Source organism: Triplophysa dalaica, chromosome 7, assembly GCF_015846415.1.
Source record: "Triplophysa dalaica isolate WHDGS20190420 chromosome 7, ASM1584641v1, whole genome shotgun sequence".
Classification (NCBI taxonomy): Eukaryota; Metazoa; Chordata; class Actinopteri; order Cypriniformes; family Nemacheilidae; genus Triplophysa; species Triplophysa dalaica.
In genome coordinates this window covers 3,915,835-4,489,120 of record NC_079548.1, presented here as the reverse complement: position 1 = coordinate 4,489,120, position 573,286 = coordinate 3,915,835, and the positions used below count along the sequence as shown (strand labels likewise).

The following is a 573,286-nucleotide window of genomic DNA, read 5'->3' as shown; positions in this document are numbered from 1 at the left end:
ATGAGAACATGAGAAACAACACCGCACAGCTGTGAAACAATACACTTGTGTTATCAACCTTTATTTTATCTTTGAGGAAGATCAGATAACTTGTTTTTTATTTTGTTTATTGAATTGTGATTAATATCTCTACTGTCCAAAGATCACCTCTAAAGATTATGAACAATATTTTCTCTATCCTGCCTTCGATTAAACTTAGTTGTTTTTACATTTTTAATGAATTCTGTATGAAAAAAATGCATTTGTAGGACTGAAAGAATAAAAATATATGAAACACCGGAAAACATTTGGGATAACCATTATCCCATTGAAACCAGCAGCCAATTCTACTAGACAGCCAGACACACTGAAGAGCCAAACAAGTGAATTTATACATTAAAATGGATCGACTGCAAATGAAAACGTACATTATGAAAATATATTATTATGGTGATTTGTGACAGTCAGCAGAATTTATATGACAGAAACCAGACGCTCATATTTCAATGCACACTCACTGTAAATATGAACACAAAATGTGCAGACGGGTCCCTCGGGCATCACTAAACCATCTATTTATAACGCCGACTGTGAAGGCAGGAATATTTCCTTTGCTTGTGAAATGCATTCGTCTTCATTTTTTTTTTTTTGGAGAGAATATTTTAGAACTGTGCTTGTGTACGTACCAACATGACACCTAAATACACGTTACGCAAAAAAGTGTGATTTGTTGTCAATTTTCAAAAATCGATTACCCTGCCTTTGACTTATGCTGGGTTGTTTTGACCACAAATGCTGGGTTGTTTTAACTCATTGTTGGGTCAAATATAAATCATTTTTGATTTATTTATTTGTTATTTGACACAACTGTTTTTTGCATCAATCACCACAAGTGAGTTTTGCATTTTCACTGCAAAACATGCTTAGATAACAAAACCATTTCAAAGCCTGAATGTCAAGTTCACGCTAAACTGAAAAAATTTCATATTTTACACTAAGAATTAATAAAAAAACTGAGCATTTTTAAGTTCATAAACATACTCACTACAGACATACAGAGACACATAAAGACACACCTTGGGATGACTACTGAGCTATTTTAAAAGAAATCATCTTGTGTGGATTACAGGACTCTGCCGTTTGACTGACACGGGGGTCAATTTCTGAACAGCACTCTTCCTTTAAGATTGATCACTGCCTAACCGCACACCACAAAGACGTCACGGCCTGCCATCACTGCCATTGACTTTAAATCACCAGATGGAAAATCAAAAATAGGAATAATGTGCATGTGTTCAGAGACCAAAGACTGAAAGAGCACTTCAGTCCTGTGTAAATGAGATTTAACTTTTGTAATGATACACACGCTGTGTTTCTTAAAATATATTGAATCTATCTGTCTACCTGTCTATCTGTCTGTCTGTTCATCTTTATCTGCATATCTGTCTTTCTGTCTGTCTATCTATGTCTGTCTATTTTTTATATCAATCTGTCTGTCTGTTTGTTAGTCTTTATCTACATATCTGTCTTTCTGTCTTTCTATCTTTTTATATCTATCTGTCTGTCTGTCTGTTCATCTTTATCTGCATATCTGTCTTTCTATCTTTTTATATCTATCTGTCTGTCTGTCTGTCTGTCTGTCTGTCTGTCTGTCTGTTCATCTTTATCTACATATCTGTCTTTCTGTCTGTCTATCTTTTTATTTCTATCTGTCTGTCTGTTTGTTCGTTTATCAGTCTATCTATTGGTGTGTCTGTCTATATCTGTCTGTCTGTCTGTTCATCTTTATCTACATATCTGTCTTTCTGTCTGTCTATCTTTATCTATATCTGTCTGTCTTTATATATCTATCTCTCTGTCAATCTATATCTCTCTGTCTATCTTTATATGTCTGTCTGTCTATCTGTCTGTCTATCTATCTGTCTGTCTGTCTCTCTGTATGTACAGTATGTCTGTCTATATGTTCATCTTTGTCTACGTATATGTATTTCTGTCTGTCTATCTATGTCTGTCTATCTTTTTATCTCTATCTTTCTTTCTGTCTGTCTGTCTGTCTGTTTGTTCGTTTATCAGTCTATCTATCTGTGTGTCTGTCTATATCTGTCTATCTAGCTGTCTGTCTGTCTGTATTTACAGTATTTCTGTCTATCTGTTCATCTTTGTCTACATATCTGTATTTCTGTCTGTCTGTCTATCTATTTTTGTCTATCTTTTTATTTCTATCTGTCTGTATGTTTGTTCGTTTATCAGTCTATCTATCTGTGTGTCTTTCTATATCTGTCTATCTCTCTATCTATCTGTCTGTCTGTCTGTATGTACAGTATGTCTGTCTATCTGTTCATCTTTATCTACATATCTGTCTGTCTATCTATCTCTGTCTATCTTTTTATATCTATCTGCCTGTCTGTCTGTTCATTTATCAGTCTATTGTTATAATCTATCAGTGTGTCTGTATCCATCTATCTATCTATCTATCTATCTATCTATCTATCTATCTATCTATCTATCTATCTATCTATCTATCTATCTATCTATCTATCTATCTAAGTCTGTTCATCCTTATCGATTTGTCTGTCAGTCTATGTCTGACTGTCTATCTGCCTATCGTTCGTCCATTTATCTGTCTGTCTGCCTGTTTGTGTATCTGGATAAACAGAGAGGAAAAGAGCAGGTCAGAGGGTCAGAGGTGAGGGACACGGTGCTAAAAATACAGAAAGATGGAGGTTGAACAGACGCTTGCTGCTCGACCCGTGGTGTTTCTTTCTCAGCGGTGTAAACTTACAGATCCTGGCACTCATCTCCCAAACAACTTCCTAAAGTTCCCCGTACCTCAATATATATAAACAAAATCAGGCGCTTGCTTCTGTTATATTAACCACAATGCGGATGATATGAACTCATTCTTAAACATTCTCTGATAACCGACACCGGTGGGAACCTCAGGTATCTTGATTCATCTCACATGCAACCGGACGCTGCATTTTCATAAATAGTGTGTCGCCTTGCAACACGACGTCAAACAAGCGGGTACGTCATGAGTAACCCGAGGTTGTCCATGTCAACATTGGAGGTAAAGATAGTTTTAAGTTAAAGTGAGTCAGCAAATGGATGGATAACGTAACTCAAACCACGTCAAATGATGGCTGCTAAAAAACCCATGGAGCAAACGGCATTAGTTATCGCAAAAGCCAAGCATCTGTTAAGACGATACATGTCTAAAAACAACACTAACAGGAGTAAGAAGAAACACAACGCTCTTGAATTAATCACTAGCAGCCACTAAGGGAGAAGCAAAGGGTAAAACTGACAGAACAAATCGATATCTGGTCTGGATTTAAACAACACATCACGTCCTGACACGCGTGAGGAGCCAAGAGCGTTTTTTTTGGGTCTCGGATCGAGTTGCGAAACTGCTGTTTGTGGTGCAGAAGAAGAGGGATCTTCAGCGAGAGCTGTTAAACGACTTTAATTGTATAACAAAACGGATGAGTGTAAAATCTAACGCAGCACTGAAGTGGGAAGAAAATCTCTCATTATTTCACCACGATGCTAATTGGCATCAGTCCCCGCAGATGAAAAGTCTGCCAGCCTACGGTCGACCTCGGGCCTGGAAACAAATGATTGGCCAAATGTAAGAGAGCATACACATATTACTGCTTTAGTGAGGACAAAGTGAAATGGAAAGCAAAACACCCAAAAAAATACGGCACAACGAAGCTGCAGCTATGATAAAACACACCTGAACCAGACAACCAGGTTGATGTGGATGAAACCAAAAACAACAGAAGGTTTCCGTAGATCTCCAAACTCAGGTCAAAATGAGCATTTGCAGATGCTGTAAATGATACAGTCTTACTCACCATTTGGCTTATATGTTTGGTAAGATCTGCATAACATAACACATGGTTTAAATCAAATTGTGAGATAGTCTTTTGGTATACCGTTGAATGCTAGTGATGTAAGCGGATCAAATTAAATCAAAAGAATAAAACCATCCACAGAAGAATCTTAAAAACTTTCGTTCAAAAGCTGCAGTAAAGGGACAGTTCAGCCAAAAACTCAAATTAGTTTTTTTTTTACTAATATCAGTCAGAAGCTTTATTTTTTAAGCCACGTGGACTTTAAAGCATCAAAGTTCACGTGGTTTAAAAAATAAAGCTTCGTAATGACGGATATAAGTAAACAAACGGCAAATTTTACTGAAATTTTACATACTATACAGTCTCAACAATCCCTTTCTGCATGTGGCGCTAAACGTACCAGACGCTGGTATCCCATCCGTCACCAATACTACAAGAAGAAGATTGCGATTGTGTGCAGAGGCTGCACATTATGGCTAATATTATAAAAAATGACGTTCAGTTTTATGAAAATATCAAACGATTCGCTTCACGAAACATCAACATGTCGCCTGGAGCCGCTTTTTGGAATTATGTGCTTTGGGAACTCTTAGACATGTGGACCCCATAGACTCCCATTATATGAGGCAGAGAGGACTGCGGATTTAATAAACAATCTTCTTTATGGTTTTACTCAAGAAAAATGTCACCTACATCTCGGATGGCCTGAGGATGAGTAAATAAACGAAAAATTGGAGCTTTTGGTGGAATTATCCCTTTAAATTGGCTCAAATTAGCATTACAAGTCACTTGAACGAATTTAAAACTGAAGTGGAAATTAGTTTAACCTTATTTTTATTTTATTAGTTATAAAAGTTCAACTAGATTTTTTTAAGTTCAAGTGACTTGTAACGTCACATTCATATAACTTAAGGTTTAAGGCAGATTTTGAACTTAAGTTCGTTTTTTTCCAGTGCATGTAACAACACATTTACCTCAATGAAGAAAAATCATCACAATAATGCAATTAAAACTACAAGAAGAACTCATTGTGCCAATGTGTGCATCACAGCCTGATGTTTCTAAGCACACGGTCCAACTACTGCACCACATCAGTCCAGTGAACATCAAACAACACACCCCCAAAACTTAACAGAATAAAGCGTAACATTTAATGAGAACATGGATTTAATGAGAATTATTCATTCATTGCATATCGACTTTAACGACTCGAAGAACAGTGAAATATGGAAAAACAATCTTTAATCTGGTTTTAGATCAGTGTTTCTAAAAAAGTGGCTCGACACAGAAATGTGGAGATGCAATTAGAAGGAATCTGGTTCCAGGTGGGAGGAGTTACGGAGGGGTCGTGTCCTCGGCAGCCTGCGCTCCCTGCATTTCAATGTCTTTTGCATTCTGCTTCACTGGTTTTAATTTCCTCACAGCCACATTAAAACGTCTTTAAAGTTCATCTTTAAAGTTCATCAAGACTCACAGATGTGCGATAGATGCATAAATGATGAGCCAGATTATTAAAATGCTTACACACAAACACAAACCGTCATGTCTCGGTCCATCTTTCTCTCAACAATCACTTCTATCAGAACAAAGCAACACACAGAAAGTCATCGACTCTATGGTGGTGATTATGTCTTTTAAACTTTTATGGGTTCACATTGATGTCTTGTTTTACTCTTGTAAACGATTACCTAGAATTAATGCAAATATCTTTTGAATAGTATAAATATTACAGGTTAACGGTAAAAACAATAAATAAGTTGTTGATTGAGTTATTTGGTACATTTTTTCCAAATTCTTTATAGTAAAATTAAAACTATTCAAATTGTTTGTTTGACAAAACTATTAAATGTATTTGCATAGAATCTGATTACTGTTTCCAAAACATTTCATTATTGTGTTGTTGTGTTTGTTGCGTTTTTATCACTAGACGTTTTTGTAACTTGGAAAGCAAGATTTTTAAACATTAACTTTTTTAGAGTAACAGAGGCGTTTTTTCACACTACCTGTTAAAAGTTCATGGTCTCTTGACTAAAATGTTTCTCATAATCTGGTATAAATTTTGTAGATAAAAATAGAACTGTGCAAACATTATAGAAAAGAATAAAATCTAAATTATATTTGATAAAAATGTGTTATTTAAAAAAATTAATAAATATGACATGGTTGACCTGGATTGAATATTGAAGAAAGAGCAGCCAATACAAGCTCAGCCGTGAGTACTGTAGATGAGAACATTTCGGCAAATATTGGATATTCGTTTACACAGTACAATTCTCAAAGTTACATTTATGACAAGTTTATTTTTTAATGCACAAAAATGATGAATCCAGAATGAGTTAGTGACCCAGATTTGAACTTTCTATGGTAGTGAATACTGAACATCAGCACCTCTCTTCTGCATCTGTAGATGGATTGAGCATCTCTCCTCAGGACGACCGTCTTCACTCTCTAAACTCATCACGGTGAGCAAACGTCTGGCCGCCACCTCACATTCTCATGCATAACCATGGCGTATCTACATCAGTCAGTATTTTATTAAGTCGGGTGGAAATCCAAAGCGGTTCTGTGATGGGTAAGGTGACGAATGAGGCGCGATCGGAACGGTTTCGAATTTCCCATGCAGATGGTTTCAGAACCACCGGATGGAAAATCCGATACATTATACACTAAAAACTGAGTGGAAAAACAGTCAGGGGATAATGGTTTAACCTGCAGTAATAGTAAAATATCTACCGGTGTTGTGTCAGGTGAAGAAGACGTGTGCACAAGTGAAGCAAGATGACCTGCGAGTACACAAACAACCTGGATAACATTATGAAGGGGAAACATGCATGCAAATGTTGAGACGACACAAACTTTCCTTTGTCTAACTGTTGATGCCGGTATTAGGGGGGTTTCCAAACTTCAGGAAGCTTGTGCGGAATAAATTATGTTAAGTCAAAGTCTCCAAATGACGTATCCAATAGTTTGAGGTTTAGCATGACTTGATTCTGAGACGTAGATCAACAGGTGATTTTGGTTTTGGTGTCGTTTAAAGTTCAAATCAGCAGGTTTGGATTGTGGATCTTATACTATATAAGAGACCCTTTCACTCTCATATGGTTCCAAATGTGTCTGTGGAACACAAAAGAAGATATTTCGAGAAATGTCTCGGTGGTTTTGTGTTCATAACATGGAAGTCAATGGTGTTCAGTGTTGTTGGCTTATCAACGTTCTTCAACAGGTCTTCTTTTGTGTTTCGGGTGTATTTGAGTGTTGAATGAGGTATTGAGGCAGTCTTGTCACACGAGCACGTCAACATCATCCCTAATCTGTCCCGACAGTCTGAACGCAGAGAAATAAACCATCATTAGTTTAATGATACAAGGGCACAAAGATCACGCAGAACCTCCTCCTCACAGGGGTCTGTGATCTCTCTCTCTCTCTCTCTCTCTCTCTCTACTGAAGTGATCGATATACTGCCGGCTTTTCTAATTTACTCCGGTAATGAGTGACAGACGTCGGGCGTGTGCCTAGCGACTCCACACAAACTGGGGTCCCGAACGTTTCGGACGCTGTTTGTTTGATGTCTTGTGCTTTGAAACGTTCACTGGGGGGTTACTTGTGAAACCGGAGAAGAAATCTTACACCAGCTCTTTATTATTCCATAAGATCCTCATGTTCTGGTTCATCAATGGCACACCGAGATCAGGCTTCGAGATGAGAGGGTCGGAAAATGGATTCTGTCACCACGGCAACCGCATCTTTTTGATCTGGTCTGTACCGGATCTCTTTCTTCTGAAAGTATCATCTCCTGGTCCCAACGGATGATTGACAACTCTACGGATGCGGTGCTCCCATAAACTTCATGGGATGAGATCTCAATCCTTCTGAATTCGGCGGAACAGGCAGCCATCTTGGCTCCAGGTGTCGGACACATGTGTGTGCTTAGCAAATTAGCAAGAAGAAAGAGCATATCTGGCCGACGGCTTTGCTAATGAGACCTCGGCATAAAAAAAACACATCTGCGCGCGTGCAGAGCCGAGACACCGCCAGCTGGCCGAAGACCGGACTCCGAAAACACACACACGTCACACATCTGTGTGCATTTAAACACTATGAATTGATTCCGTCTGTACTAGACTGATATTATAAATTAAATTAGGCAAAACATTGAATATTTCATGCCTAGTTCTTTTGCTATTTAACTTTAAGCATTAAAGCTGTCAAGCAACCACCAAAAGTAACTAAATAACACATACGAGAAAGAAACCGAGCCAAACTAATAGATTATAACAACCAAAAAACAAAGTTTTCAGTAAAAATGAATTTCTAACATTTATTTTTATAAATGTACTGATGAAAGAACAAAATAAATAATAAGAAATGTGCATTTGTTTTATTTATGTCATATTAACGTGATGTGAAAAACTGACATTTCACTGTTTCAAATATAAGATTATTGTTAAAAATTCTTTCTTGCTGTGAAGATAATTTCTCCCAAATCTCAAATAAAAATATATAGTTTCTATTTGCATTTACTTATTTTTTTTACTTATTTACTTATATTTACTTACTATTTGCATAAAATGAAAACTGGAGAAACGGGTGAAAACAAAAAACACAAAAACTCAAATAAATATAAATTTATTTAGAAAAAGAATGTGATAAGCTGTATGTGTCTTGTCATTCTGTCAGTCTTTAACATTGCTGTCAATGACTTTATGTCCCTCCTGGGGTTTGATTTAGTTAAAATTCAACAAACACCGGACTGGAATAACCACAACACATCTAGAAATGATGATTAAATGAAAATTTAAAAATGGTCTTTTAACCGAATGCGATGTATCCTCCTACTTTGCAGAGAAACTGAAATATGGCGAAGAGAAAAAAAGGCTTTAGATTTTCTTATATCAATCTGAAAACTTATTTCAGAGGACGGTATCAGATATTCAGGCACAGAAGTCACTTGATGGTCTTCAGAGAAAATAATTACTGGAAATAAATCAGACGAATGAAAAACACGTGGGTAATATTGGCTGTTCTCCGTGAGCCTGTACCAGGCCAATGCTAACACATAAAGATCTGTGATCTGATTCCTGTATGCATTACAACACAACACCATAACACATGGCAAAACACAAGAGGTGAAGGTTCACGCTCCAATGTGACGGTTCAGAGGGAGGTCACGTTTATCTCCACAACCGAATTTTCATTTTCTTCATTTTCTTTCGCACATTCTTCTATTATTTACTTATAACTAACAAAGGGAGCTATTTCAAAAGACCCGATGGGAAAAATGCTCCTTTTATCCAAAATCAATATTTACGCGGCTATGCTCAGCTGCAGTACGAGAGAGACACTCATGTGGACGGCCCAACCAAATGGTAAATGGATTATCCGCTTATAATCACATATCTACCTGGTGGTCGCATATGATCAGAGGTTTATGAAAAGTGTTCTTGGGCATAACTCTTACTGTATCAATGGCGGACGTTACCCCCCATTTAAAAAGTGTTTACAGATGTCTGCGCTTCTTGGGATCACCTGCATTGATCTAATATGTATGATTCTGCTGTCAAGCTTGCAGCAGGGGTCTAAAGCAGTGGTCTCAAAAGGGGGGCGTCCATCACAAGGGGGCCTTCCAAGGGGGACTGAAAAGGACTAATACTTTAATATTAGACAAAACTTGCATTGAAATACACTTTAAAAAACAATATTTATTATCATTTGTTCATTTTTATAACGTATAAACAGCTCTGAAATATTTCAATGGGTAGAAAGAGTTTTTGTGAGCGGGAGGGGGGGCCTTTGAATATTGTTGAATACAGTGGGGGGGGGGGGGCTTGGAGTCAATAAGGTTGAGAACCTCTTGTCTATAGAGATCAAACAGTTCAGGCCTTGGGTAAACAAATTTCATTTCACCAACTTCAAGCAAACATCAGCATTCACATAAATCACTGCGCAATACGGTCAAATTTTCCTGGAGTACAACAATAAACCTTATGAACGTTATATATTTGTAAATGTTGACACTATTAAACATAGTGTTTGTATTACACGTTCCATAGCTGTAAACACTGAGGGTTTACAGAAACAGACAGATTCACGATAAACCACAACACCAGCTGCAAGTGTCCAGCCTTCAAACTTATTTATTTCAGAGAAAAACGTTGTGATGAAGACAATCTTGACACTAGTTAGAAATATTTATATTCTGTCATGATTCATTCACCCTCATGTGGTTCAAAACCTGTATGTGACTCTCTTCTGTGGATCACAAAAGAAGATATTTTGAGAAATACAATGGAAGTCAATGGGGTCCTAGTTACAGACGTTCTGTAAAATCTTCTTTTGCATTTTGCACAATATATCATTTTTGCGTGCACCGCTCCTTTAATACGTCCAAAGCAGATGTCCAAAATCCACAACTCAAATCTAAGATCCCTAATTAAAGTTCTTTCCATTATTTATCCGTCATTAATTATGGTCTATTGGTTTTCATTCTACTGATAAATCAAAATTTGGAATAACCTTTATGACACAAATGTACAGTATACCCAACAAAGCGTCTATGAATCTGCGCATCCCACAAACCCTTGCAGCCGCTCAGTCTGCTCAGAATGTTTTGTGTTGAAACCGGCCCCATCTTTCCTCCTCTTGAACCCTCTCCAAAGCCTCTATGATTTCACGAAAAGCAGCAGAAGCTGAAGACGAAATCGAGAAATCTGGCCCCCACGTCCAGAAAATATTCTCTTTCCTGTCTTTCATGCTGCCAGGGACCGCATCGCTCCATCTCTGAGGCCAGCGCGGCCTAAAACTATGAGGAGTATTTTCAGCTCTGTAATTTTAAACACAGAACCATACACAAAAAATACACAAGTTTTTACAAAGCCTGTGTCCCACCCAACCCTGACACCCTGTGCCCATTAAACTAACAATCTCTGCTGAAAATGAGCTGGATTTTACTAATCAATTGAAACCACACATAAATCAGCGGGGAAGAATGGTGACCGCAGCACGTGGAAGCAAAGCATGATGGGTAAGCCATGGCCAATAAACCCTGTTACCCCTCAGAGGTCCACGAATTCATGGAATGTTTCATACATGTCAATTAACATTAAACTGTTGCGATTCGTTTCTAGAAAAGATCCTGGAAAAAAGCCGAAATTTTATGGCAGCTAAGGCGCCGAAACATTCTGTAAAAAAACAGTTTTTGCTGTAAAATTACACCGGGGTCTTTTGGTGGTTAATTTAACATGTTCTGACTCTTTCCTTTAATTTCAAAATACATGAAAAATATGAAGAAAAAAAACTGGAAAATTCCATAAAATTAGTTTTAATTCTTGAAAAATCTGCAAAAAAACTGTAAAATTCTGTAAAATTTTACATTACAGCAGGCGTTTGATGTAACTTTGCTGTATTTGTATTTTCTGTATTTTATCTTTTGCATATTTCATATGATTTATCTTCCTTATGTCTGTACTGTTTTATGTCTGTCCTGCAAAAATCTACTTAACTCATTCGCCGCCAGCCTTTTAAAAAAAATGTTGCCAGCCTACGCCTTACATTTTCACCCAACTTTAATGGCTCACAGTAAATTTTCTGTAAAGAATATATGGACAAACAATATGTGAAATGAAAGAACAGAGTCTTGGCTTTTAAACAAAAGAAACCGTATTCTTCTATCTTCATTTGTTCGCTTTGTTTCACTCCGTAGATGACTAAAGAGGTGTAAGCAGAAATATTATAAAGCAGTAAAGGTTAAGAGATCTATAGGCATTTAACAGTATGTCTTGCATTAGAACACCCCTTACCATAAATAAATACAAATTAATTTAGGACAAATGTTACATAGAGATAATGGGTTTAAAGGACATAAATCACAAAGGCCCAAGCACGTGCATTCGCCATATAAAAATCAAGACAAAGCAGAAAATCTTCGTTCAAACCACACATTCTCCCAGCACACACATAGACACGCAGTCATGCCGGCTACCTAAAATACAGCCGTGTGTCCGAACGTCCACACAGAGACTGATTACAGATCAGACTCAAACCTTCCAAAAGAGTAAATTACACAGTCTCGCTTCTTCATGTAAATACACCGGACTACAATTAGCCTCTATTTTTACCCCACCTGTCTATATCACACAATCCGCGGAAATAAAGCAAGCAAACCAAGCGGCCGCTCACTTGTCATCGGCCGGCACATGAAAGCACAGCATTACAGGCTCAGGCTGTGTCTTAACGTGACTGTCTATAAATACATCTCTCATTTGCTGAGCCACATTTCATTTTTTTTTGGGAACGTATACAGTCACGGAAAAAATAAGAGATCATTTTAATGTAATTATGTTTTTTAGATGTATTGTGGTCATTCCAGTCCAGTGTCTGTTTAATTTCCTGTGAAAAAGTAAAGTAAGGGATTACTCTTCATTTATTTACAGTTACTTATGATGTAAATAAACTAAATACCGTGTTTGTGGAACAGTGGAATTGACATCAAAATTTTATATCCGTGCTTTAATGTATAATTCTAACATTTGTAATACTTTCCATCACTTAATAATACTACTTTATGTAGTTTATATTATTTATATGAACAAATTAAAACAGCCTTTCATGTCTACCCTTGAATCACTTAACTAATCAAGGTTGATCAGGGTGGATATAGGATATTGAAAGTAATCACTAATAAGTCATTAAATACTTTTTGGAGAGATTCATTTGTACAGTTATCTAATAGGCCCTTTTCACAATGACGTAACTTAACTTCCGCCTTTTCGAAAAGGAGTGTATCATAACACCCGCCTTGCAACAAAAAAGAGGACGAAGAACTTCCATGTTGCCGTCACGCTAGAATTGAACAACGGTGAAAAAAACTGACAGAACACGTATTGAAGAACTTATCCTAGCACTATTACACTATTGAATATGCAATAAGTTCCTAGTAATTAACACTGGACAAGACACATCGCACATGATAAAAGGTTACTTTCAAAAATGCTTGTCGAGTTTAACTTGACCTAAATACATGTAGAAATGTTACTGTAGTTTCGCTCAAAGTTCAAGTCACTTGATTTACGAATGAGTCAGTCAATGAATTATAATGAATCAACTGGTTTGTATGAACACCTAGACCTCAACAGGCCATATAACGAAATCTCCATTTAATCTTTTTTAACCTGCTGTAAGATATCTATAGTCAACCCTACTTATATTTACTGTAAAGCATCGTGCCTGGTTAAAAAAAAACTTGAAATGCTGATGAAGAGAAAGACAAAAAAGGAAAAGATGCAAATGAAGACAGAGAGAAAAGCACAAAGCGTGTGCCGTATTGAACTTTCTTAGTTTCACCGATGAGAAAAAAACAACTTTAACTCTCATGCACACACTGACTGGGCCAAAATCCAATAATCTGAAGCTCTAACAACACAGTGACACGGATCACACAAGAGTGTGTGTGTGTGTGTTTAGATCACAGCAGGGCCTCAGATGTCAGATCTAACACGTTGGGAGACGTTAATCCTTTCTGTAAACCATCCAAACTACCGGTTGTTTGCTCAGAGAGCAGCATGGGTAATAGATAATCCACCGTCATCGGATTCTGCCTCAGCTTTATGTACCTTCAGAAGACACTACAAATAAAAAGCCTCTCGCCGTTGGCGAAGGCTCGGCTGAGGTCACAACTCACCTCAGAGAGGACTGTGGGAATGTTTGGTCAGACTCGACCCGAACTTCCTCGTTCCTGCTCAGGTCGGTAGAATTGATTTGTTTCTGACACCACAGTCTCGATCGCACCATCGCGGTGTCTCGGATCAAACGGTCAGGGTCAAACGGACATCATACTGTACCGTTTCCCAGGGATCAGTGCGTTTCGATGGTGACCAGCTCATGAGAAACAAGCAAGGCGAATTGTACACCCATCTGTGTGTAATATATTAACATTCATGGAAAGCAAACGGAAAATATCTGTTTTTGTAGTTTAAGCAGGAATTTGCTACTTTTCTCTCTCTCGCCACCTCTGTTTGAAACATAAAATTGCAGCTTTATGTACATTACACAAATGACCTCAAACTGACATGAATGAAACAATTCACATTGTTCAAGCAAGAAGGTGACAGCAGGTCAAAGGTTAAGAGGAAATGATGCGTCCAGCACAGGAAGCTTGTAAAGAAAAGAGCTTTTCACAAACCTGAACCGCTGATGGCTGAGCCCTCGGGTCGAAGATACGCAGCTTCTTGTCCTTTAGAGAGAAACGTATAACAGGTTAAAATATAACTGTAATAGGTCATGATTTAAGATACATCACAAATTTTATTTAAACTGAAATTCATGATTTTATCGACACTACGTTTTGTTATTTTGCACAAAAATACAGAAAGTTGGCTAAACACTGATTTCAATCTTTGATATGTTTTTATTCCGTTAGTTAATATATTCAAGATATCAGGATTATACTTTCATAGAATATTCTTTACATTGTGAACAATGTAAATAAAAACAGAAAATCACAAAAATGGCAAACCCCCTGGCAAACTTCTGGACTGTGTTTGGTTATAATATAACAATTTATTTTATATTACATTTACATTAATATTATTTATATTAATGTTTTGTAGTATGTGAACAATGATAAATTACAATAAAACTGCTTAACAGTTATTGACTCTTTGTGGAAGTCTAACCGGAAGTTAAGTTTGGGACACATAATGTTTCTTTTATGTTCTTACCACTGAAATTGTCTACAAGTAGTTAAAAGCAAACCTTATATAAACGGTTTCAACACGCGCCGGGACTGCTAGTTAACTGCAGTTAACTAGTCTGTGTTTGGCTAGTGTCTAATAATAAAACGATTTATTAGGGATGTGAAGCGATTAATTTATTTTAATCTAATTAATTATATGATGTTGCGAGTCATTTATAGAATTTAATCACTGATCACATTTGACCATCATATCATTTAAAGCCATAATAGACAATACAGATAGTAGCTTCAGATGTTAAGATGTTAAATTACAGCCATAATTTAGTTTATTATAATTAAAGACCAAAACAGTTTGGATCCGAACATTCTTAAGAAATATCTTCATTTTCCCCAAAGAAATAGTAATTGAAGTTACATTAGATATTTAGAAATAGGAGAAATAATTGAGATATTTGTGACCCTGGAAAACAAAACAAGTATTAAGGGTCAATTTTTCCAAATTGAGATTTTTAAATAATCTGAAAAATGAATAAATAAACTTTCCATTGATGTGTGATTTGTTCAAATAGGACAATATTGTGCGAGATATAAATATTTGAAAATCTGGAATCTGAGGGTGCAAATAAATTATTATAATTAATGTGTTAAATGCACAGCCCTACTATTTATATTTTATTTAATTTATGTTAATATTAATTTATCTTATAATTTTATTGTGCAATAATTGTATTAAATTAACGTTTTGTTGAATTTTGTTGTATGTTCATTTTATAAAATAAACAATTTGTTCAATGGGTCCTGTGGTTTGGTGGCATTTAAAGAAGCCATTTAGTACAGTGACATCTAGTGGTTGAGATTGGTATTGCAGTCTTAATTCAAAATAACGGAGAGACAAGTTAAGCCAAGTAACGGTTCTTCTCGGGTTATTTTGCTTGTTATTAGAAATAATCTACAAGGTGCTCTATAGTTGAATGTGTACCGGAAGTTAATGGCGTCAGTAACGTGTGTTTATGTTTTGCTTTGAAACTGTCTATAGACGTTACAGTAGGGTAGCATTAAAAACGTCTCCAATTGAAAACGTAGTAATGTCTGACACTTTCATAGTCTGAATGTACTGTGGCTCTAAATCAGTCAAAACCACCGTCTGCTTAAACCCCGGAGGACACACTCAACGTCAAAATCAGTTTGGACGATCAGTGACCATCAGATGACCTTATTAGCCCAAAAATACATCCAATCAGAAGAGAGAACAAGTGAGCTCAGCGAGGGGAAGTGAGAGCTAATAGAAACAGTCTGTGCGTGCTGTCGCTCAACGTCATCCTTCAACACAACATATCCTTAATGAAGACCAGAGACCAACACATACACTTGTGAAACCTCACAGAAAAAAAGTATAATCTCTGACTTTGACTCCAACTCACAGTACTTCACAAGTATGTAAAGTAACCTACAATTTTATGCATCAAAGAGAGAAAAAGAGGCAACAGTTTACTAAAAATACGACCTATCTTGGAAGCCCACTTGAAACCAAGATATTTTTTCAAACCCTCCCTAAAAATAACAGTTCCTTTCCCACCGTGCCCACCGTCAGAAACCACCGTGGCATCGTCTGTGACCATAATCTCCAAAAAACATTCATAGCACATGTCGCCAAAGCCAAGATATCTGACCAATAAAGCAACATAAACAAACAGTCACCGCTCACGAGGAAGCACACTACTCGACCACTGCTTCACTGTAGACTGTAAAGGTAAAATAATCTGATCAGAAAGTTTATATTGAGATCTTCAATAATATTGACTTTTGAGTGCAGACTTAACAAATCCCAGCTCAGTTTGAGACATTTTTGAAATCTCTTTTGAAACTCTAATGACAGAGACATTTCCCAATCCTTTTTCTCAGATGGAATACCAGAGATGCAAAAATTTACATTCGTTCTCCATTTAATCTCATTTTTGTCCAGGAGAAATAATTGAGATATTTGTGACCAGTATTAAGGGTCAATTTTTTGTATAAATAATAATGATATAAATAAGCCTTCCGTTGATGTGTGGTTTGTTAGGAAAGGACAATATTAGTATAACTATTTCACTGAAAAAAATGACTTTCGTGGATTTTTGTCTTGTTTTCCAGCAAATGTTAAAAAAATCTTGAATCAAGATGCAATTTCTTGACGAGCAAAATGACCTAAGAATATAAATCTTGTTTTTGGACAAAAATTATTAAATTTCAGGGTTTTTTGCAAAAAATCTGGCAATGGGGTAAAAAAATAATCTTGAATTAAATTTATATTTTTCTTAGTCATTTAATTAAAGATTATTTTTCTTACCCCATTGTCAGATTTTTTTCTTGTTTTAAGCAAAAATTCACTGAAATTTCATATTTTTTTGTCTAAAAAAAGACTTATTGCCTTAGGTAATTTTACTCATCAAGAAAGTCACCACATTTTCTGTGCAGGCACAGCAATTTTACAAACTCATCAACCAAAAAAACGAACAAAACATGTGGAAGATATAAATTCTTCAGTTCAACAGGCACAAATCTCGTCCTGTTGTTCATGATAAGATCCCTGTTATTAAAACTCTTTCCTCTCTCGCGTTGTTATGACAGAACAGGATTGTATTTGCTGTTTATAGTTTAACGCTGTATGAGACGGCGTCACAGGCAGCCCACACACAGGGTCGCCGGAGAGGTTTTGAGTCTTACCACCGGGCATTCATAAAAATTCTGATCCCAGACCTGCCACCACGATTACCATCGATGTAAGCACAGGGAAGAAACTGACCCCAGATCAGAATCAGCACCGCTTTAAACAGAGACCTGCGATTCTACAGGGAGGGTTTTATTACAAGTCTGCTCAAATATACAGACTACACACAGTCTGACCTGTGTTACCCCAGACGCCCATGAGAGAAAGCCCCGACACACACGGTCCAATAAATGAAACGCACATAACACACACGTGCGCACACACAGGACCTGTGTGTACAGATGCAACAGCTGCGCAATTCAGTTTGTGTCAAAGTTCTAGATTATTGTCACACAGATCTTAATGAGTTTCAATCCCACACACAACAAATACACACACGCTTGTGTAAACATCACACAATCCTTACGGTCGGCATAACAACAAGCTGATACTTCAATCCTCCGCCCTATTGAGAGGACATTTGGATGTTGTCTTATAGGCCATCGTTCATCATTATTTGCTTTTTTTTACATGGGAACATACCATCCACAAGCTATAAAACAAACAATAAGAATATTTTTAATATTAGTTTCATACAGCATTTTCTGGCCGATCGTGTGCAATCGTAGACGTCCAAATTTGAAGGTGTGGTTAGCCAAGCATCACAAATGCGAACTAAACATACGGGACAAAATACACAACTAAAATAAAGCGAAAAGGTCTTTGCACGTACGGTCCGAAATTTTCGTATGTTTTTCACATTTGGCGCCCGTTTGTACTGTGTCTCTATTTAGTCAAAACGCCTCTCAAAATGCTTGCAACAGATGCCAAAAACGCAGGAAATCGAATTTATTTAGTCGGTCATCATTTGCATAAAGTTGAACAATTATCAATTTCGTCGTTGGTCACGCCCACTTCCTGTCACCGACGATCACTGTCGCTCGCCGTCGCCTGCTCTCCGTTGAAATGAATGACATTGCGTCGCTCCGCCGCTGCTAGTTCCTGCCGGTGTTATGTAAGTGTTCACATCTTTAAATGCGAATGATTTACATTACAATTACATTTATTCATTTGGAAGACGCTTTTATCCAAAGCGACTTACAAGTAGGAGAGCACAGAATCATTTTGTCAACACGCTAAACAGTACCGTTAGTCTACTGTTTAGCGTGAATAACATTATAACACAACTTTAAATGCATGCCTCATGCTTTCATTCGAATCAAACACTCTGGCGCACATAAATCAACACTTGTATCATAAACGTCCTCATCAGTGAACGAAGCCTCCGAACGCATGTGGTGAGCAAACGTGCAGCGTGATAAATGTGTCCGTGACTCCGAATGAGGCCTGTCATGAACCCAGCTCTCCGCTCTCCCCCCTTTCACCTAATGATGGGGGAAATCGCTGGAATTAAACACACATGTCAGCGCTGCTTATTTGCTTTAATAAGGTGAATTTGGGGAGATTGAAGGGCCTGTTCACTTAAATTACAGCTGGACTCGCTAGGGCACAACCTCTGCAATTCATCCTGCGATCTAGTGTCGCATTTCACATCTTTCTCCCCTTCTGAAAATTCAACACGGTTTAACTATACCAACCATATTGTTTGGTCTGATTTGTAGTTAAACTAACCACACATTTACCACGGTCACATAGTTTCAACATGATATAGTTATATCGTCCTTTTTACTTTGCATTGGTTTCCAATTTTAAAAAACACTTTTTTTAATTTACAGTAAATCAGGTTAAGCAGAAATTGGTATAGATTATATCCATTCAAAATCAGCTCAAACCAAAGCAAACGGTGGCCATGTGCTTTCCTGTAAATTCCTCATCCACTCATAAACTTCGGCATCATTGGCTCTGGGAGTATTAACAGGCTAATGGAAAAGTGCTGTTGTTATGTCTTTATGACTTGCTCTCTGGGTCCCTCCACAAGGGGTGAAAGAGCACCTCTGCGTGCCCGAGTAAGGGTGCTAAATCACCAAGATCGCAGGGGACACTTTGTGCACACTTTGGTTCTCTCAATACTTCAAAGACACTAAAGTCGAACCGTAGTTACTCTCAAAGATCTCAACATCTATATGAAACTACACCTCATTAACAGGTCATGACTTCATGTGTGTTGCCAAGAAAAAAGGTTTTGATGGAATTCAAGGAAAATACTTTTGAGAGTTATATAAAGTCAGTTTTTTTTCACAGGCACAACAATGAGCGCATTTACATGCACAATATTAAGCCGCACATTGAGTCCGAAATTTCCATCCGTCGTAAAATAAATTTTGACCGGGTTAAATTTTTTGTGTTTTTTCGCATCCGTCAAGCATTTTGAGTGGCCTGTTTTAACTATTCAGAGACAGCGTACAAACCGAATCCAAAAACAAAAATTTCGACCTTTACTCCGATTATGCTTAAAAAACTGAAAACAAGTTGGTCATGTAAACGTGTAAAACGTTTTTTCTTTTGTGTGAGAAAGCTCATAAATGACGTAAGCAAAACCCGTTCGGCAGGGGTAGTTGTTTGCCCATTACTCCTATTTCACGCTGCATGTAAACGCCTTCACTAATGTTCTGTTAATGTTTTGTTCACATGCGCATGTCTGAAAGCGCAATGGTAAAAGTCCCAAACAGAAGTAATAGTAAAATAACCCCTAAAAGTCTGCCCTCGATTCACGCAGTTGATGTAGAAATGTCAAAATTAAAACCTTTTGTTGCATATGCAGGTACTGCGGACATGAGAAGAGATATTAAAATGCAGCTTCTGACGTTTCCCAGCTGCATTTTTAATGAATGCATTTTTTATTATTTCTTAACAGACTATCCACGCGAGAAACCTGGCAAGTCTCGAACTTCCATGTAAGCGCAGTTTTATGCAAAGCCAGTTATACTAGCATGTAACCTTGTTCTTTTTAAGCTGATTTTTGATAGATATCCGTTTATTTCGTGCATGTACACGCACTCATTGTCAGGTCAAAGACACAATGCCAGATTTTCACTTCATAATAACAATGCCTAAAAGAATTAGCAATGTAGCTCAGTGGTCAGAGCGTAGCGCTAGCAAAGTCAAGGGTTCGATCCCAGGGATCGCACGTTCTCTCATGAAAATGTATAGTATAATGCAATGTAAGTCGCTTTAGATAAAGCATCTGTAAAATGCATAAATGTAAAAACGATATTTTCCCAATGTCTATTGAAGATGTTTCCAAGAAAAAATAACGAATCTGTCAATTTTATGTATCATTTTTTACAAATGTTTTTTTTTTCTCTTTTTTTGGCTCATAATACAAGAAGTTACCCATGTGGCTCTTGCTGAGCTTTTTAGCATGTAAAATGGTATTGAATTGAAACGGTGATGTTTATAATAGCACAGTTTTTGTGAATACAAATATTGTGACACACCTAACTAAAGAATTTCAGATTCAGTGTTAAGTTTTTTTTACCATCGATGACTGTTAAACAAGCATCTGGCTGCCACATTGTTGCCAATATTGTCAATTGTAAAAAAGAAGTACTTCATGTTGCCTCAAATTAAACACATGCACTAAAAGTCATTTGCACACTTTTATATTTGTAAAGGCTATTATAAAGACTTTTGAAAATAAAGTAGCAATGAATTTGAGACATTGAAATCCAAGAGTCCGGTAGTCCACTAGATTAAACAAAACCATATTCCATGAATTCAATCAAAACAGTTCTCCCACCAAACAAAACCTTTTGTGTCCAGAATTAGAAGAAAGGAAAAGTGTGGTTTATCGATTCAAATGAGCGTACCAAAGATCACTCGCACTGAAACGTATGTGGATGTAAAGTTAACTTTTTTTATAAACAAATGAAGTGCTAAACGTAAATGAACACATCTTTCAGTAAATGACTAGAGGCAGGTTAACACTAACCATCTTTTTTAAAACGTGTTTCAGACGGGTAAAGGATGCTGTGTGAAGACCTCATCGAGACCACTATCACTGACAGACTTTTACTCCTGCGAACGTGATCGTATTGTTTTCTGGTGATAAACTGAATCTGTGTGAAGATGCACCCTGATGTGATGCACACATCGGCACACAGACGAATGACACAAGAAAAAGCGCAGCGGCGACATCTGTTGGTGAGAATCTGCAATTACACCAAACAGACCACAACTTTTTTTTGGTTGGAATGATTATTAAACTGATTTAGAACGCAAATCCGATCAAAGATAGTTTTAAAACATTTCTCACATAACAGAGAACCAACTAAAGGTATGATGTGGGTAGTTATAATATACTTAAAGACCCACTGAAGTAGTAAAGTATAATTTTTTTTAAACAGTCAACAGCATTAATTTTCCCTCACAACTTGCAATCTGACAAGAAACTGATGTGCAGAATGATGTCATAAAAATTGTTGATCCATATTGGCTGAATGCTTCAATCTCTTAAATGTAAATTGTGTTAATGTTTTGGTGCACAGTACAATAGTTTAAATATCGCAATATGTTGGCAAACATATTCCCTAAAAGCCCAACAATCTTCAGTTTATTTTCCACGAGATAAAATAATATAATAGAAGTTTCATGAATTGTATACAAATCTAATTTACCTTGCAGGACGAAGCCAACAGAGATCCATCTTCCTTCCAGGACAGACCCTGAATCTGATCTGCATGCTGTTCCAGTACTGAAAAAGAACAGATCATAACACAGCTGCTCTCCTTCACATGGGTCATTTTATGTATGTTCACACACTTCATATGATAATGTCAGAATCGATGCCTGATGAAAACACACGTGATGTAAAGAGGATCACACACAGTAGGCATGATGATGCTGTGGAAAAGCACACGGCACACAAGTGGGTATGTAAGTTTGGAGAAATGTGGTGACAGCACACCGGGCAAAGAGCATGTGATGGATCTCAAGCTACGTTCTGACCGCAAGCTTAAACCTCACCTAGTTTCTTTCATTTATATCATTATTCCAATTCATTACTTAAAGGGATAGAGTTTACCAAAATCATTTTTTTGGAACAAAAAAGCAGACATTTGGAGAAATGTCTTAGTTGTTTTGTGTTCATGGGGTTCAATGTTATTTTTGTCTTTAGTGTTCTGCAGAAGAATGATCCATCACGTGTGGGCAAAACATCAGATCAGCTGCAGTGTGAACGCAGCTTCAGAGATCTGCTTGCGTTGTGCAAAACAAAACCCCGGCTGTCCACAAATATGTGTTTGATTTTGACAAAGCAAAGTATTGTGTGAAATGTCCAAATGTTAAACTGGCAAACAGAGAGAGAGAGAGAGTGGGAGAGATCTGAATGAGAGTGAGAGTGAAATGTGAGGTTTGTGGGGAAGCACCAGCAGGTGGCACCAGAGAGTAGCAGCCGTCATGGGGGCCTCCTGAAACATTTACCTCACTTCAACGCCCAGAGGACTGTAACAAACACACACATTGCACACACAAACAAACAAATAAATAAATCACACATAGACAAAAAACTAACAACAGACCAGACGCAGACAACATTTATGAAGTGCACGATTCAGACGGCGAGTGTTACAGCTTTCATGGCGTGTCCCAGTTAACATAATGGGTCATTTTAATGGGATGCTTCACCCAACAATGAAAATTCTGTCCTCAGTGACTCACCCTCGAGTTGTTCCAAACCTGTATAAGTTTTGTTGTTCTGCTGAACACAAAGGAAGATATTTGGGAGAATGTCAGTAACCAAACAGATCTCATTCCCCATTTACTGTCATAGTTGGAGAAAAATTACAATGAGAGTCAAAGTGGCATGAGATCTGGATACTGACATTCTTCCAAATATCTTCATGTGTGTTTAACAGAACAAAGAAATTAATACAGGTTTGGAACAGTCTGCGTGTGAGCAAATGATGACAGAATTGTCTTTTTTGGGTGAACTGTTCCTTTAAGCAGTTGTAAAATCTGAAGAGATCAGCTTTTACCCGGCGCGACTCAGTTTTCTAAAGCGTTTTTGAAAAGCGAACCCTGCCTTTAAATCAGGTGACGGTTGTGTGTTAACACAATTAAAGGTGTGTTTGTACCTGTGAGGGCGGAGTCTCTCTTGATGTCCCACACCTGGACTCCCTTTGTGGACGCCACGGCGAGCAGATCTGAAGCCGCAGGGTGGAAGAGAACGATCTCCAGCCGACCGTCTCCTGGAGTCAGAGTCACCTCTGCACTGCCGGGCTGATCCTGACCCGCATCGCACACACGCCACACTTTCACCTGAAGGACAAACGCAATATTTCACATATAATATTACCCCAACAAACCATAAATGTTTTAATTCATGTTCCTGGTTTGCAATAATGACCTGAAGCTTGCAGGATTGTGTGACACATCAAGACATTTGAGACCCAAGACAACAAAACCAGTCTTATAGGTCAACTTTTAGAAATGTAGATTTTTATATAACATGAAAGCTGAATAAATAAGCATTTAATTAATATATAGTAAATTGTTAGGATAGGATAATACAATGTGGACTAGTCTTTGCGGCAGTGACTAAACGTCTGACTACGCAAACACTGAACCTAGCTCAGACCATAGCTCACCGTCTCATCGGCCGAGCAGGTTGCCAGGAGGTAGTCATCAAACGGAGAGAAGTCCAGGTCAGTTACCTGGTCTGAAACAGAGAGATCAGGAAGAGAATTAGGACAGACTCATCTGGGTCGAGTGCACATGGGTTTATTATTTTTAGTGAATGTTAACATCTTCCTCATGAGGTGGAAACAATGCCACACCATCCAAGCAATGTTTTATTTACTGGAGGGATCTCAACGGACAAAACAACCTTATTCAGAAGCTTCAACAATCACACTTTTCAACATGGTTATCTGAATCGAGCCGTAAGATCACCTACATTTAGGGCTGTCGAACGATTAATCACGCGATTAATCGAATCCAAAATAACAGTTTGTGTTCACATAATTTCATAATGTCTGTGCACTTTGCATATTAATTTTGTATTTATAAAAACATACACAAAAGTGTATAAAGAAAAATATTAAATATAAAAATGAATAAACATTTATATTAGGGCTGTCAAATGATTAATCGCGATTAATCGCATCCAAAATAAAAAGTTTGTGTTTACATAATATATATCTGTGTTCTGTGCGTATTAATTTTGTAATTATAAACACATACACATACATACATATTTAAGAAAAAGATTATATAAAAATTAATAAAAATGTATATGTTATTTAAATTACTGATAAATAAAGTTAATAATTTTTGCGAATCTTAAAATCTGCACATTTTAAGTTAGAATAACTCCACGGTTGTCTTAAATCTCAAAAGGAGGGATGTTTAATGTGTTTAGTGGGTGACATGATCATTGCTGTTTACAAAATTAGTTTCAAAATTATTTTATATTTTTATATTATATATATTCTTTTTTACACATAACCAGCAAATAAATTCTCACTCTGTGTGTGGCTGCCAAGTGTAATGTCAAAACATTTATCAAGGAAAATATAATTTCAATCCATAAATTTCTCAACCTCATGCCATTTTATGTGTATATGACTTTCTTACTTCAGCCGGGCCTTTGAGTAATTCTGAAAACAAATATCCTTTTTGGGTAATCTATTAATTTAATGGACAGATATTAGATACCTTTCTTGTTACCTCATGAGCCAGCTTGTATAACCATTCCGTCATTTTATTTTTCAATAAAAGAACTTGAAAAACGCCTGAGAATATGGAACATTCTTTTAAAATTCACATTATGAACATTCCTATTTATCGTCTTAAAAACACTTTGAGAATCCAGCTCCTGGACCAAAGCGTGACAAAATATAGTTAGAGAATAAAGCTCTATTTTTTACCAGCATGGCAGGGAATCTGGGTCACGGTCCATTTCCCTTCAGGTCCAGGATTCAAAGAGGACAAGCCGACTATTCCACCACCTAAAAAGAGACGGACATTTATATCAAAACACCGTTTACAAAACACATACAAGCCATGACAGACTGGTTTATAGAGTGACCTGAGGTTAATTTTGCACAGTGTGTTCAAATGTTAAGTGAAGATAGGAAGTACCACAAACAAACCAGAACTGGCCGCCTAGCACGACAGCAGAGATTGAAAACAGTAGATGTATGTTTACTAGATCTGCTCTTACCAGCCTGATCTGTGTTGAAGGCCACCAGACTGCAGCTGGATTTGATGTGGTTGCCCTGAGAAGTGAAGCTGCCACCTCGTACATTAGCAATCCAGCCCTGGATAGACAGAAAAAGACTTCTTCAGGAACATGCTGTGAAATACTTCACAGGTTTTCGGAAATGTCCGCTTCAACGTTTCTGTTGTCGCTGCAATGGCTGGGCGATAAATCGTGAGATTCATATGCTCTCAGTTTCTTCGAAATGCTTTGAATGGTTTTATCCCTTATTGTGTTTAAACTGCAAAAACATTCTCTTAAACCCATTGCGGCCAAAATTTGCGACCGAAATCTCAGCACGTTAAAAATAAAATACGACCTCACGTTGTGTCAATCACATTTACACACTGCCTCCGATTTTCGTCCGTCATAAAAGAATTCGGACCGGTTTGATTTGCTGCGTTTTTCACTTCCGTAGCAAGCATTTTGAGCGGCCATTTTTAACAATTCAGAGACACCATACAAACGAGACCCAAATACTCAAAAACGCAAACAATATTTCGGACTGTATGTGCAATGACCGTTACTCTGGCCTTTTCCTCCTCTTCTTAGTATTGCTGTTCTGATGTCGATTTTATCTATTTATATATTTCATCCTATTTAACTATGCTGTTGTACAACCTTGTGTTTTTTAAAATGTGCTCTATAAACCGAATTAATTACGGTTAAATGCCGCCACACCCGAAAGCCAGAGGGCGCTCTTGCGCAAAAACTCTGAATATAGGAAACCGAAGAAGAACGATTAGTTCCATGAAATGCCAATGGTCACATTCTATCGCTGTTCTTCTTGTAGTGATCTTAGATCGAGCAGTACTTCCTACTGATCAAACAGCCGTAGTTCACGGAGGAGCTGTGCGTAACACACCATCTGTGTCTCGTTTTGAAAGGCTGCGTTCTCTGGAGGTCTCATTTAAAGCCTGCTACGTCATCGTGGCTATCTCGTTTCATAAAAGCGGGTAGAACACTCTGTATGCACCCTTGGCGTCGGCCAACGTCTGTTATTTGAATATACAGCAACAGTGGCACATTCAATCAAATATGTTGTGTTTAAATGTTAACACTTTACAGTTTGTGTCACGTTTTTTGGATCTTAGCAGGCACAAGTGCACAAGCAAGCACAACAGTAAGGCAATTTTTTTTATTTGTTTAACTCTTTTATCACTGTTTAGGGTAGAAAGTAACCAAACTTTTACCTCTTAACTCATGTAGAAATTACTTGAATTAATTGGACAGATGTGTGAGTGCAAAGTGTTGTCATAGCAACGTGGTACTTCCTGTTTCCTTTTCTGCCAGCATGTCCTTCGCAGGATCCTAAGTTGAGAATCCTCCGTGTACCGAATCCTTTAGAGCATGATACCTCTTGAGGACACAAGGATGCAGCCTTACGAAACAAGAAACCGCTACAGAATCGATTTAAACATGTATAATTAGCGTGAATGGTGATATATGTATGTCGCTCAGCCCTACGTCAGGATCTCAGGTCAACACCAATGAAGTTTCACTCCCCACATTCTAATCCTGCACCATAGGTTTCATCATTGTGGTTGAGATGAGGTCAGATGACAGAGAAATGTAAAAGCCACAGTGTTTTTATTGCCAGCCATATTGACATGAATTCAAAGTCTAGTGGAGGCGAAATAGCGCATAATACCCAGTTAAGAATGCTTGAAATGTCTTGAGAGACCAAAACACAGCACCGATCAATGAAGTAAACTATCTAAACATTTCATCGGCATCACAAACAGTAAAGAGGAAATGAACGGAAACTTCTTGAGCAAACAGTGAACGCACAAACACACACACAGGCTTTCGACACAAACTTGAGGAAGTGCAGAAGAGCTCCTGCAACGCATAGCTGAGCCGTCCTTTCCAAATGCAAACATGAAACAACACGCAGGGTGAGCAAGTGACTTTAAAGAGCCACGAGAAACCAAAGAGCCCAGATTCAGGCCAGCAGAGACCAATGAAAAGATGTCATGTAAGATCAGTGGGTTATACCACGACCCAGAAAATGAGCGTTCTGATCCAACATAAACAGCAGCTTGAATGAACATTACTTTAAGTCACTTTAGATCAGCCAAGTGTGCATGCACGCAATGTAAACTTGGATGAATTCACATGCCGCCATCTTCATTTTGAAGCAAGAGAGTAATCTGGATTTACACCAGAATACAAACCTTAGGAAGCATACAGCATCATCGTGACATCAATCACAGCACATCAGCATCATGACCATAACTTCTGCCTATCAAACGCCACATTTCATGAGGAATGAATGACTATTTGTGCACCATGTTAGTCTCATAGATTCAATTGCATTCACCGTAAATTCATTACAATTTGCAAATCCATTTCACTAATGCAATCGATGTGACATTTCCAGGCGAAACAACATTTTACAGCTACAAGAGATTCCCCTTGAGTGCTTGAAACATCTCTGTCCATCCGGACCACAGATATTGAGATCTGGACGCTAGGCACTGAGATCTTTATAACCCATCTGAGACATTCTCACCACCACATGACGTTCACATGCTCACAGGTCAATCTTTAATAGTGTGAACTACTATCATGTGATTGAAAAACAAGTGAAAAGGGCACAGTTGCAAACGTATTGTACAAACAAACCAGGAATCCAGAGACTCCAACATTGAGGATACACCATGCTCGATGTTCACCCTAAATGGCATTAGATCTACATCCTCCCTTAATAGCTAGTGAGTTAACCTATAATAAATATATACATATAATAAGTAGGGATGCACCGATATGTAAATTTTGGACCGATAACCGATAATTATTTAACACTGGAAGCTGATAACCGATATATTTGGCCGATATAGAGTATCTAAATATTAATATAAAATTCCCTAAGACTGAAACAAAAGGCAAAACGTGGACAACTGCTTTTATTTGAAAACATTCACCATAGAAAACAATGAGCTATCTTTCGCTCCCTGAAAATCATCAACCAAGCCTACTTTACACTAGTAAACGATTCTTTAACCTTCAAACTTTTCTGGTACATTTAATAAAGAAATTATAGATGTTCTTCAAGAAAAATGTTCTCAGTAACCACATGTGTAACCGGACTCAAGACAGAAAGCCTTCATACAGCAGTCTGATTTAAACTATATGCTTTTGTTCCTATAATTTACACATTCATAAATACTTTTTCTGTTTTGTAATGTTTTGATAATAGCAGGAAGTAAATGATCACGACAGAAAGACAGAACTGTACTGTATTTTAACTGCGAGCAGCGTGCATATGAAGTAGTTTAACCAGAGGAAATGTTGAAGATTTATCGGCTTTAATATATAGGCATAAATTATCGGCCGATAACATTAAAAAATTTAATTTATCGGCCGATACCGATATGGCCGATAATTTATTGTGCATCCCTAATAATAAGTCAATATAACCTATAATAAACATGATAAATAAATTCCTTCCTGCAAAGTGCCGACGCAACGCAAAGGTCAAGGGTTCGATCCCAAGGATTGCACATACTCAAATATAAATGTATAATATAATGCAATGTAAGTCACTTTGGATAAAAACGTGGGCCAAATGCATAAAAATATATATTTATATATATATATATATATATAAAGAAAGTGACAAAATGACTTTAAAGGACCAGTCTACCCAAAAATGAAAAATGTCACCCTTGAGTTGTTCCAAATCTGTACAAATGTCTTTGTTCTGATGAACACAGAGCAAGATAGTTGGAAGAATGCTTGCAACCAACAGTTCTTGTCCACCATTGACTTCCATAGTAGGAAAAAAAGACAATGGTAGCCAAAAGTGCCCCAGAAATGTTTGCTTTCCCACATTCTTCAAAATATCGTCTCTTGTGTTCAACAGAACAAATAAATGTATAGAGATTTCTAACAATTTGAGGGTGAGTAAACGAAGACAGAATTTTCATTTTCCTTTAATACTGCATAACTGCTAAACTGACAAAACAAAGCAAGGAGTGATGAAATGATCTCTAATAACCAGTTGAAAACTGTTCAGTAAGACTTTAGGTGAGATAAACACATGGATACTCGTTCAGGTTTGGAAAACCTGATGGTATGTAAATGATGACACAATTTTCATGTTTGGGTGAACAGTCCCTTTAAGCAGTGAGGCTCAAAAAGGTCATCTTCATGAATAAAGACACACCATGTTAATCTCAGGTATGTGAAGCATTTACACTGAACGTCTGTGAACCACGCCGGGCTGTTTTTTTTTACAACCACAGATGTGATGCAAGCAAACAAGATCTCTTATCTGTCCACGTGGACAAAGTTCATAATAAAGCATTGACTGTATCACAGCAGCGCAGTTGAATCTGATTTTCATATGTAAAGTTACAGCTGTGACAACAGAAGGCAAAATAACCACTATTACCAAAAAATAGACAACATGATGAGTGTGAAGTAAGGCTTATTGACAGAAACTACATCCACCGTGGTACATTTTTGCAAGCTGCGACATTTGATGAGCAAAAGTACTCAATGAAATCCATAAACAAATGAAACAATAACTAAACATCAATTGACAACATGCCAATTTACCTGTCATTTACAAAATAAGCCTTTTGTTATTTTAAAAACAAATCACTAAGTTTAGCTTTTTACTATTTCTATTACCCCACACAGTCTAAAGAATTGAATGTCTTAATCCTCATCCAGTGCCTTTCCTGGTGTTGTCTAGGGCAAAATGCAAAATAAAAACGCAGACTCGTATCAGTGCAGTAATGGAGCATCTCAATGGACCATCACCTGAGTCATGACATCATCTCAAACACAAGATCAATGTATGTCTCGTCTCGTGCATGATCACTCATGAAAGTGGACGACGTTTCATATGTTCAGCATGAAGGAAGTTGAGACATCCAGCGCATCTGCACCACTCCTTAATGTCGACTCAGCCCAAAACCATAATATAACATAATATCGCTCTCATACCGCTGGATACCGTATGCAATAGGGTTGTACTCACATCTTTCTTCGGGATTTTCGGAGTGGTGTTCTTATATTTGGAAGTCTTAAAACGATTCATTCTGCCGTGGTCGCGCGTTTGAATCTTCCGGGTGTCTGGCTTTGCGTGTTGGGATCTCTATCGTATGAATGCGTTCTCTTTACGCAGAGTTGGCGTGTGCGATACGCGCAGCGCTGCGCTGATTTACTGGTTCGACTAGAAGGGATACAGGTATCACCACTGGGCATGCGCACTTCGATACCGCATCATTTTTGTCACGCTGAAAACAGTTTATTCATATTTTTGTATTATTTAAGGTTAGTTTTAGAGTTGGGGTCGGTGCAGGCGGTAGCTGCTGGAATTTATGGTAATTATATGGTGAGATTTTGCACCACTTCCGGTACTTCTGTATCTCTTCTAGCAACAACCCTGGTTTACAGTTCTTATGCTCGCTCAGTTAATCGAGGGTTGAATAGCTGCGTAAGGAAACGCATTCGGCGTTTTTTCTTTCATTAAACTGACTTGACATACTGATCAATTCAGTTTGTACCTCATAGAGTTTCGGTCATACACCCCAAAGACCTGTGCAGGATTATTATTCTGCATTTTTTATTAATATTGGAATAGGTCATTCACATGTATTCATTCAGCAGGCGCTTTTATCCAAAGCCACACTTTTTTATCAAATTTATGATGAAATGAATCAACTATAGGAACTTTTTTGCAGTCAGTCCATAGTATTCACAAATGTATGGTCTCAATACTACATTTACTACACATTTAACTTACTATAATAAATGCAGGTTAAACCACACTTGGGACTTTTGTATTAAAACTACGATAACTACAGTATTTTAAGACTAATATTGTGACTTTTGGTGACTAACATGCCAGAGGTGAACATCAAAACGACTGTTAAAAACTTTTTGAAAATGTGTTAAGTAATATTTGATTCTTGTTGTTTAATTCCTGTCTGATAATTTTTGGAATTGATCGCAAAGATCCCGCTACAAACCATATTGCTCGCCAACATAATGCATCGCTAGTCTTCAATGAAGAATGGCAAGGCTAGTCAAGAACATTGTCTTGGACACCAGTGCGCACGCGTCACTTGCACACGCATGCGCAGTGGCGCCGGTGTCCGCCGCTGACTCTTGAGTGTCAAAGATGGCGTGCTCCGCAGCTCGCAGCTCCGCACGCTGGTTCACAGTCGCCGTGTCCTCCTGCCACAGACAGGCGTGTTCAGCCCACATCTCCTGCTTTAATGGAGCCCACCGGGGCTTTTCGAAGCTGTCAGGCCGGCGGGTTTGGTCTGCGGGCGGCGGGATGAGCGCACGAGAGAGGAATGGGGTGACATTGAGAGGCATGACAGGTGAGACTTGGACCTTAACAGGCCTGAGTGAGTGTTTAAACTGCATGTAAACGACAGGATGTGTCCTTCGGGCTTCATAGGAGTTGATCTGACCGAAATAAGGTTAGATCCAGTGTCGTGCAGAATGATGCAATCCTGCATTTATTTACATGTTGGAAACCAGTGTAAACAAAGTTACTGCAACTCGCATCAATGCATGTGATCAGATCTGGACTGCGAAATTATAGATTTGACTTGGCTCACGTGCTGGAAACTTCTCTGAGCTTGTGCAAGAGCGAGGAGCAGCTAGTAAAGTAAACATGTACTTATGAATCTTCTCTAGTTGTGTTTTTATAGTTAAAGGATGTAAAAGTTCTCAATCTCATCTTTAATGATAGGATGCTAACGCACAGGAGGCAGGGAATCTTTTGATGGGTTGCACCAGGGCTGGACTTGGAAGAAAAATCAGCCCTCCACCATCTTTGGGGAGGGATGGGTACTAAGAACCGGTACTTATTTGGACTGGTACAAAATTGTATCGATAAGCTTCATGACAAAGGATACTGTTATCGATACTTGTGTTGTATTCGGGTGTTAAATGGTGAATTAGAGGTTGCTGCTGCCTGTCATTTCCATCGCTGAATGATTTACGAATGGCCGAGGTTCGCTCGACGTATGTGTGGTATCTAATGCCATATGATTTCTGCGATGTTTTTGTAATCTGCTTGTTTTGCGTGTTTATGAGTGAAAGAGTGGCATGTTGAGCTTTCGGCGACCGCGTTTCACAACGATGAAGCTTCCGTCAAACACCCCTTTTTGGCTTCCCGTCAACATAAAAGTCCTTTATTTGAGAACAAGTTATGCATACGTATCTTCTGCATTCGCATTGCGTGTATTCGCATATCTAATACCTCCGTCTGAGCGTCCGTTCCGGCCCCATATGTTAGCAGCCCACCGGGACAACTCCAGAACGCCAGATGGCCAGTCCACCCCTAGGTTGCACCATTGGGGGTTTTAGACTTCTATTTGTCTTATTTTACCTTTTGTTTAATCAGATCATAGTATCTGTATTTCCTTTGTGTCTGTAAGGGAGGCAATACAACCAATCAATAAACAGTTTGTTCAATCTTACATTTAAACTCTGTGTTGACAGGTGTGGGATCGTCTCAGATCCTCTCTAGGCTGTCCTTCCACACCAGCGCTCCTGCTTATAAACAAGACTTCTATCAGATTCTAGGAGTACCACGCGCATCAACGCAGAAGGAGATTAAGAAGGCTTATTACCAAGTAAGACGCCACTTAAGTGTTCAAGGAACAGTTCACCCTAGAATGACATTTTTGCCATAATTTACCCTCAAGTACCTGTCTTCTGGTGAACACATTTGGTGCAAGAATAAAATCCTGTCTGTTCCTGGCTTTGTTATACAAGTGTATAGAGACCCAGCAGTGAGCCTTTCTTAAAAGCACATATATCCATCATCTCTATGTGCATCCCAACTGTGTTTTCTTCTCACTCAGATGGCAAAGAAGTATCATCCAGACACGAACAAAGATGATCCTCAAGCCAAGGAGAAGTTCGCGCAGCTGGCAGAAGCCTACGAGGTTCACAGAGTCTTCTTGGTTAAAGCTTGAGTTTGATCTTTCCTTCTCAAAAAGCATGAGTGACGTGATGGTTTGCCTTCAGGTGCTCAGCGACGAGGTGAAGAGGAAACAGTATGACACGTACGGCTCTGCTGGGTTCGACCCGGGCGCCGGCGGCGGAAGTCAACAGTACTGGGGCGGCGGGACCAGCGTCGATCCCGAGGAGCTCTTCCGCAAAATCTTCGGGGAGTTTTCCGGAGCGCGAGGTTTCGGGGATTTCAACGGCATCTTCGATCAGCCTCGGGAGGTCAGTCTGTCTCTTATTTAGGTTTCTAAGTCATGTCATTTAAGAGAGATTAAAATGTTATGTGTTTGGTGCAGTATGTTATGGAGCTGACGTTCGCTCAGGCCGCTAAAGGCGTGAATAAAGAAATCACAGTCAACATTGATGCCACGTGTCAGCGCTGCGACGGCCGAGGGCACGAGCCCGGCTCCAAAGTCCAGCACTGCGCCAGCTGCAACGGGACGGGGATGGTGAGTCACAAACACTGTCGAACACTCTATGATACAGACATGTGAGGTAAAGCTTAACACCGCCGTGACGTCCGTCTCTAAAGGAAACCGTTAACACGGGGCCGTTCGTGATGCGATCCAGCTGTCGGCGCTGCGGGGGGCGGGGCTCGGTCATCACCTCGCCCTGCACGGCGTGTCGAGGGACGGGTCAGACCAAGCAGAGGAAAACCGTCATGGTACCCGTACCTGCAGGTGAGTCTGAGCGTGACCGGATCGAGCGATTGAAGATTCATTCGCTGTTGTCTGAATGCGACGGTGCCGGGATGTGATTTTCTTATTAATATGGATTTCTGTATTTTCATTATAATCAGTTGTTTTGGATTTTATATTGCGCTGCACAGACGGATCGGTGTATGACATCATCAAAGTATTTTAAGGCTCCATTCACATTTGGCGTCTTTTCCGTGTGCAAATTTGTTATTTTAAATGTAGATGCACATTTTTCTAGGCGTATCAGCGCCGCATCGAGATGGAAATAGTTCACATTTTTCTGTGCGGTTTTAGACGCAAAATTTGAGTCCGGCCTAAGAACAGACTGTTCTGTATGGTTTCAAAACGCTCTTGCGGTACTTTGATGTTATACTATCGATCTGGCACAGCCAACACACAAATGTAAATGTACAAAAACGGCAAAATTTTGCGTTTACAAATACTAATATTCCTGCTGAAGACACCACTGCACAAGTAAGCGGCACCATCTAGTGGTTGTTTGTGGAACTCTCATGAGCTCACAGCGTTGCTTTTTAATTTGTACGAATTATTAGCGAAACAAGTTAATGCTGATATAAATAAAATAAAAAGTACTGTTAAGTACTGAAGATAAGCTGTTTTTAAGTCATATTTAACATCAGCATAAGACTGCTTTGCACATATCACCCTATTTGTTTAAACAGTATTATTTATGGGACTATTAAACATTGAACTGATAAAGGAATATTGATTATCAGCATCAGGTAATTGTTTGCATATTGTGGCAAAAGATGAAATGTTTGTTTCAGTACAACAGGATTTAAGTATTTAGCCTCCTTACTAAAGTTCAATTAGGACTTAACATTTTATTAACATTAGAAACTATTTTTCATGTGTTATTGTCATATCACTATATTTGTTTGTAAGACAAACGAGTAGAAAATATGTATCATTGTGTGGAGGGGGGCGTGGCCAGGATTCAGATTCCTTTTTAATCTTGGCCAATCACATGCCTGCGTGTGTGTCTCCAGGTATTGAAGACGGGCAGACGGTCCGAATGCCTGTGGATAGGAAGGAGATCTTCATCACGTTCAGAGTGAGCACATCACAAGCTCATTTCACATCACTGATTCAATAAAGATGTGATTTGGGATCGCTGTCTTTGTGTTAACTGTCTGCGTTTGGCCCTCAGGTTCAGAAGAGTCCCATCTTCAGGAGAGACGGAGCTGATATTCACTCTGATGTCATGGTCTCTGTCGCTCAGGCTATATTGGGCGGCTCGGTCCGGGCACAGGGATTATATGAGACCATCAATCTCTCGGTGAGACTTGTTTCATCTCACATGCTGTTCAAGCCTTTTCGTGAAAGAGATTGCTAGAAAAATTGAGATCGTTTTCTTGGTCTTGGAATACGTCATGTTTTTAACGCAGCAAAATCTCTCGTAGATCCCAGCTGGCGTCCAGTTGGATCAGAGGATCCATCTCTCTGGGAAAGGTATCGCGCGGGTCAGTGGTTACGGGCAGGGCGATCACTACATCCACGTCAAGATCAAAATCCCCAAGTGAGACATTTTAACGGATGAGAATTTCCACTCTGCACACTTTCATCAGGGCTGGAATTCTCTTATACAAAATGTGACCCGGAGAAAATGCTCTTGCTCAGTGTTTGCTCTTTTACTGTTATCAGTTGATTCATTTAAGATTTCCAGCTCTTTTTTTTCTCTAGAGAAATATTTCAGACAGGCGGGGAGTGGAGGGCTGATTTGTGTTGTAGCTGAAGTTGTGTGTGCTCTCCTGTTCAGGGTGTTGACAGACAGACAGCGAGCTCTTCTGATGAGTTACGCTGAGGACGAGACGGACGTCGAGGGAGCGGTCAACGGCGTGACCAAGACCACCACAGGTGAGTGTAAAGTTTTAATCTCGTCTGCGGGGGAATGAGAGTCGGTCAGACACAGCAATACACCTGTTTGTGCAGGAGGGGGCAGAAAAGAGCCAGAGACAGGGCAGAAACAGAAATACAAGGGCTTTCTCTCCACATTAAAGAAATGTTTCAGCCACAGCCACAAATCAAGTAAGACGGATGTGTCATTGTAGTCTAAAGGTTAGATAGTGATAGTGATTCGATTCATGTATTGGTACATATTACAAATGTTCATAGTCTGGTTTGTAGCAGTCTGTGAATACAGTGTTAACTCAACCAGGGAAGTGAACCAAATTTGGGTTTTGACAACTGAACAGGGGTTCTACAATTTCTTGGACGTAACATACTTGAAATCGTTTTTTAAATTATTAAAATTGTTTTCAAGATATCTTTAACATTACTTCCGTCACCTGCTTTGGGAACACTTTGGGAAAAGTCCTTTTTCTGATTTTTGTATTGTTATTATTGTCAATAACAGACCATCTTTTTTCCATAAAAATATACATTTTTTTTTTAATCATTTTCACTTCTACAAAATTTAACATTTTGGATTTCTCTATCATTTAATTAAATTTATTATCGAAATCTTTTACCTGAATTATCTACTTTGTTTACTTGGTGGAAGTTCCCCAAATTTGCTTGATTTGACATGACGTGATCCCAAAGCAAAATACACTTTTCAGAGCAAATATTTGACACAAAGAAGTTTGCAACTTCCATTATAAAATCCCCTTGAGTTTCTTGGAAGCATTCCCTAGGGATGGGTAAGTTAGGTCTGATCTTGAGGGATCTGTTTATCAGATGGACCGGAGATAAGAAGCTGTGTGTTTAGTTTGTAAAGCTCTTTTTTTCAACTGTCTTACGTTTGTGCTTAGTTGAATATAATAGATTTATTCAGGCGTTTGTCTTAACAGGTAAAAGATCAGCTGGAAATTGAGACGATGACATGCCGGTGCAGACAAGAGAAGAAAACGGGAGAGGACATTTCTGTTGGGGACACGTGTAGCCTACAGATGGATGAAAACTATCAGTCTGGACATCATTCTTCAAGATCTTGTAGCGATAGCATCCCTAGCATCAACATCGCATCTTTGCCAGACCTGTAAATCTGAGAAGTTTACTAGTTTTTACTAGAAGTTTTTTCGTAGCCATATTTTTTCATTTTCTAAAATGGATGTGGAAACCATACCAGCGATTCACAGACCAAGTGCTTATTTTGGCTAATAAAGTGGATGGTAACCTCTCCAACCTTTGGCTTTGACGTTTGTTTGGTTCCGGGGTTGTGTTTGAAGATGATGTCACTGCTAACACTGATGTTGTGATGATCTTTTCCATGCATTCAATGAAACTCTTCACTGGCCGTTCCGCTGCATCCGTCTGCTTCACCACCACTGTACATAGACAACTGTTGATATTAAAGCTCTTTTATTGTGTAGAGATTAAATATGCAATAATGAATAAAATATTGTATGTGTAACCTGGGAAATCGATGTTGTTGGTTTTCTGTTTATTTGGACGAATCATTAGAGGTTCACAAACCAACTTTGCTTTCATCATTCTTCATAATAAAACAAAAATCATTTTCCCTTGTGAGGGTACACCAGGTGATGATGAAAAGTGCATGTGGGGACTAACCTTAAATGCCTCTCTGTTCTGTTCTGACACCAAACAATACTGAGATTGAAACAATCTAAATTTATACAAAAAATGTATTGACTAAGTTTGTAATGGCATTCTTCTTTATTCATGATGAATGGAGAATATGTTGAATAAATAATGCTTCTGACCAAAAAACATGCATAGTTAAAAATACTTAACAGTACAAAGTTTGAAAGCTTGTTAAATGCCCCGTATTCATCAGTCAGTTGTAATATGGCTAATATTAACTTAATTTTCTATTCAATTTGATTTCTTTAGTGCTTTTCATAATTTTGCATTATTGCAAAGCAGCTTTACATGCAAATAGAAAAGTGTAGTTTTGAAAAAGAAAATCTATTTAAAATAATACATGGCGTTTTCTCAACACGATGTGCGGATCTGAAGTTGTCCTAGTTTGCTAATATGCAGTGTGTATATCACATTTTTCATTAGTAATACATACTAATGAGATTGTGTAGTTTCTATGTTGAAAGTTTGATGACAAATATATCAAATTTAAACCTTAAATGAATCACGAATGCTTTGTTTATCCAAAGATTTGTGGCGTACTTAATGAAAAATACTTTACTTTTTTTACTAATAGACCTTCAGTCCAGAATACGTCTGACCACAATACTGCATCCCATAATGCAATGTGGTCATTTTCATCTTTATATGTGATTTTTTTAAAATACCTATAGGTAAAGACACTACAGAAAAAAAACGAATGAAATATTTTTATTCAGAGATGATAACAGGACACCACACGTCATTTCATAAGGTCATGTGACTGTGATGTGCATAAATCATAAATTATACTGTTATGTCATTACTTTATTTCATTACAGTAAGCCGTGTGTATTGTGCAGCATTCTTCTAGTACACAGGTTTTCAAACTTTACGATGTCGAGGACCCCCAACTATGATTTACCTTTTGTGAGGGACCCCCTTTTCTAAAATATATATCATCTATATTTTTTCTGTGTAAAGAAACGTTCAAACTTTGTTCGATAAAAAGTTAATATGATATTATAAAGGCAACAACTTGTTTCTAAACCTAAATAGTGGGCAACAATTTTACCTCGAGTCCAAAAAAAGAAAACATAGTGAGAAAGATTTAAAAATAAACAATTCTGGAAACTATCCATAGCTAAAAAAGCAGATAAACACTGTTGACTTTTATTGTTTTTTGCTTAATCTTTTTTCCTAGAAACCTTGCAACCTTCTCGAGGCGCCCTGGGGGTCCCCAGACCCCCGTTTGAAAACCCCTGTTCTGTACACTAGTTTCCTTGTTCTGTCTTTTGCTTAAGAACAAGTTGTTAGTAACTCCAAAGACAAAATATGAACTGAACTGCATAAACCATTTATGCAAAACACTTTACATACATTTTGATCTGTTTTATTACAGTCACCATTTGGTTACAAACCCCCCCGCCCAGGATTCGATATTACATAAAACACTCTCAAAAACATTTTTAGTATAATAAAGTGACCGTCGTGTGTTCATAAACATATACATTTTTTCAAAATCCTCAGTGTCATATCACAGTGCTATAGGGTTAGGTTCAATCAAAATGAATTATTGCATCCATTACTGTTAATAATGTTAAAAGATCAATGGTCCAATACCAAGTAAATCACCTTTGGAGGAAAGCAAATCTAAATTCGACAAATACGGTTGAAACACTTTTCGACCTTGCACCTTGTTAAGTAGCATTCAAATACTCTGTAAAAACAAGTAATACACGTTTATAACCGCCAGGCTGATTCGTCACCCGATATCAGACATTTCAGGACTATTGCAGCATGTCATGAGAGCAATCTCCACTGACAGCTTCCCAAATGAATACATTTTGCTCTTTTTTTTAAATTGTCACTGCATCAGTGAGCTTATGCATTACACATATGGCCAATTCATACATAAACCCACATAAATCAGAAATCAATCGTATGTAACAAATGGCTACGATTTCTGCATTGGCCATTCTTTCATATTCTACATTCTTTAAAGGTCTTCATTCGCAGTTTTGTCCTCCCTTACGAAAATTGACCAACTAAACTAAGCATCGTTTTTTGGTTTTCAATTGTAGTAAAACCAAAGAAAATACAAAATGTGCTCAAATGTATTTCACCGCAATAATCATGGTATTTGTAGTAAAGCTATGGTAATAGTAATGGTAATCAAACAAAATATTAAAAGTTAAAAGTGTGGCGTGGATGTGGTGTTACAGAAACGTGGAGTACATTTAATTTCAAATCATGCTTAAATGAATCAAACTTTATCAAAACCGTCCTAGAAACGTAAAGCCACATGAAATGCTTGGTCATGGCATATAAGCATCTGGCCCCGTTGTGGCGGCGAACAACCTCAGTATCCAAAAAAACAACAATTTGTCATCGTTTCTCATGTCATATATGAGTTTCTTCTGCAGAACAGAACTTCTGAAGAAGATATTTTGACTTACTGGACCCACTGAAACGTCTCTCAAAATATATTTTGTGCCCCACAGAAAAACGTTTTAAACCACATAGTAGTTTGATTTTTAGATGAACCGTCACATTAAATGTCAATGTTATTTTTCAGGAAGGCATCTTTAAAAAAGACCCCCCCTCCCCAGTAGTGCTTTAACATACAGCGTTACGCATTACATTCTGACACATTTCACATTTTGTAAAACTGAGCTTGTGTACTTGCCGAAGTTATTTTGGTTTACTAAAATGTTCCTGTTCATTGAAATCAAATAAAATAGACCAATTTGGAGTCGACAACACGGTTACGTCACTGCGTGCTGCGAGCGCATACTGGTTGCAGAAAAACAGTGGAATCAAAGCAGCAATGAGAGAAGCGGAGGAGACAATTCCTTCAAAAACGTGTTTTTGTGTTGTTGAATGGGAACGGCAAAAATTATGCTAATACTTCCTATGGAATACTGTCGTTGAATATGCCACTTTAAGCTAAACAAGTCATTAAACGAACAGGCTGGACAGATGAAATCATCCGGATCTGTGTTTATTGTATTTCAGGTTAGGTTTTCTATAATCTTTCCAAGTCTTACTATTTTGCATATCGTATCCGTCTAAATCTCTAGTCGCTATCTCTTCCGGGCTTTTATGCAACCAAGATGCACGCACAATCCTATAAATTAGCCTATATTGAGCTAAAAATTATTGAAAAACTTTACTTAAGGAAATATTTAAATGTTGCCTCAAAACTAAACTGAAGTAAGTTTAAAGCAGTCAAATTCTAATAATAAACAAAAAATAAAATAAAATGAATTCATCTTATATAGCAACATTAAACAGAAATAATAAATTATGAAATTAAAAAAGCACACTCTAAAATTAACTAAAATGAACACAAAAAACTATAAAAAAGTTAATATAAAATATGAATAAAACTAATAAACTAAAATCAAAACTATAATTGCTCATGCATTCACTATTTTTGGGCCCAAAACGTGAAATGAGTCCACTGCGATGAAACTCTCTATAAAAATATCTTTCTGCATCTGCACCCTTAACTTCATTATTTCCTAAACACTGACGGGTTCAAAAGTACTAAATGTCACATTAAATCACTAAACTACACTACCCGCCTCATATGAAAAATATAAATCACATCCACTCGAGCACATGAGGGCAAATGAGGTGCACTAAATCATCTCAAGGGTTCAAGGTGCGGAATTGCCTGACAGATTCAAAGCGAATGTGTGACCACCGGGCGGATCGAATGTTTTCACCACTTTCTCCTCCTCTTATTGAGTCACATGAGGTACCAGGCGGCCAATCCGGCTAAAGCAGCGATCCACGCAGCCAGTAGGACTTGACCGGATGGATTTTTAAGCACGCTCATGGCCATTTGATAAATAAACGCAGATCCGCCTGTAGCAGCTGAAAGCAAAAAAACATCAAATTTAACGTTTAGCGTTCAGCTAGTTTTTAATGCGACACTATATGCAGTTGCTAGGTACATGTGTGCTGGTCGTGTTTACCTGTTTTGGCAGCGTGGTACGGACACTGGCTGACGTCTCCCTGCGTTTCACCATGAAGAGGAGTTGAATCCATAACGTCCTCCTGAAGGGTTTTTCCAACCTCCTCCAGTTCTCCAAACACCTACACGAAACACACAAGCAGAATACAGTAACATGATGTGAGAAATACAGTATTAAAGGTCAACCATCAGGAAAAGGAGAAAATTGGATAAATCACTTGTTAGGGGTCAGATCGGCGATATCAAAACTAGATGCTGCATTAGCATATGTTTCTATGGTCCGCTATACGTATAGGTCGTCCGCCGCTCTGTGTTGCCAAGTCAGCAGCTTCCTAGTGGAATTGGGTTACTTTTTAACTATTGCTTCGGTTTGTTTTCTCCACAGGTTAGGAGTGGTAGGATTTTGTTATATAGCCGTCAATCTTAAGATGATTTCATTTATGAATGTTAGTTCTGTTATTTGGACTGGGACGTTGGGCTCCTGATGAAGGACTTTGTTTCACAGATCTGGCAATCGTGCCAAGCCGGTCCGTTAACACTCAAGAGCAAGCTCACTCAAGCATTATATTTCCTACACTAACACATGACAACAAGAAAAGTGTATTCAATTTTCAGGAATTAAAGTCGTGGCATTCTAGGGAACTGTGAGTGACGTCAGTGGACCGTTCCAAGATGGCGGACGCGTCTACGTGCCTGGAGAGCATGAATGAGGCATCTAGTTTTTATATCTATGGGTCAGATGATATAACTGAACGCTTTCGACCTCATTTCATTTAAGCGTTTCTCTTATCTACCGTGAAAGCCCTCCATCTGTTCGTGAATGGAACTCAAGCCGGGCTCTCATTTTTCATTACATCGACGCTAGTGGTATCATGTCAAAACAAAGGAGCGACAATGTCCATTATTTTAATTAATATCCGTCGAATTTAAAGATCAGACGTATTGGTGTCCATCACAAAACTTGAATTACCATTGACAAGGGCTCATATTATGAGCACGTGACCTTTGGATTAAGCTTTTAGAACTCCAAACTTCCTCCCCAGTCAAAAAGGACCATTTATTATGTCTGCTATGACATCATAACCCGCTCCTCACCTCCATGTTACAGTGAAAAGCCCGGTTGGCTTCCTCCACAACCTTCTCTTTGGTTTTCACGTCCAGCTCCAGTTCGTTCATGCGGCTACGGTAAAGCTGTTTAAAGGCCTTGGCGTTGTGGATGCCGTCAAACTGATAGAAGCGCAGCCCTTCTCCGGTGGACGGCAGCTTCATGGCACGCTGGGCCACCTTCCTCAGCACCTGACCCCCCGAGAGATCGCCCATGTAACGGGTGTAAGCGTGAGCCACCAGGAGCACAGGCTCCTCACGGCCCAGCTGATGGATGCGCTCCACGTAGCGCTGAGTGGCCGGAGAGCAGACGGTTTGGCTTTGCCAGTCGTGGCCGTAGAAGTACTCCAGATCTTGAGCCAGAGCGTCGCGTCGGTGGAGCTCATTGGGGAAGTAGAGCGGTGCAAACTGAGGGTGATCTTTGTTTCTCTCAATCTCCTCCTCCAGAGCAGAATAAGTGAAGTATAGAGCCACGTGACCGAGCTGACGACACAAACGCAGATTTCAGTAAAACAGACATCGGACAGCACAGGCACAGTTTATTACCCTCACAACATAACCTTTACTAGAAGTGATGTTTGATTGAGCAAACACAAAAAATCCTATCTCTTTATTCCATGCAGAAGAACTCAGAAACGTCACATTATGTTTTACAGAATGGTTCATGCTGAAGATGTTACCTTAAAGATTTCCGTACTAATGCGTCCCCTCAGGAAATCCTTCACAAACTGTGTGTTTTCGGCCTTCTCGTGAACTTCTTTGGTACCTGCAGCCAACATCTCTGACAGGTCTGTAGGTCTGCAGGGTTAACAATCATGATGACAAAACTCATTTATCATAATAATACATTTGTATACATTTTAAACGGGACCTTATGCACCTGAGGATAGTTACCCCTCCCTCTTCATACATAAATCCTCCGTTAACTGCGCTCTTGCCATTGGCTGCATCTTCTGTCATTGTTGCAGACATTTCACTGTCTTCTGTTTAATGACAACAGTGCAAAAAACATTAGTAAGGCCGTTTCCCATCTTACATTATACAATCAAAATCAGTTAAAAACATTTATATTCAGGATGCAGCGATATGTACATTTCGGCCAATAACCGATAATTATTTTACATTAAAAGCCGATAACCGATATATGGTATCTAGGGATTAATATAAAATGAAACAAAAAGGTAAAAGATGGACTACTGCTTTATTTGAAAACATTGACTGTAGAAAACAAGGTAACCATTAGATCTCTTTGACTCCCCTGAAAATCACGAACCATTCCTACTTTACACTAGTTAACAATTCTTTAACCTTCAAACTTTTCTGGAATATGTTTTATTTAAAGGCGGGGTGTGCGATGTTCAAATCACCAAAATGAACACACCCCTACCCCAATATTTTGCATCCGTCAGCCCTCGGCTCGACTAATGTCCGTCCTGTGTACTGTGGACCTTACTGCGAATTGGCTACAAGGTTGTTTTTGTACTCGGCCCGACTTTAAACAAGCGTAATTCGAACACCCCGCCTTAAATAAACAAATTATACATGCTTTTGTTAGTATAATTTTCACATTTATAAATACTTTATCTATATTTATTAAAAATGCTTTGCTAATAGCAGGAAGTGAATGATCACAATATAAAGACAGTACTGTACAGTTTTTTTAAATGCGAGCAGCATGCAGCTGAAGAAGTTTAACTAGAGGAACTGAATTAAGATTTATCGGCTATAATATATCGGCTTAAATATTTTTATCAGCCGATACCATTAACAATGAAAATGGCCAATGATACCGATATGGCCGATAATTTATCATGCATCCCTAATTTATATGAAACACAAAGAAGAAGCAAATTTTATGCAGTGCACACATGACCATGGCATCATTTTGAAACCCCTCTTATTACTTTTATTCATAAAACAATTGTGTGTATCATCATTAAGAAATGTGGCCAAACAAAGGAATATTTTTCACTTTTAAATCTAAATAAATGAAGTAAATGAAACCGATTCTGTGCTCTTACCTCTGAACTCCTGAGTGATGGGTGAAATGTCTCCTTTACAGCTGACTGTTATAACAAAAGCTCGGGCATCCAGAAAGATCCTTCAGCAAACAGTGTTTTGTGTGTTTGTGGGGTGAATGAATACACAAAGCGCAGTCAATACACATTCTGGTGTTTATCAGTGACATGATACGAAAACGTCACAAAAATACACATCAAGCGTCTCACACTTTTACATCACACCTCATAAGTTCAAATGTGTCATTATATGATAACTATAGCATTGTCACTTTCAGTTGTTTTATTGAAGCAAATCATTAAACGCAGTGGATCATTGCAACGTTGCGTGTCGTCCTTCAGCAAAACTATTCGCCTTCATTTGCGTACTTCTGACATTCATTTATTTAGTTTAAAAAAATAGTCGTTTTACTTACAATCAGATCGCATGCGAATCTTTCTTTGATGATGTTAATAATATTAGTCTGTCGTATGAGTCTGTAGGAATGCTAAAAAAAGTATTTGTAATGGATTACAGATTGACGTATACGCGTGCGTTTGCGTCCTCCTCTTCTTCGTGAGCTCAAAACAGGAGAGGCATTTGCAACACGTGACCATCGGAACAGAATCTTAAAGGAGCCGCGAGTCTGTTATTCATTTTTTTACATTTAATTTATCTGAAAACAAGACCACAAACTAAAAGAATTGATGTTTCTGCAGCGTTGCATAACTGAAAAAGTTTTTGGTTTAATTAAAATTTTAAGTTTAAGATAATAGTAGGGCTGTCCAACGATTAATCGCGATTAATCGCATCCAGAATAAACGTTGTGTTTACATAATGTATGTATGTGTACTGTGCATATTAATTTTGTATTTATAAACACAAACCATATGCATACTTGTTTATATATTTAGGAAATATTTCAATTTATTTTTTTATATTTACCAATAAATAAAATTCTAAATAAACTCATGTTAATTGTTATATTTTTCACAAATATATGCGTTCATGTGTATGTGTTCATAAATACAAAATTAATCTGCACTGTACATTAAAACCGACATATATTACGTACACAGAAACTTTTATTCTGTATGCGATTAATCCCCCTTCATCATTTGACAGCCCTAATTATAAGTCTTTATTTGGGGGGCCACAAAGCAATGCACTCTACACAAAGGGGACCTTATAATAAAAACGTTTGAGAACCACTGGTGTACAGTAAACAGTGTGTGAAATGGCACAGCCATCATCAACAGGATCATTTGAAGAATGAAACCATGGTTAAGACATTTTGGTAGGAATCACATTCATTTCCATTCACATTTTTATTAGGATTATAGTATAATAAATCTGTGAGACAATTTTGGTGATTTAAATCAGAAATGAAAGTTTTAAATCACACACACAGGTTAATAGTCTATGTGCAGAAATAATCAAAGAAACCGCTTTTCAAATCCAGCACGTGCCTGCAGATCATGAATCTCCTGGAGAAGAAACTCTTTCTGTAAATTCATCTGTTAAAACAAACAAACAAAACATACCGTTACACTCTTAAAAAAATATTCAGTGGCTTAGTATATATAAAAAAATAAACAGCTATATTAACCTAATATTTTTTATCTTTCCAATATTTTAAAATCAAGAGATTCTTTCAATGGGACATATAAAAATGGATTTGCTAATGCTAATTAAAGATTAATTTAATTAAATAAACTTAAATAATACAAGTATTTAATTAAGAAATTATATTTTTACTATATGCTTAATATCCTTGGTGCATTCTAATTTAAAACAGTATATTTCACTGATTTCACAGTTTTAAATGTACTCAATATTTTTAGTGTAAATTGTTTCACCGAATAAAAAATTGACATCACGTAAAAAACATAGAACGTTTATTTTTAGGTGAACTATCTTTGATCTCAATCAGTACAAACCTTTACAGCATATTGATATGACTGTTCAGCCTCAGGTTTTCTGCCAGCCTGAAAGTACAAAAAATGATATACAGTGAATTGCAATCAAAAATGAGTGCAAAGAGAATGTAATTATGTAATAAAAAAAGCATTAAAAATACATTATGCCGCCACATACCCGTAAATAAACTAAAGTCAGGAAGCCATAGACTTCTGCATTCCTGCTGTTTAGTGCACTGGCCTTAGTCAGAGCGTCTTCAGCCTCTTTCAGTTCATCCATCTAAACTCACAGCAATCACAGACATCCTTCCCACTCAATATTCCATAACAGTCTCTGCATTTCAGATTTCATTATATTATAATATAATATAAAAATAATATGAGCGTCCACTCAATGGCATTATATGGCATACTCACTCTATAGTGGGCAGTTCCCAGCCTGAGCCACGTAAGACAAGAGGGAGAGCTTCTGCAGGCCCGCTGAAATGTACCTTTGGCTTTTTTATACTGAAGAGGGGTTAAAACACACACACACACATAAAGAAAAGAAAATTTGACTAATTTACACTTATATTAGATGTTTTTTAAATTCAAATTTCTGTATCAAAGTTTAAATGGGGGGTCAAAAGTTTCAAATCATTAAAAAAAAACATTTTAGTTATTACATTTAGTCAAGTAATCTAGGCAAATAATAATAAAAAGTTAAATTTAACTGAAGCATAAATCTGAATGAGTGAAATAAGAACAATAACTTTTCCGATTTATCTTACTTCCCCATCCTGCAGATAGATGGATCCCAGGCGGAGAAGTACAGAGTGTGTGTCCACCGCATCCAGCGAGTCAAGCGTACGTTCATAGCAGCTCTTAGCTTGAGAGTAATCCTCCCTCATGTAATTCAGATGACCCCACAGAGCCCATACGTCTGGATCCTATTCACATCAGAACCACAGAAAAGCATACGATAAATCAAAGAATTTGATCAAACAGGTGTACATTTAAAAGAATAAATGAAGAGTTTGGTTCCAAAATGATCATCTTTTTAAAATATATCAAAAAAATATGTTTTTTTACTGTGCATTCCATCCATCCATTTTCTACCGCTTATCCGAACTACCTCGGGTCACGGGGACTGTGCATTCCAATTAATATAAATCAAACTGCATTTTTTATTTATTTAAGCCATAATAACAAAAAAAAAACACATCTAAGTAACACAATAATAAAATAAAAACATGATAACATAATTAACGTTTTATATATTTTTTTAAACGTAGTTATCTCATTTTGGAACCAAACTCTACAAATATAGGATTTGTCGGACCTGTAAATTGTGGGTCAGTGCCTCTCGCAGGCTCTCTTCGGCGCTGTTGTGTTCTCCTCTCAGCAGCTGGAGCTGAGCCAGAGCGAGATGATACGAGCTGTTGCTTCCTCGATCTGGAGAGAGAAGCTGTTGAGCTAGTGCCCGCTGTGCCATCTGCATCATACAAACATAAGGAAAAAACATCAAATTGCAAATCATTTTATTCAGAGCTATTTGATAGTCTTCATGTCAAACAGTATGCTTTTTTTTTTTAAATATGAAAAGGGACTGTTACGAATATTCTGTCATCATTTATTCACCCTAAAGTCATTCATTTATTCCGTAAAAGTCATTTATAGTGAAACACAAAAGAAGATATCTTGAGAAATGTCTCAGTGGTTTAGTGTTCATACAATGGAAGTCAAAGGGGGTCAGTTGTTTGGTTATCGACATTCTTCAAAATATCTTCTTTTGTGTTCTGCAGAAAAAAGAAAGTCTTACAGTTTTGGAATGACATGAGGCAGAATAAAAGATGAGAGAATTGTATTATTTGGTGAACTGTCCCTTTAACTGAATGATGGAAGATCTTCTCTCTGACCTGTAATGCATAATTCTGCAGAAGGAATCGCACGGCCTCTGTGTAAATGGTGATTTTGACCTTGGAAGGGGAAATTTCTGCTTCTTCTTTGCAATCGCGTTTGTCGTCTTCATTTACGGATCTACCATCTATATCTGCCGTGAAGCAAATGATCCCAGATCAGCTCCCAAAGCTTCGTAATACAAAATGTGGTCCTAAAGCGATAGTCAAAGCAATGGTCACCTGTCTCTTCTGTCTTGCCAGCTGGAGATGTCCTGGTTTTGTCCGTCTGGTGATTCTTCTCACCAGGTTCAGAAGTGGCCTTTGGCTTGTTCTTCAGGACTGAACGAAGATGCTTATTGGCCTCCAGAAAAGTCATCTCAGCCTGAATGGATTTCTCCTGAGACTGACAAAACAGACCTGAGAACATATTCGCAAAGTCTTTATCATAGGATCCTGATTTTACCTCAATTTTATAATTCACATTTAGAAATAAATCACCACAGGTTTGAAATGTCAAACAGAAATGTATACTTGTAATACTTCACTTGATGTTTAATTCTCACCAAACAAAGTCCAGGCGACCACACTGTCAGGCTCAACGCAAGTAGCACTTTCAAAGAAGGCCTCGGCATCCTCGTAACGTCCATTCATCTCAGACAGAACGCCACACATCAGTAAACTGCACAAATCAGAATGAAGAACACTAAAATTAGAGCTCGGCGATACATTTACATGTCGCTATATTGAGTTCTTTTCATCACCTGGATGTGTGTTTTTGATCAATGGACACGGCACGCTGGAAACACTCTTCTGCTTTAATGTGATCAGCCGTCAGCATGTGAAAAACTCCATAATCAAACCAGTGGGACGGCTCACTGTCATCTCGAACCACACACTACACAGACAAAACAAAAGTCCCGCCGTCACAAATGTCAAAAAAAGACAAATGGAGTGTTTAGACTATGAGGACTTCTCAGGGGATTTTTTCTCAGATGCTTTTTTTAAAGACATTGAATGGAATTTCCATGTAATCATTTATTTCAAGTCAATAAAGGTAATGCGAGGTAAATGTAGGGAGTTTACCTCCTGATAATACTGCGCGGCTTGCTGGTAGTCGTTGTTGAGTTCTGCCTCTTTGGCCAAGAGTTTAAGTTGAGAGCAGCTCAGCCCAGGCTCATGATGCTCGTCCTGAGAATCCACTGAAAGAGTCTGATTCAGAGAAACATGGTTCAGAAAGCTGAATCTGATTCAAAGGAAAATGATTCAGAGAGTCTGTATTCTGATTTTAAGGAAAATTATTCAGAGTCTGATCAGAGAAATGTGATTTAGTGAATTAAATCTGATTTAGATGAATGTGATTCTGGGAGTGGAGTCTGATTCAGACGACTGGGATTTAATTAAATAAAGTCTGATTCAGAAGAACATGATTCAGTGAAAAGAGTCTTATTCAGACGAATGTGATTTCATTAAATGGAGTCTGATTCAGAGAAATGTGATTTAGTCAATAAAATCTGATTTAGATGAATGTGATTATGGGAGTGGAGTCTGATTCAGACGACTGGGATTTAATTGAATAAAGTCTGATTCAGAGGAACATGATTCAGTCAGATTCAGAGGAACACGTATCAGTGAAAAGAGTCTGATTCAGAGGAATGTGATTTCATTAAATAGAGTCTGATTCAGAGGAACATGATTTAGAGAGTTGAGTCTGATTCAGAGGAATGTGATTTCATTAAATAGAGTCTGATTCAGAGGAACATGATTTAGAGATTCGAGTCTGATTCAGAGGAATGTGATTTAACGAAAAGAGTCTGATTCAGAGGAACATGATTTAGAGAGTTGAGTCTGATTCAGAGGAATGTGATTTCATTAAATAGAGTCTGATTCAGAGGAACATGATTTAGAGAGTTGAGTCTGATTCAGAGGAATGTGATTTAACGAAAAGAGTCTGATTCAGAGGAACATGATTTAGAGAGTTGAGTCTGATTCAGAGGAATGTGATTTAACGAAAAGAGTCTGATTCAGAGGAACATGATTTAGAGAGTTGAGTCTGATTCAGAGGAATGTGATTTCATTAAATAGAGTCTGATTCAGAGGAACATGATTTAGAGAGTTGAGTCTGATTCAGAGGAATGTGATTTAACGAAAAGAGTCTGATTCAGAGGAACATGATTTAGAGAGTTGAGTCTGATTCAGAGGAATGTGATTTCATTAAATAGAGTCTGATTCAGAGGAACATGATTTAGAGAGTTGAGTCTGATTCAGAGGAATGTGATTTCATTAAATAGAGTCTGATTCAGAGGAACATGATTTAGAGAGTTGAGTCTGATTCAGAGGAATGTGATTTCATTAAATAGAGTCTGATTCAGAGGAACATGATTTAGAGAGTTGAGTCTGATTCAGAGGAATGTGATTTCATTAAATAGAGTCTGATTCAGAGGAACATGATTTAGAGAGTTGAGTCTGATTCAGAGGAATGTGATTTAACGAAAAGAGTCTGATTCAGAGGAACACGATTCAGAAAGCGGAGTCTGATTCAAAGGAACATGATTCAGGAGTCTGATTCAAAGAAATGTGATTTAGTGAATCAAATTTGATTTAGATTAATGTGATTCTGGGAGTGGAGTCTGATTTAGAGGAATGTGATTTAGTGAATAGACTCTGATTTAGAGGAATGTGATTTTGAGGATCTGATTCGGAGGAATTCAGAGGAACATGATTCAGTTAGATTTAGAGGAATGTGATCTAGTGAATAGTCTGATTCAGATGAACATGATTCTGAGAATGGAGTCAGACTTTTAAGTGACACCTTATTAAGAGCAACGTGCATCTCATCCACCAGGTAAACATAGAGCTGACTCAGGAACGCCTGGAGCTCCTCGGGGTCCTTGAAGGCATCTGTCCTCATCATCTTCTCCCGTACAATCCTCACCACAGAGTACTGACAAAACAAATCAGTAGTGACATCACAACCAGAAGCACATTAGCACATGCTCCTTGACATATAGACACTTCGGTATACGGGTACTCGACCCCCCTTGACGAACTGCAATGTGAATGTACATTACAATAAATCAATCACCTTAATCTGTTCCTTAAACGCAAAGTATGTTCCAGAGCTGTTGAGTTCTCCGAGCAGCCGTGCTTTGCGCTGTTCTCGCAGTGCCGGATCCAAAGGTGGGCGCCCGGGTGCAAATGCGGCCCCGAACAGCTGTCGGTACTGATCCAAGACCTGGGCGGTCACGCTCGCTATCTGAGAGTGGTAATGATGCACTGCCTGAAAATGACAATATTCTTCAGGATAATGATATGATAAAATCATGCAAATAATCTACATGGTTTTAAAACAACCTTATTTTCGTAATGCAAAAATTGAACTTGTTTCGCTACGTTGGCTGAATATATTCAAACATATTTGAAAGATTTATTCATTCAGGCTAGTTATGAGATGTGTTATTCTCTATAACAGTACAGTATATACAATGTGTGGTAACTGATAAATAATCTATGTGCACATCCAGCTTCCGGCCACATGAGGGCACTACAGATTGACTTGATGTACAATCAGACTTTCAGGGTTTAATCCAACATGAAGTTGTGTGGTCAGGATAGACAGAAACGTGATCGGAGGAATGACAGAAAAAGGAAAGAATTGAAGGTTTCTTACTCGTTCTGCTCGTTGAGGCATCAAACTGTAAATCAAACATAAAACAAAAGATTCCAGATTGAAGTGTTCAAACGTACAACCATTAAAAAAACAGATATTAAAGTTATTAATCTGAATAACGTAATAAAGATCTTCATCAGCATAAGTATCCAGTTACCGTTTGGCCAGATCTCCTGGTGGTCTTTCTCTCTTTGGAACCAGAGGTTTTTCCAAAACAATTTCGATAACAATGTAAGATCTTGAGTCAGCGCACATCTGAGAAAACAAGCAAAATTCAATTTAAGGGTTAGTTCATCCCAAAATCAAATTTATGTGATTTCTTTACTCACCCACATGACGGTAAACATGTTTTGAGACCTCCCGGCGTCTTGGGAGCACAAATAAAGATATTTAGGTGACATCAGATAGATTTCCAGGCCTCCTCATAGACATCATGGCTATAGTTGTTGTCAGGGTCAAGAAAAGTACTAAAGACAACTGCTCTCGTGAACGCGTACCATTGACTGACAAGACAAAGAAGAAGACTATTTGATTAAAATAAAAAAGTTTTGATTAAAGAATATTTGATTTGCTTTCCTGTAGCTCAGTGGTAAGAGCAGGTTGTGGGTTCGATCCCAGGGGATTGCAAATACCTATGTAAAATGTATAGGATAAAGCAATGTAAGTCGCTTTGGATAAAAGTGTCTGCCAAATGCCTAAATGTAAATGTAAAGTCGTTATTTTGGTTTGTTTTTCGCAAGTATTGTCGTCGCTTCAAAAACATTCAATTGAGCCACTATTATGGACCAATTTAACGATGTTTGTACTTTTCTGGACCTTGACAACAACTATAACCATGATGTCTATAAGGAGGATTGGAAATCTCTCGGATATCACCTAAAATATCTTTATTTGTGCTCCAAAGATGCCGGGAGGTCTCAATACATGTTAAACATCATGTGGAGGAGTAAAGAAATCACATAAATTTGATTTTGGGATGAATTTACCCTTTAAAGAAAATAAAGAGTGATTTAATAATCAGTATACTTCAGTGTATTATTGACAGATGAACTGACCTGTCCCTCCGCGTTAACCTGCACCTTCATATCAGCCAGACTATCGGTCTGATCCGTTTTTCCCTGTGAAACCAGCTAGAAAGAGGATGTCATTTTATTTCTCAAATTTTCATACATATTAGTTGTGTTTACACAAGTCAAGCATCCCAACTGCTCGTTCTGTAGAGATTGCACACCAAGTAGTAAATATAAGTATTAAACAAAAGCACAGACACAGAAAACTCACTAAATAAATGCATTGCCATGTGTGTTTCACATTGAAGGGATACTTCCCCCAAAAATGTAAATTCTGTCATCATTTACTCACTTTCGAGTTTTCTCCAAATGTGAAACATTTCTGAGAAAGATATTTGAAAGAATGCTTATAACCAGACAGATTTTGTCCTCCATTTGAAGTAGGAGTAAATACAATGGTCGTCAAAAATGTCCCAAAAATGTCCTACATTCTTCAAAATATCTTCTATTGTTCAACAGAAATCATTTTTCCAAAGTGGGAGTCAATGGGTGTTGAGATATCCAAATATCTTTCTCTGTGTTCATCAGAACAAAGAAATTCATACACATTTGGAACAACAAGTTGAGTAAACGATGACAGAATTTTCATTTTGTGTGAAGTATCACATTAAAATTTTAAATAAAATCTTTTTATTACTTTTCAGACAGCAATGAGATTAGATTATACAGAGGGCGGATTTATGAACTAATATCAAACAAATTTCATCAAACCCAGACGATCTGAGGTGTTTGATACCTCGATAGACTAATTTGTGTCTTCTGTTTCTCCTGAAGAATGATAGGAGAACCCAAAAACTAAGTTAACACAAGACACATAGCTCTTGTAAAAATCAGAGCCATAAAACAGGAATCTGAGCAGTAAAATGTTCATCTCTGTGTATCTGACATGAAATGAAAGGTGTTTGTTTGTATGTACATTGTTATTTGTCTAGCGGACAGCTGCGGGGTCAGATGTTCAGTTGATGAAGCGTTCGTGTGTGTGTGTTCTGCGTCCCCATCTGCTGCGGGTCCACAGGGTGCTCGAGAAGCCATGATTCAGCAAGCAACATCAAGGACGCCAATCTGAAGCTATTAGAGCTAATCGCTTCAGGAAGTGCGTCTCGCTCACAGATGTGAATTCAATTAAAGGGGATATCAAACACGAGACGCAGCGCTTCACAGAAAAGACATGTATCTGCTCCCAGTGATCATGTTTTTGATGAATACTAGCACACGCTTTGAGTATCGCATGCAAATATAAGAATTCTATTGCTTACATGTTGCTCTTTTATCTTAAGGAAAATGTTTAGCATTGGGGGAATCTAACATTTATGTTTTCTATTGAATGTTGCTCTCTTATAGCTCTGAAGATTTTATAGAGCTCTTTTATAATTTGAGTATAATGTGTTTCTCTTTTACAATTACACGTTACACATGAAGAGACATGAAGAGCATGGAGGTGGTAGAGTTGAAATAATGTGAATTTCGGTAAATTTAACCCAAATCTTCAATTTGACTTTTCATTGCAGACTTGACTTGACAAGAGATTTCTGTCTCTTTTTCTAATGAGAAATATCTGAGATAAGAGATATGAGCAAAAGTTTCCATTTGCTCTCCATTAACACTAGGAGAGTGATGTCTAGGAGAACTAAGAGATAATAAAAATCTCCATTTGATCTTCTTTCCGTCACAGAGAAACAAATGAGATATCATTAAGATTTACTTTCTCATATTTTCACTCACAGCACAGTCAGTTATTACCTTTTTAAAAGCATCTCTGTTCTCTCTTTTGTTCTCAAAGACTTGAGAGGCTTTTGAAGTGTCGACAGATGAAGAGGGGCGAGTTGGGCCGTGGGCTGATGGTGCTCTGCTCATCTCTTTCAGAATGCTGTGTGTTCTCTGGGCCTGAAAACACAAATGGACTCTTGTTTTTCCTCCAACAATTAATGGGACCCGAGGATTTATGGCACTTTAAAATCCTTCTTTGAAGCTTGAAAGCTCCATTCTCTGTACATTATTCAAAATGACACCTTTGGTGTTGCACGGAAGAAAAGGTCATATCTGCTTGCAATAACGCAAAAGTACATCATAAAAAAAGAATAAGAGACATCGAATGTGCAAGATCACAACATCAGAAGTGACTAAAAGTCACGTAATCTGCATTTTAATCACAATCTTGTGTAAAATTAATTTCATAAGAATTTAAGAATTCGCATTCACCTTGGCCAGAAGTTCAGATTCAAGAAATGGGTGGATTCTGTATGTCCCATGGATACGGCGAACTCCAGGATACAGCAGCGGCGCCAGATCCACGTACACCACTCCATGAAATAAGATCTCATCCTCCACCTACAGCAGACATAAGCATCAATTTCGTTTTGTGTTTATATATTCATACACATATGTGACCCTGGAAAACAAAACCAGTCATATGGGTTGATTTTTCGAGATTGACATTTTTACATCATCTGAAAGCTGAATAAATAAGATTTCTATTGATGTATGAGTTGTTAGAATAGGACAATATCTGATACGACCGTTTAAAACTCTGAGAGTGCAAAAAAATCTAAATATTGAGAAAATAGCCTTTGAAGTTGTTAAATCAGTATAACACCCGCAAGACCAGCCTTGACCACGCCCCCGGCACCAGCGTCTCCCCCTGGATATCCTCTCACCTTATCCCGGACTTCAAGTACACTACACTTCCCAGGACTCTGTGCACTCACTCATTTGCACTAATCAGTCTCACCTGCACCCAATCACCCACATGGCATATAACCCTCACTTGTACCGCCAGGTCTGGATGTATTATGTCTGTTTGTACTTTCCCTGACTCTCCTTGTGTACGTTTTTCCATGGTCTCCTAGTTATTGTATGTTTCCCATGGATGTCTGTTAAATACCTTATATACCAAGTAAACCAGTTTCACTTAACCTATTGTTGGATTGTGTCTGTCTTCCCTGGATGTGGTTTGTTACAATCAGGGGCACTGTGGCAGGCCAGCCACTCACCAAAATCAAGTTTTTATATATTAAAGTTATTAAATTTACTGAATATCTTCATGGAACATGATCTTTACTTAATATCCTAATGATTTTTGGCATAAAAAAAATCGATAATTTTGACCCATAAAATGTATTTTTCTCATATACTTAAAAATGTCCGTGCTACTAACGACTGGTTTGTGATTCAGGGTCACATATGTGAAAATAAACAATGATTCTCTGCCTCTTATCACAAGTCTATGGGAGGAGTGGCGCTGTAGCGAGAAGCCTAACTTTTTTCTAAACAAAACTATAAGATAAAATTGTTTTTGTCAACAAAGAATAAACAAATCCCAAAGACTCCCTTCTGTAAGCATTAACAGAAGTCGACAACACTAGATCTTACGATGTTTCTTGCCTGCTTCTCTTTAGTGTTCTTCCCAGCATCGGTCGGTTTAGTTTGAGGGCACCTCATGATCTCGATGGGCCACAGCCTGCATTCTGCAATCCTGCGGGATAGACTGCAAACAGAAAAGGCATTTTCATAACAATCATTCATTTCCAAAAGGACTTAATGAATCAAACAGTGTAGAAGACGGTGTGTTCTCACCAGGCCAGACCTCCTGCATCAATAAAACAGCGACGCACGGTGTCCCAACTCACTCTGTTTCTGTTGCACTCTGCATTCGCTTTAAAGTCACTGTCCTACAACATACACACACACACAGCTCAATACACATGTGATTTTAGGCGCGTCCTCTGAAGCCCAGCTTATCAGCAGTCAGGTCACCTCTATGTCTGTAAGGTCTCCGTGACTCATGTCCGTTGGCTCCGTTTCAATGAACTGGCCCTCCATGACCTCCGCCCCTGGGACAAGAAGGTGACCCACCGGCCATTTTTTGGGTCTGGGCACTGATTCCCTCTCACCACCCATCTTCGCTCTGCCATTGGAGAACAGCAGTGTTTGTTCTTTCTGTAAAACAAAGAAGTATGAATACTGAATATACAAACATTTGACTTTTCCTATTTGCATGTCTTGAATTTTCTAAATGTAAACATTTGTTTTACCGCAGCTGTGAGAGGAATCTGCAGCGCAGCCATGTAGCTGGATAGAGGTGTGGATGCAGGATCCCAGATGTCAGGAACAGAATACGCCGTCTCCACGGTGACCATCAACATATTGGATTCAGAGATCTGGATATCTGAGAGCAAAGGCTCCTGAACGCTGACCGACACATCAAGAGTGGCCTGAATATTGGGTCACACATATACAGAATTATTTTTATTGGTCATTTGTTGACATAGGGCTATAACTGTGAATAGTGTAGTTTGGCTACTCTTCTCTTGAAAGAACTGGATGAAACATGTTCATATTGTCTTTTGAGATCTCTAAATGCAATTCAAAGGCTGGAATTCTAGGAACAGTTCACCCTAAAGATTCAATTCTGTCTTCATTTACTCACCCTCAAGTTGTTCCAAATCTGTATAAATGTATTTTGTTCTGGCCAAGAACTGTTAGGTTACAAGCATTCTTCCAAATATTTTTCTCTGTGTTCATCAGAACAAAGAAATGTACACAGATTTGAGACAACTCGACGGTGAGTAAATGTTGACAGCATTTTTATTTTTGGGTGTACTGTCCCTTTGAGTCAAATCCATTGTATCTCAATGTTGTCATCAGTGTAAGTGTTAAACGAGAATAAACTGTGTCTTACTTTTTCTCGGTCCTCCTCCTGAGAAACATCTAAAGGTGATCCGGGGACCGCATGAAGCAGTACACTGGATGAGACGCTACGCTGACCTGAAATAATGAAAAGGCCGTCTGAAATCTGCAGGGTGTCTAAATGACCCGTGAACTGAAATGATGTGCATTTTACCCTTCAGAAGAGGCAGAAGATCCACAACAGCCTGACCCAGAACTGCAGTTTTCTGCTCTTTCTCTTCAGGTGAGTCCTCAATGACTGTTACTGAAAAAACCCACATTAACACATTTAGACTATAAACATATATTGTACAGTACTGTTTTAGTACGGTGGTCTTGAATTTTGACCCTTAGAAATCAACGTTATTGAATTAAAAACAAAATTGTGCAATAACAATCATATGGCAAACACTCAACAAAAAGAGGATCAAAACAAACTCAAACAGAATACTCACGTATGACAGGTTTATGTGCCAGGTCATCCCGAGTGTGGGCCACTTCTGAACATTCAAAACTACAGGTGAAGTTGTAAACCGCATCTCTGTTCGCAGCCACGTCCAGTTTTTGTGAATCTCCCAGAACACATCCATTAAACTCCACACGGATAAAACTGAGGCATGAATCGGACCTGCTTCCTCTCTAAAACATTCATTCATAAGAAGTTAAACAAACACATAAACATGTATAAATATTTGAAATGTATTCTTGTTAAAGCATTTTTTATTGTGTCTGTCCTATGTACTCTGGAGGCTCTGTAAACAAAACAAATAGCCTCATTCATTTATTTATATTATACAGCAAAACTCAAATCATTTTGGCTAAAAGCCATTTTGATTATTAAACTGCATAAATAATCCCATGTAGAACAACCTACATCTGCCTAAAAGCTTCATTATATAGTCTGCTACACACACACACACACACACACACACACATATATATATATATATAAAGGCTCTTGAAAAACTCAAACAAATTCAACTTTGACCCCTGACCTTTCACAGAGCAGTAGATCACCTGATCCGTGCATTGTGCGCAGATTGCTCGTTGTGTGACATACATTTTGTGTACCTGAAATCTACATTGTGTTCTCTACCTGTCTAGCAATGTGCGTATAAGACACAATAACGTTTAATTGCGTTTTTATGACGTTTTCTGCGTTGGCTCGTTTGATTTCGATCGCACATCTTGAGAAACGTCCGCAAGTTTGCGCAGGGCTGCATGAAGTCGATCACGCCTTTTGCATTTCTTTGCAGTAACAGTTCAAACATTTTTTTCAAAGACATTTAATCATGACATTTCAACCTTACCAAGTGTTTTCCTGTCAACACAGTGATCTGCACTGTAACCGCTCTCTCAAGCTCTCTGTGTGACTCCATGTGAAGAACGTGACGTTTTGTTTTTCATGAAGAACCGGGTGCGTGTTTCTGCTCGACGCTAAGCTGTTTCCACGGCAACCGAATGACACCTCGGGTGTTCTCGCGAGAGTTTCTGAAAGCGGTCTCTCCTCGCGCTGGAAGAGAACTAGAACACGGACTCTGACTCTATTTTTGAACAATGTAAAGAGATATTATTCATTTAAAACCCACAAAGATCTTATTTAGTGCGTCATTTAAACGGAAAGTTTAGTATTGTACAGACAAACGTGTATTTCCGGGGCGGGTAAGTTGAATAATTTCAAGACACGAGTCTTAAGTTAGTATATGTCACACACACAAGTTTTGACTGTTGACACACAGTCTTTTATCTTTTGTGTCTTTTTCAAAGTGTTTAATTCATGTTTGCAAATGCATTTTCAAAACTTACATGGTGATATATAAATATAGTGATTAGCATACAGCATGCACTAATGTATGGATATATTACACGAACTGCAATGGACGTACAGCATACAACATAATCATGCATATAAACAGTATACAACATAATGTGTATATGACACAGAATATGTGTATGTTACAAACTGACTGTTCTTGTGTTGTTTCTCTGACCTGTAGCTCAGATGTAGCCTAGATGATGTCTTTGCTTTACGCTGTTGATGAATGCATCAAAATGTGCAAAGCTGAAGAATTAAGACTCGCAGAAACCATCAGACAGTGCAAAGACGTTTTACGCTCAATGTAAGATCATCTAACCGTCAAGAACTAGCCATAGAGTCCTGTAAGCTTTCTCAAATAATCACAAATGATTCCATATTTGTGCAGGAGGATGTGTGTGACCGACGTCAGTGAACTGGAACCCGCAGGTACCAAAGATGGTGAGACAACATCCTTCTCTCCATCTGTTCATGTGCTCAGTGGGATAGTTCTCACAATAAAACAAATTCTGACATCATTTATACACCTCGAGTTGTTCTAAATCTGTAAAGATCTCCTGATCAACACAGAGAACGATATTTAGAAGAACACTTATAACCTAACAGATCTTGCCCCCCATTGACTCCCGTTGTAGCAAAAACTACTTTATCATTTTTTTGTTCTGTTGAACACGAGAAGACATTTTGAAGAATGTAGGACAGCAAACAGTTCTGGGGGACTTTTGACTACCGGTGTATTTTTGTCCTACTTTAGGAGTTAATGGGGGGCAAAATATGTCTGGTTGTAGCGTTCTTCCAAATATCTTTCTCTGTGTTCATCAGAACAATGAAATGTATACAGATTTGGAACACCTCGAAGGTGAATAAATGATGACAGGATTTTCATTTACGGGTGAAGCATCCCTTTTACACACCAGATATTAACAACGCTTTGTGCTCATACCTCATTTTTCCACTCTTTGAATCAGATATCATGCCTGAAGAAAAACAAGAAATCGAACTGCTGAATCAAGTTTTGAAGAAAGCCCTGAAAATTCGCAGCTCGTCTGAGGCTCATAAGGAACTTTCATCTGACGGTGACATTAGCACCTTTCCCAAGAAGAGCAGAAACAAACCGGCTGTTAATGACGATGTTAAAGAACTTAATCACCGCATGCGATCGGCTGGAAGCAGCGTTACCCGTGGGGGAATGTGGACGCGGCCTGTTCTGGTCCGGAAAGGATCGTCTGCTCATCCGTTTGTCAAGGGAAAGCAGTCCGTTCAGAAGAACGCTCCGGTGAAGATCTCCACAACATCCCAGTCAAAGATCTGTGATTTTAAAACCACAAACGCTGAAGGGCCATCGGGAGATCAATCCACGTCAAACTCCTGTAAGCCTCGGTGTGAAGATGTGCCTGTGTCTGACAAACATCAAAAATCAAATGAACAATGGTGGGCAGATGGTGAAATATTCATCCTGATATGTACAAAGGTTTTTAAGCTTTTTTGAATTCTTACAACAGAGTTTTTTGTATTTCTGGATAGGATACAGTCTCCTTTGTTACCACTTTGGAGATCACAGAGGACAAAACAGAGCAGGTCAGTCTGATGTTGATTATCTTCAGCACACTTCCACACCAGTTTTGTAATATACAGTATGCATACTGTGAACAATATCAAAACTGTAGAACACCCCACAATGCATTGCTCAAATAGACCAAAAGCAACATCCACCACAATCTTAACATCTACTTTGTGTTTCTTTTTGTTCCAAACTGTAAAATTATACACCGTTGTGCTTTACACCCCAGATTGTGGAACAAAATACTAACCCATCAATCCAAGCCGGTACCAGAGAGAGCTCATTTCACAGAGAGACTTCGATCAACTGTATCCTTTTCACTTCCATCCTTACGTGCAATGTCCTTTTAAATATAAATGAAATTGTGCACAGTAATTCTCTTTGACCTGCTTCCGTGTCAGTTTCCATCAGAATGGCCTTCTGGATGTCCCGCCGATGCCAGAACAAAGCTGGAGGTGCTGACGCAGCGCTCTTTGGACTTGACGCACAGCTTTCATAGCGAGTTACAGAACCAGCAGGCTGACCAGAGCCGCCCGGCACGATCAGAGCCAGGTATCTGGGGCATAGGAAGGGACGGCTGGAGAAACACAGAAGTGTGTGGGAGGAAGCAGGGGGATTGAGCAACGGAACAATAAGCGTTATGCTGTTATGCCTTTATTTGTCTGAGTCACAGGACATTTTTAATAGTTCATCGGAGGCAGATAGAGATCAAGATGCTTGCGTTCTGAAACAAAAGCGGAGATGTGCTTAATTCAGTTGTGGGGGCTTATTTTTAATCAAGTGCCTCTAACAGAGGGTGTGCATGTCACAGGGGCGAACGCCGAGAGATGGTACGAGTCTTCGCTGATGCTGGAAGGTCTGGAGAGGATGACTGAAGAACTTCTCACATGCACAGATCGTCAGAAGAAAGGTGTTCATAAAGTATTTATTTTAGGTTCAGCGTTTATTTACATATGTTGATATTAAAGGTACAGTAGCCTGTTTATTTCTAAGAATCAGCGAGGGTGGAGAATGCTTATTCAGACTGAGATCGTGTTGACCTTCAGGGAAAAAGGTTAAATACATCCTCAAACTGTCTCAAAAATGATCTGAATGGCCAAAAGAACCGGGGCTAGTTGTCACACTTTTTCCTACAGCGCATATTTCTCAACTTGTATGTTTTTCTGCATGTACACTTACCTTACATCATCGACACAGACATTTTTTAACATTATAGCCCAGTATAAACAATAGTTCATAGAAGTCTAGCTATTTAGCTTAAAGGGTTCATATGACACGGCTAAAATGAGAATTATGGTTTGTTTTCGACGTAATGCAATGTGTATACTCGATTTAAGGTTCACAAACGCTATTTAGTTGAAATATTGATGTCACTGAGATTGCAGCCCTTGTTACAACTAGCCCTGTCGACCGCATTTGCAATAATATTTTTTTTTATTCAGCGTACTACAACCAGTTTCTTTTACTAAGAATAATGCTCTTCTTTTATCCAACGCCACATTCTCCAATCCAACCCAAAATGTTCTATTAGATTTTCCAACGTTGTTAGCGTTTACATTCTTCTCATGTGGACTAAAGGGTTTCTTTACATGATCCCATAATATCCCAGCAACTCCATTTACAAGAGTTCATTTGTTTACATTTTCCAGTAAATCCAGAAGTTGACTGTTTCATGCTCAATTGAGTTGTGCTAATGAAAATCTTGTGTCGTTCAGACTGGGACAAGTGGAGCAAGCATCACTCTGAAACTCTGTGTCCCGTCCGGAGGAGAGGGGAATGGGATGAACCAGAGGGTCCCAGCCTGCCGCCCGTCCTGTTCTACGCCAAAGAGACTGAACTGAGAGAACTGGAAACCAGAAGACTTCGAATGGAACAACTACAGCAGGCTGTCAAACTTCATCAGGTGCGTAATAAACCTCTGTGGTTGACGTGAGCTTGGTTCTTTATAGCTTTGATTGGTGTGAATCTCTAAATTCAGCCATATCTTCTGGGGGTTTTTTTCAGGCGATGTCTGATAGTCTCTCATCATACTGGACTTCTATGGATTCGGGAACGGAGCGGCCCAGCGCTGTGGTTCTGCGCGGCCTGTACTCGCTGCTGGCAGAGGGAGGGCTGCAGTTCCCGTCGCTGGTTTTGGACTCTGAGTCAGAATAGGCAAAAATGACATTATTAGGGTAATTTGATCACATTTCATGGAACGCAGCAGGGAAAATGTCACTGATGCGGAGACGCTCGTTTTGAGATGGATAGCTTTCTGGACCGCATTTGTTGGTATTTCCGTGTCGAGTGTGTGCTGTGTGAATCTGGGGCTCAAATGCTGACTTGACTGTGATATGAAAGAGTGCAGCTGGCCTTCAGAAAGGAGAATAAAGCCTCCAGCTGATTTCTCTCAAGTACCATGAGTCAGGATTTCATTTCATCTGTATACATTGTTTTTTTTGGGGGTCACGGCTGAGTTCTTCCTGTCTGAATTGAAACAACTTAACAAGTCAAATCACAGGTGTCTCTTGAATACTGCTAGAGTTATCCAGTGTCGTCGTGAAGTGTTGTGCTTGTGCCAGGGTGAAGTGTACTTTATGCTGTCCTGAATGTTTTAAAGCGGGCGTAACACACGGGGTTTCTGCCAATCTCATATTAATCTTGAGTACCCATAGAGTAGTATTGCATACGTCATATCTTCAAAGAGTATTAAGTTTGATCACATTTATAAAAGATAGATACAGCTTTACGATTGTTTCCGAAAATATACGGTGAGTGCGGGGGGAGGGGTAGGCTGAACCAAAGCACGTTCGCACCCATTGTCAACAAAACACACCCATCTCTCTCTCCTGCACAAAAGTGAAAGTGACGTCTGCGCATGCTCCTTCTCCTGCTCTCTATGCTGCCACGTGGGCGTGCCGGTGCTTTTCCGGGAGAATTGTCCAATAAGGGACTAAGAAAAATTGTTACAAAACAGTTTTATATGTTCGAAAAAAACTTTCCGAAACCTGTACGATCGATGGGGGAGTGTATTGAGCACAGAAATACTACGCAATACACCCAACTCGTTTTTTGACAAGTTGACAAAGTTAAGCATGAGAAGACGGCAGGTTTAACATTATAAAGAAGTCAGGATGCATGAAACACCGTTGCACGGCCGCTTTAACGATAGAAGGGTTATTTATTCATAATCGAAAATTGACCATTTACTTGATAAACTCCCAAAGACATACTCTAACTTTAACAATCAACTGCGACAAGACATTCAGTAAGTCTTTTCACATCTCACTCCGATTCCCTAATTCAATACTGTACGACTGCAATTTACGTGTGCACTCCTGACAAAAAAATGTGTAGTGACAACCAAAAGTGCATACAGCACTAAACTGAGCAAGTAACTCATTTCAAATTTTTATTTTTTTTTGGAACTCAAAAAGCAGAAACAGCATCAGTCACACCTTCATTGGATCTTTCTTTCATGCAATCCATGCAAATGTTGACTGAGGTTGATCTGCCTAATATCTAATATGGTTTTCAGTAAAAATAAAGTCACATGGCTTTGGAATGACATTTTTTCAGAAAATTTAATTTGGGTGCACTTTTAAGCAATATTGATATATTCTCAATTGTTTCCATTGGATTATGTATAAGATAATCACAAGCACAGGTGGGTGATAAATATCATCTTTCACAACTTGATTTTGTTGTTTTGCGACTCTGTAACTGTCATTTGTCCAGTCTTTATGTTGTGAACATTTACATTCCCTATTAGCAAACATTATTGATGTGGCTATAATATATGCAGGTATTTATGAATCTAAATTATGTACACTTGATATCTACACTGTAAAGCCTTTTTTCTATTCTTTTACAATTTGTGTTGAACCTACATGTGTTGTTGTATTGCAATCATTCAGTATAAAGGCCTTTGACTAAATTCTAGCACTGTACTTTGTAATTTAAGGAAAAAAATACTTAAAGAAAAGTGTTATGGACACAGAAGCATGTGATAAATTTATATAACAAACACATGTAATCAAAAAGTAGTCAGATTACGTTACAAGAAATGGGAAATCTAAGGGATTAAGTTACTGACTGCAAATTTTGCCATGTAGTTTGTACTCAGTAACAGATAACAATTCCCAAGTAATCTACCCAGATCTGCCTACATTATAGAATGCACGTCAAATAATGTGAAGGTAGTTAAAGGAGCAATGAGGAGATTTTTGCGGAATCTAGTGGTGAGGTTGCAAATTGCAAACAATGGTGAACATTAGTTTAGTATGAATTAAAGGGATAGTTCATCCTAGAAAAAACAATTTGCTGTTTATGTACTCAACCCCAGGCCATCTGAGATGTTCATGAAATTTTTCACGTGAGCAGATCTTAAGATATCATTTATGTGACATGATGTGCGATCAGGACGTTTGGGGTGGAATCTTACCACTTAATTATGTCCACTTTAGTTTGTATTCTGAATGTAAAATGGTTTGTGTTGTTAATACTTGACTTTTTAAATCTCTGAGTCACCCGAAAAGAAGAACAAAGGCACTTTTTCGTATCGATTCCATTTCGTTTTTAGAGTCCCACATGCTTTTCACGCTTCTCGCTGCCTGAAGAGCGCAAAGCTGTCACGGTCGCCACGCCAACCTCCCAAGTCCGATCAATAGATCATTGACATGATAAATCGACGAGAGACCATTGTCTGAGGTATAAGGCACGCATGCTTAAGAATGCAACTACGGCATGATGTCGTAGACAGTCCTAAACCTGTTTCAGCCCCTTCGCTTCACAGTGTTTAACACAATTATTTATGTGGGATTCACACAGAGCGTGTGAACGTGAGAAATCGAGAACTCATCGTTTGGGCCTTGGTTCTGGAGAGCTCCGTGAGGCCTGCGGGGGGCCGGTAGCCCACAAACAGAAGGCACAAGCTGTTCCAGACCCGGAGACAGGTGGCGCTGGGTTCACACAGCGGGTCGTGGGTGGACATCCTCCCTCAGCCCCCGCCCACTCCACGCTGATGTCACCGACTTGCTCGGGAACGCGTTCAAGGGCCTGCTACTCGCATAACGGGAATAAACAAAATAGGGTAAAATAACAACAGATGAGGGCACAGTGACTGAATATGAGCCGGGAGATGACGTTAGTATGTTAAAGGCATAGTACACCCAGAAATAAGATCTTTAATAACTTACTCATTCCAAAGCTGTATGACTTACTTTCTTCTGGGGAAAACAAAAGAAGATATTTTGAAGAATGTTGGTAACCAAACCACATTGAATCCCATTGACTTCCATTGTGTGGACACAAACCACTGAGACATTTCTCAAAATATATTGTTTTGGGTTCCACAGAAGAAAGGTCAAATACAGCAAATGATGCACCAATTTTTGGGGTGTAAATAATCCTTTAAATTACTAGCATTACTTTTGCTTTAAAAATGTTATCTGATTCAGAGTGAAATGCTACTAAATGAGTAAAAATGTATTGGTAGATTAGTTTTTACTTGTAAAAAGACTGTAAATTGAAATAACAATCGTAACATGCTTTCAAACCCTGATTCATCTTCTCTTGACATTAAAACATTCAGCACACTTGACATTTGAACGTTTTCGACCTTATCTTGAAATCTATTTTGCTTTTGCATAAAACATGTGATTTTTTTCATCTGCTCTTTCATTCACACAAGTTTTCATTTAGCAGAGCCCCGGGGGGCATTACTGTACAAATAGTTAAAGTTAAGTCCTACTTGCGCTATTTTGGATCCAAAAAAACTCGCCCAATAATTCTAGTGTTCGGAGAATCTTTTCCCAGGAACGCCTGGTGCTTAATTTAGTAATAACATTCATCCACAGTCTCCTTGCAATATCATCAACCCTTCCAGGGACAGAAAAGTGGGTTTTGCAGCCTTAAATGGTTTATACGGTTTGCTGGTTGAGATCTGGGGTAACAGTGAAGACGGATGTGGAAATGCATTTAGGGAGATGAAGAGATTGAAAAAATGCATAAAGCAAGTATAGTGACAAGAAATAATACACAATGGCCCGGATACACAGACACGGTTTAGCTGAAGCCAGAACTATGTTTTAGTTGAATTAAGATTATTTTGTCGCTTTTATGACTATGCCTTAGAAGAATACATTACTGGTGAGCATCTTGAGATGAAATAAACGAAACTGAGATATTTTAAGATATTTCCGGGCAAGTTATATTCAGTTAAAACAGGTCACACATTCCTTTTAATCTGAGACTAGCCTTAAACCTTGTCTGTGAAACCAGGCCAATAAATAAAAGATGTAAAGAAAATTAAGAGCTTCATAAAAAAAAAATGTATATTTTTAAATATTAAACAATGACTTTCATCATGAGATTATAATCAAAAATAGGAGAAAAATCATACAGCATGTACTGTAAAAATCGTTTAATAACACAAAAAATAAGTTAATCTTACTGTTTGATTGAAATGACTCTCTCACGCTCTAATAAAACACATTTTACATTTAAAAATATACATTTACATATTTTTGTATACATTTACAAAAATATTATTTTTACATTTCATAAATATATTAATAAACATTAAAAGTCTGCACAAATAGATTAAGATAAAAACAAAAACAAAATATAAGTTTATACTTATCAATATAAACAGAAAAAGAGCAAAGTATTGATGAAAGTCTGCCTGTGGTATTTTCTTTGTGTTGTGTCAGTGTCAGTGTTTTGTTGTGTTGTGCTGGTTGTTCTTTTGTTGTGGCAAGACATGACATATCTTGCAGCTTGGATTGAGCTTATTGAGTTTTCTCCCAGTATGTATGAAACCTTGTCCTTTTGATGAAGCTGGTTAAAGTCTTTGTGGAAGTTTGTAAAGTGGGGGAAGAATGTTTCTCTGATGTGTATCTCTCCCTCTCTCTCTCTCTCTCTCTCTCTCTCTCTCTCTCTCTCTGTGCAGGCGTGGGGTTACAGCAGCATGTATTGAGTCATCATTAAAACCTTCGCTCATCATTTGATTTCACCCCCTCTCAGGGTCACGAGGAGGAGGATCAATCCATCGGGTACCGCTTCTCATCATTGTCACAGTCCAATTATATATCATATTTCTTTGCAAAGCCTAATTTAAAACCTCTCTTCATGTGCTTTCCCTGAGATCATACAGACATTAGGTACGTGTTGTAATGGACGAGACAAACTCAACACTAGGTTTGCGTGTTTCACTGAAGCTGCGATATTAAAATAAATTCTTCATTATTTACTTAATTAATACACATTTCTGACAGGATTATTCAAGAGTTGTGCAAAAATTCCAGTTTATTTTACCTTGGCTGCGAAAGCTATTGGATAATATCAGCAACAGCCGAAAAGCAATTTTTGTCCCAAAAATCCCACTTAAAATATTTCTTCCTTATACTGTTGTTTACTTCACCTTATCTCACATACAGACAGGCAGATAGCACTGGTTGTAACGTCATTAAATATGGAACAGAACTGTGTTGTGAATGTTATTTCATGTTTAATTCAGATCCAGTTTTTTTTTTGCAGTGAATGACATTAATTACATCTCATATTCTGTTCCTTAGAAACAAGACTAAACAAGGCAGACCACAGAAAGACAGATTACATGGATATTGCTTATTGACGTTATATATATATAATAAATCGTGCAGTATAGTGAATATAGTTGTGTTTATTAGGCCAATAATATGTATGTTAATCTATACATTTGGACGTGCAGTATTTTCTTTGTCTGGTCCGTACAAATTTTCTATTATCTTTATTTGAATCTACTTGAGTTGTTTAGGAAGTGCTTCTCACAAAATTAAGGTTTTACGATAAAAAAAATCTATTAAACTGTAACACTTACAATTTTTTAACAAATGCTCAATTAAACTATTTATTTTTTATCTTTAAACAATCATTGTTAATATTAGTTAATACAAAAACAGTTTTTCATGTTAGATCACTGTGCAGTAACACGGATCCAGGGGGGCCCACAGATTTTCCGGCATTTTATGAAATGTAGAAATAGATCATGAACTGTATCAGAAAAATAAGACCACCAACCAAAATAACTGATGTTACAGAATTGTATGACTGAACATGTTTTTGGTATAATTCAAATTCAGAGTTAAAGATTATAAATCTTTATGTGTGGAGGGGAGGAGCCAAGTGATGCACCCTACACAAAGGGGTCCTTACAACAAAAAGTTTGAGAACCCCTGCGTTAACAAATGTAGTCAAATCATTTTAAAAATGTTGCGTTAGTAAATGCTGAAATGAACATGATGATGATCATATTTTGATCATTGTCAGTTCATGTTTACCACTGCATCCACGAATTTAAACAAGTACAACCTTATTGTGAATTGTTATCAGTTACACCTCAAATTTACTAGTTTTAACTAGTTAAACCATGTTTTTTGTAGTAAAACTGTGACTTTGTAAATGGTAATCGATCCATCAAAACAATTTATTTGAGTACTTTAGTACAACCATCGTTGATTATTTTTTCTATTGACTCATATAGATTTTCGCCTCATTGTCCATCAGTATTTGCTCATTGTTAATGTGTGAAACGAATTCACCAGAGACCTCACAGACTGATGGATTGTGAGTGCGGGCACGTCGTTCAGTCTCTCGGTGTGATTTGCTTGTTCAAATTGATTTTACCCCTGATGCTCAGACCGTGAAAGGGAAAAGACGACAGGATTAATAATGGACATCCTCTCAGAGTGTGTGTGTTGCTGCGTGGGAGGACAAGCGTGTGTGGGTGCACGTCAGTGTGTGTGCGTGATGTTTCTGTTTTGCCGTAGTGCTGTGTTGAATGAATAAATGTTGTACCACATGCTCTGTTTGCATGGGACAATGGCTGGAGAATTTGCAACGGACTTGTTCATTAAACACATAAGTTATTCCCATCCAAAGAGAGCCCAATCCTCTCCGGGATGTTTCCACTTCCTTTAGCGAGCGAAATGAAAAGCGAGAGAGCCTGAGAATGAAGAATGAAGTCAAAGTGGGTGGATTTTCGTGAAAGTGCTAGCGAACGGTTAGCTCTACCCATCCTCCTTCCTGTTTGCTCTCCGCTAGCCCAGTCTCTTTCTACGGCATTTGACGTCAGATCGCAGCTGTGGCCAATCGCAAGCACCGGGCAGCCCCCTCTGCTGCTTGACTCCACCCCTCCTTCTGCTGACATATATAGCAGCGTTCCTTCTGTCTGCTCGAGTGTTGAGCGTGCTGCTCTGGAGGCAGAGCGCAGTTGCGCACGAGAACCCCAGAGAGGTTGTGAGTGAATCACCACCGCCAGAACTCATCCTGCGTTTCTTTCGTTTTCTCCTAGAATTCCTATTGAGCTCAGCGCTGATCCCTGAGAACCAGCAGCACTGCCCGGCTGTCGTCCCACTGCCCTGCTTTCAAGATGGGCTGCACCACTGGACGCTTCACGTGCCAACCGCAGACGATGGCAGCCCCTATCCCGGAGGGCCAAACGCAGGAGGGAGGACCCAAAGTCCCCGAGGTGCTGTCCTCTTTGGAGAAGCTCTCGCAAGCCACCGGTGGGATGGAGAAGTCCTGGTACCGCTGCATCTTTCCCTTCGGAATCATCTCTCTGGTGATCGGAGTGGCCGGGACCGGGGTGACGTACACGTACAACGATCTCCCTCAGACGAAAGTGGTGTCCATGATCCTGCTGATCGTGGGGCTGGTCCTGGTGATGATGGCCACCGCGTGCTGGACGGCCCATAAGAAGAAGCGCAGGAAAAAGAAAGAAGCCGGTTCCTTCAGCTCAGAACAGTGTCCCCTGTGAGCGAATGAGCCAAGGCGGCGGAAAGAGACGCTTAGGGTTCGCCGGCTGTTTTCTTTTTCTTTTTACCAGGATCTTCGCCCACTTGGGGAGAATCCCGCGGAAAATACTGGACGAGAGGGTTCACTGGAGTCACGCATGCAGTTTGCCGTTGCTCGGCAGGTGTCTGGTATCAAAACAAGCCCGGCGAGCGCACACACACGCAGGACATTTAACACTTCCAGGTCCCTTGCTGCGGAGCCAGTCCTGCCGTCAACACGGCAGTCGGTCTGGCGCATTCTTGCTGCCGCACCATGTGATGCCTCGGCCAAGAGAAGAAGCGGTCCAGAGGCGGCAACCGGACACCGTGGCGAAAGAGGAGTTCACCTTCGTCACCGTCGCACGTCATTCGCCCGTCCTGTGACACTGGAGCAATGTGTGAGCTTTTTTACGCAACGGGAGAGTGGAACTTGAACCCCTGTCTGCTAGCTAGAACCGGCAGCTGCGGATCAAGATATGAGGAGGGCACGGACACGGAGAGGTCGAGAATGCGTCCGTCTGCGTGCATGCGTGCGTGTGTGTGTGTGTGTGTAGATGCAGGAATATGAATTAGAGAGACAGGACACCTGCTCGCCCTCTTTCGCTGTCAGACCTTTGTCAATCGTAGCCTCTAATGATTTAGTGCAGGGGGCACCACCTGATATTAAAGACACAGAGATACGTTCTTGGGAACTTTACATGGTGAACAGTCTGTGGAAGAAGTTTTCCTTTGTGTGTCTGTGTGCGTGAGAGTCGAGCTGGCAAATCCAGGGACCTCATATACAGTAGTTGGGAGTTCTGAGAGTAAGACAGATAGGTCTTTTGTTCTAAACAGAAAATTAATTTCCTCTCAGACAGATGAGCGGGGTTTCTAGGGTACACAAGACCGCTTGTCGAGATTTTTTTCTCGTTCCAGTGCCTTCGCCAATTATAGGACTTTGCATGGTACGGTACTTTAGATCGGTTTTGCTCCTCTCTCTCTTTCTTCGTCTCATCCAGTGCCAGTTTAAAGCTCCAACTCAGCTATTTTACCAGAGAAAACTCCTCTTCTCTCTAAAACACACACATGAATATGTCATCGCTTTGACCCCGGTCACACTGGGAGGAGGTCGCATCCTCCCTCATACTGGGAATATCGCTCATTTACAGTGCCTTGCTTTGGGAAGTGTTTGTTATGGCTACGGTTGGCGTGTTTGAAAAAAATGACCCTCTGGACTCTCCCTGTTTCAGATTTGTGGGTGTTATATCCCCGTTTAATATTCATTCTTGCCTTCAAATAGCCTTCTTTGTTTTGTGAGAACACATGATAGTAATCACACAAAACAAGGGTTTATGTCGACGGGTTTTTCACTGAATGCTTATTGATCGAGATTTTGTGACCGTGGTAAAGAGGCTATTTAAAAATAGACAGCGAGGGAGATGGTGAGAAGGACTGCAGACTGAATGACAGAGATAACAACCCCAACTACTTGAAAAGAGCCTGTTTTCGAGGCTGTTAGCGTGGACGTGTCTGAACCATATGGGAATTTTTATTGGTAGATGTCGGTGGTTTATAGTATAAAATAATTTGAGTTTCTGTCTATGTTTTGTATCAAGTTTGTGTCTTAAAATCGTGAAGTGTTTAATTAGAAATCTATTATTGATGTAAAGCAAGAGTAGAAATGATCTTATAAAACGTCATTTCTGGTGCTTGATTCTGATTGGGCGAGCTGAGCTCTAAGTAAGGTATAATGTACAGGCAGCCGGTTGTTATCGCAGAAATAAGCCCCGACAGTGTGATGAGGTATCAGCCGGCTGCTTGTACAGTATCCCGCTTATTACACGGCTACTTGCCACATGAGTAAAAAACTGGACATGAAATGTGAATTTGAAAATATTTTTTTGCTATTTTTTTCCGAATGCAGACCTACCGCAAGAAAAAGGCGTTTACTTTCGGTTTTAAGGTAAGAAACGACTTTCAAATGTCACAAACAGGCATTTGGTTTAATCATTTGTAAATTTCATGTGTTATTAAAAGACAGATTTAGATTTAATTAGTCAAAAAAACCTATCAATAGGATTTTTGAGTGGTTGTTATCTGGGAATAACGAATCCGCAAATGTCACGACTGGCCAATCAGAATCAAGCATTCCAACCCCCATTTATAACTGCTGACAACATTACATAGCCTAAATATCACTTTGTTTTATGAAACCTTGCTACGCGTATGGCATAACCGTTTTATTAAAGCAATAAGCCCCACGAGGCAGTGGGTTACAGGTGCATTTTATAACAGCTAAGGGGGTTTCAAGCACGACGTGAAACCCCCTTAGCTGTAATGAAATGCACTGTAACCCACTGCTTCTTGGGGCTTATTGCTTTAATAAGGGATAGCTCACCCAAAAATTTAAACCATGTCATTTCGAATCGTTATGACCTTCTTTGTGTCCAGAACTCAAAAGAAGATATTTTGAAGAACGTTGGTTACCAATCTACATTGACCCTATGGACTTCTATTGTAGGAACCACTGAGGCATTTTACAAAATATCTTCTTTCATGGTCTGCGGAAGAAAGAAAGTCACACAGGTTTGGAATGACATGAGGGCAATAGATGATATGACTGTCATCTCTTTACTGAAAAAAGTCTGAGTTTGACCTCTCAAGAAATTCTGTGCTCATTATTTTCGGTGCGCTGAGAGTTTACATGCGTGCTGTTGAGACATGTAAATGTAAGGCTTATGTCGATCAGAATGGAAGCACGAGTGTTTCGAGCGCAGGAGCGTGCATGCCATGCGACACAATGAGTTCCCCTGCTTGGGGCACGTCCAGGTGGAACTGATTTATACCATTGACGTCTGACCACCTGCCTATGGATAAACACGGTGCCTTTCTGTTGACTGATAGTCGTGCTTAAATTGTACTCGGAGCTGCCCGTGCCTCCTTTAGCATCCTAATTGCTCCAAACTTCAATGTGCTTTCATGTCCCTTTACAAAAATAGAATGGCTTTTTCCACTGCGTGCTAGAAAACGCATGAGATCAGGACATTTGGCTTTTCTGAGGTTGTACTGGAGTTCAGCTGTAGATTTTAAACGCCGTTGACAACCGCAGGGAGAGGTTTCCTCACAATTCGGCCTACAGTTAAATCAGGGAAGAGGTTAGGTGGAAAAAAGATTCCAGGGGGACCGGATGGGATTTGTTAGGTATCTGATGCTATCAACCAGTAACGCAAGAGAGATGTTTGCATGGCACATCCCGATCGGACGTCCAGGAAATTGGTAACATGGTGCTGCTTTGAAAAATATTAAGAAAGAAAAAAAGGCAAAATCTTAAAAAGCATCTAAATACTTTAAAAGTTTGTTTTGAGGTTTAACAAGATCATTCAATGAGACAATATCACTACATGTTCAAAATTCATATTTCAACGTATTTAAATTCATGCGTGAATGGGTTCGCTTGCGAACAGCGGATCTGTGTTAGAGGATCATTCTTCTCCTGTGGGTTTCACATTTTTATGATCCTTTTTTACAAGAGCCAGACAGAGGAGATTTATAGAGGCAGAGCACATTTCCAGAGTTGTGCAATTTCATTCAAAACACGATACATACACAGTAATGCCTGGAATGCAACATAGCATTTATTGGAACCATATATGTACTTGGCTTTGTTTTATTGCTTTGCCGTCTTATGTATGTAAATCCACATCTGTCCATCCAACCAAAACACTGAACTATTCATGCAGTCGTTGTTTTTTACCGTTCAAAGTTGTGAATGTTTGCTGTACGTCATTTTTGTTTTTTTGATTGGGAGAAAGGAGTAAATCTACCTCTCTGGTTGCGAGAGTGTATTCGCATTCTCCGGAATGCTTTCTGTCTTAAGCTGGAGGCAAACGTATGCCAAACTCGTGTTTCTGTGTCAAACTCTGTGATGTAAATACTAGTTATTTATATTTTTACATTTATATACATATACATATTATGAAAAAAGACTTTGGAAAAGTTGTATTAAAGAACTGTTATGTGAAATTGTTTATCGTCGTGTTGCTTTTGTTCATCAAACAGTGTTATAATGAAAATGAACATTTTGTCATTGTTAACTCACCCTCATGTTATTCCAAAAATGTACGAGTTTCTTCTCCAGAACACAAAAGAAGACATTTTGAAGAACTTTGGGAAGCAAACGACATTGAACTCCGTTGACTTCCATTGAGACCATTTCTCAAAATATCTGCGTTTGTGTTTAGCAGAAAGATAAGTCATATGCGGGTTTTGAACCACACGAGGATGCAATAAATGATGATAACATCTTTACTTTAAACTTCATTTAAAGACCCTAAATTGCACTACATTTTAGCACAAAAAAAAAGAAATGATAAATAACTAGCAATAACTAGATTTTTTTTACAATGATATGGTGTGTCATGACAGTGTTGTTTTTATCATATTCCTTCTTTTTGTGCCGCATATAAACTGCAATAGCTATATTTATATAAAGTAGGCTGTATATATATAATGTGTAAATCTCAGATTCAGAGTAAATCTTTTCTAACAGTGGATGTAACAATGAAATACCCACAAATACAGCATCGCAGCGACATGCTTGAGTGCAGTTCGTGTTGAATATGTTAAAATGTTAATAGCTTTACCACCATGTCTTTGATTCTCATAGATATGGAAGTCTGGCCCACACGGGCAGCTCTATTATTAGCTTATCTTTACAGAGAGAGAGAGAGAGAGAGAGAGAGGCCATATGTGAGTCATATGGATCTTCTCTTTGAAGACGTGTTGCACTTCTTTGAAAGAAGATAACTGTGTGTTTAACATAATGAAGCGTAGACTTTGAACATTATTGCTTTGTTTAGCTGTTGTTGGTGAATTCCCTCTCCAAACATCACCTAAGCTCAGGCTTGTTCAAGCTCAAGTATTAATGTTAATACTTAATATTCTTAAATTCATTCTTTAGTAGCTATTATTGAAGCTGACTTATTTTAGCTCAACGAGTTTTGTTTTCAAGCATAAATGCTCTGCTGCTGTGCGCCTCCAGAAGTGTTGGCAGATTTCTGCAGTCGTCCGCAGATTGACAGAAAGCATAAACCCGAGACTTTGACATCACGGCCACGGCCAATGGAAAAACAATCTCAATTTGTAAATCCGAAGGCACGAAGCGATTAATCCCCGCAGTCAGCTCAGGGGCTTCAGGCAGACACACCATCTGCCCGCGAGCGTAATATAATGAATGCTTCGCATGTCTCCAGAGATGGATAATCATTAGATTTGATCAACCAATGGCATATGCTGTATCTTTTTATCTCTTCATCTTATTAGCTCATTTCTCAGGGACTTCTAATGTGGATTTACCTGTGTCGTGTCTTGTGTCATCCCAGACGCACGTCAGATGTTTACGTCACACGCTGTGAAAATGCCACAACTGCGCGCCGCCTCCCATAGTGAAGAACGCAGAGACTTCACATTTCTCAAGAAATTAGATTTAAAATATGTATTAATGTTACATGTTTGTAAACCATGGACTACGCTTTGTAATGTTGTGCTGTCTAATACTTTAGTCTTTCTGTTCAACAGCACGTCACATTTATATTATATATTCATGGGTTCGGTGATGGAAAACAAAACACTCTCACACAACAGAATATTTAATGATATAATGGTGGATTAATCTGTCAGATTAATCCACGTGGAATCATGGCCAACAGTTAACACAAACTACACAAAATAATTTTGTGATGGTTATAATCAGGTTATGGTTATAACCCGGATCCCCCCAGCACCCCTTCAATTCGAGCACTGGTTATAATGGAAAAGCTTATGGTTCATATTATTAAGTTCACATTATGTTAAAGGGATAGATCACCCAAAAATGAAAATTCTGTCATGAATTACTTAACTCAAGTTCTTCCAAAAACCTGTGTACATTTCTTTGTCCAGTTAAACACAACGAAAGATATTTCGAAAAATGTTAGATATCCGAGGCACCATTGACTACCATAGTAGAAAAAAATGTTATTTCATTTTTTGTGATCTGTTGAACAGGTTTGGAAAAACTTGAGGGTGAGTAACTCATGAGAGGATTTTAATTTTTGGGGTAAGCTATCACTAACCATAGAATTTTTGTGATGGTTTCTATTGTATTTCTTTTTCAGTCAGCGTTTACAGCCCGATTCCAATATGACGGACGACTATAACGGCCCACAGAAGAAGAAACTAAGGAGGCATTCATGTCCATAGATGTCTAAAGCCTCTGTTATAACCTGCACTTTCTTGGAACCCTAAACGATTCCATTAAAAACGCTTTTGGTGTATTCTGTACCTTTACATTTTTGTGATGTCTGTTTAAGCACTTTTTAAATAGTGTTTTTCCTTAGTCAGGTAAGCAACGCTGTCCACATTCATAACGCTCCATATTCCTCATGAATGGACGCATAAAAATGTAAAAAAATCCTTATTTTACATTCTATGAAGAGCCATTCCTTCTCCATATGTTGAGTAGATTTGCTTCTGATTTGTATTCACAGACATCCTACAATCTATGCCATCTCTCTATAATACATGTTCATTTCGCTTTTTAAAAAAGAAAACTTGTACACAGACTTATATTTTTCCTACCAACAGGTGTTTTAACATGAAAATGTAGGTTCAATATATTGGTATTGAATGCATTCTCTGAGAGTTTATATTTCAAGTTTTGACTGAAAACATCACACACGTAATGCTGAAATTGCTCTCATTATATAAGTCAGAACATCTAAATATGGCAATTGCTGCTGTTTTCAATAGAAATCACATGATATAACCATAGATATGCTTGAACTAAACATCTGTTTGTTTTTTTAGATTAAAGCTCATCTTGAAAGATTTTACGTGGGATGTTCCTGCTTTTCAGAACATAAGGGAATCATAACGCTATCATAGCATTGCAGGTGTTGGATGGTTAAAGGAGTGTCCTAGCAACCAAACTGCAGAGAGTAAATCAATGCAATCTGTTTTATTTGTTCTGCAGATGTGCCATTCAAAAGAGAATGTTATTGACCTGTCTCTTCTAACCAGATTTTAAGTAATGATGGAACTTAATTGTTTATCCATTAAAACCATGAGCAGGTTGTTGACATCAGCTGTCCTTATCTTTCTCAAATGCACCCTCTCACTTATCAAACGGCGGTAAAGGCTTGAGCCGTGAAGTCCAGTTAGCGTGTGAGTGTTGGAGCAGGAAACGGGTTGATTTAGGGAAAAGGGGAAAAGGCCACAGGAGGCGCCTCTGGGCGTGTGATGGTCAGTGTAGATTACAGGAATTCTGGCAGTGAAGCTTTTCCTCCTGTTCCACAGAGTCTTGGCGTTAAAGCCGTCCGGTTCTGACCTCTCTCACTAAACTCTCAGATCAATTACACACGCTCCCTTTCCTGTGCTTTCACATGCACACAGATTCAGCATAACTTCAGCATGCCTGCTTCCTCTTTCCAACGCTGAGAAAAGTCACGTTTTGTTGAACCTGAAGTTGATAATTGAGCGGTGATAAAAGATTCTTTCCATATCCGCTTTGGTTTGAATCTGGGACATATCTGAAGTCTGGTTCTTTTTTTTGCTCAGATTAGAAATCAAATGCGAAAAATAACCTGATTTATTTGTCCTGGTTTCAAATGTCATCTTAAGTAAAATAAAGAATGAAATCGCATCTCATTTTCAATAAATCACATGGAAAAGGTACGCTTTTGGATACGCAAGCAAGCAGTGAAGAAGCGCTGAGATGTTTTAAAGTGATGGTTCACTAATGAAAATTCTCTCATCATTTACTCACCATCTTGTCATATCAAACCTTAATGACTTTCTTTCTTCCGCAGAACAATTTTTGTTAACTGACCCCATTCACTTGCAATGGTATTGTGTCCAGTTACCGACTTTGTACAAAAATGTCTTCTTTGTGTTCTCCGGAAGAAAGAAAGTCATTAAGGTTTGATATGACAAGAGAGTGAGTAGATGATGACAGAATATTCATTTTTGGGGGAACTATCTCTTTAATAGCATTCAGTCTTTTATCTCCATCTCAAAGCAGAAGATGTGTGCTGGCAATTTCATGAATGATAATGAAAAAGCTGGAAAGCATGCATAACACGAGTGGGTTGTGATGGTGGGACTGTTCGACAGCTGTGGCTCTCTGGCGTCATCAGCTGAATGTTTTCCTTATCCGTCCCTGAACGAACAGTGACAGGCGAGGGAAGCAAACTGCATTTCGATATGATATCTCTGAGCCAATGAAATTACAGCGTCTTACGAACCCATCTCTAGCTTTTACACGTCTCATTTTGTTCCATCAAACAGCCTTTTTCCATGAGGGGGTGGGAGAGAGAGGGCTGATGTAGCCCCGTGAGGAAAACTTGAGGAGAGTAAATGGAGGTGCTAAATCGCCTGTTGCATCAGATAGCCGAGTGAACTCTACCAGATGTTCCACAGCGCTTATACACCAATTTAACAGTGAGAGTTTCCTGGAAAATCGCCTGCTTGGGGATTTTCAATTATTCTTGGATTCAGGTCCCAGGCGGGAATGTCAAACCAAATAAAGACGTTTTCGTGGAGAAACAAATCCTCAGTGAAAATTTGTTTGGGGAACCAAATGAGTCTGTGTGATGTGATCTTTTAAAATAACACGAGTACAAAACACATTATAATACTAAATACAAAAGCTAAAGAAAATGTTTGTTGCAAAAATGGCAAACGGGAACTGTATGTAACTAAATGTTGATTTTCTTATTATTGAAATATTAATGGATCTTATTTAGTATGTTAAATACTGTTATTTTAACAGCTTACTTTATTCAAACCTTCCAAGACTTAATGACTTATTCTCAAATCGAAACCATCTAAGTCAAATGCTTTGTGACCAGTCCCTGCATCTATGTTTGGTCATGCACTTGTAGAGACAAGTAAACGTGAAGAATAGTTTTTTTGAAACATGAGCTTTACACAAGCGCTTGAACGCCAATAAACGCTGAAAAACAACTCAAATCTATTTTCCAGACCTCCATTCGAGTATAATATCTTGCTTCCCCTGCACATGCACCTGTATTCATGTGACAAAATTGTTGCAGGTTGCCATGGAAACTCAGACAGGGTATCGGTCCCTAAGGCACACGCACTCCCATCTAATGTTGGTCATTTTGACTGGAAAGCTTCCGAGTTTTTTTAATGAATGGGTTTTCCTCACTTCTCGTGGTCTTTGAAAAGAAATCTGTAGCACGATTGAAGCAGTTTCTCTATGTGCCAGTTCTACAGTAAAGATGATTTTAAGCATCTGATGAACTCTGAGTTCCTGGAGTCCAGTGGGGAAAGTGTAACGCTAGCAACTTTATGGTCGTGGGTTTGAGAAATTCAGTTGAGAAACATATAGGTCTTGAAAGGCCATTAATAATCAATGTCACATGTGACAGGCCTTTTTAGAGTCAATCACTGTTTTTGTTTTTTGCATGCAAGTCCCTCATTCTTTACAATGTCTTTCTAATGTCCTGCATGAGGATGCATATTGAATTCAGAGCAGATGAAGGCTGGTTAAATGCGGAGGAGTGATGTACGTGTGACATGTAGGTACACAATACTGCCCACATACTGGATAGATGACAAACAGAAAGACGTTACATGAAGTGTAGGCTAAGAATCTGTGCCAGTGTTTATCTGATTTATTAAATAATTACGTATGTTATTCTGTTGATTATAGCTCTCTGCAGTGTGATTCTCATTAGCCACTATTGTGAATAATATGTGATTTATAGCAATATAGTGAATAATAGATTCTTTCACATTCAATATGACTCTATGTTTGTCTGATTACATAAATAAAATAAACACCAATAAATTTCACATCTTTGTATTTACATATTTAATTACTATCAATGTAATGTGTGGAAAAATGTGTGGAAATGTACAGTCAGCACTGTTTATACATTATGGATTTTATTACTTTGATTATGTTGTCAGATATTGCCCGTCAGATATATTCTAGCTATTCTGCAGTTTGGATTATTTAAATAATTTATGTTATAAATATATCATTATCCACCTGTTATTGAGTAAAGGTTTGTCAGGAAAGGATAATAATTTATTTACTTAAATTATTTTGTTATTGACTTTAACACAAACATTTTCATCAGCAACTGTTACATATAGCTGATTTTATATAGTAGAATTTAGTACACTTTAGTCAAATCTGCCTGCTTAGTTTACACCATTTAAAGTAAGTTGAATTAAATGTTTTTTTGGAGACGTGCTTTTTGTTAATATATATTTTTTTACTTGTATTATACTATAGTACATAATTTAAACAAAAGTATACAACTCGCAACAACTAAAAAAAGAAAAATCTCGACATGTATTTGAAACGTCCTACAAACATACAAATTGTGACGTAGCGCAGTTATAACACTTAATTTCCCATAATTCACAACGCGACGATTTTAAACCAATCCTGTCGAACAAGAGCGTAAGCGCGTAATTCGAAATAGCATCCAGCCCGCCAATGAAACGACGACTTTCGTCTGTTTAGAAATACGAGCCAATCGCTTGTCGAGTTTTACGCGAACACCAATCGCAGCGCGGCAGTGAATCCGATGGGCGTATCCGACTGTTGACCAATGAGCCGAGCGAGTTGATGTTTAAACTGTCCGCGCAAGGCGGAGCAAGTGCTGGGGGAGGGGTTTAGAGAAAGTTGCATGGTTGAATCTGAGGAGGGTTGTGTTTTAAACAGTTCAACACTATTAGTTAACAGGAACTTAATAAGTTAGCCCGCAAAATATATCATAGTAACACTCTTATCAAATATTATCGAATTTAATCATCTATTTAGTTTACTGTTCATATCATCGCTTCAAACAGACTTCTCTGAGCTTCCATTGAAATGAAAGAGGGCGGTAAGGAACTAACTTTAATCTCACTTTACACTCTGTTTTAAATGTAACCTAACTCATAATTTTCTTCTATAACGTTATATGTTGTAATCTAGACGTGTATCTTTGTGTTTTATTATAACAAGAGATAAATGTTCTTAACTATTAGCGCTATTCTCAAGCATTAAGACATAAATCTGTTGCTAACCCTTAAGGAAGTTTATCCTTGAAAAACATTATAAGCACACATGTCTGTTAATCTATTAATGTATGAATGAGTCTATTTTTGCTGATTTAAACACACAAGATGTAACTTCACCAGAGGTCGGTTATGATGTCTGCCACGACTCTTCATCAATAAGGAGGGAAAACTGAGAGCTAATGATCAAAGAGTGCCCAAAAACTGCCTTCAGAAACTAAAAAACAAGTTATTTTATTGTCAGAGGTTATATTTCTGAATATGTTTTGATGTATTTATCTTTTAAATATGTCCAAATGGACCTAGATGTAACGTTTGTAGTAAAGCATCCACCGTGGTTTTTGAATATGGTCCCATGGCTTTACCATTTCTTTCAAAGATAACATGTTAACAGTGTGCTAACAAGTGCATGTAAAACCAATTTTAAGAATAAAGTTATGATTAATTATTGCGGTTTGTGCAGTACCATGGTATTTATTTACCATTTGAAATGAGCAATATGAGCTTCTTTAATGGTCTAGAGAAAGTCAGGTGGTTATTGACCAAATGATTGAAATGTAATGCCCCCAATATTCATAAACTTTTTTATTTAGTCTTTCCTGGTATCCACTAATAAGGAACTAAGTCCAGTGTAAAGGAGTTTCTGGTATTTGATGTATCATTAGTTTTATTCACTATAATCATAAATGGGCACATAACCATTTACAATCTGCCTGACCAATTAGTTTTTCACCAGATTGCTTGATTTTTATTTATTTTATAATAGAAGTTCATTGGCTTTTCCCATGTATATTTCAATAATATGCAACAGATTCTTCTTCATATGAATCGTTTTTCTTCTTCCCTCTCTAGCGCTCCACTGCCGATGTGCCAAATGTTTCTCCATCCCTGTGCGGAAGCGGGTTCGAAAGCGGGCGTCTGCCGTGACGCTGCTGTCTCTTCCAGAAGAGCTGCTGCTGTCCATTCTTCAGTGCCTCTCTGCTGAAGATCTGCTCGCCGTCAGAGCTGTGAGTCGAGACGCACAAACATCCAACCTTCTCCACGATCGTATATTTTTATAATGCATATACGTTACATTGATATGGGATGCTGTAGATCAGCTGTTTGAGGATCTGTGATGTGATTCCGCAGGTACATTCTCATCTTCGCGATATCATCGATAGTAACTCGAGCGTCTGGGCGCGAGTGAGCTTCAAGGACCGCTGGCCGGCCCTTGATACTATTTGGCTTTTTGAGCGGTAAGATGTTTTAAACTCACTTTAAACCTGCAAACACATTGCTCTTCAATATATTATAACAATTAATACTCATTCTTTTGAGGGAGTTCTTCGGTCTGAATTGGAAATGAAGGCGAATTGTTTGTGGTGAATTTTGTTCTCATCGCTTTTCTCTCCGTGATCTCCAGAGCTGCAGAGAAAGGAAACTTCGAGGCTGCTGTGAAACTAGGAATTGCGTATTTGTACAATGAAGGACGTAAGTTTAGACACTCATCTTCATTGTTCCTGTGATGTGTTTCTTCTATACTATTGATTAATGACGAATTGTCTGATTCTGATGAATTGTCTTGTTGATTGATCACTGTGATCTGATCTGTGCAGCGTCACTTTGTGAAGACGGTCGAGCTGATCTGTGTGGCCGGAGGGCATCCCGGTTCTTCAGCCTGGCCGAGAGTCTCAGGTCTCCCATGTCGGACCCTTTTGTCTGGGTCTTCATCCGCCCGCCGTGGTCCATGTCAGGGGGCTGCTGTAAGGCCGTGGTGTTCGACCGCCTCAAAGAGGAATGTGACACCAACCCGGTAAGGTCCCAAACTGACCACATTTCAAGGCAGTTGAAATCTGTCGTTCTCTATTGTATGTTGTTCTGAAAGCGCACGTTTTTAGGCCTTTTTATGGAACAAGCATATGTTTTTGTACGATTCACCTCAAATCAAAAATCATGTTTAATTCTGATGTTTCTTTTCTCTCTTTTTTTAAGGGCCAAAAGGGAATGTTGCTGCACTGCCTGGCTAGAGTCCTTCAGCTGTTTGATGTGAGTCTCGAAACTCAAGTGTTGTTTTTTAATATTAATTCTCCTCTGAATCGTAGCTCGAGGTCATTTAGGAAGCACTTCTTCATTAAAGTTCAGACATGCCCTCAAAATGGATTGCTTTCGAGGGCTCAGAAATAAAAAATGACACTTAGATCAGCAGGCGTTGAACTCACAAATCCTTTTCCCTCGCAGGATGAGGAGAAGCGTGCTGAGGCCGGGGCCATGCTGGAGGAGTCCGCGCGTTGCGGTAACGTGCACAGTTCGTATCTGCTGTGGGAACTGAACCGAGAAGCGTCGGTAAGAGATTCTTCAAAGCGAACGATAACAATCCTCTGTTTTTACTGTACGTCGATCGGTGGTGATCACTGGTTTCCTTTAACTGACTGTTTCCCCTCAGACGGCCGACCCCGGCAGGTATCTTCAGTGTGTGCGGAAACTCCGAGACTATGCTGCCAAAGGATGCTGGCAAGCTCAGGTGACTGGGAACAAATGTTTTTAAATAGATTTGTGTTGTTGCTTAAAGGAAAAGTTCATCTCAAAATCAAAATTGGGTTATTTTTTACTCATCCACATGACGTTCAACATGTTTTAAGACCTCCCAGCGTTTTCGAAGCACAAATAAAGATATTTAGGTGACATCTGAGAGATTTCAAGGCCTCCTCATAGACATCATGGTTATAGTTGTTGTCAAGGAATAGAGCTAAAGACATCGTTAAATTGGTCCACCGGCTCATAGTGGCTCAATTGAAATTTTTTGAAGCGACGACAATACTTTATCTGTGAAAACAAACCAAAATAACGATTTGAATCAATATTCTCCTCCGTCTTGTTAGTCTATGGTGCGCGTTCACTTCAGTGCACTTCCCTGAAACAAGCTGATTTTTTACAAAGATCATGGCTCTGAAAAGCAAGGTGAGCTATGATTGGCCAGTAAACCAGTGCGTAGTGATTGGTCAAATTCTGAAAGAGTGTGGCGGAAATGTAACGCTTCTCACCATATTTGGAACATCAGGTTCGAAAGCAATTGTACTGACAGGTACGCCCGCCTTACTTGTGTACATTTGGACGATCTTAGTCAAATAATACCACAAACTGACGTCGATTTGTGGGGTTGTGGTTTTTACACAAGGCGTTTCAGGCAGGTCTGGGTAAGCATTCGCTTTTAGATAGGATGCATCTTTCGTTCCGACACTTACATTTTTGCAATTTAACGTGTCTAATACATGCATGGGCAACGCACCAGAGTCAAAGAAAAACACACATACATGCCATATGACCCCTTTATTACACATTCCTGCTCATTCTGAACAATTTTCGGTGCATGTTATTATATAATAATATTATTATATTATAATAATATTTAAGTCACAAATCAAACTTTTTTTGGCTGACATTACCAGAGTCTTTTTTGTGGTATTTCAAGAACCAAAAACTCCCGCATGAATAAGGTATTATGACAATCAGAAACTATTTTGCTGAAAGCTAAAATTCTGTAGATTTTCAGTCTTTTTCTAAAATGACACGAGGTGGCCGTGTTATTACTAAAATCACCTCCAAACATCCATCTCTATTAAATTTTGTCATATGGCCAATGTTGTGTGAAGCCACAATAGAAAAGCTCATGTTTGCCGTGTCATTCCTGCTGTCTCTGTCTCTACTAATACTTGGATGTTTTTTTGTCATTGTAACGAGCTATGTGCAGATGGAGGTTGAAATGAAAAGTGATGTCACATTTAAAGCATTTGTGTTAATGATTGTTTTACTCATTGTGGGCTTTGTTTTTTTTAATGTCGACTGTGTGTTGTGACGTTCCAGCTGTCGTTTGCTAAATCGTGTGGCACGGCGAACCCTCTGGGCCTGGAGCCTCGTGCTTGTGCTGAACTCGTGTCCCAGTTCTTCAACTCCGGACTGGCACCTCCATCACAATCTCAACTTTTGCAGGGGAAGGACATCACCACAAAGAGGTACAGAGGTCCTTCTGTTTAAAATGTCTTGCGGGGTGAATTTTCTTTATTCGTTTTTCTGACCATCGTCATGTGGTTTTAGGTATATTCTGGTGGACTGGTTAGTTGAGGTGGCAACAATGAAGGACTTCTCCAGTCAGGTTCTTCATTTGACCGTCGGGTGTGTTGACCGCTATCTGGCTCTGCGCACAGTGCCAAAGGCCCAACTTCAGCTGCTAGGTATCGCCTGCATGGTCATCAGCACTCGGTGAGCTAGTACGCACAGCACTTGTGAAAGAGAGAGCTTGGTTTTTAATGTCTTTTTGTCCCTGACTGAAACTATTGGTCTCCACAGATATATCAGTAAAGAGATTCTGACCATCCGCGAGGCCGTGTGGCTTACCGATAACACGTACCAGTATGAAGATTTGGTGCGGATGATGGGAGAGGTCATCGCTGTGCTAGACGGAAAGATACAGGTTGGTTACAGGAATCCAATCTTGGTGAATTTTTTGAAATGATTGTGAAGTGTTTTATGCCTAACCACTTGTGTTATTTAGACTCCTAGAGTACTGGATTATGGGACGGTGTTGCTCTCGCTGCTGCCTGTAGAGCGGCGCTCTTCTCATCTCTACAGCTACATCTGTGAACTCTCTCTCCTCTGCTCTCCTCTCACACTCCCTGGTCCGGCCCGACTCGCCAGCGCCATCCTGCTGCTCACCAGAGCACTACACAACTACGGTACGATCACATACAACATGTCCAAAGACAAAAATTCATCCATATTGTGTTAGGAGGAGGACGTTGACCCAAAGACATTATAGGGGTCATATTACACGGCAAAAACGAATATAATCATTCGTCTTAGATGTAACGCAATGTGTATATTAGTGATGCAACAATACAGCTCACCCACGGTTCAATACAGAACTCTGTTTATGGCCCACAATTTTCGGTTCGGTTCTGATGGCTTCGGCACATTGAAGTGTTTTTTGATTCTTTTATGCTTGTGTGACAGGAACAGTAAAAACTTAAGAAGAACAAAAGATGTTTTACTGAAATGCTCTTTATTTTACTTGACTTTTTTCTTATCTTTTTCTCACAGCAGATTTTGGTTTACTGTTCATCAACACGCCAGTAAAATAAGCTTCTTGAAGTGGTTTAGTGCATCAGAGTAAATAAAATGACGTAATGCAAAACTTGCGATTGCCGTAATCGAAGTAAAGGTGTGCTCAATGGGAAAGGCCAAAGATAATATATTAACAAGGTGCATCACTGCCAAAGCAATAAATTAGAAGAAATGCAATCCTAAATATCTGCTTGGAGGCGCTTTTGCTAAGAAGTTAATAGCTGTCCGAAAGGCTTCAGAGTGGCATGAGCTTCGTTAAACGGACTTTGGCATGGTGCTAGAAGAGACGGTCTTGCTGCATGTGCCGAGAGCAACGCGAACGTGCTGCTTTCGTATGCAGTGTAAAAAAACATCTTGATGTGCCAAATTTGGACATTATCACTTTAGTACAACGGGCATACAATAAAGCCTCTTTATTCGCGTCTGTTCGTCCACATTATACTTGACAACAGCACATTGCTTCCCGTGTTGCAAGCGCAGTCTCGCTTCACCGCCCGATCACCACTCGCTATAGCTTTATTGGGTATGCGTTTCTCTATCTCTGCATACAGTCAAACACGGACAAAACCAGTTCACAGTAAAATTAAACGCAAACCAGAAAACCGCAATTCACTTGCACATATTGAACCAAAGACGTCGTACCGAATGGTTCAATATTTTATTGAGTATTGTTGCATCCCTAGTGTATACACAAAAACGCTGTATTTTCCACATACCGTGCATGTTTGTATCTCCTCTCTGTCTCGCCTCTCTGTAACGCACAGATTTTTTACAAAGCTCATCGCTCTGAAAAGCGAGATGTGCTATAATTAACCAGTGTGTAGTGATTGGTCAAATTCTGCAAGAGTGTGATGGAAATGTAACGCCTCTTACCATAATTTGAACATCAGGACTCAAAACAATTGTACTGACGGGTACACCTGTCTTACTTGCGTATACACTTGGGCAGTTTTAGTCAAATCATACCACAAACTGACGTAGATTTGTGGGGGTGTCGTTACACGAGGCGTTTCAGGCAGGTCTGGGTGAGCATTCACTTTCGATAGAATGCATCCTTTGTTCCGACACTTTCATTTTTGCGATTTTGCGTGTCTAATACATGCATGGGCTACTTATAACACTTCAAATACAAAAACGTAATTCAACCCATATGACCCCTTTAATATTAGCAAGATGCGCAATCGCCGTTACAATGAATGGCGACGAATTCAACGCTCAATATGGCCGCTTTAATAAAGGAAGACCAGTCTTCCATTAAAATGACCCAATCGTCTGTCAGTTAAGACTGAAGATTTTCTGGGGTGGGGCTCTCGTGAGACGCTTGCCAGCCTGTGCGCAGGCGCCCTAGATAAAGCGACATTGAAAAGGGTGATTTATTTGTTTAATTTTTTCCAAACAATTTAAGCTTAGCAACCAAAGGTATGAGATAGTTCGTGTCTTGTTAAATTATTGATCGGAAATGTGCTTTTTATTTGTGATTACGCTAGAGATTTGAGGAATAAATGCCTTCCCCATTTCAAGTAGATAGGGTTGGTATGACATAAATAGCTGCCCAGAGGCGTTGCACACATTGCTGGACGAGTGGCCGCATGACTTCCGTAAACGGATTTTGGTTGACCTGAATAGATTTTCTTTTTTCTCAACAGTTCCTGTGTGGCCTGTCCAGCTGGAGGAGAACACGGGTTTCTCCAAAAATGATCTGGTCTCATGTGCTTTATCCCTTTACATCAAGTGGTATGTGTCCATGTCAGTTTTGGAGTGCTTTTAGTTGTGATTTAAGTGATTGTCTGGGTTTCGCAAAAAAATCCAAACATGGAAAGTCACCCTCAAGTTCTTCCAAATCTTTATAAATTTCTTTTTTTCTGTTGAACACAAAAATATATTTTTAAGAATCTGGGAATCCACTGTATTGGGGTTCCATTAATCACCAGTAGTTTTTATTCCTACTAGTCAGTAGTGTGCCAGAACTGCTTGGATTCCCACGTTCTTTACAATGACAGACAAAATATGACGTCTAGTCAATTATCAAAAAATATTAAATAAGAGTCTTAAGTTTATTGTTATTCGTGATGATGGAGAGTGTTCAATGACCACACAATATTTGGAAGAATGCCCATAACGGTTTGCATTCCTAGAACAAAAAGCATGTGATCTGTGTGCGCGCTAGCTCTTAAAGTGACAGCAGCATAATACATTTATCTGTTTTAATGCTCATCAAACAACAAAAAAAACAAAGACAAAATGGACTCGCTGGTCTTGACTGATCAACTTTAATAATTTTAATATGGTTTAATGATCTATATTTCAGTATACTGTGAAGACTATGAAGTGTTATTTTACGTTTCACTCCTTTATTCTGTTTTTGTACTTTTTGTAATAGTTTGATGGTATTATTAGCTAATGAATTAAGATTGCATAGGTAAAAAATATACTAATAACTAGACATTATTACTTATTTATAACTTTTTGTGGCGGGCAAGTACAATTTTTTTTTTTGTCGTCAGGGCCAGTAGAAATGTAGAAATTAATGTATGGTTAATAACCGTCATAATCCTACAACCGTTAATATTCCTCAGACTAAAATCTTACCAACAAAATCTATAGTCGTTGCATCTCTAGTAATACCCTAGTCATACTTTATAAAAAATATATAAAAATTAAAGATTTAAGGTATTTTTATTTGTGATGATGGAGTTGTTTATGTTCAATGATCACACTTATGTTGGTTTACATAGGGGATCTCAACAATAGATTTAAGTTAATCTGTTTTCTCACTTGTTTTTCACACACTTGCTCATCGGCACTCGTGTGATATCAGACTTGTCTTTGTTGGCATGGAAGCAGGAATGTTTATCCAGGTGCTGGTTGTTGTGTTAATAAGATAATAAATGAACTGCTCTCCCGGGTTTGAATAGCCGAGGTCTCAGCGCTTCGTGTCGATTATAACACCTTCAGGCACTCGTCTTCAAGTGTACGAGAGAATAAACAAAGTAGATCTGTTCCAGTTCAAACCCAAGCGAGTTTATCTTGAAGAAATGTGAAATGTCTCATACTTATTTATTATGACTGTATAATGATTTCCCTACTATGGGTTTTCAAGACAAAAATAGCCTTGTTCCTTTTAATGGTGTTAAACAGCAGTGTTAAAGGGTCAGGAGGGTCCGTGATCATGAATAGTGTCAGTCAAGCGAGTTGACCTCCATCACTCTTCAGTGACCTCTTTTTATTCACTGCTATAACCCATCCATCTGCAGTCTTGAAATAAAACATTCCAATTGCGTCCGTTTTAAGTTTTCCGTTATCCGTCATCTATTGACATATTTTCATTTTGTTGAAAGCTTCGGTCAAGAGGTGCCCAAAGACTACAGACACACGTCTCTGACCGGTGTCAAGCAGAGGTTTGAAGACGACTTGTACCACCAGATCAGCAAAGACGCAGTGAGTATTGTTGAGTCTCTTATGGTCTGATATGTTTGCCTGAGATATAGCAGCTGAACTGTGTGTGTTCATCACCAGGTGATGGGTTTCAAAGAGCTCTGTCAGGTGTTTGAGGTCCCAGAGGTAGAGCCGCAGGTGGATGTTCCTGCCGCTAGCAGCCAGCTGACAGAATTTCACACATTTCTCTCCTCTCCTGCCAGTAACAGCAAGAGGTTAGAAATGCTAACAAATTAATTTCCTGTTATAACTTTCCTGTTAAAAAAAGTGACATTTCTTAGTTTTCTATGTTTGACATGTTGGTTTTTCTTAACTTCTCTGTGGTTTAACAGGAGGAGAGAGGATGACATGCAGGCACACAGAGGCAGCTTCCTGGCCACGCCCACCGCTGAGCTGTCCAGTCAGGAGGAGATGCTGCTGGGGGACATCCTCGACTGGAGCTTGGACACTTCCTTGTCCGGCTATGAAGGTGACCGGGAGAGCGAGGGAGAGAAGGATGGAGAATGTGAGTGAGATGCGTTTTTCAACTCTTGCACCAAAAATGATATATATATAAAGTTTTAAGAATTGTCAAATTTAGGAGAATTGACTCCACAAGTATATGATATAGGCTGCGTCCGTATACCCCCACTTGTGGTCTGTGCACTTGACTACGTTCACATGACCTATTTCCTGTTTTTGGCCGTAATGTTCTTGTGGGTTTGAAGATCCCAAGTGACCATTAAGCATTTCTAACCCGATGGGATACACTTAGCAAGTGCAAAAATATAACGTTAATGCAGTGTTTCTAATTATGAGATAAAAAGCAGGTTTACAAAATACATAACTCTGGAGTTTTCGTCAATAAAATATGCAACACTAAGTTTCACTAATAAATTATATGTAATTATATAGTCAAGTCAGATTTATTTTTATAGCGCTTTATTTGTATTGTATTAAAAACAAAAACAAAAGAAAAACGCCAAACATAGAATAAATAAAGATATAACCTTAAAAAGTAGTTGTATAACATTAACTGGAAAGCTTTCCGCAACATCTCATGAGACCCGTGCAAATAGTCTCATGATTCTTATCCAGAGCATGATGCATGATGGGATATGCTTGGCCTTAATACCCCTCTGAAGCGTTATTTTAGCTAGTGTAGGTTTATTGTGTTAAGCACACTGCCCTTTAGCATTGGACACAATTGCATTCTGACTTCCTTTCGCGTGCATGTGCTCTCAAGTGGCCAAGACCACAAGTGGTGGTATTTGGACGCAGCCATAGTTGAGATCACTTTTAAGGACACAAAAAAGAAAATTCTGTCATCAATTAATCAACCTTCAAACCTTTATAAATTACTTTGTTCTGGTGAACAGTGAACAAAAAGAACGATATTTGGAACAATGTTAGGAATTTTATGATTGACTACCATTGTGGGAAAAATTGAGTGGTAGTCAAAGGTTCCCAGAACTGTTTGTTTTCCCCATTTCTTCAAAATATCTCATTTTGTGTTCAACAGAACAAAAAATTACTCCTTTTGTATTTAAAAAAATTAAATAAGCAGATTTTTGATAGATATCCATTTATTTTGTGCATTTAAATGTACTCGATGATAACAGAACAGATAACAGATACATTTTTGGGTGAACTGTCCCTTTATGAACATTTTTAAACTAATGTACAGGAAAGCATTGACAGCCAGTTAAAATCCATTCCTGCTCACGATATTCTGCTTTTTGACCGAAATCTGAAATGCTTACGTCATTATGCCTTTCTCAAAAAAAGTTTTTGAGTTGTTTGATGTATGACCCTTATCATTGTTTCACTATTGTTTCCCTGCAGTGTCAGTCATGGAGGTGCAGATGGAGGTGCCCGTTGAGACCGCTGACAGACGGCATCATTGTTGCGAGCTCTCTAGTGACGACAGCCTTTGTGAAGAAAATAACAATGAAGAGGCAACACATGGCGGCAGCAGTCGCAGCAGACCCTGGCTACGGCACCTGTCCTCCTCCTCCTGTTCATCATGTCCCGTTTGTACTGACCTCCACAGCTCCGGCTACTCCTCCATCCAAAGCGCCCCCAGCCCATCCATCTCCGCCTCTTTGGTTCCCCACCCCCTCTCGCCGTCTGCCCAGCCCCACAGTTCTACCTCCACCGGCTTCAGTCTGCTTCTGCCACCCTCACAGCGGACCCGCCGACAGGTGAAGCGGAAAAACACGGCCGCGCACAGCGGGGGGGAACTCGAGGACGCTGACGAGGTGGCTTTCCTCAGCTTATAGAAGTCGGCGAGCCAACTTTGACTGACAGCTGATAAGGAAGCTGTTGTGCCGCAACGCAACACTTCCAGGGCTCCTTCCAGGTGCACTTTTCTCCTCGGGTGCTGATATTCTTTATCTCAGAGGAACACCGGCGAGGATTTCGCCATCGGCGGTCGAGATGTCCTTTTGTGAGCTTTAAATATAAAGCTTTGATAGAAGTACAACCATCGCTTTTCTCCCATAATGCATTTCTCTTGCCCCTACGGTGGGCACACTTTCTCTCAGAATGTTGCTGTTGACACGCAACGTGTGCAAATCCTCAAATGTGTTACAAATCACTGGAGCTGTCATTGTTTTGACTAGGTTGTGTTCTTTTTAAACATTTCACAAATACTCGGAAAGTATGACTGTTTACAACAATCTATGCCCAGTTACCAGAGAAGCAAGGGCAATTTCATACGTTTGATATATTGTTTTTCGCTCTTGGAGATGATTTCCTTGAATATTTTTTTTACAAAGGTTCATGCAGCTATGGAGACAACAAGCTCCACTTCAATTCATGAAGGTGTTCCACACAATATGCACTGTCCAATCAGAAAAGGTTTGTTTACGCTGTCATTTCAGGGCATGGATACATTTTCTCTTGTATATTATTTATCGTAAACTGGACCCAAGTACTCCAGTATTTTTGTATTTGCTTTGTTGTGTTTATGCCAAAGTTTGTTTTTGTTCTTGCTAGCATAGCTAGCACTTGCCGTAGGTGCCAGTGGCCACGCGTCCATTATCTCCTCGTTTCTGCAAACATCTCGCTGTTTTGCAATACCACTGTCTGACCTGTGAAACCGATACAGTAAATCTGTATGAATTTTCTTTTAACTTTTTAAAACAGATCCAATGCAACAGCTGACGAATGTGATCCTATGACGTGCTTTTTCGGAGCACTTTCATGACCCGATGCTGGAAAGCATAAATGATGCTTTGTTTTAATATGCTTGAACAATCAACCATACGTATATTTGTGTCAGTGTTAAACAAGTGTTAATCCTGGTATTATCGGTGCACAATACTTGCGTTTGAGGTTATGACACTAAAAGCATTAAGTTATTATTTCAGGTCTTGTTGGTACTGTATATCGAACATCACTAAGGACTGCGACTGTAAATATTCTGTTCATAACTGTAAATAAATAAATGTATGAAACTGTGAAAGGCCGTGTGAACTTGAAAAAGAATGCATGTTATATACTGAAAGCCGAAATAAATCAATGCAGTAGTACAATTTGCCTGCTTTAGCATTATTTTTGTGCACATGGTTGGTAATGTGTATTTTATTTGAGATCCTATTTTTGTAACCACTTTCAATAATATCTACTACATTTACAGTTTTACACCGCTTATTGAGTTTAGGTGAAAACACCTGCAAAATTTACTTTTGTGTAAATTTAACATTATCAGCCATATAATGCTGAGTTTTCAAAGTAATAGGTAACATATTTTATAACAAATAACACCCAAAACACCTGATTAGAGTCTTTCTGTGGGCATTTTTTGTGTATAATATAATGGTCTTCACTTAAAATCACCATGAAATCCCACATGAACGGTTTTATCAATGCACAGATTTGCAGGGATTATTATAAATGATATAATGCACGTCATTATTTTTTCAAAATTAATTTCCATTCAAAATCAAATGCATTAATTTACATTATATAAATATATATGTTTATTTTTTTAAACATTTATAGGTCTATTATAGCAAAACAGAGATTTTACAATCGTATTACATTAGTCTGGAAAGTACGTTTTTAGCAAAGAAAGTCCCGCCGTCCACTAAAAAATACCTAATGAAGGATAATGACGACTTTCAATCGTTGCGCATGCGCAGAAACTGGAGCTATTTGTAAGAAGGTATTTCAGCGTAATTTAAGCTTTATAAGCTAAATGAATGGTGCAGTTGGAATAAGGTTTAAACGTTGATCGGAAACATGTTATTGTATTGTGACCTAAATAAGCGATATTAGAAATATTCGTCTTCCCCCATTCAAGTAGATAGGACAAAAGTCTTGTTTAGCTGAAGTATCAAGTCCGTCTTTGCAAATATGGCCGCCACCTGCGGAGACTTAAAACCGCGCCGACATCGAAGTACCGCGAGAGCAGACCGTTTCTTAGCTTTCGCGCATCTCTCGCGGTACTTCAATTAAACAGCCGGTCGGTCTGCGCAGCCGAACGCAAATTTTCAGCAAAGGGACTTTGACAGCAAGCAACGCATCGACCACGTGATCGAGAGCAACCGCCCAGCTGGATCTGGTCACGTGACGGCGTTTGTTGTGTCCGCAACGCACGGCCTCTGCGCCGCAATGTCATATTCCACATCTTCATCACTATTATAGTCCAGATGACTGATATTTTCTCGAGCGAAATCGTTTATTCAACGGCGACGGACTGAAAGAGACACAAGTGGCCTGCGCGTGAGGTGAGCAGCATTTATTTCACAACTGCTTCTGGAGCGCGTGCGCGTGTAACGTTATGCATTATTGTTGTCTGTCGCTTCGTGTTAATAAACACAACGTTGATACACTCGTTGTTCAGACATAAGCGAACACAATGTTATTCAAATTATTTCGTATATTACAACAAATGGAAAGATCAACAAACAATACGGGAGAGTTAATGTAGATCTTGAGAATGGTGATATTTAGAAGTTGTGTCATCGTGATGTCATTTTAACACTATTGTGATTTCAAGATGTTAAACATGCAATTATTATGTAATCTTTTATTAAAGCCAATTAATTAAAGGGTCAGTTCACCCAAAAATAACTCTTCTGTGTAGCACACAAAAATCGAGTTCTTTTGTGTTCTTACACTGGAAGTGAAGGGGCTTCAATGTTTTTTAGTTATCAATGTTCCTCAAAATGTCGTTGTTTCGCAAGAATGTTCATTTTTTGGTTGCGCTGTTCCTTTGAGCATCAAGTCACATCATTATTTATACAGTGATATGATTATGTTATACGTGTTTGTTCATTCATTTCATAAAAGAGATCCTGAGGGGCTTTCATGCACCTTTTCCTATTTGAGTTCTTCATGCAGATCTTTCCTTCTCTCAGTTTTAACTTATTGGAAAATCTGAAAAGAAAATTCTGTTTGTTGTTCAATTATATATATTGCACATGCACAGATAAAGGCGCGTGTGTGTCAGCTTGAGCTAGGTTACTCTACCTGTCCCACTTGTTTGATTTTATTATCATAAAAACTACTTGCTATTCTTCTGTATTGTAAATTGCATCTGTTTGTTTGTTGCTCATAAATCTGTTGCCTGTTTGTGTGGGCATATTGTGAAACCATCACAGCATGTTCACCAGCTCAGGATTGCTGCACAATTCTAGGAATGGCTGTGATGTTGTTTTTGTCCAATGTTTTGAAGACTTGAAGTGATGTGATGTTTACCTGTAGGGTGTGAAGATCTTCTCTTTAAAATGGTCGTGTGGCAACAGCTCGGACTGCTTCTCTGGAAGAACTACATCCATCAAGTGAGTCATTTTGCAATGTGATATTTTCATTTGATCTCAAACCTAAATGAATGAAAATTGCTCGTTGATGTAAAATTTGAAGTTAAAATTGATTTGATGCATTAATGAAGTGATGCAGAGTATCGCATAAAGGTTACAAACTGTACTTTATGCCTCAAGAATATGCAAATGAGTGCAGTGTCTTATGGTATTCACACGTAAGGTGTAAAACCTGAAAAACCAGCATATAACTTGATTTTGTAAACCTAGGTTTAAAGTCAAATAATAAGGAAGTCATGCGTCTACTATGACCTAATATTCTGGTACTCTTAATTCCACAGTCATGATTTTATATTCCATAAAAATAAATGTTTTGCTGCCATTTATTGTATATGCTTGTATGAGTTCATCTGCAAGTGAATGTTAGGTTGGTCTATTCTTTCAAATGTGTAAAACAAATAAATCAATATTTGAAGAGACCGAAGCCCACACAACACCTGAGGCTTATTCTAATCTAGATCAATGAAGAACTTTAGACCCTTAAACTCGGGTTATTTATCTGGGTCAGAAAGACACCAGTGTCTGTGGTGACGAGGCCATGAAGTGACCTGTGTGTTCTGCCTCCTCTGGGTTTGGGTTTCCTAGCAACAGCTGGAGCCGAATCCCGAGCGAACAGCCGGAAGGGAATTGAAACGCAGCCCTGGGATCGAGCTCGATTGATTGTTTTGAAAGAAATATTCAGCAGGCATTTACTTGTCCACATCTTACACAGGTCAGCAAAACTGCAGGCATGTAGAGAGCAAATAATAAGAGTAAGAAATAGATGTAGACAGCCATGCATTGGTCAAACGAATCCACCTGTGATAAACCGATTGTGTTGTTCTGACTGCTCAAATCTAGTGAGGTCAGTGAGGTCAAATACGACAAAAGAAACAGAAGCCTCAGGAAAAAAACTGAAAGCCCAACTGAGTTCAATCTTTTATGGACACGAAGAGAACATGAGTAATGATTAAATTTCATATCAAGTTTCAAGACGTGTTCCTTTTTAAAGGCATCTGAATTGTGTGAGTTTTAGACAAAAAAGTAGTTTGGATATTCAGTTCTATCAAAGGGGTTGATAAGACACGGCTAAAACAAATATTATGGTTTGTTTTAGATGTAATGCAATATGTATACACGATTTAAGGTTCAATAACGCTATATTTTCCCACATACCGTGCATGTTTGTATATTCTCTTTGCCCCGCCTCTCTGAAACGCACAGATTTTTTACAAAGCTCATCGCTCTGAAAAGCGAGGTGTGTTACGATTGCCCAGTTAACCAGTGTGTTGTAATTGGTCGGATACCTCTTACATTTTTCAGGCAGGTCTGGGTGACCATTTGCTTTTAGATAGAATGCATCTTTTGTTCCGACACTTTTATTTGTTGCTATTTTACATGCAAACGTATTTTACGTACAGCGTTACAAGGAAAACATTTTTACATTATAGAAAAAAGAGTTCATATAAACACAGTAGAAATATAAAAAAACATTATATTAAGATACAATAGTATTGTTCCAAATTTACTATGAGATGGAATTTCAAGGGTCATCATACACCCTTATGTCATTAAAACATTTTATAACTGTTTCTTTTGTGGCACAAAAAAGAAGACATTTTGAGAAATGTCTCAGTGGGTTCAATGTTGTTCGGTTATCTACATTCTTCCAAATATCTTATTTTGTGTCCTGCCGAAGAAAGGAACTCAAAGAGGTTTGAAATGACACGAGGGTTCATCAACATTTTGATGAACTACACTGTAAAAAAAATCCCATTAAAAATGTATTAAGTACTGGCAGATAAATTATCAGTACATTTTCCTTTATTTTACGGACATTTGTGTAAATGCTAAACTGTATTTTAATGCAGTGCGAAATGTAAAATACAGGTAAAACAACTGTAAAAAATTAAATTGGAAAATTCCTATAAATAATAATACAGTATATTGTTCTATATTTTTACAGTTTTTTTTTTGTGTATCCCTTTAACTTCTTATACACACTAGCGTTTACTAGTAGTTTCAATAAATTGTTGTAGTTTTCCAATTCCATCAGATATCACTTACGAATAATTGTCCTAACATACTGTCTTAAACTTCGATCCAACCAACCAGCATCCGTCCACGATCATACTTCTGCTTTATCGATTGACACAATCTTCCTCTCCATCTACAGAAGCGTCAGATCCTGGTCACGGTGGTGGAGATCGCTCTGCCTCTGCTCTTCTCAGCCATCCTGATCATACTACGTCAGAAGGTTTCCTCCACTACCTACCCTAATGCAACACACTACCACAGCTTCTCCGTGAATGACCTGCCGGGCGAGGTCTGCTTCAAGGACCTGGCGTACGTGCCGGCCAATGCCAGCGTGGTGCGTCAGATCGCCGTGGACGTTAAGGAGAGCTTGAAGTGGTGCATCAGTTCCGGTAAAAGCTTCTCTGTATTTGAGTGGTCTGAAAAACAATCCATATTGATAAATGTGCAGCAGAGATGTGGCTTACTGTACGTGCCACAGCGAATTAAACCAATCCTATTCCCACTTCTTTTACTCATCATTTCCTGTCCTGTTTGGTTGATGCTTTTATATCAAGTGGATTTAGGGAATTCTGGACATCAAGTTTGTTGTTGTAAGCGAAAGGCTCTTTCAGTTAAGAGAGTGTCATAAGTCATAATCAAGTCAACTGAAATAAGTTGATGCACTAAAATTATGAACTGGGAAAAAAAACTGAACTGATATTGGTATTAAATCACAGCTAAATAGCTATATTAAATATATACATATATTTTTAAAGACACATAAAATTATTGCAAATTAGGAATAAAAATGAAAAGTAAATAGAGGTAAAATTTTGGGGTAAACTATTCATTTATTATGAAAACCAAAATAGAAAAGTGAATTTAAAATATTAATAAAACTTAAAAAACAAAACGGATTATGCATCATGAGTTATATATCATATTTAAAAAAAATATGTTTATGAAATGAAAATATAAAAATGATAAAAGCCTAAAGAAGGAAATGTGTCGGCTGAAAAATAAGGTAAGCCTGACCCAAGTCTATAGTCAGTTTTATGGTCAGACCTCAATATTGTCTCTTCTAGCTTGTGATTCTTGTGGTTGTTATTGCGAGTTTGCAGCTCCACTAGGACAAATGCAGGTGTTGAGTCAGAAGATAACCTTTTCTCTGCTCTTTGATCATGTGACTCATGGCTGATCTCTCATCCAGCGTCTGACGCTGAGCTCTGACTGTAAATGAACCGCGCTGATGCTGTTAAAGCGATGTGATATTTTCAGAACTGAATCACTAATCATTGGTTTCAGAGCAGTTGTTTTGTTGTTGATCTCCTTCAGGGATTTCTGAGATTTTATGCTGTGTTATTGTGGTACATACAGGAAGAGGAAGTTAGTAGTCTATAAAAACAGAATTGTTAAACTTGTTTTGCATTACAGAAAAAAAATTTAGACAAAAAAACATTAGAAATAAGGAAAATGTAATAGAAAACTGAAAAGTTATGGAATAAATGTGAATATTTCATATTTGATCTAAGAATTACATTACAACAAGCGTGGGAACTAAATGTTTTTGCATTTTACTAGGCAGTCTAAATGACTATAATTCCTATTTAAGTCATTTTTATTGCAAACCCATAGACATTGAATGAATCAAAAAGGTTGTAAGGTTTTATTAGCTATTTTGTGTTTTTTTTACCTTTTTTTGCGATTGTGTCAGAGCACACATCTTATTTATGTGTCTGGTCATTTCAGAGAAGGACCCTGGTGAAAGAGGAACCGACTGTGAGAATCTTTTTAAATCCCCAATATCACAAGATCACCACAAGCTGAATCGGCACAAAGAGTTCCACATGTTTTCAAAGACATTGTGTATTGAGTCTCATGACATATCAAAGACAAACATCCTTTACAAACATGAATTATTCAGTTAGTCATTCGGTCTCCGATTCTTGCCGTCAGGTTTAGAATGGCACATTTCCTGGTTGAAAGTGATTTTGCAGATAACAGTAGATTTATGTGTTGATCTTTAAAGGAGACAGGTGTTGGGTTTTCTCAACCTTACGAACCGGCCTGTCCTGTTTTTATTTGTCTTCATTTAAAGATACAGACCAAATGAGAGAAAAGCACAACAGAAAGGAAGGCATGTTAAGAAAACATCGGGTACATATTTATGAAACGGTTCATACAGGAATGAAAATACTGACATTTATTGTTACGTTTTCCCCATTCCGTGATGTTATTTTATTCTATGGAAAACAAAAGGAAGAAGTTCCATAGAGAATAACTTAAATTATGACTGATTTATGAATTTATTACTTGTGAAACTTTCCCTGCTAAAATGAAAAGGTTTATGTTCTTATGACGCATGTTAAACCTGATTACCAAGGAACATGCATACGGATAAGAAATATTTTGCATAAATGCACCACTAGTTTCTTTGGATAATAGCATCTGACAATTGCAAAAAAAGCTTCTTTTATAACATTGTAAATTTTGAGCTTATAACATTAATTACGATATATCGCAGCATATTGCAAATAAACAAAAACTGTACAAATTTTCACATATTTTAAGAATGATTTTCCAATTTTCGCCGTCAGAAAATTCAAGAAATGTCTTTAGCACAGGGAAGGTGGGATAAAGAGTGACTACGTCTGCGAGGACAGTATTAGTCATAAAAGACAAAAAACATCAAATATACCCTTTTTGGAAGTTTTGGAACGACAAATTTTTACTCACTGTTATGTTAAACATTTTTTTTGTGCTCAGTGTTATGCCAGAATGTTGTAATTTCTGCACACGCAGTAGATTTGTTAACCACTACGCAAATGCGTTGGGCCCCGCAAACTTGGGGGCCCCCTAGTGGCTACAAGCGGTAAAATCATTTAATGTTTGATTTAGACACTTAGATATACGCAATGCAGCTCACGTATCAAAGCGGTCCTCTAAAACAAAAGAAAGCAAAAAAAAGAAATCTAATACTAATTTTAGAAATATAGCAAAACAATGCTGTGAAAAGAAACATGAAAAGAAGAATCTTGCACCTTTTACTTTCATATGCTGTAGATAAAAGCATTCTGAATAAAACAATGGACGCTTTTTTATCTCAAAACCAAGAAGGTTTATTCTTATAACAAACTGTCGATAATTATATGCTGCTTTGTGGTTCAAGGTAAAATAAATCCAGTTGATATTTGTATGTATAAATGTCTTGAAAATGTGTCCCTTCGAAGGTAAAAAAAAGATATGTGATTTGCAAATTCAGCATACAACTCTTGCACCTTAATAATCTTTATGTGTGATATGTTTAGCACTAAAGATGTGTTTGTTTGTCTTCCAGTCCGTGGCTTTGAAACGGAGGAACAGTTCGAGGCGTTTGTGAAGACAGACCCACATTCAAGCGGCATTTTGGCAGCGGTTGTCTTCGAGCACAAATTCAGCCATGATGATGAGCCTCTTCCCCTGCAGGTGACATCTCACCCCATTCCTCTGATCCGTTTACTGGTCTGCAGAGATCAACTTGTCTGACTACGATATAAACAAATTACATGAATCTTATGGAGAAATGCCGGCTCATTTCTTACTCCAAAATATCCCAAAAAGATTTTGTAACTGTTTTATCGATTTTTGCATTGAGATTATTTAATATTTATTTTATTTAAGCATAAGATCAGTGGTGCAATGTCCTTAAAAGTTATCAAATTAATTTCACTGTATAAAATATATGATATCCAATATAAAACATTAATGTTTTTCAAATGGGCACATAAATAAGCCATGCAGATGCAGAAAATGGATGACTGTGTCTCCTTGGGGGAAATTCACCAAGTTGTCTGTTCTTCATGATGGCAGATAATTTTAAACCTTGAAGGGAATGTTCTGTTCTTGAAGATGTTCTTCACGAGCAGAATACAATAATTTCTTTGTCCTGTTTTTCACAAAACAGGGAAGTGCATTCTAACAGGGTTAGACCATTAGTGTTCCTAAGTGGTCCTTCCTTCCAAAAATATAGCCTCCAGGACCTGGTCGTATGTTCACGAACAGCTAATTTTGTAGGTTGAGCTGTTTGAACAGTTCTACCATGTACTTTCACCTTCCTCTTGCTTAATGGAGAGGTGAGGTCTGTTTGCCTTGAACTGAGTCATCTCTTGATAAAAGCTCTTGAACCTTCATCACGAGCAGCGCGTCTCTCTCTCGAGAAGCGTTAAATGAGATCCAGCGCAGGTCCTGTGCGGCTGATGACTTATTTCTACTGCTTCTGTTGACTCTTTAAACTTTGGGCTTTATCTTATCACGTTAACACGTAGCTAAGATGCACGTGCCGAAACATTAAACATCAGTTTTCTGCAAGTTTATAGGAAAAAAGTGACTTTTTCCTAATTGTTTTTTTCATTTCAAAGGCAAATTTAATTTGAGGCTGTACGTGACATACATCCATTCAATAGCTCGTAATGTTATGTGTTAATCTTTCACTTGATAATACTTTGAACATTTCACCTACGGCCATGACTGTTTCAATATTAACAGTATCCTGACTAGCTTGACATTGTTTGCTCAATAATTCTTCTCCATTGGCAGGTTGCCTATCATCTACGCTTCTCGTACAGCCCTCGAAGTGCTCCGCCTCGTGAGAAATCCGACTTTGATCCAAACAATGACATGGACTGGCACACCCTCCGCCTCTTCCCTCTTTTCCAGCTTCCGGGGCCCAGGGAACAGCATGACCCACGTGGGGGCACCCCAGGTCAGTCGGCACTGGGGCATTGTGGGAAATCAAAATAAACATGTTTGTGCAACCAAGAAAGTCCTCAATGGGTGTTGTCATATTACGGACTGGAAGTATCTTTTGATTTTAAATAGCCAGGTGGCTTTAGTGTAGGTTACTACTATTATGCTACTTGCTTTTGCAGTTACATTTTGTCATTATAAAGATTCTTTTATTGAACTATCAATGAATACACTGCAAAGAAGAAAATTGGCTTCTCATCATTGTCTTACATCCAAAGCGCTCCATTTTAGTTATTCATCAGAGATTAAATCAGCGTGATTTGGTTCTTCAAAGTCCCAGTGAAAAAAAATTACAATTCCTAGTATCTCATGAAATATTGCAGCGCTTATAGTGAATAATTTATCAATGTGGGTCATTCTCTTTTAAAAATTGTGTAGCCTTTTAATCTTCAGTTAAAATCTAAAAATGTAGTGATTATTCATCTCAAATGACGTCATTTTTACGGCTTGGGCAGAGCATCCGTTAACTCCTCCCCGTCAACTGTCAGTATGAAACAAGTTCCATTTCAATATGCAACAGCTGATTTATACATCCAATCAATTTGCAGTAAAAATTGCGCAAGCCATGCCCACAACTTTTCTCATTCGAAATTCCGTTTCACTCGGAAATGCGTCAAAGTACGAAAGTTGAAACGAAATTTCCTTCTGGTTCACCTGGACTATAAACAACCTGATGTAATTTCTGCTGGCTTGGTTTATGTAATAAAGCAAATGCAATAACCTTGTCAATTTGCTCTTTTCAGTTTCCATAACAGTGTGTTCCCAAACCCGATGTGTGCAATTACAGCACTAAATACTGATTATAAAATATTGCAGCCCTTTGCTCTCGGTTCCTGCGGTGATTCTGTGTGTGTGATCATCTGTGATGCGTTCGCATTAAGCTTGCGTCTTCTCTTTGATCTCAGACTGAATTGTTGTCTTTGATGACCGTCAGCCTCTATTTTCGGCCCTATGTAGAACGATCTTTGACGGCACGCCTCGTCGTGCTATACCGTTGTTTCTTGATCTGAATCTAATTGCGCTGACTTTGATTAAAATGAAAGGGCATCAAGTGTTTGGATCTCTGTGAGTCATTATGGTTTGAAAAGCCAGGAGCGAGGAATTTGTCGTCTGTTCAGTGGTGTAGGAAGTGAACGTTTGATATCGTCTTCTATGACGCAGCACATGTGGAAGCTGCCGTGAATCAAATCCGTGACCTTTTCACAGCAAACACAATTGGTACTAAAGTAAACATAAATGCGTCTAACACATGCTACCTTACACATTTATTGTATTGTCTAATTTATTTACTGAAGGGCGGTAGGGTTTAAATGACACATTTCAGTCCATGATGGCATTTCGGTCATCTATTTTTGTCATGTTGCGATCTGATGAAGCTTCGTCTTTCTCTCCGGTCAGGTTATTACCGCGAGGGCTTCCTGCAGGTGCAGCATGCGGTGGACAGAGCCATCATGAAGTCCTATAACAGCACAGCAGCCTCGGCCCTCCTTAGCCAAACTCACGTGCGGCTCTCCCGCTTCCCCTACCCGGCGTTTATCTACGACGTCTTCATCCTGGCCATACAGAACCAGCTGCCCCTGCTCCTCGTGTTGAGCTTCACATACACGTCTCTGAACATCGTCCGCGCCGTGGTGCAGGAGAAAGAGAGGAAACTCAAGGTATGTGCGTCGCTTCTGTGTCACTTCTATGACGGTATGAATTGTCTGACCGGCTTGGTGTTCATTAGTTTATTAAAGAGGATCAGGGCTTCTCTCAGTCAACCCGATGATATGTTGATAGTGCAGTATTGAAACAGACTTTCAAACCCATCCTGATGGATATTTTTGTTTCAGGAGTACATGCGCATGATGGGTCTCAGTAACTGGCTGCATTGGAGCGCCTGGTTCCTCATGTTCTTCCTCTTCCTGTCCATCTCCATCTTCTTCGTCACTCTGCTCTGCTGTATCAAGGTTTGTTTACCAAGGGTTTACATTTCTGCATTTGGCGAACGATTTATCCAAATCTCCTCACATGTACAGTAATCTATACACTTCCAAGTATGTTCCCTGGGATTGAACCTACGAGTGTTGCATCGTTAATGCTAATGCTAATGCCGTGCTTCAGTTCTTGATCGGCTCTGGAAGGTGTTTTCAATTTCATTGATGGGTACTCTAGAGCTATAGGTTTAGGAGTTGAGAACCTGTTTATGCGGATTTTCTGGAATCATTTTCCTGTTTGTTCCTGTTAATGATTCTTGAATTTCTGCATTCTGCAACTTTACTTAATCACTTTGGAAGAACTTCTTCATTACTATGAAATGTTCTGTACAGCTACTGTATGGCAAATGAAACGATATATTTTAGTCGAGTTGAGATTGATATCTGAATATATGTGTTTTTTATAAGATTATACAATTTAGAAGATGACTCATGAAGAAATGATTCAGCTTCTTTTTATAATGAATCAGTCAAGAAGACCTAGAAATCTGCCCCGAGCTCATCAGTCATTGTTTCAAATCTCATTTCTTTGATGTCATGTTGTTGTGTAGTCTTATGAGAGATCACTCAATTTCATTGTAAATTGTGTTCTTTTGTGTTCATTTGACTTCAACACTCGTTAAGATAAGTACGTAAATTGAACTGCAATTCGTTATTTTAAAGAGAGGTGGCGCCACAGATGTGAAAATTATGGTTACGACGTAAAAAAGCATATTGACGGCAATAAATACATTTAAAAAAGGCTATTTCACACCAAAAATGATATTTATCACAATAACTTTATTAACGTCAACAGACAATAACGTCATGTTTTTTTTTTTTAGCAAGCCCTTTAATACGAACAGATTTGATTGGCTGTCAATGTTTCATCATTCATCGTCTCAATTTTTTTGATTCACTGTATCTTTTTATTTGTGGTGTTGACTGCTATTCTCTTTAATATAGAATTGTTTTTAAAACCTCGTCTTCTGGTTTAGCGACAACAACATTAATATTGCGCAGCCCAAACGTAACTTCCGATAGACCTCCGCAAAGTATCAATGCCTGTTGAGTAGTTTAAATTGAATTTAATCCAATGAATATACACTAGAAATATTAATATAAATTATATATTATAACCAAACACAGACGGACAGTAAACTTCGTCCAGGCATCCGATGAAACAGTCTATAGCTATCACGCTTGGTGTTTATGGGCTTTAATTGGTGGATAGTATTAATCTGATCAATAATTACTCATTTCCATATATGTTTTTTGGACAGGTGAGTCCTAACGGAGCAGTGTTGACGTATAGTGACCCGACGCTGGTGTTCGTCTTTCTGCTGGTGTTTGCTGTGTCCACCATCAACTTCTGCTTCATGATCAGCGTGTTCTTCTCCAAAGGTGAGTCTTCATTTCCTCGCTCATCACGCGAAGTGTGTCTTTAAAGTGTGCCGTTCATTACCCTACAATCTGTGTAATGCCCAGAGTTTATATAGCGCACACACTCCACGGCTGTAAAAAAATCAAGCAGTCTGTTTTGTGAGATCAACAAAGGCCTGTAATGAGGAGATGGAGAAGCAGTGGCAGACGAGTGAGAGGTGTGTCAAGCCGCCCGGTGCTGTAAATTAAGGTTCAAACGGCGAGCCGGAAAAAGAAAACGCTTTCAATTATCCGAGCTTACGTCAGACGAGCGGGTGGAGAGATGTGAACGCTGTTGGAGAAAAATATGATTTTTCAGTTTGGGATAAAGAAATTGATCTCACTGGGAAAACGTGAGAAATATTACACGATTATATTCTGTGCTTTGCTGTTAACCTGTTCTTTTGTTGTGCGTCTATTCCCTGGTTCCAGATGCTATGGTATTATGAATGGTTGCTAGATTGATTTGTGTGGTATTCTTTTAAGAACCATACTTGTATAGACAATGGTTGTTTAAAAGTGTTGCTCCCCTGCAAAAAGCTTTTGAAAATCAGCTCTGTATTGTGTGTAACCTGTTTTGCATCTTTCTTTTGGCAAAAATGTAAATGACCACAAAAGCCTGTTGGTTTAAGCTTGTAAACACCCCAGCGAAACCTTTCCGGTGTGATTTTTGAAGGGCTATTTAGTGAGAAAAGGGAAGGCTGACCACTAGACTGTCGTTGTGTTTGATTGGCGCTTCTGTTCATGACGGCCTCGTGTGAGCCAACAGTGAGATTTGTTGACCTGTTCTAGACATTGTTCCTCGAATTGGTCCTTGATGTACAGTAAAATGACAATCAACAGATTCGCTTTCAATTTTATGATGGTATTGTGTTGTCAGGTGACTTATTATGGTAATCAAGCGAAACCTGTTTCATTAAACTCATGCAGACCTATAATACTGTGCAGCCTGTGTTGTTTAATAACCCTTTACTGAGTCATTGTTGGATGCACGAGGTATATGTGAATGAGGATTGTTATTTTTTCCTCCAGCACAGCAAGGCTACGGCTGTGAGATTGAATCTCTCTGCTCCAACGCCCTTCTTTATTCGAAACCCAATAGAGACTTTTCCTATCAGGGATTTTTAAAGACTGAAAATGGACCTTAATTAACATGTTCTGCTCCATCAGTCCGGCCCAATCAAACACCAAATGACACATTGTGGAGTGGAAGAGCTCCACGCCTCTTTTTCATGTGAATGTAAAAAAAGCCCAGTGTATTATTTTCTTTCATTTCCTGCACAGCGGTGCCACTCTTTCTCTGCTCATTTTCTCTCCCGTGTTCTGCCTTTTGTGGTCGTCTGATGGTGGAGGGTGAGAACAGCCTTGCAGCTCTTTTGTGCTTTAAACTCACGTTCCTGTCCGGGGTTTGGTGGTCCTGTCCAACGCTGACCATACAGTCATGACTGGGGTCCTAATGTAATTTACACAAATTTGGGGATTAGGTTTACGGAGAGCGTTACTTTCGCTCAGAATCGCAAATAGCTAATATTCTAATAGAGAACCGTGTCTGTCGCTGTTTGAGCAGCCTGATCACAACGTGTATCCTAAGGAAGGCTTTATAACTGCAGCGGTGTCAAAATAAAAACGTGTTTCTCCAGAGACAGAGAATGTAAATCTCCCTGAATCAAATATACCAAAGCAATAGTAGTAGTTAAAACATGTTTACTATTACAATAAAAAATCTTAATCTGTATGTAACGCGTCCCACTGTTAACCCGCGGATTAACTGCAAAATTAATCTGTCAATGTGATCTGTTTACCTCTCTATATCTCGGCGAGTTCAGAGTAAACGTGCATTATCGCATAGCATAGCCTATTTCTCTATTTAAATCACTGCGTAAAGTATAGTGTAAAGTAGCCTGCTAGTGTGTGGAAATAACGTGGTTAGCAGCTAATTCGACACACAAACGAGGACACAAAGTGTGTGTTCTGTACGTACGTTTGGAATGACATGAGGGTAAATAAATGTATGAATTTTCCTTTTTGGGTGAATAAGTTCTTTCAATTACTGTCAGGAAATATAAAACAACATTAACTATTCCATTATCTTTCACCTACAGCGAACGTGGCTGCAGCAGCGGGTGGCTTCATCTACTTTCTCAGCTACCTGCCGTATCTCTTCCTATGGCCCCGCTATGACCTTCTGTCACAAACCCAGAAAGTCTCTGCCTGCCTCATCTCAAATGTTGCCATGGCCATGGGTACCCAGCTGATCGGCATGTTTGAGGGCAAAGGTCAGGGGTCTATCTCATCACATTATCCTCCCGTGCTCTTAAACACAATGTTTTTTGCAATATCGCTTTAACACAGGAAGTTGACATCCATCTCCCTTGTTGTCTTCAGGGACGGGCATCCAGTGGTCTAACCTGTTTGAGTCGGTGACTGTGGATGATGACTTTTCTATGGCACAGGTGATCGGACTGCTTCTGCTGGACGCTGTGATGTATGGCCTGGTGGCCTGGTATGTGGAAGCGGTATTCCCTGGAGAGTACGGAGTCCCTCTGCCGTGGTATTTCTTCATTCTGGTATGTGTCGCCTGCAAATTAGATAGTACGCTCTAAAGAATGTTGGGTTATTTTCAACCCGGCGTTGGGTCAAAAAATGGACACACCCAACAATTGGGTTATGAATTAACCTATGTTTGGATGTTTTAATCCATTGTTGGGTCAAATATAAACCATTTATTGTGTTAATTTAACCCAACTGTTGGGTTTGTCCATTTTTTACCCAATGTTGGGTTGAAAGGACCCCCCAAAAATGTGTGCGTACGTCCCTAAATGAATATTCGTACAGCCATTCAAATCTGTATGGCTTACTTTCTTCTGTAGAACACAAAATAAGATATTTTGAAGAATGTTGATAACCAAAGAACACTGAACCCCCCTGACTTCCAATGTAAGAACTCAAAACCACTGAGACGTTTCTCAAAATATCTTCTTTTTTGTTTCACAGTAGAAAGAGTTGCATACAGGTTTGAATGGCGTCAGAATTTTTATTTTAGGGTGAACTATGTCTTTAAGTGCACAGATCCATTTTTTCCCTAATATTTTCTTTATAGACAGCAAGTGTGGTTGTCTGCGTGTGAAACGTAGGTCAAGATTAATTCTTTGTTAATTCATGAATTATCAGAAAGTGACGACTGAAAAGCTTGACATAATAAAAAGTCTCTCAGCTGACGTGTTCTGCCGAGAGACAGGAAGCCTTATTTATGTCATCGAGACTGCACAGGAAGTCCAGACGCAAGCTTATCTCGTCACCTTCAGGATTTACTGTAGGGTGTGGAGAGGAAAGGAACAGAGCTAGCGTATATACAAAACACTCGTCAATGGCTGTGTTCACATGCGAGTTTGTCATAAAAAACTTTGCGAAAGTGCAACAATGGCGTTTTACGTCACACACCACGGCTTATGCCGTCTGGATGTCTTGCACTTTTACCCACGATGCATTCAAACGCAGACTGACCTCTCGAGAAACGCTAAGCTACATTTTGAGAATGTCAACTGAAACTGATGTTTGCTGGAAGTATGAGACGATCAGCAGTGGAACAAATTTTTGCTGTGTCACGTTTATCTCGACAGGACAGTTAGCATGAAGAAAACGCCTCACGAATCACGATTTGATACTGGGCTCACGATACGATATTTTGAAAAAATTAATCACCAAAAATAAAAGTGAAACCCTAACTTTCAATATTTTTTGGACATATGTATTTTTAACCGGCGTAATATATTTAATTTGAATAATATTACATTGGTTCTTATCGTGTATGTGGAGCATCTTCTTCTTTGCATATTAAAATCACACTGAAATCAAAGTCTGTATAGGTTTTGTATAATAATATTTGGCCTTCTGGTCTGCCCCTCCACAGTCGTCATACTGGTGCAGTAGTCCTCGCATGGCCTTTCTAAAAGAGAAAGAGGAGGAGGAAGATGCCGAGAAGGCTCTGAAGGGCGAGTTTATCGAGGAAGAGCCAGTTGGACTGGTGTCAGGGGTCAAACTCAAACATTTGTCAAAGGTACTGCAGGAACCAGATTTAACAATGTCCACAGAATACCTTAAGCATGAGGTCAGTGTGATGATGATGTGGTAACGTGTGGATTATCGTGTCACAGGTCTTCAGAGTGGGCAAGACAGACAAAGAGGCAGTGAGAGGTCTTACACTCAATATGTATGAAGGTCAGATCACAGTCCTGCTGGGTCACAACGGAGCTGGAAAGACAACCACACTGTCTATGCTGACAGGTAAGAGCTATATCGCCATCTCTGTCTGAAACACAAAATTGCAGGTTACTTGTTTTCTTTATGAGGGTTGAAGTCAACATTTGCTTTGAAATTGTACCTGACAAACAAAAAAAATATTTAAGTATATATAATTAGCCTTCACATAAACGTATTTTATGCTTTGTATTTTCGGTCTTGTTTTCCCAGTACAAACATCCCAAAATTATGCAAATTGTGATGCATTTATAGTTATATAAATGTATATAGTTATATAAATATATATAGTTATAGCAAAATTATAGTTTTTTGGAAATAAAGGAGTTTAATTTTACAGAAATAGTAATAAAAATAAATGTGAATTAGGTACCTAATGAAAAGGTAAACCTTAATCATTTTTAATTATAAATAAATTTCACTTTATTTGGATAATTTTATTTTCAGAAAACAAAACATCGGGTAAGATTTTTAAGTACTTGTTCAGAAACATCGTTTTGTTTATTATTAATAAAAAACTATGAATTGCCACTTCAAGAACATTTGTTCTCGTGCAGCGTTGAGAACTCTGTTGAGATCCAATCATTGCTCAAATTATTAATTTGCTTTATTGCATCAAAAGTAACGTTTCATTTCGCGTGTTGTTATAATGTTCATTTATATATATATACAGGATTTCCAAAATCTTTTCTAAAAGATTGACTTTAGGTTTGCTAAATTTGATGATAAACGCCTTAATCCGCAGTAAATTACAAAACGTGTTTTAAGATTCACTGACTGTATAACGCCAAAACGGAAATTCAAACAATGATAACAATGGTTGATCACTTATTTCTAAGTCTTAGTGAACAAGAAGTTGCGATCGTTTTTACTTCTGTATTGTGACGCATTTCTGAGTAAAATGGAATTTCGAATGAGAAATGTAGTGGGCGTGGTTTGTGTTTTTACACTGCGATTTGATTAGATGTATAAAAACAGCCATTTATTTTTAAATGAAACTGGCAGTAGACTGATAGTTGATGGGGAGGAGTTAACGGAGGCTCCGCCCTATCCGTCTAACGTGTCATTTCACTTAACTAGTCACTTCAGATTTAAACTGAAGATAATGAAGGCACATGCATTTTAAAAAGAGAATGATCCACATTGAATTTTTTTTACAGAAAACGCTGCAATATTCCATGTAATTTTTTATTTCACTGGGACTTTAATAGCTGTTGTTTTTCTTTCTTTCTTTCCTCTCAGGTCTGTTTCCGCCCAGCAGTGGCCGTGCATACATCAACGGTTATGATATATGTCAGGACATGACTCTGATCCGTCGTAGCCTGGGTTTGTGTCCACAGCACGACGTGCTCTTCGACAATCTAACCGTCCGAGAACATCTGCTGTTTTACACGCAGGTAAACACGGATCACTCGAGAGTCCGACTCTGTCTCGGTTTAGTTTAGAAGACGTGAAGTTATGTAAGGGATGACAATTATTTGGCTTTAACTACAAAATAATTACAGACAAACTGATCTGACTGAAGATTGTGTTTTTTCATTTATTTGCAAGTCCAAATCTCTTGATTTAAACGTCTAAGACACACATTGTGTTTTTCGGAAAATGTTTGAAATCTTTCTTGGAATGCAGCGTTTTAACAAATCCCCTACTAATTCTCGTTCTTTGTCTTCCAGTTAAAGGGTTTCCCTCGCCAAAAGATCCCAGACGAGGTTGAGCGCATCATCTGCATTCTTAACCTGGAAGACAAGCGGGACGCCAGGTCCAAGACCCTCTCGGGGGGAATGAGGAGAAAGCTTTCCATCGGCATCGCTCTCATCGGAGACTCTAAGGTCAGTTCACGCAAACCGCGTTTGTTTAAAGATAAACAGTGCCGTGTCCATGTAATTTAACACCACACGTGTGCTTTTTACCGCCCATTAGGTAGTGATGCTGGACGAGCCCACCTCGGGTATGGACCCTTCTGCCCGACGGGCCACCTGGGACCTGCTGCAGGGCGAGAAGCGCGGCCGCACCATCCTGCTCACCACGCACTTCATGGACGAAGCTGATCTGCTCGGAGACCGTATTGCCATCATGGCCGGCGGAGAACTGCAGTGCTGCGGCTCGTCACTCTTTCTCAAAAACAAATACGGTGAGATTGTGTTTATTCACACGTTTTGGAAAGTGTTGCTGTCTTGCGCTCTGAAGATAGACGTACATGTTTCTTCTGTAACTTCTGACAGGTGCCGGTTATCACATGGTGATCGTCAAAGACGCATTTTGTAACGTGTCGGAGATCACGCGTCTGGTTCACATGTATGTGCCAAACGCCACTCTAGAGAGCTGTGCCGGAGCTGAGCTGTCCTACATACTGCCTAAAGAGAGCACCAACCGGTACGAGACCGCAGATAACTCTGACAGCTTCTTACGAAAACCTCGTCCATTGTTTCTGTCATTACATATTTTTTTTACGTGGTTATTGATGTTATGCCACTCGCCTTGAAATGTTTTGGCAGTTTTGAGCTGCTGTTTGCCGAGCTGGAGATGAATCGAGAGGAGTTGGGCATCGCCAGCTATGGAGCGTCGGTCACCACCATGGAGGAAGTTTTTCTGAGGTATTCAGACACACCTTTAAGAAAATGAATTCCTTATGAATTTTCATTAAAGTGAAGTTTTATGAAGAGTTTTATAGATGGTTTCAGCGGCAACAACGTAACCGTTATGTGGCGCAAACAAAACTTCTGGTAGACCTCTAAGAGGAAACAACGATTTTATTTAATACAATGAATATACAATAAATATATATATGAATTAACATTTATATAAATTACATTTAAAAATAAATTGATATAGTAGATGTGTTTATGTGTCTGCGTATGTTTATGTGCGTGTGTGTCTGTGTGTATCTCAGGGTCGGCAAGCTCGTGGATTCCAGTTTGGACATTCAGGCCATTCAGCTTCCTGCTCTTCAGTATCAGCATGAGCGCAGATCACATGACTGGACGACTGATGACTCCAGCAGTGTTAGCGGTATGACCGACGTGACGGATTTCACAGACAGCGGCACTTTAATTTCAGAAGACGGCTCCAACATCAAACTCAACACAGGGGTGAGCGGCTGCTTTCGACCCTTTTTGGCTCCAACTTTAAAACATCTGGCCAAAAAAACTGATAATGGAAGTCGGCATGGCGTTAAAAGATAAGCAAACAGACAAAACATCTTGACACTTTAATTTCCTCGGACGCTGAGTTTCCTGTATCTCTTTATTCTCAGGCCCGACTCTACCTGCAGCAGTTCTACGCAATGTTCCTGAAGAGGGCGCTGTACAGCTGGAGGAACTGGAAGGTGATCGTGGCTCAGTTTTTGGTGCCGCTCATTTTCATCATTTTGGCGCTGGTGGTGGCCCGCACTCTTCCCGGGGGCCACAGCACTGCTCAGCTCCGCCTGTCTCTGTCACAGTACGGCCCTACACACGTGCCCGTGGCTCTCGAGACAGACGCCGGCCCGCTGGCCGAAGCCCTGGCTGAGGTCTACACCGCACAGCTGGCGTCCCAGAACGCCATAGCAGCAACTAATATAACAGGTAACGCTGATATAGAAAACGTTTTTTCATTTCTTCCAGTTGAACATTTTGAAACTAATTTACAATACATCGCTAAATGTATCTGCCTTAACTAAATCTTTTCTTTCTATCTTCAGATCTGTCAGATTATGTGCTGTATAATGCTGTGAGAGAGGGCGGCGCTTTCAACGAACGCTGTGTGGTGGGTGCTGCTCTCGGCAAATCCAGGAGTCACACCTATATGATCGGATACTTCAACAATCAGGGCTATCACACCCCCGCCACGGCCCTCATGCTGGTGGACAACGCTCTTTACAAACTGCTGGCTGGGCCCAACGCCTCCATCCAGATGGGAAATTTCCCAATGCCCAGAAACATGTCCGAAAGTGCCCAGAATCAGCTTTCAGAGTGAGTCACGTCACCATTTACTTTCTAGCATTCCCTTTTATCACATTTCTTTAATAACATTTTATTTCCTTATATTACATTTCTTTTATATATATATATTTTCATTATATTACATGTATTTTATTTCATTGGGAAATTTCTTTCTTTTCACTTAATTTAATTATAAATTATGGTATTTTATTTTACTTCATTACATCACATTTCTTATATTCCACTCTATTTCATTACATTTCATTTCTTTTATTCCATTTTCTTTTATTATATTATATATTATATTTTTATTTCACTTTATTTCATTGTATTTTATTTAGTTTATTAAACTTTATTTCATTATATAAACTTTATTTTATTTCATTATATTACAATTTTTATTACACAATTTTTCATTATATTATATTGATGTTATTCCACTTTTTTATAATTACATTTATTTTATTCCATTTTATTAAGTTTATTCTGTTTAATTTCATTAGATTTCATTTATTTTATTTACTTCATCGCCTTACGTTTCATATGTTGCGTCTTAAATATATACTTAAGATGTAGTTATATATACATATCTTATATTTTATTATTTTTGCTGTCTATAGTGAGGTGGCTAGATTTTATTTCTCCGCAAGTTGTATATTTATATAAGTGTGTGACACATGAGAGTCATAAATCTTGGAACAGAGAGACTTAAATCTGTTGAGGTTTTCTTCATTATTATCGGGTTGCTCTTCTAAGCTTTATTCTTTCTCTTGATTTTTCTCCATAGGGGTCAGACAGGTTTCGCCATCGCTATAAACCTCATGTACGGTATGGCGTCTTTAGCCAGCACCTTCGCTCTGCTCCTTGTGTCGGAGCGCTCTGTGAAGTCCAAGCACGTGCAGCGGGTCAGCGGGGTCTATCTCTCTAACTTCTGGTTCTCCGCTCTGCTCTGGGATCTCATCAACTTCCTGATGCCCTGTCTGCTAATGCTGGTGAGCGTAAAACTGACCTCGCAACTCAAATAAAGCCATTTCATATTGAGATGTGTTGTTCTGAGTTTTCGTGGTCTTTATTCCTCCGGCTCGTCTTTTTTCCTTCAGGTTGTGTTCCGAGCGTTTTCCGTGGAAGCGTTTGTGGCGGAGAACCACCTGGTGGATGTTCTGCTGTTGTTGCTGTTGTATGGGTGGGCCGTGATTCCTCTCATGTATCTGCTCAGCTTTCTGTTCTCTTCGGCCGCCACCGCTTACACGCGCCTCACCATCTTCAACATCATCAGCGGCACGGCCACGTTCCTCGCCGTCATCATCACGAGCATACCTGGTGAGACTTCTCAGTTTGCAATGAGTTTTTTATTTAATCTCTTTGTTTGTATATAACTGACCCCAGTTATGTTTAGCTTTGTATTATATTGTTTTATTGTATGTATGTATGTATGTATGTATATATGTGTGTGTGTATATGTGTTTGTATTTTTATATTATATATATGTATATTGGTTATATGATAAATATGTGTGTGTGTATATATATGTGTATATATACGTAAATATTAGTTTGGTTCCAAAATGAGATAACTAAGTTTTTTTAATGTTATCATGTTTTTATTGTGTTAGTTAGCTGTTTTGTGAGTTATTACGGCTTAAATCAAAACAAACCAACTGCAGTTTGATTGATATTTATTGGAATGTACATAATAAAAACATGATTATATGATATATATATTCTAAAGGCTTTTTAACAAATCCTGTAGGTCTTGATATGTCTTATTTGCAAACAAACAGAAACCTCCTGAAGTTTTTCGCATTACGCTTTAATTTTTATATATTTTTTTCATGATAATGTAGGTATAAAAAATGTATGTTTATGTATATTTGTTTATTTTTATGTGGCTATGTATATGAAGATATTGTTTTTTTTCTTCAGTTTTTGGTCAGCTATTGTAGTGACTTTAGTGACTGAGTATTTACATTTATTTCTGAGAGAACATTTCTCATTTTCATTTAGTCCACCTTTTTTCAAATAATATTTAGGCCGATGCTTTTTTTATTATAAAAGTAAAGCCTTAGGTTTTCTGTAACAGTTTTACTTCGGAGACAACATGAAAGATTATAAAAGCTACGTTGAACTACTTAATAATCTTAAACACAGTTTTCAAAATGCAATTGAGCATCTTGGTGGATTTAATGCTTTGGAGTTTTGCCTCAAATTTTTTATGTATTTATTTAGCAAGACAAGGCAACCATACGTTGCTACTAACCCTTTGATATTTCCTGCTATTGCAAACGCTGTATCGTGTTTCTATCATCTCTCAGAGCTTCATCTGCAAGACATCTCTCACATCCTGGATAAAGTCTTCCTGCTCTTCCCAAACTACTGCCTGGGAATGTCCTTCTGTCAGTTCTACCAGAACTATGAAGTCATCACCTTCTGCACCTCCAGCGCAATGGCGGAGTATGTCTGCAAGTATTACAGTGAGTATCCGTCTGAGAACAACACGGCCCTTTCCCAATACCGCCTCGTTCTTGACGTTTCTTTTGTGCCGTTCATGTGCAGACGTTACATTTCAATTGAACTACTTCTCCATGGAGGAGCCGGGCGTGGGACGCTTCCTGGTGGCCATGTCGCTGCAGGGCGTGGTCTTCATCGGCCTTCTCCTCTTCATGGAGCTCCAGTGCATCCAAACCCTCCTGAACCTCTGCAGGTGGCGCAAGAAGGTAAGAGAGGAATTACAGACGGAGGGATGTTGTGTAATCGTTCCCGATGGATGCTCACGAGCGTGTCGGTGTGATTATCAGTTCATGCTGGAGGCAGAAGACGCTCTTCAGTCTGAAGACAGAGACGTGGCCGAGGAGAGGAAGAGAGTTTTGGAGTGTCAGCCGGTGGTGGAGTCCATGGTGGGCAGCCCGCTCATCCTGCAGGAGCTCAGTAAGGCATGTGATGCGTTTCGGTCGTTCTTTCACACTTGGTTGACTTATTTGGGTGTCTCCCAACATGGTTTTCGTTTGTTGACATGCGCTCCTGTGGTGGTTAAATCAGGTGTACTCGGGTGGCCCGTCGCTGTTGGCAGTGGACCGCTTATCCCTGGCCGTCGGGAAGGGCGAGTGTTTCGGCTTGCTGGGGTTTAACGGTGCGGGGAAGACCACGACGTTCAAAATGCTGACCGGTGACGAAAGCATAACATCAGGAGATGCCTTCATCGATGGTTACAGCATCCTCCGAGACGTGAAAAAGGTTCGGATTTTATTATCTGATGTCAACTTTTATTAAGTCTAGAGTTTTATTCGTAGTCATTACAAGCGTACAGCATTCTGCCAGACATGCAACTTGAAATTTAGCTAAATTTCAGTCTTCTCTGTGTATTGTCCACAGGTTCAACAGAGAATCGGCTACTGCCCTCAGTTTGACGCTGTGTTGGATCACATGACGGGACGGGAGACCCTAAACATGTACGCCAGACTGAGGGGCATTCCGGAGAAGTACGTGTCGGCCTGCGTGGAAAACGTCCTGCGCTCGCTGCTGCTCGAACCTCACGCTGACAAACTGGTCCGCTGCTACAGGCATGAACGATGATCCATCATATCCTACTTTTCATCCGTCTGTCCATCTGTCTCTGTTTACTAAACGTTTCTTTGGGTTCCTCATGACAGCGGTGGTAATAAGAGGAAGTTGAGCGCAGGCATCGCTCTGATCGGAGGGCCGCCTGTGATCTTTCTGGACGAGCCGTCGACAGGCATGGACCCCGTGGCCAGACGTCTGCTGTGGGACGCGATAACACGCACTCGAGAGTCGGGAAAAGCCATCATTATAACCTCACACAGGTCAGTCAAGCACGTTCTGCTACATGTGAGTATTAACAGATGAACATATGCAAAAAAAGAAGCGCCGGTTTTGAATAAATAGTCAGACTTAGATAAAGCTTTAAAAAATGTGAAAACAATATTTTGTCTCTCTCTCTCTCTCTCTCTCTCTGCAGTATGGAGGAATGCGAGGCGTTGTGTACGCGGCTGGCCGTCATGGTAAACGGCCAGTTCAAGTGTCTGGGCAGCCCGCAGCATCTGAAGAGCAAATTCGGAAGCGGTTACACACTGTTGGCAAAGGTTCACACGGAGGGAGATTTTGGAGAAATGGACCTTCAGCTCTTTAAAGACTTTGTTCAAAACACTTTTCCAGGTATGTCGATCGGGCGGCGGTCTGTCTTGTTTGTTTATTTGTGAGTTCATAACCTCTCGTCTTACGACTCTTACAGGAAGTTTACTGAAGGACGAACATCAGGGAATGGTTCACTACCACTTAACCGATAAAACCCTCACCTGGGCACAGGTACGTCTTGTGTCAATGATTCCGATGTCTCTGATCGGACTAAGCGCACAGTTTAGTTCAGTTGTATCAAAATGTTTAGAAATTACATTCAAAATTAACATTCAAAATCAATTTACAACAGTGAGGAAAACAATAGGTGATTTATTTCAGATATGAACAAAAACACAAAATTTATATTTCTAAAATCTATTTCAGAGTTGAATATTGATCGTTATTTCCAAATATCTTTTTTCAGTTATTATGACCTCCAACAAACTCAAATGTTTTAAGTTTGATGGCATCTGAAATGAATTGGACACATGAAAATTAAAATAAAAATGATTTTGGATTATAAGAAACGTTTCTGATAGAGATTATTTAATAACTTTTTTGTGTATTATTGCTTCTTCATTCACAGAAATCCTACAGTTTAGTTTAATCCATAATGCGTGTCTATTTCGCTCAGAGTAACAACTTCGAAGGCGATTTTCTCAATATTTTTGCACCCTCTGATTCCAGATTTTTAAACCTCTGTATCTCTGCCAGATATTGTCCTATTCTAACAAACCATACATCAAAATAACGTTTGTTTATTTAGCTTTCGTGTGACATACAAATCTCAATTTCGGAAAATTGACCCAAAAGACTGGTTTTGTGGTCCAGGGTCATATATTTCAAGTTTAGGCTGAAAATGTCACATGCACAACGCTGGATTTGTTCTAACATGTCTTTGTTCTGTAAGGTGTTTGGAGTTCTGGAAACAGCCAAAGAGAAGTATCGTATCGAGGATTACTGCGTCAGTCAGATCTCTCTGGAGCAGGTGTTTCTCAGCTTTGCTCAGTTTCAGCATTGCTCAGACGACCGCTGGAAATGACTCGCTCCTTCAGTTTATCTTCAACTATTGAATAGGAGGTACGGCCTAGGCTAACTGACTCTCGGTGGAGTCACACCACAGGACGACGCTCAGGTCTTCTCGCACACACTCATATACAACCCCATCAGATTTAACACTCCCAGACTCCAGCACTGTGTCACACGGACGGGACCACTAACATCCAGGCCAGCAGCTGTATTCTGGGTTTGTACACGTCCTCTCTTTGAATTTCAATGGGTTGAGTCCATCCTCCTCTCGGTTTGAACGGAAAGGACGTGTTTTCGGTGTGACCAAATGTCTTCGGGGCTCACTCGTGAAGGATTGTTGTGTTATTTATGAATGTCTTCATTTGATTTGTTGTTCTCCGTTTGCTGCTGACTGCGGTCTTGATGGTATGTGCGCTTGGCTCTTTCAAAATAAACTCAAACGCTGAAAGGGTTTCTTAATATGGGTCGTCCGGATCGAGAATGAGAAATCAAATTCGCAAAAACGCCGCATCTTCAGGCTTTATAATGTTACATTTCCAGAGAAACCTACTGAATAGAAAGTTTTATAGATGAGCTTTATTTAATTTATAGAATTTATACAATAGCTTTGATCGGTCATTTGGCAGGTATCAGTTTCTTTCAAAAATCCCCTTTTTTGATGTTTAACAAGACACTCCAAAGAATCATTTCTTTATATTTCGGTGAGAATATAGAAAGGCTTTCAATTAAATAACGTTTTCCATTTTTACTAAGAAGTTGTTACACTTCTCCCACCATTTCTAATTGTGATTTGTGTTTTTTATAAATGTGTATATAGAAATGCCTCATGCTTCCACCCAGATTTGACAGTTTTTGAAATCCTTATTATTCCACAGTTGACCACTAGGGGGAACCCGGAGTTCACCTTTTGTGTTTGCATTAAACCAAATGTCTCTTTTGATATGCAAAATGACCACTCCTGCGTGCGACATGAACCTGTCAAAAACACTATATTTATATGTGTTTTATTACGCATGCTTTTTGTTGCTGTCGACGCTTTCAAATCTGATATTCACTTGCACTACTAGTGTGGACAAGTTCAGAAAAATCCATCAAGAAGATGTGAAGAATTGCAAAGCAAGGGGTTAACCTAAAATAATTTCCTTACAATAGGCCACATTCCTGACACATGAGCGGCGTGAATTTAATGCGATAATTGGCTTTAGAAATGAAGCTCAAATAACAGAGAGGGACTTGAACTTCTTTTCAAAATCACTACAAAACATGTTCAAATGTTCTGACAACATCCTTAATTTGTTTTTGATATGAAACGCTGCTACGCTCATTTATTACGTGCATTGAACTGTTTTTACATGTTTTCGTCAAACGTGGCCTTATCGTTTTCAATGATCTACAGTAATGTGATGTGGCTACATTTACAACAAGAAAACGAATCGACTACATGTAAACAGATTGTGTCTATGCATCTTTCCGTCCAGAAACACTTTCATTGAATGTATTTCCCTAGCAGATGGGAAACTCGGGCTTATTCATCACCGTAACGCTGACTTTCGGCGTAATGTAGATACAAATGAGCTTCAGAGGTGACGTGACCGCAGATTGTTGATTTTCTATGATTTGTTCATGAAATGGTCTGTTTGTAACAGGTTTTGCACTTTGCTCTGGCTGTTGTGTCTGAACTGCTTGTTATGAAACTGAAATATTGCATTTTGAAGTGAGATAGAGAGGAGGAATTTGAAAATGTTAATGATGACAATGTTGATTTAAAATGGTAATATATACCATAACTTTAAAAGGGAATTGTAATCCTGTGTACTGTATCACTAAATTAACTATGTGTAAAATGTAATTATTGACATTTCTTTTTTATTAAATCTGCCTTATGGAAAGGATTTGTGGTATGATGTCATTTTTATTTTTGTGTTGATTGTTTAAATGGCGACGATAAACCATCGGCTCACTAGATTTCAAATTAAGGGTTGAGTACTTGAGTAGTTTTGATTCGGTCCTTATATACACACAGGGAGATTGTCTGGAAGATTGTCAAATCTCATTTCCCATTGACTCCAATACCGTTTATTTTCCGTACTGTGGCAGTACATGATGAGATCTGACATTCTTCCAAATTTCTTCCTGTGTGTTCAGCCAAACAACTAAATGGTTATAGGGTTGGAACAATCTGAGGATGAGTAAAGAATTACAGAGTTTTCATTTTGGCGGAAGTATCCCATTAAACCTATTTTTTTATGCCAGGTAAGTGGATTGTCACACCCACATCAGTCCATATTTCTCATAAATAAAATGAAATATATAAAACAGAAAATAAAATGAAAATATAGTAAATACTTTATGGTCTTTAAAGAGTCATCCCTTCTCTGTTTGGTTGGGTATAACTGTATGGAAGCCTTGAACCGCAATGTGAAAAAACTGCTGAAGAATTAAATTTTTCTTCACATTTTCCTCTTGTGGCCTAAGTCTAGCCTAATAGTTTTTTTCTCTTTCCAGTTTTAACTTGGGATTTTTAAGCTCTTGCGTTGGTTTATGGCGTGTCCAACAAGTTTATGTACAGAGAAAGTGTAAAAACACTATTATTTCCTAATAGCATGTAGTTATTCTTACCTTACTTCTTGACTGACTCTCATTCGTTCTGCGATTCTTCTGTCTAATCCCTTCATTTCCACTGGCCTAGTCTGATGTGATTGGTCGGATGGTCTAGTCTGATGTGATTGGTCTACCGTGAAGGAGGCTCACGAGCTACAGTGTTTGTGGGAGAAGAGTGAAGATTTCTTGGGAAGTCCTTACAACGGAGGCGGGACTGTATATTGTGACGTAAATCAGCAGCAATTTGCGAATCAGAGTAGGGACGACTCCGTTTGTGTGATTCCGAGTCGACACCCTTTTTTCCAAGCCGATAACTTTGTTATTCATTCCCCTTCAGATTTACAAATGGGTGGACTGCTTACATTTCAAACACGGCAACATAACATACAGCATGAAATTTAATTTGTTCAAATTTTTGGTGCGTATTTTCTACTCAAAATATTTTTTCTCTTTAAAGATTTTGTGTATTTTCTCATTAAAATATTTTTTACTCTCTTCAAAATGACAATTTTTTTACATTGCAATGCTGGGCTTCCGTACTATTGCTTCTGGTCTGCAAGTTTTAATTCACTAAAATCCTACAAAGTATGTTGCCTTTTAAAAATGTGTGTCCTTTGTAAATAAACACATTCTCCGAGAATTTATATTTCAAGCTTTAAGTGAAAATGTCACATCAATTATGCTAGAATTGCCCATTTATGCATGCAAAGTTTTTCATTGCATTCAAGCTGCACATTGTCTTTTGATCTCCTATTGAAATTATACAAATGGTTGTAAGAAGTCAACTAGAGACATGTTCCACTAGCATTTATGTTACAATATTTTCTATGGCGTTGTCCTGCATAAAACTGAATGAGGTGACACTCAAAAAAGCTGCTTTGCAGTTTTTACTTCTTGCGCAGTACAGGTATAACAGTGCATTGCGCAATATCGGGTTTGTTCTAGATTTTATGACGTCTATTACAGGTCATTGCACACAGATTCACGGTTGACACATTTGGCTGAATAAACTGTATCATGACGATTAAGATTGAATGAAGGTAAACCTTGGGCTAGTTATCGGTGAATAGAATCAAGTTTTTATAGTTTCTAGTTCCTTTTATCATCACCATTTATCACACAGAGATAATAATTGACTGTGTTTATAGACCGATCTGTCCCGAGCGCTGCTGAATGGAAGATTCCAGTCGTAACTTGCTAACCCAACATGGAACCAAAATTTGATTCGACAAAAGACCTCTGCATTAAACTCGCAGAGACGAATGCATCAAATATTTATTTAAGATTACATTTCTTATCAACTACAAGAGATTTTGGAAACGCAAGCATGGCGGGTTGATTCCTGGATAACTGGATATAGTTTTCTTTGAGCCATGGTTTTCTTACATTGACCATGGTTTTCTAATTTGCTTTAACTGTGTTAAAACCATGGTTAATTGTAAGGGTGTGACCCATCTTTGAGGTTGCAACTCAACAGAGAGCAAGTGGATTAAAAGAGATGACATGCTTGACATACAGGTTTCACATTCTAAAGCCTGTGATGAACTGCTTTATAGCTTCTGGCAGACAAACATTACATAATCAAGTCTGTGAAAGTGTGACCGGTTGTGACACAAGCACTGTGTTAGAGTTCATGACATGACACTTGTGCTGTAAATGCGTTTACAGAGAGCTTGTTTTCGCTGCACTAAAACTCAATTATACGTATGATGTTGTGACACATCTCATGTAGTGTGTAAAAGGTTACCCTAGCTAATAAAGAAAATGTGCATCTCCATTCTAAGCTTTGTGCAGGAGGAGCCTGGCCTATACTGGAAATCCAGATCAAACTGAATCACCTATTGAGAGTTATTATATACTGCTTAGTGGATATTATATAATGCTGTTGGAAACGGTAATGTGCGTCTAATTTAAGTAAACTTCGTTTTGACGCAACAAAAACAAACCCATCCGCTGGGTTAAATGTCTCAATGTGACTCAACCATAGGTTCAAAATAACCCAAAAATGGTATTTAGTTAAAGCAATTGTGTATATTAATTCAAATGAAAACAGTTATTTTCTAAAGGTTTACAAACCGGCTGTGATACCTGTGCTATGACACTCATGTACCAAAACCCATGGGTTTAATCTGCACTTTGAAAAGCCACAGGCCAAGCTTTCAGATGATTTCAGCTCAAGGTGGTGTTTGGAGGTAAGAGGTTATTGCAGTTTTCATTTGGACAAAGGTTAGATGAGATTTGTGTGTCGCAGTTCAAGCGTGCACATGTCAAAAGGTTTCCGAAAATTCTATGTAACCTTACACAAATTAAGTTCATATACATATGAAACCTTTGAATCACTTTAATGCAGTTATAATCAGACACATTTTTTATTTTTGTATCTATTGCATTGATTGTATGATTTGTCTTATTGAACAAACTGAAGTAGTTTAATTATTCATCACAGGGTGTCGTATAATCTTTGTGCTGACACAGTCGTACCAGCCCTTTGTTCTCATGGTTTCTTTGTGTAGGAGATCACCTCCCACTAGATTCCTAGTGTAACTAGTCCCTCCCTCCTGTAACGTCTATAAATGTGTGAATTCAGAAGAGAGTCGTGCAGGTGATCAGGTTGAAAATGGCTGTTGTGGAGGCACTTCTGCAGCTTCCCAGCACCAGTACATTACTGGGTGCTTTGCTGTTAATACTGGTTGTATATCTGCTGTCTTCTGGTCCTAAATCTCAGAAAGAAGGAAAAGAACCACCGGGACCCAAACCACTTCCACTGCTGGGGAACCTGCTGACCCTTGACCTTGAAAGACCCTTTGACACTCTCTGTGAGGTGAGACTGACAGACATTTCAACACTAACAGAATCATTTACAGATGGGCATTTTAACATTAACTGAGAATATTTGTACCTTTTTTTCCAGCTGTCCAAAACCTATGGAAACGTGTTCCAAGTGTTTTTCGGTCCCAATAAAGTTGTGGTCTTGGCTGGATACAAAACGGTTAAAGAGGCGCTTGTGAACCGAGCTGAAGAGTTTGGAGACCGAGAAATTGCTCCCGCTTTTAAATTACTGGGTGAAGGACATGGTAAGAAGAATCTGTACTTTCACTATAGACGGTTTCATCTTAACAACATAAACAAACGTTACCCAGCATGGCCACTTCTGTGACCTCAGCTGAAGTTCCGGTACACGATCGTAAACAATTGAGTGCCTGTTGATTATCTCTGATAACAAGCAAATGAAACCAGAAGAACCGTTACTTGGCTAAACTTGTCTCTCCAATATTTTATATTTAGAGTCTGATACCGAGCTCAACCGCTAGATGTCAATGTATCATATGGTTTCTTTAAATGCGACCGAACTACAGGACCCATTTAACAAATTGTTTATTTAATAAAATTATTAAAAAGTAAAATAATTATACAAATGATTATTAACATAAAGTAAATCATATATAAAGAGTTATATTAGACACTAGCCAAACACAAAGTGGAAGTTAACTCTGGGGTCAGGCACGCGTCCAATGAAACGGTTTATAAAATATGATGTCACTAGCACTTCTAGAAAAGTTTAAGGCTTTTTTTCAATTAGAATTGTGTTAATGTTGATGAATGTCTGTGTGAAAATGATCAATGAAGTGTTGTGGTCACGTGGTTGTTTGTTCAGGGATCATTTTTGCCAATGGAGAGAGCTGGAAAGAGATGAGACGCTTCGCCCTCACTAACCTGCGTGACTTTGGGATGGGCAAGAGAGGAAGTGAAGAGAAAATCATAGAGGAAATTCAATATCTGAAAGAAGAGTTCATGAAGTTTGAAGGTACTGCGATACTCACCTGAACTCATGCTCAAGCTTTTCCTGCGATAGAAACCTTCACAGAAATTCTAATGGTTTCCATTAAAAAGCCGTAAATATGAATCATACCATTACAAAATTACTTTTGTAGTATACTTTGGGAATTAATCCTATTGGATTTAATATAGTTCGATTGGTTCCCACTTGCCAGATAACATCCCACCAATCGAATCAAGCACATGCCAGTCGACACCATTAAAACCCAATACAATAAAACACGTACAGATCCTATTTTAAACTTTTAGTAATTTGATTTTGGGTGTGGGTTTCACGTTTTCAGCAGCGTTGAAAGAGTTTGTTTGGTTTTAACAGGGAAAGCCTTCGATACAACTCGACCTGTGAACTACGCCGTGTCAAACATCATCTCGGCGATTGTGTACGGCAACAGATTTGAATACACTGATCCTCACTTCAAAGAAATGGTCAACAGGGCAAACGAGAACGTTCGGGTTGGTGGATCAGGCTCTATGCGGGTATGAATATCTGGTTTATATGTTAACTAGTGCTTATTTCAACAAATGAATCAATGAAGCAAATCAAATTTAGGATTTAAATTCAATATTATTTTATACAGAATTGTTGAAAGTGTACAAAGTAGAGTGGGCTATGTAGTGAAAAGACATCTTAAGTAACTGTAATTTGTGTTCCTTTCGTTTCCTTATCTTTGTGTTTGTTTAAAGGGGTCAGAAAAGACATGTACTGTGATAAAATCACGCGCAAATGCCGCCTTACATTTCTGCCATTCAGGTTCTTTGTTTTTCCCCTGATTGTTTTCTTGTAGCTTTTTAACATCTTTCCATGGTTGGGCCCGTTCCTGACCAGCAAAAGGATTGTCCTGAGAAATGCTCTAAAAAACAGAGTGGAAATGAAAAGATTGATCTCGGATCTGCTGGAGACTCTGAATCCCCAAGACAGCAGAGGATTTATCGACTCCTTCCTCATCCGAAAACAAAGCGATGAGGTATGGAAAATGCAGGTGTAGGATGGGAATATGTGGCTAATGACTTTCAGTTCTCGGGCACTATCATATTTCTCAAAATGATTCTTTTTTTTAAGGTTTCTGGGCATATTAGGTCCCCTTAGCATGGTGTAATGCTTTAAAGTTGATCTACATGGCCCACCTTGCATTTTTTTCTTAGAACCACGAAGCGATGGTGCCATTATGCTTGTACCTTTATTTTTGCTTGCAGCTATATTCAAGTGTTGTATACTCTTTTTGTAGAATAAAAACAATAAACAGTGTTTTTGCATTCGTCAGAAATCCGGCAAGAAGGACTCATATTTCCACGAGGAGAATCTGCTTACAAGTGTGATAAATCTGTTTGTTGCTGGCACTGACACCACAGGAACAACATTGCGATGGGGTTTGATGATTATGGCCAAATATCCTCATATCCAAGGTAAAAACACAGCACTGTATAAACTTTTTGACGCATCCAACTAATTTTTTTGATGAACGCTATTGTTTTGATTTTATATATGTGCAGATCGAGTTCAGGAGGAGATTGACAGAGTGATCGGTGGACGTCAGCCGATGGTGGACGACAGAAAGAATCTGCCGTACACAGACGCTGTGATCCATGAAACCCAGAGACTGGCCAACATAGTTCCCATGAGTCTCCCTCATACAACAAGCCGTGATGTTGAATTTAATGGATATTTCATTAAGAAGGTCAGTCGAAACAAGAAAGCGTTATTCAGCAAAAAGCTCATGTAGACATTTATGAGTTGTGTGTCAAACATCAGCCTTTATTTGATGATTTGTGTATTTTCTAGGGTACCACTGTGTTTCCTCTGTTGACGTCTGTATTAAAGGATGAAAGTGTTTGGGAGAAACCGCACAGCTTTTACCCAGAACACTTCCTTGATGAAAAGGGACAGTTTGTCAAAAGAGATGCTTTCATGCCCTTTTCTGCAGGTACTTTCACATCTAAACATCTGATGTTGTGCATACCAGAATAAATGAATTAGACCAATGATCAAACTCTCTATCTCTCTCTCTTTCTCTCTCTCTCTCAGGACGCCGGATATGTGTAGGAGAGAGTTTGGCCAGGATGGAGCTCTTTCTCTTCTTCGCGTCTCTTGTTCAGAACTTTCGCTTCACTCCTCCTCCTGGAGTGTCTGGAGATGATCTGCAACTTAAAGGAATCGTTGGAATCACATTGAATCCGTCCCCACACAAGCTGTGTGCCATCAAACGTTCCTGATCTAAAACAATGTTGTCAGTATACACAGGCAAACATACAACATTCAATGTGGTACAAATCACAGACAGGATCATTTAACAGTAATTTCACAAACTCGCAGAAAATGTAAATATGTAAAAACAGCAAGAAATTATGATACGACTAAAAAAATTAAGTTTCAGTTTGCATTATGTAATTTTAAAGATGTGAAATCATTAAACAGATTTTTTCTAGCATTTTTTTTCCCTGTTGGTGAATTTGTAATATGAATGAGTCACTTAATCAAAAGAGGCCTTTTTAAGGAACGCATTCAGATATTTAAATACTGACTTTATCACATACAGCATGTTTGGTCTGGCAGAATCTATGAAAAACATAAAAATATGATGATAAATTATTTATCACAAATGTAATAAAAAAAATAGTACATGGCTCTCCAGAACACTTGGTCAGTCACAACATTTTGACGTCTGTCATAACAACCTGGTTTTGTGTCTACATGATAGAAGTGAATAGGTACTCACGTTATTTGGTGACAAACACTTTTCTGCACAATTTTTGTGCAGGATTTGAACTTTATACACATTTCTTACATACCAATACACGTGTTGTTTCATGCCTGATTTTCACTGTTTTCAATGTGCATGTGCACTTGAAAGCATATGCGTAAACACTTTAGAATACTTCATGCATTAGCTAACACAAACTATGAACAATATTTCTACAGCATTTATTCAACATAGGTTATAAGTGTTTACTGATACATTTTAAGATCAAAAGATGTAACTGTTGACATTAGTTAAGGCACCATGAACAAACACAAATCATTGTTATTGGCATTAAATAACATAAACAGATTCATAAGTGCTACACAACTATATTGTTTTGAGCGATCCATCCATTCAGTAAATCTGCTGATCTGAATTTACTGACGCTTTTATTATTTATTAACTACCATTTGAAACGTTTTGCCAAACATAGAGTAGTGGTGCTTATTATGCAAACCCAAATGTAAAATCAAGTTTTGTCTCTGAATATAAGTTGTATATTTAGTTATATCTGTCCCGGGGCGAAACTTTTTAACCAATTCTCAAAGGTCATCTCATTTGATGCTTATCCTATGGCAAAAGAACCCTGACAAACTATATATCGTTGGAAAGCTATAAGTCCCTAGTTGTCAAAGCCTTTTTTTATGATAGGACAAACACAATGAAGTAATTTTGTTTTGTTTGTAAAATTGACCTTGACCTACAGGTGGGCCCATTTATTGTGAACATGATGATACATATACAGCGGTTCAAATAATCACAGTAACTTCATGTTTCATTATATCAGCTTAACGTTTGAAACAACTTGGTGAGAAGTGTGGCTTTCATTTCTGGGAGTTTTAGATTAAAATAATTTGGTTTTTAGATTTTTTTTCAATTAAAGCTCTCTCTCTCTTTCTCTCTCTCAGGACGCAGGATGTGTTTAGGAGAGGGTTTGGCCAGGATGGAGCTTTTTCTGTTCTTACGTCTCTCCTTTCGCTTCAATCCTCCACCTGGAGTGTCTGTTGATGAACTGGACCTTAAAGAAATTGGTGGAAACATATTGAATGCGTCCCCACACAAGCTGTGTGCCATCAAATGTTCCTGATCCAAAGCAAACCAAAAAGCACTTCAGCTTGTTCAAATGACAGACTGTATAACGTTAACCCAAATTTCACAAACTCGCAACAATTGCACAAAATGTAGATATGTAAATAACGCCAATAAATTATGAAACGAGTGATGTTCAATAAACATTGTGCTTTCAGTTTGCATCATATTGTTTGTTGCAGGAAATGTTATCATAAAGATGCGAATGGTCAATGAATGAAATCGTTAATTTGTTTTATTTTGGAGCATTTTTGCTATTTCATTCATTCAATATTTATTAAACCAGGTAAAACTCATTACAAGAGGGACGTGGCCAAGACTCCAGCTTCATATAAAAAATATACAAGTACAACAATCATAATTCACAACAACAAACTTTCAAAGAAAAAAAACACATAATTTGTTAAAAGTGTCTTGAACTCATTTAAGGACGGGAGTAGTCACCTTTAAAAAAAATGTAAATCATTCCAAGCAAAAGAGGCACTATAAATAAATCCTTTCTTTCCTAGCTCAGTTCGAACCCAGGGTACCTTAAGATGTAAAAAGTATTGTGAACGTAAACTGTAGCTTGTATTCTTATCTGAAAGCCTAAGAAATAAGAAAGAAGCCACCGATTGATTATGAAATAAAACAATAGCAATGAAAGCTTCCACGAATATACAAAGATGTTAAATCTGCCCTATCATATAACAAACAATGATGTGTTTTATTACTACAACCCGTAACAAAACGTAAAACACTATGAAGCACAATGTCAAGTTTTTTAAGTGCGCAGTAGCCTTTATATGTTACAAATCTCCATAATACAACACTGTTGGTGAATTATGAAATATAAATAAATAATTCTATCAAAAACAGACCGTTTTTATAAATGCATTCAGTGCTTTGTCTTACCAGAAGACTGCAAATAATCTACAACTATGCCAGTAAACATTGACTTGATTTTGATTGGTCATTCACAACATTCTGACGGAACATAACACGAAAGTCGATATATGTTGCAATTTGTTTTTCTCGTCTGCTAATATTTATCCAAAGAAGTATTAGGTTACATGTTAACTATAACTTAGCTTTACTTTAATTAAACATCAACATGATAGATCAAGCGTGTTTGCGATCGTTCACTCATGTGTCTATACTGCGAGTCAGTTTAGATTTGTCCAGAAATGTATAGCCATGTATATCTTTATGATCAGTGGCCTAATTCTGCCCTGCATGCATTGTTTGTTGGTCGTCGGTACATGTTTTTACAGAGTTCTGCATGCAGGCTCTCAATTGGATGTTTTTCCCATTTAGTAAAATCTTGGTTTGGATTTGTCAGCCCAGACCTCACTGCTTACTTCAACTTCAAGTGTAGCGCATTGACTTCACCTGAGCCCTGATCTTTATTAGATACAAAGAGGGGGAGAAAGTTAATACAATTGATAGTTCTATACTCACGTTACACTAAAAATGAACACGTCACTAACTAGTTTAGCCACTAACGTTAGCTGTCGGTCCACATTAGATTAAACTACTTTTTTACATTTATGCATTTAGCAGACACTTTTATCCATTATCCTATACATTTGTTTCCACCCACGGCCTTGCGTTGTTAACGCTCTTTCCACTGAGCTACAGTAATGGATAAGATCTGTCCCGGGGGTGAAACTTTTGAACTGATAGTGAAAGGCCATGTCATTTGTTGCTCAAATGTTTTGAACTTTACCTATGGCTAAAATTGTCATCAATTTCCGTAGTCTGTAATAGTTAACACAATAATGAAATATTTGACTACGCGACACCAAGGACAAAAGTGTTAGAAAGTAGAAAGTGTTCTATTAAAATCAGCCTGGTTTAGACAATGTGATTCAACAGAAAGATTTGAGATGGTGCTTACTTCGTCTATTTCTCATGCTGTGTCAAGAGATGTTGACATAATCTTTCAGTTTGTTCGTCTATGGATGAAAATTCTGTCATCATTTACTCACCACATATTGTTCAGAAGCTTGCATACAGTATATCTAGTGATGCAACCACGCCAGCATTACATTTGATATAGTTAATTATCAATAACATTTATACTGTAATATCTCAAGCCCCCTCCCTCCTGAAACTCTTATAAATGTTGAATCCGTGATGTTCTGTGAAGTTCAGATTGAAATGGCTGTCATGGAGGCACTTCTGAAGTTTTCTAGCACCGGTACATTACTGGGTGCTTTGCTGTTGTTACTGGTTATTTATCTGCTGTGTTCTGACTCCAAATATCAGAAAGAAGGTAAAGAACCACCCGGACCCAAACCACTTCCACTGCTGGGGAACCTGCTGATGCTCGACCTTAAAAGACCCTTTGACAGTCTCTGTGAGGTGAGACTGACAGACATTTCAACACTAACAGAATAAATTACAGATGGACATTTTATTAACCAAATAAATTACAGATGGGCATCTCATCAATAATAAAATGAATACGGGATGTCTTTACTAATTTTTCACTTTGTTTCCTACAGCTGTCTAAAACTTACGGAAATGTGTTTCAAGTGTTTTTTGGTCCCAATAAAGTTGTGGTCTTGGCTGGATACAAAACAGTTAAAGAAGCGCTTGTGAACCGAGCGGAAGAGTTTGGGGACCGTGATATTGCTCCCGCTTTTAAATTACTTAGTGGAGGACATGGTAAGAAGAAGTTATACACTATACACTATGATGCTAACAGCATTAGCATGCTTAGCTACGCCCCTTTCAGCTGTGTGTTCAATGTAATGTAACACTCACTAATAATACATAAAAAATGGGATTACAGTACAGAAGAGTTTATCCAAAAGTTACCAAACAGTGAAACACTGAAGAAACAGTTTTATATTAAACAAAGGTTTGAAAGTTTCCAGACAAAACACGGCGGCGTAGAACTGAATGCACTCATATTCAACATACACACAATTTAAACAGTTTCTAGACCAATGTTATGGTCTGTTTTGTACTTACAAATGAAATGGTAGTTACGTTAAAACTTAATCTTTTAAGTTGGGTAGACATTGGTCGCTAGTAAATTAAATTCACATTTATTTGAAAGTGCTTTTCAAAATGTATATTGATGCAAAGCCGCTTAACATAAAATGCATGTCAATATTATTTTAATTTATAAAAATGTCTTACACCAATTATAATTTGATGATGTACAGCTGTGGAAAAAACAATTTAACAACTCATACATCGATAGAAAGCTCAATTATTCAGCTTTCAGATGACCCATAAATCTCAATTTCAATCTCAATCTCAAAAATTTACCCATAAAACAAGATTTGTTGTCCAGGGTCATATATGTAAAATTTGACGGTTAGGTTTTGTAGAGTCCGAAACTTGTTTGGTAGTTAGATCAGCTGATTTTATAACAGAGCATTACAATATTGAAAAGTAAATATATAAAAATAAATCTGTAATTCCTTTTGCAAACATTAATAGTTATGAGATCTTGGAATTTTAACATAATCTTTAAGGTTTAAATGGACTTCAGTTGGTCGTGTTCTTGTGTTCAGGGATCCTGTTTGCCAATGGAGAGAGCTGGAAAGAGATGAGACGCTTCGCCCTCACTAACCTGCGGGATTTCGGGATGGGCACGAGAGGAAGTGAAGAGAAAATCATAGAGGAAATTCAATATCTGAAAGAAGAGTTCCTGAAGTTTGATGGTACTGAGATACTCACCTAAACTCATGTTCGATCCATAAAAAATTTAGAGTTTGTTTTTTTACAGGAGAAGCCTTCGATACAACTCAACCTGTGAACCACGCTGCATCAAACATCATCTCATCTATTGTGTACGGCAACAGATTTGAATACACTGATCCTCGATTCAAAGAAATGGTCAAAATTGCGAACAAGACAGTACAGATCGGTGGATCAGCTTCCATACGAGTATGTATAGTAAATGATTTCAACATATAAATGTGTGTGTTTTTATGCCTTCATTAACCTGATAAACTAAATCTGATATAACTTCCTCAACCTCCTGTTTTTTCAAAACATTTTTAATATTTCTCCCATCGGGTTCTTTCTCTTTCCTCTGAATGTTTAATTGTAGCTTTATAACATGTTTCCGTGGCTGGGCCCGTTCCTGAAAAACAAAAGGATATTTCTAAGAAATGCTCTAAAAGCAAAAGAAGAAATAACACCGTTGATCACGAAGCTACAGGAGACTCTGAATCCACTCGACAGCAGAGGACTTATCGACTCCTTTCTCATCCGCAAACAAAGCTACGAGGTATATAAATAGTACAGATGTTTGGTGACACATTGCAGTGTTTCCCAGCATTATTATTATAGTTCACTAAATTAACTAAATCAAACAAAATATTGCCCTTAATATTGTCTGAAAAAGCTCCTAAATCTAGTGAGATTCATATGTTATTTTTGAGATTTATGATATTTTGGTTTATTCTGAAAGTGTGGTGGGACAAAATTAAACGGTGGACCGCCATAATCTATAGACAACACTGTGTTGCTGACAAGAGCAGCATTTACATTTAGGTACAAAGGTAAAAAATCTCTCTCACGTACCTTCTCTTGGTTCCACATATGTCGAATGATCTGCCCGCTGCTACAAGATCTGCAGATTCTTAAGACATCTTTAAGAATCGTCTGAAAACATATCTCTTCCGTCAACACCTGACCATTCAGTTCTGACTTATTTTTCTTTTCTACTCTTTCAAAAACAAAAAGCACTGCTAACTTAGCTCTGTATACTATGGAAGGCTATATGAAACCGGTCTTTTTGACTGCACTTATACTTTTTGTTGTCCTCATGCTGACCCAATTGCTTCCATTGTTTAGCCCATCTGTAAGTCGCACATTTAGTCATTTAACAGACGCTTTTATCCAAAGAGACTTACAAAGAGTTCAGGGAGCAAAAAGCAATATGTCATACAGCAGCAATAATACAATAGGTGCCAATACAAAGTTACTAGTTTCAACAAAAGCTAGAACTCTATATGTTGAAAGAGAGAGAGAGAGGGTTCTTTTTTTATTTGTCTGTCAAGGATTCACAGAAGAGATGTGTTTTTAGTAGTTTTTTTAATGTTGTGAGAGATGAGGTTGACCAGACCGAGTTAGGAAGAATGTTCCGCCAGGAAGGAGTTGTGAAGGAGAATGAGCGAGAAAACGATGTACTGCCCGTTTGAGAAGGCAATACAAGAAGCCACTCCTTTGCTGAATGTAGGGATCTTGATTGGGTGTAGGAGGGTGTGGAAGTATGCCGGTGCAGATCCAGTGATAGTCCTGTAGGCAAGCATTAGTGACTTGAATCTGATACGGGCTTCAACCGGTAGCCAGTGGAGAGATATGAAAACGGGAGTCACGTGAGCCCTTTTGGGCTGTTGAAAGGGTGCTGCTGTGTTCTGAACCAGCTGAAGTGGTTTGATAGCTTTTGCAGGAAGACCAGCAAGGAGAGCATTGCAGTAGTCTAACCTTGAGATTACCAGGACCTGGACAAGGAGTTGTGCCGCATGCTCCGTGAGATAGGGCCTAATCTTTCTAATGTTGTAGGCATGACAGCATTGTCTTTGCAATGTGATCATTAAAGGACAGCTGTTCATCAAATATGACTCAGAGGCTCCTGGCTGTTTTGGAATGGGTGATTGTGGTATTGCCAAGCTGGATTGTGAGATCGTGTTGGTGTGGGGTGTGCCGGAAACACAAGTAGTTCCGTCTTGGCAGGGTTCAGCTGGAGGTGATGATCTTTCATCCAAGCTGCATTGTCTTTTAGGCAGGCTGTAATGTGAGCTGCTACAGTGGTATTGTCTGGGTGAAATGAGATGTAAAAGCTGGGTGTCATCAGCATAACAGTGATACGAGAAGCCAAGTGCCTGTATGATGGGTCCCAAGGATGTCGTGTAGATGGAAAAAAGCAGCGGTCCAAGCACCGACCCCTGAGGGACCCCAGTGATCATGTGGTGAGCCGTGGACAGCGAGCCCCTCCATGACAACCCTGAAGGATCTGTCGGAGAGGTAGGATTTGAACCAGTGGAGAGGAGAGCCTGAGATTCCTAGCGATGACAGGGTTGCTAGCAGTATCTTGTGATTGTTAGTGTTGAACACTGCTGATTGGTCTAGTAGAATCAGGACCGAGGATTTAGATTCCACCTTCGCTAGCCGCAGTGCTTCTGTGACCGATAGCAGTGCCGTCTCAGTGGAGGGGTTTGTTTTAAAGCCAGACTGCTTGCCATCCAGTAGTTTGTTCTGTGAAAGGTAGGAAGACACCTGGTTGAAAACTGCCCTTTCAAGTGTTTTTGCAATACCAAGTGTTTTGATTTATTTTACTGGAACAGGTAGATAGATATACATCTCTTCATTTTAAGTGTTGTTTTTTAGCCCAATCAATTTTTCTTTTTGCATGTGTCAGAAATCCGGCAAGGACTCACATTTCCATCTGGAGAATCTTTTCACAACTGTGATGAATCTGTTTGCAGCTGGCACTGACACCACAGGAACAACTCTGAGATGGGGTTTGATGTTCATGGCCAAATATCCTCATATCCAAGGCAAAAACACAGCACTGTATAAACTCATCATCCAGCTGAATTCATAGCTAAAGGAAAGGTAATGTTATGTTCTCGTGTGTCCAGATCGAGTTCAGGAGGAGATTGACAGAGTGATCGGTGGGCGTCAGCCGATGCTGGACGACAGAAAGAATCTGCCGTACACAGATGCTGTGATCCATGAAACCCAGAGACTGGCGGATATAGCGCCTATGAGTCTCCCCCACTCAACCAGCTGTGATGTTCACTTCGATGGATATTTCATCAAGAAAGTCAGTCGAAACGAGAAATAATAGTGCACCAAAATACAATAATGTGTCAAACATCAGCCTTTATTTTGATGATTTGTGTATTTTCTAGGGTACCACTGTGGTTACTGTGTTGACGTCTGTATTAAAGGATGAAAGTGTTTGGGAGAAACCGCACAGCTTTTACCCAGAACACTTCCTTGATGAAAAGGAACAGTTTGTCAAAAGAGATGCTTTCATGCCCTTTTCTGCAGGTACTTTCACATCTAAACATCTGATGTTGTGCATACCAGAATAAATGAATTAGACCAATGACCACCCTCTCTCTCTCTCTCTCTCTCTCTCTCTCTTTCTCTCTCTCTCAGGACGCAGGGGGTGTTTAGGAGAGAGTTTGGCCAGGATGGAGATCTTTCTCTTCTTCGCGTCTCTTGTTCAGAACTTTTGCTTCACTCCTCCTCCTGGAGTGTCTGGAGATGATCTGGAACTTAAAGGAATCGTTGGAATCACATTGAATCCGTACCCACACAAGCTGTGTGCCATCAAACGCTCCTGATCTAAAAGAAAACATAAAGTACTTCAACTTGTTTAAATAACAGACAGAATCATTTTAACAGTTAATTTTGTATTTAGTAAAAAAAGTAAATTATGGAAAATAAGTCATGTGCGATCAAACTTGCGCTTTCAGTTCGCATTTTGTTTGTTCAGATATTTTTGATGCTGTAAATGTAATTCTAAAGATGCGAACGATCAATTAATGAAATAATTTGATCATGAAAAAATCAAGCAGATATTTGAAGCATTTTCTGCTGTTGGTGAATTTGGTAATAAATATTAATAATTATATCAAAAACACATTTTATGAATGCATTCAGAATTTTGTCCCACCAGAAGACTGCAAATAATCTACACCTCTGCCTATACAGACTTTATTACTCACGCATGTTTTGACTCGCAGAATCTTTGCCAAAACATATATAAATAAAATGATATGTTATTCATAGAAATTATATACAAATATGTAAAATAATAGTACATGGTCATGCAGAACTCAACAACGACATTCTGACGTCTGTCATAACCTCTAAATGTACATACCACACTGCTTATTCGGTTACTACAAGCAATGTACGGTTAAATTGCTGAGATTTTACTTACAAGTTAAAGTACTGTTGTTTAAAAAGTAATTGATTAAAAGTAAAAACTAGTTACTCATGTTGGATTACAAATTTTATAGTCCAGTGTAATAGTATATATACTAAGAAAGTTATGCACATTGTGTTTTACATTTCGAGGTAGAGATGTCTAAGAAGTCAGGCATCCCAGGTGTCTGAGACAATACCCTTTTGTCTTTATGCACTTCCTGACCATTGGACAGGTTCCCAAGTTAAATGTGAATGCTAAACTCGAGGAACAGCTGTCTTTGTCTCAATGATACAGTGAAGATATAGGCAATACAGTCAGGCTGATTGAATGATCACATATGCATTTGAATGACACTGTTATGCTGATGAGATCAGAGCTGCTGTACTGCATTTGCATGCTCTGTTTGGATTGTCTCCACTTATCTATGTATCTCTCCCCCTTAAAAGGTATAAACTATACTGTGCTGAGCTATAGTCAGACTTGGATTCCTCAATATAGAGTAACTTGTGTATGAAAAATATTCCAACGTCTCCTGGTCTCTGCCTCAACAAGGAAAAAGTCCGGTTGCAGTGCCCTTCGTGCTCCACCAGAGCGCAGTTTTATCGCACTACATTTCCCATAAATCATTGCTTGGACTCATTGTTAAATTACTTGCAACTGTTTCTTGTTTTTTGCTTAGCTCTGTCTATTTAAACCCGGTTTGATCGGTCATTCTTTGCTCCGTGATGTGTTTATGTTACAGGTGCATTTAATTCATGCCAATTTCACACGTGACTTTGTCTATTACTTCTGATGCAGCTTTCATTGATACATGTCTTAAAGTTGTGCATGGGTCATACATGAACACAACATTGTCTCTCCACACACTTTACACTTGTATTTGATATCTTCTTTAGTGCCGGTGGCAGATTAGATTTGAACCTTTCTCTTCTCCTCTTGCGGGTTTTGGTCTCTACATGGTTTTCCCAGAAGTGTAGATCAGGGAAATGAACCTGTAGGGTGAAACGGTTGCTATATCTACCAATGTTCAGTCACAACACACAAATGAGAGCAGCCTGTGTTTTATTTTTTAACACTATTAATGTTTCAGGTGTTGAATAGTAGGCCTATATTAATATTATTCTAGACCACTTTACATAATGTAGGTTAAAAAACGGAAACAAGATGTTCTTCTGGACCAGCACTTGCTTATGTTTCCAAAGTGGTCTATACCGTATATCCATTATTGCCGCCTGATGACGAACACATTGTTTCATTGATATATAATGAAAATCTTATTTTCGCATTAAAATATAACAAAACGGGAATTGGTCACATAGAATGTATACTAAATGTGAATCTGTGTGACTAATGATTTTTTTATAACTTTGCATTTTCTGTTTAATACTTTGTTTTTTACAATACAGAAGATTGGTTTAGACTGACCAGTGAAGGTGGGCAAAAAGTAAGTGAAAATAATCTGAAGGTAAAAGTCAGGTTAGTGATACAAATTAATAGTGACCGTAAAGGTTTTTATTTATTTATAAAGCTCTAATGTATTTATTTGGGAAAAGCCTTTTTGTTTCCGACATTGTAATTGTTTAGACACAGAAAATAATATATACTAAAGTCTACCAGACAGAGATCCAAGAGCAGAGACAGTAATTTTATTTGGACTGTTAATGTTTAACGTTAATGTTTCATGTGCAATAATGTATTGTGTGTATTTTGTGAGCAAAGCCTTGACACAGTTTCCTTCGCTATTAATGATTTTTTGACGTTGGTAGTCCCCAACTCTATTATTTGACCATCACTGTCAATCACCCTAACCCAGAAACACATTGAGTGTTTTTTTTCCAACTTAAATGAAAGGTGACATCTCAATAATATACAGCAATGATAATGATAGAAGTATTGAAATATCTTTTTACTCTTTTTGTGGCAACCTTATGTTTCTGGATACCGTTACTTAATGATAAACTTAGTGGCTCAAAGTGACCTACATATACCAGATAATGTATTGTTTGTTCTGGTCTATATGACTGGAACAAACCCAGTCGCTAGTTTATAGTCCACAGAGATGCATTTTACAATCGGATTTCTTCATTGGACTCTGAGATTGAGAAATGCTTGTGCTGTCAGCCAACACATTCTCACATTGAAAGCGTAAGTAGTTTATGATGTGGCAAATTTTGACTAATTCATATGAATTCGTACAATCTTATTGGTACATTTTAGTATGATTTGCGCCAGTGATATGAGGTTTAGGGGCGGGACTTCAGTTATCGTACGCCCCCTCGTAAAATAGTTACGTTTTCCCGTGAGATCAAGTTTCTGATAACTGTCATAGCTGTGGCATTATAACAATACACTGTAAAATTAAATCCCGTATAATTACTGACATTTTATACAATAAACGGTAAAATAAAAAATTTAAATGTAAAATTACATATTTTCCCCGGGTTTCTTGTAAATTTGCAGTCTTTTTCTGTAACGCCCAGCAGTGTTGGGAGTAACGCATAACAAAAGTGACGATATTACAGTAGTACATATTCTGGTAGTCCAGGGATATTACCGGATAAAGACATTGAGACTCGAATGCTAAAGTATTAATTCTGCCATTGTTTTTAGACATTGTAGGCAGGCATACGGTTGTAGTCTACAGATATTTATCGACTGATTGATGTAATATTTCTCCCACCCCTCCTGTGCTGTGATTGGATGGCATTGATTACTGGATTTAATGATTACGATAGGAATTTATTGGTTGTAATGTACAAAAGTCTCTACTGGTATGTGTTGGGTTCTGTTGACGAGACCATTAAATCACATTCAAATAATGTCGAAAACCCACTACAAAAAAGGTATTTTATAAAACCTAATGGTTTCCAATGAAGTTTAACTGGAAACATTAGACTTTCTGTGTTGGTTTTCTTCAGCAGTGAAGTCAAACTTTTGTGGTTATTTTGATAAAAGTAACTCAAATGTATTGTAATGCATTACAATTCAAAGACGGTAATATTTACTAATAAATTACTTTTAAATGACAGTATCTAGTAATATATTTTTTATTACATTTCGAAGGTAACTTGCACAACACTGGTATCCAAGGCGTAGTCAGTAAGAAATCAAAGTCAAAGTCTGCTTTATTGTCAATTCTGCCACATGTACAGGACATTTATATAGAGGATTGAAATATTTCAGCCCCATGGTGAATACAAAGAATACCAAAAAATATATGGGACCTTGCTCTTCTCAGTTTGCGAAAGAAGTAGAGATGCTGCTGTGCTTTCTCGGCCAGTTCCGCGGTGTTGTTAGTCCGGGAGAGATCCTCAGTGATGTGCACCCCCAGGAACATGGTGCTGCTCACTCTCTCCACACTCGCACCATTGACTGTCAGAGGAGTATGTTGAGTGTGTACTCTCCTGAAGTCAACAACAATCTCCGTCGTCTTCTCCACCTTTACTGCACCACCTTGCCAGGTGGCGCACCTCGCTCCTGTAGTTTCTCTCATCCTTGTTGCTAATGTGACCCACCACATTCCTGCAAGCCGCAAACTTGATAAAGAGCTGGGAGTCATGTGTCATGGTGTAGTTGTGGGTCATCAGGGTGTACAGGAGGGGGCTAAGCACGCATCCTTGAGAGGCCCCCGTGTTCAGTGTGATGTGTTACTGAGGAACCGTACTGATTGAGGTCTCCCCGTCAGGAAATCCAACAGCTAGTTGCACAGAGAAGTGTTCAGTCCGAGCTGGACCAATTTGTGAGTGATCTGTTGGGGAATGATGGAGTAAAATGCTGAACTGAAGTCTATGAACAGTATTCTGATGTACAAGTCTTATTTGTCCAGATGAGTGAGTTCAGCATGGAGGGCAGTGGCGATGGCATCATCAGTCGAGCGCTTCGACCGATATGTAAATTGGAAGGGGTCCAGGGACGGGGGAGGACAGACTTGACGAATAGGAGTAAGTGCAACTGGACGGAACTCATTGAAGCAGGATGGAGATGACATTTTTGGAACTGGAATGATGGTGGTAGCTTTGAAGGATGTGGGGACAACAGTCTGACTCAGCGAGATGTTGAAAATGTCTGTGAAGACACACCTGAGTTCTACAGCACAGTCGCTCAGCACGCACCCGAAATGTGATCAGGACCCGGAGCTTTGCGCGCCTTATTCCTTCTGATCTCGTCACACTGTCCGGGGACAGCGTCATCACCTGGTCTTCAGGAGGAGGTGAGGTCTTCTATGCAGCGGTACCGTAAATCTATGCATGTTCATGAACTGGTCAACTTATTATCTAGCGAATAAATTACCAAGCAAATAAATGATCAATTAAGTTCAGTTTGTTTGAAAGATTGGATGGTCAGATTTTGTGTGAAAAAGTTAATCTCACCTCCTCAGATTTCCACTTAAGTGGAAATGAAAAATATGGGTGTAAAAAGGAGGTTCAAGACTTTCACACCATGGAAATTAAATCCTGGTTGAGGTCGTGTTACATCATGCATGGGTAGGTTAAGAAGGACATTTTGGAACTAAGCCAAGATTCTTTGCTGTGTTTCAGAGGCTAATAACATGAGCTGGAACACATGGCTCCTCCTGCTATTCTATCCGTTACAAAGTACATTAAAGAACAGAGCTCCAGTCAGTCTCGTGTGAGTGCCTCACACCTGTGGATCTCTCTGGCTGTGATTTTCAATGGAAGCGTTTCTGCTGCAGTTTTCCAGCACAGGTGTGATCCTTGCTGCTGTGTTTCTGTGTTTGCTTGTTTATTTTTTCTCCATTGGTTCCAGCTCTCATGATGAAGGTAAAGAGCCTCCAGGACCCAAACCGCTCCCACTGCTTGGTAACCTGCTCATGCTGGATCTGAAGAAGACTCACCTGAGTCTTTCTGAGGTAAACGGTCAGAATACCAAGTTTTTTTTATCTCCGGTCAGTAAAGAGACACAAATTTCCAATAGTTTGGATGATGGGAGCATGTTGTTACCATGGTTGAAGTGCAGAGGGAGCGTTGCCAGGTGTAGCCAGAAATATAAGCAGGAGCGCGCTGTACGCACAGATAAAAAGCAGCAACGGCAACAATATATGAGAAACAAAAAACACTGTAAGAGAAACTGGTTATTTTACATTAAGTGCATAATTATTCATATTTGTGACAATATTTTTCCTCTTCCTGTTGGCGACGCTTTGTTAGGTTTTTATTAATTTCTGTTATAATTTTAACATTAAACACCACCAACGGTTTGTACATTAAGCAGTTTTTTTTTGTATATTGTGCTTGATATTGATTTGACTTCTGAGGTCGCCTATATGTGTCTAAGCCATGTTTAATGCTGCGTTCAAGACACCTCAGAAGTGGGATATATTTCCATAAACACGGAACCATTGTCTGCATTTACTTAAATTAAAAGTATTTATTAACATTAAAACATTAATGTTACTTAATATTTAGAAGCATTTAAAACATAACAAGTTTCTGTTAACATTGAAATATATTTTAAATATATATTAATATATTATATATTTATAAGATATGCATACATACCAAATAAGATCATGGAAAGAAGTCTTACAATTGTAAATAATTACAGAAAAATACTACATCAAAGGTTTACGCACACAGAGTAGAAAACCATAAAAAGGAAAACCAATTTAATTCATATCTGTGAATATTTCATAATGTCTCAATTTTTTTACATTTTCTGTCTTGAGGGTGAAACAATTGGCCTGATTTCTGCAAGAAAAATATAGGCGAAAGGGGATTAAAGCCATTTTTGATTGTGAACAAAGAATGTGGCATTTAAATAAATAAAAAGGATATATTTTATTAAGGAGAGTGAAACGAGACAACATACGTTTTGCATAGTTTGTCGGTTTCATCTGATTTACATTTCATCTTAACTTTCTGTCTGTGTTTGTTTATCGGTCTGGCTAGTGTCTGGTAATATAACAATAAATTTCATTTCAATGAATATTTTATTGTGTGTAAAATGTTTTAGATTAAATGTTTTATAGATTTTTTTATGGAGGTCTGTCAGACGATTAGTTTGGGTCAAATGACGTTTGTTTATGTTGTTGATGCTGAAACCGTCTATACTTGGCCAACGAATCTAATTCAGATTAAGCATTATTTTTATTCCTCAATCTATCCGTCTGAAAGTTGACATTTTTTGTGTTTGGTTGCTTATCTCTTAACCTATTTTAACAACTTGCTGTTTGTTTTTCTGCCATACAGCTGTCAAAGCAATATGGCTCTGTCTTTACGGTCTACTTTGGCCCCAAAAAAGTGGTGGTGTTGGCGGGATACAAAGCCGTCAAGCAGGGACTGGTCAACCTTTCAGAGGAGTTTGGAGACAGAGACATTACCCCCATATTTCATGATTTTAACGAAGGTTTAGGTACGAATTCAGCCCTCACTTTAATCATTCACTTTAACTCAATGAAGATCTCTTGTGTGTAGTGTTTGGGTTTGAAAAAATAAATGATTCCTCTATAGGAATTGTGTTTTCTAATGGAGACAACTGGAAAGAAATGAGACGCTTTGCTCTGTCGAACCTACGAGACTTTGGTATGGGCAAGAGACGAATCGAGGAGAAGATCATCGAGGAGTCGAAGTATTTAAAAGAAGAATTTGGGACGTTTGAAGGTAAAACTGACAATGACAAACAGAAGGTTTTGATAAGACTGAAAAGAAGTTTAATAGTCTTGTTCGCCCGTTGCAGGAAAAGCGTTTGACACAACACACCCTGTTAGTCTGGCTGTTTCAAATATCATCTCGTCTATTGTGTACGGCGACAGATACGAGTACAACAACCCTCTCTTACACGAAATGGTGAAGCGAGCTTCTGAAAATATGAAATTGACGGGTTCAGCTTCAGTTCAGGTACATCCACGACGTATTTGAAGCCTATATGTTGACAATTATTCCTGTTTTTTAGTCATTCAGACTCTTCAATTCCGCATGTTTTGTAGCTCTACAACCTATTTCCTTGGCTTCGACCTTTTGTAAAGAATCGGCAACTTATCGTGGACAACCTGCAGGAAAACTACAAAGAAATCGAAAAGATTGTGCAAGACCTGAAGACAACTTTGAACCCTCAGGATCCCAGAGGATTTGCAGAGTCGTTCCTTATACGGCAGCAAGAAGACAAGGTACTTTATTAGTCTCTTTGATGCCACGGACCCCCTTTTATCATGCATATGTGAGGGACCCCCACCCATATATTTTATTCAACTCTAATGCTGTTATGTGTACTATTTATTTAGTTTAATTTAATTTTAATTCATTATTTATTTATATACATATACAGTAAACTGACATTTAGTTAATTTAACAGATTGTTTTTTAATCTGCTGTTAATTTATTTATCAACTTTATATTATATAACTTTTTATACCCTTATTTATTTAATGCACATTTTACAGTTATTCTTTAATTTTTTTCACAGTTTTTCCTCTTGATTTTTATGTTTTTCTTCCAATAAGAAAAATAAACATTTTATTTTCTGTTTAATCTTATCAGCCCTGTATCACCGAGTCAATTTGCAGCAATCGACTTTCACCAAAAGTACAATTGCAGGGTATTTTTATAAAGTATATAAATATGTAAACAGATTTGCAGTATACTTAGCATATTTTAAACACATTTTAGTGTTTTTATTTATCACTACGGCAAACAGTTTGTTTTCCTAAATAAGAGTTCTTTGAACTTCCAATCAATAGTTGGGGTTACAAAGGTAAAGTCTTATCAACTTCTTATATTGTTTGACCAACAAGTGATTAAGTTAGACCAACAAGAAAAGAAAGTTGTGCAAACCTATTTCGGAGTGAAAAAGAACATTTAGTTCTGACCGATAAAGACCGACAAATGTTTACTGATATTAAGTTGTTTAAACTAAGTATCTGGTTGTATACAATTATAATGATTAGTTGTGCAAACTAGAGGAGCACTAGCTAAACTAACCAGCTTGTTGCCACTTTAAAATCAACTTGCATACCTCACAGACATGAAACTGCAGTGATCCTCATTAAGGTATTATGGGAGTCCAACAGAAGCAGCTGTTTGTCTCTTGGTTTGAAGTCTAAAAAACTCAACGAAAGTGTATATAATTTAAATGGCCCGTTTTCAAATCACAACAACATAAAGTCGTGCTTCAGTATATCTCTATTGGCCCCAATATGCACATTTTTGGACTTAAATTCCTATGATTACTAAACAAGAAATCCAAGGAAGAAAGTGTCTCTTACATGTACATGTCGTACATGTCTTTCAAGCATATCCCATAAACACAGCAGAATATTTGATTTCCATCTGAATCACATAATTTAAAAGTAGACATTTTCAGCTTTCTAATTACATTTGATGTTTGTGTTATAGTTGAGTTTTGGATCAGTTTACTGACGCGATTCACAAATATGTGTGCGGAGTGGAGATGGAGACGGCTGACACTGGGCCATGTGTACTTTTACAGTTTTTTGAAAATGTTTTGATTTTCTATAAAACATGAATTACAGTAAAATGTATCTTTTTAATAATTAAATTAAAATGTAATTAAATTAAATGCATTTTCTGCATTTCAATATATCACTCCCAGTGTACTTATTGAAGCATAAAATTTAAACCTAATTCAGATATTACGACATATAATCTATAAATAAAACTATATGTTTGCTGTATTTTCAGTATATGTAAAAATGCATTCCTAATTTGTATGAACCAAAATCCACTCAAGAAAATCATGTGTGGCAGATACCAAAGTGAATCGTCTTTATTTGTGCAGGACGCTGGGGTCAAGAATAGCTTTTTCCACACGAAGAATCTGTTTTATTCGATTAACAACCTGTTTGCTGCTGGCACGGACACGACGACGACAACACTACGCTGGTGTCTTCTGCTAATGGCCAAATATCCTGAAATACAAGGTATTGTTGATACACCTACGGTATAGAGGAACAAAGATCAATGCCCCAAGATAAAAAAAATCTGTCTTTTTTCACAATTTTGGGTTCACATGTGCTGACCAATCAAAATAAAAAATTCAGCAATCCTTTACATTTTTTGCTATTCCTGGCAATAGCGAAGGTTCAGGAGGAGATCGACCAACTGGTGGGTGGACGTCAGCCGGTGGTGGAGGACAGAAAGAATCTGCATTACACAGACGCTGTGATCCATGAATGCCAGAGACTGGCCAGCATAGTTCCCGTAGGTGTCCCGCGCAAAACTACCTGTGACGTTCACCTTAATGGATACTTCATCAAGAAGGTCAGAATAAAACAACACACTCAAGAACACTTTATATGTGCCTGCATTATACTGTTATTTAAGAGCATGCCAGACTTTCAGATACAGGAAAATTTCAACTTTTTGAGGATGCATGTCACAAAGCAGATATGAAGAAATCTAAAGGCAGTCCTTGTTCAGTCCTGTGTTCCAGACAACTTGGAGTCTACCTCTTTTGTAATTGCTATAATTGGTGAAAGATCACATGCAGGGGTGCCAAGTCCTGCTCTTGGAGATCTACTGTCCTGCGTAGTTCAGCTGCAACCCTATTCAATTTTTCTAGTAATCCTGAATATCTTGATAAGCTGGTTCAGGTGTGTTTCATTAGCGTTGGAAATGAACTTGCAGAAGGGCAGATCTCCAGGAGCAGGATTGAGTTCTCCTAATAAAATGTATTCATTGTCTTGTACATGCAAACGTGATTGAAGGGGATGTGTGACGTTTCAAATTTTGTCTTGAACACATCATTAGAATTCATCTTTTTCTATATGAAATCTACATCTTTTTTACATCTACACAATCTAACAGATTTCTAAAATATAGTTACACAGAATGAAAGTTTATGGAGGTTAAAGGAGTATTTCACTTTCAAAATAAATTTTCATAACTTACTCAAACCCATGTCATCCAAGATGTTTATGGTTTATTTTCTTTAGTCAAAAAGAATTGAAGGTTTTTCATCATATAGTGGACTTCAATGGACTCTTAGGTCTTATCTAGCGAAAAAATCGGTCATTTTCTAACAAAAAAGAAATATGTATATGCTTTATAAACACAAATGCTCCCCTTGCGTAATAAATATAATAAAAAACTTATAACCAGAAAAATCCATAAAAATGACTGATAAACGTCACTTTTCTCCCTAAAACACATTTCATTGAAGACTGGGAAAATATACTTAAAAAGATATCATTTTATAATGCATAAAGTATAGTGTAGTATCACTACATTATTATTAGTCACCCTTTTGTTTGTCACTGCGATTTCAAAATTTCTAACCAATAAAAAGTATTAAATTTCTAGTCAACTTTCAAAACAAAGTAGGCCTATTTTTTTCCTTAAAAATGAATGAGATGAATTTGGACATTCATGGTTTTGGAAGGACAGGGACGACATGAAATATTTTTAATAACGTACCATTCTAAAATCTTATTCTGGTTCTTTTAGAAGACATGTAAGGTAGCTATAACATTTAAAATGTATGTGATGAAGACACGTGACTTTCCAGCAGTGATGTCAATGGTAAATGACTTGAGTTTGAATGTGTGTGCAGGGGACCAGTGTGTTTCCTCTCTTGGTATCTGTGATGAGAGATGAAACCCAGTGGGAGACGCCCGACATCTTTAATCCACGACACTTTCTGAATGAGCAGGGGCAGTTTGTCAAGCGAGACGCTTTCATGCCCTTCTCTGCAGGTGTGGTACACTCTTATTATAACACATGTGAATGTGCTCATTTGCATTTCCCTTTATTATATTCACCTTTCTCTCTCTCTCTCTCTTTCTCTCTCTCTCTGTCTCTCTCTCTCTCTGTCTCTCTCTCCCTCTGTCACTCTCTCTCTGTCTCTCAGGACGCAGGGTGTGTTTAGGAGAGGGTTTGGCCAGGATGGAGATCTTTCTGTTCTTCGCGTCCCTCGTTCAGTATTTCCGCTTCACTCCTCCACCCGGAGTGTCTGAGGATGATCTGGATCTCACACCACTTGTGGGGTTTACACTGAATCCGTCTCCACACAAACTGTGTGCTGTGAAACGGTTTTGATAACTGTGGCACTGAAGATGGATTTAAAACGCTGAATATGCGCATGAAAATGTTCTCATAGAATTACATTATATTCACATTTCAATAATTTCAATGGTGTAAATAGGTTTGTGATTCACATCTGCAGATAAGGAAAATGGAACACAGCTTTAACTCCACATGCTAAGACAATAACAGATAATGAACGTGGGAAAGGGCGGACATATATGGTGTATAAAACAGGTGCAGGATAGTCTGTATATAAGGTAACAAATGATAAAAAGGAAGTTATACGGCACAAAAAAACGAACCCTAAACTGGTGATAAGTTTTAATGTTATCGAACACAAATCATCTACACTAAAACAATGTTATAAATTTAATATCAAAGAAATTATAACCAAACACAGACCGGAAGTTAACTTGAAACCCTCTTTACAACATGAAAGAAAAGAGTCAACGTTTGGTGATGTCATTGCTCAATCCCCTACTAAGCAATGGCTGACCTATGAAAGAGATTTTTATCATTAATGACATTTTAAAGAGGTCATAATGACATTTTATTATACAGATTGAAAAAACAAATACCACAAAATATCACAGAATCCATAATATTCATTACCAAACTTGGTTTTCCCACCAAAGCGATGTCACTTCCTGAAGAATGATGTCCTTAGGGAACTGGCTTTTGTTTGAAAAACTGCCCGTTTTACAGATATCCATCAAATAAAATAATACAATTTAGTGAATTAATAAGTCGACACACATCAAATACGTGTGGTTAATTTATTTTGGTTAATTTATTTTGGTTAATTTATAATCAAACTGGAAAATAATACACTCAAAAAAAGATATTTGAAGGTTGTTGGTTTTTTATTCTTTGACATAACTTGGTTCTTTTGTGTTGGGACAACTTCATTTTCTTTGACTAACTAAACTACAGAGATTGAGTTCCCAGCATGCTTTGCTCTTATGATTGGATTTAGGTAGTACATTTTAAAATTGTCGTAATATTTGTTGGAACGCTTTTCCTCTCTGCATCTGTATTTTCACTTTCTACTTTTAAATCCTTGCTGAAAACTCGCCTGTTTCACTTGGCTTTCTGTAACTGAACCTTTTTTCAATATGCTGGTTTTTTTATTATTGTTTTTTTATTAACTGCTCTGTACGGTTTGTTTCTTTAAGAATCTTTTTTATTGTGCAGCACATTGTTCAACCTCGGTTGAGTTCAATAGTGCTATATAAATAAACTTGACATTGACATCATTTGTGTTTTGTTTTTTGGCAGCACTTTACTGACAAACGCTATTGACTTTGATGCGTCCTCTCCCTCACTCATTTCAATGAATTGTATATTCGAAAAAAAGGAACAGCACTCCATTACAGTTATATAAAGAACAAGAAACAAATGAATTTTGAAATGATCTGCAGAACTGCATTAAATATAAAGAATTTTTTGTCTTCCTTGTTTTTTTTTTGCCAGGGCACTGGATGTGTAAATTCATTGGAATTAGGTTACTAAAAACAACCTCTATGTAAATAAACTAAACATAACTTGCTAACTTTGTTGTCTGTAATTTCCCTGCATTTGAACTGACACAATTTAAAATGACCAATGCAATGTTCAAACTCAACAGCATTGCATTTCCCAGGTCATGAAGTCGAAAGGTAGGCAAATGTACTTTTTAGATTCAACCAATCCCTGTGGGCTGGGGGATGCATGACGTGCACGTTTTTAGGTAGCTTAAATATTTATAGGTATGAAAATGTTCCAAGGTTCATTGTTCATAGTTCACTGTTCAAGGTTTGCCTTCGAGTTTAAAAAGCTTGCTTAATGATTTCATGAGGTTCTTGCATGCTGTGATAATTGTTTTATTCTCTAAAGGACCCAGTTATTGGGGACTACTGTTTTTGCATGATGTAACAAGATTCCAAGGAATGGGAAAAAGGAGGCGGGAACCGGCAAACATTGAACAACAAACTTTTAATTTTGCGGGGGCCAGTCTCGGCGGGGCTTAAGCCTTGGCTGTAATACTGGGCCAATATGTTGTTATATGTTTATTTCAGTAAAATGACTGCTAAAATTGCTCCCGGGATATGTTTTTTGTAACAAAAAAAAGGTTGGTGTTACGGACATACGAAAAAGGGTCAACATAAAGGCTTAATTCAAAAGAGTAAATTTATTATAGAAAAGATGTTCAATTAAATTAAAGTAACAAAAATTGTTGCAAGCATAATGGTTGGAATAAACCAAAGAGCAAAAGAGGAAAGCGCCCAAGTAAACGCAGTCCTGATGATACCATTGGGCAGCGAAGCCCCTTATGTGCCAGACCTCAGGCGTTCACTAGAGGGGTCTTGCAAAAACCAAGATAAGGGATTAAGCTGGGATTTTCCAATTATCCTGGATGAATTAAGCACTGACTTATTTGCATGAAAGCAGGCAAAACGAAGCTAAATTGAGTTATTATGGAGAATTATTCTTTGTCTTACAACCGGACAAAAATTTATCCTATTGATTTATCCGTCTGTTCCGCTGTCAATTCTGATTGAAATGAATGTGTTTTACAGTCACTCCATGGTGTTCTGTAGTTGCATCATTTTCATTTTCCTGCATTAAAATAATAGATTTAACGTTACTGTCATTCATCTTTAATCATGAAGAATGAAGTTCATATTGCTGTCAGAGGTTTGAGGAATACATATCAGATGTATATATAGTGTCATGATCCTGTCCTTCCTGTCAGTAGTTTCCTGGTTCTGTGGACAGGGTCATGGCAGTACCACGTCTTTGTGTTTGTTATGTTTTGTGTGTAGCCCGTGGCCCTTGTTTTGACTTTGCACCACGTGTCCTCCGGTCTTGTCTTTTAGCTCTGCCCTCTTGTTTACCGCTATTCTCATCCCATTAGTGTTTCATTCCCCTCACCTGCCCGTGGTATCTCCTTGATAGTTCCTGTTAGCTTTGATTCCCATCACCTGCCCGTCACCTTCCCTGATTTATCATCTCTCGTTTTCCCTAATTTTAGCCCCAGTTCTCTCATTGTCCCATGCCGTTTCGTTTTGTGCCCTCGTCCTGCTATTGTGTCTTGGTCCAGAGAGTTTAACCTTACGTCCATGTTTCACAAGCCTTGTCTTGACTACCATTTGGATTATTGTTTATCTTTGGACTTTCTTTGTTTTGCCCCACCTCTGAGGGTGATGTTTATACTCAGGTAAGAATGATTTAGGGTTACTGTCAGCTACATGCATTTATTCTTTGCATTAAATGACCGTAATAGGCTACAAGTTATTGTTACAGATGATCTGTGATTGCTGACTGCCTTATCGCAAATTTCGAGGTGCCCTGTTTCGATCCATGACTCCGCCAATAGAATTTAACAGCGACTCCCACTAAAAGCCACCCCAATTTTTTGAAGCACCTTGGAAATCACGAGTGTGTCAGAATTTTTACTTTGCTAGTTGTAAGAATTATATTTTGTATTCTCAGGTGAACTCCATCCAGGGTGTATCCTGCCTTGATGCCCGATGACTCCTGAGATAGGCACAGGCTCCCCGTGACCCGAGGTAGTTCGGATAAGCGGTAGAAAATGGAATGGAATGGAATGGAATTCTCAGGTGAGTTGCTGCTAGGGGACAAAGGCTATGCCTGCGAGGCGTTCCTGTTGACTCCCCATGCAGACCCCCAAACCCCAGCACAGCAGGCTTACAAGCATGAACGTGACAGAACGAGGGCTCAACTGAAAAAATAACTAAAAATCATGCACCACCTGAGGGTTTCCCTAGACAGGGCCTGTGACCTGACTGTTGCCTGCACAGTGCTGCATAACATTGCCAGCCTAAGAAACGAAAAAGCTCAAAGAGATGGAACAATACTGCCATCTGCCCTGATAACAGAAATTGTAGACTGGTCAGAGAGCAATGAGTAGCAAATTATTGGTTCATTTTGTTTTGATATAGCCTGTCCTTGAATAAAGGATAATGTATGTCACTCTTTCATGTGTTTATGCTTTTTATTTTGCATTTGTAGCACAATGTGTGGTTATCTTCCAAAATTTAAGTTCCACTTTACTTTACCATTAACATTCAAATACATTACATTAAATGTAAAGGATATTCATGAAAAAGGTAGGAAACAGCAATGTTTTTTTATTTTTATTTTTATAAAATTGTATTCTTAATATGTAGTATACTTGATATTTTTGGGAAAGTAGACTAGAAATAATTAAGTTACTCAGATTAACTAGTTTTTTTTTACTTTCAATTTACTCGTTATTTAATTGTTTTACCAAAGTTTGAGTATAACAGTTAAACTTTTTAGTGTAGGCCTACTTACACATTCAATCCGTTCGCTATTTTCTGCCAGGAATTTTCGGTTTTATTATACCGAATTATTTTTCGGTTTTATACAGCCGTATTTCCCTTTATTACATATTATATGTTTTGCGTCTTCATATGTTTTCATTATGTGCTGTTGCTCAGTTGGTGAGACGTATGTTGCACAGGTTTTATACATTTTTGCATCACTGATTCTGTGATGGACCACGTGGTCTATTTAAGACATGATTGTGCACTCATCCCAGCTATCTACACCTTGCTTGACCTAGATGGGCGTTCTCATCCTGGCTCAGCAAACGTGCAACGGACTAAACTGGGATGCACTGATTAAAGGCAGGGTGGTTGATCTTGTCCATAAACATTTTTGTCATATTAATAAAAAATCTCTTTACATCCTGATAGTAATCAAGAATTATAGTGATCAAATATTTTTTTTATAACTATATATCATCTGTGAAAGGCGTAGGACCAAAAAAACGTTGCCCAATCAAAACATTCTGGCCGAACGCTGTGACTGGTCACGTATACATTTTCAGCCAACGTTATTTGCATAAAGCTTACCCTGTTCACGCAGACATTATACGTCATCAGCGCGCTCACGACTGCTGTGTTAATGTAGAGAAATTTGTGGACAAACAGCAACAAACTTTCCTGTGGAACAGACAAGTAAATCTACACAACAAAAGTCAGTTTTTGAAAATGCCGCGACATGAATTAACGACGGAGACAGCTCCGGCAGGCAAAGGGTCTGAAAGACGATACCATGGTTCAGGGCCGGCCCTGGGCATAGGCGGAATAGGCAAATGCTAAGGGCGCCGCCCACCCCTTGGGGCGCCCGAGCACCCAAATTATTATTTTTATGAATATATTTTAATTTTTTTATTACCAATACTACTTAAATATTATGGATTAAAAAAAGCGATCGTCCGATAAAGACAAAACTACAACATTGCTTTCCCGAATCCCGATCCACCCCGGTCCGACTGAGTGACGCATCAATCTCCCCCGCCCCCGCCCTGCTGAAAAACAAAACAAACATCCGTTACCTGTGTGTGATTGTGAGTGACAGATTGCCGAATTCACTGACACTGATAAGTTGTCATTATGTCAAAAAGGCCGAAGCCATCTGGTGCCCAGGGAAGAAAAAAAAGAAGAGAAGAGGAAGAAAAACGCGAAAAAGACAGAGGTAGGTAATGATTAGTTTATCTATGTTGCATTAAGTTAGTTCAACGATGCCTGTAAAGTTCGCTAATTTGAATTAGCTTATGACATAGTTAGTCGAACTTGTGCAGTATTTTATGGTATTTTTATTTGAATTGGCTAAATTAGTAATGTTATATGTATTATTTTTTCAGGAGATGTTTTACTTTAACTTCACTACATTTGAAAGACAAATATTGTACTTTTTACTCCACTACAATTCTGTCAAGGTCCTTGAGTAGAAAGTAGTGACATATAAATCTTTATTTAAATGAGTTCTGCATAAAATGTTGCTATATAAACGTAAATCTTTATTTAAAATGAGACAAATCAAAAGACAAATCAAGACAAAGCTGTGCAGTTTGTTTCTGTGTAAGTTTAATAACAAAATTCCTGGGGCACCAGGTGAAATCTTGCCTAGGACAGCAAATTGGCCAGGGCTGGCCCTGCCATGGTTGTCATTATATGTGTTTTTGCAAATGTTACATTCACATGAAATACAAACATGTTATTTTTCATACTGTTTTCTAATGAAGGAGCTCCCCATCATCAGAGACATGAAATTGGCAGTAAAATGGATAAATGTCAAAAGACAAGTGTTCAGAGACCCTCTGGAAGAGCCTCTTTTCCTCGCAATGGACAAGGAGGACAAGGAAATGGCGATTCATGGTTTTACTTTTTTTTTATCTTAAGGAAGACTTCAAATGTTTTTTGTGTGAACACATGCGACTAAGAGTTAATGATTTTTTTTCAAGAGTCTAGATGTTCTTAGAAATGCTCGGTAATATAAGAAATGTACAAATTTGTTTTAAATTTATTTTGAATTCTGAAAGATATTTGACATATTCTTTACTTTGTGCCTGCTTGTTATAAGATCTACATGCATTAATTATGTAGATACTATGAACATTAAGTACATATTATATCGAGTGAAATAGAAAGCACTAAGCAAATCATAACTTCATAAAACTGTAGGTTATGTATTTTCTAGCGTTTTTATCTATTGTCCGTCACCAAAATCTATGCGGAAATAGAAACATAAGCAACAAAAACTGTTGGTAATGCGATCGTTGCTAAACCATATCATGGTTTGTCTTCATTTCTGGCATGAGACTGGATTGTGTGTCCTGAAATGTGTGACGCTTCTGCCCGCCCTCGCTGAGACTGGTGGCCTGGATCGTGAGTCTTAAAACGAGTGGCTGCGGGCCTGCAGCTGGATACTAATGTGCTCCAGCGGTTGTCATTGATCTCATTCTTCATGGCTGTAATGGAAACACTTCTCCTGCACGTTTCCACCACAGGAGCTTTGCTCGCTGCTCTCCTGGCGCTTTTGGTTATTTATTTGATTTTCTTTGCCTCCAAATCTCCAGAAGAAGAACAAGAACCTCCAGGACCCAAACCACTGCCTCTGCTGGGAAACCTGCACCTTCTGGACCTCAAACAACTTCATGTGAGCCTCTTGAATGTGAGTGGGTTGTTCTTTAGGTAAAAGAAAATCCTTGTGGGTTATTTGTAGAGTTTTGAGAAGGTCACACGGGACATTGTCCGGGAGATGTTTTGAATGTCTTCCTTGAAGTCTTGCAAGTTACAACTTGTGGAGTGTGATACAAAGCGTGATTTTTTTTTTGTCCAAAGCTGCCCTCAGGTAAAACAATATCTTTCCTTAGAAGAAACGGGACTGGGGATTACTTTTAAAGAAGTACAAAGAAGTTTGTTCTTATGTTATGTGCCGCACTGGAAGTAATAATGCATTTGCCTTGTCATCTTACTAAACATTCACTTCTTTTTTATGGATGACATATTACATCAGACATGCATGTATTCAACACACTCTCTATGAAATGTTAATCCAGCATTGTGTAAATACTCCGAGAGAAAACAAATCCAACTAACAAAGTCCATGTTTTATCTCTGTTTTTTAAAGGATTAAGATTTTGTAATATTAAAGTCTTGGCGCGGACAGATCATCGTGAATCTGTAATACAAATGATTAAATACAATGTATTAAAGCCTCTCACAGGTTTAAAAAGTTATAGTAAAAGTTAAAGAGTTAAGAGCTTCAGGCCTCGGGCGACCCTGCACAAGACAGATTAGTTTTGGAGACTAGATGTCTGTCAATGTTTACAATGTTTTACCTGTTCATGTTTGATTCTACTGTTTTAGTTATCCAAGAAATATGGTTCAGTGTTCAAAGTGTATTTGGGACCCAAGAAGGTGGTGGTTCTGACCGGATTCAAAGCAGTTAAACAAGCACTTGTGAACCAGGCTGAAGAATTTGGCGAAAGAGACATAATGCCTGTTTTTCAAGACCTAAATGAAGGACACGGTAACCCATCAATTCAATTTACAGTATATGACTGATATTTTCATAATTTATCAGTACGAAGACGTCAAAATGTATGTATGGAACAAATGTTGTTCACAATATGAAGGGAAGCTGACACGGAAAATAAAATTGTATTTATTCCAATATAGAGATTGATCCAGTGTTCGAATTTAATCAAGTTTTATGGGGGTCCCCACCATGTTACTTTTTTTGGTGGGGGTAAGTCTCGCAGTATACAATTTATACAAAATACACAATATGTTTGATCATAATATGCATTACTATATACTATTTATTAAAAACAGGTTACATAAAAGAACAGGCTTCTTTTACTGTATTTTGGATCAAATCAATGCAGGCTTGGTGAATATCTCGCTTGGCATTGACCTTTGAGCTTTATCATTTTGGCAGGTATTGTTTATGCTCTAACAGCAACATTACACACTAACTAAAGTTTGAAAGTTCGCATCACAGGGAATGGCTGCTTTAAATGCAAGAAACTTGTTAATTAGATATTAAAAATATAAATTGTGACAAGACCGGCTGTCAGTCTGTGATAGTGTTGTAGGGATTTTTCAACAATTTCAGTGCAGTATACATAGTTACGTCCAGTATGTGGCGGCAAGGGACTGTTATGAGTGAGTCTTGTCTTAGATTAGGGCGGGGTGTTTAAAATTTAAAGAGACCTAAGGTAAAATATTGTAAAAAATGTATTCATGACATTTACCGTATCCATGACACGAATTTAATCACAATTTTCACAATCATTTTAACACAAATAAGTCTATTTTTACTGGTCCCGGATCGCCCCGGCCCCCTTCAATTCCAGCACTGGATGGATATTTATGTTAAAAGCACAGAAAGATAAAATCAAGAACTAAGTTCAAATTTAGAAAAACAAGATCAAGAAGTCCCAGAAAGCACACAAGGATTGAATCTGTATATTTGGTAAATTTCCAAAAAGGTTTCACAGATGATGATTGCGTATCTATGATCCGTAGACGTGTGAGCAGTGTTGGGTGTAACTAGTAACTAGGTAATTAGTTACTGTAATGTAATTACCTCTCCCTTGAAAAAGTACTGTTGATTACTCTTATTTTCCTGTTATTGAATTAGATTTGTTAGGTGTTATAATTTAACTAAATACTGTGTAATGTGTTTTTGATGTTGTTTCCACTATTGAATATAACCCTGACTTGAAAATGTATGCTTTAATATATCCTTCTTACATTTGTATAATATGGTCAGTTAATACTTTATGTAGTTATTTATTCATTATTTGAATTAATAAAGCCGTTTCATGTCTATCCTTGAATCAATTCTAATTAAGGTTGATGTAGGATATAGAAAGTAATGAAATACTTTTTATTTGTACAGTTATGTAATTCGTTCCTTGTAATGAATTACTTTTTCAGAGAAATTTACCCAACACAAATCACTTGATCAATTCATTTTTCATGACAACAAATTGAAAGAGAGAGCAATGTTTCACTGCAGGAATCGGCTTTGCAAATGGTGACGGATGGAAAGAGATGAGAAGATTTGCTCTCTCAACCCTTCGAGACTTCGGTATGGGAAGGAAACTGAGCGAAGAGATGATTGCGGTGGAAACGCTGTATCTGCGAGAAGTATTCGAGGCGTTCCAAGGTAAAGCGACCGCTTGTGTCTACGTCGTCTACATCGTACAGATTGTTGAAATCAGTCCGTTCTCTGTGCAGGAAATCCTTTTAATACAGCCCAACCTGTAAATTATGCCGTTTCCAACATCATCTCGGCTATTGTTTTTGGAAAACGGTTTGAATATGACGACCCTAAATTTCAAGAGATGGTGAACGTGGCAAACCTGAACATGAAAATGCTCGGCTCCACTGTCATACAGGTTCTCTATTTGTTGATGTGGATCTTCATATAGTCGTATTCTGATTATTCAGACATTGAATTGCATGTTTTTTTCTGATGTTTGTATCCGTCTTATCTTGCAGATCTATAACATGTTTCCAGCACTTGGGCCTTGGCTGAAGACTTGGACACTGCTCATGAAAAACATAGACAGCAACAGAACACTAATGCAGGGGCTGGTGAACCGTTTACGAGAGACCTTGAACCCTTCAGACTGCAGAGGATTAGTCGACGCCTTCCTCATCCGCAAACAACGCATAGATGTAGAATATCATGCATACTTGCGTTTGAAATATGTATTCTTTCCCTCATTAATAACACATTCCTCCAACAGGAATCTGGAGAAGAAGATTCACAATTCCACGATCGAAACCTGATCATGACTGTGGCGAATCTGTTTGCTGCCGGTACGGACACCACTGGCACGACGTTACGCTGGGCTCTGCTGCTCATGGCCAAATATCCTCACATACAAGGTCATAGGTCAAACCGCAAGGTCACACGTTTCCTACAAAAGGTTATAAGAAGTCTTACTGATGGGTTGGTGGTCTTATGGGTCTGTAGATCGGGTTCATGAAGAAATCGACAGGGTTCTAGCTGGATGTGAACCCGTTACAGAGGACAGGATGAATTTACCATACATAGACGCTGTGATCCATGAAACCCAGAGACTGGCCAACATCATACCCTTGAACCTGCCACATATGACCAGCTGTGATGTTCACTTCCATGGATACGTCATTAAGAAGGTCAGTTCTGCGCTCACTTTACTGTGTGTGTTTTCCAGCTCAACATCTTTTTCCTAGGGGACTTGCGTTCTGCCACTGCTGACGTCTGTTCTGAGGGACGAGAACGAGTGGGAGACGCCCAACACTTTTAACCCCGCACACTTCCTCGATAAGAAGGGTCAGCTGAAGAAACGCGAGGCCTTCATGCCGTTCTCTGCAGGTATCAGACATCGCAGTTGAGATTCAATAGATTTAAAATTTAGATAGATTTAAAACAGAGTGATCCATATCACATGAATAGCCATTCACTGTAAAAAAAGATATTTGCTGCCTAATATATATATATTTATATAATATAATATATATTTTAAGTAGAATTAACATGGCTTTTTCAACTGGCAATTTTAAGTTTTGGCCTTGATGAGTCCATAAGACATAAAGTTTAGTTGATATAACTTAAATGATCATTTAAAAAATTTAAATGCCTAAAAAGCCAAGTTATTGTCCTTAAAAGAACAAGGCAGCAAATATTTCTTAGTGTAATGGGTTGTTTTCACCATAGATATAAACTTTCACCCCAAGGTTATTGTTTGGACATTTTCTAAGTTTAATTAACCCGGGATTGGTCGTTTGTCACCCAAACATGATTTTTAATTCTTTAAACCACATGTGACACAGCATGCATTACAGTAAAGTATGTAATGATTAACATGAATTCTTTTGACAATAAGCAACACGATTATTTAGCGACTGTTCTGTTTTTAATATTGTCACCATATGTTCTATGTAGGCCTGGACTTGAAAGGATACTTCGACCAAAAATGAAAATTCTGTCGTCATTTAATCACCCTCATTGTTCCAAACCCGTTATTAATGTATTTGTTTCGCTGAACACACAGGTCGAAATTTGGGAATATTTCAGATCTTGCCCCCTATTGACTCCCATAATAAGGAAAATAAATGTGGGGGGTCAATGGGGGGGGCGAGAATTGACATTCTTCTAAATATCTTCCGGTGTCTTCAGCAAAACAAAGAAATGTGTACATGTTTGGAACAATCTGAGGGTGAGAAAAATTTTGACAGAATTAAAATTTTGTGTGAAGTAAATTGAAAGTTCATTAAGACTGCCTCTAGTGGGCGTACTCCAACAGTTGTAAGATTGCGAAGTGCAGTTAAAATCCACTGATATTATTTAGAGTTCCATACGAAATGAAAAATCATCTAAAGCCTATCAGATATTGTAACACATAAAGTATGCTTTACTGTGTTTTTTGTTGTTGTAAATGTAATGTGTATAAATAGAAACATTTGGATACTGTGCACATTATTGTACAGTAAAAATAGTACAGTTGTGTAATATGTCATTCCAAACACATTCACTCTTATCTTTTAGGGCGAAGGATGTGTTTAGGAGAGGGTTTGGCCAGGATGGAGCTCTTTCTGTTTTTTACGTCCCTGCTTCAGCATTTCCGCTTCACTCCTCCACCTGGAGTGTCTGAAGATGAGCTCGATCTCACTCCAGTCGTGGGTCTTGTCTTAAACCCTTCACCTCACAAACTGTGTGCAGTCAGGAGGGCAGAACAAAATACAACTACACAACAATGAGTCAAAATATTAGCACAAATTTTCATTCTCTATGGGTCTAATTATTGTAAAGATATTTGCTATCAGCTGTTGGCTTTAATGTCTGTGTATTTTCAGTTCTTTTAGACGAATGTATTTACCAAGATTCAATAAAATGTTGTTAAAATCAGTTTTGTTTTGATTTTTAAGAGAAGACAGGTACAGGCCTTGGTCATCTAATTTGGAATGGCACTGTCACAAAAACAAGGGTCCTGATTCGGGTGATGTAAGGTGGTGTCAGTCTGCCTTCACTTTCCAATTTCAAGCTTTGACAAGACCTTGCTCAATATTAGGATATCAGGGTGATATTTTTACAAAATGTTTTATATGCAGAACGATTTTATGTAGAAAACGGTAAATCACAGAAAAAATTGAAAGTACGGATGTACAATGAATATTGATGTAAAAATGTCTTTAACCATATGCACCTGTTGTGATGCATCTTGCTGTTGTTTGTTTTCTATTATGCATTACAGAAATCCATTTCGTTACACTGTACTTGTATATGTCTAATGACAATAAATTGAATCCAAAATTGAATCCAACATGTAAACAGATTTGTTCCATTTCTTTCATTAAATGTAGATGTACAGTATCTGAAAAGCTGGCATTGTGTAGATGTTTGCGATATACTGTGCATTGCATGGGTTTACAGGTTCTTTAGCCCAGGGCTTCCCAAAGTAGAAGATGATCTCAAAAAATAATAAGTGTAACAAAATATAAAAATATTAGTTAGGTAAAAATGAAACCAGGCAAAAAAAAGCCATTTGCTGACTGCAAGAACAAGGGCTGGCAAATAAATTTGCGAATATAAAATGAACATCACATGTGCAGGATATTGTCTATGCATTTCTTTAATGTTAAATAACACTGTATTTATTATACAAAAAAAAAAAACACTACAAAGGACAAAACAAGACATGATTGATAATAAACTAAATTAAGGACACCGACTCACTCGACTAGGAAAACAAACACTTTGTACAACACTAAAACTAAACTTACAAGACACGAGTTTAAAGGAACAAGGAACATGGGGTTTCAGGTTACAGAGACAAGAAACGGCGTACCATTTCAGCTAACATGGAACAGAGTACAAGGAACATAGTACAATCCAAGAGCACAAGACAATGAACATGAGGATGTTTTAAAGGGGAACAAACACAGGATTATTAACAAGGGGCATGTGTGGGGGATGAAACAATAATGCAATTACATTTTACATTTACATTTATGCATGTGGCAGACGCTTTTATCCAAAGCGACTTACATTGCAGTTTTCCTATACATTTTGTTTTCTAAGTACGTGCAATCAAGTGCATGGCAGGCAATATATAAGCAAAGCCATGTCTTTCTCACACAAAACACAAGGCCTATGCCACGACTTGGCTGCAACACAGGAATTGACATGACATGATAGCGGAATCATGACACTTTTAACGTTGTTTGCCACAGTTTTTGTCCATATCTGTTGCCAAAAATTATCTGAAAATGCCTGACTGCCAACTACAATGAAGTTAGTATAGATTCTGGTCTGGTCAGTTAAAATCATACATACTGGAAAAAACATTGTGTGAAAATTTAACCTTGATATGATATCTATAATTAGCACATATCTGTTTGTTTGTATTGTACTGATAACCTTAATTATTACAGTATAGTTCTTTGAGCTGTGTTGGTTCAATTTAAAATCCTATTTAAGTCTGTCCCTTAGTTGTATCTCATAATAAGTATTTTTAATTATATAATGAAAATTTTACATGAAATTCAATGAAAATAAAGTTTTAACATATTTCCACCAGACATTTACCTGCAAGTCACGTACCTGCAACAGCTCGATAAAACGTCTCCGGTTACTTTCGTAACCTTGGTTCCCTGAGAAGCGGGAACGAGACATTGCTGAGAACCGCATATGAAACTCCTCCCCTTTTTCACTTTTCCTGAAGTCTTATTGGATAAAGCCAGTTGAAAAACGCGCCAATTGTCGCAAGAATGCAACAGTAGGCGAGTAGGCGATTCGCGCCGCAAGTAGGTCTATCGCGACTTTGCATTGACTTAACAAGTAAATCACTCGCGCTTGACGCGCAATTCGCGTTTGGTGTAAACACCACATAACGTTACTGTGAAATTACCCCATCAAACGTGACGTGCTAACATGGATGCAGCTTTGAAGCCGCCTATTTTGCTTCAGTGAAAATTTATTTTTAAGAAGCTTCCAAATGGAAACCTCGAAAAGACTAAGGTTGTTTGCACCTTGTGCAATTTGGAATTGGTTTACTGTAGGAGTTCTTCCAGTCTAAAGTACCACCTAAACCAGGTGTCTCAAACTTAGTTCCTGGAGGGGCACAGCTCTGCACAGTTTAGTTCCAACCAGCTCTAAACCACACCTGCTTGGAAGTTTCTAGTAAAGTAATCTGAAGATGTTGATTAGCTGAATCAGATGTGTTTGATTAGGGTTGGAGCTAAACTGTGCAGAGCTGCGGCCCTCCAGGAACTGAGTTTGAGAACACTGACTAAACGCAAAGCATCCCTTAGCTAATCTACATTCTAAAGTACATCTTATTGAACATAATTTATTATCATCACCAATTATAATAGTAGAACAGCTTTCTCAAGCAGTTTGTGATGCATTTTGGAAACAGGAGATGAGCCTGTTGAGCGTATCCTATTATATGAGTAGCAAAGGCATGTCATGTGTCTGTGATGTCATGTGCCTGCGCGCACAAGAATGTTAATTGTGAGCATGCGCAGAATAACTGTCTTACTTTTCTCCCGTGAATATTAGCCATTAGCTAGTGATAGCTAACCATTCTGGTGACTGCTAACACGATATATTGCTGTGGAAATGACAAATGCTACAGGTTATGGGCCCAGTCATGCGGGCCAAAGATGGTTCATACTTCTATTCGACGGTCACGAGAAAAATTACGAACTCTGGGAACAAGATTCCTCGCGCCCATGGAGTTGAGAGGCCTCAGAGAAGTTATCCTGGAGGACCCACATATAGACGTGGAAGACGAAGCAGCTCTTGCGGATGATGAGTCTAAGAAGTGAGAGGCTTATGCAGAGTTAGTGCAATGTCTGGATAACAAGAGTTTATCGTTGGTAATGAGAGACGCCAAACGTGATGGAAGAAGGGCACTGCAGATTCTTCGCGAACACTACGCTGGAAAGGACAAACCACGCATTGTGAGTTTATATTGTGAACTTTCCTCACTGCACAAGGCTAGCAATGAAACGATCACAGACTATATTATTCGCGCAGAGATAGTATTTACGTCATTGAGAAGAGCGGACGAGCATATTAGCGATGGGCTACAGATAGCTATGGTAGTAAAGGGGCTACCTGATTCATATAAGCCATTCGTCATGCACATCACCCAAACAAATGACATTGCAGTTTTGTTTTGAACTCACCGAACGTCACAAAGTTATTAGAGTACTGAAAAATATGGGAAGAGTGACGTGAATGTAGGAGAAGACAACGTGAAGAAAACTAGCATAGCAACGTGGTCTCAAGGAAGAGGGAGAGGAAAGAAAATCAACATGGCAGATGTCGAGTGTTACACGTGCGGTAAACTGAGTCACATGGCCAGAACATGTCCTGACGAATCCCAGGCAGGAAGAGAAGAACAAAAATGGGACACGCCACAACGAGGAAGGGCACGTGGTCGAGGACGAAGCCGTGACCATGTAAAGAAAGCTGATGGAGAGACGGTGACAGAGTCTACACCTTTCTGCTTCTTCAACATGAGTGACTGTCCTGCACAAAGAACAGAAAAGAAGGTTCTAATAGTCGACTGCGGCGCAACAACGCACATGATCAACGACGCCACAAAGTTTAAAACTGTGGATAAGAGCTTCAAACCCGAGGATCACATGATCGAGCTTGCCGACGGGACCAAGGCGAGTGGGAAAGCAAAGATGAAAGGAGATGCTGAAGTCTAATTGCTGGACAGCGAGGGACGAAAAGTGAGAATGAGACTCAAACAAGCACTTTACATTCCATCATTTCCACAGAACTTTTTTTCGGTTAAAGCTGCGACAGCTACCGGAGCCGAGGTAAACTTCAACAACGTGGTAACTGGCTATTAAACGAGGGTGGCACAAAGTTCAAAATGGACGTGTATGGTAGGCTGTATTACCTTAACACAGTAGAAGATGAAAATGTTGATGAAGTGTATGGTTGTCATGACAATCAAACAAGGCACAAAATACTTGGTCATTGTAATTTTGATGATGTTGTCAAATTAGAGAAAGTAGGCGAAGGAATGTCTATAAAAGGGAAACATGATAAGTCTAATCAAAACTGTGAAATATGTACTGTCGTGGCCAAAAGTTTTGAGAATTACATAAATATTCGTTTTCAAAATTTTTGCTGCTAAACTGCTTTTAGATCTTTGTTTCAGTAGTTTCTGTGATGTACTGAAATATAATTAAAAGCACTTCATACGTTTCAAAGGCTTTTATCGACAATTAAATGACATTTATGCAAAGAGTCAGTTTTTGCAGTGTTCTTTTTCAGGACCTCTGCAATTCGACTGGGCATGCTCTCAACCAACTTCTGGGCCAAATCCTGACTGATAGCAAGCCATTCTTTCATAATAACTTCTTGGAGTTTGTCAGAATTAGTGGGTTTTTGTTTGTACACCCGCCTCTTGAGGATTGACCACAAGTTCTCAATGGGATTAAGATCTGGGGAGTTTCCAGGCCATGGACCCAAAATTTCAACATTGTGGTCCCCGAGCCACTTAGTTATCACTTTTGCCTTATGGCACGGTGCTCCATCATGCTGGAAAATGAATTGTTCTTCACCAAACTGTTGTTGGATTGTTGGAAGAAGTTGTTGTTGGAGGGTGTTTTGGTACCATTCTTTATTCATGGCTGTGTTTTTGGGTAGAATTGTGTGAGCCCCTTCCCTTGGATGAGAAGCAACCCCACACATGAATGGTGTTAGGATTCTTTACTGTTGGCATGACACAGGACTAATGGTAGCGCTCACCTTTTCTTCTCCTGACAAGCCTTTTTCCAGATGCCCCAAACAATCGGAAAGGGGCTTCATCTGAGAATATGACTTTGCCCCAGTCCTCAGCAGTCTATTCACTATACTTTCTGCAGAAGATCAATCTGTCCCTGGTGTTTTTTTGGAGAGAAGCTTCTTTGCTGCCCTTCTTGACACCAGGCCATCTTCCAAAAGTCTTCGCCTCACTGTGCGTGCAGATGCGCTCACACCTGCCTGCTGCCATTCCTCTGCACTGGTGGCACTCCGATCCCGCAGCTGAATCCTCTTTAGGAGACGATCCTGGACTTTCTTGGACGCCCTGAAGCCTTCTTTACAAGAATTGAACCTCTTTCCTTGAAGTTCTTGATGAACCTATAAATTGTTGATTTAGGTGCAATCTTAGTAGCCACAATATCCTTGCCTGTGAAGCAATTTTTATGCAACGCAATGATGGCTGCACGCGTTTCTTTGAAGATCAACATGGTTAACAATGGAAGAACAATGATTTCAAGCATCACCCTCCTTTTAACATGTCAAGTCTGCCATTCTAACCCAATCAGCCTGACATAATGATCTCCAGCCTTATGCTTGTCAACATTCTCACTTGAGTTAACAAGATGATTACTGAAAATAAGCAGGTCCTTTAATGACAGCAATGAAATGCAGTGGAAAGGTTTTTTTGGGATTAAGTTAATTTTCATGGCAAAGAAGGACTATGCAATTAATCTGATCACTCTTCATAACATTCTGGAGTATAAGCCAATTGCTATTATAAAAACTTAAGCAGCAAGTTTTCCAATTTCCAATATTTATGTAATTCTCAAAACTTTTGTCCACGACTGTACACAGGGCAAGTTTACGCAAAGCAGAAATAGACAAGCAGACGCTAAAGCTACAACTATAAGAGCTAGTGCATATAGATCTATGCGGTCCTATTGAACCAGCAGATAAAGATGTTTACAGGTATGCGATAGCATTTACTGATGATTTTTCCATATTTAATCAAAGCAAAGAGTGACAACAAAAGCTACAGAAAAATTCATAGCAGACGTAGCTCCATATGGAAAATGGTCTGATAACGGAAGGGAGTTTATGGGACAGGAATTCCAGTCTTTACTTAGGAGTAACGGGATAAGGCACGAGACCAGTGCACCGTATTCACCTCATCAAAACGGAACTGCCGAAAGAGGTTGGAGAACCTTATTTGAGATGTCAAGATGTATGCTTTTGGAGAGTAACCTCTCAAAGCAACTTTGGACATATGCTGTACAGACAGCAGCTCAAATCTGTAACAGGTGCTACAGTAAGAGGCTAGAGCAGACACCTTACCTTGTTTTTACAGGAAAAACGCCTCACCTATCTAACATGAATATATTTGGTTCTGAGTGTTACGTGTATCAGCAGGAGAAGAAGAAACTAGATTCTAGGTGTAAAAAGGGAATTTTTGTTGGCTACGATAAATATAGTCCAGCATATAACGTGTATTATTCTAAGACAGAAAAATTCCTAAAACATAGGCTGGTAAAATTCATTAATGGTAGCGCAGATAGCCAAACTCAGACAGAATATGACGTGGAGAACGACATTGGGCGTTATGTAGATGTACTACCAAAAGTAATCAACCAGGGTCAGGCAGAGCCTAAGGAAAGTGAAGAGTCCATTGTTGAGGAGACTGACGAGGCAGGTCAAACCCAGACAGATAGCACTCAGAGAGAACAGGAAGAAATGAGGTATCCTACAAGACGGAGAAAAGCTCCAGAATACTTAAAGGATTACCAGTGTAAAGTTGAGTGTAATGATGACGAAAGTGAAAATGTAGATTTTTTTCTATAGAGTGGCTTTTTATGTAGTGAAAACATTTGGAGAGGCTATGGATTCTAAGAAATCAAAAATGTGGGTTGACGCAATGAAAGAGGAAATGACTTCTTTGACAGAGAATGAGACTTTCAATCTAACTACACTGCCATGAGGTAAACAAGCAGTGGGAGGTCATTGGGTATAAACTGTAAAAGAGAGCCCATATGGATCTGAGACTTGTAAAGCCAGATATGTTGCGAACGGGTATGGTCAAGTAAAAGGAATTGACTATAAAGAGACTTTTTCACCAACAGCTAACATGACATCTGTAAGAGAATTGATGGATGTGGTTGTACAAGAGGATTTTACCCTACATAGAATGGATGTAAAAACTGCTTACCTTCATGCTCCTATGGACTGTGAGGTATATATGGAGCAGCCGGAAGGTTTTGAGATCAAGTCAAAAACAGGAGAACACTTAGTGTGCAAACTCAATAAATCTGTATGGTTTAAAACTGTCAGGGCGTAACTGGAACATGTTATTGCATGATCACCTTATAGAAAATGGTTTTGTACAAAATTATGCTGATCATTGTGTCTACAGCAGAGAATCTGACAGAGAAAAAGTGATTCTGTTAGTATGGGTAGACGACTTTATCATAGCGACGACTAACAACACTTTACTCAGTGATGCAAAAAAAAGGTTTAAGAAAAGGTTTAAGACGAAAGATATAGGCCGACTTAAACACTTTTTGGGCATTGACTTTAAACAAAGTGAAGGAGAGATCAAGATTACTCAAAAGAGACACATAGAGAGGATGTTGGCAAAATTTGGAATGTCCGAATGCAAACCAAGGTCAAAAGTTAAATTTTGACAATGAGGGAGAGGTTATTGATTCAACAGTGTACAGAGAGATAGTTGGTAGCTTAATATACATCATGACATGTACTAGACCTGATCTAAAATGGATTGTGAGCAAACTCAAGAGAGTATGTACCTTGTACAACTACTTAAAGGGATAGATAGTAATAGCCTACATGTACCAGTCAAAATATACGAGGACAATCAGGGGGCGATAGCTTTATCAAAGAACCCAGTATGCAGACAGAGAAGCAAACACGTGGATATAAAGTATCACTTTGTACGGTCAGCACACACAGAAGGGGTACTATCTATAGAGTACTGTCCTACTGCTGACATGGTAGCTGATGTCTTTACCAAGCCAGTGACAAAGACTAAGTTTGACAAGTTCAAGGAGTATTTCTTTGGAGAGTAACGTAAATTGGCAGAAAAGTTTTGTTATTGTTTTTGTAGAAAAACTGCCAATATGTAAAATGTTTAATTTTGAAAATTAAATATTGTTTTAATTTTGTTTATCACTACAGCTATAAACATGTCTTTGAGTGGGAGTGTTGAGCATATCCTATTATATGAGTAGCAAAGCCATGTCATGTGTCTGTGATGTCATCTGCCTGCGCGCACAAGAATGTTAATTCTGAGCATGCGCAGAATAAAAGCTTAACTCATTGTCCATGCTAACACGACAGACTGCTGTGTAAATGACAAATGCCACAGAGCCCCTGGTCTAATGCGCCACCTGGCTTGAGAAACCTGTTCTCAAAGACTTACTTTCAGTCATTATTTGGGTAGCACACATATTCTGAATGCCTTCGGTAGAATTCAAATGAGCCATTTTAAAATAGATTAATCTAGATTAATTCCAAGATTACAGTGAGATTAATATAGATAAGAAAAAATAATCTATGCCCACCTATAATTAAAACACACCAGCATGGGAAGCATACAATTTTAACCATTCGCGAGATCGCTCTAAGAGTCAACAGCTGATTAGCTTAAACCGGCCAATGAACTGTTTAATCACTGAACAGGCCAATTAACTGCTAGATCGTGCTCCTGCCAAATTTGCATATCCAAACCCAACAAATGCAGCAGGCTGCGCTGAAACAGGGCAGACACCACAACAGTAAGTGAACATATATAACAGTGAACATAAAAGAACACAAAGCACAGCGTAAACAGCAACGCGGCAACAACTGTGTAACATAAGCGATTATAAGGTAGAAGATAAAGAGTGATCAGCATTCACCGAGAGGACTTAAGACGACAAAGAGGACACGTCCAATCTGTAGAACCTGGCGAAGGTGTTCTGCGAAGACCAGCCGGCCACTCCGCATATGTCCTGAATAGATGTGCTCTTAGACCAGGCCCACGAAGAGGCGACAGCCCTAGTCGAATGAGCTCTGATACTGAAGGGACAATTCTTTCCCTGACTCTCATACGCCAAGGTAATAGCGTCCAACACCCAGTGAGATAGCCTCTGTTTTGAGACAACTACCGTCGCCGCTACCTCGTGGAATGGGTAGATTTACCAGCGACTCGTTGGTGGCAGTGAGCCTCGACCCTATGAGTCTGCTAGCGATGTTCCTGCTAGTTCTTAAGACACGCGCCGGCAGGTCCACACAGTGTGTGCAATCAGACTCGCAGAATGCAGCCTTCGCGTGAGCCAAGCCCAGGCAGGCAATCCAGTGCTTGTGAGTATCTGGTGGGTCAATGGGACCCGCGCAAAGACAACAGTATGAAGCCATCGGATGCGGTGAAAGAAGTATCCAGTTGCTTCTTCAACGATGGCAGAATGAAAAAGTAGATTCTGAGGATTGTCGTCACATGCACTGTATTTATACTGTCTAGATTCGTCAGTATTTGCATACTGTTGCATTCTTGCGACCATTGGCCAGTTTTTTTACTGCCGTTACCCAATAAGACTAAAGGAAAAATGAAAAAGGGGAGGAGTTTCATATGCGGTTCTCCGCAATGTCGAAGTGACCACTCTCGAAACTGAACTGAAAAGAAAATGGCTAACAATCAATTTATGTTTTAAACATATGACCTGTAGGTGTTCTCATTGCACCACTTATATTCTTACATAGAACATAAATGACAACAACATAGAAAATAATAACAATTGAACAAGCATTTTGGCGACATTCATACTTATATTTTTTGATTCTATTACATACGCATTTGACACACACCACTAACTGGGAAGGTGAAGATTAATATGAGAAAGTGAAAGGTGAGGTGTACTAAGAGAAAGTGAAAGGTAGGTTGAGGTGAGGTGAGGTGTAATAAGAGGAAGTGAAAGGTATGTAAAGGTGAGGTGTAATAAGAGGAAGTGAAAGTTCCTGTTTGAGGCTATTAAAGAACAAACCAAACAATCGGGAATTTATTCAGACTCGACCGATGATTTTTAACACACTTAATGTAGAACCGAAGGTAAGTCATCAAACATTTACCTTAACAATTGTTAGTCGAACATGGGTCAGAGATTGGAGCAGTATGGTAAAGTAAAATTGTTACCATAAAAATCTCTTTACCCTTATGGCGTCTTTCTCTTGAGTTTGTGTTGCCTCTTACACTTTGTGTTTTTTATTGACATTAAACAGTAGCTCATTCTCTCCTGAAAAAAACACTTGAAAAGTGTACTTGAAGGTGCACTACTACCAGGGCGTGTTAACCATTTTGGGGGCCCTAAGCAAAGTCAAGACCTGAGGCCATACATACATGCTAACATATTTTTCTTTGAATTGCACAACAGTAATATTTACTAGGGCAAATGGATTGAGTGAGATAACTTAGATTTATTTGACTTTGAACCACATAACAGCACACAATTTTTTTTGGCATAACGGTTTGGCATAAAAATAAACCTCCTTTGTTATGAAATCAAATATTTGATATGTGCGCTTCATGGTTGTGTTTTTATGCCAGGGGAGGCACCAATACTCCAAATATTGTGGGGCAAATTTTGATATTTTAAAATGTAATACTACAATTTGAGCTATCGATAATAATTTAAACTAAATAGCATGAAAACAAATTAAGTAAATATTACTGGAATTAATTGTATTAAATCGTAAAGAAACCTCAGGATTTCAGTGCACGCTTTCTAGACTATGTTGAACTCACATTCCACTTTTTTTAAGAATACACTTTGAGGTGTATCAAATATATTTTCATCCCTAAAAGCACATAAGATGGATGCGGTGATCTACATAATGAAAAAACGACGTAGACTAGGCAATTACAACAATTGCATTAGTCCTATCAATGTAATATTAAGCAAAACACAAATCTGCAAGTAATTGAAGTGCTTTAGAAACAGGCATATGTTTCTATATGTAAACAGATTGACAAGTATATGGTAACACTACAAGCAACCTATCGGTTTCCAGGGAAATCAGGCACTGGTCTCAAATCAGCTTTTTTGTCTGTCATTAAAACATACTTTACACTTTTCTTTTAATACTGTACGGAGCCAGGGTTTAATTATCATCGAATTTTACCTGACGCATCTAATAACAGCGAAATATAATTCACAATATCAGACAGCAGTAATTTTAAGACGTCTTGGTTTTATGAAGGGCTCCACAGGAATGTTCTTCCTTTAAATGTACTGGCTGAGCGTCAAAGCGCGGGTAACCCACCCGAAATAAAAGTTTTGAGTGTTTTTTTTCAACCTTATCTCACCTGTCTGTTATTCGTTGCAGCGTACGCAGGCATATAGCTTCAAAAGCATCAAATGATTTACCCACTTGTGGCCACTAGGGGGTCCCCAAGCAAGCGGGGCAATATTTGCATGGTTTGCGTTGTGGTTAAAACCGCTACTGCTTACTATCTATGCATACGTTTAAACTTTTACAACTTATATTGAATATGTTGTGAATAACGTTTAATGTCTGTACAGTATAATAAGACAGTGAAAGAAAAGTTGTATAATCGTTTCGTTTGAGTGGAAGACCTGTATGAATATTTTTACTGAGGAGGTACCGAGGGCGTTTACACGCCTTATTAATACCTTTTTATACCTCACTGGCCAGTGTTTTCCAGCAAGAGTTAGTCATTTACATTTTGATCCGTTATATTGTAAAAGAAAATGGTTGCAAGGACTGAAGATAAAATGTTGTGTTTTGTCTGAAACCAATTCTTTTTTTATGACCTTTTTGAGCAGCTGTGTTTTGGAGTGATGAAGTTCATATGTGTGACTCTACTCGTTATTAGTGGAATTACAGATTCAAGAGCAGGTAATTATTCAAATCTTTTAACAAGCGGTTTGTCTAAAAGGACATGCATAATGTTTGCATTTATATTTTTCATACAGTGCAAAAGAGTGAACATTGAATGCACATTTTGTTTCTTTTAAGAACGCGGTTAAACAGAACGAGAAAAGAATATATGAAATTAACTTATGGCACATATGAAACATAAGGTTTCGGAACATTTTGGTCTAAATTCTCATGTGTATTTCTGCATACAGTGAGGAAAATAAGTCTTTGAACACCCTGCTATTTTGTATGTTCTCCCACTTAGAAATTATTGGGGGATCTGAAATTGTCATCCTATGTGCATGTCCACTGTGAGAGACATAATCTAAAAGAAATCCAGAAATCACAATGTATGATTTTTTTAACTATTTATTTGTATGATACAGCTGCACATAAGTATTTGAACACCTGAGAAAATCAATGTTAATATTTGGTACAGTAGCCTTTGTTTGCAATTACAGAGGTCAAACGTTTCCTGTAGTTTTTCACCAGGTTTGCACACACTGCAGGAGGGATTTTGGCCCACTCCTCCACACAGATCTTCTCTAGATCAGTCAGGTTTCTAGCCTGTCGCTGAGAAACACGGAGTTTGAGCTCCCCCCAAAGATTCTCTATTGGGTTTAGGTCTGGAGACTGGCTAGGCCACGCCAGAACCTTGATATGCTTCTTACAGAGCCACTCCTTGGTTATCCTGGCTGTGTGCTTCGGGTCATTGTCATGTTGGAAGACCCAGCCTCGACCCATCTTCAATGCTCTTACTGAGGGAAGGAGGTTGTTCCCCAAAATCTCACAATACATGGCCCCAGGCATCCTCTCCTTAATACAGTGCAGTCGCCCTGTCCCATGTGCAGAAAAACACCCCCAAAGCATGATGCTACCACTCCCATGCTTCACAGTAGGGATGGTGTTCTTGGGATGGTACTCATCATTCTTCTTCCTCCAAACACGTTTAGTGGAATTATGACCAAAAAGTTCTATTTTGGTCTCATCTGACCACATGACTTTCTCCCATGACTCCTCTGGATTATCCAAATGGTCATTGGCAAATTTAAGAAGGGCCTGGACACCTTCCGTGCCATGCATGATTTCAGACCATGACGTCTTAGTGTATTGACAACAGTAACCTTGGAAACAGTGGTCCCAGCTCTTGTCAGGTCATTCACCAGCTCCTCCCATGTAGTTCTGGGCTGATTTCTCACCTTTCTTAGGATCATTGAGACCCCACGAGGTGAGATCTTGCATGGAGCCCCAGTCCGAGGGAGATTGACAGTCATGTTTATCTTCTTCTATTTTCTAATGATTCCTCCAACAGTGGACCTTTTTTCACCAAGCTGCTTGGCAATTTCCCCGTAGCCCTTTCCAGCCTTGTGGAAGTGTACAATTTTGTCTCTAGTGTCTTTGGACAGCTCTTTGGTCTTGGCCATGTTAGTAGTTGAATTCTTACTGATTGTATGGGGTGGACATGTGTCTTTATGCAGCTAACAACCTCAAACAGATGCATCTAATATAGGATAATAAATGGAGTGGAGGAGGACATTTTAAAGGCAGACTAACAGGTCTTTGAGGGTCAGAATTCTAGCTGATAGACAGGTGTTCAAATACTTATTTGAAGCTGTATCATAGAAAAAAATAGTTAAGAAATCATACATTGTGATTTCTGGATTTTTTTTAGATTATGTCTCTCACAGTGGACATGCACCTACGATGACAATTTCAGACCCCTCCATGATTTCTAAGTGGGAGAACATGCAAAATAGCAGGGTGTTCAAATACTTATTTTCCTCACTGTATGTGAAATTCATGTATTTTTTCTTTAAGAGACATATCAACATGCTGAAGCTACACACAACAACACTTAAATGTATGTTTTCTGTCTCTTACAGACAAGTTTGATTTAGTGGGTCCTAAAGTTCCTCAGATGACTGTATCTGGTGAAGATGTGATTCTGCCGTGTTCTCTCAAAGCCAACATCAGTGCTGAGAACATGAGAGTCGAATGGTCTAGACTTTATCAAAAAGGCTCAATAGTTCATCTGTATGAAGATCATGAAGACAGAAACACAGATCAGCTTCAGTCATACAGAGGAAGAACTCAACTGTTTAAAGAAGAACTAGAGAAAGGAAACACGTCGCTCAAACTCTCAAGAGTCAAAATATCTGATGAAGGACTTTACAAGTGTTTTGTTCAGTCTGAATCCTGGTATGATGACATCACTGTTGATGTCAGACTTGAAGGTGAGCAAACCTGTTAATACTCACATTGAATGAGTTAAGTTAGGATACATTCCTTGTGTTTCTGTTTAATGTTAATTTTTATTTTTGTGGTGTAGCTGTAGGGAGTGCTCCAGTCATCACTGTAGATGGGTTTGATGGTTTTGGTGGTCTTCATCTACAGTGTGAATCTAAAGGCTGGAACCCCAAACCTGAACTTGTGTGGCTGGACAGTGAAGGAGTCACTTTAACGTCTAAATCTACAGATACGCACACAGACACGGATGGATTCAATGTGAAACACACAATCACGGTATATAGAAGTGACGCTAAATATCACTGCAGAGTCAAAATGAGACATCACATGCTGGAGACTGAAATTATTACATCAAGTAAGTACACACTCATTCTAATGTATATGGTTGCAAGGTTTCTTGCTGTGATGCTGTAGAATAGACAAAAAATAAATATAGTCAATGACGTAATGTAAAAGCTTTCTGGGACCCCTCGAGGCACAAAAGCATTCTTGAAGGGTGGGGGAAAATCTGATATAATTTCGTTTGACAGTTGAAAAGCCAATTAATTATATATTTTGAGAAATATATAATTTCTTATAAGTTTTTATAAAATAATGCACTGCTATTTGACACAGTTTAATGGATATTTGTACATGAAAATGCAAGATGATGATATCTGGGGCCATTTTTATCAAGAAAGTTTGCAGCCTCAGATCTATTATCCTTTTTTTTGTGGTGAAACATAATTTGACTGTTTTTGAGCCCTAATGTACTGTAAAATTGTATCATTGTTCACATAATCAAACAGGAAGTTATTTTTGACTGTGAACAGTGAGTTTTGTTTTACAGGTAAAATGTTATACTCATTGATAACATCGGTGGTCCTGATATCATTCGGTGCTGTCCTCAGTGTGATTGGTGTTATACTAATTACAATTTTTGTCTGTAAAAAGAGAGGTAATATTGATGTTGTTATATTTTATATATGCAAATATTGTGTATAGTTAGATATAAGGAAATTGCTGTTTTATCAACATTGAGCATCTCAACAACTTTTTAGGTTTCAGTTAAGCACTCGGCCATTTGAATTAATATTTTATTTCACATAACTCTTAAAATAAACAAATATATGACCATTTGAAATAGATCACAGTGTTATGGTATGTGCAATGTGGTGAGACTGCACAAACTATCCTGTAAAGATAATGTCATAATGTAAAGAAGGCAATTTAAGAAACAATCTTAGTTATATGTTGGTAGGTGTTATTTCTGTGGTTGTCAGAACATAGTTTTAATGCTGTTTTCTCTTTAGAACGTCAAATTATGAACCAGAGACTGCACAGAGAGAATGAGAGACTCCACAGAGAGGAGGCGAGAATACAAAGGGAACTGTTGAGAATAATAAATGGTATTAATATCTAATGGCCTTGAACCACTATCGATACACTATAAATATGATGATATAAATATGATAACATTTGATCAGCTAAATATTTAACCACATATCCAATATTTATTTTATGATGTGCTAAACAAGAGAACTTTACTTCGATAAAAAAATGCTTATATATTACATATTTCACCTATGTTTTACACTGTCATCTCGATTCTCAGAAAACAGGCTGATAGATGTTGTTTATGCTCAAACAGCTAAACTGTTACCTAATTTAAAGAAGTAAAACCTCCGCTTTAACATGAAAGCAGCTTCCCCATGAATAAACCAAAAAGAATTATAGGGAGTGAAAATCTCACAGGGAGGAAAGTTTAGGTTACATTTTTAGCCTACCTTGGCTGGTTTCGTTTAATTTGGGGCTGATTAATTGTTTCTTTAATGTGTATATTCTTTCTTGCATATGTTTCAGGTGGTTATGGTTTTCTTGCCACATGAAATTTGTTATGCTGTTTTTATTTTTTGTCTATATATCCATGTTTTATTAGTCTTTTTCTTGATACGCTTTGTGAGGTACCTAGTTAGTTAGTTTGTTTGTTTTGCTTAAATTAATAATATTATTGTCAGTATTCTTACAACATTCATCTCTAAAATGGGAATTCTCTTTATTATGCAGCAAATGTGACTTTGGATGTTGATTCAGCTCATCCACTTCTCATTGTGTCTCCTGATAAGAAACAAGTGAGAATTGTAAACACACAACCAATTGAAGACGAGGATGAAGATGAAGGACAAAACAACAAGTTTGATGAATATATCTGTGTTCTTGGAAATGAAGGATTCTCTTCAGATAGTTTTTACTATGAGGTGCAGGTGAAGGACTTACCTGTGTGGTATGTGGGTGTGGCCAGAGAATCTATTAACAGGAAGGGCCACAGCAGTCTGAATCCTGAGAATGGATTCTGGTCGGTGGGTTTGGGCAGTGATATTTATTGGGCTTGTGAGAATCCATATGTTCCTCTTTCCCTGGGCATGAAGCCTCAGAGGGTGGGGGTGTTTGTGAATTATGAGGAGGGTCGGGTCTCCTTTTATGATGTGGAGACCATGTGTCATATCTACACTTACACTAGTCAGGCTTTTCATGAGAAACTATATCCTGTTTTTTGTTTGGGTCATGAGGTTTCTATGAGTGAAAACTGTGCCTCACTAATCATCTGTAGTGATCTCTCATGAACAGTTTTTGCTTTAACTTATTATATTCTTGCATGTCATTTCTTAATTTAATATAACTTTATTTAGGAGGTGAGATGCTTGGTGTGTGACAAGGAGCTTATTTATGTAAACAGCTCATCATCCATGCCAAGGCATTTCAGAACATTGCATACTGCACAGCATCAGACCGATCCTAAAGGCACACATAGCAATTATGCTTCATTATTTTTATTCATCGTTGTGAATGCAGTGTCGTGATGTCAATTAATATATGTATATTATATATAACTTCTTTCAGACCAGAGCAAACAAGACTGAAATGCCACTTCTGATGCGATTGTAGAAGTGGATAGATACCTTACGGAGACAAACAAGAGCTGCAACATTGGCGTTACAGTTTCTGTGTCCCCCGGCCTATTGTGTATCATGTGAAAGTGTGTTCTCTAAGGCCTGGGAAGTACTGTCCAGGAGTAATAGACCCAGACACAACACTGTGAAACAGCTTTTATTTCTTAATGAAAATAATTTAAAACATGATCACCTTTCTGTCATTCCTACAGTTACACAAGTGTCATAAACACAAGATCTATCGAGCTTGTGGGTATCCGTACGTCTCCCTTTCCCTGAGAAGAAAGCTCCAAAGGGTGGGGGTGTCTGTGAATTATACGGAGGGTCGGGTCTCCTTGTATGACGTGGAAGCCATGTGTCGTATCTACACCAACAGTGGTCAGTGTTTTAATAAAAGACTTCGTCCATTTTTTTGTCCTTACTTACTCAACTTACTCTGATCAACTGTAATGATCTTTAATGATAGCATAAATAAATGTCAATAAATGTTACACTTCAAAGTAAGTTTACTACTTTTAAAAGTATGTGTTATAGTAATGTACAATAATTTGCTGTAGAATTAGCTGTAGATGAGCAAATATATGTGTGTTATTTCTATGTATGACAGATGGGGGCAATAGAGAGTCATAGAGAGCTTGGTATAATCCATCTGAAATTTAATGTGGGATTTCTCATTGCTTTTCTTAATAAAAACAACCTGTTATAAAAAACATTTGGGCTTTTATTCTGTTTATATTATCACAGCTAACTTAGTTTAATGCAATATCTAATCGCCTATTAGATAATACTATTTTAATGGATAAGTGCTGCATTCATTTGTTGAAAGTGGGATTTTTCCCACCACAAACGCGGAAGTAGTCTGGATTTAGTAACATTAAAAGTATTTATTAAATGTTTTAGTAGGGTCCGTGTACGTTTTATTCATTTGATATCCTATATTAAATAAATTAATGGAAACTGAAAAAAGACTCGTTTTTTCATTTTTCATTTAGTTCAACAAACGAAAAATTTGATTTCGCCCCGATTTTTCATTTTTCGTTTGTCGTTTAAAAAAACGATTTCGGACTCAATATGGCATTCGTACATGTGGGCGGTGCTGTAACGCCCCTTTCACCCGATTGGTCAAATCGCTCACCATTCTGTACGGACTTAATTCTACCCAGCAGATTAAGAGTCTGTACGAGTGCGATACTGACAAGTGTTTGCACTTTAAAATATGTTTACTTCAACCACCAGACAGCCTCGCATATCTTAGACCCGCTAGGTTAGGAGGGACGTGCAGTGAGGACTTTCTCTTGTTTTCTGTGCACCCGTCACACAGCAGTTTAGCCTCTGTTTAAGCCTCTTTCAATCTACTTGATCCACTCTCCGTACAGATAAAGTAACAAATATATCTATGCATTTCATCTGTACTGCCATGAATATGTCGTAGCTGTATGTCTGAGAACAAACATCACACATAAGGAACATCATGAATCTGCACAGTTGGGAGCCTGCATGCAGATGTGTATGTTAGTTTGTAAAACACAAAATTTAATTCTGCAAAAAATTATTTTATTCTCACAACATCACATGTAACCAAACTAAATGTGACATGAAATGTTTTAGAAATTTGAGTCAATTTATCACAAATAATTTTCTTTCAACCTCAACAATTTTATAGTGCAAGTTAATGAACATGGCTGAACTTAAAACAGCATTCTGTAATGATGATTGGGAACATTCATCGATTCATGTTTAAGGAGAAATAGTTCACGCCATGAAAGTGAAAGTGACGGATTTGTCAGATATGGTGACCCATGCCCGAAATGTGACCTCTGCTTTTAACCCATCCTGTGATTAGTGAACACACGCACAGCAAGTGGTGAACACACGTACACCCGGAGCAGTGGGCAGATATCACTGCAGCGCCCGGGGAGCATCTAGGGTTAGGTGCCTTGTTCAAGGGCACCGCAATCGTTACCCACCGGGCCTGAGGATCGAACCGGCAACCTTCTGGTCACGAGTCCGACTCTCTAACCATAAGGCCATTATGACTATTACTAACCATAATTGCCCCGTCAGTTATATTCCAAAAATAAATAATTCAATCAATATTCTTCTGCCCAATAATTATTGTGATCTGAGTAAATATATGTACAGTATGCATGTATGTATGTACAGTGAGGGTAATAATTATTTGATCCCAACACTGATTTTGTAAGTAATTTTGTAAGTTGATTTTGTAAATGCAGGATCTATAATGTTTAGGTTTATTTTAACTGATAGAACCTGAAAATCAACAGAAATATCAGTCAAAATAAAGGTTATAAATTGATTTGCATTTCAGTCAGTGAAATAAATCAATAAATATTCGATCCCCTACCAACAAGCAAGAATTCTGGCCCCAAAGATTGGTTATGTGCCTACATGGCCCACAGATTAGTCCTGTCACTTTAAGACAGTACTCCTAAATCATCTTATGTATATAAGAGATGCCTGCCAACAGAATCTGTATCTCCCATTTCAACCTCTCCACCACTATGGTCAACCAAAGAGTGGCTTAAGGAGACGCACATTAAATGTCCTAGCCAGTCTCTAGACCCTAGTCCTATAGAAAATCTGTGAAGGAGGTTAAAACTACAATTTACTGAGCGGCAGCCAAGAAACCTTAAAGATTGACAGAGGAGTGGACTCAAATATATCCTGACACATGTGCAAACCTGGTGACCAACTATCAGAAATGTCTGACCTCTGTGCTTGCCAACAAGGGTTTCCACAAAGTTATGTTTTGCTTGGGGATCAAATTCTTATTTCACTTACTGAAATGAAAATCAATTTATAACCTTTATATAACATTTCCCCCTGATTTTTTGTTGTTGATATTCTGTCTCTATCAGTTAAAATAAACCTACCATAAAAATGATGGACCCTTCATTTCTTTGTAAGTAGACAAACTTAAATCATCAGGGGATCAAATAATTATTTCCCTCACTGTATGTATGATTAACAATAGTTTTAACATGTGTCTTTTGTTTTAGTCCTCAGTTTAGGCATTGACTCTTTGTTTCCAGTATAAAATAACAGCTTTATCTGGTTTTGAGAATCTATATATCACTATGTTTTGGAAATGTTTGAGATTAAGCTTGAGGGAGCAGTGTGTCTGTGTGTGTGTGTGTGTGTCTGTGTGTGTGTGTGTCTGTGTGTTAAGTGGTGGAATGACTATCTGTAGGTGACCAGATTTATAGATATGCTAACCGTGTTGTGCCTAAACTAGGGCTTCTGTTGTCTTACAGTATTGAAGATATGCTGTGAATTGGACATCCATGTGTACTGTAGATATTATCCAAATTATCTTTGGCTTATTTGTATCAGTACCTATTGTGTGATTGCTCCTGTTTGACATGTCGCTTATTGCTCCCTGACCTCTCTGTAATACTCTTTGGATAAAAGCGTCTGCTAAATGACTAAATGTTAATGTAATTATATAGTTCTATCATTTTGGTTTTGTAACAATTTCTGAACCAGCTCATGCAGACCGAATGAGAAATCCATTTATAAAGCAGAGTTATATACACTGCCCGTTCAAAAACAGTCAACAACAGCATGAATTCAACTAAGCAAATAGGTAAGAGCCTCCCATTGGATTTGAGGTCTAGGTTCAACAACGTTATGTGCCCAGAGAATGAGGTCAGTTGACTGAATGATCAAGTTATGCCATCAATGGGTTCTTTCCTTCCTGATGGCACGGGCAGATTTCAACATGACAATGGCAGGATTCATCAGGCTCAAATTGTGAAAGAGTGGTTAAGGAAACATATACATCATTTTCACTCATTGGCCACCACAGAGCCCACACCTTGACCCTATTGAGAATCTTTGGGATGTGCTGAAAAAGACTTTGCGTAGCGGGTAGACTCTCCCATCAATACAATATTAGTTTTATCGTTTAGATTTTGTAACAATTTCTGAATAAACTCATGCAGACCGAATGAAAAACCCATTTATAAAGCAGATTAGTTTTTGTTGAGAAAAACAAGCACATCTAAATTTTCAGGTGAAAGTCGAGTCTGTAAAGTACCCTAGGTGTCGACAGAGACACTTACATACAGATGTCACGGTTTGTGAAGCAAACACTCAAGACAAGCAGATACTCCAAACTGGTATAATTTAATCCACAGAGACACAGGAAAAAGCACAACACCATAAACACATTCAACAGCGGACAAATAACAAGACCAAAGGAATAAGACAGTAAACAAGGGGTAGACAAGTGATGGGAATAGTGTCCAGATGATGGGGATCAGAGTTATTCTGCTATTTTTTTTATAATTGAGGAACATAAATTGATGAATTGACGAAATGCATGCAGCAGGCAGTGAGTAGCTGGACTGATGCAACTCTGTCAAACACCCGCAATGCCCCGTGAAAAAGGATCTTTGTTAACATTTTTACTTATGCTATTACACATGTATGTTTTCTATGTCTGCGTGTCAGCAGAGACCTTCTGTAGTACTTTGAAGAGGTCACATTTCTTATTCTTGACTGTCTGTGTCTTTTAAGTGTTTATTGTAATGGGTGACTTTTGTTGGAAAGATACTATATCATCATAAATCATCATAAATTACTGTATACAGAGGGATCTTCAACCCTGGACCTGGTGAACTACCGTCCTGCAAATTGTAGCTCCAACCCTGCTTCAGCACACCTTTCTGTAATTATCAAGCAACCCAGGTGTGTTTGATTGGGGTTAGAGCTGAAATCTTAAGGAGAGTAGCTCACCAGGAGCAGGGTTGGAGACCCCTGGTATTCAGCATACTGCATCTCTTAAATGTCGTACATTGCAACAGATATGTCTGCTTAAATATCACGCACTGTTAACAATAAGCAGTGGTTCGCGCCGACATACTTGCAATAACTTAAAAATGAAGGACTAGAGGTGACTCTTATTCTGCCTGGCAGAATTAAGTCCGTACAGAATGGTGAGCGATTTGACCAATCGGGTGAAAGGGGCGTTACAGCACCGCCCACATGTACGAATCCCATATTGAGTCCGAAATCCGTTTTTTAAACGACAAACGAAAAATGAAAAATCGGGGCGAAATCTAATTTTTCGTTTGTTGAACTAAACGAAAAATGAAAAAACGAGTCATTTTTCAGTTTCCATTAATTTATTTAATATAGGATATCAAATGAATAAAACGTACACGGACCTAGTAGCATTAGTAGTTATTAATGTTTTAGTTGCATTTCAACATTACAAGCAATTATGTAGAATGATTTTATGTAGAAAACGGTAAATCACAGAAAAAAATAGAAGGTACAGATGTAACAGTGAATACTAATGTAAACATGTCTTTAACCATGGGAACCATGGGTAACTCGCTTTTATTTACGTTTTTTTAAGCCATAACTTGAAAAACATAAACTCCCCTTAAATTCTTAAGTTATGTATTAACATGTATACAGATTTGTTCCATTTCTTTCATTAAATGTAGACGTACATTATCTGAAAAGCTGGAATTGTGTAGAAGTTTGCGATATACTGTGTATTTCATCGGTTTAAGGGTTCTTTAGCCCAGGGATTCCCAAAGTAGACCCGGGGGGTCGTGAGGCCGCAAGGGTGGGGTCGCAAGATGATCTCAAGATTTTTTTCTTTATTATTAGAAATACCATTTGTAATCAATAAGTATAACAAAATATTACAATATTAGTTAAGTTAAAAATGAAACCAGGCAAATAAAAAGAAATTTGCTGACTGCAAGAACAAGGGCTGGCAAATAAATTGGCGAATATAAAATGCAGATCAGATGTTCAGCATATTGTCTATGCCTTTGTTTAATGTTAAATACCCTCTTATGTGTAAGTTGTGCTTTGTGTTGAGTTTTTTTATTCACTGATTTGAATAAATGTGTAATCACCTTTCCCAAAAAATGCTTTTATTTTGAAATCATATCCTCATAGTAAGATCAAAGTTCTGAAGGAGAGCTGAAGGTTCGTCTTGCAAGAATCACCTCGTCTAACATGTTCATGGCACTTTTAACATTGTTTGCCCCAAGTTTTTATCCATATCTTTTGCCAAAAAATATCTGAAAATGCCTCACTGCATACTACAATGATGTATAATATAGATTGCATATAGATTTAGTGTTGTTGTAGTATAAATGTAAATGTCTTGTGTAGTGTATTTCACGAGTTGCGTGTAAAGCAGCAACACTTGCTGGTCAGTTAAAATCATACATAATGGAAAAAAACATTCTGTGAAAATATAACCTTAATATGTCATATATAATAAGCACATGTTTGTTTGTTTAAATTGTTATGAGAACCTTAATTATAACAGTTTTTTTCAGCTTTGTTGGTTAAATTAGTCTCATTTGTGTTCCCTAATTAAGTCTCTCCCTTAGTTTATCTCATAATAAGCATTTTTAATTATATAATGTCAATTGTATGTGAAATTCGATGAAAATAACGTTTTAACATATTTTTACTATATGTATGTAACATGTAAATTGACCTGCCATTCACGTGATGTCAACAGCTCGATAATCGATCGCCGCCGGCAAATCGCTTTTATTTTGAAATCATTTTTTTTACTTAGTTAATAAAAAAGTTGTCCTTTCGAAAGACACTTTAAAACACAATCAAAGTTAAGCTTCAGGTGAGTCCGGCAATAAACACATTTGGTCTAACATGTTTATTAAAGTTTTCATGTTTTTTGATACAGTTTTTGTCCATCGGCACCTGTGCAGTGCGTCTTGGTAGTAAAAAATAGCCGTAACGTTAAATGTCTGATTGCCTACTACAGTGACGTACGTTAATGTCATTAACATAGATTTTATATAGATGACGTTTTTTTGTATTTACTGTAGAAATGTGTTTGAATTATAAATTTCGCGAGTTTGCATGTAAAATATCTAAACGATGGTCATTTTAACAAGTTCTCACAACCGACTGCTTTATAAATATTTTTTTCTTGTCTTTTTAAGCAACGTAGCTTCATGTTCATCAGAGATGAAGCTCATTTGTGTGACTCTACTCATTATTAGTGGATTTGCAGATTCAAGAGCAGGTAACTGTTTGTGTAATATTGGTTTACTGGTGCCAAGGTTTTGTAGCAATCAATAAAACAGTATTTGATGTTTGCATGTCAAGTTCACATCTTTGCTTCGCTCACTGTGAAGTGTAAAGCACTTGAAATTACACACTATTGGCCTATATGTACACATTTTTGTACAGACCACTGTACCTCGTTACACTGTGGACTTAATAACTGCATTGTTGAGTATTTTTTAATGGTGGCAAATAAAAAAAATTGTGTCAACTTTTAATGTCAATAATTTAAATTTAATTTCAGTTCTTTGCATGTTTTCTGTCTCTAACAGACAAGTTTGATGTAGTGGGTCCTGCAGCTCCTGTGGTGACTGTTTCTGGTGAAGATGTGATTCTGCCGTGTTCTCTCAAACCCAACATCAGTGCTGTGAACATGAGAGTCGAATGGTTCATACTTAGTCTGAAAGGCTCAGTAGTTCATCTGTATGAAGATCATGAAGACAGAAACACAGATCAGCTTCAGTCCTACGGAGGAAGAACTCAAGTGTTTAAAGAAGAACTAGAGAAAGGAAACACGTCACTCAAACTCTCAAGAGTCCAAATCTCTGATGAAGGACTTTACAAGTGTTTTGTTCAGTCCAAATCCTGGTATGATGACATCACTGTTGATCTCAGAGTTGACGGTGAGCAAACACATATATTTTAAAATGTCCTTGTATAGAATTTTTAATGCCACTTAGTTTGTTGTCAAACTAAATACTTCATTTAAAAGTAAAGAATTTCTATCGTGTCTCTTCAGCAAGTCAAATCTAAGCATGATTTTTTGTTGTGTGTAGCTGCAGGAAGTGTTCCGGTCATCACTGTAGATGGGTTTGATGGTTCTGGTGGTCTTCATCTACAGTGTGAATCTAAAGGCTGGAACCCCGAGCCTGAACTTGTGTGGCTGGACAGTGAAGGAGTCACTTTAACATCTGAATCTACAGATACACACAGAGACGACACAAATGGATTCAGTGTGAAACACGCGATCACTGTATATAACAGTGACACTAAATATCACTGCAGAGTCAAGCTAAGACATCACATGGTGGAGACTGAGATCATTACATCAAGTAAGATCAGTACACACACACTTTTCTTGTTATTTAGTTTATTGGGGGGTTAGGTTTAAAGGGACACTTCATCCAAAAATGGGCGTCATCATTTACTCATCTTCGAGTTGTTCCAAATCTGTATAAATGTCTTTGTTCTGATGAAAACAGAGAAGGATATTTGGAAGAATGCTTATAACCAGACAGATTTTGCCCCCATTGACTAAAATAGTAGGGAAAAATACAATGGTAGTCAAATGTGACCAAGAACTGTATGCTGTCCTACATTCTTCAAAATGTCTACTTTTGTTGTCAACAGAAATTATTTTTCCTACTGTGGGATCTATGGGGGGCAAAATATGAACAAAGAAATGTAAACACATTTGGAACAACTCAGATGTGTGTATATGATGACATATCTTTCATTTTTGGGGGAAGTATCCTTTTAAGGATAATTCACACTGATTCAACTAACATGTTTGTTGGATAAGTGTGAATTAGGCTTTTTTCCTATTTTCATAATAATATTATTAATTAATATTTTATTAATAAAAGCTAAAGCATTTAAAAAGCATTTTAGGGGTAGAATTTTTTGTTGTAATGACTTACTTTTTTGTATTATTATAATTCTATACTATTTCATTATTTTCTAACAGTATATAACAATTCAAAGTGTTCAATAAACTGAGTGTCAGTTTTGTTTTATAGGTAAAATGTTTACCTCTTGGAAGACATTAATGATCCTGATTTCAGTTGCTGTTTTGTTCGGTATGATCGCTGGAATACTTATTGTGGTGATGATTCACAAAAAAAGAGGTAACATTTTTATCATTGTAGGATGTTAGTATGTTGAAAGGGTGTCTTTGAAACCATCTATATATAAACAAAGGATATATGGATTATACGCACTGAAAAAAACCTTCCAATAACTCTGCTACTAGATTTAGTTATGGTGTGATCATCTGTATCTCCATTTTCATTTTCATTTTTCAGTGTTGTATCAAGTTTTACAGGATCAGAAGAAGACTACACAAAATGGTGAATTTAAACATATGGCTTAATTTGTCTATTATTTCATTACTACTATTTGTTCATTTAAGTTTGTACTTAATCAATTATCAATCATTATTTAATCCTTGATTGGATTGGACTCTGTATAACTTCACACTTTCCTGTCTGTCTGTTTTTTTAGAGATCACAATCAAGAGAAAATATGCAGGTAAGTTAAAGTTCTCTGACATCATCATTGCCATGAGAGATAATGTGCATCCGGGTGGTTGTTATTGCAAAATACTCAAATGCTAGGACGCTAATGCAAAAATTTTATTACACAGCTAGATGAGAAAGTGATTGGACACGAATATTGATTTGACATTTTAATTAAAGAAATTTTTAACAAATTGAAACCTGGCAAGAGTAAACGCATTAACACTTCTGCTTTCCCATCACATATTACATTGTTTCGTCAGTACAGTTGAATTGGAGTTTTATTCTAACATTCAAAGTTGTTAAGAAAGAACAAAGTACGGTGTGTAATTATTAGCGATTCGAGGTTGAAAATATTAAATATTTAACATTATTTTTACATGCACATTGTTAAAAGCAACATCTCAATATTTTAGCAGTGAACGTGACTCTGGATGCTGATTCAGCTCATCCACATCTCACCGTGTCCCATAATTGGAAACAAGTGAGATTTCAAGACGCACAATCAAATGAAGAGAAGGAGGAAGATGAAGAGCAAAATTGCAGGTTTGATATACGTAACTGCGTCCTAGGAACATTTGAAAGTAAAGATCAGTTTTACTTTGAGGTGCACATGTGGAAGTTAACTGACTGGGATGTGGGCGTGGCCAGAAAATCCATCAACAGGAAGGGCTGGATCGATCTAAATCCTTCGAATGGATTCTGGACCGTTGGAGTGAGGTTCGGAACGATGTATCAGGCTTGTGGAAATCCGCATGTTCCTCTTACCCTACACGTGAAGCCTAAGAGGGTGGGGGTGTTTGTGAATTATGTGAAGGGTCGGGTCTCTTTTTATGATGTGGAGTCCTGGTCTCATATCTTTACTTTTACCGGTCAGTCTTTCAATGAGGAACTAAATCCATTTTTTTGTTTGGGTTTCGGTGAGAGCAATGCACAGGGTGTCATGACCCTTTGTAATGACTTTTAAGAATCTTAAAAATGGATTCTGTTTAAATTCCGGTTGCAAACTGATATTTCTTTGCCAAAGCCTTAAGTTGGTCAGAAAGGGACCCAAATTTCACTTCTGTCTTTGAAAAGTAGTTTTTTGTGGTGTACCGTTTCTTTTATAATGTAAAGAAAACTTTCTGTGAAAATGTAACCTTGATAACTCCAATGATAGTAAAATTGATGGCTGAAATTTTGTTACCGCATAAATAGATTTTGAGACTCCAGCCAGGATTTTACAGACTGTCACATATATTTTAATTAACCGCTCACAAAAAGGACTTTAAACGATCAATTTGGAGATTTTGGTGGCATCTATTGGTGAGGGTGTGAATTGCAACCAAAGGCTTACTCCACCCTTCCCTTTCGAAGCACTACGGTGGCTGACACAGGACAAAGATGTCGTCACGTTTTCGCTTCTTTGCTGAAGGAGATAAGGTATTTAAAAAAAACGTTCTGTAGAGCAGTTTGTCCGTTCAGGCCTACTGTAGAAACAACATGGAGAATTCCATGCAAGGGGACCCACAATGTATGTAGATAGAAATAGGTCATTCTAAGGTAAAAAAATATAACGCTTCATTATGTCTTCATACAGCCCTGAAGACGTAGTTATCTGAATATTATATTGCAATTCTGATAATAGATCTACACAATTACACACTGGACCTTTAAATTCTCAAACGTGTTTTTCTATATGTGCTGTATCCATGGAATGCAGAAACTTAGCCTGTACATTTACTATAAATATGTTTTTTGTAATGATTGTGTTTTAACCTCTGAAGAACAACCTTAATGTCCTTCTGAATCCTTGTACCTTCATATTTTGTGTGTTAAATATTTTTGCCATAAACAATTATTATTAGTCACCCGTCGTTCACTGGGCTTTGCAAATATCTATCCAAACAAAAGTATCAAAAAGTGAATGTCAATTTTAACAACATAGTTTTTCATTGTTTTTTCCATTTCCTGAAAAACACTGAATTTGGATATCCCAGGTTTCCGAAGGACTGCGTCGATATGACATATTGTACTGTTATTTATATATGTACATTTTGGCTGCAAATTAAGCTTGTAAAAAGATTTTTTGAACTTAGAAAATGTTGATAAAAACTGTGTTGATGTGTGACAGCAGGAATGCACAAAAACAGGTTTTGAAGTGCTGGCTGTTTGCACAAGGGTTTCATGTTTCTGTCCGGGTGTATAGGATGTTTCAAGTCTCCTTGTTAGTCTTAAGAATATTCCTCACAGCAATAATGATACAAATTGCTAAAGTATCATTACTCAGCCAATCTCATATAGTGAGAAAAACAAAATGTCTGTGTAATACATTTTTATTTAGGTATTTCTTATTATGATCTACCGTCCCAGTTGAGCAGCAATAAATAAAGGTAAAACCAAGAAATGTTTCATATCATTCCTTCTGTTTGTTGTTGTGAAGACAGCCAGTGAGTTGAAAGTAAGCAATAGATGAACAGAATTCTGATTAATGTTTTCCCACCTTAACTGTATCGTGTACACACACAAAGAGCCATATACGGGACATATCTATAGGGACCTGAATCCTGGAGTGATGACATCACTGTTGACGTCTGGGTTGAAGGTGAGCAAACTCACTTTATGATAAAAAACAACAACTTGACATTACAAAATGTTTATTCTCATTTTTGACAGATTTTTATGTGGTTAGAGATTGCACTACTCTTACATTTACTGTTTTTAAAAGTCAACAAGTTTATTAAATGAATGTTTCTTATCTATGATCTGTGTAGCTGCAGGAAATGCTCCGGTCATCACTGTAGATGGGTTTGATGGTTCTGGTGGTCTTCATCTACAGTGTGAATCTAAAGGCTGGAACCCTGAGGCTGAACTTGTGAGGCTGGACAGTGAAGGAGTCACTTTAACATCTGAATCTACAGATACACACAGAGATGACACAGATGGATTCAGTGTAAAACACGCGATCACTGTATATAACAGTGACACTAAATATCACTGCAGAGTCAAACTAAGACATCACATGCTGGAGACTGAGATTATTACATCAAGTAAGTACTATACAGACTTTGGCAACATGCTTATTTGTACTCATGTAATGAAATGTTTTGGTTGGGCTTTTGCAGATAAAATGTTTAACTCGTGGAGGGCATCAGTGGTCCTGATTTCAGTTGGAGTTGTGCTCAGTGTGACCACGGGAATACTGAACTGTGTTCGCTCACAGAAAGAAAGGTATTGCTTTTCATATGTCATACATTAGACAAATTGTATAATCAAGTGGCCCCTTAAAAGTGTTTTGACACTTACGCTTCACCCTATTGAATGACGGTTCCATTGGACGCACGTGCCTGACCCGAAGTTAATTTCCGGTAGCCTATGTGTTTGGTTATAATACATCAATTTATAATATAATAATACAATAATTTATATTTAATTTATATTAATGTGATTTTACATCAATATTTTATTGTACATTCATTGTATTTAATTAAAACCACTCAACAGTTATTGATTCTTTCCGGATGAAACGCGCCATTTTTTGCTTAAACTTATTATTTAGATGTTCAGTTGTTGTTCCTCATTTTTGTGAACTAATTTACATGTTTTATGATTTTTCTCTTGTCTCAATAACTTTCTCAAGAACACTATCAGTTTTCACAGAGTCAGAGGACAAAAGTACAAAATGGTGAATATTTTATTTATTTTAATAAATAGGCTTGTAAGCTCTTTTTTAGCCATTCAATATAAATTAACATGCTATATGATTATGTAGTTTAATAAAATGGGTTGTCTTTGATTTAATAACTATTCAGATTAAAAAGTCATCCTACTATTTGCTCAATATTTCAATAAAAGGTAAAGTTTTGGGGCAGGGTTATGGGTGGGGCTTCGTTATTGTTTTTCTTTTTAATAATCACACTTTTTGTGTGATTCACTTTGTATGAATTCATATAAAAAGACAACTAGACTTAAAAGTTCTCCTATGAGATCAGGTTGGTTTACTTTTTAGTCCAAATTATTGATTTATTAGTAATAAAAAGAATTATTCAGCCTTTGGATAACTCCTAACTATCTTGTCTGTTTTTTTAGTGATCATCACACATTTGAGAAAACATGCAGGTAGGTAAAAGTGCTCATAATTTAAAGATCTACTGAAATGCACAATGTTTCGCTTGGCTCGTAATTGTTGCAGCTAAATATTTTTTATTACTATATACACACAAAAACAGATTTATTGTTTTTTTTTGGCAGTGAATGTGACTCTGGATTCAAATGTGGCTCATCCACGTCTCGTCATTTCTCGTGATGGGAAACAAGTTAGAGATGGACACAAACCTGAAAATGTGGAGAATAGAGACGAAGAACAAAATGAACGGTTCGGTATATGTCTGTGTGTCCTAGGACAGGAAGGATTTACCTCTGACTTTTACTATGAGGTGCAGGTAAAGGGAAAAACGGAGTGGGATTTAGGTGTCACCAGGGAATCCATTAACAAGAAGGAGAAGGTCAGTCTGAAACCTGCAGATGGACTCTGGACTATTGGTTTGAGAGAGGGGATCTATCGAGCTTGTGGGTATCCGTACGTCTCCCTTTCCCTGAGAAGAAAGCTCCAAAGGATGGGGGGTGTCTGTGAATTATACGGAGGGTCGGGTCTCCTTTTATGACGTGGAAGCCATGTGTCATATCTACACCTACTGTGGTCAGTATTTTAATGAAAACCTTCGTCCATTTTTTTGTTTGGGTCCTTACTGGCGTGAAAACTCAACGGTGCCTCTGATCATCTGTAATGATCTTAAATGACAGCAAAAAATAAATGTCAATAAATGTTACACTTCAAAGTAAGTTTACTACTTTAAAAATACGTGTTATAGTAATGTACAATAATTTGAAGTGTGCATAGAAGTATGAAATTATGTGTCATAGCTTTATTAACTGTAAATGAGCAAATATATGTGTGTTATTTCTATGTATGACAGATGGGGGCAATAGAGAGTCATAGAGAGCTTGGTATAATCCATCTGAAATTTAATGTGGGATTTCTCATTGCTTTTCTTAATAAAAACAACCTGTTATAAAACACATTTGGGCTTTTATTCTGTTTATATTATCACAGCTAACTTAGTTTAATGCAATATCTAATCGCCTATTAGATAATACTATTTTAATGGATAAGTGCTGAATTCATTTGTTGAAAGTGGGATTTTTCCCACCAGAAAAGCAGGAGTTAATGTCTGGATTCAGTCAAATTAAAAGTATTTAGTAAATGTTTTCGTAGCATAAGTAGTTATTAATGTTTTAGTTGCATTTCAATATTGCAAGTAGGATATAGGTTTCTGGGTTGAAGGGCTAACTATCAAATTTCTGAGAGCAGCATAAGACAAGAATTTTCACAATAGACTATAAGGAAATCACTTAAAATGTGATTTGTGCTAAATGTTACAGTGTATTTTACATTATTTATTCTTTATGTATGTATTTATTTACTGTGATAACTGATGGTTGATGTTACTGTTAACCCCCTGTATGACATTATTATCATGAGTCAAGTGTCCTAATGAAGAAGAAAACAGATGTTTGGATCTTTATAAAGCTCACACATGCGTGAGATAATACTCATATTTAAAGTGAATAAACTGTTTACACCAATCTCAGAGAATCTGTCAGAGCGAAAGAATTCTGATCTGGTGTATAAATCAGACTGAATTCCCAAAGTAAGAGTATTTTTTTAATGTACTCAAACTGAAACTTTGCTACACGAGGAAAAACTGGAAACATAACAGATCTGAAAAGACTTATTTTAAAGGGTTTGAAGACTAAACTGTCTATGTACAGGTGAATAAAAGATAATGAAAATCTTTTTATGTAAATGTTCATTTGCATTGTTGAATTATGGTGATATTATTTCCAGGCTTTCAAAAGACACTTCAGATAAGGTTCAGTTCTCTATTTGAATGTTTATGGGATTTTTGGTTTTATTGTCTGTTATGTGAAAATCACGAAGTTAGATTATTAAAAGCTAGAACAATCTTTTCTCAACCGTCTGCAAAATCAGAGGATTTTTTCAAGTCTGTAGCACAGACAGTTTGTTTACATCTCCAACACAAAACTGTAAGCAATACTAAGAGTCAACCCCGCCTTACAAAACACTAATAATAAACAACATTCCTGAGTCATGTATAATTATAAACTACAGCTCTCAACTTTTACAGTTGAATTGAACATTAAACATTTAAGCTCAATCTTTAGTGTTGCATCATTATTATAATGTTTTTACAAGTTCACTCTCTTGAGAAATACACAACCTTAAAAACTTTGCTATAAAAATGTGTTTTCAATCTCAGCCATCCATTCTTGGCTGTTTCACCTTTAAGAAGCCCTTCTGCTGCAGTCTGCTTCTCACATGGCTTTCAGATTTCCACGGCCACGTGTATCATTCACATCACTTCTTCTCCGGTCTCTCATACATAAGGTATGAATGACATGTAATAAAACTCAGAATACTTTTACAGGTTTTGACATTTAAGAGAGTCAATTGCGAGATACAAGTATGAAAGTAAAGTTATATGAGTGTTGTGTGTGATACAGAGAAGCATGTTAATCTGCTCTCTGAATGAACAGAGATGTTGAGATAATCTCTCAGAATGCTGACGTGACTGAATTGAAAGCTCACAGCACACATGGGACGTCTGCATGTGCGGTCACAAAAGTAAATAATTAGCAATAAGAGACATTTAATAATTCATTTCAGCATTCAGACAGAAAAATTGGGATTTCAAATATATAATTTAAATTTGTATGTATGGTTAGTGTGAACTATAGTAAAGGAAAACAAAGAGGGAGTGAACTCATGTGTGAACATGCGGCAGTGCCCGTGTGTTCCCTTTTATGGGTTGATGACAGCGTTGGAAAGAGGACGGGCAGTGATGGGCAGCTTTAATCCCTCTTATGATGCTCAGAATATATAATGTGGATGTGGGTGTGTGTGTCCCGGCATGGTTCAACACACACACACGCTGAGGTATCAGACACACAGGTGAGTCAACCTGCTCTCAACATCTTCAATAAACAAATGATTTGTTAGCAGAAAATGGTTAAGAATACTGTTTGCATGGATCAATTTTATGGTCAATATATGAATGTCTTTGTATCACATTACACAATACAAATCCATGCAGGTGCACTTATTGAAAATCAGTTTTTGAGGAAAATGTTTTATTAAAAGTTTTGTTAATAAATTATAAATTGTTTCAATTTGTTAAACATACATTTCATTTTGGATTTTGAGTTTTATAGGCATGTCTATAGTTAATGTGAATTGACTCCACACTGCACATCTTCCTAAAATTGACCAAAGGATGAAACGGTCTAAAATGTTTATTTGGTTAAATCAGTTGTTATGAAATGCTAGTTTTGTGACTTTTCTAAATACATTTTGGAGTCCCTGTAAGAACCTGGATGTTAATGGTTCATGTAATTATAAAAGGAAAAGTTGAATGTCTATTGCAAATTCTGCTTGTTGTGCATTGACCTTCATGTAATGAGATTAATTCTGTGGATTGAACAGCAGATCGGAGGGGGACTAGATCACTGTAAGGGGATTAAAGCAACATCATATAGCCTAGACACTGAATTCTCAGGAATTATTATTATACTTTATATATTTCAATATTAAAGGGATAGTTCATCAAAACAATGAAAATTCTGTCATCTTTTACTCACTCTCAGGTTGTTCTGAACCTGTATAAATGTATTTGTTCTGCTGAACACAACGGAAGATGATTTGGAGAATGTCAGTAACCAAACAGATCTCATCCCTCATTTACTGCCATAGTAGAGAAACAAAAGTCAATGGGCGATGAGAATTGTTTTGCATTCTTCCAAATATCTTCCTTTGTGTTTAGCAGGAGAAAGACATTTATACAGGTTTGGAATAATCTGAGGGTGAGAGAATTTAAATTTGGGGGTGAACTACATATATTTTTATGTATTTGTTATATTTGGATGTGAACGTTTAAATTGTAAAAACATATCACAAAAAACTTGGACTAACTAATCAACACATTCATGACATTTATACAGTTTAGGATCACAGCATCTATGGCTTATTTATTTATTTTTATTTTATAATCATTTTATTGTTGTTCTTATCCATTAGTCTCTTACATCATAGATATGGAGGTCTCCAAACCCAAAGCAAGCAGCAAGGTTGCCACGAGGCCCGGCAGTCCCCACAAGGGTCCACCCAAATTCAAACAAAGATCAACCCGCCAGTTCAAGAGCAAACCCCCAAAGAAGGGTGTTATTGGGTAAATGTCTTTTTTAGTACCATTCAATTCATTTACACGTTATATTTGTGCTTGGACAGGGCATTAGCATCATACGTATTGATTGGATACATCATAACAGTCCCTATTAAATTGTTTTTCTCAGATTTGGTGAAGAAATTCCTGGAATGGAGGGTTTGGGAACTGGTATGTACTTTTATGCTAATAACTACATCGAGTTAATGCTTCACAAGTCTGGGTGCACTCAAAAACCTGGATTTCTATTTGAAGACCACCAATCAGATTTTTAACACTTAAAATGGGAAGAATAAACCATTGAATTATTTATACTGAGTTGTTGTTATGGATAGGTTAAAACAACCCAGCATGAATTCATTTATAACGCAAGGGCTTGTTCTTCTACTCATATTTTACCCAATCAATGGTAGAAAGCAACCCAACATTTTTTTTAGAGAGAAGTTAATGTGAACGTTTCGTAAAATATATTTAAAAAGACATTGGAAGCCTTTGTTCAGACCTCAGTATTCCCCTCTGAGACATTGAGATGTTTTTATATAGTTTTTTTCCTGTAACAGACTTCAACGTGATCTGTCCTTGGGAGGCTTACAGTCACCTGGAGTTACATGAGCTGGCCCAGTATGGCATCATATGAGGTCACTTCCCGTTCCCATGATCCACAACACCAATCGTCGGCATCCAATGAATGATCACGTTAATCCACATGTCAATTTTGGTCTTTTTAATGATTCATGTCAAGCTACATTGTTAGCAATTTTAAATGTTTGTTAACTGGTCATATTTGGTGATTTCGTAAATAATTTACTAAATATTAGCTCAGACCATATACAAAGGGACGGTTTCCCAGAGAGGGATTATCGTAAAACTGGACTAGTCATTAGATTAATAAGCACATTTAACTTGTTTTTTAAAAAACGTATTTTACAAAAAAACATTACTGGGTTCATCTCGATATAAAACAATCGTTCAAGATATTTTAAGATATGTCAGTGCAAGGTTTTTTTTAATAATACACCGCTCACATCTAAAGTAGTCTGGGATTAGGCCCTGTCCGGGAAAAGAGTTTTATATATTCTGTAGCTTAGGCTATTTTTTTACAAAACATCTTAAAGCAATACTATTGTTATTCAGGCAAACAAACACTGGTTATTATTACCATGTCTATATGCAATATGCAAAAATGCAGAGCACTAGAATTTTTTTAATTATGATGTTTGATTTATTTTGGTAACGTCGTGTCTTCTGTAAATATATTTGTCGGCTGTGGGCACTCTGTGTCTGCGTGTGGAGCGAGTCCCGGGAGCTGCTCTCTGTGAGAGTTCGGCCAGGTTTATTGGCCTTCGTGCACGAGATCTGATCTGACTCCATCCCCAACAGCACAGAAAGTGTTGAATGTCAAATAAAGTTGAACTTTTTAATACATTTCTGCTGTATGTCTGCATTGCTCAACCTATAGGGAAATGCTTTGCATACATGAGTTTTTTGTTGTATTGTGTGTCTGTAATACAAAGATACATGTTCACCCAAAAATGAACATTCCTTTATCATTTATTCACTGTTTTGTCATTTCAAACCCGGGTTTCTTTCTTGTGCAGAACACAAAAGAAAAGATTTTGAAGAATGTTGATAATCAAACCGAGAATCACAGAGAGCCATAAACACAAAAACACTCAAAATAGACATTTATTAAAGCATCTTATTTTGTGTTCCACAGAAGATAAAATTATATATTGGTTTTGAATGACATGCAAGAGGGCGACAAAATTATGGCATCTGTTTTTGGGTGAACTATCCCTTTACTTTTTATATTGACTGTGTACCCTGTGAATGCATGAATTCTTTGAATCTTAACATTTGAATCTATTTAATTGGCAGATATTTCAAGAGCATTCATCATTTTGTCTTTGACCTTAAACCGACACTGTAAAAAATAATTAAAAAAAAGTTATTAGTTATTTCTTTTACAGATATTCCACGTAAAATTAAAAATATATATATAATATATATGTCACTTTTTTTACAGATTTTTACAATGTATTTTTGATATACGGTCAAAATAAACTTTAATTACATAAAGACTACTAATTTACAACAACAAAACAGCGAAAAATGTGTTATTTCACAGTTTATTTCATACACCCAGCTGCATGAATTTTTTTTTTTTTACAGTTAATTTTAAAATTACAGGAAGAGACAGTAAATTTACAAAAAAACGAGGAATGCAATTTATTACATATCCTTATATTTTGTTATTTTACAGGAATTTATTAATATTATTATTAGTGTAATTATTATGTGGCTCCAGCTGAAAGAAAATGTAAGTTTTTTTAAATGATTTTTGTTACAGTGAACTTCACCAACTAAGAATAGATATTTCCTGTATTTACAACCAACAATAACAAGCAGAAACCTTGTAACACATGCTATTTGAGCATGCTATCATAAAATTGCTAAACTGCCCAGTTTATCATCAGTTCAGCATCTTCAGATGTTAAACATCATGACTCCAAGCTGATTTGGAATAACTCTGGCACAACATTGTGTTATTAAAAAACACTTTAACTGCAGTTATTATGAGTTCATGTAATGCCAAACTCTGCCCCGCTGGATCCTCTGCAGCAGACGTTCTGTTATAAACAGAGTTATTATTTGCACTCCCAGCAGAATTACGGCTACCGTCCCGATCGCTCTAGTGTTTTGCTCTATCCAGCGGGACATGCCGCCCAAACAGCCGCCCAGGAAGATCACGCTCTGGGCTGAGAACTCGTCCAGCCGCTGGGCACCGACTCCACATTGAGAGTTCCACACCGTCCCGTTCTCCAGGGGATCTACACAACAGGAGGGGGGCACGCCGCAGGCCTGGACCCCCGGAGCCGAACAGTTAAAGTACCTGTGCCAGAGACAGAGATGATGATCAGGTCATATTTAACACGTGTGATTATTAAATTAATCGTTAATATCTAAATGGTTGTTTTTAAAGGAGAAAAGCTTCACTTATATAATTCTCTAAAATAAAGTTCTGAAATCCAGAATCGGGATTGAAAAAACAAACACGGAATTAAATGACATACGCTGGAAAGGATAATAAAAGAAAAACAAGAAAGACAAAACCATGAGCTCAGTTGAAAGTTTCTCTGTTACAAATTAAGTTATATAATCTGTGTACTTAACGCAAACTTTGGACTACCGTAGCCTTGGAAACTCATAAAATGAGTAATGATGTCATCCCCTTTCCCGATTTCCACTAATTTCGCTTGGGCACTCACACATTCATTTCCCAGTCTCTGTACGTGTCCGCCCCGCAGCACTGCAGGCCCGTCTGGATCTCATCAGTGATGAACCTCAGGTCCAGGTCGTCCTGATACCGTGCCATGGCGGTCAGCATCCCCGAGCGCAGGTAATCCACGATCTGACCCTGCAGGGTATACGCTACGATCACAGCCAACACCTGCACCACCACCAAGAGCAGCAGAGCCCCAGAGAAGGTGCGAAGCAGACAGCGGTTTTCCCGTAGAGCCCCTACGCATCCCGTAAGGCTCAGTAAGGTTAGGACAAAACCGAGGAATAGGAAGAGGAGCATGGGGTCTGTCCCAATTCCGCCGATCTTCTCTTGAGCAAAAGATTCTTTATGGATGAGACCCCAGAGTCCCATTATGAGGGTCACTATGCCCAGGACGGTGAAGAGAAGGTTGCTGGTGATGAGAAGGTACTTTAGAATGTAGTCGCTCCAGCTGGATGGACCGGGTGGTCCTGAACTGGTTCCAGTCCATGACACAGCTCTGGTTAGATCCTGATGGTAAGATGAACTCGAGCTGCTTTGACTTCCTGAACTGTCATCAGTTGCCGCATAAGAGACGTGTGACAACCTCTCCGGTTTTATATCTCCCTTGTGAAAAACAAAAAGATGGGAATGTATTTAAGTTCCTTTTTTCGATGTACGGTTCAATTACACTATTTTATTTATTATTAAGGAAAATATACTTATTTTAGGGAAGTTAAAACATACTTATTGCAGAATTTTTTATCTGGTTGTTGAACACCACACACACGTCACTGTACAGACGCGAACAACGCGGCAAACCGATTGTTGCTAGAAGGGATACAGCTACGACCGGGAGTGGTGCAAAATCTCCTCATATAATTACATTAAATTGCATTAGCATACACCTACACCAACCCCAACTCTTAACCTAACCTTACAATAATCAAAAAATATAAATCAACTGTTTTCAGCGTAACAAAAATGATGCGTTATTGAAGTGCGCATGCCCAGTGGAGGTAGCTGTAGCTCTTCTAGTCAAAACCCTGGAAAACCGAGAGGTTTCGATCGGCGTTATTGATGGTCGGTGCCATCAAATCATACAATCAATCTTAAGTTTGAAGTCTGCACGTATTTCTGTTGCGTTGTCCGTAGATTTCACTCAACAGCAGCGTAGAGTCCGATTCACAACAAATGACTCTTATGAGCCGGTTCTTTTAATGAATCAGTTTGATGAAACCTTGAGCTCATCTGAATGACCCGCCGCAGTGCAAATCTTCACAAAACGTTGTCACACTCCAAATTAGTTTCATAGAAACATGCGGTAACACTTACTATATTAAAACCATGGTTCATTTTCATCAAGGAATGATGAAGAGATTGCATAATTTGTCAAGATATTTCGTTTTAAGAAATATTAGGCCTATAATATTTCAGCATTGAACCAAACAAGTAAATGTGTCAACACTGAAATCAGTTCACCCTGGTTTTAGTTTCTTTCCGACACGTTCAGTGTACATGTTCTATGAATTTAATAAAATAATCCACATGTCAAGCATGCTTTCAGGGGCCTACAACAATACATAGCACAAAAAAATGACATCTTACCTTTGTAATGAGAGGTCGGCTTTCTCCTTTCTTTGAGCTGTTTCTCTGTTCCCAGAAAAAGAGAAATCTCCTAAAAGAAAGCCCCATGCCTCCCAAATGCCAAGTGAAGACTCCTTACATTCTCAGCGAGATATGATGGTCAGATGGGGAAGGGAGTGATGCTGAGTGAGAGTGGGCCTTTACGGCATTCCAGCATCATGTGAGAGTCACAATACTGAGGATTACAGGGTCAGGGTTTAAACTGCTGGCCCGAAGGCAGAATGAAACAGCGTACAGTACTGCTCACATGTTGCTGACATGGTTAGCTGCGTAACTCTGATGTGTGGCAATGTTTCAAAATTAATCCAATTATTTTGAAAAATCCTACATTTGCAGTTTGGGGAAGTGGACATTGTTAAATATTGAAAGCAAATGTATATTTTCGTGGAATTTATTAATTGATTTATTTAATAATTGATTTATTAAATTTTGGTTTATTTGATTTATTATTATTCAGTTATTCATTTTGAGTATTTTGGTCCTCCATACCATGGTGTTCATAGATTAAATAAAAGTGAATTCATTAATTTATGTCTGTTGATACTTTTTAAGCAAGTTAATCTAAATTTCGTTTTAACTTTAGTGTTTTTTGTAATTCAACAGAAGGTGGCATGAGTAATGTCTTGATAGTTGTATTGACTGAGGAATGTCATAGCTATGATTTTTTCTATGTTCATTTTTTTGGTACAGAGGTACTGCAACAAAACTGGAGGTTAGTGTGTGTGTGTGTGTGTGTATGTGTGTGTGTTTGCTGCATCAATTAAGCAAGATTTTCCTTCTCCGATGTTCTAATGTGGGAAGTTCTAGGTTAACCAAAGCTTCAACAGTTCATATTCTTTAAGAGGTATTTTAGGAATGAGAGGGGACGATATTTTCCTTTCTCAACTCGGTGGTGAAAACATCTCACATCTCACTAAAATATTCTGAAATGTCTGAATGAAGTTGGACAAATCTCTCACCCTGAGTGTTAAACCCGTAACATACTATCAACTGCATGGCATGATAAGAACAACACTCAAAGTGCACTAGCAACCAAATGGGATGTCCCTGGCAACCACACACATAGGCAACAGTAGCATCACGGTGGTGACCTTTGGACCGCTCATCATTTGTCTCAAAACTTAATTCTAAAGTCAGCTGCAAAAATGCTTTAGTGAGGTTGAAGAAAAAAAGATTATCATAAAATATAATTTAAAAAAGAATCTATATTTTTCTTTTTATATACCATATTTTCATTATTACTTCTTAGTACAAATTGCTACTCGCTCAGATATGATAACTGTTATTCCTTTGTTTTTATGGAAATATTTCATTTTTTTCCCCATTAGTATGTTGATATATGAGATCCACCTGTTAAATCTGGCGATGTGGTGTAAATTGTGTGCCAGATCTGTACACGTGAACCAAGATTCTGCAATACAGCTCTTCTTTTACTTTCATGTTTTTTTCAGGTCATTTCCATTTATTTATATAGCGCTTTCCACATTTGTATTCTTGCAAAGCAGCTTTACATGCATTGTTAATAAATGAATATAATAACAATTGCAGAATTTGTAGTATATGTTATTTCTAAATTACTTTTGTAGAAATTACTTTTTATTTAATTTACAATTAAACTTCTACAGTTAGAATGCCAATATTTTTGTATGTTGCCAGGTAATTTCTTTCTAAACTATTGTTGCCATCAGTCAACATTGCAGCTGCATGTAAGAAGCAGAATGGCACAAGTGACGATTTGAAAAATCGGAAAACAAAGCGATCGGGCCAGGGCTTTTTTGGCCCAATGTGATGTCATTCTTTCCACAGGTCGACGTTGGCCGGGCCTGAGCTTTGGATCCGATCTTATGCCTGAAGCTACTCGAATAATCAGAGACCCAATGCTTCAGGATCTAGATCTGGGTCAAAGGTAATATTTTATGTCTGTTTTTACTGTAATCCTTCTGTTTACTTGCCAAATGTTCTGCACTTGATGGACAAAACATTTGACATGAAACAGAATAGCAGTTTTTATCTTAATATCAAAACAAGGCAAGACTTTGTGATGCTCATGAAGAGTGGCTTGGAGAAAGTCTATAAAATGGAATAAACATACATTTCTCTTCGTTTCTAATCCCATCTGTACTTCCTCGACGTCTTTGCATGTCGGACGTTTGGATTTAATGTAAGTGTGTCTGATGTCTCTTGACATTGAGGCTGTTCTTAGCCAGACAGGTTGAGATCTCGGGGAGGCATTTATAACCCAAATGTCCACAATGCTTCATGAGTGTGTAAGGTTCATGGGCGAATGTCAGACAAAAATATGAATGTATATATAAAAAATTACACAAAGAAATAAATACATGATATAATACAATTATGGGAAATAAATTAAGAATAAATAATTATAAAAATCTGTCACACAAAAAAAGTATTGTATTTATTTATTGTTCTATTTAATGTATTTATTCACTTTAATTTAATATAAATCATGTTGTAAATTGAAATGAATCTAATGATTATTTTTTAGCTTCACATGACAATTTGCTGTCATGTGCATTACGGTAATGAGAACTGGTGGAGGGAGTGGTTGTGTCATGAAATGTCATGCATCAAAATAGATATAAATATAATTTCTATGTATCTATTTTGAAGGTCGAATACGACATGTTTTTGGCAGGTGATATTCAATGTCTGGCCTTAGCTACCTTTCATATACAATTTGATTAAAATATAAAAATTGCTGTTATGGTTTAAACTTTCTCACTTCTACTGATTCCGTTTCATGAACACTTTTCATTTCGCATTGATGCTGAAGTTCTGTGTTTCTGACAGAGATCAGCAGCTGTTTTCCGAAACTCAAACCCTCTGGAAGTCTCTCAATCTCTCTTGCCGTCCCATACAGCCTGATTCTGATTGGTTTAACAGTTTCTGTTTGTTTATCGAAGAACACTTGTGGAAATTACCTCCGCTTCTTCTTCATTGTATACATTTCTAAAAAATGACCCAGGATTTATGAGCCTCTTTGCTTTTGTTTTCCCTCGAGTCATTTCATGTTACTTCACTGGTTTATTTGAGTAATGCAGAAATGGACATAGTTTTTGTTAGGTTTCAAACCTAAATGTGTATATTTTATCACACTACATAAAGGACAAAGAATGGTTTCAATGGATTTGTTTTGATCCTTTTTAGACACGAGACAGCATAATTGCATAACGGATATTATCATGTGCAAAGCGCAGACTGTATCTGTTAACAACTCAAAACATGTGTTGTGGCGTTTCATTAAAGATTATTACGACTCATCATATACTTTTTTATCTTTCAGACAAAACATTTATGCGTAACTTGTCCCTTCTGGTTTCCATCTGATGGACAATGAAATGAAGATCTCGAGACCATAAATATCATAGAAACTGTTTGTAAGCCTACCAAAGTGTTTTATTTTACAGGCCTAAAGATACAAAAACATCACACCTTGTGCAAAATCCTGTTCAACAATGAAGTTAAAGCACATCAAGGTCCTTGAGGAGATGTCATAAAGCCGTAGATGCAGTAAAATATCACTGTGTTTGATTGATTCTTGGAACACGCAGGGTTTTACGTTTTGTATTGTAGTATGTGGTCTTTTTTTATTGTCGAGCTGTTTGCGTTTTTTACTGAAATAGAAAGAAGCAAAGCCAAGACGTTGTTTGTTTCAAATGCCGAATTACGTAATGCTTTCATGACTTTGGGGAATTGTCTTGGCCGGTCATATCTGCTCTGTTCAAGAACATGCAGATTATGTAATGAAAGATTAAAAGTTCAATCCAAAACATTCACAACGGCCCATGAAATACAATCCAGAGATTCATCATCTATTTAAGTTTCTTGAATAAAACGGTTAAGTTAGATCACACCATTGCTCTAACAAGAAGGTCAAGATTGCTTTGGCAGTGAATCCCTTCAAATAAAATCCACAGGCAAACAATTCTTATGTGATTGTTTACTGCAACCCCAGAGTTTTCTTTAAACAGATAAACATGTTTTTTGTATTTACTATATGACAACCACAACAACATTCCCGTCTCTAAATAAATCTTTCTTTCATATGTTTATTAAGTTTATCCATATTTAGAAAGGCACATTTCTCTTGTTAAACATGCATGATTTGAGGTTCGAGAAGAGTTATGATTCCAAATTTGACAGTCAAAACATCCCTCCCGTCAATATCTGAAATAATGGTCTCAGGGGTGGGATTCACCTTTTTTCGAATCCTTTTTTAAATATAAGATTATGCAGCAATCCTTCAAATTGATATAAAAAAAGATGAAGTGGATGGAGCACGTGTATCCCACATGTCAAGACATGTAATATTTCATCCTTCTCTTTTAAAGAAAGGTTTCTTTAAAACAGAACGCTGGAGCTTCAGGTCTTGCCGTACCGTCTGGGTTAGATGCAGATGTTGAGCAGAACATTACAGGGAGGAGCAGGAATGCCTCGACAAGAAACGATTCTCTCCTGGAGCTGATCCCGGGCCTGGAAATGACGCGGCCGGAGTGATAAGTGCTGGATCTCTCTGTGACAGGAGTCTGGGGAGAGGTCTGCTGCAAGTCTTTAGTTAGTGTTTGGCTATTAAAAATGATCTGCTTAGTTATAAATGGAAGCAAATTGATCTTGTAAAAGCACTGTGATATATTTTCAAAAACCTAAAAGAGTTTTTGCCTTGCCTCGTTTTTGTGTCCTCTTTGAATTATCCTGCCTTGTGTTTTGGCTCGTCGTGCTTTTAGTGAGTCTTGTTCCCGTCATTTGTAGTGTAAGTCTAGTTTCTTGTTTTACCCCCCTGGTTGGAAGTCTTTTTGTTATATTCTACTATAGTTTAGTTTTCCCCCATCGTGGGTGTTTTGTTTTTCATTATAATAAATTCATTTGTTCACCCCTTCATCCCCGTGTCTACCTGCAATTTGATTCCTTCTCTGCCTCAAATTCATGACACTCCCATACACTGACGGATCTTGGGTGGGGCCAGTAGAAATCTTTTAGGTCCCTGAAGTGCCCCCGTCCTCTCAGGGCCTCTGTAGCCTACACCTGATATGCATTTTGGTAGATCGGATTTTTAATAACGTTTGAACTTTATATTGGTTAGGTCAATAGTTTTTGATGTAGTATTAGACGGTATCTAATTTTGGCAGAAATTTTTTGGAAGAAATTAAGAAAAGCTAGTGGAAGGTGTGTAGTCTATTGTTTAGGAGCCAACAATATTTAAAATGTGCGCCACTTTCTCACCATCTCCCGTTGCTCACGCTCATGAGTTATATTTGCAGAAGACAGAGAGCCACGACTTCAGGAACATGGCCATTCGTGGTGCTTGCGCATCCAATGTCCAAGCACAAAAACGTGTAAACCAATTAACAAAGGACATTTTTAGTATATGTAGCGCTCCGCAACAGCCAAGTGACCGTCCCCAAATGACAGTTTGGGAACCACATGCTGTGAGAGCTGGAGTCGAAAAGCCATATGTCGCCAAGGGACTAAACTAGATCAGGGAGAGATAATAGTGTCCGAAACTTAAAATTTGGTCATACCAAAAGATACCTTTTGTGTTTTGTTGGCTTGCTTATTGACCTTTACTCATATTTTTTATCATTACTAAACCTGCATCATCCTCCTACTCATCTCCAGTGTTTTTTCAGAAATCTGGTTGTGTCAGCAGCAATTGAAAAATGAAAAAATATTGCGCACTATACCTGCCCCTATTTCTGTAAATTGTGGCCCCAATGTGGCCCCTGCTTAAAAAAAATCCTATATCCGCCACTGCTAACAAAAAAATACTTGTTTGTTGTGTTGAACACAAAAGAAGACATTTGAAGAATGAAGGACAGCAAGGAGTTCTGGGCACTTTTGATTTTTTCCTACTACGGTAGTCTATGGGGGGCAAAATCTGTTTGGTTACAAGCATTCTTCCAACAACTTTAAGGTGAGTAAACGATGACAGAATTTTCATTTTTGGGTGAACTATCCCTTTAAATGCTAAACTTACACACTCATTCTTCTGGTTTATTGTTGTATTTCCTTCTAAATCTACAAAAGAGTACTGTTGCATTGGATAAATTGCTATTTAAATGTGATCTGTGATGTCATGAATCTGTGTTGTTGTCCGTGTTATGATGTGGGGGTGGGAACAGAATGAGGGAAGGCTTTTGGATCGTGGTATATTGATATAAGACCGTAACCACAGCAACTTTCCTTCACTTTACCCAAAAAAAGGAATATCTCACACGGCAGACCCAACCGACCACAGGAACAAACTCCTATCACAGAAACACAGGTATTTGCCTTGGAATATAACTTGAATGTTTTCTGACACCTGACATGCGAATTTACTGTTCCACTGAGATCTTGTTCGGAGAGTTTTGATTTTGCAGATGCTCACTGTGTTTGACCCGTGTGCTTAATGCTTCTGTGTTAAACAGCTCACGATTTATTTAGCAGAAACGTCAGGAGAATTCAACATCAGGGTTCTTTAACCAACTCCAGAGTGTCTAGATAAATGTGTGAAGCATATGCTGCAGTTATGTATTATAAAAAGCTTATCAGATTATCAGACAGAGGATCTGAAATCTTCTAGATCTAACCTGATGATTGTTGTTTTTTGAGGAAGATGATGATGGCGTGGATGAAGAAGATTTTTAACCTGCTGTCTCTGATCTGTCTGTGCACCGCTCAGCAGAAATGGACCAAGGACACCTCCGAGTGGGACCAAAGAGGTAAAAACTTGAACATCACGCTCGTCTTTTCCATCAGAAACATTAGGAACGTTCTTGAAAATAAAGGTTTCGAAAAGAACCCACTTTATATAAAGAATGATTCATGGGTATTTAAGGTTCTTGTGTTGTCAATTATGGTTCTATGGTTGGAAATGTTTGAGTTGGTTCTTAAGACTTTTGTTTTCTGGGTTCTTAAAATACTGCAAAATATGTATATATTTTAAATATGGCTACAAAAGATCCTTCACAGTGATGTCACATGTTAACCGTTTTGGTTCTCCAAGGTTCTTCTTCTTTTTGGATCCACTTAGCCAAACTTGGTACTTGTATTGCATCGTTATAGAGCTTCTTTACTTTTAAGAGTGAAGAACCATAAGACATCAGTTTTGGTTCTTACTGGATCTTGTAAAGAAATCTTTGCTGATTTAGAAATAACTTGACAATTTAATTAAACTGTGGACAACTTTGACAATCCATGACCTTGCACCGTCCCAGTGAAATAACAAATTACAATGCTTATTTCTCACGAGATATTGCAGCGTTTATTGTAAATAGTTTGTCAATGTGGGTCATTTTCTGTTTAAGAATCGTGTGCCTAGTCTTCAGTTAAAATCTGAAAATGCACTTCCGTCCTGTAGTGACTATCCATCTTAAATGACGTATGTTAGACGTTTTGGGTGGAGCATCTCCTCCCCTTTAACTGTCAGTCTGCTGACAGTTCCATTTTAAAATGCAACGGCGGTTTTTATACATCAAATCGCAGAGAAAGACAAATGCCACGCCCACAATTTTTCTCATCCAACATTACATTTCACTCGGAAATGCGTCAAAATACGGAAGTAAAAACTTTGTGATAAAGGAGCAATATGGAGATTTTATTGGCATCTAGTGGTGAGGTTGTGAATTGCAACCAATGGCTCACTCCACTGCTCACCCCTCTCTTTAAAACACTACCGCAACTGACACAGGACAAACATGTCGTCACATTTTCACTACTTTGTTGAAGGACATAACATATTTAAGAGTTTGTCTCGTAAATACACTAAAGTTCTGTATATTGCTTATAGTTATGTATTTTATATCGGGATCAGATTGGCAAGAATTACTAAACATTTAAGTCAAAGCTTTTGCAGTACAAATGATGAGAATATAAATGTACAGTGTGTTCGTTTGTTACAGACAAATCAAATGGCAAGAGTTGTTCAAACCTGACTCAAGTACTGGACAACTGGAAATATGCCATCATGTACCAGGTGAAGGATCTGCTGGTCAACAATCATGCGTCTGTTTTACCCGATTATATCAGGTGAGTCGTGTCATTTGATTCGATTTTGTGAGCCGGTGTGGGAGCGGTCTGAGGCCATCTGGCCCTGTCCTTCACTTAATGAGTACAGAAAATTAGGATCACATGGCAAAAAAGGAAATGATTATTGGTCCAAAAATGCTTTGATTCAAACGGATCGGTTAATCTGCACAATATGCAGTCTTCAGAATGAAGGAAATTTGATCACACGCCTAAAATCTGTGTGGCAGCTTTACGGATTATTAATCACGACAAATGTGGTGTGCATCATTGCAGTCTTATTTCTTTTGAAATAAATGGTGATGCAGGTTCTCATTCTGATTTATTACCTGACTCAGAATCTGATTCTCAGAATGTGGCATCAGTTCAGTGAAATTCAGCTGATCCGATCCAGATCCATCCTAAAATAACTCACACAGGACGAAGGATTGATTTAAGAAAACAGCATTGTTGTTCTCGCTCATATTTAAATGTTTAGTTCACCAAAAAAGAAAAAGTTTGTCTATTTCGTTTGTTTCCCCTCATGTCTCTCAAAATGTGGAACGCAAAAGATGATGTTTTGAGAAATGTCTCAGTGTCTTTGTGTTTATATGGCCGTCAATGGGGTTCAAGTTGTTTGATTACAAAGCTTCCTGAAAAGATCTTCGACTGAGTTCTGTAGAAGAAAGAAAATCAAAACAGATTTCATATTGTACTTTAATTGTACATTTTAAAACCCACTCTACACATAAAACAATGACTATTGTGTTTGAATATGAAGGATCCAGGGCCTCTCTGATGCGATGGGAGATCTCTATAAGCAGTTTGACACCCTTAAGGAGAACCTGGGGAAATTATCCAGTAAGTTTGACAGAGTGGAAAGCTTTGTGGACGATCGCCAGGCAAGAAGATTTCCCAGGCCAAAGGTCTGGACGCCTCCGAGACAAGTGCCACAACACATACCCCTGAAAAACCCAACACGGGTCACAGGCAAAGAATTATGGGCTCAAAGACTGAGAGCCAGACGAGGCCCTGGTACTTAACAGACTGAAGACTGAATTTACTTCTTATAGAGATGTACGGTAATAATGATGGTTTTTTAATGATAACCTGCTTTGACATTAGCCCATCAGGTATTACTATTCGACAAATTCTGTTGTTTACGAATGTACGCGTTGATTGTTGGGTATATATCGCATATGAAAGGACCAATGGGTTATTTGTATAGTTTGATGGAATTTATTATTCATATTAGATATTAATGTATTCATTTTTGATTGACAGGAGATTTAGAAACAGAAACAATGTCAGACAATAATTAAGTATTTAAGTGTATGTTATGAATGTTATAGTGAGAATTATGTCATCATATGTAGGACAAATATTGAAGGTGCAGTGTATTAAATATTAAAATTTAACCTTAGCAATTCCGTAAGTGTAAATGTTATATTTTTATTGCAACCTCACGTGAATGTGTGTATTTTGCCATGTTTATTAAGGTAAAATATAAACACACCAATGTCTATAAAGTATTCAATCAACATCACATGCAGTGATTTTTTGTGTCTTTTTTTCTTGTCACATTTCTAAAGTTACCTATTCTAAACAATGTCTCATGGAAGATGCTGTCATCTTCTGGACAATTACTGTAAGACATCTGCAACATTCATTTGTATTAACACATATTTATAAACTGAGAACAGCTGCTTTTCTTAAATTTTCCATTTATAAGTGTTGTTATAAATTATATTAAGTTATAAGTACATTTAGTCATTTAGCAGACGCTTTTATCCAACGTGACTTACAGAGAGTCCAGTGTGCAATAAGTGATTTGTCATACAGGAGCAATAATACAATAGATGCTAATAAATTACCAGTTTCAACAAAAGTCACACCACTACCTGTTTAGAGAAAGAAGTGGTAAATATATTAAACATATGAAAATGTGATTTATGCAAAAAACTGTAAAACTTAATAAATTAAATATAGATGTTTTTCTTCCACTAGTACAGTATGTGCAAAATTGATAAATCGAAACCAATATTGAATCATGTATTTAGCTTAGTTTTATTTTCAACTTCATTGATGGTCAATGCAACGTGTTCTAATTTTGTTCGAAAAGAGGTCGGACCTTTATTTTGAAATGCCACAGCAGGAGATGACGTGGCAGTAATCTGCTGTAGTTGCAGATATGTCGCTTACAGTACGGTAAAGGTTAGTCCAGCTGCTTCTGAATATTTGTCCATTTCTGTTTCATGTGTTTTTTAATTAAATTTGACAAAGAATACATGTAGCACGTGCATGCGTGTGCTTTAAAAATATACAATAAACTGATATTGTGACTCATGAATTCCTGTGTTTTAACAGTGTCAATGTTTTTTTTCTGATGATTACGTCATCGTGTTTCTAACATTTTTGAGGAAAAAAACATTTTGCAGTGGGCCTAGGCTTGTAATATAAACACTAATATACATTATAGTAATTTTACTGTAAATCTGAGCTGACAGGTGAATTTAATTCAATTCATTTAATGTATTTTTTATATTCTGGTTATTTCTCCATTAAATGAAGTATCCAGCAGCCATACTTTGTGACATGGTCAACAAATGCTACACATTCTAGTGAACTGTTTTTCCTTCCCAACAGAGTTGCCTTTGATAAATAATCTTTTTTAATGTAAATACTTTATACAAATAAAGGACAGTATTGCTTCTCTGGTTGATTGACACTAGCACAGATGCCACATCAAATGAGACACTTTTACCTTTTGACAGGCCTCGTAACCTTTAGATCGTAATTTCTGTTTTACCATTTAAAGTTATTAAAATCGAACTGGAACTGAACACATAAGAAATGCTCTTTAATAATTTACAATTAAATGATACACTGTATCTGAAATAGTGTTTTATTACTTTGTAAATCAACAGGTGATGTGTATCACAGATTATTAAATATGAAAGTACATAATTTAAATATTTTAAAAAGCAATATTGGATTTAGATATTAAAGTTGTTCTTCTTATAATCATTCAGCAGACATTCTCTTATCCAAAACAACAATTTACAGTAAAGTGTTTGCCAAAACACACTCCGAATCACTTTATTTCTGAAGGTTGAACCAACAATCTTTGGCCTCAACCTTTAAAACCACTAAAGCACTTTTGATTGGACAGGTATCACCTAAAATCCAGGTATACCACAATATAACACTATACAGCAATCAATTACGGGGATATCTAATAAAACGCAGCTTGTTTTTATTTATCAGCCATGGAAGATGACGTACAACAAGAATTTCTTGCGGAGTTCAAAGAAAAGCGACTGGGTGGCTGGCAAATCTTGCAGCTTACTGCGGGTACGGGTTTGGCCGTCTACGCCGTTTGGGCTGGAGTTATAATGCCTGGCTTTCGCAGGGTGCCACTAAAATTACAGGTAAGATTTGACCGGAGAAGTGTGTATGTGTATGCTTCATAAAATAAGTAATTTAATTTATTGAATCAATAACTGATGCCTTGCTCTAGGTTCCCTATATGCCGGCTAGCAGATCTCAAGTATGTAACGTTATGACTCTCCTGAAGGGCAGATCTGGAGGCATCGCTGACCTGGGGTCAGGTGATGGCAGGATTGTAAGCGATTATCTTGAATTTTAGCCTTGTGCAATGATTTTCTAATGCATTTGCCCAATAGTTTTTATAGACTGCAGCATGTGAACATATGAGTTTGTGTTTGTTTTAAATGTGTGGAGGTATTAGAGGCGTGTCGTCGGGGCTTCTCTCCAGCAGTTGGCTACGAGCTCAACCCCTGGCTTGTTCGCCTTTCCTGTTTTCATGCTTGGAGAGCTGGATTTCACAGAAGTGTGTCATATCGCCGAGAAGACCTGTGGAAGGTAGTGTGAACGTCTACACTTTTCACAAAAAATATGATATTCTATACGCTAACTGATTATATACGCTATAATCAAACTTTACTATGCTATTTTGAATTCTACTCAAATACATATATCTTACAGAACCGGACTATAATGTTTTCATCTTTCTAGGTCGATCTTTCAACCTATAAGAATATCACAGTATTTCTGGCCCCTAGTGTTGTGAGTACCTAACTGATTCTCGAATCACATTCAGTAATAATAAGTGTAAATGCAACGATATTGTTAGTTCTTACTAATATCTGTATACATTTAATTGTTATAAGCCTGGATCTCATTAATGAGAAAAGATCTCCATCTCACTATTGATGATAAAGCCTCATTGATGTTGTACTGTGTGTTTCTCAGCTAAGCCTCTTACAAAAGAAATTACTGTCCGAGCTTCCTGAAGATGCCTTGATTGTAGCGGGACGTTTCCCGTTCCGTGAATGGACGGCGTGTAAGGTGGAGGGAGAGGGTGTGGATAGAGCGTGGGCCTATCACGTACGAGAACTGAGAGAGCGATGTCAATCAAAGAGTGAAGATCTGTCTAACCAAACCAGATAATCCTTTTATAATCAGACTTCTTATTTTAACTTCATTTTAGATTGTGTGATGTTTGTACTGAATAGTCAAATTGTTGTATAGAATATTTTTAAAGGAACGTATCTTATAATATAACATAAAAAAGGAGATATACATCTTAAAAAGTTGTATTTACTCTCCCCGAAGTTACAGAACACTGAACTTGACAAAAACAAAGCTGGTGTCTTTGTGGGTTCCTTATAGTGTGTAAGGCTGTGGATAACTTCCTGTTTCTTAATGTGGGCGATAAAGTTTTGTGTGTGTATTTAAGGATCTTAAGTATTTATCTTTCACAGACAAAAGTAATAAATTATATTTATTGTATTGTACAATTGTATTGTTTTTGAGTCATTTTTATTTTGCACTTTGAAAGTTTTCAACCACTCAGTTTGCACTCCTACTCAACATGTACTTAACTTGATATGTTGCATGAGGCGAAACCGTTGAGCAAACCACATAAAACAGCTCGATGAGAAACAGTCTCTTCCCATCTTCAGAAATGATCTGTCTCCAAAGATCTAGAACACGAATACACAGAAGTACCAAGATGAAGCATGACATTATTGTTTTCATAAGAATCTAGTGTCAAATCATTTTTAATTTGTGAATTACAATCTTGCATAATTCAATACTTTATATATACACTTGTGTGAAAGATTTTTGCTCAGCGGGAAAATATTGAATTGGCTAGAAACTGAGTGCATCTCTATAAAATACATTTATTGTGAAAGTATTGTAAAGCAACACACCTTACTTATGATTTTAATCAAAATAATCATTAAAAAATGGCATTTTGGTCATTTTTAATTTACAATTGTGTCATGAATATAATAAGCAATAGTGTCCTAAACACCATCACCAGAACAGTACACACATTTCAAATAAGGTAATTTCTCCATCCTCAATGAACACATTGCAACCGAAATGTGTCTTGTTGCGGCTGGTTTCATCCGGCCCGATATCAAGATTTCACTTCCGGTAGTGTAAAATGTAGAGTACAAAATATTACTACTTACTAGCAACCTGTAATTGTTACTGTAAGACAGACTAGAGCTCCTATAGGGGGCGCTTGACGGCTCACGGAGCAGAATCAGTTCATAGTTCAAATTATATTTTAGTTTAAAGTGAATTGCGCTAAAAAACGCAGTTGAGAAAAGTAACCGGTAGCACATGTCGAAAATATTCTTGTATTGCGCAATTTTTTACATCGGACTAATTGATACAATTGTGAACTCAAATGAACTGACAAATTATAGCCCTTATAACAAATGAACTGAAGAGTTACAAAATATTTTTTTAAACTGTTACAATTGTATTAATTACGTTTTATTAATATTACGTTTTATTTATTTAAATTGTATTAATTATTTGATTTCTATTCATTACAAATGCTCGTTATTATATACATAGAGCCAAATGAAAAAACAAACAGAAAAACATATTTGGAAACGATATCTAAAAGTAAAATCCTGAAAGCAATACGTTCTATGCAGCTGTTTATAAAAAGTTGATGTAAAATTTCCTTTTTTATTATACAACTGACGTGTTTTGTTATAAGTACGTATGTCCAATATGTCCGGTTCTCACTTATAAATAAAATTAAGCAATTATATTTCTACGTCCTATCCACGTAGCCCCGCCCACTCATTCGCTTGCAGCTTCACGCCGTCCGCCTTTCCACTCCCTTTTTTTCTATTTCTCTGTGTGAGTCGTCACTTCCGGTAGTTTAATGAGCAGAACAGAGGAAGCTGACGAAGGCCTGCACGATCTTACCAGTACCGATCCAAGGAGTGGCTTTATCAGCTTTCTGAGGGCTGAAATTAAATCACCGAACCCCGCATCACGGTACCACCTCCTCAGATTTAGAGAACGGAGTCCCGACATATTTCTACGACCGGTGTTGTGTTCGTTCTCCATTTTCCCCGCAGTCATTTTACGCGGTTCCTCTCCGGCTATCCGGACAGCTACAGCCTGCGACTCGCCCCCTCTTCGGCTTGCGCAAGGACCCACAATAATAACAACAAGTGTCCGGGAGCCCGAACCGGGCCCGGGCGTGTGCGGGACAGCGATGCGAGGTTTCGGGGCTTCCAGTAGGTGAGAAACACGGGCCCCTGCGGAGGCATGAGCGAGCACAACCGCATCAAACTGATATTGTAACCGCATAAGAGATCAGAGCCTGGGCATGGTGAGTTAACGTTCTTGCATTTACGTGTGTAAATTACCGACACGCAAAGCTGTATTTATCATCCACAAGGAATCATGTGCTTTACGTAACGGCTGATAAATCGAAACTAACGTTACGTGCACTTTTTGACTTCACGTCAAGGCCTGTTGTTTTGCATTGCTTTTAAAGCGTCCGTGTTTATGTATTTATTCAGAAACGGCCTTTGTGTAATAGCACCAGGATGTATTCGTTTGTAAATATCTATAATATAAATACTAGTGCATAGTGTGATGTTTGACACATCAAATGCACGACCTTTTAAATCCGCGTGGTATAACATGAGATTTTAAATCAATCACCGAAAAAGAGTCCGATAAGCATCTGCATGAATGTGCAACGGTGACCACCTGAACTGTAGTGAGGAAACCAGAGGCATTCTTCTCCTCGTGACGTCATCGCCAATGTACCGAAGTTGTGCCGTGAAGCAACACGAGACATGTCATGACTCATACAAAGAATTCAGAACCCTGAGCATCATAACCAGCCCACTTCCTGTATTCATCTTCCCCTTTCTTCATATATTCAAGCATACTTTCACACTTGATGAGAATTGTGAGCCGTGAGAGAGTCGACGTGTTGTGGTTAACGTAAAAGCCCATTTGTTATTACCAATATTTGAACATTCTGGCTGAAAACAGGTGATCTGTACACATAAATTGATGCAAACGGTTGGAAATCCATTTTGAAATGGCCTGATGCGTGTGACCGTCCTAATTGTGAAATACAGAGATGTAAATATGAGCCAAGTATAAAGAATAGTTGAAATGTTGTGGTTTGATCTAAGAGGGGCCGTAAATGACCGTTTGTGTATTGTACAAATAAAGTTATTCATCAGCTCCCTAACAAAAAGTGGGATGAGAATGTTGTATGTTGGTCTACTTTTAACATTTATTTATGATGCTTGTAAAAGCGATTAAAGTCGATTGAGAGCTGAAATCCTTGTCACCAAAATACAGATTTCTCATTCTTTCTGTTTGAAGGAAGCATGGTGAAGTTATCACTACTGATTAATATCTCTCCTCCGTCCGCATCGAGCTGCAACTTGGACTATATGTGACTTTTAGAAGTCTCATAAGCATGCACATTTGTGATATTTTGATGAAGTAGGTTTGCTAGGTGTGTTGCATGATTGCATGAAAAGGTTCAGATCAGAACGTCTTATATTTATGAAATGTCATAATTTTGTCTTGTCATCTCTCTCTCTCTCTCAAAGGAGTCAGAAGAGGCCTCCTTGCAGGCCCTTGAAAGTCTTATGACAGAGTTTTTTCACAGCTGCACCACCAATGACCGCAAGAGAGAGATCGGTGAGTATCCGTCTGATAATGAACTTTACACATTTATCATGTCCTTACTCTAATCCGCAGAGTCATCATTTATGATGTGGATTTTTAACAAAGCTCATGGCTCTGAAAAGCGAGGTGTGCTATGATTGGCCAGTTAACCAGTGCGTAGTGATTGGTCGAATACTGCAAGCATGTGACGGAAATGTCACGCCTCTTACCATATGTGGAACATCAGGTTCCAAAGCAATTGTATTGACAGGTACGCCCACCTTACTTGCCTATACATTTGGGCGGTCTTAGTCAACTCAGACCACGAACAGAGATAGATTTGTGGGGGTGTGGTTACACAAGGCGTTTCAGGCAGGTCTTGTAACTTATAACACACCAAAGAAACAGTAAAACACGTATTTGTGCTATTTGTTAAAAGTAGGAAATGCATTAGCTAACAATGAACAATTGAGTTTTTTAGCGTTTATTAATCCTTGTTAATGCTAGTTCATGTCAATACAGTAGTTAATGAATCATACATTTACATGAATAAATGTTAATAGTGACAAGGTTTGATTTTAATAATGTATTAGTAAATGCTGAAATTAACATGAACCAACATAATAAATGTTGCACGGGTATTGTTCATTGTTAGTTCATTTTAGCTAATGCATAAAATAACTGTAAACAAATAGCATCTTATTGTAGAGCGTTACCAATATTTCAGTTTGCATTGCCTTTTTTTAATGCATCTTTCATAATGTTAGGTTTGCAGAGAGGCTTTTGCATCCGACGTTTGACCAAACTGTGCCACGTTGCTATTTAGTCTCTCTTTTTGTTGTTCTGTATAACTTTACTGAAGCCATCACAGAAGGGTTGCACGATTAACCGTATATAACTGTGATAACGGTTTATGCTTCCCACAAGTTATTGAGCATAATCGTTGTGAAAGTAACGTTTTAAAAACAAGCACAACATATCACGATAAGGTCGGAAAGTCATCGCAAAGCTTATAAACTTAAGGTTTTAACAAACCCAACATTTTTTTCACTGCATTTCTATACTATTTTAACACTTCTTTGGAAAACCCACAGACTGACATGAAGGGTGACCAATGATTTATAAACAAAAGGTCAAGAAATAAAAAATGAAGTAGCAAGGTCTCATTCCAAAGGTCACAAAATGTTAATTTTTGTGGTGGTGTTTGGATGATTGATTGCGTGCTTTACAATAAGATGTTGTAGAAGTTCAATGGCAGCAGATTATAACACATTCATAGGCTTATGCTGACTTGAAATAAAAAAAAAACCTTCTGAACAATAATAACACTGCAACAATTTTGAGCAAAATTATCGTGATTATCATTTTACCCACGATCGTGCAGCCCATATGTTACTGTTAAAATAACTTATTTCTACAACTTAAGGGTGAGAAATAAAGATCGATTTAAATTTCAAAACACTAAAACTATACAAAAGTCCATAGTGTATTAGAAGGCATCAAGACACAGATATAATTGAAAGAAAGATACAAACTTGTTGACTTACAAGCCGGTGCAAAAAGATTTAGATTGACATTCAGGTCCTGATAAATCATAAAACTTCTTGATGTACTTTACACACAGTTTCATGAAGTAGACTCACTCAACAACACAATAGATTCGAGAGTACTCAAAATTTGCACATTGCAAAGTGACATTTTTGCTGAGAAATATGGCAAAATGTTTCTGCAAAAAACAGTAGATGCCCTACTGTGTGCGGATTGAAGTCGAGTGCAACGTTTGTGACCTTGTGGACGATTATCTCTAATAGCCGTCACACTGTGGTCACACAAATGAGCTGTAAAAAAGATCAATTTGTTTGTCAGATTATCAAAACAGAGCGTCTGCAGCCTCTGCAGCAACATCAAGGTCAGATGTACGATTCGAACTATGATCGCACCAAATCAACAGATATAAGCATGCTGTCATTTGAACGTTCCTGGATACTATCTACGTCAACGCTACATTTTCATGTTCATGCATATATACCAGACAAGATGATCTGTTAACTTAACATTAGACTCATGGAGTCCTGCATTGTGGAGTCGACAGTGTTAGAATCTGGTGTGCAGTGGTATTTTGCATTTAATCAAAACGTTTTAAATTTATTAATATTGTTTCTCCTGCTTATCCAAGACAGTTTAGCGTAGAATCGAACTGGTCCGTTCATTCAAACTGAACAGGTCTGGGTGAAATGAATGTTCATGTTTAGTGTTCGGTGTTGAACATGAAAGCAACGACAATCCTCTCAATGTGGGATTTTATTGAACCATCTGAATGTTTCTACTGGCTGTTTGTCTCACAGAAGAGCTGCTGAACAGTTTTGCGGGGCAGACTGGATCCTGGAGGCATTGCCTCTACTTTCTTTTCAACAGCCGAAATGAATACGTCATGATGTACAGCCTTACTGTGTTTGAGGTAAAATTCACTCATTGATCACAATTACATTCACACGTGACTACGGAACCTCACGAAAAAAAAACAATCGCGTGCCACAACAGAACACATCTACAAAGACTAATAATGTATGTTGGTTTAGTTAGAAGTCACGAATGTGCTTCTGTCTTTGCAGAATCTTGTCAATAAGATGTGGGTTGGTGTGGCAAGTGAAGACAAAGGGGAACTGCGAAGTTGTTTGCCCAAGCTTCTGCTATCCCAGCATGCACTGCTCCCTTTCTTCATTAGGAACAAACTCTGCAAAGTCATCGTAGACATCGGACGACAGGACTGGCCAATGTTCTACCATGACTTCTTCAGCAACACCTTGCAGGTACTTACGGGCCTGTCCAATCTATTATCCTACTTATTAAACCGGGTTTATTCCCCTTTATTTACTTGACCTTTCACATAACTGAGACATTTCGTTCATGAATTCCGCACATAGTCTCCTAATGCATGATGCCTATTATTTAATCAAAGACGTCTTCATATTTTTGTTGCAGTTGGTACAGTCTCCATCTCTAGCGCCGCTGGGTTTGGTGCTGCTGAAGATGACGTCGGAAGAATTGGTTTGTCCGAGAGAAGACTTGAGCGTCGCTCGCAAAGAAGAGCTCAAGAAACTTCTGCTGGAGCAAATACCCACCGTACTGAATCTTCTGACTGGTGAGACGCTCTAGACTTCACGCTTGGATTCTTCTGCAGAACACAAAATAAGATATTTTGAAGAAAGTTGGTAATTTAACAGCTCTGACCCCCCATTCATTTCTATTGATAGACACAAAACCATGTGTTCAGCAGAAGAAAGAAAGTCATAAAGGTTTAAAATGACAATAGGATGAGTGAATGAGTACAGGGTTTTTATTTTGGGGTGAACTCTAAAGCATTGACAAAACGGGTTCTGATGACTTTCGTGCAGATTTTTTTTTTTAACCTATTTTGGGTGAACTCTTCCTTCAGACACTGAAATTTATAAACATGTAAATCTAAGCAACCGTGTTGAGTGTCTGTCTTTTTTAAACAGGTATTCTGGAGACAGTATGGGACAAGCACAGTGTTACCGTATCCACCCCCCCTCCATCACCGAACTCTAGAGAGTCAGGTGAGTCTTTCTTTTTTCCCTTTAAGAAAACTCGCTTCTACGTCATGCATTTGCTGTAATATTCTTATCTGCAAGTGATATCGACAGCATTGGTTCATTTGGATGTACAAGTATTAAAGTCCCAGTGAAATAAAAAATTACAATAGCTAATTTTTCATGAAATATTGCAGCATTTATTGTGTTTGTAAATGTGGGTCATTTTCTTTTTAAAAACCGTGTGCCCTTATAATCTTTAGTTAAAATCTGAAAATGTTATGACTTCCTGTGATAAATCATCCTGTAATGACTATCCACCATGTCAGTTCCATGTCAAAGTGCAACGGCTGTTTTTATACATCCAATCAAATCGCATAGAAAGACGATAGCCACTATTTCCCTCATTTAAAATTCAATTTCAGTTGTCAAAATAGAGGGGAAAAAACGATCGCAACTTCTGGTTCAAAGGGACTTAAGGAAAAAGGTGTTTTAAACAGCGAGCTGGTTTTGTAAACTATAACGTATACATAGGATTTGGATAACCATTATTAAGTAGTAGTATTTTTCATAATAGTTTTATAGCCTTGGGTTTCCACTGTTTAAGATAGTCTTTTTAATACAACTTTGTTGATCATTTATTAATTCAATTACCAAAATAAATGAAAAAGAAAATAGCTGATCGAATATTTTTTATAACATAGTTGTATATTTAGGTAAAGTAATGACAATGCTAATACATGTGATCATTTAAAAGTAGTAAAATGTCATGTTTACAAAAAAGCTGAAATAAACAACGTAGGATGTTGTATAATCTAAAAACAGCAAACTCATTGTGATTTTTACAGCCTTGCTGATATATGTGACGCAGTCTGTGTAAACCAAGCTTAAGTTGCTAAATCAAATTATATTCTAATACTGTCCATCACAGTTTGATTTCTACTATTGATTTCACTATTATTTCATTCTTTGACATGGCCTTAGTCTGTATGATAGTTATCAAGGTTGTATTTTCACAGAAAGTTCTTCATACTATGAAACTTTCCTGTAGCTCAGTGGTAAGAGCATTGCGTTAACAACGGAAGGTTTTGGGTTCGATTCCAGGGGATTGCAAATACATATGTAAAATGTATAGGATAAAGCAATGTAAGTCGCTTTGGATAAAAGCGTCTGCCAAATGCCTAAATGTTAATGAAACAGTCAATCTGAATAAAATGATTTGTGCTGAGTTTGCGTGATCTGGGTCACATATTAGTATATAGTTGGTGACGAGTGTTTATCTTTTTGTCACCCGGTGTCATTGTCGTGTATGTTGTGTAGGAGTTTTGGCGGGCGACAGCTCACCGATGATCCTGGACGGCGAGAGCGGCTCTCTGTGTCTGCTAGCGCTGGAATGTCTGGCGCAACTTTTCAGCTGGATTCCCCTTTCCTCCTCCATCACTCCATCCCTCCTAGCGTCCATCTTTCATTTCGCACGCTTCGGATGCCAACAGCCAACCAAAACAAAACCTCTGCCCACCTCGAACGGAGACTCCGCCCCCGGACGTCATCCAGCCAATGGCGACGGGGGTCTCTCCAGGACCGGTCAGATAGATCGCGGCCGACTGGGCGTCATGGCCATGAACTGCATTAATGAACTTATGTGCAAAAACTGCGTGCCAGCGGACTTTGAGGAGTTTTTGCTCCGCATGTTTCAACAAACGTTTTATCTGCTGCAGAGACTCACAAACACACATTCACAAAGCAACACGCACACTATTAGGAACAGACTGCAGGAACTAGATGAAAGGTAAGCGGTGGGTTGTATTGCTTTATTAAATTCACTGACACAAGTTAATCTCTGCTTTCTGACTATTTCTGTCCGTCTCAGCTATGTGGAAAAGTTCACAGATTTCCTCAGATTGTTTGTAAGCGTTCATCTGCGGAGGATCGAATCGAACGCCCAGTTCCCCCTAGTGGAATTTTTAGCTTTGCTCTTCAAATACACCTTTAACCAGGTATAACACCTACGTCTCTATCTCTGGAGAATACAAATAAACATTTGTGCACTTGCTGATTTGATAAATTTGCTTGTAGCCGAGTCGTGAGGGTTACCTGGCCTGTCTTGAAATCTGGAGTATATTCCTCGACTACCTGACCACCAAGATCCGAAGCCGATTGGCTGACAGAGACAGCGTCATGAACAGGTGCGTCAGGTCCAGTTTGTGAAATTTAGCGGCATCTAGTGGTGAGATTATGAATCGCAACCAATGGCTCACTCCACCCCTCCTATTCGAAGCACTACGGTGGCTTACACAGGACAAAGATGTCGTCACGTTTTCACTTCTTTGACTAAGGAGATAACGTATTTACAAAATGTGTTCTGCAGAGCAGATTGTCCGTTTAGGGCTACTGTAGAAACAACATGCGGAAATCCACGTAAGGGGACCCGAGGTATATGTAGATAGAACTTGCTCATTCTAAGTTGATAAAAACGTAATGCTTAATTATGTAAGCTCTTTATACACCTCTGAAGACATAGTTATGTATGTTATACATTCTGTCTGGCCCACCAAAAAATGACACATTACACCGTTAACCATCTGTTTTCTGTATTTGAGCAGTGGGGTAACGTTGTGTATGTTCTTGCGTTTTTGCAGGTATAAAGACGCTCTTGTTCTGCTGTTGCGAGAAGTTCTCAACAGGATTCAGTTCAGAATAAACCAGAGTGAGCTGGAGGAACTCGACGACGAGACGCTGGATGATGACGTAAGAACTCAACATACGTGGATGCTTTCGAGGAAGCAGGAGGATCAGTTTTCGTTTGCCGCCAGTTTTGAATGCAACTCTTTTCTGCCTCTGGTTTCTATAGCAACAGACAGAATGGCAGCGATACCTGCGTCAGAGTTTGGAAGTGGTTGCTAAGGTGATGGAGCTGTTGCCGTCTCAGACCTTTTCTGTGCTGGTACGTGTGTTTGTGTTCTCCCTGAAAAAATCATCATCCTATTTGCAAGTCTAATACGGCAGGTGTTTAATATGAATGATTTTACATTAGGGCTGTTACAATATACTTTTATTGGTAATAACCGTGATATTATAAACCAAGATTATCGATATTTTGTGCAATGTACACGGGTCTTTATATCGTAAACTATTCAGCATCCATTCAAAATTGAATAAGTGTTTACAAACTTTCTCTCTCTTTGCCGTCATACCCTTGTATTATGTGTGTGATTTGTTGACCAAATAACAGACAAAACGCAAAATGAACGTCATCAATTGACATCATAAATCCTTCATAAATGTTTATGTAAATTCTTCATAATATGCTTATTTTAGTAATCGTGAATCCGTTTTATGTCAAAGTCAAATCCTATTTTTCACAAATGTTTGTATTAAAGCCAGTCACAAGTACAACACTTTTTAATTTTTTTTGCATGTTTTAGTTTCCAGTGCTCCGGGAGAATCTAGACATTTACCTTGGCCTTCAGCAGTTCATTGTTACATCAGGAACAAGTGAGTTTCTCTTCTTTCATCCATTCATACAAAACCGACCCATTCAGACTATCAGAATCTAAGAGATGCTTTCAACATTGTGTTTGTGATGAAATGCACACGTTGGTGCGTGGACTGTATTGAGTGGTATCCATTTTGTTCAGTGTAGAAATATATGAAAAGGAATTCATTATGTATAAAAACGACTGTGTCTTCACACCAAATATTTCTCTTTTCATGTAGTTTAATTTGACATTTTCAACACAGAAAGAGGAATTTGCTTGTCACATGATGTGTTTGACGGTTCATTTCCTTGTTTGTTGTGCAGTTTTGTTTGTGCTCTGTCAAGGGCCTGGGGAGATTTGTTTACAGTGTTTGAATGGTTGTATAATGGTGTTTAATTGGTGTATAAAGAGTCCGTTTAGTGAAGCTATGCAGTACTGCACATATGATCTTCATCACAGTCACGTTTGTTCTGTTTGATGGTGTTTTAGTTTTGTCGCTCTTGTCTGGTGTGGGATGTTCAGTCAGCTGTTGTTAAGTGGTTTGACGCCTGTGTGTGTGTGTGTGAGCAGGTCGCAGGCTGAACATCACAGCAGAGGCCGACTGCAGACGACTGCATTGTGCTCTGAGAGATCTGAGCTCTCTGCTGCAGGCCGTGGGACGTCTGGCCGAGTTCTTCACCGGTGACGTTTTTAGCGGACGATTTAATGATGCTCTCACGATCGTCCAGAGGTCAGTGCCTTCTTTTTTTACTGGAATATTTTGATGTTTGAATAGGTTTTTTCTTTCTTTGCATTGCAGCAAAATGTGCAGAGATGTTTAAAATGTCACAGACATTTTTTTTTGTATTATTCAAAAGATTTTGCAAAAAAAAAAATGGTTGCAATGTCCAAAATCTCCAAATCAAACTTAAACCGATTTTGCTTAATTTGATCCTTTAAGAAAAGCCAATGTTAGATTTCAACTTCCTGTGCAAAGGCTGTGCAATGATTAATAGCAATTGATCGCATCCAGAATAAAAGTTTGTGTTTACAAAATACATGTCCGTGTTCTGTTCATATTAATTTTGTATTTATGAACTTATTCACATGTTTACATTTGAGAAAAATATAACAATCTGTAAATGCTTGTGTACAATTTAAATTATATATAAAAAAATATTTTCTATATTTGTATATTTACAAATATTTGTTTATAAAAGCCAAAAGTCAGGATTAATCGTTGCACAGCCCTAAAAAGCATTTCTGTTTTGTAAATTTTCTTTTTTGTGATGTCGTAGTAATAAGCAAACACTTCATATGATTCCATGTTGCGTTAAACATAAACTCATTTTTGTCTAATTTTTTTTACAGATTGGTGGAAGTGTCGTGTTATGGTTCTCAGATCAGCCTGTATGATGTTGAAATGGCCGTTCCGTCAGTGCTCAAACCCGACCTGATTGATGTGTGAGTAATTCTAAAGCTGTCCTAAATTTGTTTTAATATCTTTATGTATTGTACTTATAAAATATGAATTATATCGTCGCTGTCCTTCCTGAAGCTTGTATGTGCAAATTCACTGTTTTATAGGAAATTGTAAAATAATTATAATTACTGTGTTGTCAAGCAATTTTTTTATCCCTTTTAACGGTAAGATCATTGCAAAAACCTCAATTGACCAATATAAAAGGTGACCAATAATAATGATATACTGTATAGCATGAAATATGGAAATAAGAGGTTTCAGAAGGACAGAAGCGATATTAAAGAAATATAATCAATTAATATAATATGTAATAAATATCACAAGTACATTTTTGTTATGTATTATATTTAATAAATATTATTGCTGTCAAAGGATTAATCGCATCCAGAATAAAAGATTGTGTTAACATAATCTGTGTACTGTGAATAATAATTTTGTATTAATTAGCACATACATGCAGAGATTGTACATACATACATTGAAGAAAAATCTAAACATTTATAAACATTTAAATATAATTTTAAATATTGGAAAATATAAATAAATTACATGCAAATATTTCCTAAATATATTTATGTGTAAGTGTTTGTATTTATAAATACAAAATTAATATGCACAGTACGTAGACATATATTATGTAAAGACAAACTTTTTTTCTCTATGCGATTAATCGTATGACAGCCCTAATAAATATATCATAATATTGAATAAATAAATATAATAACTCTGTTTAATAGCCATGCACAGTCATTGGCCGCTCTGCAGGCGTATTCTCATTGGCTGGCTCAGTTCTGCAGCGAAGCGCAGCGTCAACAACATCAAACACAGTTTGTTGATCTCATCACGTCAAGCATGGCCGCCACAACCCCTCTTATCAATGCCAAGGTATTGATTACACATCTCCTTACATATCGAATGCATCCAGTCAACAGTTTTCTGCTTTTCTTTAATGATTTCCTGACACCAGTTGCACTGATCTGCACTTATTCCAGGTTCCAGATAAGTTACTGTTATCCGCGTGCCATCTCCTTGTCTCCATGGCGACCACCGTCCGGCCGGTATTTTTGATGTCACTGCCTGCCGTGCAAAATATCTTCAACATGATCACGGAGAATCATAACCACAGATTACCTCAAGAGGTGTGTGTGTGGTTTTGCTCCAGTAGTTTCTCACAGTTTGTTCTTTGTGTGCGATGTCATGTTTGTTGTTCGTTTCATGTTTAGGCTCACGTCCTTGTGTGTCGAGCTCTGTCAAACATGTTACTGTTGCCCTGGCCCAGCCTGCCGGAAGCAGAGCAGCAGTGGCCGAGCCGTTCGGCCAATCACGCGAGACTTATCAACAGTCTTACTCAGCAGTACCGCCTCCTGCCCCGCCCACCAGACCATCACCACACAAGTGAGGCCGACAGAGAGTTACCATTGATAGGAGGGTGCAAAATCTACTGTTATATGATAGCTGGGATATTGCGATAATTTATAATGTTTGTTGGGAAAAAATAAATAGATCAGTACTACATTGTTGGTCATTTAGTGAAAAGTTGACCTTTGTTTAATATTAATGAATGAACTGAAATTCACGTTGTGTGTTTTTGTCAGGTAAAGCTGTGATCCAGCAGACGGTGTGTGTGTTGAAGGATTTGGTGGACAGTATATCAGGAGAGGCGACTAAATCACGTCAGATCTGTTACCACAGCCTCCAGGAGTCTGTGCAGGTCACGCTGGCTCTGTTTCCCCCCTTCATGCAGCAACCAGGTAACTGATCATCTTGAGATAAAAAAGACTTGTGTACCCCTTTTAACTTTGTTATTCTGTTTATCAAGATCATAAAGATTTACAAATAATGTAGAATTAGGGACCCGATATGAATTCTTGCGGCGCACGATTAAATTTTCCGGATAAAATATGGTAGAGGTTGGTTTTTATGGTGTACTCAGACAGGAGTGGATCTCTGCACTCCCCACATCCTTCTAACTGAACACATATACAGCCTGATCTGAGGAATGTGTAATGCATGTGTTGCACGTGTGGACTAGCTCTTACTCGGTTATAAGTTTCATTTGCACGCGTCAGCCCCCAGACAGAGCGGGCAGGTCGCAGAATGCACCTTAAGAGAAGAGAGAGAGCGTTTGTGGTTTTTGGAGGGGAGCTAGTCCTTGGGACATTTCTAGCATGGATGTTACAGTTTGGTTAAAAAATTGAATTCATTTGGCACGAGCTAGCTATTAGCCAACGGGATTCGTTTGTTCATATTATGCTTATAATTTGAGTGAAACACGTTGTATTTTATGTAGTTAATTTATTTTGTCTACTCTATTGACATTAAAATGTAAGAACAATTTTGTATTATTAAAAAAGTGATGCGTTTTTTTTTGTACAACGTGCAGTCTTAAATGTGATATCTTAAAGGTGAGATATGACAAGGTGATCTAAATTTAGCTGTCTATGTCATGTTGGGACGAAAATCATTTAGAGATAGCGAGGGAGCTGAACCGGTCAGGTGCGGAATGAAACTTAGCGGGTGCCGGAGCGGAGTGGGCCGAGAAACACAGTCCTGCGGAGACCTCCGAATGCAAAAAACACACTGTGCGAAACACAGTCCTGCAAAATGAAACCGAATGCAAAAGTAAAATGAAACGGGCCTAAATACCAAACAAAATGAAATGATGTTCTCTAAAGGTCCGTTCACATTATAACGATAACTATAAAAAATAATTCAGGAGAATAACGGTGTTCACTTTGTAACTATACCGATAAAGATACAGAGAATGATATCGTTGGGATCACTTTCAGAACGATTTTTTCCCATCTAATGAATGATAAAACATACTTTCAGACAGTTTTTGGAAGATAACGTTTGACTATTGGTGATTAGAATTAAAGACTGTAGTGGTCGGTAAGCGGTGTGTTTACGGCGGGAAGAGATGTAATATACGTAACGAGTCAGCAAGCTGGCAAAACATATGCTATACATCCTAGCCTTCAGAGAGAGCGTCCGTTCTTTGCTGTCATATTTTGGAGAAAAGAAGTTTGGGAATAGAACCCGAAAGCATGAGCAGTAGGTAATCTACATTCCTTTTAGTGACTGCGAACACTGCAGTGCGCTGGCTTAAAATAAACATACAGTCATTGTTATTGTCCGCTGGTGGGAGCGCAAATATAGTTATGGTTACAGTTATTGTTATAATGTGAACAGCCCTTACCTCTTTATATAATAAGTAGGGTTGTCAATGTTAACAGGTTAACACATGCAATTTTTTTTCGGATTAACATGTTAAAAAGATATTTAATGGCATTAACGCATGGTTACATTAACGTTAAAATGTGGAATTATAAGAATGTAAAAGTATGTTACATAACATAAAAGCTGTGTGTGATTAGTAAGTTACTTTTTTAATCGATTGACATCACTAAAATAAACATGTTAAACAATATAAATAGTGTATGTTTAATGTCACTGTACGTGGGCCACTAATCTCACGAAAGTGGTGCGATTAATGGGAATTTAAAAATGTATTTTATTGACATCCCTAATAATAAGTCTGAAAGAGCACCATGAAGGTCTCCCAAGAATTAAAACCATGTCCGAATGTGTCAGGTTTGTTTTTAAGTTTTCTAAAGGAAGCCGCAATTCAGAGATTCAAATCCACACTCCTGAGATGTCTTTATTTGTGTATGTTTTGCCTCTGTCAGGTATGACGTTGTCTCAAAAGGCAGCTCAAGGCAGCCGTTTAGGAAACACAGCGTGGTAGCTCACACACCGCTGTTGTCATGCAGGAAACTGGTGCAATCATAAAGAACCGTGAGCACGCTCAGTAAAACTGATGTTCCTCTCTCTCACTCAGATGTGACGGATGAAATGCTCAGTTTCTTCCTCATGCTGTTTCAAGCTCTGCGTGTGCAGATGGGCGTAGCCTTCACCGAGCAGATCATCCAAACCTTCCTCAACATGTTTACCAGGTGAGCTAAGCCACGTCTAGCATAACCTTGGATATTTTTCTGGTTTTCTGTTTGTGGTTGACGTGTGGTCTACGTCATATTCTTCAGAGAGCAGCTGGCCGTCAGCATCTTGCAGGAGGGCAGCTCGGGCTCCAATGTGGTTCAAAAATTTCTGAAGATTCTGCAGGTAAGACGCTGTTCACACCGTATAGATGGGTGTTTGGCTATTCTGTTAGCCGTTCAGTGTTCAACTCTATTCTGTTTGTTCAGGTTGTCGTTCAGGAGCCCGGTCAGAGCTTCAAACCTCTGTTACCCAGCATTCTCAGCCTGTGCTTGGATCAAGTTTACCCGATAGTGTCAGAGGTACAAAACAGAAATCTAACCTAAGTATGATATATCTTATGGCCCCTAAAAAGTATGCTCATCTTCGTTTCGGTGTTTGTGTTTTCAAGCGTTCCTGTCCAGATGTGAAAGCGGAGATGTTTGAGCTTCTCTTCCAAATACTTCATCACAACTGGAGGTTCTTCTTCAAGACTTCAGTGCTGAGCAGCGTGCAGAGAAGCGGAGCCGAAGAAGTCATGGAGAACCAAGCTCAGTTCACCTCTGCCATGCAGGTATCAACACTCGGCGTTAACATCTTCCGAACCACTGAACTGCTGCACACAAGATAATCGAGACAAATTTGGTCCGGTTTTTCCAGATCATCCTGATGGTTCTACAGACTAACTAATCAGGTTTTTTTACGGGATGTGAGCTAATACAATTATTCTAGTCGGGCTTGCTCCGATCTCAGGAATCCTGTGGTGACGACCTCTGGACGTTTATGAATGGAATCTGTATAGTCTGGGTCAAAGTAGTCTCGCTTAACCAGAACTTCATACTGAAGGTCTGGAATTTATCGCCATATGACGGAGAGGTTAAGCAACCAATCTCAATCTGTTTTGTGCCGCGTCATAGGGATTGGCGATATCGCACGATTCTTATTCTCTCAGTTTCTCAAAGACTTGCGGTTAAATGCCGCCTCTTCTGAAAGCCAGAGGGCGCTCTTGCGCAGAAGCTCCCTATTTGCAAAACCAAAGAAGAACAATTAGTTCCAGGAAACGCCTGTGGTCATATTCTATCGCTGTTCTTCAAACCTTTTCAGGTATTTTCATGATAATAAAGTTTATATATAGTGATGATGTTCGACCAGTGACGCTTTTTCAAACGTACGTTAAAAACGACTCAATCTCGTAGTGATTTTAGATCGAGCAGACGAGCAGTACTTTGTACTAATCAAACAGCCGTAGTTCACTGAATAGCTGTTCATAAAACATTGAATCATTTTCAGAATCGATTTCGACATTTATAATTAAAGTGAATCGCTATATATTTCGGCCAGCCCTACCGCGTCATGTTGAGAGGCGTGGAAATGTCCCCGCAGTAACAAACCAGTGTGTATATTCACAAACGTTTCAAAAGTTAACAGCAACAACGGTGATTATAAGTTTATGCCGGGAACCTCGCAAACTTTTACAAAAAGAGCGTTTAGTCGATCGTGATGAATTCTCATAGCAACCGTTGTATACATGACAGCTTACTTCTTAGATCAGACGGCTTCGTGTCGTTTTCAGGCGGACCGTTAAAGAACGCGACACCCGTCTCCCAGAAATCCTGTGAAATTCAACCAATCAGATGACGACTTGGAAATGTTTCCAGAAAAGAGTTCCATATGCATCATATGTTAAGCCGTCTTAGGCTGAGACTACGTTCACAGTGGCACTCCCCACACAAAATGAAAGAATTTCTTCAATCTGGTTTTTTTAAATCGAAGAGAAACCTAATCACGTTGTTTTTGGTCTTTTTTTATTATTAATAATTTTTTAACATCCTTTAGTGTGGCCTAGCCTTACACAATGAGTAACTTTACCCATCAGTCAGTGGGTTTCTTCTTTGTGCAATATACTCATCACTGAGCGTTTTGTTTGTCTTCCAGGTGTTCGGTCAGTCCTTCCTTCAGCCAGACATTCACATCTTCAAACAAAACTTGAGCTATCTGGAGATTCTGAACAGCAAACAGAAACTGTACCACAGGGTGAGACACACACGTGTGTTATACACTAACATCACAGCAGCAGTTGTTAGATATTGCACACATCCGTCGTATAAAATGTCACAACGTTTAAGCTTTTTGTATCCGCACGTTTCATGGCGTCAAAAGTGTTGAATTGCAAAATGAAATGTTCATTGTGTTGATAAAAATTTAGACGCAGTTTGTCTTGACATTGTCCTCTCCTATGCACTGCAGAAGCTGTTTAGAAACGCCATGCTGTTTCACTTCCTAAACGTCCTCCTGCAAGTCCTTCTGCACAAGAGTCACGACCTCCTGCAGGATGACATCACGCTGGCGCTCTACAACATGGCTGCCGTGGACTTCCCAGCGTTCTACTCTTCCTTCTTGCCCGAGTTCCTCAACGGCTGCCAAGGACTCGACCCACATCAGCGCACAACGCTGGCGCGACACTTCACACCAGAGAGGGTATGAACTTGCTTTTCACGCGCCGAACATTTTGTGTTCTCAGCGCCGCTGTACTGCAGGCGTTTGCTACAGGTTACAGTGTGAATGCGATGCATCGGCCACTTTTGGTGTAACAATTCTTGCTCCTTGAATCCAGTTCGGATGATTGTAATGATGCAACAAATTTACTGTCGTCATGTTTCACCGTGCAAGTCATGTCTTGTGTTTTCCGCCCCTCGCAGGACCTGCCATCATTTTCTCAGGGAGTGTATCGACTGGTAAATGACCTGCGCTTCTACAGACTGTGCAATGGAAGCCTTCCGCAAGGAACGTTGAAGTTATAGCAGCAATTCTCACCCGCCACACAGCCAAATCATGGCCCATCCCTGTAAAGACGCAGATCGCTGCTTTGGTGGTCGCACATTGCCTTTCGCCAGGGGCCAGCCTGTGATCTCAGTGGCGGCGTGTTTGTTCGCCTGCTTGTTTTATTTTTCCTTCGGGCTAGATTTTACACGTTGCCAATGATCAATAGGCCAAAGAGGATGTTCTACGGCTGCCGTCGGGACTGGAGTCGTCCGAAATCAGACGATGGGTTTGAAAGCACTGCGTTTTGGGACACTGCTGCGGAGCGCTGCTTTCTGAACTGTTTGCGAAAGTGAAAGCACACTTATTTTGGCAGAGATGAACAGACGGCTTTTAAAACGCACTCGAGTTGGTCTGAAGCGATCTTTCGTGCGAGCAAGCATTGAAGCATTTCTGGAGATGTGAATGGTTTTAAAGTGAACAGGTGCCATGCGGAGCGCTGGTTTTTCTTTTCTCTTAATCACCTGATTTTATTACCTCTTCCTCATTTCCGTGGAGATAGAGTCTCGCGTTTTTCATATCATTCCATCCTAAACCAGGATAAACAAACCTTCAATAAAGTTTTATAATGAAATGCATTGTCTGTGTTATTGTAGACCCACATTAAGAGGTGTTTGTTGCCATTTGACTGAAATTCTCGAATATGATGATGAGTTTTGTGTATCGTTTCACGTCGGGGATAAAATTGAGGTTCACTTATTGTAGGACCGCCAGAACGAGCAATACGACTGAATTTGTAAAACTATACCTTTGTAAAACCAATTTTCAAAATGTTGTTGAATTAATGTTTTCCATGACAACTTTTTTTAAGCAGTTTTACTTGATACTCGTACATTATATTAATAACAATAACTGTGAAATACATGGAAATAAATCAATAAAATACAAATAATGTAAAATAAATTGTGTGCTTAATGATATTTATTGGTTAAAAGTAAATAACCAAAAGAAAGGATATACATTTTTGTTTGTTATAATAATCGAAATATAACGTGTGCTAAATGTCGATTAATAATAATAAAGTTGTGCTAGAATTAATAAGGTATAAAAACATGAAGGATACAATAATGTATGATGTTCAGTAACCATGGTTACCGATTTAAGGTAAGCACAGTTTGGACAAGGGTCGTAGCGCAGTGGCTCTCAGGTGTGAGCTGACTAAAAAATAATCTTATTTGTCTTGGATATCTACTTTAAAACATGTAATATCTGCTTTATAAATTTCTCATGAACTCACTCTTGTTTGTTAGTGTTTTTCTCCATTAAAAACAATGTCCAGGTTCGTTTACCTCAGAGACGAACTCGGTAACAGTTAACGTTACGTAGCCTTTGAGTTTAATGCACTTATGTTTGTTTAAACTATTGTTTCGTTTAAATTCTCGTTTTGATAGACTATAACTTTCTCTTTTTCTTTATGTGCTGTTTGTGCTTGGACAGCACGTACTTGCACAGCTGTGTTTTGTATCGAAGTTTATTGTATTGAACGTTACCTGAATGGCGTTTACAATTGGATTTTCTGTGTTAAGAAAGGAAATTATGTAAATTAATTTGTTTTTATTTTGTACACCATTGATAACACATTTATTTTAACAGGCAGAATCAGTGCAGATGTCATAAGTCATAAGTCGGTGGCTCTGTATACGGTTTCCAGACGCGCGCGCACAATTCATTTTTGATTTAATTTACGTTCATATTTATTGATATTCATATTTAATTGTATATTATTTGTATTAAATGAATGTAAAACTACTTAACAGTTAATTCTTTGCGATTGTCTCCAGAAAGTTAAGTTTAGGTGGGCTTTGGGGGCTGAAGCACCTAAACCTGTCAGCAGGTGGCACTGTTTCAGCAGATAATACTGCATACGTCTCACAGTAGAAACACATATAAAACAAATAAATATTAATAAAAACTTCACAAATAAGTTCAAACATTGTTTAACAGGCATGTAAGGTTAAAGCATAAAAAAGCAGATCCACACTGTGTGTTTTGGCAATGTGAATTAAGTATTCATTATATTTAATCTATAATTAAGCAAGTTGTGGCAGATGGCAGAAATGTGTTTCTTTTTTGTGTATTTTAACTATTTCAATATAGATTTATTCTATCTTTAATTTCAGTTTTTTAATTGATTGCTCAAATGTGTACTTTAAACGTCATTTGTTTCTTGTTGCAGGGAGCATGAAGAAAGTGTGCGACACAGTGAAGAACTGGGGTCACCATCGACGAGAGGATGTCCGTGTCTTCCTGAACTACTATGAGTTCTTCATGATACTCGTGCTCCTGATCAGCACTGCAAGAGAAGTGGCCTTAACGTTTGAGAGCGTTGTTGTCACAGCAGGTCGATTGAAACGTTCCACCTGTAGCCTACAATCGGTTTTGACGATGATGTCTTTTCATTTGACATTGATGCATTGCTGAATGTAATAGACCAGTTTAACATCTTGCGTCGAGTCTTGCGGTCCTTTAAAGTCCCAGTGAAATTTAAAATAAAAAATCTGATTTTGTCATGAAATATTGCAGTGTTTATTGGGAATTGCTTACTAATGTGGGTCATTCTCTTCTTGACATTCATTGGCCCTCATTATCTTCACTTGAAATCTGAAAATGCACTTCCGTCCTGTAGCAAAGTGCGTCGTTCGCAACGCCTCTGGGCAGCTATTTAAGTCAGAGCAATTCCACAGTCCTATCTGGCATATTTTTTAAAATCACAATTAAAAAGCACATTTCCGGTCAATAATTGAACATGACATGAACTGTATCATAACTTTAGCTTGCTTAGCTTCAGCTGCCCTAAAAATCACCTTTTTCGATGTCGCCTCATCTACTGCGTCTGCGGACAGGATGGCAAGCATCTCACGAGAGCCCCGCCCCAGAGAATCCTCAGTCTTTATGGATTGACGATTGGCTCTTTTTATTGAAAGGCGGGACTTCCTTCGCAAGAGCGCCCATATTGAGTGTTGCATTCCTCACCGTTATTATAATGGCAATTGCTCATCTTGTTTATATCGATATCTTTGCCTTTTGTTTGTCTTTTTATACATCCAATCGCAGTGAAAAAAGCAAACCACGCCCACATTGTTGTCTAAATCAAATTTTCATTCACTCCGAATGCGTAAATATGGAAGCTAACACGTTCGCAACTTCCGGTTTAAGTGGATTTTAATAAGCTTTGCATTAATATTAAAACCTTCCTGATCTCAACACACCTCAATGTGCCTTTCTATCAAGTGTAATGTAGAAGTGAATGTTGTTAATTTGTTAAATGTGAGTTGTTTTTCACAAGATGCATGGAGTGGTTACCCGTACTAAAATGTCAAGCACTGAAATATGTTGGTCGTCCTCAGAATATTATCTCGAAGAGCTGGAGATGGTATTGCTGGGCCTTTTTGCATGCGAATGTGTGCTTAAGATGTTCGCAGACGGATGCGACTACTTCAAATCCCTCTGGAATCTTCTGGGTGTGTTTCTTAGCTATCATTGTGAGATGATAGCTAGCTATCTGTGAAAGGAACTAATACACAGTTTCTATTGTTTATGTTTTTGTTCCCTCGCCATCCTCCAGACCTCTCCATCGTTCTTATTTGTGAGTTGGAACTTACAAGGGAAGGAATTGAAGACCGCACAGAGAGTGACGGCAGTCAGGCTCTGTCCTTTACAAGCATCCTGCGACTCGTGATAGGACTCAAAGGCGTTAAGATGTTCAGGATCTTTCGGATTTTTCGGTGAGAGTCCTCATTCATCTGCATTGCTAAACTGGGTTTCGTTCACTACGGGATGATTTATTTTCACTTTGTTTTGCTATACATAGGTCATGTTAAAACCGTATTTGAAACTGTTTCTTTTTTTCTACTCCTTCAATGCCTTTTTATGTCATTTGTTTTGTTTTCTCCCACTTGTCCAAGATCTTCATTTTAAAAATATGAAAATATTAATGTGGTGACAAAGTGAATATTCAGCGTGTGAAAACATTTAACGTGTGTGTTTGGTATGTGATAACTGTATATTTCAGTTATTTCCAGCATGTCAGGGCCACCTGGTCCAGGTTTCACGTTGCCCTGGGATCCGTTGTCGGCCTCCTCGTGGTCACGATCTGCAAAAGCCTGATGTTTTCGGTCCTCTTGCGGGTGTTCTTTAGCCAGTCTGACCCGGAACGGTTCGGGTCATTGCTGAACACCACGGCCACAGTGTTCCAGCTTCTCACTCTGGATAACTGGATGAACATTTATTACACCAGCCGTGACAACGGTAGTGTTCAAAAGCCAACGTTGTCTTGCTTGACTTTAAAGTATTTTTTAAGAGTTTATAAAGTCTGGATGTGCGTTTGACAGGTGCGCCTTATATTGGCATCATCATTGTTTTGTTCATCATCTTCGAGAGTTTAATCTTTTTCAAGTAAGGAAATACTTAGCACTCCATTTCTTGTAAATGAACATCAGTGCTTGTAAAGGAATGTGCTGTGAAGTTGCATTCTCCATTATGTTTTCTCGCACGATAAGCCTGACCTTCACTGTGTTTGTGGAGACGTTCATGCACACTGGCGAAAAGAAAACAACTCTGAAGACCCAAGAGGAGGTTTCCATGATTATAACAATAGTTGAATCAAATCCTGAATGAACATATTTGACTGAGAACACGGTCTGTCACTCCATGCTTTCTCTTTCAGGACAAGTGCGAGTTGAAGAGCGAGACGGAACAGAGGACAGGTGATAGATTTGAAAGCATGATGGCCTGCAGTAATGTTTCATCATAATAAATTAATTGAATTTGATTACCCTACAGTCATCTCTTTTGGATGCTTCTGTAGATTTCTGTGTGGTTAAATATTGCACTTCAAGATGTGTTGAGCAAATTTAGAAGTTGTGAGTTTGCCAGTAAATACTTTATTTATTTGTCGATTTAAATCAACGATGATGTAACGAACGTTATGATTTCTGTATGAACAGTTTTTAAAATGATAAATAAAAGCATTTTTAAAATATCTGTTAACAGATCAGACGTCGAGCGGTGACAACGAGGATAACGGTGAGAACGTCGAAGACGACAAAGATGTCGGTGAGCGGTAAGTGTGGGGAAAAATGTGAATACATGGAAAATACAGCTCATCAAACCAAAACATAATGTTTTTTATAGGAAGGAAGCCCTCACCGTACGGTACCTCCAACTCCTCAAAAAGATCGACGAGAAACACAACCAACTTAATGAGATGGCGAAAATACAACACAGGTTCACCGAGTTTATGTATAATGTAAGTTTACTGTCTTAGAGCGTTTTCATTCATCAGTTTGTGTTCTCTGGGACTCAAACCCATGACCTCATTTATAACTCCATGTTTCTGTGTTTAGGAGCCTGTGTAGCCTTATGAAAAGGATGAGTACGAGGGCACCCTTCAAGATTATTCTTTTTTTATGTAGTTTTTTTAAAAGTTGGAAAAGTTATTTTGTAAGTTCAGTTATTTATTTTTTTTTATAGTTTGTTTTATAGATATAGTTTTTTCATACTTTAGTTAAAGTTGTTACAGTGTATAGTGGTTTAGCTGTTAGTAGTTTTTTAGTAGTTTAATAGTTTTGTCATTGCTTACAGTTTAGTCATTTTAAGTATTTTAACTAAATTAAAAAGTTAAAAAAAATCCAGAATGGAGTTCTTGTAGTATCTAATACCTTTAAACTCTGATGTCATTGGGGAATTTGCTCAAATCACCTTTAAAAGACAAGTTGAGGTGAGTTCTCCAGCCTCAGGTTTTTTTTGGTCTTTAAAAGTCTTGATGTATGCTAAAAGATGTACATTAGCTGGCAAGAATTCAAAGCAGGTTCACAGAGTTTACGCATAATGTAAGTTCACTCACTAAATATTTTGATGTTTTATTTGAAGTGTCTTAGAGCGCTTTCATTGATCAGTTTGTGTTCTCTGGGACTCAAACCCATGACCTCTGCATTTATTACTGCTTGTTTCTGTGTTTAGGAGTCTTTTACCCCTTATGAAGAAGATATGGGCACATGCTACCGCTTTTTTTTTTTTAGCTTTAGCTGGTTATTTTAGTTAACTAGTTACAACATGTAGTAAAATTAGTAAGAAACTTTTTTTTTAGATGAAATTTATTTTTTATAGTTTATAATTGTATAGCTTAGTAGTTGTAGAAAGGGGTTGTTATTTTTGTCATATAAAGTAGTTTAAAGTATTTAAAAAAAGTTTTTGTTGCATCTAGTACTTTAAAACTCTGATGTCATTGGGGAATTTGCTTACATCAGATTGTGGAGGTAAGTTGGAGGGGTTTCGCAGGTTGTTGAGGAGGGGTTTCTTCTTCAGGTATTTGTAACTTAATGTATAACTTCTTAGATGCACAAATTGGCTGTAATAAAGATCTGTGTCATATTATGGTATTTGAGTTACGCAACAGCCCTCCTGGCACTGTTAAGCAACAAATACAGATGTTTTATTCTCAAAAACATAAAAAAAATGTTTTATATGTTCAGTTTGAGCAGAATAAAAGTCATTAGTCACCACAATGTAATTTGAAACATAGTGCGTGCGTTATCTGGCATCCTGATGACTCTCCAAACAGGTAAAGGTGTAAATAAGTCGTTCTTGTGTGTGGTCATAAAGCACATTTCATGTAGTACTCAAACTGATGTTGGCTCCCTGATAAAGATTAAGTTGAACAATCTCACAAATGTGTCAAGTACAATATTTTAGTGTACATTTGAAAAATTACGAATAATTGTGTAACCTATATCAAACGCACATTTGCGTGATCATGTGTAGCTACAAAACTCGCCGTCCTCCGTCCAGCAGGTGTCAGTGTGCGACAGTGCGTGACAAAAAGTTACAGATACAAGAGGCAGAAGAACGTACGTACTCCACGCAGAACTTAAACTAATGAAATCGATGGAGAAATGTAAAAGATATTTTGATTTTTATACAGAAATATCACAGCTCCCCGTTTACTTCATATCTATGGTTCACTCGGCAAATTTGCCCTTTCAAACATGGCGGCGGCGTCGATCCACGATCCCGCGGCCGATGCGGTTTCCATGGTTTCTTCTCCATCCAGCAGGCGTCAGTGTGGAGCATCAGGGTTTTCTTCTCTGATGATTTGTCATGTGTGTGCTCAACCTTGATGGAGTTACCGTACACGTGAAATCTAATGTCTGATCTGCGTGTTTGATATCGTCACAGCACAGATGGTATGTTTAATGTTCATTTAACGTATACACAAACATATATGACGTTTATCTAAGGTGCAATCTATAACACGCATGGATGTTCTCGATCTTTCCAGAGGGATATTATGAAACAACCTTGTATTGCACTGTCCTCCTATTTACATCAGTAACGTATATGGTTTATTATGAAATATGGACGGTTAACAAATGCGTATTATAGTATATATGTAAATCGGGTGACACGGTTAAAGACACGAGACAAATACATGTGTGGATTACTGATGTCTGTACATTTGTTTATAGCAACATGTATGTCATTTGGTCAAATGGTTGTGTTGTGTGAACAGGCGAAGTATCTGGCTCAGATTATTGTGATGGGGGCTCAGGTGGTCGGGCGAGCTTTCGCACGAGCTCTGCGGCAAGAATTTGCAGGTAACTGTATATTAAGTATTAATAATTCATTGATGTTAATCTATTAACGATGTCACGTTTATCAATTGATGTTAAAGTTTATTATGTTCTCAACATCTTGTAAATCTCTCAGATCATGCATCTTATTACTTAAACAAAATATCCACTAAATGTCAAATTGGAGATATGATTAGTTTAACCTTGCTAGTGATGTATTATTTAACACAAATGTCCAGTAACTGTAAAGTTTCTGTGAATGCAGCGAGTCAGGCGGCTGCTCAGGCCAGAGGTCAAGCAGGCAGACATTCTGCGGCTGCGTCCAGCTTCACGGGTATGACGGTACAAGAAGCCCAACAGATACTGAACATCTCCACATTAACACCAGAGGAGATACAGAAGGTAAGAGATAACCAGAAATATGAATACGTTTATTGTACATCACATCTGTGTAATGTGCGCGTTCACCGCACGCGTCATACTAATGAAAACACACGATTTTATGATCCCTTTAGAATTATGAGCATCTGTTTAAAGCCAATGACAGAGCTGTGGGCGGCTCATTCTATCTTCAGTCTAAGGTAACGTTGTCGCATCACTTGTGATGCTAGAGACACAACTTTTGTGTTATTCTATTAACACAAGCACCGAAAAGGATGTAGCACTGTTTAAAAAACTGTATTTGTGGTGGTTTGTTGTAGGTGGTGAGAGCTAAAGAGCGTCTGGATGAAGAACTGTCCATTCAACAACAACACCCATCAAAACCATCAGGCCAAGAGCAGCAAACATAACCATCCGACCAACAAACATGAGCCTCACCAACCTCCCTCCAACTGTAATTATGACCCAGAACTTCAATAAAGTGTTTTCTTTTTGTACATTACAATGACTGTCGTTTCTTAACGTTGAATGAATGGGTGTTTTCTGGGTATGGAGAGGATTAATATGAAGTTCATGCAATTTTTTTAGATTTTCCGCTTAATATACAGTCTGGCTTGAAATATTTTCTTTAAATAATATTCAAGTATTATCTGTTCATCCATACACCTACAAACACAATTTTGAACTGATCGCCACAGAAATGATTTCACAGTCTGCTTTAGTAAAGAACTTAAAAATGCACTTGAGCTAATGCGCTAACTGTAAAGGTTTATGGGCAGAGGTGTGAGGATGGTTTAAGTGTTTCAAGAGCTTTGCTGTGTTTTTCCACTGTATGTGAATTAAAGTTTTTGCTTTTAAAAAAAGAGGAAATATTCCCAATGATTTTTCTATGGTTAACGATATCGATACATCACAAATGCTGTAATGTTTCTTCTAGAATCTGTCCGTTGTGTTAGCAGGACCAGGATTGTGAGCGGTGTAAGTTACAGGATGATATGTTTTATTGCCGTTAGGTATCTCCGTTGTGTGCGATCATTACTGCGGCTTGTTTACCCAATGTTCCAAAAACTTTTGGGCATAGCAGTAGAACTTCTGGTTATATAAAAAAGGTAACACTTTGGTTTAAGGACCAATTCTCACTATTAACTAGTTGCTTATTAGCATGCCTATTATTAGCATATTGGCTGTTTATAAGTACTTCAAAAGCACATATTCTGCATGACCATATTCTACATCCCTAATCCTACACAATACCTTAACCTGACAACTACCTTACTTACTATTATTAAGCAACAAATTAAGAGTTAACTAAAAAAAAGTCGTATAGTTTACTAAAGCCGAAAAATGGACCTTAAAATAAAATGTGACCGAAGAAAATAAAAATTCTTCATTGTTTCCAACGTTTTCAGATCTGCTTATGAAGGCATCTGTTAATTTCCTTTGTAAATAAAAACTGATATTTATATATGACTGTATTTACAATGGAGACATTATTCTTTTTTTATACCAAACTTTAATCAGATGCATCAACAATACATTTCCCATCTGAGGTCACTTGTTGAAAACCTTTATCTGTACCTTGTTACCAATGCAGAACTCAAGGATAGCCAAACAAAAGACGCAACAAAACAGTATATCAAATGCAAATTTATTAAACATTAGTTTCATTTCTTTTCATTGACGTCCTTATCAATATCGTAATAAAATTCCTCTAAAACAGGAGAACACAGCTATGATGTACCAACTGGAGACTGGAGTACAGCCCTAAAGTTCTGCATGTTCAACTTCAGAACATGATGGCGGAAAAATAGATATTTATATATATATATATATTTACTTTTCATATACTGTATTACATCTACTTTTCAACTATCATAAAAGGCACTTGGAAAAAAAATCAAAATATTGATATTAAAATATCTCAAAATGTGCAAAAAAAGGAAAAAATACAAATGAATACCGGCCATTCCAGGCCATAGTCTTTTTTTTGTTAACCCTTTGTGCATCTCTGTGAACTGTTCATTTTTTAGACACGAGTAGGTTCTTAAGCTCGAATAATTTCACTTGTTGCAATTTGATTATTTACATTTTTTGTTTTGTTTACCGTACCATATATTTACCGAGTCGGACAACGCTGATGGGTTTTACTGCACAGAATGTTGAAATGTAAATATATAACATCATCCCTGCCGTTACATATTTATTGCTTAAGTCTCGAACAATTGCAGTAATTTCAGCATCTTTACACAAATGCGCTGTTGTTTTAAGGCTTTGGACTCCAGAGTGCTCAAAGGGTTAAAGGTTTAACAGCTTATTTGATATTGAACATTGATGTAGACCTGGAGAGGTCTGTGTCATCGTCAGCTTTCTCCAACCAGCAACAGAAGCCGTGTGTGAGGAGCGACAGAGAAAGATGGACTTGTTTCGCACGGTACACCCTGGTAATGTCAACACATTTACATTTTTGACTTGGTTGTGGTAAACAATTTCAATCCTTTGCAGTAAAATGTGGATCGTGTAGCACAAACACACCTGTCATGTATGTCGGGGATGCAACATGTGTTATATGTGTTTGTACAGTTTTTCATGTCTACTTAAGTGAACCTGAATACCTAAAGTATTGGATAAAATGTTTGATCTCAATAGGCTGAGAGTCGACGCCTGGGCTGGAGAAAGCTGAGCACAGAGAAGCCAGCGAGAGCACAACCGAAGCGACTTCAACATCTGGAAATGTCACGTCCAAAAATATTACGACAGTAAAACAATATGCATTGATTGTATAGTTTCCACAATAAAACCACGAAATATAAACATATGAAAAAAGTCTCTGAGTGGATTAAACGTTTAGGGGAGTGGGATTTTTCGGTGGGATACTTTCAATTGGAATGTTCTTTTATATGAAGAATGTAAATGTGTTACAGAAACTTCAGTTTTACTCCTCCAGAGCGGACGCGGGAGGTTACGAGCCTGAGTTCAGGAGAGGAGGCTTTTTCAAGAGACCGTAAACCAATAATGCTTTGGGGAAAATGTATTTAATTGAATCAATTCATATGTATATACTGTGTGTATGTTCATATATGCTTCAATGCCTAGACGTCTGGTTCTTTACTACGAAGTATTCACTCTAACCTGGGTTTATGTCACATTTGGCACACTGTGTAATGTGGAGGAAAACTGCATTAAAAGAAGTGTTTATTTTTTGTTACACACCCAAATTGGTGTATTGTCAGAGCCTCTTGGCTTGTAGAAAAAGATGAACATTCAGTATCAACTGTATCTTGTGTGTCCTGCTGTGCAACTGGAATACAGGACAACGACACTGTCAGATCCGGCACAAAGCGTGTGGTACATCTCGCAGCCACTAGATGGCAACAGCGGTGTTTTTTCCTACGTAGTGCCCTTGTCAGCCTTAAAACTCAGTGACTCTGATCTTTGTGTCGGTAAATCTGTAAAACACAACGGAACTGGTCAAGGTTTCTTTTCCGTGCCCCCTTAGAGGACAGACTGTCGTCCATATGCTTTGTCTATTCTTAAACCGAAACAATATTGCTGCGTCACAGCTAGCAGCAAATGCAGTGAGCTAAGGGGGTACGTTTGCGGGTGACCGAGGTGGACGATGTATTAATGTCTGTTCAGGGATGACGGACATGCTCCTTGATAACCAAACTCAGCACCTGTTAGCTAACTTGACCTGCCCCGGGTAGATGAGTTTATTTGAAAGATCTCTAGCTCACTTTTTTACGGAATGGCTTGAGGGTTTGTTCGTTCGGAGCATTGGTTCGTGTAGAATACAAACATAAGATCAGTGCATTGCATACACTGTCGTCCATAAACAACTCTTAGATATAAATACATGGAAATGGACCCTTGAAGCAAGAGCGCAGATTTGTAAGACTGCTGTCAAGTGAACAAAAAGAAAGAGTGTAGATAAGAAGGAGTAAAGGAGCATGGAACGGAGATGAATGTGTCGCCACTGTTGTTTGGCTGTTACCACAGAACACGACCTCAACATTCAAGAACTGAACTCGGGAGTTAAAAGTTAAAGAAGATTGCGACTGCATTTGCTTCGTGAAAACCCCCTACATGCTCGCCTTTGACCTCTGCCCCTGTCCCGCCCCCACCCCTGCCATGGAATGCGGGGCTCAGTTGACCACAGCTGGCTTCAACACGACCTGGCCAGAGGGAATAACTACCCAAGACAGGGGGTCATGGGACGCTCCCGTGGAAAGGTTGAGCACGCCCCCGTGGATCTCGTCCTCCTCACCTCTGGCCTTGCCCTGGTCCCTGCGCTCCGAGGCCAAAAGGGGCACCATGGGTAGCCCGAGCGCGGAAGACGAGAAGGTATGAGACAGCAGGGGAGGTTTGGCCAGGCCGAGCGGAGAGCCGCCGAAGGAGAGAATGGGCGTCCCGCCGAGTCCAGCTGAAGGGGAGCTCAGGGAGCCCAGATTGCTCAGGTCCAGTGGGCGGGACGACAGGGGGAGGGAGCCTCCCAGACCCTGAAGACCGTGGCTGCCCAGGAGAGCAGCTGCCGCCCCAGGAATGATGATGTGGGCGCCGTTGATGTAAGTCAGCTCGGATTCTTTTCCCGCCCCCGGTTTCATCATTGAGCCCACCCCTCCCGCAACTCCGTGCTCCTGCGCCACGAAGTGCCCGTGAGCCTTAATGTGCTTCCTCAGGGAGCTGGGGTCTGTGTAGCGTTTCAGGCAGCCCACCATCTTGCAGTAATAGGGCTTGTCCACGTAATGGGTGCGGGTGTGCTTGAAGCGGTCGCTGGAGTTGGAGTAGCGCTTGTTGCAGCCCTCGTAGGGGCAGATGTAGGGCTTCTCTCCTGAAACACAAGCGGCGGGTTAGCGAGTCTTACACGTACGGCACGTACTTGTACCGTCACCAGGCGAGATGTGACGCTGACCTGTGTGCGAACGGTTGTGTATCTTGAGGTTCTCCAGACGTGAGAAGCTCTTGTTGCAGGTGGGACAGCGGTGAGGTTTCTCGTTGGTGTGAGTGCGGATGTGGATTAGCATCTTGTACCTACCGATGGTGAGAAATAGATGATTAAAGGATGTTGAGACAAATCTAAAGATTAGCATTAAGACTTATGAAGCGAATAATTCTCCCCCAAAATATAAAAAGTAGCTTTAAAATAGTCCATACAACTCCAATTCTTCAAGCCAATTAAGTTATTGTTTACTGAGAATCGTTACCTCCACAATTCTCTGAAATGGACTGCTAAATTGGCACAGTTGTAACAGAATAAGGGTGAGAAAATAATCGAAAATATATTAATACATATATCACACAGGTACGTCTGGTATATGTCTGCTAAAGATCTGGAAAACATCTGCTGTGTATAAACATCTGATAAACGTCTTAAAAGAACTGTTTTGCACACATTCGAAATCATGAACACCTTACGGACTTCTTCTAGATGTCTATATGACATCTGACTGGAGACATCTCAGAGACGTATTGCAGATTAGCAAACTATTAAAAAATGCAGACATCACACAGACGTCTCCCAGATGTGTGTGTGCTTTAAGGGTCAATAAACACAGTTAAAAAACATTACATTTAATTTGGTTTTACAAGTAAGTTCAACTTGCTGTTCTACATTTCGGCCAGTGTTGAGTAGGTGTATCCTGTAAAATAGGTTGTATTTTATCAAATTGATCTGAAATAATGAGTAAACAGTTCAGCAAGTTAAACTTTTACACAACAATTTTTAAGTGTGTTTGTGTCGACAGGTAAAAATTAGATACCACACCTGGCATTGAAGCCCCGCCCTTTCCGTGAACACCCCTCCCAGTGGCAACAGTACCCAGTATCCTTTTCGGGCTTCACATGGAAGTCATTGACATGGTCCACCAAGTCTTGCAAAGAGTCGAAAAGCAGGTGGCACTGCGAGAAGAAAACCGTTGTAAAAACCCTCATGAAAACCTTCTGCGTTAACAGGTTCGCTTCTCACCTTCCTCCATCGACAGGCCAGCTGTTCGTCGGCGGAGAGATCCGGAGAAGATCGCGTGTCCTTTGGTTGGCGTATGAACATCGAGGAAGGCAGGTGAAGTCTTCCTCCTCCTCCTCCGATGGGAAGGAAGAACTGGAAGGCTTGAGATGTGGACCCGCCCTCCACGTAGCGGATGTGAGCCGAGTCCTGCGAAATACAAACGTGTGACGTTGTTAAATGTATTTAATGCCTGGTTTGTGTCTGTTTACACCGGGCCAGCGGTTGAGTGATTGTTAAAGTGACGGTGACGGCAGAACCGCAGGAGGGCCGTGTTCGGTAATGGCCCTCCCAGCATGAGGCTCTTATGAGCATTTTGTTGAGCATTTTCGGCCCGTTTCTGCCTCCAGCTGTGCTGTTCTGAGATAATGCCTCGCTTTCTACAAGAGAACAGACGTCTGAATTGAAAGAGATCGAGTGAGGAAGACACAGTAGGTTTTTGTCAATCCGCTTGCAAGTTGCCAAAGTAAGATAATATTGGTCGGTTAACGATAAAAGCAGTGATGATGACTCTAAACCCTGATAGCACACGTACATTTTCATCTGCAAGATGCTGTTTGGTCATCGGCCCTACATCTCTGAGACGTCTGCTGTCAGATGTCATATAGGCCTCCAGAAGACGTCTGTAAGATGTGTATGATTTAGAACGGATGTACAACAGCTCTTTCTAAGATGTTTAGCAGATGTTTTCACAAGGCAGATGTTTTCCAGATCTCCAGATCTAGTACCTGTGCTATCTGGGAACCCGACAGTGGCCTTGAATCTGTCTGGGAAGCGTTCAGCTTTCTGAGAAATGCTCAAGATGGAAAATCCCAGAAAACACGTCCGATTCGCTCTGAGCTCAGCTGTGCCATCATCGATGTCTTGACCACATAAGAGCCACTGTTTATCACTTCTTGAACCCCCTGGAAGAGATGGCATGACTCACAGTAACCGGGCACAGCCAGCAGGATCCCAATTGAATTGTGAGAGAATTGAATTAGGCAGAAAGAACTCTGTGTGGCTGTACCTCGCCGTAAATCTGATTTAACCCGGCGTCCCGTACGCCAGCTCATGAACTGAGAGGCATGCTTGTGTGAAGACACACAGGGGGCATTTGATGAGATTACAACCCCGCCCAGATCTGGGTCACTGAGGGTAATATCTGAATGTCTCGTGTTGAGGGTGTTGAGGAGGATCATTTAATGTTCTCATGTTAATAACTGTTTTTTTAGTTCTCTTGTTTGGTCACTTAAAGGAGGAAACCTGAGGGTGTGTCTGCATGCACAAACAAGATGTTGGACTTCATAGACTGCTTGTAAGCATAGTCATTTATTCAACACTTTCATTCTTTTTTTTCATATTGGCTACCATATAAATATGTTCAAAGGATGTGTCTAAAATAGCCCCCTTTACCTTCATTAAACATTTAAATTTTCTTTTACATTCTTTGAATTTTGGAAGACGCTTTATCCAAAGTCAGATTCAATTTATGTTCATATTAATATTTTCCTGTATATTAATTGTATTAAATTAAATTAAAAGTACTCAACTGTTATTGTTTCTTTGCAGAGGTCTACCGGAAGTTACGTTTGGGCCACATATCATTTATTTAAGTTGATTTGGATAAAAGCGCAAATTTCATAATTTTTGTTAAAAAGCGGGTTAGGGCTCCTTGTGTTGTTGCCGCTGAGACCATCAATACATATTTTAATGTGTATTTTATAGGATCTGTTAAAAAACGAATATATGATGAAATAAGCCTGATTTTATTCACAACTTTGCTTAAAACTGTAGGGATCTCTTATTTTTCCCAAAGGTGTATATGTATATTATTAAATGCATATATTAATAGTATGTTACTGTGTTTCCACATGAGGTTCTCGGGTAACTCACCCCGGGGAAGATGGGGGTCGAGCAGTGTCCGTTGGTGAGATCTGGAGAACAGGTGGTGTTGCGTGAGGACGGTGACATGCTGAGGTCCACAGCGGGGGGTGTGGGGGTCTCGGACTTGCCCTGCAGGACACCTGCGCGTCCACATATCACACACGTGTATGTTATACTTGTTACACCGTACGTAAAGTTGTAATGTTTGCTGTGATGACGTACTTACCTGCATGTGGGGAATCAGGAGACCCTGGGACGATGACTGCTGTACCGTCGTCTGCCATGCGTAGCTGCCCGGCCCCCTTGCCATGTATGGGAGAGGACGGAGACCTGGCGCCTCTGTCCCGCCCACTGACCCGCCCCTTCGGCACTTTGAGGTCCAGCGGCTCATCTAAGGACAGCATGACAGCATGTGGTCCTGAGCCCTCAACCTTCACGGAGAAGAGAGAGGAGGTGAAATATACACTCATGATCCTGACGACTTTGAGCAATGTTAATACATGAACATGAATAACAGTTTCAGTTTTCTGACAAAACATGATGGAAAGGTCAAGAACTATAGCGAACATCAAATTACATCGTTATTCTTTAAATCCGCTATACCGGTGAGGAGGACATCAGCATACTTCAAGTTCATCTTAAGTGTACTTAAATAAAGTTCATTTATATTTGAATGTACTCTTTATAGTAAGTATGCTCATATCAATGTGCTAGTAGTGAACTATTTTACAACTTTGGACTAAATTGGTCCACTTTATATTTTTTAAAAGTGTATCTTCAGGTGCACTTCGAGTGCAACACACTTCAAGTACACAACTAGTTTAGAACTGTTTTTCGTTTGTACTGCATCTATACTAAAGGAAAACTTCAACGTGATACTGTTATACTAGTTTACTAGCTTAATCCACGTAGACCACTTTTTAGTTTACGAAAGTACACTTTGAAGTATAATCTTACCAAACTACTAGTCTTATAGTTTTTGTTATTATTAGGTATTAGGTAGGCTGCTCGATGAAAAATATCAAACACAACTACAAGTCCTGCATACTTTTATATATATATATATATATATAATAATTCATTACACATTTAATTTTACTTGCTTAAAAAGATTGAGTACAAATGTAGGCCGAATAAACGTGTCGTTATGACAGTACAAATTAAGTATATTTGAACCTGTTAACTGTCAGAGCCTTTTTGAGCCTACATATGAAAACACATGTTTGAACTAAAATGGCGATAACTCATGAAGTCTTAAATAGAGAAATTATGTATTATAATACAATCTAAATTATAAATACAGGAATACAGACTTACGTTTGGTTTCGTTTGAAAAAGATTTTAAAAAATCACACACACAAAAAAAAGTAAAGGTAAGTCGTTAGGTTTATTGTCAAAAATAACGACAAAAACTTAGGTGTCCCGTATACGGAACGGATGAGAGTTAACAGGCTACGAATCATTGACATTTTTGAATTAAGTATACTTTCCTCTTTTTAAAAGCTGCTATGTATAATTTTTGCACGATCTATTGACCGAAATGCAATATAATATACACAACTATGTCTTCAGGGGTGTATAAAAACCTTTCATAATGAAGCGTTACGTTTTTATTACATTAGAATGAGCTATTTCTATCTACATACACCGCGGGTCCCCTTACATGGAATTCGCCATGTTGTTTCTACAGTAGCCCTAAACGGACAAACACGCGTTTCATAAATATGTTATCTCCTTCGGCAAAGAAACAAAAACGTAACGACATCTTAGTCCTGTGTCAGCCCCCGTAGTGTTTCCAAAGTGAGAAGTGGAGCGAGCCATTGGTTACAATTCACACCCTCACCGCTAGATGTCGCTAAATATCACACTGGACCCTAAAAGAAGAATCCTAATAACATACTCGAATAAACCACCCAAATTTATCTGTACAAACAGTGTAGATACAAACCCAGACGATAAAATTGCATCTTACGGATCACACCTGAGCATGTCAAACACACTTGATGCATACAAAATCACACATGCACGTCTCTTTAAACCCGCTGTTCTCATTAGGAACACTTAGAGCTGCTTTCAAGTTTGCTTTCTCCTCTCCCATTGTCTTGCTAAACCACACACACACACAGCCCCCTGAATAAACATCCCAGATCTTACACAATTACTTCCACTAGCTCTCTCATTCTTTTCAGACTCAAACATGCACATTTTCTCCACACAATGCAAGCAGGCAATTACACCCATTACAGTTTCCACATTCCTTCACACACAAACACACCTCTGTGCCCACATCTCTTCCTGCGTGACCCCCGCATGGACCCCAAATGACCCGCACACACATGCCTCGAGTCCCACAGAATGCGTGCTTTGAGAGATTTCAGCTTGTATCCGCATGAGGGAGGTCTGCGAGGTCAAGGCAGGGGTCACGGAGTTCAACAAACCGCAGAGGGGCCCGAGCCGACGGGCCAATAATCAACAGATAAGTGCTGTCAGAAACACAGAGACGCATTATCAACACACACACAAACACACAGAGCATCTTCAATGTGTCCTGAAATGATCTGCGCGGTCCTGCCCCTCCTCTTTTCCCCTGCAGTTCTCAAAGCGTCCAGTTTTGAGTCTTTGATGCTGTGCCAGTAGGATCAGATAGATTGTGTTACAGCAACTAATGTCGACAAAAATGAGAATAAATGTATTGCGTCACAGGAGAAGTTAATGTGCAATCTGCGGTCTGGTTTCAGTGTCCCGAAACGGCGAGGTTACATTTGCACAGTGAACTTGAGCTCTTTCAGGTGGGGTTAGGGATTTGTTAAGGGTTTAGTTAATGATTTTCATGCCATTAAGGGTCAATATAGAGAGAAATGTATTTATCACCTTTTCCTGTCTGTGAAGTCTTAAGATAAAAGACCTTATCAGTTCAAAAGTCAAAGCGTATGTCTGTAATATTACAGTGTGAAAATGGTTTTAAAAGTGATCAGATGGTAAAAAGTCAAGTAGTGGGGAGGAATAACATGGATTTATTATGTCAATAGAAAATAAATTTCTTTCAGACATTATTTATAAAAAGAGGATTTATAAAATTTCTACAATTTAAAAATATGTGTGAAGGTATTTATTGAACGATGACACAAAGTCGACCCCTTAGCATATCAGATAAAATCTATTTTATTCTATACAAAAAAAACAAAAAGAAGGCAAACATTGCCAACAATTTTATCTGTTTATATTTGTTGATCTTTTATTCTTTTGTTTTGTTTTTATAAATTCTTTGTCAAGTCTCCTAATCTTTTGAATGCATCTTCGATAAAATATCTGAATAAAGTGGGAAGTTGTCCGAAGTTGAACCTCACTTTTGATCACTGCTGTCGACGTTGAAGTCACTTCGGATAGATGAATCTTTATATCAAGATTGTGTTGAAGAGATTAAGTCGCAAGGTTTTAGATTTCATCTGACGACAAGAGTCGGTTGCTTTTGTTTATTTTTCCGTCCTGCCGAGTTTAGTTTAGTTAACACACCTGTGTGTAGTTTTCTAGTGAACCCAGCGACCCCGATGAACCGCTTAAGGTGTGTCTGAACCCAAGACAGAAGCTCTGCTGCCACACGGAATCATGGGAAATGCAGTTTTGTTGAATCACATTTGCATTGATGCATTTGGAATGCACTCTTAAGTGACTTGCATTGCCTTGCTTTCCTTCCAAATTGACTGTTTTTGGAAAAACACTGTACTTGTTTATTGATTTTATATTGTGAAAGTTGACAGTCACTTGCTTTTTATGGGTTAGATATTTGCAAAACCTAGTGACAAACAAAAAGGGCGACTAATAATAATGAATTATTACAAAAACAAAAAAATATTCAAGCAGCAAATGTTTGATTCCTCTATAAATGTTATTGCGTTTTTCTTCTCCAAAAGAAGAATCGATAAAGACCGTGTTGACGTCCATTTATTGTTTCTCCACAGAAGCACCCATCATTTTAGGACCACTTTGGATTTCATACCACATGACTCGATCCACAAGGACTCCGTAACAAAAGGCCTCCTCACATTCGGGTTATGGCTCCATGTGTAAACCATTACAGCTCCATGCCTAAGGACAGCTGTAATAAATCATCTCTTCCCTGTTTTAATTAGCCGCCCCAACCTTCCACGTCCAACATCTCCCCCCTCCCCACACACACCCAGAGACTTCCGAGAGCGCTCAGGAATGGTACAGTCCAGCCGGAGGAGTCTCAGATGTTCCTCTCAATGGAGAGGAAGTGCACCGTCCGCTCGACAGTACCTGCTCATAAATCTGTGACACAGGTCAGAGTTGTTCTCTTTTTGACGGGTGACAGATTTAAAGGGTCACGTGATTACATCAGTTCCTCAGGTGTGGGATGGTCTCATCCCGACGGGGTTAAAGATCATCCAAACTTTACACAAATGTAATCTTGTGTGAGTCTTAAAGGCATTTAGTATTAGATAAATATGAGCAGATATTGGCTTATAACAATAAGAGCACCTCCGTAACCAGAAATGTGTAAGTATAAATCACACTTAGCTTTAGTTTCAATAGTGTCTATTTTATAATCGTACACTTCTAAAGACAAACTCATTTTATAGTTTTATTTAAGTTTTCTTAAAGAGTAAATAATTTGTGATTTTTAAGGTCCTATTTTGGTTTATGGAGTGTCCAACAACAATTTAACGCCCATGCACGGGGCAAAAACACTTCATTTTCTAATAATAGCCTGATATTGTTGCCTTACTTGACTGATTCTCAAATGATCGTCTGGCGATTCATCTGTGTAATCCCCTCCTTTTCGTCAGCCTACTCCTATCTGATTGGTCAGGTGGTCTAGTCTGCCGTGATTGGTCTACCGCGTGCAGTGTCGCAAATTGAACGTAGACGGTCATTACACCACTGACGCAAATCTGACGCAGAACTGAAATAAGAACGACAGACGACTCGTTCGCGGGATTCAGAGTCGACTCATTTTTCTGCAACTTTGTTATTTGTTCACTTTCCATTTAACAACTCTGCAGACTGCTTACACTCACACACTGCAATATTACACACTGCATTTTAAGGACATTGTAATAGTTAGTTAGTAGTTTTAAAAACGTTTATTTTTAACATATTTTATTATTTTATTTTCTTAATATTTTATTCATTATTTAAATTTTTCATATTATTTTCAGTTGCATTTCTTAACAATTATGTGCTTTTGTCATTTTATTATTTCTTATTTCGCTATTTAAGTTTAATTTGTTTTTATTTTTAGAAATGGTTGCATCTTTTCTGTTCAAAACCTATTTATTGATTTATTTTGCAGTGAACAAACTCAACTAAGATCCTGTGGTGAAGCGCACAGTTTGTAGCGAGTTCTGCGGAGGTGCTTTGATGAGATGGACCCAAGAGGTAACGCTCCGATGTGAAGTTTTGGGAGAGGGTGTTGCTTTGCCCCATGCAGACATCGCAACCCTGCTGCGAGGTTAGCGAGGCTTTAAAAGGCAACATTGTTCCCCGCTCTCCCCTGCAGAGTAAACACGGGCCACAGCAGCTGAAGCGGCGCTGAATGAAAGGGTTTGTACCTCCGGCGTGACCCCGGCAGCGAGAGGCCACCTCACCGCCCCTCTAACCAGACTCTCGCCCCCTGCGGAAGTCACCTGACCTTCCGTTTCCTGGGTAGGGTGATGGTGGGCAAAGAAAAGGGTCAGGACGTGGCAGGGTCAATGGGAGGGTGTGGGTTTCTTTGACCTCATGAGGTCAAACATTGCTTCTCTACAAAGCTGATCCCAATTAACCTGATATTACAGGTCGGGATGCAGTTAGTATGTTTAGTTACTGCCCGCAGGTCATGTCCGAGTGGATTTATTTATAATCTGAGCTAAAATCAACGGTACCACGATGTTCATCTAGTCAAAAAACTGGAATTGGCACAAGTGTGCCGATTTTAATTTCGGTTAACAATGTATACTATGTGGGTATCAACTGTATACGTACTTCTCAGATATATGCTGAAGTATAGACTTAAGTATACTTGAGATCTATTGACAAAAAATGTTTGGCCTATACAGTGATCGAATTGAATTAACAACATGTACAGCGTTTCAAATTTAAAGAGACATGACAACTAGCCCTTAAACACACTTAATATAAATTGTTGTTAATAATTAATTCACAAAATTTACCACATCCATTGCATGAATTTGATCACATTTGTCATCTTAATTTTTACTCAAATACAAATACCTAAGGGACCCCCCAAAGTCCATTTTTACTTCTTAAGGGGGGTCCCTTATGCCTTATGGGGGATCCCGGAGCACCCCAGCCCCCTTCAATTCGAGCACTGGGCCTATACTTGTACTTAATCTATTGTTCGATATATTCTCATTAAAAGTATTTAGAAGTATTCTAAGTATGCTTTTATATTTTATGTAAAAAAAACTAAGACCAAAAATATATAAATAGTAGCCTAAAGTTAAGAAAACTTGCAAACGTTTACTAAGAGCATTCTTCAAAGTGTATAAGCATAAACAAAAAATGTGCTACATCCTTCTAGCATAGTTTCAGTACAAACTAAATAGCGTAGTTTTAAACTAGTTGTGTACTAGTTTACACTAAAAGCATGCTTAAAATATACTCTATAAATAAAAAGTGCGCTAATTAATTCCCAAGTAAATTTGAACTAGCACACTTACAAGTATACTACTATTGCACTGATATTAGTAAACCTACTATATAAAGTATATGTAAAGTATACTTAATGAAATGAACTTGAAGTATCCTTGTTGTTTTTAGACTTTCGCAAAAAAAAACGGTCAACAGATCATTATTTCCAAAGCATTCGTATTGAAGTGCAGCACATGAGCGCGGGTGATAGCAGGATTTATTGGTGCATAGCAGCGAGTGTACGAAAGTGTGTTTCATGACTCCAGCTGCTGTGTGAGAGTGTGAAAGCGCATGTGTTTTTCAGCGGCAGTTTCTTTGTACTGAACAGCGAGTGTAACTCTATATTCCCGGCGTTCCAGCCCTGGGAGGTCGTCTACAGGAGGTCTCTTTATCCTCTGCAAATACACAAACCAGTTTGAGCTCACATGCCGACACTGATAAAGCTTTCACCGTGAGGTTTCTGACAACACGAATCTGAGCTCTGATACGTAAACACAGAAATGCACTTTCTGCGCGATGCTTTCTCATCTTTGGCACAGCGTTTAAACACTTTAAAGGAAAAGTTCACCAAAAAAATGGTCCCCAGTTTCCATAGTAGGAATAAAAATGACTATGGTCGAGTCAATGGGGACCATTTTTGGGTGAACTGTTCCTTTAAGTGTACGATAAAGGAGTGTGGAAAAATGTGGAGCTAAAACTAGTTCTTGAGTTGCATAACTGTAAAGGACCTGATTTTACACAAATTTGTTTATAGTAAAATTACATACCATAGTCCTACAATTGAATTCACTACAGTCAGTAGACATAAAAATAACGGTTCTTAAAGGGTTCTTCACATCGATGCCATAGAAGAACCATTTTTGGTTCCACAAAGAGCCATTCAGTCAAAGGTTCTTAGTTTAAAGAACCATCTCTTTCTTCCTTTTTTATAATCTGAAGAACATATTGTCACGCAAAGAACCTTTTGTGAGACAGAATGTTAAAAGTTCTTCGTGGAACCAAATGGTTGAAGGTTGACCTTTTGAAGCACCTTTTTTAAGAGTGTATATTTTTGAGTGTCAATGGAAATTTGTTTTGCCTATTTTTTTGTCCACCATGTGAAAATCTACGAAACAATGTATGACGTCATCAGTGTTGGGCAAGTTCCTCTGAAAAAGTAATTAATCACTAGTTACTAATTACATATTCAAAAGTGTAATAAGATTACTGTACAAATGACTCTCTCCAAAAATCATCTTATTACTAATTACTTTCTATATCTTATATCAACCTTGATTAGTTAAGTGATTCAAGAAAAGACAAGAAAAAACTCTTAATTTATTCAAATAAATAATATAAAAATACAAGTTTTACAAATGTGAGAACTATACATAAAAGCACGTATTTTAAAGTTAGACTTTGAATTTTGATGTCGATTCCACTATTCCACGTATATTACACAAAGTATTTAGTTTAATTACATCAGAATTAACTGTACTGTACAGGAAAAATACATGTAATCCCTTACTTTACTAAGCAATTCAATTACATGAACTAAATACTTAGTGACCACTTACACCCAACACTGTGCGTCATTCCCAATGAAAAAATAAACACCTCAAAAAAAAAGTATACTACCACCTTACATCAATAAGCAGCTCAATACGGCGAACAGAAACAAGGAAACATGAAAAAAGAAAGTCAACGCATGAATAAAACAAATGAATCATCAACCTCATCGTTTAACTAAAGACGGACCTCATTTCATGTATATTTATAAGGCGACCCACACTACCTTCATGTCAACAGCACCACTGCATTCAGTCTGGATGTAATGAGGACGCGGCCCACTGGCTTTAAATGCAGATGGTCAGCAGGTGGTCATGTTTTTGGGTATCAGGAGTCATGAGTTTCACCAGACACCACCTGCAGGTGACGAAACCGGCCGAAACTCTACACCACGGGTAAAAAAAAATCACTTTCCACCTGAAACGAGAAGCTTTCTTCAAAGATGTCCCTCATTTAAAGGGCCGTGTCCAGACCTGCTCAGTGTTCATACCGAGGGTGAGGAAGGGAGGGGGTTGTATGCATTTGGAATACATCTCTAGTGCTCCTTAAAGCTACATTTTACAAGTTTGGATGTGTAGTGAGTAAATGTGTGGGTGATTTTTTTCTTGCAATTCGTTGTTGTTCACAAAACCTTTTGTGAGATCTTATATTTCTCTCTCTTTTCTTCCCTAAGGCGCACTGACCCTACACCTCCCCTGTCGAGCATACGCCCAAACCATAATGTGCACCCACCCCTCCTCCCCTGGCACACACGCATAACACTGAGTCCAGAAGCTGAGAGATTTTTTCCTCCGTCCCCCCCACCTTCAGCCAGTCGTCTTCTCAGACAGGAAACCTCAGTTTCCACTCCGCCTCCAGAGGGCCTCTCTCTCTCTCTCTCTCTCTCTCTCTCGCTCACTCTCCTCTGAGTTTCTTCTCCCTCCCCTGCCGGTTTCCAATCATCCCCCTCCTTCCTCAAACTGTGTGTTTCTCCGCACAGTTCACAGGGTCCAGGCTGGGATCGCCTCTGTCTCCACCTCTTACATTCTCAAGAATCGATCTGTTTACCTCGGAGGAGCTTCCACTAATGGAGTCTAAAATGGGCCCTGTTTTTTCTGTCTTCCTGTTAAAAAGCGTTCGCAGAGCGAGACGTAGGCAATGTTACGTAAATGCCCAAAACTCAGTAAGGGGAGAAACCGAGGAATAAACATGGCGAGGAGAGAAACGGCAGCCGCAGGGCCAAGCGCAGAAGGCTGCCAAACCGTGAAAACGGTCCAGTTTCTAAAAAGTGGGAGAGGGAGAACGCTAGAGAGATGCCTTGCTGCTTAAATTTTGAGTTATTGCACTTCCATCGCAGCATCCGAACCGAAAATAATACCTGATACATAGTTTAAGATGGTCTGCAAAGGCAGCAATTCAACATGTACCGTGCTAAAATAATTAAATAAAAAATATAATAAAATTACAAAAAATATAACACTTGCCTTGCTGCTTTCATTTTGAGTTATTGCACTTCTATCGCAGCATCCGAACTGAAAATAACACCTGATGTGTGGTTTATTATGGTCTGCAAAGGCAAAAATTCAACATGTACCATGCTTAAATAAATCAATGAAAAATAGAATTAAATAATTAAAAATTATAAAAAATACAACACTTGCCTAGTTGCTTAAATTTTGAGTTATTGCACTTCCATCGCAGCATCCGAACTGAAAATAATACCTGTTACATAGTTTAAGATGGTCTGCAAAGGCTGCAATTCAACATGGACCGTGCAAAAATAAATAAATAAAATATAGAATAAAATTGTATAAAATATAAAGATAGATAATATTTAATATATAATTTCATATAAATTATAGTGATAAAAAACTAAATGTTTTATATAATATTACCATTGTGAATACAATGTTCATAGTATTTTTTGTTTACACGCCATCCTCCGTCTCGGCTGACTTCTTCACTGAGCCCGTCGCAATGCATTCTGGGACTGTTTTATCTATGAACTACACGTATGGTGCTTCCTTTGGGACCATTCATATAAGATGTGTTTTTGTATTTAAACGTATTAGAGTGCAAAGAAATTCAAACAGGCTTGTTCATTTACTGCTTAATATGTCAAATACTTATGATACTAGGGGGTCTTGGAGCAGAGAGAGAGAGAGAGAGAGAGAGAGAGCAGAGAGAGAGAGAGAGAGAGAGGTAAAGGAGCGCAATAGAAAGTCATTCAGCAGCTCACCAACGGCCCCCAGACAGAAATCTCAGACACTAAGGAATTCCTCACAGAAGGGAGGAAAAGAAGGAAGGGAAGATAAAGAGAAATACTTGTATGAAGGAAGTACGACCCAAAAGAACCACAAGCAGATGCAGATAAACAAACGTTCCATCATCTAGAGTCAAAGTAGTGCTCGTCTCCGAGGAAAGTTAGGAAGTTATGTCAATGACTTGTTAGAACGACACCGATTGACCATTAAGATGGAAAAGATTTATGAATCATTGTTATGATCATTCAGCCCTTAAACGATCTGACAAATTCCAGCACATCACAGCACATTAAGATGAACTCCGCAAAGAAAGTACAAATGTCTACAAACGTTTAAAACACGATTAAGATCAACGTTTACTTAAGATGTGTAGTCTTTCTTTATGGGAAAAAAACCTCAATTACGTTTGTTCAAAAGCAACTGAGGTCAGAAAAACTCAACATGATTCAATAATCTTTATTTAAATTAACTATCTAATCCACTGGCATTTTTTCATAAAAACAAATTTAATATCTTATGCCATTTCACTTTCCGTTTTAAATTTCCTTCGTTTTATTATACATTTTAGACATTTGCAGTTGAAAATGAGACGAAGATACTAAGTTAGTATTATATTTTTTCAATAAACCGAAGGTGGAGATCCATCTAACTAATCTGACATACTTTTGAGTCAATGGTTTAAAGTGAGATGTGATTTCATTCATCGGAATATCATTGAATGTTAAAAAGTGGTTGATACCAGAATAAAGCCAAGTCATTGGAGGAGAGAGGATGAAAAAGAGGAATTTGGCTGGCCTTTTATACTTCATATTTGGTATTAACCTGTATTTTATCAAAACTTCAATATTATATAAATATTTTTATTACATTTACTTTAATTATAATTTCACATTTTTGTTAATGAAATACTCACTATAGAAAAATGTTAAAGTAAAGTTTACAGAATTCATGTCAGTCTTGTTTTTCTTTTTCTTTCCCCAAACTCAACTTCACTAGCTGACTGAGGCGTGTGAGAAACCAAAAAACACAGTTACCAAGTATTTCACACTCTGTATCCATCATTCCTGAAGTAAACAGAGCCTAAGGTGGGATTATAAACCGCAGGTTGACCTGACGTGACCCTGGGGTGCAGGAGGTCACCGGAGGTCACGGCCGGGTTTGAGCTTGTCACACTACACCACAAACTGTTTTTCTATTATTACTGCCTGTTCTGCCATCGTTTCCATCTGGAACGGTCATCGCTGTAAAAGAATCCTACAAAACACTCTGTAACCTAAACTCATAAACTTGTTTTAAAATTCACTTAGCAGTAAACATTCAGTAATATCGGACAGTTCCCACCAACACAAAGCATCAAAAACTCCACTCTTGGATTTATATCAATTAAAAAAAATCACAATATGTGTCCATCAGCTGATCCTTGGTAGGAATAAGACGGATACTTTATACTTTAATAGTTGTAAACATGACAATGAGACCTTTGTTACTCCTAAATTGGTGTTTATCAAAACGATTGGAAAGAATTCATTTGCATTATTACGTCTAAAATAAATGAGGATTATTTTGACAACGAAATGACATAGTATTGACGTGCAGCTAGTACGTACACGTGACAAAGGACATCCCGTCATAAAGGCCATACACGTGGCACTTATTACAAGAGCCTAAAACTCAAAGCAGAGACACACGCGACGGCAAACAGACACGAGAGAAATACTTTTAATAACGTACGCCACGGTTGTCCTATTAGTGAGAATCTATCAACACTCCACAAGGAGACACATTCACCTGATCCCAGAACAGCTCATATTAAAATCATTTGGCAAGCTTAGGCACTGAGGTGGTGTTAAAGTCAAGCTCATTCATGAGCAAACACTTTGAGACCCGTTCACGTCAAGCATGAACTTTCAAAATTGTATGTATTTTTCTTACCTACTTGCAGGTTTTTATGAATACAAGACTTAATGTTTTTTTAAACAAGTGAATGCATTTTGATTTAAGAATTTTTAGCCATTTACACATGAAAACTAAACAGAAATGAAGTTTTTGCAAGATCTATTAAACTGGTAATTTTAACAATTATGATAACTAAATTACGTAGGCAGCAAAATGGACGATAATGTTATGTATATTTTAAGCATGTTTTTTATTTATATAAAAAAATGTAAATATAAATTTCCATTGATTTTGATTGGTTGTCAGTGTTTCGTCATTAACGATGAGTGAAAACAAGAATTAGGGAAGTTTATGGTAAAAACAAGCAAAGGAATTTGCCAATAAGGTCATAAATATAAACTTTAGGTACTTGAGAAAAAGTTTATTTTTCCTGCCCCATCGGCAGATTTTATTGCTTGTTTTTTACCATAAACTTCCCTAATTCTTGTTTTCTTTCATCGTTATAGTATTTGTCCTTAAACAAGACTAAATATCTTAGGTCACTTTTCTTGTCAAGTTATTGTATATTGATTTAAGAAGTTTTAGATATTTTTTTACCAAAAACAAGACAAAAATGCTTAGTAGGAAAGTCATTTTTTGCACCAAATACGCTAGAAAAATTTATCTGGAATTGATCCCAATTATGTCTTTCATCTATATTGTTATGGCTGTTATGCGGATACAGATATTCTCTTACATGTAGAACTTTATACTTATTTTTCTTGGTTAAAGAAAGAGCCTAAAAGAAAGTGAAAGATTAAGCTAAAGCATATAGATGAATTTCTATTTGGTGACCAATTGCAACAACGGCATATTTTGTTCTTATTGTACTAAACTTAAGTCCAAAAACTACAGGCCTGTTTTCAATTCAGTCTTTCGTTAAATATATGTACTTTCTCACGCCGCTTATGTAATAAACCAAAAGCATCTTTCACAGTACCGATATTGGTTTGCGCCAAAATTATTGGCTTTCACAGTCTGTCAGGTCCTGGCTTATACCCCACGCTCATGTCAAACGTACAAATACAGATGGGTTTTCCAACTCCGTATCATTTACTCTTTCTCTGGGTTCTTGGCTCCTCTTTCCGTCTTTCCTCTCACTACCCTCCCTCCCAACGTTTTGATTTCTGCCGCCTCCAGCCACAAACAGTGATGCAATCCACACACTCCTGCGTGCAATAACAGGGCCGGGTGAGCACTCGCAGGGCAGGGCGCGCTGCATTTCTCTCCCTGTCTGAAACAAATAAAAAGACCACTGAGATTTGGAAAAAGTAAAGGGTTGGGATGGTGGGAACCAGACTGAAGTGAGAGCTCATTGTTTTGCTTGGTGTATTTTTTGTTCATTTGTTTTTTGCTTCTAAGTGAATGGTTCAATGTTGAGAATGAGGGTGGGCGTAATGTCAGCCTGCTTTGGTTCTCTTCAAAGGTTGAGGAGTGATGTAATTTGACTTAATCTCAAGGCATCTAAACAGACAGGAATGTAATCTCGCAGAGGCACAAACTCACAGAAGGTGAAAAACAAACACCTGAACCAGCATCAAAACATACCAAACCACCATGATGGGTTAGGTATGTTTGACCATTTTGAACCAGCTATGGACCAGCACATGGCCAGCTTAAACCAGCAAACCAGCATTAAAACATATAAAATCAGCATATGCTGGGTAAATTATGTTTTGATGCTGGTTTGACCATCTTAAACCAGCTATGGACCACCCCATGGCCAGCTTAAACCAGCACATGACCAGTTTAAACCAGCGCAAACCAGCATCAAAACATACAAAACCAGCAGTTCTTTTCAAAAGGGGAGGAATTTCAGTCGATCCAATCCATTAATTTTCAATAGATCCAAACCCAAAACAGTTCCCTTTAGCTTCTTGAGAAAGCAATGCATGTACAGTATTATCAAGAACCAAATACGTTCATGCTAACATGTTCTCTTCATCCCCACCAAAAAGTTCAATGTGACCCATCTATAGTTCTTGGACTAAACCAGAGAGAGTCAGTTTAGGGTCGTGTTTGTGTATATTTTAGCTGATTGTTCCACAGATCCGCCGAGGCCTCCTCCCCCCCTCCCCGAGGCACACGAGGTCACCCCAGGAATTCCGGGGGATAGGCACCTGGCGAAATCCCTGGAACATACGCTCACTTCTTCCACTCTCAGCCGGGAGAGCGTGCGTGGATCCTGCCTACACAAACACGACATTCCTGTGCGTGCAATTAAATCATAATCCACGGCCTGTTTTGACATGCAATATAATGCGTCTGTCAAAAACAAAGCGACTGGAACCTCTGCGGGTGAGGTCAGCGAGAATGCCTGTGAGTTTCTCTGGGGGCTGTCTAAGAACTTTGGCCATTGGGTGGGGTGGCAAATGTCTCGGCGTTTAGAGAGGGTCTGGCATTCTATCCCACACAGCCGCAGATTTACGAGAGTTTACGGGCTCATGGAAACCCTCTGCCATATTTCAGAGTCGCAGTTCAGCGTCGCCTCTGCATGGAGGCCCTCGTATATTCAAGGGACTCTTGGTTTAATAAGAGGCGTAAAACTCACGCCAGCATTGGTCGCAGTAGGTGTACTTCACATTTCCGGAGGGGCCGTCTTTACACATGCAGTTTTCCTGGATCCGGATCTAATGGCAGTGGCACATGAGAACGAACTTTTAGTTTAAAAGAAAAGCCCAAGGCGTGTGCTCTTAGGTGCATGGGAAAAGCGTTGCAAGTCAAATCTGCTGTAATAAGAGATGTGGTTCTTCACCTCTGGGGGTCTCTGTGGTGTCAACATCATTGTGCTTCACCTGATAGAGCGCCTTGGGCAGTTTTATTGGATCAGCTTCACACTTTGCTTGTGGTATTTTGACGGGCACCTGCCTGAGCTCCAGGAGATGGAGCGAGAGCCTGGTGGGCGTATAGCTTGTGAGACCAAAACACACGGCAATTGGAAGACAACGGGAAGATGTTGAAACGCGAATAGTCGGCAAGATGAGGTGATGTTAAACCAGACATGCAATGATGTGTTTATATTATGTAAAACTATAAAAATGCCAGGGACCTTTAAACCCGGAAGCTACTCAACCCTATAAATACATGCTGACCATGACCGCTAGAACCCTGAGTTCCCTAAAAGTGTGTGGGGGGATATTTATCGAAAGGACCCTGGTAGGACTATGATGTGTAAATATTGAAAAATTATAAAGTATCCTTAAAGACCCACCGCAGTCTCTTGTAATCCAGATTTGTTCGATGCATTGACATCATTTCCTCTAAAACAGGAAGTTAGGGCGGGACATATTGAATGGCTCCTGCGATTTTGAGATTCTAGATTCCAGAGAAATTACAATTGGCCAGAAATATTTTTCGGTGAAGTGCAGAGTGATGTCTTCAAAATCGCGGACCAATTTTGGTGGAAGTGAGAGTCGGTAACGTTTGAATGTGAATTCATTCGGTCAATGTTTTCATTTGCACTGGTTTATCCTTAAGGCAAACATATTCATTCTAAAAGACAACAAATATTCAATTTTAATTTCATGAGGACTAAAACAAGATCAATCTATGTTAGAAGCGATTCTGAACATATTTTGTGTCTTCGAATAACAGCTAATACTTTTGATAATAAAATAGATCAAATAACGATTTTATTTTAAAGCGCTAGCAGATTTTATCAAGACAAAGTGCAGATAGTTCACCAAAAAATGAAAATTCTGTCATCATTTACTCACACTCATGTTATTTCAAACCTGTATAAAATGTTCAGATAAACACACAGAAAGATATTTGGAAGAATCTTTGTCATTTTCAGTTCTGGGACATCATTGACTACCATATTAAAAAGGATTAAATGGTGGTCAAAGGCCCAAGAAGGATTTGTTTTCCTAAATTCTTCAAAATATCTCACTGTTCGTCCAACAGAAAAGCATATACAATATTATTTTCCTACTATGGTAATGGGTGATGTCCCAGAACTGAAAATTGTTAACATTCTTCCAAATATCTTTCTCTGTGTTCATTGGAACATGTATACGGGTCTGAAACAACCTGAGGGTGAGTAAATGATGACAGATTTTTCCTTTTTGGGATGAACTATTCCTTTAAAGGAAACATTCTATGATAAAAATGAGAATATATCCAGTGTATTTTCTTAAGTAAACTTCTTTAAGAATTTTTTTATTTATTTGGTAAAATTAGGATAATCAACTTCCCATTTAGGGTTCTTTTTATAAGTAAATATTATTTTTAAGACCTGAGGAAACATTGGTGGATATGTGCATGCTTTTAAGTCTTCTACCTGCACACACACGCACACAAATACACACACGTTTGTTTTTATTCATTTTGGGAACTTTCCATAGACAATGATGTCTTTTATTCTGTACAAACTGTATATTGTATCCACATAATAAGCATCATTTATTTTGATTAATAATTAATCGGCAGACCCCACAATGTCCTTGTGGTCCACATCCTTGTGAGGACAATGTATAGAAACACACACACACATTTCTTTGTGCTTTTCTTTTCTTTTGTGTATCTGCCAACCTCACTGTGTATCTGTGTTCTCTCGGTCCCCTCACACGGGGCGCCTGTTTTCTCAAAGCAAGACCGCCCTCCTCTCAATACCTGCCCCCCTCCGATGCCTGGCAGCCAGACAAGGTCAACATGACAGGATTTCTTTTTTCCCTCGCTTCACCCTTTATCTCTCGCTCTCCCTCGCCGCCTCTGTCGTTTCTTTGACTTAGCTCAGCTGAGCGACGGGCTCCTCCCAAACACGGGGGTCCTTTCATCTTCTGTCTCCGTGAGAGCGAGCAAACATCAGACACAGAGGTAGAGAGACAGGGAGGGTGAGAGATGGGACGAGACGTGTACAGCAAAAGATCGGAAAATGTAGGGAAGTTAATCTTGGTGTGACAGACGCACAGACAGTTTGGAAAGAAAACTACGAATGTTTCAGAGGCTGGAGAACGTTTATCAAAGACACTTTGTCTGGAATGTTTGTGGTCTGATGCATTTAATATTGTGATATTGATAGAAAGTAGATGCTTTTAGAGTGTATTTGATTTTTAATCGGTATCGAATAACATGACCCATGAATCGCGCACAATATGACCAGGAACATAATAAAGGGATAGTCGACCCAAAAATTAAAATTATTTCATCATTTACTCACCCTGGTGTCATGTCAAACCTGAATGAGTTTCAGAACACAACAGAAGATATTTTGAAGAATGTTTATAACCAAACGACATTGGCTTCCATTGCGTGAATACATTTCACCAAATATCACATACAGGTTTACAAACACGTTAGCGTGAATAAATGATGACACAATTTTTACTTTTGGCCGAACAGTCTCTTTAAACAAAGAAATTGGGTCGATTTCTCATAAACAGAGTTAAAAGCCTTTTCACTGGGAATTAATGCAATCTTCAGCTACAAAACTACTAAAACACGTCCTGCTCTTCAGGGTAGAGTTCAGATTAGAACGAGGTTACAATTCACTGTAGAATTGACAGAAAGTACCGAACATTCCCATTCAACAGCCTGACCTTTATGTGCCAAAGTTAACAAAGATACGAGTGCAACTTTATATAATGATGCAGAACCGTACAAATGCTCAGCTTCATCTCCTGAGAGGAACTCTGGGGAACAGGAGACCATGGAAAGAAGGAGGCAGTCTCTCTTGCACGCTGACAGGAATGAATATGCCCAGACAGGAGCCAAACCCAGAGCGTCGTGTTTCTGTCTCTGAAACTCCTCGCCCACCCTGTCCCTCACATTTCTCTTCATATAAACGCTCTTACTCCAGTCATATTCATTTATTGTGTTGTGTACTGGGAGACCAAGGCTATTGGCTTTGCATTTATATAATAATAAAAACCATCTGCGCTCTTGGTTTCACTGCTGGAGACTTTAGCTCGATGCGATTCGTTATACGGATTACAGTTGAAAACAATCGTGGTGATGTGACCCTGAAAGTCTCCATGCAGGAAGCAAACGCTGATGTTGGTCCTCTTGTAGTTCATTTGGTGTACTGTTTGTGGTTGGCAGTTTGGGGTTTTTAATGTCTGGGACATATGCTTGAGAACACAAAAGATGATATTTTGGAGAATGTTGGTAACCTAGGGATTTTGTGTTGGATGAACACAAAAATCACTGAGACATTTCTCAAAATATCTCCACTAAAGAAAAAATCGCAAACAGGTTGACAACCACATGAGGGGGATTAAATGATGACCTTATAAATAAAACAACTAACTTTATGTGTTTACTAAAACAGTGGTTATCAAACTGGTGGCCGTGGCTCCCTGGGGGGGCCCAAGATGAGTCCAGGGGGACCACAGATGGGTGGTATAGAAATGTATCATAAATGTTATGCAATCAAACATCAGAAAATATGAATTCATGTTTCGGCATTGTACAGTTTAACTGAATATGTCTTTGGTTAAAAATTCTAAGTTTACGATTATGTCATTTTTTGGTGGGGGGGACCGCAATGCACTCTACACAAAGGGGTTTAAGAAAGGAAAATGTTTAAGAACCACCGTACTAAACTATTTTCAGGCATTTAATGAAAGTAATCTTGGTTGTGTTTCTATCATGAGTGTTTGATGTGGAAATATAATGACAGCTTTTTCACTTTTAGTCCTTTCTCCCGTTCTCAAAGCTTGCGGCTTAATGAAAGACGCGGTGAGAAATAGAAGAGGGAGGTACGCGAGCGCTCTCCGTCTGTGTTGACTTTGGAGAGGTTGCGCTCAGATCTCAAGCCATTGGCAGCCCGGAGGCGCACGGACGGTTGGCGTAAACCTTCCTCTGGTGTCCCGTGAAGGTGCCGGGGCGGGGGCGAGAGGGTCCTCGGGCCGGGGCGGGACCAGGGTAAGCGCAGCAGGGAGGACAGGAGCGAAGCGTTCCAAGAGGAAATGGTGAGGCCACGCTGTGATTAGTGGTTGCAGTTTAACTGCAGAAGAATGCATGGTCCAAACCCAGCGAGAGAGCCTGGCTTCACTGAGCTGTGTGACTCACCGCCTCATATCAGCAGCTCTCGCTGCAAAAATACACCACCATTGGGTACGCTTAATGACTGCCGTGATCTTAGAAAGCTTTGCTTGAATGCTTGAATTGTGCCTACATTTGTATAAAGAAAGAAAGTTGTCCAGCATTCATGGAAACTTCCCAGAATGCATTTCATGAAGCAGAACTAGAGAATGACTAAAGCGAACTGATATGCGATGTGGACACTGATCATTTGTTTTCGTCACTGCAGAATTCATATGCATTCATTTCTATGCATGTCAATTTTTTTATTTCGTTCCAAATATGATAACTGGTTTAACAAACGCACGACTGATAATCCATAAGAAAGACAAATACAGAAAACAAAAATTATTTCAACATCAATGAGATGAAATGAGGGTAAATTGACATTCTGTCTTAAATCCGCATCTCATATTAATAAAACGAGTCAGAAATTTCCCAAATCAATGTCTCCGTTACTTTCAAAAGAGATGTCAACAATGTGTCAAACTGAGCTCAGATTTGTAAAGTCTACAATCAAATATAAATATTATTGAAGATCGCAATATGAACTCAAACATTTCTCATCAAATTGACCCAAATCCAGATTATTTGACCTCTAAGATCTACATTCATTTACACCTCATACTCTTCATGGATTTACACAATTGTCGCATTTGTCTTTGTTTCATTTCTCCCAAGCAGTTTCAGAAGAAACGACTGAGACTTAGTTGATACCATAGACTGTATAAAAGGTTGATACTTCATTAAACCAAAGAAAACCTATAATAAACATAAAAAGGCAATACGGTTATATGAAAATTCAGTCATTATTTACCCAAATCATTCTAATCATTTATGTCTAGCCAAGTTGCTCATACTGTACACAAAGTGTAAGTAGTGTAAACAATTTTTATGACCCTGTTATGATTCTTATCCGTACGTTTCGTCCTTTTATTGAAGCGCATTTTATCCAAACGCATCATTCCTTGCATTAATAGATCGTATTTTTGGTGACTATGTCCCATCTGCATCTTTCCCTAGCTATAACACTAAATCTACTTGCACACACTTTGTAGACCACGCTTACTGTCCGCTGCTTAGTGAATAAATGTAAAATGCACTTCTTTGGTCTTCCGCTGATGTTTAGCCTACAAAAAGAAAACAACGTGTTGTGTCATGTGTCTCCGTGTATTTCTCCTCCTGGTTTGTCCCCGTTTTAGTGGACGGGGCCCCTGTGTAGTCACTGTGCATTAGCGAGCATAATGGGAATGAATTCACAGAGGCACTTCAGGGTGGGTCATATTTGGCAAACCGTTCTGAGCATAGAGTGGAACAAACAGCATATTCACTAGCCAGACCCCTCGCCAAACTACGCCAAAGTCCTCTCCGATTTCTCTTACTTTAAGCTGCGCTTTTGCTGCGCTGTCTCTTTCGGGCAAATCGTAAAAAAGACGGAACTATAGCTTCACAAACACAAGTCAACGCCAGCACGCACAGCTGGAGGAGGACGTACGGTAAACCCAAGACTTACGGCAATAATATGAGATGTTTGTAGAGGAGCATAAGGCAGAAAGCTGTGCACACACACACACACACACAAGAGCACGAGATTGACATTATCTGGCCAGGCCTGGATTTCGACACACTGAGCTTTAAGAAGACATCTGCTCAGTTTGGGTCACTTCGGGGTCATTTCCATGAGTTAACACCAATGATTTCAACAAACATCGATTGCATGCAGTGTCTAAATGTGAAATTAATGTTAAATGTCATAATTGACCGTTTTTGGTAGGATATGACCTGAACACGTTCATGACAGAGTTTGAAAGCTCCACGCCGTTTACAAAAGCAGATGGGCTATGGAGAGAGCGGTTCTCCCAAAAGGTCAACATGTCCAAACTTCACATCTCACTAAAATTACAACCGGCTATTTCGCCTTCAGGAAACTCCAGCAACCGCCTAAGGTGTAAACATGTATGGCAGGTAGCGGGCGGTCTGCAAATTCAAACCATCCACCCGGCACACAATCATCCAGCGAGTGTTTAGACCCCCGGTGTGAGATGCTTCTCTCTCCGTTGGCCGTCGTCGTCTTTATCAATGGCCCCATGTGTAACAGCCAATGAGGGCGGGCTCTGTTCCAAACCACATCACAATGTGCTCACAATTAAGCAAGGGGACACTGGAATTGCCTAATTGGATGATGATGATGACCGCTAACACTAACTTACTTACTAATAGATGTGACATTTCCTCATTTTGGTTATTGATGTCTAATCTGTGAATCCCTCCCCAGAGATTTTATCTGCATCTGTGATTGAAAAGCGTCTGGAATAAGATAAGCCGAACAAACAAACAACAACAGATATCACATGATCCTGGGTCCAACTTTCAGATCTTTAATACAGTTTCTCATTCAACGGAGGCACCCGGACAAGACCCTAGAACCCGTTCTCCAAAAATAGGTCTTTTTGCTACCCGAAATGAGCTCAATGGACACAACTAAGTATGCATGCTTGTGTTGACGCAAATCTCCCCAAATCTGGCATGGCACCGTGCCTGAGATCAAAGATGCGAGGTTGCATCAGAGTTCATTAGACTGACTTACCTTCGGAAAATCCTCCTGGATATGTTGCGGGCAAGCGCCGGTCTCCACCTTAAACTTTCCAGGGGAAATACTTGATCCAGTTCCCTTCGGTTGCAAAAGAAGTGTCAGTGTAGAGGAAGGCCCGCCAGATTGTATGTGCAGAAGGATCTATAAGACACTGTCACCAGAATAATCTAAAGCAGTCTGAAACCGTCAGACCATTGTCGGTATAAACATGACAGCGTTATAAAATACATGAAATGAACACAACGCGTCGATCCAGACTGATAAATAGTTTATGTCAGTTTCAGGCCATGAGGAGAATTCTCATGAAGCAGAAACCCGTTGAATGCGTGTCAATACTAAAACAGTGTCCGTGTTGTTATAACCGAGCCCGAAACGATAGGTTAATATTTAAGCAAAACAAGCGAAAACGCATCGCAGTGGATCACGGTGACCGTTGTCTTGTCGTCAGGCTGCATCGCTTGCTGGCGACGCTGGTCCAGAGGGGCTTTTAATGGGTCGTCGTGCGCAAAGGCGATGGAGAGGAGACGTCCCCTTTTCGCGCTTCGTGTCCGGGTTGTGTCTCTAGTTTCGGGTTTGGTCAAGCTTCTCTCCTGTCCTGGGGCCTGAATGTTGTCGTTGGAGACAGTGAGTGGCGAGGTGGCTCTCCAGCACCCCGGACGCGAGACTGTCCGTGTCTCCTCTCCTCGGGCGCAGCGAGCGAGCGGAGGCGATCTGAGTCTGCCAGCTCAGCGCATGTCCGCTGCTCCGCCCCGTCAAGCATTGAGGAGGGCCGTCCTGGGCTGCCGTCCAAACATCTCTCCCTCCCTCCGGCTCTCCAAAGATATTTTATTGGCATGGTAATAAAGCTTTACATGGCCAACGCTTTAGTAAACATTACCTACCTTAAACCCTTTCCTTGGACTTCATAGTCAATTCATTTTTGTCCACTATGATGAGAAAATTGTAATTTTTTAAAATTCAGAATATATTTTTATTCCTCTGTTTAGAGTCCAGCATTTTTTAAGGAACCTGTTAAATACTCTAATATAAATGCAATAGAAATTCTGCATTACAGTTCAGATAATCTAATACAATACAATATAATAAATTAATATAATATGATATAAGATTATATAATATAATAAATATAATTAAAATAATAGTATAATAAATCAATATTATATTATTAATATAATATAATGCAATATAATTTAATAAAATATAATTAAAATAATAGTATAATAAATCAATATTATATTATTAATACAATATAATGTAATATAATTTAATAAAAAATAATTAAAATAATAATATAATAAATAAATATTATATTATTAATATAATATAATGTTATATAATTTAATCAAATATAATTAAAATAATAGTATAATAAATCAATATTATATTATTAATATAATATAATGTAATATAATTTAATAAAATATAATTAAAATAATAATATAATAAATCAATATTATATTATAAATATAATAATATAATACAAAAATATAATATAATACAATAATATAATATAATTAAAATAATAATATAATAAATCAATATTATATTATATTATTAATATAATATCATATCATAGCATAACATAGCATATCATATCATATCATATCATATCATATCATATCATATCATATCATATCATATCATATCATATCATATCATATCATATAATGGTAACACTTTACTTAAGGGTTTATTTGTTAATGTTATTCAATGCTTTTGTTAACAATAAATAATATATTTTACAGCATTTCCTAAAGGGATAATTCACTCAAAAATGTATATTTTGTAATCATTTACTCACCCTAAGATTTCAAAACTGTTTGAATTTCGTTACTTTGATGAACACAAAGGAAGATATTTTGAAGAATGTCAGTAACCAAACAGATCTCCTACTCCATTTATTGCCACAGTAGGGGAAATAAATACTATGGGAGTCAATGGGGGACGAGATCTTGGAAACTGATATTCTTCCAAATATTTTCCTTTGTGTTCAGCAGAATAAAGAGAAGTATACAGGTTGGGAAAAACCTGCGGGCGAGTAAATGATGAAAGAATGTTCATTTTTGGCTGATGTATTAGTTAATTTTATAAATGACATAAGCAAAGATTAATTAATGGTGTGGGCGTTTAGTTAACTAAAATTCTGCATATTCACATGTTTTGATCTGCAGATGTTTCTTTCAGCAGGTATACGAGTTAGACTATTGCGGCCTTCATTTGTCATTAATTAGGCCGTGAAGTCAAAGAGTGCAACGCTGTTTCCAATTCAGAAGAGACAGAGCCCATCGTCTCTTTTTGTACCTCCTGGGAAAGCATCACCCTTTGTGTCGTTCATACTATGAACACAATTATTCTGATTCAGTTTAGTTGTATTTATTTGGTGCATTTCCAATCCGAATTGTTTAAAAGAAGCATTTATAAGAAAAAAAAAACACTGTTAGTACAGTGTCATTCATAGGTTCTTACTCAGCAGCCCTGTTTCCATGAGCACAAAATTGCTCAAAGATATCTGTCTGTAAATATCTTAATCTGCATAGAACCCATGCACAGATGATTTACAAGACAAAGTTTGTTACGGTGTGTTGCGTGTCCTCAAACAATCTGGATATGAACTCAATTCGTCCACTAGAGGGCAGCTGCTCAAACCTTTACATATGCTCTGTTAAACCAGACAATCTCAGTAAATAAGCGTTTATTCATCTATTAGTTATGCATAAAGAATAATACAAATAATAAAAACACCTAGTTCATTTATTAAATTTGTTTCATATTTATAAAAACAAAATATACATTTTATACACAAACGCAACAAAACACAGATAATAGAAAATTACAATCACCGTACAAGTCGCACTAACATTAGTTTAATATTATATAAATTCAATATTATATTTCTTAAGTTTTGCTTTTTTTATTTATATAAAATCGCATTTATATAAAATACATGAATTATAAAATTGTTTAGCATTATTATTGCTAAACCTTCTTACACAGCGACACTAAACACTTGTTACACCTAAAATCTCGAAAAGCAACAACAACGTACTCGTGAAATTTCTGCTCACAGTCACAGGCTGAATGAATGCTCGCGTCCGTGCACGTTCACGCGGTTGAGTCGCAGTCACACACATTTCCGGGTTCTTCATGACCGCTCCCATTTTGTGTCTGTGTGTGTGATTTGTGCTTCGAGCAGGCGGTTAGGTAACTCATGTTCCTCCTCCTACTGCAACTTTCATGCACCCAAAATGGTGTGCGCACATTGAGCCTCTCTCTCTCTCTCTCTCTCTCTCTCTCTCTCTCCCCTCGGTGTTGTTGTGAAGCCCTGCCAGCGCGTCAGCTGATCCTCATGTTTCACCCCAGCAATAGATAACGAAAAGCCTATTTACATGATGCGCTAAACAGTTTGACAAACCTACACCGATATCGTTACACGCGTAACGCAATTAACAATGTCATGTTTCCAATTCATCTCAAATATTACATGCGCATTACTTTAAATAATAAAAGTAACCAATGCGCACGCATTGTAAAACAGATTTTCATTCTTATTTTGGCATGAATTGCATCATTCATTGTCTGCACGGGCAGATGTTTGCCACAATGCTTCAAAACAGCGCACAAATGAGATATGACATAAAAACGATATATTTCTATGCGCTGACCGATCTGCATCCATACAGGAACGCTGTTAACGTATTTTGGAGATGTCCTATGCCTATACATGTATGTATTGCGCATTGGCTAATATTTAAATGCATGCATAACAATACGCTTTCCATCAAACAACAAGTAATAAAAAAACGTGTTTAACTACAGAAAGGGGTTTGATGTTGAAATGATGTTGCAATCGTCTTTTGTTTACATGCAAGTCGTTATTTTCGGCGGAAGACAGATTTTTGGTAGTGCAATGCTGTGTGTGATTCCTACCAGCTGTTTCCCGCCTTGAAAGACATCCGATCAGCTGCAAACACACACACACACACACGTCCATGCAGAAGGAGGGAGGGAAAGAGAGCGAGCTAGCGCGCCACACACACACACACATATACACACACTACGAGGGAACCCCATCAGCTGGAGGAGTAGAGTAACCTTTACAACTCAACGCTCATCTCACACTCCCATGCCCCGAATCACCAGGACATCCGTACTGCTTTTTAAATGCGAAACGGGCAAGAACGAGGTGTTTTGTTTTTAACTCAATAACATTGCGCGAAGAATCGAGGAGCCGGAGCTGGAGAGAAGAGGGGAAGCATGGAGTATTTCATGGTGCCAGCTCAGAAGGTGCCCTCGTTGCAACATTTCAGGAAAAGCGAAAAAGAAGTCATAGGGGGCTTGTGCAGGTACGTGAGACCCTGTTTTATCCATTGCGTCCAACGCGCGCGATCCTTTAATCGCGCGCCAGCGGCGGCTGCGCTCGTAGTAGAGTAACATGCATGCATGGTGCGATTTCTGTGTTATTGTGTACATGCGCCTGTCCGGCGGCTCGAGACAGTACATAACCCGCGCGAGACTCGATTTTTTTCGTTTCATTCATCTCCCGGGGCATCGCGGCAACCCATTGGCTTGTCGGGCGAACGTTAGCGATGAAATATCTCGGGGAAATCGATGCATTTTGTCTCCAACAAACACAAACCACGTGGTTGCATACACACCACCACGCTGCTGAGCTCGCGCGTGTTTATAGTTACACAATGTCCACCGATTTCATCATAATACTGTTATAGTGTACGAATGTGGAGGCTGCCGTGTCAAATAAAGCGTTTGGGCTGAAGTTCGGCTGCGTTTTCGGGGCACAAGTTATTGTGGGCACTGCGGCCATGCTTGTGGCTCGTGCATTTGGCGTCGTCTGTTTCTCATCGAAGCCAAACGTTAAAACTCTTCGCGGTGTCTTTATACGTTCACGTTCCCGACGTACGAAGGTTAATACGGATGTTAAACGTAGGGAACGGATCGGTGCGTGTATTGGAGGACGGATCAGATGTTATTTGGACTGCGTCGCTGCTGCCGCATGGACGGAGGAAGCGCGAGAGGCGCATTGTTGTAATGGCGGACCGTGTTATCTGCGAACGGGGTTTTCCCCTTAAGTTCGGTACGGAGATTTTGTTCAATTGCTTCGGTGTTTTTGACGTGTTTCGTGATTAAATGTATTGAGAAAGTTAAAGGTTAGTAAAGAATAACTGGCGTTTTTTAATAAGGGGGTGTGTATGCTGTTGAAGTAAGGCCCCGTCAATGCGTCTGCGATCCGTTGTCGACGGGGGCGGGGCCAGTGATTACATCGGCGCAGGGCATCATGGGGACTGTTGTTTTTAGGGGTGCCAGATGAACTACGTTTGGTGCGTAGTGGTTTGTTTTTAATAAGCTTCAACCTCTAACAAAATCAGCTTTATCTAACAGAAATAGAATCAAAAGCTGAGACTATAGCCAAAACACCCTACATTTTCTACAACGTAACTTAACAAGTAAAGAAAATGTCATATAATGATGATGATATTTGTACATTTTAAAACCAAAATACGTAATTGGTGTACATGTATTTTGCTTTTAATTCATTTCAGTGTCTCCAGATAAAATAAATCCAAACACTTGATACACGTCCTGAAAAGTCAGGAATTTAACTTTGTAAATACACTTAAAATGACATTTATCTTCTATTTGGCATATAAATTGTTCCACAATAAGGCTTGAAAAAGTTAGGTTGAATTATTTTTATTTGGTCTATTTATTAAAGTATTATGCTACGAGTCTATGTTGTTGTAAAGAGACATTCTTCTTTTTTTTTGGTTGTCTGTGTGTAACCTGTCAACATGTGTTTATGATGCAGATTTTTTTTCCTTTGTTCTCAAACTTGAGGATCCAGTAAATAATTGTGATTCATTCTATGATGTCTTTGTGGTAATGGAAAAGCATTGAAATATATTTTAACGTTAGTTTATCATTTATGTGTGTTTATGCCCGGAGGTGGCTGCTCTGGATCTGGCTGCCGTTGTTTGTGGTTTTGGTTTGGCATGTGATCTGTTTGCTGGATTTTAAGCCGCTTGGGCGCAAGGAAGCCTCAAATGTGTCTGCACAATTGTTCCCTGTGTTTGTCCGTTCAGCTGAGTCAGTACTGATAAGAGAGGCTTTTCAAAGCTTTCCCAAGATACCCTGTGAGATGCCCAGACAGACAGAGAAGGGAAGTTCAATTAAGGCTTGATTTCCTCACCCCAATCCGCTGTGCTCATGAGAAGCTGTCATTTCCAGAGCCTTGAGTTTAGATATAAAATAAAATTGATAACATCCAGGAATGCCAACATTTTTGTTTTTGTGATGTTTCTCTGTCACTTACTTGCATGCTGTTTTTGGGATGTTGAACTAAGTTAGGTAGTGCTGTTTTAGTTGTCATAGACAACAAAAAGCCTATTTGACCTCTACGTAATATTTCTTAACTCCTGAAGCTGCTTGGCTTATTCTTGTTTGACATTAGGTTTATTGACAGAACAAATGGAGTATTTGAAAGGTTTATTTCCAAAAAGAGAATACTGTTTAAAAAAAATATGTTTTTTATTAGGTTATCATGTTTTTATTGTGTTAAGTTAGATGTATTGTTTTAGTTATTATGGCTTTAACCAAAACAAACCAACTGTGGTTTAATTTATATTAATGGGAATGCACAGTAAAAAAAAGGAAATAAACTCTTAAATTTGGTCTTTTTTTAGTTAAATGTCTCAATTTGAAAAGAAAATTCCAAACTAAAATAAGCAAATCTGAACAGTATTCGCTAGGAGTGTAACAATATTATCGATATCGTGTTATTGCAATAGCAAAATTGTATCAATATTATCGTGGTCACATGGCTGTATGAAATGCTATTTTAGACGGCCTAACATAGAGAATATTAGATAAAAAAATAGATGTTACCTTTGCCAAGATCCATCTGGTACAATTATTTTATTTTTTAAAAGGGACTTTTAGGTCATTTGACCGCATACCTCTAAGCAACAGTTATGATAAGAGGATAAAGAAATGCGGATGCTTGTTAAACGTATCCAAGTCATCGTTAGTCATTCCAAATTTTGAAATGAATACAATACCGTGGGCTTTTTAGCGAGGTATTATCGTAGAATGAGATTTTAATATAAAGTACATGGAGGTTTTAATGTGTCAGCTAAGGACAGCATAGTGAAAGTGTTTTTTCCCTCTCCACAGTTTAGCAAACATTCCCCTCACGCCGGAGACGGCGCGGGACCAGGAGCGGCGCATCCGACGCGAGATCGCCAACAGCAATGAACGGCGGCGCATGCAGAGCATCAACGCGGGCTTCCAGTCTCTGAAGACCCTCATCCCGCACAGCGACGGAGAGAAACTCAGCAAGGTCAGTCACAAACTCGACAACACTCTGCACTGATTTAACACGGAATATGATTTATAATTGACAAAATAGAGAATGGGTTTCTCTATAATTCTAATGGTTTCTTTTATAAATAGCATTATGGCTGTTTACCATTAAATCATTACAAATTTATTCTGTAAATGTGTCGTAGGTCTTATTCCAGTATGATTCTGTCGGGCCAAGTAACTTCCCACCAATACCAGTAGACACACAAAACCATTGAACGTTTACATTAAAACCAATACAATTACCATTTAAGCCATTGAATCCATTCACTTCTGTGGTGGTGTTTGTTGTTTCAGCAGTTGTTCACGTCAAGCACATTTTGACTTCTTACTTTTGTTTTATGTCCTTTTTGTGGAAACATTTGAAAAACATTTTTCATGTTCGATAAAGGATGTGTACGGGCTTAAAGCTTGAGTCAACATTGGGGTGAAATGCCTCATCTGAGGGTAAATGAGACAAGAAAATATAAACATTTCAATCTTTATTATTTTTCATTCAAGTTTATTTTATTGGCTTGATTTTGGTATTTTTTCAATTTTTTACGGCACATGGCAGCTTGTATGTATACATCCATCCATCACGTCACTGTAACCACAGCTGCTCGAGTGATGTGGACCGTTATTTCTGAGCTTTCAGAAGGATGTAATGTGATCTCCCTCTCTTTCTCTCTCTCTCTCCCTCTCTTTCTCTCTCTCTCTCTTTTCCAGGCTGCCATCTTACAGCAGACGGCCGAATACATCTTCTCAATGGAGCAGGAGAAGACCCGGCTGCTGCAACAGAACACCCAACTCAAACGCTACATACAGGTGAAGATCTTTGACCCGAGAAACCAGACTCGCACCTGGTGCATGTTAGAAATAGACTGATACAATTTGCCAGACGATTAATCGACCGATACTGGGTCATTTGGGCATTACTGGTAGACATCTGTAACCAGCTGGCAAGTTAATAAAACTAAAAGTTTGTTGCAAATGTGCTTGCTGTTGTTGGGGCTGTCGCAATTATTAAATAATCGTCTCGTCGCAATTATTTGACATAATCGCAATAATGTCAGATTGTAAATCCTTAGAAAACAAGGGTGAGCTACAGCATATTACATCCAATGTCCACTGTTACCTTCAAATGATATTTCTTCATCATTTGAGTTGAATCAGATTTGTACTTTTTGTGTGTGAGTTTTACCAAAGTGATTCCTGATTGGCTGCATCTTGACAGGAAGACGACATCATCCTCCTGTCTCAGTTTTTTTTCTATTCTGTTAATGTTACTCTATAGGGAATTTTATTAGTTATTAACAGAATTTTCACGTTTCTAAATGTATCTATATTTTATTCATTGACCAAATTAATTGTAATGAATGGCAATATGTTAAAACCTTTGAACAGACGATTAATCTGCATATTCAGAATTATTTAATAGACGATTAATCGTCAGCCAAATTTCTTGATCGTGACAGGCTTAGCTGTTGTTTGAATTAGATTTATTGTCTAAAAGAAGTCTTATTTATTTTAATGTTATTTACATCTCATTTGCCTTGCCAACATTTTCACCGCCTCCATCACAAAAAATATTTAGGTGTATTTTGGTGTTCTCAAAAAATAGCTTGAAAAATTATATTACATTTAATTTGAATGTTTAACCGATCCGAAGCGACTTTCATAGAACTCGACACTAGCAACTGAAAGCAGAGCATCTTTACGTGACTGTTCTCACAAATGATCTTTCCTGTCATCTCAGAAGGAGTTCAGCGGCTCCTCCCCAAAGAGGAGGCGTGCGGAGGAGAAGGACGAGGGCATCGGCTCTCCAGACATCCTCGAGGAGGAGAAAGTGGAGGATCTCCGGCGAGAGATGATCGAACTCCGACAACAGCTGGATAAAGAACGCTCGGTTCGCATGATGCTGGAGGAACAGGTACGAAACCATGAAAACCATCGTTTTATCATATTATTAGACACTATTACATTATTATGTAGTTTTTATCTTAAAATAAAAAACGCATTTTATGCAAGACGTTTTTAGTGCAAAACGTGGGTCATTGAACATAACTTATTCATTTCACTATTGGCCAGTTGTACTTTGGGGCTGTTAATATTTTTTTAATGAACAGATGCTTTATTATCTGTCACATTTGCCAAACTTCTGTATTGGTGCTTTCCTAAGGAAAAATAATGAAAGCATTCAGCGCTGGCTCCCTGAGACAAATAGTTTTAGTCACTTTTGTTGATCAAAGTTTGTGAGACTTCAGTTTTCATCGGGTGCTGTTTGATCTGTCGCTCAGAGCTTTGCTCGGCCAGATCTCGTGTTTGTATTCATGGCAGCGTGGAAGAGTTGCCGTCTGTGTAATCTGTTATCAAACTGTTCATTAGCGGCCCGCTATAATTAGCTCACTTTAGACTTTGTGTATTTAATGAGGAATCACAGAAGGAACCAAACTTCCCTGAGAGCATCATACTTGAAATGCAAATGAAATCCAGCTCTTTGAAATTTGCTAGACATAAGTTGAGATGAAGTAAAATACTGTACACTAAATGGGACTCTCTGTTTGTATCAGATCCGCTCATTGGATGCCCACTTGTACCCTGAGAAGCTAAAGGTGATCGCCCAGCACGTCCAGGAACAGCAGGTGCAAACGCAGACTCTGATGCGCATACAGCAGCAGGAGCAGTTGGGAAAGGAGACGGCTCCCGCTCGCAGCCCGCTGGTGAGACGCTCCGGCATTTCTCTAACATCACAATTAAGTTACAGCTGAAGTGTTGATCCACTAGAGGGCATTAGAAGAGTTTAAGATGCAGAATTACCACCATATCATTCATTTTTTTGTGAAACACACAGTGCAAACAATAAAATCCTCTGACTTTTGAGGATTTGAGTTACGAGAAGTTTGTTTTCTGTAAAATATCATACACTGATCGAAATGATGAAAATGATGAAACTTTGATAAATGATAAAAAGATGATAAAAAAAGTTTGTTGATATCTTCAAAGTGAAGCATCATAAGGTTTGCTGATTGAAGATATGTGTGCTTCATCTCTCAGATGTTTTCTCCTGCCACGCCACCTGCACCCACCCATCACGCAACAGTCATCGTTCCCGCCCCCGCGCCGCCACCCCCCTTCCCATCACGTCACCGTGGTAACCATGGGTAACCCCACCTCCGTGATCAACACAGCATCCACGTCACGACAGAACTTGGACACCATTGTGCAGGTAAAACGATTAACAATTTTGCGCTAATTCTCAGTTCTTAAGTAAAAATGTAGGTAGAGCTTCAGAGTGAAGTTTCATTTGGCCGGTGTCAAGTGGTTTTGAACTCGACGAGACGTAGAATCGAATTAGAAATGTGCAAAAATATTTTCAGAAAAAGCTTCTTTGCTGATTTATAGGGAGCACTGGATCTTTATATCCAAAATCTACTTTACTAAATAAACTTTAAGAGTTGCATCACAAAGTCACCGTCATGTTTTGGTTCGTCCGTAGGCAATCCAGCACATCGAAGGCACGCAGGAACGGATGGTTGTGCCCGAGGAAGAGAAGCGCAGAGCGGTTATCGTCACCCCGGGTCGTGTCCTCACCGACACGGCCGACTCCGACACGGCCTCTGACAACGAAGGGTCTGAGGACTGTTAACCGCCCCAGCCAGCCCCCCCGACCCCTCCACATGTAACGGGGGGACGCGGAGAGGGGGGCGCGCGGGGATGGGCCTCCTGCAGAAACCCACTCTATCTCTTGTCTTTCTCTCGCTCTCTTCACACGGGACTCCCAAATGTCGAAAGACTTGAAGGTTCATTGTGAAAAAATGAAATGTTACTGAACGCGCCTCGGACGGAAGCGTGCTCATGTATACTCCCACAGTACACTATACTTCCATAGCACTCTCCATACTTTGATGTAACGGGCTCTTAATCCTTCTCCTGTGACGTTTCCTCTGCCGTACGAAATACTAACAGGCCCTCACCGGACCGGCGGACTGAACCGGTCCTCTGTTTCATCTCTTCCTGTTCTTCTATATCAGGAGAACGTTGTGATTGGAGGAACCCGAGTCTCTCATCTCCAAATGAACTCTTTTACCCGTCCCTGTCCCCTCTGATACGCCATATTCCTCTTTTTATTCTGGGGAGGCTTGAAGCATCACTGTGAGAACCTGTTCCGCACCGCGGCTTCCGAAACCTTAGAGGAAATGTTGCTTTTCTTTCATCACGTTCGGTGCAGTTGCGTTTCTAGTTCTCCGTCGCCAGTGATCTGCTGGTCGGTCAAACGAAATCCGTGTGCTGAAGATCGCCAGAGGGGCTCCGTGCTGTGTGCACTTCGCCGAAACGCAAAGTCCGTCGTGGATGGAGGTGGACTGTGCACTTACAGTCGCTCGCCTTTACTGGGCTGGGTTCCCAGTAGGCACACTGGTGCAGGTGAAGCGCCGCCCCCGTCACGTCAAACGCCCGGCACTGTCGCCACACCCAAATTTTTTGTATCGTTGTTTGTCATTTAATGGAATAAGCTAACCGATTGTTTGTGTATCGCCTGTGTTTTGTATGCTTTTTTTTTAGGAGCGTGTGGAAATAGCACTACCAGGGTTGTGGTCACCCGGTTTAGCCTATGCAGACCCTGACAGCTCGCCCTTCAAGTCCCTCGCGTGTTTGGCGGCCATTGGTCTTTAGGAAAATGTTACGTTAGCCTGTCCCCTAACTAGTGCGGCCTGTAGTAAGGTTTACAGTAACTCGCCTTCCGCACTATGCACTCGCTGGTTCACTTGCTGGCTTGAATGTTTTACTTCCCATATCTCGGACTGTATGACGTTCATACACCAACCACAGATAATCAGTGTCTTTTGACAATAAAGGGGCGTGTAAGCCGAGATTTTTTTTTGTGATGAAAGTACCGTGGACACTTACGAGGCCGTGCGATACCGCAAGCTCTCCGGACCCCTGGCGGGACAGGGGGCGGGTATCTTGTGCCCAACAGCGGCCAGTGGCTTGCCTTAACACAGCGGACGTAAGAGGCCTTAAACTAACCCCGAAGAGAGCAAACACGCACAGCTACCCACCCGGAGAACGTTTCCAAACATTCCTGAACATTCTACCACTGTGTCGGTGCATAAACCGGCAAGTAAAAATGGTTTTCGCCATGCGAGATGAAACGGCGAATCACTTTTTGACTGAAATTTGAACGTGTGCATGGTCCCCCCATCCCTTAGGAATTATTACAGGGAGTCATTTTGCTGCTGGACAGATTTTTAAACCTTTTTTCTCTCTCGGATTTAACAGGCGCTGTCAGCACGCGAGCTCTGTGAACCTCGCCGTCGAATCGGGTCGGTCGATGCGTTCCGTTCCGTTTGAAGTCGCGCTTTTTTTATTCGAGCTAAATGGTCCGCTTGGGTCTTAAGTTCAGTCTTTAATAACGGTTTTGTCTTTCGGAAGAAAAAAAATTGAATCTCCATTTCGCTTCCCAGATTTGAACATTTCCTCTAGCGAAGCCACAGGGTGTCTCTCTCTCTCGTTGTGTATTTTCTACTCGCAGGAATCACTGTAAGAACTCTAGAGGACATATCACAGGTCGGGTGTGTCGAGGAGAACGGACGCTCGTGTATGAACGTGAAGCACTTACTGTAGTATAAACGAGGGACGGCTCTTGTTTTTGTAAAGAGTCTTCTCCTCGGCCGAAGCTCTTCTCGCTGTGTTTTGAACCACACGGCTGTGTGTGTAACCCTCACATTGTCCAAGCACACCATGTCCACTGGTCCTTTCCATCTCCACCGTCTCCAGACTCGTCCTGTCTCTCATCATCTCTCTTTTTATCGTTCGTCATCTCTTTATTTTTCGTTTCTATTATTGTTCTCATTGTTTTGCTTTATGTGAGAGAGTTAGTCCATTTGGTTGTCGAGAAGCTATTGTATTTTTTTTTTAAACTGGGGAAAAGAGGCTTGTGCCTTTTGTAAAAACAGAATAATAAAGTTTGTACTTTGTTTTTTACAACTTTCTTGTTGTGTGTACTTATTTCTCTTTATTAAGGCGATGCGTTTCTCCGATTTAATATTTAAATCGAAAGATTTAAAATGAGTTGTTTAGAAACAGACGCGGTATTATGTTAAAGGTGAACATTTCAAAAGAATATTTTTAAGTCTGAGAGTAACTTGTAGCGGCACTATTTGAAGTGGGTTTTAATGGCACACAGTCTATTGGCAGGATAATGAAGGGAGGGCTGGGTGAATGTGTGTATCTGTTGAGAATAACAAATATTTGAGGACAATTTTAAGGAAGTCGCCATCTAGTCTGTGGTCTTATCTACTGTTCTTTCTTCATTATTCAGTCAAAGTCATCCATTTCAAAAACATTTTGAAAATGTAGTTTTGTCATAAAGCATCATATTTTTCAAAACTATATTTTGTCTATAGATTTCAGACATTTAAGCACACAAGTTTTTTTTATAATAATAAATAATTAGAGACATTTCAGTCTCCGAAAGCATTTGACCAGCAGTGTAAAGTAAAGGTTTAAAACAACATTTATTCTTTGTATGTCTATATAAACATGCACATATATACATGCATACTATTTGTGTTTACTATCATTCTAAAGTCTGGAAAAAAATGCTACTAACTTTTTCATGTTAAACTTTTGACGCTCACTCTAACACCTTATTCGCGGCTGTCCTCTCCTGTCGTGAGGTTAACACCACAACTCAGTCTGAGCAAGGTCTAAAGATACACAAGTACTAATGTGGAATGAGCAATGTGCAAACAAAACAAATATATATATTTTTAAAACATAAGATGTATAAAAGTGATCACATGATAATTTCTTAATAACTGTTTAAAAATTATATTTATAATTCTATTTAATAGTTACATAAAATATTTTATATATAATCTGTTTAGATTTTTCCTATATTACATTCAGGTGAAATTGGGACACTTTAATATTGAGATCAAAAACTGTGTGTGTGTGTGTGTTGTCACACCTCAGATTTGGGATATTTCCAACCTCCACCTGGAAACGCTTTCTGGAATAGCGGCATTTTACGTTGACAAAGTCTGAGGGGTCTTGAACGCAGGATAAATATACTTTTCCTAAAAAATCATGAGCTTACTATTGTGAAGACATTACACAATAGCTTCTTTACTTTGTCGGTCGAAAAAAAAAGATTCAATTTTTTTATATAATTTGCCTTTTTCATCACTGATTTAATCACTTATGCCTTTATATTTTTCTCATTTTAGAATAATAATAAACTCATTATGTAAATAAATTTAAACATGTTATATTTCATCATCTTCAGTCTAGTTGTTTTTTTTACTAGAATTTGCGATGGTTTCTTGTCATTTTATCAAGCAGCTTGATAAAAATGACAAGAAACATTTAAATGAAGTTCCCATCTAGTCTGTGCTCTTATCGACACATATTCTTTATTCCTTATTAAACCAAAGTCGGCCCTTTCAAAAACACATTGAAAATGTTCTGTCATTAAAAAACATTACATTTTACAAAATGATATTTTTGTCCACTGATTTCAGACATAAAATAAATACACTGAAAATAATTACTTGTAGAATTTACTTAATAATATCCTTGTTAAAATTTGCAAGATTTTTTTAGGGTGTTGGTATGATTCAAGTACAATTTGCTAACCAGAATAAAGGAAATTCTACTTATTAAATACATTTAGTTTGTGTTAAAATATCATGTAAATGTTACTTAAAGTTAAATAAAAAAATATTACACATGTTTCTAACTATGGGTTGGCACTCCATCCAGGGTGTATCCTGCCATGATGCCCGATGACTCCTGAGATAGGCACAGGCTCCCCGTGACCCGAGGTAGTTCGGATAAGCGGTAGAAAATGGAATGGAATGTTTCTAACTCAAACTTCACGGAAAACTTACTTTCATGTTGAAGTTTTTTACATCATAGATGGTCATGTAAGATAACTGTGCCTCCCTCATACTAGGCACAAGCACCGCTCTTCTTGACCAATGGTAACAATTTAAAAAACCCAAATTTAAACATGATACCAAATCTCTCCTGAAACTCAAAGATAAATCAACAAAAAACACAAACAAGTCTTTCTTTTCCTGAAAAACACTTAAAATGACAGTAAATCTGGAAAATGAATCTCCTAAAATACAAAGCATGCAGGGAACTACAGAATCACTGCAATGGTAGTAATTTCTACAAAAAGTATTTCTCAAGTAGTCTCAACTCAAAATAAATAAGTGCACTTAATTTTACCAATTCGAATGGGTTTAACATAATAAAATTTAGTTGGATTTACTTAACTATTAAAATTACTCAAACAAAATAATTAAAATCTCAACAACCAAAATTACTAGATTTTATTTTTACGTTATTTTATTTAAATTATTTTGATAAAAACAGCAACAAAATTACATTAAGTATATTTTAATCATTTCTTTTCATGAAATCCCTAAGGCACACAATCCCAAGTGTCCAAAAACTTTTGACCAGTAGTAACTTCAATATCTACTGAGAGAAGAACATCATATATAACATTTCTTGAAATGATCGTTCTTGTATGTTGAAACCAGTCAAAGTACCAAAGCTCGCACACACTTCGGCTTCACACCCCTCATCCGACGTCACGGCCCTGACAGCTCTGCTAAAAGAGACAGTCAGCTGCTGTCATCTGTAGAGTGCTGTGTCGCTCTGTTCAGACGCCTGCGGCACCAGCCCCCTCTACGTTGACGTTATCAACCGGCGGCCCTGTCCGTAAGACCACCCTCTCGCTGGTGCCCTCCGACCTTCTCTGCCTGGTATATATAGCCAGAGAGGCTTCCAGAGGTCTCCTGGCAGCCAACATGAAGGTCTTACTCACGTTCTGCTTCGCCGTGCCTCTGCTGCTTCTGGCCGCGGCAGGTAAGAGCTTTTCACTTCAAATGTTCAATACTAGTGACTCGTGATGTGCTTTGAGTCGTAGGCGAAGGAAGCTTGAAAGACGGAGTGCCTGTCTTGTAACTTTTTGCAGTAGAAGGTTTGAGATCACATGCTTTCAGGCTGGCACAGCATTGCCCGGTCCTGCAACCAGCCGAGCTATTTAAACCCACAAGGTTCAATAAAAACTGGACTGTGGATACTAAAGTCGACTGTGTAGAGTTAGAAACGAAGTGCTAGGAAAGCAGAACGTCTTCTTGATTAATATGTGTTCTGTAATAAGCTATTAGAAGACCGGTTTCTCAGTCGAGTTATTTTCGTACGGTCGAGGTTTTTAGCGTCAGCTGTCGTGAGGCGTGACACCAGCTGATGGAAAGAGCTCAAGTCTCTTGACCAAAAGCTCATGGGGCGACTAAAAAAAACTCCCTTTATTCCACATCTTCACCTTTTCTCGAATACAAAGACATGCTCTACTGTAATTTTGACAGGTTTTTAATTTTACTGCATCTGCTCTGAATCTCATCCTTTGACCTCAAGTCGAGCCCTATCATTGGCTCTTAAACTTCAGCTGAGGGTCCGCTACCCTTCTCCCGTCCTTGGGCTTCTCTCGGACGGCCGTCGCTCAGGTCCGTCAGGTGTCTAAGATTGGAAGTGGTTCTGTAACCGAACACTGTCCACTATAGATTCCCCGTCCCCCCCCCCCCCCCCGCACAGCTGCTGTCACCTGACACAATCACTATTTATTTATTCCCAGCCACCGCCGGCCATATTAGGGCATGCATTATCTCGGCAGGAGGGGCCATGGCTATCCGTGGCGGTCCGGATTCAGTTGCGTGCGGGGATGTGCCGCGAGTCTAACCTGCCGAGCGAAGGGATTTCAGGTGATGGGTACAATTAACAAATCAGTTAACGTTTGTTTCATTTGCCATTTTTGAAATTCTCATCGGTCAATCTTTGATGTAAGGGACGGTTGAGATTTTAAGTTTCATCGTTGGGACGTGACGGTCAACGTTTGAGTTTCCGAACATACGATGTGTCTTAATAATTCATGGAGTGGTCTTCTTTCGTCTTCTTTATGAAATGACATGGATCTCGGCAGGTTTTTGAAGAGAGAGAGAGCTCTTCCATTGACTGGGTCCAGTTGCTTTGTAGTTGGTCAAAGGTTTCATCACCTTAAGACCTGACGCGACCATCTGTCCAGCGTCCAAAATATCTCACTTAGAAACATCCAAACACCTCACGTTATATTACAATCATCATAAAATATATATTTTTTTGCCCCAAACACTGTGTAAATAACTTTTAATAGTAAAATTATTTCCCACAACTATGTATTTGATGCTGTTGCTCACAGAGAGTAAGGGTTCTTCCCACTTTCCAGCAATGCTGTATAGCGGCCGTGTGGTGCCCCTGCTCTTTAGGGACTCCCTTCAGCAAGGAATTGTGGGATAGGTCGCCAAATACCGAGTCCATAAAAAGAGATAAGGTCATGCAACGTGGCTTTACAGAGATGAGGCATGCCATCAATCCCCTTGACCCCTCTGTCCAATCTGATGTTCTCACGTGTCGTTGTTCTGATACCCACGATGCCTTCAAGGCATTACCTCCCGGGTATGATGTCCGACACATGTCTGGAATCCAGACAAAACTTTACACTGTGGTTTGATGCATGACGTTCATGTTCATCTAGATATTCTGATTATATAATATTATCGAGGAAAGCAGATTTCTGACAAATGTTTGGAAACCGACGTAAATGCTCAGGGCGAGTATGAGCGTGACTCCGCCCCCCTCGATCTCTCTAAGGCTTGTCCAATTGTAGATCTATTTCTGTCACAGAGCTCGCACAACTCTAAAACCTTGACACCTGTTACTATTCATGTCGCACCGTGATTTACTCTCAACCAATGAGAGTGCAAATCATATTAAATGCATCAAAGATAGATCTTGTATTCTTTGAAGTACCTACAGTAGCATGGTATTACCATCGAAGAGTCATTGTTTCATGTTGGCAGTTTGTTAGTTTAGCTGTAAAATCCCTTGGCTCACTGAACATGTTGTGCACACCTCTCCATAGCGACTGGTAAACCCTGCGGGCTCAGGGCTCACCTCCCTAATCGTGTTCACATTAATTCAATTTACCTCCTGTGTCTGCCAACAGAATATGATCGGGGGGTTTACCATAATACACTAAGGAACAGACCCATGAGCCGCTTGGAATTATGTGGGATGGTTTGTACGGCGGTACGACATCGCTGACCAAATATCAACATCTTTCGCTTTAAGAGAAAGACATTTTGTACTTAATGACAAAGCTCATTTTCATGCGTCGTTCATCTATCACGTATTATATGGGATTTGATTTGTCTTTTACCTGTTTTCTATTTCGTCGTTCTCTCCACATCTGTGATGTGGAAACGAAGCTCGCTGATTACACTTTGCCTCTCTGGTTTCCTTCAGGTTGTGTGTATTTGTGCGTTTCAACCAATAAGCTCTGGACTACAGTAGCGTGATGCTGCATTCCAACAGAGTGAGCTATGGCAACAGCTGTGTTTTTCCAAAGCCTCCGTTGCTAGGCAACAGGCTCATTGGACGTCCATCGCCCCAGCGACAGATGCTGCTAGTTTGCGCTTTTGTCCTTCCGTACAGGGTTCAATTAACTCTCGCCCTGATTGATAGACTATGTGTGCTTGAAATTAATGCATTTGCGGTTGTGTTGACAAAAGACAAGGTGTTGTATTTTGTATTTTATAACAATTATGGCGCTTTATTTCCTTTTTTTTGCATGCATCATGCGTGCACTTCATTTGATTATATTTTGTAGTTCATCCATCACCTAAGGTTTTAATTTCCACTTTAATGTTTGATGTCATTGCGCTGTTTAAACATCTAATGCAATATTAAAAGTACATCGTTCAATACATTAAAAGACTGACTCAAATTAAAATATATATTATACCCAAATTCTTTGTTCTGTATTTTAACCAACAGCAGTTGTTAAATTTCTCCCGGTCCTAGTTTTTAGGAGAAATATCTAGATGATTCATTTATATGAATAAAACTCATCATTTTAAAGCCTTCATTGTCCGACCAGGCGATTGAACTTGGTCTCATCCGCTCCATTTCATATAATTTAGTGGTAATATAGTTGTTTAGTAAATCATTTGAAACTCCGAAACACGTGCAGACAGATGGAGTACACCTGTGGTACCTCACATAAGGCTGCATTGTTCACATTTCACACGTTTATACTCCACACCTCGCCTCTAACCTTGCGCTCTTTCAGTGCCGTGCTGAGCTCAACATTACCCTGTTGTATTTTTAGCAGCTTGACTTGGCGAGCGTGTTCCGAGGGGCTCGTGTGCTTTAACCGGCACGTTGTGTCATCACAACAGGCCAGCAGCCTTCGGTGCTAAGAGCGCCATCTGTTCCTCGCTCTTCTCAAGTCTGCCACAACATGGCCGTGCGTTCAGCGGGGCGTGCCTTCAGCTAACTGAAAAAACCTGTGAAGTGCTCGGCCGCACACTTTGACCAAGGCTCTTATCTGCTTGTAAAGTCAGAAACTGCAACGTAATAAAAATAACAAAGGGGTGACTGTGGAAAATGCGATTTGTGAGATCTTAAGAGAGCAGCTTTGTTTTGCTCGCCAACCCTGTGGGACAGTTTAGCGAATAGGCTAATGGAACAGTTCACCCAAAAATAAAATTTCCGTCATCATTTGTTCCTCCTCATGTTCAAATCTTGTATCCGACTCTTTCTTCAGTGGAACACATAATGAGATATTTTGAGAAATGTCTCCGTGGTTTTCATACAATGGAAGTCAATGTTGTATTATTATCAACGTTTTTCAGAACATCTTATTTTGTGTGCTGCAGAAGAAATATAGTCATTTATGTACACAACTATATGAGGGTAAATAAATAATTATACTTAATTATACGTATCCTAGCTATGTTGTTTATAGTTTTGGCCTGGTACTGATGCTGGTTTAGTCAAACGTAGCAAATGTGCCTGGTTGACATTTCTAGTAAAGTTGGATGACCAAAGAGCCTTTGTTTAATGTTGTGCCTGCTTGAAAAACATTATATTCAGTCAAACAGCATAGTGAACCTCTTTAAACACATACACAATAATAACGAGAAGCATTTGATTCATCATTCAGCGATGTAATTCAACCAGAGTTCTGGCCCCGTTGAATCATGACTGGCCCACATTCAATGATACTTTAAACAGATGCTTGATGATTGAGCATATATGACTTGAGCTGGTCGAGTTATTTCAGTCAAGGGTCACAGCCGATAGAAGAGCTAACACTTCCTTAAGCCAGTTTCATATAAGCAAATAAATACCGATGGAAACCCGAGTGGAACAAAAACAAGCTGTTGATCTCGATAGGCCACTAGGGGGATAGAAGCAGGTACCCTTAATGCGGGGCGTGTAAAAGAGATTATTGAAAACAAGGTTGATTTGATTCATCTTGTTTTACTGACAATTTACATTTCTGGCTTTGATGTGGCTCTCGTGTGATAAAAGTGATGCTGTAGTTAAGCTGGTCTGAAATATACATCTGCCCTGTCTATGAGTTTCTATGGACGTTTGAAATTATTAAGCACGCAGTTTGACATAGTCCTGTGTGTTTTAAAGCTGTATTCCAGATACATTTCGTAACATGTATCCCATTTTGACCTCTGGAGCGCATGTCCTTCTAGTCCTTAAGAAACACTTTTATCCAGCATTGCTCACAGTGAATCTGTTTCAGATTCAGACCCCTGCAGAAATCTCTTGGATTAAGTGTCTGGATCAAAAGCACAGTGGCCAAACCTCACGGTTCATTTCTCGCAGCGATCAAATAAGCAGACTGCCATTATCAGCCTCCGGCCACACTTTAGACCGATGACTCTTTTGAACACTGACTCGTACCAGAGGCTTCGCTTCACATTAGTAAGGCTCTCTGTCGTTTTTTATTTGGCAAACATCCAGGAAGCACCCTGGCATGAACTGTCAGAGCTCTGTGTAGTTAAAGATTGTAAAAAAGAAGCTGTCCGTGTGTTCGGTTGTCATTTGACACATTTTGGTGTAACTTTACCGCTTTGAGATGCCATGGGAGGAAACGTGTAATTTGTGAGAGATACTTGGCCCAAATGCATTTTTTGGAAGTTCATTTAAGGATTGTTGTTACTTTTTAGTTTTGCCAACAACTGATGTTATAAGAAAACTGTCAGAAAATGCCTGTGGTTCGAAGACAAACGTGAACCCAATCCACTGGGGTGAAGAAGTGTGAATCCGAAAACCTCTAGTTATGACTCTGTGGAAGTCCATTCCAGATCAAATACTGATCAGACAAAAGCGGTTGAACGGGTTAAGTCCCAACAGTTGGTTATATTTAGGATGGTGAGATCGAAGGATCACATCTCTCTTATCAACATACCTCATAATCCAACTATTTGGTAGCCATGTTCCCCCCCACCGTATGAGACCAGGGAGTCCCCCATATCCTCAACACCCCTGTGTTATCAAACCACGGCCATTGTTTGATCTTACTTTTAGATTTGATCCGCTAATATCATTCCAATCATTTGACAGCCGCTCGTCGAACTGAGACTTCATTCAACCCAAAACGAGAAACATAACAAACATGATTGTTTTCTCAATATTCCTTCCTTTAATAGAGATGTCATGGCAGTAATGTACAAGCGCGGCCGCGGTTCTAAAAATAAACATGGAGACACTGCGTCTTCCTCTCTGGTTCCATTTATGTCTTCATTCCTGATAACAGCAGGCTGGCACCCTGAGGCATTGTGGGTAAATGCTTACAAACAGCGATATCGTGGTGTGTGTATCAACAGTATGACAATAATAGTACACCGACCTGATGAAATGCAGGCTGGAATGACAGAAACTTCAGACCGGTTAATAAAGACGACAGCACAGACGTTCATTCTCAAGGTTAAAAGTTTGAACAAACACTCAAATGCTCAATTTTGGTGCGTGATGTGTTTATTTTGTGTGGCTTGTGGAGGAGCGAAATGTCTGGTGTGACTTTATAAGAGGTCCTGCGGTCAAATGAAGCTTTAATGAGCTGCTTTGAGACTTTGTTAAACTCTTTGTAACCCCCCTGAATACAACCAAGATTAGACCACGATGACACGAATGACTTTCGATGAATGACTGATTTTGTATCACCAAATCTGGAGCAATGAATTATGGACCGGCTTTGATTGAAAGTTGACCATCTGTCTTTTCTTGCGTTCTCTGCAGAGGATGAAGCCATCCTGGAATCCATCCTGAGAGACAGATCTCACATCGAAGACACCCTACGGCTCGCAGCGGATGAGAAATCAGGAGATTATGCCGGTAAGGGTGATAAAGCTTGTGTCCCTAGATGGACCGTTTCAGTAGACTTTGTACGCTACGTTTATTTCATAATACACGTTTTCATCTGTCAGCTGCATTGCAGAGGTTGAGGAAGATCTACCACAGCTCCATCAGACCCATGGAACAGGCCTACAAGTACAACGAGCTGAGACAACATGAGATCTCAGGTACAGACTCCGCTTGTTCTCTTGTTCCTCTATGTTCTCCTTTGCTTGCTTTCACCAGTTCACATGGTTCACCTCTTCCTCACCATGATATCATTCTTCTCATCTAATCCGTTCCGCCGAGCATTCAAGCCATATTAGAAACGATCATATTCATAAGGAAGAACCCAGAGGTGCTGCGTCAAAATGTCTTTAGATGGTGAACTTTACATAATTTCTTCAATTCATTTCAGATTTTTTTTCAATTGCGGTATCTACAATGTTTCAGAGCATATTGCTTTAAAAAATATGCCTTTTAGCAATTCAACAAACATAGAACTGTAACAAATTCTAAAGTGACTTAAAGGAGAAAATGGTCAATCGTAAACATAGCGACTGGCCCAGTGACCGCTGCTCGTGGCTGTTCATTTGATCAGACATCACATGTGGTTCTTTCATATGGATATTTCCTTTGACTGACAAAGTTCCAGATACATGAGAGCAGATAAATAAATGCCTTTAGGAACCGAGCTGTTTTTCACTGTACACACGGCACTGAACTAACAGCAGGATCACAGATCTGAGAGCTGACACATGTGTGCTCCAGCATTCCACAGCTGTGAGAGAGAGAGAGAGAGAGGAGAGAGAGAGAGGGAGAGAGAGCAAGCGAGAGAGAGAGAGAGAGAGAGAGAGAGAGAGAGCGAGAGAAAGAGAGAGAGAGAGAGAGAGAGAGAGAGAGCAAGCGAGAAAGAGAGAGAGAGAGAGAGAGAGAGAGAGCGAGCGAGAGAAAGAGAGAGAGAGAGAGAGAGAGAGAGAGGGGGAGAGAGAGAGAGAGAGAGAGAGAGAGAGAGAGCGAGAGAGGGAGAGAGAGAGAGAGAGAGAGAGAGAGAGAGAGAGCGAGAGAAAGAGAGAGAACAACGGCTCCATCTGAAAACAATCAAGGGATCCTCAACAGCCCCCATTTTATTTGAGAACTTTATGTGCAAATCCTCTGCACAAATGCCTGATGATTCATGAACCTCTGTTTCATTCATTCTACTACAGTTCTTTATGAGAGACAGCTACTAATAGTATAAATTTGGATTTTGATTGATTTCCAACTACCAAATGCTTAGAAAACAAAGGAATTGAAAAAAAATACAACTTTGTTGCCCTTCACGTAGCATCTTTGAAAAGCCATTCTCTTGAATGTGTCAAGTTAATAAATGATAAGGGTTTGTTAAATTTATATTTCTGATGTTGTCAGATGCTTTTAAAACATGACAATGTTATTTTACAGAAGAGCAAGAATCGTGCTTATGTATTTCTTTGTAAGTTTGTTTGCTTAATTCCTTTATTAAAATGTGATTTCTTTTGAGTATACTGCAGAGGGCTCTTGTGTTAGGTTGTGTTCTCTGAAGGGAGACTTTCATGGCACTGGGTGTCCTGCTAACCCCTGACATAAACTGAGATGGGATCACGCTTGCCCCCTTGTGGTTCAGCATGGCATTTAACCTCCTACACTCACCAATAAAAGTCTAAAATCAAAACTGAGCCTTTCAGACAGAGGCACACTAGTGAGAGACAAAAATATTCAAGAAAATGCAGATATGCAATGAAATAAAGAATAAGATCATAAGACATCTCATAACATTAATTTAATAAGAGTTAATAGTGATTCTGGGTGAATGTGTTTGAGTCACAAGCTTTAGTTTTGACCGCCATGGACATTTAAGGCAAATTTAACACAGGAAAAGGAAGAGTAAATCTCACAAAACACATTTTTTTTGGAACTTTGCAATTCTTTGTTATTTTTCAAGCCAACATTTCAAGACATACAAAAAATCAGTAGCCTACAACAGCACAACATAAATGCTATACATTTTCTTGTAAATGTTGTAGTTTACAATTCGTTCATTTTATTTGTCATTAATTTATTTTTAGTTGTATTTTTTTGCATTACAGCAAAATATTTTTACACTTTTTTTTACGATTTTATATTTTTCTTTTTCCTTGTGATTTCGGTAAGAAGTCTGTATGACAGGTTTGGTGAGATTTGCCTGTTATTAATTTTGTGTGGTATTTTATAATTAATTGTAGCTTTTATTCAATGTTTAGTATTTTTTTATTGATTTATTTACTATTTTATCCAGTCCTACAAAAAAGAAAAAAAGACAATAAATAGGAACAGGATATTTTGCATAGTGTAGGCAACTTTGTATCTGGACGTCCATCATATTTCATCCGCACACATTTCAACTCATATTTTCACAGGAAAAGTGTCTGTAACCTCTCTTTCTTTCTTTTTTCTCTCTTTTACACTTCCACATTCTCATCTCTCTCTCCTCCTGCTCCACTTTTCCTCACACTCATCATCTTCATCCTCTCTCATCCACACATCTGTATCTTCCTCCTGACGTCACACTGCCCCCCTTCACTAAAACAGCCTATCCTGGACGCACGCTGGGGGATTCAGCCACAGGTGGGTATAACGGGGGTTCACTGCATGGCACTGCCTGTGTCTCTTCACCCCCTGCAGTGTGATGCCAGCTGCCGCTCATCTGCCCATGCAGATACCATTAGCATTTAAACATGTCCGTAAAATATGTCAGAATGTAAGGGATACAAAATGACACTTTTATACAGAAAGGTATGGAGCGAAAGGGACGTCGTGATTCTAGGGAGCATTTTACTGGACGTCTGGAATATGAATCATAAATATTTTTTGGTTTGTTTTGCCAGAACATCAAAAACTACACATTTTAAGATCGTATATATCTGCTAAAAATGTATCAAGTAAAATCCTAGGAATACACTCACATCCTGTATCAATGGCTTACAAGCTAACAAAGCTTAACTAAATGTGTTTATATAACAGGTTGTGGTGGGCTGTCAACAAAATGTAAACTGGTACTTTATAGGCAGTGCATTTATATGATATATCTGATAAATGAGTATGTGTTTGCATGTGTGATCCTCAGTTGGGGGGGGTTATGTGACAAAAGAATAATATGCCATGTCAGTTTCCCTTCAAATACAAGAACACCATCATTCCCACGTTTGGGCATCTTAACGTCATCTTAAAGTCAAAATCATTCAGCAAAACATGCGATGTAGATAAATTGCGTATTTGCATTACACTTTAATTTGCTCCTGCACAAATGTTTGTATTGTGATCGCTTCACCTGCAACTAAATTCTATAACAAGTTTGCATTGCTGCAAAGCAGCTTCACAGAAAACAAATTTTCTCAGTAGAGACATTAGGATAAATGGGAGTGAAATGATAAATATGGAAGATGCTATTAAGATTAAATTAATTTACACTGTAGTATTGGTTGGCATTTGTCAACTTTTGTATTGTATCGTTGTGATTTATGTACATCATGGCACATTAGATTTGTTGCTTTTTGTTGTAAATTCTGACATTGAGTCAAGCTGAATTCTCTCTCTGTTGTTTTAACAGCTGCTTTCTTCAACTCACTCGCATAATGAATTTAAAAAATATCTCTTGAAACTTCTATTTACATGCAAGACATTCATTTACTTATTTTAAGAAGAAATTGGACAGTGCTCTAATCTGTGTCTCCTTTTTTCAATGTGATGTTATATAATAAATTAAAGAGGAATTTGTTACAAACAGTATGTCAGACTGATCAGATTTTCAGTGTTTCAATTAAAGGAACGAGTCTTAAAGGGATAGTTCGCCCAAACATTTAAATTCTGTCATCATTTGCTCACCCTCATGTCTTTTCATACCTGTATAAATGACTTTGTGAGAGATATTTGGAAGAGTGTTCAATTTTCAATTCTGTGACATCATTGACTGTCATAGTAGGAAGAATTAAATGCTGGTCAAAGGTGCCCCACACCGTTTGTGTTTCTAAATTCTTCTAAATATCTTTCTTTGTGTTCAACAGAACAACAAATTGTACAATATTTTTTTCCTATTATGGTAGAGGATGATGTCACAGAACTGCAAATTGCTAACATTCTAACAAATATCTTTCTTGTGTTATTACAAAACAAAGACATATATATAGGTTTGAAACTTATCTGAACAACCTGAGGTTGAGTAAATGAACTATCCCTCTAATCCCAGAAGCATGAGATGAGTGTAGAGATGTCATATTAATGAATTTTTGGACATCACATCACAAACTAAAACGAGTGTTTCTTGGGATTCAGATTTTTTGTTTTGGTGTAGAATGTGCACATTTGTAGGAATGTTTGCAGTGGCGCTAAGCAATGCTGCATGTGACATTCATAACACCCGCTGCTCAATCTCTGCTCAACCATTATGAATGTGCAATTCAATGTGATTGACTGTTTGTCTTATGAACACCAGTGAAAGAAAAATGTCAGAAAAACTCAACCACCACCACACATTTTGAATCACTGTCAAGTGCTGAAATTTTTACATTTTTGTGAAAAAATGAAAAGTCTGTCATCATGTTCTCACATTCGAATTGTTTTTCTGGTGACATTTGGAAGAATGCTTATAACCATAACTGATTTTGCCCCCCATTGACTCCCATAGTAGGAAAAAAAACAACGGTGGTCAAAAGTGCCCCAGAACTGTTTTGTCTTCAACAGAGCAAAAAAATTGCTAACATAATTTTTCCTACTATGGGAGTCAATGGGGATCGAGATCTGTTTGGTTATAAGCATTCTTCCAAATATCTTTTTCTGTGTTCATCAGAACAAAGAAATGTATACAGATTTGGAACAACTCGAAGGTGAGTAAATGATGACAGAATTTTCATTTTTAGGCTGAAGTATCCCTTTAACGTTAAAATGATTTTGGTAAACCAGCTATATACACAATATGCTGACTGAGAAGAGTAACACAATATACAATTCAATTCATGCTGATATAAACCTAACCATTGGTGTATGTACTGAATACGAGGAAATTTGCCGGCTAGCAGAACAAAAGCTTCTCTGGAGCTGACATATGTTTGGTGTTTTGACTTTTCCGTACTCAACTGTTCTCTCTTGTTTTATTCTTCTCTTGCTGTTTCTCAAACAGATGGAGAAATCACCTCCAAACCCATGGTGCTGTTTCTGGGACCCTGGAGTGTGGGCAAGTCCTCCATGGTCAACTATCTGTTGGGTCTGCAGGACACTCCGTACCAGCTGTATACAGGTAATCCACGTAGATTAACTGCAAACAATTTAAAGGTCCTGTGTGTAATTATTTTGGAGGATCTATTGACAGAAATGCAATATAATATACATAACTATGTCTTCAGAGGTGTATAAAGACCATTCATAATGAAGTGTATGAGCTATTTCTATCTACATACACGCGGGTCCCCTTGCATGGAATTCGCCATGTTGTTTCTACAGTAGCCCTAAACGGACAAAATGCACGTTTCATAATTACATTATCTCCTTTGGCAAAGATGCGAAGTCGTGACAACATCTTCCTCCTGTGTCAGTTACCAAAGTGCTATTAAAGGGAGGTGTGGGTGAGCAGTTGGTTGCAATTTGCAATGTCACCACTAGATGCAGCTAAACATTTTTTTACCAGAAACCCATTAAAAAACCCATTGACAGAACCGGAAGACCTAAAATGCTAACTGTATGTGAAGTTGGTTAGATGATAGATGACTTTCTTCTGTTAGGATTGTTTGTTTTTCTACTGCATCTTATATTTGCTTTTCTAATCTGTCTTCTGTTTCTCCAGGTGCTGAGCCCACTACCTCAGAGTTTACCGTCATCATGCACGGTGAGAAGATCCGTACGGTGGAGGGCATCGTCATGGCTGCCGACAGCTCTCGCTCCTTCTCCCCCCTTGAGAAGTTTGGCCAGAACTTTCTGGAGAAGCTGGTTGGAATCGAGATGCCCCACAAGCTCCTAGAAAGGGTGACGTTCGTGGACACGCCTGGAATCATTGAGAACCGCAAACAGCAGGAGAGAGGTAACGTCGCTCACGGCTTTATAACACTGAAATGCAAAAACACACATCCCCCATAATTCCTTTCCTGTATTTTCCAATTCTAGGCTACCCATTCAACGACGTGTGCCAGTGGTTCATCGACCGCGCAGACTTGATCTTCGTAGTGTTTGACCCCACCAAGCTGGACGTGGGTCTCGAGCTGGAGATGCTCTTCCGGCAGCTAAAAGGTCGAGAGTCTCAGATTCGCATCATTCTCAACAAGGCTGATAGCCTGGCAACGCAGGACCTCATGCGCGTCTACGGCGCTCTTTTCTGGAGCCTGGCGCCCCTCATCAACGTCACCGAACCCCCCCGCGTCTACGTCAGCTCCTTCTGGCCCTACGACTACGCCCTTGAAACCAGCATCGAGCTCTTCAAACGGGAAGAAATCTCTTTGCTGGAGGACCTCAACCAGGTGATCGAGAACCGGTTGGAGAACAAAATCGCCTTCATCCGTCAGCACGGCATCCGCGTCCGCATTCATGCCCTCCTGGTGGACCGCTACGTGCAGACCTATAAGGACCAGATGAGCTTCTTCAGCGACTCCGAGATGGTGTTCAAGGAGATCGTGGACGACCCCGACAAGTTCTACATTTTCAAGTCCATCCTGGCCAAAACCAACGTCAGCAAATTCGACCTGCCCAATCGAGACGCGTACCGCGACTTCTTCGGGATCAACCCCGTGAACAGCTTCAAGCAGCTGTCGGCCCAGTGCTCCTACATGGGCGGCTGTCTTCTGGAGAAGATCGAGAAAGCCATCACCCACGAACTGCCCGCCCTGCTTAGCAGCATCAACTCCGGCAAGAACCCGAGCCTGTCCTCCTGCGAGGCCACCGGATGCGGGGAGAAGCCCAAGAACCGCTACCGGCGAAACTGAAAGGAAGAGCACGAGGTAGGAGGAAGACTGGAGGAGAGAGAACGCGAGGAGGAGCCAGAAACAAAGACGGAGCAGTGGAGCTAATCCTGCTCCTGCCGCAGGTCCGTTTCAGTGGAGTCGACTGAGACGGATGTAATGGGACTTTTATTTTCTTCAGACGAGTGAAGAGGTTGTGTGTGGGGGTGTTTGAGGGAAGGGGATTGTGGGATACCGGGTGGAGGGAGGTTTTGAGGCGGAGCTTCTTGTGAATGTGAGGAGAGTTCTCTTCTTCTTTCCGCGCCACTTTTATAAACTGCAGCTTTCGGAGGGAAAATGTGTACGCATGAGATGACAAAAAATGGCTGACACACACTTATAAAAATGTAAAAAATAGCAAAAATAAAATGTTGTGAGACTGAAAATGGGTATCCGCTGCCTTGAATGTGAAATATGAACGTTTGCTTTTAGATTTTGTATCCAAAAAACAAAGGTTGTCTTTTTTAAAACATAGCCTATATTGCCAATAGATTATAAAGTCATGTTATACAAACTTTTGCCTTGATTTATTTACTTAAAATAGTTACTATAGATGATTTTTCTCTTGTCTGTGATATTCATAAGCTAAATCTTTTGGTTTTACGCCGTAAAAAGCATAACTCTTTTCCACCACATCCCAGATAGCACACTCCTTCTGCATTAACGTCTTCATGACATCTGCAATACACAGTTCGCTCCTCTGCAATACGTCTCGGAGACGTCTATACGTCTATAATACTTCTGCAATACGTTTGCTAAAGATCTTGAAAACATCTGCTGTGTAAAAACATCTGCTAAACATCTTAGACAAAGCAGTTTTACATATATTCTAAATCATAAACATCTTACAGACATCTTATTGATGTCTATATGCCGTCGGACAGCAGACGTCTTCGAGATGTATGGCAGATCTATTAGCAAACTATGTATTGCAGATATAAATGCAGATGTCAAATAGAAGCCAGATAGAGTGTGCTATCAGGGATGTTTTCAGTGATATCAGTGATGATAAGCTGCGTTTGATTTCTCTTGCACATTTCCATTTACTCGCATTGTAAACGGCAGTCTATCTAGAATTCCACATTTTTTAAACAGGTCTTATTCAACCGTTGGGGTTTGCTAGAAAAGTTACCTATTTAAAATTACCGTTATTTATTGACTGTTTCCTCAGAAAGCCAAGAAAAGCTTTTTGTCCCCGGTTATGATTTATAAAGCACACTTTGTAGACCTCTGTGAAAAAGGGGCGACAGTTTCTTTCAACTGGAGCGACTTGCAAGAGCAATAAAAATGTTGTTAACACGAGGTGTCTGTTTATTTGGAGCTGGGTCACAGCGGTTAATAGACTCGGATCTCTTCGGTCCGGTCTCAGTTAAATATCGGGGCGCTTCGTTTTATTCCCATCCTCAGAAATAAACACGGGATGAATCCTAGATAAAGACTTTTACTGTTGCAGGTAAGACGACAAAGTCATCAGATCAGTTGAGTTGGAAAGGTCATTGTGGTCTTTAATAATCCAGAAAGTTCTAGGATGCGACAACACTATTGTCCTGAATTTCCGGTCCATTGAAGTTGCACAAGTTGTCCACCAGAGTGGGCACGAAATGAGAAGAGGTGTTGCATCACATTCATCACACAATGATGAGGTAAAAGAAACTTGTGCAAGACATGTTTGGAAAGGGAGGTGAATAAAATACTGAAATAATCTCTACAGGCTCATGTGACTATGTAGCTGGTTATGTTGAAAGATTAGTTCACCCAAAGATAATAATTCTGTCATCATTTATTCACTCATGTGGATAAAAACCTCTTTCTTCAGTGTAACACAAAAGAAGATATTTTGAGAAATGTTTCAGCGGAAGGGTTTAAGTGTTGTTTGATTTTCGACATTCTTCAAAATATCTCATTTTATTCAGGTTTGTAATGAAATGGGTGTGAATAAACTATACAGAATTTGTATATCATTTTGTCACACGGCATCATATGTTTGACATAAAACCTCTTCAGAAGTGTGTGTTAGGTGTGCAGCAGACCTTCACGACCCTCTCCAGACACACATTCAGCTTTGACTATTCAGGTATGAAACACAATTTCAATCCAATTCCTAAAAGATGAAATCACTATTTCTCATTAAATATCCTTTGTTCCGCACAAATACATCACGTTATTGAAATTAAATGAGTTATGAATGTAATTTCACGTTGATTTTAATGAACATGTCTATCAGGTCCCTTTATTGTATTTCTGTATTCTCGCTTTTACATACTGAATCAAACTCAGGTTTTACAATGTGTCGCATTCAGGAAAAAAATGAATCCAATGTCTCGTTGTCAAATGTTATTAGTCCTAATGTCTTTATAATGGCACGTCTGTGTGCGCGAGGACACAGTCCAGCGATCACATCTTTCAGACTGAGCTATAATCTCCCCGGAGCGAGGGAACCCCTTGAACATCACGGCCCTCGTGAAGAAACGTATGAAAACGCTCATATATACCCATGTCACAGTGAGGTTTCCCCGTTGCTCGCTCGTGATTGGAGAAACAGGTATGGAAACTGCATTGCACCATCACACAGAGTCGTGACTTGAACTCCGAGAGCGAGGCATAGTTTACGGTAAAACAGGATTGAGTAATGATAAAAAGAAAAGAGGAGTTTATCATTGACGCATCTTAAGAAAACAAGTATGGGGTGTGTTTCACCCAAAAATGTTGCAGAAAGAGAAATGAGGCTTACCCAAAAAGAGTAGTTTTTGTTGTGGTTACCGTGCGTGGTTTCCTATGAAAGTTCACCCAAAATTCAGCCGTCATTTATTCACCTTCATGTGATTCCAAACTTCCAGACGTTCTGCAGAACACAAAGGAAGATATTTTGAAGAATTTTTACGTAGGCCTAACCAAACTTCGGCTCCCATTGACTTCCATTTCATGGACACAATATATTGGTCACATTTCTCAAAATATCTTCTTTTGTGTTCCACGGAATAAAGAGTCATACACGACTGTATCAGCACATTATTTTCTTGTTTACAGCATGAATGCCAACAAGCATATGGACAAACAGATTCACCTGGTTTAGCCACAATTTTGTTTGTGTCTGAACTGATATCTTTAGCTCTCTAATGTTCAAAGCAAACCCGGTTTACCCAAATAATTAAGCATGAGTGGTTTGTTTACCATGTACAGGATGTCCTGACCATCGCTCAGACCCTCTTTTCTCAGGAGACGGACACAGTTGAGTTCTTCGGGGAATTGCTTTGATACTTTCTTCCTGAGGTTTGTGCATTTTAGCCTCACATAATGACTTGGATTAACTCCAGCACGCTTCACACACAAACTAAAGAGTCTATTAATTAAAATATGCGGATTAGAGATTCGTGGTTTATTTTGGGAAACATTTCATAAACTGGGATCAACATTTAATAATTAAATTGGAGGATTAATCTATCCAACTGTAATCTCTAACACACATATATCCATAAAGGCAGACAGACAGATAAAGAATTTGGCTGATTTGATATGGACCTCGGTTTGACAGCTGTGTGTTCCCCTGCATTACACGTCACCTTGATTGGAACCCCCACCTCTACGACAGCTCTCGGCGACGCGCTTCGGCGCCGGAGACGCGCCCGGACGCGCACACTGCGGTTTGAGAGCAGCCCGCTTCCATGTGCGCGCTCGCCTCCCTTCTCTTTTCCTCTCTCCGGAGCGCGCACGCACCGCTTTCTCTCCACCTCTGATTTATTCCGGAGACTGTTGGACGCGTAAAGACACCCGTCAGATGGACGCTGGAGATGGAGATTTGGAGATGGTGTAACGCGTACTGGCGCACCGGAGCAGCCGAATACACACAGCCATGAAGAGTTCAAACGAGCGGCGTTTGTCAGCGGTGACAAGCTGTGTACTGACGGAGAAACCGGCATAGAAAACGGAATTTGGATCTCGGGGGGAACGCTGTCCGTGGAAATGATTCCTGAAGCGAAACCAAAGACGCATTTCATCACTGTGAGTCTGTGGAAAGAGCAGAAGAGAGATGATCTCTCTGTGTCGCAATAAGAGAAACTTACACGACTTCTGGTAAACAAGGGGAAATGATTTCATGTGTGAAGTGCAGAAGTTTTACATGCGTAAAGATGCGTGTGAACTGCTTTTAAAGCGCCACTTAAGTACCTGATGGACGTTTGAGAATTGAATCGGCATCAATGGGAATTGTGTGGATTTAAGTTTTTGTTTTTATGCCTCATTCAGATACGCGTTATTTTAACGTCCTATTTAATCCCGATTTAAAACTCATGTATGATCTAAAGTGACAATTTGGGAAGATCGAAGCACTGTTTGAGGGAATAGTTTCCTGTCAAGCCCTTTAACGGGCGTCACTGTCAGAAATGTTGTTTTTATTTCACTGCATTGCTGTGCCGTCTGTGGTCAGTGTGAACGGACGCGGAGTTTTCAATGAACGCGCACAGTGCCTGTGAGAAACAAAAGAGGGCGGAAGGCTTATTTTTAGGAAACCGGATTGAGTTTTTTTGAGCTTGTGTGTGTTGGACAGTGTAGATGCGCATTGTTTCCCAAGAGTTTTAGTTTGGAAGCTTGAGGTGACGTTTCAGTTTTTGTATTTGTGTGCTCTGCTGGAATGGATAGGAGTAATGCCATAGCATTAACGCTGACATCCCTTTAAATGTATACCTTTGTGTGTCGTATAGATGCCTTTTCCTGTGCAATGAAAGAGTTTGGGTCAAACTGCATTTAAAAATAGTCAAAACCACCAGACCCTAATTCTGTGCTTTTATTATGTAATGCTCGTTTTTCAGTGAAAGAACTGGATTCACTTTTACTACGTAAAAAGGTTTGGATAAGGAATGACAGAAGAGCTGGCAGAATGTGCTATTGACGTAATGAGGTGAAATAAGCAAGTTAAAGGCTGGAACTGTCTAAACAACTTCTCTGTAACTACACGCAAAAGCTATTCGGCCCATTTTCCCATCCTGATTCTTTTTTTCCACACAAACATCATTTTTGGTCTATTGGTCTCAGCTCGGGTTCGAGATCCTCATCATGGCTTCTCCGCAACACCAACAACTGCTGGTTCACAACAGCGAGGTGAGCTGCGATTCCAGTGGAGATGGGCAGCCGTCTGTGCGTCTCAGCGGCGCTAAAGCACACAAACAGCAGCGCGGGAGTCTGGGAGCCAGCGCCATGTGCAGCATCTTAGGGGGCTCCAAACACTGCAAGTACAGCATCTCTTCCAGCTGTAGCTCTGGAGACTCTGGCATCCGCAAACCCATATTTAAAGGTTTGCGGACTCAGAGGAAGATGCCACAGCTGTTTGAGAGGTCTGCCGGGCCCTTTTGGAACCCCAAGTTCGACTCGAACATACTGGAGGAGGCCTGTCGGGAGCGCTGCTTCCCACAGACGCAAAGGCGCTTCCGCTGCGTGCTCTTCTATCTGGCAGCCGCCAGCCTCCTCTGGGGAATGTTCTTTATCGCTAATGCTGATCGATGTAAACAGACTGCCTTTTTGTTACCCACAGCATCTTTCCTCCTCCTGTGCTGTCTCCTGTTTGTCTTCACTTTCACCAAGTTCTACGCCCGCTGCTACAACCAGGCCTCGCTGCTAGTCATCGTGGTCACGTTTGCTCTCACGCTTGCACCGCAGGTCCAAACTTCAGGCTTCAGTGACTTTAGCGTTGATCCCGTTAAGGTTGCCGATGACACGGATGATTTCAGTGGTGCTGAGAGTGGAAATCTCACTTTTGAAAGCCTCGCCGGTGGGGCTAATGTGGCTCCGTGTATGTCACCGGTCGGTACTTTCTCGCTTGGTATGGAAGTGCTTTCCTTGCTCTACAGTTTCCTCCATGTCCGTCTGTACGCCTCTCTCCTGCTCGGTTTGCTCTACTCCGTGCTCTTTGAGATGCTCGGCTGGATGCACTTGTTTCAGGGCGACGGGTGGAGCCGCTCCTCTGAGGAACATTTGGAAACGCTGTATTGGCTGATCCCAGGTAGAGCCATCTTGCATCTCTGCGCCCACATCATCGGTATCCATCTTTTCATCATGTCCGAAGTGCGCTCGCGATGCACCTTCCTCAAGGTCGGCCAAGCCATTATGCACGGGAAAGACTTGGAGGTGGAAAAGGCCCTGAAGGAGCGGATGATTCACTCAGTGATGCCTCGCCGGGTAGCGGATGAGCTCATGAAGCAAGGCGACGAGGACAACGACAACTCGATGAAGCGATACTCCACGGGAGCGGCGATTGCCGGCGCCTCCAGCCCCAAGAGTGCCAAGCGCAAGAAGATGTCCATACCACGCGGTCAGATCATCTTTCGACCATTCAACATGAAACGCATGGAGCCTGTCAGCATTCTCTTCGCTGACATCGTGGGCTTCACCAAAATGAGCGCCAACAAGTCGGCTCACGCTCTGGTGGGACTTCTCAATGACTTATTCGGCCGCTTCGATCGTCTGTGTGAGCTCACGTGCTGCGAGAAGATCAGCACTCTGGGAGACTGTTACTACTGTGTGGCCGGTTGTCCCGAACCACGCGAGGACCACGCCTACTGTTGTGTGGAGATGGGGCTCGGAATGATTCAGGCTATTGAGCAGTTCTGTCAAGAGAAGAAGGAGATGGTGAACATGCGTGTCGGCATCCACACTGGCACGGTGCTTTGCGGGATTCTCGGCATGAAGCGCTTTAAGTTTGATGTCTGGTCCAATGATGTCAATCTTGCCAATCTTATGGAGCAGCTGGGGGTTGCTGGGAAGGTGCATCTGTCTGAAGCCACCGACAAGTTTCTTGACGACCGGTACCTGCGGGAGGACGGGCGAGTCGTGGAAAGAATCGGACCGAGCGTGGTAGCAGATCAACTTAAAGGTAAGATTTTTGTTTCTTAAATGTAATGCAGCTTGAAAAATCTGTATATGAACATGTTTCTTCTCAATTTGACTCTTTAGTACACTCTAAAAAATGCTGGGCTGTTTCGACCCTTGGTTGGGTAAAGTACAGACAAACTCATTGGGTCATAAATTGAAACAGAATATGTCCATATTTCACCCAACCATGGCTTGAAACAACGCGGCTATTTTTAGTTAGCAGTGTAGTAATTTTCTGTCATGTTTGCTGAGGGGAGTGTTGCACTTTTGGCTCATCTTGGTATTAAAACATGATTTGCATTTGTCAGTCTGTGTATTGTTGATGTATTTTGACCTTTTGTTGAATCTTCTGAACTCTCTCACATCAGGTTTTTTGAGCAGGTGTTTTGTTCAGTCGCACGCTCTCGCTGTTTCTTCACAGCCTTCAAGATGTGATTCATGTTGGAGATTTGTGCAATCAGTATTTCTTGAAAAAGGAGTGTGATTTCTCTGTATTCCAACGTGAATTCCGATGAAGAGGCTAATCTGTTGCATACTTTGTGTTGCACATATTTTCTGTGTTTGGTTTGGAAAAATCTAGACTTGCCAAGTTGCCAAGTATTTAGGAGATAAGAGGGAGTTCTCATTTAAGTATCATCATAGTCAGATGTTTCTAATAAAATTGCTGACGAGAAATTAAAACGAGACAATTGTTAAAACACATGAGGAGTATGGAGGTGTACAATTAATGTAGTGGGGTAGTGGTCAAGTAATCTGGATTTGGGTCAATTTGATGAGAGATGTTCGAGTTCATATAGAATGCTTCAAAAATATCGACTTGACAAATCTGAGCTCATTTAGAAGACATTTGTGAGATTTCTGACTCTTTATTATTTATTTATAAACACATAAACATACACATGTATACATTTCGGATGTAGAGTATTTGCATGTATTGATTTTTATTTCTATATAATTTAAATAATATATAAACATTTATTCATTTTATTTTTACATTTATGTTTACAAATGCAAAATTAATATGCACACGGAACAGACGTATATTATGTAAACAAATAATTTTTATTCTGGATGCGGTTAATCACGATTAATCGTTGAACAGCTTTATTATTAGTATATTTTCTGAATATATTATATGCAGTAAACTTGTTTATGCAAATTATTCTGTACTTTTCTGTATACTTGAGCTCCATACTTGGGGTTTGAGTCCTATTGCCCTAGTCGTATATAATATGAATTTCTCACTGTGGTATTAATCCTTTCAGGTGTAATTATGTTAAATAGATCCTGTCATGTAATGAGGAACTCCAGACTGTAATTAATAGGAAATGCAATTTCCCTTTTGACAGAATTGATAACAGGTTGGACTCGATCTCTTCAGATGAAAAAGCATGCATGCCTGAGCAGTTTGACTTAAATATCTTGCCGTTTCTAGTTTTTGTTAACTGACTTGCTGGAATTAAGCGGGTGCGCAGAAATCTCCGAGCTGTCAAAGCATCATCACCGCAGCTGCCCTGGCTGGTACAGGAGGGCAAGTGGAAATGATGCTGTGACTGTCGCCCTTGAGAATCTCACTCAGCTTTGCCAGCACATCCCCTCAATCAATAGTTTAATTTTTTCCTCCCGAGTTCCTTCTGCCCTCGTTCAGAGAGGGTAAATGGCTTCCTTAAAACGTCCCCACGGTGTGCGCTTCTAAACATCTGTCAGGTTTATTTCTCTCGTTCCTCATCTCTTGTCTTTTCACTTTCACTCGCCTCCGCTGAGCCTTTTCAGCGAGTATCTTAAGTGATTTTTTTCCTTTGCTTTTCACTGCGTGACTCATAACAGTACAGCAAGGGCAGTAACATTGCATAACAACATTTCAGTTTCCAACAGCACTCAACTCTCAGCTGAATTCACTCGCTCTCGTTTCTCTCGGTTTAACTCGCACGCCCGTTATGCTTGAAGCTGTGCTCGTAATTCATCAACAAAATGATTTTCAGGGCAACGTTCTCTCCCGCATATCTCGGATACACTCGATCGCCCCTCTCCAAGTACTCAAACCTCGTGTTTTTCTCGCCCACTAGCTGCAGTTTTTTCCACTTTGACGACCTTCTGGACTCGTGTGCTGTATTCAGTTCAATACGAAGGATTTATTTTTCTCCCTGTGGATTTACAGGCCGAGTGCAAGAGCTCTCCGTCAAGACTAGAGAAGTGTAGAAATCTTCCAGCCGCTGCTATAGCAGCATCAATCACAGTCGCTTGTGTGGAAACCTGGCAGACCTCAGAATGGAAACTGTCCAGATATCAAGTCATTCACACCAACCTGAACACTGATCACAAACTGAAGCCTTCCTTTTGAAGCTGATGTTGTTTTTCAGTAAGACATTAAGTTTACCAGCTGGGTGTTTTGATTTAGCATACTATTAATAGAAAGTAATAGAAATGAAACGCAAACAAGCCCACTAGAGTCATTTTATGCTATGCAGTACAGTTCAATCTTCCCATAATTTGTTTTAATGGGTCAAATATAAACTCACTATTCTTGGGAAGCATGTTGTTGTATAGCATGTCTCATTTTTCTTTTATCATAGTCATGTGAAGTTGAACATAGGGGTACATTTCTGATAATTTTACACAGATGTTGCGGCTATATAGTCACTTATCAATAGCTTATAGGGGTGACTTATCAGTGGCTAAATAGTGGGCGTGGCTTTTGTCTTTTTCTGCAATTTGATTGAATGTATAAAAACATCTGTTGCATTTTTAATTGGAACTGGGAGCAGACTGACAGGGGAGGAGTTAACGGAAGCTCCGCCCAAGCCATCTAACATACGTCATTTGAGATAGAAGGTCATTACAGGACGGAAGTGGATTTTTATTTTTATTTTAACTAGAATATGAGGCCACACGATTTTTAAAAGAGAATGACCCACATAGATAAGCTTTTTACAATAAACGCTTCAAGATTTCATGAAAAAATAGGCACCGTCATTTTTATTTCACAGGGACTTTAAGCATAAAACATAACTGTTTTATATTTTAAAATATATATATATATATATATTAGCATATTTTAATAACTTTTAAAAATATGAAAGGTGTGTTGATTTGCGAACAGTTAGGTTTCATGCTGCGTTGTCACGGGAACATGCCAGCTGAAGATAATGAGGAAATTATGTCGCAGTCGCTCCCTTTGTCAAGTGCATTCCAAATGTCTTCATATTGGCACGCACATGCCCTGTTTACTCCAAAGTCTCAACTGCAAGGGCTCCCTTCGAAGGGAGTAGGGCATAGGACTGATGACTTCATTTGGAATTTTACCTGTGATGGTTTGGTACGAATACACGCAACGTTACAACCCTAGTGACTTAGTTTAATGTATTGTTTTTTGGAGCATCAAATTGTAGTATAACGTTTTTTTGATTCCCCAATATCTCATTTAATGCTAAATAATTGTAAATATGTAACTTAGGGTTGCAGTTAGAGCTATGGAGCTTAGGATAGTTTGCCCAAAAATGAAAATTCTGTCATTATTTACTCACCCTGTTGATATTTTGAATAATGTTGTTAACCAAAAACAGTTAGTCCTCATTGACGTCTATTGTATGGACACAAAACCAATGCAAGTCAATGGGGACCAGCGGTTTTTGGTTACCAAAATTTTTCAAAATTTATTCTTTCTTGTTTTGCAGAAGAAAGAAAATCACACAGAATTAAAATGACAACAGGGTGAGTTAATGATGACATAATTTTCGTTTTAAAGCTGAATTTTCCTTTAATGTATAAGTTTTTTGCAAACTAGTTCATATTGTTCAAAATGTAAGTAAACTTTGAGTACAGAAATTCAGCTTAAAACTGTTTTATTTAGAAGTGCATACAATTTAGAACTTTCTTATTTTTTTATTTGAAACAATTATATTAATAGCACACCTAAATAAAAATATTTTTTATAAGGATGCAGGAAGTGGCATCATTTTGGGCAAGAAACTACAGCAGGATGTTGCCAATATAGATTGTCATGGTTTGCAGTAGTAAGTTCGTTTTTTTTACCCAAAATCAGATGAGTTTAAATGAATTAAAACTCTAAATTCTTCATCCGGCAACTTTCTTTGTTTTCTATAGATATCCAATTCATTTCATGATGTTCATTCTGTAAATTATCTATATTATCTTTTAAGTGCTGTGACTTTGATGAGTTCATATTCGTATATTTATAAAACATTTTATATATTATGACGTATATTTCTTTTCGTTTAAAAGGTTCTGCACAGCAGGAATGACCCGCCTCCAATCTTTGACACAAACGTTGGGCAAAATTTTGATAAAAATAATATAAACGCATTCAGATATTCTGACCTCGAATGCTCTGGCTGTGAAAAATGGCTTCAGGTGCAAGTGTTGAATAGGTTGTTATTGTGTGTCTAGAACAGTGTAGCACGCTTCTTACAAAGGACCGCAATCCGTCTTATAAATAGCAAAAGTAAGAATTGTCATAACTGTTGCCCTGGATAGAAGAGACGAGACGCTGCATTGCCCCGGGGAGGATGCGACGAGACGGCCTTTGTGTTTGGTGGCGTCTTGCAAAACAAATGCATTGCTGGCCGAGCTCTGTTGCTTCAAGATGGGAAATAAAATTCAGAATTATATTCGCAAAGAGCTTTAATGCCAAGTGTCTATGCACATACAAGGAATTTATTTTGGTCACTGGAGCAAAATGAAACCTCTTGTTGCTTTCTTTAATAACCCGTGTTCTTTTGGGAGCATGTACTGTAGAATGTACCTTTTAGCATGTGTTCTACATTTTATCCCCTGTAGTTCTTCTGACAACCCACCGTGTGTGTCGGCCCCTGTTGTGTGCGATGATCATTTGTGTGGAAATGAAGCTATTTATAGCCGTTTCCCTGGAAAGAACCTGGCTGTGTCTCGGTTCTGTTCCTCCCTCAATGTCCCACAGCCCAGACAATCATTCTGTCAGACGTTTACATTCACGCTGATGAAAAAATGTGGGTCACAATTTTGTGGTCCACATTTCTAACGTGTGTAGACAACCCATAGACACACCCAGAGAATAATGTCATTGCTCGTATGTGTCTCATTCTCAGGAGATTTGATGGCCTTCTCGGTTGCGTTTCATTTACAGTGAGTATCAACCTTGTCGCAGATGTTTCTTTAAAGATTGCTCAAAATAAAATTGAAGGGTGTGAAGGTGTCAAATAAATGTAGATTGTATAGGCGGATTTGGTTAAAGTGAATTTTTTATCAGATTTTTTTTGCCCAACCCAGTAACAACGTCTCAGCCAATGGTGTGCGTTTGGGGGCGGGACCCAATTTAACCAGCCAATGAGGGTGGCTGGTTACAATGTTTTTGCTCTCTTGTGTTATGCATTTGGTGCTTTCTATCTTCAAAAAATCTCATCGTATTCATAATCATATTCTGGCCTCTCATCCATCACTAAACTCGTTTGTTTCTGGTGTGTAATGAACTACGCACCAACATTTAATTACTGTTATGGGCTTCGAGCGAGAGTAACGGTGATGCATGCGCGCTTTTGCAATTCCATCTTAATGTAAAATTGATTTTAGCCCGGCCCGTATCATTCACGCTTATATTTCCAAAAGCGTGGACTACTCTTTTGTCTCCCTGCTCCGTATCTTCAGTGGAGCTTGTAGAGACGCAGCAGGTCAGATTTTTCCATTATTACGTTGACAATTGGTCACCTGTTTTGCTCGACCCTTGTGCAGCAGGATCGATCGGTGTGAAACGGGCGACTCATAGCATGCATACATTACCTCTCTTTAAAGTCTGCACATTAGTTGTTTTAGATTTGCTCATGTGAACATCTGTGACCTTCATAAGTGATACAGCAGTCAGACAGTGTGGAGGGGGATGGAGAGACACCAAATTTAAATTTCTCCTGGGGTTTTATGGGGAAACTGGAAATTCATCCAGAACTTTCACAGATCCAGTTTTTCAGAATGCAGGCTTTTAAGAGAAGATAGCTTGTGGATTTGCTATTTCTGAGTTCATGTTCATGTAGAATATGAATAGGTGTCATATTGTAATTTTTTACCGTACAAAAATAAGTAAACGTTTTCTTATGTTACTAAGTATACCTAAATAAAGTTCAAGTATGCTTTATGAAGTTTACTTATATTAATGACAAGTTCACTTGTAAGGGTTTTATAGTTCAGTACTACTTGGGACCAAATTGGCATGTTTTTTCGAAGTGTACTTTTACGGCGACAGTAGCACTAGTCAACTTTTAAGTGCGCAAGATTTTACGAATATGCACGAAAATATATTACACAAGAGCCTACTCAATACTTGTAGCACTTTTTTATTATATAGTCTATTAAGGTACACTTTAAAGTATACTTTCAATAAACTTCTAGTTTAGTAGCTTTAGTAGCCAAGTTGTAATTCTTGTGAACTTAACATCATACTTATAGTTTACTATGTACATTATTATTATTTATATTATATTGTTACCATATGAACATTAACATGGCCAAGTATGCATACTTGGAGTAACTTACTAGAATACTTAAACATCGCTTATATTTTAGTTTATTCAAAACATATCAGGGCAAGATTGTTTTTAAATATCTTATATGTCAAGTATACTTAAGTATATTTCTGAAAAGAGCACAAAGTATGAAAGAAGTACACTTGTAGTACACTTGATTTCATTGTGGGTTTATGCACATGAAGTTATTGAAGGACCGTGATGCTGGAAAGAAGCTCTAGCGTAAACAATTTTGTGAAGTTATTTCTCTAGGGATGAGTTAAGTGTTTAGATGAGACTCTGCTCCTCTGGCAGGTGCTATGACAGCTAATGAGACTCACAGTAAAGAGATGTGGATGTGAGAGTGATTCCCAGCATGCCGAGGGAGCAGCTGTTGATGTGTGATTGGACGGTGTCTGGAGGTGACGGGAGAATCCTCTCATGGTTTACTCTGTGAACTTCATAACACAATGTATGACCCATCTGCTTCCACGCTGCAGGGATTATTCCCACCCCCTCCCAACGTCGTTCTGACCTACTGAGATGAAGTATGTTCTCGTAAAACCGTTAATAGAATATGAAAAATTAACATTGCCGGTGCTGTTTCTCATTCTGATGTGACCTTGTTCTTTTATGTGTTTTCTGTAAGGGGACTAGCCAAAGCAAACGGAAACCGGTTCAGGGCTGATGTGATGCTGAGGCCTCAGGGCAAAATGATGAAACTTTCAGTTATTTTTGGGGCACGTAGAATTTTGATGGTTTTGTAAGCATCCAGAGTTTTTTGATAATAATAATAATGATACTTTTTGTAGTTAACAGTCAGTGTTTTTGAATAGTATAAATTTAAAATAAATGTAATTAATTAATTAATTATAAAAAACCGTTGAAGCCTGAAACATGTTTTTGTTATCCAGTCCAAGGCATGCTTTTAATAAATTCATATATATGAATTAATAATACATTTTAGTTTTGCGATTAAATAAACAAATGTTTTTCTTGTAATAAGCGGTCAGTATTTTAGAAATGATTAATTTTTTACAAATAAATATATTAAATTATAAATGTACAATATGTACAGTAAAAACAAATTTGCTGATGCCTGTTTTTTTCTTTTTCAAGTCCATGTCATGCTTTAAAAATATATATATATTATGTTTATACTATAATAAATTAGTAGATTCATACTAATATAATTTATTAATAAGTAAATCTAAATTAATTAATATTACACTTAAGTTGGACGGTAAAAGAAACGGGAATGTTCGCTTATTATATTTGTGCTTTTATATATTCTAGTTTATATCATATTTTTATCTACAAAAGCTAAGCATACAGATTTGTAAGATCACGAAAAAATGTCACTCGAGTGAACCTAAACATTTAAACTGTGGTGTGTGTCTATATGCGATATATGTATATTATTTTGTTATGACTTTTTAGTGTCTTGAGACTTGATTTTACATCTGCTCTCAATAAAACTGTAAGAGCTATATATTTTTATAGCCAGTTTCCCAAGTAATGTCTATAAAATGTATTATGTTGATATCGACAGTTCATGTCATTGCATCATTATTCGGCTGTCATTGTATATTCCTGACCGTGCACTTGCTTTGCTGTGATATATTGTATTTCTCATGACAAATTGTGTACATTTTTTTGTATGGCTCAGCAGAAAATGTATGAAGTCTCGACTCAGCACAATAAGCAGCTGCTCTGTTTTTCATTTACAATGTCTTGTGTTTACAGTCCTGTGAAATACGCCGTCCTCTGCAACATTAACTTTCCAAACAGTTTTTAATTGGGTCGTAGTCTTTAGCATCTAATCGTTCCTGGACACGGTGAGAATCTTCGTCGGGTTTGTACTTGAAGGGTCGAGGGAGGTGATGAGTCAGCAGGTGCGTCTGTACATTTTTAAGTGCAATGTTTTGGAAGTTATTTGTCTTGGAGGACTATCATCGGAGTCACCTTAGGTTAAGAGATCAAATCACAGCCACCTGGAGCCGGCGAGAGACGAGCCTTGCTGTCTTATAAACATCTTCAAGTGTCTTTCATCGCAGGTCACAGGTCAGATGCACAGATTTTGAATGAAAATCTAAAATGTAACAGATATGAAGATCTATTTGCACAAAATCAATGGTGAAGAGACATGACACATCGTTCTGTTTACACGTTCCGTGACTGTAAATGTCATGCGTGGAGTCTGGAGTAAAATAGGCTTCATTATGTAGATCCAGACGATTCATTAGCCCGCAGCGCTGACGGCGATGGATGTGCTGCTGTTCTCTTGTTTTGTGAGAGCAGGTGAAGACAGTTTGCTGTAATGTAAGTAGTAAATCACCGCTAAACCGTTACAGCCAAACATGGGTCGTATCCTCAGGGAGCCACCGCGTTTGACCCTTACTGTCATGTATTCCCAGTGTCCTTCAGCGTACGGCTCTCAGGAGATGCTCTTATTGGCTCGTCCATCTGTTTTTAAAGAGAATTGAGCGGTTAATGTTGTGTAGAATTAAACGGGCTGCAGATGGACCGACACACTATTATGGCAATTCATCATTTTTTACGTTTAGTTCAATTTGTACAATCTTATTCATTATCTTTTGCTCCAGTGATCTTTAGTTTTAATAGTCATACCATTCACTTTTAAACGAATTAGCCGCCTCACAAGATAGATTGTGCACACTGTTGTGTTTGTCTATAGGTTTATTGGAAGTCACCGTGAAATTGAAATGTTTTTCATGAAATATTGGAGCGTTTATTGTAAATAGTTTATCAATGTGGGACATTCTACTTCTGTACTGTACTGACTATCCATTTAAAATGATGTATGTCAGATGGCTTGGGCGGAGCATCTGTTAACTCCTCCCTCTCAGAAGGCATTCTACTGCCAAGCCACGCCCACTATTTCACCAGGAAATCAAAATCCGGAAGTAAATACGATCGCAACTTCCGGTTCATGGGGACTATTAAGGTTATGCTTTTGTGCATGTTGGATCTATTACAACTATTTGTATATGAAAATGCATACACACGTTTATTGCCTTTGCGTTTATGAGTAATTTTAGTGAATCAAAAATCTTTTTTTCTTCAAAAATGAGATTAAAAAAAATTGTGCATTCCAACTAATATTCATCAAACTGCGGTTGGTTTGTTTTGATTTAAGCCATAATAAAAAATACAGCTAAATAACACATTAAACATTATAAAAACATGATAACATAATAAAAAACATGATTTTTGAAAAACGTAGCTATCTCATTTTGAAAACAAACACTTCGTCTGTTCCCTTAGGAAGTTCAATGAAGCAATACAAATATTAATTTAACATTAAGAGTAAGATCATTAATTATTACTCTGACTTGTCACCCACATCACAGTTTCAGTTCAAATTAAATATTAAAATGTGATTAAAAAACTTTGATTGAGTACTATTGGTTGGTTTTATGTATTATATTCACACTGTTTGCTTTGTGTGCCCATGTCAGTATCTCTAAAATACATCAAAGGAAGTAATACCTGAGAGGATAATTGACCCCAAAACAAATCATCTTTCATTATTTATTCATCCTCATGTCATTTCAAATGATGTTATTTGAGGGTTCTGTGGGATTTTTCGGGCATGAGAGTAGATGCTCATCAACCTACTTATCCTATTGATCCCTCCGTCACACGCACATTCAATGCTCTTCACATGCTCTGTACTGATGCTAATACCTCTAATTCCACTATCTGCAGGGAGGACGCGTGATAGATGCTGATGTGAATAAATAATTAGAGACTATGAAGGTCCACAAGGCCTTTTTGAAAGTGATGCTTAAGAGCGGACGCAATATAGACGCATCTTGAGATGATCGAGACTTTTTTTTACATGCGTGAAGTGTGTAATTTTTATTTTGCCGCTCTATCGCTATCTACGTGGCAATGTGAGTGATCGTTTTGGACTTGTAGGTAACCAAGTGGCAACGCCCTAGCAACGCCCATTTAATTACTTTAGCAATTTTTGATGCCACTTTTAAATCTTTAATGTTTAATGCAATTTTGAAAGCGGTTGAAAGTATGAGTGTATTACGGGCTGTATAGTGCTCTGTGTTTCTCTGGCTTACCTCCAGAGCGCTGCCGACGAGGACTCATAAATGAAAAATGATTTCTCAAGGATATCCCCGAGTTCATTCTGCAGTCAGCAGTCTTTCTCTCTCGTTGTTTTGAAATGCAGAAGCGCATGCAGACGTGCCCATGAGTGGTAAACGTTGTCAGAATGTCTTGTGTGTGTTTAGTTTGAGGTCTCATTCGCGTTGAAGTATACTGTATAATCTTCTCTTCCATTTTCAACACATTTTTCTTTCCCGTGCCCTTGTCATATTGTGTCTCAGACATTTTGGATGCGAATACATTTGTATCATTCACCTCATTTGTTATAAATCGAGCGGATTGTGACACTGAATTGTTAACTGTTGCACAGACCTGGTGAACTTTCATTCTTTAGGTGATGGATTGCATGCTCGGATCTCAATTTCCTATTGATATTTTTTAAACAAAATGCTTTGAAATCTCCGGTTGAGGTCAATCTCACATCTTGTGCTTTTGGATTCAGGTGTCATCTGTTGTACTGCATCTCTGTTGTCACCAGTTAAGAAGATTTTTCCCAAAGCTCACGATGAAGCATTTAAAAGCTCCCATCCCATATCTAACCGCTGTTGCATTTGTGTCTTGATTTTCTCTCTCTCTCTCTTATCTCCCAAGAGGCCTTGCAGCTTCTAACAGCCACGGCCATGCAGAAGTGATAGTCAGAGCGGTTCATTCAAGGACAAAGAGGCTGATGTGTGCGTGCCCTTATTCACTGCGTAAGCGTTATTACCGGCCTCTACTGTATAATGCGTCTTCATTTTACTGGATTTTCTGGAGTATCGAGCAGCTCCTGGATGGAGATCTTTATCCATATGGAGAGTCAGAGGGGGGTGAGATCTTTCTCCGCTGATATGAGAGAGTAAAAGAGACCTTGAATTTACTATAAGCTCTTTCTGTGTTTCATCAGTGAGCGTCATTCAACCGTATCTTTTAATATTTTGTATGGGTGTAGGTGGAATTTTTCAAATGTATTTTTCTTTTAATGCCAGGTTATGAAATGATGCGTATTTTTGTACATTATAATGCTTTATGAGGGCAAAAATTTGATGCACATTTGTTGCATAAACTCCGGCTCACTGTGTTTCTCAGTTTAAATATAAAACATTTAAATAAAGCAAACATTTTTTAAAACATTAACGTAATTTTTAAAACAGTAAGCTTAATACAATAAGTAAAGGCAAAATAAATGTATAACATTAAATATTTTTGATTTAATTCATATATTAATATTTAAATATATTATATACAGTTAATATTAACATATTTAATTAAATATAATTAATTAAAAGACTCTTATTTATTTAAAAAACATGTATAAGATAAATGCAATGACTAAAGGAATAAATGTATTCATTATGTATTTAATAATTAATGAACATATAATATATATATAAATATATCACATATAAATGTATCTATATTTAATTCAATATAATTAAAAAAAGACTCTTTATTTTTTTAACAATAGTCTTTTAGGTGTGTTTTTTATGTAAACGTTTAAAGTTGGTTCTTAATGGCAATATTTGATCTCATATATTTTTCAGACAATTCTTGAAAACTTGAAATGACTGCATCATGTTGGCAGTCAATGGAGGTGTGATTATCTGTTGATTTCCTTATCACATGAACTGAACCGAACACTTTATCATTTTATACGCAGTGGACAGCACATCAGTTTTGTAATAACTGAGGTGTTGCAGGGTTATTGCGGGCGCATTTATTATTTCAAGTGTGACTAGTTTTGTTTAGCTCTTAACATCAGCCTACACGTCATACGCCGTGAGATCAGCTCCAAATAAGGTTGTGTTTTCTACAATGGATGGCATGTTTAGCCGGAGATGGTGGGAGGGCTGGACGCAAACACAACACTTGACTTCACTGTAATATCGAGAGAAGTTATTGACAAAACAAAAGACATAAGAGAATAAAATCTTCTTAACCATAGAAAAAATCATTGCTCTGAGGTCTCAAGTTTTGTTTCAAGTTTAAAGTAAAGTTCACCCAAAAATAAAAGTTCTTTCATCAATTATTCACTCATTTTGTGTTTATACAATGGAAGTCAAAGGGGATCCGTGTTGTTCGGTTATCAACATTCTTCAAAATATCTTCTTTGCTGGATGAACAAATAAAGATTTTGGGTGAACTGTTTCTAATATTTTCCTAAGAAATGAAAAATGGAACAACAGAAATGGACACAAATGAGACATTTGTTGCCCAAAAGACAGCGAATGGTGAAACACCTGAAGAAGAGGAGTTTTTAAAGGAATTGATGAGAGATGCTCAGGGTTTTATCAGCTGCCGATAAAACGAACACACGCGCACACACGGCAAGAGAAATCTTTGTGCTTGTGATGATCTCCCACCGAGCGTTGAGTACCGTCCCCCCGCTGCTTCACCGTTGTCTTAAATCTCTCTTTTCTTATGTGAGAGTGAATAACATCTGCAGACGGGCTTCAATCCTCCAGCATTCCTCCGTAAAGAACCACAGTCTCCAAATATAAGCATTCGTTTAAACTGCTTTGTATTCTTTTCTAAAATAAGTGTGAGCAACATAACGCATGTGTGAGCCATCTGGCAATATAAATGATTAAAAACCAGACCTTTGTTTAATAAGGTCATACCACCCTGCTGAAAAGACCATCTCCGTGTGAATTTTCTGCTTGCTCCAGACTGGTTTAGCTGGGGGAACTTAACTACAGAAAGTCAACCTGATGGTCTCGCTGGTAAAGCACAAAAGGGATAGTTTAATAAAAGAAATGTCATAATTAAGGTATCTTCATTCGTCTGGTTTTGTAAAAAAACAAAGCTGTGATGCAGGTTATCTAGAGAGGTCTTCCTTTTTAAGAGCTGGGTCTATTAAACCAAGTGACGCCACCTGGTAAATACTCAGAACACCATAGCCACTGTATAATAAATGCAATAAAATCCATTTTATTGGGAACAGCATAGGAACATCCAGGACACTGTGGCATGGCGTTTTGCAAACTAAATAAAAATGTGCATATCATTATAAACTGATATATGGGTAATGTGGGATACTTTGAGACTAGAAGTATCCAAAATCAAAACTAGGTTTCTGGCATCATTAAAGCCACCATGCTTTGCATACAATTTGAGAAATCATTCTCTTGTCATTTTATCAGCCAGATTCATTCATTGATTTATTATGGGCTCTAACTCGCTGCTTTCTCTTCATTATTTGGTCATTGTTTCAATAACATTTAAAAAATAATCATTAATTAAAATAGAAATGTATAATGGACATTAAATTGGCAGATTATATTTTAGTCTAATCTTTATTTAGTTTTATATATTTAGTTTTAAAATTAATTTCAAGCATTTAGATTCAAAGATTTTTAAGATTGTGTACGGTATAAAGTTTGAATTTATGTACTTATTGTCTATTGGCAATTTTGTGTACAGCTGTTTTGCGACAATGCAAAATTGTGAAAAGTAATAAATTTAAAAAATCCCATGAGTTGGAAGAATTAAACATCTTTCAAATAAATAAATATGCATTACCCTCGAAATAAGACGGTAGAAAGTACTGCATTGTAATTTGAATATAAAGATAGTTTAATTAAAATAAAATGATGTTCATAGAAGTAATAGAAAGTTTATGATTTGATAAAAATGTCTGTTCAGATTAAATGTTTTTTATATATCAGAGAATAATTTGGCATGAAGGCATACAGGTAACACTGGCGTGATCGTTTTCTCAAGTTTTTGTTTGATGGGCTCAACTCTCAATCTGTTCTCTGTCTGTGCTCCCAATTCACGCTGAGAGGACAGATGCTTGCCTCCTTATGACGTGTGGTGTGTGGGGGGCGTGTTGCAAAAGTACAGTTTTGTAATGATTCAGTGTTTGTAACCCTTTTGGTTGACATTGAGAAACTCGTAACACTGACCCGTTTGGCAATGTTGGCGGGTGAGGTCAGGGTCTCTTATTGTCCTGTGAGTATGGAGAGGATGGACACACAATGTGTTTGAAGTGCCACTTTTGTGTGTGCTGTATGACAAAGCTGTGCGCTGAATGGAAAAGCCTGCAGCAGTGTGTCACACAAACACCTGTGAGATTTTGTGAATCATATAATAGCTTTATAAATATTTGCATACTTCTTAGATGAAAAAGGCTGACAGTGTTTAACAAAGCTTCAGTCCGTGGAGATAAGAACGTCTCTAGATACCTGACATAGTTTCCTTTCTGTTTTTCAGGCCAGAGTTGGGTGATTGATGGGGCTCGAACGAGACATGTGTTTTAATCGATGCGATCGATCGGCCCGTTTCGCATCTGTCAGAACAGGGTTGCATTGAGCACCTCGCTGCGTTCTGAAGACATCCGTTAGGACCGATTGACGTGCATGTTAGCAGCATCTTAGCACTTCTGATGGAATGACAGCCGAACGCTGCAAGTCTGTGCAAAACATATGGAACAGAATTATTTTTATGATGTTTTTCTGATGTAGTCTGGGGGGTTGTGTTATCGATCGGGTTGTGAAAAGTAGGTGCTGTGGTTTATGGCAAGCCGAATTAGCTTTTAATCATTCTCAGGATATGAATTTTTAATATCAACAATGTAATTATTACGAGTAAAAATGATTTTGCTTGATATCAAGAAAATAATTTATTATTGCTATTCACTAGTAAAAATGTGAATTCTTGATATCAAAAATTGATTTTCAACTAGTAAAAACGTATTTCTTGATATCTGTAGTTGCATTTTACCAAGTTAAATATCACAATAGACTGCCATTCAAATTCAGAATAAGCATATCAACAAGGGACAATTTAATTGTTGAAGAATAGACATTATCACTTCTAACCACACAATTATTTATATCAAAATTTAAGATTTTTCTAGTAAGAATTGCATTTCTGATATCTGAAATAAGATTTTTAACATGTAAGAAATTAATTATTGATATCTGAAATTGAATTAGAATGGCAGCCTATTGTGACATTTAACTTGATAAAATGCAATTACAGATTTAAAGAATGACGTTTTTTACTAGTTAAAATACTATTTTTGATATCAAGAATACACATTTCTGCGAGTGAAGACGTCATTGTTGATATCAAGAATTCACATTTTTACTAGTGAAAATGAAATTACTGATATCAAAAATAGTAATTGTTACAAGTAGAAATTATATTCTTGATATTAAGAATTATTATAATATTTACTAGTAAAAATTGAATTGTTGATATCAAAAATTCATATCCTGAGAGTGATTAAAAGCTAATTCAGCTTGCCATAGTGGTAACGCTGGGCGTAATGTGTAAAACTTTGCAGATTACATCCTTAAGTGTGGTGTGCATGTGCACATGTACATGGTTTACGAAATAGTAACCTAGCATATGAAGAATTGTGTATGCACATTTCAAAGACCATTTTGTTTGTATGTCCTTTGTGTCCTTCACCGGGCTTTAATTTTTTCCAAAAAGTGTGTTATTGAAAGCGTGAATCATAAAACAGTGGCGTTTAATGATAAAAGATGACCGGTGACAGCAGGCGTTGATGAATGAGATCCAGAAATATGGTCATTGCTTATTCATTCTGAGCTGTGTATTCAGACGGAGAATATTCCCCATCTTTGCTTGCTATTCGACTGTCAATCACAGATCAGAAAAACACTGAGTCAGTTGAGACGGCAGACTACACAATGTCTTTCATTTCAAAAGACACTTTCCACAGTATTGAAGAAATAATATGTTTAATATGCCCTGTTTTTTCAAATCTGTGTGAAGTTCCTACCCAAACGCAGATAATCTGAAGTGTGTCCTTTATGAACATGACCATGGTATTTTAGTATGGCAAGCCCGGTAAATATGTTTTTGGCAGATTATACATATATATATATATATATATATATATATATATGGCAAAAAATATTGTAAAACTTAATGGTGATTGTAGCAAAAATGGTTTGTGGTTACCATGGAATGTTTTTATTTTACAGATGTACAGATGTTTCATGTAAATGGCAAAAGTTGTAATTTAGGGAATTTGACTGTTTTTACAGTGAACTAAAACTATTTATTGTAGGAAAAGCATTCAATTTTTGTAAAATATCTTTTTACAAATGACCAGCAACTGTAATAGTTAAACTCAAACATGCATTAATCGAATGAGCTCAAATTAATCATTATTCCAAAATGCCCTGTGGCATTACTTTGAAGATCAAATGCGTGTGACGGATACGATTTGTTGCGAGAAATGCTTAAACCAATTTCGAGTCTGACTTTGAGAGAAATAAGTCAGAGGATTTATTTCTTCAGAAATTTTAGAAGTGTTCCTGTAAAACATGTTACTTTGCCAACAGATTCCGAGAGTAAAGTTTAGTTGACATCACAGAGGATTATTAAAACATTTTTTCTTGATGAATATGTTTTTCTCATTGTCTTTAAGATCACAGCATAGAGTCATGACATCAGCATATATGTGTTTGGCTCCTACAGCATCCTAACCTCATACAAACTAAAGTTTATGTTTCCTCCGAGAATGTTGTAACTATAGATTTTAATGGGAAAGACATTCTGCAGAACAGAGAGAAGACTTGCAGGGCTTGCCAAAATAATAATGCACAATGCATTAAAAGTTTTAACATTTGTTGCTTTGTACATCCATTGACCATTAAGATTCTCTGACAGGTCGAATATTGTACTTTATGAGATCAAATCTCACTGGAATATAGCCGATTTATTGGATATCATAAAAATTGATCTTCATGAAACTGCATATCCGGTCTGTCTGTCACGTGTGTCCGTCTGTGGTTGTGGTGTTGTGGGCAGGGCAGGAAATGTCCTCAACACTCCTGATGAGACTCTTTGATAAACAGTCAGACATCTTTCTGAAACAAATGGTCTGGCTTGAGACTGAAATCAACTGAATGTTTATGAATCTTGATTTTTATTGTCCTGTTTGAAAGGAACTTTCTGACTGCGTTCTGACATTCTGCATTTACAGTATACTCTGTTAAAAGCCCTTGAATCATCTGTTTTTTAGCTTGGATTTCATCTTCTGGTTAAGTTCTTGTTCTGAGTTGTGTGTGAGTTGAATGGCTGAACGCAGACGCTACTTTCTTGAAATGTTATGCTGAAACGTTTCATGAAGCTTCGATTGTAGAGCGTCAACGACACAGGTTTGATTTCCAATCAACACATAGACACTGATGGAAATGAGATGGAAACATCTGACGAATGTATAGATGAGACATTTCCTGACAGTTTTTCATTCTGTTTCTGTGCATGTATATGTGTTGTCATGATGACAGCATTGCCCTTGTCATTCATTAATATACCTCAATGTGTCTTCACAGTGTTTTCAACATTTATTCTTAAAGATCTTAAATTCTTTAACGCTTAAAGTGAGCGCTATAGTGAGAAGTAAATGCATTAGCAAACCTTGCTTTCTTTCCTATGACCTTTTCTAAAAATAGCATCCGGATACAAGAAAAGGTGCTGAGATTGAAGGAGTGTTGAGAGAGAGGGAGAGAGGGAGGGAGGGAGAGAGAGAGAGAGAGAGAGAGAGAGAGAGAGAAAGATAGAGGGATTCAGATATGGAGAGAGTGAAAGAGAGACAGCATACACAGCACACACATGAGACATAAAAACCTGTAAACAAGTATTAATATTTATTCAGTTTTCAATTTTTTTCTATTATCTACAGTCATTAAAAACTGTATACAAGTAGATGACAAGTAAATTATTTACTTATTTGTTCTATTTTCATAACGGCATGAAGCGAAAATCAATGAAACAAATAGACAGTGTTGGTTTCTTCATTCTGTTTAGTCATTGTATTCATTCTATTCAATAGATTTATTTCTATATTTTGGCAATGCTTTGTGTATATATTTTTATATATATAATATACATTTTCTAACCACACATTTACATGAATTATACAATTTCACATTAAAAACAGCAATCAAACACTGTTTTTATTGGTTATGTTTTGTTTAACTTGCCGAAGTATATGTAAAGGTGGACAGAGCTGATTCACAGGTGTGCGTGTCCTAAAATGAAATTGCACATTTGACACTATCTGTCAACCAATCAGAATAAAGCATTTGAAAGTGGATTATTGATGTGTGAACATATATCAGACATGAGTCCTGGGACATCGCAAAAGAAAACATGCATCAAGCCAAGATTTAGACTTTAGTACAAAAAACTTTCATGCATGTGCTTTGACTGAGAAATCTTTATTCATTTCGATTTGCATTTACAAAAATCTTTAGACCAAACAGTCCTGTCAGTAAATATGTGATTGACTCTAGGTAAATGTTTAAACAGGAAAACGTGTCCTGTCTTGTTTTTATTAATCTAAAGAATGTTGTCTCAAGGTCGTAACTCTAGCGAACTGGACAAAATGTGTTCGGTGTTTTTGAGCCTCATTAAACATGCATGAAGTTTTAAAAGAGCACTACGCAGAATGGAGCGGTACAGTGATTTTTATTCCAGGTGCTTGTCCTCCTGATTTCCACGCCAGCTTGTGACAGGTGAATAATGCGCGTGAAGACAGAGACACATGTGCTCGCTTCTAACGTTGGCATTGGGCCTGACGTTTTTAGTTCCTGAGCTCTCAGACCGCACTATCGACAAAAACCTGAGAGTGTTTGGGTGGAACAGGACACTTTTAGTTGTCTTATTGTGGCTATACAACACTCGACCTTTCACAATCCATATTTCTTGTTTACTCTTCCCACGTATGTCACTCAGATGCTGCTCGTTCTTTGGAGATTTGACAGAGTTTTCCTGTGTTTTATTGATATATCAATGTCTCAGATGATTGTTAAAATATTTGGAGGTTTAAATGATTGAATGAATGAACGCAAATTTGAGGAGAAATGTTTGAGGTCATATTCAGATCTTCAATAATATGGACTTCTGGTTGCAGACTTGACAAATGTGAGCTCGGTTTGACACATTGTTGCCATCTCTTCTGAAACTTTTGTGACATTTCCGACTCTTTTTCTCAGGAGAAATATCTGAGACAGATAAGACTAAAGCAAAGGTTTCCATTTGCTCAAACTCATTTAGCAAGCTATCATTCCAGGTCAATTTGCCACCTATATAAATATTAATATTTTATATATATACCTTTTTATTATTGATACATTTTTCAGGTTTATTGCTAGAACAAAGACATGAATATGAGTTTTGCGCTATATATTTAGATCCATATGTATGTCCCAAATGTTGGTATTATGGATGCAAGAATACTTGCCCTCATGTACATCTTCCATCTGTCATTCGCTGAATATTACATTCAGTTTGTGGGAGGGTTGAGTTTAATTCAATAAAAGCATCATCTGCACATTTGATCCACACAAAAAAACGGGTGAAAAATCCTATCATGTCCACCTGGTTTCACACACACACACTCTCTCTCTTCACAATCCATGTGCTTGCTCGGAGATGATTGATGAATCAATTTGATGGTTGTCAACACGGGTCAATGCACAATGAACCAAACTGATACAGACAAACACTGCTGGGACTTGATGGTGTGTGTGTGTTTGTGTGTTCTCTCCAGGTCTTAAGACGTATCTGATCTCCGGGAGGAAAGTGAAGAATGCCCACTGTTCTCAGTCTGTTCTGATGGGAACGGAGCTCCGAAAATCCATCAGCGTTGCATCCTGCGCTCACACACCTGACCTGACGTCATCGGCCTGCGCTCTCACACCGGACAGAGTAAAGGTCAGTGCCTTCAAATATTTACAATAAGCAAATGATTTAATATCGTACGATATCAGTATAGTTCAGGTTGATGTTGTATGCTTTAAGTTTATGCATTCAACCATTTAATGCTGAAGAGAGCTGATGCATTACATAAAATATTGGCGTGTTTCGCAAATCACTGTAATGCATACGTCAATAAAAGCGCACGGCCAGAGAGACACCGGTGGTAGATCGGTCAGGTTATAATGGACCGGTGCGTGACGCACCCCACTCTCATTACATTTGATCGACCAATCAAAGCCAACAAGCGTTCATCCGAGCAACCTTTCAAGGGACGCCACATTACCCAGCAGCCCCGGTGAAGAATGCTCTCATCATTGCACTTAACACTGATGGGACCTTGGGTTGCAAACAATGGGGGTAAATACGATAAGAGAGACAGGCGAAGCATGTGGCTCTTTGCTGACAGTGTAGAGAGGAACACAGACTGATATCATTATTCACATCTATTTAATCCACTGAATATTCATGATACACATGATAAATTTCATTCCACGCTTCAGTTTATGGGTGTTAAATGGCAGAAGCAAAAAAAAGTTTAATATACTGTCATTTTAAATAGTTGAAATACTTTTTGATTGTTAAAGATTTTAGGCAACAATATTTTTTCAACAATTCTTACCCTGCTCAGTTGTTATTCTGATCATGTTTTTTGTCCCATCAGTCCGCCTGTCCCTCGTGTAGCGTGTTGGCTTCAGAAGATGGGATGCTTCTTAACAACTGCACAGATTCCGATCATAAATCCATCAACAGGAAGGTGCATCAATTAGATCTGAATAAAATGAATAGAATGAATAAAAATGCTAGAAAGAATAGAATGAATAATTTAAAAAGTGCATTGAAAATTTTGCATTCCAATCAATTTTTAAGTCACATCATTACTTCTGCTTCGTAGGTGACATTTAGGCCCGGTTTCACAGACGAGGCTAGACCTTTATGGCACTTTTATAAAAATGTTGTAGAAAAAAACATGACTGGTTTGACGAAACAATGGCACTGGCATATTTTAAACTATGTCAGGGCAAGTTATTTTCAGTTAAGATAGGTCAAATTAAATTTTAGTCTGGGACTTCATAAAGTCTGTGAAATCGGGCACAAAAGGGTAAAGTCAGGAGTGCTTTGTTGTGTTTGGTACAGAATTGTGCGCATTATGTAGGACAATATACATAGTGTGTACTGCAGATATGACATTGAGTTGTCTTGAAAATAATGTCATGATGAAAATGCATGTAATGATCCTAAAAAATATTAAAAATAACGTAATATATAATGTCACAACTACACTAATACACACACACAATCTTTTTTCAAAAATTGGTACTATATATTAAAAATGATATAATATAAATATATATATTGTATAAACATAATATAATATATTACATAAATTTATACAAATATATTATATATTTTACTTTATTCATTTTAGTTTTGTTAGTAAATTTATATTTTTTTCTTCTTTCATCTATTATTTAAGCATTTTGTCTTCTGATCAAAATATTTGTAATGTCAAGAGAAACATATCACACAAGTGACCCTATAACCTTTAATAGTATTTTATATTTGTATGTTTTTATAGAAAATTATCGATATTTTATATTATAAAAACTATGTATTATATATGTGAATATATATATATATATATATATATATATATATAATTATTTAGAAATGAATTAAGTAGCATTTAGTATAATCTAGCCTTTCTTGTAAGATTAACATCATTTAACGTGTTGTTGATTTCATACTATGTCAATAAATGTAAGCAATAATAACGTTTTCCTGAAATCCATTCCTTGTTTATTTTTCCCATCTGAATCTTCAGGGACCTTCTGGTAAGAATCCGAAGACTCTTAATGGCTTGTTAAGTCCACACCTGGAGCAGCACGTGGCCCACAGTCAGACATCTCTGTGCGAGATGCTGCAGGAGAAGAAGTGGGGTGGCGGCTTCAGCGGCATGGGGACGATGGATCATTCTGCCCTCATCCCCCTGCGCTCCAAAAACTTCCGAGAGAGGAGCGACGCTCACTTTGTGGACGTGATAAAGGAGGACAGGTTAGAAAGCGCTGCAGTTTTGAGGCCGTGTGGGGACGATGCCCGCTGGGACGGAAATGTCAGATAAGATGGAATGTTATTGTTTAACGTCCGCCAGCGGAGGTTGTTCTGTTCCCACCGGGGCGTGTGATGCACTTTGATGTAATGTACTGTACTTTTCTATGATGTACCATATGTGTCCTAGGCATTCCATTTTTCTCCTCTTACTCTTTAAAGAGCCATGGGTGAATTCACTGACAAATCAACTTCTTTTATTCACTAACCACGTCCAGTTTAACCAAGTTAAATGATAGTTCACTCAAAAATAACAAACTCTTGTCATCATTTATTCACCCTCCTGTGGTTGTAAATGTGACTCTTTCTTCCGTGCAACACAAAAGAAGATATTTACAGAAATGTCTAAGTGGTGTTGTGTATACAGCAGGCGCATTTGTAAAACGCATGGGAATCCAAAATCACCAACAAAATCTTGTTTTTTGTGCTTTGACCCTCCAGTCTGATGAAAGATTACTTTTTCAAACCGCCGATCAACAAGTTGAGTCACACATTCATAGACAAGTCTTTGGAGAAGGCTTACAAGACCAGTTACCAAGAGGAGGTGAGATTCAATCATCTACCAAATGTTATGTTTCATTGCTCATCTGGTCTCATATCCAGTGCTTATAACAGCGTGCATAATTGTTTATAAACTGGTGATGTAGAGGAACAGCATTATAAGACAGATCAGGAGAGTTTTATTGGACTGTCTGTGTTGCCCTCTAGTGGTTTGTTTTGAAACGCATAAATGCAGGAGTCCAACATTAACTTTGCAAATGGCCGGTGACTGCAGAAAATGCACTGTGACTGTCCATATATTTACGCCCAGTAAAACTGTGTTTTGAATCATTTTTATTAAAAATTTATTTTTGTACCTGTGTCAATCAAATTAAAGGAATAGTTCACACAAAATTGAGAAATGTGTCATCATTTGCTCACTGTCCTGATGTTACAAACTTGATACATTTCTTTGTTGTGCTGAACATATATGAAGATATTTGAATGAAATTTTGTAACATAGCCGTTTTTGGTCACCATTGACTCCCATAGTGGTCCTACTATGGGAGTCAATGGTAACCCATAACGGCTGATTTATTCATCCTCATGTCATTAAAAACATTTTTGGGTGAAGCATTCCATTAATTTGGGAATTTATCACTTATGTTAAATGCTTTCTCAAAGGTCTCCCTTAAAATGAAAGAACAATTTTCTTCTTTCTCTCATGGTCTTTTTCTGTCTCAGGTGAAGACGCAGGCTCCCGTCCAGACTTTCGCCAGTCCCACATTCAGCTCTTTTCTGGACATGCTCTTGTGTTGCTTTGTTTTTCTGGCTCTGTCATTGGCTTGCTTCCTGCGGCCGCTGGTTGCTCATCAGCCCCTGCCCACTCCTGCGCTCATCGTGGCTGCAGTTTCAGCCGTGCTGGAGTGTTTGGCCTTGGTTCTGGCCGTCCGGTGAGCGTTACCTGAGATAAACGTGTCACACCCTATCACAGCCAATCAATTAACTTTCCTAGAAATCATAATCATAATTTGGGGTCACAGTTTCCCGGTATGACTGCACCAATGACGCCTGAAATGAACAACCAATAGGACCACTGCAATTGGTTTATTGTGAATAATCCACAGCTATGAACCAACTTATGATAACTATATTACATTTTCACAGTATTTTTGGTGTTCACATAGCGGTTGGTGTATTAATCTGTTCCTGAATCTGTGTATTATGTAGAAGAGCATTTTATCTGGATATGGTTCTGGACTGCACCAGAACACTCCTCTGGGCAATCTCTGGCTGGGTTCCTCGTCACATGATCGGAGCGGTGCTGGTGTCATTGCCTGCTGTGGCCGTCTTCTCTCACATCACCTGTAACATGCATCAGTCCATACAGGTATGCAAACATTCCATATGTGTGTGAGCATTTTCATTTTTGGAGAAAGGTTTTTAATTGAGTACTAACACAGATGCTCAGTTGGATTCAGATCTGGCCTTTGATGTGAATGATTTGTCCTAAAATAAATACGGTTCTGATTCAAAACATTTCCCCTGTATGATCTGGTCACTAGAGTCATGCCTAAAGCGTAATATCATTCAATAGATTAACGGCACGCAATCTTGGGTTTGTGTCAGATGTGATGCTCACTGCTGTTTAAAGTTTATTGTTAACATATCGTGAAAAGTTCTAATCCAATGTAAAGAACATCAGCGAATGCATGCTTCTCACTTAGAGTTTGGAGTAGTTCACCTTCAAAATGAAAATTCTGTCATCATTTACACGATCTCTAGTCATTTTAAACCTGTATGACTTTCTTTCTTCCACAGAACACAAAAGAAGATATTTTGAAAAATATTGGTAACAGAACTTACTGCACAGCCCCCCCATTCACTTCTATTATAACATTCTTCAAAATATCTTCTTTTGTGTATTGCTGAAGAAAGAAAGAAAAAAATTTATTTTGAAGGTGAACTACTGTAAATTTATTTTGTCATCACATAAAGAGATTCCTTAAAATTGGCAAAAATGTAGTAAAACACATTACATATCAAACACCATTTATTGTGTAAAGCCACAATGTAATGCAAAAAATGCTTTTGAAAGCCTTTGTGTACATAAGAAACCTATTACGTTACTATTTAAAATCCCCTATAATTAATTCATTTAACTTATTTTCAATCCTGTTTCCCAGTTCACCATGTTCACCTGCTGTGCCGTCATAGTTGCCATCATCCAGTACTGCAACTTCTGTATGCTCAGTTTCTGGATGCGTTCAAGCCTGGCGACGCTAGCTGTACTTACATTTCTGAGCGTGCTCTGGAGTCCTCCATGCAGGTTTACACAACACATTATTCACTGAATATGAATTATGAAATACAGTAAGTCATAGAAATAGTTTTTAAATGATAATTCAACACCCCTGATAGCACACCCAGCTTTCACACGTACGCCTGTAAGACGACCGCTAAAGATCTGCAGATCTGGAAAACATCTGCAATGTAAAAATGTCTGCTAAACATCTTAGAAAGTGCAGTTTTACATCCATTCTAAATCATAAACATCTTACAGATGTCTATATGACAGTTGACAGCAGACTTCTCTGAGATGTATTGCAGATGTCTTCTAGATGTCAAATAGACCAGAAGTAGTGCGCAAATCTGCCAGAAGTAGTGCGCTGTCAGGGCCCATCCATCCATCTGGGAGATGTCTATTTACGTATTTTTTGCACATCTGCAATACATCTCTGAGACGTCTGCTGTCAGATGTCTGTAAGGTATTTATGATTTAGAATGTGCGTAAAACTGCCTTTCGAAGACGTTTACCAGATGTTTTACACAGCAGATGTCTTCCAGATCTTTAGCAGACATCTTACAGACGTACCAGTGCTATCCGGAACTAATGCTGTTTTTCCTTTTTTTCTTTTAGCACTTGGGAGCGTTTCTTTTTGGGGTAAGTTTAACTCTCACACCAAATTCTCCAGTAGAATTTAAAAACATTAAAACTTTTGCTCTTTATCTTTTTAATTAGATCCAGCGACCTCAACATCACAGATTATGAAGTCCAGTCCTCTTTGAAAGCTTCGGGACCACAGGACCTGCTTGGCCCAGAGGCTCTGGTGGCCTTTTTCCTGTTAATCCTTCTGGTTTGGTTTCTGAACCGAGAGTTTGAGGTTAGTTACCGTCTACACTACCACGGCAATGTGGAAGCCGACCAACATCGCATCAAGATCCAAAACATGCGTGACCAGGCGGACTGGCTCCTGCGGAACATCATCCCCATCCACGTGGCAGAGCAGCTAAAGGTGACTCAGAGCTACTCGAAGAACCACGACAACGTGGGCGTCATCTTCGCCAGCATCGTCAACTTCAGCGAGTTCTACGAGGAGAGCTATGAGGGCGGCAAAGAGTGCTACCGCGTCCTGAACGAACTCATCGGGGACTTCGACGAACTCCTGCGCAAGTCCGACTTCTCCAACATCGAGAAAATCAAGACCATCGGCGCCACCTACATGGCGGCGTCGGGTCTCAATGTGCAACAGTGCAGCGACCAGGCGCACCCGCACGCCCACCTGCGAGCCCTGTTCGAGTTCTCCTTGGAAATGATGCACGTGGTCGACGACTTCAACAAAAACATGCTGGGCTTTAAATTCAAGTTACGAATCGGGTTCAACCACGGACCCCTCACAGCCGGAGTGATCGGCACCACCAAGCTACTCTACGACATCTGGGGCGACACGGTGAACATCGCCAGCCGAATGGACACCACCGGCGTTGAGTGCCGCATTCAGGTCAGCGAAGAGAGCTATTGCGTGCTTAGGGGAATGGACCACGAGTTTGACTACCGCGGCACCGTCAACGTGAAAGGCAAGGGTCAAATGAAGACCTACCTGTACCCCAAGAGCACAGACAGAGGACCCGTGCCAAAGTACCAGCTCTCAGTCTCACCGGAAATCAGAGCACAGGTGGACGGGAGCATCGGTCGCTCCCCCACCGACGAGATCGGCAATTTGGTGCCCGCCTCCAACGTCAGCAGGGTAGGCGCATCGTTCTCCGTCAGCTCAGGGCTTACGGGACAGGGCTACTCAAGCAGAGACTTCACCGAGAAGGCATCTGGCAGTGAGTGCTGCAGCAGTACGTCCAAAACTCAGCGATCCTCGTCCGCCGTTGGCCTGACTTATAGACCAGAAACCAACTTGAGTGGAAAGCCGGCCACATTCGGTATACCACCAAACCCAACGTTGACCTCTGATGTGCCGGGTTCCAGACAGTCAGAAAACCTTGAGTCGAAGGCCACAGCAAAGAAAGATGTTGAATACACTGGAGAACTGACAAAACTCTGACAAGCCAGCGATGTTGTCCTTAACCCTTTAAACATGGGCTTGCAACCCTCTCCGTTGAGTCCACGGGGATAGGCATGCTTAGGAATGTACGTATCCTACACTCCTAGAAATAAAGGTGCTTAAAAGGTTCTTCAGAGCGATGCCATAGACGAACCATTTTTAGTTCCACCATTCAGTCACAACCATCTCTTTCTTACTTTCTTATAATCTGAAGAACCTTTTTTTCCAGCACAAAGAACCATCTGTGAAACAGAAAGGTTCTTCAGATGTCAATGGTTCTTTATGGAACCAAAAGGTACTTCTATGGCATCAAAGAGCCTTTTAAAGCATTACTTTTTTAGGAGTGTACCGTATATTTGTGTGAAGTGGAACGTCTGAATTAAAGCACACGATGTTTGTACAGCAAGGCCCATTACTGATGTCTTGAGCAGGATGACACAGTTCTTGGACTGTAGAGTCAGACCGGAGAACCACAGAGGAATAGAAGGAATGGTGCGGAAATGCATCGGGACAGCACAAACCACATTTATTCCCATTTATTTACGATCAATTTGATACCATTTCCAACTGCTCTTTCTGTTTTGTGAATTATTCATTCTTCAGATTTCTGTTAGTGAAGTGCCTTCATTATAATAACAATGTGTGAGGCATTTTGAAAAACCTTAAGAAGATTCAAGGTTGTCGATTTGGTGTTAGAAAATGCTTTTACTGGTTTAAGTTTAAGTTCTACCAGTTATACATTTAAAGTTGCATTATTTTATATTCTGTACCTTGTATATGTTTTTCCACTTAATAGTATTTAAGAGAATGTTTGGACAATTTTACAAAGCGTTTTGCAGATTCAAAAAGGGCAAACCATCATACAGGTAATGTCAAAAAGTCTCTTTGAAGAAGTGAAATGTAGATCAAGCTGTGGGCTCAGTTATAATCAAGACCATCAAACATTTTTACAGAAACTATCCATCTTGATTTAATTTTGTGCAGGGTTTGCATCCTCCTGATTTGTTTCCTCTCATTAGTTTCAAAATCGAATCTTTGAAATAACACGAAATAGCAAGGTCTTAGCTGATAACACGATCAAAAAACAGTCTCAAAGGACATAAACTGCATCAGTGAATTAGCTTCTTAAAGGAATAGTTATCCCAAAAACATAAATTCTGTCATCATTCACTCACCCTCTTAATGTTTCAAACCTGCATCCCATCTTCCACAGAACACAAAAGAAGATATTTTGAAAAAAAAAATTGGTACCTGGACTTCACTTGCATTGGTTTTGTATCCATACCATAGAGGCGAATGGGGTCCAGTGCTGATCGTTACCAACTTTCTTAAAAATGTCTTCAGAAGAAAGAAAGTCATACAGATTTGAAATGACGGAGGGTGAGTAAATGATGAGTAAATGATGAGTTTTTACTTTTGGGTGAACTATCCCTTTAACTTTTATTACTTAGAGAAGTTAATGTAAGGATCTTTATAAGCATGGCAACAATATGTAAAGTTAAATCTTCAGAATTTCACACTTCAATGCATGTGATGTGCCTAGTGTTCCTAGTGATTCATCAGTGCACGCTATTCTAGTGTTGACCGATAGGCAAAGATGTTTAAACGGACGTTTAGACTTGTTGGAGTTCCTGCTAAAATCTTACTCAATACAACAATTTAATGTTGCAGATAAGATACATTTGAAACGTTTGTATTGGTATACACAAAGATGTGACCTTCAGCCTCCTCGTCCCTTGAGACCTTCACAACCCCAGCAGGCTTAATTCTTATTTACAGGTGGATGAAATCAAGTCCATCTCAACATTGTTTTCTCATTTAATATGAATTTATACTTTAAAGAGGGTAAATGTGTTATTTAATGGTGACTTTGGGAATCGTTGCCTTTAGCTGCAGTTTGATGTGACATAAAGAAAAAGATCAGCCATCTTGATTATTAGAAACTTAAGTAAGTTTTGTAAATGAAGTCTCCGTATTGGCAGAATCGTGGGTAAAACAAACTGGCAATAATCTGGACAGCCGAAATGGAGCATGCCAGTTAAATGTACAGATATTTGTGAAATATTAGAATAGGTTAGACTATAGTTTCGACTCGCCTGCTTGTCTTTTGCCGTGCAATAGTAAAGGGTAAAGTATTGTAAGGGATATTAGACAGATCTGTCGCTATGTATGTATGTAACTTTGCACTGATATTGCATCAATTACTTGACTGTTTCGCTTCGAAAATGAACGTCATCTTTTTTCCTACTTTTGATAAGAGTTTAATGTAGTTGTTTCTATCACTTATAATGGGATACACTGTCATAGTTTAGAGGGTTGTGTGCTCAAACTTTGGTGTTGTTGATTTTCTCATTAACTTGTCAAGAGACACATTAATAATATTCATAAGATTGTTCTTTGATGAAACTACGTGACCTTATGTAGAACTCTGCCGTGATGCCATACAGAAAAAAGGGAATTGTTGTAAAAAAATGATTAATTTGTCAATTAGTTTTTTGTGTATTAGTGCCTTTTACTTATTAAGAATGCATCGAAATGACAAATGACACCCCTTGTTCATTTTCATACACATACTTCACGTCTGTGCTATTTTCTTAAAATAACTTTTTTTAGCGCTGTGCCTTTTCTTTTAAAGAATTTGCTTGCCATGTCCATGCCTGATGTGTATTCAATCTGAATGTGAAAATTACAGGATGAATATTGTCATTTGACTCCAAGGTGCGATTCTTAAATAAGGGACTTAAATTCTGTGCTGATTTTGATGTGAACTTTTATTTTATTAGTGACACCTACGGTACTCAATTATTTATGTTTCATTGTATATGGGGCACAACCTTTAGACCATAATAAAAGCGCCGTTGCTGCCTAAAGGGGAATATGAGCACACAACCCTGCAGGGCTCCTCTGTTTTTAGAGATGGAGAGCAATATAAAACTTGATTAAGCAAAATAAGCATCGTGAACCGCTGCTTTAGGGCTTAAACTGTTGATCTCAGCCTGATAGAAATAGAAATGTACCTGATATGAACCGCTTGTCACAACTTTATAGCGAGCAATGAAAGGGCTGAACAAATGCATGATAACAGAAGAGCCACTTTTTTATTTCATTTTCATTTCGATCAGTTGAAGATCCCAAGCATTTTGATTCAAGCAATGTGATACAACCTTGATACACAACTTGTGTCTTAATAGATGAATCACTGGAACTTTTCGCCAAAGAGTTGATTTATTCAGAATGTCTGATTTTGACTTTTACTCTGTTTCTTCAGAGATACTTTATTAAGTCATTTATAAACTCGATGTGTAATCTGTATCTGTGTAAACTCTGTTCTGTTTGTACATATGTATTGCTCTCTGTGTCAACATATCATTCTTTTTTGTGTTATTTATACATATACATATGCATGTGCCATACTGTTACATCAGAGCCAATGGATGAAAAGGGAACGCTAATAATACAGTGTTAAAGTCTGCATTTTGTCTGTTGATTTTTTAATTGACTTTACAATCTTCTAAGCAGTAATATTGTGCACACATGCATTTCTACTTCTGTATCTAATACTATAAATAAAACTATTAGTAACAGATATTCATAATTTTTGTATAGGCATAATATTGCACTTTTACTTTATTTTAATGTAAATTCTACATTGAAAGTCATTTTATTATACCACCATGTAAGTCTTATCGTAGCAGCTTGTAATAAAAGTAATATATACCGTATTTATTGTAGATTTTCCCAAAATTGAACAAGTTCTCACGTTTCTCTCACTTCCAAATGAAGTGCCAACCACGGCCCCTAGCGGCTATTTTGGTTAACGCAGTGTGACGTCATCGCGTGCGTGAGAGGCGTGCCTGCGCAGCCCCTCCCCCTCCACAGTCTGGCTGGAAAAGAAAAAAACTTTTTTGTATCGAAGGAATCAACAGCCGCCATCTTGTCGCGGATGAGCGTCAGGATTTCGGGAGATCATTATTAAATTTTTTACGCACCCTGCTCCACCAGAACCGGCCCAAATATCTTCGTCGCGACGGAAACGACCAGCTTCGGGCCAAATCGAGGATCTTTGCGGCGAATATTGGCAAAATGAAGCCGTTTTTGTGCTCGGCTGGAAAACCCCCGTATATCTGATTTCCCCGTTCAGCGCAAGCGGCGCTCCTGTGCCACTCGCAGACTCCGAATAGAATTATTTCCTCGCGTTTTCGATTGATATTTCAGGACTTTGATGATTTTTCGACCGGAGCTGGACATGGAGCTCGGAGGTCTTTATTTTTATTCACAGAAAAACGCCTCTTTGGAGAGATTCGCGCGAGCCACTTGAAGAAATAGCACGGGTCGATGATTTTCCCCTCGTCGTTTTCCACGGTTTTAACGATGATATAATTTATTTTCGGGGGGTTTGGGGCGATTATTACGGTTAATTATGCGGGTTTTGGGTGTTGGATTATCATGGGGTGAATGGCGGTGGCGGAGCGGGGCGCTGTTGAGCCGCGTTTGAGCCCCATCTGTTAATTATTGGCCCCTGATCGCTGAATAATAATAGAAAAACCCGAGGGTCCGTTTGATTTATTTCGCTTTGTCCCCCTCTTGGGCTCCGGGAAGACAATTTTTTTGCCGAAACGTGTTTTTGTGAAGAAGACAGGATGGCCGATAATCTGCTGGAAATGGGTCCCCCCAACGCTAAACGGCCCAAGATGAACTCACCTGCGCTACCCTCCTCCGACCCTCAAGGTAAGATCCCTGTCCCATCAGAAACCTCTCCGACCTCACGTGTCCTGTCAGGTACAGTCCGCTTTATGATTCACATTAGAGCAGGTTTGACGATCTTTATTGCGTGTCTGATAGAGAGACCTCACATGTCAAGTCAGATGTCTCTCTAGCTCAGTCCAGGTAAAACTCACCTGTCGCATTTGAAACCTCCGAAAAACCAATGTGCATAAGAATCCATGCAGGTTAGGTTCAGGTAAAGCCAGATTGATTGAATCAAACCCACAAGACAAAGTTCACGTTCGTCTCTCTCGTCCTACTAGAATCCATCAGATTCTCCTAAAAACATCTTAAACTGGGTTCAGGGTAACCTTTGAACCCAGTCTGCTTCATACTCCGTCCATAAGAAACCTGCCAGACCAGGCCCAAGTCCTGTCTATGTTCTAAAGGTTTAGTACTGTCACCAGTAATACATCATATTAGTCAATACAATATTTTCAATGTGTGAGGCCATTCAAATGGAAGGTTTTTATGTGTGTGACTGTCACATAAGGTATCTTCACATAAGTATTGTATGAAATATAAGCACTGTCTTTAATATTTTCAATACGCTTATATGGGGAAATTCAGGTTGAATGGGACATTTTCTGACATACAATTTATAAAATGGCTGAATGTTCATTAATCGTTGTAAGAAATGAAGGTAACCAATAAACTCATTTGAGTCCGAATGACATTGTTGTTACGTAGTCATGAGTGTTATTTATATTTTGTATTTGATCTCCACAATGAGCATTAAAACAGCTTTTGAAGAAAAGCAGAAGTTTTCTTTGAATCTCCAGTTTGCGTGCAAGCCTTCTCGCATCAGTTTCAGTCCTCTGAATTGAAGACCATGATGGGTTTTCATTTATGTACTCAACGATTTCTGATCAATGTTTGGTTCTGTTTGGTTATTTTTGTTCAGCATGGTGGTGCTTTCAGTATGCAGACATTAATGTTAGTTGCTAATGATTATGGCTATAACGTGCAATTCCTTTAATAGATAAATTATTAACATCAGTGTGTTTCAGCACTTTGATTGAAGATATTCTAGGTTTTTTCTGTTTTGCTGATAGTTTTTTAACACAGCGGTGTTGTTTACAAGCATACTTTACATTTTGTAGGGCGATAACCGTAAACAAAATAGATTCTAATGCAGGTAGTTGATGTAAAATGTCATTATTTTTCAGTGGGGCTGGACAATTTGGCCATAATTTATATTGAAATATTTGTCTTATATATTGAAACATTCCGTCCGATACTATATAATTCCGATAACGATGTGAACAAAGACGTGTTTGGCACTGTGTTTATGTTGTAAATCTATGGTGCACCGCTATTTTCTATACTGCGTCCATAATCGAGCCCTTTGATTTTCGCTGTTTGTAAACCAGGAAGGAGTAGCGGATGCGCTATCCAGCTTTTTACATTCATGCATTTGGCAGATGCTTTTATCCAAAGTGACTTGCATTGTATGATGCAGAACATTTGTATTTAAGTATGTGCTATCCCTTGGATCGAACCTGTGTTCTTGGCGTTGCTAGCACCATGCTCTAACCACTGAGCTGCAGAGAAGCAGGTGACATATTTTTTGTGTGAATGAGCTGCATTACTCAGAGCTCGACATTAACGCTGGTCCGGGACAAGTGAATGTTTTGTATGGGCAAGTGAGAGACAATTTTACTTGCCCAACCGGACAAGTAACTTGATTTTTTTTAATCATAACAGTGAAACGGAAAATCTGTCTGTGCTAGAAGAGGTGCATTAGACAGAGCTGCGTGTTTGTGTGAATTGCATTTGTCGTGGTTGTGCTTGTTTTTGTGTCAATAGTCTATGGCACAGCGGATTTAATCCATGTTACTAGATGCGGACGCGTTTGTCATCTGGCAGCTCTGTTCTACGTGTCTGAGTGAATGAGGTGCACAGATTAGCATACTAATAAACAAGTGATGGTCGAGGATTTATCTGCGTCTGCACTGTATAAGGATATAAACATGTGAACTTCATCCCCAAAATTGCTCCGAGATTTTATTTTACGATCATTTGACTTTTTGAGTACAACTATTGTAAGAGACACTAAAACTCAAGCATCTTCCAGACGACACGTTAAAAAGAAGTGCCCATATCTTGAACACTCAGGCGAAGAAATACTATAGTATTTGCTATAGGAAATTGTCGGACCCTTGTAGTAAATAATAGTGATAATCTGTAGTAAACACTGTAGTATACTAAAGTAAGGTTCAAAAACAATATAGTGTCTAGGAATTTTACTGCAGTTTACTATAGTAAATTATTGTAATGCACAGTTTTGCAAATATAGTGATTTTTTTATCTCAAAGTGAGCTGTTGTCTATTGGTTAAAAAACATTCCTGATTATTAACATGATATGCCACATCTAAAAAAAATTGTTCCCATGAACGCTTGTATCCTTGTCAAGACATTATGTAAGTTATAAAGTAGGGGTTTATTCTGCGATAACCGCCGGGTGCCTGTAAATCATCCTGCTTATTACACGGCTACTTACCTCATAAGTAATTCGTTGAAAATTGATTTTAAATATTTTGTTAGTTTGTTTTAATGCATACCTTACGCAAGTAAAACCTGTTTACTTTCAGTTTTTAGGTAAGACAGGAACAGGCAATTTGGTGTATTTGTAAATACCATGTCATATATGTTATTAAAGGACACATTTATATTGAATATTTGTGAAATATTAAATTATGCCTGTCAAAATGATTTGCAGCATCCGGTTACAATGTGTAATCAGTATTGAGCTATTGTTATATGGGAATATCATACCTTGGAATGTAGCGATTGAGCTATCAGAATGAAGTATTACACAGAGCCGTGTTATAAGTATTTATATAATATATGTTTTTCTCAAATTCTCAAAATTCCCCTCTTTCCCATGGTTTTCTCTAACAATTTTTGACTTTCAATTTTCATGAAATGCCCTGTAGGATAAATCGCTTTGTTGTACTCCTCCGTTGTTATAAACTGCGTTAGATAAATGTCTTTGCTCAATACTTAAATATTTAAAACTTTTTACTTCCAGGGACAGTAAACAAACATTCTTGCATCTGCATAGCAAAACACTGGCAACCACCCACAACTACTTTTGCATTCTCACTCCATTTTTGATGTCCGCCAAATGTAGGGATAGTATACCAGGGCTCTAGACTGCGACCAAATGGTTGCACTTTGCGACTAGTTTTTGAGACAGTGTGAGCAATTTTTACAACTTCTCGCTGATGCGCGACCTGCCAATTTGGATTTTTGTCTAGTTGTTATATCTCATGTGAAAAGTCAAGAAGATCACAAGCCCACCAGTGTAGGCCTATTGTGTGTGAGAAGGAAGGAGTGCAGAGCTGCATGCGTGCGCGGCGGGGTGACCCATCATTTAAAGGGAGCAAATCGCAGCCACTCTTGTCAATTCTTGTGTTTATACCAGCGGCGCAGCAGCAAAGCGGCTTCACTAAAGATACGCACCTAGTCTATTTTTGATTTGATGAAAATGAAAATTATCCTTAATACACAATTCATCTTAAGAACGTAAGACGAGCTTGACACTTTACCCAATAAAATATATACTTTTTCATACAAAATGGCATGCAAGTTTTCTGATGGTTCTATTGAATTCACTACAAATTTGGTCTGGTGTCTTCAGAGATCAAACAGTACTGTAGCATTCAATGATTCTCTTTTTGAATGATGAGCAGAACCAAACCACTGTCACCTTAAATGCCTTGACATGTTGTATTTTAAAACTATTTTAACACATTTACACATACTTAAATTTCTGTACAAATATAAATGCATTTAAAACTGTTCCACAGAATTATTATTCTATTATTTGTGCCCTTGATGTGCCCTTGAATTTTTCGATTGCGCTCCTAAAATTTCAGCGAGGGGCTCGGTGTTTCCCCTAGGTTTACTGCTTTGGGGGAGTCTATATTTTTAGCGCTGGATGTCCGAACAATACTTTTCTTTATAAATAATATTTAATCAATCTATCTAATGTTTTATCATGCAATTTATTTTATATTCACAGTAAGGTCTGGGAATTGGGAAAATGTGTTGTAGGCTATGGTCCTGAAGCGAAGTCCTAGTAGTCTATTTTAATATTTAAAAAAACTGTTGACAACAATTGAAATGAATTTATCATGAGCAGAAGTACTTACAAAGTTACTAACAAGTAGCATTTCCATGTCATACTGCTGATTCTAAATAATCTTTCTGATTAAAACACGATTCATTACGAAATGCTCTTAACATGCTGATTATAAATGCTATTGATATCATTAATGCTAAATGAAGATACAAGATGTTATGGTTTATAATCTGTCATAAATTTATATAGCAAACAGTAAACTGACTGACAGCTAAAAATACTTTATTACTGCTGCATTTTTGTTTACTTTACAGTAAAAGTATCCATTTATTTACCTGCTCTTAGTATCTGCAGGTATTTTATATGCAACGTGTCTTGTGGGAGAAGCAGAGTTCACGGAGTGGAAACGGTTCAAATGAAGCGCCTTTAGCGCTAAATAAAGATATGTGAAAATAAATCGGCAAAATAATCAACATTACTTTCCCTGAGTGGCGCGATGTGTACGGCTCAGTTATTTAGAAGCGCTGCTTAAAACTACAGAAATAGTCTAATGTTTTAAATGGTTCATTATGTCTTGCGTCTGGATGTAATGAAGGATAAGCTGTGTGAAAACATGTCATCCGGTGGTAACTGGACTGTTGCTTGTCAGGGGCAGGGCGTGCTCTTTTCTGTACTTAAACTCTGAGCAGGCAAGCGAATGTTGCTATTTTCCTCACCCTGGGATATCTGCGTGAATATGTTGACGCAACATATTTTCCCACACAAGGTCTATGTCCGCTGGTGGGAGTGGTCTTACCTGTGTATGTGAACACATGTGTCTCTCTGTGTGTGTGTGTGTGTGTGTGTGCGCGCGCATCGATACGGAGAGCATGTAGAAACAGAAATGACATGCTGATGCCGTCATGTAAATTAGATAAATAACATGATTCTATTCGTTTTGTTTAAAACGAGAACAAGGTATAGACATGTTATATAAGAAAGGTAACCTTAAATGACTTCTTTTGAGATATGACGCTATATAAAAATGGAATTAACTTGACCTTCAAGGGGGAGTGAGGTGCGGGGCGCCCCCCTTAGGATTGGAGAAACACTGGGAGCTACAGTGCTCCTAGTAAAAAAAGTAAGTGTGGAGCCCTGTATACCCGAATATAAACATTCTGTTATTTTCTCTTCTTCATGCTGTATGACTGGTTGACTTCTGTCTAACCCAAAGTCCCAAACGATAATGTTATGGACTAATAGCCTTGGTGTCCAGTAACGTATGTTTCACGAAAGATTAATAGTTTTATATCTGGCTTTTGAGCAACATGAGGATGAGTAAATGTTGAAAGAATAGTCATTTTTGAGTAGAATAACAAGTAGTTTATTGCTGGGTTTACAGAAGAATCCCAGACTGGCAGGTTAGAAGAAATAAAGGTTGGGCTATCCTGTGGATCTTCCAATTGCAGCATGACTCATCTCTCATGTATTGTTTTGTTACGTTTTGTTGAAATGCACCTGCACCAGGAAATACCATCCTGTATCTCAACAAGGAAAGAACAGTTATTTCGAGAATTCCTTCTTTCTCATGACTCACGTTAGGAATGTTCATAGTGACCGTTTAACCCTAAACAGATTGTAAAATAATTGACAGATTAATACTATCAGTTAAACGATTTAAAAGGTATGTTTTTTTTTTAGTTAAACAATATTCATAAGATTTTTTTATAATAATAATTCAATACGTTTTTAAATAACTATTAAATCATACATTTTTCTATATGGTGAAAGAAAATATGCAGGGCTGTATGTTAACTTCTTTGCACATAGCACCGGTGCTACAGCGTTTTAAAGTTTTGTAGTACAGGCCAAACAGTTGTAGAACAATTATAAGTCTGTTAATATCTTTAAAAAACAAAAGTGCAGGTCATCACATTAATAGACAGGTGCTCAAATTTGTTGGTACCCCTCCACAAAGACGACCATTGTTTATTATTTATTTCATATTTAATAGAAATCAGACTTTGCTTTTGATTTTTATACAAAATAATATTTTAAATAATGAATCAATGAAAATGTCATGGACAAAAATCTTTGGACCCCAAACCTAATTATGTTGTTGCACAACCTTTAGTGGCAATCACTGCAAGCAAACATTTTCTGTAGCTCTCAATGAGTTGTAGTTCTGCACCTGTTAACAGGTAGTTAACAGGTCCCACTCTTACTGAGCAAACTGCCCCAGCTGTCTCAGGTTTGATGGGTTCCTTCTCCAAACTGCAAGTTTCAGCTCTTTCCATAGATGTTCCATAGGATACAGATCATATATCATAGAAGGCCACTTCAGAAAAGTCCAATGTTTTGTTCTTATCCATTCCTGGGTGACTTTTAACTGTTTATTTTGGCTCATTATCATGTTGGATGACCCACGACCTACCACTGCCGTCTCGCTCCAGAATGCCTTGATAGTCTTGAGATTTAATTGTGGCCTGCACAGATTCAAGGCACCACGTTTCTCAGCTTCACGTCCGCCCCCCGCTATACACATATTTTGCTCCGCTTTCTTGAAAGAAATGCATCATCAACTAGGATTTATTGTTTATATCGCGGTAAGACTAATTCCTTTTATGGGGAGAATTTCTACCGGTATATCGCTAACAATATAAAATTGCCCATCCCTACCGTCAAGATAAAACACAGGTTAACCTTAATGCCCAAATGAAAAAATACTGTAGTGTTCTATAGTATTTGATATTGCAAATTGTGGTATTCTTGTTGTAAATTGATAAACTGTCCTTATGTATAGTATAATGCAATCTAAGTTGCTTTGGATAAAAGCGGCTGCCAAATACATTAATTTAAGTGTACAATAAAATTTGTATGGCCCTAATTAATCCAATTGTATAAAACATGAATGTCCTTTGTCTTCAACCAATCTTTTTATGTGATGACCTGCATTTGTGTTTTTTAAAGATGATAACAGATGTTTTATACTTATGCTACTTGTGCTTTTTTGGGAAGATCGCCAAGCCCTTCATGCAAAATACAAACATTATTTATTATTTATTAAAATTCCACATTCGTATCTTTACATCATGTATAAAAGAAAGAGGGAGACCACAATTAGCGCCGTTTTCTCCTCCTTTCCAAAGTGCACGGGAGGCTGCCGATCCAAGGCATCCATGAGATAAGTTACTGTAGAGGATAAATTGATTGCTAGCACCGACATTCCCTTGCAGTAGCTCTGCCATAGGCTTTGCTGAGCTTCATTTCACTGTGGTGTAGAAACGCCGGATGGACAGAGAATGTCTCTAAATAAAAAAGAATTGTGTGAGTAGTTAAGTGACAATAGTTTTTCTCAAACAGTGAAAACAGTTAAATGCACCTGAAATAAACTCTCGGAAACTCGGCAAAGGATGTTCATGTGTTTATGTCCTCATACAATGAGACGCATAGAATTTCATGAAAATCACGTGTTAAACTGTGAAGCACATTCACTTATACTCGCAGAACCGGCAGATTTAAATAGCAGGATGCCGCGTCCGCATCACAAAAATCATAGGGCTCTAGATATAGGCTATATGAACTCAATGCAGCTGGGAAACGAGTTTCAATCAATCGCAAAACAGACTAAAACTAAGTAAATAAGCGGTTCGCCATCGATTAACGTCATACTTTTTTCATACAAGCCGCTCTGTCTAATGCACTTGCAAAACTGTATCACACATGTAAGACCTCGCAGCAAGGCGAGGGCATACAGATCTCTCGCGGGGCTTCAGTGTCATACGCCAATGGGTCTGTGCAGCGCTGAATGATGTCGAACACTCCTCTTGTTTTAGATGACAGACAAGATCCTCGCGACTCTGTTGAAAAGTGGATTGGGACGCCTTCAAGATCGATCACGGTTTTAGATCGTCAGATTGCCCACCCCTATTTGCACGGTTATAGCAGATCGGATTTATACAGGGAGGGAAATAATTACTTGATCCTCTAATGATTTTGTAAGTTTGCCTGCTTACAAAGAAATGAAGGGTTTATAATTTTTATGGTAGGCTTATTTTAACTTGATAAAAAAATCAGGGGGAAAATGTTATATAAAGGCTATATATTGATTTGCATTTCAGTCAGTGAAATAAGTATTTGATCCCCTACCAACTAGCAAGAATTCTGGCTCCACAGATGTGTTGTGTGCCTATCTGGATCACAGATTAGTCCTGTCCCTTTAAGAAAGTACTCTGAAGTCGGCTTGTTATGTATATAAAAGATGCCTGCCTACAGAATTTGTATCTTTCATTTCAACCTCTCCACCACCATGGTCCACACCAAATAAGTTTTAAAGGATGTCAGGGACAAGATTGTAGAACTGCACACTCCTTGAATAGGCTACAGACAGAAGCTTGGTGAGAAGCTGACTACTGTTGGTGCGATTATGTGGAAATAGAAGAAATACTATGAACTGCCCTTGGTCTGGAGCTCCCTGTAAAATTTCCCCAATGGAGTAAAGATGATCATGGGAAAGGTTAAAGATCAGCCTAGAACTACAAGGAAGAAGCTTGTTAATTATTTCAAGACAATTGGGACCACAGTCAGCAAGCAAAACATTGGTAACACGCTATGCCACAAAAGATTGAAATCTTGAAGCACTCTCAAGGTCGAGCCCATGAAGGCCCGCCTGGCTCGGCTGAAGTTTGACAATGAACATCAAAATGATTCAGAAAAGGTTTGGAGAAAGTGCTGGCAGACCAATATTGACTCCAGTCTTGGAGGGAAAGAAATGTTGACTATGATCCCAAGAACACCAACCCTACAGAGAAGAACAGTGTTGAAAAAAAGTATGCTTTAGGGCTTATTATCTCTATGTGCTATGGGTACCTGATGACTTCAACGCATTGAGGGGGCTGATGTACGGGCCAGTGTACCGAAAAAATCTTGGAGGAGAACCTTCTCCCCTTAACTAGATCACTGAAGATGGGTCGTGCATGTTCCTTTAACATGACAAAGACCCAAAACATATTGCCAAGACAACCAAAGAGTGTTTTAAGGAGAAGAACATTAAATGCCAGTCTCTAGACCTTACTCCTAAAGATAATATGTGAAGGAGGCTAAATCTCCATTTTGCTGAGCGACAGCCAAGAAACCTTAAAGAATGACAGAGGAGTGGACTAAAATGTATCCCGACACAACCTGGTGACCAACTATCAGAAATGTCTTACCTCTATGCTTGCCAACAAGGGTTTCCACCAAGTACAAAGTAATTTTTTTTTCTCAGGGATCAAATACTTATTTCACTGATTAAAATGCAAATCAATTTATATCCTTTTATAAAACATTTTTCCCCGTCTTTTTTTTATATTCTGTCTCTATCAGTCAAAATAAACCCACCATCAAGATGTTTTACCCTTCATTTCTTTGTAATCAGGCAAACTTACAAAATCAGCAGGGGATCAAATAATTATTTCCGTCACTGTATCTGTTTTGCTAAAACGCATATATGTGGCCAAGTGCCATTTTTGGAAAAGAATCCTGGCTGGTGCAGAGAAAATGAAACGTGGTTCCAGAGGTGTTATCTCTCCATTCCTGGGACATCCGTGTCATCTTAAAGGGGGTTTTCTGCCTCTGATCTAACTGTCAACAGACTCCAGACCGGTCCCACAACACGTAACATTTAACTTTATCAAATAAAATCTACCCATGCTGTGGATTAAGGCAGTTCTGCTATTTTTATTGATGGAAATAAACTTAGCCGGTTCTGCATTCTCGTTTTGTCACCATTTGTTAATTATTAGTTATCTTCTTGCCTGTTTATTTTATTCCTTGAATTTATATTATTTTGTTTTTTCTCCATTGTCCAAAATGCTGCAGATTCGTGAAAATCTGTTGAAGTGGTCTTGTGACAGGGCTAAAACAAATATTATGAGTTGTTTTTGATGTAATGCAATGTGTATACATGATTTAAGGTTCAACAACGTTAAATTTTCACCATACCATGCACGTTTGTATCTCCTCTTTGCCCCGTCTATCTGAAACGCGCAGATTTTTTTATAAAGCTCATTGCTCTGAAAAGCGAGGTGTGCTTTGATTGGCCAGTTTACCAGTGCTTAGTGATTGGTCGAATACTGCAAGCGTGTGATGGAAATGTAAAACCCTCTTACCATATTTGGAACATCAGGTTCTGAAACAATTGTCATACCTGCAAACTAGTCGCTTTACGGCGAATTCGCAGTTAACGTGAGTTTTTTTTTTCTGTGGGGCATCTACTCTCGACTGTCTGAAATGTCTTTGGTCCAGCACCTAGATTCCGCTTCATCTTTTTTGGTCCTTGGGCCAACCAGAATCGCATTGTTAACATCATGTTTGCACCCGTCCTGAAAGGGACAACTGCAAACTGTCTGTCAAAGAGAAAACGATGTTGATATTTATTATTCAGGTCACCTGTGTCATGGAAACGGGCGCTTTGGTTCAGTTGACGCATCCAGGTTGTATTAGGAAAGGTGCACCTCTAAGAAAACCTAAACAAATGAAGATCATTTTAGATATTTAATTATGACTTGGAGCATTGGGATCGTGAGACGAGGCCAACGTATTTATTTTGTATGAAAATCTCAAATTCGAATAAAATCCATGATTTTTTCTGTTGCTCAAAATTCTTGCCATGTGATTTGCTGCTGTTCCATTGGTGCCATGTTTTGCACTTAAAAAAACTTGTGCAGGCCAAAAGCCTGAAGAAAATGAAAATACAACCCCCTTATATCCATCCCCCAAACCCCCCCCCCCCTCGTATGGCTGTTACCTTTTTCACCTCTTCAGAGTTTGAAGGTATGAATTGTACTGACAGCTATGCCCACCTTACTTGTGAATATACATTATGGCAGTCTTGGTCAAATCTAGGGCTGCAACAAGGAATCGATTTAATCGAATAAAATCGATTACTAAAAGAGTTGGCAACGAATTTCATAATCGATTCGTTGTTTTGCGCAACACGGAGACGTTTGATTATCTAAAAAAAAACTTTATTTGAGCGCGGAGCGGAGTGAACAGACTCGGTCTCTCTTGGGCACTGATGCTAGCAGAGTTCGGCGCCTCATAGACAGGGCGGAGCAAAAATAAAAAAACGAGCGGAGGTAGAGGAAAGATACATGGCGGAGGCAGAGAAAGCCGCGCGACCCAAGTCATCCAATATGTGGGAGCATTTCACACTAAATAAACAGAAAAACTGTGTTAACTGCAAAATATGCAAAAGCAGCATGGCATGGCACGGGAGCACCACGGCAATGATCCAGCACCTGAAACGCCAACATGTTGGACTCTTTGATGAGGAGGAAGGGAGTTCAACAGCAGGTTAAGTCATTACGGAATCGTACTTTTGTTCCGTTTTGAAGTGAAGAACATATTGTGATCGGGTGTTTACTCGTTATCCAGCTTGACAAGCATGACAAGTTTGCGTTAGCTGGTTAATAACAGTAGTGAAGCAGGGGTGGTATAGTTACTTTGCATATGTAGACTAAAGACACGTTTTTATTCACTAGCCTTTTTTGAACCATTCATTGATCAATCTGTTGTCACACTGCAAAGAAAGCTTTTCTTACTTACGTTTCCAGTCCAAATATCAAAAAAATCCAAAATCAAGATTACTAGACAAGAAAAATGTCATGAGAAAATTAAGTGATGCTTAAAACTTCTGTTTGAAATTATATCTCATTAAGATTATTTTTTGTACCCCATTGGTGGATAATTTTGCTTGTTTTAAGCAAACAATCACTTGATTTTGAGGTGTTTTTTTCAGAAAACAAGACATAATTGCTTATGCTATTTCATGTGTCTAGTAAATGTATCTTGATTTAATTTTTTTTTTATATTTGGACTGACAACAGGACAAAACTACTAAGTTAGAAAAGCAATTTTTGCAGTGTATATTCTGTGCTTTGGCCCACATAGGTTATTATTGACAAATATATTTCTGTGAGTTGTGCTTTTTAATTAAATTTTAAAGTTATTTAATAGCACTTGGTCATCTTAAGCTTTGTTAAAACGTGGTGTATAAATGAACCTTGCACTTACTACAATGATGCTAATAATTTAATGAATAAGCTTCAAGTGAATTTGAGAGAGTGTGTGTGTGTCAGTGTGAGAGTTTGTGAGAGTGTGCGTCTGCAAAAGTGTGTGCATCTGCCAGTGTCTGTCTGCAGTGTAGTGTAGAGAACTAGTTCTGACATTCAAACAAATCCTGTTAAATTTTCTGATTTGTATTGTTTATTTTTTATAAAATATTTATTGTTCTGGCAGCTCAGGTGGTACTTTATTTAAATAAAGTATATATTTTTGGCAGATGTAAGCATACATGTGTATGTTTTTTTGTGTTAGTCCATTTTTATTTTATTATTATCATAACAGCTCAGGGATGTTCAAGGAGCAACATGTATGTGCAGTTTCTAAAGATTTTACTTCTGTTTTTGAATAAAGGGTTGGAAATGAATGCTTTTTTTGTTTTTTCCGATTCATCGATTAATCGAAAAAAGAATAGACAGATTAATCGATTATTTAAAAAATTGTTAGTTGCAGTCCTAGTCAAATCATACAACAAACTGATGTAGATTTGTGGGGGTGTGGTTACACGAGGCGTTTCAGGCAGGTCTGGGTGAACATTCGCTTTTAGATAGAATGCATATTTTGTTTCTGTGTCTAATACATTTATGCATTTGGCAGATGCTTTTATCCAAAGCGACTTACATTGCATTAACCTATACATTTATCCTTTGGTATGTGCAATCCACTGGGATTCTAATACATGCATGGGCAACACACCAAAGAACAGTGCAGGAAAAGTCCTGAAGTTTAAACTAGTAACCGTGATGCCTGCTAAGGTTCACCTTTAATGGTGCGATCAAACTGTATCTCTTCTTTGGAGCATGTTAACTGTAATGCAGACTACAGTAAGGCTACACAGTATTGTGTGATATATAAGCATGCCCTCAAGTATGCATGCTAATTTGTGGGTTTGTGTAAAGTCTGTGCCGTGATTTTTTTTTTTCTTGCTGTGTACTGTTGTCAGAGAGGGTTCCAGTGGGTGTGTTGTTTGCCAGCTGGGTGTTTCTACTCCCGTTATTGTGAGCGTGTGGCAGCCGTGGGTGCGCTTTTATTCCAGCCGTGTTTGCATTAGTGAATATACAAACACAGTCAAGCGTGTAAACGCTGCCCTCCACCAGCTTCAGGCAGACGGCTCGCAACACGGTTTAATGTCTCGGCTGAAGCGTGACTGATTTGGGATGAACGATGCTCGTCTCAAAGAAACATGGGTTAGCTCGTCTAACATCTCACGTGAGAATAAAAAAAATGTATATGCACCGTACACAGCCATATATAATGTAAGCATACACTTTTATTTTGGATGTGATTAATCACTGTTATCGTTTGATAGCCCTTAATTTTTTTATCTGGATTTAAACCCAATAAGCAAAAGAAACTTTTGTGTGTGTTGTTCGATAGTAACCCATTTAATGAGCATTGCTGGATTCCCAATAGTTGACCAAGTCTGACCCATTTGGTAAATTTTCCTCACAGCATTTTTAGTTTAATTACATTTTTTATTGTTTCATATAGGTATTTTTAAGGATTTTCAGGTTTCAGGTGAGACAAACAAAAGTTTTAAGTTAGCTAAAGTTGAGTCCAATTGAGGGAACACAGCAACTTCTCTAGACCCTAGATAGAATGTAGTCCATTACTTCTTTGTTATAATGTACTACGGCGGGCTGTGCTGCTCTCCACGTCACGAGGAGGTTGACCAGACTGACAGGCAGCTGGTGGGGTACGAGGGGGGTAACAGATGAGCAGCTGTAGTGGATCTTATTTTAGCCCTGAGTCTGAATGCTCCCTGTGGAGAGTAAGACATCCTTACTTCCTTAACACATATTTCAAAGCACAACAAAGTGTCTGGAAACAGACATTTGTTAGTTCTTGGATATTGTTAATCTGATTGAACTATTGCTGTTTTCAGTGGCCAATATATATGTTATAGGGCTGTGCAAAAATATGGATACAGCAAACTACCGCAATATTCTTGCACGATAGTACATGTTGGACTATCGATACATTTATTAAAATCCCATTTTAATGTCATATACAATACTTATGCCCATTGGTTCAAGCTGGAGCGAGCATGGCGCTTCAGCTTCCAGAGCCGATGCTTGGTTGCGTTTTGATTTTAATGTTGCGTGTTTAGAGCACGCATGGAACGTTTTCAATGTGATGCGCAATGTGGAGCAAAGACAGTTTTTTTTTTTTAGACTGACAATGAGGGTGTTGCTGCCGGTAACACAAGACTATTTGGTTGCAAAAGCGAAAGTGACTCTATCCTTGTGCTCCGCTGTCAAACAATAACTGGGAGTAATTAAATATTCCATCTCCTAAAATGCAATCTAAAAAATGCACAAACTGACATTAATGCTATCAAACTGAAGAGCAGCAAAAACAACCTTGCTGGAAAAAAACTACAGAAACTTCGCCCAAAACACAATAGAAAGTTTTATAGATTTATTGGTTATGGAAATTGTATTCGTTTTAATTGAAACTACAATGGTGTCTACTGGTGTGTGATTAAAAAATACCCAATGTGGTGCACAGCAAGTTGTATTTTCCGCTCTATTTTCTTTATATTTTTTTATAAGTATGGAAATCTATTTCAATTATGGATCTTATTTAAATATATTCAATATATTGTATTGTAACTTATTTATCGTGATATGTATCGTATGGATAGACCCTTGCACTACAAAGCACTTATATGCTAGTATATGTGTGTACCGTGTAGATAACTAATATACATGTAATGTTATTTGATGACAGCAGATAAGCCATAAACAACTGATAAAGTAAAAGCACCCCCTCCCCCCCAAAAAATGTAAACGGCAGATTTCAAATGTTTGAGTCGTCTTCATATTTGGACAATGCTGATCTTATTAATGCCATTAGGTTTTGTGCTCATGTATGCATCTTTTTCTTTCTTCTTTTTCCAGACTTCGTGTCGCTGTTCGACTTGGAAGCTGATCTTCCAGATGAGCTGGTCTCCAACGGAGACTTGGGGCTTATGTCCATGCCCTCTAACGGGGATGGAGTGGTGGGAGGCCGGATGGGGGGCAACATCCCGGATGCTGCTGCCAAGCACAAGCAGCTGTCTCAGCTCCTGCAGGCAGGCCCTGGTTTGACTGGAAACCTCAGCCCTCAGTCTGGAATGGGCGGCCAACTGGGGGCCCTGGGCAAAAGTCCCATGGGTCAGGGTTCACCCAGTCACCAGACTCAGCCTCCAAAGCCTGTTGGCACCCCTACTGGTCAAGGTAACAACAGTCAAGGCATGGGCCACAATGCTGGCTTTAACCAGGCTATGATGAACAATAACAACCAGGCGCATGGACACATGGGGCAGAACATGGCTCAGCAAGGGCAGATGATGAATGGCGTAATGGGGCCAGCGGGAAGAGGCAGGGCAGGGATGCAGTACCAGGGTCAGGCCATGCAAGGGGCACCTGTCGGAGGCAGTGCTGGGCCTGGGGGGAATGTTTCCGGCAGCGTGCTGGCAGAGACACTTACCCAAGGTGCACCACAGATGGGGGCGCATAATGCCATCAACCCTCAGCAAGTGGGAAACATGAATAAGGTAAATCTTATGTTTAATTGCAAAACTTTGATAATTTTTTTTACGATTTCACAAACTCAAATACAAACGAGCAAGCTGTAACAGTTTGGATCAACAAGTGTATACGTTGTTTTAGTTTTAGAGTGTCATTACCACTTCAAATGGTTACGTTCCAAATCAATAAATTTAATGCTTCTACCATAATATTCTTGGTTGTTTTGCTAGTTTCTAATTAATGGTAAATGACTTCTAGTGGTGGAATAGATCACGGTCGATCTGTGATCCACACGGATCGTGCTCTATGGTTTGGAATGCATGTGACCCGCAGATTAACTGAAAATTTATTCATCATACAGTTAAAGATCGATTCAGCACGCACACGCTCTCAAACCTCCAGTATTTAAACAAAAAAGTACAAAAAAGCGTTATGTATATCTTTTCTTAAACCCCTTTGCTGTGTAAGGCTCACTGTAAAGTTAAAGTAGCCTAATGTTGTGTTGAGTCATGTACGCGAGAACGCCCATTACTTCAGCAATTTCGATGCCCTCAATCCACTAACACATAGAAGACGAGAGAACGTCAGTTGAGGCACGTACTAGATGATCACCACCTCATAACACCGGTCACATTTTTCTGATCTCTAGAGATCCATTTGTCAGCTGTTGACTCTGACTGCACATTTATTTCATATTTATTTGTTATACATATTGTCTTTTTTTATAATGTATGTCATTTTATACTGTATGACACGACCTTGAAAATAAATATTATATTTATTGTATTATATACAACTATTTTTTTTTTATTCTCTAAACTGCTGATATTATAAAATTAAACTAAGATCAATATATACATTAGCTTATCTGAAAAATTATCTGATCCGTGAGCTAAAATCCGTAAAATGATCCGAACCGTGAGTTTTGTGATCCGTTGCACCACTAATGACTTAAATAAATTTGAGGTTGCGAATGCATGCGAGTTTAGCACCCGTTGAGGTGAACGAGATCCTTTTCTCTTGTATTTACACTATGTTACCCTCAGAATCGTCATCCACCATGCCCATACCATCTTGCATTCAGTTTAGGGGATAAAGATCATTTAAAGACCAGATTTGCCATGTCTTGGCTCAGATCTGAGAATTTCTAGACGGTCTACAGTCATACACTGTCAATTTGTTGTTGTTGCGACATCTTATTGTTTTGGTTCTCAGTTTTTCCTCACATTTCCTTGACCATCAGGCTAAATCAACTTTGCACATTTAATAAACAGATCAGAGAGAAAGGTTATTGTGCCCATTGCATTTCTCTGTTGTGGTTTACCGACACCATTCGAAAACCAGTCAGATACTTGCATCACAGGTTTCTTGCAAAAACAAACCCATCAAACATTTGATTCGAGATGTTGGTTCTCTCAAAGGAGATGTTGGTTGTCTCAAAGGAGATTTCGATTTTTTTCCACATATCAAACTGAAATGTTTTGAATAGCGTTGCAGGAGCTGTCAGAGAAGGTAGAGGTTTCCATATCTGCAGTGTTTGCTCAGAGGTGAATAGATGTGCTGTTGGTACTAGGGCTCGTGTTTGCATTGTACACATATTATAAGAGTCACAAGTGCAGTTGAAGTGTGTTAGATAAGGCAGCATCGGCGCCTCTGTAACTCTTCTCTCTCTGGAGGCTTAAGTGCGTTTCACCCGTCTTCCTTAAATTCTCATCAGTTGCTCAGTTCTTGTTTGGTTGTAAAGTTGTAACTTGACATTAAAGCTGAGCTATCATGCTATGTTATGCATTCTGACTCCTTTACACTGTTAAACATTCTGGCTTATCATGCGAGTTGGATGTATGACGTAGTATTTCTGTACTTGATAGTCTCCCGCAGGGATCCAAATCGTTACCGAAAGTTTTTCCCATTCTGGATCCATGTGTTGTCAAAGAGATCCTATTCCTTTTATTGGCCAAAAGCAATGCAAAGGCGAAAGAGCCCACCCAACCGATGAGCGAGACCCGTTTTCCATCAAGGTTACCTGTGCTGCTTGAGGATGGGCTGCAGCTCGTAACTCTTGCGATAGTGAAGTTTAGGTGTGTCTGTTTGTTCACAGCATTTCAGTGATGGATGTATTTGAAGAATTCAATTCTGGGGCACCGCTGCAGTGTTTCCCACAGAGAATATTGGGGCAAAACATATCGTCTCCTAGGGGGGGCCAGGGATATGCTCCCCTGGAAGATTTCTTTAGCATTTTAAGAGCAAAATTAAGTGACTCAATCTATAAAGAATACAATAGCCATAGTTGTAAGTTAATCATTGGCTCCATAGATATAAATGGAGATAATAGGGCACAACACATGGTAAAATGGAAGTTCACAAACAGTCAAAACATGTAGAGCCAAAAAGTGTTTAACATTTGAACTTATTTATTCATTACCATATATTAAAACGCGGGCCGGGCTTGTGGCCTTTTTCACAGTGCAATTGTCCAAATCCCCAGTTATGATGCGGCGACTGTTTAGAGTTAAACCGCAAGAAAAGCTTACTCAGCACAACATAGTAATGTTAAGTTTGTGATTTATTATGTTTTCAACTTTATGCACGCGATACGAAAACCGTTTCATTTTGTATCAAAGTAACACGAGAGCAATTAATGACGGTCGCATTCTCCTGGTGTACACGGCGATCGGTCTGAACAGCGCTGCTTGATGTCCGACAAACCAAATATATTGACAATTTGGGGCAGGGTGACTCAGGGCAGCATGTAATCGTTTGGCGCAGACCTGTATATATATTTTTTTTGGGTGAACTATCCCTTTAATTGAGACATTGTCTTCCACTTGTCCAAAGTATTTCATTCTTTGAATTGTGAAAAAATTAACATAACCACATGGTTAGGTTTTTACACCAATTTCTTGTTGTTGTTCATTTCCTAAGAAATGATAATACACCAAAATTGTTTCTTGTGGAATTTAAAGCTGACCGGTTGTGACAAAAACTGGAAACACATTGGAAAAGTGGCTTTATCGCTTTAGGTTAGCACTTGGTGAAAGAATGAGAGATAGAGCAGAGATTTATGTCTCGGGACAGGGAGTTCCTCACCGTGTTAAGCAGCGGAGTGTTCAGCGCTAATGGCTTCAGGCTTGCATCAGTTATGTTGAGTGTTGGTGCTGCTGTCACTGCTTAAGTGGGGGTTGGGTTCACTGCGCTGGAGACGTTCTGATGTGATGATGCTCAGTGCACGTTCATCTTTTCCTAGCTGCTGATGGTTATTAGCTGAGACCCAACATTTCAATGGTCAGTTAGATGCTTGTTGTTATATTCAGTTCACAAATGGACAAATTTGAGGTTAAATCTGCCTGTCCAAATGCCTTTTCTATGCTGACTTTTTGTTCCATTTTTAAAAACCAAAAGCATCATAAAGCGTTTCTGCTAGGATTTTGTGAAACTGTGCTTGGTGTGACGTCACATGGTAATTATCATATTTGTGACGTCATCACATAGTTTAAATGTTGCTTTCAAGACAGCCCAGAAGTTGGATAATTCCCACTACAAACACAGAAGTAATGTCTGGATTTGCTAACATTTAAAATTATTTTGTAACATTAATGTTACTATTCATTAAGTAGCATTAAAACATTGCAAGTATCTTTTAACAATAAAAGAGCACCGTTATTTCTGGATTAAAGTGGGAATTATTGAATATCCGACAGCGCTTTAAGGCAGCAAAAGGTGCAACTTCAGACATGTTTTGATTTTACTCTCTGAACATTACATACAGCTAATTCCCCAATAAAGCAGTTAACTTTCAGATATTCTCTGTTTTCTGTTTTCACTAGGGCTGAAACGATGATTTTTTTTTGCCTCAAAGCTTCATTTAATCCATTTAACTACAGTACACAAGGAGCACTGCGTTTCCACACGGACCATTATTACTGACGCACAGCGCGCTAAACTCTGGACATGTTATTTAAACACGAAAGACGTTAATAAATTACCAACAAATATACTGAGGGTAGGGGTTTTCGTTTCTGCTCTGACAACCGTGTGCGTGTGAGAGAACATTGAGCTTTGTACGTTACATATCTTTAAACCAAACTTTTAGGAATTGAAAGTGTATCCTGTCTGACTAGCGCGCGTCCCATAATGTTTACACTACGTATTATGGCTGAAAGCGGTCTTATTGGCTGTTTAAGCACACGCTCGCCTATCAGGGCTGTACATTGTGGCATATATGTTTTTACCAGTGTTTAGCAGGTGCATTAAACAGAGATGCGTGATTCTCTTGGATTTGTCTGCGTCCCCTGTTGAAAAAACATCACATGCTGGGTTAGGTATGTTTTGATGCTGGTTTGACCAGCATAAACCAGCTATGGACCAGAACATGTCCAGTTTAAACCAGCATCAAAACATACCAAACCAGCATATGCAGTTTTTTTCAACAGGGTCTGTGCTGTGTAAGGACATAGTCGCATGAACTTCATCTCCACAGTTGCTCTGAGAGTTTATTTCAGAACATTTTACTGAGTGAAGGTATGTGAAGTGAAGCTATCAAACTAAAAAATAAGCGTTTTACGAGGACCTTTGAAATATTTTTTTCTGTTTTATTTATGTTTCTAAACGCATTCCAAGATAACCAACAGTCAAATTACCGCTTCCATGACTTTAAAGATCGCTTATCAGAGGCAGTTTCTGCCAATCTCATATTAATCTTGAGTGCCTATTAGGGCTGTGTGATTTCTGGGAAAATATGTTATTGCGATTTCTTTTTTTCTTATATATATACATTTATTTATTTATATATAAACGACATTACAATTTGACTACGATCTATTTTTCTAAATCAAGCTTCAGCTCTATATGGGTAAAGTTACCCTGCTGAAAGAAAACAATAAAAAACACTCTAATTGTTTCCATTAAAAAATATTACAAAATTCCCTTTTGTGGTGTGTTTTGGGCATTATTCAAATAGGACTTCGTGTTCTTCCATTGGTTCCCAACTGCCAGATTACATCACATCAAAAGAATCCAAATACCAGTGTACACTCTTATAGTTTCCATGAAAACCAATACAACTCCAACTATCCAACATTTTCTTTTGTGAATTATTAAAATAGTACATGGGTTTCAAAGGCCCATTTAATAATAAGTATTTGAGATTATAAAAGAAGAAATGTTGAATTTTTATCCAAGTGAAATTAGCAAAATAGTCATATAGAATTTACATTTGTAAATTGCGTGCGTCAAGCCTCGCACATATTGCCAGATACGCATGTGGAGACTTGTGGTGTGGACCCGGACTCGGGTTTAAATGGCTCGTCCGGGAGTTAGTTTTTCAATGACGGGATTGGACAGTTGGCTAGGGCAGTGCTGATTGGCCATAACGGAGGTGCGCATAATCTTCACATTACAGCCTCTCGCGATGAGAAAAGTGCAACTTCTAACATCGCGATTGTGATTCGATTTTGAATAATCGCTCCGCCCTAGTGCCTATACAGTAGTATTGCAAACATCATATTTTCGAAGAGTATTTAGTTTGATCTAATTTTTCAAAGAGAGATACAGCTGTATGATTATTGCCGGAAAAACACAAGCTGCTAGAGGTGGGACTAGTGGGGAGAGTGGGATGGCACTACAGCCCGAGCAAGCAACACATCGTCACATTAATCCCTTAGTGTGTTGTACATTATGCATGTTCACCCCGATTGCCAATAAAACACAGATGTATGACTTAATGTTAGCTTGACTTACCACGTGCAGTTCAGCACTGGGGCCGCGGCATGTATCAGTTTCAAACAATCTCCAAATCCAGCGTTATATGCAACGTTTAAATGACATCCATCACTGAAATGCCGTGAACAAACAGACTCACCTAAACGTCAGTATCGCAAGAGTAACGAGCTGCAACCGTTTACGTTGATGGTAAACGGGTCTCGCTCATCGGTTTGCTCGTTGGCGGTTTCTTTATTTCACCTTGCCGTGCTTTTCCGGGAGAATGGCCAATAAAGGAATAGGATCTCTTGGACGACACAGGATCCGAAACAAGTTGGAGTGCTGGGCGAGTGTATCAAGTACAGAAATACTACGTCATACGTCCAACTTGAGTTTTTTACAAGTTGACAATTTTAAGAATTAAAATCTAGCACGTTTAACAGTGTAAAGACGCCAGAATGCATGACATAGCATGGTACCCGATCTTTGAAATCGGCTGTGATAGCTGTTCTGTGTAATACACTGATATCGTGTGTGTGTGTGCCTACCTCTAAAACACTTCTAGGAAACGTCCTTTTATGTCCTGCTTGCAAATGTGTCCTAGTCAATCTGCTTGTTTTATTATCCAACTTGGATCCAACATAAAAAGGCAAAACCAACACTTCTGTTATTAGTGTCAATATAACCGTCAGACCGGAAATAAAGTCGCTAAATCTAGTAAAACAGTTGCAAACTTTGCTGGACAACAATGGCCGGACAAAATATGAATGAATTGGAAACGGTGCGTTACTGTAGTCATGGTAGGGAGGATTTTTGCTGTGGTGGCACGCCACAGCAAAATGAATATAGCAGAAACACTACCTTTGAGGCATAATGCGTCAATCACAACATTTGGCTTATATGTGAAACAAATGCTTTAAGAATTGCCCTAACTGAAGAATTAAAAGTGATTGTTCTGTTTGAAACTTGGTCCAAATCTTACTCTAAAGATTTGTATTCTCTATTTGTACATGTTTTATTAAACTGTACATTGTTGTTTCCAAGTTAATTTTGTCCAATTATGTTTAAAACTGTATTTTGTTAAAAATTATTGAAATGTGTTTTAGATCTCATGATATTTACCTCCATTGGGTGTGCGTATTGGCCCCGGTACGTCTTTAGGGAATGATGATGTTGACCCAGTAGCCTCATGTGGGTTTGTTTCATTAACTGAAAAAGTGGTGCTTAAGCGGTTTTTCACTTGATTGGTACAGAATGTCAGCTTACCTTTTTGTTTTCCTCCTTCATAGATGGGTCTTTCGAACGCTAACGGCCCGTTCGGGCAGCAGTACGCCCAGGGTTCGGTGCAGCAGATGACCGGCTCTGGACTAAACGCACAGCTCCAGAACAAGGCAGCTCTCTCCAACAGCCTCCAGCCCACCCTGAAGGGCGCTTCCAGTGTGCCAAATCTGGTGAGTTACCCTCCAAAGCTGCCCCATGTTCAATCTAAAGCACTTCAGGCCTTTTTTCTGCCTGCCAACATCAATTCCTTCCTCATGATGGTTATTTGACTTGCACGATGCAAAAAACGAAAAAGGTGAGCTCTATAGAAATAGTGTCTTCGTTCACATGATAACAGCAGAAAATGGACAAAAAAAATTTCAGTCATGATGCTTCTGTTTAATGTAATCTTTCTCTCCTCCAGTTACAGCAGCAGGTGCCCTCCGTGGGCATGGTCCCGGGACAGGGGGTGTCGACGGGCCCCACAGCCGACCCAGAGAAGCGCAAACTGATCCAGCAGCAGCTGGTCCTGCTGCTTCACGCCCACAAATGCCAGCGGCGCGAGCAGACTAACGGCGAGGTGCGCGCTTGTGCGTTACCCCACTGCCGCACCATGAAGAACGTCCTCAACCACATGACCCATTGCCAGGCGGGCAAATCCTGCCAAGGTAGGTCATGTTTAGGAAACTACATGAAGAACACGTTTAATGGATTGTGTAATTTGATGTGAATACCATGTGCTGTGATCTGAAAGCATCTGGTGTCTCACAGGCACGTTCGGTCTTTGTTGGTGGTCGTATTTTAGTGATGCCACTGATGGATATGAATGTTACAGTTGTTTAACTCTCACTGAGCTCTTAGGATTTCTGTAAACATGTGAAGTCAGTCATGGCTCTGAAGGTCTGGTCTGGTCTTGTCTTAAGCCCCTTTTGGCATTTGCCTTGAGAACGGCATCCGGCCACAAGAGAATGCTGAAAATGAAGTTTTCCAAATCTATTTGTGTTGTTATTTGTCGACATGTAAAACTTTTACACATTTTTCCCACCGTCTAAGTTTATATTTCCGACTGTTTTTGCAGTGGCTCACTGCGCCTCGTCTAGACAGATAATCTCGCACTGGAAGAACTGCACCCGGCACGATTGCCCCGTCTGTCTGCCCCTCAAAAACGCCAGTGACAAGAGAAACCAGCAGCGTAAGTCCCATACGCTTACAATCATCAGTCTGTAAACACATCAGTTTTGCTAATGCATGTCTTAATCCAGTGCTCATATTTATATAAGAGATGTTTTTGTGTTGTTTTGGATAGTGGTTAATGCTTAAGGAACTGAAAGGTTATTAGTTTAATTCTGGCATAGATATGAACCATAACCTTTCAATGTTATTTTGCGACAACATTGCATTTACTGAGTGATCTTGTGTATTTTTTCTGCAAACACACGTCTTAAAAAAGTTCTGTACTTTACTGACATTAATTGGGACATGGGGAATATTGGATAATGCTAGACATTTAACTGTTTGGACATCAGTGTAGCTCCACTTTGATATGTAACCCTGGTAACACTTTACAATAAGGTGCTATTAGTTAACATTACTAAATGCATTAGCTAACAACGAACGATTTAGTTTTTCAGCATTTATTAATCCATGTAAATTTTAGTTCATGTCAATACAGTTTTTCCAGGGCTCCAGTCCATGGTTGCATTTTGCCACCAGTGTTTGAGTCCTTGCGCATGTGCGACCTGCCAGTTTGGATTTGCGGGTGACTGATGTTTCTCTCTGTCGTCACGTCGGTCTCAGCTCAGCTCATCATTAGCCGGGTTTCCATCCAAAGTTGCGAATTTAGCTTATGAGCAAAATTGGAATATCGCATAAAACATTTGCGAATAAGCATTCAACTAGTCAACCGTCACTTCCCACTAAACTGCCACTAAATATCAGTAAGAGAAGCCACTGAATATAATAATTTTCATATATAATAATACTTGCGCAAGCAGACGATTACCAAACACAATAAATGCGGTGCTTTTGTGGATGCCTGCTGTTTGGGAAACACACTAAACATGGAAAAACATTACAGTCGTGACAGTTCTAAGAGTCAATTACAGAAATACTTTAATCACTTTGCTTAGGCATCTAAGAATGACCATAACAACATTTTGGATCCCGTGTTACACGATCAGTACTCTTGTTAGTCAGGCAACGCAGTCTCATAAATGAAGTTACGTGACTTTTGGAAGAATTTATTCGGTAAATGTGTTTACATCTCCCGTTATTCACATGATCCCTTAAATGAAAAACCCCCTCAAGCAAGCGTAAAAACTTTTTTGCGAATTAATGTTTTTAATAAGAAATATTTAGTTTTCATCACTCGTTTCTGATGCGAAACTTGAAAATGTGAATAAAACCTGAGTGAACGAAATCCTCTTATTGACAAGTTAACAGACAGATCGTGAACGCATAACTACGATTCGCTGTTTGCTGTGACAGATTTTTAAGGGCTCCTTGTAAAAAAAGTTTGTCTGGAGCCCTGTATTCATGTTAGTTTATGGTCCTTTAAGTAAGGGATAATGTACAGGCAGCCGGGGTATTATCTCAGAAATGAGTCCCGACAGTGTGATCTGTAACCGACGCAAAGCGATGTGTCTCGTATCACACTGAAGGGGCTTATTTTAGCGATAACAGCTGGCTGCTAGTACATTATCCAGCGTTATTACACGGCTACTTGCCACGTGAGAAAAACATTGGACGTAAAATGTGTATTTAAAAATAGGAAAAACCAATGCACAAACGAATTGTTAACAAACAGCACCTTATTGTTAAGTGTCAACGTAAAACTAATTAAATAGAAAAAGTCCTACGCCTTTTTTAATAACCTGTTTTTACTTTACATTCAGAAGTAAAATTGATTTGTGAGGGCAATTCACCTCAGCCTGTTTTCTGTAGTACGATTTTCATTTTTTAAGTTGTGAAATTTATCCGAACACCATAGATTTTATAGTTTTTCTTGATCTCTTGTATTTAACTACAATAAAAAGAAAATGATTCTTTTTTTGCGAAATGGGATTAAAGGACATACAAAACGATAAATTACAAATCCAATAAGAGCAGACCAGAAAAATTGATAAGAATAAACAATGCTGGATATGATATTATATATATAATATTATGAATAATTTAAACAATACGCAGTATAAAAAAATAGTAACAATCATAAATTATAATTTTCAAGTGGAGTTTGGCTTTTTAATAATCTCACTTTTATTTCTAACACTTTTCCCTCATTTTTGTATTGGCTGTGTTTGGTTATGTCAGCAGCCTCAGCTGAAGTTAGTGGTTGATGTTTTCAGATGAGTGCTGCCACCTGTAGGTCACTCGTGCGGCTCTTCTGCGCTCTCAGTGTGAAAGCATGAAAGAGCAGCAGATTCCGACAGGCAGCGGGCTGTAATCTGACACCACCGGGGAGGGGCTCCACCCATCATTTAACATAGGGGGTGTGGCACAATGAGGCCCTGCTCTCTGATTGGACGAGGGGTCGCTGACTCGTTTAAATCCCCCTGTAGTGGCAACAGAAGCACGTTCTCTCTGTGTCTCATGCAGTTCTGCTCTCTGCAACCGCTAGTGTATGCGCATTAGACATCAGACTTCAGTCACCTGTGTTTGCATTTAAAGAGAAATTATTAAAATTCTATTTGGTCTTTCCTAAAAAAAAATTGTTGGTGTGGTCAAATAAAGGTTGGTGTGGTGCGGTGATGATTAAAAAGGTATATGTTTTACGGTTAATGGCATTCACTTTAAACATGCAATTGTTTTTTTATTGTTTAACTTTAGGCTTTCACAGTTGAAAAGTATTTTGACATGTTTGAAGTCAAATTAAACGGCACGTGTTACCTTTTTTAATTGCGTTATGTGGCGTAAAAATGGTAGATTGGAGCTTTAAAATGGTTGGAAGTGTTTAATTTAAAAGACATGCATGACATAACGGCTATAACGGCTGTGAACAATATCATTTCAGCATTTATGCATTTGGCACATGCTTTTATCCGAAAGCATGTGCTTTCGGATAAAGTGGTTTCGGATAAAGCCACGCTCTAACCACTGAGCTACAGAAAAGCATTGTAATATAATAATATAACTGATTATTATCTTTTATCATCTGTTGTACGATCACATCATTTTCTACATTTCGATTTGTATTCGTTTTGTCTTTTGCAGCGATGCTGAGCTCTCCTAACTCCGGCATGCAGTCTTCTCTGGGTCCTGTAGGGACCAGTCAGCCCGCCGCGCCGGCCATGAGCAGCGGCACACACATAGACCCCAGCTCCATGCAGAGGGCCTACGCAGCACTGGGCCTGCCGTACGGGAACCAGCCGGCTGCGCAGACGCAGGTGGCAGGACAGCAGTCGACGCAGCAACTGCGCACCATGGCGGCATTAGGTATTAACTTCATTTCTTAAGGAAAACTATGAGCGATGCAATCTTCCTTGTTCATTATTAACTTCATATCTCCATCATATTAAGCCATTTTAATAAACAAGTGCATCAGATTATTTGTGACAAAATTTGACGGGTTGAATTGTCTTATATCTTTAACTGAGGCACAATAAACCGTAGTTTAATGAAGATGATGCTGATGATATGAAGGCACTTGTTATTACTTCTAAAAATCTGTGTAGTAAATTTCATTGCATAAAAACATCAAGCTGGTTTGTGCTCCTCACTCGTGCGGTGTTCGTTTGTAATCCCTGTCTGGTTTCCCATGACACCTTCAGGCACTAACCAGATGAACATGGGCGGAAACGGTCTGGCCGATCAGCCGAACCTTCTCTCTGATTCCTCTCTCCCTTCATCCCTCAACAGCAAGTGAGTCTCTTCACCTTTCACCCTTCACCTTTAACCCCGACCATTCACTCATAGAAAACAGTGCAGACTCTTGCAGCAGTATCTGTAAGAGGTTATGATGTCAGATATTATAAATGGCTGATTATTAATGCCTGATCCCGCCCTCACAGTTCGATGATGCCGGATGGGTCGAACATGGGCGGCGCGGGGAACCTCCCCACCGCTGCGCCGCTCTCCATGCCTGGCATGAAGAAGCCCTGGCACGAGCACGTCACTCAGGACTTGAGGAATCACCTAGTGCACAAGCTGTGAGTCACACAGCAAGACATCTTTCTTAATAAAAAGTGTTGTCTTTGTTTAGAACAATTCTCACACTCTCTTCAAAACACCACACAGAGTTCAAGCCATATTCCCCACACCAGACCCGGCAGCACTGAAGGACAGACGTATGGATAACCTGGTCGCTTACGCCCGTAAGGTTGAAGGGGACATGTATGAGTCTGCAAACAGCAGGGTAAAAGACACAATCTGTTTCAAATATCCTTTATTACAGTGATTCGAGGGTTGGAAAGAGAGGTGACCCGTGTTTTTGTGTTCAGGATGAGTATTACCACTTTCTGGCTGAGAAGATTTATAAGATCCAAAAAGAGCTGGAGGAGAAGAGGAAATCCAGACTGTCGAAGCCAACAATGGGCGCTCAGGGTCCACAGCAGCCTGGCCTTCCACAGCCAAACGCTATGGGACCCGCAGCCATCCGACCACCTAGTGAGTGTTTTTTCATGCTGTGGATGTAGTGTTTGGGTGACTAAAGAGTGTCAGATTAAATCACAAATCTCTGAAATGTCACTTTTTTTAGATGGACCCGGCCCTATGTCCAATGTGCCAAATCATTTGATGGCCCGCATGCAAGTCCCTCAAGGTAATGTGTCTTTATTTGGGTTTTAGCTCAGCTCTGCGTCACTTGAAAGCCAATATCTTCCATTTTGATTCAGGGTTTCCGCAGAATCTTAAAAATGTCTTAAAATTCACTAAAGTGTTGTGTTCTAGGTCTTATATAATTTTAAACGGGTCTTAATTTTCCTACGGCAAACTAACGCTACCTCTAATGCTCATTAAAATGCTTCGGTTTGATTCTGTGGTGTTGTAGTTCTTTTTTTTTACAAACAGGTGCATTTCAATGAGCATTAGCTGCATTACGACTACAAATGAGACCAACTTGCAACGTAGATTGCAGCCAATCAGCTTCGTGTTATTGGCGTGAGTTTCTTGCACAATGTACCACAGACATAAAACTGATTTTATTTAGAAGAGGTTAAGCGGATTATAGTTGATCCGTGATTTGTACGGATCGCGTCTCGCGCTTTGGGACTCATGTGACTGGCAGATTTATGATGGAAGACAAATGAACGAAGATAGGCGAGCGGTCTAGGGCTGGATATCGATTTTGATGTTACGATTCGATTACGATTCACAAGCTCTCGATTCGATGATTATAGATTTAACACAAATCCTATAGATATTTCTAAAAAAGATCAATAAATATCAGATTACAATGGTGAATTAAAAAAATGAAATGAAGTGCCACAAATCTGTATATTAAACTTACCTTTATATTAAAAACACTTAAGTATATTGATACAGAACAGTCGCATACCTTGTTTAAACTGGATCAGGTTATTTTACATTTAAGATAATTTCACACAATAGATAATTATCATATGAACCGCTGCCTTTTATGTGAAGGTGATGTTAAGTAAAATGACACACCGCATCCGCTGGTCAATTAAGCAATGAATGAGGGATATGCTCCCTGTTGTAACATCCACCCGTTGTAAAAAGAAAACTGACATCTAGTGGATAGTAGTAGCAATAACATTCACATTAATGAATGTTCAGTGCTTGCGGAACAATGAAAGAAAAATTCGGCTTTTCGAGAATCGGTATTGAATCGACCACATTTAAAAAAAGATTTTTTTTACTTTTCTGCCCAGCCCTCTGTCGGTAAATTCAGTATAAAAATGCAATTTCGCAGATTTTACACAATCTGTTGCCTATGGCGGGGACAACACACAATTTGAACACGTCTGCACAATAAGCGATCTATAATATATATAATATCTATAAAAACTTAATTGTGGTAGTTTTGATGCGCTGATCAGTCATAATACAGTAACGCATTTAAAAAGAGATCTGCAGCTGTAATTGTGTGCACGTACTTTAATGTGCACTAGAAGTTGAAGCTACTGAAACCTTAAAGCAGATCTCTAAAGACCCGTCCACTTCTTAAAACTGCCCATAATAGTTTAACTTATAAGTAGTTATGAGTGGCAAGTTTCTGCAAGTATATTTTATAAACATGGTTTGCACATCTAATGAAATTCTCCACACACACATAGTTAGAAACACTTGATGTAAACAGTATTTATTTATGTACTATTGTTGAAAGTAAACAAAGGGTAAATCAAAGGCAAAGTGATTTTTTTTCTCCCAGTTTTTTGCTGATCCGAATGATGATCTGAATCGTGACACAAAGTCTGTGATATGATCTGAACCGTACGTTTAGTGGCCATGGCTTGAAAGAACTGAGTTAAAGGCTTGGCTAAAGCCAGTTGATAACAACATTATTGAAGCCTACTGCTTCATATGCAAGAAAGATATTGATCTGGAAATGTTGGGTGTGCGTGTTGGGTTTTTAATGTTGTAAAACAGGTCATCATTACATCATTTCATCCATAAAGGTCTTAAAAAGTCTTAAATTTGACTTTGTGAAACCTGCAGAAACCCTGTGATTACATGTTGACTTGAGCACGTCTTATTTGTACAGATCTATTGAATTGAGCATATATGCGCTCCTTACTCCTTTGCTTTTTTTGCATACATTTCTTTCAAGTTTGTCCAGCGATACTTCTGTAATGTGCATTTCCATCACTCCCTGCAGGGATGGGGCAGTTCAACCCCGTGACAATGCAGAACGTGCAGATGTCCCAGTCCCAAGTGGGAGCACCACGGGCAGCGTCCCCTATGACCCACCCCTCTCAGATGGGCATGGGCAATGTCCCATCGGTGAGCGTCACCTCAGTTTACCAAAGAGTCACATGACTCTTTAATATGTGGCTTGGTGGCTCTGTTTACTGTCTATATACTCATCACCTTTTTTTTTTTACAGATGGGTATGTCTCCCTCCAGGATGCAGCAAACGCAAGGCATGATGGGAGGTCACGCGAACAACATGGTTGGTCAGACGCCCAATCAAAATCAGTTCATGAACCAGACGTCGTTCTCGCCCTCAGCCACAGCCATGAATGTAAACCAGGCACAGCAGTCGGGACAGGCTGCCCCACAGGTGAGTGGTTTGTCAGTGAATGAAATGCGAGTTGCGTCGATATTTTTAAGGATCCTCTCTGTGGGGTTACAATACGTCTGAGTCTGTGCGTGCTTTATCTGAGCCAGTATGCCCTCCGTCTCTCCTCTACAGCAGAATGCTAACCTGACCCTGAATGCCGTGGGCTCCCATGGCCCGCAGTCCAATATGTGCTCCACCCCTCCTCCGCCCTCAACCTCCACCGCTGCCGCTAGCCTTCAGTCGCTCCAGACCCAGCCCTCCACGCCGGCCTCCGCCGGGGGCCAGTCCACGCCCACCCACATCCCCAGCGGTTTGCCCCGCCCTCCCTCTGTCCTGGGCTCCTCCCCCGCCCCCTCCCACCCGCTCACGCCCCTGCAGTCCCAGCCTGAGCCCCCCATGCAGATGCAGCAGCCCAACTCTGTGCAAGCACAGCAGCCTAGCACTCCGGTGAGGATGGACATCAAAGCACAGCTAATGCTGACATCAGCAGACCTGTAACACTTGTTGAGAATCGCTGTACTTCTTTTTTTTATACGGATGCTCTTTTTGTGTTCAGCTTTCTCAGATGGTCGCTAGTGTTGATAACAGAGTTCCCACGCCAGCGTCTGTGGCCGAGAGTCACTCCCAGCAGGCTTTGCCTGACTACCCTGCTGCTGAACCCAAAACTGAGCATCAGGAGGACCAGCAGGACTTTGAGAAGCGACTTGACATAAAGATGGAGGTGTGACATCATTACTGACAAAACCATTTGAACTATGATGCTAATTATATAATATACATTTTGCAGAATTGTGTTGAATATATCTTCAAAAGTTGTCGCGTAGTATTCACGTTTCATGTTTCGACAGAATGAAGATGTCAAACCTCCTCAAGTGAAGGAGGAGCAGGAGACTGTTGAACCTAAACAGGAACCAATGGAGACCGAGGAGAAGAAACCGGAGATAAAGAACGAGCTCAAAGAGGAGGAGGGGTCCAACGGCAGCAACACTACGGCCTCCGGCCAATCACGGAAGAAAAGTAATTACTTCTTCCTAATTAACAATTCATTTGTTGTGTGTGTAGCTTGATGGTTGTCTAACATCTCGCTGGCTCTTACAGTTTTTAAACCAGAGGAACTCAGACAGGCATTGATGCCCACTTTAGAAGCGCTGTATCGGCAAGACCCAGAGTCTTTGCCCTTCCGCCAACCTGTGGATCCCACTCTGCTGGGCATTCCGGTAAATTGGCATTCGTTCTGTATATCTTTCATTCAGAAATAATCTTTGAAAGTTTTAAGAGCGATTTAATCGTCATGGCTTTGGTAATTCTTAGGACTACTTTGACATTGTGAAGAACCCCATTGACCTTTCCACCATTAAGAGGAAGCTGGACACCGGGCAGTACCAAGAGCCCTGGCAGTACGTGGAGGACATCTGGCTCATGTTCAGCAACGCCTGGCTCTATAATCGCAAGACGTCTCGAGTCTATAAGTATTGCTCGAAGCTGGCGGAGGTCTTCGAGCTGGAGATCGACCCCGTCATGCAGGGTCTGGGGTACTGCTGTGGACGCAAGGTGAGGACTACAGAAGTTTGATTTATAAACATTTAAAAATGAACTCTGCCCCTCTAAAGTGAGTCAGATAAACTCATTAGTCAATCTTGGTAAATGACAAGTTGGTTGTCAGATAACCGGTTGACCATCATGACTTTTATTCTGTATAAATCTGTTTGGTTCTTTTATGAAGTATGGAACCGTGAATTGATAGAAAAAGATTCAGTACTTGCCTTGTTTGTGTGTTAACAAAACTTTAATGTTGTCTTCCGCAGTTCGAGTTCTCACCTCAGACACTTTGCTGCTATGGAAAACAGCTCTGCACTATATCCAGAGATGGCACATACTACAGCTACCAAAACAGGTAACAGATGGCATGATCTATGATGAGAGATCGAGAAAGGAAGGTTGGAGTGTGGGACTGTGATGCACAGATAAATCCGACTCGGATGTGGACAACCTTTTGCTGACCTCGAATTGTTTACACGTCTCTTTAAAAGTACAAGGGCAAAACTTGATCGATTGAGATGGATCGGTTAATTCATTTACTTATAGGGTCTAGAATGAAGATTTTCATTACATCATCTCGTTGCATTCTTATACTGTCCTGAAAGACGTTCAGTGCATTTTTTAGGTTTGTTCGCCCAGAAGTATAATCATGGCATATTGTCATAAATCTCAATTATACTTGAATTAACACTTAACTATTGTTGAAGTCATTACAATCCATTACATGACAAGACATCCATTGATCATTTGGTTTGATTGTTAACGTGTCAGCTGTGCCTTGGTCAGTCTGCTGTGTGTCTCTTGTGCTGTGTTGATCTCTGCGTGCCGGTTTGACTGTGCTCATGTTTGCTGACTTGCCGACAGGTATCATTTCTGCGAGAAGTGCTTCAACGAGATCCAGGGCGACAGCGTCACCCTCGGAGATGACCCAGCACAGCCACATACGTACGTGTTTCCACTCGCTTCAAGAAGAGATTTGTTGGACTGCAGACTTGTTGGAGTCTTTTTCTTATTTAGTGCATGAATGAAATTGACACTTGTGCTTTGGCTTATATTCGTCAGAACCAGTTTTGAAAAGCACAGAACAAAATGTTTATGCGTTAACTTGGACAGCCCAGAGAATTATACTAAAAACTTGGTCAAATGAACAACTCATGTAAAATATAATATCAGTATTTAAAAATTCATGTATCTTTTTTCCCCAGTATGATATCCAAGGAGCAGTTTGAGAAGAAGAAAAATGACATGTTGGATTCTGAACCGTACGTCATTGATTTGTGTTTGTCATTACCATATAGGAAATGCTGTTTACATGTGATGTGAAAAAAGGATTAAAACGTATCTTCTCTGCAGATTTGTTGAATGTAAAGACTGCGGAAGGAAGATGCATCAGATTTGCGTTCTGCATTATGACGTCATCTGGCCGTCAGGGTAAGCGACAGATCCATCCATTTCCCTGCAGTTGATCAAGTGATGTGACATGCTCCTCACAACTGCTGTTTTCCCCCATTACAGTTTCATCTGTGACAACTGTCTGAAAAAGTCAGGAAAATCGCGGAAGGAGAACAAGTTTTCTGCCAAGAGTAAGCACCTGTGACGCCCGAGTTGTTGGTCATACTTTTAGTTGTCTGCCACAGAGTTAGCTAAACCTGCGTGTGCTTGTGTGATCAGGGTTGCAGACCACGCGGTTGGGCTCGTACATTGAAGACCGGGTGAACAAGTACTTGAAAAGGCAGAGTCACCCTGAAGCTGGAGAGGTGTTTGTGCGGGTGGTGGCCAGCTCTGAAAAGAACGTAGAGGTCAAACCTGGAATGAAATCCAGGTACCGTCACTTTCAGGAATATAAAGTAATGTAATATATGAATGATGGAGACGTAGAGACAATTGAATTGTTGATCATATCACTTCTCTGCAGGTTTGTTGACTCAGGGGAGATGTCAGAAACCTTTCCCTACAGAACCAAAGCACTTTTTGCATTCGAAGAGATTGACGGAGTGGATGTATGTTTCTTTGGCATGCATGTCCAGGAGTATGGATCCGAATGTGCTTTTCCCAACACCAGGTAGTGTTGTGCACAAATACTAATTTCTTGGGAAGTAAACAATAAATTACGTCTTGAAAAAGCTTAATTTGCACATTGTCTCTTTCTAGGCGGGTATACATATCATATCTCGACAGTATTCACTTCTTCAAGCCTCGGTTGTTAAGAACTGCAGTCTACCACGAAATCCTCATCGGTTATCTGGAGTATGTCAGGAAACTTGGGTAAGTTTTGTACCACCTTGATCATGCTTAACCAATCCTAAGTAAGCTCTTTTTAACGTTACAAAAACAAGGCATTAGTTTTAGGCATGAATATGTGTTTTCATTAAAATAGCAGACATGATCAGTGTTTGTGGAGAAATTATTTTTGCAATTCTAAGGTGTAGAAATGACATGAAGTCTTTATTGTGACGTTATTTTTGATCATGGCACTAATGGATGAGATTTTCACCTACAGGTATGTGACTGGCCACATATGGGCCTGCCCACCAAGTGAAGGAGACGACTACATCTTCCACTGTCATCCTCCAGATCAGAAGATTCCCAAGCCCAAGAGACTCCAAGAGTGGTACCGCAAAATGCTGGACAAGGCCTTTGCAGAAAGAATCATTAATGACTACAAGGTATGTGTACAATTGTCCACCATTTCATTGTGTTGTTGAACAAATAGCTTTTTGTAGGTTTGCAGTGATCAGATTTTTATTCCTACGTTAGACTTCCAATCATATCACTCACAAAATGCCCGACTGTGTGTTGTACAGGACATTTTCAAGCAGGCCACAGAGGACCGCTTGACAAGTGCCAACGAACTTCCCTACTTCGAGGGTGATTTTTGGCCTAATGTTCTAGAGGAGAGCATCAAGGAGCTGGAACAAGAAGAGGAGGAGAGGAAAAAGGAGGAGAACACAGCCTCCACTGAGACGACAGAGGTTAGCCCGAAAGCCAAACTCTGGACATGAAATTGATGTAGTAGTTTATAGGCATTCATTTATAATGTCGTAAATTTTCACAGGGAGCTCAAGCCGACAGCAAGAACGGCAAAAAGAAGAACAATAAAAAGACCAACAAGAACAAGAGCAGCATGAGCCGCGCCAACAAAAAGAAGCCTGGGATGCCGAATGTAGCTAATGATTTGTCCCAGAAGCTTTATGCAACGATGGAGAAGCACAAAGAGGTTGGGCTGAACTCACTGATTTTTGGAGAGAATACCATTTCTTCTCCTGTGCTTACTTCTAAATGTCTTTTTTTTTTACTTGATCAAATCCAGGTCTTCTTTGTGATCCACCTGCATGCCGGTCCAGCGGTCAACACCCTGCCTCCGATCATGGATCCTGACCCATTTCTGACCTGTGATTTGATGGATGGCCGTGACGCCTTCCTGACGCTGGCCAGGGACAAGCACTGGGAGTTTAGTTCTTTACGACGCTGCAAATGGAGCACAATGTGCATGCTGGTGGAGCTACACAATCAGGGCCAGGACCGATTTGTATATACCTGCAACGAGTGCAAGCACCACGTAGAGACCCGTTGGCATTGCACCGTCTGCGAGGTCAGTGCTGTTTTTATGGCTTTGACAGTACTGTTAGGTTACTGTTCCTAATCCTATTTTAAACAAGATAAAGATTATTATATAGATTGTAAAATAAAACAAATGATTCCGATTTGATTCTTTACTATGGGTATTTTATAAAATACTTCTGTTTTTTTACAGGACTTTGATCTGTGCATCAACTGCTACAACGCCAAGGGTCATGAGCACCAAATGGTCAAGTGGGGTTTGGGCCTGGACGATGACAGCAACAACCAGAGCAGCGAAGCCAACAAGAGCCCGCAGGAAAGTCGTCGCCTCAGCATCCAACGCTGCATCCAGTCGCTGGTACACGCCTGTCAATGCCGCAACGCCAACTGCTCTCTGCCATCCTGTCAGAAGATGAAGCGGGTGGTGCAGCACACCAAGGGCTGCAAGCGCAAGACCAACGGCGGTTGCCCCGTCTGTAAGCAGCTCATCGCTTTGTGCTGCTACCACGCCAAGCACTGCCAGGAGAACAAGTGCCCGGTGCCCTTCTGTCTCAATATCAAGCACAAGCTGCGACAGCAGCAGATTCAGCAGCGCTTGCAGCAGGCGCAGATGATGCGGCGGCGCATGGCACTCATGCAGGGCAGAGGAATGCCTCAGAGTCTGCCCTCCCCAACTACCTCAGGAGGTCCGGGGACACCCAACTCTCAACAGCTGCCGCAACCTAACACCCCTCAGGCCCCGCCAACATTAGCCAACCAGCCCCAGCAGCCGCATCAGAACGTGGCCGGAATGGTTAAGGGCTTCCCCAGCCAACCTCCTACGCCTGGCTCCCAGGGAAAATCAGGACCACAGTCCTCACCTTTGCCCCAGCAACAGTCTCCTCTGCCTATGCCTCCCCAACAACAGCCGCAGCCCTCTCCACAGCAACATGCTGCAATGAAGGTCAATCAAATGGAGATGATGAACAAAAACAAGCAGCTACAACAACAGCAGCAGCCAGACCACAGAATGAATATGAACGGCATGCCGATGAACCAAGCTCGCATGATGAATCCAATGCAGATGATGGGTCCCCGTGGTCCTCAGATGGTTCAGAACATGCAGCCTGGCCAATGGGGACAGGGGATGCCAGGAGTCATGCAGAATCCGCAGGCGCCTCCGCCGCAGCAAGTTCCCCCTCAGCAGATGGCCATGGCCCCGCAGCAGCCTCAGGTAATGCAGACGCCGCAGCAAGCCCAGCTGATGCAGCGCGCTTTGATGCAGCAGCAGCAGCAGCAGCCACGGCAGATGCAAAGCGTCATGCCTCCCCAGCAAGCGCCACCACAGGCCCCTCAGCAGCAGGGCCTGCAACAAAGAGGAGTGGCCAGCAGTATCGCCCCGGGAGCGTTACAAGATCTGCTGCGCACCTTGAAATCGCCAAGTTCCCCTCAGCAGCAGCAGCAAGTGCTTAATATCCTCAAGTCCAATCCCCATCTAATGGCTGCGTTTATTAAACAGCGGACGGCAAAGTATCAGTCCAACCAGCCGCAACAGCAGCAGAATCCACAGGCCATGCTCGCAGCCCAGCCAGGAATGCAGAACATGGCAGTCATGCAGGCTGGTGCTGTGCAGAGACCTGGTATGGCCCCTCAGCAACCTCAACAGGTCGCTACGCAGGCCATGGCGGCCCTCGGCCCGCAGGGACAAATGATGAACCCGGCACACAATGGAAACCAGCAGCAGATGTTCCGTCGCCAGCTCTTGCGTCAAATGCAACAACAACAACAGCAGCAGCAACAGCAACCTGGAGCCATGCAGCCTGGACAAAGATTCCCGCAACCCCAAGGCGCGGGTAGTTACTCACAAATCCGGATGCAGCAGCAGATGGCCATGCAGGGAGGTGCCGGGTCCATGGGTCAGATGACACCCATGGCTCAAATGGGCCAGTCTGGTATGAGCATGGAAGCCCAGCAAAGTCTCCTTCAACAACGCCTTCTCCAACATCAACAACAACAGCAGCAGCAGCAGATGCTGAAGCAGCAGATGGGTTCGCCGGCACAGGCCGCTTCAATGAGCCCGCGACCTCACATGCTTGCAGGACAGCAGCAGGCCATGGCCAACACTCTGGGCAACCAGGTGAGGTCACCCGCCCCCGTGCAATCGCCCCGTCCCCCCTCCCAACAACCACATTCCAGCCCGTCCCCACGCATGCAGCCTCATCCCTCGCCGCAGCACGCTGCCATGCACTCCGGCTCCTCTCACCCGAGTCTCGGGGGACCCATGCCGGGACCCATGGACCAGGCTCACCTGTGCACACCCGAGCAGAATGCAATGCTTCCTCAGCTGAACACGCCAAACCGTGGAGGACTGACTAACGACTTGAGTATGGCCGGGGACACCACGGGAGACACGTTAGAGAAGTTTGTCGAGGGATTGTAGCATTAAGAGACGTTCTAAAGGACAACGGTGCACGTTGTATTGAATTTTGAAAAGTCGTCAGAATACGACAAAGCAACGGACTGTAATAGGTTTACACAACCAGTGGACTGCTTTTTCCTCTGTTGGAGGGATTCAAATTACTGTTTCAAGAGCAGAATCACAAAGGAGGTTTTTGAGAAGGGTTGGTCCGACCGGCTGTAATTCAGACCTGGTCCATGTGTTACGTTTTTAATTTGTTTTGTTTTTTGTTCTCGGGCAGGGGTGTTATGGACTTTTTAATGAAATTTCTCAAGGCAAAATATTCGATTTTATTATTGAAGACTTTCGTTTTGGATGTTTGCAAACTGAAATGCATTTTCTTTTCTGTGTGTGTGTGTGCTATTTCGGGACTGTAAGATATTTGGTGTGGAATTTGGATAAATCCTCATTCCCGTCTGTATTCACATTTACCAGGTTTGGAAAAGGACGCGCGCAGCCTTTTTCACTCCAGACTGTGGAGTTTGTACAGAGGACCTGTATTCATTTGTACAGAAAGGAGCCTTGGCTACTGCACACACACGAACACGAGCAAACGGTGAAAAGTTGCTCTTATTTTTCAAGGTGCCCAAATGCGTTAATTTATTGGCCTGAATTCAGTAGTTGTTGCTTAAGATGTAGGAAAATTCTTACTGTTTTCTTGTTTGATCTCTGAAACATCAATGATGTCCCCCTCTGCCTCGCTTATGAGGCCGGAGTTTCGTCTGACTGCTGATTTCTTCAAAGAGTTCTTCAGTCGACCTCTTTTTTTTCTCCATGAAACTTGAATTGAAGGTGAACGATTCTTTAATGTAAATCATGCAGCTCGATGACACTGTAAATAAAAGGAAAAAAGATTGAGATCGCTGTATAAACTGGTTAAGAACTTGTTTCGTACTTATATACCATATTGTTAAATAAACTGTGTGCAACAGACACAATGTCTCCTTGTTTTTAGTACTTGTGCATTAAAATGTCATACAGCCAAGCAAAGATTCGTCCGGGTTACGGTTAACGCAACGGAATAAAGCAGTCATTGTGCAAAACTTAAAATCATTCTTTAAAAGTCGTTCTCTTGTTAAAACACAAATAGTTTGAAGCATTAGTGATTTCCCCACAAGTAATAAAAATGCACTCAGAGATTTTGACTCTCATTGACATCTATAAAACTCAGTGGAAAATTTAATGGCAGGATATTGGAGTTTTTTGGTAAAGGGTGCGGGATTCTTCGTCGTTGTGCTAGACATGATTTGATCCGATGCAAAATACTCTGACATACTGGCCTTAGGTCAAATTTAGACCCTGTTCTGTTGAAAAATACAGCATATGCTGGTTTAGTATGTATCGATGCTGGTTTAAGATGGTCCTTAGGTGGTTTAATCTTAGGACCAGCACATGTTTAGGACCAGCTTAAACCAGCATAAAAACATACCTAACCCAGCAAATGCTGATTTGGTATGTTTTGATGTTGGTTTAAACTGGCCGTGTGCTGGTCCTTCTCTCGTTTAAGATGATCATATCCGCATCAAAACATACCTAGTCCAACATATGCTTGTTTGGTATGTGTTGATGCTGGTCATGTACTGGTCCTTAACTGGTTTAAACTGGTCATGAGCTAGCTGGTTTAAGATGGTCAAACCAGCATCAAAACACACCTAACCCAGCATATGATGTTCTTTTCAACAGGGTTGTGACTGCAACCCTAGGATGCATGTTTTGGTTTTGCTGGACTCTGGAAGTATACTTGTCACAAATATGTTGACAGTATTGGGGGTTCCAACAAAAACTTGGGACACTTTCCTTAGCACAAACACTCCCCTGCCCATTTTACATCATTGGACTTCAGTCCTCACTTTTTGTCTTCTAAGTTTTTGATGTTTCTAAATTTTATAAAGGTTGGATGAGTAGCCCTTATTTTATTACTTGAGGATAATTAATGTCTAGATGTTTCTTAGGTCAATGATTATTTTAATCCAGGATTCCTCTGCAGTCAAATGACTGTGACAAGTGACAGGGAGGCTTACAAATGTTTTAGAAATACCGCTTACATTTTTTCTGTGAGATTTCATGTATGGTACTAATTCACACTAAAATCAGCATATGCTGGTTTAGATATGTTTTGATGCTGGTTTTACCAGCTAAGGACCAGCTTAAACCAGCACAAACCAGCATCAAAACATCAAATCAGCATATGCTCTTTTTTTCAAAAGGATGACGTAGCCTATTTTAAAAAGGGGAACGTTTCATTAGTTATTTAACTCTTATCGAGCTGCAATAAACTTTGGGACTAAAGATGAAGTATTTCGACTCTAATCCAGAATCCTGCTTATTTCCACGTTTTTATTTTGAAAGTCAATGTCCATCTGAGTTGTTTGTCAGATAATGTACCAACATGTCACTGGTTCTTAAGCTTTTCTTCAATTTTTTTTTAATATGAATTGTTTTGTGTTAGGGAGAATAAAATTAGAATGTTTTATGAAAGCGGATTTTAAACCTAATTTAAATGTAAAATCAGTGCAATGTAGAGGAAATGAAGTATCGCAGTATGCGTTTACCGCTGGCTTCACTGCGCCCCCTTCTGTCTGAATCACGAAACTACAAGCACTCATTTTGTCACGTATTGAATGAAGCACTACATCTATGTTTCTGCATTTCACAAGCTTGATAAGAAATGTATAAAATATAGATTCCCTATCAGTTCATGAAAACTTTATTATATATAAGAAGGATAGGTCCAGTTCTTAATGATGATCGGTATAAGTGGATTTATAAGCATCATAGCCCACACACATGTGCAGTAGATATGAAACAACTTGTAAAAGTTTTTAATGTCTTACATGCTAGTCTACATTATTTAAAAAAATGTTTTAAATGTATTATTGTACATAATTATAAATATATGTATTATCTTTTATGACCTCATATGTCATATTTGCATTCCTGGGGATAAAACGTACCGATACAAATTTCCAGCATCTAAAGACATGTCCACTTCATATGATTATATACATAAGGCTAAACGCCAATGATTAATAACTATAACAGGAGTTTTGTCAACGACATCTTTGGTTTAAATTTGTAATATAGGGGTGGTTTCCCAGACAGGGCTTAAGCTAGTCTCAGACTAACTTAAATGTTAGAAGTGTCTTGAAGAACTTTTGCTGACATATCTTAAAGTATATCAATGCGATTGTGTCGTCACAAGATGCACACCCTAACATTTTTAAAAACAACTTAAATATCTTAATTTAACTAAGGCCTAGTCCTGACCTAAACTAATCCCTTTCCAGGAAACAGGCCCTTGGGGGTTTTAGTTCACTTTAATTTTGCCCTCTTCATCTTTACTTACACTTTAGCACAAACTAGATACAGGGAATCGCATTATATTTGTCCACGTCCAAACACATGAACATTTATGTGTATTCACAAAACTACAAAAAAGCACGTCCTATTAAATGTAGTGAAATGTTCTGTCAAAATGCTCTTTAGGTCCAGAAAGACCAACATAAATAAAAGTGGGAAATAAAACATTCAAACAGGCTAAGAAAAATGTGTAGACCTTTAATGTTATGTATTTGAGATCTAATCACTCCTTAAATTTACTACAGTATCATTAATTTATGTGTTGAAACAACAGACAACGTCTGGACAAAACATTTAAATGATGGACAGTTAATACCTAGTACAACACATTATCCTCATCTCACAAAGTTCAATTTTCAGCAGATTCTTCTCCATTCAGTTTCTTCACAATGACAACAGACAGACAAATGAAAAAATGGTCTCTTTACAGCTGATAAACTGTGACTCCCACCAAACCCACAGATGTCACAGATTCTCAAGTCTTTATATAGATAACTTTATCTTGAGTTGAGGGCGTGAGGTGGTGAGGCAGAGCCGTGTACAGCTCCAATGATAGTAAAACTGAGTCCAGTGGGGTGAGATACAGCGTGAGCTTCAATGTTTATCCAGAGCTTGTGTGAGCAGTTTATTCAGACGAGAAATCATCGGACGGGGGTCTTCATTCAGCCCAGCGGCGATCATGGCGTTGTCGTAAATCTTGTATGAAAAAACAATGTATTTAACCCAATGAAACTCATGCACAAACCACAGTTAAATATCTAAATCATACAGGAAATAAAGCGGAAGTCACGTGTTTCTCACCTGGTCAAGAACCATCTGAGCGAGTTCAGAGTTTGAGTCTCTCAAAGCGTCGAGTTTCTTGATGAGGTCGTGTCTGTAAATCATTGATGTTTTGTTAATGTTAGTTAACGCCAATGCAATTGTTCGTTTTATAAAAGCAATACATTGTGCATTAATCCATTTTAACAGATACATTTGTTTTAAAAAATGTTTTAGTTAATATTAAAATAAAGATAATGCTAGCTTATGCATTAACTACCGTTAACCTTTCTGGAACGTGTCACCCAATAAACATTGTAGTTGAGTTTTTGTCATGTATTGAATCTATTATCTTTAGGTTATGGGAGCGTGTACCCGGTGTTGATCTCCAGCGTGGGCTGCAGGATCTGCGCTCTCTCCTCCGAGCTGCGTGCGAGCTGCTGCGTGCGCAGGAAGTGTCGTGCGGCTCCCATCTCCAGCACTGTGATCATGGCCGGGTGTGTGTCTAGACGCGGGGTCACCTACAGGAACAAACGTACCACACATTATTTACCAAACACGCACGGGCCAATGAAAGCATCAGTTTTCTCAAATGTTTATTAATGTAGTGAACGCTGAGGCTTTCACTGATAAATGCAGCGTGTTTCAATGTGGTGACCTTGATGTTGGTGACTTTCTGTCCGAGTGAGTTTCTCATCCACGCCATCAGATCTTCGGCCTGCTGTTCCGTCAGCCTCTCAGATTCTGCACAACATAATGACATCATCACCGGGGTCTCAACACACGGCACGAGTCGAGATTTTCAACTGTTCTGATAACTTACCAGCTTTGCTGTCTTGAAACTTATCTTCTTTGTAATGATCTACCACGATGTCGGTCTCCACGGAGATGAGCTTCTTCCGGTCAAACTCTCGGAGGTGAAGCAGCGTCAGCTCATCAAACTGCTCGAAGCAGAACAGAACCTGCCGGAAGAACCAGACCGTCACAAAACAGCCACAGCAACGGCTCACTTTGACTCCTAGTCTGGTTACCCAGAATTCAGTTTCACTAACACTATTATTGAGGTTATAAGAACAAACCGGGACTAGACCATTTAAAGACATGGTTTACGCAAAACAAATGTGTCGTTCTGCAGGACACAAAAGAAGATATTTTGAAGGTTATTGATAACCAAACACTGAAGACATTTTTCTAAATAACTTGTTTAGTGTTCGTGTGTTTTCACCTCCATGTCTTTTTGTTTCATGGCCTCGAAGTACGGCGAGTGTTCGGCCAGGTGGCGGTTCGGCGCGCACAGGTAATAAATATTCCTGGATCCGGCCTTCATGCGAGAGCCGTACTCCATCAGACTGGTCTGCTGTCCGGCGGGAAGAGCGGATGACTCGAAGCGCAACAGCTTGCCGATGTCCTCCTGCCACATCACAACACCATCCATTTACAAACCAAGAAACACAGAAACATATATTATAGAAGAGAAAAGAAGACCGCACGTACCTTGACGCTCTGCTCGGCTGTGGTCACGATGCCCTCACGCATAAAGAGGCTGTAGTCATCGTAGAACCGGGCGTACTTCTCCGGATCTTTCTTGCTCTGATCTAAGAAGAAGCGAATGATCCGCTGCTGTAAAACATCTCTCAGTTTCCTGAAAGCGATGACATGAGTGTTACTCTCGGAGGCATGAAACGGATGGTGTGAGGAGATGTATCACACAGGGTTTGTACCTGATCAGAGCACTTTCCTGAAGCAGCTCTCGACTGAGGTTTAAAGGAATATCTTCGCTGTCTACGACACCTGCCCACACAAAATGACATCATGATGCTTTATCGCGATACAGGATTGCATTGCAAAGAAATCGTCAGTGTCTCTTCCTGAATGACAAGAATGTGTTCAATGAATTGTGTCTTGGCTGGATGTTCTGCTCACCTCGCAAGAAGCGAAGCCACTTGGGAAGAATATCTGAGGCTTTGGTCTGGATCAGAACCTTCCGGCTGTACAGAGCCACGCTGGATCCCATTTCACGACTCACGTCAAACATTGACGGCTTCTGCTCTCACATGCAAACCCGTCAGACATGCTACAAACTCACACAGAATTCATTGTGTCCGTCTGTCCCAACACACTCACCATCTCCGGCACGTAGAAGATGCTGCGGATGTTGAGTGGAGCGTCGGCGCGGTAGTGCAGCATGTAGCGCGGTTTATCGTGAGCTTGAGCGATGTACCGATAAAACTCCTCATGCTGCCACTCGCTGATGTCTTTGGGCTCCATCATCCACAGCGCCTGTGAAGAGAGAGAGAGGTCAGGACGATCCATGCTCGAGAGAGGTCAGAGGTCATTTATCGTTAGACTTCTCATACCTGAAGTGTGTTCAGCCGTCGTCCGTTCAGGAAGATCGGAAAGCTGACAAAGTTGCTGTACTTGGTCACAACCTCTGGAAATAAAAACACAGACAGGAGTCGTTTGAATTGTCTTCTTCTTCAAGAAAATATGTCCGAGCTGATGTCGTCGGCGTGTGTCAAACCTTTGACGCGGTCCTCGGACGAGAACTCCTTACAGTCGTCTTTAAGGTAGAGCACGATCTTAGTGCCCTGACGCACACCTGAAGCTTCAGCGATCTCAAATAATCCAGAACTGCAGACGCACAAAACCCAATACAGGCACGTTTTTTTATTTAAAACAAATCAGATCTGGTTTTCCATTACAGCTGTTCTCACTCTGCTCACCCATCTGAGGACCACTTGTATCCGGGAGCGTCTGGTTCAGCAGATCGAGAGTAAACGTCCACCTTATCAGCCACCATGAAGGCGGAGTAGAAACCCACACCAAACTGACCAATGATGGAGCTGCTGGCCTCCGCTTGATTCTGAAGTTCTTCAAGAAACGCCTGAGAGATGCAGAAAGTCAAAACAAGAAATCATGTCCAGGTGCTCGAATCTCATTGGTGGAATCAGTCACGGTTCAATGAGACGCACCTTCGATCCAGACCGAGCGATGGTGCCCAGATTAGAAACCAGCTCTTCATTACTCATCCCAATACCTGTATCCTAGACATATGAGAAAAAAAGACAAAGAAATGTTTAAGATATTCTGCGATAAAATCAACTCATAGTCAAATTAAATATTCTCATATAAACACAATTATATAAACTAATGACTTAAAAGAGTATCAATTACGAGATCGTGTAAACTACATGTCATGCAGTGTGTAATGTTGCCGTGTGTGAATGGAAGCAGTCTGACAAGTTGTAAAGCCGAAGGTGAATGAATAACTAAATTATTGGCTTGGAAAAAAGAGTCGATGACAGCCAAAAATGAAAATTCTCATTTCATTTCAATCCTTTATTTCTTCCGCAGAAAACAAAAGAAGATATTTTGAACAAAGTTGGTAACCAACAGCACCGATCCCCATTCACTTCTATTGTATGGATACAAAACCATAAATAATAGAATCAAAATATTTGAAATTCAATTCATATGGAAAGTTGTGTTATCATTTGATTTGTTTGTATTAATGCATCATCTGGTATCCTAGGCGGTCTCAAACATGCTGTGTTTTTTGATCAAGGTGTTTCATTGGTGCACGAGACCTGGATGGTGAAGGTTCCTTTGGTTGCGTCTGTCTGCAGGTGGATCTCCATCGTTGCTGCGTCACCACCTGATGTCATCATCCGGTGCCGCAGTTTCTCCAGCGCATCACTGCCGTTCGAGATGAGCTCTCTGATGAACACCTAACAGTGCAAACATCATCAAGATTCAGACGCTCACAGAACTGAGATGAATGCCTTGTTTCTCTAATATTCTTTACCTCCTTCTCAGAATACAGTGACCTGGCCACAATATCCAGCAGTTTCTTCGTCTCCGCTTGGAACTCATGTTTGGAGAAGGATCCTGATAAAATAGATCCATTTATAATATATGTTCGTCTGTTCATCGCAATAACTACATCATACGTAAATCATCAATAAGAGAATTTCTTCTTTGGATGAACTATTCAAAACAACATATAGTTGATATATACAGTCAAATCTTTTGTACCTTGAATGCTCTCTGTGTCACTGATGATGCTGTGGAGCTGCTCTTCTTCTGCAGGTTCTACTTGTTGAGTGCTGTATGTGCGGCGGTGAAGCACACGGGCACCGGTACAGCTTGAGCTCCAGACTCTGACCGGTCTGCCGTAATGCTGCTGATGTCTGCCATTGGTGTCAGCTGTTTAAAAATAACAGAATTACTATCAGCACTGATTCTTTATAGATCTTTTGGGTTTGATAATGGGTTTGTGTTAGGTTGGTTATGGATGTTTAACACTCTTTACGTAAGATTGGATCTATAGTATGTATGTAATAAACAACACAGTTATTTACTCCCACATGAAAAAATAACTTTTGTATACTTCATAGATACTAAATGACACTATAGTGGTCAACTCAACATTGTTAATAGTACAGAATATTGTAGTGTACATCAACAAAGTGTATACTATAGCACTATATTATAAACTATATATATATATACTATATATATAACTACAGTTTGCGAAACTACATACCAATACTACAGTATTTTTCAACTTTGCAATAAACTCCAACTCAACACAAATCATGTGTGCAAATTTGTATGAATAACACACTATGATCTGTCAAATTCATGTTTTCAAACTAAAATCCCTGTTTCCCCAAAGCTGGTTTATTCTGGTGACTTGAATACACATGTTACACAATTAATTTATAAACAAAACGTTTAAAACATGTACCTCCAGTGAACGTCGCGGGCACTATTCTGTTTGTTATCCCTCTGCTGGATGATAACAGCCTGACATGAGCCCGCTGAGAAAGATTTAAAGAGTATTTGAGTAAAGATACTGAGCGAATCATTGCTGCTTTGACCTATAGATGATGGAAACTGAGGCGTGACAGTCGTACTGTGAGCGAAAGGACCTCGCCGGCGCGGCCCGATGACGTCAACGGGCGGCTAAATACATGCCTGCGCAAGATGACCGGCAGTCAAAATTCAGCCTTTGCTTGTGTCAAATTAACTGAGTGTGTTCTGTAAGTATGTACGTATAGATAGTTACGTTTTTATATACGTAGTTTTATTCGTAGTGGTCAAAATGTGTTCCCTCGAAGCTCGTGGAGGACATCTGCTGGTCGAACACCTGTAAATGCACCCGATTCAGATATACTGTATTTTATGGTTTATAACAGCTGTAACGTTGCCCTCGCGCTAATAATTACACGCATATTTAAATCTGATCAAATCAAATATGAATGGTACAGAAAAACATGAAATATAAAGTACCTTCGAATCAAGCATGAGCGGAGATTATGAGTGACATGATCTTTACCATTGTACTCATAAAACTATCATAAATGCACATTTCCATTTCATGAAGTCCACAGTCAACGCAACCATGTACCAGGAAAATTTACAGCACTTCATGATTCCTCTCCTGTCAATTTTTATGGAGATGCTGATTTCATTTTCCAGCAGGACTTGACACCTGTCCACACTGCCAAAGCTACCAAAAGCTGCTTCAATGACCCTTTGTGCTCGATTGACAAGCAAACCCTCCTGACTTGAACCCCAGAGAGAATCTATGATGAGACACCAGACCCAACACTGCAGATGACCTGAAGGCCGCTATCAAAGCAACCTGTTGTTCGGAGACTGAATTTTGGGTTTCAATATCTGTAATATATTCATCTAAACTTCAAGAAATAAAGGCTTGAAAATTTTAACTCTATGTGTAAAGAATCTATATAATGTATGGGTTTCACCTTCAGAAATGAGTGACAAAACATACTGACCTTGTTCATGATATTCTCATTTTTTTAGATGTACCTGGACATATATAATCTATTTTCCTCTCTATGCTAAATCTTTGGAGTATATCAGATTAATAATTCACTGCATTATGTAAACAAAATGTTTGTGACAAATAAATCTTAAAACAATCACTGTGAATCAGATTTTGACAGCGAGTGTGTCACGACCCAGGTCGGTTCGGGACTTCTTCTGCACGTGGGTGTGTTGTTTTTTTGTCGAGCGTGAGGCTGGCTACCCGCTAACCGCGTGTTCAGTGCCTACGTCTGTCTCCCCGCCCCGTGTTTTCCTTAGGATTCCCCACACGCCCCGGGACTACTCTTCCATGTTTCTCGAAACCACGCACGGGATTGAGCTGAGCATCTATTGCACGTCTGCCAGTGACCGGGATTCTGTCTCGCACGGAATTGAAGTGCGCCTCTACTACCGATCTACCAGTACCCGGAAGTCTGCCTCTTCTCACGGTGATAAGGCCCTGAGGATTTGGACTTTCACTGTGCTATTGACTTTGTCTCTCCAATAAAACCTTTTGTTCACCCCGCAATTGGGTCTCGCCTGTGTATTGACCATGACAGAGTGTGGTGTGTTTGATGCATTGTCATTAGATGAATGAATATCTGTTTTAATGATGAATGCTCATTGTCATTAATTACATGTTTCTTTTCTTGTGTACTGTTTAATTTCATAACTGACAGTGAAGTGTTTCTTGTTTATGTTGATCATGTTGAAAATTTCAATGTCAAAAAAAAATTCAGGTAATCCATGTATATTTCCTTAATTTGTTTATATTACACTTTTCCAATTATGTTTTCTAAACAAACAACATTTACTAAATATTAAAATATTTAGTTCATTGTAAAGTGTTTTCTATTTTGCATTATATTTCTAACATCCACCAAATTTTCTCACTCCCAATAAAGATATGATTGACACAGTTCTACTGGATAGAATTGTAGTTTTTATTATTTGTAGACAAGAATGAAGCATAACACAGACTAATAAGTTAATTTAATAAAACTTTAATTAAAGTGATAATTTGTTAATTTGTCCAAATGTTTAAAGTCCATATATGTGACAATTGAGACAATGTAATTACTGGTGTTCATTTTCTATATGTTACAGGTCAAAGTGTTTTTTAAAGTATCTGAGCACGATAACATTTTCGCCTCTGTTCCCATATCCATCCAGATTTAGGTTTGGATTTAAGGTTTTGAAGAGGATTTGCTTTGCATGATGGAACCTTCCTGTTGTGACTTGATAGGTTTGCTGATGCTTTTCTGTATCTCAGTGGTAAGAGCATGGCACTGGCAATGTCAAGACCTCTTTAAAATTAAGTTTCCCAGAAGCTGTGTATTTTTTCATACTCTGAACAGTGATGCTGCTAATGTTAGTACTGAGTCAACTCTCAGCTAATTTGTACATCATATGTGACCCTGGATTATAAAACCAGTCTTCAGTAGCAGGAAAATTTTAGTAAAAGACAAAAATACATTGTATGGGGCTAAATGATAAATTTTTCTTTTATGGATAAAATCATTATGATATTAAGTAAATTTCTTGTTCCATGAAGATATTTTGTAAATTTCTTATTCATTATATAATAGCCTTATTTTTGTGAGTGGGTGGTCTTTCACAATGCATCTGATTAACAACTTCAAAATTAATTTTCTCAATATTTAGATTTTCTTTGCACACTCAGATTCCTGAGTTTTAAACGGTTGTATCTCAGACTGGTATCGTTCTATTTTAACAACAAACGTCAATATAAATCTTATTTTTTCAGCTTTCACATGATATGAAAATCACAATTTCGAAAAATTGACCCATTAAGACTGGTTGTGTTTTGCAGGGTCACATCTTTGTTGTAAACATATAAGCCAATAAACAAGTTTAATGTTAAACTGGGGTTAAAAAAGATAAATAAGCCCGATGCTCAAATTATTTTTTAAAGTTTATCATTTGACATGCTTTAATAATTCGGGTTATTTCCTTGACTTATTCGTGGAATATTGCGTTAAAAATATGCTTTAAAGTACTTTAAAAAAATAAGGTAACAGTGCTAGACAAAATATTTGTAAGTAAATATCTGTGTCATTTTTTTAGAAATACGTCATGAAATACGTCATGAAAATAGTCAAGTCCAAAGACCGCAAGTGACGGGGAACTGTTACGCAGATACAGTTTCCTCTTATTTTCGATTTCAAGTGCGTGGGTAAAATGGCGTTCAATGTTGGTAAGTTTTAGATTTCCGGTAATAGCTCAGTTTATTAATCCATCATATTTTGTTGATGTTGTAAAAGTACATTTCGTTTAGTTTTTGAAGTTGTGTATCTCTCCACACTTTCTGAAAAACTAGAAGTAAAGGTTTTGGTAGGATCAAATGTTTGCATTAATCGACGCATATCTTCTATTCTGTCACTGTCTTTAAAATAGACGGAAACTACTCGAGAACAAGAGAACAAGAGAAACGTAAGTAACAATATATATTATACTATATGATATAATGTATTGGTGGGTAATCTTGGTCTTTGGAAGGATGCTTACGTAACTCATTCCAGTTCATCATCTTTTGAGGGAGAGCAGGGGCCAAAGGACAATTTAATGCATGGTTTTATCTATCAAGTCTGTCTATACTAGGTGGTATTTAGTACAAATGAAGAACGACTTTAAAGATAAATTGCACATTGTTGGCCTATAGGCCTACTTTCGACTCCAATCAGTTGGGACAAAAGTAACAGAACAACAAGGTGTGACGGGGTTAAAGCAGTCAGGGTTGCCAGGTCCAAGAAATATTTCCAGCCCAATAACCCCTCAAAACCCGCCGAAAAGGAATAAAACTAGCCCAATTTTTTCCCTCTGTCAAATCAAAGTTTACAACTGCCTAAAGACGTTTCTATTGCCATATTTTTTATCTGAATGGTTTCCTATGTATTGTATATATTGTTTTTGTTCTGTTGAACACAAAATAAGTTTTGGGATATTTAGTAAAGCAAACAATTCTGGGTCACGTTTGACTACTATGGTATGGTAGTCAATGATGCCAAATAATTTTCAGCAGCTAACATTCTAGCAAATATCGTTGTTTTCAACCGATCAAATACATTTATACAGGTTTAGAAACAACTAGTTTCATAACAGAATATTCATTTTTGGGTGGAGTGTCCCTTTAAAAATATCCCACGTGCACGTAAATGGACGAGAAACATGTTTTTTCTTCGTAAGACATGCAGAAACTTGGTTAAGAAATAAACATGGATACATTTATTGCATAATGTATAATCTGTACAAGCACTTCAATGATTTAGTTGTTCTAGACTACGCATAGCGCTGATCAAACGTGATATTTGGCAGCCGGAAGAATCAAGTGTTGAACACTCACGAGTGATTTCTATCATTGTGCAACGTGACATTCACCTGATGAAACATTGGTTAAAACATAATTCGGATGTACTGTGTCTAATACCACCGCTAAGTTTTCCTCTTTGGTTGAGCTGAGCTCCCGCGTCCCTCCATGTACTGTAGCCTGCCTGTCAGACTCGTTCCCCACACATTTAAGACCGGGCCGGTCCTAGAGTTGGCAGGTATTTATTCGGAGTGTGAATATACATTAAGCAACTCATCAATTAGGATTTATCCTTAGAATATAAATAAACATTTTGGCGGCCGCGCAACATTATGAAAGTAGCCCAAAAATCCGCAACCCGCGGCTCCATAATTTTTCCCGCAATTGCATTCTCAAAATAGCCCAATTGTGCGGGAAAACCGCGTACCTGGCAACACTGAAAGCAGTGGCGGAGCCAGACGGGTGTCCTGGCAGCCACCACCAGTGTTTAAATATTAAGCTAACTTTGAAATGCTTAAGCTATTTATCTGGTCGTGGTACTCAAAAGATTACCTCAATTGCAAATAGCCTGTTTACATATAATAAAGGGCTAATAAAAAACAGCTAAGTCACTCCATAGTTCGGCCAGCCATGTAACGAATCTAGTTGTGTGTTACGAGATAGAGACTCTGACAATTCATGGTATTTGAATATTTTTTTTAAGCCAAATCACGTTACAAACACCAGGTTAAGTAAATTATTATTTCTCTTTTGATACCAGGTTAGGGTTACACCCAGAGATGCGCAGATAAGCTGTCACCCGCATCCGCTGCTTCAAATAAATTATCCACCCGCCCGCACGTATAATTTTCTCTGAAATAGATATCCGCACCTGACCCGGATACGATCGTCACTTTAATTACTCAGTAAATTTTTTAGCACTGTCTTTGTCTGTAAATGCTTAAATCTAATCTTTCGATTTAGCACACACATGATGTACCATATAAAAGGTACCAGCCTTATTGCGTTCATATACATACACTGCCTCACAGTCGTTGCATAACATACCCAGCCCTGGATTCATCCTTGTTAAACCACTTCGCTAAAACGCTCCCACACGGTACTTTTCTTTCCTACCTTTCTTTCCGTCATCTAGGGCTCATTTCTTTTAAATTACTGCAAATTAGCGGCTGATTAAAAATGCATTTAAAACATATTCGTATTTTTTTTTTAAAATTGTTAATATTGTATATGATATCATACACCCGCGACCCACCCGCACTTAATCAGAATGTATTTTTTTATTACCCGACCCGCGGATCATCCGCAGCGCCCGCGGATTTAACCGCCATCCGCGCATCACTATTACACACTGACTTTCTATCATGGTCTATGGACCCCCTGAAGTTGCCTTGGCCACCCCCAGGACACCCCATGTGAAAAACTCTAGCTCCGCCATGGGTTAAAGGCTCCATGAGGTGCTGTAAAAGTCTTCTTGATTTTATTTTCCTGTAAACCACTACATGTTACTTTTTAAAACACGCTCTTTTCTCTCTGCATGTGGATATTCAGCTGATCTTTGACAATTTTTTGCAGCAGCGCAAAATTTATTTTGTTTTTACTTGATCTAATATTTGATCTTTTTCTAAATGTTGTTGATTCAGTAAATTTCTCAATATATGAGTGAATATGATAAAGGTCTTGTTAATGATTAGACATGGCATGGTTTCAGATGGTAAATATCATATATTAAGTTTGGTGCCCACCTTAGAGATAATCACCATATTTATAATAAAACGATTATATTAAACATGTTATAATAATCCTATAATAACATACAAAATCATTGATTGTTGCCACTGTAAATCTATATTAAATTATTTTAAGATCTCCAATACTTTCAAAATCTTTACATTTTGGAAATAATGTATTTTCTGTATATATATTTCTGTATATATTGTGATATACAAGTATAATATTTACTGAACAAAAATTAATTATTTTATTTATTTAAATTAGCAAAGTTTGAAGGCTAATTTTGTTAACGTGATTGTTTTAAACAATTATTTACATAAGTTACCTTTTTTATCTATTTGTATCAATACTGTGAGAGTTTTTTACCCAGTTGCTGCTGAGTTTTTTACCCAGTGGGGCAAAGGCCCCCTCGCCACCTCATACATTTAAAAGATTTCTAAACAATATTGAATACTTATGATCTACTTATGTCTTAACGGTCAGTTCTTGTCCTTGATTCTGGTCAGCTGATCGGAGTTCTAAGCCGTTATAAAATACCCCGATATATAACGGCTTACCGCACCCCAAAGCCTAAGTAACCCACTGTTTTTTGGGGATTATTGCTTTGATAAAATCTGCAGTCATATGGGTTTAATAAAAAGCTATTTTATTTCTTAAGGTGTGCGTTTAACACCGTTGCACCCTACAAGTTAGATTTTTTCATGTTACTCTCTGACTATGACCTTGTTAACATATAAAATATTTTGTCCTGTACCTATTTAAAAAATATTACATTGCATTTTAATTTTAAATTTCAGTTTCATCAAATTTTCAAAAGTAACCCAACAGTATCAACTTGAAAATAAACTCATAACCATAATAATCCTCATACCAGCTCAGAAAGCTTTGAGTTGACTGGACAAATGTTATTTAAAAAAAATCATAGAATATAACATAACCTTGAGACCAGTTAAGCATTTAAGCAGCAATAGTCAAAAGTGTTTTTTTCTGTCATCATGTATATCTTGTTGAAAGGTATTAATTCTGTATTTTATTATCCATTTTGCTGACAGAAATTAAAAGCTATATTCACTTATTCATGCATTGAATCAGTGCGAGATGTTCACTGTTGGGCTGGGTTGGGCAGAATTTACATATAAATAAATGGACAATTTTTATGATTTAGGCCGAAAATGAGCTTCCCCACTATAAAAGATCAGCAGCCGCCACTGCTGTAGGACTTCTACCAGTCTCAAGTACCACCTAAACGCAAAGCATCCCTTAGCTAATGCGGAAGTAAACACAAGTTCATCTTACACTCTAAAAAAAGGCTGGGTTAAAATAACCCAATTTGGGTTATTTTGGTAACCAAACATTGGGTCAAATATGGACAAACCCAGCGTTGGGTTATTTTAACCCAGCCAGTTGGGTTAAATCTTTGACCCAACATGCTGGGTTGTTTTATTTAAATCAACTTTTGCTTAAAAATTACATTGATGGTTTAAAACAAACCCGAAATGTTTAAAAATAATAATAACAAAATCACAGAGAAATACTCGAGGCATCAGTAAGAATCAATAGTTTTATTAAGGATCAAAATGCAAGACAAAAGGAATTCATAAAAACATGCAATATGTTATGCTCAATGAACAATAAAATGGCATATAAAACACTTTGATGAAATGTATGTTTATACATATTTAAAGAACATTAATTTCAATAAATTACATCAGTTTAGATTTTAACATATACATTTAACAAGGTTATTAAAGTGGCACAAGTAAATATAAATAGTTAGACAACTTAACACTTCAAAACGCTATAAAAAGTATTTTACTAAACCCTTGTTAATAGAACCGCATTTATATGTTAAAATATAAGTCTATGCACAAATTTTCTATAAAAAAAGAAATAAACAAGCGTTATGGATGTGAAAAAGGGACACCGTAACTTTCCTCTTCATATAAACTCACAAAACATTTTAAATAGTGTTAGTTCTTTCGGTTTCAGCACTGCTTAACCTGACATATCCACGGAGCAGTCTTACTTAAGAGGATTCTTTTCCTAGGAGTTGTAGACAACAGTGTGGTGTGCACTTTCGGAAGTGGATGTCCAGCAGGAGGGTTTCTTTATCAATTTGTTCATCTATAAAGAGACAAGAAAAGAGACAAGAGAAGAATGTAAGGAAACTGGCCAACCCAGAGCACAATGGATTATAATAAACATATAAAGAAGTACATTAACATTTTACCTAAATAATGTTTACCTTTAAGCCTGTTATGAAAACATCCACGTTCCAGTTGACATTCTCTTGAATAGAATGATCCATTAATATAAGCTGTTATTCTGCAACCTGTCAGTGGGGGGAAAAAGAAGAGTGGGCTCTAGTACAGAAAGCGAAATACAGTCTTAAAAAATAATATTATAAACGTTAAAACAACCCTTCACTAATTCGACACACTCGGGAATAAGTTTAAGTCTAAAAAAAGCAACAATTGTTCGTCTCATATACCCAAAATTAACTATATCGCATTGTTAACCACTAACGTTATAAGAGCCAGCGGCTATTCCCGAAGCAATGGCCGAGATAGAGCTGCGCTCCACGGAGACACGACCGCTGATAGCCTGAAGCTCACACCTCCGACAGCGTCTTAACAAAATCTCAAAGAGGCGTTATGTTTATATATAAATCACGTATTTGAGTTCTTAACAACAACATTCTCGTCTAAAAGACTCTTAAATCTAAGTTCCGTCACCGAACATTAGCGGTATTTATAAAAAAAAACGAGCTGGATGTTTGCTTTTGCCACGTCGCTCTCGTGTCGACCTTAAACTAATATCAAGATGCGTAAGTTACTAAACTAAATTCCTCACACAAGTCACACATTTCAGAGGAAATGTTCACCAAAAATGAAGTTTAAATGATTAAAAAGCTGTAAATTAGAACAACGTGGGCATAACGTTACAGACTAGCTATCCAAAGCTAACGAAGCTAGATTGTAACGTTACTTTCAAACCTAATGCGAACAGCCGAATTTTGCATACTTTTGCATTTTTTTTTACAGTAATAGTTTTATACATTAAAAACTCGTAAAACATACCTTTTATTCTCCGAATAACAGCTTTCCGAGATGAAGTGGATCAAAATGCCCGCGAAGGTAAAGTTTGTCTGATGCGTACAGGAGTGGGAGGGGTTTACTCTCTCAACTGTCACTCAATAGGTTGGTTTCACGTGACGTCACGATGCTGCATCGTGAGAGCGCGAAATTCAGATGGAGGGCAGGAAGTAAAATAGTTGAGGATCTGCCAGTGCCGTCTGAAAAAATGCCAATGTTTTGTGTAGTTTACGGCTGCTCCAATCGTTCAAACAGAGAAAAGGATTTTACAGAGTACCAAAGATTGTCACTCATAAATGTGAGACATGTAAAAAGTTCACAGAACAACGCCGTAAAAAGTGGATTTTTAACGAACTTCTGCGGTCGGGAGGAGCGGAGCAGAGTCTGTTAATGCCCGTGTGTGCTGCGACCACTTCGTCGGAGGTTATGTTATATAGCCAAATTGTTTTTTGTGTCTGTGTTTATATAGCATTCGGTTTTCGTTAAATGCTCTTTACTTAGTAATTATTATAAAGTTAACGGTAGTCTAATATGCAGTTCATTTTGGCTTTTTTGACTGCCCTAGCGCTTTGGGTGACGTTGAGTCGGTAGATTGGGCTCCGACGGTCAACCTAAGGTCCCCAAAAACTAAACCCAAATCAGAGGCATCCCTCAAACGAGAGCAGAGGATGACGCTCAAGGAAGACCAACAAAGACGGTCGAAATGTGCAGAGGCTATGTTGGATCTCCAACAGACAGATGAGAGCCAGGATCTGACACAGACAGCCGAAAGTTCCGAACCGAAGCAGCGTGACTAGTGACCAGTGGATAAAAGTATTACACTTGTGTAAAACTAGTGACGAGGGCTAGTGACTAGTCCAATTGTACTGGCTATATGTATTATATGTAATGAAATGGAATCTAATCTGTTATTGCACACCATGTTCTTATTATAACAATTGTTGAAAAATCTAATATTGTAAATAAACCACCATTTATAATTCTGTCTTCTCAATGGCATTTAATGTTTGCATTTATATTAAACAACAGCCAGAACTTACAAAGACCACACTTATAACAATAGTCAAAATGATAGATAGTTGGTGATGTCAACAGCATCCACTGTTGGCAAATCTTCAAGTTCGACATAAAAGCTCAATCATCTTCAGGAGTAACGGGTCACGACCAACATATCTGTTTACTAACTCCTTGTATATTTTGCTTGAAACTGGTCCTAATTTCATACAATACGGACTCTCCGCAACGGTTTCCTCCATAGACGTATTCTCCATATTTACTTCCTGCCCTCCATCTGAAATCGCCCCGCCTTCGAGCGTCATCATAATCACGTGACTGAAACCCAGCTATTGGACCAGACTGGTAACCCAGCTTTTGGGTTACTCAAAAAATGACCCAACACTAAGAAAATAACCCAACAAAATGACCCAACAGGCTCAACCCAGCTGTTGGGTTAAACAAATAACCCAGCATTTTTTAGAGTGTATTGAACATAATTTAATTTTCATCGCAAATTATCATAGTAGAACAGCTTTCTCAAGCAGTTTGTGATGCATTTTGGAAACAGGAGATGAGCCCCTGGTCTAATGCGCCACCTGGCTTGAGACACCTGTTCTCAAAGATTTACTTTTAGTCATTATTTGGGTAGCACACATATTCTGAATGCCTGCGGCAGAATTCAACTGAACCATTTTAATCTAGATTAATTCCAAGATTATAGTGAGATTAATCTAGATTTAAAAAAATAATCTATGCCCACAACAAATATTTTCTTTATTTACCTTTAAAAAAAAAAAACACTATTGCTTGAACGGTTGCTATATGCTGTCTCACACGACGAAATCTTTTAGTTTTGTGAAGACTACTGTCGTGCTCTGAGAGGGAGGACTGAGTGATTGGTTGGGTTTCTCAAACTCACCGCTAATGGCTGCTAAAACTCCCACCCTAGACCTTTTAGTCTTATGAGGGGCCCGGGTCTACCCCAGCCCCCCCTCAATTTAAACCCTTCAGGGTAGTTTAGTATATTGTTGAATTTACATATTTACAGATGGTATGTACACTTGTGCAAATGGATAATGTCGTGTGCAGAGGTAATGTAATGTTATGTACATGTCGGAATAAATGCATAAATGCATTTAGGAATAAAGAAGCAGTTTGGCAGCAGGACGTGACAGAAAACTTGTAACTGTATTTCATTCAGGTAGAGCAGTGTCGTTGCTAGGAAACGCTCATTTGTGTACTACCACTGTGTCACGCGTTGAAGTCTTGTTTGACCCTTTTTTAAAAGTTGTGTTTTCAGTCCCCAAAAAATGACTTGTGTAAACAGAGTTGCCAAGAACTTAATTATTTTTATTGGTGTGACATAAAAAAATAGATGGTGGTTATTTATATAATAGGTGATTTCATAATATTACTTTTTGAAGCTTTCAGTGTAACATCTGTGGATAATATAGGTCCGTAGAACCATTCAGAGTATCGGATCGGTGCATCCCTACTTATTATAGGGAGATGGGAAGGTCTGTTATACTTAGAACTGGAGAAAGCGTTTCAGCTAAAATGGATCACTAAATCGTATATTGGCAGTGATGTAAGTGAGCGTTCACAGTTTAAAAATGAATTTTTATCATAGTAAAATCTACACAACCCTGGCACGTTTGTTCCCTGTGCCTCCCACATCACTGGTGTGGTTTCACACTTAACTCTATCCCCGCCAGCCTTTCTTAAAAAAAGTTGCCAGCCTACGCCAGCGTTTTTTAACATTTTCACCAAAGTGGAATGGCTCACAGTACATTTTCTGTAAAGAATATATAGACAAACAATATGTCAAATGAAAGAACAGTCTCAGCTTTTAAACAAAAGAAACTATTCTTCTACCTTCTTTTGTTAGTTTTTTATCACTCCATAGATGTGGGTAGGATTCTTCAAAAATGCATCACTTTGATTAAACAGCTGAGATAATTTACATTTTTTGTCAAAGGTTCCGCCCATATTCCACTCGGAACAATCATCAAAAACCGTTAAAACATACTTTCTAGGTCTGGGATTCTGTACTTTTTCTCAAAGGTGTTTAACAGCACCACCTGCTGCTTAACAGTACATACACTGATTGCCGTAAAAACTCGTCTTTGGCGGGGAATAGTTTTTTTTAAAATGACGAGATAACTCAATGGCGGTAAAAGAGTTAATGATGTTTAATTAACAAAGTTGGGGGATTTTACGTGTGCCTTTGTTTTGTGTTTTATATTTTATTATTAAAAAGTGTGTTGTCCAACACTGCCTGCAATTGGGTTCATCCACCATTCTCACGACATCTTTAAACATGAAAGCTCTTTTACCCATGATTTTCTTAACACAAGGAAAAAAATAAGTCTTCTAATTTCATAATTTGAAAAATAAGTTACTAAATATAATCAGAGTACTTAAAAAAACATGCAAACCGACTGTGTCACGAAACGTGTGGGGATAGAAGAACCCAAATGCAGGCAGCGGTACGGGGTAACAAAAGATTTTAATAAACACAAAACAAAAACCCACAATGGGGTAAAATACAGGGGATAAACAAAGACAGCCAAACAGGAACGAAAAACTCACGTAGGGTAACAAACTGTAACAAAAACTCTCAGGATCCAAAAACAGGAACAGAGCACTGGAAATGAACGCTGGGACACAGCGTATTGATAACTCCTTGGAACAAGAGTTCAGACAGGCAAACAGACATCAAAGGTTCCAGTATGTACAAAAACAAACGAGCACAGGACAGAGAATACAAGGGCATTAAATAGGGAGACGAACAAAGGTAAATTAACAATAGGCAGGTGTGGGTAATGAAACACTCAAGGGAAGCTAACGAGGAGACGAGAGGGGCTGGGCCTTAGACGAGACACGAGAAGGAGCATGACAGCCAATATCTAAGCCATGCCATGTCCTTCTCACACAAAACCCTAGACTTAGTCATGACTCCGCTGCAAGAATAAGAATAAACATGACATGATAGCGGAATCATGACATAAGCCCCCCCTCAAATGAACACCTCCAGGTGTTCACCAAGGGGTAACTAACAAGACAAGACAGACTGGGTAACAGACAAAAACCAACAGAACATTGAAAACATGATTAGGGGCATACAAGAAATAATAACAAACGGGTTGGGGTGAGACAATAAAAATAACAAACAAGGGAGGGGGGTGGGGGCAAATAAGAGTACCTAGGGGGCAGTCCAAAAGGGTATGGATAGGGTGGGACAATCTTAGGGGGAGTCACGGTCTGGGGTGGCGCTCTGGAGCGCGAAGCCCCAGGGGGATTGACTTGGGAAGTCCAGTGAGGAACAGGGGCAGGCTTTGCTTTCGGCTGGAAGGCCGGCTGGGCGGGGCTTGACACCGGCTGGAAGACCGGCTGGGCAGCACTCTCCGGACTCGGGACCACCGGACTCGGGACCACCGGACTCGGGACCACCGGACTCGGGACCACCGGACTCGGGACCACCGGACTCGGGACCACCGGACTCGGGACCACCGGACTCGGGACCACCGGACTCGGGACCACCGGACTCGGGACCACCGGACTCGGGACCACCGGACTCGGGACCACCGGACTCGGGACCACCGGACTCGGGACCACCGGACTCGGGACCACCGGACTCGGGACCACCGGACTCGGGACCACCGGACTCGGGACCACCGGACTCGGGACCACCGGACTCGGGACCACCGGACTCGGGACCACCGGACTCGGGACCACCGGACTCGGGACCACCGGACTCGGGACCACCGGACTCGGGACCACCGGACTCGGGACCACCGGACTCGGGACCACCGGACTCGGGACCACCTTCCGTTGCCTCTTCTTCAACCGAGCCACCCGTCTGGTGGTTGGCTGAAGGAACGAGGTGAATGGGGTGGGGGGCTCGGGATTGGAGGTCTCGGTCGAGGACCGCCAGGATTCCCGTCTCCCCCGCCTGCCAGTGAGACCGGGTGGTTGTGGAGAGGCTGCAGAGGCTGAGGTGGGAGTCGTGGCGATGCCCACAACCTCGATCTGCAGAGGACCACTCTCTGGTGACGTGACCAGCGGAGATGAGTAAGTAAGTGATGTGGTCGCGGACTTCTCACGAGCTGCGGCGGCAAACCACACGGCGTCGAAGTCCAACGGCCACAACGCTCTCATCTCCGATCGAGAGAGTGGATCTCTGAGACCGGTGTTTAACAGCACCGCCAGCTCCCCCTCCCCGAAGATGTCTAGTCCAGCGATGTCGAGGAACCTCTCCACAAACTCATGCACCGTCTCACTCCCCTGGCGAAGACTGCAGAGGCGACGGGCAACACCACGACGGCCAGTGTTCATGGCTGCTTGCTGGGTTCAGTTTTGGCTCGTTAGTTCTGTCACGAAACGTGTGGGGATAGAAGAACCCAAATGCAGGCAGCGGTACGGGGTAACAAAAGATTTTAATAAACACAAAACAAAAACCCACAATGGGGTAAAATACAGGGGATAAACAAAGACAGCCAAACAGGAACGAAAAACTCACGTAGGGTAACAAACTTTAACAAAAACTCTCAGGATCCAAAAACAGGAACAGAGCACTGGAAATGAACGCTGGGACACAGCGTATTGATAACTCCTTGGAACAAGAGTTCAGACAGGCAAACAGACATCAAAGGTTCCAGTATGTACAAAAACAAACGAGCACAGGACAGAGAATACAAGGGCATTAAATAGGGAGACGAACAAAGGTAAATTAACAATAGGCAGGTGTGGGTAATGAAACACTCAAGGGAAGCTAACGAGGAGACGAGAGGGGCGGGGCCATAGACGAGACACGAGAAGGAGCATGACAGCCAATATCTAAGCCATGCCATGTCCTTCTCACACAAAACCCTAGACTTAGTCATGACTCCGCTGCAAGAATAAGAATAAACATGACATGATAGCGGAATCATGACAGACTGCCTTAACACAAACTATGTTAAGTGAAATGGTATTGTTGAGTTCAAGTAACTAAGAATTTTCATTGGATTTATTGCACTGTAAACCAGAACAAGTTTGCAATACTAAATTTTGATTACTTTGCATGCACCTATCTTCTTAACAGTGGTAACCACAAAACTGAAAAATATGTCAAACTCTTCTCAATATCTAAGAGAAGTGAACATTAAATACTATCAAGTCTTCAACTTTACTAAAAACATATAAAAAATTCATATTTTTAAAAATGTACTCTCCTAATATATGCTCCTGTGTTATGTATTATCTTTAATTTTTTTTGCACTGTCCATTGAGCAGACCTGTCCTGACCTCCATTTCACTGCTGATTATACCCTGTATGATTGTGTATGTGACAAATAATAAACTTGAAACTTGAAACTAATGCAGTCTGGCGTATAGCATGCTGTGCATCTTTTCTGCGCATATGCAGGATCTGCTCTCCACTGCCACTCGCTGGTGTATTAAAGTAATTGCTTTGCTTGCTGCTACTTGCTTGCTTGAAGTATACTAAAGGCGAAAAGTTAAATTTTGTATTTCCCCTGCAAGTAATCGTAAATTGAAAAAAAACTAGTAAGATGTATACATTTTGACAACTGAGTAAAGTTAACAATAATTTGTAAGTAAGAACAACAATTAGATTTTACAGTGTAATTAATATAAATACACTCAAAAATAAAATGAAGCCTATGAATGTGTCGCGTTATCTGCAAAGTTTGCCACTGGAGTGTATCATACATTATACAGTGATGAGTAGAAAACCCAAAACAAATCTACAAGGTCTATGAAATACTCGAGATTTCAATGCAGTTTGATAAATACCTCCACAATAGTCAATAGTAGGCAATTTAAATTGAGAAACAATTTTTTTACGAGCAATATACGTAAAGCAATTTCAGGTTCGATATAAAGTACTAATACCAAATTAACCTTACTCAAAACATTATTAATATGATTTTTAAAGGTAAATCTAGCCATAATCCAAGATATTTGATAGTATCAAAGATGGCACTCTATGCAGTAGAGTGCCATCTTTACATACAATGACAAAGGAAATTATTCATAGATTTCAGTTTCTGTCTAGTGTAAAAACCCACCCACTGTCCCAACAACGGAATCCAATAGGTGTGGTTGAAGTGATTTCTACATCTAGACTAGCCCATCCTATCCTGACACATCGATTTTGCGCTAACAGAACAGGTTCCTTTCAATCTTTTTGTAATAACAGACTTTGAAGAATTCAGATAATATCAACAATAACAATTTATTATACCAGGCAGGCACAACATTAATTAAAATCATAGACTGCATATACAAAGAAATTCCTAATTTATTAAGCAAAGATTATCAACATAGTAAAAGCTTTCCTGTAGCTCATAAAAGCAATGTAAGTCACTTTGGATAAAAGCGTCTGCCAAATGCTTACAGTTTTATTTGATTGCTTAAGCACGATTTTCAAAACAGGGCCCGTGTTTTCAAAACACTACACACAATAAGCACAACCACACACCCAATTAGCAAAACACTACAGATCCTTTGCATAATTAAACACTCTTGTAAAAACTATACACTTCTGTTTAAAAACCACACTTTGTTACCATGTGAAACACACACGTTTCACATTACTATACTCTGTTTGCACGAGTTACATTCTGCTGTGATAAACCTAAAACACTTTTAGCACTTCTACTTCCCTATAATTAGAGTAGACTACCATCAACAAAGTAAAAATATAGTGTAAATCCACCAAACACTACACAAGAGCAATGTTGCAGACTGAAGAACTCATTTATTTCTCAACACGCCCAAAATGTTGACAAGGAGATTCATAATACTGTAACAAAATGTCACTGTTTACTGTAAAAAAAAAAAAACTAGACATTGTCTCTTCGCGTAGCTGGATCTGGCCAGAGAATTTCATCAACATCGCAGGCAATGTTGTCATTAGCAAGACACCTCGGAAAGAAACGTCTTGAATGACGAATCCATCCTTGCATTGCTGCTACCTCCATCTGGTCACAGGCCTCCTCCATGGCTTGCATGAGGGGTACCTCAGCCTGGAGACGGAGATCATATACCTTCCACCGCCATGCCGAGAAAAATAGGGTTGAGGAATGGAGAGTATGGTGGAAGATATAGGACGGTGAAATGTGGATGAAACCAGTTCTGAACCAGAGCAGAGCGGTGGAAAGACACATTGTCCCAGACAACAATATATTGCATATGATCGATTTGATTTGCTGCTGTTATGTTGTGCAATTGGTCCAAGAATGTAAGTATGAGTGCTGTGTTGTAAGGGCCCATATGGGCATGGCGGTGGAGGACCCCATTCTGTGTAATGGATGCACACAGTGTTATATTACCCCACCGTTGCCATGGGACATTGACTATAGCCCTGTGGCCAATGGTGTTTCTTGCCCTTATTTGTGTTCTCTTCAGGTTGAACCCAGCCTCATCTACGTAAATGAACTCATGCTGGATCTCCTCTCCATCCATTCGTAATACTCCCTGAAGAACAGTGTCAGGCAAAATTGTGTAGCTCAGTGTAGATCTAGTATACATATTACAGTACAGTAAAAGATTATGAGACAGTATGCAAGATCACACTGCTAAAGTAAATACATACCTCTGCATAATCATGCCGCAGTCGTTTCACCCTTTCGGAATTGCGCTCAAAAGGGACTCGATAAATTTGCTTCATTTGAATATGTTTTTTTTTTTAAGGATGCATGCCAGTGTTGATGTTGAGACCAGATGGTCTGATCTCATTTGTCTGATACGGTCCTCTTTGAGCACCTTTTTGTCTTCTTCTTCCTCTACCTCCAGCATGGCTTCCATCTCTACCTCTGTTGATTCCTCTTCCTCCTCTTCCTCCTCCCCCTCCCCTGCCGGCGAACAAAACATAAATATAAATACATACACAAACATAACACAAGTCCGGGTCCGGTCCTCTCTCTTCCACGGTCCGGTCGCTCGTTCCTTTTATATGCTCCCATCTCCTACGTGATTCGAGCCGGGTGTGCGCACAGCTGGCGCTCATTCACAATTACTCACCGGACTCGAACCACGGTCTCGCCCCGTCTACTCTACTACAATGAAATCATAGATTCACAATACATACGAAAACATAAAGGTAATGTTTTCAGATTTATCCACTCTGGGACCCGGATCCCTCTGGATGAAACGCCAATACGACACAAAATTTGTACGTATACAAAAGCGTCTCTGAGTGGACGGCCTGTAATTCCCCCCACACTCCTAAGGACCTGCTACTGGCCATCGGCCTGAATGAGATCTACTGGGACACTCTTGACACATCTCTTGATTACTAGAAACTTCAAGGTTCCTCCCCTCTCATGTAAAACTCATCTTTGAGCATCAGAATAGCATATTGTAATGTTTTAACCATTTAAATTTTGTCCACACTGAAAGTGGCCCGATGAGACGTGACAAATGCCTTGTTCTTAATCTTGTTACCATTCAATTCAATTCAATTCAAGTTTATTTACATAGCGCTTTTCACAATGTGTATTGTTTCAAATCAGCTTTACAGGGGCAAACAGGAAAAACAGAAAAGGTAAAAACACAGCACAGTGCATGGTATTTATACAACGAGTAAGATCATTCTAATAAATAATATCTAAATAAATAAATAAATGCAGTCTCCCGGTGAGCAGACCAACACTGCCCTGCTGTGGCGAGGAACCCAAACTCCAATGATTGATTAACCGGGAGGGCCAGATCCTCTCTGACGTTTCATAGCTGCGCTCAGACTGGGATGGTCTGATGGTTATATTTCTCTTGGGTGGTGGTGGAATTGCCTTAGATGGAGCTGGGATGGTCAGTCAGTCTGTAGCTGTAGCTGGCATAATCTCTAGTTGGGATGGGCATCTGTAGATCATCTGGACCTGGCAGAATTTCTTCCTACCTCGGGGTGGGCATCCCGAGGCGAAGGCAGAAGGAGAATAATTATCGTAGTTGCTGTTCATTAACTATGCATTAAGTGAAAGCTTGGCTGAAAAGATGTGTCTTTAATCTAGATTTAAATTGGGAGAGTGTGTCTGACCCTCGAATAGAATCAGGAAGGCTATTCCAGAGTTTAGGTGCAACGTATGAGAAAGCTCGACCCCCTTCGGTGGATTTAGTTATTCTAGGTGTTGTCAAAAGTCCTAAGTTTTGAGATCTTAGAGAGCGTGATGGGTTGTATCGTGATAAAAGCTCGGTTAAGTAAGTAGATGCTAAACCGTTCAGGGCTTTGTAAGTAATTAAAATAATTTTAAAATCAATACAATACTTAATGGGTAGCCAGTGAAGCGATGATAAAACTGGGGTTATGTGATCGTATTTTCTTGACCTAGTAAGAACTCTGGCAGCTGCATTCTGAACTAACTGTAGTTTGTTTATCGATGATACAGGACAACCACTAAGTAGAGCACTACAATAGTCAAGCCGTGAGGTCACAAATGCATGAATAAGCTTTTCTGCGTCAGCAACACATAAAATATTTGTAATTTGGCAACATTTCTAAGGTGGGAGAAGACTGTTTTTGTGATATTTGAGATGTGATGTGTAAATGAGAGGTTGCCGTCTAATATAACGCCTAGATCTTTAACTGTATTTGTTGGAGTAACAGTGCAGCTTTGGTGCTATAAGTAATATTTCAGTTTTGCTAGAGTTTAAAAGGAGAAAATTACTAAGTCATCCAATGTTTTATGTTATCATGTCGTGTTTTGTTTGGTGTACACAGGGTTTTTATTCCTGTGTGCGTATTTTCAGAAATGTGCATATTTTACAGTTTTTTTCAATTTCTTAAACTCATTTCTTGAAAAGATGCCTCATATTATCAAAACAGTAAACACAAATCCACAAATCTCATTATACGTTCAGTTTTAAAGTAGTTTTAAAGTAGGAAACGACGTTCAAACTTCACGAAGAGGCAAATTGGTTTACAGTTTTTCTCAATTGTTTACACACATTTTCTGAAAGCATGCCTCATATTCTCAAAACTCTACACACAAATCCAAAAAAACACACACAATGGGCAAAATCCCTCAATTCTCCTGCAAAATTAAACTTTACATTCAAAACAATGTTATTTCTTCTCAAAATGGGATTTTGTTTTCAAATGACACACACAAACCATCATATGTATAGACATTTATAAGAACCAGCTGAACAATGATGTGCTCAATGTAAAACACTATGATAAATGTAAAACACTTCTCCATTCATCATAATGACTTAGGCCTTTTTTGGGTTTAGTGTTACACTTACTACAGACAGTACAAACATAAGTGTGATGTAAAATATTTGAGAATATTGTTTTTATACTCAATACAGGGTAAAATTGTATTTTTATTAGTGGTGGGCCGTTAACGCAGTGAGACTCTTATCGCGCGATAAAAAAAATGTCGCCGTTAATCTATTCTCAAAGTTGGGTTGTGAGCTGGGTCTATACTACGCAAGCTATGATGACTTTCACCTTGATATTTTAGCGCGGATGTATACCAGCTTAACTGCACTGTACGGGGCGAGAACGAGATTTTTCAACTCGCGTGATTCGCGTCATTCGCGGAAGCAGAAGCAGCCTCATCATCTCATAACCAGGGCTTCATTCTCGCGATTCGCGCCGCAAGTAGGTCTATTGGCTCTTTGCATTAACATATAAATCACTCGCGCTTGACACGCCATTCGCGTTTGGTCTGAACACAACATAACGTTACTGTGAAATTACCGCATCAAACGTGACGTGATAACATGGATGCAGCTATGAAGCCGCCGGGTTTGCTTCAGGGAATATTAATTTTTAAGAAGCTTCCCAATAGAAACATCGCCAAGACTAAGGTTGTTTGCACCTTGTGCAATGCGGAATTGGTTTAAAAAAAACACTTTCTCTCAACAGGTAGTGGTCTAACTTTAGTTGAAACCAGTAACTTTGTATTGAGATCTAATGTATTATGGCTCCTGTATGACATATCGCTTGTTGCTCCCTCACTCTTTGTAAGTCGCTTTGGATAAAAGCGTCTGCTAAATGACTAAATGTAAATGTACTGCAGGAGCTCTTCCAGTCTCAAGTACCACCTAAACACAAAGCATCCCTTAGCTAATGCGGAAGTAAACACAAGTTCATCTTATTGAACATAATTTAATTTTCATCACCAATTATCATAGTAGAACAGCTTTCTCAAGCAGTTTGTGATGCATTTTGGAAACAGGAGATGAGCCCCTGGTCTAATGCGCCACCTGGCTTGAGAAACCCGTTCTCAAAGACTTACTTTTAGTCATTATTTGGGTAGCACACATATTCTGAATGCCTTCGGCAGAATTCAAATGAGCCATTTTAATCTAGATTAATCTAGATTAAAAAAATTAATCTATGCCCACCACTAATTCTTATTTTTCCCGCAAAAACAATGTACACAGTGTACATCCCATTCCCAACCAACACAAAGTTGCAGATACACTACATACAAAACAACAGAAGAATTTACTGTATACAGTGTTGAGAGTAAGCATCAATTGTGGGACTCACTTGCACATAGTTATATCGCAATTCTTTGACTCATTCTGAATTGTGTTCAAATGGCACCATGTAGACCTGCTTTATCCTGAGATGATTTCTGCGCAAGACACGGTCCAGTGTTGATAAGCTTACCCTATCAATATTTTGAAACATGTCATTGTTTTCTATTATTTTTCTTTGTATTTGCCGTAATGTTATGGCGTTGTTTTCTAGGACCGTGTTCATGATTTCAGTTTCCTGTTCAGGAGACAGAACATGTTCCCAACCACCTTGTGTAGGTAATCTTTCAGTTCTGCCAAACAAATGGTAAAATACTGTAAATACAAAGTACATTTCCTAAATACTTGAAACATACTTTACAGTATTTTTACAGTCCTACAGAACAGTCCACAGGCAATACTGTACTACTGTACTCATTGAGTACTGTATTGATATGCAGTGATGCAATTTTCTAGTGAGAGTAGATTTCTTACCTATTCTCATTTCGGAAAGTCCGGATGATTGATGCTACAGTGTTCCTGCTCAAATGTGGCTGTACTCTTTGCCCAGCCTCCCTCATTGTTAGACCATGGTTGACCACATGATCAACCAAAGTGGCTCGGATCTCATCAGATATTACGGTCCTTGGCCTTCCTCGTCTTCGTCCTCGTCCTCCCCGTCCTCCTCCTCTTACTCTCACTCCCCTGGCTCTGCCTCTGTTTCCAATGTTGGCATCCATTGCTCCAAAAGAAGAGCTCACCTGTTGCCCTTTTATGCTAAAGCTCTGATTGCTAATTGTAAATCTGTGTGACGGTTGTTTGCCCTTGTGATGAGTCAGTGTGCATATTTGAATGACAGTGTGTTCCTTGTGAAAACAAGATATTTTCTGCATGAAAATTGTGCCTAAAGCAGAGAATTGTGTGTAGTGTTTTGAAAAAAGTGTGTTATAGAACTGCAATTTGAGTGTAAAGCAGGAACTGTGCTTGTTGTTTAGCAGAATTGGTTCAGGGGGTTGGTGAATGAGCTACATGTTGTGGTCATTGTGTCTCAAGTACCAGAATTTGTGTGTAAACAATTGAGAAAAACTGTAATCATTTGAAAATATATTGTCATTTATGTTACTAAAATACATATTGATAATACATTATTAAACTGCCCCTCTCAATATGATTTATAGTATTATTAGTTTTGAATGCTTGTTATTTGAAAATAACAACCCTTTGAATGTCACAACTTGCCAATCAGAATCAAGCATTCAAAAGAGCCGTGTAATATGTAATTCTTCTGTATGTAATTTAAAATTTAGCTGTAAAGACTGTTAAGTATTTGAGAACGATTTGTGTTTATTTTTTACCTGGTAGACTGGTAAGAAGGCTACATAAAATAAGTTTGATTAGTGGACAATATTTTTTTCAATTTTAATAGAGAAATCACTTACAAAACTTATATCAGAATGTTGCCTTTCATTTATAAAATTACGCTGTTAAAGAAATCTGTACATTCATTTGGAGATTAAATGTGTCCTCAGCAACTACAGAGCGGCTGCCAAACAACACAGACGTAGCAACAGTGGCCCAGTGATACTTGTAATGGAGACAGCAGTTATAAATCTGGGTATTTTTTAACTGCTTGGAAAGCAGCTCAACCAATCGGAATCAAAGACCAGAACTGACAGTTTTATAAAAATCATTGTTGAACTTTTCCCAAAAACATGTATAAATATGACTTTTTAATAGTTCAAATTGAATCTGAACTAGTTTTCTTTGCAGTATTTGAGGTCTGAAAAAAAACCAGCTGTTTTTATTTTCTTGTATCGCTTTAGACCAGGGCTACTCAAAGTCCGGACTCCGGTCCGGATCCGGACCCGAGGGAATTAAATCCGGACCCGCTTGTTTGACTTCTGGCGCCGCTGCGAATCGACATCGCATGACCGCGAGAGAGAGACGAGACCCGCCTGCTCTGTATGCTTTTGAATCGCTCTCGCGATAGTGCAATGTCAATTGCTTCCGTGAAATCCAGTAAGCCATTACATTTGACGTAATCGAGCGGGTTAATAAAACGACACTTCACCGAGGTGTGTGCGCGGTTTTATAGGTGAGGATGTCCATTACTAAAAAAAGAAAAGCTAACGAAGAAAACAGAGCCTTTAAAGATGACTGAACACAGAGGTACGGATTCATTTTGCCCCCCAGCGTTCTGTTTAATTTGTAGCGAGACTGTTGGAATTATAAAAAGTGGAAATGTCAAACGGCACTATGCACTAACAACCACTCCTTTTGTGCCATCGTTAAGGCAGCTGATTGAGAACAGACACTGCCATTTCTCACATAAGGCTGCTCTGTATTTTGCACCATTTTATTTTTGGCCTATACCTCTTGGTATGTTTTGCCACCTTTGGATTTGTTGTAAATGAATTTTAAATGCAAAATACTCTTCATTGTTTTCAAAAAGGTAATGTTAATTCATTATAAAAAGTTATAAGGATGTGTATTAAAAACAAATTTTGAAACAACCAATTGTCCAGACCTTTGACATTCTCGTAGATCTGGACCTTTGAAAGTAGACTTTGAGAAGCCCTGCTTGGTTCAGTAAGCGGTTTGAATCTTGCCGCAATATTTTGACAGTTATATAAACATACTTACACAAGGACATTCACTGCCCTCTGCCCATTTCAAGCCGAAACGTTTGTTACACAATTATGTTATACAATCATTATATACCAGCAGAAAATACACACTATACTCATATAAATAAGTGTATGTTGAACTAGATTCACCATTATTTCTAAGACTTAACTGGCGAAAACGATAACTTATCGTATCGCATATCATAAATCGTATTATTAATAGAAAATACATTGGTTATTGTATTCCATGTGCAGTGCTATGATTGATGTATGTGTGTGGTTACAAACTGTGTGTGTTTTATTTTCAGTAGGCCGCCACAGTCCAGACTATGATCGTCCCAACAGTAAGTGAGATCTGCTGAATGATTAATACCAAATTATGGCAGAGCTTACCAGGACTGACATAATAGTTTTCTATTTAACTGTCACTGAAAATGAATATCTCTTTGATAACTATTCCTTACGAGAGCAGACTGCTCTGGATGACTTGTAAAACCATTCAATATTTTTTTCAACAATAGAGGTTATGCATTGACGTCACTTTCCCACACGAACAACATGTCAACACGCCGGAGCACGCCTCCTTGAGTGGTATTACACTTGCTACTTTCAATAAGAGGAACAAAAACTAGGACTTAAACAACAGTTATTTCCTGAAATTAACAGCAGTTGGACTCGATGGTGATCCTTACAACTTACATAGAAACCAGGTGTCCTAAGACACTGAAATATTGTAGGGAACTGCATTTCTTGATATTTATTTTGTACCCAAATTCTATGCCGGAGGAAATACAAAAATCAAAGTCTTAGAGAGAAAGATTTTCTACTCAAGCAAAACATGTTTGGTGGTTTAATAAACCAAATCTTTTATGAGACTCAAGGTAGAACCCAATTGCAAGGTAGAGAACGGACGAGATGATGGTACAGGTAAACAGATATTTATTTTTACAAAGAACAAAAAGGACAAAACAAAACCCACGAGAGGGAAACAAGACAGAGTAATACATTTAAACAAAACAAGAACAGGGACTAACTAAACTACAAAACAAACACTTGAAACAAAACTAAACTAAACTTACTAGGAACTCGACGACACAGGGTACAGGGTACAAGGAACAAGGTGAGCATAAAGCTGTGGAACAAGGAAACATCAAACAGCGACAAGGTAAAGTACACAGCAACAAACTTCGGGTACAACTTACAATAAACGCGTACAGGACAACGAGACATGAGGACTCTTTATAGGGACAAACTAAAGAGGTAACAGGTGCAGGGGATAAACACTCAAGGAAAGCTTATTAACATAAACTAGGGAACAGGAGGGTAGGAACGATGACGCAGACTAGAGAGAGATGAAATGGTCTCTCTCCCACATGAAATAGAGGATTCAACTTCAAACCAAGAATTTCCTAACAAGAAGAGGTGGAATCATAACAGCATCTTACAAGATTTACATTGCTCTTCTAAATGTTTACAATACATGTGCAATAAACTAATCTTCATGTAGTATGAAATTCATCTGTTTAGAATGTTAAAACAAGTACATTTACATAACATTTAAATAAATAAAAAGTTGGTGTGTATCAGTATTATGGTATGGTTCAACTTACCCGAGCTGAGCTGAGTCTGATATGAAATGGTAGGCAAACATCCAGGTTTCAGAATTCCATTTATTTCAGAAAAATTCCATTTGCTTTTTTCTATCCTTTAAAAGTCTTTAACAAGAAATCTCTCCAATGTTCTGCTCAATATGTTTATACAATCAATCACACAACAACTTATTCAGTTCTTAACAGACTATAGATATCAGTAAACACTGCTGCATTCAGTCTTTCTACCACTCAATGGGCGTGACCTGCTTGACATTACGTGACATGACAAGTGCGGTGATGACACGTGTATACCCTCCATAGTTAAGGTTATCTCGTTTAACAGTTCACCTCTGGTTTACAAATGGATATTAAATCCTTTTTATGTTACATTCACATTAAATCATCAAAACCCCTCTATTTAAAATGCAAAACATGAGCAGCCAGAGTTTTAACATAATAATAAATTCTCATCTATTCTCATCTTTAACATAGAAGTTGTGATCCTAGGAACTGTGTCAAAATGAACATTGGTTGTATTGTGCAGTAAGTAAAGTGCTGTAACCATGTTTTCTTTGATTCTTGGTGATATCAAACGGTTCTGTCGATTTGTATTATTAATACAATATTTTACTAACTTTGCATTGCTTAAGATGTTTTAACATTACAGTTAAAGTTCCACATTCCATAAAACCACAAATGTGTTTCAGTGAGTGATCTGAGGATTGTTCTGCTGGGGAAGAGCTCATCAGAAAACGTCATAGTGATGAAGTCTATTCTGGGAGTAGATCTGAGACAAAGTGAAGGTCCTTCAGAGTATTTACAGTATAACAGTCTGAGAGTCGGTGGACCAGTGGAGAACAGGCACATCACAGTCATCAACAGTGTCAATTTGCTCCAGCCGGACCTCTCGTGCTCTCAGATCACAGATCGAGTGAAAGAGTGTGTCAGTCTGTGTGTTCCAGGACCTCATGCGTTCATACTCGTACTGCAGCATCACAACTTCAGTGTACAGGACTGGAACAGAGTCAAACATGTGCTGAAAGAATTCAGTGAAGACGCCATGAAACACACAATAGTTATGACTACTGCTGAAGAAACAGACGGCTTCCTGGGCACATTTGAGAGAATGAATGAATGTATTACTGATGTAATGAAGGAGTGTGGAGGTGGACATCTTCAGTTTGATAAAGAACAACCAGAATGGCGCTCTGAGATGTTCAGAACAATAGATGAGATACAGAAGAAAGAACCTGACGAATATCTCAAATGTGAGATCTTTGTGGATGCAGAAGGATCATCTGTTGACCCTGTAGGGGAGGATCAAGAAAGACTTAAAAAGGGAAATTATACAGGTATTTAAGATTATGCTTTTATAAATTTTACTACAATTGAATCCATTTAAAAATGTTATATTTTGTTTGAAAAATAATGGACTGGAAAGTGCAGACTTTTTTAATTCAATATCATGATCTACAAAGTTACAAACGATTTTAAAGAATACATTTCATACCAAATTAATGGTTTGGGTCCTCTTAGTAAAGTAAAACAATTTGCTGTTAAAAAATAAAAACGTTCATATCGCAAAAGCATTTATATAATATGATATAACACATTACATATATGAATTAATATAATATAACACAATTAACTTGAAAAATGAAATGTGATTATATTTTAGTGTTGAATTGTGATGATGACTAGCGGATTGTACATTATCCATTACAACTTTAAATTAATATTAATTTTGTTATCATTTTGAATCACTTTTACGTTTTTCAGCTTTAGTGAGGGCAAAATCAAAGCTGAATGTGGTGTTGTGTGGAGCTGATACTTCACTGAAAGTCTTCATGTCCAAACTTCTGAGAGGAAAATTAAATAAACCTTTCGATCAGAGAGAAGTCTTCTCTTCAGTGTGTGAGAAGAAAGAAGTGAAGATACATGGACGTCAGATCTGTGTTGTTAATCTTCCAGCTCTGACTGGACTCTCAGATGAAGAGATGATGTGTCAGACTCTCAAGTGTGTGTCTCTCTGTGGTTCTGGAGCTCATGTGTTTCTCATCATCATTCCTGTTGGTCCACTGACTGATGAAGATAAAGAAGAAATAGAAAAGATCCAGAAGATATTTTTCTTTAAACATTTCCTGATGATTTTCACAACAGAGTTTCCTGTTGACAGAAATGTGACACATTTCATAGAATCATACTATCAGACATTGATCCGTCTCTGTGAAGGACGATACAGAGTCATGGGGTTAAAAGAGCATAAAAAATTTGAACAAGTATCAATAGATCTTCTGGAGTATATAGAGAACATGGAGACGAAACCATATTCACTTCAGATGTTTGTCAGAGCTCAAGAGATGAGAGGGAGACATGAAACTGAGGAGAAATATGAAGAGAAACTAAGAGACATGACGAGTGAAATCAAAGAGTTGCAGTTAAAGATCAATTTATTTGGTGAGTGTTATTTTAATACAATAACTTTAATGTAATGCATTAATAATGTTAAGGGATAAAAGTGACGAAATTCCTACCAGTTTCATAATTCAATTTTTTATGTAGTTGTCCTTCAAAAGTTTAATTTTTTCCACACAATCTTAATATGGTGCGTGTAGGGAGAGGTGTAGACTGAACAAAAGCACATTGACATCAAAACACAGACATCAGTTTCACTCACCACATGAGGTTCATTTGGATTTGGATTCAATTTATTGTCATTACACATATAACAAATACAGTGTAACGAAATGGATTTAATAAGAAAAATACAGCAAACATAAGGGAAGTGGAGAGAAAAACAGATACACATAATTCACCATAGACAAGACTTGCAACAGGGTAAGATAATCCAGCCCGTCAAGCAGCCATCCGGTCCAGTGCCATTACAGTGCCGCTTACAGACCCGCTTGTCAGGCTGGCGGTTCAAAGCTACGGAGGCGCGGGAGGCATAAGGGCCAAAGTCTGTGTGTGTGATAGTTCTGAGTCTTTAGAGTGGGGGAGGAACGCAAGAGTGTCACACTGCAGTGCTCTCACATGGTTAATTTACCAGCTGCTCTTGTTCAAGGCCGTTGCTGGAGCCAGGGAGCCGAAAAGATAAGATTGTGATTTGTTTAGTCGGGAAACCGTATTCCAATATGTCACGGAAACCCTCATTTTAAATGTTAATTCTGATCTCCGATACTGTCAATTTTCCTTCCCAAAGCTGTTAAGATCTCCCTGATTACAACCATATTTCGATTAATAGTCTCAGTCTCAATGCTGACCGCTCTTCCCACAGCTTCAATTGATACGGGCAGCCTTGTTTGGCTTTGGACAGCTGTTCCAGTTTTATGAATTTTTCGATATTCCAGGGCAAAACCTAATCCGAACAGCACAAGACCTGTTATCATGGTTCCAAATAGATAAATATCTTCCATGTTCTCCACGGAAAGAGCCGCCAGACGCACGATCCGTCATCTCTCCCACCTGTCCATCGTGTAGCCAGCTGCAAACGTTCGGTCAAGGCAGACAGGTTCCCCCGAACCCAGTTTTCTCGTCGAGAAAATGGTGTCAATTGCAATGAGAGACCAGATGATCAGATCCATAATTTTCCAAGATTGGAGGGCAGTGCAGAGAGAGTCTCTCAATAGATGAGACGAGACAGGAGACAAGCAGGGAAAGTAAGGGCAAGGACGTGGAGTGAAAAAAATGCGACCGCCTCCGCTGAGAGCCAAACGAGATGTCCGCCATCTTTTAGCTTTCGACGGCTCCATATATCAGTTTCATATATCAGAGTGAACAATCAAACACCTGAACTTCGCGAACGTATGCTCTCTCTCTATCCTGACACAAGTGAAAGTGACGTCTATGCATGCCCCTTCTCCACGCTGGCCCTGCCGCGTGCTTTTTCGGTGAATTGTTTAAAAGTTGTTGCGAAACAGTATTATATGTTCGAAAAAATATTTCCGAAACCTGTACGATCGCTGGGGGAGTGTATCGAGCAGTGAAATACTACGTAATAAACACAACTTGTTCTTTGACAGGTTGACCATGTCAAGCATGAGAAGACACCACGTTTAACACTGTAAAGTAGTCAGAATGCATGAAACACCGTTGCAAGACCGCTTTAAGCCCCATCAACAGTGACATGCCAGCGACTTTAAAGAGGCACTCCGAGCAAAAATAAAATTCTACCATTAAAGCGATTATGATCAACTTGTTGACCTTAAATTAATTTCTCTAAAATTATTTCAGTGGTAGTACAACTTTTACTGCCTTTGCTTCCTATGCAGCCTCCTATCAGCTAAAGTTGCATTCTGACTTTTTTACACTGTTAAAAGTGCTGTCTTCTCATGCTTAACATGGTCAACTTGTCAAAAAACGAGTTGTGTGTATTACGTAGTATTTCTGTGCTTGATACACTCCCCCAGCGATCGTACAGGGTTCGGAATTTTTTTTTTTACGAACATATAAAACTGTAACAATTTGTGTACTCACTTATTGGACCATTCTCCCGGAAAAGCATGTGGCATGTGGCAGGAATGGACAACGCCCATTTCCAGCTGAGATCTCGCCAGGCCCATGTACTGTTTGGCCTCAGGCAGGGAGATTGCAGTGTTCGGGTCTTTTCCCCTTGAGTTCCTGGTAGAGGGTTTTGAGACTAAGTAAGAGGAGACCGAGCTGGCAACCATTTACAACAGCTGACTCGATAGGGACTTAAGAATGTGGAGATGAGGATGCTGAGACCACTATACTTTTTACAAAATTGCCGCAAATAAAGTTTAACAAATGGACAAATTACAATCATTGACCAAGCCTGCCCTTTTATTCTTAGAAAACATTAGATGTTTCTGTGGCGGGGCGATGATGGGACAGGTTCACAGATGAACCAGTTCATCTCTTCCTAAAAGATCCAACTACGCCACCCGGGAGGGTTAACCCCAGGAACTAAAAGTAAACCCAACAAGTTAAGATCACACAGATTCGTTCTCTTCATAAATTAAGGAAGGCATAGAACATGGGTATCCGGAAAAACAATAAGGTTTCACACAAACACCCACAGGGAAAGATCCGAACGTGACGCTGTACAGGCTGCTGCCAACCACATCTAAATAGCCGACACTGGTCGCTGATTGGCTATCCCAATGTTAATCACCACACCTTCACTTCCTCGTACTGCCACATTTACAAGAAAATATCTGAGAATTACACCTTAGAATATTCTTAAGAACTTCCTATAATTTGTCTAAAAAAAGGTCTTGTGAACAGTTTTGTGAATCCGGCGTGTTTGTGTGAATAATGGAAGAATCTGACAAAACTGAATTAATAGGTAGTGTTGAGGCAGTGTGTGCTTGTAGTATGCAGTGAACTTTCTTAATATTGTTGTTGCTGGTCCAGGGAAGCATTGTTGTGGTGTAAATCCTGTATGATGGAGGATGTGTACTGGTGGTGATATTGTCCTTTAGGTTATGATCACAGTTTGTAGCTTGGGAATGTAATCCTGTATAAGATAGAGGTGTTTCCAACACGTAGTTCCCTTTAGGTTAATTCAAAACTTTATTGCCCGTGCGTATGGGGGGGTCTACAAGACACTTATGCCCAGGGGCTTCTGAATTCTTAATCAAGGCCTTAGCAGAGTGTAACATTATAAACAGGATTGGGCAGTTTTCGCAAGACTTGTAAATCTCACTGTATCGTCACCGCCGCAGCAATGTCACGGAGACGCTGTGTGTTTCGTTGCAAAAAGAAAGACTCTCTGTTTGCCCTGCCGAAAGATGAGACAACTAAAAATGAATGCTAACATTTTATTTACAACACTGTTTCTGAACAGTACAATCCGAATGTTCAAGTTTGTTCAGCGCATTTCACCGACACTTGCTTCATGAACCTGGGAGAGATCAAGACCAGCTGTGCACGAAAGCTTTGGTTAAAAGTGGGCCATTCCAACCATTCCAACTTCACAAGGACAGTCTGGTGCTTCAGATTCACAGCCTGTAACTATATTGTCATTTTAAAAGACTTTGCCATGGACTACTACGGATTGAGTTTGTCGTGTGTTTGTGATCTGCAAATGCAGACACGCACGCAACGTGAAAAAAGACAACATAAGTCCTAATAATCAGTAATAATGTTCCAACTAGTGGCGACAAATGTCGTGTTTATAAAGGGGTTATTGTCTTTGTTGAGTCGCGACGAGACATGGTGTAACACTGATTGATCAAGAAGTGCCAACGCACTCATTTTATTATGTTATCATTCCCTGCTGTAATGTGAGCTTATTTCTATCTCACACAAACTCTGTATGATGTATATGGTTGTTTGTATATAGTCTTTATAACTTTGTATATAAAAGATAAAACAGTTAGTTATAGTTTTTAACTATTTAATATAAAACATTTTTTATAAAGCTTTACCAATCCATTACTTCCTGCTCAAGTCGCGCTGGCAAAGTTGATGTATCAGCTTGGTCATCTTCCTTTTCGGGCTCGAATTAATATAAGGAAGTACCGATGACATTTTATCACCTGTCAGTACAATTGCTTTGGAACCTTGTGTTACAAATATGGTAAGAGGCGTTACATTTCCATAAAACGCTTGCAGTATTCGAACAATCACTACACACTGGTTAATAGGGATGGGCATTTAAAGCAAAAATAATATTCGAAGATCGATGAGACCTATTCGAAAATTATTTGAAATTCGCACCCCTCTCCCACATGCACTCATTTACAGTATTACACACACATAAACAGAGAGAGAGGGACCATTACGCTTTAAATCCATGACAGCACGTGATGCTTTATTTATTATGAAATAGGCAATCTTACATCAAGCTATACATTAAGATAACGCACTGAAACATTAATATATTGACAACCGAATAACGGCACTTATTACCAGTACATCGATCAGCATCAACCGCTCATAATGCTAGGACATTTCCTTGTAAAATATGAGTATGCACATTTATACCAACTAAAAAACAGCAGTGTGATTGATCAAGGAAAATACAGTGCCTTGCGAAAGTATTCGGCCCCCCTTGAACTTTGCGACCTTTTGCCACATTTCAGGCTTCAAACATAAAGATATGAAACTGTATTTTTTTTTGAAGAATCAACAACAAGTGGGACACAATCATGAAGTGGAACGAAATTTATTGGTTATTTCAAACTTTTTTAACAAATGAAAAACGGAAAAATTGGGCGTGCAAAATTATTTAGCCCCTTTACTTTCAGTGCAGCAAACTCTCTCCAGAAGTTCAGTGAGGATCTCTGAACGATCCAATGTTGACCTAAATGACTAATGATGATAAATAGAATCCACCTGTGTGTAATCAAGTCTCCGTATAAATGCACCTGCACTGCGATAGTCTCAGAGGTCCGTTTAAAGCGCAGAGAGCATCATGAAGAACTAGGAACACTCCAGGCAGGTCCGAGATACTGTTGTGGAGAAGTTTAAAGCCGGATTTGGATACAAAAAGATTTCCCAAGCTTTAAACATCCCAAGGAGCACTGTGCAAGCAATAATATTGAAATGTAAGGACTATCAGACCCCTGCAAATCTACCAAGACCTGGCCGTCCCTCTAAACTTTCAGCTCATACAAGGAGAAGACTGATCAGAGATGCAGCCAAGAGGCCCATGATCACTCTGGATGAACTGCAGAGATCTACAGCTGAGGTGGGAGACTCTGTCCATAGGAAAACAATCAGTCGTATACTTCACAAATCTGGCCTTTATGGAAGAGTGGCAAGAAGAAAGCCATTTCTTAAAGATATCCATAAAAAGTGTCGTTTAAAGTTTGCCACAAGCCACCTGGGAGACACACCAAACATGTGGAAGAAGGTGCTCTGGTCAGATGAAACCAAAATCGAACTTTTTGGCAACAATGCAAAACGTTATGTTTGGCGTGAAAGCAACACAGCTCATCACCCTGAACACACCATCCCCACTGTCAAACATGGTGGTGGCAGCATCATGGTTTGGGCCTGCTTTTCTTCAGCAGGGACAGGGAAGATGGTTAAAATTGATGGGAAGATGGATGGAGCCAAATACAGGACCATTCTGGAAGAAAACCTGATGGAGTCTTCAAAAGACCTGAGACTGGGACGGAGATTTATCTTCCAACAAGTGTGACGGGTCTCCTGGTTCTTCCCACTATAGCTGGTTGGTGGGTGTGGCTAGGAGACTCATCAAGTCAACAATGTCCACCTGGTCGACCCACTATAAAACAGTTTGGTCCTTGTTGGTGTGGAGTTGGCTGGCTCCCGTTTATTTCGTTTTGATTTAGATTTGGTTCTGTCTGACGCGTTGATGTTAGGCGTATGGTCTTTGATTCTGTTGTTTCATGTTTTATTTATTATTCTATTTTTTTTTTTTACGATCGGCTTTGAGCCGGTCGTAACACAAGACAATGATCCAAAACATAAAGCAAAATCTGCAATGGAATGGTTCACAAATAAACATATCCAGGTGTTAGAATGGCCAAGTCAAAGTCCAGACCTTATTCCAATCGAGAATCTGTGGAAAGAACTGAAAACTGCTGTTCACAAATGCTCTCTAACCAACCTCACTGAGCTCGAGCTGTTTTGCAAGGAGGAATGGGCAAAAATTTCAGTCTCTCGATGTGCAAAACTGATAGAGACTTACCCCAAGCGACTTACAGCTGTAATCGCAGCAGAAGGTGGCGCTACAAAGTATTAACTTAAGGCGGCTGAATAATTTTGCACGCCCAATTTTTCAGTTTTTTATTTGTTAAAAAAGTTTGAAATATCCAATAAATTTCGTTCCACTTCATGATTGTGTCCCACTTGTTGTTGATTCTTCACAAAAAATTACAGTTTCATATCTTTATGTTTGAAGCCTGAAATGTGGCAAAAGGTTGCAAAGTTCAAGGGGGCCGAATACTTTCGCAAGGCACTGTTTAATAAAGCCATAAAGATTTTAGACCAGACTTAAAACACCTTAAAACATATTAACCGAATGACGGCATTTATTAACAGTCCGGAATGATTTCATGAATAAACGGCTCAAAATGCTTCTATTTCTATTGTCATGAAAAAGTTTTTCCACTCTGGCAGTTATCTTTTTTCTAGACTAACAGTAAACTCGGGCTGTACAAACTCCATAAGATTTTTAAAACCCTCTCCTTAGACAAAGCCGATCTGAAGCATATCCTTAGCGATCATATTAATAAGCCGTTATTTTCTCCTCCCGTTTGGCATCCAAATTGTTTGGTCTGACCATAACACTAGCGACTGACTGCTGACCTGTGGATGGACCTGCTGGATGCTTCGCCCTCAAATGATTGTGCATCGTAGTTGTTGATCCATGATAAAACAGCTTTTCATTATAGAGTTTGCACTGCACTATATTCTCATTCATTTTATTAAAGGACCTTCACACAGAACTCATTTTGGACATCGTCTCAATTTGCCGTATCCGTTATGCCACGCGGGTCTACAGTGTGCGTATTGTCTATTGATTGACAGCCTTTAGGTTTAAGGTGCGTTGTTATTGGCAGCGACACCCTTTGGTTACATGAACACGTTACGTGTGAAAACACGGCGATTTTATTAAGATGGCACACACTATTTGAAATTCTATAATTAAAAAACAAATCGAATATTTGCAATTCGTGACTCATCCCTATTAGTTAACTGGCCAGTCAGAGCACACCTTGCTTTTCAGAGCGATGATCTTTGTAAAAATTCAGCGCGTTTCAGAGAGGTGGAGCAAAGAGGAGATACAAACATGCACAGTGTGTGGAAAATAGAGAGTTTTTAACCTTAAATTGTGAATACACATTATATCTAAAACAAACCATAATATTTGTTTTAGCCCTCTTATTTGACCCCTTTAAATGTTGCTTCTGCTCAAATGAAGTGCGATAGCGCCATTTCACACTGAGCCTCACAATTCATGCAAGACCTGAATTATTTCACCCCATAGCAGTTATATAATCTATTCAAAATAAGATGTTTATCTTGTCAGAAGGTGAGCTATACGAAACAAATAGATCGTTTCTGATTTTTTGGTTGATAATGCAAAATGTTTTTCACACCGAAAGAAGTCGCGAGTTTCTTACCTACTTTTTGCTTAATCAATTTAATATAATGATCTGTTTTAAATTTCTAATTGTAAAAGGTAGTTTCTGAAATGAGTGATACAAGAATCACGTGGCATAAAACAAAGAAAGAATGAAAGAAACGTTTCTTCGATGTTAATAAAACCTGCGGCTCTGTTTGGCTATTCACCGATTCACGTTCTATTTAATGTTTCAAGCTGACGTATAACCTGGAGTACGATTTAGGTCTAAAGGATCAAGCTGACCTGTACTATTTAAAGAAATAAATTACAGTAAATTAACAAAATACCTTTGTTTGTTTTTGTATGTACAACTGTCATCCAGAAGAGGTGTTCACTGTTCCCTTAACAATGACAATAAAGTTCTATTCTATTTAAACATTTATTTAGATGTTAAAGATAACTGTACTTTTGCTTTGTTGAGTGAATTGAGGTTCATTGGAACACTTTCTGAAATTAATTTAACTGACTGTCAAATGTTATATGACTGTGAGACCAGACAGGTTAAAGTCAAAACAGGTACTTTTATGAAATGAACAGATGACAAGTGAAGCAGCACAGGCGGAATCCAAACAACAAACAGGTTTTAGGTAAGCAATCCACAGGTAAAATCCACAAGATAAACAGGTAACAGGTAACAGGTTAAATCTACCGTGGCCGCTATGTGTCACTGCGCTGCAACAGAAGAAAACAAATGCAAACACAAAAAACACAAGCAAATTCAGAAAGCATCTTCATTCGTTTGGCGACACATGCCCTGCAAATACTCACAACACAAACAAACACAGAAACGCGCTGCAAATTCTCGCAACACAAACAAACACAGAAACGCGCTGCAAACTGCGCGGACGACAACGGAATGTTTCCGGGGGACCGCAAAAACTGATGCACCTGATTGGGACGCGCTTCATTTTGACTGTTCAAATTCGTTAGTGGAGTTGTCAGCCACACTGACTATGTCGACTAGAATAAGTTTTTAATAATTTTTTTAAACCTTTAAACTTTTTTATAGTGCAACTTGTTTAAGTAAGTCGAGCAGTTACTACGTCTCATCGTTTTTGTTAAACTGTTCAAATCGACAGGCTAATAAAATCCTACGGACGTACGTTAAGAAAGTTAAAATAAAGTTATAAGGCAACTACCTTCAATGTGGCTGACAACTCCACTTACGAATTTGAACAGTCAAAGTGAAACGCGTCCCAATCAGGTGCATCAGTTTTTGCGGTCCCCTGGAAACACTTCCGTTGTCGTCTGTGCCGTTTGCAGCGCGTTTCAATGTTTGTTTGTGTTGCGAGAATTTGCAGCGCGTTTCTGTGTTTGTTTGTGTTGCAGGAATTTGCAGCGCGTTTCTGTGTTTGTTTATGTTGCGAGTATTTGCAGCGCGTTTCTGTGTTTGTTTGTGTTTCGAGTATTTGCAGGGCATGTGTCGTCAAACTAATGAAGATGCTTTCTGAATTTGCTTGTGTTTTTTGTGTTTGCATGTGTTTTCTTCTGTTGCAGCGCAGTGACACCTAGCGGCCACCGTATAAATCCCCTTATATCCTAATACAGTGCACAGTTGAGGAGGGTCTGGCTGCAGACCAGATGCACTCTCAGACCAGATGCACTGTCAGCGGCGCATGCGCACTCCGACACATGCAGTCTCAGCCGCGCATGCGCACTCAAACAAACGCACTGTCAGACACGTGTGTGAATTAAATGCACCTACAGGCCAATTATAAGTATATTTATTAAATATTCAATTTATTTATTTATTTATTCTCATACAAGATCAAGTCGAAGTAAAAGTGTTATTATGAATTATTTGACAAATATAATCGAAAACGTTCTTTAACATTATCAGACGAATGTTGTAAGTATATTGATTTCATTCATACAGTATTAGATAGATGTAAAGTATCGTTTCAATATATAAGATAATGTTTTCGAAACCTAACTTAATCCTTATAATCAATGGTAGATATATCGCATCTATGATACTTGGTTAACGATACATGTTATTCATACAGTAATTTATTGAATAACTAACGTTATCTAAATTAATTTTGTAGCGTTGCTTGAAAACTCACAGGAAAGTTTGTAGGTGACCTGCACTAAATAGTTATTTTTTAATGTGTTTCTCAAAATTATTTAATATGACGTTGAAATCTATCAAATATAGTGATGTAACGATTCACTCAGCTCACGATGCGATTTATTCAAGATTTATTTTTACAAAATGAACAACTTCCCTTGTATTATTTCTAAAATGCTTCACGTTTCTTTGTATAATAAATTATGTTTTATTTCAAACGACAAAACTAACCTGCAATTTTAAAACAAATGAATATTAGAACAATTATTTTTATATAAACAAAGGTTTTATTTAGTCATGTATTTTCATTATTAGTGTAGATGCTCATTAATGTATTTCAGCTATAATTATAATAAATACCTGGCCTTGAACCGAACCACCAGTATTCACGGTACTCTTAAAAAGCAGTAACCTTAAAAAAAAATTAATAGAATCTTACAGTTCACTTCGTGAAATACGTTAGAGCGTGCATGTGACGAGTGCGTATGCGCGGCTGAGAGTGCATGTGACGAGTGTGCATGCGCGGCTGACAGTGCATGTGTCTGACAGTGCATCTCGTCTGCAGCCAGATGCTATTCGCACAGTTTGAGGGGAGACCCACTTTTAGTCGTGACCAAATTCATAGTTGAAATTATTGAATGGTCGCTCTGAATGAATTTCCGGTTCTCGGCAGAAGATGGTGCACATGTCTGAATTCACTCACTCATTTTCAATGTATACTAATGTTAGGGAATAGGGAATGAGTTTATGGGGGCAATTTCGGACACAGTCTCTGTATCACCATTCCTGCCTACTTGTAATACCCAGACTACGCTTCCCATCATGCATTGCACCCAATCAACAATCTTGATTTTCATCTGCACTTAATCGTCATCACTGGCTCTATAAAAACACACTCACCCCGTTATCGTTGCTATTATCAAGGTCTTGCTCATTTTCTCATGGTTAGTTTTATCTGTCTTTATCTTGGAATATTATTCCAGACACAGCCAGATTTGTCAACCTGAAATCACCCTGTGTCTGTATGGAACATTTATTTACTGAACTATTATACAGAGATAAAAATATATTTGATGAGCTTTTGCTATTTTGAAGACTAAAGACTTTATGTAATAAGATCCTAATGTGTGAACTCTTAACATATTTCAGGTGCTGAAGGTGCACAGGAGCATCAGGAGGGTTTGCGAATTGTGCTGATTGGAAGGACAGGACATGGAAAGAGTGCAACAGGAAACACAATTCTGGGAGAAATTAAGTTTGAAAGCATGCCAGCGGCAGATTCACTGACAAGTGTTTGTGAGAAAGGAGTTTGTGAAGTTGATGGTGTATCAGTATCTGTTGTTGATACTCCAGGACTGTTTGACACAAAACTGACAAACGAAGAAGTGATAGATGAAATATTGAAATGTGTGTCACTGTCATCACCTGGACCTCATGTGTTCATCATTGTGTTGAGTGTTGGAAGATTCACTAAAGAAGAGTCAGACACTATAGATCTGATAAAGATGTTCTTTGGTCCTAAAGTTGCACAGTTCAGTATTGTTCTGTTCACTAGAGGAGATGATCTTAAGGGTCAGTCCATAGAAGATTATGTGAAGAAATGTAACAACAAAGACCACAAAAAGCTTCTGCGAGACTGTGGAAACAGATTCCTGACGTTTAATAACAATGAAACACAAGACAGAAGTCAAGTGACTCGACTGATAAACATGATAAGAGAGATGAAAACAACAAATCACGGTCGATATTTCACTAACAGCATGTTTGAAGAGGCAGAGATGAGCATTAAAAAGAAAATGGATGAAATACTGAAAGAGAAAGAGAGAGAAATTCAGACTCAGAATAAGGAATTAAACTCTAAACATGAGAGAGAGAAACAGAGCATGATGAAGAAATTAGAAGAAGAGAAGAGAAGAGCAGAAGAGAAAAGAATGCATATGGAGAAAAACTTCAGAGAGAAAGAAGAAAATCTGAGAAAAGAGTTTGAGGAGAAAGAGAAAACAGAACGGCTGGAACAGGAGAAAGAAAAAAAGAAACAAATAGAGGAAGAAAAAAAACTAAGAGCTGAGCATCTTCAGAAGATAGAAGAGATGAAGAGTGAGACTGAACATCAGAGATCACTTTATATAAAGAGAGAGAAAGAGAGAGAAGAGGAGTATAGAAAGAGAGAAGAGAAATACAGACAAGATCAAGAGAAGATGAAAAATGAACAAGAACAGATAATAACACAATTACAAAATAGACAAGAAGACGAGATTAGAAAGAGAGAATCTGAGGAGAAAAAGAGACGTGAAGAAGAAGAGAGAGAGAGACAAGACTGGAGGAGAAAAAGAAAAGAAGCTGAAAATGACAGAAAAGAGACTCAAGATGAAATTAAACGACAACAGAGAGAATGGGAGGAAGACAAGAAACAACAGATGAGAGAACGAAAGGAAGATGAGAGGAAGAGAAAAGAGAGACATGAAGAACAACTGAGAGATAAACAAGATGAAGTGGAGAAAACCAAACAGACATTTGAGAAAGAGAGAAGGCAGAGAGTTGAAGAGAGAGAGAAACTGAGACAAGAGAAAGAAGAGAAAGAGAGGGAATACGAAGAGAAGAAAACTGAAATGATGAAACATTACGAGCAGCTGGAGAGAGAGAGAAAAGAGAAGTGGGAGAGAAAACAACGAGAAGATGTTGAGAGAAGAGAAGAAGAGAGAAAGAGATGGGAGAAAATAAATAATGATATTAAAAGAGAACAAGAAGAAGAGTGCAAGAGAAGAGAAACACAAGAGAGAAAGAGAAAAGAAAGAGAAGAGGAAGAGCAAGAAAAAAAGAACGAAGAACATGAGCGGAGAATAAAAGAGATGAAGAAAAAACATGAAGATGAAGCCAGAAAACAAGCAGAAGTGTTTAATGAGTTCAGAGAGAGAAAAGAACAACATGTTGAAGAACTGAGACAGATGCTGGAAGAACGTCAGAAACAACACGAGTTGCTGGAAAAACTCTATCAACACTTTAAACAACAGAAAGGAGAAGAAATAAAAGAGTTACAAAAAGAAATTGAAGAACTGAGACACAAGTCAAACTGTGTCATTCTGTGAAACTTTCAGATATCATAATACTACCAAAGGAGAAATTAGAGATAAGTAATGATAATCACTCCTACGAATAGCAATTTTCTCTTCAGTCAGTTATTGGGTAATTATCTGGACAGGTCATGTGTATAACATGAAGGGTCCGTGTACGTTTTATTCATTTGATATCCTATTTGAAATAAATGATTGGAAACTGAAAGATGACGAAAAATTACATTTCGGCCCGATTTTTCGTTTACCGTTTAAAAAATTGAATTTGGACTCAATATGGGATTCGTATGTGGCCACCTTTCACCCGATTGGTCAAATCGCACCATTCTGTACGGATTTGATTCTACCCAGCAGATTAAGAGTCTGTACGAGTGCGATACTGACAAGTGTTTGCACTTTAAAATATGTTTCCTTGAACAACCAGACAGCCTCGCATATCTTAGACCCGCTCAGCTAAGAGATCACTGGACTTTCTCTTGTTTTAGTCATTGTGCTGTTTTTTTTTTATAAATCAGAAATGACCAGGAGGCATTAAGGTTAAGTTCAAAGTCTACTCCTGATGCAAGTTGAGCTAATTTTCACTTATTTTAATGTTTATTGTTATACATTTTTTGGATGAATAGGCTCTATATCACGTTAATGATACGCTGTTTTTACACCACATTTGTTTCCACAAGGGTTTCTCCACCAAGTACAAAGTTATGTTTTGCTCAGGGATCAAATTCTTATTTCACTGACTGAAATCAATTAATAACCTTTATATAACATTTTTCCCTGATTTGTTGTTGTTGATATTCTGTCTCTATCAGTTTAAATAAATCTACCATACAAATGATGGACCCTTCATTTCTCTGTAAGTAAACAAACTTAAATCAGCAGGGGATCAAATAATTATTTCCCTCACTGTATGTATGATTAACAATAGTTTAAGCTTTTGTTTTAGTTCTCAGTTTAGGCATTGACTCTTTGTTTCCAGTATAAAATAACAGCTTTATCTGGTTGTGAGAATGTACATATCACTATGTTTTGGAAATGTTTTAGATTAAGCTTGAGGGAGCAGTGTGTGTGTGTGTGTGTGCGTGGGGGTGTGTGCGTGTGTGTGCGTGTGCGTGCGTGTTTGTGTGTGTGTGTTTGGAGGTGGAATGACCACATGTAGAAGACTGGATTTATAGATATGCTAACTGTGTTGTGCCTAAACTAGGGCTTCTGTGTTCATACAGTATTTAAGATATGCTGTGAACTGGACATCCATGTGTACTTTAGATATTATCGAAATTATCTTTGGCTTATTTGTATCAGTACCTATTGTATGATTGCTCCTGTTTGACATGTCGCTTATTGCTCCCTGAACTCTCTGTAAGTCGCTTTGGATAAAAGCGTCTGCTAAATGACTAAATGTTAATGTAAATATATAGTTTTATCATTTTGGTTTTGTAACAATTTCTGAATAACCTCATACAGACTGAATGAGAAACCAATTTATAAAGCAGAGTTATATACACTGCCCGTTCTAAAACAGTCAACAACTGCATGGATTCAACTAAGCAAATAGCTAGAGCTCCCATTGGATTTGAGGTCTAGGTTCAGCAACGTTATGTGCCCAGAGGATGAGTTCAGTTGACTCAATGACTGAAAGTTATGCATATTTCAACATGACAAGGCCAGGATTCATCAAGCTCAAATTGTGAAAGCTGGTTCAGGAAACATACACATCATTTTCACTCATTGTTCACCACAGTGCCCACACCTTGACCCTATTGAGAATCTTTGGGATGTGCTGAAGAAGACTTTTTTCGTAGCGGGTAGACTCTCCCATCAATACAATATTAGTTTTATTGTTTAGATTTTGTAACAATTTCTGAATAAACAATATGAAAAACCTATTAATAAAGCAGATAAGTTTTTGTTGAGAAAAACCGCACATCTAAATTTCCAGGTGAAAGTCGAGTCTGTACAGTAGCCTAGGTGTCGACAGAGACACTTACGTACAGTTATGGGTCACCATAACTGACAAATTGGTCACTTTCACTTTTCAGATGTCACGGTTTGTGCAGCGAACACTCAAGACAAGCAGATACTCCAAACTGGTATAATTTAATCCACAGAGACACAGGAAAAAGCACAACACCATAAACACATTCAACAGCGGACAAATAACAAAATCAAAGGGAGAATTTAAATAAGACAGAAAACAAGGGGTAGACAGGTGATGGGAATAGTGTCCAGATGATGGGGATCAGGTGAGACGGGTACAAAGGATTATGGGAAGTGTAGTCCGGTAATGGAAGCAGGCAGACAGTGGGTTGTGACAACAGATAAACCTGTGTTTTAAAGGTAGAAGCGATCAAGATTATTGAAGCGCTTTGTATTAATTAATTTTAAAGTAGACTCAACATTTAAAACTACGGAGCCCGTAACCTGTCACACGACATTTTTTATATATATCGTGGCCACGAATTAAGAATTCGTTCCCACGAATAATTAATTCGTGTGAACGTTTTGCTTAGTCGTTACCTCGATTCAGGAAAATCGCGCGCACGTTTTATTAATTCGTCCCCTCGATTAACGTAAATCGTGCCCACGTTTTATTAATTCGTTCCCTCGATTTACGTTAATCGTGCTCACGCTTTATTCGATTGGTACCACAATTTAATGAAACCATCGGTATTTTACTAATTTAGACGTTGCTACTGTTATGGACAGAGAAACGTTAATTGATATATATTTTAAGATGGGATTGAGTTATAAAGACATTTTCCGAAGCCTTGCATTGCAAGGAATCGTTTTATCAGAGAGGCACCTTCATCGCATATTGAGGGCAAGGGGGGCTACCTGATACACAATTTTCTGTTACCCGTGATATTTTGTGACCGCAGTATGCGCTGTTGTCACTGTCGGCAATTCTCTACGCAAAGAGCGTAGATTCGGGCGAGAATGCGCCTTGTGCGAGAAGGGTCTAGCTGCAGACCAGATGCACTCTCAGGCCAGATGCACTGTCAGCGGCGCATGCGCACTCCGACACATGCAGTCTCAGCCGCGCATGCGCACTCAAACAAACGCACTGTCAGACACGTGTGTGAATTAAATGCACCTACAGGCCAATTATAAGTATATTTATTAAATATTCAATTTATTTATTTATTTATTCTCATACAAGACCAAGTCGAAGTAAAAGTGTTATTATGAATTATTTGACAAATATAATCGAAAACGTTCTTTAACATTATCAGACGAATGTTGTAAGTATATTGATTTCATTCATACAGTATTAGATAGATGTAAAGTATCGTTTTAATATATAAGATAATGTTTTCGAAACCTAACTTAATCCTTATAATCAATGGTAGATATATCGCATCTATGATACTTGGTTAACGATACATGTTCTTCATACAGTAATTTATTGAAGAACTAACGTTATCTAAATTAATTTTGTAGCGTTGCTTGAAAACTCACAGGAAAGTTTGTAGGTGACCTGCACTTTATAGTAATTTTTTTGACAATGTGTTTCTCAAAATTATTTAATATGACGTTGAAATCTATCAAATATAGGGATGTAACGATTCACTCAGCTCACGATGCGATTTATTCAAGATTTATTTTTACTAAATGAACAACTTCCCTTGTATTATTTCTAAAATGCTTCACGTTTCTTTGTATAATAAATTATGTTTTATTTCAAACAACAAAACTAACCTGCAATATTAAAACAAATTAATATTAGAACAATTATTTTTATATAAACAAACTATATATATATAAACTATAATATATATATATATATATATATATATATATATACATATATAGTATGTCTATATAATAAAACTTTATCATTAAACCATTGATTAACAAGCACCTGTTAATTGTAGAATGAGACATTTATGTATATATGTGAGTTTGTTTATATTTTTAGGGTGGAAGATTACGTGTACAAGAAAAGGTTTTATTTAGTTATGTATTTTCATTATTAGTGCAGATGCACATTAATGTATTTCAGCTATAATTATAATAAATACCTGGCCTTGAACTGAACCACCAGTATTCACGGTACTCTTAAAAAGCAGTAACCTTAACATTTTATTAATAGAATCTTACAGTTCACCTTGTGAAATACGTTAGAGCGTGCATGGGACGAGTGCGCATGCGCGGCTGACAGTGCATGTGTCTGACAGTGCATCTCGTCTGCAGCCAGATGCTATTGCCTTGTGCTCGTCCGCAGCTTTTTAATCTCGCAATAACGCGCTTTGTTCTCGTGCACGTCACTGTGAGCGGGCTTTTCGGACAGTCTGTTGAGAGTGCTGACGTGAGTGGCTGAACACGCCGATTGAACTGTACAAAGCAGGTTCATTCAATGGGGCTGCTTTAAACAGTTTTTTTTCAGTGCTTAGAAACAAGACGGTCATTGGATAATGCTTCGATTATGTCCCGCCCACGGACGCTCAGCGTCTCTGGGATGAATGGAGGAGTGGGCTGGCCCGGACTCCGGGCGTCTGCGTGATGATTGGAGTGTCTGTCATCTCTTTTTAATCCACTTTTATGTCCTAAAACGCTCGTTTTTTGGGGTCGACAGTTTATAAAAACGTATTTCTTGATTTTTTAGCTTGTTTGCTATACACATTGTCACATATCAGCTTTTAGACTTTTTATTTTTTATAAATCATAAATGACAAGGAGGCGGCAGCTTCTCGCAATGCAAAGAGACGGTTGTGTGGGTGTGGGTGTGGTCTTCAGATTATGACGCGTATCACTCTGTGTCTCCATTTCCAACTCAGTCCCATCACGGATTTTGCATGTGTAGTCGAAAGACAAACTGCTGCAACCTTCATCATATATTTCACACAATTTCACACCACATTCATTGTTTCAGTTTAACATAATTCCCACATTTCCTCCCGTTGAGTTAAATATATATATATAGTATGCTTTTCTTAGAATTAGTCAATCCAGGGAAATTTGATGACATGAGACAAGCATTTCCAGAGGAGGCCTTCCAAGTGTCCTGAAAAGTTATGGCCATCACTTTGATTAAGGGAGACTGAGGTCTGAACTTCAAGTCCTGTATTCAGATCAGGACTTGCAGAGTAACAGGGGAAAGCTGTGTGATTACTTGGTGTTCCTTAAAGACATGGAGTTGGACAGTGCAATGCCTCAGCTTTACAAACTGTTCTCATTAGTGGCAACAATTGGAGCTACATCTGGAGGTGTAGAAAGGAGCTTCTCCTGTTTAAAGCGGCTCAAGTCCTACACCCGTAACACAATGGGCCAAGGCCGTTTAAGCAGCCAAGCTCTGCTGGCCATTGAGAGGACACTGGTCAAGTCACTGGAAAAGACGCCTAGTTGGTACGACAGGGTTACAGAGCATTTTCTTGAAAAGGAACGTAGGGCAGAATTTACATATAAATAAATGGACAATTTTTATGATTTAGGCCGAAAATGAGCTTCCCCTCTTTAAAAGATCAGCAGCCGCCACTGATTTACATATGCTTCGTTTGTGCTTTTCACTCCCGTTAAAGGAGTCCCACTGAGAGAGGAGGACATGACTGTGGAAAATATCTCAAAAATATAATATGCCAACCCTCCCGATTTTTCCGGGAGACTCCCGAATTTCAAAGCCCCTCCCGAAAATCTCCCGGGCCGACCTTTCTCCCGAATTTCTCCCGATTTCCACCCGGACAACAATATTGCTACACCATCCGTCACTGGGCGCCGTTTCAGACCGAACAAAAATAGAGGTTACACCTCGAAGTCAAGCGCGCCAAATTCAGAACGGAAAAAGAAGCAGAAGAAGGAGAAAAGGAAGAAAGAATTTCACAGGTGCTGCTCATAGCTACACTCCTTCAAGGGCTGTGCTACTGGCTGTGAAGCATTGCACCTTCAAATACAACCATCAGTAGAGGAGTGTTGTTGTTATAGTACATATGTATGTATAAATTATGTACAAATAAATGAATTATATTCTTCTTTTCGTTTGTTTTGTGTGTGTGATTATATATGAGGCGCCCCCCCCCCCCCTTTGAATATCTCCCTAATTCTGAGGTCTCAAGGTTGGCAAGTATGAATATGACAATGCCTAACAATCACATACAATACTTTCCAGAGCTTATAGTCGAAGTTTGTAAGCATCACAGCTTTTATTATGTGACATTTAAGTGAACAGTTAGCCACTGCTTGCTCGCAGCAGCAAATGTGTAAATCCAGTAATTTAGAAGTTATGTGATGCGACCAGCCCCTCCCCCCTAAACGTCACTCAACAGAATTCATTAGGTTCCCCCAGCAAAAACTACAGTTCTGCTATAGAGTAATTCACAAAATTGTTCAGTTTGTGTTGACACCATGAGGTTTTTAGGGAGTCATTTGCACTATTGCATTACATCAGTTTTAGCTAAATTAACCTAGTAAACTGCAAAATGATTGCAGTCATATGCCTATGGAAATAATTTCCTTTATGCAGATATTGCGTGCATTAGGCTACTGTTTTTAGGTAACATACCATAGCCTGTTTCGGCCCATAATAATGTTGCAGTGTTCCCCAGAGAGCATATGGACTGATTTTCCGACATCTCGTGATATTTTATGCATCTCGTGATATCGTCACATTATTTATAAACATTTCCTGAATATGAAACATGTACAGCTAAAGACATTTTAAATTATAACTGAGATCGCATTTGTGAAGAGCGTGATGCCGCGCTCACATAACACGCATGCGCTAAGCGTGCGCGCGCAGAATTCCGTGCGAAATTGCCCCAAAATGAAAAAACAGTATTTCGAGTCGTTATTTCGTTTTGGTTTATGTTTTTATTGGATTTCCCATTTAAAGATAAAATAAGAAGAAAACCATCGTTTTTTAAAATAAATTGTACATACAGAAAACGGAAAAACGAAATATCGACTCTTTTTTTCTTTTCCCGTTTGTTGTGTTGAATGGAATAATCAAATGATCAGATGATACACGGACCGTGATTGTTGTAGTAAACATCTGATCCAACTGTGTATTATTCATTTTTCAATTGCAAATCAATTGTCTCCTGTAAGATATGTATTACGACCGTTAGTACAAATACTTTAATCTGTTCTGTATATTATCGTTAGTGAAGTCATGGTTTCTGTAGTAAGATTGGTTTTGCCAAAATTCACCAATACAACAACAACAAAACAACTTTCTGGTTTTGTTTGTGAAAAGAGACGCCTTGCTGCAGTTCCCTGCAGGTACCGGCTTCCTTTACATCTCAGGTGTTTCATTTGAATATTTTGGGGTTTAACGTTGGTGTGCACTATGGCACAATTTATCAAAGGAACTACATGTTCTGGAATAATTTATTGTGATCAGTCAATTAGATGATTTAGAGTTAGAATTGTATAATGGCATCATTTTGTAATAATGTTATAAAGACACTATCAAAAGTTGATTTGGGTTTGGCGAGGATGGAGATCTTTCTGTTCTTCATGTCTCTCCTTCTGTATTTCCTCTTCACTCCTTCAACTGGATCTCACTTCCGGTGTGGGATCGATTTACTCTGAATCCATCTCCTCCCAAACTGTGTGCTGTCAAACGGTTCTAATATGCTTTTGATCTACCATAGAAAATCACCTTGTCATGAATTGACCCTGACAGTTTGATTTGTTTTTAATACATACAACCTTCCAAGAAAATAAGATCATTGGCAGAAATAAACTTTTTCAGTAAAAGCGGGCAATATTTGCCCCTGGATATGATAGGAAATTTTACAATTACTTTAATGTTAAATACGTATGTGTTGTTGTTAATGGCAATAAATATTGAATCTGACATAGACCTTTGTTTATTTGTTTTAAGCTACGTACAGAAGACTATGTATGAACACAGAAACTCCATTATATCTTTAAACTGAAATGGCTCAGAGGATATCCAATGTAATGAATATAAAAATCATTATTACATTTTACAAAAACCATGATTGATAATTATTTTCCTTGATGCTGTAATAATAATTGTAAATAAGCTATGGAATTCATTAAAAACGTTTAAGCAAACTGTGTTCTTATAGTTCACGCACACAGTATAGGAATTATTTGTATTTTATGCCTAAATAAATCAACACTTCATATCCGTTCACATGAAAACAAACGGTTATTTATGCAGGACAATATTAAGATGTAAACAAGAATTTCAAGAAAAACTACACTTTTTGATACTTGCCTGTCAGCTTAGGTCAGGGGTGTGGCAGTGTTTGAAATTTGGGTCTCAATGGTCTTTATTTGTATTATAGCTATTTAATATTATTTGGGTCAGCCATGTGTGGGAAAATGTGCTATTTTAATAAACCAGGCCCACGTGTTAATTGACAGAAAAATAAACGAAAAAACTTTTAAATTTGGTATTTGAGAATTGTCACCTAAAAGACACAAGTTGAAGATCTTTTGGATCAATACCAACAACTTAAAATATAGAGTATTTAAAATAAATGTATAGTTAATATGTGCATACAGGTATCGCTTTTGTTGTGTTTTGATACCTCTGACACTATTGTTTTGTTTTTTGTGCATGTCTTCCTAAAAAAGTTTTCTTTTAAAGTTATAAACACATCCATCTCTTCCACCTTTTGTAAAATACCTTCTGACAGTGAGTGATGTCACTCTGCAATAATCAAAACAGAGCTGTCTTCAATAGTGCTTTTTATTTTGAATGCATTAAACAGAAACGGATGTAAGGAAGAACAAATTGTAAATCAAGACTTGGGCCATGCTCATCCTTTCCCCACAAGTCTTTTAAAGAAATCTTTTATGGATTGCCAAAGGTTCTTCACATCAACTAATGCACAATTCAGGTTACTTTTAGTTCCTGCACTGTTTAGGTGGTAAACAGTTTCACACCAATCGCTAGTGACTTTAGTGACTTTAAAAACCTCATATGGGGGAATCAGCACCTCTTCCTCTCCAGGAAACAAAGAATACTTTGACACATGAGCACCTTCACAGGTTCTGATTTCAAAACAAGAAACATTACCAAATATGTCCGTTGAATTACGATTAGTAGATGAAGATGCAAACTGGCCAAAACGAATGTTTTTGTTTACAACGTCAGTACTATTAAACATAAGTCTAGTACGACGATAAGTTATTATACAGCCTGGGTGTGCTTCTTTCTGAAGTTTATTCAAAATCTGTATTGCATCTGTCAACAAAAAGTAAAGTGAATACCATCCGTATGTCTTTTTTGTGTAATTATCTTTACCATTAACAGTATCGGCTCTAAAATTATTATATATCCTTTCGCCAGTGTATGCAGAAATGGCGAATAAATGGTTCCATGTAAAGCCCCTGGGATACATCTCTTGTGTCTCTGATGCTGTTGGTAGAGGTTTGACTAACAGTTCTGCCATTTTCTCCTTGCAGCCGTCAAATTGGTCATCAACTGAATTCTCAGCCATATCCAATTCCAGTATTCTAGGGACTGTAAAAACCTGTATTAACAGGAAAGTAATGATACTTCAGAACATCAATATTTTTGTCTGTAATATACATGTCACAATGTGCAATCTTACCTGTCCTAGAGCCGATAAACATAGAATAAGTGTTGCAGTGGTCAACATGATAATGTAGTAAATCCCACGCTGCAGTACCAATGAAAATCAGACAACACAAACATTTGAATTTCACAAATCCTAAAATTAAAACTTAAAAATGTGTACAGACTTGCACCGCATTCACCACAATGCCTTGCATAATATAGTGACGGATAGCAAAATCAATTATCAACATTATGTGAACATTAAGCTGATATTTTTACCTTTTATTTAATAGTTTTGTCCTGTTTTCTTGGAGAGTTGAGAAGGTTTTTGTTATTTTTCAAGATTTATGATGCGAGAGGAAGAAGGCTCCTGCTCAAGAGATAGATTTTGAGTCTGGAGAGTTTGCCTTTATATATCAAATATATTGGTGATATAACATTGCCTGATCTTGATATGAAGCAGTACAGTTCTTCATTGTTCACACTCTTAAAAAGGGTGTGCCATGCCATAGAAGAACACTTTTTGGCTGAATGGTTCCATAAAGAACTATAAACATGTTTCTACAATGTATAAGAACGTTGAGGAATTATTCTTCTATGGCATCATGATGAGGAACCTCTTGTAGCACCGTTTTTATAGAGCGTAGGCATTTGACTTAATAAAACTATGTAGGATTTCTAAAGAAAACCCTCCAATTGTCATTGGACCCCTAACTCTTTCAAGGAAATCCAGGATAAGATGTATCTTCTCGTACTCCTTGGACTACAAACATGATTGTGGACTCTTGAAACAAACATAACAGTTTCAAAGCTTAAGTATTTCTTTGTGCATTATACACTCTATGCACTACATGATCTCTTGGCGACCACAAAACCTTCTTATGCATTCAACCCAAATAGACCAAAACATCAATGATATGTGTCATTGACAATTAAATGCCACCTTCTAATATCGTACACTAACAAGCAAACAAATTTGAAGCACTAGCATTTAATCCCGACATTTAATGTTCATTTGTATATTGGTAAGGTGGACACAGCCATTACACATAGCAATAAAACTGTTAGGAAAAGCATGAGATAATAAAGTTAAAGATAGTGATATTATGCAAAGTGGTTTGCTGACACTCATTTGCATTCTACTGATCATGCATTTCATTTATCAAGTATGGATATAATGCAAACGTCTTTTATTATAAAGATATTCAGTGAACAAAGATAAGGGCTGCCCAGATATCAGCAATTTAAATTATGCACCTATACTTAGTTCAACTTTGTGGCCTGAACACACACAAATTCTTTCTCTGGATAAAATTTTGCATGTTTAAATTTAGTTCCAGACCTTCTGAAGTACTATTAAGAAACAGGAATTACAAATGTTTTGTTCTCGTCTTATACAATTCAATTTTCAGTAACAGTGCTCTTTATAATGTTTGGGACAGAGATGATTTTTCTTTTTAACTCCACAATTTAAATTTGTAATCAAACAATTTTGTTTGTTATTTGAGAGGTGAATATTCACTTTTTATTCTTGTATATTTAACTGTACTCAACAACCACAAATCATTTTTATATATATTATAGTTTCAATTACTCTTTTTTTATTTTCTGTTTTTTAATCTTAGGCCCATAGTGTTGGTCTGCTCTTCACAAGATTATCCAATGGTCTTCGTCTCAAGTTTTTTTTCAACATCATAAGACAATGAAACAGAAATCTTTATGGAAAGATAATGATTTAATTAATCTAGTACTTTTACATGTTAATTTTGCAGCCTTGGTTATGCCTTATTTTTTAACTGTGGACATATTAAACTTATTTTACAAATGAAACGCTGAACATTTCAATATGTCTTTGTTTTTCTATTGCATTTCATTACAGAACAACAGTACACAGATAAAAATATCTATATTGGGTCTTTATTATTTCAAGAGAGAAAAGCAAATCTTGTTGAATGACAGGCATTGACCAGCAGGGGGCAGGGCTGTCTCATGAAAGACATCATACGGTGCGTTTTCACTGTTATTAAGACTTATAAAACAACATGCAAAAATTAAAGTTAAAATCCGCGAGTATTTTACACTTGATGGTCATATTGTTGTCATTCAACAATATTTTTTTCACGGGGAAAAAATGATACACTGTTACCTACTATGTTCTAAAACGATGTCAAAAGCAAAGACAGAATTACAGTTTATACATATATAATGTATCATTATATAAAATGTCTGTTTTTTTTCAGACAATAATCAGGTCAATGTTAAGTATATCATGTAATATCATAAGTATTGTTATTTTTATGCTGAACTTTCATGAACAGATATAAGTTACCTTTATTTTGACCGGGTAAGTCAATTGAGAACCAGTTCTCATTTACAATGAAACCTGACCAGGAGGCAGCAAAGGGAGCAGGTACCGTGCAATAGAAAACAAGACACCAATAACACAATTATAAACAAAGTTAAAAACTTACAGTCGGTTAACCAAAGGCCAATGATCCTGAACAAATGACAAAATTAAGCTTTTAAAAAATGCAAACGAAACAAATGGAGTGAGGTTTAAAAACTGAAATGAGTGACGACCAAAAGAAGTACGGCTTTAGATATACGAAAACTGATAATACCACTGGAGCTCAAATTAAAACTCGGATTATGTTCAATACAAATAATTACAATCACTCCTGTAAATCTGTTAGATGTTTATTTTATTTGGATATGAAAATTTCAGAAACAGACTGTTAAATAAAAAAAGACAACATGGGGGGGAAATGTTCTCTTGGTCAGTTTCTTGCTGGTCTGACGAAAGTCTCACGTACAATAAAATAAACAAAGGTCTCTCATAAACAATGCTACAATACTGCTTAATAATGTTGCGTTTAACTTAGTGGGATCGTTCATCCCAAAGGAAACTCATTTATTCACCCTCATGTCATTCTTAACCTGTACATGACTTTTTCTTCAGTGGATCACAAAATAAAATATTACGAGAAATGTCTCTGATTTCCGGTGGAAGTCAATGATGGTCAGATTTGTTTCTTGAGTGTTCTGCAGAAGGAAGTCAAACAGGTTTGGATGCATGATACAATGAATAAATGATACACACAATTTTTATTTGAGGGTGATCTGCCCCTTTAGTTTTCTCTTGTGCTTGCATTGCACGTTGCCTCATTGTTAGACATTCTCCACTTTAATAATGTTCAGCTCGGCCTGATGTGGAGACACTGGAAGACTGGAGTTCTGGTTATGTGGGCTACAAGCCTGGAACGTCCCGTCTGCACTGGTAGAAGGCATGTCTGCTGGTTTTCTCTCCATCCCCGTGTACGAGTCTGCGTGTGACTGAAACGGAGAATGAGCAAATGTTTGCGTGTGCGCCTGCGTGAACATCCCCGTGCGTGTCTGTGCATGGGTGAATGAGGGCACGCCGGTGGTCGGGCACTGCTGAAACCCGTTCATGGCAGGTGGGCTAAGCTGGTCCAGAGAGAACGGCTCAATGCCCTCGAGACCCGAGTCGTGGATCTCGTTGTATCGTGTCTGGGCTTGACTGCACTGAGCGTAGACGCCCTGACTCCCGGCGGTCTGACTAAAAGGCTCGGCGGAGGCCAGCGAACATGACGCTGATAACGTTGGAGCAGATGTTGACTGAAGCACGTTGCACGGCTCCAATTTGGTTGCCAAATCTTGAAGGGTGCCGAGGATCTGCTTCTGGACTTGAGTCTGCTGGGTTTGTTCTCTCTCCAGCCGGCCTTGTTGTTCCACCATCATCCTCAAAGCTACGCCCAGATTTCTCAGTTCCGAGCTCAAGGACTGGATCTGCTCCTGGAGGCCGCTCACAGCGGCAGGGTCGAAGCCGGTCCTCTGGAGAGGAAGTGAAGCCTGGCTGTTCACGTTTTGGACCCGTGCGGGTGGAACGGCATTGTGGGATGTACTTCCAGCGGTGGCCGGGTCAGGGAGTCGGACGCCCACACGAGGAGGATTTTGAAGAGAGCGAACTGGAGTGCCCATCCGCTGGATCCATTTCCTGGCAAGACTGGGTCCTGGGTGCGATCCTCTCTGTGGAATAAAAATATGATCATTAATATGATTCGTTTATTATATATATTATTTTTTTTTAAGTCAATAAAGTCAGATGCAGAAAACATTGAGGTCGTAAATATATTTGGTTGTTGATGATAATGTTTAACTCACAATGTTTGGAGCTCTGGATGCTGTGAGGTCGAATGAAGCCGTCTGAGGTAACTCGACTTTTCTCCCATCAGGACCAGAGAAACATGACTGATCTCTTCTAACTGACAGCGGCACCTGCTGACCTGTCTGGGGTCCACCGTCCCTTACCTTCAAAAAACACACACACAAGTATATTACAATAAATATATCAACAACAACTGTAATAGGATAAATGTCAAAAAAGCATGTCACACTCACATTTTACACTTAAAATTAAATTATTATTTTATTACTACATTAACACAATAATGGTTATTGAATTATTTTCATTTGAATTATGACTAAATAATATTAATATTTACGTGCATTTTTGCATCATATAAATAAGATGCCATGCCAAATTGGGGAGAAAATTATATTTAATGGTCATGAAAATATATATAAATTATAGATAGTATAAAGATTTACTTTGGGGTAAACATGATGCAGAATGAAGTTTTTTATTTTAGTTTTATTAACATTTTGTTATTTATATTTTTATGTTAATATAAGTTTTACTTTTAGCTGTTGTTGACATAATTATTTTATTTATTTTTCCATTTTGAATATTGCTATATATTTATATATATTTTTATATATAAAGTGCCTCAACAAATATTTCAATTTTTGTTAGTTTTTCAATAATATTTAGGCCTATGTTTGAACAGAAAAATTGTTTTAGTAAATTCAGCCTAAAATATTGTTGGAGCGGTCAACTCACCCTTGCTCTGTGAAGCAACGCTTTATCCAGCAGTCTCTTGCGAGCCACCAGCACAGGGTTGGCAGGTGAGGGTGTGTGTCGCCGTCTCACAAAAGCAGCCCCGCTGGTCGTGCCCGTGCCGGTCCCAGCTCGTGGCCCCTGGATGCCGGCGTGCTGCGCGCCCTGTGCCAAAGACGTAACGCTGACAATCCGGATATCCTCGTCTTTATCACCCTCCCTTGCTTCGCTTCTCACTGCCGTCCCAGAAGACTGTCCACCTCTTGCATCTGAGGAGGCTGCATTCAGCTGAGAGGCTGCGACCCGGGATGCTTCTCTGAGGAGGTTTCTCAACTGCTGGTTGCTCCAGGTACCCTGTCGAGCCTCGCCGCTGCCCGCCTCCCTGGCCGACGTCGACCCCGCTTGGCTGCTACCCACCGCCGTTCCGTCCTCCTTCCGAGCTCTCCCTTGAAACTCTTTCAGGAAAAGGTAGATGGCCTGCGCAGACACCTTGATGTTCTCCAACTCCAGCACAGCTTTGATCTTCCGGAAACTCAAACCTGCTTCCCGTAGCTCCACGACTTTGCGCTTGGAAGCATCGTCCAGTCTACCCATGATGGAGATCTACAGTACCGAAACCAACACGAGACTGGATGGAGCAGATCCTATAAACAATGAACACACAGTGATCATAGTGATGTCTAAATGTTGTAATTCAGTGTGATTCTACATCAAAAGCGACAAATTTTGTAACAATTCATCTAGATTTAGATATTAATAAATCGTTCTCTGGTGAAAGAATTAATAAATAGTAAAGAAAAAATATTATTGTGCCATAGATTCATATTTTTCATTATATTAATTCACTATATTGCAGAGAGGGTCATGCTGACAATTTTCATCAAAATCTTGGAGCCAGATTTTAAAGGGGTGAAATATAACTTTAAAAATGTATAATTTTTATATGTGCACAGAGACGTTAGTAGAATCTGTTGACTATAACAATCCTAACAATACATTACATGCAAACGATAACAATAAAAAAATGTAAATAAAGTATTTTGTTATTTTCCAACGTTTGCACATTTGCAACTGAATAAGTATTAAAGATATCTTAATATCCTTTCAGATTCTGGTTCTTACTAAACGTATCTTCAGGTATCCAGGTTTATAAGATCTGATATGATACAACACCAGATATTTGTGGCCCACATGGAAATTGTAGAACCCATTTTCAATGGTAAATAAACAATCGTGGGTCAAGTAGGACAAAGCAGAGTCAAGCTGACACTTATTGCTTTTTAAAAAAATGCAGAAGCATTGTACAAGTAGTTGTGTTTTAGAAAATAATGATATTTTAATCCTATAGTACTTTAATAATACTTTAATAGTATAGTACTTTATATTTTACTGCTATAGAAAGCATGAACCTCACACCGAGCATCTCCTGGCTTTGACATCTTGTGCCCATGTGAAACTATTATGAAAATAAAGGAGTTCACCAAAAAATGGTCCCCATTGACTTGACCATAGTGATGACTGATTTCTGGTGATTTTGGTGTTGAACTATTCCTCAATAGCTAAAAATGGGCTGATCACCCAGTACTACTTCTAAAATCTCGTCTGTGAACTTCCTATAAACTTCAATGCAGTGGGGGGGTCTTGCTTTTGAACTTTGTTTCCCAACTGACGTATCCAAGTAAATAAATCAAAACAAACCAGCCTAGCCTACTGTAAACCTAAACATTTTCTCAAAGGTTAAAGCAGCATTTGTGTATAAAACAGCTACCGAACAGATTTCACAGCTTCGAGCACATTTAAAGTCATGCATCGATCTCAAATGACCGCACGTATCGTTGTATTGCACTAAACACACAATGGAAATCATCGCTCACCTACTGCGACGTCACTGCACTCTTATTTACGATTAAACCGACGGTGCGCTCCATGATACGGTCACATGACGACGTTTACAATCATATCTGCGATTATATAATAGAAACACAAAAGCAAACGCGTAAAATCCTCTTTTCTCTGTATATACATCATCGCGCGAGCGAAGCCCCGCCTTCAGACACTCGTCGCAGAGATGGTGACGTCACACCCACAAACGAATGCGTGAGCTCATTAAAGCGCGACGGTCCCTGATCTCGCCGTTGAGAGTGTTGCGCGCTGTTCATTCATCATGTAAGTTTGATAGTTTGTGGGGCAGTTTTTTTGCAAAATTAGTTGCGATTTATTGTTAACGTCGAGTGCGCGTGTAAAGTTTTCAGTCACGTTTCGTTAAGTTGCGATAACTTGCATGTTTTTGAAAACAGCGGCGCTGCTAAGTTAGCATTAGCCACATAGCGATCAAAACGAAGAGCATCATGATGCCATAATACACATTGTAATCACAACATTAAACGCTAGGATTTGTGTTATATAAATGTCATAACTGGTCAATTATTGTGAAATATCTACATATTGCTGGTTCAGGGATTAGAGCCTCTGTAGCCTGTTTTTTTAATTACGTGCTATATGTAGTTTTATTTTTATTTCTTTATGTGAGCTTTGTTTTATGCATGGGTTAATGATTTAATACTATGCATTGCATCTGATATCATACCAAAGTATGCCCACATATCCTTTGTAAAAACAAATTAATGCTATAAATTGAGTTAAACCAGATTGTGGCGCTGTTTTCTAACCAAATATTTGTTTGTTTCCTATACACAGGGCACCTTCACCCACCAAACGCAGAGAGCGTTCTGAGGACAAACCAAGAGAGAGAGCGAAAGAGAAACCCGCTGTAAAGGAGGGAGCAGAGAAGGAGAGAGGCAGAGAGAAGATCCGCAAGCGTCGCAGTAACTCCACTGGCAGCAGTAGTAGCAGGTCCGATTATGTAGTTCAATTTTAACTGGACACATTCTATAACATTAAAGTCTTACTGCATCACATCACATTACATTTTAGCTGGGGCCTTGAAGGACAGGTTCTGTCAGCTAATTCGAACCCACAACACTAACCCCACGTTTAAATATAAGCCCCAAGATGTATTTCCAGGTAATCAATTGTTTTGCTTGTCCTCCAAAGGTCCAGTTCCAGCTCCAGCAGCAGTTCTGGGTCCAGCTCGGGCTCATCCAGTGGGTCCAGCTCTTCCTCTGGTACCAGCCATTCTGGTTCATCAAGTTCTTCCCGGTCCTCTAGCTCATCTGGGTCCTCTGGGTCTCCCAGCCCGAGCCGTCGTCGCCATGACAACCGGCGACGCTCACGATCAAAGTAGGTTACAGACAGAGTGCACATTTCAATCAGCCCATTAAGCCAATCCAATGACGTTACTGAGCATGTGCTTTAATCAGGTCCAAATCACAAAAGCGTGGTGAGGAGAAGGAGAGGAAGAGGAGGAGCCCCAGCCCTAAACCAACTAAACTTCATCTGGGAAGACTCACCAGGAATGTCACCAAGGTAAAGATTTTGAGTTTTTGGTAGACGTGCTTGAAACACTTAACTCCGATATGTGCATCCTATTTCTTATAGCTTTTATCTCTTGTATTAGACTCTGTTTCTGTGCTTGATTTCTGTCAGGAACATATTCAAGAGATCTTTGCGACCTACGGGAAGATCAAGATGATCGACATGCCCCCGGACCGCTTGCATCCTAATTTATCAAAGGGCTACGCTTATGTGGAATACGAGACTCCAGATGATGCCCAGAAGGCTCTGAAACACATGGATGGAGGTACTATTGATGAGAAGCTCATAACATTTCAGATCAGTTCCAAAGACAAGATTTCTTACACTATCACCTGTTGACTGTCCTCAGGTCAGATTGACGGTCAGGAGATCACCGCCTCTGCTGTTCTCACCCAGAGGATACGAACCGCCCCGCGAAGAATGACGCCGCCACGCAGAATGCCTCCCCCACCTCCCATGTGGCGCCGCACGCCACCTCGCATGAGGAGACGGTATGTCTAAGTTTTCTTTTTGTTCTGGCATGTTACGTTGATCTGTAGTGTGTATCGCATATGTTCAATGGGTCAGTAGGACCCAATCATTCCAATACCTGCAGGCTCAAATTGAGTTATTAAATTAAACGCACCCAGTGTCCTTTTACCCTGTAGGTCTGTTTATTTCTTCTCTCGCTTCACTAAGAAGTCTCTGACAGGGCTCGTGACTTTTTATGCGTCTTATCAGATAATTGGCATGCGTGTCTGTGATTCATCTCGGCCTCAGCTGACAGTGTGTACTTTTAACAGATCTCGGTCTCCACGGCGACGCTCCCCGGTGAGAAGGCGCACTCGCTCCAGGTCTCCGGGTCGCAGACGACACCGCTCCCGCTCCAGTTCCAACTCGTCCCGTTAGACGCTCTCTCTTCTCACAGCAGCAGCTTTACATTCGCTGATCCCTGATATCTTTAATGTGAGGACCTGTTGCTTTAGATTCATTTGGAAATTATTTTGTCTAAAGGTTTTTACCTTTAGTACCTCAAGGTTGGATGAAAATGTAAACGCCCTGTCTTACAGCATCTTTTCAGTTAGGGTGTATGTGAGTGGATTTTATTTGCTTGTGTTTGTACACTTGCTGGTCTTGTAATAGATAGTGCTCCATTTTACCGTGATTCTTTTGTAATGTGCTTTTTGAAAAATACAGCCTATAACTGGTCAATTCCTTTTCAAAATACATTTGTACACAGTAACGGTCATTGTTTTGTTGGTGCATTGTGGGCTCATATTCCAAACCACAAAATTCAAGACGCTCAGTTTGTAATCCTGTAAAATCTGTTGATCTGTACAATGGAAAACGAATCAATAAACCAGTGTTACATCTGTTTAGTTGTCTTAAGTTCTTCATTTGAAAACGGAATGGGCAATTCTGTGAAAATAAAAAATGTTTTTAGTATAGCCTACTAACAGCACAGATAATAACATTTAGTGTTTCAAATACCCATGTGAGGTCTCTTTTAGTGCATTCTTTTTCATAGTCAGGGAAGTGCCATTTTCTGGATTGTCGGACCCATAACGGTACATGTTCCTCATAAAATTAGATTACTTTTTTATGTTCAAAGAAGAATCATCCTTCCTCCATTAGTTGGGTATTATTGCTTAAGGTTTGTGCATTTTAATTCACAGAAATCCGATGAAGTTTGTCTTCTCCCAAAATTTTTCTTTTTTGTCACATCCATAAAGCAATTTTATTTTCCTTTTTTAGAATAAAAAAAAAACTTGTGCATAGACTAATGTTTAAACTACAAGGATTTAGAAAAATATAAATGGATGGTTCAGTATATTGGTACCAAAGACATTCTCTGAGTGTCTTTGTGTCACGCCCATAACAAATTGCCCGAAAAACAAAAACAAAATGGAAATACTTGTACTAAAAAGAAAAGCTTTTTTCTTGACACAAATCTTCGAGTTATCCAAAGGTTGTCAAGCTCTTAACGGGATTAACATGCACAGAAGTGGTCTGTAAATCGTTAATTAAACCGGAGTAGGGTGAAAAACCTTATTCTACATAGTTGTCAATAACAAGTGACAAGTGGTTTTGCAAACAAAGTATTTTTTATTATATCGGGGTGTCCAGAATAAACAAAAAAAATAAAATATGACAAGGCTTTTGCCGTGTAGAAATGCTTTTTATGTTAGTCACACTTTTACCATTACGGGTTAACCGCTGGTGTGGAGTCAGAGACCCTCAGCTGTGCTTCAGCACCACTTCATTTTATCTAGCCATTAACATCGACGTTGAAGGAACGCTTTCTGTAGCGGCTGATCCCTGGGGCTGACAAGCCCAGACGTTCACTTTAAGGAATGAGCTTCTGGATCTGTGGCCTTCTGCAGATTGACTTGTATGTGTCACTCAGGGGTAATGAGGCGACTTCGGAGAGCTTGTGGCCGTCAAACACAATAAAGAGTGGCAGGACTGAAAACTGTCTGGCTAAAATAAAGACCTCGAAACGAAAATAACGGGGTTGTTGATCAAAATGGTGGATTGATTTTGTCATTAAATTTGCTTTTGGGCATCAATTGGAAATGTGTTTTAATAAATGAGAGGCACGATGAGAGACCTCATTTTCTGGGTCATATAGTAACCCAAACTCTAAATAAAGTATTTTGTGTCTTATTAGGACCCACTGTAGAATTGTTTCTAAACACATGATCATCAAAGTAACCATGATATACTGTATATTGGTGGAGGTGAATATTTATATCATTTTTGCATGACAGATTAATTAAACAGCAAAATGAAACTCAAACATATTTAAACGATGATACGCTTTTAATGTGTTCAAGAAAATATACATTATTTGCATGCCAGTTTCCAGCATATATACATTCACTGAAATACACATACACATTCACATGGCCTAAACATAATACTTAAATTCATAACCATTTCTGATTGGAAACAATGCAAATATGTTCCACACAGACATCCATCTCCATACACATTCTCTAAAACATAATTTATATGTACAATGTTTGTGTTCAAAAATAAAACCTTTAGGCCCGGATTCACAGACGAGGCTTGAGGCTAGTCTTAGACTAAAATGAATGTGTGACTTGTAAGTACTGAATATAACTTGCCCAGAAATATCTTCAAATATATCAGTGCCATGGTTTTGTCTTAAGATGCACACCATACTGTATTCTTCCAATGCATTTTTATAAAAAAGACATAAATATCTTAATTTAACTAAGAAGTAGTCCAGACTCCTGGCTTAAGATAAGCCGTGTGTGTGAAACCGGACCTTAAAGTCACATAATTGGACATTTCAATAGCACACGAGTTGATATTTTCACACATTATAATATTTTAATATTTTTAGTGATGTTGATTTTTTGCAAGCTGATCGTGGCTTTAACATATGTGTCTTTCTCCCGGCAGCTAGGACCGAGGCTGAAAAAGCCCTGGCATTTCAGAGATGAAGAGAATGCTGGTCAAATATTTATTTGTCATTGTAATGGCCCTTCAATCGTTTGGATTCTGTGAATCATTTTTTGCAGGAATCTACACAAGCTCAGGTTCTTTGTGAATAAATGTCAAAGCTATTTCAAGGCTAATGCAAATACTATGTGGATGGAAGAAATGTGAGTGCTGTCTTTATTAGAACAAAATCTATTCAAATGAATTAGATGAAAAAAATCGATTCAGATCATGTACAGAATAGTCACATTAACAGCAGCCGTCCAATCTAGTCTATAGATTTGCGTAATATGCATTTTATACATATCTAACATATAATAGTATATGTTCTTTGTGTCTGTGTCATACAGGTTATACAGGTAAACCCTATAGCTCACCAATATAAGAGCTTCTGAACTCTTTACTGAGCCTAAATGACTTTACAGTACAGCTCCATATAACACTTTAATATAAGTTTTGATATCACAACAGCAATAATAATGTGTAAATGCTAAATCGCCAAATAATTGCATATTAGGAAACTGTTTTTCTTACGTACCTTCTAGAATTGACAGTTCCCATGAAATTGTTCAATGAATGTCTTTCCTGTAGATGGTATTGATAGAAATGCATTATAATGTACTCATAATATAATCGTCTTTACAACAATCTTTTTGCTGCCTTAAAGGGACAGTTTACCCAACAACAAAAAAAATCTGTCATCATTTACTCACCTCCAAGTTGTTCCAAATCTGGATCTGGAAATCTGATGAACACAGAGAAAGATATTTGCAAGAAAGCTTGTAACAGTTCCATCATTGACTACCATAGTAGAAAAATTGCTTTTAATCCCATTCCCTACTATGACAGTCAATGGGGTCCAAGAACTTATTGGTTACAAAAGCATTCTTCCAAATATTCATCAGAACAGAGTAATTTACAGTTTTGTAATTCGAGGGCGAGTAAATGATGACAAAATTAAAATGTTTGGGTGAACTGTTCCTTTAAATGCAATCAAATTGCCTACTTAGAAATTTCAATTAAGTAAATAATTTCACTCAAGTTTTTAAAAGCTATTAAATCACTTCAAATCATCAAGTTAGTTAACACAATCCAACTTAAGTTACAGCAAATATCAATTTACAGTGAAAGATATGCTGTTAACTGTCGTGTGGTGTTCAGGTCTGCGAAACCCATTTTCAAATAGTTTCAATCTCATATATTTATATTGATTCCAGATAAAGACAGATTTTTTCACCCATATCGTAGATTTAAAAATGGTTAATAGCACCAAATATTACGCATATATATATATATGCATAATAATTGAAATAAATAGGAACAAAATTGGAGTCAAGTTTTAAAATCAGACCTGTAAAGTATTTTCAATGCATTTTTAAGGCTGTGTTGATTTAATTATGAGAGTAATGAATAATGATGTGTTTGTCAAGTAACAAAAACAACAACAACACTATCCAAGGGTTACATTGGAGACAGGGAAAATATTCTTGAACGTGTTTTATCTGACCAAAATGTGTAGAAGCACCTGTGAACAAGACTATTATATTTGGTTCAAGAGTGAAGACTAATATTCTCAACATGTACTGTAACTTTCAAAAGTCCACAAACCTGTAGAGGGTTTAAGAACTATCAGACATGGACTTCACTTCGATAGAAAGTCTAATTTCATTTTTCTCATTACATTTCTTGACCTTTCAGACGACCCGTGCTTTGTTTTCTTGTTGAATCGAGAACAAAACCTTAACAAATTCGCAGGTCGCACATTTTACGCTGTCTACCTCATCTGTGCCTGGTTTGGTTTGAATATATCTCAGATATTCAGCACAGTTAAAGCGCTCCAGATGGCAGGCCGTGTGAAGATAAATGAACGTGGTTTTCCCCAGCAGCTTGTTCCACAGCTGATTTATTTGGAAAGTGCTTCTCGGGGTCGCTCGGCAAAGGATGAATGTGTTTGTGTGTGTGCTAGGTGTTTCAAAGTCTTGATAATTGTTTGAAAGAAAATCCTTCTGTATACTGAGCAATGAATGTCTGTTGCTTTAAACGTTGATACAAATATTAAACAATACGTTATCTCTAAAAGTCTTTTTTGCTTTTATTGTACATGTAACAGTCAGTTGCACCACAATATTTTTAAAGCTGAGTATGTACTTATGTTGTGTCATTCTTCTTCATCAGACAGCGATATTGAAGCGCTTTTTTCAAGTGCTGATCATTATCTAAAGGGATGATTCTTTGAAAGCTTGTGCCATTTGTGACAGGCCCTTGGAGACCGACAGCATATATTGGATGAAAATGTCACCATTGTTTTTTGAAGGATTGTTTTTCCATTCTCCCATATTTAAAAGGTAAGAGTGTTAAGATGGTTCACATTAACATGTCATCTGTGCAGACCTTCATCATCTTGCTGTGGTGTGCATCAAAACATGTTTGAGATCTTAAAATGTACTGATGTGTACCAAGCCCCGATTTCACTTTGAGGTTGCGATCTTTTTTGCATTTATGTCCTGAAAGGCAATGGTATGTTCGTGGCTTACCGGCCAATTTGCTTGTCGAAACCACGTTTTTTGCCAACCTCAGATGTCTTTAAACCTGAAACTGGATGTCTTATTGAGGCACTGCCAGTTGCTGCCCTCTGCTCACCATCATTAACCTTCTTCTCAAGGTTAGGCAAGACGTCTCCTTGCCTGGCGACTCAAGAATATCTGGGAGTGATATTTCACAGCGTTCAGGAAGATATGCAGACGGGTTTGCCATTTTTGTCGTACTGGTACACCAGCATCTTGATGCAGTGGGAATTTGCTGGTGAGATCCACGGGCTGCTGGTGATTGAGAAGTTGTGACTGGCGTAAAAAGGAGCCGGCTGCTTCCTACATCGGAACAAAGCCTTTAGCACTGTGGCGGCCATCCGGCGAAAGCGCCTGCTGATGAAGCAGTACAAGAAGAAGTTGACGCCTGTGTTGAGCAATGCCAGCATGTTTGCCACGTCTGTGACCAAGTGAAGCCGTCGGGCAGAGCCAGGCATCGTCGGCTGCGCCGTGTACAGGTGATAAAGGATCATGAGAGTGCGTGGCGCCCACAGCACCGCGAACACAGAGGTGATGGCCAGCAGGATGGCTGTGGTCTTTCCGGTGGAGTAGCCACGCAGACGGAAGCAGCTACGCCTACAACGCAGCTTCCGTACGATGATGGCGTTGAGAGAGAAGAACACGGAGCAGGGGAGCAGATACACAGTGGCGCAGTGGATCCACACCAGCACGTGCTGCCCCGCGCTGCTGCTGCGCCTGCCGCCGCCCGCTCCCGGCAGCCCGTGCCACAGCTCTGGCCACCAATAGTACGGAACGCTGGAGATCAGGCAGCCGGCGTACACGGCCAGGATGACTTTGCGAGTTCGGGCCGGGTAGGAGACGGTGTGGTAGCGCAGGGGATGGCACACGGCGATGTAGCGGTCTATGGTCAGGGGCACGGTGATCCAAATGGAGGTGTGGATGGAGGAGAACTCCAGCACCTGCACGGCTTTGTTCAGAGAGTGGGGAAGGGGAGCTCCTAAAATGAAGTCTTCCAGAAGAAAGTCCACAAACACAATAAGCAGCAAAACCAGGATGTCAGCTACAGCCAGAGCCAGCAGATAGTTGTAGGAAGATTTCTGTCGCCGCACCACCAGCTGGGAGAGGATGATCACAGTCAGGATGTTTGCTGCGGATAGCGGGGAGATGGGGAAGAGCAGAGGTTAAAATGAGAGAAGGGTGTGATTTGATGAAGAAAAGTCAGACAAGACAGTGCTGCAAATAAAATGTCACTCGAATTCATGTGTCTCACATGTGTGCACATGCACTCAGTCTTTCACACACATCCACGACAATCACGCGCATGCGCCAAAACTCTCGCACACACACACACACAGTCACCGATGTTCACAAACATGCCATTAGATTTCAAGACATGTACTGACATCAACTCACGCATGTATCAAGATTCACACACATATATGTTCCAAACACATTAACGTGCACTCACATTCAAACACATGCACTGACATTGACACACGCTCACACATTCTAATTACATGCTGCTGACATTTACATGTATGTACTAACATGTATACGCATGGCCTGATATTCATACATACTCTACATGCACAAAGATTCATCCACATCACACAAACGCATATACAGACAACCCACACATGCATCAACATCACAAGCATGCAGAAATTCACACAAATTCACACGCATGCACAGATCTTTTAACACCCTCACATTCACATGCATGTATTGGCATTAACACATGAACTCACATTGGCAATCCTGCAATGACATCAACACGCATGCATACCCATCTAAACACACGTGCTCACGCTTACACACGTTCACTCACATTCACACTTACACACACGTGCATTATCGTGAGCATCTCATGGGGCGTTCGAAGCACTTGAGTGACCTCCTGTAGTTACATTTCCCTCTTCTTCTACTTCTCTGTTTTCCACCAAATCCTTTTCCTCAGTCTGTCTTTGACCTTCAATAAAGACCGAACAAGCAGCAGCAACAAGTGCACAATTACATCCAACCGCTGGTGCTCACGCAGCACTCCACAGACATGTCACAATGACCCGGAATAAAAGACTCAAGGATGCCCAGACCTTCTTGCATCCACTCCTTCATAGTGGCTTTTATCTTAACACGTACTGTTCCACAGGCCAAGCACAGGCCGTCTGAGATGCACCCGAGATTTTCAAGACCTTACGTTGTGATAAAAAGAGTGCAAACACAAATGCGCTGCCATTATTTAAGCCAAACTATTTAACACAGCGGTAGGGGACGCATGGGGGTCAGCGCCTCATTACAAAAGACCTCGGGAAACATTCTGAGGTGACGATGCTGACCTGAAAATTGCGTGTTTGATTAAAAGCACACATCATTGTAATTCGTACCCAAAGCCCCTGTCATCGGCTTAGCCCGTGATATTGTGTTCTGTGAAGTTTAGAGAAATGCTGATCAGTTCAAGTGGACGGCGTACAGGATGAAGCGTCCTTCGCACCTGTCTTAAATCTGGTTTTCACCGCACACCTTTGTGTCTGACGGCCCATCAGGCTGCTAACAGAGATGGGTTTGGATCACACATGCAAGTCAGGAGTTTGGGAATTGCACTTTGGAGATACAGAACGTCCGCCGACTACAAATTACACTCCAGTTAAATTCACACATTTGCATAAATGCTCGCCGACACACGAGCATCCATTTAAAGAGGTAGAGATACAGAGAGAGACAGGCAGGGATGAATTTAGTTTGTCATTATCCATTTTTTGCAGAACTTTATACACACAGACACAAAAATTGCAATAAAAGCTTTCTTTCTAGTGCTTACTGTATGCAATCCAAGCTTTGCTCCCAGAGGAACATGGTTTCTCTGGCATTGCTCTGGAGACATAACAGAGTTTCATTAAAATACATCAACCTCTTGATGTTTTATCTGAAGCGCTTTCGGGAATAGTCATTTTTACTTAAAGTTACAGTATAGAGATATACAGTATAATATATGTCGTTAGGACGGCTTCGATGGTATTTTGGTCCTGAAAAAATAATTTAAACTTTGGTGTCTTGCTAAAGGTAAGCACTGAAATACAGTCCTGAAATGAGACAAAATTAAAGGAGACTCCAGCAAATATATTTTGAGATTTGTCTGTCTTTTGGTCAGGGTTCTTCTCATCTCATCAATATTCTCAACTCTGAATTTCCTCTCGGTGTTGCTGTTGATTGTAACAGGTCAGAATAAGGATGTACACATTGCATGTTTTTTTCCTCACATTGTGCATGTAATTCTGCGGCACTTTTAGCTTTGAAAATATACACTTCGTATGTTGTGTTTGTCGTTGCTTGTCCTTTAATTGAAATCAATAAAAATTGGTGGTAAGTTTTATTTTTCGTAAAATGTTGCTTGTCCACCCAATGTACAACATGAACAATGATCAAATCAGAAAATAGGCAAAACGTTTGTTAGTAAGGCCTAATAAAATTACAGATTTAATGTTGACTTATCACTTCAAAGGGGTGCTGCAACGATGTGTCATGCATTCTGACTTCTATACAATGTTAAACGTGGTGTCTTATGCTTAACATGGTCAATTTGTCAAAAAACGAGTTGGGTGTATTACGTTGTACTTCTGTGCTCGATACACCCCCCAGCGGTCGTACAGGTTTCGTAACATTTTTTTCAAACATATAAAACTGCTTTGAAACAACTTTTCTTAGTCCCTTATTGGAGGATTCTCCCACACGCCATTATGGAGAGCAGACGTCACTTTCACTTGTGTGCAGGAGAGAGAGAGAGCATATGCCACTTCATTTAGGTGATCAATGTTATATAAACGGTGGATATAACGCTGGATTCCGAGATCGTTTGAAACATGGAGCCGTCCCAGGGCTAAAAGATGACGGACATGAACCACGTGTGCTGAGTGAAACTGATGGGTGCGCATTTGCTTTGGTTCAGCCTACCCCTCCCCCCTGCACGCGCCGTATGCTTCTGAAATAATCGTACAGGTGTATCTATCTTTTACAAATATGATCAAACTAAATACTCTTCAAGATATGAAGTATGCAATACTACTCTATAGGTACTCAAGATAAATATGAGAAACAGAGTGTGCTAGGGCCGCTTTAATTGAGTTGTAAGCTGGTAAATTTGAGACGTTGAGAATGAATTTATATTTCTAAAAAAAAAGAATGAATCAAGATATTTAAAAATGATGATGGATGGTTACATTGCATCTTTGGATACAATCTAGGTCTGAGGAGAAGGATACGATGCAGACATTCAATGTGCTTAAAGCTAGCTACCGTTCTATGCTAATTTTATGTCACATTAAACTTTCAGGACTTGTGCTTTTAATGCGAACCTATTAGCGAAAAGTGCTTCGAGTTCATTTAGTTTGGCCATTCATTTAACAGAGTATTGAAGTTAATGAGTGTTTATTCTGGCTGTGCTTTACCAAGTGGTGATCAGGTTGTGTTTTTCAGTTTGTAATCTGTGTCTGTTAATAATGAGTATCAGAGTGTGTGGGTAACATTAAATCCAGTTCAATAAAGCTCTTCTCTTATCGCACTTTTATACGTCTGTCACCCTTCAATTTTCTACATTTGTCTCTGGATTTCTCTTCGCTGGATTGATCTCCCCCACTGAGAATTCTGATTGTTTAGACAAACAGAAAAGAATCTATAGCGATCTATAGGTTGTACATTTCCAGACAATTCCATTTAGCTGGGGTCAACTCTGTAAGCATATGGATTTTACCTGACTCCTCTCTCTCTGGGGATTAGAACAGATGCTCATTTTAATGCCTCTGATTGCTTTGTTTTCACACAGACAATGTGTATGTGTACTTCAAAATATAACACCAGCACGCTACTTGCTGCATTCGGCACAGTGTACAGTAGTATGCTACATTTCTAAATGCATGCTGCTAAAGATAATGTAATCTCACGTGTGTCAGTTTTAAAAAGAAACCTCAAATTTTGCTTTTCAAGACAATAATACATGGAATAAAATATAAGAAATTTAATTAAGAATTAAATATTTGTCTATAAACTCTCCCAAGACAATTGCATATCATTTTAAAGCTCTGTACTTTATTCAGTATAAACTTTTTTAATTATTTCTCCTAAACATCAAAGAAATTATATGGTGAACAAAAGGAAACTTTTGCTTAACTGGATTATACACGGTTACTGACATTCTTCCAAATATCTTCCTTTGTGATCAGCAGAGCAAAGAAATTCAAACAGGTTTGTAACATGAATTTTGTGAGTAAATAATGATAGAATATTCTTTTTTGGGTGAACTACCCCTTTTTCATCTATGTCTGAGACATTTCTCCAGAGAAAGAGTCAGAAATCTCACTATTGTCATTAATGTTTGAGAAGAGATGTCGACCATGCGTCAAACTGGGCTTAGATTTGTCAAGTCGGCAAATAAACGTCAATATAAGTGAAGATCTCAATATGAATTCAAACATTTCTCATCAAATGTATCCAAATCCAGATTACTTTACCTCCAAAATATACATTCATTTTACACCTCCATAACATCTCTTTTTTCCAACAATTCTCTCATTTGATTCAATTTTATTTTAAGCAATTTTAGTGGAAGCATTGGAGAATACCTGATACTTACATGCAGGGTTCGAATTGATGGGGGGGGGGGGCTGGGGCGGTCCCGGGACCCTCATAAGCCTTGAGGGACACCTCATAAAGTCTAAAATAATAAATGTGGGGATCCCCTGGTTTTCCATTAAAACTAGACTACTAAAAATGATTTTTGTCAAATTATCACTCTAAAACAAAACACTGTTGTCCGTTATTTGTCCACATTTCATAAGATGCAAATTAAAATGACATTTTTATCAGAAAAATCCATGCGTGCTCAAGCATGCCGCACAGTGTTTAATGAAGACATGTTTAGCATTTCCCCAAGAATATTTTTCTTCCTTCAGAAAACTTTTGCATTCCCCAAAGATGATTTTGTGCTCCGTTCTGCAAACATAAACTCCGACTTTGACAAGAAGGTTACCCTTCTGCTTTGCCCAAAGGAATTACATTTGTTTTTCTTATTCTGCATTGGTTCATATGGATTATTTACATTTACTTGATCTACATTATCAAGAGACGAATCACGTTTAGAACACTCTATGAATATGCTTCTTACTGGCTGGTTTAGCAGCACTAAATAAATAAATAAGTGAAAGGAAAATCTGAATTGGTAAGAAAAATGTTACCATTCATTTTGAAAAAAATATCTTACTGTTATTAATAAATTTAAGAGATTTTGCACAAAGCGAAATCTCAACATGACAGACATCAAACAGGCTAAAAGTGTGTTATTGTGAATAAAAACATACAATGCCAAATATAAAAATAACAGTCAGATCGATAGCAATTTTTTAAGGGCTGGTTAAGGGTACCCCCAAGAGCTTTGACACTATACGAACACTGCTTAAATGAAACACAGCTGAGAACTTCATCAAATCTCCCAAGTCACGAAAGAGCAACCTCTGAGCAATAACATGAAAAATCCTGACGAAAGACACTTTGTTCATTTAGGAATCAAGCTCTCAGACAGCACCAGCTCATTTTTTTAAATTGGAAATCATTGGCTCCACCTCTTAAGTAAGGAATAACAGCAGCGGCTAATGTGGATCCAGTGAGAGATCATTACTGAGGATCTGTGACCTTCCAACAGACGTTGATATTATAGAGATTCATTCTGGATTAACCTCCTCCGTCTTCAATAGAAATCACGAGAACGCACAAATCAAACGGTCTTCACTTTACTTTGAAGAAGGGAATGAAATTAGACCGACCTGCTTCAATTAGTGACCTTAATGAGAGTAACGTCTCACCATCAATCCAACAGCCGTGAGTTCATCTGAAACACTTGTATTCTCTGCTTTCTACTCCTGTTGTTTACTAAAATGTAAAAATTTGGGACCGTGAATGTCAGTTCCAGATACTGTTGTGTTATGCTTTTGTGAGCATTTATGCAAATGTGCGAATTTAACTGGAGTGTAATTTGTAGTCGGCGGACGTTCTGTATCTCCAAAGTGCAATTCCCAAACTCCTGACTTGCATGTGTGATCCAAACCCATCTCTGTTAGCAGCCTGATGGGCCGTCAGACACAAAGGTATGCGGTGAAAACCAGATTTAAGACAGGTGTGAAGGATGCTTCTCATGCTTAACATGGTCCACTTGTCAAAAAACGAGTTGGACATATCACGTATAATATAGTATTTCTGTTCTCGAACCAACGTTTCCTATACTGTAGGTTTCGGAAAGTTTTTTTCGAACACGAAATTCCCTTACAGAACAAACTTTTCTTATATAGTCCCTTATTGGATAACTCTCCTGGAAAGGCACACCCACGCGACAACCAGCAGGAGCGAGAAAAAGAGCACGCCCACGTGTCAACCAGCGAGAACTTGCCAATCAATGCGCTTCGTTCGTTGTACTGAAGTTCAGCTGTGTTTGTTAGTTCACAGCATTTCGGTGAGGAATGTTATATAAACGGTGGATATAACGCTGAATTTGGAGATGGTTTGAAACTGCTACATTCTCGCACCCCGCACCCCTTCCGGGGCTTGCATGTTTTTGGAAATAATTGTTTCAGCTGTCTCTCTCTTTTATAAATTTGATCAAACTAAATACTCTTCGAAGATGCGAAGTATGCAATACTACTGTATAGGCACTCAAGATGAATATAAGATTGGCAGAAACTGCATGTGTTACCTCTGCTTTAAAAGCGACACGTTTTTGTCTCTCTAGACAATTGGTCGGTTTCATATTCTAGGCAGCTAATAATTCATATCCTAAAAACATTTTTAAAATGTGTTTGTAAAGACGTTTACATTTGTTATATAATGAATTTATTTTTGAACATGTGTGTTTATTTGGAACTTCGCATCCTTTTTGCCATCAATTTTATTTGACAGCCAACTGACTTTGCAATTTTATTTTGATCAAAGAACTATATATGGGAAACAGTCTCCCTGTATTTTCATTTCAATATCTATAATTGTTTATAATTATATTTATGAATTTATATTTATTCACTTGGAGTTTTTACATTTTTCGCTTTCCCCTGCTTATAGGTTGAAACCCAACAGTTGAGATCCACCATATATACAAGCCATAGTTCATCCAAAAATGTAATATCTTTCATCATTTATTCACACTCATGTTGCTTAAAATCTGTATATGACTTTTTCTTCGGTGGAACACCAAAGAAGATATTTTGAGAAATGTGGTTATATGTGTACTTAAAAGCTATTGAAGTGCAAACAGGTGTATTAAAAACCTAATGACCTGTTACAGCATCTAAGATACACACTTGGCTCTATTTAATCTTACTACCTGTCCGTCTTTTTAATCCTCATCTGTAAAATCCTCATGTCTCTGCTCTTCAGTCACACCTGCCTTTATTCACCCTATCTCTCCCTTTCTATTCCATCTTTTAATAAAGTCCCTTCTCCATGCTTTTGTCACTAGCTCAATTCATTTGAGACACGTCCATCTCCCACCTGCTCTTCATTCCTGCCTGTTCTATCGCCTCCATCCACCCAAACCCCCAGCAGGTGTGATGACTTTCGAAAGACTCAAATCTGATCCTCGATCTGCATCACCGTCAAAATTCGCGCTGCTCTTTAGCAGTCGAGCGACAGGAACGCGCCTCTGATAGCAAATGAAAATATTTGTGTAAACTGCTCAGGCTGAGTGCTCCCCTCAAGGGCACAGCGATTTATCTCAATCTGACAAACGGATCTTTCTCCACAGCTCGCAGGTGAAACTGTGTCATGCGCCGGGCAGCCTGAGAGAGAAGGTCGGATTGAATTGTTCACCTACATCATTAGTTGAGAAATCAGTTTCCGAATTTGAGCGTCCGACAGGTTGAATATTTAATGCTGGAGGCCAATTAATGGGATATCGCTCAAGACCTAAGATGGTATAATGCGTGGCTCCTCGGGTCATTCCAGTTAGAGCCAGATCGGATTTTATCATCTGTGGAGTAGCACAAATCATGTTTTTTGTACCGATATCCAATTAACGGCTCTTGGAAATGACGTTAGACAGTTGAGCTCAAAGAAATGTGTCTCGTCACCGGCGACCTTTACAGTCCAGTTTAGGTGCCCAACGGTTGCGACTCACAAGGTTACAGACCACTTTGTCAAAGACGTAATCAAATATTCAAAACTGGCATATTGAACACCCTTTCCACAAACACAACCATGCACAGTCACAATTGTTCACAGTCTTGTTGGTCTTACCAGGCAGGCCAAGGCAGAGCAGAGAACTGTAGTAGATGATGGGCAACTGTCCGAGCGGGCACCCGCTGGGACCCCAGGAAGTAGAGTTGGGGGACATAACGGTGAAGATGTGACTGTGCTCCATGGCGTCGCTGCCCTCCCTCGAGCTCTGGAAAGGAAAACGACCACAGCCGGACGCTCCGAGAAAAACAGCTCTGTCCTCAAGGGCTGGATGACACGTGTTAGAGCCGGAGAACGACTGCAAGCGCGAGGAGGCAGAATGATACTGAGACGCAGACAGAGACGATGAAGCCGCCGATGTGATGGGAAGAGAGACAGGGATGTGAGGAAGACTGTGTGTGAAGATGTGAGAGAGAGCGAGAGAGAGAGAGAGAGTGAGGGGGGTGTGTTGCAAGCTGGTGGGAATGAAACCTAGGGAGGCATGAACGCAAAAAGGGTGAAAATGAGTGTGTGTGTGGGGGGGGGGTTGGGGGCTGGTGTTGTGTGAACGAGTAGATCATTGGGAGAGATTGAGAGAGAGAGAGAGAGAGAGAGAGAGAGAGAGAGAGAGAGAGAGTGAGAGAGAGAGAGAGAGAGAGAGAGAGAGAGAGAGAGAGAGAGGCGTTAAGTGAGGCAAAGACAGAAGACGGGTGTTGATTTCTGTGGTGACACACTTGTGCATGAGACAAGCGATATTGAAGTAAATGTGAGCAGGACTCGAGTATACACACCTCGCTATGTGCATTTATGAAGTTACTCGATCAATTGTATTATTTCTTAATTGACAGTTTTTATTACAAAAATGTTAAATTCAAAACACGAATTAAAAAAGTCATAATCATTCAAATAAAAAAAAACTTGGCTTGCTAATACATAAAGAATATCTTATGTATAATAATTAGGGCTGTCAAAAGATTAATCGCTATTAATCGCATCCAGAATAAAAGTTTGTGTTTACATAATATATGTCTATGTACTGTGCATATTAATTATGTTTTTATAAATACAAACACATACACATGTATACGTATTTAGGAAATATTTACATGTATTTATTTATGTTAACCAACAATTAAATTATTTATAAATGTTTAATAACTTTTAGATTATGATTAAATATATGCTAGGATGTGTATGTGTTAATAAATACAAAATTATTATGCACATCACAGAGATATATATTATGTAAACACAAACTTTTATTCAGGATGCGATAAATCACGATTAATCGTTTGACAGCCCTAATAAAAATGTTTTGCAGACATTTTACATCATAAAATAATATATAAAGATTATACTTAAATAAATTACGGTATAATTAAATCTAATCTAAAATATTTTATTATTAAAGAAATGTTTATATTTATTATCAAACTGAGTGGCTAAGAAAATTTTTCAAAATCCTATAAAGGTGTATGCTAGTTAATTTGATAACATTTTACAACAATATTTTACATTAATATATTCGTTTTTTTAATATATGGTGAATGAGGGTAGAATAAGAATTTTATATTAACATTTTAATGTCACTACCCACTCTACAAAAAAATGGTGCTATAGAGTTTCACCGGGTGTGCACGCAGTAGTGGTGTTAACCACTTTGCAAACCATGCAAATTTGTAGGGGGCCCCCTAGTGGCTACAAGCTTTTAAATCATTTAATGATTGCTTGTGATGCTTTCTTATAAGTGGAATGTGAGTTCACCATTGTCTAGAAAGCAAGCACTGAAATCTTGAGGGTTCTTTAATCAAATGAATTGCTATAACATTTACTTGATTAGTGTTAATGCTATTTAGTTTAAATAATTTTTGATAACTTAAACCATATTTCATTTTAAATTATCAAAATTTGCCCCACATTTTTCGGGTATTGGTGTCCCCCCTGGCACAGATACACAGTTAGATACACTGTCATACTTCCATGTTGGTTGGAACTGCACCCAAATTTTTCACCTACTGTTGCACCTGTGTATATGGTTGAGTGACAATAAAGGGATTTGATTTGATGCACACATATCAAATCTTTGATTCCAAAACAAATAATGTTTATTCTTATTCAAAACTGACATCAATTTTCTGTGCTGTTATGCGGTTCAAAGTAAAATAAATCCAGGTTATATATGTCTCACTTATTACATGAACTCTTTAATATTACTGTTGTGCAATTCAAAGAAAAAAAATTCAGTACGCATGTGTGGGAGGACCCGGGTCTTGACTTTGCTTTGGGCCCCCAAAAATATAAACACGCCCTTGTGCCCAGGCTTGGACTGTATGTAACTTCAGGTCTGTGTTTGACAAGTGTCTAATAATTTAACTGTACTTTAAAATAATAAGATAAATTATAATTAACACAAATTAAATATTGTAAAATAATTGTTTTAAATAAACCATTTGTTGAATTTTGTTGCATGTTAACTTTTAAATAAAAAAAATGTTGAATGGGTCCTGTAGTTTGGTCTTATTTAAAAATCCGTATGGTACATTGACATCTAGTGGTAAAGCTTGGTATCGCAGTCTTAATTCAAAATATGGGAGAGACAAGTTTAGCCAAGTAGGGTTCTTCTCGTTTTTTTTTACTGTTCTCATAAATAATTCACAGGCGTTCTTTTGTTTGAACGAACGATGACATGAGCAGTAACCTTTGTTTATGTAGTTGCTTTGAAACCGTCTATAAAGCACAAACGTGGTTCTTGACTTGTGATCAAAGGCAAACCACTTTAAATAGAATATATTGGTGCTTTAGTGGTTCTTTATACGGATGTGATGCTATATAGCACCTCAGTCATTCCAATGATTCGCTGAAATACCTTTGAAGAACTACTGAAGAACCAAGATATGGTTCTATATAGCACTCAAAGTGGTTCTTCTATGATTACGAGATAGACCATCCATCTCTTTAAACAAGAACATGCAGTCCACCCAGATGCACAAGAAATCTCTTTCTTGAAACGTGTTAACAGGTTCACATCTTGTTTTACATCCCAATAGATCAATAAAAACCCTGATTGAGGTTGTCATCAATTCATGCATGAAAGGGTTGAAATGACATTAAACTGTGGTGAACCCTGAATGTGAACTCGAAGCAACAAGGCAATCATGTTATGTTCAATTCTTCAACCATTATTTCTGAGTAATGCGCTCAGATGCATCAATGATGATATCACATTGATGGAAAGCACACATTCTCCATCGCTGCAGTTCACCGAGTTCATTTCAGTTACACCTGTTTACTTTGCATACCTGATCAGTCACTTCTGTGATGTGGAAGGGAATCGGCTGATTTTGTCCGTGAAGAGTAATTTTTCCACAGTCCAGCAAATGAGTGTGAAGTGATAGAGAGAACACAAGGCGTTTAATAAAACATAGCTCATGACGTGCATCGATTACTGAGAGCTACAGAGTGGCAGGTCTTTCCTCATGCTCGCTCACACGGTCCTGAGGCTGTGAAGCCACTGCTCAACAATACATGATCTACTTTACCATGCATGACATCTCTTACAGCACATAACTGATCGGTACAAACAATAACTGATATGAATTCATTAATTTTCATGAAGTCATAAACGCATGATGACATTGGCCCAGATCACTCCAACAAAGCTTCACTAATACGGCACGAGTTCATTTCAGAAAGATGGAGAGAGAGATTCTGCGTTGAACAGAATTATCCATCAGCTCGGCTCTAAGCGACAGACCGTATAAATAATGAACCTCACACATTAATAGCAGCCGGTGTATAACATAACTGTTTAATTAGATGTTTGATTCTGGTAAAGAGGTGAAGGAGTTCACACATCAATTTCATTTTTCTACCATCTCTCTCTCTCTCTCTCTCTATCGCACGCTGTCACCTTTATAAGTCGAAGGTGATGAAATTCAATAATGAAAATACGATTTCCCGGACCAAAATCAGACATCTAACGGCAGTGTGGAGGAAATGTGAAACAGACGGTAAAGAACATTGACTGTTGTCACACCTTGCCAGTGTGTTAAAGTAGTGTGAAGACCATCGCAGGCATGTTATAAAACAAGTGAAGACTTTCTTCTCACTCAATATGTCAGAGTAATCTCAGCTAGACCAACTTGTCTGAACCTGTCGGTGTCCCAGAGTGAAAACTGGAGTGCTACTCGCCTTCATATTTTTATATTTTCGCTGTGCTGTAATGTATAACTTGAATGCACTGTATTGATTCGGATAAAGCATCCATGAAATGCAAGAATGTCAATTTGATTTAAATTATTAAGCCAAAACATGAAAGTCTAAACACACAATGTTACAAAAATGCATTAAATTAAGCACGGGTCTATTGACGTTTTCATTTTACGCTGGAGACAGGACTGCATTCAACTCCCGGTCTGTCTTCGGTGTCTAATAATATAAGTATTTATATTTTATTTATGTTACTATTCATTTGTATTATTATGTTATTGTATAATGACTGTATTTAAGAAACGATTTCTTAAATTTTGTTGTATGTTACAATTTGTAGACTGGGTCCTGTAGTTTTATTGTATTTAAAGAAACCGTGTGGTACATTGACACCTAGCGGTCGACCTTGGTATCGCAGTCTAAATTCTAAATATTGGAGAAGCAAGTTTAGCCAGCATACATAAGAAATAACTAGACCGCTCGTTGGTAACCTTCAACTACAAACACATGCAAGTGAATGGAGGTGCTTCGGTTTTTCTGGAAAAAGCACAATTACTCAACCGATTTCAATACTTTCGATTTACGTGGAGTACAGGTATGTTTCGGCTCCAGCTTTCTAAGGATACAGTTCTAAATATTGAGATTTTAAGTAGGTAGAGACACGATGTTTGTGCTGCACGTGCACGTATATCATAAAACGTAAATAATGTAAACGTTCTTGCGCTTTTAATGCCGAAAAAGCGCAGCTCCACGTTTACTTGCATATGTTTACATGCTACTTTGTATGGAATGACAGAATGCGAGCACTTACATTTGCGCTGTCTGAAGTCCCAGATCCAAATGTAATACCGCAGGTCTCAAACGCCATAATATGTGTATTATATTTGTATTAAAACATAATAACAATTTCAACAATGGCGCATGCCGACTTCCGTATGTATGGCGCGAAAACTGTGTGTTTGCTGTATTTTAAGTCGCCCATGCATGTATTAGACCGGTTAACTGCTAAAATTTAAGCGTCGGAGCAAAATATGCATTCTATCTAAAAGCGAATGCTCACCCAGACCTGCCTGAAACGCATTGTGTAATCACACCCCGTCAGTTCGTGGTATGATTTGACCAGGTAAGGCTGGCGTACCTGTCAGTACAATTGCTTTGGAACCTGATGTTCCAAATATGGTAAAAGCGTCACATTTCCGTCACACGCTTGCAGTATTTGACCAATCACTTCGCACTGGTGAACTGGCCAATCATAACACTCCTCGCTTTTCAGAGCGATGAGCTTTGTAAAAAATCTGCGTGTTTCAGAGAGGAGGGGCAAAGAGGAGATACAAACGTTTGAACCTTACATCGTGTATACACATTGCATTACATAAAACAAACGATAATATTCGTTTTAGCCGTATCATACAACCCCTTTAAATTAAAATGACAGTATTCCCAGAGATTTATTCTGTTTGAAAGAGGTCCCACTTTTTTCAGATTTCACCCACATTAAAATGCTGCAGTGTTCTTCATTCACCAGAGGAAACTGTAGTATAAATATATAGCCACTATACCGTAGTATGATACTACTAGCACTTTAAGTATTACTATAGTATATTGATATACTGTGGTAGCATACTTTAATAATTACTTAAGTAGGGTTCAAAAACAAAACAGTATGGAATTTTATTACTTGTAAAATCCCAAGTATACTACAGTATTTTAATATGGCTATGTTTTACAGTAATAACAGTAAATGTAGTGATTTCACATCATGCTAGACTAAAGATTCATGCAACAAAATATATTTTGATTCATATTTCATAAAAAATAGAATGGGTTGATGGGATTATTTATATATCTCATGAAGTATATTGTATCACACAAATGTGCTAGATTTTTGTATGGCATACATCACATCATGCAATTTCAAACGTTAGACCAGATAGTTTACGTAGCAAAGGTACATTTTGCTTATTTAGTTAGACCTCCATCAAATATCTATTTCCCAACCTTCACATGCTTCCTCCGGTGCATGTTTAGGGATTTCCTAGGGCTTCTCCTGGTTCCCATATCAATGTCTAAACTGCATGAATATGATGAGTGAAATTAAGGCTTTCATTTTGTTAACACAATGTGTTGCGTCTCCGTGACGTTCTCGACGTGCTTTGCACTTCAAACGCTTTCCCATCTGCGTTCTCTCATTAATGCTTTTCTTTCAACCGCATCAATACCCCCAGAAAGACTCGGACAGCTTTTATTTCCCTTTATTAAACCAGAAGACCATTAAATCTCATTCTGGAAACCTTCAGAAGTGTTTATTAAAGCATTCATCTCCTCACATGGCTCTGTTCAGTTAGTTAGCGAGATATTAATGATCGTTTAATGTATTCGCTCTCTCTCACCCGGCGGCCTTGATCTGTGGGAGCTGAGACTGGATAAACAACGTGTTTTAACGCCCGGTACAAAACAACTTAATACGAGCATGCGTCTGCGAAACAGAAACAACAAAGTCAAGTTGACATTTCATGAACCTGAGCGGAGGACATAGAGAAACCTTCACATAGAATCTGAATGCCCATTGGGAACACGAGCGGGTTTAAGTCAATGCAAATGCTTTATACGTGGGCAAAAAAAACTTCAAACTGTGAATGTTGTAAAGCATCAATCTTTGCTCAAGCCATTCTGAAATATGAATTGTCTATATACGGTCTCGATTTATTTGTCCCGAATTTACCCTTCCAACCAATTCTGCACAGTTCTTCAAAACAGATCCGCATTGTCCTATAGATAATAATGACAAGCTTTATTTTCATTCAGCTCGGCTCAATCGCTTCTCATCCTCTGTTGTTGTTGTCTCGAGTGGTTTACAGTGATGCATTACAAAAGGCCATAGCTGTAAGGTTATAGAAACAGCTTTGTTTATCCGTCAGAATTTTCTAACTCTTACGCTGATGTCCGTAGGTTTGATTGGTTGCAGTTGGAATTGGATTGTTTCATCCTATGATGACCTTAATGTATATTTGATTGTGAAGTTTATCCCTCAGCAAAGTGTTGAAATCTAAAAACTGAAGCAGAACCTCACAAATAGTTTTTTATTGCTTCTATGTTGTGTATGTTGAAAATATAACTATCGCTTTTTTTATTGCAACGAAATTTAGCAAGAGCTTGTGTTTGTATGCATGAATGTCTAATGTGTGTATTGCAATAAGTAGGGTTGCGTGATTAATCATATTTTAATCGTGATAATAATTTATGCTTCCCAGAATTACAGTAATTGGGCATAATCGTTGTTATATTAATGTTTTAAAAGCAAGAACAAAACTCTCCATAAGGTCGGAAAATCTTGCAATAAAGATGGGAAATCATCGCAAAGCTTGTATCTTATAAACTACTTTACAGGAAACACACATTGTTTTCACTTCATTTCTACTATTTAGATTTTTTTTGGCAAAACCCACAGTCCAAGGGTTACCAATGACTTATAAACAAAAGAACAAGAAATATAAAATGGAGTAGCAAGGTTTCTGAAGGTCACAAAATGTCATTTTTTCTGGTGATGTGTTTAGATGATTGATTGCGTGTGTTGAAGAAGTTCAATGGCAGCAGATTATAACACACGCATTGGCTGTAACGAATAGGCCTAATAAACTTGCTAGAGTAAAATTAAAAGCAAAAGTTCTGAACTGACAAAATAATCGTGTTTATTAATCGTGATAAATTGATTAGCAAAATAATATTTTTTTATAATCGTGATTATCATTTTACCGATGATCTTGCAGCCCTAACATTATGAACATCGCAGTAGTTTGCAAGGACAAAATAATCATACAGATTCCAAAAGTTATGTATGATCAAAGTTTTGGGTTGATGCAGACAGCAGAGTGACTTTGTCTGATGTGTGGAAGATGATCAATGATCAGACTATTTGGGTTATATCATTTTTCAGTTTTTAATGTACTTTAATGTACTTTAATGTGGTTTAAATTGAATTTACCAAGCATTATGGTATCGTATATAGTATAGCATTATTGGTTATTTATCATGTGATTTTAAATCTGAAACTCACTTGGATCCCTTGTTTCATTGTTTTATATAAACGTGCTATTTCTTTCAGAGGCTACTATACATATTACCTGTTACATTAAAAAGGTAAAAAAAAATATTTCATAGATTTGTGAGTGTGATGTCATCACAGATTGTTATTTCAGTCACGTGTAATATTATCTCACTACCTGTACTGTAAATGTAAAAGTATGGCCGGATGAGTCGTATGTGTTTGTATTCTTTACAGTTCCAGTAGACCTCAGCGTCGCCCCCGAGCTTCCTCTGTGAAAGCAGCGTGCTGAAGGTCACAGCCTCCCACGTGTGAGGATGTTGTGTGGTTCTGTCTTTCATGTTCTCTGGGGGTCTTCTTTGAGTCTTCGGCCCCTCTGGCCACACGCGAGGCCCCGGCAACACGACCCTTTGAGGGCTGAATGATAAGCCTTGATTATTGAGTGATTATATCTGACGCAGGCCAGGCATGAAAGGTGTTTGTTTTAAAACACCCTTGTTTCCGAGGTCCGGTTTAACATCAAAGGTAGCAGAGGGGGCGGAGGGAGAGACGGGACGTGTGACATTTATTAAAAGTGAAGAGAGAGGTAGCAGATCCCTTTCATTTTCTTATCGTACATGTCGGTTTCTGCTTCACCTGTCGGATGGAGAAACAAATACTGCCGGAAACTAGATTTGTAGGACATGGGTTGGACAAGATCTAAAGGCGTTCGTTCTTTTAATGAGTTGGAATATAAATTGAAGTGGTAACAGGTGTTAAATCGAAATGACTGGAAGAAAATTTCAATGCAACACAGCCACACAACAGAGGAACTTCATTAGTCCAACATCAATTATTTATGTCAAAAATCAATCATTTCCTAAAAAAAATCTTTATTTGTAATTATGCATTCCCCTGATATCTATATTGCACATTATTTGCACTATAACATGTAACATTTAAATATCGTTCCATTAAATCATAAAACCTTTGTTATATTTAATAAGAGCATAAAATATAATTCTTTCTCAGGGTTTGTTTTTTAAAGCTGCAATTTGTAACCAAAAAATAAACAATCGGTTATTAAGCAAGTACATCAAAATCAATGTTGGAAACGACTTCGTTACATTTCCCCGATTTACAAGCTTATCAAAATGATTTATACAATAACTGGCGGGTATGATTCTTTTCATCATGACAGATTGCAGCTTTAAATATAATTTAGACGTAGAAAATACAAACTTCACTCGCAAGTCAAGTCCAATTTCCATCTGCATGCTGCCGTCTGATTCTACAAGTAGTTTCAGTGAATTAATGTGTGGTTGCATTGTTTTCGTCTGAGATTTTATTGTCCCCCGGAGGAAAATAAAGTCTGACTATATAGAAGAGTACCATATTGGCTGTTAACGCATGATCTGACGTGTCATTCATGTCTGTAGCGTAACGGTGCTGGACAATTTGTGTTGCAGATATTTAGGTTCAGAAGTTTGTTTCAAATCGAATATAGAAGATTATTAGTTAATAAATGAACGGGTGGAGTGTTTCTCTCTCAGATATGAGATTCTGGACCCTCTGGCTTCTACTTTGATTCATTTTCTGAATCGGGACACGAACTGGTTTCCATTGACAGGTAATCAGTCTTTCACTGCCTTTTCTCTGCTGTGAGGGACGCCTCTACAGACGCACGTACGGCTGACGCATGGATTCATTCATGCCCGCAGGACAGGTCATTGTGTTGATCTGTCATAGGTCACTTAAGTGTCAGGTATGTGTCTTAAAGGGATGTGTCAAAAATGCAAATTCTGTCATCATTTACTCTCCCTGGAGTTGTTACAAATCCGTATGCATTTCTTTGTTCTGATGAACACAGAGAAAGAAAGTTGGAAGAATGCTTATGACCAGACTGTTTTGCCCCCCATTGACTCCCATAGAAGTGACTCCGAACTGTTTGCTGTCCAACATTCTTCAAAACGTCTTCAACAGAACAAAAAAAAGTTAAAGTTAATTTTTTCTACAATGGGAGTCAATGGGGGGCAAGATCTATTTGGTTATAAGCATTCTTCCAAATATCTTTCTCTGTGTTCATCAGAACAAACACATGTATACAGATTTTATACAGAAACTTGAAGGTGAGTAAATGATGACATCATTTTTGGGTGAAGTATGCCTTTAAGAACCAAGAATAGGAAATCTGTTTCAAGACAGTTCTTTTAGACACAGAACAGGTAATTGTCGTATAACAAAGATTAAATGTGATTAGAAATGTTTGAGTTCATGAAAACGTAGATTGTGTTGCATGTCTTGGCAAAACTGAGCACTTTTGGGGGCATTTAGTACCCTCTTCTGCAGACTCTTACATATTTATTAATGACATATTTGTCTGATTTGAGCATCTCTTAAGGTTACACTCTTTGACCTTCTTTCGCTAACCGAACCTCAGAGCTGTAGGGCCGTCCGGTCTCCGTCTCTCTCTTTACCGTGAGATCGGTTCATTGAGTTCATGTAGTTTAGTAGTCTGTGGCCGCTGGCACACTAATCTCGCTCACCTCATTGTTCTGCCTTTCTGCACCTTTCAGTCCGACACACGTTGATGAATTAGTATGGCGGGCGGCAGAGAGCCATTCACCACTCACACACGGGCTCCACCTGCCTTTTCTTTTTTACTTTTTAGATCATAAAGATTTTATGGGCAGCAAAACGGGTGATAAAAATTTCTCACACACTATGCCGAATATAATGAAAACGAGCGGGTTGAATAATAAAGACTTCATTCTCATCGTTTATGCGTAGAGCCTTTGTGAAACCTCTCGGGATTGGCTAACACTTTTACCTGTATGTGTAGTTCTACACAAGCGCCATTGAAATTGTAATTGCCTCCTTTTTTATGTCTGACCAAGAAGGCCAAGGCTGTAATTTTCCACTCTTATTGGTTTTAGTTCGGATTTGTTTGCAAGAAATCATTTTAGATAACGACTTTTTTCTGTTTACCGTGTTAGATTTATACCAGCTAAGCAAAGTCAAGTGAAGATCATTTTTGTATAGTGTTCTTCACTTATTATAAAGTCACGCTATTATGTCTAGTATGTCTTAATACTTGACATTCAGCTGGAAGTAAAGATTTTTCAGTTTGGCATTCACCTCGACTGTTTTATGGGCAAACAATATCAAAGTACTTTTACTTTTTAACTATAAGTAGAAGTATGTAGAAGTATGTCAGTGAGTTTAAGTTCAAAGTGTAGGTAAATATACAGTATATGTATATAAACATCACACTTACTGGTGAATATGATTCAATATGTGTTAATCTTTACAAATAACATATTGGCCTTTACTACAATTGAAAGTGAAATTAACTTTGTGAGTTTTAAAGTATCTGTCAGAAAGATCCTGTCATGTGAAGTTCTCTATAAAGGGACTGTGGTTCCGTGCGCCATCTGGTGGTACCCTATACATATTGCATGCAAACACTTGCAGCACTTCTTATAATTATACTAGGCCCAACAATTAAAATCCACTCTTTCTTCATTCACATGTCACTTTAAACTGAATGTCTTTCTTCTGCAGAATGCAAAAGAAAATATTTTGAAGAACACCGGTCACCAAATACCATTGGCCCCATATACGTCTGTTGCATGGACACAGAACCACTGAAGCATTTCTTAAAAAGACATGAGAGTGAGTAAATGATGACAGATTTGTTTATTTTGGTGAAACTATCCCAGGAATACAGCAATGTTAGGATATATTTAGATTAACTGAACATCCACAAGAATTTTATCCATTTACATTTTATTATAACTATTTTATATACACAGAGTGCAAATGTAAGAGCTTCGTTCCAATCCCTGGAGATTTACTTTGTCTCTACTACTATGTTGTTGTTCAGCAGACTTTTATTTCAAGGTTATTATACAATGCCCTCAGGTCTCACTTGGGCAAGAAACTGCTGATAAATAGTGATAAATAATTTTTAAATCACAAAATTATAGGTGAGAAAATAAATCTATAGTATTTGTCTCTACCTAGAATAATCTCTCTTGAATATATATCTTCTTTTCTTCCATACATAATAATATGATACATTTTAATGATAATCACAACTGTAAACCTTGAGATAATAACATAAGACAGGCTTATTATGAGATATTGATGCTAAGAGGCGAATTGAACTTAGACTAGCCAAGAAAAGCAATATAATGAAACATTTTATGAGGATGCCCAAAAAGCCAAGTTAATTAACATGTTAACCTTCAAGTTACGAGACAATGAACATAACAATCATCCCATAAGGCACAATATATGAGACTGCTTTAAATAGAAGCTTGAAACGGTTGTTGTTCATCTTTTAAGGAAAAGTCAGACGTTTCAATCTTAGAATTTACTGATATAGTTCATATAGACATAGTTGCCTATATTTAAAGTTTCACAGCTAGACTTGTCGTATAAATATCATGGATGTAAACTCGCTGCTTGTTTTACAATTGTTGAATTCATTAAGTTATTAATATAAATATGATTTTTTTTTAATTACAACGAATGTGAATTTAATTTGAAATATCTATGTCTATGCCCATTAGATCCTATTGAAATCATAGGTCTCAAACTTGCACGCAGGCCGTGTTGTGATACACATCACAGGCGCTTGTAGAACGACAGGACTTTGTTGCAGTTAGGGCAGCGATGCTCCACGTCTTTACAAGAATCCATCCAGAATGGTGCGATACAGCACGGCCAACACCTGCAGAAGACACATGAGAATCACCTGTCTCTTCTCGTTTTAGTAATCCTTCGTTTAGAAATATATAAATATTCCTGTGGCGTATAACACAGAGTGTCCTACTGAAAACAATATAAGATTTTCATTTTATCTGATAGTATTGGAAGGAGGTTCAGTTTTACCCAACGAGGGCGAGACAGCCGCATGCAAGCCAAGCCATGAGTCCAGAGTAGTAGTCTGTGATGGTGATCACTTGATGTTTACAGTGAGGGCACATGGTATGACCAGGATGATCACGCAGGCTTGGAAGTACCCTCGAGTTTGTCATAGCTGTAATGAAGGAAAACACAAACACATCACTGTTTGAACACAACTAGAACCATATTTACAATTGCAATATTTACAATCTTTGGTATAGATTATGCACTCTATAAATAGGTCATAATATACTTATTGTATATTTTCCGTATTCATTTTTTACAGTGTATTTTACATTTTACACTGCATTTTATTACATTTTAGCATTAACGGAAATGTCCTGGTAATTTTCAGGAAGAACTTTATCCGTTTTTTTTTTTTAAGATTTAATTTTGGCATTCTTGCTTTATTAGTATAGTAAAGTGAGAGAGGGGACAGGAAGCAAAGTGGGAGAGAAAGAAGGCGGTTGGTTCGGGAAAGGACCATGAGACGGGAATCGAACCCGGGTCGCCCGATGCGCAACAGCGCCAAAGGTCAGAGAACTGCCTATGACCCCGACTCTTACAGCGTGATATAAACTCACTGTTATATGATTATTTAAAATATATATATATATATATTTAAAAATAAAAAATATGAAAAGTAATTCACATTATAAAAGAATCTTTCTGTAAAATAATGTTTGTTTAATGAAAATAAGTTATGTTTTTTGACACTTTGAGCATGAACCCTATCAATGATTTTTAAGGTGCTTAAAAGGTTCTGCACAGCTGTGATCCCAAAGAAGAACCATTTTTGGTTCCTCAAAGAGCCATTCAGTCAAAGGTTGTTTAAAGAACCTCCTCTATTACTTTTTTATAATCTGAAGAACCTTTTTCGCCACAAAGGACCTTTTGTGAAGCAGAAAGGTTCTTCAGATGTTAAAGGTTCTTGATGGAACCAAATCGTTCTTCTACGGCGTCGAATGACTTTTTGAAGCATCTCTTTTTAAGAGTGAACTGAGCCAAGTGTTTGATAGTTGAAACTTGTAACTTACTCATAGGTTGAGGGTACATCCCTGGGTTTTGACCTTTAGAAAAATATTTCAAAACATTATTGAAAACATAATGCAGTATTGCTGCACATATTGAAGTATTATACTTGACTGTATGTTTGAGAGTGTTAGCTGAAGACTTTAACTTACCCATGGCAGGAGGGTACATCCCAGGGTTTGGACCTTTGACAAAAGGGAAGTTGTAGTTTTTTAGACTTTAAATTGACGAATTCATTGATGAATGAAAATAAACGCTTGCAATTGATAATTGGAGATCATAACTTACCGGCAACCTGAGGGTACATTCCAGGGTTTGGACCTTTAGAAACAGATTTGGACATCCATCAATAAGCAGTACTTCTGCTTTACTCTCATTATTGAATATATGTTTTTGGACCTTGGACACTAAATTAAATATTTGAGATTGAAATATGACAATTATAACTTACCGGAAACCTGAGGGTACATCCCTGGGTTTGGACCTGTTGAAAACAGATTGAAACATCCATTAGAAAACACTGCTTTAATGCTGCTTTACTCACAATAGCAGTGCATGTTTTTGAAGCTTGGATATATGAAGACCATGACTTACCGGCAGCCTGAGGGTACATCCCGGGGTTTGGACCTTTAGAAACCGAAATAAAAATTGTTTAAAATAAATTCAAAACACCCGCATTGAACACAAACCTGCATAACTTTCTTTCTTCTGCAGAATATAAAATAAGATATTTTGAAAAATGTGGTGACAGAATAGCACAACCCCTCATTCACTACTATTGTAATCATTTCAAGTGAATCGGGGGCTTTTAACAACATTCTACAAAATATCTTCTTTTTTGTTCTGCGAAAGAAGGAAAGTCATACAGGTTTGAAATGACAGGCGAGGGAATAAATGATGAGACAGTTTTCATTTTGAAGGTGAACTACTCCTTTAAAGTATACCGCCGTTTACCGGTTTACTATGATAAATAACATTTTATATTTTAAAAACATTTATTAATTTTAATGATGTTTTCAGATTCACTTGAGTGAACAATATGCATTTTGTTTTGAACTTAAGAGATACTGTAAGTGTCCACTATGCTTGAAAGGGTTAAATCTATAGTATATTATAGTATTTATAATTGTTATATTGCACTATGGAACAATATACAACAGATTCTGGTGAAGATGATTATACAAATAAAGCTTCCAAAATGAGATAACAAATAACTTTGCTTAAAAAAATCATGTTTTTTATTATGTTATGATGTTTTTATTGTGTTTTATTGTGTAAGTTAGCTGTATTATATAAGTTATTATGACTAAAATCAAAACAAACCAACTGCAGTTTGATTTATATTAATTGGAATGTTCCAACAAAAAACATGATTTTTTAAAAATGTATAAATCAGAGTTATCTCGTATTTGAACCAATCTCTTCAAATATTGTGTGTGTAATCCATAACATCGTATCCTATTTACAAATTACAGAAAGGTTTGTTACGGAAGCTACATTGTCAGTAAAACTAATATTTGAATGTTTTATCAGATCATATTTTGACTCATCTAAATCCTCTCCTCCTGCTATACCGCTAGAGTCCACCAGAGGGCCACAGGCCACATTTTGGGAAGCATTGCTTTAAAATCATGAGTACCCTAATAAACACCAACTACTGAATGATTTTTACTCCGATTAAACACCAACCCTGTATTTAAAATGTCTGGAAACATGACTGCTGTTTTACTCTACAACAACAAACACAAACACTGCATTCCAAGCAACTTGAAACACGTCTGTGTTTTACTCAAATACAACAAACACAGATATGCTGTCAATTGCGGTCACAACATTTAAATAAGTTCATATCAGAATAAGTTTTATGGATACAGATGTCTGCAGTGTGATGACTCCGACTAAAGGCCTCGTTCCTCCTCCCAGAATTTAGGGAAAAGTTATGTAAATCCCTTGCATTTACAATGCATTTCTGCATAAATTGTCTTTCCTGAACAAACCTCATGAACATGGCTGTGTGGGATGAATAAGTATGTGAACATTGGCATTAAATAAATCCAGGTTCCGTCCAGCACAATGTCAAAAGTTATTCTTCATTCTGAAGTGTGATTATAAATTCTCATCATAAAGTGTCTATCATTGTGTTATATTTCATAGTTCTTCTGGGTGTGTTTGTATAATCGTTGTGATTTTATTTATACAAGTAAGTGATCAGAATGCTTTGATTCCACCACATAATATAAATCCAGCTGCGATTATGAAGTGGCTCCGATTATAAGGAAGAATCTTACCTGCTTGAAAGTACGGATTGTGAACTCCAGTTTTGATGCCCGGCTCTGGGGATGCTGCATATGCCATGTTCACAGTATACGGAGGTGCCTGGATTTCCAGTTCATTCTGGCTCGCATCTTTTCCTCCATAATCTACCGGATGACCTGGGTACGGTGGGGCACTCTCCGGGACTTCAGCGTCCTCCATGTCCTCCAAATATTCCACCTCTTCCAAATCATCCAGATCATCATCCATGCCTTTATCCATAGTCTTAGGTAAGGAAACAGTACAATTATTACAAAATCACAATAAATGTATTCCTATATCATCTAATCGGATTTATGGCACGTTACAGGGGACATCCGCTGTTTCTCATCTCAACTTAAAAGTGTACTAGACTCCGGCTGCGTGCTTGCGCCCCAATGCAAATGTCAAAAAAATGTTGTCAAGACGTATTCAAATCTCCACAGTGCAGCCAAATTTCATTCCGACATGGAAACTTTCTGTTTGTAGAGGACTTTTCCTTTTGCTCATGGAAACCACAGCCTCATCAGGACCAGGAACTGAAGACACGATGTCGCCTGTAACAACCAAGTCTGAAGACTTCCCTCCTCCATTTGAAAGTCAAATCCAGGTATTTCCGAACACATTAAGATTGTTTGAATTTCACTTTTCACCTTATTTACAATTACAATGAGCGAAGGTCATCGCGTGCCTAAAACTATCGAGATGTTTGCTCCTTTGTCAAATGGAAGAATAGCTTCATTTATTTTGTGTGGTTTCTGTCAGAAATTACATTTTTATTCTGTCAGTTTGACCGAACCATTAACATCAACTGGAAATCTAAAAAGGGTATATTTTTTACGTTGTATACTATGTTAAAGGGCACGACAGGTGTATTGTAATTGTTTTAGTGTACTGCCCGTGTGACAAGTACGGAGAAGCAGATCTAGATTTACTAAAGGGATAGTTCACCAAAGTATTTTTAAACCGGTATGATTTTTGTCTTCTCCAGAACATAAAGGAAGATATTTTGAAAAACGTTGATAACCAAACAACATAGAACCCCATTGACTTCCATTGTATGACCATTTCTCAAAATATCTTCTTTTGTGTTCCACTGACGAAAGAGTCTCTTTTTTTAAGCTAAATCTGTTACATCACAATTCTAAATACACTGTGTAGAGTGACATCACATCGCCCTAAATTATTTTTCCTTATTTTCATCATACAGTCAAAGCAGAGGCATAATTATTATATGAAGAATGGTCAAAAATGAATGCCCTCCGGATGTGATGTGCAGTAGAACCTAGCATCTGTACCTCTCTGTTTAATTGACGTTCTGTTAACAACATTTTTACCAAATTAAAAACACATTCATGATTCTATATCACTTTATATCCTTTCTGTCTTTGACTGATAAACACTTACCTACAGGACTGATGGTTGAGTGAGATAGTTGAGGTCGATGCGGTTCCTCTTTGGAGATCAGAAGAATCGGGGACTTCAGGTGGATCAATGGGTGTGTGTGAAATGTAGAAGAGTGGACGAAAAGATGCCAAAAAATGGGAGGAGATGGGATCCGTACCATATATACACTTCCTGGGGATGGGTCAGAATGCCAGCCAACCGGCGATTCAATTAGTGAAGTTCACTTTTTAAATGTAGTCCTTAATATATTTATTGGTAGTGCTTTAATGGACGAGTTAGAAACACAGTTTCATAGAGAGTTTTAACAGTCAACCATTGCTCTGAGATGCTTCATATTTACTGTAGATATTCTGTAAGTATATAGATATAAATCTAATTGTATAAATACATCCATCCATCAAAATGCCTTAAAATAGTTTAAACGTTTCTCTTGTTGTTCTGGTTATCACTTTCATCTCTGAGATGAACAAAGATGCTTTTTTGGCTATTTAATTATCTATTTCAGGTCTTCAGTGGCTTGTGTAACACACATACAGTAAATGTAGCTAAGAAACACACAGTTTGCGGGACATTGGAAAAAACGCACATATTTAGTTTTCTTGTCGTTCCGTGTGTTTTGAGCAACATACTAACTTGTTTGAATATCTTTGCATCTCCAAGTGAGTTGACGTAGAATCGTCCACGTTGAGGGAACCAAAATGTGTTGTAGAGATTATCGGTTGTGTAATGACTGTGTCTCAGTTTTTTGTTTTAAATCTGATCACAAAGAACTTGAGAAACACTAGAACATTTTATTTCTTAATGTTTTAACCTGCTTTAAGATTGATGTAGGGAAAATTCATCTTATCCTAAGAATGTATTAAACAACATCATATAATAAGTTAAAAACAGATACTTTCTGAGTTTACTTGATGAACATATTTATTAATTGTATTTTGCCCAAATCAAAACAATCCCAAAAACAATTCAGATGTCCTTCCCCTCGTGATTAAGTGTGATGTGTTTGTCTTTTTTTAGAAGACTTGCTCTAGCATTCTGGTTTTGAGTGTGTTGTAGTATGAAATCCAGGATCCATCACAACAATGCTTTAGTCACGTTTAAATTTTATTTTCTAAGTGTAATACTTCGAGTAGTCTATGCAGAAATATGCCTTGAGACATGGGCCACACAGTGGTCAACAGTTCAAGAAAATTCTTTATGATTTTGTATATTTATATAGTAATACTAAAATAAAAATTAAAGCAGCTTAAAAGTTTGAAAAAGCTTGTCAAAAAACTAAAACACTTATTTTAATGGGGAAAAAAAGCAAAAGTTGTTCCACTTTCGGCCACTAGATGTCGATGTCCCCACTTGTTGTGGGCAGCTAATTTTTCACACTTGTGTTGATCACATGATCATTATAATGCATTTTAAACTCACTAAAGAATAGTTTATGCATATATTCTGATTCATATCTCGAACATTTGACGTTTCGTATAAGCAATAAAAACATGACATTAAACCAATATTTTGTGTTCTGGTCTTGGTAAGGTATATGATTACATACAACACATTTTTCTGCTTACAGTTCTGTATGCTCAGCTACAACACAAATTGTTGTTGAGGTTTACCTTCATCTGTGTTGCCTAAAACAAATATCCCTTAAGGGACTTATAAAGTAATAATAATAAATTAATGGACGCATTTATTTGTGTTACATTTTATGTACGAAACAAATAGTGACCTGCTGTCATTGAGTTTGTTATTGTTTTGCATTTGGCTATAATATAACTATCCACTTTGTGTACTTTTTGTACTCTGTTAATGTGATTGAATGTCTGTTTTTCTCTTCATTATTTAAACTTTTCCATAGATTGGCTGCACTAGACAACTATAATTGAACAATTTCTTGAGGCATTAAGGTCAAGTCACCTGACCAAAGCGCTGCTTATTCAGGTTTTCCAGGTATTTTCCATTTTGCTTTAATGGCTTTGAGTTCAAAACAGGAACGATTTCTCAGAACCATTTTCATAATCACAGCCATTAAAGCCTGCTGATAATGTCCCTTGTGTAATGGTGTTGTTTTTGTCAGAGACATATTTCGTTCGTTTTAAGATTCTGAAGATGTCCTTAGATTTGCTTGTGTTGTGTTCTTATTTACATTATACAGTATATCTTCTGTTCTGAATGCAAAAAAACACAGATGTTGGTTATTGTGAAGTTCTCTATGAATCTGGCACAATTTAGTTCAGATGCTGAACATGAATTGTTAAAGGGATAGTTGCCCCAAAAATTAAAATCCTGTCATCATTTAACTTGCCCTCAGATTGTTTCCACCATGAATACATTTCTTTGAAAGAATGGCAGTATCTCAGCAAATCTCATCCCCCATTGATTCCCATTGGAAGGAAGATATTTGGAAGAATGCGAGTAACCGAGCAAGTTGAATTCCCTACTAGGCTCAGTTACTAACATTCTTCCAAATATCTTCTTTTGTGTTTAGCAGAACAAAGAAATGTACACATGTTTGTAACAATCTGAGGGCGAGTAAATATGACAATTTATCGTTTTTGGGTGAACTATCCCTATAAACGGCCATTTGAAAGGGACTAGGTCAATGATGCGTCCGCCATATATTTATTTCCTTTTCAGACCAACACAATTTCCTAACAGCTTCCTGAAATAACCCACAATCCCATTTCTATTCCAATTAAATGAAGGGCATTTAAAAGCCTTATTTGTTTAATGGCACCTGAAATTGAATTGACTCATAAACCCTTACCAATAGAGTTTAACGCCTCGCTAAACCGGCCAATTTAAACAGAAAGTGCCTTTTCCATTCTCAGCGGGTTCAGGTGACAGAAAACAATCTCTTCTAGATGGGCGTTTCCTCGTCCACTCCCATAGGTGAACTTCACAAAGGACACATTTAATATACCTGGAGGTCACACAGACTTTAAAAGTTAATGATTTATTGTCGTGATACAGCTCACAAGTTTTAATAGGATTTCAGCGTTTCTGCTTTTTGAGTGTTTTCTTTGCTCAGTGTGAACTGTGGTTCAGTGTGTGTTTGTTTATCTTCTGTAATTGTTTTGCTGACCGCAGAGCAATGTTGCGGCGATGATGTCACTGCAGGACGACACACATCAACACATCATGCAGATTTATTCATAGTGAAATTTAATATCCCTCATGCAAACAACAACGAATAACTAATACATTAATATAATCAATAACTGCATATATATTTGAAATGTTTAGAATAATAATACTGTAAGAGTAATAATTGTTAATATATTAGAATATTTTGCTTAGAAATTGGATGAGTTTCATATATTGAAAATTATGCACTAGGTTCCAATATATGGAAATGTATTATTTAATAATATTAATAATGAATCATATATATACGACTACAAGCAACTTACAGTGCATTCAGACTTAAAGTTTTATCTGTACTATGTTTGTTTTCTTGATATCGAACCAATACCAAAGCATATGTCGTTTTTTGGATAGATATTGTAAATGACATGAATTTGATCTCTTATAACGACCAACAAAAAATTTCTTATCTCGCCCATATTTCATATACAGCATGTCCATGCAAACAAACCAAACTTGAATATTTAGAACAGATGGATTTTATGTCCCAGTGCATGCTGGGGAATGTCCTCTGGTTTGACATTGACAGTTTGTAAGGTTGGATGTAGAGATAAAAGACAGGTGTCACCTGCACGGCAGACACCTGCAGGCTCCTGCGCCCTGAGTTTGTCAGTAAACAGTGTGAATATGAGGGTAGAGCGAAACAGAGGAGAGAGAGAGAAGTAACGTGTGGATGAGGCAACTGTCATGGCTGTGCATGGAAAACTGGTCTTTCTAACATTAACAAGTCAACTCAAGGTATCTGGTCCGTCTGTAAACATGCGAACTGAACTCAAAACACACTCCTGTGACCTGTTGATGCTAAAACTGTAATGTTGTATTGTGACTGTATCACGTTTACATTTGAGAGTTATATATTTTCTAAATTTTCTTTAGAGAATATGTATAAAATAAAATGTAAAAGGGAAAGTGTTTGAATATGTGTAGATGCACAGGAATGTGCTTACGGGCTGAAATTTATAGTGTGCAAAGTGCAACAGTGATGGTGAAAGTGAGTTGTTGAAGCCTGTTGCTGGGTGGTTGTTTATGGGTAGATGGCTCTGAATCCCATGAGTGTAGCGTTTCGGAAAGCTCATGAAAGGTCTTGTCTGGCTTTTTGTGAGCAGCGTACAATGAATCGTTCTGCTGATTGGCTGAATCAGAGCAACAGCAGAACATTTAATCTCACGAAAGACTCGAATTTCTTTAGTTGTCACCGAAAGCGCATTTCCGAACGAATGTTAAGGAGAGCACGTTTTGAACCGATTTGGAGGAATTTCACACCCCAGACGGAGCGTGTTGTAATGCGTCATGGGATACTGCAATTCTACCTTAACGCCCATGCACGGCAAGAACAACAACTATAAAGATAAAGATTTAAAAATCATTCTGAATTCAATAGAATAGCACCACAGTACACACCACAACTATAACAATACAGAGGGTCCATATTGTTGGGGTCACTTTCAGGGTTCTTTGTTTAGTTCTAGTTGATGAAAATTTGACAGCCAAATGAGCCAATCCAAAAATATACTGAAATAAAGAGTGTGCACATTTACAGTAAACACCATCCCTTGCAGAAAAGACATGAATTTCACATTTTTGGGGAATCTCATGTTAAACCCATGGGATGACATGTTCAACATGTGTTGACATATGAAGAACATGTGATCACATGCGGAGACATATCACAACACATGTGATTCCCATTTTAGGATTTTAGGCTCTCCTGTTTTTGCCAAGTACTTGATATCCTTAAAGCAACATCATGTTGACCCTGGGACAACATATACATCAACCAATCAGCTTTCAGAAATAAGTTAAAATTTTTTTAAAGTTCAATCTTCCAACCAGCTACTTCTAGACCATTTTATTTCACTTATCATTTCCCTCTGATTTTAGGGGTAAGTTTTGGTTAGTGTTGTGGTTTGTTTTTTGGTTTTATGTATAAAAATGATGTCATCAGGTCAACAAAATATGTTGCTCTGAGGACATCGACCACTTGGCAAAATTATGTCGAACAGGTTTTTACATGTGACCCAATAGGTTCACATGGAATTCCCCCCAAAATGTTCGAAAAACACACATTTCACATGTGATCACGTGTTTTTGCACATGTGAATTTCATGTCTCTTTCCCTTAGGGATAAAAGGCTTTGATATTTTTTAACCGATGGTTGAGTCAAATATGGACATATTCTAGGTTCATTTAAGCCAACAGTTGGATTTGTTCATTTTAGAATAAACATAAGAAAACAATGTCCGTCGGTGTGGATGCTAATATATCTGTTCCTCATGTGAATGGGCGTTTAGATTTTGGTAAAAATGTCTTCTTGGAAGCAGAGAGCCGGTTTTCTCTGTAGATTCCAGTATTATTTATATGAAATGTTAATGTTAAACTCAGTGCTAAAGTCCACTTTCTGAATACTGACAGATTCTGGTCTTGTCTAGACTGCTGGTGTGTCAAGTGTGTTGTCGTCTTTGTAACGTCCTTGTTTTGAAGTTTTCTGGAGTTCTTAGTTGCACCTGCCCCTCAGCTACAGTTGAGAATTAGTTGAAATGGCTAAACTGTAAATCAGTCTGTACTGTTAATGTTAAAACACAGAAAAGTCAACGTTTTGACCCTGTCTCAAACTCCAAAGACGCCTATTGCATCTGTTGTGATGTTGAGGTCATTCAGAAATTATAACATAAAATAAAACGCTTAGATAACTACTCTCCAATATATACATATTTACTAAAACACATGAAAAACAGTCATGTTAGAAAACAGTCAAGGTAAAAAACAAGTCATGATATGTTAATCTCTCATCAAACAAGGATGGACTAATGAAATGTGTTTGAATCCCCATAGAACTGTGAGCATTATGTAAAGAAACCCCTGACACCCTTTCACTAGATCTCTATTCAAAACACCTAACATTACAACATCATAAACAATACACAGCTCAACATATAAGGCAAATCATCTGACTGTTGACATGTGACTCTTACCCAGAATTGTTTCTATGATAAATACGCATGAAGATACACATGTTTGGATTTGAAACTGAACGCAACCATCCATCCAGACGTCTAGATCGTGATTAATGTTTGAAGTCATTGCAATGAAACATTATCTGCCATCTCCTGCAGAACTGGATCCGATGTGACACGTAAATTAAAGTGATGCGTATTTTCTCATATATCCTCAGATTTATCCACAGGGAATTCTGGAGACATTGAGAATCTAACAGGAATGTTAAACCACCACCAATTGTCAAAGATCCAACTAAATGTTTTCTGTAACAGCTACCAACCTCTCTTGGTCCAGAGGTTGAGAATGACTTCTTTCTTCGTTGGACTCCATATATGGAGGAATGTCCAGATGCACGCTCGTACCAAACAAGACAGTTCTAAGCATCCATCCCTCAGATTTCCCACACACGATGCAGCTCTTAAATGGACTGGCTGAGCGCCTGTGGTTCGGGTTGGTGGTTTTCCGTTTTGTCACAGCGCCCGGCCTCCAAACCAATTGTCTAAAATAAAAATTGTGTAGGATTTCAGAAAACAACAACAATATGAAGTATTATACCTCTAAGCAACTATCTTCAAAATCTTCAAAGACTTTTCTAATATTTAATGGATGTCGGAATTCGTCGATGCGTAAACAAACGTGTTTATTGAATAGAAATGCTGTTTATCATTCTACTGCCCCCATAAACATCAACAAATGGTTTGTGTTGGATCAGCGTGTTCATGACAGTGACTTGAGTTTTAACTCACATTCTCAAACCACCAGCAAATTAAGTGTTTGTTATGTGAGATAATGTTAACTAAAGCCATTGAGAGAGAGTTGCGACAACGCAAGTTCAAATTTTCATATGTGATGTGATTTATTGAGCCTTCAGATAGTTCCAGGAAGTTATAATTTTTCTCTTTAAATGCTTTATTTCTTTCATTTATTTTGTTAACATTTACACTTAGTCGTTGAGCAGATGCTTTTATACAAAGCGACTACAATGGAAGCAATTGGAACAATATAAAGACAAAAGAAGAAGCATAAGTGCAATAAAACTGGTCTCAGTTTTAATTTATTTTTTGAATATGAAGGGTAGAAAAGAGATCGAAGTTAGAGTTGATCAGTCAGGTGTTGATGGAAGAGATGTGTTTTCAGCCGATTCTTAAAGATGGCCACAGAATCTGCTGATCCGCAGCGGGCAGATCATTCCACAAATGTGGAACCAATCCAGAGCAATTTTTTTATATTCTTGGGACGCCACCACAATATGTTGTTTGTTTGCAGACTATATGGATCTGGTGGATACATTAAATGACTTACGTCTTTAAATGGGTTAAAAGTTTGTCACAGTCGGTCTGTTTAGCCGCAGCTCTATACGTTTCTAGTAACTTCCGGAAACTATTGCGAGCCTCCATGAACCGCCAGGCAGGTGGTTTATAATCTGATGTTTACGGTGCGATGGCTTTATTGATTAAGATTTATTGATGTTCTACTATAATGTTTGCTCTGATAAGCCTGACATTTATGAACGAAATCAATAGTAGCTCATTCCTCTTGAGTGATAGCACTAATGAAATGTCTAATAGAAACAAAACATCAGTGAGTGAACATTTGTTATTTATTGAGTGGAAATCTTCTCAAGCACTCTGCTGTTAAGCACTGTTGATGTTTATAAAGATTATACTGGAAATCCTACTATACCTCATCCGAGAGTCAATACAGATGTTGAACAGTGTGTATATTATACAGTATGTAAGGATAATCAACGACTAGCTGTGTATTATAGGATTTTGATTCACGACGTGGAGGCCAAGAACCTCACTGCAAAGTGCATTAAAATCTTTAATGCACGGCTAGCCATAGATTATCCCGAGTAAACCATGGTCCTTTGCCAATTAAAAAAACGACTTGGACTACCATGCATTAATTGTTTTTAATCCACACCTTCCAGCCAATAAGAATCAAGTATTCAAACAGACCATGGTATATTCTATTCATGTTGGTTTTATGGTGGTGTTTTCTGTAAATTATATTATAATGTATGTATATGTACGTGTATATATTTATAGTTTATATCCTGAACAATCTTCGGATGTACATTAAAGGCTGCCCCAAAAGACTTACCCACGTGAGACAGGCAATACACATGTTTGACAGTATTTTCTGTACAGTATATTATATGTTTAAATGTGTATTGTATAATAGTATATTATGAATGGTATATAATTTAATTATTGTTATTCCTGGTTGATTTCAAATCCTTGTCTTTTTAATACATACATACATATACAGTATATATATATATATCGTCACTGTCAGACTGATACCTCATATCTCCCTTGTTCATGATTTTTTCCATATATCATTACTATTGTGAACCCTCGTGTTTGTCTATGAGTTTTGTTAACCATTATGAGCTAATGAGAAGAGCTTTTACAACACATTGTTTAATTTTTTTTTTTCCTGTAAAGTGGCAGTTTTCAAGATACAAGCTTTCAGTCCGACAGTGACAATACATCATTTTCACCCTTTGATTTGAGAGGTGTTGTACGTTCTGTGATTTATCGTTGATGACCTTACTTGATAGCTCTGCATTTGCTCATTGTATTCAGAGCTTCTTTGAGAGGAGAACCTGTCATTCTGACGGCTCCTGTTCAGGTGCGAGTGACCCAGGCGACCGTCGCCCCCGCCGCTGACCCTGTTGATGCAGAGCACCTTCTGGAAGCTCTGTTTGAAGTTATCAGACAGGAACCCATAGAGAAGCGGATTGGCACAGCTGTTGACGTAGGTCAAGATGACGGCGAGGAAGTAGACGCCAGTGACGAGGTTGTTCTCCGGCAGAGTCTGGATCAGGTTGATGATGTTGAGGATGAAAAATGGCAACCAGCACAGGACGAACACCACTACTATGATCACCACCATCCTCGTGACCTTCCTCTCTGATCTGCGACGTTTGGAGAGCCCAGCCCGCGCCCCGGCCGACTTCACCTTCACCACGATGAGCAGGTAACAAAGCGAGATGACCAGCAAAGGGCAGAAGAAGCCCAAGACGGCAGTGTAGAGGATGAAGGCTGTGGACCACACGTCACGCGGTTCGGGCCAGCTCATGTTGCAGGTGTTCAGATCGGGCTGAACGTCAGAGTAAATAATGACCGGCAGCGTCAGAACACAAGATAGCCCCCACACCATGCTATTTATCACCTTGGCAACGCTGGGTCGCCTCCACCTGGCGCTGCGGATGGGATGCACCACGGCCATGTAGCGATCAATGCTCATTACTGTCAGACAGAATGTGCTGGTGAATTGACTGATGGAGTCTGCCCACATCACGATACGGCACAGAAAGTTGCCGAACGGCCAATAGGAGAGCACATTGTGGGTTGTGAGAAACGGAAGTCCCAGGATGTACAGCTCATCGGCTACCGCTAAATTTAAAATGTACATGTTTGTGACCGTCTTCATTTTAGTGTTACGCAGAACCACGAATATAGCTAAAGAGTTTCCCGTCAAACCCAGGACAAACACAACGAGGTATATCACGGCCATGACTTTGGTGCTTTCATCCTCAGAGAGAAAGCTTTCACTGGTGTTTAGGGTGACGTTGGTGATTTCAGACCGATTTAAGATGTCGAAGGTTGACATGTTCCACATGGGACCCTGGGTTGCCATCTTGGGACGCACGATCAGCTTTTGCGAAGAACTTCTGATTTTGGAGTCATCAAGAGGCTGAAAACAAGAAAATGAAAACAAAAAAACATGTTTGTTAAAAACACAAGTGGCGTGTTTAACTTACCTTTATCAAATACATTTAATAAACTAAACACCCCACATTTTTAAAGACCTTTTTTTCAATAATTTTGTATTTGTAATATCATTTTAAATCGTCCATAGTTCACCCAGAAATATAAATCCTGTCATTTATTCCCCCTCGTGTGGTAAGAGATCTGTATATACAGTGAAACCAAAAAGCAGATATTTTGAGAAAAGTCTGAAATGTGATTTTGTGTTCATACGATGGAAGTCAATGGGGTTCATTTTTTCTTTGGTTCCCAATGTTCTTCAAAATATCTGTGTTGTACCGACATGATGGTGAATAAATGAGAAAAGAATATGATTTTTGTCCCATCACTTCTGTAGAAAGACATCATTTGAGTTGTTTACTCTTCAGGTAAGTTACTGAAGTTATATTTTTGTATGACCTTGACTTTAAGTGGCACTCTTGTTTCACATGAGGCATGCAAAGAGAACAGAGAGACACTATGTGTTGCACAAATAGATGAGTGCTTTAGATATCCACTGAACCATAAATCGAAACAAGGGGAACGATGTTAGTGTTATGAGTACAAACAGTCCTGTAGACGCTAATTCATATGAACCGTCTGCATTTCAGCGTACCGGTGAATATTTAACTTTGCTTCTGTGCAATAAGCACCCACTAAGTGAGAAAAATGTCAGAGACGCATCACATCTTCTATTTCCATGGCTCATATATGACAGTCAGCCATAATATACACAGACAGTTTATTTAATAACCATGAGTGCTCGCTCAGACAATGACAACCCTGCAGGACAAAACAACGGAAAATGTCACGGAAGTTCTCATGAATTTAATGGTTGTAATGGGAATTGTATTGGTTTGGAATGGAAACTAAAATGATCTCTGTGGGTGTCTGCTGGTAATGTGTTGGGTTCTATTGGAGGGATGTTGTGTGGTGGATGTAGACCCAAAACACATTACACTATCATCATTCGTAATGATTATCTGTAATGGAAACCATTAGAGTTTGTATTGTTTTTTCAGCAGGGATCTCATCCATTGCGAAGAATGACTCTATACAAAAAGGAAAATCTTAGGGGGTCTGACGCCCCTCATGGTGGCGTGAACCCTCACCCAGGGTTAATATAGACATTTCATTTTCATAACGCTGCACAGTGCGTAATTTAATAGCGTTTATCCGTTTGAGGATGGAGGTTTCACAGAGTGTAACCATGACAACAGGACAATTGCCAAGCACTTTGCATAAAAAGTGCAACATACAATAAGCTCTTTCCACCGACTTAAGAAGTTTATATTGTTTTAATGCATAAGATAAAACCCTACCAAGTGTCGCTTCTTTTATAAGTTTAAAGAGTTATTGCAATGAAAGTTCTTAAAAGTGTCTAGCTGTCAATCACTTGTATCATTTTAAATACTTATCAGAAACTCAAAACTCTCTGTAGAGAACCAACACGTTTAATTTAGTTTCTTAGTTTTATAAATCCAGCCTACCTTAGATGCGATGCACCGGTGCGCCTCCGCCAGATAACAGAACTCCTGTTTCAAACCAGACCGGTAAGAAATTCGGTGTCTCGTTGTCTGAGATCCAGCATCAACAACCAATAAGACATCACCTTCATTCCCAATCCGCGTGTAAACTAGCGCACAAGTAAATACCCGTGGTGCGCGCACAATGCGCAATTCTCTTTCGCAGAGACGCTCAAATTTTGTTTGGCTAAACTTCCACAATTTACCAAAAATGTAGGCATATATTTGTTTACATTTTCTAAGAAATAGGATGTCAGTGTTTTCCTCTATACAAAGGTGACCTGACCTGGCTGGATCCTGTTAGAGAGGTGCTGCTCTCTCCGCGCGCACACGCGTTTGATTCAGCCGCGCGCAACAGGAGCAGAGCACCTCTTGCGTCACAAGCACATACGAGTTTCTCTTTTACTTTATTGACAGGTCCTTCAGTGTGCGTAAGAATAAATCATTTTGCCCTCGGATGTAGTGCTATTTGACATGGCATAAAAGATACCAGTACATTTATGTTGTTTGATGTAGAATTATTCGGCTTTCTGTTGCCCACATATCTGCATCTTTTAGTCAAATAAATAATGTTAAATTAATAATATTCAAAAAGCCTGAAAATCTCCATTGTGCAAAGTTCTCTGAGGGCAAATGTTATAGTTCTAATGATCAACGACAAGGGCGTGTTTGTCTTTTTGTTTCACTGCTTTGCAGTTTGATGTTATGGGCATAAAGTTCTAAATCTAAAGTCTGTAAAGTTTATTCTCTTGTGAAACATAAATGCTTGTTCTGAGATCTCTGTGGTTGATTTTGTTCACATGTTGGTTCAGAAAGGATTCACAGACCTCTGATTTCAGTGCGCATCTGATTCTTGGTCAAAACACAGATTCATTTCTTTATGGGAATTGTTAAATGTATAATCGTAAATAACTGTTCAGTCATAGAAATTGAGTACAGCACTAGTAACACATTTTTTTTATTCCATTTGTTTCCATTATTTATTTGCATTGTTTGGCCTGAAAATTTAATTGTGAAGCATTGAATGGATCCCTTAATAATTTTGAGATTAATCATTTAGCAGTTTTATGATTTTTGCTCCTGTACTATCTTTGGAGCACTCATAGTTAAAAAACTATGAATTTGAAGTAATGAGAGATGTCAGACATGATCGGCAGGATTCATAAGAACATGGTCTTCAAAAACATTCAGTTATACTTGCACCATCTATAGGTAAATGCAAGCTGAGTTATACCTGTGGTCTCTTTCTTATCAAAGTGGCTTACATGAAAGTGCACAAATTGTAGGGCAGGTAGCCGCGAGTAATAAAAGTAATAAAAGCTCGGGAGTCAATTTTACAGCCAATTCAGAAATGTGAACATGTTTGAAGCTGTTTTTAGACACAGCTACTATAAACGCCAGCCTGTCTGTCTTTTTGCCTCTTTCACCTATCCGTTTCACTCTTTCTTTGCTTTATGGGACTTTGGGAAATGTGGCTCCTTCAGGCCTAAAATATAAGCAGATATCTAGAGAGACTGTGGCAGGAAAAGGAAGTTTCACATCACTCATATGTTTTGCGGTTTCTAATCATTTCACTTGCTGTATTTAGTTATGGGAACGGCTGCTTTATCAGTTGCTTTTGTATGTTGTGTTCTTGAATGGGAAATCCACAGATATTTAAAGATTTACAGACACTTTGTGTATGAGAAACATCCCTGGAGTCAACACGTATCATTGGAGACCCATGAAGTAAACTCATGGGCAGTAAAATCCGGGGAGAGGAAGAGACACATACAGGAAGGGAAGTGGCTAATGGAATTCATATAAATCTTCATGGCTCTGTTTCCATATCAAATAAAAAAAACTTGCTGTTATATTTTCAGTTCAATTCAAATTAATTTTATAAAACTTCCAAAACAATTAGGTGACATTTATTATTCTTTTTAAAGTCTTTGTTTTGGCAGATGTTTTTGTCCTGAAAAGGGTGTTGGATTATTTTAGAATAAACCCACTTTCTGTTATCTGGCCTTGCTCGTGACATTACCAACATTTGGCCCCGTTTTTTTTAAATGATGCCCCCTTCCTAAAATCAGCGAATTGTTTTTTGAACCAAAAATGGTTCTTCTGTGGCATCGCTGTGAAGAACCTTTTAAGCAACTTTATTGTTAAGAGATCATACAGAAAACATTGAAGTTAACGCCATTCCATATATTTAAATACGGTCTAGCCCTAAACTGTACAGGAAGTGTTTTAACCATTTGGCTAAAGAATAATTACACTAAACATTACACAATAATAACTAATCAACCAACATCAACTCGTAAGTGTTATTTTCTTTGTAATTGTTGTTAATAATATGTTTAACAGGAAATACAATTTGCTTTGGCCTTTTTTAGATATTTAATAATAGTTACTTTGTTTGACCTTCATATAATGGTAAAGGTCTTCCACTGCAAACAGCCTGTAACACAACAGTAAAAGCTCAGGGCAGATCATGGTGTCATGAACCTGCCTCATTGGTCATGGTTTTCTAGTCTAGTGGCAGGATAATGACAGACCCCTCGTGATTAGTATAGAGAGAGACCTGACATTGTTTGTTTTGACCTGCCATGCTCTCTCTCTGGGGTGTATTCCAGAAAGCAGGTAAATTTACCGTCAGCTGAACCCTGAACTAGCGGTTGATTAACCCAAACCTTGCTTACTCGAGTTATGTCGGTTCCAAAACCCCTGAAAAGAGTTAGTTTAATCAAACTCCCCAAAGATACCCAGAGTTTGTGCGCGCTCACAGAAACAACATAAAGACATTGTCAATGGATCACAGGTTTCAGGAGTCACAATGGAAACAGGCGGGAAGCTTAAAGTTTCTGACTGTAAAACAACATTGTAAATCAGAGCTTTTTCACAGAAGACTTAAATCTGCATCAGTGTATAAAACGCGGGATGAAAATCATAAAATTAAATTATTTAAGTTATGTGTTATAAAACTACAAACGCTATAAATTTATTTAATTAAATATGTAAATATTTTAAATATATGCGCTATTTTTAAACTATGATATTTAAAATGTATACTCATCATGGGTATCTTTATTACATAAACTTTAGATTTGTTGAGATGTCTCTAACTGTAATTTTAACATGTTTACTGTGGTATTTTACCAAAATTGTGTTGTGTGTATTTGATCACATTGGTAATTTTGAAGGGAGTATTAAAGCTCTTTTGTGTTCCATCTCTGTATGTTTCTTAAAAAATAAACCTTTATTTGGATTCTGAAAACTGACTTTGCATTGTATCAGCTTTATTTGCAACAGTTGCTGATGTCATATTAAATAGAGATTCTTTTAATTCGAGAAACTACTACAATGGTCATGGTTTTGGAAAATGAATGCTTTTCAGTACAATTCACTATGTATGATAACTAATTTGCAGCAGAGGAGGAAGGTCTGCTGTGACATGAGGTTGAGGTTTAAAATGTTAAGCCCAGTCATATATACATAAATATCATAGCCTTTATACACTCACCTAAAGGATTATAAGGAACACCTGTTAGATTTCTCATTAATGCAATCATGGTGGTTGGTGTAATGGTGTGGGGGATGTTTTCTTGGCACACTAGGCCCCTTAGTGCCAATTGGGCATTGTTTAAATGCCACGGCCTACCTGAGCATTGTTTCTGACCATGTCCATCCCTTTATGACCACCATGTACCCATCCTCTGATGGCTACTTCCAGCAGGATGATGCACCATGTCACAAAGCTCCAATCATTTCAAATTGGTTTCTTGAACATGACAATGAGTTCACTGAACTAAAATGGCCCCCACAGTCACCAGATCTCAACCCAATAGAGCATCTTTGGGAAAGGGTGGAACGGGAGCTTCGTGCATCCCACAAATCTCCATCAACTGCAAGATGCTATCCTATCAATATGAGCCAACATTTCTAAAGAATGCTTTTAGCACCTTGTTGAATCAATGCCACGTAGAATTAAGGCAGTTCTGAAGGCGAAAGGGGGTCAAACACAGTATTATGGTGTTCCTAATAATCCTTTAGGTGAGTGTATATCCCTTTCAAACACTTTTCAAATTTTTGCTTGTTTCTTTTGACTTTATTTGCTATAAGGCCATGGCTTTCAAATGTTAAAAGAGGTGGAAACGTCCTATCCTGAAAGTCTTATTTTAATCTGGAGAAAGGCCTTTCAATACTAAACTGTAGGAGGCTGAGGATCGAAAAAGACATTTTCAGGAATACAGTCAGTATGAAAAACCTTATGTCTAAGTTTTTAATGATTCAAAATTGTAATAACAATTTAAATATGTGAACAATATGCCATAGGTAATCCCATAGGGGGTCACCTAATAAAGCCTTGGAAACCTGCCAGCCTGAGAATCTAACTTGCAACCTTTAAGTTTTAAATCTGGCTCTCTAACCATTAGGCCCCAACTATCCTTGACCCAATGCATCAAATATTGCCTAATAAGTGGACAAGAGTAATGATATGCATCCCTTGGTAGCTAAAATACTTCACTACTAACATCCGTTAAATGTTGGAAATTGTAAGATGTGTATATTCATCCAGTGATATTTGGAGATGTTTTAATAAACCTAACTCAAAGTATATACCATATTTAATATAAATACATAACGTTTAACACTACCAGCTTACATTATTTTATTTAAAGATTATTTTAAAAGGTTAAATAATACAGTTAATAAAAAAATAGTTGTGAATGCTAAATTGTGATGGCTGAGATTGGAAATATAATTGTAATATTGCTGTAAAATTATAATATGTTATACGTTATCTGTGCTTCCACGATGACTTGACACTCATCAAAGACACACGTGCAGACCACCCCTAAAGTTTAGTAACATTTCCTTAAAATGAACTAACCCTGGAACAGTTTGTTTGTGTTGTTAGCGAGTCGTGTGTTGTTTCGCTTGTTTAACCCTGGCCCTGTGGATAAAGCACATCTTGCATGTTTGTAAGACGTTGTGTCGGTTTGTATTTAGTTTAGTCTTTGTTTCTTGTTGTTATATATTACTATTTTAGTCTTGTCTTTGTTATCCCATCTTGGGCTTTTGTTTTGTTCCTGTTTTGTCCAAATAAACCTTTGTTAACCCCCTCACCGCTGCTGCCTGCACTTGGGTTCTTCTCCCCTGTTCCTGACACATGGTTTGACAGATGATAGAGGTTGTGGTGTTTCCCGGTAAAACAAACTTGTATAAATTGTACCATCAAAAGTGAATCGCAGAATCGTCATAAAATGACATCATCAATCAGACCATAATTAGCATGTTACAAAATCTTTGTGCATTATTTTATTGTTTTTGTAGTCAGACGTTTTCTATCACAATAGTGAAGGACACCTTGATGACCAGAACATTGTACTGAGATGTGACTAGAGACAGACCATGTTGACAGAAGCATAAAAACATCATCAGATGTTGAGCCTATCCGTTTTTATGACCCTGTTTTGTGTTCCTATTGGTTACTGGACCTCTTTTGTCCTCTGTGATGTCATTTCAATCTATGGACTCTGATCTAGTGCTGGGCTGCTGCTACACGTAGTGAAATGGACATTTGATTGTATCTGAAATATTCTGGTTTTAAAGTAGTCAGATGGGAAGTATCAGTGCTACTGATAAGAGTATGGTTCTCAGTTCTAGTGTAACTATGGTGCACCATGTTTCTTTGTGGAAAGGATCACAAAAAACACATTAAACTGTCGAGTTTTCCAATCATTTTAATCATATTTTTTATTCAGTCCATAGAAGGTCATTTCTATCTGAAAACCTTTGAAATCTGTTGTTGCACTCACAAGAATCGTTAAACGATCCAGCTAGATTATCTTATTATACAAAACTTACTTTTTCTATCCATAAATGAAGAAGTGTATTATTTTACTCAGATCTGTTGTCTGGTGGTCTGAGTGTTATCCCGTGATTTCGACATAAGCTTCTGCATGAAGAAACTGTAACACTTCTCTTCACTAGATGGCAAAATAAGACCTTTAAATCTATTAGGCGTATCTGCAGGTCAAAGAAATGGGCGTGTCGAAAGGTGGGGGCGTGTCGAAAGGTTTCCAAACTTAGTTGACCAATCAGCGTTGACCACACACATTCGTCATTTATTTCAAACAGGAAGAAGATCGCAATGTGTATAATGCAAAGGTTTCAAATTGTGAATTTGTGATCACAAGACCTTATAAACGAAATAAAAAAAATATCAGACAAATCTGTGTTTAAGCTTAATTGCTTAATACAAAATTACAGTATTTCAGTCTTCTTCTGTATGTTTTTATTTACATACTAAATCATAGTTGTACTTAAACGGTAGAAATGCATTTACAGTATGACATTGTTCAACTTTTAGTTCCTTTCGAACACTAAGTTTCTTTATATGTTTTGGATTACACTTAAAATCAAATCAGAAATACGTTGGATGTTGTGAGAGAATTCTTCTGCAGATCTGGGAGCACAAGAACTAGACACAAAGGCATCAAGCTTTTGAACTCATTTATTTCAGGAAAGACAAATCCTTATATACTGCACAATATGACACCTGTTATACCAAATAAGGTATAGAAACTATGTGGAAGAAACATCTTTATATAGTGTGACATAAGACACTGGTTATTCCAAATAAGGTATAGCTAACATAGCATGTCAGACAAAAGAATGTTTAGCTTTAAGTAGATCTTCTACCTCCACTTTTAGCCAGCTGTCTGCTGAGCTAGCAGCTTTCCTCTCTGTGAGCCTTAAAACCACACATAGGCTACACTTATTCATAAATATATGTGGGCTTATTTATCTATGGGGAAAATAATATCTAACAGACATGTTGTTATTCTGTCATGACACCAAGGAAAGTAAATTATTATGAACTTGTAAAACGCTAGTGCAGTTGTAAGTGTTATTATTTTAGAGACCTTGTACCACCCTTTAAATATTAATTTTAATTCACATTTGATTGTGACACTTATCAGCTGTTCCTTAAATATCAGTTATTTCTAAATAGTTCAAATCAAATATGTGCATCCCCTGTACCTTCATTTTACTTTTACTCTAAAACGCAAAATGACATTAACACCTGTTTCTTTTCGATTTCATTTTAAATATGGTTAAGGTAATGTGATTATTTTAGTAAAGTAAACACATTTTATTGTTCAGTTTACTTTGCACAATACGGAAAAACAATTCAGTCAAAAGTACTCATAGTGCTCCAAGACGATAAAATACATGCAAGCCAGGCTGTGTATAGTTATGAAACTCTGACCGACCTCAATCAAAATGATTGATCGAAACCTTCATCAGACCAACGATTCCCCATTATGAAATGTTACCAAAACTAGACTAATAATCCTATTACAGTGATATTAGAGGCAGTGGCCAATTTGAGGTGTAGTATTTGCTGCCATCAAGCTGTTCTTGGCGGCGCTAACAGTCCGCAGATCACGGAGAACTCGCACATTAGATTCGCGTCGAGGCTAATTTTAAAATATTCACTAGTGTCTTTATAAATCATCTGCAGATTATCGTTTCATATTTAAAATGTTCGATACAACAACACCACAGTGAAAAAGTGGCTGTAGATGTAGGCCAATAGCGTTTAAGATGATGTTAAACAGGCAGCTTTCGTGTCCAATTGAAAAGACCTTTCGATACAACCAGATTTCCGAGCTGCGGCTGCGCATCCCCTGTCTCTTTAAATAACACCAGCGAAGACATGATCTGCATGTCAACAACACATTGAAAGTTACAGTAACGGTGACGCAGACGGTTGTAAAAGTTGTTTATTTATTTATGCTTGGCACCACGACAGGTGCGTGGTCAAAATAATGGCCAATAGTAAAAAAAACATTTGAAGATGAAGTTTCTAAAATGTATTTTGATGCTCATCTTCGAGATATTATATGGTATGTATTATGATTTTATTATAATTATTTTATTTCACGCGTGTAGTCTTGTGTTTTCTTTTCGTCTCCAAAGTGATTAACTTATTAAAGACATGACTATATGACTCAAAGATGATGGTATTCGCGTGTATTAAATTCTCTTTTTAAAGAGTGTTTGAAATGTTCGTTCATTGAGGAAGTCATATAACAGTAAACAGTCGATGCCTTCACAATACATTAAACGATCAAAACATGATTTAATGGATTAAAGACGTGATCAAGTAGATAATCTATAACGACACTTAATAACGCCTATCTAATAGTAATAATAATTGTAGATCCTTGTAGGAGTGATCATGTTTATTTGTTTATATTTTTCAACGTTTCCGGTCTCCGGAAGAACCTCAGAGGGAGGATTTGGCTTTTCAGTCTCTGTTATGACTTTCAGTCTCTTTAAACCCACCAGTCATTCACAGCCTAATCTAAATTATGCATAAACTATTGGTCCTAACTGTCCCAACATTGTATTATTTAATCACTTACTAGGCTATGTAATTATATATTTTTTAAACACGCAGATACTCTGGAGTTCAGTGTTCGAGGTTCAGGTCCTCTGGTTGTTCCTCTGGGAGATTCAGTTCTTCTGCCCTGTTCTGTTGATTCAGTCTTATCGTTGGAAAAGTTGCGAGTGGAATGGAGAAATACCGATTCAGAGACTGTTGTTCATCTGTATCATGATGGAGATATTAGACCAGAGGCCCAGCATGAGGATTATCATGATCGAGCTCATTTCCTCACTGACAACTTTACACTTGGAAATTTCTCTCTCATGTTAAAGAATGTGAGACAAGAAGATAAAGGGGTTTATAGATGTAAAGTTTACAGTGTACAGGGTGCTGAGAAAACGTTGGTCGAAATAAAAGATGTTGGTAAGTGTGGGTCATTTTAGATCTACTTTGAAATAGAATTTTATTTAAAATAAATGCTGAATTGACATTGCATGTTGTCATACTGTTTCTTTTTCTTAGAATATTTGAGAGTATTGGGATCAGATCATTCAGTGTATGGTGGTGATGACGTGACTCTGAACTGCTCTGTGGACTCTCACATCCCACCTGAAGACATTGAAGAGGTTTCATGGAAGAAAATAGATAAAAATGAAAACATCACAGTTCTGTTCTATCAAAACCAAGAAACTCAACCAGAATCGTCAGATGAGCGATACACAGACAGAGTTGAGTTCTTCAGAGATGAAATCCACAGAGGAAACTTCTCTCTCAGACTGAAGAGAGTCAGAACTGAAGATAAAGGACTTTACATGTGTCAAGTGTTTGCTGGACGATTCTCAGACAACACAACTGTAATACTAAAACAACTGGGTGAGTTGTTGAAGATTAAACAAACTTTACAAACATGCTGGTATTTTCAAAATAGATCGAAAGGGGTTTCATCACATGGTTCAAATTATTGAATAAAATTACATTTAGAATGTCTAGAATGTCAAAAGAGACCGAAAAGGATAATTTCTAGCCAGTCTCAAGAAATTCTCTCAAGAACTCACCAAGAGACACCAAAATGTAACTGTTACTCATTTATTGTAACTTTAATTCCATGATTTAATTACATTCACGTACTTTGAACTATTCTAAAGATCTGAATTACTAGTAGCCACAGTGTCGATTAAGCTGTTTAAAGCAGACACAAGTCCTGTGTTTATGTCAGGAAAAAAACACATCACAGAAAAAAAAACGTTTAAGTCTGCATTTTACCTGAGGTTTTTTGCATTTTTGGATATTGGCCGGTCTGTTTGTGGCAAAATCAATGCTTTAGAATTTATGAACTGAATAGATGACTCTAAGAACATTTGGTTTATATATTTAAAATTAAATAAAAATTGTGTTGTCTCACCACTAAATGCTCTATTTTGCATTAATGTTTATTCAATTGTACATACCTCGGAAAACGGTCTAATTCAGTAATAGTTTCATTTAGTTGTTTACATGTTTACACTGATGTGTGTGTTTTTGTTTCAGGTTTCTCTTCTTTACACATAATGGTATTGATTTTGTGTATTTCTGCATGTGGATCTGCTCTTCTGTTCTGCTCTCTGTTCTACTGCAGATCAAACAACACAGGTATGTTTTTATTTAGCTGGAATAAACAAACATACAACAATTTATTGTTTTCTAAAAAAAAATTTTCACTCTAGGCACAAGGCTGCTGCTTCAAGTTTGTCTTTACTTTTGTCCGAATATTCTCATATTATTGGCTTTTGTCCTCTGGGGTACTACTGAAGGTATTTCAGTTGAACTTATCTTAATCATTACAGTACATTAAACTTACAGGCCTTTTTAACTTAATACATTTTTTTCAAAATGTTTCCCTTAAATGTCTTGAAATGATTTGTTTCAGCATCTTTGTATGAGACGATCCCTTGCTGTGTGGTTAGTTTTCTGAAGCCACTGAGGTTGCTTTGGCTCACCCCATACATCATCGATTTTCCAGGTTCTGTTTATGTTTAGTAAAATTTATGTTAGTTTTTTTTATTATGATAAAATTCTAAAAAATGTTTAAATGTGTAATTATATGATTTTATCATCTCTTACTGCAGGTGTTGTTATAAGGCACATTGAGTCTTCACATGCTGATCTATATTTTCCGGCTGTTTTGGTAACCATGTATTCAGGTTGGTGATATTAATGTTTTAGAAAAAGTCTGTTGGTTGGTTTCACATTTATTCTACACTATTTATATCAGTCCAAAGTAACTGAATAAAAATGTTTTATTTCTCTTTGAGTTAAAAAAAAGTGAGGGCAATCTCATTGTTTAATATTAATTTGATGTGTAATAAGACGTGCTTTGTTTATTTAGTTTTGGTCATTTCTAATGTATATTAACAAATTTAATTATTTTTTGTTTTTTAATACTTGTTCCAGCATTGTTAGCAGAACATTTCAGAGACATAAACACAAACATGAAGAAGGTTATCTGGGTATTGCTGGTCCTGGTGTGTCTGCTCTTTATCATACGTGAGTGATTTTTGTTGACAAATTTAAAAAACATCTTATATGATTTTGCTTTACACAACCACCTCCAACAACAAAACATATTCTATGTTTGTCTCACCAAACATTTGCTTCTGTGAGGATTCTTTACTGATCTTTTGTGTTTGTTTTTGTAACAGAATGGGCTAAACGCTTTGAGAAGTTGCTGACAGCCATTGGAAAATTATGTATAAAACATTATGAAACAGTTGTAAAGCAAGCTTGCCGCTTTTTTGTGCTCCCTTCAATTCAACTCAGCATTCTGCTCTGCCATTTTGTTGGCTACTGGACAAGTAAGTGAGAACGCTCCTGATGGTGAATGAACTGATGAACATGCTCAGAACAGAAGACACAACTCATTTATTTATTAAGACCAGTTTAATTCCTCACATCTGTATCTGTATTTTCATCACATCTGTATTTTTCAGTCTCTCTCTATCTCGATAAAGCAGTATGGACACTGATGATTGTATTGAATGTGACATTAGTTTACATTGCATTATTCAGAAATGAGAAAAAAGGTAGGTTATTATTTTAGTATATCAAGTTCACATGATTTAATTGTACGCTGACTATAAACAATCTATTGTTTCTAATAATGTACAACTTTTTTTGTTTTTCTTGACAGATTATGTTGGACTGGTTTGTATACTTGGATTTCTTCAAGTGCTGTGGATGCTCATATTTTCTGATATCGTAGTCAACAATTCGAGTAAAGAATTGCTTGTTTTCTATCTTTTCCATGACATAACTAATAATTAAAAAAATACAAATAATAAAAGGAAATTAAGATAGTCAATCTTCCTTCTGATCTACAGAGTGTTGGATCAAAAGCATTATGTTCCTGTTTGGATCTGGTCTTATTTTAGTGTATTCTGTGGTACTGATGATAGAGGTCATACTTATAGCAGGTGAGTTGATGAGACTTGATGTTCCTGTACACAATATTGGCTACAACAAGATATTATGCATTATAGTGTTTGAGTTTAAAATGTGCCTCTGTCCTCAGTTAATGGTGAACGTCTGGTGGGAGATCTCAGATTTCTTGTCTTCCCCTTTGAAATCCTGTTTACCATTCCCCTGTTTATTTTCCCCCTTTTTACACATTGTGAGTATAAATTGTATTGTATATTGTATGTATCTAATGACATATAATTGATATTTTCTAGAATTTCACTTTCATTCTAGCTTTGTATTCTGCAAGACGTCAATAATGAATAATGTTCACTCCAAAGAATTTGGTCATTTATCTGACCCATCTGTTCAGGACATGCTTGCAATGGCGACCTGCATCTTTGATTCCTTTATTCCACTTTTATTTTCTTCATTAAGTTCTCTGAAGTACATTTTCAAAAAGAAAATAGTCAACATATGTAAAAAAATATATAAATATAATATAATTACGTAATATAATTTTTAGAAATAGGCCACTTCGGATGACGTAAACAATGGTTTAACTGAATACAACCAACAGAACATTTATGTGGAGATTTTAAACAAATATATTTAAGATTTATTTACATATGTGAAATTTGAATGAATAATAAAATAAATAACTCAAGCCGGAAGTGCTTCTGGACCGGTGTTTACATCTTCTGTGGTCTATAGCTTTTAATGTCTTTGGCATTTAGCACTATTTGTTTTAACTATGACTAACTCATCTGATCTAACATGTCAGGGACACCTGTCGATACAACATCTAAGCAGGGTTCTCAGGTTAGTACTGTTAGTACTAAAATATAATACGTTGTATTTAATGTAAATATAGTATAATAATAAACTATACAGTATGGTTTATAAGATGGTTACATATTGACATTTACAAAGAAAGAATTTTCCTAAAGAAGACTGATTTGTTTCAAATGTCCTCTCCTTAATACAGAACTCAGTGGAATCTGAGGGGAATCGTGCTACAAAGTGGGCCGATTTGGACCAGAACCAGACAGGAGAATCCCATGAAATTGAAACTCTGAGAAATGACACTGGGAACAGTGTGAAGCTAGATGAGATCACCTGACCTGACAGCATCTTCAGTATGTTAACTGTTTCTGCAATTTTTTTTGGTTTTGTAGCACTGGCCAAACAGTTGTATTACAAGTATACCTCTGTTATTATCTTTAATAAAAACACAAGGCCAGGTCATGACATAAATACACAGGTAGCTTACTGAAAAAGGACATTTACGTTAAACAAATGGATAAATTAGGGCCATATAATTTTAGTTTTTTACCAAATTAATTTTGTCATTCACTCATTGTAACGCAGAACAAGCAAAGGACATATTTAAATAGTAGAATAGCGCTTTCGTGATTCCAACCATGTTTTCCCACATCGCGCAGATAATAGGGCTCTTGATCGCTGTGCTTGATGCAGCCGGAAAAAAAGTTTTATTTGCAAAAACCAAATAAAAAAGATAATAATGATAAAAATAATGATGCACCATTAGTTAACCTCACACACGAACAAGCACAATGAAAAACAAACTTCACACAAACAAGCGGCTCTGTCTAATGCACCAGCCAAACTGTATCGCTTGTGTGCAACTCTATTACATTTATTCGTAGTACAGACTGATTTTTTAATTGCATGTGCAACATAAATATAAAAACTGTACAGCCCTGTAATCAGTATGTTTAACCTAAGAAGATTTTAAGGCTTATAAACATTCTCTTTGTTTGTCTGCACAGTCTTTAGCAGAGATTGCCCTCTACGAACTGTACGGTATACTTTATAAACTGACGCAGTGGGAGTTATAAGCCAGCTTCTACCATGGAAATGGGAATTGAGCTTCGCAGTGACCGGACATTCCAAAGAATCACTGCAAATCAAATGCATACTCTCTTAAACTTGTTATGTGTAATGTAAACAGGTGGTGAAGGTAAATTAACTGACTGTATTAACTGTGTAAATTAGGCCTATTTACAGGACCACTTTAATATAGGATTCATGTATTTTATAAGACTATGTCTTGTTAATACCGTGTACTTTGAGCAATTTTCGTTTTCATTACCGGTCAGTTTTCGTAGTTTTAGATTTTGCTGTGTTATCACTTTCTTGAGAATCATAAGCTTTCACATGTGCATTTTATGCTAAACCTAAAAATAACTGTGATTTAAAAATAACCGTGGTTTAAGAAAGGGATAATCCACAGCTTGCCGTGCTTTAAAGGGTTTTAATGCACGATGTGGAGGAAGCAGAGTTAATCCTTTAACGCACGGCTAGCTGTGGATAATACCACGGTAATTTGCCAAGCTAAAGTTTTTATTAATGTTAACAGTGTAATTTTCGATCAAACAAGTGAAAATGGCAGTTATTTGGCAAGGTAATTTCAAATGTAATCAAACTGACTGGACATATCCGTGCGTTAAAGTGCATTTTATAACTTGAAGGGCGTTCCGGCAGAATCAAGTTGAGTTAATTTGAGTTGAATAGTCAAAGGATTGTCTACAACAGCTTCAAAGTTCTCGGGTATAAGAAAACAAATGTTTTGAGCTATTTAATTGATGCCTTTTGTTTGAGTTGTATTATTTCTCTAAATTTTGAAGGTATTAGGAGTTGGAGATGTTGGTTAAAATATAGTTTTGTTAATATTGTGAGGATGTTAACTTTTATTTGTTCAAATAAATATAGACAATAAGATTTATCCTTAGAGCTAACAGAGATGTTGCAATCTTTTACATAATGTATTTTCTTTTTTCCTTCATGTATTTTATATACGTTTCTATATGTCTTTAAGTATTTTGCCATTTTTTGTTCCGCTAAGAATATTTTAGAAAAATACTCTTAAAGTCTTATAATCTATAGAATCATTTGCACTTAAAAAACTTTTTTATTTATATTTTTTGTATGTAGATTATATTTTTGTATATTGTAATAAATGTTTTTTGACATTCCTTTTTAAATGACTTTACTTTTGTGCTTGTTTAATGTTAAATATTTCTTCACCAGAAAATAACAACAGTTAATAATAAAACCTTAACTGCAAGCTCTACTCACAAACCAAAAACAAAGAATGCAAGAAAAGCTGTGTTTTTTTGCAATATACAGATGTGTCATTAGAAAAGACAAACTAAAAATATTACAGTTGCTGCAGTAGTTGGGTTGTAAATTATTTGAGACACTACAAACCTTTTATATTTTTTATTAATCTGTTTCAAATACACATTTTCCTTTTCTCTGTAATTCTTTTGTTGACTGAAAAGAAACACTGATACTCTTTCCTTCATTCATAGATTGGTTTTCCACACTTTTCTCAATATGTCTATCAATATACTTTTTAAACCTACGACACATTCAGTACTTGCTTTGATTAAATCCTATAATTTTGTTGAATAGCAAAATAAAATTAACAAACATGAACAGGGAAAACAGTTTAGATTTGAGAAATGATCAATTTTGGTAATCCGATGCTAGACAAGATCCTACGTATATGACATATTACAGATCCTACACAGAATTAATCCGCTAGATACATATATTACATTTATATGGGTACCAGCTCACATAGGAGTGGAAGGGAATGAGTCGGTGGAAAAAATGGCAAGACAGGGATTGAAGAAGAATGAAGTTGATATTAAGATACCAAAGAATTGAAAGTTAAACTAACAATAAAATAATTATATCAGAGTGCACAGAAATAATCAAAAATGTACCCTATTTTATTAATGTTTCTGAGAGAGTCACGTTTGATACACAGAGATAAGGCTTTTTTTTTAGATTATTAAATCTGGTAGTATTTTCCGCTGGTCTTCACACTCCACCCCAGTAGGTGGCGGACATGCACCAAAAGCTGGTTTGCCAACCGCCATTAAACAAAATAAAGAAAGAACCAACCAATCATGTAGCCGCACATTTAGAACGTCACGTAGCGAGGTAGTTCCTAGTCAGCGTTATACACGCATGTGCAGTGTTGTTTAACCGAGTGATATATGTGAATAAAACTGATTGTATACTTCCCTTAATTCGAAAGTAAGTTTTTCTCCCGACACGCAATATTTAACATAAAAAATGTCGCCATTAGGTGCGTTAGTATTGTTTACTGCGGTTTAACATATCCATTTTGCGTTATGGGTCCCTGTTTTCTTAATGTAAACAAAGCTAATGTTTCTTTACTTTAGATTTTATTCACATCACAAAGCGTTGAGACTTAAATGCAAAACTACCAGGAATTTGTCAGTTTGGTCTGCTGTGGGCAAATTAAGTTTCATCGATCTTATCGAGATATTTAATGGTTTGCTGTTTAGAAATGCAGTGCGTAGTGTTTACTAAGTTGTAAAGTACTTCTTTCTAATCCATCAGCGTCTGTGTTTCATGGTTTATTTGGCTGATGATCTCATTATTATACTGGTACATTTGATAGCAATCTGTAGTAAAACTCCTAGAATGTGTAGTGTTTTTAAACCTTAGCATAATAAATGTTTTACTACACTATAGTAGTCATTAAAGTTACAGTTTTCACTCAACTATGGCTAAAACTACTACACTGTAGCATACTGTGATATCTTTACAAAGTGTAGTAATTGCTATATAATATACTATACATTACTAGTAGTTTACTATAGTAAATTCCAAAGTATACTACTATATTTTTCATATGACATCGTTTTTTAAATATTAGATTGACAGTAGCTCTGTGTAATAAAGTCTTTAAATGTTCATTTTTATAGTGAATTCAATTTTTCATCAACCTTTTGTTATTCTCCTTCACATGTCATATTCATCATCACAGAGAAGTGTCATGGCTTGTGTAGAGTTGAGCTGAAGAGAAGTTATTCCTCACCGTCTGTTCATCTGAAACACAATGGAGAACTCATCCAAGGACGACTACAAGATCCAGTCATTTGATATAGAGACGCAGACGCTCCTGAAAACAGCCTTGAATGGTCAGTTGTGCTATAGAACATTTGGTTTTACATGATCAGTTTCACTGTCAGGCTGCTAAGGTTTAATTTCTTGTCAGATCCAGGGTCAGTTGATCTGGAGAAAGTCTGCAGTGTTATAGTGGAGCAGTCTCTGAAGGACCAGATCTTCAGCCGGGAGGCCGGACGAATCTGTTATTCTATAGTCCAGGTAAACAAACACGTTACACACATTTACAACATCACCATTAAACCTAAGAAGTGTTTTTAGGGATTATAATGGGGAGAATCACTTGTATTCATAAACTAAAATGCACTCATGTAATATCTGCAGAATTTGTTTTCCAGTTTTATTATAATTGCTTGAATGTTGAATGTTTTTCACTGTGTAAAAGGAGGTTTCTCTGCAGGTGAAAGTGCTACTCACGAGAATCTCTCCAATGACATAGTTTTGGATAAATGATAATTATGTGAGTTGTAAACCCTTAAACTGAATTCCTCCGCAGACAGAGGCCAAACAGAACAATGGGAGCTCATTTCGTCGTCATCTGTTGACCCGCCTGCAGCAGGAGTTTATAGCCAGAGAGGAGACGCGGAGGAGATCCACTCAAGACTGGGTTTGTCTTGTGTCCTTCATCTGCAACATCTTTGACTACCTCAAGGTGAACCGTCAACTCATGAAATGTGTTCAGAACTAGGTTAGAATTAAATTATCTGAAACATACAAAAAAACGTATAGGCGTGTCTAATTATAATTCAATTCATGTATACATCATTGTGAAGTGAAGTATTTGCTGATGTTTAAATCGATTCTGTTGGCTACAGGTGAACAACATGCCCATGTTGGCTCTGGTTCAGCCTGTGTATGACTGTTTGCTCAGACTGGCACAGCCGGACGCCCTGAAGAATGAGGTCGAGGTGAAGTGTCATATCAGTAACATAAGTGCTCAATTAGGTGTTTCATGAGTCATGACCAACACTGATATTAGAGACCTGATATAATACACACACGCACATACACTACCGACGTCAAAAGTTTGGGATCACTTGACAAAAATCTTTTTTAATCTTGTTTTAATGTTTGACAATTTTTTTATCCGATATGATACCGATATGGCTAATTTAACGTGCATCCCTAATATATACATACAGTATACACATATGTGATGTAATAAGCAGCCTAAGAATAAATTAAGCGAACATTTTAAAGCAGCATTTCAGTTTTTCTGAATGTACTATTTGTAGGTATGTGTTTCCTCTTTGTCTCAGGTGGACTGTCTGGTATTGCAGTTACATCGCATCGGAGATCAGCTGGAGAAGATGAACATGGAGCGCATGGATGAGATGTTTTATCTTCTGAGGGATGGATTTCTCCTGCAGGAGGACCTGAGCTCCATGGGTCGACTGCTGCTGCTGGAGATCCTGGAGTTTCGTGCGGGAGGCTGGAATCTCAGTGACACCGCTCAGAAATATTATTACAGTGAAGTTACAGACTGATGCCTCCACCAATCACGAGAGAGAAACATCAAACAGGAAGACAAAGAAATCTTAGCAGATGGAAGACTTTATTTTTACAGTTTGAAGAGTCACTTGGTGTGTGAATTGACAGTTCAAGTGCGTTCTATGGTTTGATGGCTTTTTGAGTTCTTACAAAAAGAAGCTAGATGACACACCTCTGCAAACATTCCTTTGGTCTGTAATGATGTTAGAGAGCTATCCCAGCATTCCATAAGACAAACTGTTGGGGTGTACAGTATTGCTGTTCATTTAGGATTAATGGTTGAATGAAGTTGAACCACTTTCAATCTGTTCTCTGGGAAAAATAATCATTTGTAGCCAAAGTTAGGCAGCTTTGTTCAGCAAAAAATGTGCCTTTGGTTTATATCTCTATTTTGTTAGATCTTAAAATAAATTGAAAGTGAAGACATTAGTTTCTTGTTATAGAAGCTGAATCAGTACATCTTCAGTAGGTTTGATTCACTGATGTGTACAGGGATGATAAAAATATGTTTTATAAATAAGTGTTTAATTCAATTCTAATGTTTGTGAAAACAGCAGTCTTAAACAATAAAATTATACTTAATTTCAGCTCATGGATCTCTGCTGCAGATATTTCAATGCCAAGAACATACAAGTTTTTAATATGTTTAATATGACATTTTATTACACGGTAACGGCATATACCGTCATACCGCACAGCCCATACGTTTAAAAAAAAAAAACATACTGGATGAGACATAAATGTAAGAAGACTGCATTATGTCACTATATTGGATAATTTTGTAAGGTTTCATGCCAGCAGGTTTTCATCAAATGGTTGATAATCCACTGGAAATAGACACTTTCTTAACAAACATTTTCTTACATGTGTAAGTATACATTTAGAAGTCTTCTATCACCATTTATTCGTCTTCATGTCATTCCAAACAGACACGACTTTCTTCTGTGAAACAGAGATGATGTTTTCAAACAGTTGAAGTGAATGGAAAACTAGAGCTGTTACAGTAATGTGTCATCTGCGTTATGGCTTTTTGAAGTGAACATACTGGAGTTTGTTAATGGTCATTACCAGTCTTCCTTTTGAAGTATATAAACATCCACTTTCATTGCAGTCTGGACATTCTGCTATAAACAACCCCCTTTGTTTTTGACAATAAAAAGTCATGGATTTTAAATACACGGGGGTGAGTGAATAGCATATTTCTTATTGTTCTGGTGTGCAAAAGAATGGGATTTGAAAGTATTAAAGTTTTCCATTTTCAAATAAAAGATTGCCTTATGATTTGTTTAATTATATTATACAGTGGACCACATTGTCGATTATTAACAGCTTATGAAGTTTTCTTGCTTAAGAATGAGACTTTATTTCTTTGAACTTTTTATTTATTTTTTATACAAAGACAAACTGCATTTATAAGATAAACACTGTAATGTCTCTTATTTTTTCTGGATTAATGTCCACCAGAATTCTAGATGCAGCTAGTGAGAAGTGAGAATGTCCATTGTCTATGGGTCTAGATCGCCCCTCTCTCTCTACCACCAGCGGTAGTGAGCGTATGCCCTGTTGGCTTCAGCCATCTTGTGAAGGTCGTGTTTGCGTTTCACAACGCTTCCTTCATTAGAGAAAGCAGCCAGCAGCTCCTGCGAGAGTTTTTCATACATGTGTGTACGACGGTGTTTGTTGTCTCTGCATTCTGTGATCATCCACTTCATGGCCAGAAAACGCCTCCGGTTATCTGTGAGCGGGACGGGCACCTGCGGCATAAACAAATGACTGCAAGTCTCTGGATTTTATTGTGTGGTGGGTAACTGTTGTTTTACTGTTTTCTTCAGTGTATGACTATACATTCAGATTTATTTTAGGAAAAAGCAACAACTTTCAAAATCTCCTTTTTGTTCTACAAAAGAAAGTCATGAAGGTTTGAAAGGATATGAGACGTACATAACGACACATTTTAAATTTTAGAGGAACTATTACCTGATAGGAATTCAGTTAATTGAGTGAATGTTATTTTCAGGGGTTTTAAAACATGAATATTCTAACCTGGTAGAACTTTCCTCCCTTCTGAATACTGGCCAGACCAATAATGGGTTTGCAGTTTTCTAAGGCCTGATGAAAGATGGCGTACGGATTACACTCAATGTCTTCTCTCTTGTTTGGAGGAGATTTGTGATATTTCTCCACCTGTCTCCTCTTCATGGTCTCCAGTGTCTAAACAGGAATGAAACAGAACAGAATCATATAAAGCATTAAATCACATCAGACATTGTATTACAGTCCATTACATCCAAACCTGTGTCACGATTCCTCTGGCAAGGATTTTATTCCCATCCTGCATCATCATGTTTATAAACTTGCTGTTGAGGAGTAGAACAGATAATCCACGTGTTAAATCATTTATCAAGAGAGAATATAAAGCTGTGATCACATTTACTGCTATTAACGTTATTTACCTGATCATAGGATCATCGAAAGGAGAGCTGGTGGTGTTTGATAATGCAGCTTTTATTGGTCTCACTGTTTTGAGTTCTCTCAACTCTTTCTGTTCAGGACTGAGATCTGATTCTGGAACACTGTGAGCATCTTTACTGGGATCAGGATCCAGATAGTATGGATTATACCGACTCCATCTCACAAAACACAGACTAAGAGAAATGTATAAGAAAACAACAGAGATATATTGTACCAAAACATATCAGTTGTAACCATATAATTAAAATTCGGAATGAATGCAACGAATAATATTTACCTCGATGTCCAAGGTTTCAATAAACGCCCAACGGAGGCTGCCATCTTTAAAATGATATAAAAGACTAGTCTAAGGTCAGTTTGAGAGTCCCAACGTCTAATGTTAAGCGTTAGAGTAGGATCAGTATAACTGATCTCAGAGCAGACGTTAAACCTCACTCTGCCGTGTCGTCACAGGACCTCTGTCGTCTGCTGAAGAAGGGTGTCTGCATTACTGCCTGGACAATGTCATCAATGTTTATGTATGTGAAGTTTGAAATAAGAAAAAAAATATTATTAGGTAGTTATGAGTGGCCACGGTTGAATTCAAATAAAATCCTTTACACTTCGTTCTCATAATTTTTATAATAATTACAAAAGCAGGCGAAATTGACATCCTTGCTACTTCAAGTACAACACTAGCGGAAAGCATATTGTAAATGCTAATATTGTTTATTCAATGCCTTTTTTATGTAAACTTGTTTTTATGCTATTAATAAAAAAATAATAAAAAAACAGCGGATCAGTGCATTGTGGTTATTGTAGTTTGTGGATGCTTTTTGATAACTTATTAAATTAAGTGTAAAATGTATTTTCTCTCGATTTTACGTTAGATCATAGGTTTACTGGGGCTGTGTGTACTACGCAGGTCACCCAGCCATATAGACAAAATAGTGCAAAATTCCCCTTTAAGACCCATCCTCCAACGACAAAAGCGAAAGTAAAGATCGTCCGTTATATGGACTATGCGTCTAACGTTTTATGATCATTAATTGTTGACATGATTGTTTGGTCTTTTAGATATTTTCAAGATGCATCTGCTTTGCTGTATTTTCATATCAGTATTTCTGAGGTTTGTTGACGGTAAGTAACATATATTTTACTAGAACTATTCTCTGTGTACAGTCTTCTGTCCGATGGTTTATCACGACACGGACTAATGGAAATTCGTGCACAGAGAGAATACTTATTGTAGCCGACAATATTTTTAGCTACACAATCAATATAATGTATTTGGGTGTATGACGTGGTGCTTTAAATTATGTTATATGTACATTCTTGAACCTGCTTTGTTATTTAAATCAAACCAATATAATTGTAAGTATATTCAGAAAATATACACTTCAGCATTTTTTAGGCTGGGCTTAGGCCAAATGTGGAGGACGTGTGTTATAAATGTCGCCCTTTTAGATATGCACTAAACTGAGAATGGAAATCTAGTTCCCTTCTCCCATCTTAAAGGGAGTTCACCCACAAATTTAAAATCTGTCGTCAATTACTCACACTCAGGTTGTTCAAACTTGTATACATTTTTTTTTGATAAAAACAAAGGAAGAGATTTGGAAGAATGTTGGTAAGCAAACACATCTCATTCCCGTTTACTGCCATAAAATGGGAGTTGATGGGGTATGAGTCGAGATCTGTTTGGCTGTTTAGCAGAATGACAGAAGGGTGAATAAATAATTTAAAAAAAAAATCACTTTTGAGTTAACTATCTCTTCACATTGTGGTAAGCTGATCCCAGTTTATCCAGTTTAAAGTCACTTTAACTTATGTCTTCAATTAAAGTGAAACAGAAATCACTATTTATTTGAAGAAAAAAATTATATTAAAGGGAAAAATGACAAATTTGTCATCATTTACTCGTTCTAAACCTGTGTACATTTCTTTGTTCTGCTAAACACAAAGGAAGATATTTGGAAGAATATCAGTTACCAAACAGAATTTAAAGTTTTTGGTGAACTATCTCTTTACTAATATATTAGTATTGTTTTATCTATAAATATATTAATAATGTTGTACTTTTAGGTTTCATGGTGAAGGGTCCATCAGGTCCTCTGGTTGTTCCTCTGGGACGTTCAGTTCTTCTGCCCTGTTCTGTTGATTCACTCTTATCACTGAAGGATCTGGAGGTGGAATGGAAAAGATCAGACTCACAGACTCTCATTCATCTGTATCAAGATGGAGATATCAGACCAGAAGTCCAGCATGAGGATTTATTTGGTAGAGCTCATTTCTTTACTGACAACATTAAAGATGGAAATTTCTCTCTCATGTTGGTGAATGTCACAGCTGGGGATAAAGGACAATACACATGTACAGTTCACAGCGGACACGAGTCTAATAAAACTGTGGTGGAAATTCAAGATGTTGGTGAGTTTAATCATTTGAGTTGCTCACATCATTTTAAAAATGTAGTCTTCCATTGAATTTATATTCTAATATATATTTTTATTATATTCTCTCAGAGCGTTTGATAGTGTCTGGATCAGATCAGTCTTTATCAGTGTATGTGGGTGAGGACGTGACTCTGAACTGCTCTGTGGACTCTCACATCCCACCTGAAGACATTGAAGAGGTTTCATGGAAGAAAAGAGTTAATGATGAACACATCACAGTTCTGCTCTATCAAAACAATAAAACTCTATTAGACGCATCAGATGAGCGATACACAGACAGAGTTGAGTTCTTCAGTGAAGAAATCCACAGAGGAAACTTCTCTCTCAGACTGAAGAGAGTCAGAACTGAAGATAAAGGACTTTACATGTGTCAAGTGTTTGCTGGACCATTTTCACAGAACACTACTGTTATACTGGAACAACTGGGTGAGCCAACAACAACAACAACTACAACAACAATAACAAAAAATATGGTGTTGGATTCCCAAACCATTGATTTAATAAATGAATTGCTATGCATTGTCTTCTATAAGAAACAGTGATAAAATATGACCTAATCCCATTTAAGGCTTACAAAAACTGATGTGTGTGTTACAGGTTTCTCATCTTTACACATAATTGTGTTGATTTTGTGTATTTCTGCATGTGGATCTGCTCTTCTGATCAGCTCTTGCATCTACAACATATCAAACAACACAGGTATACCTTGTTGGGGTTTAAAAACACAACAGAAATGAAGCCACAAACCTGACAATCCGTGTTTCTGCTATTATGCAGTAGATGGCGCTGTTACCCATTTTATAAAATAGTACATCATATATGGATCCAAAAGCAGTAAATACTCTGTGTATATGTATAACTGTTCTGAATCAGTGCATAGTCTTTTACAGAAGTGTTTTTGTTCAAAATGGTATCTTTGAAGAAACCTACCCATATTTTAGAGTAGGGCTGGGTATCGATTTTATGTTCAGATTGGATTCCGATTCTCAAGCTCTTATTTCGAGTCAATGATTACAGTGTAAACACAAATCCTATAAATATTTCTAAAAAAGATCAGTAAACATCAGATTACAATGATTAAGTAAAAAATGAAATGAAGAGCGACAAACCTGTATATTAAACTTTAAATACACTTGGGTATATTGAAACAGAACAGTGGCATACCTTGATCAAACAGGATCAGGTTATTTTACATTTAAGATACAATAAAACGATAAATGTCACAAAATTAGCTTTAAAGAGAGGCTGCAATCATGTGAACCGCTGCCTGTTATGTGATGGTGATGTTAAATTCGACGACACACCCACATTCACCATGCTGATTAAGCAATAAATGTATGAAATACTCCCTGTTGTAACACCCACCCGTTGTTAGAAGAAACGTGACGACTGGTGGAAAATAGTAGCAATAACATTCACATTAATCGAGGTTCATTGCTTGAGGAAATATGAAAATCAATATATCGAATGCATTTAAAAAACGATGAATGGATTTTTCTGGGTTTTTTGCCCAGCCCAATTTGAGAGGTGATCAAAAAGAACAAATGAAGATTGGATGCTTTCCTGTAGCTCAAGACTTCCTGCAACGCCAAGGTCATGGGTTCGGTCCAAGGGATTGCACATAATCAAAAACAAATGTGAATTGTAATGCAGTGCAAATCGCTTCGGATTAAAGTGTCTGCCAAATGGATAAATTTAAATGAATAAGTCAGAGTTTTGTTTGTTTGAAAGAAGAGGCTCTGTTCTTTCATTTGATATATTGTATATATATATATTATATATATACATGTACATTTACTCACCTTCCTGTTGTTCCAAATCTTTATACATGTCTTTGTTCTGATGAACACAGTGGAGAATATTTGGAAGAATGCTTCTAACCAGACAGATTTGCGCCCCCATTGACTCCCATTGTAGGATAAAAATACAATACTAGGCAAAAGTGCCCCAGAACTTTTACTGTCCTACATTTTTTATCATTTAAAGAATATTTCTTTCTCCCATGACACAATTTTCATTTTGGGTGAAGTATCCCTTTAAGATTGTTTTGTGACATTCAACAACTGTAAACAAATAACTATTCAGTATGCGGTTGCTTTAATGAATGTTTACACATAATAACATTTTCTTTTGTTCCCCATACAGACACCAGTGGGACACTCTGGAAGCTTCAGGTTTCTCTTGTTGTTTGTCCAAACCTCTGTGTTTTCTGTGCCTTTCTCTTGTGGGGTTTAATTGAGGGTAAGTACAGTTAAGTGTTTTATTTACATTTGTAAATATATCACTTGCAGTATTAAGCGTGTGGGAATTTTTCTGTTCGTATTAATGTTGTAATAATTCAGTTGTTGGTGTTTATATATTTTCTGTTATTGGACTTAAAACATGTTTTAACCATTCAGGTTTTGTCATGTGTTATGTAATGCATCATCAAAATGTCTGTTTTAGGATTTGTGTATGAGACGGTCACTTGCTGTGCTCTTTATATTCTGAGAACTGTTATGTTGTTTTGGGCGGTACGCTTTTTAAAGTATCTTCAAGGTATGTTTCAGTTTCAAAATTGTCCTTTCTCAAGCAAATAGGTAAATGCATTTTAAGCATAACAAAATTTTGTAACAAAGTAGATGGTCATAGGAATTTAGATAGAATGCAGAAGATACAAATTTAAAGAAAGTCTTTATTTATTAATATTAATATTACTTTACAATTTGTGTTTCAAGTTAACTGCAGGAATCATGAATCTTACCTAGAGTTTTATTTCTTTTTAACTTTTATTTTACTTTTTAAAAGTAATTTTAGTGTAAAAAATCTATGTATTTATCAAATTTAGTTAAATAAAGAGTATGATATAGGCTATGCCAAATAATGTCGAGAATCAAAAACACTGATAAAGTACATAGGCTTGATCTCTGAAAAATACTCAATTACTCAATTACACACCTTGGCATTGATAAGCATTTGTCCCTTCTCAAAACAATTCATATCTCTTATGACTCAGAGCAACACACAATCCTTGCCATTTCAGAAAAAACTTGAAACCAGTTGCCTTCTGCATCAAAGTTGGGGCTTTATTAAAATCTCACAGATCTTTAATTCTGCACATTTATCCTACAGCCTATATGTAGATTTTTTTCCCCTGTGACCAGTTGTAATCGTTTGGCTCATCAGCGGATATGAATAATATGCTTGCAATGCTTTACAAAATGTTGACATGATGTATAAAACCATTTTTGTTTACAGGCAGTCATAAAACATGGATCAGGTTTTTCAATGTTCCAAGAGAACTTGCTGTTTTCACAATCATTGTTTATTCAGGTAAATCTGTATAACAGAATTTACTCTCATTGTTGTAACAAAGGTGGTGTCCAAGCAAGCAGACAGTTTTAAACGCAGATTCAACTGAGAATGTATTTTAACAGTCTATAAACTGCATGGAGAAGTTTCGAAAAATCCAAAAACACCAGCTTAGCCCATAGGCAACAGTGACCAGAGCCAGGGGAAGACTCCCGGGTATCAAGCAAAGGGCAAAGGCACCAGACAGGAGAGAAGAAATGGCAGAATATCTGCTTGGCAGACAGGCAGGCAAGGGAGGGTCTGGAAACAGGACTCAGACATGATGTAACTGGATCAGAGCGAGCAGAAGGCAGGCATGCAGCTCTTGACTGGAGACATCTGGAGCACAGGTCTTTACTAGGCACTAGAACCAGGTCAAATAAGACAGTGACCAACTTGACACGGTAGAAAGAAGTAGCACTGGCCACTTTTTTGAGTGTTACAAGGGAATAAAATTTAGAGGAAGTAGATGAAGAGACTAATGAGAAGCAGGTGTGGGGTTTATAATGGAAGTAAAACCCAATGTAGATAACAAAAGGGGTCAGGACAGACATCACTATGTTCAAGTTTATGTAATCAGATTACAATATGTTAGAGTTTGTTCATTATTGCAACATGTAATGCTTTATCTAACTACAAATATCATGTTTATACTGCTACATTTTTGGGTGCATATTTGGTTAGCAAACATGGTAAAGTTTCAAACCAGCATTAGTTCAGTGAAATTGTGTCATTTATCTTTTCCTTATCTGTATTTTTTCAATTCATTTCCTTCACAGTTTTCTTTGCCCATGGCTGGAAAATCAGTGCACATGACACAAGCATTAAACCTCGAGTAGGTATAGGAATAAGTTATGTAATTGTGGTACCACTGTGTCTCTTCATCATGAAAGGTAAGACTTTTGTTAAGGTATAATCCTTTAATTTGTGGTGATCATGAATCTATTTGAGGTTGATAAATATGCGGCTGGGACCACATGCGTAATCTATGAACTGTTGTTTGTTTCATTCTTTACGTAAATAAATTTTTCATAAATGCACTGTAATTACCTTTTATTAAACTTTTTCCAACTTAACATTTTCAAGTGAGGCAGAATTAGAGACCTTAAAGGGTAAACACCAAGATATTTTAGATTAACATTTGGTCATCAGCATCATCCAAATCATGTTGAGGCATTTTTGAGTTCAATATGCAGCACTTGACTGTCCTCTGGAAAATGTCACCAATTCTTCAGGTTTTGTTTCAATATTTATTTTATTGTCCATAATGAACTTCTTTGAGAAGTTGGTATTACTATTATGATATTTCTTTCATGCTCGTTAGAACAAATCTTTTTTTCTTTTGCTGCTTGCCTATTCATCTCACAAGACTGAAAATACATTACGAGCAAACTTCCTTGATGTCTCCTGAGTGAGGTGACTTGTTTTTAAAGGGAGCAGCACCTCCATTTGAAGGGACTAAACAGATAATATTCTGTTCTTTGCAAGAGTTTCGTTTAAATGATTGTACACCTGTTCAGATTCAACTGCAACGGTATTATCCACTGATTTGCTTGTGAAAAAGGTTTAGCGCTTCAAAATGTTGAGCAATATTGTTGATGTCAATGTCATTTGTCTAAAAAATTTCGCTAATGTTGACACAATCTTTTCCAGATTTTTTAAACGTATAAAACCGTTATAATTTTTCAAATGACCCAAAACTTAGTTTGGAAACACGTTTGGTCACACATATCAAATTAACTGGTGGATGCAGCGTCCTTGATCGCAGTGTTGCAGTTGTACCACTATCTTTAAAATTTGCAGTTTGATAAAATTAGTGGGGTTTCTGTCAAGTCTGAGATTCGAGATCTACTGTTGATGGTGATCACTTTTGCATCTGTTCGTCGTACAAATCGATCGTTTGGCTTTGGTTCACTTGAAATAATTGTATTATTGAACCACGTTGTGACTGCTTGTATCTTGTGATTTATATTATGTTACTCTCTCACAAACTCCCCGAATAGCGTCATGTAAATAATTGTTCTGGCTGTTAAACTGAATATCAAACCCCAACAAATGTCATCATTGCAAAAATCTAGCTACAATATATAATTTCATAGCAGTAAAATGTGCACGCCCATCCCGTCTGCCTGTTGATGCTGATGGTTCCTTCCGGAAAGCAATGGATAACCGTGCACATCAGAAAATGCCGGCAAAGGCCTGCTCGTCAAAAAGCATCGCCGAGTGGCGCTGTCTGAAAGGCAATATGTGACGAGTCATGAGTAAGATTTTGTAGCACAATGACTTCACATTAGATCTAGCTGAAGATGCATACCCAAAACATTTCATTTCTTGTTTATGTCCAACTTTGTGTTAATTCTTCTACAGTAAAGTAATCCAGATGAGAGCAGTTAATCATCAAAATCATTTAACACCACATACACCGATATAAAATCATGTATTTCGCTTGATATAAATTAAAAGTAAGGACTCGTCTTTACCTATTAAACATTAAACAATATTAAACAAACCATTATACAGTATATTACATATAAAACAATAAAATGTGATTAATTGATAAAATCTTTTCATTAGCAACTAAGTTTAGGTTGAAAAAATTATTTTAACTAGAAATTAAATTTCCATTCCATTTTCTACCGCTTATCCGAACTACCTCGGGTCACGGGGAGCCTGCGCATATCTCAGGAGTCATCGGGCATCAGAAATTAAATTTATTTAATCTAATTTATTGCCATCTCTCCTGCTGTTATATTTAGAGTTATTTTCTTCATGTGGATTGGGCTTTGGCACTGCTGCTCTGCTGCTCCGCAGTGGTCAATCTGTTGTCTGAGATCTGTCATTGTGCATCAACAAGACAAGTCACATCGTGTCCACATCTGATGCGATGCACAACATTTATAAAAGTTATACTAAATATAGAATCCGATATAGCTTGTGCCGTATTTATCTGCCACTGTTCTGACAGGTGTTGGGTAAGCTGCTCTGAAAAAACAGTGAATTACTAGTAACTAATTACATATTCAATAGTGTAATTGGATTACTGTATAAACTACTTTCTCCAAAAAGTATTTACTTACTTATTAGTAATTACTTTCTATATCCTACATCAACCTTGATTAGTTAAGGGATTCTAGGATAGACATGAAACGACTTATTTAAGTCATTCAAATTATTAATATAAACTGCATAAAGGACTCTTATTAACTGACTAATATATTAAAAAGGTGAGAATTATACATTAAAGCACAGATTTTAAAGTAAGACTTTGAATTTTGATGTCAATTCGACTATTGCACACACATTTATAACACACAGTATTTAGTTTAATTACATCAGAAGGAACTGTAATTAAATTACAGAAAAACTAAAAGTAATCACAGATTTCTTTTTTTCAAGGGGAAAGTAATTAAATTACAGTTACAAATAACTTACATTTACATTTAGCAGACGCTTTTATCCAAAGCGACTTACATTGCTTTATCCTATACATTTTACATAGGTATTTGCAATCCCCTGGGATTGAACCCACAACCTTGCGTTGCTCTTACCATTGAGCTACAGGTACTTAGTAACTAGATACACCCAAAACTGGTTCTAACAAATGAAAACTTCTTGGTTACGTATGTAACCTGAGTTCCCTGATGGAGGGAACGAGACGTTGTGTAGAGTTGACAGGTGGGGTTCGCCCTTGAGAACCAATCAACTTCCACTAGCTTAGAAAAGGCCAATGAAATTGGTGAATGAAATTTGCATGCCAGAATCCGCCCCCAGATATCTTGTTGTTAAAGGGAGACTGCGTGCTGCATTCAATCACCTTTAGTTCTAAGGAGCCTGGGAGCCTCTCACCACTGCTGCAGCGGGTGGCACATGTTGTGGCATAAGGGACATAACATTTCGTTCCCTCCATCAGGGAACTATGGTTACATCCGCAACCAAGACGTTCCCTTTCTGTCTTTCTATCGACGTTGTGTCGAACCGTCAGATGGGGTTCTTATGGAAAACTCCACAACGTTATGTTGCATCACAATTTCTAGCGATGCGACGGTGACTGGCCAGGGTGTGTCAGACTTGAGCACTTTAGCAAAGTCGTAACCTAACGATGGATAGGTCGGGGGTCCCAGAGCTTTCTTGGAGAAGGTAGGGAAGCCCTGACCACCGGCCGTTACGGGAGGTTGTAGAACCAAGCGAAGGTGTTGGGCGCAGCGAGGAGTTCCCTGGGTGAAGTGAGCTCTCACTACAAGTGGGCACGGGCGATCTTGGGATTGGCACGCCATCGTGACGGCGTCCACAATCAAGTGCGGCAATCTCTGCTGACCTCCATAACAGACAAAGAGCTGCTCAGAAATCCTGAAGCTCTGCGTGCGGTCCAAGTAGAGGTGCAGTGCACATACTGGACACAGCATGGATGGGGTTGGGTCTTGCTCCCAAGTGGAGAGCGCCTGCAAGTTCACCACCTGGTCTCTGGCAATTCTTATTAATCTGAGTACACAGAGAATGCTTGTAGGTCCCCTACCCTCTTGATATAAGCGAGCGCCATCAGGAGAACGGTCTTCATCGACAAATGAGAATGAGCGGTTTACCTGAGGGGCTCGAAGGGCCACATCAAGGTCCCAAGAGGGTATGGATCGCCGACGAGGCTTTCGCCTTCTCGCACCCCTTAGGAACCTGATGACCAGGTCGTGCTGTCTCAGAGACTTTCCAGCAACTGGGTGGTGATGAGCGGCAATGGCGGCTACATACACTTTCAGTGTGCAGGAGAGGTTAGTCTCAAGTCTCTCTTGTAGAAATGAGAGTACGTTCCTGATCAAACATATCCATGGGTCTTCTCTGCGAGAACAACACCAGAACGAGAAGAGGTGGCACTTATAGGTGTATAGCTGCCTAGTGGCTGGGGCCCTAGTCTGATTGATGGTCTCAACCACCGCCAGGGGTAGGTCACACATGATCTCCTCGTCCCGTCCAGGGCTCCGACATGGAGGCTCCATAGGTCTGACCTGGGATGCCATATCGTGCCCTTCACCTGGAAAAGCAGGTCCTTCGTCAGGGGAATTGGCCGGGGGGGGTTGTCGTCAAGAGCATTAGCTCTGAGAACCAATTCCGGTTGGGCCAGTATGGTGCAACTAGTAGCACTTGATACCCCTCTTCCCTGACCTTCCCTGGTCCGTTCAATGAGGCTCACTGAGGGGAAGGTGTACTTTCGCTTGTCCCGCGGCCAGCTGTTCGCTAGGGCGTCTGTGCCGAGGGGGCCTCTGACAGGGAGTATCAAAGAGGGCAATGGGTGGTCTCCCGGGAGGCGAACAGGTCTACCTGGGCCTGCCCGAACTGCATCCAAATGAGCTGGACTGCGCAGGGGTGAAGTCGCCACGCTCTGCGAGGCGTCGACTGACGAGAGAGCGCATCGGCTGTCTGGTTAGGTTGCCTGGGATGTGTGTGGCCCGCAGGGAGCGGATCACCTGCTGACTCCACAGGAGGAGGCTTCGGGCGAATTGTGTTCCTGGCGATAGAAATACGCTACTGCAGTTGTGCTGTCCATCCGGACTTGCACGTGCTTGTCCTGCACGAGAGGTTGTAGCCTCCTTAGCACAAGTAGCACAGTCCACAACTCTAGGCAGTTGATATACAAGCGCAGGTGGGGGCACCCCCCTCGCCCCGACACTGCATGCCCGTTGCACACTGCACCCCAACCCTACATAGAGGTGTCATCACCACGGCGGGCCTTGTAACCTGCCAGAGAGGGACCCCTGCCCTTAGGAAGGTCACTGAGGACCAAGGGGTTAGGGTGCGTCGGCAGAGAGGCATGATCACCATCCGCCCGCTGCCGGTGTGCCATGCTCTCCAAGGAAGACTCTCTAGCTACTGTTGGAGCGGTCTCATGTGCATCAATTCGAGGGCTATCACTCCTGCCGACGATACCATGCACAGGTGCCATTGTTTCAGAGGGACTGCTGACTGCTTGAATTGTGGTCAGGCGCACTGTAATGGAGACAGATTTGAGTTCCATACCGAGAAAGAGGATGCTTTGCACGGGGGAAACCTTGCTCTTTTCTCGGTTGACCTGTAGTCCCAATCGACTAAGGTGCTGGAGCGCAGGGTTCCTGTATGTACATAACATATCTCAAGAGTGTGCTAAGATACAGTAAGTGCTTCTGTATGAGCATCCTGAAAGGCAGCTTGTGCAGGTGCCTGTTCAGGGTACTCATATCCAGGATGGGGCGCAACCCCCTGCCTTCTTTGGGGACAATGAAGTATATGGGCTGTAAAACCCTCGACTAGAGGGACGGGCTCGATCGCCTTCGCCAGCAGGGTGGAACTTGGGCGGAGGCCTGGCGAATTGGATTGAGTAGCCCAGATGCAATAGCCCCCGTGACGGTGTGGGAAGCTCGAGCCAAGCGCCCAGGGATTGTGACTGGGCAGACGTGAGCACTTGCGCGAAATCGTAACCTTACAGAGGATAGGTCGGGGGTCCCATAGCTTTGGAAAAGGTAGGGAAGCCCGTCCACCGGCCGTTACAGGAGGTTGTAGAACCTACCAAAGGTGTTGGGCGCAGTGAGAAGGGCCCTGGGTGGAGTGAGCTCTCACTGCAAGTGGGCACAGGCGATCTTGGGATTGGTACGCCATCGTGACGGCATCCACAATCAAGTGCCCCAAGCGCCCAGGGACTGTGACAGGGGGACTAGGGGTACAATCTGCTTCATCATCCACCCAGGGGGTGGTTCGATGGCTAGCAGTGCGAATCTCTCGCCGCAGGGAGGCCCCCGGATAGGAGATCGGCTCTGCTGACTTACCTGCCTGGCGAAGCAGATCAACGCACCGTCGATTTGAGAGTGCTGAGGGCTGCTGAGTATACTCAATCTTGCATCTCGCCACGAGGCAACGTCAAGTTGCCGAACACCGTCGTAAAGAGGGTGAGAGCCGCTTTGAAAAACACCCAGAGGGAGAGGAAAACTACTTGAAGTAGGCTGTTGGGACGGGGCAGGATCCGTCCTGGATCGGCCAACCAGCTATGGAATGGCTGGGGTCGGCCCAAAGGTATTCTCGATCTTTCTGGGGTCTTCCCACTAGGGCAGCTTCTGCTTCCGCCTGGGCTGCTGACGGGGTGGTGGTCTCCTCTTCTACGTCTTCTTCCGCCTGAGTGGGGGGCACCGCAGCCGGAGGGTGTCGCAGAGGTCCAGGGCTGCTGGGAAGCAGACGGTGCACGGGATCTCGACGGCCGGAGGGCGGCCAAGTCACGGCAGGGAGGAGATGCTTGATAGCCTCTTTCTGCTTCTCAGCAGTGTAAGCTCGACACAAGAGATTCTGAAAACCTAAATGCTTTGGACGGGAGTCTAGGTCGAGCCCCCCCAGGTGGCAGCCGTCTGCGGTCTTCCGATCATCGTCATGCACCCTTTAGTGGAACGGTCAGACGAGACGAGTGTTAAATTCAGTGTTTGCTCCTCTCCTCGAGGGGGCGCTATGGTGGCAGAAATAAGTTTTGGTTGTTCTGGTGATGCTGGAAGCAGGGCTCTATGTTTGGAGCTGTGGAGTTAAATAAAAAACTGTAACGTAACATTTTTGCCTGGTCATTGGATTTAAGATTACGGATTAACATTGGTAGCAGAGGATGGCTGCTGGAAGCTACAAAATTCCCCCACAATTTGATGAAAAGAAGTCGTATGAAAGTTGGAAAAATGAAGTGCAGATGTGGATGCGTGTTACGGAGCTGGAAAAAAAGAAACAAGCCTTGGCTGTTGCCTTATCGCTCACAGGGAGAGCAAAGGATGCCGCCCTGGAAATATCAGCGGAAGATTTGAACAAGGATAACGGTATGACAACAATTCTAGAAAAACTTGACTCTGTGTTTTTAAAAGAGGAAAAAGATCGCCAATACGAGGCATACACTGAATTTGATCGGATTACAAGAGAGTACGGCATTTCTATGATCGATTACATCGTTGAATTTGAACGCAAATATAACAAGCTACTTCAGTTCGGTAGTGTACTTCCTGATGCTGTATTAGCATTCAAGCTCCTTGACACCGCAGGACTCGATGTTAAAGACAAACAATTAGCGCTCACTGCTTGTCCTGCTCTTACGTTTGCTGACATGAAGTCAGCATTGAAACGAATTTTTGGCGAAAACCATATGCATGAAGGTCACAGTAATGATGCCTCCGCATATTTTACAGAGGCTAACAGGAAAGAGAACAAGTCACGTTGGCAAAAACAATCAAAGGCACAGCCAGGAACAAATCCACTGGATAAATATGGTAGGCGATCAAAATGTGCCATCTGTCAAAGCACATATCATTGGGTAAAGGATTGTCCTCACAGAGGGGAACATGCTAAGATAGCAGAGGACTCAGAGCAGTGTAACATCACACTGTTTTCTAAAGAAACTTTATCCGACACAGAAATCTTTATGGTAGAATCCTTTGGGTCAGCAGTAATCGATACAGCCTGTACCAAAACGGTTTGTGGACAAAGATGGTTTGATCATTATGTCAATGGACTAAAATCAGCCGACTTACAAAAACTGGAGTACATAGACAGTGCAAGGGCTTTCAGATTTGGCGATGGAAAAGTTGTACATTCTACAAAGAAAGTCAAGATTCCAGCCACAATTGGACAGACTAAATGCCACATAGAAACTGAAGTAGTTCCAGCAGATATCCCACTACTTCTGAGCAAAACTTCACTAAAAAGAGCAGGTGCAGTCTTGGATCTTCAGAATGACAAAGCCATCATGTTTCACCATCCTGTTACCCTTGAACTCACCTCATCTGGACATTACTGTGTAAATTTAATGTCTAAACATATCCCATGTGATACTGAAAAGTGTGAAGTTCTAACTGTAACAGAGAACATGACTACAAAAGAGAAAAAAGAGAGTACTCTTAAAATTACATAAACAGTTTGGACATGCCTCTGTGGACAGACTTAAAAAGCTACTAGCCAGTTCAGGCAATCAGGATGAAGAATGCATTGTGATCCTTAAAGACATAGTAGACAACTGTGAAACATGTGTTAAGCACAGCCGACCCAAACCCAAACCTGCTGTAGGACTCCCCATGGCCTCAAGCTACAACGAAACGGTGGCTGTGGATCTGCATGAATTAGAAACAGGAGTGTGGTATCTCCATGTTATCGACCATTTCACACGATTCAGTTCTGGAAGCATTGTGACTACAAAAAAAGCAAGTGAGATTGTGAAAAGCTTCATACATTGCTGGATCAGTGTTCATGGCCCACCGAGGAGACTGTTCAGCGACAACGGAGGAGAGTTTAACAATGAAGAAATGAGAGACATGGCTGAAAAGTTCAACATTGAGTTAAAGACCACAGCAGCTTATAGTCCGTGGAGCAATGGTCTTTTAGAGAGACACAATCAGACTTTGACTGAAATACTGTTGAAAGTGAAGCATGACAACAGATGTGATTGGAGAACTGCCCTAGACTGGGCCCTGATGGCAAAAAATGCAATGCACAACGTACACGGGTTCAGTCCTTACCAGCTTGTTTTTGGACAAAATCCAAACCTACCATCAGTTCTTACTGACAAACCACCAGCTTTGGAATATTCCAGCGTGAGCACATGGGCAGGGCAGCATATTTCTACCTTGCACGCTGCAAGAAGAGCGTTTACAGAAGCGGAGTGTTCTGAAAGAATTCGAAGAGCCCTACGAAAACAATTAAGACCCACAGATGAAAGATATGAGTCGGGTGACAAAGTGTACTACAAACATGCAGGCTGTACAAACTGGAAAGGTCCAGGTGTCGTCATTGGCCAAGATGGGGCAGTGATTTTTGTGAGGCATGGAGGAACTTATGTTCGTGTGCACTATTCAAGACTCCGAAAGACAAATGACAACCACACAGACAAGATGGAAGTACAAAAACAACAAAATCCTGGGAAAGATACAGGTTTGCAGCTCACAGAAATTGTCGAAATGGATGTTGATAGCATAAATGGGAGCATTGAAAATTCACAGCAGGATGAGGAATGTGATGATACATCACAGCAGGATGAGGAATGTGATGATATATCTACCCAGCCAGAGGAAGATGTGAGAAGTTTTAAGCACAAACTTAAAGTTGGACAAACTATAACCTATACAGACCGAGAAAATGGTGAGGCTCGGACAGCAAAAATTCTTGGCAGAGCTGGAAAACTTACAGGCAAACACAGACACTGGTATAATCTACAGTACACACAACCTGGGACTGTTGCTGGTGTTACTGGATCTGCTAATTTAAACCAGGTAGATGACCTACAGATTGTTTCTCCAGACACCAAAGTAACACATTATGATCAAAATGAGAGTGATGTTTTCATTACTGAAGATGAGATTTTTGATTCAGCAAAAAAAACAGAGCTGGATAACTGGAAAAGAAACTGCGTGTACGAGGAAGTTAAGGACAACGGTCAAAAATGTATCAGCACGAGGTGGGTGTGCTCAGTCAAAAAAACATCTGATGGTGTAACGCCTAAGGCTAGGCTAGTTGCAAGAGGTTTTGAAGAGATGAATGTCAGTGACCTTCCTAAAGACTCACCTACTTGTGCTTCAGATTCTCTGAGAATGGTTATGGCAGTCATATGTCAGAAGAAATGGCAGTTAAACTCCATAGATATCAAAGCTGCTTTTCTGCAGGGAAGAGAGTTGACTAGAAATGTCTACATTCGCCCTCCTTCAGAAGCACAGTGCAAAGGATCAGTGCAAAAGAAGTTAAACAAATGTGTGTATGGTTTGGCAGATGCCTCCCTGTACTGGTACAACAAAGTCAAAGACACTTTGCAGCGTTTGGGAGCTCATGTGTCTCAAGTTGACCCTGCAGTGTTCTACTGGCTGAGTAACTCGGGAGAGTTATTTGGAATTCTTGCTTCTCATGTTGATGATTTTTTATGGGGCGGTTCTGAAGCTTTTTCCTCTTTGGTTATCCCGCACTTAAAAACTGCTTTCCAGGTTGGGCGAGAAGAGCACCACAGTTTCAGTTATGTCGGAATGGAGATCACATCTGAAAATGGTGATATACATGTGCATCAAAATACATTTATAAAGAATCTTCATCCCATTGTTATTGATCCGGTCAGAGCTGTGCAACGTGAAGCTCCACTAACAGACCACGAAACCGACATTTTGAGATCCAAGATTGGACAAATATTGTGGGTTGCAAGACAAAGCAGACCAGATGTTGTATGTGACACATCTATCCTTGCTTCTTCCACAAAGAACGCTACTGTTCAGACTTTGCATGACGCTAACAAGCTTGTCAGAAAACTTAAGTCAGAAGATGTGACTCTAAAGTTTCAGCACTTAGGAAAAGCAAGCTCAATGAAACTGGTTGTGTTTAGTGATGCTTCATTAGGAAATCTTCCGGATGGCGGTACTCAAGGTGGACACCTGATTCTGTTGATGGGAGAAAATGGAAGATTCTCACCGGTCTCTTGGCAATCTAAAAGAATCAGAAGAGTTGTCAGAAGCACTTTGGCAGGGGAAACCTTGGCTCTTGCTGATGGCGTTGATGAAGCGATGTGTCTGTCAGCACTCTACTCAGAAATAACAAATGGTAATAATTTGCCAATTGTCTGTGTAACTGACAATCATTCACTTTTTGATGCTGTGAAGTCTACGAAGTCAGTTGCAGAAAAGAGGCTTCGTCTTGAGATCAGCAGCATAAAGGAACTGATTCAGTCTGGAAGTATCCAGCAGATCCTTTGGTCTGCTACAAAAGATCAACTTGCAGACTGTCTTACAAAAAAGGGGGCATCTTCATTAATGCTTTTGAAAGTTCTCAGTAAAGGAGTATGGGAACACAAATAAATATAAAACGCATTGTTTTTTTTTTGGAGAAATTGCCTTAATGTTCCTAATGTGTTTTTGTCCTCCAATCTTATATTTTTTTTTTTTTTGCCTTTTGTTGTTATTAAATAAATAAAAAAGAGGGGAGATTGTTAAATTCAGTGTTTGCTCCTCTCCTCGAGGGGGCGCTATGGTGGCAGAAATAAGTTTTGGTTGTTCTGGTGATGCTGGAAGCAGGGCTCTATGTTTGGAGCTGTGGAGTTAAATAAAAAACTGTAACGTAACATTTTTGCCTGGTCATTGGATTTAAGATTACGGATTAACAACGAGGTGCGAACGGTCCACGAGACAGTGGCTGAAGGATTTAATGCTCACAATATCCATCACCCTCGCTGCCACGCAGGCCCGTAGCCACTGCTGTCACGGAACGGGAAGCAGACGAGGTGGAGGCTGAGTCCTGTGGGAACACAGCCGCCCGTGATGCAATGTCTGAATCGTGAACCACCCGCAAGCAGGAAGAACTTATCCACAACGTCTGCCCCAGCGTTCTGGAAACCCAACACTTGAGGCAATCCCCCTCTTCGATGAGTGTATTGCACCCATGAGAACAGCGGGACATGCCATACTGGAGAAATTTGCTCTCTTAGAGAAAAAAAGTGAACACTTCTGGAACTGCCGAGACGCCCAGGGGAAGTCGCTGCAGGAAGGGACAGTCCGCTGCATCATTTCGTGAGAATCCAGCAGTAATTCGGTGTAAAGTTTGAAGTCTCGAAGTTGATCATGTGTGAAAGCTCTGAAAAAAAAGGTGAATGAATGCAGCAAACCGTCTCCCTTTTATTCCCGGATATCCGGGGGCGGAGTCCAGCATGCAAATTTCATTCGCCAATTTCATTCGCCTTTTCTAAGCTATTAGAAGTTAATAGGTTCTCAAGGGTGAACCCCATCGGTCGGTTCGACACAATGTCAAGAGACCGACAGGAAGGGAACGTAAATGTTTTAAAGTCACGTGAGTCATGTCTTGTATATATCCCTGTGTTTCATCATTTTAAAAGGAACTTACAATTCATCATCTTGGACAAAAGACCCTGCAGTGTATACCAGCATCAATAAAGGCCCAACAGCTGTTTTCTTACTCTTACTGTTAGATGAATGCTAGAAAGTATCGAAAAATATTAACAGTTATTCTTAGCATAAAGAGAATGCAGACTACGTGTTGTAATCTTTGCTGAATTACAATATTGTTGCTTCTGATGTTCCTTGTTTGTATTGTTTATATTACTCACTATTGTTTTCCTTTTCAGCCTTAACCCATAAACTATTTCAAAACTTTTCTATCTTGGCACTTCTCTTGACTTCTGTGTTTCAAGACGTTCAAATACTTTACTCATTCAAACTTTTAAATTCAGGTGAGTGATCACTTTACATATAGTTTATTAAACTGATAACAGTATTGGTGCATAATAACAAATATTATTAAAATTGGTTCCTGGATCAACATACTTGCATTGAACAACATTCCTGTCCATCTATCAGGGGTGCGTTTCTCAAAACCATTGTTCCAACAATCAATCGCAAGTAGCATTGCAAAGTTGCGTATACGAACTGAAGGTCTAGAGGTGCGGTTAAAAGTTCGTTCCTTATTATTATTATTTTGACAATATGTAGTGATGCACTGAAATGAAAATTGAGGGCCAAAACCGATGCCAAAAAGTTAGGAACCACTCGTTTGAAAACTGATACCAAAACCGATTTTTTAAAAATGTTTTTTATTTTATTGTATGAATTACAGAAACTAAAACCACAAATATTAAGGTGAACATATTTTAAAACAATACAAAATATACTATTTTTCCTTGGTCATTGCAACACTATCAAATAAAATGTTTTTACCAATCATCTAAACATCAAATATACCTTTTTTACAAATAATCAAAATATTTTAGTTTAAGAATTATACTATGCATAACAGTAGTCAAGTTCTAGTCAAACTCATCAGCCCTTGCTAATACAAGAAGTTTATATGGTGCACAATCATTTTAATGAAAGCAAAACGTAGAAAACAGATGGGCAGTGAGGCTATAAGTGTAAACAGACTTAAAAGAGCTTCAGTGAGCAGCACATGCCGGATGACGGTCCACGTGATCTACATCAACACGCTAAATTTGAGATGTTCTTGTTTTATTTATTAGTTTCAGCCTTTGTTATGGTGCGCTTACAGGATCGTCTGTTGAAAACAGCTGGAGTGAGCACGAGCACTGAAGGGAGAGGTGCGTGCCATGGATATATCAGCCTTTTATTTCAGCCTATATTTTTCTTTCGGCCGAAATCGATAATGCCATTTCGGCCGAACATTTTCATCAGCCAACATTTTGGTGCACCAATAACATCTTTATGACCGGAATACTGTCACACTCTCCTACAGTCCTACACCCCATCAAGACTCCTGCGTTCAGCAAACCAGCGGCGTCTTGTAGTTCTTTCTCAAAAGGACAGTAAATCCCATTTCACTCTCATTCTCCTTCAAAACTCCTACCTTGTGGATTATTCTTCCCAACTCAGTCCGGTTAACCACATCTCTCACAAAATTCATAAACTACTTAAAACCCATCTCTTCTGTGAATACTTGACATTGACAAACAAGTGAAAGAAAAAGCCTCTCTCTTTCTCTCCACAAATATGGTTCTGGCTTTTGTTGAAACTTGTATCAGCACCTGTATTTTTGCTCCTGTAAGTCGCTCAGGATAAAAGCTTCTGATGAACCAAAAACCATTTTCTTCCGCTTCATCCTGTGCCGGGTCACGGGAGCAGCAGTCTAAGCAGGGATGCCCAGACTTCCCTCTCCCTAGGCATATCCTCCAGCTCTTCCGGGGGGACACCGAGGCGTTCCCAGGCCAGCCGGGAGACATAGTCCCTCCAGCGTGTCCTAGGTCTTCCCCGGGGTCTCCTCCCGGTGGGACATGCCCGGAAGTCCTTCCCGGGAAGGCGTCCAGGGGGCATCCGGAAAAGATGCCCGAGCCACCTCAGCTGGCCCCTCTCGATGTGGAGGAGCAGCAGACTCTACTCTGAGCTCCTCCTGAGTGACCGAGCTTCTCACCCTATCTCTAAGGGATCGCCCAGCCACCCTGCGGAGAAAGCTCATTTCGGCCGCCTGTATCCGGGATTTGGAGGTGCTGATTCTCATCTCAGCCGCTTCACACTCGGCTGCAAACCGTCCCAGTGCATGCTGAAGGTCATGGTCTGATGGGGCCAGCACGACCACATCATCCGCAAAGAGCAGAGATTAAATCGTGTGGTCCCCAAACCCGACACCCTCCGGCCCCTGGCTGCGCCTAGAAATTCTGCCCATAAAAATTATGAACAGAACCGGCGACAAAGGGCAGCTCTGCCGGAGTCCAACCCGCACCGGGAACAAGCCTGACTTACTGCCGGCAATGCGAACCAAGCTCCTGCTCCGGTCATGCAGGGACCGGATAGCCCTTAGCAAAGGAGCCCGAAACCCATACTCCCAGAGCACCCTCCACATGATGCCGCGAGGGACGCAGTCGAATGCCTTCTCCAAATCCACAAAACACATGTGGATTGGTTGGGCAAACTCCCATGAACCCTCCAGCACCCTGGAGAGGGTATAGAGCTGGTCCAGTGTTCCACGACCGGGACGAAAACCACACTGTTCCTCCTGAATCCGAGTTTCTACCATCGGCCGGATTCTCCTCTCCAGTACCCTGGCATAGACTTTCCTGATAAATGACTAAATGTAAATGTAGACTTGAATGCATCAAGCTTTTGATCAAAGTAAGCAAGCAACACGCAGTGCATTCCATATCCATCATTATAAATAAATAACATTGATTTTATTTACAATGACACTTCTGGATATCACTCTATCAATCTATTCTCCTCATGTCATATTGGAAAGGGAAAAAGGTAAACTCATTTCAATTATATTAACCATTAGCAATGTTTTTAAAGTCAATTAATGAAAACTATCAGGTTCTTGTTGTTAATGTTCATTTAAGTTTTTTTATGGGACAAGGATTTATTTTTTGTATATTGCGTTAGACTTTTTCTTATCGTTCAAAACTTCAAAGTTATTTAAATGTAATGCACCTCCTTGCAGTTAGTGCAGTTATAACGTTATTCAAGCAAGACGAGAATTTGTTATACTAAACTAAAGCAATAAACCCCAAGAAGCCGAGAGTTACAGAGCATCTTATAAAAGCTAAGAGCATGTTATGCACTTGTAACCCACTGCTTTGCGGGATTTATTGCTTTTATAAAACAGTTATTCAATATGCGTAGTATAGTTTCATAAAATAAAGTGATATTTAGGCTATGTAATGCGGTCAGCTGTTATAAATCAGGTATTTTAAAATGCCTTGGCTCAACCCGGCTCAACCAATCAGAATCAAGGCCCAGAATTTACCATTTTATAAAGATATTTCTACAATCGCCAGCTAAAATCCTAATTAAAAAACATATTTAGCAACAACGTTTAAAATGTACATGAACTGTACCATAAGATTTGTTACACAAGCTTAAAATTTTTTTCACATGTTTCGAGGTTGATAATGTAACGGAGGCAAGCTAGTGTAGAGCTGTGCAGTATGTAGACCTCACTTCCCGACCTCAAGGACTCTCTAGCGACAGACGCTAGAGATTGCGGTCTTTAGCCTCCTCACTAGAGCGCCCGACTCCCATGCCGAACTGACCCGGTTCGAAGCCCGCCTGGTGTGGTTACAGTGGTGCCGTGACCCGGATTGGGAGTGAGGTTTAGGGGGGTGAATGTAACGGAGGGAAGCTAGTGTAGAGCTGTGCAGTGTGTAAACCTCACTTCCCGACTGTAGTAGAGTAGGCGGGGCGAGACCATGGTTCGAGTCGGTGAGTAATTGTGAATTTGCGCCAGCTGTGCGCTCACCGGCCTCGAATCACGTAGGAGATGGGAGCATATAAAAGGAACGAGCGACCGGACCGTCGAAGAGAGAGGACCGGGCCCGAACTTGTGTTATGTTTGTATTTATATTATGTTTTGTTCACCGGCGGTCGTCCGTGAGGGGCCGCCGGCTGTTATATTACTTTATTAAATGTTTAAATGTTTGCCGGTTCCCGCCTCCTTCCTTCCCTTTTATGGAGATGTGTTACATTGGTGCCGAAACCCGGGAGGAAGGAGAGACATGCTGTCGGAGAGTCCTCGCCGCCGAGTGGCCTCGCGGTGCCGGAGAGTTCGGGCAGCGCGGACGAAGGGCGTCCGCCAGTGGCTGCCCGAAGCGGTGGCTCTTGGGAAACGGAAGTGCACAGTGCGGCCACCGTCAAAGCTTCGGTGGAACGGCGACCTTTGCTGCCGCGCCCCTGGGTCGAGGTGGGGTGGCTGTCGTCCAAGCGGGAGCGGGGGGGTTGCCGCCGTCCGCCAGAGGCCGGAGCCTGCGTCCGTCCCCCGAGGGGGAGGAGCAGGAGGCGGAAGTGCCGAGTGCGGCCACCGCCTGCCAGAGGCCGGAGCCTGCGTCCGTCCGCCCAAGGGGGAGGAGCAGGGGACGGGGAACCCGCCCCGACTCCCAGATAAAGGAGGAGCCACCGCCGGCCGCCAGGGGGCGGACGGTCGAGCCGTCCACCGAAGCCCCAGGGCCACCGCAAGGCACCGCGAAGGAGAGTACTCCGGCTGGTTTAGGAACGAGCGGCAGCATGTCGGGGAACCGGACTTTAATTTTTTTTCCTCTCTCCCCTCTCTCTTTCCGGTAGCTCCGAGGGCTCCCGTCTCCGTTGTCTCGTCTCGTCGCTGCATACCCCCCACCCCACCCCCCCGAAGGAGGGGGAGGGAGCTTGCACAGTCGCGGGGGGGTGATGGGGGTATGTAGTAGAGTAGGCGGGGCGAGACCGTGGTTCGAGTCCGGTGAGTAATTGTGAATTAGCGCCAGCTGTGCGCTCACCGGCCTCGAATCACGTAGGAGATGGGAGCATATAAAAGGAACGAGCGACCGGACCGTCGAAGAGAGAGGGCCGGGCCCGAACTTGTGTTATGTTTGTATTTATATTATGTTTTGTTCGCCGGCGGTCGTCCGTGAGGGGCCGGCTGTTATATTACTTTATTAAATGTTTAAATGTTTGCTGGTTCCCGCCTCCTTCCTTCCCTTTTATGGAGATGTGTTACACCGACCTTAAGGACTCTCTAGCGACAGACGCTAGAGACTGCGGTCTTTAGCCTCCTCGCTAGAGTGCCCGACTCCCATGCTGAACCGATCCGGTTCGAAGCCTGCCTGGTGTAGGTGTGGTTCGTTCCGGTTACACTTTGTTTAGGGTAAGAGTGAGTGATAGTTGGTAATATTAACAGGCTTTAGTGCAACTGATACATAACTTTAGTTAGTCCACAGACTCACCTGACTAATCATCTGACATTCACTTGTTTAAAATGAAAACTGTGTTTTGAACTTCTCTGTTTTTATGTTGTTTGTTAAAATAACAGATTATAAGGGATGGATCTCTGTCATTTTATTTATCCAAGCCCTGAAGATGATTGTGTTCTTCGAATGCAGTGTTGTTCATGGTATTATCCTCTTTGCTCATAGAGTACATCAATTACAATGCTGTGTATTCCCAACCCGTACCGTAACTACATTGCCTATAATTGACCTGATATATGAGGTTCATATAAGTAATGTTAGATATAAGTTTGTAAGTGATAAGTCTGTTACTCTGTGTTCCTCTTTTATGTCTCACCTGAGAACATCAACATCCAAGATCTCTGAGCAGAGCTTAATGTGCTTTTTACAAAACCTGTTAAAAATCACAAAACATATTTTACATGTACAGTAGTATATTTTTACAAGCTGGAACTTTTATATACGACTTTAAATAAAAGCTGTAGAACAATTAAGCTGTAAAACACAAAGTTTGTGTTACTGTGAATTAATTAAATCCTAGGGGCTAACTTTGTTATCGCGATCTAAACATTTCTGGGTTGTTTTTAATCCAGGGACGAACCAAGCTGCATGGTTAAATTGAAGCATTTTTTGTATTTGACCCAACAATGGATTAAAACAACCCAGCATTATTAACAACCCAGTGATTGGGTTCTTAACTTTTTGACCCCAAACTATAACCCAGTATTTATGCAATAATACAGAATATATTATAAAACGCTTCCATCATTTGATTTTTTAATCTGAGTTGTGTTGCTCAGTCTTTCAATAACAAATTTTGTTCACAAAGCATTTTCAGAAGTGCAGAGACAACAGGACAATGCAGAACCAACTTGGTACAAACAAGTGATCTTACTATGGTTTCGGGAAACAGTAACTTCTTCGTTATTTTCTCCATCGATGCATCGTACTATGGTGGTTAACCAGCGAGTTGTGTCGGGGTTCGGGAAACGCACCCCTGATTAGTTTTGGGTTGATGTTGGGTTTACTCTATGTTAAAGATAAGGGACTTTTACATCATATCAATCTATTACTTCCTGCTGATTTAGGGTTAGTTTGGGAAGTTATTTGACAGTAAAGTTGCTCCACAACGTCTAGAACCAACAAGAGATGTTCATCCAGCAACAAACCTTACTTGACAAAACCATAGTTACTGACCGTAGAAGTATTTGTTCTTGTGTTATATGGTAATATGAATATTTTGACTGATTCCCTGATAAGTCACTTGTAAAGTTAATTTGATCATTTTTGTAAATTTACCTTGTGTTTTTTATTTGAATATAATGGACCATTAATATCTTATTTTAGACATTCTCTCTGTGCTTGGGGTTCATCTTCTACTGGCGTTCTGTGTGTTTTTCTTTCAACATCAAAATAAATTCAAAGGTAAGTGCTTGTTAAAATATAATATATTATTTACAGTACATAGAACTATAGTGTATAGTATAGTATATGTATGATATACAGTATCATGTTTGTACTATATGGGACCCTGGATCACAAAACCAGTCTTAAGTAGCACAGGAATATTTGAGAGACAAAATGATCGATTTTTTTTATGCCCAACATAATTTGGATATTAATTATAGATCGTGTTCCATGAAGATGAAGTTCCTACCAAAAAAATATCAAAACTTTGTTATTTTGAGTAAAATGCTATGTTAAGGGCTCCATTTGGATGACTTCAAAGTCAAAATTTTCTCATTATTTAGATTTTTTGCGCCTTCAGATTCCAGAGTTTTATATAGTTATATCTCGGTCTAATATTGTCCGATCCTAACAAACCGTATATCAATGGAAAGATCATTTATTCAGCAAAGTTACAAAAATTGACACATAAGACGTTTTGTTTTCCAGTTTCACATATAGTACTATAGTTTACTATTTTTATATGAATGCAGGTCATCTTTTTATTTTTATTCACAGTCTTTCAGAAAACATTGATTTTATTTACGATGACACTTCTGGATATCACTCTGTCAATCTATTTTCCTCATGTCATATTGGAAAAAGAAAAAGGTAAACTCATTTCAATTATATTAACCATTAGCAATGTTTTCAAAGTCAATTAATGAAAACTATCAGGTTCTTGTTGTTAATGTTCATTTAAGTTTTTTTATGGGACAAGGATTTATTTTTGTATATTGCGTTAGACTTTTTCTTATCGTTCAAAACTTCAAAGTTATTTAAATGTAATGCACCTCCTTGCAGTTTGTGCAGTTATAACGTTATTCAAGCAAGACGAGAATTTGTTATACTAAACTAAAGCAATAAACCCCAAGAAGCCGAGGGTTACAGAGCATCTTATAAAAGCTAAGAGCATGTTATGCACTTGTAACCCACTGCTTTGCGGGATTTATTGCTTTTATAAAACAGTTATTCAATATGCGTAGTATAGTTTCATAAAATAAAGTGATATTTAGGCTATGTAATGCGGTCAGCTGTTATAAATCAGGTATTTTAAAATGCCTTAACTCGGCTCAACCAATCAGAATCAAGGCCCAGAATTTACCATTTTATAAAGATATTTCTGCAATCGCCAGCTAAAATCCTAATTAAAAAACATATTTAGCAACAACGTTTAAAATGTACACAAGCTTAAATTGCGCTAAAAATCTAATTTTTCACATGTTTCGAGGTTGCTTCGTTTAGGGTAAGAGTGAGTGAGAGTTGATAATATTAACTGTTTTTAGTGCAACTGATACATAACTGATAATTTTAATTAGTCCACAGAATAACCTGACTAATAATCTGACATTCACTTGTTTAAAATGAAAACTGTGTTTTGAACTTCTCTGTTTTTATGTTGTTTGTTAAAATAACAGATTATAAGGGATGGATCTCTGTCATTTTATTTATCCAAGCCCTGAAGATGATTGTGTTCTTCGAATGCAGTGTTGTTCATGGTATTATCCTCTTTGCTCATAGAGTACATCAATTACAATGCTGTGTTTTCCCAACCCGTACCGTAACTACATTGCCTATAATTGACCTGATATATGAGGTTCATATAAGTAATGTTAGATATAAGTTTGTAAGTGATAAGTCTGTTACTCTGTGTTCCTCTTTTATGTCTCACCTGAGAACATCAACATCCAAGATCTCTGAGCAGAGCTTAATGTGCTTTTTACAAAACCTGTTAAAAATCACAAAACATATTTTACATGTACAGTAGTATATTTTTACAAGCTGGAACTTTTATATACGACTTTAAATAAAAGCTGTAGAACAATTAAGCTGTAAAACACAAAGTTTGTGTTACTGTGAATTAATTAAATCCTAGGGGCTAACTTTGTTATCGCGATCTAAACATTTCTGGGTTGTTTTTAATCCAGGGACGAACCAAGCTGCATGGTTAAATTGAAGCATTTTTTGTATTTGACCCAACAATGGATTAAAACAACCCAGCATTATTAACAACCCAGTGATTGGGTTCTTAACTTTTTGACCCCAAACTATAACCCAGTATTTATGCAATAATACAGAATATATTATAAAACGCTTCCATCATTTGATTTTTTAATCTGTGTTGTGTTGCTCAGTCTTTTAATAACAATTTTGTTCACACAGCATTTTCAGGAGTGCAGAGACAACAGGACAATGCAGAACAACGCAGAGCAAGCCTTAGTACCACAGAGATAACATGTAAGACATGTAACTGCACATTACACAAGCAAGACAACCCTCAGCAGATCTACACAGATAAAACAATCTACATCTTTCCAAGATTTGTAATGGAACGGGGCAAAGATAGAGTCGCATTATTTTGAAGCGAATTAATGCAACTTTGTGATTGTTTGACCAAGCTTGTGTTTTGTGTCTGTTTTAGTGCCTCGCTGCAGTGCTTTTGTGTACATGTTTGGAGCAGTTGGTCTTGTTTTGCTGAATTCTGCTGCACTTATGACAGAACTTATTTTGAAAGCACGTAAGTGGACACGTCTTTTCAACACCATACAGTTTTGTGGGGTTCCACAACACAGAGTATACAAATACATGACAGATTGAATAATTACAATTTTCTAAATGCTTAACTTCATATAGATGTTTCTGTTCTTTTTATTTTTCTTAATTCATTGATTTTAACTGGTAGGAAATGGTGAACGTGTGATAAAGGATCTGAGAGTCATCGTCTTTCCATCTGAGTGTGTTTTTGCCTTATTCCTGCTGGTTTTACAAATGCATGCTTTCTGTGAGTATCATTGAAATCTTAAATCTTTTTTATAGATGAAATAGATAACATGACCTCAGTTGTTAGTGTCAGGAGATGTAGGCGAAGAACCCAATTGCTGGCAACGATGGAGGGGTTAACAATTAGACTTAAATAAACATACAAAAAGGCAAAACAAAACACCCACAATGGGGAAAACTAGACGGTGAGGAAATAATAAAGCACAAGCACATGGACTGACTAAACTAGAAGAAACAAACACTTAATAAAAACACTAGACTACACTTACTTGATGAACAATACCAAGGGTTTTACAAGATTTGATAACAACGTGAGTAACAAGGTCCTGGAACAAGGCGAAAGATACACAATGAACTAGCACAGGAAAATGAAACTTGAGGACTACTTAAAGGGGTTAAAATGAACTGGGACAGGTGCAGGGCATGAACTTATTAAACAAGCAATAATGAGACGAAAGACGCCCTTTAAATTAGTGTAAATTTATGTTTGTGCACCTTTACTTCTCTCACATGTCCCACTATCACTGATTATAAATTGTGATACTGTATCTGTGACTCACTGCTAGTATCCGAGTACTCGTGTACAGAGCTTTACACTCTCACTTAGGGTCCCTATTCTGCCAAAATCATTGATAAAAACAGTTCAGCGCAGTTAGGTAATGATGAAATGTGTTTTACTTTATGATGTTAATTTGATAATTCTAATTTTCCCTCTCTAATGCCGTCTGTCACTTTAGGGAAAGTAAATAAGACTGAGTAAGTTCATAGTTTTATACGCTAACTCTTTAAATAAAATAATGTTTAATATTGTTATTCATTCATTTTCTTTAATTCTGTTTTTCAGTGCAGATCATAATCAAAATAACTCGCCTCAAAGACATGAACGAGATCTCGAGGTAATGCTGATGTTTTAAATTGTGATGGCCTGCATTACAAAGTTTGACATCTTAACATATGTTTTTGTAAAAGATAAATTGTAATATATTTTCTGAACATAGAACACACAAGCCCATGAAATGGAGACACTGTCTGCACCTGATACTGGAGTTTCACAGAAACGTCAACAATGAACAAGCTGTTCCACAAGATGGCGGCGCGTGAACATCGCGAGGCTCAGCGTCTCTCCAGTTTTAGCATTTATATAGTGTTTTTCCTGCTCATCTCGGGCCTGTTCGTTCAGAACAGTTGTGCATTCACATCGTACACCTGGCATGAGCTTTTGGATATCGGTTTGCGTATTCCCGGAAGTTATATCAGTGACTGTCATATTGTCATAGAACATTTGTATATTATTTATCTTATATTGTATTCTGTATTTATTCACACTGTATATCCTGCACTTGCTAATTGCACTTCTGGTTAGACCTAAACTACATTTCGTTACACTGTACTTGTATATGTGTAGTGACAATAAAGTTGAATCTAATCTAATCTTATCACATCTATCCTTTGACAGTAAAATACATTTTCTCAGGAGTGGCCTCCTCGAAGTGAATCGTGACACATTCTACATCTTTGTGTTAAGTGTGTTTGTTTACTGTTATCTACAACTTCTCACACAAATGTAAATGGTTTCTTACATCAGTGTGAGAAACTGTAAAGTTTAGTCTAAAGCCAATTTATATTAAGTTATATGTTACTATGGCCCAATGACATTTCATTTAGGATTATTGACTGTGAAAAGGGGGAAAGGATACCACACAAAATTAATCCATAAGGGGAAAACTATTAATGCACAGCAATGATTTTAATGTCTTATGGAGACAAAGAGAAATACAAAGAGCCGTTATAAGTTTAAAGTGATGATTAGACAAGGAAGAAAATTGACTTTGTATAGAATATGTTCTAAAAATAAAGTCAAGTCAAAGTTAAATTAGCTTACAATACTGTATGTTGGCTTGATATTAGTCAAGGAATTAGATGCCCAATTTTACATAAGCAAATCAAAGGTGAAAGAGAACTCAAGACAGACAAATCAATTATCGTCATCTGGTGGATGAGCTACAGGTGTTCATACATTATGACCTTTATGACTCTGTGGTAAGGCATTGGGTTAGAAGAACAAAAGGTCATGGGTTTGATTGTCAGGGAACACATGTACTAATAAAATGTATAGCTTGAATGCACTACAAGTCACTTTGGATAAAAGTGTCTGCTAAATTCATAAATGTTTATAGTAAATGAAAAGAGAGATAAAATGAGGTCAATAAAACAATTGAAGGACGACTTTTTGGCAGTTTTATACATTTAAAATTTACGTTTGTCACTTTCTTATTTTGTGTCTCTTTTTGTGTATTGAAAATGTTAGAAGAATATTTTGTTTTGTATGAAGTTTAAACTTTATAACTTGAAGCTTTGTTTTGACTTGTTTTTGTATTATACAGTATTACATTTGTTTCTGTTTGTATGATATTTAGTAGTACATTTGTGCTTTAACATGTTTAACTTTATTTTTCTTAATAAAGAGAAGAGACAAGAAAAAACTGTTTCTCATTACTGCATGTATCTGCATTATTCTGCAAAATTAGTGAGTGTTGTTTTAGCAGTTTGAGTTTCTGGAGTGTGTTTGTTCTGGTCCATTTCCCCCAGAATTATTTTTCTTACTTTATATATTTGTTGATACACTTTCAGACTTTCTCTTTATTTTTTGTACGGCAGATGATTGCTTTTTTTGAGTGATATCTTCTTTACAAACCTTTGAAGAATGTAATTTACCTAAAATCAGATGGTCATGTGCTTCATGTTTGCCCATGTTTATAATTCAGAGGTGGTATTTCAAACCTCATTCTTTTATTTACATTAATTTCTTAACATATTATTTTATGTACATGTTCATATGTTAATATAAATGATGTCATCAAACCAATGACATGCAGTAGAGTGACTGATGTTGTTAGTCAGCTAAATCTGCCACAACCCACATCAATCAAAGTTCTTTGTTCTGATGAACACAGAGAAAGATATTTGGAAGAATGCTTATAACCAACAGACTTTGCCCTCCATTAACTCCCACAGTAGGAAAAATTACTTTATCGTTTTTTGTTCTGTTGAACACAAAAGAAAACATTTTGAAGAATGTAAGACAGCAAACAGTTCAGGGGCACTTTTAACTATTTCTTCTTACTATGGGAGTCAATTGGGGGGAAAATCTCTCTGGTTATAAGAATTTTTCTAAATATCTTTCTCTGTGTTCTTCAGAACAAAGGAATTTACACAGATTTGGAACAATTCGGAGGTGAGTAAATTACACAATTTTTATTTTTGGGTGAAATATCCCTTTTAAAGACCTGTGTTTTTCAAAGACAGATGTTTAATATATATAATCACAGAAAGAAGTGACACAAAACATACAACGAAATTAAGAAATATATAGAAAACATAACGCATGGCAGTGGCAAATGTTTAAATAGATGCACATTGACAACATTTCTTGAAAATAATTGGCTGTTGGTTTGTATTGAGACCATTATTAGATGCTCCTGTATACAGTTTATGTCAATTGTGTGTTACTGATATACTAATTGTTAAAAAATTACCTTTTTATGCCAGAAAGACTGGCAAAGCTTCACAAGCATTCAAAGCTCAGGAAATGAGTTCGTATTAATACACATTTAACAGTGTATGAAAGATTTACATTTATAAGCTTGTCATGACAAACATTTATTTTATTTAGTAAATGATTGCTTTTCCTTGATTTTCTGTGAAATATATGTTGTTTTAGAGTTTGTCCTCTTACCAATTTGGTGTAACTCACTTGCTGTAATTTTTATTTTTTTAGGATATTTAATAATGCTAGGATAAGATCAGTCCAAATCGCTGTATGTGGATGAGGACGTGACTCTGAACTGCAATGTGGACTCTCACATCCCACCTGAAGACATTGAAAAGTTTACATGGAGGAAAAGAGATAAAAATTAACACATATTAAAGTGATGAAATTCATCCAGACTCATCAGATCAGTGACACAGAGACAGAAAAATGCTGATGTTCCAGTCACACATTTTAAGTTGAGCTCTGACTGAAGTTTTTTCAGTGTTGGTACTAAAATAATTTAACTGGGGTTTTAGTCTATACTGGTTTGTTCAGTTCAGTGGTTTGTTTCACCCTGCAAGACACAGAATCTTTCAGTGACAGCTCTTTCTTTTTTTGACATTATTTTAGCACGATATACATTAAATAGCTTATACTTTTTGAGTAATAGCAATAGATAGAGCAATAGATTCATGTGATAGCTACACAGATGCACAGTGGTTCTCACAAAGTAGCCTATTCTACAGACCATTATTATATTATTAGTACAACTGAAATATTTTCTGAGTCTACTGAGTAATTATATCATAAGTTACATACAGTTAAAAGGCTCTTATCATATATAAATTAACGCAGGTTCAAAGACAGATGAGTACCTGAGTTCCTTTCTCTAATGAATCCTCGTACTGGAAAATGTCATTTGTGACATATTGTGGCTACAAGTAGCTCACACATTCAATTCTATTTCATGATCATGAACGCTGCAGTTGAAATGTTTTCCTGTTTCAGTCCACTAGATGGCAGCATCGTCGTTCTGTACCTCTGTTCTCCTCGTCATGGGTTCACAGTTCACACAATAGATGTGTTTCTGATTGTTCTGAAAGGTTATACACTGATTTGTAAGTATAAGTATTTGATCCCCTACAAACCAGCAAGAATTCTGGCCTGTAACTGATTAGAAAGTATTCCTAATGTCAGTTTATAGAAAAGAATGTAAAGCTGCTAAAAAAGGCCCTTACACATTGTGCAGTTTGTAATATGGTGCAAATATTATTGTTTCTTACCTCAATAAAATGAACTTGGCTTCCTTGACAAGTTCCTTCACTTCGTTTGTCAAAGTGTATTTCAGACGATCTCTTTATGGAAAAAAAATGCGCAACTCACTCCACAGTTCACAGGTCAAGGGCTCCGCTTCTGGAAGGGAAAAGGCATATAGGGCTAGTCACCTCCATATGGAGTTCATCCTGAAGAAGATCAGCGAGTGTAATCGCCGTGTCTGTGCACGTCTTTATTTGAAAAGCAGCACGTGTCACACATCCCTCCACTCATTGAGTGCCACTATCACTTGTGGATTATATTAAAGACCAAATATATTTTTATCATTCAAGGGATAGTTCACCCAAAAACGAAAATTCTGTCATCATTTACTCATTCTCAGATTGTTCCAAACCTGTTCTGCTAAACACATAGGAAGATATTTGGAAGAATGTCAGTAACCAAAGAGATCTCATCCCTCATTGACTCCCATAGTATTTATTTATCAGAGAGATGGAACATTTGTCTATGAATATACTATTTGCCATGTAAAATATAGGTCACCACATAATCAAACATTTTACAATGTATGCACATATAATATCTTTAAGAGATAACATGTAAACATTTTTGATGGGCAATTAAAAATGAGCTAACATCAGACCAAACTTTAAGAGTTACATGACAGTCATAAAATAAATGAGGAAAATGTCCTCCTGCATATTACAAAAAGAACATTTATTATCAATATCCATAAATATAAATAAAACGGGTAAATTTTGTGTACAATTTTTAAGTGAACTTCTTTAAGTTTGTTATTGATAGAGAGTTTTATGGAACCAACCAAGCCAGTTTCCGATCAATATCTGGGATCTGATCATTCCAAAATGGTTTTCCTCCAGGAGAGATTTTACTTTTGGATTGACAATTGTATCTTAGTTTTGTATCATTATCTGAAGGGGAAAAGATTTATACCATCTATGGACAATTCAGGGAATAACCGTTCATCATCACTTCCAAAAGTAAGGTGACTTTTCATTAGCTGTATTAATCCATTTCGAATGACTTTCACAACTTTCTGAAATTCTTTAAAGGGAACATGAAAGATGAATGTATAAAGAAAGTCTTCATAAGATAAGATTTCTCCATTTCCATCAAAAGTCCGTAACGAAGTTTATGTTTTGTCAAACCAATTGGGAAAAAATAAAGACTTATTTCTACAGATGATAAAACAGTTATTCCATAAAAGCACTTTGAGTGGGGAAAAATGCTGTTGAAAACAAATCTTCCAAGCCAATAACACTTGCTGGGAAGTGGAATAGTAAATAGTTAAACTGTACTCATCCGCGACGTCATAGGGTCTCTGCTAAAAAAAGCGGTCTAAATTACTGCCTGAATAAAATAATGTCCTTAAAATTCATTTAAATATTGAAAATTAAGAATACGGTTTAATGTTCTCCAATTTTAAACAAACGATATTAGTTATATAATATAAAATGTTCTACTTTATCCCTATTTATATATTTTTAATAATACATTATTTAGGCATTTATTGCGAGAGTTTATTTCACCTATTCGAGGCCACGGTATGAGTTAATAATACGTTTTAATATTTATTTTTATTTATGGGGAAAAAGCTGGAACAGACCAAAGCTAAATTGGTGGCTACGTGTTTTTCATTTTGGGGCGTTGGCAGAGTGCAGTGCATTATGGGAATAGTAGTTTGGTAATTCTTGACGGTGTAGTTCAGATGATATAGTTCTCATATTAATTTTTATTTTCTCCCCTGTTGCTTGGTTTGGTTTGATTAAGTTAGCGTATTGTGCGTTGTATTTGCTTGTTGTAGTACGCGTTTTAACTAACGTTAAATTAATAATCCCTGATCTCTTCATTGACCCACCCACTGCGAGAATTTAAAGGAGAAAGTACACCGATTAAAGTGAAAGTAAAAGCTGATCTGTCGACATTTTACCAACATGATCGCCCGACGGCACGAAATAATATTTACTGCAACTTATAGTAGATATGATTGATTTGTGTAATTGTGTACGTTTTAAGATGCACCTCTCTACCGTTCATTTTTTGTCGGCACTGCTGATGATCGCAGATGGTGAGTTTTAATCATTTACGAAGAGACACTTTAATGGGCTTCAAAGCGACATCCGTCTTTCAACTGTATATTTGACTTGAGACCAACGCCACTAAACAAATTTAATGCATATGTCGGAATTGCGTGGTAGGCTACATGATAAAAATGATCCACGTACGTCTTCTCGTATCAACGATAAATAAAGATAAATGACTAACAATTCCACAATGAGAATTAAGCCTGCAATTAAAAAATCTAAATGACTCAAGGTTTTAAGCTACCTTACGAGAATTAATCAAGATTTACTACATTTAAAACAAACAACAAAAATGTGGTTTCAACAGTAAATCCATCTTAATTCATATTACACTTTTACTAATTTACAAAAAAAATTGTTAGGGCTAGACAGACTAAAACATTTCCGTTCACAACCCAAGAGAAAATAAACATTTTTAAAATCAGCTTAAAACTTAAAAAGAAATGAATTAATTGAATTGAATCCACCTGTTTTTTACGTATATTAATGTTTATTGATTGTTTTTAGGGTTCACAGTGAAGGGTCCGTCAGGTCCTCTGGTTGTTCCTCTGGGAGGTTCAGTTCTTCTGCCCTGTTCTGTTGATTCACTCTTATCACTGAAGGATCTGGAGGTGGAATGGAAAAGATCAGACTCACAGACTCTCATTCATCTGTATCAAGATGGAGATATTAGACCAGAAGTCCAGCATGAGGATTATCATGATCGAGCTCATTTCTTCACTGACGACATTAAACAGGGAAATTTCTCTCTCCTGTTGAAGAATGTGACAGCTGAAGATGAAGGAAAATACACATGTACAGTTCACAGTGGACAAGAGTCTCATGAAACTGTGCTGCAAATTAAAGATGTTGGTAAGAAACATGATCTCTGACCGAATAATGTTCACTTATTCAAATGGATTTATGTCGTTATTTTTTATTCTGTTCTTTCAGAGTTTCTGATGGTGACAGGATCAGATGATTTGATATCAATGTATGTTGGTAAAAACGTGACTCTGAACTGCTCTGTGGACTCTCACATCCCACCTGAAGACATTGAAGAGGTTTCATGGAAGAAAAGAGTTGAAAATGAATATATCATGGTTCTGCTCTATCAAAACAAAGTAACTGTATCAGAAGCATCAGACGCGCAATACACAGACAGAGTTGAGTTCTTCAGTGATGAAATCCACAGAGGAAACTTCTCTCTCAGACTGAAGAGAGTCAGAACTGAAGATAAAGGACTTTACATGTGTCAAGTGTTTGCTGGACGACTTTCAGATAACGCAACTGTAACACTTCAGCAACTGGGTGAGTTACAGATAAAAACACAAACATATCTTAATGGATGAAAAGAGTTAAAGGTTTTTAAAAAACAAATCAATTTTGTTTTTGAAGAGTATATTTAAACAATATACAGTGTCATAAGATAAAACTTCATTCATGTATCTTACAATAATCTGTTTTATTATATGGGAATTAGACAACCATACAGAGTGTCTCTCTATATTATCAAAGTTTGTAAAATTAATAATATTAAAAAATAATTATGCTTCTATATCTGCGGAAAGTTATAAAAAGGCCTAAAATGTATCAGCCAGCTATAAATATACTCGTGCTGCATCCCAAATTGCCCACTTATAGCCTAAATGTGTGTAGATGTGAGTGTGTAGCAAGAGTATGCAAGTACTGGGAAATACATGTTACAGAAGTGTCTGTTGTTTATTTGAAACAGATTGTGATTGTCGGCAATCGCACACATCAAAACACAACTTGTCAACCTGACAAAGTTTAATAATGTTTACTCTAAAATGTAATAAAAGCATTACTAAACTCCTCACTGTCACTGGCACTCCTTTCTTGGTGATTTAAAGTGCCTTACCCAATACAAATTCAAAGCAAACAGGAAAATAATGATTAATTATGCAAACTTAAAAGTGGATCAATACCTCATTAATTTTGTTTTACTTTGATCAACCAGAAGCATCACTTAATTTAATCGTTCATTCTAGTGTCAATAAACTCCTCACGGTGAAATGAGGATAATATCAACCAGATTGTTAATGGACCTGCACTTTGAATTTTCACCAGAAATAGTTGATCTTTAAGAATAACGTTCCAAGACTCATTGTACAATTTGGTCACACTAATTCTAATGACGAATGCTATTTAGCACAGCCATTGCGCTAATTGGGTCACACCAAAATGACAGAAAAAATCCAAAACTCTCCAGTGGTGTGAAATATTTAAAACCTTTTTAAATTGACAAAAGTTTGTTCTCTTGGTTTTGATCCACATCTTGATAAACATATTGGTTCCGGTTAATTATGTGGCTTTTAATATTATTATCCATGTTATTGCTTGGTAATTTTTTGCTACAAGCTTGTCATCCTTAGTAAAATTCAATGCCAAAAGCATTTATAAAAGGTTTAAAACAATGTTTAAAGTATTTATTTTTGTTATGTAAAGTTGCAATCTTGTTTTTTGTTTAGGTTTCTCTGCTTTACACATAATGGTGTTGATTCTGTGTATTGCTGCATGTGGATGTGCTGTTATAATCTGCTGTCTGATCTACTGCACATCACAAAACAAAGGTATGTTCAAAAGATGTATACTCTAATACTTGTAGAATTAAGAACACTTTACAGTCCTCATGCACATATTTGATAAGAAAACCATTAACAATGAGCCCATAAACCTAACCAGCATTTAACCAAAAGGCTTAAATAAATGTTAAATGCTTAAATGTAAGTCTGATTTAAAATGTAAACAGCGCCCCCATGTGGTCAAGTCACATTTACGTTTACAGTGCTGACACAAAAAATTCAAGGTAAACTGGAAAATAATTATAATGAATTCAAACTTCAACGCACATCAGTACATGTGGTAAAACAAATCTTTTTTTGTTGAATTTAATCAATTTAAGTTGTTAATCGCTTTTATACACACAGAGTATAGATTTGGTCTATATCATCTTCAAATTTTAAGGGCCAGTTTCACGTACAGGGTTTAAGACTTAAAACAGCTTGCTCTGACATATCTTTGTATTGTCTCAAAATGCAAATAAGTAAGATGTTTTTGTCAGGCATGTTCGTAAAACTACTTTTTTAAATCCTATTCTTGGCTTAATCTTTCCAGTAAACCACCCCTTAAAATCTTGACCCTGACCTTTCCCAGAGATAAATATTTTATCTGGTCAAAAGGGCATTATTGGTGCAATTTAAAAAAAACATTATTAATAAAATGTTATTTTCTTACTAACATTCTGTATTTCTTTATAACTTCAGAAAAACCTGTCAAGACTCTCGGATATTTTTATGTTTTTCTCCCAAATATTATGATGTTTGTGGCTTTTCTCCTGTGGGGTGTAACAGAAGGTGAGTGTTTCTTATCTATTAATACAACTATTTTGTAATCAGTAGCAATGTTCTACATTTAGTTCAGGTTCTCATGACTTTCCTGTATATTTTAACACATTAGTCAATCTTATACATAAAACATGTGATTGTGTTACAGGATTTCTGTATGAGACGATCTTCTGCTGTGCTCTTTGTCTTCTGAGGCCTCTGACGTTGATTAATGTTGCTCCATATTCAGAGAAAGTGTTGAGTATGTTTATTATTGTTGCAATTAATTATACAATTGTAAAGTGTTCCTACAAAAAACGTCTTGGTTACGTATGTAACCTCAGTTCCCTGATGGAGGGAACGAGACGTTGTGTCGAGAGACTGACAGAAAGGGAACTCTATTTCACTTCAATTTATTAATCTTTATGAGATTTGTATTTGCTTTTTTTATCTGCTTTAATTCTTACCATGAACTATTTAATTATTTGCAAACATTTATGTTTACAGGTATAACCGTTCTAGGTGAATTACTCATTTTTACAGTAGTTTATTTTTCAGGTTAGTAAATTCACATATTCTACTACAGTGATTGTATTTATTTGAATTGGAAATGCACATCAAGTTGCAGCAAAAATTTGGGTTGTAACTTCTGATCTATATGATTGACTGGATTGCTTATGACGTCATTACACTGAAGCTAAATCGCTGCCATGTTGGTATACCCAAATGTTATATTAACAGTCCCTGTTTTTATATCTAATGTCTCACAGCACGTTCTTACAACGCAAATGTCTTAAGCATGTAAATGGTTGATTATTTAAAGTCGAGAATTTTCTTGTCTTATTAGATATGGAATGAGTTACGTTCATTTTCATTACAGTAGCGTACATATCAGATCAGCAGACTCATGAGACACCTCAACACATGACAAATGTGCTTATTCTGAAATCTAAATACAGATTAGTACAGGCTGCATATGTTCTTTTAAGTCATGAAGCTTTATTTCTAAAGATTTACTTATGTGCCTTTAAAATAGTGTGCAAAACACACTCACCCTCTATACATTGATTTATATACATCGCAGTTCTGCCCAAAATAAACATAAACATTTGAAAAAAACCTCAGAAGTAGACTAACAATAAACATGTGAAATAAAATGTATCGCACGCCTAATATTCTGAAAACAGTTTCTTTTAGATCATCGTTTTGACAATTCAATAGCACTCGTTGTCAGTTGGGTATACCAAGATGGCGGCCCGATAAGGTCCGGTGGCTTCACCTCCTGCCATTGGTTAAACGTTCTTTGCGCAATCCAGTCATTTATATAGATCAGTGGTTGTAAAAAAACACTTTTCCTTTAACAAACGAACATTTTGACTAGAAAGATTTATTTAAAGTGCCTGACTGCACACCACTGATTGTGACTATTCTACAAAATAAAACATAACAAATAAACACTTAAAGGAGTAATTCATTTCAAAATTTGCACCCCATTGACTTTCTATAGTAGGAAAGAAATTACTATGAAAAGTGAATGGGGGCAGATTTGGAAGTGAACTACTCCTTTGTAATGTTAACCTTATTGATATTGTGTCTTTCTAAAAATATCATGAATTACAAACCTTAATAATAAATGGTCAGTGTGTAAAATGTTAAAAAAGAAATTGGTGATTTGAAAATACATTTGAACTTGTATTTAATCCGTACCAAGTATAAAGCGTGTTTCCCATATTTATGATAACCTCAACAGTTGTCCACCATTACTTCATAATGCAACACACGATTTTGATAGGACTGAGGTCAGGACAGTATAGCAATGCCTGTAAATCAGATGCAGCATTATGATACCACTTGAATGTGATTGGCCCGTACAGTCTGGATATATGTTTAGACACACCCCTTAAAAATGGGGTACGGAGTTCATGATAATTATCTTTTGTTTCTGTGTCAGTTCTTTTTAGACATACTTGGGAAACAGTTGTACATTTTGCTACGTTTGACAAAGCTGTTGTAATAGTCGTGTTTGGACTGGTGCTTCTGCTCTGTGCTATCGCTGTCGTATTATGGAAGTTTGTAGACAAATGGTTTGCAGCATTCATCCTTTTTTCCCTGCCATCACTACAATTCATCCTCTTATTCTTCACTTTTGGATCTGCAAGCAGAGCAGGTTAGTGACTTACATCTGTTCTTTAGTGATAAATGCAGTCAGGAATTGTCACATTAAATAAAAACAACAATAAGTGTAGCAGCTGATATTCTGGAAACAGTAATATGAATGTACTCAAACAGACATGAAGTAAAACAGATGTGACTCTTATTCAGGAGCAATAAAGGAGACAAATACATTTGTTTGTAACCATCATCAAAAAACATGTTTTAGTGAGGACTGATATTATTTTGTATTTTTGTTGTTGTTTGTTTGTAATGTGGTGTGAACCTCAAATTTGACATATATGTTATTCTTCTGTTTTTAGGTTTTTTTGTCATTGTACTTTTCCCAATGTTCTTTTTTCTGACAATTTCCTGTTTGGTTGACATTAAGGGGGGACAGAAAAGCTGTAAGTATGTGTTAAATTTCCTCTTCTAACTACAGGATTAAATCTGTCTCTAGTTCTGTGTGATCAAATATTGAATACAGTTTCTGTACTTCATTTGACGTAATGTTTTTGAATTCTATCTACTTGTTTCCATCTTAATTTAAAAGTTTAGACCAGTCGATGTCGAATCTCAGTGTTTGGATCATTCAAGATAGTTTTCAGTCTAACTAAATCATGACATTTAACAGTGATAACTGGGTCAGACTTGAGACCTTTTCTTTGTTACTTTGCCTTCAATATTGATCTATAAAATCAAGAAAGTCTTTTTATAACTAAGTTTCACAATGCTTTTCAGGTGTAAATTTGCTCAATATTACTTCATGGTTGATCTTCATGTTCATAATGATGGCAGTTATGGCTTATTTCTATGTTACATCAATGGGAAATGAAAAAGGTACGGTTATATTTCTAAATAATGAAAACTATTAAAACACTTTTAAAATAATTATTTATCTGAGCTAAAGGTATGTTATATTAGGTTTTAGATGTGAAGACTGACCTTTATTGAGTATTTCTATAAAATCTTCTGTGTACAGATGTTGCTGGATGGACCTGTACTGCTGTATTTCTACAAGTGCTGTGGATGATCACAATGTACATGGGATTTACAGAGCCGGGTAGAGTATTGATCATTATTACGGCTAGCTTGTAACCCGCAACAGAAGAGGCAAACAACAAATTTAAGAATTTATTTATGATATGGAGAAAAATGAATACGCAAACAATAAAGATGTATAGAGAAAAAAAATAAAGCAAATAATAAATTACATGCGTGTGGTCAGTGTAAAATGGATGTGTATGTCTGTAAATGTGTATGTGCATGCCGGGTGGCACACATGAAAAAGAACGAATGAAAAATGAGAGTGGACATGGTGTATACACTAGGCTGATTACTACCTGTTACTGGACCAGCCTTTGCACCACACAGCAAAACCAACACAAAATAAACAGGCGGGCGGAACAATCATTTACTTATCATTTTTTTCTATATTTTTAAGTTATTGTAAAAGGGAGTGAACATGTATAGTAACATCTCCATGGTTGTGAAAGGTATATTGTGAAATATACATACCCATGGAAATAATACTATTTATGTTTGCTCCCCTTAAAAACGTTTCATCAGACACGTGTAGACTTAATAGAATAAACTTTTGTAAAGGCATTATTTAAATCTACATTGTAGTCACAGTTACTCTTTAAATACATAGCTTATGCTTAATAAAATTGACATAATGTTTCATGCTTTATAAACAGAACAATATAATTCATCTGAATCTTAATTGTTATAGTTGTGGTGTGGACTTAAGAAGCGCGTTTTTCAAAACTTTATCTTCATAGTTATGGTCCAAAGTGTAAACGACCCTGTAGTCATTTATAAGTAGCTTTGAAACAATGTGAATTGTTTTAAACTCTATACAAATAAAAATGACGTGAGCATCAGCACATGCACAGACAACCAGATACACAAACAAGCTGAGTGTGAATTCACATCCTGTTCCTTAATCGTGCTCTGTGTCTGTCAGTGAGTTATGGAGTGTTATAACTGTTCACTCAGAATTTAGACATCTAACAACGCTGCGACACACATCTTCCAAAACATCATACCAACGTTTAATAAAATGCTAATTAAATGAAATACTCAGGGTAACATTTGTTCATAGGTAATTTGACCCTTGGGTTCAATTGCACCCAAAGCTGAAGTATTGTCAGAATTCGTCTTGCTCGCTAAAAGTGTTATGGCTTTCATTAGCTTAAAAAAATTAACCAAACAAACCATCTAAACAAAATGGATCTGGAGAAAATATACTTTTATTTTAGGTAAATGGAAGTGTATGGTAAAAAACACAATACCAATTCATTTTAAAGAACAGTTTGCTTTACAAACATATTTACTGGCTATTGTTGTTTATATCCTTGAATGTCCCACTATTTCATTTGTTAAATGAATATCCATTGAATTTGGTAAATCTTATTGATCGCTTTAATCTGTGTTACAGATGTTCCCTACAGAACTTTTTTGTATGTGTTTGGATCAGTTGGTGTTGTTTTGATCATGGCTGTTGCTCTGATGACAGAACTGATACTAAAAACAGGTGAGAAAACACAACACTTTGCTGTTAGCCAGTGTTTGATGCTGTTGACAGATATTATTTAAATAAACGGTTGACCCAAAAATGAAAATTCTGTCTTCATTTACTCACCCTCAATTTGTTCTAAATGTGTATACATGTCTGTGTTCTGATGAACACAAAGATATTTGGAAGAATACTTATAACCAAACAGTTTTTTGACCCTGTTGACTACCATAGTAGGAAAATTTACTTAATAAATTTCTTTATTTTGTTGAACACAAAAGAAGATATTTGGCATAATGTAGGACAGCAAAATTTTGACTACCATTGTTATTTTTCCTATACTATGATAGTCAACAGGGTCAAAGAACTGTTGTTTTCACCCAAATTTCTTTCTCTGTTTTCATCAGAACAAAGACATTTATAGACTTGGAAAAACTCGAGGGGGAGTCATGATACAATTTTTGTGAACTATATCCCTATAACCCAACATCATAAAATTGAAGTGAAATATATGTATTACTGTCTAACATTCTGATATGTGTGTTTAGTTAATGGTGATCGTGCTGTGGGGGATTTGAGGACGGTTGTCTATCCATCTGAAGGCCTGTTTACACTCACTGTGCTGATTTTCATCATGTTTGAACCCTGTGAGTATAACTACTGTAGAAATGATTCCATGTTAGATATGAAATCATTTAAATCTGTTTAATCCCTTTTACATTACACTTAGTTCATCTTGCTGTTTTGTTATCTTTTGTTCTTAATATTTAATATTCCAGCTAATCTGTGATCCTTGCTAAAAGAATATTGCCTAATCTCAGACCCATATTTGTTATTCTTTCTTAGTTAAGCATTCTGGTTTATTGATGATTCGTGTTGCACATGGTTTGTAATGTGTGTATTGATTTTTTGCTGGTGTTTAAACTGGTGTTTGTCAGTGTGTGGTCAACATGAATGAAGTTTTCAGCAGATCTCTGATCAGCTCTTATTTAATTACCCGTTTACAATGACATTCAAAAATAATTTTCATGTAAATATAATAAATAAATGAAGTAAATGTGGTTTAAAAGACAATAGAGATGATGAGAAGAGCAATGTTTTAATAGCCACACAAAATGCCTCGATGTTTACACTTTTTGGGAAAACAGCCCACTTTTCTTAATAGAGTTTTCATGATGTGAAATTTTAATCCAGGTCGAATAACAGTACAGTATACTGCACATGTGCATGAACTGTCGATCTGAATATTATTAAGTTAAATACTTCAAATATTAAAACATCTTTTCTTCCACTGCTTTTAACAAACAGGGATAGCAGGCTTTCTGCAGTGTCTTCAGGTTTGTGTCATAATTTTGCAATAGTTTGACATTTACTAAAACACATTTTCTAAATTGGAAAGGTATCATTTACTGTAGATATTATGTAAAATGTGTGTTTGTCCTGATCACAGAAAATACAAAAGCCAGCTGATACCTCTGCCAACACAGAGCAGCAGAACCAGGAACATCAGGTAAAACACTTCTGTAAGGTTACATTGGTTTGAGATTCAGATTATGTGCAAAATATTAACAATCACATTTTAATATGAAATATTATATAATTTTATAGTCTTGACTCTTAGTACAGTAACTGTGAATGTTTTTAATTCATATTGAATGGCCCTGAAGCATAAAAATGTGTACTTTATTGATATTTAAATTTCCCTTATCTTCAAAATAGACTGCAGTAGAAGATCATGAACTGGAATCATTATCACCGGCCTCAGAGGTCACGTGTGAACAACCTGAATCATGATGAGGAAAATCATTCTGGACCTAAGTCTGTGATGCTACACCCTCATGATCTTCAGGACTAAAATCATTTTAAACCTGAAATCCTTTCGTACTCAAGCACTAGATACAAAACTCAATGTATCTACAGTCCGTTTATCAAACAGATCATTGCAAGAAAGGATTACATTTGCTACGTTTCTGCTTTGTTTGTTTTCAGATAGATATGATGTAATGGTAATGTGTACAGTATTTACTCGTTTTTGTTGTACAGTATTAGAATATCTCAGGTCTCATTTTTATATGTTGGACATCAGCCGTGGCTTGTCTGTATGGGCAGGTGGGGCATTGCCTCTCCAAAATATTAATCCACTTGACCACATAATACTGTAAATTCAGACATCCCACCCTGCAGAAACCTATTTCCGTGTGTCCGATGTTAGCGGCTATTGTCTCCCTTTGCGATCAGTCGCCTGATTTCTGGTTAACTCGTAAATGTGTTCAGATTTATCAAAAAAAAAATGTTGGGGTTTCTCTTACTATTTTAAGTCATAAAGTGCGATTTAGCGCTTGGCTTCTGCAGACAGATGGGATATGTAGGGCAGAGTCACCCTATCCCCTCCCGAGCTCAACAGGGTCCCACATTTTTTACATTCCAAAGTAAATATGTGGTGAAAATGAAATTGCAGCATGTCCTGATAAGACCACGTTTAGGCAGAATTTTCTGCTTGTTTTTACGGTACGCTAACCGAGCGTTCATTTTCTTAAGAAAACGTCTAAGGATTGGCTTAGGGGATGCATTTAACACAAGATCACAGAGTGCAATGACAAAGCAGTCATTGAAAAATTGACTAACATGAAGCAACGGCCAAATTCCTATATAAATAAGTCACCATTACATTAGTGATTACATTGGTATAAATCCTTTAAATGTGCTCTTGTGAAATTCTTGAAAATATTCTAAAGATCTATGTTACAGAAAGCAAAACAATTGCAAAATAACAAAAAAGGTGAAATGTCAATGTAAATGCATGCCTGTTTGTATTGTTTTTATTAAATAACACAGTCCTTCGTGCAGTCAGTTACAGTAAATTGTTCTGAGATCTTTATTTTCACAAAATTGTCCACAACTTGTAACATCAAAAATCAATATTCACAACAATACAGCATTATTATGTGTTTTCGAAGATAGCATTCTACATTGAGCGCCACTTTCAGTCTGAAATACACAAAGACAGTAGAGCTCCGCCAAAAGTGTTCTGTCTATAGAGTCCTTTGCCAGTCCCGCTCCACTGTCTGCTCTCTGCTGTCCTGTCCAAATATAGGCATGACTATAAAAATACTTTCTGCATGTGTTCAGTCATTTGAATGTAAACCAATCAATCATAGCCTATATATCCTACGATACGACCCAGAATCTTCCGCACCTTAATTTATAGTCATCGTAAAATTTTGTTTAAATGTACATTGTAGTCACAGAGTAACCTGCTACACGTGTCCGATGAAATGCTTTAAGGGGGGGAGTAACAAGTATAGTATTATTTCCATGGGTGTGTATATTTACCAATATACCTTAGCACAAGATTTTCGGGGCCCGTTTCATATTCACTGCTTCTATCTTCACTGGCCACTGCCCATTTCACTTCTATAAATATCTGTCTGCACATGAGTGGTGATGATGGGTTAGGGATGTTATATTTATATCATCATATGGTAAAATCATAAATAAACATATGCAAATTCTGATGAAGTGTAATCACTTAGATTTGAAAATTGGGTTTCTGTTTTTTTTTATGTATTTATCGTGTTATGTAGCTGTGCTGTCTTCACTGAAAACATGACTGTATCTACTTATTAATTGAACAGATCCAGTCAAAATAAAAAAAATCCAAAAACAGTTGGCCAATAGCATATTGCTCTATAGTCATAGTCACCAGCATTGCATTCTATTTTTCATTTTTTGTTTCGTATGTGGTGGGTGATGATAGACTCATAGAATCAGTAAATGTCTGTTAAATAGGCAGTTTTTTATGTATTTTGGCTCTGACATCATGGAAAAATTCGGCAGGCAAAAACCTTGGACGGGTGGAAAAAGATGGACTTTTATCTTTTTGAATACGTTTCCATTCAGATGTGGAACATTGTCTTGTGCAAAATTAAAGTTTTAAATTTGGATATAACATTTATTACGAGACGGCTTTTAGCATACAAATTAGCTCAGCGTGTATATGGACAATTATGTTGGTTTATAAACAGCAAAGCACTTGTTTGGTACACTCAAAATTTGCTAAAATAAAGGTGCTTTAAAATGATCTTTGCAGCGATACCATAAAATAATCAGTCAAAGCTTCTTCAAAAAACCTCTCCTTCTTACCTTTTTATAACCTAAAGAACCTTATTTCACCACAAAGAACCTTTCGTGAGTAGATTCTTCAGATGTTAAATGTTCTTTATGGAACAATTTAGACAAGAAATTATTCCTGCTTCCCATAAATTCCCTCATAAACAGTCATCAAAATTAGAATCAGTCTGTCTCAAATCATAGTATGTTAAATGAATACTCAGATGGCTGATACTACCCACTCGACCATATAGTAAACATTAAGAAATAATGGATGAAGAAAAGCTGAAATGTAAAGTTAAGTTGTATTCTGATGTGTGTCCATGTGAATCAAACTCACAATCTTTGCAATAGCAACAGAGCAGTTTATCATCAATTGGGTGTCACAGCCATTTGTATTTAAGAGTATTTACACTTCAATATAGAAACTTTTGTGAGAAGGTTCTTCAGATGATAAAGGTTTTTTATGGAACCATTAAGACAAGAAAGGTCCTTTTATCACATTATGCACCTTTGTGCAGTCTACATCTCTTTAAAGCAAACGTGAAAGAAATGATGTCTCCTTTCAAGCTTTACCATAGTTTCAGGTCATTTTGTGGCTGTTTTTAAAGTTTTCATTGTGTTTATGTTTGGTTTTTACTAAACGCATTTTGATACACATATACTACCTGTTTTCTATACCGCTATTTTCACTGTCATAAAAATGGGATGAGGATTTCCTTGTTCTTTAAAGCCAGTCCTTCAGAAATATGCAGTGAGTTCAGATTGGTTAGCTGGCCAAGTGCTTTGTGATTTGATTACTGCTTAGGGCACGTTGAATGGAGGGGTCACGCCTCTTAACATGATGGGTTGTTGCAACTCTTCCTCTTCTCTAAAGAAGCCTTGCCCCTTTTTTTGCATATCCTTGTGTAATGAGGTTATTCATAAACTTTGGATAGTGACATCATGTACGCAGGAAGTAGACTGCTGTAGTTCTGTCCTTGAAAAGCTTGTAGTTCTATCCTCGCTTTCCATTAAACTATCAAGCTAAACACTAAAGTACTTTATTTTGCAGACATTTATGCTCTAAAAGCAACATTACATTTACATATGTGTTTGAAAGACGCTTTTATCCGAAGCGACTTACATTTTATTATAGCATAGTATACATTTTGTTTCTGAGTATGTGCAATCCCTGTGGGATCAAACCCATGACCTCAGAGAAGAATGGCCCCTGTTGGAGCCACTTTTATGTTATGATAATATTCCACTGGAACCCAGCAGTCAACAAGGAAGCTGCTGAAACAGCCCCTTTAATTATTAACACTATGGGCCTCTTTCATGAAACCTGAGCATAAAGATTATTTGTGTAAATTGTTCGTGATGTCGTTTCGATTGGAATTCATTAATATACACACATTTTTACTATCAAATATGGTGTTTACAAAGTAGTTGTGAAACCGGAAGAAAGTTTTCGGGAAGGTCTTTTTTAAGTGCAAATTACTCGGAATTGACTCATATATTTACGAATGTTTCATGAATGAGGCCCTTGTGCGTGGTTTAACACGTGAAATACACTTGAAAAAATGAAAGGTCAAGGTCATGGTTTCGATCCCAGGGATTGCACATCCTCAGAATGATATGTATTCACATTCTCAAATGTATAATACGCTATCATGCAATATAAGTCACTTTGGATAAAAGCGTCTGCCAATTGAAAACGTAACAAACCCAGTTTGCAATGGGAACCAATTCCTCTCAGCACTGTTCATTCGCCGCATAATATCCCTCATAAACAGTCATCAAAATTAGAATCAGTCTGTCTCAAATCATAGTATGTTAAATGAATACTCAGATGGCTGATACTACCCACTCGACCATATAGTAAACATTAAGAAATAATGGATGAAGAAAAGCTGAAATGTAAAGTTAAGTTGTATTCTGATGTGTGTGCATGTGAATCAAACTCACAATCTTTGCAATAGCAACAGAGCAGTTTATCATCAATTGGGTGTCACAGACATTTGCATTTACACTGCATGAAACTGTGTAGATCACTTTTACACATACAACTTCATGTATTAAGTTTTCTGTAATTCGAGTAAACTGATAGAAAATAACTTCTATCTGTTGGAATGTTTTTTTGTGTTTAGTTAAAAATAATTCTATCAGTTTAATTTATTTTTAATTTTGTTTGTTTTTTGTCTTCTCTTTATGGCCAATGAATCAGACTAAAAATACGAGTAGCCTGTATAATGGAGGCAGGGAGTGCCTTTTGTCCTTTGTACAGTGAAGAGCAAACTGGAGAACAGGAATGAGGGACCAGGACACAACCCCAAGGTTCCTGTGTTTTCCATGTCTGGAACATGTGCATCAACCACTGCGCCACAGCTCGGACGCAAATGTTTTAGATGTCAAGTTATTGTCAATGCTGCTGTTAAATTACCAGAAAACAAACAACACTAAAGCAGGACGGGCAGGACAAACAGACATGCAACACCTGTCTGTGATTTATGCTGATTTAGGATATTTCCCACCTCAACTCGGCTACCCTTTAATATTAATAAATACTTGTGATGTTTCAACGCTACTACATGAATGTTAAATTAATGTTTTTCTACTAAATACTTTTAATTTTATGAAATACAGAAGTTTTGGGAAAGATACTGTGAAATCTTTGTAAAACGAGCTACAAGCAACTCATAAATAAAGTAGTTAAGATACAGCTTAGCTATCCATCTGAAAAAGTAGTTAGCTACACAACAAGTTACCATAAAAAAGTAGCTATAGCTTCTTTGAAAATACTTTTATTCTCATTTTATTCCTTTAGTATTTATTATAGCAAACTGCATAGTACATTTTTTAAGTTGATAAATTTACCATATCTAGTGAATACAGTAGTATTGGCCTTTGTTAATAGAGTGTGATAGTTACCATGATATTTTAAAGCTGTAATATATTACAATTTCCTACAGTAAATGCAACAGTTAATAACACAGTGTTTTTATGTGATGTGATTCACCTAAATATGTGTTATTGAGTAATGCTTTAAATAGGGAAGTTTACAGTATTGTTCAAAATAATAGCAGTACAATGTGACTAACCAGAATAATCAAGGTTTTTAGTATATTTTTTATTGCTACGTGGCAAACAAGTTACCAGTAGGTTCAGTAGATTCTCAGAAAACAAACAAGACCCAGCATTCATGATATGCACGCTCTTAAGGCTGTGCAATTGGGCAATTAGTTGAAAGGGGTGTGTTCAAAAAAATAGCAGTGTCTACCTTTGACTGTACAAACTCAAAACTATTTTGTACAAACATTTTTTTTCTTCTGGGATTTAGCAATCCTGCGAATCACTTAACTAATATTTAGTTGTATGACCACAGTTTTTTAAAACTGCTTGACATCTGTGTGGCATGGAGTCAACCAACTTGTGGCACCTCTCAGCTGTTATTCCACTCCATGAATCCTTAACAACATTCCACAATTCATTCACATTTCTTGGTTTTGCTTCAGAAACAGCATTTTTGATATCACCTCACAAGTTCTCAATTGGATTAAGGTCTGGAGATTGGGCTGGCCACTCCATAACATTAATTTTGTTGGTTTGGAACCAAGACTTTGCCCGTTTACTAGTGTGTTTTGGGTCATTGTCTTGTTGAAACAACCATTTCAAGGGCATGTCCTCTTCAGCATATGGCAACATGACCTCTTCAAGTATTTTAACATATGCAAACTGATCCATGATCCCTGGTATGTGATAAATAGGCCCAACACCATAGTAGGAGAAACATGCCCATATCAAGATGCTTGCACCTCCATGCTTCACTGTCTTCACTGTGTACTGTGGCTTGAATTCAGAGTTTGGGGGTCGTCTCACAAACTGCCTGTGGCCCTTGGACCCAAAAAGAACAATTTTACTCTCATCAGTCCACAAAATGTTCCTCCATTTCTCTTTAGGCCAGTTGATGTGTTCTTTGGCAAATTGTAACCTCTTCTGCACATGCCTTTTTTTTAACAGAGGGACTTTGCGGGGGATTCTTGAAAATAGATTAGCTTCACACAGACGTCTTCTAACTGTCACAGTACTTACAGGTAACTCCAGACTGTCTTTGATCATCCTGGAGGTGATCATTGGCTGAGCCTTTGCCATTCTGGTTATTCTTCTATCCATTTTGATGGTTGTCTTCCGTTTTCTTCCACGTCTCTCTGGTTTTGCTCTCCATTTTAAGGCATTGGAGATCATTTTAGCTGAACAGCCTATCATTTTTTGCACCTCTTTATAGGTTTTCCCATCTCCAATCAACTTTTTAATCAAAGTACGCTGTTCTTCTGAACAATGTTTTGAACGACCCATTTTCCTCAGCTTTCAAATGCATGTTCAACAAGTGTTGGCTTCATCCTTAAATAGGGGCCACCTGATTCACACCTGTTTCTTCACAAAATTGATGACCTCAGTGATTGAATGCCACACTGCTATTTTTTTGAACACACCCCTTTCAACTAATTCAACTAATTGCCCAATTGCACAGCCTTAAGAGCGTGCATATCATGAATGCTGGGTCTCATTTGTTTTCTGAGAATCTACTGAACCTACTGGTAACTTGTTTGCCACGTAGCAATAAAAAAATATACTAAAAACCTTGATTATTCTGGTTAGTCACATTGTACTGCTATTATTTTGAACAATACTGTATGTAACACAATTATCACTGTAATGTTTGTTGATTGTTTCATTACATAAGATTTATATTTAATACTTGATAGGATGGATGGATTTCTTAAAAAATTAATTAAAAACTGGGAAAGCTGTTGTACAAGCAGTTGAGCTAACGCCAAGCTACAGAAAAAAGTAGTTAAGTTAGTTGCGTTTAAACTGCCCGAACACTGAAGTACAGACGTCACTTCCGGGTTTGCGGTGGGAAATGTCCCAAATCCGAGCTGCTAGGTGTTCTTAACGCAGAATAATTGCCCATGCACATGCACATACACATGTTATTAACAAAAAAGCCTATTATTATGTGAACATTCCATTTTTAATGCAAAGATATGCCTACTCTAATTTCATGATGCATAACGTTAATATATTCAAAAAGGATTCGTAGGCTATTGTATTGTATTGACACTTTCCTCAACTGTGTGTTAAACTTAACTTAGATTTTGTTCAAAATACTTTTGCTGTGGCGCAGTGTTTTCTAACACGAACCCAGCCCATAACGAAAACAATCATTCCCCTTTAAATTGGGCTATAATCTCAAATGTGAAAGTGAAAGTGTTAGATCTGTTGAGCTGTCGACACGCTCATGGCGCTGGTTTCTAGATAATTTCGTTATAGATCATGAGAGACTCATTTATTTTACAATAAAAATGAACAATCTTAAATCGTTTGTCATACTGCCGACGCTCATAATGATGATTTCTGATGGTATGTATGACATTTTATGCTTTCACTGTAGGCTTGTATGTGCAGTAGCATTTTTTTTCGTAGGGCCGTGAATAGACATTTTGAGAGGCAGTTGCCGAAACAAACACTACACTAAGGGTTGGGTCAGGAGAAGACTGCACAAGCTCTTCGAAAATGTCTTGCTACTTATTACACTGTAGCACTCAGTTAATATGTAAATCTATATTTTATGCTGTACTGTGTTAAGGTATAACTCTTTTAAAACATTTATATTTGCCAATACGGCATCTTCACAATACATTTTCAACATTTCAAACATTTGTCAACATTATTCGCGGGTGCAAAAGCGATATTTACATTTATGCATTTGGCAGACGCATTTATCAAACGTGTCTTTAATTGCATTGCATAATTATACTAGCCTATACGTTTGTTTCTGAGTATGTGCAATCCTTTGGATGGAACCCATGACATTGGTGTTGCTAGTGCCACGCCTACAGGAAATATTGATGTGTTAAATGATTCAATGGTTTTCACATGCTGGCCTGCTATCTGGGCTACTATTGATATGGTCTTAATAAAATGTCATTTATATGATAGGCCTATATTGTGATATTGTGTTTTTGTCTCCGTTTGCTGTTGTTTCTGATTGTACTGGATGCTCCTGTCACCATAACAAATTCCTTGGATGTGCAAACATACTTGGCAAAAAAGCTCTTTCTGATTCTGATATGTTATAGATTACTGGTTTCAACTATAAAAATAGATCATGGGAAATGTACTGCACAGGAGTTAAGGTGTGACAAACTGGCAGCTTTGTGAAGGCATTTCTACAAGGTGTGCCAATATCAGCTAATTTGGTGTTATTTATATCAGATCAATAGAAGAATTTGATTTGTCAAGAATTCTAATTTTCTCATAAGAACATGGATATTTTCAGTATTTTGTATAGGTTTTTAGCAGTTAGCAACAAACTATCAAATGATTTATTCTGCGTATCAAGCACTGTCTGTACTGTGGATAATGTCCTCACAGTGATGGGATGAACTTCTGAAACTCCAGACAGAGACCGTCTGTCTGTGAGTGATACTGGAGCGTGGTGGAAAACGTGGAGCAGATAAGCAAAATCAGAGGATGTTTAAGACAGTGTTAATATACATCTTTTAGCGATGATCTTGAATGGATGCCTGCCCAGAGGTGGGGTTGGGAGGGGCAAGTTAGAGGATGAGGCGGCTAAGGGACAGTGGCTCTAGCCACCGGGCCACCTCCCTGTGCACAGCCCTGTACTTTCCCTTTAACGTTTTTTTCTAATTTATAGGTTTCATTGTGAGAGGTCCATCAGGTCCTCTGGTTGTTCCTCTGGGAGGTTCAGTTCTTCTGCCCTGTTCTGTTGATTCACTCTCATCACTGAAGGATCTGGAGGTGGAATGGAGAAGATCAGACTCACAGACGCTTATTTCTCTGTATCAAGATGGAGATATGGAGAGTTTTGATGATAGAGCTCATTCCATAACTGATGACTTTACCGCAGGAAACTTCTCTCTACTGTTGATGAATGTGACAGCTGGAGATGAAGGACAATACACATGTAAAGTTCACAGTGGACCAGAGTCTCACGAAACTATGGTGGAAATTAAAGTCGGTGAGTAAGAAACACAACCTCTTAAATTCATTTAAACAAGTAATTACAATTATATGTCAGTATTTTAATCTGTTGCTTCAGAGCGTTTGATTGTGACAGGATCAAATAAGTCCATATCAGTGTATGTTGGTGAAGACGTGACTCTGAACTGCTCTGTGGACTCTCACATCCCACCTGAAGACATTGAAGAGGTTTCATGGAAGAAAACAGATAAAGATGAACACATCACAGTTCTGCTCTATCAAAACAATGAGGTTTATCCAGAAGCATCAGATGAGCAATACAGAGACAGAGTTGAGTTCTTCAGTGATGAAATCCACAGAGGAAACTTCTCTCTCAGACTGAAGAGAGTCAGAACTGAAGATAAAGGACTTTACATGTGTCAAGTTTTTGCTGGACAATTTTCAGACAACACGACTGTAACACTGCAACAACTGGGTGAGTTTTAACTTCGAAAAAAACTGGATGACGTTCATTTCTTTAAATGTGGAGGTATTTCACTTATTCAACAATAGTTTATATTCAAAATAAATAAATAATAGAGAAAACTATGCATCAGTAAGTTAAGAGAGCATTTAACATTTATGATAATACATCTATACCATCAGGTGACAGTATACAATTTAAGACCAATGGATCGGCTAGCTAAACAAAATAATTACTCAGTTCACCTCAGAAGATTTTAACCATAGATTTTAACTGTTAAGCATTATTAGCACTCCATGGCCGCATAGCAGAAAAAAAATCTAAAACACTTGTGGTGTGTAGTATATAAAGAAATTTAATGGAAAAATTGCCTGGTTGTCTGATGAATCCTGATCAACCCCGTGGTTGTGATCGGTTTGGTAGGTCATGACAAAGTCTTCATTTCTGTTGTATAAAGTTACTCTCTGTTCTTCAGGTTTTTCAGGTTTACACACAATGGTGTTGATGATGTGTATTGCTGCATGTGGATCTGCAGTTATAATCTGCTGTCTGATCTACTGCACATCACAAAACAAAGGTATGAATAACATGTGAATAAATCAATAATGCATTGGCAGTCCTTGTGCACTTTCAGATTTGAAAACTGAACATTGTTAACAGTGTAAAGCTTATCAACATTACAAAAAAGGGCCTGAATGTGTAATAATCTCAGTATATAATGTAATATGGATATGTGTAAATTAAATGTAAGGAAGCCCTGCAACAAGAACAGGAAGTATGTGACAGCGCCCCCATGAGGTCAATACAGAAAATCTAGAGCCATTTTAAATAATGTAAGATTTAGTTAATTAAATAATGAATTATGGTGGTTCATAGTAATAATAGTTAGAAATTGCACTTCACAGAAAGGCAAGAATTGAGATGAATTATCAAACTATTAAACATTATATTTACTCAATAACATTCTGTATTTCTTTATAACTTTAGAAAAACCTGTCAAGACTCTTGGATATTTGTATGTGTTTCTTCCAAATATTGTGATGTTTGTGGCTTTTGTTCTGTGGGGTGTAACAGAAGGTGAGTGTTTCAAATACATACAACAATATCATATTCGGTACGATATTTTAACACATGAGCCAATCTTATACATAAAACATGTGATTGTGTTACAGGATTTCTGTATGAGACAATATTGTGCTGTGCTCTTTGTCTTCTGAGGCCTCTGATGTTGATTAATGTTGCTCCATATTCAGAGAAAGTGTTGAGTATGTCATTTTTATTATTGTTGCAATGAATATAGATCAATATATTTTTCTAACATTTATATTATGAAATTTATTCAATTAATTAAACCCATCTTTATTTACAGCGTCTCGTGTTTTCCTTGAATTTGTACTGTTTATAGTAGTTTATTTTTCAGGTTGGTAAATTCAGACATTCCACTACAGTGATTGTGTTTATTATCATATTGTTATTAATGTGGCTAAAATCATTCACTTTTAAATTTTGTATTTAATTTGCTAATTTTTTGCCTTCTCCCCTGTTTTTCTGTGCCAGTTCTTTTTAAACTTGCTTGGGATGCAAGTGCAAATTACACACAGGATGACAGAGTTGTAACAATAGTCGTGTTTGCAGTTGTGATTCTTCTCTTTGTCGCCACAATCATTTATAGTAAGTATTTCTGTCTATTTTCATTTCTTAAGTGAATGTCCTGTACTGTATAATAGTTTTTTATTAGCTAGACATTGTTCACATTCACACACAGCCATCATTCCTTCCAAATTCTTTATCAATGCATTTCCAAACCCCATAATGAACATATTGTATATTTATGTCGTACAGTGCTCTCCATAATTGGGACCATAAAGAAAACACTGCTCAGATTTTAGTTATGATTGTAAGATGAATATGAAGCAAAAGTACAGAATGTCACATTTTATTATTTTACGTGTCTCAAAACATACATGTTTCAGAACACCGCTTTATCCTGATTTATGTGTGTTGTCACCAAATGCAAGTCCCATACTGCAAAAGCATTTACATTTACATTTGGCAGATGCTTTTATCCAAAGCGACTTACATTGCTTTATCCTATACATTTTACATAGGTATTTGCAATCTCCTGGGATCGAGCCCACAACCGTGCGTTGTTAACGCAATCCTCTTACCACTGAGCTACAGCAAAACTCAGGATATCATAAAAGCAATGGATAAAACTAATACTACACATTCTCTGCTTTTAACATGTGGACAATAAATGTATCAGGACACAGCTGATCACTTAACACCTCTAAATCAAATGTCTCAAAGGCTCTCATTTGATTTAGCAATTCAATTCTAAAGTTTTTGTTCTGTTGAGTTGGTAAAACATATATGTTGAAATAATATATGTTTTTAATATTACCGGTTTTGTGTATGAAATAAAGACTGATTGGAAATATTGAATTCGAGGCCACCAGCCACTGTCAACCTGGCTTCAAAGAAACTAATACAGAGTCTCAATTTATGCCACATCTTTGAAAGACACTGAGCTAAAGGGTTGACGATTTTAATATTTTCTTCTTTTTAAATATGTCACATCATTCAGCTTTGTGACATTACGTACTTTCCAGACATCAGATTTATTTTGTCTTTGTCCCAATACTGTCCCATTATTTATTTATAGAGGGCACTTTACATTTCCCCATTTGTCTTCTATCTTTTTTTTTGCATTTGGATGCTGTTGCATTGCCTTGCATTGTTCGTGGCCATTACATTATCAAAATACCTGTACAGCTTCAGTAATATGTTTATATGCCTCGCAAAATCTGCTAAATGATATTACTTAAAAAATAAATAAGATGGGTGATAACAATTGCTTTTTTATTTAGCTCGCACTGAATAAGCTATTTGACAGATGTTTACATATCATCCACAAGATGACTGAACTTACAATGACAACCCAGTTCAAAAAGTGTTCTTTACTGTTGATGTTATTTTTACAATAAATGGTCACATCTTATGCAAACCTGAATTAATCATTTGTATCGATTTACTTGTTTTAAAATCCTATCCTAGGATTGACAAAAAAGCTGGACATACCCTGTTCTGGAAAAAAGTGTGACGGAGAGGTCTGTAAATGGATGTTGGGGAAATTAAAAGTTATATCTGAGTTCAGCTTTTTTTTCCTGCCTTCACTTCAATTCACCCTTGTATTCTTCGCCTTTGGAGCTGGTGGTAGAGCAGGTTAGTGACTCCAATCAATCTATTCTAAACTGACCATACAAAAACAATTATCTAGTTGATATGTTGGACAAGTATTATTCTACATTCTCAGAAAAAGGAATTATTCAACAACACAACTGTACTTACAAATTGCTTTTTTAAATTACAATAGCGTCATTGTGGTGGTACAAAGCATAAATTCATGTACCTTCATTTTTATGGATACCTTTTATTGTACATTTAAATGTTTTGTTTTCCTAGGAACAAACCTTTACTGCTTCCTTTTTCTGACAGTGTACACAATCCATGAACAAAAACAGATCTGACGTTTATTCAGGAGAAATAAATGAGGAAAAAATTAGAAACATTTTGTTTAAACATAAACATATCTGCTTATACCAAGCACTAAAAATAACATTAATGTGGTGATTTTTTAACAGATTAAATGTAATGCAAATCTCAAATTCTGCATAATTATTTTTCTCCTGTTTTTAGGTCTTTTGGCCAGTGTACTTTTTCCAGTGTTCTTTCTCCTGACATTCATTTGTTTAGGTAACTTTAAGGGGGGAAAGAAAAGCTGTAAGTATGTGCTTTATGTCCCTAAATCTGTCTTCAGTTGTGTGTGATCAAAGAGTAAATGTTGATTCAGTTGATCTTTAAAGTTTAAAGTTTTAAAGTCCACCTAAATCTAAAATGTTTACAGTCACAGCCTCATCTAAATGTTTAAATCATTCAGAACTCACTCCTCTCAGTCTTACTCAAGACTTTGATAAAAACTTGTGGGTTAGATGTGAGATATGTTCTCTGTTACTATAAAGGCTAACTCACTTTGATCTAACAAACACAAGCTAACATTTTAAATTCATATTCACATGATCAAAAAGACTTTGTTGGTGTTTGTTGGATCTGTGTGAATTAGCCTTAAGAGTCTTTTCCTTTAAATGCAAGAATTCACTTTTTAATTAAGAACAAATTTTCAAACAGTTTTATTAACTACAACTTCTTCCAATGTTTTACAGGTTCAGAACTGATCTTAAAAATATCGTGGTTGATCTTCATGCTTATAATGAATGCAGCTATGGTCTATTTCTTTGTTACATCACTCGAAAATGAAAAAGGTATAGTTATTTTCTTAATAAAAGTATTATAGTACTTTTATATCTCTGAGGTAATTGTTCATTAGATATTAACATAAAATATGAAGACTGTTTGCCCTTAAGGTAATATTTCGATGGCAAAATCTTCTATGTACAGATGCTGCTGGATGGACATGTACTGCTGTATTTCTACAAGTTCTGTGGATGATTGTAATGTACATAGATGAGCTTGAAGATTCAGGTATTGTATCGTCTCATCTGTCTATCAGCTCAAACTGGGGGCTGTAGAGGGGTTGTAAGGAAAAGTGAACATGTAACATAAGACCAAATAAAAAAGCCGTTTAATATTTCAAACCACGAACATGAGATCATGAAAAGCAAGAGGACAAGAATATATTACAATGATAAGACAAAAAAGTTTAAACTTAAATGTTCATGAAACCAAACTTTTTTCAAGATACCTTAGCTCGAGGACAACTGCAAGAGGGAAGGAATGGAGAGTTGAAGCAGCTGTCATTATTGACACATGTTGCGTATCAATAAATCGGAAAATGGGGAACAAAGTTATTTTTCATGTAGCGTTGACTTTTGAAAGCATAGGGTATGATAGCTAACATTTAAAAATCGACCAGAAATTAAACATAAAAGAAACTGTTTGTCATCTCTTCTTTAGTTAATATAAGTGCATTAGTATAAAAATGAAAAGCTTAGAAAAGTGTATTGAATGAAAATAAATCTGTTGTAAAACAGTGAATTGAGCAGGAATCGGAAACAGCAGCTAGGAATGGATTCTTTGAATCAATTCTTTCGATTCCCAAACCAGGAATTGGAATCAGGTCGGTCAGGTTCCTTGCATTAAAGTTAACTTTTTCAAAAACAATCGCGGTCCTAGACAAGGAGCTAACATGTTAAAATTTAAGCAGATTTTTTTTCTAATCATTGTCAGAAAGCATGTAAACAAAACGTACTACCTAGCATTAATAATGCTCTCAAAAAGATTTTTTGCCTCCACCTAAGCTTCAACCAAAAAAACGCGTCACAATTGTTTTCTAACAGTAAAGGCGTCTATAAACACTTACAGTTAATACAGTATATCAGAAAATCTGTTCAGAATAAACGATTCAAATTTCCAGATTTATTTTAAAGCTTATGATATAACCACATTTTCTGCGACAATAATGCTGGTCATGCAAGACTTGGACTTGACTTGAGTGTAGACTACTGTTATATTGTATGTTATACAGTAATTGTATAGGTTCAACCACGACTTTGACACAAATAGTAGATCCTAATGTAGAGATCTATGTACAGATCCAAGGTTAGATCCAGTCCACTAGTATTTGCACTAGGTCTGGCTAGATCTCTTTTTCAGGAAAATGTCTGTCTGTTACTCAATAATATTAAAAAAGACTTTGTTCATTAATTGTGTTGCGACCTTTCAATAAATAGGTAACCATTTTACCTTTCCATTTTTTTTATCTTTCAACATCACAAGTCTGGGAAATATCTTGCTTTTGCTTTAACCAAAGTCTCTACTTAAAAGCCTTTAAAGAACTACCTTGACATATCTCATACTTCCCCCTCATCCGGATGGGACAGTTCCACTGTCCGTGGCTCACCGGGTCGTTCAAGCGCTATCCTGGGCTCTAACCCCGGCAAGGATACAACAACCAAGCCATAGGCTCAGCTGTGAGGTCATCCATCAGCCTGACCCAGGCCTGCTCCCTGTCCCAGGCCCACTCTTTTTCCAAGGCTCGCGGTCTGTCCCAAGCCCGTTCTCAGTCCCATGGCCAAGTCTGTGCCAGGCCCGCTCTATGTCCAGAGCAAAAACCATGTCCCAGGCCCGCTCTTTGTCCACAACTGGTGCCTTGTCTCTCCCCACGATGCTCCAACACCCACTCATGTTTCCAAGCACTTTGCCACATTGGCAGCCTATGCATTATGCCTTTTGGGGGATAAGTTTGATTGGGTCCTGAAATTCTATATAAATGTACATATGCCTGTAATCTCAACTCAGAATTTCAGTCACCTCTCAAATAATATGCACACATACCTTGCATTTATCTTTATTGCGGTTTTTATTATGTTCCTGTTTTTCCAATATAAATTCAAATAACTGGAGATTTTTACAGCTTTGGGTTTTTAGATCTTTGTCATGTACATAAAGTAAATTAACAGCAATTCAGTTGTTACATGAAAACCTTTTTTTATTTTAATCTGTGTTACAGATGTTCCCTGTAAAACATTTTTGTATGTGTTTGGATCAGTTGGTGTTGTTTTAATCATGGCTGTTGCTCTGATGACTGAACTGATACTGAAAACAGGTGAGAAAACACAACACATTTAAGATTTTAGTGTTTTATGAAGTTAACAAAGAAACTGTGTAACCCAACATTATAAATTGAAATTAAAAATGTTAATTACTGTCTAACATCTGTGTGTTTAGTTAATGGTGATCGTGCTGTGGGGGATTTGAGAGTCATTGTTTATTCATCTGAAGGCCTGTTTACATTCACTGTGCTGATTTTCATCATGTTTGAACCCTGTGAGTATAACTACTGTAGAAATGATTCCATGTAAGATTAGAAATCATTCAAATCAGTTTAAACCCTTTTACATTACATGTGTGTTGGCTTTTTTTGTAAAGCTATAATGTTTGTGGTGCGTTTACAGCAGATCTCAGATCAGCTCTTATTACAATGATTAACACCCACCAGTTCAAACTAACACAAATATTTATACAAAAAAAACGGATTATTGTAGATGCTGAAGTCATTATTTAAAGACCACTTCGAAAGACGTAAACGTAAAATGCTGGACTAGAAGAACTTCCTGTTTTAGTTAGAAACATAATACATAATAAGAACATATTACAAACGACAAAACATGTAGAACCAAATTGAAATGTTGAATGAAATTATAATATTTAAAATTAAATCAGGAAATGCATTTGTACCAGTATTGTTTACACAGGGTTTTTTAACAGTTTTTTATGTAAATTTCAATGTTCAAGTCACTGATAGTATGATGTTAATCTGTGTTTTAACTCAACTAAAAAATATTTTCTAAAAGTATTATTTTCTTTACATACAGGGATTTCTGAATTAAAGTGTCAGCATTCTTGTCAGGTTGGTATTATAATTGCATTGATTTGATGTTAACAATCAACACGATGTTTGTTTCATATATGTAATATAACATCCATTTAACATCCATTTTATCAAGAATGCAGAGCGTCCTGATGAAAATCCAGGCACCGAATTAACCGTTACCAGGTAGGTGAACATTTTTTAAAGGTTTTCATTATTTATGACACATGATTGACATGTAATAATGGAAGTTGTACTACATATTTAACTTTTCTACGTCCTAACATAGATCCTCACATAGATTTAAAATAACATGATGTCATGTTTTGTCTATGTCTATACAGAGAGATTGAGATCGAGCTGCTGAATTCATGAAATGAATCCTCTAGTACTAAACCTAACAATGACGGGAGATCATTCTAGCAGATTCTTCACAAACATTGAGACCATAAGATCAAACTATGAACTCCAAGAGTTTGTGATTTCTCTATTTATAATGTTAAATGTTTACATTTTTTTATTTAACAGTTTTTGCAATGCAGCTAAGAAATAAGGCACATCACAATTACATTGTGATAGAAGCCATGTAAATGTTTTCTTTTTTTGTCCTATGCATGTTTCAGCTGCCTAAACTTAAAGGATGATGAGGAAAAGAAGATTGTGTTTTTTGCAGGCCTGTAAATGTCATCTGTGGATGGATCTGTGAACATAAAATATAGCTTTTGCTTCATAAAGATGTTTTTATCTTTAAAATCTTTAAATAGCAGCAAGAATCTGTTAGTAAGAATCCAGATCAAAGATTAAACTGGAGAAAAACATTCATGTCAATAGGTATAGCATTGTGTTAACAACGAACATGCCGTGGATTCGATCAACACAAATACTGATAAAAGAAATGTATGGACTGAGTGTGCTGTAAGTGGATTTGGATAAAAGCATCTGCCAAATGCATAAATGTAATGTACATTAAACATCTGCATGTGCTCTTCTCAACAGACAAATAAAACAAATCATTTTAAAGACAGCTTTGAGTCTCGGTTATGAATAGCATCAGATTTTTTAGATATGGAGAATTGTGAAGGTTTGTCAGCATTGAACTGAAATACAGGTTAGCAGATAAATCTAAAAGTGGAGTTATAATTTCACAGATCTCCATTAGTCATTCAGAAACATTATTCTATGAGGCAATTGCTTGTTGCTCCAAATCTGTGTAAATCTTTTTTCTGATGAACACAAAGCATGATATTTGGAAGAATACTTAAAACGAGTCAGTTCTTTGACCCCATCGACTACCAAAGTATAGGAAAAATCACTTTTTTACTGTACTATATTTTGCTTTACTTTATTGTTTACTTTTTTATGTATTGCTTTAAATCATAAGAAGATATTTTTAAGAATTTA

The 573,286-nt window shown here is 38.4% G+C and overlaps 40 protein-coding genes across 55 annotated transcripts in view; 27 read left to right on the top strand and 13 right to left on the bottom strand.

The window, feature by feature from the left end:
* The window catches only part of coro7 (coronin 7), a 109,568-nt gene extending 79,089 nt beyond the window's left edge, over window positions 1-30,479 (bottom strand). Inside the window, exons 1-7 of the mRNA XM_056752177.1 lie at window positions 30,373-30,479; window positions 25,344-25,440; window positions 25,048-25,128; window positions 23,767-23,837; window positions 23,254-23,437; window positions 21,796-21,872; window positions 14,017-14,067 (exon numbers count right to left, since the gene is read on the bottom strand). Of these exons, the coding sequence (XP_056608155.1) occupies window positions 14,017-14,067; window positions 21,796-21,872; window positions 23,254-23,437; window positions 23,767-23,837; window positions 25,048-25,128; window positions 25,344-25,440; window positions 30,373-30,432 (621 nt within the window). The 5' untranslated portion in view covers window positions 30,433-30,479. The remainder of the gene's footprint in view (window positions 1-14,016; window positions 14,068-21,795; window positions 21,873-23,253; window positions 23,438-23,766; window positions 23,838-25,047; window positions 25,129-25,343; window positions 25,441-30,372) is intronic.
* A 1,003-nt stretch (window positions 30,480-31,482) lies between these two features.
* Window positions 31,483-37,455, top strand: dnaja3a (DnaJ heat shock protein family (Hsp40) member A3a). The gene is made up of 11 exons (XM_056752856.1): window positions 31,483-31,723; window positions 32,856-32,989; window positions 33,221-33,304; window positions 33,387-33,590; window positions 33,665-33,817; window positions 33,901-34,048; window positions 35,077-35,141; window positions 35,238-35,366; window positions 35,491-35,606; window positions 35,847-35,944; window positions 36,880-37,455. The coding sequence occupies exons 1-11, from the start codon at window positions 31,519-31,521 to the stop codon at window positions 36,900-36,902; spliced, it is 1,359 nt and encodes a 452-aa protein (XP_056608834.1). The 5' UTR covers window positions 31,483-31,518; the 3' UTR covers window positions 36,903-37,455.
* Window positions 37,456-38,325: 870 nt separating this feature from the next.
* hmox2b (heme oxygenase 2b) lies at window positions 38,326-45,283 on the bottom strand. Its single transcript, XM_056753613.1, has 7 exons — window positions 45,133-45,283; window positions 44,720-44,799; window positions 43,579-43,681; window positions 43,379-43,496; window positions 42,690-43,181; window positions 41,596-41,716; window positions 38,326-41,494 (listed from the first exon to the last, which is right to left on the bottom strand). Exons 3-7 carry the CDS (start codon window positions 43,668-43,670, stop codon window positions 41,367-41,369), a joined length of 951 nt encoding a protein of 316 aa, XP_056609591.1. The 5' UTR covers window positions 43,671-43,681; window positions 44,720-44,799; window positions 45,133-45,283; the 3' UTR covers window positions 38,326-41,366.
* A 726-nt stretch (window positions 45,284-46,009) lies between these two features.
* Window positions 46,010-59,346, bottom strand: cfap70 (cilia and flagella associated protein 70). Of its 3 annotated transcripts, none has more exons than XM_056753984.1 (26): window positions 59,208-59,346; window positions 58,353-58,536; window positions 58,073-58,162; window positions 57,911-57,996; window positions 57,264-57,443; window positions 56,986-57,168; window positions 56,806-56,900; window positions 56,602-56,716; window positions 55,432-55,560; window positions 54,973-55,116; window positions 53,218-53,292; window positions 52,320-52,417; window positions 52,163-52,187; window positions 51,578-51,772; window positions 51,305-51,436; window positions 49,579-49,704; window positions 49,257-49,390; window positions 49,059-49,174; window positions 48,736-48,912; window positions 48,514-48,647; window positions 47,937-48,089; window positions 47,386-47,544; window positions 47,033-47,122; window positions 46,794-46,895; window positions 46,637-46,684; window positions 46,010-46,213 (listed from the first exon to the last, which is right to left on the bottom strand). In XM_056753984.1, the coding sequence occupies exons 1-26, from the start codon at window positions 59,274-59,276 to the stop codon at window positions 46,133-46,135; spliced, it is 3,120 nt and encodes a 1,039-aa protein (XP_056609962.1). In that variant the 5' UTR covers window positions 59,277-59,346; the 3' UTR covers window positions 46,010-46,132. The 3 variants fall into 3 exon arrangements, with proteins under 3 accessions (XP_056609962.1, XP_056609963.1, XP_056609964.1); XM_056753985.1 differs by having other exon boundaries at window positions 48,514-48,641; XM_056753986.1 differs by having other exon boundaries at window positions 56,614-56,716.
* Window positions 59,347-59,411: 65 nt separating this feature from the next.
* LOC130426961 (uncharacterized) lies at window positions 59,412-65,166 on the top strand. Its single transcript, XM_056753987.1, has 10 exons — window positions 59,412-59,559; window positions 59,895-60,017; window positions 60,102-60,154; window positions 60,682-61,144; window positions 61,238-61,291; window positions 61,504-61,582; window positions 61,676-61,826; window positions 62,086-62,184; window positions 62,990-63,177; window positions 63,279-65,166. The coding sequence occupies exons 2-10, from the start codon at window positions 59,911-59,913 to the stop codon at window positions 63,426-63,428; spliced, it is 1,344 nt and encodes a 447-aa protein (XP_056609965.1). The 5' UTR covers window positions 59,412-59,559; window positions 59,895-59,910; the 3' UTR covers window positions 63,429-65,166.
* A 5,017-nt stretch (window positions 65,167-70,183) lies between these two features.
* LOC130425534 (transmembrane protein 100) lies at window positions 70,184-73,324 on the top strand. The gene has a single exon (XM_056751750.1). It carries the CDS (start codon window positions 70,666-70,668, stop codon window positions 71,050-71,052), a length of 387 nt encoding a protein of 128 aa, XP_056607728.1. The 5' UTR covers window positions 70,184-70,665; the 3' UTR covers window positions 71,053-73,324.
* An 8,424-nt stretch (window positions 73,325-81,748) lies between these two features.
* On the top strand, window positions 81,749-94,172 carry ccnf (cyclin F). The gene is made up of 17 exons (XM_056752101.1): window positions 81,749-81,951; window positions 82,979-83,133; window positions 83,258-83,364; window positions 83,532-83,599; window positions 83,725-83,921; window positions 84,101-84,154; window positions 84,347-84,451; window positions 84,552-84,629; window positions 85,970-86,118; window positions 86,201-86,365; window positions 86,453-86,576; window positions 86,658-86,838; window positions 88,873-88,960; window positions 90,565-90,664; window positions 90,743-90,876; window positions 90,994-91,166; window positions 92,486-94,172. Exons 1-17 carry the CDS (start codon window positions 81,939-81,941, stop codon window positions 92,920-92,922), a joined length of 2,328 nt encoding a protein of 775 aa, XP_056608079.1. The 5' UTR covers window positions 81,749-81,938; the 3' UTR covers window positions 92,923-94,172.
* A 1,046-nt stretch (window positions 94,173-95,218) lies between these two features.
* abca3b (ATP-binding cassette, sub-family A (ABC1), member 3b) lies at window positions 95,219-121,856 on the top strand. Its single transcript, XM_056752100.1, has 31 exons — window positions 95,219-95,376; window positions 96,356-96,432; window positions 98,627-98,876; window positions 101,804-101,931; window positions 103,042-103,207; window positions 104,650-104,909; window positions 105,084-105,200; window positions 106,490-106,610; window positions 108,731-108,904; window positions 109,014-109,195; window positions 110,539-110,685; window positions 110,783-110,912; window positions 112,128-112,282; window positions 112,559-112,714; window positions 112,806-113,016; window positions 113,108-113,258; window positions 113,381-113,479; window positions 113,776-113,974; window positions 114,139-114,448; window positions 114,565-114,835; window positions 115,593-115,797; window positions 115,906-116,125; window positions 117,117-117,275; window positions 117,358-117,518; window positions 117,600-117,734; window positions 117,841-118,035; window positions 118,174-118,361; window positions 118,452-118,622; window positions 118,778-118,974; window positions 119,051-119,124; window positions 119,846-121,856. Exons 2-31 carry the CDS (start codon window positions 96,379-96,381, stop codon window positions 119,975-119,977), a joined length of 5,118 nt encoding a protein of 1,705 aa, XP_056608078.1. The 5' UTR covers window positions 95,219-95,376; window positions 96,356-96,378; the 3' UTR covers window positions 119,978-121,856.
* Window positions 121,857-125,149: 3,293 nt separating this feature from the next.
* LOC130425730 (cytochrome P450 2K1-like) lies at window positions 125,150-128,828 on the top strand. Its single transcript, XM_056752103.1, has 9 exons — window positions 125,150-125,386; window positions 125,477-125,639; window positions 126,221-126,370; window positions 126,719-126,879; window positions 127,188-127,367; window positions 127,665-127,806; window positions 127,894-128,078; window positions 128,183-128,324; window positions 128,426-128,828. The coding sequence occupies exons 1-9, from the start codon at window positions 125,183-125,185 to the stop codon at window positions 128,611-128,613; spliced, it is 1,515 nt and encodes a 504-aa protein (XP_056608081.1). The 5' UTR covers window positions 125,150-125,182; the 3' UTR covers window positions 128,614-128,828.
* A 3,504-nt stretch (window positions 128,829-132,332) lies between these two features.
* LOC130425729 (cytochrome P450 2K1-like) lies at window positions 132,333-138,214 on the top strand. Its single transcript, XM_056752102.1, has 9 exons — window positions 132,333-132,575; window positions 132,719-132,881; window positions 133,742-133,891; window positions 133,957-134,117; window positions 134,284-134,463; window positions 136,600-136,738; window positions 136,823-137,007; window positions 137,096-137,237; window positions 137,349-138,214. Exons 1-9 carry the CDS (start codon window positions 132,348-132,350, stop codon window positions 137,534-137,536), a joined length of 1,536 nt encoding a protein of 511 aa, XP_056608080.1. The 5' UTR covers window positions 132,333-132,347; the 3' UTR covers window positions 137,537-138,214.
* A 4,519-nt stretch (window positions 138,215-142,733) lies between these two features.
* LOC130426593 (cytochrome P450 2K6-like) lies at window positions 142,734-150,382 on the top strand. Its single transcript, XM_056753449.1, has 9 exons — window positions 142,734-142,996; window positions 144,336-144,498; window positions 144,597-144,746; window positions 144,823-144,983; window positions 145,073-145,252; window positions 146,881-147,022; window positions 147,178-147,362; window positions 148,654-148,795; window positions 148,951-150,382. Exons 1-9 carry the CDS (start codon window positions 142,799-142,801, stop codon window positions 149,136-149,138), a joined length of 1,509 nt encoding a protein of 502 aa, XP_056609427.1. The 5' UTR covers window positions 142,734-142,798; the 3' UTR covers window positions 149,139-150,382.
* A 4,788-nt stretch (window positions 150,383-155,170) lies between these two features.
* On the top strand, window positions 155,171-161,769 carry LOC130426592 (cytochrome P450 2K1-like). The gene is made up of 9 exons (XM_056753448.1): window positions 155,171-156,113; window positions 156,812-156,974; window positions 158,472-158,621; window positions 158,693-158,853; window positions 158,957-159,136; window positions 159,208-159,349; window positions 159,438-159,622; window positions 159,680-159,821; window positions 160,995-161,769. The coding sequence occupies exons 1-9, from the start codon at window positions 155,907-155,909 to the stop codon at window positions 161,204-161,206; spliced, it is 1,542 nt and encodes a 513-aa protein (XP_056609426.1). The 5' UTR covers window positions 155,171-155,906; the 3' UTR covers window positions 161,207-161,769.
* Window positions 161,770-171,223: 9,454 nt separating this feature from the next.
* LOC130426550 (butyrophilin subfamily 1 member A1-like) lies at window positions 171,224-178,679 on the top strand. The gene is made up of 7 exons (XM_056753389.1): window positions 171,224-171,318; window positions 173,054-173,126; window positions 175,031-175,381; window positions 175,477-175,749; window positions 176,224-176,331; window positions 176,687-176,782; window positions 177,441-178,679. Exons 1-7 carry the CDS (start codon window positions 171,286-171,288, stop codon window positions 177,995-177,997), a joined length of 1,491 nt encoding a protein of 496 aa, XP_056609367.1. The 5' UTR covers window positions 171,224-171,285; the 3' UTR covers window positions 177,998-178,679.
* A 6,235-nt stretch (window positions 178,680-184,914) lies between these two features.
* Window positions 184,915-192,613, top strand: LOC130425778 (butyrophilin subfamily 1 member A1-like). Its single transcript, XM_056752158.1, has 13 exons — window positions 184,915-184,964; window positions 185,293-185,375; window positions 185,689-186,039; window positions 186,193-186,468; window positions 187,156-187,263; window positions 187,441-187,485; window positions 187,640-187,666; window positions 188,070-190,237; window positions 190,407-190,682; window positions 190,758-190,863; window positions 191,273-191,317; window positions 191,722-191,751; window positions 191,884-192,613. Exons 2-8 carry the CDS (start codon window positions 185,318-185,320, stop codon window positions 188,618-188,620), a joined length of 1,416 nt encoding a protein of 471 aa, XP_056608136.1. The 5' UTR covers window positions 184,915-184,964; window positions 185,293-185,317; the 3' UTR covers window positions 188,621-190,237; window positions 190,407-190,682; window positions 190,758-190,863; window positions 191,273-191,317; window positions 191,722-191,751; window positions 191,884-192,613.
* Window positions 192,614-194,001: 1,388 nt separating this feature from the next.
* On the top strand, window positions 194,002-196,618 carry pde6ga (phosphodiesterase 6G, cGMP-specific, rod, gamma, paralog a). Its single transcript, XM_056753563.1, has 4 exons — window positions 194,002-194,101; window positions 195,788-195,938; window positions 196,063-196,103; window positions 196,493-196,618. Exons 2-4 carry the CDS (start codon window positions 195,805-195,807, stop codon window positions 196,567-196,569), a joined length of 252 nt encoding a protein of 83 aa, XP_056609541.1. The 5' UTR covers window positions 194,002-194,101; window positions 195,788-195,804; the 3' UTR covers window positions 196,570-196,618.
* Window positions 196,619-198,324: 1,706 nt separating this feature from the next.
* Window positions 198,325-200,889, bottom strand: LOC130426762 (tetraspanin-10). The gene is made up of 3 exons (XM_056753688.1): window positions 200,803-200,889; window positions 199,202-199,821; window positions 198,325-198,825 (listed from the first exon to the last, which is right to left on the bottom strand). The coding sequence occupies exons 1-3, from the start codon at window positions 200,887-200,889 to the stop codon at window positions 198,507-198,509; spliced, it is 1,026 nt and encodes a 341-aa protein (XP_056609666.1). The 3' UTR covers window positions 198,325-198,506.
* Window positions 200,890-206,988: 6,099 nt separating this feature from the next.
* On the top strand, window positions 206,989-210,391 carry si:dkey-282h22.5 (uncharacterized protein LOC107988040 homolog). Of its 2 annotated transcripts, none has more exons than XM_056753521.1 (4): window positions 206,989-207,124; window positions 207,454-207,563; window positions 208,743-208,869; window positions 209,627-210,391. In XM_056753521.1, the coding sequence occupies exons 2-4, from the start codon at window positions 207,458-207,460 to the stop codon at window positions 209,886-209,888; spliced, it is 495 nt and encodes a 164-aa protein (XP_056609499.1). In that variant the 5' UTR covers window positions 206,989-207,124; window positions 207,454-207,457; the 3' UTR covers window positions 209,889-210,391. The 2 variants fall into 2 exon arrangements, with proteins under 2 accessions (XP_056609499.1, XP_056609498.1); XM_056753520.1 differs by having other exon boundaries at window positions 207,020-207,124; window positions 207,458-207,563.
* Window positions 210,392-210,982: 591 nt separating this feature from the next.
* On the top strand, window positions 210,983-213,683 carry antkmt (adenine nucleotide translocase lysine methyltransferase). Of its 5 annotated transcripts, none has more exons than XM_056753098.1 (6): window positions 210,983-211,059; window positions 211,878-212,276; window positions 212,366-212,470; window positions 212,590-212,730; window positions 212,884-212,934; window positions 213,121-213,682. In XM_056753098.1, exons 2-6 carry the CDS (start codon window positions 212,115-212,117, stop codon window positions 213,316-213,318), a joined length of 657 nt encoding a protein of 218 aa, XP_056609076.1. In that variant the 5' UTR covers window positions 210,983-211,059; window positions 211,878-212,114; the 3' UTR covers window positions 213,319-213,682. The 5 variants fall into 5 exon arrangements, with proteins under 5 accessions (XP_056609076.1, XP_056609078.1, XP_056609077.1 ...); XM_056753100.1 differs by having other exon boundaries at window positions 211,013-211,059; window positions 212,113-212,276; window positions 213,121-213,683; XM_056753099.1 differs by having other exon boundaries at window positions 211,021-212,035; window positions 212,095-212,276; window positions 213,121-213,683.
* A 1,372-nt stretch (window positions 213,684-215,055) lies between these two features.
* On the top strand, window positions 215,056-233,005 carry xpo6 (exportin 6). Its single transcript, XM_056753359.1, has 25 exons — window positions 215,056-215,521; window positions 216,774-216,864; window positions 219,177-219,289; window positions 219,444-219,641; window positions 219,814-219,973; window positions 220,332-220,409; window positions 221,703-222,171; window positions 222,253-222,379; window positions 222,459-222,568; window positions 223,022-223,130; window positions 223,234-223,326; window positions 223,808-223,877; window positions 224,432-224,591; window positions 225,212-225,304; window positions 226,061-226,208; window positions 226,316-226,462; window positions 226,547-226,718; window positions 226,919-227,074; window positions 229,165-229,279; window positions 229,367-229,445; window positions 229,529-229,621; window positions 229,711-229,872; window positions 231,234-231,332; window positions 231,546-231,776; window positions 231,998-233,005. The coding sequence occupies exons 1-25, from the start codon at window positions 215,519-215,521 to the stop codon at window positions 232,097-232,099; spliced, it is 3,378 nt and encodes a 1,125-aa protein (XP_056609337.1). The 5' UTR covers window positions 215,056-215,518; the 3' UTR covers window positions 232,100-233,005.
* Window positions 233,006-233,238: 233 nt separating this feature from the next.
* Window positions 233,239-238,339, top strand: LOC130426617 (cation channel sperm-associated protein 1-like). Its single transcript, XM_056753491.1, has 11 exons — window positions 233,239-233,265; window positions 234,295-234,459; window positions 235,466-235,579; window positions 235,684-235,843; window positions 236,131-236,366; window positions 236,450-236,513; window positions 236,618-236,693; window positions 236,785-236,824; window positions 237,111-237,180; window positions 237,252-237,366; window positions 237,464-238,339. The coding sequence occupies exons 2-11, from the start codon at window positions 234,300-234,302 to the stop codon at window positions 237,473-237,475; spliced, it is 1,047 nt and encodes a 348-aa protein (XP_056609469.1). The 5' UTR covers window positions 233,239-233,265; window positions 234,295-234,299; the 3' UTR covers window positions 237,476-238,339.
* An 814-nt stretch (window positions 238,340-239,153) lies between these two features.
* Window positions 239,154-240,567, top strand: pam16 (presequence translocase associated motor 16). The gene is made up of 5 exons (XM_056753450.1): window positions 239,154-239,302; window positions 239,629-239,713; window positions 239,955-240,091; window positions 240,205-240,270; window positions 240,391-240,567. Exons 1-5 carry the CDS (start codon window positions 239,300-239,302, stop codon window positions 240,478-240,480), a joined length of 381 nt encoding a protein of 126 aa, XP_056609428.1. The 5' UTR covers window positions 239,154-239,299; the 3' UTR covers window positions 240,481-240,567.
* A 1,132-nt stretch (window positions 240,568-241,699) lies between these two features.
* Window positions 241,700-270,654, bottom strand: glis2b (GLIS family zinc finger 2b). Of its 2 annotated transcripts, none has more exons than XM_056753409.1 (7): window positions 269,928-270,654; window positions 248,161-248,365; window positions 247,944-248,074; window positions 246,033-246,218; window positions 245,832-245,965; window positions 244,980-245,098; window positions 241,700-244,898 (listed from the first exon to the last, which is right to left on the bottom strand). In XM_056753409.1, exons 2-7 carry the CDS (start codon window positions 248,336-248,338, stop codon window positions 244,213-244,215), a joined length of 1,434 nt encoding a protein of 477 aa, XP_056609387.1. In that variant the 5' UTR covers window positions 248,339-248,365; window positions 269,928-270,654; the 3' UTR covers window positions 241,700-244,212. The 2 variants fall into 2 exon arrangements, with proteins under 2 accessions (XP_056609387.1, XP_056609386.1); XM_056753408.1 differs by lacking the exon at window positions 269,928-270,654 and adding an exon at window positions 256,363-256,549.
* A 3,070-nt stretch (window positions 270,655-273,724) lies between these two features.
* tfap4 (transcription factor AP-4 (activating enhancer binding protein 4)) lies at window positions 273,725-283,271 on the top strand. The gene is given in 8 exon segments (XM_056753734.1): window positions 273,725-274,276; window positions 277,122-277,287; window positions 278,019-278,117; window positions 279,049-279,222; window positions 279,863-280,012; window positions 280,347-280,418; window positions 280,420-280,518; window positions 280,789-283,271. Coding segments are annotated over 8 exon segments (999 nt in total). The 5' UTR covers window positions 273,725-274,187; the 3' UTR covers window positions 280,939-283,271.
* A 2,698-nt stretch (window positions 283,272-285,969) lies between these two features.
* srl (sarcalumenin) lies at window positions 285,970-300,820 on the top strand. Of its 2 annotated transcripts, XM_056751783.1 has the most exons (7): window positions 285,970-286,175; window positions 292,449-292,544; window positions 292,637-292,732; window positions 295,134-295,169; window positions 297,718-297,834; window positions 298,378-298,611; window positions 298,695-300,820. In XM_056751783.1, the coding sequence occupies exons 1-7, from the start codon at window positions 286,118-286,120 to the stop codon at window positions 299,504-299,506; spliced, it is 1,449 nt and encodes a 482-aa protein (XP_056607761.1). In that variant the 5' UTR covers window positions 285,970-286,117; the 3' UTR covers window positions 299,507-300,820. The 2 variants fall into 2 exon arrangements, with proteins under 2 accessions (XP_056607761.1, XP_056607762.1); XM_056751784.1 differs by lacking the exon at window positions 295,134-295,169.
* An 853-nt stretch (window positions 300,821-301,673) lies between these two features.
* On the bottom strand, window positions 301,674-303,516 carry LOC130426036 (uncharacterized). The gene is made up of 3 exons (XM_056752534.1): window positions 303,041-303,516; window positions 302,693-302,861; window positions 301,674-302,363 (listed from the first exon to the last, which is right to left on the bottom strand). Exons 1-3 carry the CDS (start codon window positions 303,514-303,516, stop codon window positions 302,337-302,339), a joined length of 672 nt encoding a protein of 223 aa, XP_056608512.1. The 3' UTR covers window positions 301,674-302,336.
* LOC130426035 (adenylate cyclase type 9-like) lies at window positions 303,168-337,134 on the top strand. Of its 2 annotated transcripts, XM_056752532.1 has the most exons (10): window positions 303,170-306,383; window positions 326,534-326,697; window positions 327,404-327,496; window positions 328,565-328,794; window positions 329,290-329,392; window positions 330,073-330,281; window positions 330,559-330,718; window positions 331,515-331,657; window positions 332,249-332,272; window positions 332,351-337,134. In XM_056752532.1, exons 1-10 carry the CDS (start codon window positions 304,571-304,573, stop codon window positions 333,660-333,662), a joined length of 4,251 nt encoding a protein of 1,416 aa, XP_056608510.1. In that variant the 5' UTR covers window positions 303,170-304,570; the 3' UTR covers window positions 333,663-337,134. The 2 variants fall into 2 exon arrangements, with proteins under 2 accessions (XP_056608511.1, XP_056608510.1); XM_056752533.1 differs by lacking the exon at window positions 327,404-327,496 and having other exon boundaries at window positions 303,168-306,383.
* Window positions 337,135-337,581: 447 nt separating this feature from the next.
* Window positions 337,582-378,012, top strand: LOC130425803 (CREB-binding protein-like). Of its 3 annotated transcripts, none has more exons than XM_056752202.1 (31): window positions 337,582-338,390; window positions 353,503-354,140; window positions 361,101-361,262; window positions 361,496-361,739; window positions 362,150-362,263; window positions 365,284-365,505; window positions 365,841-365,931; window positions 366,081-366,218; window positions 366,307-366,424; window positions 366,510-366,675; window positions 366,767-366,829; window positions 368,849-368,973; window positions 369,077-369,253; window positions 369,389-369,700; window positions 369,810-369,974; window positions 370,102-370,270; window positions 370,352-370,470; window positions 370,565-370,804; window positions 371,059-371,147; window positions 371,657-371,737; window positions 371,998-372,054; window positions 372,146-372,223; window positions 372,308-372,375; window positions 372,464-372,614; window positions 372,708-372,854; window positions 372,944-373,057; window positions 373,293-373,458; window positions 373,597-373,764; window positions 373,848-374,009; window positions 374,103-374,384; window positions 374,547-378,012. In XM_056752202.1, exons 1-31 carry the CDS (start codon window positions 338,303-338,305, stop codon window positions 376,770-376,772), a joined length of 7,140 nt encoding a protein of 2,379 aa, XP_056608180.1. In that variant the 5' UTR covers window positions 337,582-338,302; the 3' UTR covers window positions 376,773-378,012. The 3 variants fall into 3 exon arrangements, with proteins under 3 accessions (XP_056608180.1, XP_056608179.1, XP_056608183.1); XM_056752201.1 differs by having other exon boundaries at window positions 369,386-369,700; XM_056752205.1 differs by lacking the exon at window positions 369,389-369,700 and having other exon boundaries at window positions 374,547-378,011.
* A 2,316-nt stretch (window positions 378,013-380,328) lies between these two features.
* LOC130426218 (heat shock protein 75 kDa, mitochondrial-like) lies at window positions 380,329-385,841 on the bottom strand. The gene is made up of 18 exons (XM_056752867.1): window positions 385,660-385,841; window positions 384,945-385,115; window positions 384,715-384,797; window positions 384,497-384,637; window positions 383,882-383,953; window positions 383,633-383,793; window positions 383,431-383,540; window positions 383,267-383,340; window positions 383,034-383,189; window positions 382,833-382,953; window positions 382,631-382,700; window positions 382,404-382,551; window positions 382,135-382,320; window positions 381,733-381,871; window positions 381,568-381,653; window positions 381,285-381,430; window positions 380,952-381,024; window positions 380,329-380,846 (listed from the first exon to the last, which is right to left on the bottom strand). Exons 1-18 carry the CDS (start codon window positions 385,778-385,780, stop codon window positions 380,745-380,747), a joined length of 2,160 nt encoding a protein of 719 aa, XP_056608845.1. The 5' UTR covers window positions 385,781-385,841; the 3' UTR covers window positions 380,329-380,744.
* A 3,050-nt stretch (window positions 385,842-388,891) lies between these two features.
* LOC130426049 (GTPase IMAP family member 8-like) lies at window positions 388,892-427,637 on the top strand. Of its 2 annotated transcripts, none has more exons than XM_056752564.1 (6): window positions 388,892-388,962; window positions 389,163-389,198; window positions 410,311-410,346; window positions 412,302-412,946; window positions 413,374-414,051; window positions 424,881-427,637. In XM_056752564.1, the coding sequence occupies exons 1-6, from the start codon at window positions 388,947-388,949 to the stop codon at window positions 426,815-426,817; spliced, it is 3,348 nt and encodes a 1,115-aa protein (XP_056608542.1). In that variant the 5' UTR covers window positions 388,892-388,946; the 3' UTR covers window positions 426,818-427,637. The 2 variants fall into 2 exon arrangements, with proteins under 2 accessions (XP_056608542.1, XP_056608545.1); XM_056752567.1 differs by having other exon boundaries at window positions 388,916-388,962; window positions 410,314-410,346.
* Window positions 427,638-435,531: 7,894 nt separating this feature from the next.
* Window positions 435,532-436,377, bottom strand: LOC130425775 (T-cell ecto-ADP-ribosyltransferase 2-like). The gene is made up of 2 exons (XM_056752154.1): window positions 436,330-436,377; window positions 435,532-436,248 (listed from the first exon to the last, which is right to left on the bottom strand). The coding sequence occupies exons 1-2, from the start codon at window positions 436,375-436,377 to the stop codon at window positions 435,532-435,534; spliced, it is 765 nt and encodes a 254-aa protein (XP_056608132.1).
* Window positions 436,378-439,383: 3,006 nt separating this feature from the next.
* Window positions 439,384-443,225, bottom strand: LOC130426977 (uncharacterized). Its single transcript, XM_056754007.1, has 4 exons — window positions 443,088-443,225; window positions 441,217-441,857; window positions 440,478-440,624; window positions 439,384-440,342 (listed from the first exon to the last, which is right to left on the bottom strand). The coding sequence occupies exons 2-4, from the start codon at window positions 441,805-441,807 to the stop codon at window positions 439,464-439,466; spliced, it is 1,617 nt and encodes a 538-aa protein (XP_056609985.1). The 5' UTR covers window positions 441,808-441,857; window positions 443,088-443,225; the 3' UTR covers window positions 439,384-439,463.
* Window positions 443,226-443,247: 22 nt separating this feature from the next.
* Window positions 443,248-446,002, top strand: LOC130426978 (RNA-binding protein with serine-rich domain 1). The gene is made up of 7 exons (XM_056754008.1): window positions 443,248-443,379; window positions 443,911-444,066; window positions 444,268-444,453; window positions 444,534-444,639; window positions 444,760-444,913; window positions 444,998-445,139; window positions 445,431-446,002. Coding segments are annotated over exons 1-7 (852 nt in total). The 5' UTR covers window positions 443,248-443,377; the 3' UTR covers window positions 445,537-446,002.
* A 4,821-nt stretch (window positions 446,003-450,823) lies between these two features.
* Window positions 450,824-460,041, bottom strand: LOC130426700 (probable G-protein coupled receptor 139). The gene is made up of 2 exons (XM_056753606.1): window positions 459,912-460,041; window positions 450,824-451,791 (listed from the first exon to the last, which is right to left on the bottom strand). The coding sequence occupies exons 1-2, from the start codon at window positions 460,033-460,035 to the stop codon at window positions 450,824-450,826; spliced, it is 1,092 nt and encodes a 363-aa protein (XP_056609584.1). The 5' UTR covers window positions 460,036-460,041.
* Window positions 460,042-471,852: 11,811 nt separating this feature from the next.
* LOC130426688 (lipopolysaccharide-induced tumor necrosis factor-alpha factor homolog) lies at window positions 471,853-477,807 on the bottom strand. Of its 2 annotated transcripts, XM_056753590.1 has the most exons (9): window positions 477,706-477,807; window positions 476,295-476,544; window positions 474,601-474,633; window positions 474,458-474,490; window positions 474,295-474,327; window positions 474,159-474,191; window positions 474,012-474,044; window positions 472,960-473,107; window positions 471,853-472,798 (listed from the first exon to the last, which is right to left on the bottom strand). In XM_056753590.1, exons 2-9 carry the CDS (start codon window positions 476,539-476,541, stop codon window positions 472,693-472,695), a joined length of 666 nt encoding a protein of 221 aa, XP_056609568.1. In that variant the 5' UTR covers window positions 476,542-476,544; window positions 477,706-477,807; the 3' UTR covers window positions 471,853-472,692. The 2 variants fall into 2 exon arrangements, with proteins under 2 accessions (XP_056609568.1, XP_056609569.1); XM_056753591.1 differs by lacking the exon at window positions 477,706-477,807 and having other exon boundaries at window positions 476,295-476,628.
* Window positions 477,808-482,756: 4,949 nt separating this feature from the next.
* Window positions 482,757-489,474, bottom strand: LOC130425505 (somatostatin receptor type 5-like). The gene is made up of 3 exons (XM_056751694.1): window positions 489,095-489,474; window positions 486,406-487,551; window positions 482,757-484,342 (listed from the first exon to the last, which is right to left on the bottom strand). The coding sequence occupies exons 2-3, from the start codon at window positions 487,492-487,494 to the stop codon at window positions 484,262-484,264; spliced, it is 1,170 nt and encodes a 389-aa protein (XP_056607672.1). The 5' UTR covers window positions 487,495-487,551; window positions 489,095-489,474; the 3' UTR covers window positions 482,757-484,261.
* A 7,359-nt stretch (window positions 489,475-496,833) lies between these two features.
* Window positions 496,834-503,953, top strand: LOC130426206 (uncharacterized). The gene is made up of 16 exons (XM_056752853.1): window positions 496,834-497,028; window positions 497,586-497,936; window positions 498,036-498,386; window positions 499,041-499,142; window positions 499,217-499,303; window positions 499,420-499,512; window positions 499,619-499,693; window positions 499,944-500,036; window positions 500,192-500,344; window positions 500,480-500,572; window positions 500,680-500,763; window positions 500,870-500,962; window positions 501,061-501,159; window positions 501,730-501,767; window positions 501,934-502,084; window positions 502,739-503,953. The coding sequence occupies exons 1-15, from the start codon at window positions 496,980-496,982 to the stop codon at window positions 502,066-502,068; spliced, it is 1,896 nt and encodes a 631-aa protein (XP_056608831.1). The 5' UTR covers window positions 496,834-496,979; the 3' UTR covers window positions 502,069-502,084; window positions 502,739-503,953.
* Window positions 503,954-504,884: 931 nt separating this feature from the next.
* LOC130426392 (MIF4G domain-containing protein B) lies at window positions 504,885-507,997 on the top strand. Its single transcript, XM_056753139.1, has 6 exons — window positions 504,885-505,019; window positions 505,780-505,933; window positions 506,011-506,120; window positions 506,416-506,571; window positions 506,735-506,827; window positions 507,179-507,997. The coding sequence occupies exons 2-6, from the start codon at window positions 505,852-505,854 to the stop codon at window positions 507,404-507,406; spliced, it is 669 nt and encodes a 222-aa protein (XP_056609117.1). The 5' UTR covers window positions 504,885-505,019; window positions 505,780-505,851; the 3' UTR covers window positions 507,407-507,997.
* Window positions 507,998-508,780: 783 nt separating this feature from the next.
* Window positions 508,781-510,316, bottom strand: LOC130426591 (28S ribosomal protein S7, mitochondrial-like). Its single transcript, XM_056753447.1, has 5 exons — window positions 510,160-510,316; window positions 509,864-510,055; window positions 509,704-509,767; window positions 509,454-509,621; window positions 508,781-509,164 (listed from the first exon to the last, which is right to left on the bottom strand). The coding sequence occupies exons 1-5, from the start codon at window positions 510,201-510,203 to the stop codon at window positions 508,943-508,945; spliced, it is 690 nt and encodes a 229-aa protein (XP_056609425.1). The 5' UTR covers window positions 510,204-510,316; the 3' UTR covers window positions 508,781-508,942.
* A 34,428-nt stretch (window positions 510,317-544,744) lies between these two features.
* On the top strand, window positions 544,745-559,717 carry LOC130426864 (uncharacterized). Of its 2 annotated transcripts, none has more exons than XM_056753832.1 (16): window positions 544,745-544,918; window positions 545,442-545,786; window positions 545,868-546,224; window positions 547,406-547,507; window positions 548,201-548,290; window positions 548,430-548,522; window positions 548,768-548,818; window positions 550,212-550,427; window positions 550,735-550,818; window positions 551,153-551,251; window positions 551,394-551,474; window positions 552,855-552,950; window positions 553,481-553,579; window positions 554,241-554,269; window positions 554,383-554,442; window positions 559,252-559,717. In XM_056753832.1, exons 1-16 carry the CDS (start codon window positions 544,834-544,836, stop codon window positions 559,312-559,314), a joined length of 1,950 nt encoding a protein of 649 aa, XP_056609810.1. In that variant the 5' UTR covers window positions 544,745-544,833; the 3' UTR covers window positions 559,315-559,717. The 2 variants fall into 2 exon arrangements, with proteins under 2 accessions (XP_056609810.1, XP_056609809.1); XM_056753831.1 differs by lacking the exon at window positions 559,252-559,717 and adding an exon at window positions 554,652-559,225 and having other exon boundaries at window positions 544,746-544,918.
* A 2,529-nt stretch (window positions 559,718-562,246) lies between these two features.
* Window positions 562,247-572,909, top strand: LOC130425774 (uncharacterized; the record flags this gene model as incomplete). The annotated part of the gene is made up of 17 exons (XM_056752153.1): window positions 562,247-562,448; window positions 563,746-564,069; window positions 564,151-564,507; window positions 564,971-565,072; window positions 565,483-565,572; window positions 565,668-565,760; window positions 565,865-565,915; window positions 566,053-566,166; window positions 567,553-567,720; window positions 568,195-568,278; window positions 568,719-568,817; window positions 568,954-569,037; window positions 571,025-571,120; window positions 571,243-571,341; window positions 571,890-571,924; window positions 572,022-572,071; window positions 572,230-572,909. Coding segments are annotated over 17 exons (2,079 nt in total), but the record flags the coding sequence as incomplete, so codon positions are not given.
* Between the last annotated feature and the right edge of the window lie 377 nt (window positions 572,910-573,286).

What these genes read in the sequence shown, in the direction of transcription:
- srl (XM_056751783.1), top strand. Translation starts at nt 286,118, where the DNA reads ATGAAGGTCTTACTCACGTTCTGCTTCGCCGTGCCTCTGCTGCTTCTG. An exon ending in GAGACAACATGAGATCTCAG is followed by an intron (nt 292,733 to 295,133) that starts GTACAGACTCCG and finishes TCACTAAAACAG; the next exon opens with CCTATCCTGGACGCACGCTG. An exon ending in GCTGGGGGATTCAGCCACAG is followed by an intron (nt 295,170 to 297,717) that starts GTGGGTATAACG and finishes TTTCTCAAACAG; the next exon opens with ATGGAGAAATCACCTCCAAA.
- abca3b (XM_056752100.1), top strand. Translation starts at nt 96,379, where the DNA reads ATGGTCGTGTGGCAACAGCTCGGACTGCTTCTCTGGAAGAACTACATC. An exon ending in CACACTGTCTATGCTGACAG is followed by an intron (nt 110,913 to 112,127) that starts GTAAGAGCTATA and finishes CTTTCCTCTCAG; the next exon opens with GTCTGTTTCCGCCCAGCAGT. An exon ending in AGCAGCAACTAATATAACAG is followed by an intron (nt 114,449 to 114,564) that starts GTAACGCTGATA and finishes TTCTATCTTCAG; the next exon opens with ATCTGTCAGATTATGTGCTG.
- ccnf (XM_056752101.1), top strand. An exon ending in ACTATTTGGCTTTTTGAGCG is followed by an intron (nt 83,365 to 83,531) that starts GTAAGATGTTTT and finishes CGTGATCTCCAG; the next exon opens with AGCTGCAGAGAAAGGAAACT. An exon ending in TTATCCCTTTACATCAAGTG is followed by an intron (nt 88,961 to 90,564) that starts GTATGTGTCCAT and finishes TTTTGTTGAAAG; the next exon opens with CTTCGGTCAAGAGGTGCCCA.
- LOC130426392 (XM_056753139.1), top strand. Translation starts at nt 505,852, where the DNA reads ATGGAGAACTCATCCAAGGACGACTACAAGATCCAGTCATTTGATATA. An exon ending in CCTGAAAACAGCCTTGAATG is followed by an intron (nt 505,934 to 506,010) that starts GTCAGTTGTGCT and finishes ATTTCTTGTCAG; the next exon opens with ATCCAGGGTCAGTTGATCTG. An exon ending in CCCTGAAGAATGAGGTCGAG is followed by an intron (nt 506,828 to 507,178) that starts GTGAAGTGTCAT and finishes TCTTTGTCTCAG; the next exon opens with GTGGACTGTCTGGTATTGCA.
- LOC130426218 (XM_056752867.1), bottom strand. Translation starts at nt 385,780, where the DNA reads ATGATTCGCTCAGTATCTTTACTCAAATACTCTTTAAATCTTTCTCAG. An exon ending in GACGGCTGAACACACTTCAG is followed by an intron (nt 383,190 to 383,266) that starts GTATGAGAAGTC and finishes CTCTCTTCACAG; the next exon opens with GCGCTGTGGATGATGGAGCC. An exon ending in CAGCCGAGCAGAGCGTCAAG is followed by an intron (nt 382,321 to 382,403) that starts GTACGTGCGGTC and finishes GTGATGTGGCAG; the next exon opens with GAGGACATCGGCAAGCTGTT.
- LOC130426617 (XM_056753491.1), top strand. Translation starts at nt 234,300, where the DNA reads ATGAAGAAAGTGTGCGACACAGTGAAGAACTGGGGTCACCATCGACGA. An exon ending in AGGATCTTTCGGATTTTTCG is followed by an intron (nt 235,844 to 236,130) that starts GTGAGAGTCCTC and finishes TGTATATTTCAG; the next exon opens with TTATTTCCAGCATGTCAGGG. An exon ending in GACAAAGATGTCGGTGAGCG is followed by an intron (nt 237,181 to 237,251) that starts GTAAGTGTGGGG and finishes TGTTTTTTATAG; the next exon opens with GAAGGAAGCCCTCACCGTAC.
- LOC130425775 (XM_056752154.1), bottom strand. Translation starts at nt 436,377, where the DNA reads ATGTTGACCACTGCAACACTTATTCTATGTTTATCGGCTCTAGGACAG. An exon ending in GTTTATCGGCTCTAGGACAG is followed by an intron (nt 436,249 to 436,329) that starts GTAAGATTGCAC and finishes CTGTTAATACAG; the next exon opens with GTTTTTACAGTCCCTAGAAT.
- pam16 (XM_056753450.1), top strand. An exon ending in CACCAGAGGAGATACAGAAG is followed by an intron (nt 240,092 to 240,204) that starts GTAAGAGATAAC and finishes TGATCCCTTTAG; the next exon opens with AATTATGAGCATCTGTTTAA. An exon ending in CATTCTATCTTCAGTCTAAG is followed by an intron (nt 240,271 to 240,390) that starts GTAACGTTGTCG and finishes GGTTTGTTGTAG; the next exon opens with GTGGTGAGAGCTAAAGAGCG.
- LOC130425505 (XM_056751694.1), bottom strand. Translation starts at nt 487,494, where the DNA reads ATGGCAACCCAGGGTCCCATGTGGAACATGTCAACCTTCGACATCTTA. An exon ending in AGCAAATGCAGAGCTATCAA is followed by an intron (nt 484,343 to 486,405) that starts GTAAGGTCATCA and finishes TTTTTATTTTAG; the next exon opens with ACAATTGGTTTGGAGGCCGG.
- LOC130425730 (XM_056752103.1), top strand. Translation starts at nt 125,183, where the DNA reads ATGGCTGTTGTGGAGGCACTTCTGCAGCTTCCCAGCACCAGTACATTA. An exon ending in TCCGAAAACAAAGCGATGAG is followed by an intron (nt 127,368 to 127,664) that starts GTATGGAAAATG and finishes TGCATTCGTCAG; the next exon opens with AAATCCGGCAAGAAGGACTC. An exon ending in TTTCATGCCCTTTTCTGCAG is followed by an intron (nt 128,325 to 128,425) that starts GTACTTTCACAT and finishes TCTCTCTCTCAG; the next exon opens with GACGCCGGATATGTGTAGGA.
- LOC130426593 (XM_056753449.1), top strand. Translation starts at nt 142,799, where the DNA reads ATGGAAGCGTTTCTGCTGCAGTTTTCCAGCACAGGTGTGATCCTTGCT. An exon ending in TACGGCAGCAAGAAGACAAG is followed by an intron (nt 145,253 to 146,880) that starts GTACTTTATTAG and finishes TTATTTGTGCAG; the next exon opens with GACGCTGGGGTCAAGAATAG. An exon ending in ATGGATACTTCATCAAGAAG is followed by an intron (nt 147,363 to 148,653) that starts GTCAGAATAAAA and finishes ATGTGTGTGCAG; the next exon opens with GGGACCAGTGTGTTTCCTCT.
- LOC130426591 (XM_056753447.1), bottom strand. Translation starts at nt 510,203, where the DNA reads ATGGCAGCCTCCGTTGGGCGTTTATTGAAACCTTGGACATCGAG. An exon ending in TTCGATGATCCTATGATCAG is followed by an intron (nt 509,768 to 509,863) that starts GTAAATAACGTT and finishes ACTCCTCAACAG; the next exon opens with CAAGTTTATAAACATGATGA. An exon ending in AGGGAGGAAAGTTCTACCAG is followed by an intron (nt 509,165 to 509,453) that starts GTTAGAATATTC and finishes TTTATGCCGCAG; the next exon opens with GTGCCCGTCCCGCTCACAGA.
- hmox2b (XM_056753613.1), bottom strand. Translation starts at nt 43,670, where the DNA reads ATGTCTGCAACAATGACAGAAGATGCAGCCAATGGCAAGAGCGCAGTT. An exon ending in TTAGTACGGAAATCTTTAAG is followed by an intron (nt 43,182 to 43,378) that starts GTAACATCTTCA and finishes TTGTGTCGTCAG; the next exon opens with CTCGGTCACGTGGCTCTATA. An exon ending in GTACCACGCTGCCAAAACAG is followed by an intron (nt 41,495 to 41,595) that starts GTAAACACGACC and finishes TTTTGCTTTCAG; the next exon opens with CTGCTACAGGCGGATCTGCG.
- LOC130426700 (XM_056753606.1), bottom strand. Translation starts at nt 460,035, where the DNA reads ATGGAGCACAGTCACATCTTCACCGTTATGTCCCCCAACTCTACTTCC. An exon ending in GCTCTGCCTTGGCCTGCCTG is followed by an intron (nt 451,792 to 459,911) that starts GTAAGACCAACA and finishes CGCTATCCGCAG; the next exon opens with CAAACATCCTGACTGTGATC.
- LOC130426036 (XM_056752534.1), bottom strand. Translation starts at nt 303,516, where the DNA reads ATGAAATGCGTCTTTGGTTTCGCTTCAGGAATCATTTCCACGGACAGC. An exon ending in CACACAGCTGTCAAACCGAG is followed by an intron (nt 302,862 to 303,040) that starts GTCCATATCAAA and finishes TTTAATTAATAG; the next exon opens with ACTCTTTAGTTTGTGTGTGA. An exon ending in GTCAGGACATCCTGTACATG is followed by an intron (nt 302,364 to 302,692) that starts GTAAACAAACCA and finishes TGTGTTCTGCAG; the next exon opens with AACGTCTGGAAGTTTGGAAT.
- LOC130425803 (XM_056752201.1), top strand. Translation starts at nt 338,303, where the DNA reads ATGGCCGATAATCTGCTGGAAATGGGTCCCCCCAACGCTAAACGGCCC. An exon ending in GCGCACCATGGCGGCATTAG is followed by an intron (nt 365,506 to 365,840) that starts GTATTAACTTCA and finishes TGACACCTTCAG; the next exon opens with GCACTAACCAGATGAACATG. An exon ending in GCATGGGCAATGTCCCATCG is followed by an intron (nt 368,974 to 369,076) that starts GTGAGCGTCACC and finishes TTTTTTTTACAG; the next exon opens with ATGGGTATGTCTCCCTCCAG.
- cfap70 (XM_056753984.1), bottom strand. Translation starts at nt 59,276, where the DNA reads ATGGAGTCACACAGAGAGCTTGAGAGAGCGGTTACAGTGCAGATCACT. An exon ending in AGGTTAACGCGGAGGGACAG is followed by an intron (nt 52,418 to 53,217) that starts GTCAGTTCATCT and finishes TTGTTTTCTCAG; the next exon opens with ATGTGCGCTGACTCAAGATC. An exon ending in CCAGGAGATCTGGCCAAACG is followed by an intron (nt 52,188 to 52,319) that starts GTAACTGGATAC and finishes TTTGATTTACAG; the next exon opens with TTTGATGCCTCAACGAGCAG.
- pde6ga (XM_056753563.1), top strand. Translation starts at nt 195,805, where the DNA reads ATGGAGGTCTCCAAACCCAAAGCAAGCAGCAAGGTTGCCACGAGGCCC. An exon ending in CCAAAGAAGGGTGTTATTGG is followed by an intron (nt 195,939 to 196,062) that starts GTAAATGTCTTT and finishes TGTTTTTCTCAG; the next exon opens with ATTTGGTGAAGAAATTCCTG. An exon ending in AATGGAGGGTTTGGGAACTG is followed by an intron (nt 196,104 to 196,492) that starts GTATGTACTTTT and finishes TTCCTGTAACAG; the next exon opens with ACTTCAACGTGATCTGTCCT.
- LOC130426762 (XM_056753688.1), bottom strand. Translation starts at nt 200,889, where the DNA reads ATGGGGCTTTCTTTTAGGAGATTTCTCTTTTTCTGGGAACAGAGAAAC. An exon ending in GCCGACCTCTCATTACAAAG is followed by an intron (nt 199,822 to 200,802) that starts GTAAGATGTCAT and finishes GTTTTTCACAAG; the next exon opens with GGAGATATAAAACCGGAGAG. An exon ending in AGAGACTGGGAAATGAATGT is followed by an intron (nt 198,826 to 199,201) that starts GTGAGTGCCCAA and finishes TCTCTGGCACAG; the next exon opens with GTACTTTAACTGTTCGGCTC.
- LOC130426592 (XM_056753448.1), top strand. Translation starts at nt 155,907, where the DNA reads ATGGCTGTAATGGAAACACTTCTCCTGCACGTTTCCACCACAGGAGCT. An exon ending in AGTATTCGAGGCGTTCCAAG is followed by an intron (nt 158,622 to 158,692) that starts GTAAAGCGACCG and finishes TTCTCTGTGCAG; the next exon opens with GAAATCCTTTTAATACAGCC. An exon ending in TCGGCTCCACTGTCATACAG is followed by an intron (nt 158,854 to 158,956) that starts GTTCTCTATTTG and finishes CTTATCTTGCAG; the next exon opens with ATCTATAACATGTTTCCAGC.
- LOC130425778 (XM_056752158.1), top strand. Translation starts at nt 185,318, where the DNA reads ATGAAGCTCATTTGTGTGACTCTACTCATTATTAGTGGATTTGCAGAT. An exon ending in GATGATTCACAAAAAAAGAG is followed by an intron (nt 187,264 to 187,440) that starts GTAACATTTTTA and finishes TTCATTTTTCAG; the next exon opens with TGTTGTATCAAGTTTTACAG. An exon ending in AATCAAGAGAAAATATGCAG is followed by an intron (nt 187,667 to 188,069) that starts GTAAGTTAAAGT and finishes TCAATATTTTAG; the next exon opens with CAGTGAACGTGACTCTGGAT.
- LOC130426977 (XM_056754007.1), bottom strand. Translation starts at nt 441,807, where the DNA reads ATGGGTAGACTGGACGATGCTTCCAAGCGCAAAGTCGTGGAGCTACGG. An exon ending in CGTTGCTTCACAGAGCAAGG is followed by an intron (nt 440,625 to 441,216) that starts GTGAGTTGACCG and finishes TGTTTTTTGAAG; the next exon opens with GTAAGGGACGGTGGACCCCA. An exon ending in CATCCAGAGCTCCAAACATT is followed by an intron (nt 440,343 to 440,477) that starts GTGAGTTAAACA and finishes TTTATTCCACAG; the next exon opens with AGAGGATCGCACCCAGGACC.
- LOC130426206 (XM_056752853.1), top strand. Translation starts at nt 496,980, where the DNA reads ATGAAGTTTCTAAAATGTATTTTGATGCTCATCTTCGAGATATTATAT. An exon ending in TGTAATACTAAAACAACTGG is followed by an intron (nt 498,387 to 499,040) that starts GTGAGTTGTTGA and finishes TTTTTGTTTCAG; the next exon opens with GTTTCTCTTCTTTACACATA. An exon ending in TTTGGTAACCATGTATTCAG is followed by an intron (nt 499,694 to 499,943) that starts GTTGGTGATATT and finishes TACTTGTTCCAG; the next exon opens with CATTGTTAGCAGAACATTTC.
- glis2b (XM_056753408.1), bottom strand. An exon ending in GGGCGGGGCTTCAATGCCAG is followed by an intron (nt 245,099 to 245,831) that starts GTGTGGTATCTA and finishes CACCATCGGTAG; the next exon opens with GTACAAGATGCTAATCCACA. An exon ending in ACACAACCGTTCGCACACAG is followed by an intron (nt 244,899 to 244,979) that starts GTCAGCGTCACA and finishes CTTGTGTTTCAG; the next exon opens with GAGAGAAGCCCTACATCTGC.
- antkmt (XM_056753100.1), top strand. Translation starts at nt 212,115, where the DNA reads ATGGAAGATGACGTACAACAAGAATTTCTTGCGGAGTTCAAAGAAAAG. An exon ending in GGTCAGGTGATGGCAGGATT is followed by an intron (nt 212,471 to 212,589) that starts GTAAGCGATTAT and finishes AAATGTGTGGAG; the next exon opens with GTATTAGAGGCGTGTCGTCG. An exon ending in TATTTCTGGCCCCTAGTGTT is followed by an intron (nt 212,935 to 213,120) that starts GTGAGTACCTAA and finishes TGTGTTTCTCAG; the next exon opens with CTAAGCCTCTTACAAAAGAA.
- dnaja3a (XM_056752856.1), top strand. Translation starts at nt 31,519, where the DNA reads ATGGCGTGCTCCGCAGCTCGCAGCTCCGCACGCTGGTTCACAGTCGCC. An exon ending in TCTTCGATCAGCCTCGGGAG is followed by an intron (nt 33,591 to 33,664) that starts GTCAGTCTGTCT and finishes TGTTTGGTGCAG; the next exon opens with TATGTTATGGAGCTGACGTT. An exon ending in GTCAAGATCAAAATCCCCAA is followed by an intron (nt 35,607 to 35,846) that starts GTGAGACATTTT and finishes TCTCCTGTTCAG; the next exon opens with GGTGTTGACAGACAGACAGC.
- LOC130426035 (XM_056752532.1), top strand. Translation starts at nt 304,571, where the DNA reads ATGGCTTCTCCGCAACACCAACAACTGCTGGTTCACAACAGCGAGGTG. An exon ending in ATAAATCCATCAACAGGAAG is followed by an intron (nt 327,497 to 328,564) that starts GTGCATCAATTA and finishes CTGAATCTTCAG; the next exon opens with GGACCTTCTGGTAAGAATCC. An exon ending in CTCTGGAGTCCTCCATGCAG is followed by an intron (nt 331,658 to 332,248) that starts GTTTACACAACA and finishes TTTTTCTTTTAG; the next exon opens with CACTTGGGAGCGTTTCTTTT.
- LOC130426978 (XM_056754008.1), top strand. An exon ending in CGGCGACGCTCACGATCAAA is followed by an intron (nt 444,454 to 444,533) that starts GTAGGTTACAGA and finishes TGCTTTAATCAG; the next exon opens with GTCCAAATCACAAAAGCGTG. An exon ending in CCACCTCGCATGAGGAGACG is followed by an intron (nt 445,140 to 445,430) that starts GTATGTCTAAGT and finishes TACTTTTAACAG; the next exon opens with ATCTCGGTCTCCACGGCGAC.
- LOC130426049 (XM_056752564.1), top strand. An exon ending in AACAAGAGAACAAGAGAAAC is followed by an intron (nt 389,199 to 410,310) that starts GTAAGTAACAAT and finishes TTTTATTTTCAG; the next exon opens with TAGGCCGCCACAGTCCAGAC. An exon ending in AGACTATGATCGTCCCAACA is followed by an intron (nt 410,347 to 412,301) that starts GTAAGTGAGATC and finishes AATGTGTTTCAG; the next exon opens with TGAGTGATCTGAGGATTGTT.
- LOC130426864 (XM_056753831.1), top strand. Translation starts at nt 544,834, where the DNA reads ATGATTGATTTGTGTAATTGTGTACGTTTTAAGATGCACCTCTCTACC. An exon ending in CTGCACATCACAAAACAAAG is followed by an intron (nt 547,508 to 548,200) that starts GTATGTTCAAAA and finishes TTATAACTTCAG; the next exon opens with AAAAACCTGTCAAGACTCTC. An exon ending in AGCAGAACCAGGAACATCAG is followed by an intron (nt 554,443 to 554,651) that starts GTAAAACACTTC and finishes TCTTCAAAATAG; the next exon opens with ACTGCAGTAGAAGATCATGA.
- LOC130426961 (XM_056753987.1), top strand. Translation starts at nt 59,911, where the DNA reads ATGATGTCTTTGCTTTACGCTGTTGATGAATGCATCAAAATGTGCAAA. An exon ending in CAAAAATCAAATGAACAATG is followed by an intron (nt 61,145 to 61,237) that starts GTGGGCAGATGG and finishes ATTTCTGGATAG; the next exon opens with GATACAGTCTCCTTTGTTAC. An exon ending in CAGAGAGACTTCGATCAACT is followed by an intron (nt 61,583 to 61,675) that starts GTATCCTTTTCA and finishes CTTCCGTGTCAG; the next exon opens with TTTCCATCAGAATGGCCTTC.
- LOC130426688 (XM_056753590.1), bottom strand. Translation starts at nt 476,541, where the DNA reads ATGGATAAAGGCATGGATGATGATCTGGATGATTTGGAAGAGGTGGAA. An exon ending in GATGTACCCTCAGGCTGCCG is followed by an intron (nt 474,491 to 474,600) that starts GTAAGTCATGGT and finishes TGTTTTCAACAG; the next exon opens with GTCCAAACCCAGGGATGTAC. An exon ending in GATGTACCCTCAGGTTTCCG is followed by an intron (nt 474,328 to 474,457) that starts GTAAGTTATAAT and finishes CTGTTTCTAAAG; the next exon opens with GTCCAAACCCTGGAATGTAC.
- LOC130425729 (XM_056752102.1), top strand. Translation starts at nt 132,348, where the DNA reads ATGTTCTGTGAAGTTCAGATTGAAATGGCTGTCATGGAGGCACTTCTG. An exon ending in CAAATATCCTCATATCCAAG is followed by an intron (nt 136,739 to 136,822) that starts GCAAAAACACAG and finishes TCGTGTGTCCAG; the next exon opens with ATCGAGTTCAGGAGGAGATT. An exon ending in TTTCATGCCCTTTTCTGCAG is followed by an intron (nt 137,238 to 137,348) that starts GTACTTTCACAT and finishes TCTCTCTCTCAG; the next exon opens with GACGCAGGGGGTGTTTAGGA.
- si:dkey-282h22.5 (XM_056753521.1), top strand. Translation starts at nt 207,458, where the DNA reads ATGATGATGGCGTGGATGAAGAAGATTTTTAACCTGCTGTCTCTGATC. An exon ending in CTCCGAGTGGGACCAAAGAG is followed by an intron (nt 207,564 to 208,742) that starts GTAAAAACTTGA and finishes CGTTTGTTACAG; the next exon opens with ACAAATCAAATGGCAAGAGT. An exon ending in GTTTTACCCGATTATATCAG is followed by an intron (nt 208,870 to 209,626) that starts GTGAGTCGTGTC and finishes TTGAATATGAAG; the next exon opens with GATCCAGGGCCTCTCTGATG.
- xpo6 (XM_056753359.1), top strand. An exon ending in AGAGACAGCGTCATGAACAG is followed by an intron (nt 222,569 to 223,021) that starts GTGCGTCAGGTC and finishes GCGTTTTTGCAG; the next exon opens with GTATAAAGACGCTCTTGTTC. An exon ending in CTCAGACCTTTTCTGTGCTG is followed by an intron (nt 223,327 to 223,807) that starts GTACGTGTGTTT and finishes TGCATGTTTTAG; the next exon opens with TTTCCAGTGCTCCGGGAGAA.
- LOC130425534 (XM_056751750.1), top strand. Translation starts at nt 70,666, where the DNA reads ATGGGCTGCACCACTGGACGCTTCACGTGCCAACCGCAGACGATGGCA.
- LOC130426550 (XM_056753389.1), top strand. Translation starts at nt 171,286, where the DNA reads ATGATTTTTAACACACTTAATGTAGAACCGAAG. An exon ending in CACTTAATGTAGAACCGAAG is followed by an intron (nt 171,319 to 173,053) that starts GTAAGTCATCAA and finishes CTTTTTGAGCAG; the next exon opens with CTGTGTTTTGGAGTGATGAA. An exon ending in AATTACAGATTCAAGAGCAG is followed by an intron (nt 173,127 to 175,030) that starts GTAATTATTCAA and finishes TGTCTCTTACAG; the next exon opens with ACAAGTTTGATTTAGTGGGT.